Source organism: Chiloscyllium plagiosum, unplaced genomic scaffold (genome assembly GCF_037043375.1).
Source record: "Chiloscyllium plagiosum isolate Xiang-an unplaced genomic scaffold, Cpla_swu_hap1 HiC_scaffold_28, whole genome shotgun sequence".
NCBI lineage: Eukaryota > Metazoa > Chordata > Chondrichthyes > Orectolobiformes > Hemiscylliidae > Chiloscyllium > Chiloscyllium plagiosum.
In genome coordinates, this window is record NW_028270166.1 from 37425605 (window position 1) to 38002320 (window position 576716).

At 43.3% G+C, this 576716-nt stretch overlaps 5 protein-coding genes across 10 annotated transcripts; 2 read left to right on the top strand and 3 right to left on the bottom strand.

Annotated features, from left to right (window-relative positions):
* Nucleotides 1-9116: 9116 nt before the first annotated feature.
* Nucleotides 9117-42515, top strand: LOC122565209 (B-cell antigen receptor complex-associated protein beta chain-like). Of its 2 annotated transcripts, XM_043720951.2 has the most exons (6): nt 9117-9275; nt 27376-27732; nt 28251-28295; nt 33118-33210; nt 40324-40400; nt 42209-42515. In XM_043720951.2, the coding sequence occupies exons 1-6, from the start codon at nt 9227-9229 to the stop codon at nt 42236-42238; spliced, it is 651 nt and encodes a 216-aa protein (XP_043576886.1). In that variant the 5' UTR covers nt 9117-9226; the 3' UTR covers nt 42239-42515. The 2 variants fall into 2 exon arrangements, with proteins under 2 accessions (XP_043576886.1, XP_087832366.1); XM_087976240.1 differs by lacking the exon at nt 42209-42515 and having other exon boundaries at nt 40324-40782.
* A 24591-nt stretch (nt 42516-67106) lies between these two features.
* Nucleotides 67107-370503, bottom strand: shdb (Src homology 2 domain containing transforming protein D, b). Of its 4 annotated transcripts, XR_015751866.1 has the most exons (9): nt 369978-370502; nt 369285-369648; nt 287907-288036; nt 209300-209515; nt 163333-163410; nt 151335-151512; nt 129209-129328; nt 89080-89268; nt 67882-68003 (listed from the first exon to the last, which is right to left on the bottom strand). XR_015751866.1 is itself a non-coding variant. In XM_043720948.2 (8 exons), the coding sequence occupies exons 1-8, from the start codon at nt 370004-370006 to the stop codon at nt 67817-67819; spliced, it is 1302 nt and encodes a 433-aa protein (XP_043576883.1). In that variant the 5' UTR covers nt 370007-370498; the 3' UTR covers nt 67107-67816. The 4 variants fall into 4 exon arrangements, 3 of the variants coding, with proteins under 3 accessions (XP_043576883.1, XP_043576884.1, XP_087832250.1); XM_043720948.2 differs by lacking the exon at nt 89080-89268 and having other exon boundaries at nt 67107-68003; nt 369978-370498; XM_087976124.1 differs by lacking the exons at nt 67882-68003; nt 89080-89268 and adding an exon at nt 118331-120956 and having other exon boundaries at nt 369978-370503.
* Nucleotides 370504-388845: 18342 nt separating this feature from the next.
* yju2 (YJU2 splicing factor homolog) lies at nt 388846-413113 on the bottom strand. Of its 2 annotated transcripts, none has more exons than XM_043720947.2 (8): nt 412997-413113; nt 404114-404214; nt 401554-401698; nt 398463-398597; nt 397863-398044; nt 396834-396957; nt 394627-394804; nt 388846-389705 (listed from the first exon to the last, which is right to left on the bottom strand). In XM_043720947.2, exons 1-8 carry the CDS (start codon nt 413018-413020, stop codon nt 389557-389559), a joined length of 1038 nt encoding a protein of 345 aa, XP_043576882.2. In that variant the 5' UTR covers nt 413021-413113; the 3' UTR covers nt 388846-389556. The 2 variants fall into 2 exon arrangements, with proteins under 2 accessions (XP_043576882.2, XP_087832251.1); XM_087976125.1 differs by lacking the exon at nt 388846-389705 and adding an exon at nt 389716-393028.
* A 26054-nt stretch (nt 413114-439167) lies between these two features.
* LOC122565546 (cathepsin K-like) lies at nt 439168-457092 on the top strand. Its single transcript, XM_043721599.2, has 7 exons — nt 439168-439290; nt 440721-440843; nt 449490-449669; nt 452136-452357; nt 453441-453609; nt 455113-455218; nt 456996-457092. Exons 1-7 carry the CDS (start codon nt 439168-439170, stop codon nt 457090-457092), a joined length of 1020 nt encoding a protein of 339 aa, XP_043577534.2.
* A 5816-nt stretch (nt 457093-462908) lies between these two features.
* LOC122565545 (procathepsin L-like) lies at nt 462909-469161 on the bottom strand. Its single transcript, XM_087976241.1, has 6 exons — nt 469099-469161; nt 467346-467492; nt 465741-465962; nt 464648-464813; nt 463867-463972; nt 462909-463005 (listed from the first exon to the last, which is right to left on the bottom strand). The coding sequence occupies exons 1-6, from the start codon at nt 469159-469161 to the stop codon at nt 462909-462911; spliced, it is 801 nt and encodes a 266-aa protein (XP_087832367.1).
* Between the last annotated feature and the right edge of the window lie 107555 nt (nt 469162-576716).

Sequence of the window (576716 nt, forward strand, 5' to 3'; positions counted from 1 at the left end):
TCAAGCTATATGTGGATCCCCGGTACGCAAACACCAAGTGTCTCTACATACTGAGGTTCTACCTGTCCCCGGTGTTGCGAAGGATAGGTCTCACTGGTCTCGCTGCCGCGGAATGCTCCAAGTGGTTGGACCGTTCCATATCACCTGTCCTTCATGGAGATGTTTATGAAGAAAAACACCTTTGACCACAAATCCATCAGGAAGTGGGCAGCACGTAGTGTCCTTGAGACCCTTCGGGAAAAGGAGAGGGCGGATCCTATCGAACGGTTCCCTGAGCAGACTGTCAAAGCCATTTGGCAGAATGCCTCATCACCAGAACTTTCCAACAAGCACCAAGACATGGCTTGGCTGGTGGTGAGAAGGGCTCTGCCTGTGAGATCCTTTATGCACGCCCGGACTCTCTGCCGCACCACACGCTGCCCTCGAAGCGGCTGCGGGAGGGGACGAGACTGTCACACACCTCCTTCTGGAATGTGCCTCTGCAGAAGAAGTCTGGAGAGGAATGCAGTGGTGTTTGTTGAGGTTTGTCCCGAGCAGTGCCGTGATGCGGGACTTTGTGCTTTATGGTCTGTTCCCCAGGACGCACACCGAGACGAACACCAACTGTACCTGGAGGATCATCAACTTGGTGAAAGACGCTCTTTGGTCTGTACGAAACCTATTGGTCTTCCAGCTGAAGGAGTTGACCCCGAATGAGTGTTGCAGATTGGCACATTCCAAGGTCCAGGACTACGTGTTGAGGGACGCGCTGCAGCTTGGGGCAGCTGCCGCCAAGGCGCGATGGGGAAAGACCACCGTGTAACACCTGCCTGCCGAAGAAAAACAGTGGGCCCACCCAGTCATTTGGGCTCTGCTGACGCCTCAGCAGAAGAGCTGGATAGTAAATGTACAGACTTGTATATAGGAAAAATAAATTTCGATATCTGTATGTAAAGCAATGTAATGTGTGCACAAAAATGGCATAACCAATTGTATAGAGATCCAAATAATTTTATGACAATGGACACTAGACAATAGACAATAGACAATAGGTGCAGGAGTAGGCCATTCTGCCCTTCGAGCCTGCACCACCATTCAATATGATCATGGCTGATCATCCTTAATCAGTATCCTGTTCCTGCCTTATCTTCATAACCCTTGCTTCCACAATCCTTGAGAGCTCTATCCAACTCTTTCTTAAATGAGTCCAGAGACTGGGCCTCCACTGCCCTCTGGGGCAGAGCATTCCAAACAGCCATGACTCTCTGGGTGAAGAAATTTCTCCTCATCTCTGTCCTAAATGGTCTACCCCGTATTTTTAAACTGTGTCCTCTAGTTCTTCACACCCATCAGTGGAAACATGTTTTCTGCCTCCAGAGTGTCCAATCCTTTAATAATCTTATATGTCTCAATCAGATCCCGTCCCAGTCTTCTAAACTCAAGGGTATACAAGCCCAGTCGCTCCAGTCTTTCAGTGTAAGGTAGTCCCGCCATTCCAGGAATTGACCTCGTGAACCTACGCTGCACTCCCTCAATAGCCAGAATGTCTTTCCTCAAATTTGGAGACCAGAACTGCACACTGTACTCCAGGTGTGGTCTCACCAGGGCCCTGTACAGCTGCAGAGGAACCTCTTTGCTTCTATACTCAATCCCTCTTGTTGTGAAGGCCAGCATGCTATTAGCCTTCTTCACTACCTGCTGTACCTGCATGCTTAACTTCATTGACTGGTGTACAAGAACACCCAGATCTCTCTGTACTGCCCCTTTACCTAAATTGAATCCATTGCGGTAGTAACCTACCTTCCTGTTCTTACCACCAAAGTGGATAACCATACATTTATCCACGTTAAACTGTATCTGCCATGCATCTGACCACTCACCTAACCTGTCCAGGTCACCCTGTAATCTCCTAACATTCTCATCACATTTCACCCTGCCACCCAGCTTAGTATCATCAGCAAATTTGTTAATGTTATTACTAATACCTAACGTTATTACTAATACCATCTTCTTTATCATTAACATATATTATAGAAAGCTGCGGTCCCAGTACTGATCCCTGCGGTACCCCACTGGTAACTGCCTCCCATTCCGAAATGGAGCCGTTTATCACTACTCTTTGTTTCCTATCAGCCAACCAACTTTCAATCCAAGTTAGTACATTGCCCCCAATACCATGCACCCTAATTTTGCTGGCTAACCTCCTATGTGGGACTTTATCAAAAGCTTTCTGAAAGTCCAGGTGCACTACATCTACTGGATCTCCCTCATCCATCTTCAGAGTTACATCCTCAAAAAATTCCAGAAGATTAGTCAAGCATGGTTTCCCCTTCATAAATCCATGCTGACTCTGACCAATCCTGTTACTACAATCCAGATGTGTCGTAATTTCATCTTTTATAATAGATTCCAGCATCTTTCCCACCACTGAGGTCAGACTAACTGGTCTATAATTTCCTGTTTTCTCTCTCCCACCTTTCTTAAAAAGTGGTACAACATTAGCCACCCTCCAATCCGCAGGAACTGATCCCGAAACTATCGAACTCTGGAAAATAATCACCAACGCATCCACGATTTCTCGAGCCACCTCCTTCAGTACCCTGGGATGTAGACCATCAGGCCCCGGGGACTTATCAACCTTCAGACCTAACAGTCTCTCCAACACCAATTCCTGGCAAATATAAATTCCCTTAAGTTCAGGTCCTTCAGCCACTGTTACCTCAGGGAGATTGCTTGTGTCTTCCCCAGTGAACACAGATCTGAAGTATCAATTCAATTCTTCTGCCATTTCTTTATTCCCTGTAATATATTCCCCTGTTTCTGTCTTCAAGGGCCCAATTTTAGTCTTAATCATTTTTTTGCCTTTCACATACCTAAAAAAGCTTTTACTATCCTCCTTTATATTTTTGGCCAGTTTACCTTAGTACCTCATTTTTTCTCTGCATATTTCCTTCTTAGTAATCCTCTGTTGTTCTTTAAAATTTCCCAGTCCTCCGTTTTCCCACTTACCTTTGTTATGTTATACTTTTTCTCTTTTAACTTTATATGTTTCTTAACTTCCCTCGTCAGCCACGGCCACCCATGCCTCTTCCTAGGATCTTTCTTCCTTTTTGGAATGAACTGATCCTGCAACATCTGCATTATACACAGAAATATCTGCCATTGTTCCTCCACTGTCATCCCTGCTAAGGTATTGCACCATTGAACTTTGGCCAGCTCCTCCCTCATAGCTCCATAGTTCCCTTTATTCAACAGAAATATTGTCACTTCTGATTGTATCCTCTCATGAAGTGTACTGCCTGCAGGATTTCCCTGGGGCAGGCTATTTCGACGTGACCTTCAGGAGCGTGAAGCAGTGCGAGCAGCTCCTGAAGGTCTTCAAGGAGAAGGAAGGGGAACCTCTGTTCTCCATCTTGTCAGCGGTCCCGTTGTGTGTGCTTCCTGCGCAGAGGAGTTGGGTTGTTACAATCCATATGGACAACCACCACGTTCCAGCAGCGGATGTCCTGACCTTCCTGAGAAGATACGTCCAAGTCGAGGGAGAAAGGACTGATGTGGTCAATCCTTTTGGGATCTGGACCAGCAAGCGTAAGGTCAGGGTAACTCTGAGCGTCGATGCCAGTGGGAACATCCTCCACCCACCCTCCAGCTTTGCCATCAGAAGAAGCAGAGGTTGCCTGACATACGCAGGGCAGCCGAAAGTGTGCCGAACCTGCGGGAGATCAGGCCACATGGCGGCGGATTGTAAGGTGACCGTCTGCCGAAACTGCAAGCAGGAAGGCCACCCGACCAAGGAATGTAAGGAGGCCAAGAACTGTAATCTGTGCGGAGAGGCGGGCCACATGTACAAGGCCTGCCCAAGACGAGGGGCCGCCACCTATGCGCAGATGGCCGGAGGTGGCAACACGAGCAGTGGACCGCCTAAGACCAGCAAGGTACCACAAAACAGCACGGGAACGGTGTCTGGAGGCACCCAGAAGGAAGAGCAGGCTGTAGCGGAGCAGACGGCAGACAGGGGGGAGGTGCAGCAGCCGATCCAAGCTCCTTCAAGACAGACGGAGGAAATGGAAGAGGAGGGATCAAAGGAGGCAGAGGATTGGATTACAGTCAAAAGCAGGAAGAGGAAACCTCACCAGGCCCCCAAAGCCACCCAGCAAAGGGGGAAACAACACCTGCACGACGAGGGTACAGGCAGCTCTTCCGACGGTGAGGACGGGCGCAAGGAGGGTCGTCACCAGAGGAAGAGACAGAGCGCTGCGGGGAAAAAGGAGGGCAGCACCGCCCAAACAGGAAAAGGCGATCCCTCTGAGGGGATGGGGAAAGACCACCCCCCAGCCAGTGAAAACCAAGAGGTACCCACCGGCCCACAGCTCCAGGTAACTGGGAACAGTGGTCCTGTGACAGCCCCGCTGTCAGACAGAGAACTGGACTGTGCAGACCCTGGGCCCGACCTGAAGACACCAGAATGGGGAAATGGCCCCAATGTGGAGCCGGACAGCTACCTCAGCCCTGGGAGGGTCCAGCAGTTTGCCGTCACCATGGGATGCTCACAGCTACCTCAGAGAGGCAAGACCAGCAGCAAATGGACACTGGTAACCTCGTAAACTGTTAAAATGGGGATAACAATTGCCAGTATCAATGTGCATAGCATCAAATCTGCTACGCGATGTGTTTCTACGATGGCCTTCCTGCCAATATTAAAGCCGATGTCCTATTTCTGCAGGAGTGTTGGATACCGCACCTCAGCAGCTACAGGAGATGGTCGAGCTTGTGGGCCTATGGGCCGTTAGTTTGGTCGGGGGGGGGGCAACGATAGCCGCACCTCCGGCCTGGGTATCCTGTTGCGAGGAGGCAACTTCACCATCTCTGAGGTTAAGGGGGTGGTGGGCGGGCATCTCCTCGTCACCGACGTCATGTACAGGAATGCTCCCCAGAGACTGATTAATGTGTACGCCCCAATGGGTAAGAGTGAACGGTTGGCCGTCCTGCAGCAGCTTCCACTGTTGCTGGCTACGTCCAGGCCGGTCATTCTGGCCGGAGACTTCAACTGTATCATTGATGCAGATGGACGATCCGCCGGGGGGAGGGGGAACAGTAAACTGGACGCCATGTTCAGAGCCCTGATGGACACGGTCAATGATGCCAAGCTGCACGACATCTTCAGCACCCCTGCAGATGGAGTGCAGCGTAGATACACCTGGTCACGGGCAGACGGGTCTATCCGCTCAAGGATAGATTACCTGTTTGTGTCCCGAACGCTCTCGGTCAGATCCACCGACGTCAAGCCGGTTTTCTTCTCTGACCATTGCCTCCTGCTGGCCGACGGTCACCTACAGGATGAGCAGCGGGCTGGTAAGGGAACGTGGAAGCTGAACACCAAGCTGTTGACCCCGGGAAACATTGAGGAGCTCAAGAGGGACTACGCAGGTTGGAGAACCGTGAAGCCCCTTTTTGAGTCCCCAGCGGACTGGTGGGAAACAGTAAAAAGGAACATCAAGAGGTTCTTCATCCTCAAAGGTGTTCAGGAGGCGAGAGAAGGTGGGGAAAACTGTCCCAGCTCCAGGAAAGTATGCAGAACCTGCTCCTGCTGCAGACGATGGGGGTCGATGTCACAGAGGACCTCAAGGAGGTGAAGGGCCAGCAAGCCTCGCTCTTTACCTCGGAGGCCTCCAAGATAATGTTCCAGTCCAGGGTCTGCTCGGTGGAGCAGGACGAGACATGCTCATGTTTCTTTTTCCAGAAGGTGCACAAAGAGAGCTCCGTGCTCAGCAGCCTGAAGGAAGAAGACGGCTCGATAACATCATCTCAGGCTGACGTCATGAGGATCAGCAAATCCTTCTATGCCAGTCTGTATGACGCGAAGCCAACCAACAGCGTGGCCTCCCAGCCGTTCCTGTCCTCTATCACGGAGGTCTTAGATGACAGAACACGGGAGAGGCTGGACCAGCCGCTATCTCTGGATGAGCTGACCAAGGCCCTCGAGTCCTTTGAACAGAATAAAACTCCCGGAAGCGATGGCTTACCGGTCGAGCTCTATTCCGCTCTGTGGGACTTGATCGGCCAGGACCTGCTGGAGGTGTATGTCAGTGTGCTTCGGGCAGGTACCATGAGTGAATCCATGAGGAAAGGCATCATCACCCTCATCTACAAGCGGAAGGGGGAGAAGGAGGAAATCAGAAATTGGAGACCAATCTCACTATTGAATGTGGATTACAAAATTCTGTCAAAGGTAATCGCCAACCGGGTCAGGTCTGCTCTGGGGTCGGTGTTTCACCCTGACCAAACCTGTGCTGAACTGGGCAGGAAGATTGTTGAGAGTCTCGCACTCCTCAGGGATACGGTCGCCTACGTGCAGGACAGAGGGTTGGACACCTGCCTGATCAGCCTGGACCAGGAGAAAGCCCTTTGACAGGATATCACATACATATATGAGAGATGTTCTCTCCAAAATGGGCTTTGGGGAGGGAATCTGCAACTGGATCAGACTGCTCTACACCAACATCGTCAGTGCAGTCTCAATCAATGGGTGGGAATCAGATAGCTTCCCAGTCAGATATGGAGTCAGGCAGGGCTGCCACCTCTCTCTCCTGCCTTGTTTGTGTGCTGCATAGAGCCATTTGCCGAGTCCATCAGGAAGGATGCGAGCCTGTGAGGGGTGACTATTCCTGGCAGCGGGGGTCTGCAGGTTAAGGCCTCCCTGTACATGGATGACATCACCGTTTTCTGCTCGGATCTGCTGTCCATGCACAGACCCATGTGCATATATGACCAGTTCGAACGAGCCTCAGGGGCCAAGGTCAACTGAGGCAAGAGTGAAGCCATGCTCTTCGGGAACTGGGCCGACTAATCCTCGATCCCCTTCACCATCAGGACCGACCACTTGAAGGTGCTGGGTATTTGGTTCCGGGGGGCTGGGGCATGCGCCAAGTCTTGGGAGGAGTGTATCAGCAAAGTGAGGCAGAAACTGGACAGATGGAAGCTACGGTCGCTCTCCATCGCAGGAAAAAACCTGGTCATCAGGTGTGAGGCACTGTCATTGCTGTTATACATGGCACAGGTCTGGCCTATTCCCAAAACTTGTGCCGCTGCAGTCACCCAGGCCATCTTCCAATTTATATGGAGATCAAAGATGGACTGGGTCCGAAGGGACTCGATGTATAAAGATCTGGGGAATGGGGGCAAAAGCACACCAATACTACCCTGATGGTCACCTTTGTGTGTGGCTGCATCAAGCTGTGCGTGGATCCCCGGTATGCAAACACCAAGTGTCACTACGTACTGAGATTCTACCTGTCCCCGGTGTTGCGAAGGATGGGCCTGGCCTCGCTTCCGCGGAACGTTCCAAGTAGTTGGACCGTTCCGTATCAACTGTCCTTCGTGGAGAAGTTTATCAAGAAAAACACCTTTGACCACAAATCCATCAGGAAGTGGTCAGCACGTAGTGTCCTTGAGACCCTTCAGGAAAAGGAGAGGGCGGATCCTATCGAGCGGTTCCCTGAGCAGACTGTCAAAGCCATTTGGCAGAATGCCTCATCACCAGAACTTTCCAACAAGCACCAAGACATGGCTTGGCTGGTGGTGAGAAGGGCTCTGCCTGTGAGATCCTTTATGCTCGCCCGGACTCTCTGCCGCACCACACGCTGCCCTCGAAGCGGCTGCGGGGGGGACGAGACTGTCACACACCTCCTTCTGGAATGTGCCTCTGCAGAAGAAGTCTGGAGAGGAATGCAGTGGTGTTTGTCGAGGTTCGTCCCGAGCAGCGTCGTGACGCAGGACTCCATGCTCTACGGCCTGTTCCCCGGGACGCACACCGAGACGAACATCAACTGTACCTGGAGGATCATCAACTTGGTGAAAGACGCTCTTTGGGCGGTACGAAACCTGTTGGTCTTCCAGCTGAAGGAGTTGACCCCGAATGAGTGTTGCAGACTGGCACATTCCAAGGTCCAGGACCACGTGTTGAGTGACGCGCTGCAGCTTGGGGCAGCTGCCGCCAAGGCGCGGTGGGGAAAGACCACCATGTAACACCTGCCTGTCTAAGAAAAACAGTGGGCCCACCCAGTCATTTGGGCTCCGCTGACGCCTCAGCAGAAGAGCTGGATAGTAAATGTACAGACTTGTATATAGGAAAAATACATTTCGATATCTGTATGTAAAACAATGTAACGTGTTCACAAGAATGACATGACCAATTGTATAGAGATCCAAATAATTTTATGAGTAAAGTATATTTTTGAAATAAAAAAAACCTAAATTAAAGTTGACTTCAGGCTTGACCTCTAAAGATGAGTCATATCAGATTTGAAATGTCAATTCTCTTTCTCTCTCCACAGATCTGTTGTTCCTCGAATATTTCTATTTTTATTTTAGTTTATTTAATACCCTTGTAAGTTCTAATATCCTACATGATAGTAAACGTAGCAATAACTGGGTTGGCATATAAATGATGGTTGTTTTAATATGGATCATTTAAGCTTTCAGCTGGTGAAAACCTAACACATGAATTCCTTCCTTAACCAAGCTGAACTCATCTTTGGGGTGAATGAGCTTAAATTGCTCCATCATTTTAAATCTGAGGGTCTGTGGTTCGAGTCCCTGTTTGCAAGTAGCTTTTTGGGGTGGCTCAGTGGCTCGCACTGCTGCCTCACAGCACCAGAGTTGTCACCAGTGTTCGATTTCATCCTCAGGCGACTGTGTATGAAGTATGCACATTCTCCCCATTTCTGCATGAATTTTCTCCTGCAGTCCAAAGATGCACATGCAGGTGGATTGGCCATGTTAAATTGACCCTAGTATCTATGGATGTGCAGGATTATCCATGGGATATGCAGGGGTGGGTCTGGGTGGGATGCACTTTGGAGGGTCAGTATGGATTTGATGAGCAAATGGCCTGCTTCCATGCTATAGGGATTCTATTCTATAATTCTGTAGTTCTTTTGGAAAGCAGGTGATTAGGATGTCTGCAAACCTGCATGAAATGCATGCACAGCCACAAAAAAAAATAAGTGTCATAGCAACCACCAGATGACAATATTTCCCTTGTCTGTGTGAAAACCACCAGATATCTTAGCGGAACCTTGCGGCAGGAAACTCTGAATCGTCAGATGCATCAGAAAAGGGTCATTTCTTACAGAGGTGATACTGTCTATTGGAGCACAATGGAGTAAACTCTGGCATATAAATTGAGAAAGCAACAATTATTAATTTATTTCTGAAGAACGTAACAAGTAAAAGGCACTCCACCTCAATGAATTTATTCAGTAAGGTGCTCATATTCCAGCTCCTGCTATCCGTAGGTGAGTCTCTGAATGATTGTAAAGTCCTGAACAATTTATTTGGAAAGAACCAACTCTTTGTATAACTCGAGACCATGTTTTAATCTAATCCTAAAATTTCTTTTTCGAGGTTTGTATTAAATGTAAATGTGTGTTATTGAAGTGTTCTTTCCTATGCAGTTGGCTAGTTTATTCTGTAAAGAAGCTCAAACGTATTGCCTTGACCAATGATACGTTTCCAACTATGAGAATCATCAAGTTTTTACATCTATTCTGAAAAAGGATTGTTCATTTTCAGGCTAGATGTAAAATCTAGATGATTTTTGAGGTTGGTCAGAGTTGTCAGCAACAAGTTAGACTATTGACAATGGGACAATCTACATGGAAGGCTATTGGATGGCTGTATAAGACTGATCAACTTGTATCTAGCGAACATAACACATCTCTTAAACATTTGGCTTTCCACATTGGATTTATTCCCATGTAATGCCCAAACAAAGTGGTGCTGAAGTCTCACTTTATTTTGTCTCACAGCCTGTTTGAGTCTACAATGTATGGGGTTAGAACCGTTTCAAAGTTTAATTGCACCCTGAGTAGGTCACACACAGCTTATTAAAATCCATACGATACCAGATTGATAACCTCAAAACAATGTGAAAACCAGGTAATGAGAAAGAAGAAACTGGAGCAGGGCGAGCCTATTTGTTTATGTAGCTTTCACTATTTGCATCAATTATCCTTTGCAGAAATTGAACAGATATTATTTTTGATATACCAAGGGAAGATACCATAAATGCTGCACATGTGAGATAAGAAAAGAAATTGTCAGAAATACTCAGAAGATCTGACGGCATCTGTGAAAAGAGAAACAAGACTAATGTTTGAATCACGTAGCCTTTCTTCAGATGCTTTGAGGTTAGACACAGGCAGCAAAGTTGTAAATGACCTTTTGTTTGTGAGGGAGGTAAAACTAGGGAGGCCAGTCCAGAGTGAGCTGTGAAGAGAGAGATGGCACGGGGCAGGGTGACACTAGGCACATGGACACAGAAGATGGCCACTGAGCCATCAGTTGGCCAACTTGACACACAAGATGGCCGCCAAATCACAATATGGAGAGAAACAGCAGAGCAGATACAGACACTGCCTGGGGTCACCAGAATGCCAGCACAAGCACTCACAGCCCAGTTGATTAGTTTAAGGCATGTGGGGGAGAAATACACATGAGTAACGAACACTGCCTGTCAAAGTGTCTGGGTCCAGCCAACACATTTTATAGAAATGCTAACAGCTTGATATAGACACAATATGAAATGCTAATAGCCAGACCTGCAGTAATTGTCCTTCTCAGGAAAAACGATTAGCGTCTATTACTACAGCATAGATTTCCATGCAGACACTGAAACCGACAATGTCCACACTGAAACTGACGATGATCACGCGGAAATTAACAAAGGTTGCGCTGGAACTGTCAAAGACTATATTGAAACTATCAATGATTATGCAATGATTGCCATTAACATATCATATTACAAAGCAAATAATCTCATCACTGACCTATTGTATCACAGCATGGATAAACGTTTCTTGACATGTGCTCTGGGTCAAGAGAAGACTTGCAGCTGACCACTGTGCTGTTGGTGTCTTTCTCTCTTCGGAGCTCTGTTATCTTCTTGTGCAATAAACTCTGTCATTGAACCCCGATTCTGACTCAGACACCGGTGATTTTCCCCACAACAGCTGGAATAGTAGACTCCAGAGGTACCAAAAGCTTGGACAAGTTGGGTAGATATCATGAAAGTGAAAATGGATTTAACTGATGCTGCAAATTTGTGAGCAGAAAGCTCATCTTAGGGTCAAACATAATTGTATTGTGTCAACATAGTCTTACTAGACCATAGGGCTGCTCTCTCATTACAGAGATACACAACCGGTGGTGATTTAACCTGAGGTTGAGAGGGAGAGTCCTTCATGGTAACCTCAGCCAGTGTTGGGAATTAAACCCAAACTGCTGCTGTGCACACTGCTTTGCAAACTAACCATCCAGCCAACTGAGCTAACCCAACCCCTTGCATATAATACAAAGATTGCAAGTCGGGTTCAGTCTCATACATTTGCCAAGGCGGTGAAAGGAATCAATTTTGAAAGAATGGCTGTGTGGCTGGTTCAAAGACAGTGGCTTCTTTACAGTTTTTTAATAAAGCAATCTGACAATTCAGAAACAGTGGAGCAGCCGAGGGAGGTGAATGTGAAGCAGAGCTGGTCATCAGCATTTTACATGAGCAAAATGATCATGTGTTTCTGGATGATGTCAGCAAGAGGAATGTGTAAATGAAAAATAAAAGGGTCCGTGTATAGATCTTTGGAGACACTAATGTAAGGGATCAGGAGGTGAACCACTGCAGTTGATTCATGGACTATGAAAGGATAGCTAAGAATGGAACAACATGAGCAAAGTCCCACACAGCTGGACATGGTGCACAGGCATCGGAATAGAAATTCATGGTCAATATATCAAAGATTCATAGAATCCCAACAGTGTGGAAGCAGGCCATTCAGCCCACCAAGTCCACACCAACCTTCTAAAGAGCATCCCACCCAGAACCATCCCTGTAACACTGCATTTCCCATGGCTCATTCATGTAGCCTGCACATCCCTGGACACTAAGGGCAATTTCTCAAGGCCAATCCACCTAACCTGCACATCTTTGGACTGTGGGACAAAACTGGAGCACCCAGTAGAAACCCACAGAGAACAGGGATAACGTGCAAACTCCGCAAAGGCAATTGCCTGAGGGTGAGGCAGCAATGCTAACCACTGAGTCACCATGCTGCCAAAGTCTATGGATAGATTGAGAAGAACTAGGGCAGGTAGTTTAACTTTTTTACAGCATTGGGACCATTCTCCCAGTGTTCGAGACCTGTGACAATGGGGCCATTCTCCCAGTGATCGAGGCCTGTGACAGTGGGGCCATTCTCCCAGTGATCGAGGCCTGTGACAGAGGGACCATTCTCCCAGTGATCGAGGCCTGTGACAGTGGGGCCATACTCCCAGAGATCAGGGGCCGTGGCAGTGGACCATTCTCCTGGTGATCAGGACCTGTGACAGTGGGGCTATTCTCCCAGTGATCGGGGTCTGTGACAGTGGGGCCATTCTCCCAGTGATCGGGGTCTGTGACAGTGGGGCCATTCTCCCAATGATCAGGGGCCTGTGGCAGTGGGGCCATTCTCCCAGTGATCGGGGCCTGTGGCAATGGGGCTATATTCCAGGTGATCAGGGCCTGTGACAGTGGGGCCATTCTCCCAGTGATCTAGGCCTGTGGTAGTGGTGCCATTCTCCCAGTGATCCAGGCCTATGGCAGCAGCAGTAGTGCCATGATCCCAGGTGATCAGGGGCTGTGGCAGTGGGCCATTCTCCTGGTGATCAGTGGCTGTGGCAGGAGCAGCAGTGCTGTTCTCCCAGTGATCGGTCCTGTAGCAGCAGCAGCACAGTTCCTCCAGTGATTGGGGATGGCAGTGTCAGCAGCAGCAGACACTTCAAGATGGCGGTGCAGCAAGGCGATATCTGCAGTCGAACAAAGGACGCATGGCCCAATAGTGCCCTGGTCTGGCAGCAGAGCCAGGGACTCTTGGTTGCGGGCCAAGTGTGGGTTCAGCGACAAAGAGATGGTACCTAAAATGGTGCGACTCCTCCATTGGTGGGTCAGGTGCAGGTGACAGTGAGGAGATTGAAATCTCCCTAGATCCCGACACAGACTGGGTCAGAAAGACCGATATTCTGAATGTTTTACTTCTTTATTTTTCTAATTTTTTCCTATGACCTATAATGATGGACTACTTACTTTTAGAGTCATAGAGTCATACAGCACGGAAACAAACCCTTCGGTCCAACCAGTCCATACTGACCATAATCCCAAACTAAACTAGTCCCACCTGCCTGCCCTGGCCCAAATCCCTCCAAACCTTTCCTATTTATATACCCATCCAAATGTCTTTTAAACGTTGTAATTGTACCCACATCCATCACTTCCTCAGGAAGTTCATTTCATATGCAAACCACCCTCCATGTAAAAAATTGCCCCCATATCTTTTTTAAATTTCCCTCCTTTCACCTTAAAGATGTGCCCCCTTGTGTTGAAATCCCCATCTGTATTTTTTGTTTGTTTCCTTCAAGGTTGATCTCTGTACCTAAGATGGCATTATATTGTGGCGACTGTAAACTTTTATACTGTACTCATTTGGGTACATGTGACAATAAAGCTAATTCAGTTCAATTCAGATCAATTCAATTCAATAATACACAACTGCTTCTTAACTCTTGCTGAAGATTACGTGTCAAGGAACGGGGTGGCATGGTGGATCAGTGGTTAGCATTGCTGCTTCAGAGTGCCAGGAACCTGGGTTTGATTTCATACTCAGGCGACTGTCTGTGTGGAGTTTGCACATTTTCCCTGTGTCCGTGTGGGTTTCCTCTGGATGCGCTGGTTTCCTCCCACAATCCAAAGACGTGCAGGTTAGGTGAATTGGCCATGTTGAATTGCCCATAGTGTCACAGGGATGTGTAGGTTAGGTGCACTAGTCAAGGGGAGAAAGTGAGATCTGTAGATGCTGGAGATCAGAGCTGAAAATGTGTTGCTGGAAAAGCGCAGCAGGTCAGGCAGCATCCAGGGAACAGGAGAATCGGCGTTTCGGGCAGAAGAAGGGCTTATGCCCGAAACGTCGATTCTCCTGTTCCCTGGATGCTGTCTGACCTGCTGCGCTTTTCCAGCAACACATTTTCAGCACTAGTCAAGGGTAAATGTAGAGTGGTATAGGAATGGGTTTGGGATAGTCTTTGGAGCGTTGGTGTGGCCTTGCTGGGCTGAAGGGCCTGTTTCCATACTGTAAGGATTCTATAAAGCCATGAAGTAACCATTTTTGTTTGGTAGTCATAAATCATTCAGAAATCTTACTGGAAGCAGAAAACATCGCACCTCTCCCTAGAGTGATGCACAGATTAACAAAGTTTAGCAGGATCTGTGAGTAAGAAATAACTAAAATCAAAACTTGGAACTTCAGCAAATATGTACGAGGAGACTAACAGACTTCAGCAGATACCCTGTATACAGATGAATGAGCAGGTCTTTGGCAGATGTAGACTAATGTACAGAGATGTGAAGTGATTCAATTTAGGGAGAAAGAATGAGAAAATGCAATATAAACTAGATTCATGACAGGCTATACCAGTGAAATGAGCAAATAACACATATAAATAGAGCTTGGAAAGTCATTCAACAACATTTGAGCAGAAGACAAGTGAAATGCCTCTGCAGGTAAAAACCTGAGAATGTGGGAAATAGGCATTCCCAAAAGCAGCAAGCTCAGACAGAACAAACTCATTCCAAAACAGATCATCAAACAAAAGTCAGATAAAAAGGAGAAATTACATATAAAAAGCCCATGAGGGAAAGGACACATGAGATTAAGATAAAAAAGACATAAGAAACGCGATCAGGAGTTGAGAAAAAAGTATAGCCCAGGTGGTTGTGTGTAAGATGACACATATCAACAGTAAAAGATTTTTTTCACTACTATATTAGCAAGAGGAGGGTCAGACAACAGCTGAAAACTATAATCTATGCAAAATGACTTCAAACTGAGGAATACTCTGAATGATTGCTTCCTTAATCTATTCACAAAGGAGCAGGAGAAACACATCTTGTCTCAACAAAGATATTCCAAGCAAAAGTTATCTCTTTGTTATAACTTAAGTGGAAGACCCAGAAAGGCAAGTTGAACATAAAGCAAATAAATCCCATGGGGTAGATGGTAGTTATTTCAGATTGCTGCAGGAGACATTGGGTGACGTTTGTGAAGAGCTGATAGTAATTATAAGGGATTTGTTAGACAGGAAAAAGATACTGGAAGATTGATGACAGGCTAAACTGGTGAATACTGTAAGTCAGAAGGAGGGACAAGGAGATGGGCACAACTATTAAAAGATTACTTTAATTCCCATTTTATGTAAAGTAATGAAGCTGATTATTGGGGTAAATGTGAGCTCGAAGTGTGTAACAGGAACTAGATAAACTGTATGGACTAAAAAGGGGAAACTTGCTTTAATGCTTTAAAAAGACAATAGCTTGCCTGAACTGTGATGTACCCTGTTACATAATGTGCCTTGATGTTTTAAAAGCTTATCATAAAGTTGCATTGAAGGGTAATTGAATAAATTTAAAGTTGTAGAGATTCATAATAAACCAGGAATGGATAAAAAAAAACTAAAAATGCTAACAGCCTTCTCAATTTGACACCTCAACATCAAAGACTTGCACACGTTGCCTTCATATTTCTCTGTTCTTGTACTCCCAGTTAAAATTGTGTCATTTACTTTATATTGCATCTTCTCATTCTTTTTCCCAAAATTAAATCGTTTCTCATCTCTGTACATTAATCTACATCTGCAAAGATCTGCTCATTTAATTTGATTATCTGTTGAAGTCTGTTAGTCTCCTCATTCATATTTGCTGAACTTCCAAGTTTTTGAAATATTAATTAATGTTAAAATTATGCCTTCTGTATGAGATTCTGGTCATTAATATGAAACAATTTCTGTTGTGCTCTCAGTACAGATAGCTAGGGAATCCAACCTTTCGGCTTTAATCTCTGTAATCCTTCCTCAGCTTTCTAAACCAGTCTGCAGTCTTTGACATGGTCCCTGATCAAATTGCTTCTCCACAAAGAAACTGCCACTTTAATCCTACGGGTTTCAGTTGTGCCGAAAAGCCTATCGTACATCATTCAAACAAGCACCTTTTGAACATTTATATGGACAACATCAACAGAACTGTTAGCTCAGCCATCTCTGTTACTTTATTGAAGTATTTAATTAGAGTACTCAAACGTGATATGCCTTTCAGAAAGCCTTGCCAGCTTTCAACATTTTGCGTACCACGAATGTCCTGATTTCTCAACCTCTCCCATCATTTGAGTCTTGGTGACTTTCATGTTAAACTACCATCAGCTATTCTCTGTCTAATGAGTGAGCAACTCTATGGTATGTGGGATGATTGCAACTTTCCCTTTTACATGCTTATATTTTGGCAAATGATACTCTTTTGTCCTATACTAATATCTCTGACAGCTTTCCACCACTGACTCTTAGATGTAGTCGCTAAGTTTATTCTAAATTTGCTTTTAGTTCTGGAACCTCTCCCTGATTAAGAGGGATTAGAAGAATTTAGGAGACTCTCTACGCTAGCACTCTTGCATCTCTCAGTATTTTGTGGCACATCCATCAACACTGAGTTATTTTTTTATTTTAAGCTCTGCCAAACATTTTAGTATCTCCTTATTTCTAACTTTCTTTTATACTGTTTCTCTTCTTCATCTTTATTTCATCTGACATTGACGGCACCCTCCTCCTGAATGGAGACAGATACAAAACACTTATTTAATACTACAACCTACCCTCTGCCCCAGAAGATCTCCTTGTTCATCTCTAAATAATTGTGATGTCCCTTTGACTGCCATTCCACAATTTGTTTTTAGGTTCCTTCTTGCACCTTCTCATGATCTATTTTCATGTACTTTTGTTGCCCCTATTTTCTAGTTCTCTCCTGCACTTTTTGCCTTCAGTAACATTCTCCACTGAACAATCAACCTGACAATAATCTTTTTTTTTTCTGTTTGATTTTAATTTCTATGCTTTTAGTAATCCAGCAAGCCAACTTTCCCATTCCTTTTCCTGAACAGTCACCTCTTAGAAAGCCATTCATTGCTTAACTACTTCATCACAGGACAGCCTTTGATTCTAATTCATTAAGTCACATTAATTCTTGATTCACTAACATTAGGCCTCCTCATTTCATATCTGTGTGTGCCTACAGCTCATCAGATGTGCTCTTTGTGGTTTATCTCACATTTTCTCTCTGTCTAATCCATCCTATTTCTGAACTGTACTGTTAAGTTGTTTGTCTAAGTTCTTGCCTGTGTCGACAAATGCTTTGTCTTGTTGTAACCCTTCCCTTGGCAAGCTTGTCCAAATCTGACTTGCTGTCGAACTACTTAACATTTTTATCAGGATATTAGAGCTGAAAATGTGTTGCTGGAAAAGCGCAGCAGGTCAGGCAGCATCCAAGGAGCAGGAGAATCGACGTTTCGGGCATGAGCCCTTCTTCAGGAAAACGTCGATTCTCCTGCTCCTTGGATGCTGCCTGACCTGCTGCGCTTTTCCAGCAACACATTTTCAGCTCTGATCTCCAGCATCTGCAGTCCTCACTTTCTCCGTATCAGGATATTACTTCATATTCTGTTGAGATTGATACTATCCACATTGTACACATCTCTCCTTCCCAGGATTGGTTCTGATGTCCCAGGAATCTTTGGTCATCACTGCTCTGCCATTTCTCCAGAAGTTTGTTGACTATTTTTTATCTTACTGCTCTTATATGCACTAGCATGTGATATGAATTCTGCCAGAATGGTCAAATAAATATTATTCTATTAACGTTATCACAACTAGATAACTATGATACTTAACACATGACAGTTGTTAGCAGTTGCATTCACTGTGGAAAACTTGTCCTCCAAATCTGATAGACTGCACCACTGGTCTCTGGAATTAAATCTGTCTTCCTCTTCCTTTGCTGATGCATGCTAGTTCTACAACCCATTTTAATTGTATACATTACAGGATTCTCAAGTTTTATCATACTAAAATGAATAGATTGGGTGACACTATTGTCATGACTATATGATGACTCCATGACTGAGATGATTGAATTCGATTTACAATAATTAAGCTAGCATGATTGACTTGTCTGACACAATTGTTTGCTTTGTAGTCTGCAGTCCAGCTTGCCTAACTATATTATTATATTTTGATGAGTTTCTGAAGAGGATTTAACACTGATAGTTTGCTTGCTGAATTACCGATCACCTATTGCTTCTTGGCAATTCATCACTTGTAGTGAAGTTTTAGCTCATACACAACTAAACCTATCTATCATACTTTGCAACTTCTAATGTGTACAGAATGCAATGTGAATAGATATACTTCAATTTAAGACAACACAGCTCTAACAATGCTATAATTATAGAAAGAAAACCTAATCTCACACATGAGTGAGCAGAACAATAGCAGATGAAATTTAATGCAGACATAAATAAAATGCAATATATTTGAAAGAAAAATGCACGGCACATAAACTTCACGATGGTGATGATTTGATAAGGTTGAAACCAAAAAAGAATCTTCATGCAAGGCTAATAACAAATCTAATCTCTTTTCTAATTGAAATTTAAGAATCTGGTTTGGTAATTGGGTGGTGGTATTAGCTAACTGACTGAATCAATCTGAATTGTTCTTGGTGGTTGGGCGTCATTAGCATGTGTGGCTAGAAAGCTACGAGTGCTGCACAGACACTCAGAGGTGGCTCATTGGTTAAGGATTGCAGGAAATTGTTTAACTCTAGCTGTCTGACATGTGTGGGTGTGCAAGGATCATTCATGAATCGGGCCTTATAGAAAAGCAAAATACTGCAAATGCGAGAAATCTGAAATAAAACCTGAAAATGCTCGCAAAACTTGGCAGGGCTGGTCACATCTGTGGAGATAGAAACAGAGTTGATGTTTAAAGTCTGAGATGACTCTACTTCAGAAGTGAAAGAGTTGAAAATTGTGTTTATTATTCTGCAGATTAACATTTGAATAGATTGTAAGGGTGCTCAGAGCCAAAGGTAAATAATTGCTAATAATGGTGAAGGAAAAATAGTGATGTACAAATGTGTGTGTGTGTGTGTGTGGTTAACTGCTTATTTTTGAGGACCCGGATTTTAAATTTCAAATGTTACAGAGTCATAGAGATGTACAGCACAGAAACAGAACCCCTGGCCCAGCTCATCCATGCCGATCAGATATCCCAACTCAATGTAGTTTTACCTGCCAGCATCTGGCCCATATCCCTCCAAACCCTTCCTATCTATATACCGGATGCCTTTTAAATATTGCATTTATATTATGGGCTGTTAGAAATAAAGCCTCAAATGCGAGGGAGACATAAGAGAAAGCCTGTAGATTTTTTAATTAACCTATCACATTGTGATATACCTGTGGAGCAGGTGTGGCTTGAACCCAGGCCTACTGGCTCAGAGGTAGAGACACTACCATTGCACCACAAGAGATCTGAAGGAGAAAATCTGTGCTCTGGCTGTTAAATCAAGAAGGTCTACAAAACTTCCAAATGGTTGAGTGGACCCCATTAGTTTGTACACTGGGTTACACCCTCAATTTGATTTACCATCTACATGAGGAAGCAGTGTGAGGGTGCACCCTGCAGGAAATTACATTGCTTTTCTCTCTGATTTTAAATTGGTTTTACATATGGAGCATAGGAAACACTCTGATCCTTCAATGGGAGGCTGTCACTTCTTTACAGCTGGAAGAGGAGTGGACTTAAACACACAACCTTCTGACTCACAGGCTGCAGACTGAACCATGGGAATTAATAGCGTACTGTAATGTTACACTTTATTCTCAAATAATGTGGGGAACTTACATGGTTGTTTCCGCACAAACAGCTGCCTAGAAAATCACTGGTGCCCAGTCTAATATTCATGCAAATATAGAGTGAGGACAGATTTATTACTATATTACCATTTATTACCATATGACCAGGCTTGTTCCACTTGCATGTGCCTCACACACTATGTTGGTCAGAACATCGTATGAAGGTCAGCAGCTACAATGTAACCTTTTCAAACTTATTTTGTATTTTCTTTGCAATGGCATGTATTATCAGGCAGCCAGCTAAAATATGATTCATTAAAGAATGCATCTGAGGATACTGCCAGAATGAAAAGAGACAATTTTCTTTTAACTTGCTTTAATATGGAGTCAGAAAAAGCTGTTTCCAGCCACCGTTCACTCTCTGTGCTGATATTTTGTTGGTATTGTTCTTATTTTACTGAATTATAGATTGTTTCTGTCAAAAAGTAGTAGAAGTACTGCAACTACAATGTCTTTTCTAATGAAAGCAACAGGTGAGTGGGTGGAAAGCAAGTGAAATGTTTGATCTGGGTGAGCATCAGCTAAAATCCCCTATTCTCGGGGAGTTTGAGCATCTTCATTAACTGGAGAGAGAGTAATGATAGGTTTCATTTACTTTGCAATGAAGACCACAGGGTTGTTTTTATACTATAGTAAAGAAACTGTGCACATTCTGGTAACCTGCACATAGCCACCTCACTACATATCCCAGTGAGAATTTGATTGGAGACGGTTGACCTTGTTTCTGAGTGTCAATTGAGAAACAAGACACAAAGAAAATTGAGAGTAACAAGACCTCGCCTCAGAATTAAGAGATTTGATACTATTATATTTCATAGAAAACACAGAACATTACAGAGCATTACAGGCCCTTCGCCCCTCGATGTTGCGCCAACCTGTGAAACCAATCTGAAGCCCATCTAACCGTCACTATTGCATTATCATCCATATGTTTATTCAATAACAATTTAATGTCCTTAATATTGGCAAGTCCACTACTGTTGCAGGCAGAGCATTCCACGTCCTTACTACTCTCTGAGTAAAGAACCTACCTTTGACATCTGTCCTGTCAAATTTTTATCACCACTCAATTTAAAGCTGTGTCCCCTCATGCTAGCCATCACCATCCAAGGAAAAAGGCTATCCACCCTATCTAGTCCTCTGATCATCTTGTATACCTCTATTAAGTCACCTCTCAATCTTCTTCTCTCTAAAGAAAACAGCCTCATGTCCCTCAGCTTTTCCTCATAAGACCTTCCCTCCATACCAGGCAACATCCTGGTAAATCTCACCTGCACCTTTTCCAATGCTTCCACATCTTTCCTATAATGTGGCGACTACTACTGTATGCAATACTCCAAGTGTAGCTGCACCAGAGTTTTGTACAGTGCAAAATGACCTCATGGTTCTGAAACTCAGTCCCTCTACCAATAAAAGCTAATACATCATATGCCTTCTTAACAATCCTACCAACCTGGGTGGCAACTTTCAGGGATAATTGCACATGGACACAGAGATCTCTCTGCTCATCCACACTACTAAGAATCTTACCACTAACCCAGTAACTCTGTATTCCTGTTATTCCTTCCAAAGTGAATCACCTCACACTTATCCACACTAAACTCCATTTGCCACCTCTCAGCTCTGCAGCTTATCTATGCCCTACTGTAACCTGCACCATCCTTCCGCACTGTCCACAACTCCACCGACTTTAAGAGTCACCTTCAGTCTTCCCAGTGTTTGGTGCGGGACCTGTCAGCCTCACCGGTGGCTGCATTTCCGAGATCATCCCAGTGCAGTCTCATGGCGGTGGCATTGTCGGTGGAGGCAAGATGGTGCTGAAGAATGCTGGCAGGGTTCCAGCAGTGCAGTGCAGTGACGGGCCTCGAGGCTGGCCAACTGCTTTGTGCTGGTGTTAGTCTCAGCATCGGCTGATGTACCTGGATCTAGGCCTATGGCTAAGCACTTACAAGAAGGATTATAATGTTGAACTTATAACTTTATTTTCTACCTTTATATTCTACGTATTGGCTTATTTAAGATGGCACTGGTGTGAGGTGACATTACACAACACTTTTCACTGTATTTGTAACAAATACATGTGGAAATAAATTTAAAAATCCAATTGTAACCTTGGAAGGAGACGATTCAGGTATCAACAATAATACCCAAGACCTGATCTAGCTAAGATTCCCCAGAACAAGCTGCATGTGTAGAGTAGATGGGCGTTGTCTGCTCCGTTTTAGACCATAAGTCAACAGATCGCTGTTTATCAAAATTAAGGCCTGATTCGGCTAGAAACCAGAAAATCTCCTCAAATTTTAGCCCTTTCTATGAAAATGCACTGACACTGAAGTTGTTTTCACATCTTAGAAAACTCTAATGGGCACCAATATGTTCACTGCTGCGATGTATGGTCTGCTGGTCACCAGATAATGTAAGTGTATCTGTCCCAGTGGAATACCCTTCCGGGTCAGGACTTGACATTGCTAAGAGCTGCACTCAATGTCCAGTCTGTCCAGTCTTGACTTATCTGACCCTAATGGAATTCAGGGTTGACTGTGACATACTGAGTAACATTATATTTTCCCAGGTTATCATTTTCACTCTTCCAAAATATCGTTCATGATAAAAGTGTACAAACACTTGTGATTTTGTGTTGTGCTTAATTGTCCTTTGTTTTCAGGTGGGTAGCTAACTGTAAACTCCACCTGCTAAAACAGCTGACATATTAATGCTTTAAACATTTATCTGCTTATATATGTTATATTTCTTGGTACCTTCTCACATCTTTAGGGCATCCTATAGTTTTAGAGTCATAGAGTCAAAGAGATGTACAGCAAAGAAACAGTTTAGTCAATGGGCTGCTGTTGTTCCGGCAGCCAACTTATATAGAGGAAGGTCTCACAAACAGGTTATTAAACAAATGACTAGTAAAGTTAGGTTTTGCCGTTGAGGAGATTTCCCCTTCCTACACCTAATTAGTAATATGTCCTGTTTGTGGCGAGGGAACGTTTCTGGTTGCCATTTTGAAGAAAGTCTGATCGTAAGGGCACCTCTCTGACTTTGAAAACCAGTTAACAGCAGCTTTCTCTTGGTTGGGGTGGAGAGGAGAGGAGTATGAATGCTTATTGGAAGCCCAAAGAGTGGTTTATTGGTCAATAGCTAGATAGGAAAACATAGGTTCTATTTATAGCTGTTAATGGGAAATTTTAAATTTTTAAAAATGGGTACATTTGGATTAGATCAGAAGTAAAACCTTAAAAGCTTCAAATCAGAAACCCCAATTTCTGGATTTTGGGGTGGGTGGGAGTGCAGGCATTGGGAATGTAGGCATTAGCCCCTCCCACAATGTGCCACCCCCCCCCCCCCCCCCCCACTTAAACATTTTAAGCAGGTCTTCATGTCTCAGACTTTTTTTTTAAGTATTGCTCCAGTTTTAATGCTAGCTATCTGGGTTTCCAGTAATTGTTAACAATTTGAAATAGGGCTGCGAGGGGAGGGTGAAGGTGCACTGACTGTTAGGGTAGGGTTAACCTTAATCTTAAGCATCACTGAAACCATTTTGTATGAGCTAGATAGACCCTGGTCACCATAGTGTAGACTTGCTGCTACCATCCTCTTTTTAGATTGGATGCAAGATGCAGTTAATTGTTTGAGAGCAATCAGTTTCAAATTACATTGGTATAATGGATGACTATGAGGCGGCATATATGTCTATGTTCTTTGAGATTAGATTAGATTCCCTATAGTGTGAAACAGGCCCTTCGGCCCAACCAGTTCACACCAACCCTCTGAAGAGTAACCCATCCAGACCCATTTTACTCTGACTAATGTACCTAACACTATGGGCAATTTAGCAGGGCCAATTCCCCTGACCTGCACAACTTTGGACTGTGTGAGAAAACCAGAGCACCCGAAGGGTACCCACACAGACACAGGGAGAACGTGCAAACTCCACACAGACAGTCACCCCAGGCTGGAATCGAACCTGGGACCCTGGTGCTGTGAGGCTGCAGTGCTAACCACTGAGCCACCGTGCTGTGGAGTCATTTTGCTTTTCTTCACCATTCAAGAGGTAGTAAGCCTGTGGAATTTTCTACCACAGAAGATTGTGGAGACTAAGTCTTTGGATATATTCAAAAAAGATTGTTACATTTTTAGATGTTAAAGGCTACCAGGAGATATGGGGAGAAATCAGGAATATGGCATTGAGATAGATGATCAACTGTGACCATGTTGAATGGTGGCGCAGGTTTGAAGGGCTGAATGGCCTACTGCTGCTCTTACTTTCTATGTAGGTCAGTATGAGAGAGAAGTGATGAGCTGAGATGGAATAACACTGCTGCGAATCTTGGAAGCAGTCTTTTGGAGGAGTGATAGCCAGATTTATGATTTAGTTATTATGAAACATACCCAAATATTAACAATTTTCCATAATACTTTGGGATTGCAACTGAAAAGTATTTAAAACAAATAATAAAACACTGTTTTAAGGAACTTATATTTAAAATTTCTGAATAAAACTAAACTGGCTGCCAATGGATCAAAACATTGCTTGAGTCATGTCAACACAGTAATAGCTCCAAAATTTACCCAGACTTTGGCACTAAACAGATTATATCATGTCATTCTGTAACAACCATAAGGCCAACTGGAAAATTAAAATGCAGTACAGTGCATTTCCTTTTCTTTCAATTGAAAAACCCAAAGGTCTTGCAGGACAGAGACATTGGAATACTGTGTCCAGTTCTCGTCACCCAGTTATTGGAAGGATATTATTAAGCTGGAGAGGTTCAGAAGTGATTTACCATGATGTTGCCGGGTATGGATGATTTGAGTTATAAAGAAAGGCTGGATAGGCTGGCAGCATAGAAGGCAACCTGCTAGAAGTTTATTTTTTTAACGAGAGATATATATAGAGTTGATGGTAGTTGTCTTTTCCTAGTATTGGGGATTTCAAGACTAGGGGCACATTTTTAAGGTGAGAGTTAATAAAGACATGAGGGGTAAATTTTTTACCCACTGGGTGGTTCACATGTGGAATGAACTCCTTGATGAAGTGATGGATGTGGGTACAATTACAATGGTTAAGAGACATTTGGATAGGTACATGAATAGGAAAGGTTTGGAGGGATATGGGTCTGGAGCAGGCAGGTGGAACCACTTTAGTTTGGGATTATGTTTGACATGGACTGGTTAGACTGAAGGATCTATTTCCATGCTGTATGACCATACGACTATGATTCTATGACAGCTCCACAAATTTCGATTATAGAGAAAGCAAAGCTGAAACGAAGAAAGAGAGTTGCACCCGTAAAATGCACATTTTCTGGGGATATTCCAAAGAACTTCACATTACTTTAATTACATTGAAGTGTAATCACTTGTTGCCTAAGTGAACACAGCCACCAATCCATATACAGAAAGATCCCATAAACAGCGATGAGATAGCTGAACTGGTTGATTCAGTTTGGATAGTGTTAGTTGATGGATAAATGCTGGCGGAGACACTTGAAAAACTCCATTGCTGTTCATAGATTGATGTAATGGACACTTTTATATTCATTATTGATGGAGTCTTGATTTACTGTCTCATTCAAGAGGTGTACTTCTGTCAATCTATCTTCACTTCAGTAGTAGCATGACAGTCTGATTATGTACTCAATTATAAACGAGGTGATGAGTACATGTCCTTCTCAAGGAATTTATTCGATCTCTAATTGAGTGTTTCATGATGAAGATGTTGCTTGGAAAACAATCTTCCTGCATTTGGTGTGTCAAAAAGAAATTAGGCCAGATCCTGCTTGAAATGTTGTTAAACTTGAAAGGGTTCAGAAAAGATCTACAAGGATGTTGCCAGGGTTGGAGGATTTGAGCTATAGGGAGAGGCTGAATAGACTGGGGCTGTTTTCCCTGGAGCGTCAGAGGCTGAGGGGTGACCTTACAGAGGTTTATAAAATCATGAGGGGCAGGAACAGGGTAAATAGACAAGGTCTTTTCCCTGGGGTCGGGGACTCCAGAACTAACAGCATAGGTATAGGTGAGAGGGCAAAGATATAAAAGAGAACTAAGGGGCAACTTTTTCACCCAGAGGGTGGTGCATGTACAGAATGAGCTGCCAGAGGAAATGGTGGAGGCTGATACAATTACAGCATTTAAGAGTCATCTGGATGAGTATATGAATAGGAAGGGTTTAGAGGGATATGGGCCAAGTGCTGGCAAATGGGACGAGAGTAGATTTAGGATATCTGGTCGGCATGGACGAGTTGGACCGAAGGGTTTGTTCCGTGTTGTACATCTCCATAACTCTATGATTCTAAGTGGTACTATCACTGAATACACAATGAAAAATAGTGCAACATTGTTTTCAAAGAAGAGTATTTTTCATCAACACGATGGCATTGCACACCTTTTGAGCAGTTGGGACTTGAACCCAGCCCAGGGCTAGGGACACTATCACTGTACCACAAGGGGGCCAAGTTATTTTTGCATCAACCTGTTCAGAGGTGTTATTGCATGCCTCTGTGGCAGGCAAGGCTTGAATCTGGAACTCCTGGCTCTGAGGTAGGGATGTTACCCTGTGCCACAAGTGTCCTTCATATGGAGTGCACCACAAACAGCCCTCATCATGTTCTCATCTAAAACTTGCTCAAGTGCAGGTAAATGTTCAATTTAAACACCCTGCTTGTGACCTTCCACAGATTTAGAAACAAAACTCAAACCCATTGGATTAAAGAATTGTGGAATTCTGAATACAAAATAATTTAAGGAACAGAAGGCTCATCTATGTCTTTACCTTCTCTGTAGCTCTAAATCCATATTCTACATTCTGTTCTATTACCCTGATGTACTTATGTATGGTATGATTTATCTGGATAACATGCAAAACAATACATTTCACTGTATCTTGGTACACCTGAAAATAATCAAATCAAACCAAATCCAAACAAATCATGTGCGATAGTCAGATGGTAAGGTCATGGTGAATAATTGGAGATTTGCCCGGGAGTTAGACAATAATTTTTCTGTCTTACTTTTCCAGTGTAAAATTTATGTAATAACAACAGAATTGTCTGAAGCTTCCAGCATCGAAATAGAGTTGGAGACTTTCAAAGCATGTTTTAGGGCCTCAAAGAGAATACAGAAGAGATTGGCTGGAATAGCACTGGGACTTTATTCCAGTCTGTTCACTTTACTAATGGGGGTATGATTTTCTAAGAATAGAGAATCTTAAGAGCCCATTCATGTGGTTCATCTCCATTACAATTCAGTAAAAAGAGAATGGTCCATTCCTAATGATCCAATCATTTGGATGAATTTTTGAAAAGAAGCCACATTGTTTGTTTTTATTGTTCAGGTTGATGTTCTGATAATAGAATTTGCAAGTGAGCATCAAGCTGTCCAGGCAAATATGCCTTCTGTAATCAATAGCACATAAAATATTTTATTTAATCATTCGTCTGTTAGAAACATTTTAGATGGCTGACTAGATACAGTTGCATGAATAACTGAAAACAATAGGGGTTGATTTCCAGAAGATCCTTCATACAAAGAGTGAACATTTCAATCCTTGTCCATTTTCTTTTCCTTACAGTTGGGAACAGTGTGATTCTTATGGTTACACAATCTCCGCCGTACCTTTCTGCAATGGAAGGAGGCACAGCAACAATGACTTGTTGGATTAATAGCTCCAGCTTGGAACGGCGCATAGAATGGAGCAAAGTTTTATCAGAGCAAAGGATTCTAGTTCTGTCATCCAAAGGGAACATAACCAAACCTTACCTGGATTACACCAAAAGGATGAAACACTTTCTCAATGATACAGTTAGCACTCTGTCTATTTTCCCCATAAACCGGAATGACACTGGGGTGTACGTTTGTGAGGTATTAATTGAGATTCCTCCCCCAGTATATAGAATGTCTGGGAATGGCACTCACCTGCAGGTCCAAGGTATGTATTCTTTGTAAATGATTTGTGTTTTGGCTTTTAGATGAATAGATATGATTATGATAGGAAACGACTTAATGGCCATTCTAGCTTGCCCCATAGAGCTATGGTTCTCCCTTAAGTAAGATATGGGTGCTCTCTGTCAATCAAAAAAATCTCCACGTGAAAAAATGGATACAATTCCTGAGGCAATCAGGGGTCAAAATAACTGAAAAATTCCTCTCCTACATGTTTAGTCATTTGAATTCAGTCCAGCAGACCACATTGACCCTGATTTATATTATAGACTATTAAACTCTTGAAAGATCACCAGCCTGCTCTCATTTTCATGAAAAAAAACATAAATTGAATATACACTCTTGGGAACCTGTCATATATGCTCTTTATTCTCACTTAATTAGCTGTTTATTCTCGAAGAGCTTCACGAGTGAAAAAGTATGTTAATTTAGCTAACAATCAAGTTTGAGTACTTGAAGTTTCACTATTATAACAAATTAAATAATATGTGTTTATTATTCCAGTTGTCAACAATGAAATGGCAGTGTCTTCCAATGACAATACAACTGGTATGTGGCAACTTCCTGTTTACAATTGCAAAGATGTAGCACAATGATCTTCTTCATTTATCTTGCTCTTGCTCTGCCTTGTGTGCTGGTGACAGATCCAGAATTTGATGTATTTTGGTGTAAAATTAGCTTCAGCAGTGTCTTGGATCACAGGATGTATCCAAGTAGTTTATTTCGGATTCAGTTAAATCTAGACAAGGCTCAACAACAGCGATTTGCTTAAATATGTGTGTCTATTAAGTAATAATAACGAATGATAATGATAACAATAAGAGAAATAAATGGAAAATAATGGAGAAAAAGCAACAAGTGTCACGTACTTCTGCCTCTTGGGGAGCCATTGATCGATGGCTGGTCTGGGGGCGTAGGTTTGCTCTTGGCACCGTTCGCAATCCTGGTCCTGGATGAAGTTCCACCCACTTGGAATGAAATTCTGTCTCTTACACAGTGTAACAAACAACCAACATAGAAAGACAGAAGACAAAACTGCTTGCTAATGCAGAAACAGAAGACAAAACAAGCTGCAGCTGCCCTTTCCATTAGGCCATAAGACCATAAGACCATAAGACATAGGAGCAGAAATTAGGCCATTCAGCCCACTAAGTCTGCTCAGACATTCAATCATGTCTGGTGAGTTTCTCAACCCCATTCTCCCACTTTCTCCCCATAACCCTTGAACCCTTTGAAACTCAAGAACCTATCTATGTCAATCTTAAATATACTCAATGACCTGGCCTCCATAGTTTTCTGTGGTAGTGAATTCCATAGATTCCCCACTCTCTGGCTGAAGAAGTTTCTCCTTTTCTCCATTCTAAAAGGTCTTTCCTTTACTCTAAGGCTGTGCCCTCTGGTCCCAGTCTCTCCTACCAACGGAAACATCTTCCCAACATCCACTCTGTCTCAGCCATTCAGTATTCTGTATTAGATCCCTCTCAGCCTCCTAAACTCCATCGAGTACAAACCCAGAGTCATCAAACATTCCTCATATGTTAAGCTGTTCATTCCTGAGACCATTCTCGTGAACCTCCTCTGAACATGTTCCAGGGCCAATACATCCTTCCTGAGCTTTGGGGCACAAAACTACATGAAATATTCCAAATGTGGTCTGACCAGAGCTTTATAGAGCCTCAGAAGTACATCCCTGCTTTTACATTCAAGTCCTCTCAAAACAAATGCCAACATTGCATTTGCCTTCCTAAATACTGACTCAACTTGCAAGTTTACCTTGAGAGAATCCTGGACTCGAACTTTCAAGTCTCTTTGCCCTTCAGACTTCTGGATTTGCTCCCCATTTTGAAAATAGTCCACGTCTTTATTCTTCCCACCCAAGTGCATGACCTCACACTTTCCCACATTATACTCTATCTGCCACTTCTTTGCCCACTCTTCTAATCTGTATAAATCTTTCTGCAGCCTCCCTGACTCCTCAGTGCTACATGTCCCACTACCTATCTTTGTATTGTCTGCGAACTTAGCCAGAATATCCACAGTTACTTCATCTAGATCGTTAATGTATACAGTGAAAGGTTGTGGTCCCAGCACTGAACACTGTGGAACATCACTTGTGGCTGCCATCCTGAGAAAGACACTTTTATCCCCATTCTCTGCTTTCTGCCAGACAGCCAAGCTTCTATCCATGCTAGCACCTTGCCTCTGACACCATCGGCCCTTATCTTAATCTGTAGCCTCCCATGCGTCACCTTGTCAAAGGCCTTCTTGATGTCCAGGTAGATAACATCCTTTGGCTCTCCCTGGTCTAACCTGGTCGTTACTTCCTCAAAGAACTCTAGCAGATTTGTCAGGCATGACCTGCCCTTGATGAAACCATGCTGACTTTGCCCTCTATTACTGTACACTTCCAAGTATTCAGAGATCTCATCCTTCACAATGATTCCAGGATCTTACCCATGACTGAGGTTAGGCTAAAAATCAGTCTGTAATTTTCCATCTTTTGCCTTACTTCCTTTTTAAAAGGGGGTGTCACATTAGTGATTTTCCAGTCCTCTGAGACCTTCCATCATTCTAGTGATTCCTGAAAGATCATCACTAGTGCCTATGCTATCTCTTTGGTAGACCAGCAGGAGCCTGGGGGAACACAGCAAGCCAGGCAGCATCAGGAAGCTGGAGGAACACAGCAAGCCAGGCAGCATCAGGAGGCTGGGAGAACACAGCAAGCCAGGCAGCATCTGGAGGCTGGAAGAACACAGCAAGCCAGGCAGCATCAGGAGGCTGGAAGAACACAGCAAGCCAGGCAGCATCAGGAGGCTGGAGGAACACAGCAAGCCAGGCAGCATCAGGAGGCTGGGGGAACACAGCAAGCCAGGCAGCATCAGGAGGCTGGAGGAACACAGCAAGCCAGGCAGCATCAGGAGGCTGGAAGAACACAGCAAGCCAGGCAGCATCAGGAGGTGGAGAAGTCAATGTTTCAGGTGTAACCCTTCTTCAGGTCTGGGTGTAAGGGCAGCTGCAAGTAAAGAGGGTGGGGTCTGGGGAGTGTTTTGGGTGGGGTGCAGGGTGGTGAGGTGGGGATAGGTGAACACAGGTCAAGGATCTGACTGGCAGCTCCCAGGGCTCTGTGGGCCTTTCATGCGCACTTACCATGGAAGTTTGGAAGTCCTCTTTCACTGAGAACCTCCTAACCCTACTGAGAACCCCACCATCTTTCTCAGAGCGCTACAAAGCTGATGTTGCCACTTTTACACTGTGATGTAAACAATACTACCAACTGTTTTCATGCATAACATACGAGGAACATTTGAGGACTCTGAGACTATTCTTGATGTAGTTTAGAAGGATGAGGGGGGGATTTGATTGAAACTTACAGAATACTGAGCGGCCTGAACAGAGTGGACATTGGGAAGATGTTTCCATTGGCAGGAGAGATGAGGACCCGAGGGCATGGCCTTAGAATAAAGGGAAGACCCTTTTGAATGGAGATAAGGGGATAGATAAGTTCATGATTGCCAAGGGAATCAAAGGTTCTGGGGAGAAAGCAGGAAAATAGCGTTGAAAAGCCTATTAGCCATGATTGAATGGCAGACCAGACTCGATGGGCTGAATGGCTTAATTTCTGCTCCTATGGTCTTATGTGCAAAACGAGATTGTTACAATGCAAGATTCCGTGATAGCCCTAGGATTTGAGATATTGTACTTGACCGAACCACTTTCATTGGCTATACTTTTGGATATAGTTTTGCTCGCTGAGCTGGAAGGTTCATTTCCAGATGTTTCGTTACCCTACTGGGTAACACCTTCAATGGGCCTCTGGCGAAGCACTGCTGAAAATTCCTGCTTTCTATTTATATGTTTGGGTTTTTTTGGGTTGGTGATGTCATTTCCTGGGGTGATGTTATTTCCTGTGGTGAAGTCAATTCCTGTTCCTTTTCTCATGGGGTGGTGAGTAGGGTAATGAAACATCTAAAAATGAACCTTCCAGCTCAGTGAGCAAACCTACATACAAAACTCAACCTGAGCTACAAATCTTCTCAAAACTCACTATTGGCCATACTTGCTTACAGTTTCATATTCTGATAATATTCCTCAGATGCTCCTTTATCCAACAAGAACAGAATTATTCACTGTCTAATTGCTGTTTGCTTTAGAATTTAGTGCCAACCGAACAGCTGGGTGTTTTGACAAACAGGATTGTATCAAGAAATCAGCTAAACAATATGATATGTTGTACTGAAAATAATTTTGCTATTTCTAATTGGGTACTAATTAAACTTCTTCCACAACTTAGAACTTAAAAAATGAACAGTATTTTCTTCAGAGGTGATTTTTGAGGCTTCTCTTCTGACTTGAAGCACAGTGATATGGGACAGGGAAGGAATGATATATAAGTCCAAGACAGAGGCTGTGTCAAGATAAGTCACCTGGTTAATGTTTCAGCCATGCAGGCCCAGAGGTTCTGTCAAAAGGATATGCACGTGTACTCTTTTCTTTGTGTTTGAAGAAGATTTCAGAAGTCCAATGGTGTGGGGAAATTGGTAAAACATTTACGAGGAATGGAATATGATACAAGCAAATATGTAAAAAAAAAAGAAGGGCACAGTTTGCTTTTGTACTATGGAACGGAAACAACTTTTGCCAACTTGAACTTCAGCTTCAACAGTATTGCTTTTGCACTTCTTAAACATTAAACCTGCCATGCATAAATGACCAATATTCAATTCAGCCACTGTAAAGGCAAAAACATAGTTAATTGATAATGTTTTATAATTCTGTTTTGCATTTCGGATCATGGAGGATATGTTTGATTGTGTAATGTGAACAAACAACAGTTCAAGCTGGGGACAGGTGGTAACGGATATCCACAATATGGTAACAACTAGTTCTGGCCATTCATAGTGTACATATATAGGTGTGCACAAATATATCCTTGCATCATAGACTCCATAAAGATGGGATGAATTGTTAGATACAAATAACTCACAGGCTGATGTGATTTAATGTTTTGCTATTGGGGCTCATTTTGAATGGTAACAGGTGACATCCAAGAAAATAGTTTTGCCTGTGGAACTGTATCTCAAGCACTGATCTGATGATTCATGAAGACCACATGAAATTAGAAAGATACCATACGTACATGATGGACAGTTAAAGACTGTTTAATCCATCCAACCGATCCCATGCCATTGTAATACCATGTGCAGCTTGTGCATACTCTTCAGCTTGTCCTGAATTCATGATTCAGCCTTTTTGATTAAACTGGGTACATTATAATTTTTTTATGGTTGTGTGTTTTTCAATGGGATATTCAATAATTCTCTTGATAAATAATGATCTAAAAGGTGATCTAATAACTTTATTTATTTGGCAGGTTCAACATGGATCCTGATTGGTTGCATATTGTCTATCATATTGATTGTGTCAGTCACCACTTCCTTTTTGGCCAGAAAATTAATTAAAAAAGGTAAGAAGGGTCATTGGCTGTGTTGAGCAAACATGAGTAAATCAGTGACATTGATACAAATGTAGTAGAAAATGCTCAAAGCCAAGACACCACCTGGAGTAGATCATATTAATTCCAGGATTCTGAAAGTAAGTAGGGACAAGATTTTTGAGGTTCTGACAATTATTAATAGGGTGGTCACTAGAAAGTGGGAAGATACTAGTCTATGAAATAAACTAAAATGATATCCATATTCAAAAAGGGTGAGGAGCTAGATTCAAGCAATTAAAAATATTCGATGTGAAAAATAATTGTATCACTCAAAGGAGTGTATTTAGGAATCATGAAAAGATAGCACACTGAAGACCTTTCACACCATCCGATCTATGCCAGCTCTATAAAACTATTCAGATAATTGTATTCTTCCATTGTTTTGTTATAGTTCTTCAAAGATCTCTCTTCAAGCGTTAACCTCAATGCTATTTAAACGTCTGCCACAATTGGAATCTGAAAGAATAAACACTGCAACTTCAATAATCAAAATAAACTCAGTTACCTTTCCATTAACCATGATCTCAGCAAACCAGAATACATTTTTTGTGTCTGTGCTGAGTATATCACTCAAGAAGAACTCATCCTACTCTTCAGCATCCTCTGATCCCTTGATACTTGCAGACCGTTGCAGTTTGTATTTTTCATTTGATTATATTTTGCTGAAATGGCATCTCTCCTCGCACTCATGACCCTGGTGTCCCTTAATGCAGTTGACCACACTTCCTTTCTTCCCATGCTTTCTGTTGGAAGACTTTCAGTGTGCCCCTTTTAATTCCCATCATCAGGTTTATTATATTCTGCACTCATCCAACACTAGCTGTTGACAACTGATTTTACCATCATACCTTTCTTTAAAAACCATAGTATCCGCTTCTACTGCCCTTTCAGATAGTGTATTCTAAATCATAACAATACATAAATGAGTTTGTTTATCTGTAATGACTCATGAAGGCCAAATGGGAAGTAATATCATTTATTGTTGAACACCAAATAGATCCACTACTCATTATATACATAGTCTAGTCCCAGCTTGGGATGGATACTGGTTTGAGCTGGAAGCAGATGGTAACATATATGCATAATGTGGTCATAACCAGTCTGGTTGTCATCCCAGAGTCTGCTTTAGGAAGGGTTCAGGTAATGAGCTCTAGCAGGGATCCAAGGGAACGTATGTTCAACGAGCTCTACAAGGAGATTAATTAATGATTCCCCATGTAGGGTTTATCACATTGTTTCCACTTGCTAATCACCTTAAATCCATGCCCTCTGGTTACTGAACTTTCTGCTACCGAAAACAGTTTCTCTTTGTTTACGGTATCAAAACCTTTCAGGATACTGAGAACAGCTTGTTGCTCGTCTTTACGGCTTGATGGAGTCTTAGCCCGATTTTCTGGTACCAACAAGCAAGTGAAATTGTTCATCCACGTTATCAAGTTTCCCCTATTGTGTGTTGACATTCTTCCACAAGTATGTTATCCATAATAGGCCACAATACACCTAACCAGTTAGGAGTTAACCAGTGCTATATAAGGGTTTAGCATAACTTCCTTACTTTCACTCTATGTCACTATGTTTAAGTCAAGGAGTAGCTCTACAATAATTTTTAATAATGCCTAATTCATGGGTATTGCTGGCTGGGGCAGTATTTAGTGGCCATCTCTAATTGTCCTTGAAGTTGGTGGTGAGCTAGGTACCTTCTTGAAAAACTGCAATCTATTTGGTGTAGGTAGTTCCACAATGCTGTTAGGCAGGAAGTGCTCTGATATTGACCCAATGATACTGAAGGAAGGCAACATACTTCCAAGTCAGGAAGATGACTGGCTTGGAGGGGAACCTGTGGCTGTGATGTTCACAGATATCTGCTGTCCTTGATCTCCGGATGGTATGGATCTCAGTTTTGGAAGGTGCTATCCAATGATTAATTTTATAGATAGTATACACGACTAATGCTGAGCACTGGTGGTGGAGGGAGTGAATGTTCATGGATGCGATGACAAGCAATCAAGCTGTACTGTCCAGTATGGTGCCAAGCTTTTTGAGTGTTATCGGAGCTATATTCACCTAGGCAAAAGGGAGTATTCAATCAAACTCCAGACTTATACTTTCTAGGTGGTGGACAGGCTTTGTGGAGTCAGGAGGTGAGTTACATACTGCAGGACTCCTACACTCTGACTGTTTTTGCAGCCACAGTATTTCTATGCTAGTTCAGTTCAATTTCGAGTCAACAGTAACCATCAGGCTGTTGAAAGTGGGGAAATTCAGTAGTGGAGATGTTGTTAAATGATAAGAGGTGACAGATTTTCTCTTGTTGGAGATTATCATTGTCTAGCACTTGTATGGCACGGATGTTACTTGCCATCTGTCAGCTCAAACCTGGATATTGTACAAGTCTTGTTACTTTTTGTCATGGACTACTTATCTGCAATATCTGAGGAGTTGTGAATGGTTTTGTACGACCATCATTGAACATTCCCACTTCTGACCTTATGATGGTGGGAAGGTCATGGATGAAGTAGTTGAAAATGGTTGGGCTTTGGTTCTATCCTGAGGAACTCCAGCAGAGATGAATAACCACAGCAACCGTAACCTTCTTCCTTTGTGCTAGGTATGACCCTAACCAGCAAAGAATTCCCCCTGATTCTCACTGACTCTAGTTTTGCCAGGGCTCCTTGATGTCACTCTTGCTCAAATGCTGATTTATTGCAAATGATGAGGCACTCTGACCTCCCCTCTGGAGTTCGGCTGTTTTGTTCATGTTTGAACAAAGGCTATAATGAGGTCACGAGCTGAGTGATCCTGGCGAAATCCAAACTAAGCATCACTGAGCAGGTTATTCCTAATCAGTGCTTTCAAAGGGTTTAGCATAACTTCCTTACTTTCGCTCTATATCCCTATTTTTAAAGTCAAGGAAGTGTAATTGTTAAAATTACTAATTCATAGATTCAGGCATTGCTGACTGGGACAGCATTTATTGGTCATCTTTAATTGCCCTTGAGTAATTGGTGGTGAGCTATCATCTTGAAACACTGCAATCCACTGTTGATGCATCACTTTACTGATGATCATGAGTAAACTAAAGAGTGATAATTTGCTGGGTTGGATTTGTTCTTTTTTTTGTGTAAAGGAAACACTGCAGCAATTTTCTACATTATCATATGGATGTGGCTGTATTGGAACAGCTTGGCTAGGGCCATGGCAAGTTCTGGAGTGCAAGTCTTCAGTACATTTCCCCAAATGCTGTCAGGATCCATAGCCTTTTCAGTATTCAGTGCCTTCAGCCATTTCTTGCTATCACATGGGAACATTAGCCAGCAATGGTTCAGAGGAGTTTAACCAAACTCCTAATTTACTTTGGAGATGTGACATGACATGGACAATGGAAAGCCATACTTTATAGAAAACGTTGACGTACAAAATGACATTTGACAATGTCGCACATTAAATTATTTCTGGGGCTTCAAAAACTTCTTAGGAATGAATACATAATAGACGGGAGGTTAGAAAGCAATGAATGAAAGGATTCAGAAATGCATTACAAAGTCATCAGATTTTCAGAGGATACCAAATTGGAAGCAGCAGTATAATTGACAGAGGCAATGCAAAAATTGCAAAGAGTTCAACAAGATAATTATGGAGAGAGAACATTAGTATGTAAAATCGAATACAAGTGCAAAATACTGCATAAAGGACAGAAAATTAAGCAACTCACACGCTTTGTGAACACCGATGAAATAGCCAATGAGGAATTGGATAGTGAGATAGGGATCTTGGTAAGCTCAATTTTAAACATGTCCCAACAATACAGAGTAGCAACGAAAAGCAATGTTAAACTGCGCAACCAGCCAGTTGGTTCACATTCAGGTTAATTGTGATCAAAATGTACAGTACACTTATCACATCACACCTTGAGTATTTTTAAATGCTGGAAGCAGTCACAGGGAAGAAGAAAGTTCCCTATCATAAAGGATTTGATTTTTAAGCATGAATCAGAAAAATTCTAAATTTAATCCGCTCAGAGTTGTAAGTTTTTGCTGTGGGTCTTCACAGAACTGAACAGACTGATGCCTATCCCAGGGATCTTTGGGCTCATGGTGCAGGACATCCCAAGAGGTAGTGGGATCTGGATTTTCAACTTTAAAATGAGGCATTTATGGCATAAAATGGAAAATTCAACTGTAATAAGCATTATGCAATCTCAGATTAGATAATACATTGTTACACTGTTGGGGGAGACAAAAGTGACTGGTGGGTTTAAAAATCCCATGGCAGGATTATTTCTTACATAGAAAACAGATTATCAGGCTATTGATCTTTTTGCAGTTTGTAGAACTGTACAAATTGGATGCTACTTTGGCTGACAACAATGAATACATTTGAATCTCAGGATGTTGTAAAGACACAAAAAGCATTCCATCAAAAGCCTTAGTTTTATGATGACTCCGTTTTTTTACAAAAGCTTTTCTTAAAGTCCTTGTGAAAAACTCAACTATATATTATGTATATATTTATATACACTCATCTTTTGGTTGAACTTCATCAGCACCTAAGCGAGTCAAATCAACATTCATTGATCTCAGGAGAAAGTGAGGACTGCAGATGCTGGAGATCAGAGCTGAAAATGTGTTGCTGGAAAAGCGCAACAGGTCAGGCAGCATCCAAGGAGCAGGAGAATCGACGTTTCGGGCATGAGCCGTTCTTCAGGAATGCTGAAGCCCTTGATTCCTGAGAAAGGGCTCATGCCCGAAACGTCGATTCCCCTGCTCCTTGGATGCTGCCTGACCTGCTGCGCTTTTCCAGCAACACATTTTCAGCATTCATTGATCTCAACCATTTTAATGTCTCTGATTTCCAACCTGTCTTAATTTTATCAATCTTGATGTAAAGACAGAAAACCTTGCATTTATAAAACACCTTTCATGACCACAGATTGCCACAAAGGACTCAGCCAATGAAGCACCTTTGAAATGGTGCCATAATTGCAAAGTAAGGAAATGCAGCTGCCGTCATGTAACACAGCAAGCTCCCATGAACAGCAGCATGATTATTGTCAAATGATCTATTTTCTCAATTTGATTGAGGGAAATGAAGGCTGAGAAGGGGCCTGATTGAAGCGTACAAAATTATAAGGGGCATGGATTGGATAGATGGGAAGAAACTTTCTCTATTTGTAGAAGGGTGCCATAGATTTAAGGTAGTCATGATCTGGAGGTGCTGGTGTTTTACTGGGGTGTACCAAGTTAAAAATTACACAACACCAGTTTATAGTCCAACAGGTTTATTTGGAAGCACTCGCTTTCAGAGTGCCACTCCTTCAGTAGGTGACAATCACCTGATGAAGGAGCGGCGCTCCGAAAGCAAGTGATTCCAATTAAACCTGTTGGACTATAACCTGGTGTTGTGTAATTTTAACTTCATAGATTTAAGACAAAGGGAAAGAGGTCTACAGGGAATTTAAAGATTTTCTTTCATCCAGATAGTTGGGAGTATTTGAAACTCACTCCCGAAAAGGGAGGTAAAAGCAGGAACCCTCCAAACATTTAGCAACTAAGTGCTGGAATATGGGATTCAAGTAGTTGGGTGCTTGATGGCCAGTGTGGACGTGATGGGCCGAAGGGGTTCTTTCCATGCTGTAAAACTCTGCAAATCCATAATAAACGTTAGCCGGAACACTGAGGAAACTCCTCTGTTCTTCAAAATTTCACCATAAGATCTATTACATCCACCAGAAAGGCCCGATGGGCTTTAGTTTGGAGCTTCATTCAGAAAGCAGCTTGGACAACACAGCATTCTGTCATGTTGCACTTGAATGCCAGATTAGAATTTTATTGTCAAATCTCTAGATGGGCTATGAAGCAGTCCACGTAGTGAGGACTGCAGATGCTGGAGACCAGTGTCGAGAGTGTGGTGCTGGAGAAGCACAAGCAGATCAGGCAGCATCCTAATAATCGGCTTATGCCCGAAATGTCAATCCTCCTGCTCCATGGATGCTGCCTGACCTCCTGTGCGTTTCCAGCACCACACTCTTGACAATACCCAGACCTGGGATGAAAAAGGCAAGTAAAATTTATGCCATGTGAATGCTAGGTTATGATGATCTTCAATAAGAGAGAATCTATTTGATGACATTATTATCACTGAAACCAACACTATCAACATCCTGGGAGATATTAACTAGAAATTCAACAAACTTTAAGTATCAGGACAGATCAGGGCCCAAGAACACTATAGTGAGCAACCCACCTCCTGACTCCCCAAAGTGTGACAACCATCTGCAAGGCATAAGTCAGGAGTGTTTTGGAATATTCCCCGTTTGCCTGGATGGGGGGAGCTCCAACAACACTCAAGAAGCATTACACCTGGTCTGGACTGGATGTGACTCCAGATTCACAGCAATGTGGCTGATTCTTAACTTTTTTCTGGGATGGGCAATAAATGCTAGCCTAGTCAGTGATGCCCTCAACCAATGAATATAAAATAAAACAAAATAAAACCATCCAGGACAAAACAGCCGTCTTGATTGGCATAACATTCCCAAGCATCCACTCCAGCTACCATCAACCCTCAATAGCTGCTGTTTGTAACATCTGCAAGATGTATGGTTGGTTCTGCTATAACGTGGGTTTTTTTCGACGGGAATTGGCTTTAACGTTATTGAAGAATTTAGACCCGTTACTTGTAGAACATGAATTCTCCTTGCCCGTATTGGCTATAATGTGATTCCACCCCCACTAGTTTAAATTGTGCGCTTTTTATTAAAATGCAAGATCACACAAGAATGAACGATCACATTGTATCAGAATATTGCAGATATTCACCAAAGATCCTTAGATAACACCTCCCAAATACATGACAACTACCATCTAAAAGGACTGAAGTTTTGTATTATATAACATATTTCACTCATCTCATCCCACACTTTTCATACTTGGTGGTATTCTGCATAGTGGGCCATAATCCTTTACAGAGGTTGCTTAACTACTAAAAACACCAATCTTACATAACCTACCCGGAAGAAGCTAAACAATGTTTCTGAATAATGTGCCACAACTAGAGTGATTGGCATCTTTTTCTTTTCCACAGAGGAACCCATGTATGTCAATGTGAGATACAGAAACAAAACCGGTGAGAACAAGCGACAAACAGAAACAAAATGTGAGGTACGCTACGTTGTGTAGATGTGGAGATCCGAAGACATTTGAGCTGAAATGCCAAATGCCCTCATTTCAGCTTGAAGTAGCTGAAGTTTAAATGACCAGAGCTGACATGTTGTGAGATATTCAAGAGTCTGGAAGAAAGTTGGACTTTTATCCTGTCCATTTGAAAACACACTGGTCAGTGACTGATCCTGCAAATTTGAACAAATATCCATAGAGGAATAAAAGATTTTGTCATTTTAAATGACACGTCAAACCTCCTTCTGTATGGGAATCTGTACTGACAAGTAGACAATTGATTTTTCATACACTGGACTTAATTTATGGATTAATGTGAAGACTCAAGTTATACCCCACTGTGACGTACAATGTCATACAGAGCCTATATAAGGTCTGCTGCAACTTGTGTTCATATCCATAGTTGAAAATGTGTTGCTGGAAAAGTGCAGCAGGTCAGGCAGCATCCAAGGAACAGGAGAATCGACGTTTCGTGCATAAGCTCTTCTCCTGTTCCCTGGATGCTGCCTGACCTGCTGCGCTTTTCCAGCAACACATTTTCAGCTCTGATCTCCAGCATCTGCAGTCCTCACTTTCTCCCCTTCATATCCATGGTGACAGTAACCGACACGCTGACTTACTTCCTTTAACTCTTCATTCCAGACAATTACCAAGTAGAAGTAAATATATCCTGACAAGAACAAAAAAAAAACCCCGCAGTGGTCACAGAAGATTGATTTGAAAAAAAGAACTATTTTGAGGGGTGATAGATATAGGACAGAGGTCAGAGGTCGTTTGTTTACTCAGAGAGTAGTAAGGGCATGGAATGCCCTACCTGCAACTGTAGTACACTCGCCAACTTTAAAGACATTTAAGTGGTCATTTGATAAACAAATGAATGTTAATGGAAAAGCATAGGTTAGATGGGCTTCAGATTGGTTTCACAGGTCAGTACAACATCGAGGACCAAAGGGCCTGTACTGCGCTGTAATGTTTTATGCTCTATATTCAGTAATATTGGATCAGATTTAGTTAGTACATTTTTCATAAAGTGCGGTGATTCCTCCTTTGACACAATCCTCTGTAATTTTTTTCAACATTAAAAGACTATCAGAGCATTAGATGCAAATATTGCACAAAGCAAGAACAAATTATAGTATAAATCATTTTGTGTTTAACATCCCATTGACCATTTTCTTCAGATACATCAATTTATATCAATATTATGATGCAGAGCCCACATTTTGAAGTGGGGTTTGAGCTATAGGGAGAGGCTGAATAAGTTGGGAATGTTTTCCTTGGAGCATCAGAGGCTGAAGGGGTGACCTTATAGAGGTTTATAAAGTCATGAGGGGTATGATTTTATAAACCTCTATAGGGGATAAATAGCCAAGGTCTTTTCCACGAGGTGGGGCATTCCAAAACTAGAGGGGGTAGGTTTAAGGTGAGAGGGGGTAGGTTAAAGGTGAGAGGGGAAAGAAAGAAAAGGAATGTAAGGTGCAACTTTCTCATGCAGGGGGTAGTGTGGGTATGGAATAGGTTGCCAGAGGAATCTGGTACAATTACAACATTTAAAAGGCATCTGGATGGGTATCTGAATAGGAAGGGTTTGGAGGAATATGGGTCAAATTCTAGCAAATGGGACTAAATTAATTTAGGATATCTGTTCAGCATGGACGAGGCGGACTAAGGGGTCTGTTTCCGTGCTGTATATCTCTGTGACTCTATGACTCTAAGTGTTGCTAGTGTTGTCACATAGGAAATACAACTGTGAACCTGTGCATCAAAATGCACTCACGCAATTCTTTTTTCAGGGTTCGACACACAGCAAGTTTATTCAGTGAAACTGGAAGTGAGCAGTGAAACTGGATGATGTGCTGATCTTTCTTACACCCCAGGACCTGAGTTTCAAACTGGCTCAGTCACTTCTGTGACTAATTGCACAGACAGATTTGAGATCCTACTGGATGATTTCCTCAACCGGAATTAAACTGACATTGTTGCAATGAAAGACTCACTGCTATTGGGGCACTATTCTGGGGGTTTATTGTACACTGCCAGATCAATGTACAGGGAATTGTACACCAGATCTTATCATGATATGGAGGTGCCGGTGTTGGACTGGGCTGTACAAAGTTAAAAATCACACAACACCAAGTAATAGTCCAACAGGTTTATTTGGAAGCACTTGCTTTCGGAGCGACGCTCCTTCATCAGACAACCACCTGATGAAGGAGCAGCACTCTGAAAGTTAGCACTTCCAGTTAAACCTGTTGGCTTTAACCTGGTGCTGTGTGATTTTTAGATCTTATCGTTGTAGTGATGTATTCCATTATTCTGCATCCATTACCATTGCGCATAAAATGAAATATAGAATACTGTAGACTTGAACCTTTGCACTTAATTGGAATGGGGAAGGAGGTGTTGTTAAAACCTCTTGTTTATGCATATCCTCTTTAATTGAGCTGGCCACTTTTTAAGCAGCTTTCTTATGAAGAACTGCCAGATCATGGATTCTTCAGTCCATATACACTAAAGTGCATATAAATTGAGGTCCAATGATGTGATTAGGACTCCAATCTGATTTTAATTGGGTGCATCAGAAACCAAGCCCATTAGCCAACCATAATTGGCATAATTTGATTGTCACATGTACCAAGATACAGTGAAAAGTATTGTTTTGCGTGCTATCCAGGCAAATCATACCTTACATAAGTACATCAGGGTAATAGAACAGAATGCAGAACATGGTGTTCCAGCTACAATGAAGGATTCACAGGAAACATTATTCCAAGAGACATTGGAGACTGTGGACACCCAAATTACTGGGTTGTGTGCTGTTCTCCTTTATGGATTCCCAAGAGATTATTGGAGAGTTTTTTGATCCATCTTTTATTGCCTCACTTATCCTGATGATGCTCACACAGGCCACTGTTTGTAACATTTTTGCACTGGAGAATTGTACAATAGTGGGATGCTTTCATGACAGCATCAATCCTGTGACAAGTATCCTCTCCCTATTGTAGGACTATAAAAGGGGTTTTGCTTAGGGGCAGGAGCTAGCCCACGCACACCTGGTTGGTGGCACAGTCCACAATTCCTTACCGCCTGAATAGCTCAAGTACATTCACAGTTATGGGACCATTCAATTATAGTTTGAACGGTCCCAAACTTATTGAGCAAAACTCAACCCCTGGAAGTCTGGGAAACCCCTCCAACATGCCATGCACATTGTGCTGTATTCTGTACAAACTGACAATGAAGACACCAAACAGTTGGAGGATTAAAAAAAAGTATGAATAGCCGTGATCTGATTGGGAAGCATTGAATGAAGATGTGGGAGAATTAAAAAGGGTGGGAGAACTGTTGATGGACCAATGTTTAAAGGGAGCAGTTTTTTCCCCTTCTCTGAAAGGTTAACTGAAATATCCTCTTTTTGCTATTGCCCTTCACCACATCCTTAATTGTGCATTAAAGAAACCTTTTAGCTAATACTTGTAGAAATAACCTGACAATGTGGTTTCAGATATGCTGTGAACAAACACTGCAAATGAAAAAGCTATTGTGGTAAAGGTTTTTATTTTAAATGCAAACACTACATGATTGAATTGACAAGTGTCAACTTCACTTTCTTAGAAGAGGTTGCCTATTTCTGCTATTCCTGTGAATGTTTTCCAAGAATCTGCAGCTAAGCTGGTGGGATTTTCAAGATGCTTGTGGCCAACAGTTTCTGGGAGCTCAAGCCTCTGAGGTCCTGGTAGCAATTGACAGCATGTTGACCACTGCCAGCGCAGAATGGCCCGGTTGGCCTTCTGACACAAAGGTACCTCTTCAAGAGCTTGGTGAAGGAGCAGTTACATTGACTTCCTCAGAAAGGGACAACACCTCCTTCTCTGTTTGGGCCCTTCTCCTCCCATGTTGGGAAGACACCTCAACCTGTTGATCTGCAGGTAATAAAAAGCTCTTTGAATAACGAAATCTTTTCGGGTTCCACAGTCTCTCCCAGTCAAGGTGACAGTTGTTTGAGTTTTTACATTGGGAAAGGCTGGTAACATTGATTTCTGCTGCAATTATCCAGTGCACCTAGAGGTGCCAAGCTAATTCACGGTAGGAGAAAGTGAGGACTGCAGATGCTGGAGATCAGAGCTGAAAATGTGTTGCTGGAAAAGCGCAGCAGGTCAGGCAGCATCCAAGGAGCAGGAGAATCGACGTTTCGGGCATGAGCCCTTCTTCAGGAATCCACGGTAGTCCATGTTAATTCACGGTAGACCATGAAAAGGTGGTGCCACATAAGCTCCATGATAGGCATACAGGCGTATAGAGAAGGAGCAAGAGTGGGCCATTAGCATCTCTTTTTAATAAGAAAATGGCTAATTTGTTTGCAACCACAAATCCACATTCCCACTTATCCCAGATAATCTTTCACTCCCTTTTTTTGTCTATCCATCTTTGCCTTGAAAATACCCAAATTCTCTGCGTCTGACATCTTTTCAGGGTCCGAATTCTAAATACTCATGACACTGTTTGAGAATATATTGCATCTCACCTCTCTCCTGAATGGGCAACTCCTTATTTTTAGACAGTAACCATAATTCTAGATTATCCAGAAGATGAAACAACCTCCTTACATCTACCCTGTCAAAACCTCTCAGGGTCTTAAATCAGTCAAGTAGAATTTTACTTTTCTAAACTGAAGCAGATACAAGCTAAGTCTGTCGAATTATTCCTTATAAGACAAACTCTCAATCCAGGTAATAACTCGGTTAACTTTCTCTGAACTATTTCTAATGCATTTGCATCCTTTCTTAAATAAGCTGGGCGGCACAGTGGTTCAGTGGTTAGCACTGCTGCCTCACAGCACTAGGGTCCCAGGTTCAATTCTAGCCTTGGGTGACTGTCTGTGTGGAGTTTGCATGTTCTCCCTATGTCTGCGTGGGTTTCCTCTGGGTGCTCCAATTTCCTCCCACAGACCAAAGATGTGCCAAAGGTGAATTGGCCGCGTTAAATTGCCCATAGCGTTAGGTGTATTAGTCAGAGGAAAATGGGTCTGGCTGGGTTACTCTTTGGAGGGTCGGTGTGGACTGGTTGGGCCGAAGGGCCTGTTTCCACACTGTACCAAATCTAATCTCATACTGTACATGGTACTCCAGATACAGTCTCACCAGTAACCAAAGAATAATCATCTTGTGTTGTATTCAATTCCCCTGGCAATAAATTATACTTGCTGTATCTGCATATTAGCCTTTTCTGATTCATGCACAAGGACACTACATTTAGATTTTATTGCCATGTATACTCAAGTACAAAAGTACAGGAATACAGGTAGCTCTCCTATAACACTGTAGTTGTATTCCAGTGAAATCTTCGAGGAGAAAGTGAGGACTGCAGATTCTGGAGATCAGAGCTGAAGAAGGGCTCATGCCCGAAATGTCGATTCTCCTGTTCCTTGGATGCTGCCTGACCTGCTGCGCTTTTCCAGCAACGCGTTTTCAGTTCCAGTGAAATCTGTAATAGAAAATCGCTTAATAGAAATAATGGGGTCTATGGGGAAAGTGGGGTTCGGGGTCGATCAGCAAAAAATATCATTCACGGTCGCTCAAATATCACCCAATAGTCTAACACAAAGTCTCGCACAGCCTAAATGAAGGTTGAAATCATATTTATTAATGAAACAAAAGTAAATTTAACACAGTACATTTAAAAAAATGTAAGAAAGCTGCTCTCTGTACAGTCCCTCTGATGGAAAGCTGCCCTGTCAGCAGCAAACATCGGCACATGTGCAGAATCAAGCGCGCGAGACGATTCCGCTGGGATCGCGCTATTGCCGAATGGAGGTAAGCGTTCTCAAAAATACCATTCTCCAATCCTTCAGTGACATTATAGCCAAATCACGCTGCTGAAATGCGGGTTATCACAGAACTACCAGAACAGTGAAAAGTGTACAATGGCGCCACACACGGCTGCATCTTAGGTACAAAGATACCTTAGGTACAAAAACTCCGGTACAAATCAACAAAAGAAACAAAGTTAACAAGTTAAGCATTACAGACCTTCATAGAATAAATAGAAAAATAAAGAAATAGGTAATAGTTAATATTAAAGTCCTTTTCAATATAAACTAGAAAATTAAAAGAATAAAGTTAAAAGTTCAACAGTCTTGGATGAGTATTTGCTGGGTCCCCAATCTCCTCCGCTTAGCTTGCTCTCCGAGAGACCTTAACTGCTTCTTCTCACCTCCGTGACTACAAACCCTTTTCCAATTTTTAGCTTGAGGCAGTCAGTTTTCTTTTCATAACTAGGGCCCATTTGCCTGGGTCTTTGCACCTCAGCTGGGAGGATAAAAGACCATTCCTTTCAGGAACCACCTTTTGAACCTGCCAGCACTTCCTACCCCTATACACCTGTGAATCCTGCATTGCCATGTGCAGACCTTTGTAGACAAATTTTTTTTATTTCAAAAATATACTTTATTCATAAAATATTTTGATGGTTTGTACAGTTGGCCATGCCATACATACGTAAACATTCCATTTCTTTGCATACAGAGATCAGAATTTCTCATTTGTATATACAGGTCTGTACATTTATCAATCATATATCCATATATTTAGCTGAAGCGTCAGCAGAGCCCAAATGACTGGGTGGGCCCACTGTTTTTCTTAGGCAGGCAGATGTTACACGGTGGTCTTTCCCCACTGCGCCTTGGTGTCCGCTGCCCCAAGCTTCAGCGCCTCCCTCAACACGTAGTCCTGGACCTTGGAATGTGCCAGTCTGCAACACTCAGTCGGGGTCAATGCCTTCAGCAGGAAAATCAACAGGTTTCAGACCGCCCAGAGAGCGTCCTTCACCGAGTTGATGATCCTTCAGGCACAGTTGATGTTCGTCTCGGTGTGCGTCCCGGGGAACAGATCGTAGAGCACGGAGTCCCGCGTCATGGCGCTACTCGGGACGAACCTCGACAAACACCACTGCATTCCTCTCCAGACTTCTTCTTCTTAGGCACATTCCTGAAGGAGATGTGTGACAGTCTCGTCCCCCCCCGCAGCCGCTTCGAGGGCAGCGTGCGGTGCGGCTGAGAGTCGGGGCGTGCATAAAGGATCTCACAGGCAGAGCCTTTCTCACCACCAGCCAAGCCATGTCTTGGTGCTTGTTGGAAAGTTCTGGCGATGAGGCATTCTGCCAAATGACTTTGACAGTCTGCTCAGGGAACCGCTCAATAGGATCCACTCTCTCCTTTTCCCGAAGGGTCTCAAGGACACTACATGCTGACCACTTCCTGAGGGACTTGTGGTCAAAGGTGTTTTTCTTCATAAGCTTCTCCACGAAGGATAGGTGATACGGAACGTTCCAACTACTCGGAGCGTTCCGCGGCAGCGAGGCCAGGCCCATCCTTTGCAACACCGGGGACAGTTAGAACCTCAGTACGTAGTGACACTTGGTGCTTGCGTACCAGGGATCCACGCACAGCTTGATGCAGCCACACACAAAGGTGGCCATCAGGGTGAGGGTGGCATTGGGTGTGTTTTTTCCCCCGTTGCCCAGATCTTTATACATCGAGTCCCTTCGGACCCAGTCCATCTTTGACCTCCATATAAATTGGAAGATGGCCCGGGTGACTGCAGCGGCACAGGTTCTGGGAATAGGCCAGACCTGTGCCACGTGTAACAGCAATGACAGTGCCTCACACCTGATGACCAGGTTTTTTCCCCACGATGGAGAGCGACCGTAGCTTCCATCTGCCCAGTTTCTGCCTCACTTTGCTGATACGCTCCTCCCAAGAGTGGCGCACACCCCAGCCACTCCAAAACAAATACCCAGCACCTTCAGGTGGTCAGTCCTGACGGTGAAGGGAATCGAGGATAGTCGGCCCAGTTCCTGAAGAGCATGGCCTCGCTCTTGCCTCGGTTTACCTTGGCCCCCGAGGCCCGTTCGAACTGGTCATGTTTGCACATGAGTCTGTGCACGGACAGTGGATCCAAGCAGAAAACGGCGACGTCACCCATGTACAGGGAGGCCTTAACCTGCAGGATCCCGCTGCCAGGACTAGTCACCCCTCTCAGGCTCGCATCCTTCCTGATGGACTCGGCAAATGGCTCTATGCAGCACACAAACAAGGCAGGAGAGAGGTGGCAGCCCTGCCTGTCTCCAGATCTGACTGGGAAGCTATCTGATTCCCACCCATTGATTGAGACTGCACTGACAATGTTGGTGTAGAGCAGTCTGATCCAGTTGCAGATTCCCTCCCCAAAGCCCATTTTGGAGAGAACATCTCTCATATACCTGAGTGATATCCTGTCAAAGGCTTTCTCCTGGTCCAGGCTGATCAGTCAGGTGTCCAACCCTCTGTCCTACACATAGGCGATCGTATCCCTGAGGAGTGCAAGACTCTCAGCGACCTTCCTGCCCAGTACAGCACAGGTTTGGTCAGGGTGAATCACCGACCCCAGAGCAGACCTGACCCGGTTGGCGATAACCTTTGACAAAATTTTGTAATCCACATTTAATAGTGAGATTGGTCTCCAATTTCTGATTTCCTCCCTCTCCCCCTTCCGCTTGTAGATGAGGGTGATGATGCCTTTCCTCATGGATTCACTCATGGTATCTCCCCGAAGCACACTGACATACACCTCCAGCAGGTCCTGGCCGATCAAGTCCCACAGAGAGGAATAGAGCTCGACCGGTAAGCTGTCGGTTCTGGGAGTTTCATTCTTTTCGAAGGACTCGAGGGCCTTGGTCAACTCATCCAGAGATAGCGGCTGGTCCAGCCTCTCCCGTGTTCTGTCATCTAAGACCTCCGTGATAGAGGACAGGAATGATTGGGAGGCATGCTGTCGGTTGGCTTCGCGTCATACAGACTGGCATAGAAGGATTTGCTGATCCTCATGACGTCAGCCTGAGATGACGTTATCGAGCCATCTTCTTCCTTCAGGCTGCTGAGCACGGAGCTCTCTTTGTGCACCTTCTGGAAGAAACGTGAGCATGTCTCGTCCTGCTCCACTGAGCGGACCCTGGACCGGACGATTATCTTGGAGGACTCTGAGGCAAAGAGCGAGGCTTGCTGGCCCTTCACCTCCTTGAGGTCCTCTGTGACATTGACCCCCATCATCTGCAGCAGAAGCAGGTTCTGCATACTTTCCTGGAGCTGGGACAGTTTTCCCCGCCTCTCTCTCACCTCATGAACACCTTTGAGGATGAAGAACCTCTTGATATTCCCTTTTACTGTTTCCCACCAGTCCACTGGGAACTCAAAGAGGGACTTCACGGTTCTCCAACCTGCGCAGTCCCTCTTGAGCTCCTCAATGTTTCCCCGGATCAACAGCTTTGTGTTCAGCTTCCACGTTCCCTTACCAGCCCGCTGCTCGTCCTGTAGGTGACAGTCGGCCAGCAGGAGGCAGTGGTCAGAGAAGAACACCGGCTTGACATCGGTGGATCTGACCGAGAGACCTTTGTAGCCAAATATCCAACTCATCAAGAACTGTGCTGGAGTTTGGGAAGAAAGGAGTATCTGCCAGTGCCTCCTTAGAAGGACAGTCCTCCTTTGAGTTGTGAGAAGTAACACCATGGAGGGCAGTATACTTTTATCAAGTCACCCTTTACACAGTATGTAGACTCTGACCAGACATTTCAGAATAAGGAGAATCCCTGAGACTCCTGTTTATATCTGTCAGTTAAGGTTACCACGTGGGTGTCATAGAATATGAGTTCCCTGATTGGGGCTGTTAACCTGGGCCAATCAGGGAACTCATACTCAATGAGATCCACCTGGCTGATCTTGTTCCAATCACTACTATATGTTAATCCGGAGTCTCCAACAGCTGAGAAAGAATTGGGGCAAACAGAAAAGGGGCATGGATGTGGCTATTTTGCTATTCCAGCTCGGAGTGGATCATAATGTTGTATTGTGAGTCATTCTCTACTGCAGATTGGGAATCAGTGACTGCATAAAGCTAGTGTCCTGTCACCAAGTCATCGTTTATCTACATGTGCATGGTACATGACACTGACCCAGCTAGATCAGAGCCAGCTCTCAGAGTGAACAGAACCTCTGACACTCCTGTTTCTATCTGTCAGCCAGGACTCCATCTTTGGACCAGGTTACAGCTCCAATCAGGGAACTCATATTCTATGAGGTCCACCTAGCTGACGTCAGTACAATAATTAAATGATTGCCCACGGAAAAAGGCAGCGTGAGGCCTTTCTTTGTTGTATATTTATTAAGAGAAACAAGGTGGAAGCTGGATGGGGAGGTGTCCCAATGGAAACAATTGGCGGAACTAGAACCAAAGAAAAAGTGTTGAGAAGAGTTTTTTTTGTTCAAAAGTAATTATCCCCTAAAAATGAAATATTGCGAGTACTATACTGAAAGCAATATGCAAGCCGTAAGGGTATGTGATAATTGGGTGATCAATGAAATGGGGTAGTGACGAATACAGGAGGGAATTGTTCAGAGTGATATAAGAAGGGGTGTGAAGAACTGTGATGAGGTATTATTGTAAGAAATGGGGACAAAACCCTTCATTTGTCTTGTGTGGTTATTGAGCCCTTTTTTCGTGGCGGTGAGGTGAGGGGCATGGTGTTCCTGGAGCTAATATTTCAGCCACCTTCCTCCAGACCTGTTGGATGATTTTTAATACCTTCCCACCAATTAAAGGGAAAGACTCCCCTTGTCCTCCTCATCTCTTTTACCACGAGCCTGAGGGAGACCAGGAACACTGAGATGGAAGTCCTGTTTCAACCTTGGCTTTTAGTTCACACCCTTAACAGTCTGTAATGTCACTGAAGTGACTGCGGGTTCCTTTAGAGAAGAACACCAAAATCTGGGATAAACTACTAGCATATTGGCAACTATGCAGCCACTGTTAATTATTGTAGAAACCCACCTGGTTTGCTCATGCCCTTTAGGGAAAGTAAGTTGTCATCAATAGCTGGTCTGGTTCCAGACCCACAGCAAAGTGTTTAACTCTTTGGGCTGGGCAATAAATGTTGGCCCAGGTAGCAACATGCAAATCCCATGAACAAATAAAACAAAAGGTATTCCCCCTTCTCAAGTCATATTACATTTCTCACTTTCAGGCCCTGTCTGTTCAGGACTCCCTGGTCTACCTACCTGGAACCAGTGAGACCCTGGACTTAACTCCATCTGGGCTTCATGGCACCTCCCTTCTCTCCAGGATGCACCACCAGCAGTGTCCACTGCTGCTGGTGGCACTGTTGAGACGAGAGAGTTACTGATTCTCTGTTTGACCGTGGGTCACCCTCCATCATGGGAAATGAGTGGTAGAAAGGCTGGCCAATGAGGTGTGAGCATTTACAAAGAGTGTGAGGGGTGGGTGCTGAGGAATGGGGTTGGAAAATTCAGTCCATGGAGGGAGGTAGCAGACCATCTGACTTGTTGCTTCTCAGTTTGAATTCTTCTGCCAAAGTAGTCACTAAGAAAAGGTGGAGATTTATTTTTGCTCGAGTTCTTATCTCTACATAATCATAAAACTTTTCCATAACTAGTCTTCAGTTTTTTAGACAACTTTGGGCATAATGCTATCATTCTTGTCCAGGTGCAGCATGCAATCATATAATTCACCCATTCTATAGGTAGTAGCACAGATAGCTTTATCACTGGTTGTACTGAGTAGAGTACACAGGCAGAAGGCTGGAAGAACACAGCAAGCCAGGCAGCATCAGGAGGTGGAGAAGTCAATGTTTCAGGTGTAACCCTTCTTCAGGACTTGGTGTGGGGATGGGGGGAGCTGCAGATAAAGGGGGTGGTGGGGGCAGGATGGCGAAGTGGGGATAGGTGAAGACAGCCAGACAGTACGACCTGGTTGGTCAGTGTGAAGAATTAATCTGGTTGGTGGCTGGGACAAATGGAAGGGAGGAGGGCAGGGCTGGGAAGGGAGTCGGGGGTTAGGAAGGGAGGTTGTTTGAAATTGGAGAACTCAATGTTGAGTCCTCCAGGCTGTTGGTTGCCCAGGCGGAAGATGGTGTTCCTCCAGTTTGCGGTTTGGTTCTTTGTGGCAATGGAGGAGACGAAGGATGGTCGGAAAGGGAGTGGGAAGGGGAATTAAAATGGGCGGTGACTGGGAGGTCCAGTCGGCCCCTGCGGGCCTGGCTGAGATGCTCGGCGAACCTTTCCCTAAGTTTATGTTTGGTCTCCCCGATGTAGAGAAGACCACATCAGGAACACCTGTACTGAGTAGAGAGCAGATTTACTTTATATTTGGGACTCCTTGTGCCAGAACCACTGACTGACAGCTACAGCCACTGGTGCGGGCGAGACCACAACATGAAAGCATCTTTAATTGAGTGCATCAAGAAAACCTGGTCCTCAGAAAGTACTGAGTTCTCTGGGTTTACCTGGAGAAGCAGTTAAACTTGATTCAACAGAGGGAAAAAAGAGCGCCTCATCTTTTGCCTAGGAACCCTCCAACCACAAGGGATGAATGCAGATTTCTCCAGCTTCCTCATTTCCCCTCTCCCCACCTTTTCTCAGTCCCAACCCTCAGACTCAGCACCGCCTTCTTGACCTGCAATCTTCTTCCCGACCTCTCCACCCCCACCCCCTCTCCGGCCTATCACCCTCACCTTAACCTCTTTCTACCTATCACATTCCTAAAGCCCCGCCCCCAAGTCCCTCCTCCCTACCTTTTATCTTAGCCTGCTTGGCACACCCTCCTCATTCCTGAAGAAAGACTTATGCCCGAAACGTCGATTCTCCTGCTCCTTGGATGCTGCCTGACCTGCTGCGCTTTTCCAGCAACACATTTTTCAGCTCTGATCTCCAGCATCTGCAGTCCTTACTTTCTCCTAGCCTCAAATACAATAGTCTATACGTCTATAACTCGTTTAAGTTTATAAAATATTCCAAGGAACTTCACGGGAACTTAACATTGAAAATTTGACACCTAATCACATAAGTAGATATTGGACAGAGGTCTAAACACTTGGACCAAGGCATAGGTCTTAAGATGTCTTCCAGAAGAGTATAACTTTATGTTGGCAGAGTTTCAGGATAGATGAAACACTCACAAAAGCCAATTTGCCTACAGATGTGCTGTCTGTCAAAAGAAAATAAAAACACAGTGACACAGTTGTGTGTAAAATAAAAATCTTTACTTTTCACTTAATAACTGCCCGACTTTGTATTGTAAAAGTGAAAAACATTAGGAATTGATGCTGGAAAATCTCTCACTCCTTTGTAATGTTTTTCATTTTGCATCACAGTTCTGTGTCACTTTATTTCCAGTTGACAGAACTTTTAACTTTCTTGCAGGTTTAACCACACTTGCAAATCTCTATTGTAACCTAACTTCACTGTGATTGGTTGGTTCAGTCATAAAACAGAGCTTAAAAATGTGTTGCTGGAAAAGCGCAGCAGGTCAGGTAGCATCAGTCGTAAAACAAGTGTGTACGTGTTTGGCTAATCTGGATTTACCAATCCAGGATTTTTAATTTATCTCAGGCATCATTCTATTAGATTTCCTGTGCTGCTAGTGGGAATGACTGGTAACTTTGCCACTACTGGAGTTTCGTGTTATCCGAAGTTGGCAGATCATAACTTAATGGTAACGTCGCAAGTTCACTGGGTTTCCGCTGAGTGTGTCAAACTGGACTCTTGCAATGACATGACAGGACAGAACATGCTGAATATACTGGAGACGAGTTTACAGCAATATCACACAGAGGAAGATTCTGTTTCCAAGTACTATTCCTTTTATTTTAAATAGGTAAGACTTTCTTAATTCAATTAGTTCTGGGGTGAGGAAGTTTAGCCACAAAGTCAGGTTGCGCAAATCAGACTTGCTCTCCTTTATAAATTTTCCTCGCAAGTTGAGATAAGGAAACCAAAGAAAAATGATATCCATTAGTTGATTCTACTAGGAGGCTCGGGGAAATTGGATGTACATTTGAGGGATAGAGAAGGATTAGAGTAGGGAAATTGGGCTAACTGAATTGCTGTACAAAGAATCAGCATGGATTCATTAGGGCCCATGACTTATTTCTGTGCCTTGTTGACTCTGTGCCTTTAAGAACAAAGAACAAAGAACAGGAACAGGCCCTTCAGCCCTCCAAGCCTGAGCCGATCCAAATGTACTGTCTAAACCTGTCAGTCAATTCCTAAGCATCTGTATCCCTCTGCTCCCCACCTACTCATGCATTTAACCCTACGCATCTTAAATGAATCTACCGTGCCTGCCTCTACCACCTCTGATGGCAACACGTTCCAAACGCCCACCCCCCGCTGTGTGAAGTACTTGCCGCATGTATCCCCCTTAAACTTTCCACCTCTCACCTTGAAGGCGTGACCTCTCATTATTGAATCCTTCACCCTGGGAAAAAGCTTGTCTCTATCCACCCTGTCTATACCCTTCATGATTTTATAAACCTCAATCAGGTCCCCCCTCAATCTCCTTGTTTTTATGAATATAAACATAACCTACTCAACCTTTCTTCATAGCTAGCACCTTCCATACCAGGCAACATCCCTGTAAACCTTCTCTGCACCCTCTCCAAAGCGTCCACATGCTTATGGTAATGTGGCGACCAGAACTGTACACAGTATTCTAAATGTGGCTGAACTAATGTTTAAGTGGAAGCTATTTTCCTAACAGATAAGCTAATATCCAATTTCTACAGCAGATACCATTCTGTCCAGAGGCAGAAGTTGAACTTTAAATTAAGGGGGGGGTAGGTATAGGACAGATGTTAGGGGTAGGTTCTTTACTCAGCGAGTCGTGAGTTCATGGAATGCCCTGCCAGTGGCAGTGATGGACTCTCCCTCATTATGGGCATTTAAGCGGGCATTGGATAGGCATATGGAGGATAGTGGGCTAGTGTAGGTTAAGTGGGCTTGGATCGGCGCAACATCGAGGGCCGAAGGGCCTGTACTGCGCTGTATTCTTCTATGTTCTATGTTCCAGTGTCCTGGTCAATAATCTCCCTTAGCAACAAAACCAAAAACAAATTAACTGGCATTTGTTGTTCGACAGAGCTTGCTGAGTCTATTTGCCTGTTGTAGCTGCCAAATAATAACTCTGATTGTACTTTAGCTCACTGGTTATCAAGCTGGAATCTTGAGAACACATCACTAAAGTACATGGAGGTTGTCCAGAGAAGATTTATCTTCCTTTGCATTTTTTTAGATTTCAGTTACAGATGGAGATAGAAAACTTTCAAAATGATCCTTACCACCAGAGGGCACTCTAGCGTCATTAAAAAGCACCAATTTGACTGATGTCCTGTTTAAGGCATGAACAGATGAAGCTATCTTGTACAATGTGCTTCTGCCGAATCTATCGATGAACTGCTCACACTCCCACAATGAATGAAAAGCTTCTGTTGCGTTGCAAATGTGTTGGGTGTGGGCCCCGAATTAGGCTCAGACAGTTGCGGGTTCAATCCCAACTCCCCAGACTTTGCATATGTAACCCCCATTCAGTGCAATATTGAGGCAGTTGTATGCGGCTGGGGTTGTTGCATCTTGAATGAGATGTTTAACTGAGTTCCTGCCTGCCTTTTTGGTGGTGTAAAATATTCCGTGGAATTGTTTGCCAAAATCACACTGGCAGCATCAGTAAAACAAATTACAAAGTGTTGAAAAAGTGTCACTTCAAGCGTTAACTCTGCTTTCTCTCCATGGATGTTGACAGACCTGTTGAGTTTCTCTAGCAATTTCTGCTTTTGTTTCAGATCTCCAGTATCCTCAGTTCTTGGTTTTACTGAAACAAACTAGGGGCTTGCTGCACCATTTTTTGCATGACAACAGTGACCATGCTTCACCCCTGTAATAAAGATCTTTGTATTGTCCTAAGGTTCTGAGAGACGTTAATGGAAACTTTTCTTTCTGTGAACCTACATCAAAGGTGAAATAAATGTAGACTGCAGTCCCAGCAGGTAGCTAAAGTTGAAATGAACAAAAATTGGAGAGTCGTGGGTTAAAATATACTGACAAATGTTTAAATCAATTGTGAGACAAGAGAAATTGGAGTTAATCTCCTCACAGCAGGGAGATTTAACAGAAGTGTTTGAATTCATGAGGGGTTGTGACAGGTCAAATAAGGCAAAACCTTTTAGACAGGATGGAAGTTTCAGTAACAACGGGATGCAGTTTTAAGATAATTGACAAAAGGACGGGGTGGGTGGAATGAACAGAATTTTTATGCAGCAAATTGTTAGGTTCAGGAACACGCTGCCTGAAAGAGTGGTGGTGAGCAGTTCACATTTTCCAAAGGGAATTAAATAAAAAGGAATATTCTGTACGGCTTTGGCAAAGGATAAGGGAAGTGAGACTGATTCAATAGCTTTTTCAAGGAAGAAAGTTTTTTCCAAAGTTAGCCCTATATACCTCCCTCAGTGTTGTAAGATCCTCTATGGTGTTTTTAGGAATATCTTTCATTTTACAGCTCCTTCATTGTAATAAAATGTCAGGGGAGCTGCGCAAGAGTACTTCGTATACATGACAGAGAAACAGATTGTTCAGACCAAGATTCTTTCTCATCCAAATTTATTAACATATGACTATATTCCCCTCGATTTCAGATACTGAAACAGAAGTTGCTGGAAAAGCTCAGCACCTTGAAGAGAAATCAGAGTTACCATTCTGGGTCCGGTGACTCTTCCTCAGAACTGATGATAATAAGAAAAATGCGGTTTAACTGCAGAAGATAGGGTCAGGGGAGGGGGTAAGGAGTAAACGGTAGGTGGGGATAGAGCTCAAAGAAAGAGAAGAACAGTTAGACAGACAAGGAGTGGATAACGATCTGCCTGGGAGAGTGAATAGCTGTTAATGGAGACTGTTAGTGGTTAACAATCGGTAGTGTGTAATGGCAGACTTTGTGATAACAAGGCCTGGTGTATGGGGTAGGGCACTAAGGCATGGGTAGTTCAGACCCTAAAATTATTGAACTTGATATTGAGTCCAGAGGCTGCAGGGTCTCCAAGCGGAAAATGCGGTGCTGTTCTTTCAGGCAAAAGTGAGGACTGCAGATGCTGGAGATCAGAGTCAAGATTAGAGTGGTGCTGGAAAAGCACAGCAGGACAGGCAGCATCAGAAGAGCAGGAAAATCAACATTTCGGGCAAAAGCCCTTCATCATTCCTGTTGAAGGGCTTTTGCCCGAAACGTCGATTTTCCTGCTGTTCTTTCAGCCCGCTCTGAGCTTCACTGAAGCACTGCAGCAAACCTGAGACAGAGATGTTGGCCAGGGAACAGGGTGGTGTGTTAAAGTGATGGGCAACTGGAAGCTCAGGGTGGGAAGAATGTAGGGGTTCTGTGAAATAGTCAACCAATCTATGCTTTGTTTCCTCAATGTTGAGGAGACCACATTGTGAGCAGCACAAGCTGGAAGAACAGCACCTCATTTTCCACCTGGGGACCCTGCAGCCCTCCAGACTTAATATTGAGTTCAATAATTTTAGAGCCAGAACTTCCCCAGTCTTAACCCCCAACTCCACACGCACCAGGCCGTGTTATCACACAGTCTGCCATTGCACACTACCTATTGTTAGCCACTAACAGTCTCCATTACCAGCTATACACTATCCCAGCCAGATTGTTATCCACTCCCTTGGCTGTCCAACCACTCTTCTCTCTCTTTGGGCTCTATCCCCACCTATCATTTATTCCTTACCCCCCTCAACCTTCTGCATGTAAACTGACATTTTCCTAACTACCATCAGTTCTGAGGAAGGGTCACCTTGACCTGAAAAGTTAACTGATCTCTTGCCACAGATGCTGCCAGACCTGCTGAGCTTTTCCAGCAACTCGTGTTACAGCTTCTGCAGTTCATTTGGTTTTTATGTAGTATTCCCTCAGATACTTGTCTACTTTTCCTTTAGTGCATTTAAATTATTCACTGTGGTGTATTCCCAGATGACTACTGCTGGAACTTTGTGGTATTTGCCATCTCTATCAGTATGTAATACGAGGGAGGGTTGTTTGAGGTAGTTCACTGCCATCAATCCTCCATTTTCTTTGTTTGTCTTGTGCCTATCTGGTAATTAGTGATACAGGATACACCACCATAGAATATCCAGAGAGGAGAAACCATTCTGAGGTAACAAGGTGGTTTACTGCATGATTACAGTTAAGTACAACTACACTTGGTTAGGTGTAATTACTTGGACCTTATGGAGATATTACAGATATTTTTTGATATGTCACATGTACCTAGGTACAGCGAAAAGTTTTGTTTTGTGTGTAGCACAGGCAGATCATGCCATACAAAGTGCATTAGGGTAATAGAGCAGAGTGAAGAATACTATGTTATGAGAGAACGTGCGCAAAGAGTGAGGCCAGCACTAAATTTGAAATGCCTGTCTAGACGTCCTTCTCCCTGCCACCAACTGGATTCATTCCTTTCATTGACCAACCAGGTCGTACCCTCTCCCTGTTTTCACTTATCCTCATTTCACCACCCTACCCCCACTACACACTTTATCTGCAGCTCCCCTTACATCCACCCCCAAGTCCTGAAGAAGGGTTACACCTGAAACGTTGACTTCTCCACCTCCTGATGTTGCCTTGCTTGCTGTGTTCTTCCAGCCTGCTGGCAGCATATTTCAGAAATCCAACAACAGCAGGGAAGAAGCTGCTCCTGAATCCGTCGGTCCGTGTGTTCAAGCTTCTATATCTTCAGCCCGATGAAAGAGTTTGGAACAGATTATAGCCGGGCTGGAAAGGGTCCCTGACACATCTGCTCCATGCATATAATTAGGGTAGAACTCCTTGTCTCCATCTATGGGCTGTGTGTGACAGCAGTAGAATGGAGGGAGCCAATATAACTTGATCATGACCCCTCCCAGATCCTTTATCTAACACAAAATTCACTTCAACTACTCTCCAGTTTAAGAAGTTTCTTCACTCTCTTTGGGTAAAACGTTTTGATGAATTCCTTATTTGATTTATTGGAGATGGACCAAGAACCCAAGTCAATGTTTGGGAAAGTGATAAAAGTATGGTCAAATCGATTGTTTGGATGGAATGTTACACAATCAGCACAAAATTGCATTGAAGAGAAGATTAGTAAGTGACTTCCCAGGAAATGCTAACTCCAAGTAGCCACCCCGATAACAAACCATGGCCAGAAGAGGATAATTAGTCTGAATATTGGTTGGAACATCTGAAGGTGAAGCAGTATAGCAAGGAATGCTGGGAAGATGAGAGGCCAAAATTGAAAGTTTGCAACCATGGAATGGACTGTAGGGTTAAACTAGAATATAGGGGGTTGACCAGGCAAAGGCTATGGAGAGATTCATAAACTAGGGCAAGGACAGTGTAGAAGGCAAATTTCCTGCTCTCGATCATCATCTGATGAATCTTTCCAGATTTCGAGGAGGACTAGATCAGGTTTCCAAGGTTGAATAGGTAAATGTGAAAAATCAAGTACAATAAGAGATCACTTGACCAGCTGAAGCCCATCTCTAAGGTAGGCTAATCCTTCACTCTACTGCCCAATGTGAACTTATATCCGTAGTGTGACTCTCATAGAAAAATCTATCCTTCCAGCAAGGGCAGGGGAAGGGAAGGAATTAAGGAGGAAGGGAACACAAATGAAGGCCAAGTTACTTTTAAGGATATTTCTGAAGGGGAGCAAGGAGGTGATAAAGTAGGAGTGTTTTGAAGAACATGAGAAAGAGAAATAAAAACCGTAGAGACCCCTTGTGGCATATTTAACCCTTTGGATCTGCCATTTGTTAAGAGTAAGCCTGATGAGATAATGGCCTGAACTACTGATCTCCCCTTAACACATACATCTATTAAAAATCTGAACTAATTCAGCCTTGAATTTAAAGCCTCGGCCTCCACTGATGTCCTGGGGAAGAGAATGCCAAACCCCAGTGACCTTCTGAGAGACAAAATTCTTTCTCATCTCCACCTTAAACAGGGGGCCCTTAACTTTGAGACAGAACCCACCTAGATTCCCCACAAGAGCGAAGGGTTCTTACACCATGTGGCTTGCCAAACACCCACAGAATCCTATACATTTCAACAGATCCCCTCTCATTCTTCTAAGCTCCAAAAATCAGCATACAATCTTCTTTGAACTGTTCCTGAAGTATTTCCTGAGGGCATAGATGAGTCAGCCTAATGGCAAAATGACGAGTGCCGGCAGAGAGTCATAATCTAGAACTGGAGGTGAGGGCTTGTAGTTTCAGAAGATTGGTGAGATAAGGACGATCCAGATGTATTTTCAACATTCTGACTCAGCTGAGGGACAATTATGTGTGGGAGGTACACCACAATGCAAATTAATGTCAAAAAATGTAAGTGAGAAAGAAAGGTAGGTATTGATTTATGCAGAGCCTTTTATGACATGAGAACATTCCAAAGTGCAGGAAGAAGACGTTTCCAACATACAAAAAAAATACTGTGCAGTTAAGTTAGATGAGAAATGAATTTAGCAGTTTTCAGATATATGTATCTTTGAAAGTGAGATTACATTGAATTCCACTTCATTTTACAGATCATCTAACATGACCAATCACTACAGATTGACCCACATGTTGACTTTCAGTTTGAATGATTTATCCCATTTTAGCATTAATAACTAAATTCTTCTTTGACTGTTTTACTAGAATCATTTGCCTGTTGCAGTTTGGAGCCATTCAACTCCTGACCTCATTATACCCTTGGATCAAACATGACAAAACAGTTGAATTCCGGAGGTGAGGTGAGAGTGACAGCCCTTGACATCAAGGCTGCATTCAACTAAGTATGGTATCAAGGAGCCCGAGCAAAACTGGAATCAATGGGTATCAGGGGGCAAACTGTCCAATGGTTGGAGTCATAACTGGCAGAGAGGAAGATGGTTGTGACTTTTGGAGGTTGGTCATCTCAGCTCCAGGACATCTCTGCAGGAGTTCCCCAGGGTAATGTCCTTGGTTCAACCATCTTCAGCTGCTTCATCAATGACCTTCCCTCCATCATAAGGTTAGAAGTGGGATGTTCGATAATGATTGCACAATGTGATACCGAAGTAGTCCATGTTCAAATGCAACAAGATCTGGACAATATCCAGGCTTGCGCTTACAAGTGACAAGTAACATTCATGCTACACAAATACCAATCTATCACCATCACCAATAAAAAACAATCAAACCACCAGTCCTTGACATCACCGAATCTCCCATTATCAACATCTTGGGGGTTATCAGTGACCAGAAACTCAACCGGATTCACTACATAAACACAGTGACTACAAAAGCAGGTCAGAGGCCAGAATACTGCAGTGAGTAACTCACCTCCTGACTCCTCAAAGCCTGTCCATCATCTACACAGGACAAGTCAGGAGTGTGACGAAATACTTTCCACTTCCCTGGATGGGTGCAGTTCCAATAACATTCAAGAAGTTTGACGTCATCCAGGACAAAACAGCTCTTCCGATTGGCACCCACATCCACAAACCCACTCCGTCCAACATCGACCCTGAGTAGCAGCAGTGCGGACTATCCACAAGATGCACTGCAGAAATTCACTGAAGATCTTTAGAAGGCACCTTCCAAATCCACAACCTCTTCCATCTAGAAGGACAACAGCAGCCAATATATGGGAACACCACCACCTGCAAGTCCCATCCAAGCCACTTACCACCCTGAGTTGGAAATATATCACCATTCCTTCAGTGTTGCTGAGTCAAAGTCCTTGAATTCCCTCTGTAAGGGCATTGTGGGTCAATCCACAACAGATGGACTTCAGTGGTTCAAGAAAGCAGCTCAACACCACTTGCTCAGGGGGAACTAGGGATGAATAATAAATATTGGCCCAGCTAGCGATGCCCACACCATACGAATAAGTTAAAAGAAAAGCTCCTCAAAGCATGAAGGAAAATATTATATGAAGCAATAGTTGTGATGACTGTGAACAGAAATTGTGTGAAGTACAGTGGGGGAATGGGAGGTTGTAGTCGTATAAAAATGACAAAGCCTTAGTCATAGAAGCACTGTCCATTTCCAATCTTGTGTGACTGAACAGGGACGTGTTTGTGAAAACATTGTGGGCTATTCACAACATCTCAGTGATAGTGAAAGGTCATTGCTTGACTGCAAATTGTGCAGTTCTGTAGCTTTTACAAGAATTTCCCAATGAGTTAAATAACCAGTTAATCTTCTTTCAATGGCTTGGTTGCACAATAAACGTTGACCAGGGCCATCGGGAGATCTTTGCTCCTCTCCATCAAAGTAATGTTCTTTTTATACCCCTGAACAGGCCTCAGTTTAATGACTGATCACTGACTATGCAGCACTCTCTCAGTACCGCATTGAAGTATCAGCTCAGGCTATGAGTTGGGGCTTGAACACACAAATTTTAAGTCTAGGAGTGTGTTATCATTGAATTAAGTTGCCACATTAAACCTGGTGGCAGATCAAGTCTCTAGGCTCAGGGTACGTCTTCAATATGAGCAGGCATCCGTCCATTCATTCCCACTGAATAAAGCCCAGATAGCTCCCATGTAACTGTGACATACAGAACCAGAAAATCCCAGTTTTGTATCCTCCTTTACCTCCTGGTCAGTACTGAAGTGCCTGATCTGTGCCAGGCCTCTGTTGTAATGGCAGAGTTACCTTGAATTGGCCAATGTACCAAGTCTGACCGTTAACCTGTGAATCCCGATGGATGGTGTATTTGTGGGGGGCACAGCGCCAGGCTCCAGTGCTATGTGCAAAAGCTACAGGGATCCCGACACTCAATCACATTTCATGCATGGGGAGGGGTCATGCAGATGAGGTGTTGGATCACAAACTGCATGCTTGAAACCCATAGGCTGGGAGTGCCAGACTGTAAGGAGAAAATGAACAAAAAGACAGTTACATTTTCTAATGTTTCATCCCTTCTGGTATTATTTACATTAATCCCAGGAATATATTGTCATTATTTTGTCAATGACAACACAAACTCTCTTGTGCTGGATATAATTACAAATTGCTCATCTCTCACGCACTGTTAGTTGTGGGGATTACATTAAATGGCTCTGTTAAAATCTGGTTATGATAGTGATGATGATGGAGATGTGAGGAAATTACATCTCGGTGCTGTCCAATGAGTCTATTGAAAAAGTACAGCCTGGAAAAAGTACAGCCACTGTGTTACATGCTCTGTTAAATGTCAGACCTTTCGCCTGTCTTAGCTTTGAGAGGTTTGATGTGTAAGTTATTGAAAGACTGAGTAATATCAGGCATTATTTAACGTAGGCAACGGAAGCCTCACCAGTCATCTGGAGAGTGTTAGAGCCCCTTGGCTGCATATTTTCAAGAGAGCCTGACAAATAACAACATTGTGGGGCCTCTAGCAAATACGGGTGCAGTGCTGGAGGATTGGAGGGTGGCTAATGCTGTGCCTTTATTTATTAAAAGGCTGTAAGGAGAAGCCTGGGAATTATAGACCGGTGAGTCTGACATCAGTGGTGGGTAAGTTGCTGGAGGGGTTTCTGAGAGATAGGATTTACATAAAACATTACAGCGCAGTACAGGCCCCTCGGCCGCCGATGTTGCGCGACCTGTGAATCCAATCAAATGTCCATCTCACCTACACTATTCCATTATCATCCATATATTTATCCAATGACCACTTAAAGTTGGTGAGTCTACTACTGTTGCCGGCAGGGCATTCCACGCCCCTACTACTCTCTGAGTAAAGACATGCATGTGGAAAGACAAGGCCTAATTAGGGATAGTCAGCATGGCTTTGTGCATGGGAAACCGGGTCTCACAAACTTGATGTGACCAAAAAGATTGATGAGGGTAGAGCAGTAGATCTTTCCTGCAGCGACTTTAGTTAAAGCTTTGACATGGTAGACTAATTAGTAAAGTTAGATCACATGGGATTCTGGTAGAGTTTGCCAAATAAATACAAAATTGGCTTGAGGGTAGAAAAAAGGTAATGGTGGTGAAGGGTTTGTTTTGGACTGGAGGCCTGTGACCAGCAGTGTTCCACAGGGATCAGTGCTGGGTCCACTTTTGTTTGTCTTTTATAGAAATGTTTTGATTGAGAATTTAGGAGACATGATTAGTAAGTTTGTGGATAACACTAAAGTTGATGGTATAGCGACAGTGAAGAAGGTTACCTCAGATTACAGAAAGATCTTGATCAATTGGGTCAACAGACTGAGGAGTGACAGTTGGAGTTTAATTTGGGTAAATGCAAAATATTGCATTTTGGTGAAATGAGCAAGGGCAGGACTTAATGGTAGGGCCCTGGGTAGTGTTCTGGAATAGAGACACCTAGAGATTCAGGTACATAGTTCTTGAAAGCAGCGTCACAAGTAGACCTTTCTTCACTGGAGCATAGGAGGTTGAGGGGTGACCTTATAGAGGTTTATAAAATCATCATGGACATAGATAAGGTGAATAGCATAGGTCTTTTCTCTAGATTGGAGGTGTTCAAAACTAGGGGACAAACCTTTTAAGGTGAAAGGAGAAAGACTTAAAAGGGACCTGAAGGCCAGCATTTTCACTAAGAGGGTGGTACGTATGTGGAGTGAACTGCTGGGGGAAGTGATAGATGCAGGTATAGTTACAACATTTAAAAGGCAATTAGACAGGTATACAAATAGGAAAGGTTTAGAGGAATATAGGTCAAATGCAGGGAAGTGAGACCAGTTTAATTTGGGATTATGTTCAGCATGGACGAGGTGGGCCGAAGGGTCTATTTCGGTGTTATATGACTCTATGACCAATCATGAACTTAACTGGGCAGCAATAGACAATTCCTAGGAACAATGACCCATGCCCTCCCTCCTAAGGAACTGCTGACCAATCAGAGGCTAGGCTTGATGTAGAGAGGTTGTTTCCCCTTGTTGGGGACAACTAGAATTGGAGAGCATCATCTCAGAGTAAGGGGTCATCCATTTAGTTCAGAGATGAGAAAGAATTTCTCTTCTGGGAAAACAGTGAGGCTGGATTATTAAAAAATATTCAAGACTGAGAAAGACAGATTTTAATCAATAAGGGAATCAAGGCTATAGGAAAAAGGTAGGAAAGTGGTTTTGAGTTTATCAGATCAACCATAATCTCACTGAATGGTGGAGCTTGACTTGGTTGGCTCAATGGGTGACTTTTGTTGGGTTTATGACCATTTTGCCTTACTCAACAATGCCTGTGTGGAGGCAGTGGCTTCCAATGGTAAAGTAGCCACCCGAGTGTGGAGTTTAATTGCTAACACCCCGCCACCCTCAAAAAGATTTGCTTTTCAGGCTTTCAACAAGGCAAATTCCCCAAGACTTGAACCCCCCACACATCCATTAATTGCCCTCTTAAGTGCCTTAATTGGCAGTGGGGAATGAAGCCAGCGATCTCTGGACCTAGTTGGGACAACGGCAGGATGTCAAAAAGATCTTTATGTTCCACCCTACCTCTAAATTATAAGGCTCCTCAGAATCATAGAATCCCTACAATGTGGAAGCAGGCCTTTCAGCCCATTGAGTCCACACCAACCCTCAGAAGACCATACCAGCCAGATCCCTGCCCTACCACATCCCTGTAACCTTGCATTTCCCATGGCTACTCCACCTGGCCTGCACGTCTTTGGACTGTGGAAGGAAACCCATGCAGACACAGGGGGAATGTACAAACTCCACTCAGACACAGTTGCCCGAGGCTGGAATCAAACCCAGGTCCCTGACACTGTGAGGCACCAGTGCTAACCACTAAGACACCGCGCCACTCCAAAGTGAAAAAGGAAGTCTTTAAAATTCCAGCCCAAGATATGGAGAGAATCAAAAGCTGCATACAGTCAGGAAGAAAGAAGGTGGAGGGAATAAGTTATTAGACCTTCTTAGAATCTCTAAAATGCAGAAACAGGCGATTCAGCCCAACAAGTCCACACCAACCCTCCGAAGAGCATCCCATCCAGACCCCTATCCCGGTAACCCTACATTTTGCAAGGATAACTCACCTAATGTACACATCCCTGAACATTATGGAGCAATTTCCCATGGCCAATCCACCTAACCTGCATATCTTTGGACTGTGGAAGGAAACTGGAGCACACCTACGCAAACAGGGAAGAATGTATAAACTCCACATAGTCGCCCAAGGGTGGAATCGAACCCAGTTCCCTGGTGCTGTGAGGCAACAATGTTAATCACTGAGCCACCATGGAAGTAAAAAGGGAAGTAAAAACAGAGAGAAGGAAGGACAGTCACATCTATCGGACAGGAGTGGTGAGGGAGAAATAGAAAATAATGGTGTATGGATGGGAGGGCAAAGGAGGCATAGAGGATAGGAGAGGCACATACAGAGAGGACTAGTCAGAAAGGCATCATCCACAGAGGGAGAGAGGTGGAAAAGATGAAATCACAAGAAAAATCTTTAGTGTGAGTGTCTAATGGCCAGGCTGGAAAGGTTGGATTTAAACAAAAGGAGGGATTTGTAAACGTTCTGTTGCCCAAAGCAGCAGGAAATGCTTTCAGTAATGACCTCATTACTCACTTTGTTCTCACATAATAATTGCTATGATCACCATCATTTCTTAAAATCTCTGCACAGAACACTCTGTGCTGAAGCCTCATTTGTGAATTATGTATTCAGACATTTCTTCCAAGCATATTTTATGTAAAAAAAAGTATTGGATATTTACAGAAAATGTTATTGAAAATAGAAAACACATATCTCACTGGAACCTGAAGACATTCCATGCCAATACAACCACAATTCCCCTGTTTCCCCCCGCCCCCACCACCCACTCCCAATACCACCCCCCCCTGCCCCCCCCCGCAGCCTCTCAATATTTCATTTGACTGGAGAACTGTACAGTGTGGTATTGAGTCACAAAGACCAGAATTATCCCAAGTTCGATCCCTGGTTGGTGCTAAGAAAGGCAAGCTCAGTCAGGGTAGGGCATAACACTTGACTTCAATGTCCCTTGTGCCAGGAGATGGCAGGGGCTGCTCCGATCATGGATATGCCTCTCCAGGTCACTAACCAGCAACTCTCACCCCTTTCTGCGTGAACGCAAGATGTCAGATGAAGCCATGCTGATGATGTCCTCATGAAGAAACAAGCAGCCTAAATACAGCAATGAGGCTGGCACACATGCCCACTTGGGTGATATATAGAGAATGGCAGGGGCTTGTTGTGTTGTATTGAGGAGGAGAGGGGTGGCAGACCCACAGGAAGAATAAGATTAATTCCACATATTCCCCAAGTTAAATGAGTGACCACAGCCTTACACATGTGAGTTCAGTGACATTCATGATCCAATTCACCACAATGTTTGAAACAGAGTCCCAGGAAATGTGTTTGCCAACAGCTCTGGCCTGTAATTACATCACAGCCAGACTTGGAGCTCTGCGCTGTATTCAATTCAGTATCGTAAGCCAGGTTAACTGAAATGCTTGTTGACATTCCATTAAGATTAGCCTTCTTCGTTATCCCCACACAGATTTGTTTTCCATTTCACTGCCATGCTTCAGGCAGCTTGCCTGTGGTCCAGTCACAGTGTTTGTACCATCACAGGAAACTGCAAGGAGAGATGTTCAGCCCCTTTAATTGGCAGCTTGTGGCTCGTGTAGTGGTTTATGACCTCTGGAATACTGTCAAATGGTGGGCTGTTCTGGCCGAGAATGTACTTGCAGTCTTTTGTTTTGCTGAATTTCATATGCATGTATCCTTGGCTGCTTCTGCAGAGAAAAAGAAAGGTGCCAAAAATAAGGATGAGTTAGAAGTTTCAAATTAGGAGTGGGACGAGGGTTATGAAGTGGTGGATAGCATCAGCTGAACAAGAAAAATCTACACCTTTCTTGTTGGTAAACTGAATAGCAATCCCAGAAATATTAAATAAACGTACATTCAAACTGTGTTTGTCATCATTTCCAGTGCACTTTGAATTGGGGCTGAATTGACCTTTATTATATTACAAAACAAGGCAACTTACACAAGAGTTGGTCACACATTTGGCCTGGAGCCTCCCTGATGTTGCTAGTGAAAGTGAAGTGCCTGCATGAAAGTGAACTGCATGAGAGTACTCAATACACCTGACATGGACAAATCTGACCAGCAGTGCTGACCTTCCATACATCCTACTGTTTCTACAATGATCTATTTAATGTGCTTTGAAGAAAGGAAAAGCATTTGTACAATATGTTTAATGACGTGAGTTCATTCCAAAGAGGTTAGCAACAAGTGAAGCTCTTAGGAGGTATAATTATGATTGCATCTACAAGATGCACTGCAGTAACTCATCTTGGCTCCTTGAATAGAACCTTCCTAACCCATGATCTCTACCACTTTGAAGGGCAAGCACAGCTGATACATGGAAACACCAGCTCCTACAAACTCCCCTCCAAGTCACATCCCACTGTAAATTGGCAATATATTAGCCTTGCTTCATTATCACTGAGTTAAAATCTTAGAACTCCTTTCTTAGCTGCACCGTGGGTTTATCTACTACCTTATGGATTGCAGTGGTTTAAGAAAGCAGCACGTCATCAAGGGCAATTAGAGCTGGGTAATAACAGCCAGTGATGTCACATCCTGCTTACAATATTAATAAAAATTGTAATATAGGAAACAGGGTAGCTGATCGCTGCACAGCAACTAACAAAAACAGAATTTAAATAAATGACCATATAATTTAAGTAATGAATTTTGAGAGGTAATTGTTGTCCAGGGTATGTAGGGTGAATGTCTGTACCCTTCTGACTTGGGAATTTTTACAACACTTGAGAGGGCAAATGGACTTTCAGTACAACATCACCTGAAATGGAACTTATAGAGGTTTATAAAATCATGAGGGGCCTGGATAGGGTCCGTAAACAAGGTCTTTTCCCTTGGGTGGGGTAGTCCAGAAATAGAGGGCATCGGTTTAAAGTGAGAGGGGAAAGATTTAAAAGGGACCTAAGGGACAACTTTTTCAAGCACAGGATAGTGCGTGAGTGGAATGAGCAACCAGAGAAGTGGGTGGAGGCTGGTATAATTACGACATTAAAAGGTGTCTGGATGGATATATGAATAGGAAAGGCTTAGAGGGATATGGACAAAGTGCTGGCAAATGGGACAAGATTAATTGAGGACATCTGGTCGGCATGGACAAGTTAGACTGAAGGGTCTGTTTCCACGTTGTACATCTCTCTGACTCTAAGTACGACCAACTGGTTCACAGGAATGAGTGCCATTAATTGAGTTGTCACTGACATGAGTTACAGCAGAGAAGTTATTGGACAATTCTTGAAAATGCTGGGATTTTTTATCCATTCAAAAGACATGGGTGTGTCTGGCTATGTCAGCATTTATAACCCACCCTTAATTGCCCAGAGAGCAGTTAAAAGTCAACCACATTGCTGTGGGTCTAGAGTCACATGTAGGTCAGACCGTATAAGGACAGCAGTTTCCCTCCCTTAAAGACATTAGTGAACCGTTGTTTCTCAACTACTGCAACCCAAACTTGTCCTTTCATTATGCACCCTTCCCATGATCATTGTATCTTCCTCTGTTTCGTATATCTATGTAACTTCCCATCAATAGTGTAATGATGCCTCCCTCAAATCTTTGCATGCCATAACCCCTCTGCTTGTTCTATAGTTATAGTTTTAGATGGATGATCCTCACAAATAACCTCACAAGCACAGGGAATACTGTTGTACTATTCATCTTAAAATGTTATCAAATTCAAAGCATAGGTATGTTTTCTTTGTCAACTAAGACTCAGTTGTCCCACACAATAAAATCCCAGATAATTGGAATAAAGCTAGCAATCATAAAGGTCCGTGTACAAGTGAGTAATCTCCTCTAGCTAGATCCCCTGTGTGCTGATTGAGACAGGCATTAACAAGTTTATTTAGAATGAATCTCTAAATCCCTGCTCATTACTAATCCTTTATAAGACTTGCAGTGAACCCTCACTGAACTATCAATGGCAGACTAATACTTAATTTGACACAAGTTGTGGTGCTTAATTATAGATCCTATAAATATCCATTTAATTTCCAAAGCATTAGCCTTCATAATTCATTAACTTTCTAGTTACATTTCATTTTCTTCCTTTGCATCAATAATATTGCCATTTTTTTCTGAACCCACTGTTTCATACCAGGTTGTGGTTCCAGAGCTGACAATATTTTAAGGTAAGCTCACCCAAGGGCAATCTTGACAGAGAGTCCTGTCAGGCTATTTGATCATGGATCATTGTTCAGTCCATCCTATCTTAAAATATGCCATATACCCTTGTGCTCTGCTCTTCAATATGGATTACTCAATGCTGGTCAGAAATGGGATAAATTAGGTTTCGAGTCATAGAGAATTATAGTACGGGAACTGTCCCTTCAGTCCAACTTGTCCATGCTGACCAGATATCCTAAACCGATCTGGTCCCATTTGCCAGCAATTGGCCCATATCCTTCTATACCCTTCCTATTCATATACCCATCCATATGCCTTTTAAATGTTGTAATTATACCAGCCTCCACCACTTTTGGCAGTTCATTCCATACACATACCATCCTCTGCCTGAAAATGCCCCCACTCAACTTAAACCTATATCATTTAGTTTTGGACTCCCCTACCCTGGGAAAAACACCTTGGCAATTTACCCTACCTGTACCCCTCATGATTTTGTAAACCTCTATAAGGTTACCTCACAGCCTCTGACGCTCCAGGGAAAATAGCCTCAGCCTATTCAACCTCTCTCTGTAGCTCAACCCTGGCAACATGCTTGTAAATCTTTTCTGAACCCTTTCTAGTTTCACAACATCTTTTCTATAGCAGGGAGAGCAGAATTGAACACAGTATTCCAAAAGTGTAATTGCAGTAGGATTTAGTGCCTGATTTTGCATCTTTGTTGCCCAGGAATATTGAGTACAAATGATAGCCCCCTTCCGTTAAAGGGTAAAGGAGGCTTTGCCTCAGAGAATGAAGGGGGCAGGCACTCGAGTTCTCTTGAATTGAAATCTTTTTCAGGTGAAGTGGTACATGTTCACAGTCCAGTCCATCATCAAGGGTGAAAGGAGTGGAAGAGAAGGTCAAATGAAGCAGTAAGCAGTGGTGAATGCCAGAAGATGAGGTGATTAATACTGTCAGCTGAAACTGATAATTCCTTTTTCCTATTTCCACAAAATTGGATTTTCCCTTGTAGTGGATGGGATAAAGCAGAGCAGGTGGATTGACTCAAATCTGTGGTCACTTTTCCACAACACTGCAGCCAAGTTTGGGCGTTCTCAGGGGAAGGTTTCCACTTAGTGCTCTTTATAGTAAAGTCATAAATGCAGTCCCTTTATAACAGTTGTGATTTCTCTGTAGATACCATGTACAGCAGACTGCCCCTTCACTTCAGTCAACATATTTATATCATTGTTCACCAACTGCAACAGAGAAATATTCAAACAAGTCGCACCACACAGTAGGTAGGCGGTTCCAAACACTGTAATGTTTCAATTGTTAGCCTTTTTTTCTATTTCTTTATATGTAATCAGAGGAAGAAATTAGCAGTTGCAGCTGCAAGTATTAATCACCTCACCTTTGGACATTCATTACTGCTTCTCTGTGCCTGGAAAACAGCTATCAAGTTTATGTAGATACAATGGTAACCCTTCCAAATTGATGAGGCGGTTTATTGGCTCAAGCAGTGTTGTACTAGGCAACTTACAAGCCATTATACATGAGGCCAGCTTTCAAGTCAACAAATGGTAAACTTGCTCCTGCCACCAAGATGACAAGGGAAAAGCATTAGAAACAACTCCCTTTGGTTAGTCAGGTGTCTAATACATGTGGAAACTCATCAAGGTGTTTAACGCATTCTAAACTGATAAAGCCACTGGATATCCCAATTGGGGGACTGTGCATTGCATCCCAATTAAAATCAATAAAAATTATAATTGTCTGGGTTCTACAAACCCCAGAGAGTCCCCTTCATCAAATCATTACCAATGTGGAGATGATGCCACCTTCCCCCAATATGGCAGGCAGTCACTATGGTGAATAAAGTGAGCAATTGTACAGTAAAACTTTGAATCTGGTTCCATGTAATAAGGGTCCTAATGATAGAATTTCAGGATTGATTGTCATTGAAATTTAATGAGGAGAAAGTGAGGTCTGCAGATGCTGGAGATCAGAGCTGGAAATGTGTTGCTGGAAAAGCGCAGCAGGTCAGGCAGCATCCAGGAAACAGGAGAATCGACGTTTCGGGCATAAGCCCTTCTTCAGGAATGGGGAAAGTTTGTCCAGCAGGCTAAGGTAAAAGGTAGGGAGGAGGCACTTGGGGGAGCAGGCTAAGATAAAAGGTAGGGAGGAGGGACTTGAAATTTAATTACAATGAAGTCCATGTTTACACAAGTTTAGTTTGAACTATTGTTGTTATAAATTCTGATACCAGTCAACAATAATGAAATACGGTTGTGCACTTTGGTTTTGAAGTTGCAATGTTTTTATTTTGCTTAATTGGAGTCATATATAAGCAGATATAGCCTATACTAAGTTCACCAATGGAGACTGAAACTCAGGACTGTTACATAGCTCTCAGCAACCCATTTAGGGACTGTGCTTTTTCAAGTAAGATCAGAAAGTGTGGGTGGATTGAATGGTAATTTTAACTCTGGACGATGACCAGTACCAAACTAGCCACCCATTTTACACATGGTACAATTCTCCTTTACATTGTCTTCAAGGTGTAACAAGTGACAAATTTAAAGTCAGCTATTTTATACACCCTCCCCAATTAGTGGCAAGAGTTAACAAGCTATTGAATGATAGAAATTTCCAAAAACACTCAGTATGGTCGCTGTCTTATATATGTACAGGGCCACTTTCCCGCATGCTCAGAACTCAGCATGATTACATTTTTAATTATTGAAAGAAGTTGTGGTTACAAAATAAGTTTATCCAATGATTTTCTTTCTCGTCCATCTATTTGACTTTATTGCCAACAAAAAAAATCAGAAGAATGATGAATGACATCATTTAACTGTAATGCTGACCAGCACTACTTTGACAAACTGTTATTTGGCAAAACAATGGTGCCAATGAGCTGGTGAACCTACCCATACCAAAAGGCAGCAAGGTACATCTCTATGACTCTGTGACACAATGGAATTTTTCCATAGTACCCTAATGGTTTAATGGACTCTGGGGCTGTTTTCCCAGGAGCATCGGACACTGAGGGGTGACCTTATAGAAGGTTACAAAATTATGAGGGGCATGGATAAGATAAATAGTCAGAGTCTTTTCCTTGGGGTCGGGAGTCCAGAATTCGAGGGCATAGGTTTAGGGTGAGAGGAGGAAGATATAAAAGAGACCTAAGAGGCAACCTTTTCACACAGAGGGTGGCACGTATATGGAATGAGCTGCCAGGGGAAGTGGTGGAGGCTGGTACAATTGCAACATTTAAAAGGCATTTGGATGGGTATATGAATAGGAAAGGTTTGGAGGGATATGGGCCGGGTGCTGGCAGGTGGGACTAGATTGGGTTGGGATATCTGGTCGGCATGGATGGGTTGGACCGAAGGGTCTGTTTTCATGCTGTATATCTCTATGACTCTATGACTCTACTAGTAGAGTTAATAGAATGGTCAAGTAGTTTGATATTGACCCCCTAAGGCTATTATACTTTATATGGTTTTATGCCTCTTGTGAATGAGGGAAGATACCCTACAAGTATGCCTGATGCATAGTGTTATCATCTCCATAGAGACCAATAATTTTGAAAAGACATTCAAATTTCCAGTTAATAGTGGACAACACGAGGAGATTTTATGTTTTAAAACTTTTACTGGAACAAGAAAATTAAATGAATCAATGCCTAAATCCTACTTCCATAAGCATTGATACTTTAAACAGAATCAGAACAAAGTATTTAACACAACTGAAGAACCCACTTTCTGCCAGAAGTGATGTTGCCCTTTAAGTAGACATTAAGAGATCCAAAATTATTCTTATCTCCAAGAGTTTGAGCTTTTCCTTTCCCAAATGGGAAACTTTTAATGTCAGACTGCCTTTTCTGGTGTGAGATTTCCTGGACACATACCGCTCTAGCTAAAGCTGACAAATCTTCCAGCCTCCTCCAATCTGACCTTCCCCTTCTCCAGGCATTCAATTTGAAGGGTTTTTGCCTGAAACGTCGATTTTCCTGCTCCTCGGATGCTGCCTGACCTGCTGTGCTTTTCCAACACCACTCTAATCTAGACTCTGGTTTCCAGCATCTGCAGTCCTTGTTTTTACCTACTTCATAAGAGCCTATGGCGTTGCGGGTAATACATTAGCCTGTATAGAGAATTGGCTAACCAATTGTCCTTTACTTTGTCTTCAGTCAGGTAATGTATAACCAGTCAAAAGTGGGTACTGCAGATGCTGGAGATTAGAGTCAAGATTAGAGTAGTGCTGGAAAAGCACAGCAGGTCAGGCAGCATCCGAGGAGCAGGAAAATCAGGCAAAAACCCTTCATCGGGAATGTCATTCCTGATGAAGGGCTTTTGCCTGCAATGTCAATTTTCCTGCTCCTTGGATGCTGCCTGACCTGCTGTGCTTTTCCAGCACTACTCTAATCCTGAGTCTAATGTATAACCAGTGTCAAATCTAAAATCATCTAAGTTAATGTTACTCATAGCAAGAGTTAACAGGCTATTGAATAACAGAGGTTTCCAAAAAGTGCCCAATATGGTCCCTGTCTTAGAAACCAGAGACGTGGGATAAAGGACACATTTACCAATGGCAACCTGTAGCTAGTGGAGTGCTACCGGGAGCAGTGCTGGGACCACAACTACGATAATGACTTGGATGATAGAAGTAAATGGACTATCTGTAGATGTCACAAAAATAGTTAGGAAAGCAAGTGGTGAGGATGATTTCCAAAAGGTTTTACATCACATGAGTTCTCTCTGAGGCCTAACTATGACAGGTAGTGGAATCTGAAATCAATAATGTCTGGAATTAAAAGCTTAATGCCAATCATGTAGACACTATCAATGCTGTCAAAATCCATCTGGTTCACTAATGTCCCTAAGGAGAGAATTCTGTCTTCCTTACCTCGTACAAAGGAACCCAAGAACAAGAGTAGGCCATACAGCTCTTGAGCCTGTGATTTTAAGAATTTATTTATCGCAGATTTAAAATTAGCAACTGATCTAGCATCCATTACCATTTGAGGAAGAGAGTTCCAAACATTTATCACCTTTTCTTTGTAGATGTGCTTCCTCACATTTCTCCTGAACTGTCTGGCCCTAATGCTCAGACTACGTTTCCTAGGTCTGGAATCGCCAACCAGTGGGAAATATTTTATTTTTATCACCCTGTCTTTTTCTATTAACATTTTGAAGACTTTGATCATATCACCCCTTAACTTTCTAAATTCAAAACAGGCCTATGATGTGTATTCTTTCCTCACAACCTGAAAGCCAGGTATCATTTTTGTAAAACTAGATTGTATCTCTTCTTAAGCCAATATATCCATTCTAAGGTGTGGTGCCCAGATCTGCTCACAGTGGAGTCTAACCAGGGTCTTATATAACTGTAGCCTAAATTTTGCACCCTTACACTCAAGTCCTTTGCTGGCTTTTTAAAGGCTAGCATTCCATTAGCTTTTTTGATTATTTTCTGCATCTGTTCATGGCATGGCTTACAAGTGACTCCAGACCTATAGCTCTGTGGTTGACTCTTAACTACCCTCTGGGCAATTAGGGATGGGCACTAGATACTGGTCTGGCCACCGACATCCACATCCTATGAACAAATATTTATTGGATAAACTAGAAACAGACATGGTTCTCTTAAATGGGTAAAAACAATGACTGCAGATGCCGGAAACCAGATTCTGGATTAGTGGTGCTGGAAGAGCACATCAGTTCAGGCAGCATCCGAAGAGCAGTAAAATTGATGTTTCGGGCAAAAGCCCTTCATCAGGAATAAAGGCAGAGAGCCTGAAGGGTGGAGAGATAAGTGAGAGGAGGGTGGGGATGGGGAGAAAGCAGCATAGAGTACAATAGGTGAGGGGGGAAGGGATGAAGGTGATAGGTCAGGGAGGAGGGTGGAGTGGATAGGTGGAAAAGAAGATAGGCAGGTAGGGCAAGTCATGGGGACAGTGCTGAGCTGGAAGTTTGGAACTAGAGTGAGGTGGGGGAAGGGGAAATGAGGAAACTGTTGAAGTCCACATTGATGCCCTGGGGTTGAAGTGTTCTGAGGCGGAAGATGAGGCGTTCTTCCTCCAGGCGTCTGGTGGTGAGGGAGCGGCAGTGAAGGAGGCCCAGGACCTCCATGTCCTCGGCAGAGTGGGAGGAGAAATTGAAATGTTGGGCCACGGGGCGGTGTGGTTGATTGGTGCGGGTGTCCCGGAGATGTTCCCTAAAGAGCTCTGCTAGGAGGCGTCCAGTCTCCCCGGTTCTCTTAAATGACCGAATTATCAATTGAAGACCCATGTGGAGTATAGAGTGGTTTTTGATTTCCTGGTTTGTGCCAAATTAGCTGATCTCAGTCAGGAGAATGTTCTATTAATTTAAAAATCCTGGATCAGGAAGCAGAGACAAAGAGCTCAGTCTTGATTTCTATGTGCTAAACCTACCGAACAACACATGGGACAGAAGGGTTAATTGGAGCTGCGACTCTTACCTTCAAGGATACAGAAGGAGAAATGTATCCAAATTTATCCCTTTGCAAAAGACAGGATACAAATTGGATAGACTGTCTGGTTATTTGCATTCTTGAACAAGTTTAAGAAGCTGACCATAAATTGAATTAATTGAACGGGTGAGTATACAGTGGGCCATTCAAACCCAAATTTATGATAGTTGCTCCAAGCTATTCTGAATCATTCAACTACATAATGTCCAGGGATAACATTTTCAGTATCAGCTTTCCTTTTTTGTTTCTTAAATTGGTTTTGTTATGGTTTCCAAATGGCTATTACTCAATCGATGTGTAGTCCCGTTGCTTTAGACAGCTCAATCATGAATTCACTGCTCATCCAACACTTGTTAACCATGGTCCATAAAAGGGCCATGCTGGGAGCATTTTCCAATTCTGCAACACAGGGATTTTATCCAACACTCATATTGGAGCAGTATAAAAAGAAAGTGTATCGATTTTTTAGCAAAAACAGTGGAGAAGAATATAAAATCTTGCTATGCAGGAGGGTGAAAACATATTTTTGAAAATGTGACTCTTTGTTTGGCAGGGAAGAGTCGTGCATGATGTGAATCTGAATTCTGCTGCTCCCAGTTCTTGCTCTGCAATTGTCTAACTTTATTTTCAAATTAAGAAATCTAAACTCTATTTTTAACCATAGCTGCATGAGTGCTTGCTGTCGAAGAGAGCCCTCTCACACATGCCAATTACTTGCATTTAAAGTATTCCTGGAATCTTCTCTGCATTTATGAAACACAAGTGGCAGAGGGGAGGCAAAGAAAGAATAGCAGCTGGGGTTGAGAGCAAAGCAATCCCAGATACCAGTACAAAATAAATCATGTACCATTAATATTTAAATCTCTTCAACATTTCATGCATATAATGTGATTGAACATTAGGTAAAATCAACGATCATAGCTTACACAACAAGTCAGTACCTCCTTGATCTTTCACTGTAATTATGTATTTTGCATGTCATAGGGTTTAATCTGAGTTTCCATTTTGACCTGTCAGCTCTTTCAGTTGCTCACTCAGCTTTTGCTAGATTTCAGAGGTGCTGGTCTTTAGTTAAGACATGAAAATTGAGGTTTAGGTGGAGCTAAACATGGTATTTTGTTGAAGGAGAGCAGGGAGCTCTGGCCAGTACACTGCACACTTACCCCTTAAGTGCAGCAGACAAATATCCTCAATTATCTGATCGTTGCCATTTCTCGGGGCTTGCTGAACCTAAATTTGACTGCTGCATTTCCTATATATTAACAATGTCTTGAAAAATAAGTTTGTCTTTGGCTGTGAAGCATTTTGACACATCCTAAGGTTGTGAAAGATATTCCGTCAATTCAAATCCATTTTCCTGCTTGCACCATATGCTACACAGATTAGGAAAGGCCTTTTATGCTCTGTTAATGGTTCACAACTAGGATTAGAGTGGGAGTATTATGGTTGTCCTCAGTGAGGTGGCAGAGAGAGACTAGACCCGAGGGAGATCATTAATGGTCAGGGCACAGCAGCTCAGCAGTTAGTACTGCTGCCTCACAGCGCCTGGAACCCGGGTTTGATTCGGGCTTTGTAGTGGCTATGCAGAATTTGCACATTCTCTCGTGTCTGTGTGGATTTCCTCCGGGTGCTCCTCTTTCCTCCGACAGTCCAAAGATGTGCAGGTGAGGTGGATTGGCTCTGTAGCGACCAGGGATATGCAGTCAAGATAGATTAGCCTCAATAAATGGGGGATAGGGTGCGATGTTCTTCGGAGGGTCAGTGTAGACTCGATGGAACTCTCTGCACTGTAGGGACTCTATGAATGGTAAAATAAAGTAAAAGCAGAAACATATGCTCTACTGACAATTGGAATAGTGACGTTGCTGAGAGATGGGCCTTGTCCAACAGCAGCATAGTCTCCCAGCTGAAGAATAACTAACTATGGTATCTGAGAAATGGGTTGCTAATACTTGTGGTTTTTACACCACAACAATAAATGTTCACAAGGAAGTGAATTGAGTTAGTTGAGTGGGTAAGTATACAGTCTTTTATGACTGAAGCTATAATAAAATGTTTAAACTAACAACAAACAATAAGCAGCAGAGTAAATGAATATTGTGGAGATGGTAGTTATGCTTGAGCCTAAAATTGATGTTCAAATTCTCAGAGTATGGATGATACAATCTGTATTTAGAACAAGGCTTTGGACAGAAGTCGTGTCTAATGGAGCTGACTCAATGTACATCACTATAATTCAGCACGTAATTAGATTGCACACAGTCCCCCAAGTGTACACTTTTAATCATTAATCCTTCAATAAAAATACAGAAAACATAAACAATCTTTCCACTTCCCTCCCCCAACTCATCATCTCATTAGTGCATTGGTGTCACTCTGTAGAGTTATTACTACCCTTGGGGGAAATAGGAGGAGAGAGTGAGTGGAGCGGTGAGAAGGATTTGATCTGACAAAAAAAAGGGGTTTGTTGAGCTCAATATTTTGATCTTATTTTATACATTGTCCTATCCATACTGGCTGTAACCTCGGAGCAATTTGAGAAGTATTGTACAGCCAAGCATGGGTAAGCTCCTCATCCAATCAGACACTGACCTGATGTCTCGAAGCTGGTATTTCCTAACGGAGTTCACTATTGGGAGCAGGGACACTGATGCTAACATGAACAGATGGTACAACTGGGTACTAAATGCATTTCAAGTTTAGCACTGTGTCAGGAAATGTACTTAGCAGTGGAACTATTTAGATGAATGACTGACAGTCTTGACTCACTCTTAACTCCCATCAATGAAGATTCACTCAATTTATGAAAGTGGAAGGTGGAGCCTCATGAGAGATTTGATGGAAACAAAATTAGGCAACGACCTGGATTTAACAGTAATGTCACAGTCTAGAAGGAGGCCATTTGGCCCATCATGCCTGCACTTGCTCTACAAAAGGGGTGACACAGTGGCTCAGTGGTTAGCACTGCTGCTTCACAGCACCAGGGACCTGGGATCGATTCCAGTCTTGGGCGACTTTCTGTGTGGAGTTTGCACATTCTCCCCGTGTCTGCATGGGTTCCTCCCGGGTGCTCCGGTTTCCTCCCACAGGCCAGGTGAATTGGCCATGCTAAATTGCCCATAGTGTTAGGTGCATTATTCAGGGGTAAATACAGGGTAGGGGAATGGGTCTGGGTGGGTTACTCTTCAGAGGGTCGGTGTGGGCTTGTTGGGCCGAAGGGCCTGTTTCCACACTGTAGGGAATCTAATCTAGATCCAATGCCCAGCCTTTTCCCCAAATCCCTGCACACCATTACCATCCAAAACAATATCCAACATCCTCTTGAACGCCTCAATTGAACTTGCCTCCATCATATTTACTGGAATTTCTCCTCAAAGCCATTTGTGCTGGAAATGCACTGAAATTTAGACTAGGTGGTATGTCAATCTCATCAACAGGAACATACTTTCAAATTTCTTATGAACTCACTTCAGAACGAGAAGTGGAAAACAAGCACGAATGCAGTGACATCAATATGTCAAAAAATGTTTGTTACTTTTAGCCGTGATACCTTTTCCTATGTCCCTCTGGCCTCTGTTGCTTCTCTGCCATTAATACACAGAGCAAAGGAATATGGCCACTGGGTATTGGGGTTGTCAACACTCCAGAATTGACATGGAATTAAAGATTAATTTGCTAGATGCTACTGCAAGCAAACCAAGAAAGAAAATCATAGGGGCATTAAAAATTGATTTTCAATTCCTTTCTAACGCTTTTGTTCATTTATAAAACAAAATGGAAAAGTGAGAAAAATATACTGTTTGACTGAGCAGGCCAGTCGGGAAATAATTAAACTTCTGGGAATGTACTGAACTAGAATCAGAAAAACTGCAGAAAAGACTTAGTCTTTCTCAGCACATGGGGGCAAGTGTCCTAGAAACAGAAACACACTGTAAAATGCCTTTGTGATGGAACGATTTCCTATGGTAAAGGTGACTCAAGAATGCCAAGATGCTTCCATTAGCACTGCTGCCTCTCAACACCAGGGACTCAGGTTTGATTCCAGCCTCAGTTCTCATGTTCTCCCTGTGTCTGCGTGGGTTTCTTCCCAGTGCTATGGTTTCCTTCCACAGTTAAAAGAAGTGAAGATTAGGTGAATTGGCCATGCTAAATTGTCTCATTGTTTCCAGGTATGTGCAGTGAAGGTGAATTAGCCATTGTAAATACAGTGTTATGGGAATAGGGCTGGGTCTGTGTGGGATGCACGTCAGAAGGTCAGTGCAGACCCGATGAGCCGAATGGCCTCTTTCTGCACTGTTGTGATTCTCTGTCTGATTTTATAATCCAGCCACTCACAATGGAAAAAAAACCTTGCATTTATGTAGCATTTTTCCTGACTGCTGGATGTCTCAAAACACTTCACGAGAGACAAAAACACTGCAGATGCTGGAATCCAAGATAGACAAGGAGTCTGGAAGAACAAAGCAAGCCAGGCATCATCAGGAGGTGGAGAAGTCAACATTTTAGGTGTAACCCTTCTCCATTCCTGCTCCACTTCACAGCCAAGCAAATAGTTTTTGAAGTGTTGTCACTGCTTTCATGTCGGAATTGGGGCAGCCAACTTGGAATTCACAAACAACAACAATCTATTTTCTTGAGATGCTGTGGGATAAATGTTGGCCAGGACTCGAGAGGCTGAAAGGCCTGGCTTGTGCTGTATGACTCTATGTCACTGGGAATAATTCCCAAATTCCTCTATGAAATGGTGCTGTGGCTCTTTTACATCCACTTAGGAGAGGAGCGGGAACCTCAGTTTGAAAGCTGGCAGCTCCTTCAGTACTTTTCTAGCGTCACAGCCCTAGCATTTGAGCCTGGGCCTTGAGTCCAGAACATGGTGATTCAGAGACAAGTCTGTTACCACTGAGCCACAGCAGACAGTCAATCAAGCTGAATTTACTGAGTTTCAGCTACAGAAGCAGCAGATATAAATGTGCCAATGGAGAGTGGATTTCTAGATTTGGCAGAAACTCAATCCCTTCCTGCCATCACCTCTACCTAGCAATAATGATACCATCTGCCACCTTCCTGAAGTACCACTTATAATACAGTAGAAACGATGCCAAAAGGGATCCTTCAAAATGACCAAATTAAAAAGTAGGTTACAGTGGAGCTGTTTCCATTCCAACAGAATGGAAGCAGGCTCTTGGTATCTGAACAACTGGAGGCAGATGAAAAATTATTTTATTATGAGGCAAAGCCATTGGGATAAGATCAATAGGGGTTAGGCAGATGGTGCACGTAACTTCAGCATGTGCAGTAAACTAGCTGCAAGAATTAAGAAAGACTTGGCATTTATGTGGCATCAGAGAGAAGCTAGTTGACTAGGAGGGATTTGCAATAAGCAGCTTTGTGCAATATTCATGAGCTGGCGTTTCTGAAAGCTCTAATCTTAGGGATGGATAGCAGTGGACCAGACCTTTCATATGGGCAATCTCCTGGCCTGACTGGTGACAGCTGAAAGCTAAAGTGAATGAATCAGTCCGTAGAACAACAGGAGGCATGAAGCCATATTTGCCTTCCAGTTATTGTCTCCCCTGGGGAAAGGGGAGTGCTGCAACCGTAACCCATGGACCTAGAAGGTGCGAAGGTAGATAGAGTCATAGAGATGTATAGCATGGAACAGACCCTTCGGTCCAACCCGTCCACGCTGACCAGATATTCCAACCCAATCTAGTCCCACCTGCCAGCACCCGGCCCATATCCCTCCAAATGCTTCCTACTCATATATCCATCCAAATGCCTCTTAAATGTTGCAATTGTACCAGCCTCCACCACTTCCTCTGGCAGCTCATTCCATACATGTACCACCCTCTGCATGAAAAAGTTGCCCCTTAGGTCTCTTTTATATCATTCCCCTGTCACCCTGAACTTATGCCCTCTAGTTCTGGACTCCCCCACTCCCTGAGAAAAGACTTTGTCTATTTATCCTGTCCATGTTCCTCATAATTTTGTAAACCTCTATAAGGTCACCCTTCTGCCTCCGATGCTCCAAGGAAAACAGCCCCAGCTTGTTCGGCCTCTCCGTATAGCTCAAATCCTCATTCGTTGTGTGTAGGCAAAACAAGCATTTGAATCTCACAATTTGACACTTATAATGACAAAACCTACTTTGACTTTAGTTCCAATGGAACGACATAGGCTGAAGTTAACCATTCAATGTGAAAGGATATATGACAGTTTCCCATTCCAGTGGCTTCCTACACAGTTTGTCTGGCACACAAGAGCAACAACTCACCTTCATGCTTATGTAGCATTTTAGTTGTGGCTTAGTGGGTAATACACTTAGGTGTAATCAAATCCCATAATTTGAACATTAAAAACCAGAGTTGGCACTCCAGTGAAGTGGGGTGAATTTGTCCCCAGCTGGACGTTTATACCCAAGCAGCGATGCTTATAGTATCTCCCATAACATAAAAAACTGAGCATGGACATTGTGGTATTGAAGAGTGCAACAGACATTTATTACAACTGACAAACATTACATTCCCCAGGCACATAAGTGTCTGGACAAATATTAAACTATTCAGTCACAAGAGATGAGTATGCTTCCAGTGGACTATCACGCTTCAAGTGATCAGAATTAAGATGCAGCATAACATCTTTATAACTTCAGGTAATCTATTATGATGCAGTGATAATATCATGAGTATTTCTTTAAAGGCAGACTGACTGTGAGACATAATGCACCATGACATATGGAGGAAATATCTGTAGGCAGATATAAAATAATTCATGTCACTATTCCAAAGCTGCGTAGTTATCTCAACTATCTTAGCTGATACTTATCTCTTAATCAACATCACAGAAACAGAAAAATGAGAATGATGTCTGATCTGTTAATGCCGTTTGCTTATGCTATCTTTAAATGCCCTTCTCAGTTTTTTTCCTCCTTTGTGTAAGATTTGACCCTTAGATTTTGATTCCTCTTATACTTAAAGAATTTTGCCACTCATTCACTCGTGTGTGGTTGCTTTATACTTATTAAAGTACTAACAGTCAAAGCTATTGGGCAGCAAGGGCGACTTGCTTAAATATCTCGATGGTCACTTCCCCAATTGAGTTAGATCAAAGTGGGGAACAGTGAAACAGAATGCTGTCCCTGTTGCTGAGTGGGAAAGTGATATTCGAGAGACATGGCAGGTTTATCACTGGCAAAGATGGTCAACCTCACAGACTATCAGGAGTATCCAAGGACTATCAGTTACTTTACAGGTGCCACCATAAGTGTAAACATAGTAGAACATGATAGATTCATTAAAAATAAATAGGTTCTTCAAATTTTTTTTTCAAAAACTTTAAATTACTAATCCATTCATGGTGGAAGATACTTCAAACATCTCATTAATGCTAAAGAATCATAGCATTACAGCCCTACAGCATAGAAGCAAGCCATTTGGCCCATCAAGTCCACACCAACCTTCCAAAGAGTATCCCACCCAAATCCACCCCCATCCCTGCATTTCCCATGGTTAACCCACCCAGTCTACACATCACTGAACACTATGGGCAATTTAGTGTGACCAATTCATCTCACCTACACATCTTTGGACTGTGGGAGGAAATGGAGCACCCAGAGGAAACCCACTCAGACACAGAGAAAATGTGCAAATTTCACACAGACAGTCGCCCAAGGGTGGAATTGAACACAGGTCCCTGGCACACAGAGGTAGCAAAGCTAACCACTGAGCCATCATGCCACCTTATCCAAGGGAGGAATTAATAGCCTCACCAACACTAAGAAAGTAACATTAAACAAACTAATCGGGTAAAGTTCATGATTTATTCTGTGTGCTTATATACTAGGATCCTAAAAGGCATAGCTATATAGATAGTGGATGCAATGGTGCAACTTTCCAAAAATCATTGGATTATGGAGAAGTGCCAGAGGATTGGAAGTTTGCTCATGTGACACCCTTAGTCAAAGAGAGAGAGAGAGGCTAAAAGTTGGTAACTATAGGCCGATTAGCCTAACATCTACTGTTGGAAAAGTATCAGAATAAATTATTATGGAAGTAAAAGAACATCATTTTTGAGGAAGACTCAATCAGAGTGGATAAAGGGGAACCAGTAGATATTTGGTATTTGAACTTCCAAAATGATTTTGACAAGATTAAGTCTAAAGATAAGAATCAGGGTGAATCCTGAGAGGATATTTTCCTTCATGGGAGAGTCTAGGATTAGACAGCATAGTCTCAGAATAAAGGATGCCAATTTGAGATGCGAATTTCTTCTTTGAGGGTTGCGAACGTTTGGAACTCCTTACCACAAAGTCCTTGTGCATATTTAAGGCTGAGATGGAGAGATTCTAGATCAGTAGGGAAAATCGAGGCTTACATGGAAAATCCAGGAAAGTGGACATGAAGAATGTCAGATCCGCATGATTCTATTGAATGGCACAGTAGGCTCAAAGGGCTGAATGGCCTACTTCTTTCCGATGGCCTTATGTTTTAATGACTAAAATATGGTTCTGGAGAAATTTAAAAGGACTTATTGAGGGAAAGGAGTCATCCAAGTGAGTAATGAAGAGACCAATTGCTTTCCAATTGGCACTGAGAGGATGGATACATTGACAACTGATGTGGTGACATCCTCTGGAGTATATCAAACCAGACAATTCATAATCTTAAACCCTGACCCCTTCCTGGCAGTTGTGTAATATGAGACACAAGCCATGGCCTGAAGAGGGAGGGTGGGGAGGTGGTAGAGAAGGAGGGATTGAGCATTGTAGAATTGGAAGCTATTCAAACCCATTACTTGTAACTGATCTTTCCCACTATTGCTTCTCCTTAGGAATAATCATACCGTCCAAAGCCATGAGCATTGAACATGATCACAATGGAAGCCACCATAAATGCAAAACCATGTTCACTCAGCTGCTAGGAGAAGGCTTGTAGTTGAAGTATGTATACCACAAAATTATCAAATTACAGCCGTCACAAATTATGCTGAGCGTAGAATCATTACAGCACGGGTGGAGACCAAACAGACAATTGAATCTGTGCTGATTTCCCATTTCATGGCATCAAATTTTTCGCAGCATGGAGACCTCCTGAAGATGTTCAGTGAAAGGTAAACCTGAGGACTTGCCTACTGTCACTTTTAAGAGAGAGTTGTTTTCTCAGTTGGTGCTTCTTGAAGGTCAGTCCAGCAAGTGTTTGGAAGCTATATCTGACACCACTCTGTATTTCAGTGACCGATAGAGCCCATAGGGTTCATTGCAAGTGCCAATTAGTTTTATGATCCTCACTTATCGTGGGTAAGCTATGTTAATGCTAAAATGGACTGCTCTGTGGGGAACCAGCATGGACTTGATGGACCAAATGGGTTTATTTTGCGCTGTAAATAACTTTACAACTAACACCAATTATCTGCTCATTTACTTTACTGCTTTTTGTGGAAACTTGCTGTGTTCAAAAAGACTGTGCCATTTCCTACATTACAATAGTGGCTGCACTTCATTGATTGTAGAACACTTTGAGATATCCTGAAGTTGCGAAAGGTGTTATATAAATGCAGATATTTCTTTACAGGGAATAAAACCTAAACATCAGACACACTGTACAGAGGTTACTGATATATCAAGAAAATAGCGATACAAGCACTGTAGTTTTTATATCCAATACAGGAAACAACTCGTTCGAGAAGATATTGTCTGTGGTACAAAGGGAAAAATTATCCCAATTCTGTACTCGATAAAAAACATTAAAATAATTATTTTGCATTCTAAAGCATTGAAAAGACCAATCTACATCAGTAGAAGTCCATCACAGGTATAGTGCTTGTAAATGTTTTGTGTTTTCATACACTTAAGGGAATTCCTGTAACTCTCAGACAAACATTATCTCATAGCCACATGGTGCCTTTGAAGATGTGCTGACATACACATCTCTAGTAAATACAGAGACTGACTCCACAGGCAGATCATTTCCTGACACCAACTGCTGATGTTCAGTATTCCTGGATCAGGTCAGTGATACACGTTTTCTCACATGTTTTCAAGATTCTTTTCTAGGCTGTAGGAGTCGCTAGCTAGGACAACATTTATTATCTGTCCCTTTGAGAAGGTGACCTTCTTGATCCACTGCAGTCTATTGTGTGTAGGTGCACCCTCAGTGCTATTAGGGAGGGATTTTCACTGGTGATAATGAAGAAATGCAACACAGTTCCAAGTCAGGATGGTATGTGGCTTGGAGGGGTAGTTGTAGGTGGTGGTGCTCCCATGTATCTGTTGCCTGTGTCCTTCTACAGGGCAGAGGATGAATGCTTGAAAGATACTGTCAGAGTAGCCTTGGTGAATTGATGTAGTACATCTTGGAGATGGTATACACCACTACCATGGTGCATTGGGAATGGATGGAGTAAATATTGAAGGTGGTGAACATGGTGTCATTCAAGTGGCCTGTTTGTCATGGACAGTGTCAAAATTCTTGAGTGCTGTTTGAGCTATACTTAACTATGGACCTTGCACAGCTATTGAGCAAAGTCTGAGATCCAGGACTAAAGATACGAAGCTCAAATTTTGAGCAATTCACACACTACATGATACTTGAGCACTAGGTAGTCTTGTAAACTAATTGAGGTGAAATTTGGCCATTTCATCCCTTGTCTCCAATGACAAAGTGTCAACGTAAATTTAGCTGCTGGTATTGGTCACACATTGTGTTCAGAATTCTATTGGAGCTATGGGACACCATTCCATATTAGCCAGTAATTTCGTTCTCAGATGAACAGGCTTTAAAAATCCTTCACAAAATAATGGAGTTCATGACAAAAACAAGCATCTTTCAACATAATGAAAATGTCTCAAGGCAATTCACAAAGGCTTTATCAGACAACATTTGACATGCCATGTAAACTGACATTAGGAAGAGTGACTAACTGCTGAGCCAAAGAGCTAGGATTTGAGAGAGTGACTTAAAAGAAGAGAAACAAGCACAGAGAATGTTGGAAAAATTCAGCAGGTCTGAAAGCATTTGTGGAGAGCGAAACAGGACTTATATGTTGAGCCTGGTCCGATTCTTCTTCAACTCGAAACATTAACTCTGTTTCTCTCTCCACAAGTGCTGCCAGACCTGCTGTGCCCTCCGGCATTTTTTGTGATTTCTAGCGTCCACAGTATTTTGCATTTACTTAAAAGAGGGTGAGCTGGAAATTGCAACCATTACAAATGGGAATTTCTAAGTTTAGGGCATTGGCTGCTGACACAATGCCCAACAAAGATGCTGCATTGAAAACTGTGGCTACATGAGGTCAGAACCCTAAGAGCACTGATATCTCAGAGAGTTGTTAGTCTATATGGGGACTTCAGAGCTAGGGGTAAGGAGAGACTATTTATTAATTACAAGAGTGAGAATTTAAAAACCAATGTAATTTCCTAACTGTGTTGCCATGGAAATTATGGTTTGTGATATATTTCCAGAGAACGGACCTTACCATAATAATACCAACTGTCAACATACCAAAGCTGAATGAGATTCACTCTGGCCACCGTAACTCTGCAATGGTCCCTAATTACTCATGGTAATGTGGAAGCTAATTACTCTGGATGAATCATAGAATGCCTACAGTGCAGTAGCAGGCCATTTGCCCACACCGACCCTCCTAACAGCATCCCAGCCAGGCCCACCACATCTCTGTAAAACTGCATTTCCCATGGCTAATCCTCCTAGCCTGCACAACCTGGCACTCTATGGGACAATTTAGTACGGCCAATCAACCTAACCTGCCTGCCTTTAGACATGGAGAGAACATGCAATCTCCTCAGACAGACATCTGTGGCTGGAGCTGAACCTGGGCCCTTGGTGCTGTGAGCCATCATGCCGCCCTATTACTTGAAATATGAAATGGAAGCAGAAAATGCTGCAGCAGAACAAGCAGTATCAGTTATCAGAAAATAGGGTTAATATTACAGGTTAGACTTTTCATTAAAACTGGGAGAAATGAGACGTTACATTTTCAGCAAGTGAAAGGGTGCGGGGGTTGGGAGAAGCGCAAAAGGCAGAGTCTGTGTGTTGGGGTGATAAGATTAAATGACAAAAGTGTATCCGGTACAAAGCTAAAATGTGGTAATAGGATAAGGAACACAGCAAAAGATGCGTCTCAGTGTTCATCATTACAGACCTGGCACATAAGCTCTCTCTCTCCACAGATGTTGTCAGAGCTGTTGCATATTTTCAGCATTACTTCATGAATCACTTTCCGATTGCTTGGTTTCAATGGTTTTTTTTTAAAATGGAGCATGCTTTATTGTGTAAATCACAGAAAATAAATTCATTTGTCTCTCCCACTGTTGCCTGTTGACATCACCAACTGTAAAATAAACAAATGCCTTGCTTCAATGAACCTGATCCTTACTCATTTTTCTTTTGAACAGCAGCTGTTTTATTTCAGGGCTGCTGTCCCCTGGCTGCTTCAGTAAAAACCATTGATGCAACAGTCTCAGACCCTCTACATGCAGTCCTGAGCTCAGGAAAATTCCAGAGACCTCTGTCAGCAAAAACAAAACACGCCAGTGCGTCGCACACGAGAAAACTATAGGGGATTTTGGAAATGAGTTATAAAACTTCACCCCATGTGGGTCAGGGTTATCTGGGGAGGGCTAAGAGAGGTGTGGGCAACACTGTGGTATAGTGGTTAGCACTGCTGCCTCACAGCGCCAGAGACCCGGGTTCAATTCCTGCCTCAGGCGACTGACTGTGTGGAGTTTGCACATTCTCCCCGTGTCTGCGCGGGTTTCCCCCGGGTGCTCCGGTTTCCTCCCACAGTCCAAAGGTGTGCAGGTCAAGTGAATTGGTCATGCTAAATTGCCCGTAGTGTTAGTTGAAGGGGTAAATGTATGGGTGGGTCGCCGCTTCGGCGGGTCGTTGTGGACTTGTTGGGCTGAAGGGCCTGTTGTAGCGCAAGCTTACCTGCGTAGGTTTTTTTTCCCTATAAAAGCGCGCAGGAGAGGAACCCGAGGCACTACAGAGGTAGTGCCTCCCACCCTCCCTCCTCCTCTAACCTAATAATAAGACCCGTTGTGGTAAGTAGGTAAGTGCTGCATTTTGCTTGTTCTATTCTTTAGACCTAGTTTTTTTTTAAAAGGTTAATTTTAGAGGGATGGCAGTGAAGGCAGTGCAATGTTCCTCTTGCAACATGTTTGAGGTGAGGGATGCCATGGTCGTCCCTGCTGATTACACTTGCAGGAAGTGCACCCATCTCCAGCTCCTCCAAGACCATGTTAGGGAACTGGAGCTAGAGTTGGATGAACTTAGGATCATTCGGGAGGCAGAGAGGGTCATAGATCGGAGCTTTAGGGAAGTAGTAACTCCAAAGACTGCAGACAGATGGGTGACAGTGAGGGGGACTGGGAGGAAGCAGCCAGTGCAGGGACCCCCTGCGGCCTTTCCCCTCAAGAACAAGTATACCGTTTTGGATACTTGTTGGGGGGACGACTTACCAGGGGTAAGCAATGGGGTTCAGGCCTCTGGCACGGAGCCTGTCCCCGTTGCTCAGAAGGGAAGGGTGGAGAAGAGCAGAGCAATAGTTATTGGGGACTCAATAGTTCAGGGCACAGATAGGCGGTTTTGTGGGGGCGAGAGAGACTCACATTTAGTATGTTGCCTCCCAGGTGCAAGGGTACGTGACGTCTCTGATCGTGTTTTCCGGGTCATTAAGGGGGAGGGGGAGCAGCCCGAAGTCGTGGTCCACATTGGCACCAATGACATAGGTCGGAGGAGGACTGAGGATGTTAGGCAGGCTTTCAGGGAGCTAGGTTGGAAGCTCAGAGTTAGAACAAACAGAGTTGTTGTCTCTGGTTTGTTACCGGTGCCATGTGATAGAGAGTTGAGGAATAGGGAGAGAGAACAGTTAAATGCGTGGCTACAGGGATGTTGCAGGAGGGAGGGATTCCGGTATCTGGATAACTGGGGTTCTTTCTGGGGAAGGTGGGACCTCTATAAACAGGATGGTCTACACCTGAACCTGAGGGGCACTAGTATCCTTGGGGGGAGGTTTGCTAGTCTCTTGCGGGGAGTTTAAACTAACTCTGCAGGAGCATGGGAACCTAGACTGTAGCTTTAGGGTGCAGGACCTGGAGTGTAGGGAGGTTAGGAACATGGCATCAATCTCAAAGGAGGGTGCATGTAAACAGGAAAGTGGCTTGAAGTGTGTATACTTCAATGCAAGAAGTATACGAAATAAGGTAGGTGAATTTGCAGCGTGGGTTGGTACCTGGGATTTCGATGTTGTGGCTATTACAGAGACATGGGTAGAACAGGGACAGGATTGGCTGTTGCAGGTTCCAGGGTTTAAATGTTTTAGTAGGGTCAGAGGTGGGGGTAAAAGAGGGGGAGGTGTGGCATTGCTTGTCAAAGATAGTATTACAGCTGTGGAAAGGACGATGGATGAAGACTTGCCATCTGAGGTAGTTTGGGCTGAGGTTAGGAATAGGAAAGGTGAGGTCACCCTGTTAGGAGTTTTCTACAGGCCTCCTAATAGTCCTAGAGACGTAGAAGAAAGGATTGCGAGGATGATTCAGAAGAAGAGTGAAAGTAATAGGGTGGTTGTTATGGGGGATTTTAACTTTCCAGATATTGACTGGGAAAGCTATAGCTCGAGTTCGTTAGATGGGCCGGTGTTTGTCCAATGTGTGCAGGAGGGTTTCCTGACACAATATGTAGACAGGCCAACAAGAGGTGAGGCCATACTGGATTTGGTTCTGGGTAACAAACCAGGCCAGGTGCTAGAATTGGAAGTAGGTGAGCACTTTGGAGACAGTGACCACAATTCGGTGACTTTTACTCTAGTGATGGAGAGGGATAAGTGTGCACTGCAGGGCAAGAGTTATAGCTGGGGGCAGGGAAATTATGATGTGGTGAGGCATGACCTAGGATGCATGGCTTGGAAAAGTAGGCTTCAAGGCATGGGCACAATTGATATGTGGAGCTTGTTCAAGGAGCAACTATTGAGTGTCCTTGATAAGTATGTACCTGTCAGGCAGGGAGAAAAGGGTCGTGTGAGGGAGCCGTGGTTTAATAAGGAATTGGAATCCCTTGTTAAATGGAAGGGGGCAGCCTATGTAAAGATGAGGCGTGAAGGTTCAATTGGGGTGATTGAGAGTCATAAGGTAGCCAGGAAGGATCTGAAGAGAGAGCTAAGAGCAGCAAGGAGGGGACATGAAAAGTCCTTAGTTGGTAGGATTAGGGAAAACCCTAAGGCTTTCTATAGGTATGTCAGGAATAAAAGAATGACTAGGGTAGGAATAGGTCCAGTCAAAGATAGTAGTGGGAAGTTGCGTGTGGAGGCTGAAGAGATTGGGGAGACACTGAATGAATACTTTTCGTCAGTATTCACTCAGGAACAGGACATTGTTGCCGATGTGAATATTGAGTCACAATTAATTAGAATGGACTGCTTTGAGGTATGTAGGGAAGAGGTGTTGGAAATTCTGGAAAGGGTGAAAATAGATAAGTCCCCTGGGCCTGATGGCATTTATCCTAGGATTCTCTGGGGAGCAAGGGAGGAGATTGCAGAGCCATTGGCCTTGATTTTTATGTCCTCGTTGTCTACAGGAATAGTGCCAGAAGATTGGAGGCGAGCAAATGTGGTTCCCTTGTTCAAGAAGGGGAGTAGGGATAACCCTAGTAACTATAGGCCGGTGAGTCTCACTTCTGTTGTGGGCAAAGTCTTAGAGAGAATTGTAAGGGATAGGATTTATGAACATCTGGATAGGAATAATGTGATCAAGGATAGTCAGCATGGTTTTGTGAAGGGCAGGTCGTGCCTCACAAACCTTATTGAATTCTTTGAGAAGGTGACTAAGGAGGTAGACGAGGGTAAAGCGGTAGATGTGGTGTATATGGATTTTAGTAAGGCGTTTGATAAGGTTCCCCATGGTAGGCTACAAAAAATACGGAGGTATGGCATTGAGGGTGAGATGGAGGTTTGGATTAGGAATTGGCTGGCTGGAAGAAGACAGAGGGTAGTAGTTGATGGTAAAGGTTCATCTTGGAGTGCAGTTACTAGCAGTGTTCCGCAAGGATCTGTTTTGGGACCATTGCTGTTTGTCATTTTCATAAATGACCTGGAGGAGGGGCTAGAAGGTTGGGTGAGCAAGTTTGCAGATGATACGAAAGTCGGTGGAGTTGTTGACAGTGAGGAAGGATGTGTCAGGTTACAGCGGGATATAGATAAGTTGCAGAGCTGGGCAGAAAGGTGGCAAATGGAGTTCAATGTAGGTAAGTGTGAGGTGATTCACTTTGGTAAGAGTAACAAAAAGACGGGGTACTGGGCTAATGGTCAGATACTTGGTAGTGTGGATGAGCAGAGGGATCTTGGTGTCCATGTACACAGATCTCTGAAAGTTGCCACCCAGGTAAATAGTGCGGTGAAGGAGGCATATGGCGTACTGGCTTTTATTGGTAGAGGAATTGAGTTCTGGAGCCCTGAGGTCATGTTGCAGTTGTATAAGACTCTGGTGCGGCTGCATCTGGAGTATTGTGTGCAGTTTTGGTCGCCATACTATCGGAAGGATGTGGAAGCACTGGAATGGGTGCAGAGGAGGTTTACCAGGATATTGCCTGGTATGGTAGGAAGATCGTATGAGGAAAGGCTGAGGCACTTGGGGCTGTTTTCATTGGAGAAAAGATGGTTTAGGGGTGACTTGATAGAGGTGTACAAGATGATTAGGGGTTTAGATAGGGTTGACCATGAGAACCTTTTTCCACGTATGGAGTCAGCTATTAAGAAGGGCCATAGCTTTAAATTAAGGGGTGGTAGGTATAGGACAGATGTTAGGGGTAGATTCTTTACTCAGCGAGTCGTGAGTTCATGAAATGCCCTGCCAGTAGCAGTGGTGGACTCTCCCTCTTTATGGGCATTTAAACGGGCATTGGATAGGCATATGGAGGATAGTGGGCTAGTGTAGGTTAGGTGGGCTTGGATCGGCGCAACATCGAGGGCCAAAGGGCCTGTACTGCGCTGTATTTTTCTATGTTCTATGTTTTCACACTGTAAGTAATCTAATCTAATCTAAAAAACTACAGACTGGGAAGGATGACAATGAGGAGCAGGTGGATGCTTATATAGAGTCATAGAGTTATACAGCATGGAAACAGACCCTTCAGTCCAACTTGTCCATGTCAACCAGATATCCTAAACTAATCCAGGCCGACTTGCCAGCATTTGGCCCGTATCTCTCTAAACCCGTATTCATGTAACTATCCATATGCCTTTTTAATGTCATAATTGTACCCACCTCCACCACCACAGAGGAACCCCGATTATCTGAATTTCAGATTATCTGACAAGATCGCAAGGTCTTGATGCTCGGCTAAACTATGTTATACAGCGTTCAATTATCCGGAATTCAATTAACTGAAATTAACTGCCTGCCTGTATCCTTCAGATAATCAAGACTCCTCTGTACTGTAGAACCTCAATTATCTGAACGAGATGGGCGGGGATTCTTTTGTTCGATAACCGATCTGATCTTAAACACGTGGTATGTTATGAGTGCTGGTTATCTGAACATTTTTCAGTATCTGACATACACACCACAATGCCGTTTAACTGATAACCGAATGCTGAGTTACCTAATGCCATTCTTACGGGACCCTCAGATCTTGTTCGGATAATTCGAAATTCAGAAAATTGATGTTCGGATAATTAAGTTGTACTGTACGCACCGCCCTCTGTGTGAAAAAGTTGCCCTTCGGTCCCTTTTAAATTTTTCCCCAAGCTCTCTAGTTTTGGACTCCCCTACCCTGGGGATAAGACATTGGCTGTTCACCCTATCCTTGCTCCTCCTGATTTTATAAACTTCTATAAAGTCACCCTCAACCTCTGATGCTCCAGGGAAAACAGCCCCTATACCCTATTCAGCCTCTCTCTACAGCTCAAACCCTTTAATGCCGGCAACATCCTTGTAAATCTTTGTTGAACCCTTTCAGATTTCAAAACACCTTTCCTATAGCAGACAGAATAGAATTGAACACGTTATTCTAAAAATGGCCTCACCAAAATATCTTACAAAAATACAACACCTCATATTTATCAAAATTAAGTTCCGCCTGCCATTCCTCAGCTCATTGGCCCATCTGATCAAGGTCCTGTTGTACTCTGAGCTAACCTTCTTCACTGTCACTACACCACCAATTTTGGTGTTGTCTGCAAGCTTATTAACCATACCTCCTAGATTCACATTTATATAAATGACAAAAAGCAGTGGAGCCAGCATCGGTCCTTGCAGCCTCCAGTCTGTAAAACAACCATCCACCACCAATCTCTGTCTCCTACATTCAAGCCAATTTAGTATCCAATTGGTTAGTTTCTCCTGGATTCCATGTATTCTAACCTTGTTAACCAGTCTGCCATGCGGAACCTTGTCGAATGTCTTTTCGACGATGTCTATCGCCCTGCCTTCATCAGTCTTCTTTGGTAATTCCTCGAAAACCTCAATCAAGTTAGTGAGACCCCCTTTCCACTGACACACAATCACAGGGCTTCAAGTAGTTAACAGCACCTTCGAGTGTCAAAGGCCAGTCTTCCATTCAGTCAAATACAGCAGAGGTTCTGTCTCCACTGCCTCAGATACTGCAATTTGGTGCTATAGTAATATGGGCACTGCTGTATAAAACGCAAAACCATTACAGGACTGTTGCAGGTAAAGTTTCTAACTCCCGAGGATTATCATGGAGACTCCAAGAATTAAAGATTAATCATACCATTGTCATTACCACAAAAATCATTCATAAGACTGTAAGATGTAGGAGCAGAATTAGGGCATTTGGCGCATTGAGCCTATTCTGTCATTTGATTGCGGCTGATATGTTTTTCAATCCCACCTTCTCCCTGTAATCCTTGATTATTTACTCATCAATCTATCTCTGTCTTACAGACACTTAAAGACTTGTGTAGTGACAGACACACAGCCTTCTGCAACGATTATTACCACGATTCACAACCCTTTCACTGAAGACATTCCTTCTCACCTCATTTCTAAAGAGACATCCTTTCATCCTGAGGCTGCGCCTTTGGGTCATAGTCTCTCCTAATTGTGGACACATCTCCTTGATCCAAGCCTCTTCATTGTACCCTCCAGATACCATTCACTTAAAACAAGTGGCTCATTTTCACTGATTATTTGCAAAGCAATGGAGACAGAAGCGGAGGAGGACTGCAGTCGGGTCAGGGAACCCTAACCCAGTTTGACTGGATGAGGAGAGGGGCTGGCACATTTGTACAAGGCCATGTGATGAAATCTCCAGGAATATGTTCAATCAGATCTCTGTGGATCACATGACCCGACCTGAGTGATAGTCCACAATCAAGAGTGCTTGGCTTATTCTTCCTTAATGAGGCCACTGCAGCCTTCAGTAATGCTTCTAGACTTGCTCCAGATTGAGAGTACTTGTAGAGGCATAGAATGGTTAAACATTAGGAGACTATTTAGCCTTACTCATTGCTAGAGCAGTGTTGCTGGTCCCACTCACCATTCTATTTCGCCTTAGCTCTGCCAATCATTTTGTTTCCTGCAGATGCTTGTCTAATTTCCTTTTGAAAGCCAAGTTTGAACCTGCCTCCTCCACACTGTCAGGAACTGAATTCCTAACTAGTTATGTTACAAGGTCTTCTTCATGTCACCTACGTTACATTTATCGAGTAAGCGTTTCTGAATTAGGGGAAACATGCCAACTGGTTCTCTCGCCTTTGTGTGTAACCAAAGGCGATTCTGGGTAATGCTGCTGGGTCTTGCCATTTAATAAGGGAAGTTAATTGTTATTGGAGGGGACCATCATTTTCTTGGATGTGTGGTCATTTAAAATAAAGTGCATGGCTGATATAGGGAGAATCATGTGATTATCTGCATTCCAGGAATTTAAAGCTGCCTAGGCTCTCTCTCTGAGGCAAGGTTGGCAAGAATTTGTGGAATAATATGCAAAAGGCAAACAGGGAGAAAAGCTAGATGAGCGATGACAATGGAAAACGAGACACCCACTTAAGAATGGTTGTGGAGAGTGATGTAATGTCTCTCTCAGGCCTTGTAAGTACTCCATGATTCATTCCCGCCAGAGGCCCACATATAGCTGGATGCGCAATGACCTAATCTCTACTTATTCATTTGTAAACCTGTACCATATATTAACCTTGCCATACTCAGCAGATGGATGCTAAAATGCTTCTATTTCAAATTGTTCATTCATCCTCAAGGCAACACAGATGAACGAGCTTTTGGGATAAGCCAATGATGTGTTAAAAGTACATGCTGCCCCATAATTAACCAAAAGATGACTTTGAAATTTAATGTTAACAGATACAGCTGATTTTTTTTTGAGTTGGGAAATCTTCCTCCCATACCATCCTCCTTACTGACCTGAATATTGATTCAAGTAATTAACTGTGATATTTCTTGATACCACCCACAGCTATATGGCAGCCAGCTACTTCAGCAACAATATAGTTTCTGGAAAAACCCAGCTTGTCTCCATGTGAGAAACCTACCTGCAGATAATTGCTAAATGAAGGAACATGCTTGTTCCAACCTGGGGTTGAAGATGCATAGCAAAATGTTCAAATGGGTTGGAATAAGGAAGGGCCAACAGCCGCATAATTTCTGGTTTAACAAAGAAATGCTTCACTTGGATTAAACACAGGAACATAGAAAACAGATGCAGGAGTAGGCCATTCGGCCCTTCGAGCCTGCTCCATCATTCAACTTGAACCCGGCTGGTCATCCAACCCAGTACCCTGTTCCTGCTTTTGCCAAATACCCATTGATCCCTTTAGCCTCAAGAAGTCCACATTATAGAAAGGGAAGTGCTGGATGTCTTAAAAAAAAACATGGAGGTTGATAAATCTCCACAACCTGATCAAAAATATTCCAAATGTTGTGGGAAGTTAGGAAAGAAATTGAGGGCCCCCTAGCAGCCCCTAGCATTTGTATTAACTACAGCCATGGTTGAGGTACTGGAGGACTGGAGGGTGGCCAAAGTTGTGCCTTTATTTAAGAAAGGCTGTAAGGAGAAGCTTGAAAACTATAGACCAGTGAGACTGACATCAATGGTAGGTCAGATGTTAGCGGGGATTCTGAGAGTTAGGATTTACATGCATTTGGAGAGGCAAGGACTGACAAGAGATAGTCAGCATGGCTTTGTGTGAGGGAAGTTGTATTTCACAAGGTTGATTGACTTTTTGTGGATGTAACCAAAAAGATTCATGAGAGCAGAGCAGTAGACATTTGTCTACGTTTACTTTAGTAAAGCGTTTGACAAGGTTCCACATGGTAGACTGATTAGTAAAGTTAGATCACATGGGATTGAGGGGGAGCTTCCCAATTGGATACAAAATTGGCTTGATGGTAAGAGACAGAAGGTGGTAGTTTTTCGGACTGGAGGCCTGTGACCAGCGATGTTCTGCAGGGATCAGTGCTGGGTCCACTGTTGCTTGTCATTTACATAAATGATTTGAGAGAGAATTTATAAGGCATGGTTCATAAGCTTGTGGATGACACCAAAATTGCTGGTAGAATCGATAGTGAAGAAGGTTATCTAAGATTACAAAGGGATCTTGAACAATTGGGCCAATGGGTTGAGCAGTGGCAGATGGAATTTAAAGACGTACAGTGAAGTAAGTTTGCAGATGACACCAAAATTGGAGGTGTAGTGGACAGTGAAGAAGGTTACCTCGGATTACAACAGGATCTTGATCAGATGGGCCAATGGGCCGAGAAGTGGCAGATGGAGTTGAATTCAGATAAATGCGAGGTGCTGCATTTTGGGAAAGCAAATCTTAGCAGGACTTATACATTTAGTGGTAAGGTCCTAGAGAGTGTTGCTGAACAAAGAGACCTTGGAGTGCAAGTTCGTAGCTCCTTCAAAGTGGAGTCATAGGTAGATAGGATAGTGAAGAAGACATTTGGTATGTTTTCCTTTATTGGTCAGAGTATTGAGTACAAGAGTTGGGAGGTCATGTTGTGGCTGTACAGGACATTGGTTAGGCCACTGTTGGAATATTGCATGCAATTCTGGTCTCCTTCCTATCAGAAAGATGTTGTAAAACTTGAAAGGGTTCAGAAAAGATTTACAAGGATGTTGCCAGGAGGATGTTGCCAGGGAGAAGCTGAACAGGCTGGGGCTGTTTTCTCTGGAGCGTCAGAGGCTGACAAGTGACTTTATAGAGGTTTACAAAATCATGAGAGGCATGGATAGGATAAATAGACAAAGTCTTTTCCCTGTGGTCGGGGAGTCCAGAAGTAGAGGGCATAGATTTACGGTGAGAGGGGAAAGATATAAAAGAGAGCTAAGGGGCAACTTTTTCACACAGAGGGTGGTAGGTGTATGGAATGAGCTGCCAGAGGAAGTGGTGAAGGCTGGTACAATTGCAACATTTAAAAGGCATTTGGATGGGTATATGAATAGGAAGGGTTTGGAGGAATATGGGTGAGTGCTGGCAGGTGGGAATAGATTGGGTTGGGATATCTGGTTGGCATGGACGGGTTAGACCAAAGGGTCTGTTTCCATGTTGTACATCTCTATGACTATATGATTTGGATAAATGTGAGATACTGTATTGCATTTTGGTAAAATGAAGAAGTGCAGGTATTATATAGTTAATGATAGGGCCCTAGGTAGTGTTGTCAACCAAGGGGTTCAGATACATAATTCTTTGAAAGTTGCATCATTGGTAGACAAGGTGAGTAAGAAGGTATTTAGCACGCTTGCCTTCATTGTTCAGACCTTTGATAAAGGAGTTGAGGATAGGATGGGACATCATATTGAGGTTGTACAGGATGTTGGTGTACAGAGTACTGTGTACAGTTCTGGTTGCTCTGCTATCGGAAAGATACTATTGCATTGGAGAAGGTTCAGAAAAGATTGACCAGAATTTTCCCGTGACTGGAGGGTTTGAGTTATAAGGAGAAGCTGGATAGGCTGGGACTTCTTTTTACTGGATTTAGGAGGTTAAGGGGTGACCTTGTAGAGGTCATGAGGGGCATAGATAAGATGAATAGCACCCTTTTTCTGAGGGTAGGGGAATTGAAAACTAGGGGTTATATTTTTAACGTGAGAGGAGAAAGATTGAAAAGGGACTGGAGGGGCAACGTTTTCGTACAGAGGGTGGTTTGTATGTAGAATGAACTGCTAGAGGAAGTGACATATGCAGGTTCAGTAATAAGACTTAAAAGACATTTGGATAGGTACATGTATAGGAAAGGTTTAAAGAGGTAAGTGCTAAATGCATTCAAGTGGGACTAGTTTAGCTTTGAAATTTGGTTAGCATGGATGAGTTGGACCAAAGGGTCTCTTTCGGCGCCGAATGACTGTATGTCCCTAGGACTATGTCTATTTCCTTCTTGGAAACAATCAGCATTTTGGCTTCAACTGCTTTCTGCTGCCGAGATCTCCACAGACTCCCCTCTCTCCGGGTGAAGAGATTTCTTTTCACCTCAGTCTGAGGTGGCCTACCCCGTACCCTTGAACGTGATGCCTGTCTCTGCATTAACTGTGAATCAGCTATTTACAAAGTACTTTCCAAATGTCCAGTTACTTATTCCATGATTTTGGACTGTTGCAATGCTCCAGCAGGCTAAGAACACCACCATGGCTTTACCTGAACTAAACAGATCTAGAATGTGTGAGATTCCATGTCAGTAGCATCTCAGAGCTAGCACTCTTACTGATTTATTTACCTGTTCAAGTCCTATTCCAGAGACTGCAGGCCTAAAATGCATTCCTGGGCAGATTAAAGAAGTCATTGAATCCACACAGTGCAGATAGAGGCCATTTTGCCCAACAAGTCTTCACCGACCTTCTGAAGAGCATCCCACCCATCCTATCCTGCAACCCCTTATTTACTATGCTAATGCACCTAGCCTGCACAGCCCTGGAGACGATGGGGTGATTTAGCATGACCAACCCAACCAGCCGGCTCATCTTTGGATTGTGGGAGGAAACCAGAGCACCGGGAGGAATTCTACGCAGACACAGGGAGAATGAGCAAAATTCCATACAGTTTCCCAAGGCTGGAAATGAACCCAGATACCTAATGATGTGAGGCTGTAGTACTAACCACTGAGCTACCATGCTGTCCTTTATTTTCTTGTTATTTATAGAATTCCTATCATACCAATAGAGGCCATTTGGCCTCTTGCATCTGCACCGACCCCTTCAAAGAGCATCCCACCCAAACCCACAATCCCACCCTATCCTCATAACCCCACATATACCATATCTAAAACCCTTAACCTTACATCCCTGGATACTATGAAGCAGTTTAGCAAGGCCAATCCAACTAACTTGCGCATCCTTTTGGACTACAAATGCAGAGAGGTATCAAAACTCCCAATTCTTTAAACTGCCCTTTAAGTTGGGAGCCACGTAGGGTGATTCACAAAGAATTGAGGAAACTGCATGTTCCTGAGGCAGGCAGGCTGGGCTGTAAAACTTGCCTCAGAGGCACCAGCACTATGACCAAACATTAAAAAATATAATATGAACTGTTCCCCAGCTCTCACCCCGATATACTCCCCATGCTTTATTAATGTCCTCTCATATCCCCCTTTGACCCTTATATTCTGCTAAGCACCTGTGCCCTCTACCCATCTGGATGGTCACTGAGATTGCCTATGCCACCCAAGCCCCTTTACCCATTGCCATTGCTCCTCCATCTCCTTATGTTAGTTTAGTGTGTATTTCCACACACCAGCCTTTCTCTTTAACTGACTATGCCAACTTATCGACCATCCACAAGTATCCATGCACTTTGGAGAAAAAATAAACTTCTATTATTTAATATTCGATATTGCAGACAACACTTTGTTGGGAAAAGCATTATCATTTATAAAACTGTATTTTCTTGGATCTTGACACCTCTTGACAGGCCTTAATATATTTGATAATTCTTAACGGGACCTGACAATTTTGACAAGTTTGACAGATCTTAACACTTCTTGATGGGTGTAGCGATTTGACAATTTCAAGGTGTTGTGCATCTTTGAGGCACAGTCTTCTCTAATGTTAATAATACCAGCCATGCAAGATTTGGTAAGGTATCACTGTGGCTCAGCGGTTGGCACTGCTGCCTCACAGTGTCAGAGATCTGGGTTCAATTCCACCCTCAGGCAACTGTCTGTGTGGAATTTGCACATTCTCCCCTTGTCTGTATGGGTTTCCTCTGAGTGCTCTGGTTTCCTCCCACAGTCCAAAGATTTGCAGTTTAGGTGGATTGGCCATGCTAAAGTGTACAGGGTTGTGCAGGCTAAGAGGATTAGCCGTGGGAATTGCAGGGTTACAGGGATAGGGTCGGGGGATGCAAATTTCTTTGGAGGGTCAGTGTGGACATGATGAGCTGAATGGCCTGATTACTGACTATAGGTATGATCTCTAAAAAGGTATCTGAGGCCCATCCAGAGGTGCCCTGTGACTATACCCACAGTAGTGTCAAGCTCTCTGAAGAGTATCCCGGACCATAAATGCATTAAGATCAGAATTGCTGTTAATCAGTTTAATCTCCACACTCTGAGTTGCAGAGGGCAGAAATTCCAGAATTCCATACAAATGGAGACAGCTGGTCATTTAAATGGCCTGTGTGCATGTGGAACCTGAGCCAGCTTAGAGTCATAGAGATGTACAGCACGGAAACAGACCCTTCGGTCCAACTCGTCCATGCCGACCAGATATCCCAACCAAATCTAGTCCCATTTGCCAGCACTTGGCCCATATCAATCTAAACCCTTCCTATTCATATACCCATCTAGATGCCTTTTACATGTTGTAGCTGTACCAGCCTCCACCACTTCCTCTGGTAGTTCATAAAAGCACCACCCTCTGTGTGAACATATTGCCCTGAAGTTCCCTTATTTTTCCCCTCTCACCCTAAACTTATGCCCTCTAATTCTGGACTCCCTCACCCCAGGGAAAAGACATTGTCTATTTACCCTATCCATGCCCCTCATGATTTTATAAATGGGAAATGTCAGGTTTGGGGAGGCACTTGTGATTTCAGGCTAGCTCGGTCACATCAGACAGACTCCACAACCCAGCAGAAATCTTGGTCTTCTTCTAGATTGAGTGAAGTGACGAGGTGCTGCACTAATAGAGGGGCTGTCTTTTGGATAGGGGGCCTCTCTCACCCTCTAAGTTGGGTACAATAAATCCCATGGCACTATGTTGAAGCAGCAGTCAGATCTCCGTTAGCCTGGCCAACATTTATCCAACAACCAATGAAGATTAAAAACACCCTCTCGGCAAAAAAGACACTGAGCTTCCAGTTGCCTGCCCCTTCAACACAGCCCCCTGTTCCCTGGCTGACATCTCTGTCTCAGGCTTGCTGCAGTGCTCCAGTGAAGCTCAGTGCAAGCTTGATGAACAGCAGCTCATTTTCCGCTTGGGGACCCTGCAGCCTTCTGGACTCAATATCGAGTTCAATAACTTTAGGGCTTGAGCTCTCCCCTGCCTTTACCCCAATCCCTACACATCAGGCCTTATTTTTTTTTCTCTTTTCTTTTTTTCTTCTTGTTTTATTTTAGTGGAGAGTCCGTCACACACTGATCCAGCTCCCTCAGAGGCAGCTCTCAGAGTGAGCAGAACCTCTGACACTCCTGGTTTTTCTTGCCCCCACACTACTGCCTAGCAGTGGTAGACAAGGCCTTGTTATCATATAGTGTGCTATTACTCATTGTTAGCCACTAACAATCCTCATTAATAGCTTATTCACTCTCCCGGCCAGATCCTTATTCACTCCTTTGTCTGTCCAACTGTTCTTCTCTCTCTTTGGGCTCTATTCCCACCTGCCATTTACTCCTTACACCCTCACCTAACCCTATGTTGTGCACACAAAGTGACATTTTCCTAGCTACCATCAGTTTTGAGGAACAGTCACTTGAAACAAAATGCTAACTGTGATTTCTCTCCACAGATGCTGCCAGACCTGCTGAATCAATGTAGATTATTTGCTTGTTTATTTCACTACTATGTGCTCACAAATTCAAAGCCAAATTTCCCTATACCACAATTACTATGAAGCATGGAGAGGTTTAAAACAGCTGACATATATTTTCATCTAGTAGGAACCACTGAATTGTCATCAGAACAAGGAAAGTTCCCCAGGACCTGATGAAATGTATCCCAGGACTTTGTGGAAGGCTAGAGAGGACATTGCGGAGCCCCAAGCGGGATATTTGTATCACTAACAGCCATGGGTGAAGTGCCTGAAGATTGAAGGGTGGCAAATGCTGTGCCGTTATTTAAGAAAGGCTGCAGGAAAATGCCTGGGAACAACAGACTGGTGAGCCTTACATCCATTGCAGGGAAGTTGTTCGAGGGTAGACAGGATCTACAGGCATTTGGAGAGGCAAGGACTCATTTAGGATAGTCAGCATGCCTTTGCATGTGGGAAATCCTGTCTCACAAACTTAACTGAGTTTTTTGAAGAGGTGACCCAGAAAGTAGATGAGGGCAGTGCAGTAGACATTGTTTCCATGGACTTTAGCAAGGCCTTTGACAATATACCACATGGTAGGTTGTTGAATAAGGTTAAATCTCACAGGATCCAGGGAGAGCTAGCCAACTGGATACAAAATTGGCTTGACAATAGAAGGCAGAGGATGGTGGTAGAGGATTGTCTTTCAGACTGGAGGCCTGTTCCCTGTGGTGTGTTTCAAGGATTGGTGCTGGGTGCACTGCTATTCATCATTTATATAAATGATTTGGATGAGAATTTAGAAGGAATGATTAGTAAGTCTGCTGATGACATCAAGGCTGGTGGTATAGTAGAGAGTGAAGAAGGTTATCTGGGAATACAGTGAGACTGTGATCAACTAGGCCATTGGGGCTGAGGAATAGCAGATGGAGTTTAATTTAAATAAATGCAAAGTGTTGCATTTTGGTAAAGCAAACCAGGGTAGGACTTATAGTCAATGGTAGGGCCCTGGGGAATATTATAGAACAAAGAGATCTCGGGTTACAAGTTTGTAGTTCCTGTAAAATGGAGTCACAGGTTGAAGGGCAGTGAAGAAGGCTTTTGGCATGCTAGCTTTCATTGGTCAGAACACTGAGTATAGGAGATGGGAACATTTTGTTGCAGCTGTACAAGACATTGGTGAGGCCACATTTGGAGTACAGTATGCAGTTTTGATTGCCCTACAATAGAAGGGATATTATTAGACTAGAAAGAGTGCAGAAAGAACTTACTAGGATGCTACCTGTACTGGAAGGTTTGTGTTATAAGGAAAGGTTGGATAGGCTGAGACCCTTTTTCCTGGAGCATAGGAAACCGAGGGGTGACCTTATAGAGGTTTATAAAAGTATGAGTGACAGAGATAAGGTAGTTAGCAGACAGCTTTTCCTCTAATGTTAGGGAACACAGGTTTAAGGTGAGAGGGGAGAGATACAAAAGGGTCCAAAGGGGCAATTTTTCACACAGAGGGTGGCGAGTGCCTGGAGTAGGCTTAAACAGATAGAGGTGGAAGCGAGTATAATCTCATCACTGAAGAAACATTCAGACAGGTACATGGATGGGATAGGTATGAGAGATATGGACCAAACACAGGCAAATGGGACTCATTTAAATTGAGAACACTGGGCGGTATGGGCATGTTGGACTAAAGGACCTGTTTTCATGCTGTAAACGTTTATGACTCCATGAAAAATTTGCTGTTATAGTTTTTCTTGTCACATTTATACTATGGCTTGAGGAGGTCTTCATTGCAGAAGGATGTTGAGGCTGGACTATTAAGCACATATTCAAGGTTGAGATAGACAGATGCTTAGTCAATATAGAATGAAAGGTTATGGGGAAAGGGGAGGAAGGAGGGGGTTGAGGATTACTTTATCAGCCTCGATCTCATTGCATGATGGAGAAAATTTGAGGGGTTATTTCAGTTCCTATGTTGTATAGTGTCTGTTCAAAAGAGTTAGTCACAGGCAAAAGAATAACTTTCCATGCTGAAGCTCTGTCAATTCCATGACATTTGCTCCATCTCATAACCCTTTCCTGGCTTGCAATCTGGACCACAAAATGTATGGAGTCATCGCCGAAATTGCAATTATTGGAGAAAACAAGAGAAAGAAAGGATTTACTTCACTTTAAAAGTTTCTAACAACCTTTGGGTATTCCAAAATTATTCAAGTTGAAAAGATATTAATTTAAGCGTAAACGCTATTATGCAGGTAAATACAATGGAAGGAGTTTTCTAGCATTTATTGCTGCTGTGAAACCTTTTTACTAAACAATTAAAAAAAAGGACATATGAAGGAAGAAGTAAAAGAGACTCAAAACCTGTCACTTTGCTGTCCATTTTCACACCATGTCGCTCTTAAAGATCGGTAAGTGTTTGGATAAAGGGACTGCAAATCCCATGCCTCGTATTTGTCCAACTAATGGCTGTCTACACCCCTCTGTAAAAACATGAATATACTTACCCTCAGGACCACAAAGATATCAAAATTGAAATGAATCTATCTGAATGAGATGAGATGCTTATTATGCAGGGTTACCTAATCCATTTAGCAGCCACAGTGTATCTCTCGGTCAGTCTGTCTCAACACACAGATTAAAATCTGCGCTGGATAATCACATTACCCTCTGCCTGTACTTGCTCTGGGATGTTCTCGTTAGGGTTGCAGCAAATGCTGGAATGCCATCACACATGGCAGACAGGCAAAATGGATCCCCTGCTTCAGAGGATGAACTCAGGCTGTTGTACCCCTTCATAATGACATGCCAGAGCGAGCAAAACCAAAGCAACAAATAAGAATGACTTTGTCCCATTCTGCCACTACTCACAAACTGTTTTCAGACTTAGATTTCGAAGTAATAAAGAAACACTATTTAATATACATCAATACTAAATCCTACCATCCATTGTAGTCATAAATAAACCAGACTTTGCTCTCATAGTTACATCGGGTAAAGACCAGTCTAAGTTCTTTGAGTATTCATGCCCATGTGCTATCAATAATCTCCCATTGTGTGCTATTTATGTTCAGTTATGTGCAGCCCTGGGACATCATCACACTGTTATTCCAGGGTCCTGAAGACCTCACTAACAACTGGTGTAGAGAGCAGACTTCATTTATTCCCGAGCACTGTCAATTTTATTGTGGATGACAGTGGAGGTTGGTGAAGACAGCTGCACTTTGCCCACACATGACTGTGTGGGGTCAGGGTAGTTAGAGGCAAGAAGTTACATGAAGACGTGCCCAGAAATGTTTACAACCAGAGTTACCTGCAGACAGTCACTGGGTAAGGTCCTGGTGGGAAGTGGTCACTTGAGGTGAGGTGCTAAAGTCAGCATCAAGAAGAAAAAAACTGAAGGGGAGAAATTCCATTCCTCCTCAATGAGGAACCTCTGCAACTGCTGTCGTCAGTCCTCAGATGTTGTGGATCAGGGTGGCACTCGTTATACTGTAAACTTCAGTCCATAAATGCCTTTCTGTCTCCTGAGGATGCTGACTTTGCTGGGCTCATAGTCTACAGAATGTATTGAGCTCTGGAACTAACCACTGGTGGTTTGTGATTGAGGTAGTTACCTACGATCATTCCTCACTTTTATGTTGAGTTTAAAGGCCCTGTTTAATTATCAGTTTAAACACCAGAAAGGAACATGTTTTATATAAAACGAGGCGGTTTATTGCAGGATAGCAATAAGTACAAGAACATTAGGCAGAGCTAAGCACAATTACAACTACCTGCACTTGTAGCATCTGTTACCATTGAGCCTCCAAGCAAGACTAACTGATTCTCCACAGAGAAAGTGAGGATTGCAGATGCTGGAAATCTGAGTCGAAAAGTGTAGTGCTGGAAAAGCACAGCCAGTCAGGCAGCATCCAAGAAAGAGGAGAGTCGGCGTTTGGAGCATGTGCTTTTCACGAAGAATGAGGGGGTGGCCCAAGGGGGCTGAGAGACAAATGGGAGGGGGTGGGGATGGGGGAAGGTTCTCCACACAAATACTACGTGACATCATCTGATTGGATGGAGCTAATACAATTTCAACCATAACACTTTCAGAAACATTACCTCAGAAAACAGTGACAATCCCTTTGTTCAGAGAAATATGTTTGTAAGGACACTGTACACTTCTGACTTGCCATAGACATGTGACCACTGCTGTATATTGCTTTTGCTTTATCTTCAGCAGCCATTTAATGCACGAGATTAAACACTCTTCAGATATTTTCCCCAAATGGCCAGTCTTTGTTGGGGAATTGAGATAATGGATTAGGTTCCCTACAGTGTGGAAACAGGCCCTTCGGCCCAACAAGTCCACACCGACCCTCCAAAGAGTAACCCACCCAGACCCATTTCCCTCTGACTAATGCACCTAACACTATGGGCAATTTTAACATGGCCTGCACACCTTCGGACTGTGGGAGGAAACTGGAGCACCTGGAGGAAACCCACACAGACACGGGGAAAATGTGCAAACTCCACATAGACAATCACCCTAGGCTGGAATCGAACCTGGGACCGTGGTGCTGTGAGACTGCAGTGCTAACCATTGAGCCACCGTGTTGCGCTAGAATGTGACAGCTGAGCTCAAGCTGATAGCATCACCCATTTGCCAAATTTGCCAAGGTCACTGGATAGGTAATCAGACATTAGAAAGTTGACTGAGCTACATCATATTCTTAGGCCAAGGTATTCAGCAATGAGTGGGGATTGGATCTTGAACCGTCGGGTAATGCCTTGATCCAATGATGAATGTACAGTCAGTTCTGCTTTAATGTGTCTTTCATTAATGTGAATTGGCTATAGTCTACTTCTAAAATGTGAATGTGTAAAACACCTGTTGGCTATGAGGTGATTAGATCATCATTACTTTAAGTGTTATTTGCATTGCACGATTTTTGTATAGCACTGGGTCCCACAGGAATGTGACCGTCGCATTATTAAAGAATAGACTGTATGAGGAAGCTACATAAAGATGTATTTGCGAAACATTCACTGATGAAGCTAGTTTTTATTTTCTTATTCATAAAAGGGATGAATATTGTTTATTATTAGAATAATATTCATTACTCATTGCTGGCTGGAATGGCATTTATTGCCCATTCCTAACTAACTTTGAGGGGTCATGGTGAATGGCCTTCTTGAACCATTTGGTGTCCATACAGCCGCATGCTGTTAGGGGATTGTGCAATGGTAATGCTATTGAATGTCAAGGCGAGACAGCTATTGAAACAAAGCCCTTCGAACAGGCTTGTGGAGATAAAGTTTTTCAGAGATTGTCATTCCTGTTCTTTTACAACTTGTATAAAGCCATTAAAATCAGGTTCAGTAAATCCCTAATGGGCTTGTTATACTATCAGACTTCAAGAGAGGTGGGGTCATGGCAAGAAGACAGAGAACCCAGTGGCACTTTAACAATACGGAAACTGAATAATTTAAAAATCCTTTCTGACTAAAACAAGAGCTGCCTGCATCACAGAAACCTTTATAGCTGATTTTAACTGAGTTTCACATTCTCTGGAGGGCTAACCCCTTGCAATTCCCCAAGAGCCTGAAGAAAAGAGCTGACTATTCTGAGCCTCATGTCAGAAGCCTGTAATGTGTTAATCCACTTACACTGTACTAAATTCACTAACAGGGGTTTTGTGGTTAGAGGCTAGCAATTTTGCCAATTATGCACATTTAGGATGCTTTATACACGTGAAAGAAAGAAAAACAGCACAAAAGCGTTGTGCATGAAAGAGTGTGGCAGGAGAGAAACCCACTGGCCTCTGGCTAATCTACACTAATTAGTCAGGATTAGAAGTTGCATTCTGCAATGAGTACAGTACACAATGGCACACTAAAATCCAGTCAGGAAGTTAGATAATGTCAGAATGCTGACCGGGCTGAGATGTGTGTTGGATTCCATTCCATGCCACACTGTATTGATTTTGATCGGATACTCTCCCACCTCAAACTTAGAGTTTACAGGTTGAAAAAACATATGCTAAATCAACCTGTCTAGACAGATGATGACATATCATCACGGCAGGTGGGGCAAAAACTCTGAAGTGCTGACTCAGAGGTAGTAACATTATTGTGGTGATACTATGGCAGAAGAGATGTATTTTGTCCTGGTTTCTTTCTATGAAGAAAAGTTGAGACAGAGGTGTTGATTGGACTGCTCAAAGCCAATAAAGTAACAGCTTGTGAGGCCTTGGGGTTTTCTTTAAAAGGTTCGAACAATAGATGCAGTCTGAATGGGTGGGGTCAAGCTTCCCCAGAAACAGGATTTTTAGTTTTAGCATGCTGCAGTTGCCGGAGTTTTGAAGCTGGATGTGGAAGCTCTTATTCCTCTCTTGGATACAGTTAAAAGCTGGGATTCTCTTCCTGCTGCTAGAATTGCATGCGAGCCAATCTCTTTTACAAAATATGCCTTTGTTAAGGATGTGTTTATGGGATGTTACTATATTGGAACAGTTAATTGACAGTACAGAGGAACTTTGATTATCCTGCATTTGATTATCCGAATATCGGATTATCTGGCCAGATCACAAGGTCCCGATGCTCGGCTAAACTATGTCATCCAGCATTCCATTATCCAGAATTCGATTTACCGAATGAAATACTGCTGACCCATGCCCTTCGGATAATTGAGGTTCCTCTGTAGTTAATATATATTTTGTTTTGTTAAGAATTTCGATAAAGTTACAGTTAAGCTAATTCTTTTATTTTGTTTTGTCTGTATTTTAATTGTAGTATAAAAATAAAGTGTGTTTGACTTAAAATCAAGTAGATTATTTAAACTAATTCAGTAGAAGGATGGGAACCGAAACTGTAGTTTGAGTATACAGGAGGATGAGAGTAGTGAAGACAGAATTAAGGTTTCAAGATGACAAGAAGGCACTGGCAGGCAAGAAGTTGGTTTGAAGAGTGTCTACTTCAATGCCAGGAGCGTCCAGAATAAGGTGGGTGAACTTGCAGCATTGGTTGGTACCTGGGATTTTGATATTGTGGCCATTTCAGAGGCAGGGACAGGAATACGTATTGCAGGTTCCGGGGTTTAAATGTTTCAGTAAGAACAGAGAAAATGGTAAGAGAGATGGGGATGTGGCACTGTTAGTCAAAGATAGTTATACGGTGACATAAAGGACATTTGAGGTCTCATCCACTGAGGTAGTATGGGCTGAGATTAGAAACAGGCAAGGAGTTTTCTAAAGGCCTCCAAATGGTTCCAGAGATGTAGAGGATAGGATAGCAAAGATGATCCTCGATAGGAGTGAGAGTGACAGGGTAGTTGTTATGGGGATTTTAACTTTCCAAATATTGACTGGGAATACTATAGCTCAAGTAGTTTAAATAGGTCAGATTTTGTCCAGGAGGATTTCCTGACACAGTATGTAGACAGGCCAACAAGGGGGGAGGCCACATTAGACATGGTACTGGGTAATGAACCCGACCAGGTGTTGGATTTGGAGGTAGGAGAGCACTTTAGTGATAGTGACCATACCTTGTTTACGTTTACTTTAATGATGGAAAGGAATAGGTATATACTGCAGGGCAGACGTTAAACCTGGGGGAAAGGCAATTATGATGCGATAAAAAGATTTAGAATGCATTGAATGGAGAAGGAAACTGCAGGGGATGGGCACAATTGAAAAGTGTAGCTTATTCAAGCACCAACTACTGCAGGTCCTTGATAAGTATGTACTGGTCAGGCAGGGAGGACGTTGTCGAGTGCGGGAGCCATGGTTTACGAAGGAAGTTGAATCTTTTGTCAAGACGAAGAATAAGGCTTATGTTAGGATGAGATGTGATGGCTCAGTTAGGGCGCTTGAGAGTTACAAGTAAGACAGGAAAGACCTAAAGAGAGAGCTAAGAAGAGCCAGAGGGGACATGAGAGGTCTTTGGTGGATAAGATCAAGGAAAATCCTAAGGCTTTCTCTAGCTATATCAGGAATAAAAGAATGACTAGAGTAAGATTAGGGCCAATCAAGCATAGTAGTGGGAAGTTGTGCATGGAGTCAGAGGAGATAGGAGAAGCGCTACATGAACACGTTTTTGTCAGTATTCACACTAGAAAAAGATAATGCGGTCGAGGACAATACTGAGATACAGGCTACTAGACTAGATGGGATTGAGGTGCATAAGGAGGAGGTGTTAGCAATTCTGGAATGTGTAAAAATAGATAAGTCCCCTGGGCTGGATGGGATTTATCCTAGGATTCTCTGGGAAGCCAGGGAGGAGATTGCCGAACCTTTGGTTTTGATCTTTATATCGTCATTGTCTCCAGGAATAGTGCCAGAACACTGGGCCATAGCAAATGTTGTTCCCTTGTTCAAAAAGGGGAGTAGAGACAACTCTGGTAATTATAGACCTGTGACCTTACTTCAGTTGTGGATAAAGTGTTGGAAAGGGTTATAAGAGATAGGATTTATAATCATCTAGAGAGGAATTAGGGATAGTCAACACGGTTTTATGAAGGGGAGGTCGTGCCTCACAAACCTGATTGAGTTCTTTGTGAAGGTGACCAAACAGGTGGATGAGGGTAAAGCGGTTGGTGTGGTGTATATGGATTTCAGTAAGGCATTTGCTTAGGTTCCCCATGGTAGGCTATTGCACAAAATACGGAGGCATGTGATTGAGGGTGATTAAGTAGTTTGGATCAGAAATTAGATAGCTGAAGGAAGGCAGAGGGTGATTAGTGATGGGAAATATTCATCCTGGAGTTCAGTTACTAGTGGGGTACCACAAGGATCAGTTTTGGGTTCACTGTTATTTATCATTTATGTAAATGACCTGGACGAGGGCATAGAAGGATAGGTTAGTAAATTTGTGGGTGACACTAAGGTCGGTAGAGTTGTGGATAGTGAAAAAGGATGCTGTACGTTACAGAGAGATATAGATATGCTGTAGAGCTGGGCTGAGAGGTGTCAAGTGGAGTTTAATGCGGAAAAGAGTGGGGTAAGTCACTTTGGAAGGAGTAGTGGGATTGCAGAGTACTAGGCTAATGTTAAGATTCTTGGTTGTGTAGATGCACGGAGAGATCTTGGTGTCCAGGTACATAGATCCTTGAAAGTTGCCACCCAGGTTGATAAGGTTATTAAGAAGGCGTACAGTGTGTTAGCTTTCATTGATAGAGGGACTGAGTTTCGGAACCATGAGATCATGCTGCAGTTGTACAAAACTCTGGTACGGCCACATTTGGAGTATTAGGAAAAAGTGAGGACTGCAGATGTTGGAGATCAGAGCTGAAAAATGTGTTGCTGGAAAAGCGCAGCAGGTCAGGCAGCATCCAAGGAACAGGAGAATCGACATTTCGGGCATAAGCCCTTCTTCAGGAATACGTTTGAAGTATTGCCTACAGTTCTGGTCACCATATTATAGGAAGGATGTGGACGCTTTGGGAAGGGTTTAGAGGAGATTTACTCAGATGTTGCCTAATATGGAGGGAAGGTCTTACGAGGAAAGGCTGAGGGATTTGAGGCTGTTTTCGTTAGAGAGAAGAAGGTTGAGAGGAAACTTAATTGAGACATATAAGATAATCAGAGGGTTAGACAGGTTGGACAGTGAGGGCCTTTTTCCTCAGATGGCAATGGTTAGCATGAAGGGACATAGCTTTAAATTGTGGGGTGATAGATATAGGACAGATGTCAGAGGTAGTTTCTTTACTCAGAGAGTAGTCGGGGCTGGAACGCACTACCTGCAACAGTAGTAGACTCGCCAACTTTAAGGGCATTTAAATGGTCATTTGATTGGCATATGGATGAGAATGGAATAGTGTTGGTTAGATGGGCTTCAGATTGGTTCCACAGGTCAGCGCTGCACTGTACTGCGCTGGAATGTTCTATGTTCTAGCTTGACCCATCTACAACAGTTAACTTTAAAATAAGAAAAGGTTAGGGTTTAGACTATCTTCTGGATATATTTTGAGGGGATTTGGTTTGGTCCATAACACTACTACTGTGCCACAAAAGCCCCTGGAGAGTTTATGTGTTTAAATCATACTCCAATGCATCATCTTATTGATACTCTAGTGGAACACTATGGAAATGCTAATATCGTTAGAGGTGTCATCTTTCCGCTAACAAGTTAAATTGAAGGTCCATCCTGCTGGTTCAGATGGCCGTTTAAAGATCGCATTTGGCTGGACGGGTGACCACATGGCCTGAAACATTGAAAACCATAATCCCCGACCTGCTGTATGTTTGTTGTTTTAAAAATAATTTCGCTTTCAACTTTCCAAAACCTGCAAAATTGTGAACTGTAGACAGAATCCAAGCTGTGGGCTTCTGATGGTATCAACCGCAGTCAGGAGTGATGGACTCTTTTCAGGCTAGACCTTTCTTTTGTTCCCTTATTCTTAGATTATTCAAGTCGGCATTGTATCATGGCAACATATGAAAGCTTTTCATTGTATTTTATTGTATTCTTACTGTAAAATACACATGACAAAAAAATCAAAACTCAGGAGTCTGAGCCACGTGGGTCTGTCACTCGTTATATTTTTCTCTGACCTGCCTTTAACTAAGGATTGTGGATGCAGAGGGGTCATGCTCTTAACGGAATTGTCAGCCAATCAGAGGACTGTAAGTAAGGAGAGTGTGCTTCAAAACTGCGGGGCCTTCTCTTCAAATTTGTTCAACTGAAAAGTAAATGGGCTTTTTCTATCGTGCTTCACTGTTGGGAGCATAGGAGCCAGGGATTGTGCAGTGTGCCAAGTTGAGGCTAGGAAACTGGCACATAGACTGGCGCTACCAATTTCAATGCTCTCCATCTCCCCTTGTTAACCCAGGACCCTTATAAATCAGGTGTCCAGTTACAGCTCAGTGGAAACACTGTGTCCCAGCTCCTGAATTCCAGCTCTCTTCATCACACAGTGTGTGCACAGACCCCAATTTCCATGCATTTGCAACACTGTTCTCCAAGTCTGAGGGTATTACTGTAAGAGGTATAAGATGGTGATCCATTGTTTCTGGGCTACGTCTATTCACAGTGACACTTTGCAGACATAAGCACTGAGATCAACTTTCATACTGTATGGCATATTGACCTCTTAGCATATGTTTTTATCAAACTTGCAGCACCGTGGTGCTAAAGCATACGTGCCCGAGCTGCCCTTGAAATGAATTAAAAACCTTTGACCCACAGGCACACTCAGAAAGGGCCTTCAGTGCCTCACCCATATCCCCACTCCCGAGGGGAGTGGCAAGCCATGCAATGAAGGGTGCAAACACACTGGGGGCAGTGGCCAATAGGATGGCTGCTGGGAAGTGGGAGATGTCATTGACAGCACCTGTGCATACATAGGTGGCTGGCAGCTATCTTTGGTGTTGGCAATACATCTTTGTTGTTGCTGTCATAGAATATTACAGTACAGAAGGAGGCCACTTGGCCCATTGTGTCTGTACCAGCTCCTGATAAAGCTACCCAGCTACTCCCAATTCTGTACCCTTATCTCTGTAACCCATTAAATTAATCACTTCCAAATATATATCCAGCTCTCTTTTGAAACCTCCTATAGAATCTCTCTCTACCACTCTCCCAGGCAGCATATTCCAACTTCTAATAACATGAAAGATGTTTCTACATATCTCATTCCTTGTTCTCTTGCTGGGAATCTTGAAATTGTGACCTTGAGTTACTGACATAGCAATTAGTGGAAACAGAATATCCTTCTTTACCTTGTCCAAACTGTTCATAATTTTGAACATCTCAATAAGGTTACCTCTTATATTTCTTTCCTCCAAGGAGAATATGCCCAATTTCTCTATCCTTTCTTTGTATCTAAAATTCCTATTTCTTGATATTATGGAGAAAGTGAGGTCTGCAGATGCTGGAGATCAGAGCTGAAAATGTGTTGCTGGAAAAGCGCAGGTCAGGCAGCATCCGGGGAACAGGAGAATCGACGTTTCGGGCATGAGCCGTTCTTCAGGAAGGGCTTCCTGAAGAAGGGCTTATGCCCGAAACGTCGATTCTCCTGTTCCCTGGATGCTGCCTGACCTGCTGCGCTTTTCCAGCATTTTCAGCTCTATTTCCTGATATTATTCTGGTAGATCTCCTTTGCATTCTGTTTTGGACTTTAATATCCTTCCCTAAATAAGGTGCCAGAGCTGAAAACAATGCTCCAAATGATGTGTAGAAGTGTAACATTTCTTCCTTGCATGTATATTGGACAATATGCCTCTATTTATAAACCCAAGGCTCTTATAAACATTCTTAATAACTGTTTCAGGTTGCCTGGCCATCTTTAGAGGATTATACATTTGAACCCTGAGGTCTCTCTGCTCCTATACTCTCCTGAAAACTGTATCATTGAGCCTGTGTTGCCTCTCCAAATCTCATGAACAAACTGTATTGCCTTCCATCTCTCTGTCGGGTATCTGCCCATTTGGTCAACTTGACAATGTCTCCCTGAAGGTGCTCAGCAACATCCTCACAATTCACTCTTCTTCCAAGCTTATAGAATCTGCATTTGAGATTCTCTTCCTGATTTCTATTGCTTTTATTATTCTAGTATGCATCATATGCCTCCTTTTCCTTCCTTATCCTCTCATCAATTCCTTAGTCATCCAGGGTACTGTAGCTTTGGATAACTCTTTTTTATAAAACATTAGATTACAATCAACAATACCATCCAGGATCAGTTTGCATTTATCTTGTTTAGATTCAGAAGGCAATGAAATTCAACTCCCGTTCTGGCATTTCCAATTGGACACTTCCACACAATGCTGTATGGTCAGGTATTGAATCTTTCAAATGAAATGTTAGGCAAAGTCTGGTCTTAGCTGATCAGGTGAGATAATATATTCTACTGTACTGAAGATGGGGAAACCTTTTAGTATCTTGGCCAGCATTGCTCCCCAATCAAAAGCACCTCAACAAACGATTCATGATAATTGTCCTTTGTAGGAACATGCAGGTGTGAAATGGCAGGCTAGTTTTGCTTACATGAATGAAGTGATTGCATCTTAGAAGTAATTCGTTCCATGTGATTGATCTGTAAGTGTCCAGAGATGTCTAAAATCATTTTTCAATACACATATATGTCTTGCATCCCATCTGGTTTGAATGAATTTCAACTCCAGTCCCAAAGAGAAAAGGTCAACGCACAACACACTGTCCATCCAGCTTCTCTCCGCCTAATTCTTTCAAGAAAAGGCCATGATGTTTCTGTTAATAAATAGATGGGCAAGTGATGAAAGGGTTGTCTATACCACTTTGTTTTTAATAGATCTGTCTTGACTGTAGTGGGGAGCAGCATTACAACCAGCAATGTAATATGGATTTTTGCTCCATCTACCCATCTATCTTCACATAACCAGACAAAGAAAAATAGAGATAACACAGAAGCAGCCATTCAGTTCCAAGCAATAGAATTGAGTTCCTACAGGCATAACTGAAAACCATTTTTATTCTTATTTGAATCAATACAGTGCAGCAACAAGAAAGCAAGCTGGAATTTTAAAAAAAAGAATACTTCTGTCTTAGCATTCCTACTCAGCATGAATTCAAACAGAGCTGTAGGGTTGGCAGTTAAATAGTGTGGAGTGAAGATTGTTTCTGCCTATGGCAATTAAGTTATATCAACCTGGTTTAGAAATATCCCCAGAATAGTCAACACAGCCTTTCTTCTGTAAGGTAAGGGCTCATCAGGGATACTCAACATGGCTGTGTGCATGGGAATCATTCCTCACTATCTTGACTGAGTTTTTTGAAGAAGTGGCAAAGATTGATGAAGGCAGAATGACGAACATTGCCTTCAGCAAGGTGTTTGACAAACTTCCGAATGGTAGACTGGTAGCAAGTTTGGATGACATAAAATCCAGGGGGAGCTAGCCACTTGAATACAAAATTGGTTTGAATGTAGGAGACAGAGGGTGGTGGTGGTGGAGGGTTGTTTTTCGGACGGGAGGCCTGTGACCAGAGGTGTGCTGCAAGGTTTAGTATTGGGTCCACTACTTTTTGTCAGCTGTATAAGTGATTGGATGTGATATAGGAGGAATGGTTAGTAAGTTTCCAAAATTGGTAGTGTCGTGGACAGTGAAGAAGATTATCTCATAGTACAATGGGACCTTGATCAGATAGGCCAATGGGCTGAACCGTGGCAGATGGAGATTAATTTAGATAAATTTAAGGGGTTACATTTTGGTAGGGCAAGTCAAGACAGGAGTTACACATTTAATGGTAGAGCCCTGGGGAGTATTGCCTAACAAAGAGATCTTGGGGTGCAGGTGCATAGTTCCTTGAAGTTGGAGTCACAGGTAGACAGGGTAGTGAAGGTGTTTGGTACTCTTGCCTTTATTGATCAGTGCATTGAGTATAGGAGTTAGAATGTCATGTCATAGCTGTACATTGGTTACTTTGCAATACTACATTCAATTCTGGTATCCCTGCTCTGAAAAGATGTTGCAAAACTTGAAACAGTGCAGAAAAGATTTCCATGGATGTTGCTAGGGTTTGAGCTAGAGGGAGAGGTTGAATTGGCTGGGGTTTTTATCCCTGGAGTGTTGGAGACTTAGGGTTGACGTAAAGAGATTTATAAAATCATGAGGGGCTTTGATGTGATGAACAGCCAAGTCAGGGTAGGAGAGTCCAAAACTAGATGACACTGGTTTAAGGTGAGAGGAGAAAGAAATAGAAGTGACCTGAGGGACAAAGTTTTCACTCAGAGGGTGGTGCATGTATGGAATGAGCTGCAGAGGAAGTGGTGGAGGCTGGTATAATTACAACATTTAAAAGGCGTCTGGATGGGTATTTGGGTATATGAATAAGAGGGATATGGGCCAAATGCTGGCAACTGCGACTAGGTTAATTTAGGATACCTGGTCAGTGTCAATGAATTGGACTGAAGGATCTGTTTCAGTGCTGTACAGCTCTATGACACCAAACAATCAAAGAAACTCCACTTTCCTTCATGCCCCCAACTATTACCTTTCTCTGGTTACTAACAGCAGAGTTCTCAATCTTCAGATTTTGGAGACAACTGTTCTGGGTGTTAACAATCTTTGTGAAGAGTGGGATTGGGTGTAGGGTGTGTGGGGAAGTGGAGGAGGAAGTGGAGTGGAGGAAGGTGGGTGTGAGTGGTGTCATAACACTGCAAGGGGTTCGTTGACCATCTGCATTTTCTGGCTGAGCCAGTAGGAGAAGTCAGAGTCTTCTGGGCTATCCTATCTACCTCTGCCCAATGGAACACAGTCACTATCTCAGAACAGAAATGCTGGTCCATCTGAAGGCATTTAGGTGTACTGTGCTCAATGTTGTGACCTTTTGAAATTTGGATGGTTGGAATATCAAGCCTGGATTTCTGAATAAGATTCCATCCAGGACCGTCAAGTCCAAAAGGTAGCATGTGTCTCAGTTCCGCAACCTTTAAAAACCTGAGCACGGTGGCTCAGTGGTTAGCACTTCTGCCTTACAGCACCAGGGACCTGAGTTTGATTCCAACCTCCGGCGACTGTCTGTGTGGAGTTTCCACATTCACCCCATGTCTGCATGGATTTGCTCCGGTTTCCTCCCACACTCCAGAGATGTGCAGGTTAAGGTGAATTGGCCACGCTAAATTGCCCATGGCGTTCAGGGATGTGTAGATGAGGTGTATTAGTCAGGGGTAAATGTAGAATAATGGGAAATGAGTTTGAGTGAGATAATCTCCAGAGGGTCAGTGTGGACTTGTTGGACCGAAGGACTTGTTTCCACACTGCAGAGAATCTAAGAAAAGACTTTCACTGTCAGATGAAATATAAATTCACAACAAAATGTAACTAAGGAAATGGATGAATGAAAGAAGCAGCTTCGTCCTTTTATTAGCTCCCTGTTCAGACTGTGACCCATGCAGTTGAGTATTAAACTGGCATTGGTGAAGCATGAAGCTTGAAAATGGATTGTAAAAAGAATCAATACATGCTAACAGATCAATAACAGGCAGAGGAGGTGAGCTTGACTTACCTTGCACTGCGCTGAAGACACCAATAAGCCACTTACAGTTACACTGTTATCAGTCCACAGCACATGGTGCGATCTGGGATATACACTTGATGAAGTTCCAGCATTTGAATCTAAAGGTTTGATTATTTCAAACCTCTGCAAGCCACAAGACAGAACATTGTAGCATCAGTGGGACAACATAAGCAGCAATGACGGCAAGTGGAGCGACATCAATAATGTCTCCAGCCATTGACACAACATCAGCCACATCCAGCATAATCTGGAGCAAAAAGACACACAGCGTCTCCAGCAAAGTGTGCCAACTCATTACTGAGAGAGAAGACAACTAAACTGAGGAGATAGAAGCGTCACATCCTGTTTTAATACAGCAAGTCATACTTATTGTGAACAGAAAATAAGCTAGAAAATGATTCACGATGAAAGGGGGCATGGTGACTCTGTGGTTAGCACTACTGCCTCACAGCATCAGGGATCCAGGTTCAATTCCACCCTCGGGTGACTGTCTTTGTGGAGTTTGCACGTTCTCCCTCTTGCTGTGTGGGACTCCTCCCACAGTACAAAGATATGCAAGTTAGATATGTTAACCATGGGAAATGCAGGGGTAGGGCAGAAGCGTGGGTCTGTGTGGGATGCTCTTTGGAGGGTCAGTGTGGATTTGATGGGTCAAATGGCCTGCTTTACACTGTAGGGCTTCTATGTTCAATTTAATTGTAAAAATTAATCTTAATCTTATTCAAAGCAGATAATACATTTAAAAGGCTAATAGTTGGAACAGTTGTACTAATAACTTTTGGAAAGACAGGACAGGATGTTACATTGTTAAAAGTTTACATCAAATGCTGTGAGTCAAGAGTGGAAAAGCACAGCAGGTCAGGCAGCATCCGAGGAGCAGGAGGATCAATGTTTCGAGCAAGAGCCCATCTTCATCAAATGCTGTGACCTGCGAGTTACAATTGAGGACCTCCAGGATCTGAGTCTAAACGCTTGAGTTCTTCAAACTTTGTAGAACCACGAGACCGGCGGCACGGTGGCTCAGTGGTTAGCACTGCTGCCTCACAGCACCAGGCTAACTGTCTGTGTGGAGTTTGCACATTGTCCCTGTGTCTGTGTGGGTTTTCTCCGGGTGCTCCGGTTTCCTCCTACAGTCCAAAGATGTGCAGGTTAGGTGAATCGGCTGTGCGAAATTGCCTGTAATGTTAGGTGCATTAGTCTGAGGGAAATGGGTCTGGGTGGGTAACTCTTAGGTAGGGTCAGTGTGGACTTGTTGGACCGAAGGGCCTGTTTCAACACTGTAGGGAATCTAATCTAAATAACATTCACCTCTACACAGGCTTCAAACCTGGGATAAAAACATATTGTTGTTAAAGGTAGATACCATATATTTAGCTGGTACATTACTTGCATTTATACTTTAAAACTATTAATCAGAGTTAGTCAGACAGCCTGATGGTGTTGATAGAGCTTACCGATGTGATAACAAAGATTTCAGTTTCCCTTAGCTTTGATTACCCTTCTGGGTTGCCTGGCAATGTCCTGGGATGGACCATGTCTTTTTCAGACTGTGCTGACAGAAAGTCTGAGAATAGAGTAAAACTTGTGCTTTGTATTTATGATTCACAGCTGTGCTTTTCACAATGTGAAGTGCCGGAACATTGCAGCGTCCAAATTCTGAGAACCTCTCACCCCAAAGCTGTTGGCATGAAACTACAAACAGAGCTATTAAACTATAAGTTTATAATACGACCAACCTTTATCAAGTGGTGAACACTGATGTTATCAAATCTCCAGTAATATGCCAATCAGAGTTGACAATGATGGTTGTCTAATTGTCCATGATAACCACTTCAAACCCATTCCACAACTGGCATTGATACATCCTCCCTGGCTCCATCCCACAGCATTCATAGTCTGATCATAGAATTTTAGAGATCTATCATAAAGAGGTTGGCCATTCAGGCCATGGTATATCCACTAGCCAAAAAAGACCAAATTGATTTAATCCCATTTTCTAGCTCTTGGTTTGTAGCCCTGTAGGTTACAGCACTTCAAGTTGTGATGATGTTGATCACAGAATCCATGATCATAGAATTCCTACAGGGTGGAAGCAGGTCATTTGGCCCATCAAGTCCAAACTGACCCACCCAGACCCATCCCCCTTCTCTATCTCGGTAACCCTGCATTTCCCATGGCTAATCCATCTAGTTTGCACATCCCTGGACACCATAAGCAATTTCACATGGCTCATCCACCTAACCTGTACATTTTTCAACATGTTGATGATGTGTGCAATTTATATATATGTCAATATTATTTATTTTAGACTTTGAACTAGTGGTATGTGGGTTGTGGTGTGTGAGCATGGTGGGGGGGGGGGGGGGGGGTTATTGATTGACGTGTAAGGTTTTCTGGCATCATGTTTTTCTACAAAACCAGCATGAAGTAATTTCTTGAAGTGATAATGAGAATTTGTTTGCACTGGCAAAACTTTATGAGTGGCTGGAATATCATCTTGGTGTCAATTTAGGAGGATCGGGATTTTTTTTGCTCAGGGGTAAAAGCCATAGCTGGGAAAACTTCTACTTTACATTTGCATAAAGCTTGGTTGAGTTAGAAGTATGAAACAGTTTCTCCTAGAGATAGGTGCTAGTTCAGAAAAGTTAGGAAATATGTTATCTCAGTATAAGGTTTTAGTTGAAAGCTCCAGACCAAAAGTACTTGGGTAGAACCTTGAAAGGATTATTTGAAACTGAGAAAGTTTAAGCTCAGTTGTGTAACCAATCAAGGAAGAGGCTACCAAACTCTTACATCTAGGAATTGAAAGAAACATTTGTGAAATCTAAGATATGGAAGGAAATCAGCCCTGATTTTCAAATACTGTAAAGTAATGGTGTGAAATGGGTAGATTTGTACTTTCCTGATATGTTTCACAATCTTTCAAGTTGTGTTATATGTAAATAGTTTGGTTTATTCTATTTTGATTTCTATTATATAATAAACATCTGTTTACTTTTAACACTAAATCTGTAGCATTGCATGCTTGTGTTTGCATGAAAGAACACCTCATTATATATGATCTATCAAGTCAGATTTCAACCTGGGATCAGATTTATTTTGTGACAACATTAACCAGGATCATAACAAACTGCGCTTCCAAGTACTTTTTATATGAAACGAGAGTTTCTGACTCTACCTCATGAGGTCTCAATTCCCACCTTTGGTGAAGAATATTTTTCCACTCTCCTCTCATCGATAAAACTCATTTTGTTGAAACTTTTTGTCTTGCACTTGTCTGAACAATTTGCAAGGCATATCGATATAAAGGGAAAGCAACATTCAGAATGTATGACAGAAACATTCTGATCAGTTGGCAAGTAAACTCAAGTTGAGTCATTGCTATCGAGAGTGTCCTAGTTAGACTATGACTGACAGTTAACTGCCAAGCTTTCTTTAAAGTTTAACCAGGTATGTCGACTCTGATTGGCCAAGGTTTTGCCTTGTGAAATGAACCAAAGAATGATGCAACTGGTTATTTCAGTTGAAACAAGTGCAATATGTCAGTACATTAATTCTGCCATTATGAACACACATAAATATGTGCAGCAATATACGCACCTGGAAGTCACTATCTGACAACAGATGAAAATGGTGACATCTCATGTGGGCTGGATAGCACAATTATTATGACCAGTGGATGTGTGGTTTAGTGACAGTTTTGAAAACAATCTATACTGACATCTAATGTAGTGTTTTTCCCAGATGACCACTCTAGAGGCAATGTAGTAATTGTCAAATTTACATTTGTGGTAATAGGTAAGGGCTGTTGAGGTAGTTTGCTGCCACAAATTATGCTTTTTCTTTTTTTTTCTTGGGCCTACTGACTAATTATTGGTAGAGGACACATCACTATAGAATATCTACAGAAGAAGTGTTGTTCTTAAATAACAAGAAGGTTTACTGAACCATAGCAATAAATGCTGCATTTGGTGAGGCATAATTACTAGAGTGTTAGGGAGCCAGTGCAGATACATCTGCTCCCTCTAGAAATGAGAGTGGAAATCTTTATCTCCAACCATTAAGTGTGTGTGACATCAGTATAATGCTTTAGGCCAATTTAACATGCATATCAACCCTTTCTGAACTATTATCTTGTGCAACACTTGGAAGCTCTTGTGCATCCCAGTGGCAGAAGCTGCCACCTAAGGATTGGCCTCAATCAACAATTTGGCCAAATGATGGAATGGATTTATTTGCTGAGTTTCCACTATTTTTCATAGCTGGAAGAATGTCAGAAAAGTGTTACCAGATTACTAACATTTTTGCTAAGGGAATAAATACTCCTTATCAATTTGTTCTTAACCTATCCGATCATTCATTGTAGCTAAATTTTTCCAGTCCTGGTAATATCTTAGAAAACCTCCTCTGTACCTTTGTTAATGTGATCACCTCCCTCTTGCAATGCAGTCAGTTATAGGTAGTACTCTAGATGTGGCCTAACTATAGTGTATTATACAGCTCCAATATAACCTCTGGTTGCTCTTACATTCTATGCTTCAGCTAATAAAATATCCTGTATACCTTCTTACCATAGGAACAGGAGTAAGCCGTTCAGTCTGTTGAGCCTGTCCTGCCATCCATTAAGATCAGAGGTGATTGAACAGCTTTCAACCACCTCCGTATGCTATTGGTAATTAGAAATCTGTCAATCTCTACCACAAACATACTCAAAGACTAGGCTTCCAGAGCCCTCTGTCCTGCTGACTTGAATGATATGAGGACATAAACTCCAAGGTCCTTCTATTCCTTTACAATTATGTACTCTCTTACCTTATTCTTCCTTTTCAGCTGTCTGAATTTGAAATCCATTTTCCACTTTTCTGTGCATCTGACCACACCATTGTAATGTTCCTGCATCTACAGCTCTCTTTCTGTCAACCTCATGGCCAACTTTTGTATCATGCACAAACTTCTCAATCATGTCTCCTATATTGAAGTCTAAGACATTGATATAAACAATGAAAATCAAGGTACTTAATATTGCACCTTCAACAACTGCACTGAGAATTACCTTCCAGTCACCAACAATTGCATCCTGCCACTGAGCTAATTTCAGATTCAAGCCATTTTCCCTTGGATGCCAAGGGCTTTTAATTCCCTGATCACTGTACCATATGGAATCTTGATAAAAGCCTTGCTAAATCCACATAGACAATATCAAATATACTTCTGTCATTGAGCCTCCTTGTTATCTTTACAAAAGTTCAATTAAGTTACAGTCACAACATTTGCTTATATATAAATACAGACTGAATGTCCTTAATTAATACATACTTTTCTTGCAAAAGTTTAAATTATATCTTTTCTCTAAGAATAGTTAATGAGCTATTTTACAATGAATCCAGCCTAAGTCTGCAGGATTCCAGATGATGTCCATTCTTACAATCCCTTGCAAACAGTTACATTTAATTAATCTTGGTTAAGTTCATTCAGATGGGTAGATCTCATCTACCTCCATTTCGTTATCACAATTACTGATATTCCTGAAAGGTTCATCCAGTACTTTGTCTAACACCAAGGTTTCACTCTTTATGAACAGTGATAAATTGCTGGCTGTCCTTTTTCATCCCTTCACATTGCTTTCTCAGTTTCACCTCTGCATTTATCCTCCCATTTGCTTATGCTTTCCGGTTAATATTGGGATAATTGATAATATGTTTATTCCTCAATTATCACCTTATTATTAGAGATCATTTGGGATCTATATTGCATTCCTCACAGTGTGATTGTACATTTTTCTTCTTCTGTTCAACCCATATGGCCTCATTTGATGATCCTCCTTGCATTCATCCCTTCTCCAGCATTGAGTTTGTGACCATGGAAGGTTTGGAGATGGTGGTCAGGGCCTTAATTCCTTTCCCTTTTGCTTCTTTTCACATTTAATGGCAATTTATCTACTTTCAGAGATCTCAAACCCCTTAATATTTCCCCTTGCATAAAGATGCAACCACCTCACAATTCTCTTTCTTAACTACAATCTGCATTGTCTCCCACCTTTGTGAAACAAATGCAAAACAATAATTTAGAACACCATCCATATCTTCTACATCTGATACCGGTTCCCTTTTGGATATGAAATGGGTCCTGTTCTGTACTTACTTCCTTTTCTTCTCTTTATGTAATTATAAAACTTTAGCTTTTCCTTGATTGTGGTTGTCAATATTTTTCATCCCTTCACACTGCATTCTTAATTTCCCTTCTAATTTCACGTCTGCACTTATCCTCTCACTGGTTCATTCTTTTCAGTTAATTTTGGTGTAATTGACAACTTGTTTATTCCTCATTTATTACTTTATTACTAATGATCGTTTGGGATCTATGGTACATTCCTCACAGTGTGATTGTCCACTTTTCTTCTTCTGGTCAACCCATATGGCCTCATTTGATGATGCTCCTTGCATTCATCCCTTCTCAAGGCACAATAATGTCTCTTCTTCCTCAGGAGGCTATGGAAATTTGGCATGCCTATAAGGACCCTCACCAACTTTTACGGATGCACTATAGAAAGCATTATATCTGGATGCATCATGGCTTGGTACTGCAATTGCTCTGTCCGGGAGCATAAGAAACTACAGAGTTGTGAACACAGCTCAGACCATTACACGAGCCAACCTTCCATCCATTGACTCTATCTACACTTCCCGTTGCCTCGAGAAGGCAGCCAACACCATCAAAGACCCCTCCCACCCTGGTTATAATCTCTTTCAACCTCTTCACCCGACACACATACCAAACAGTTCAAGAACAGCTTCTTCCCCAATGTTATAATGAATGGACCTCTCAAATTTCAAATCTAATATTGATCTTGCTTTTTGAGCACCTTCTTTGTAGACATAACTTTGTGTTCTTTGCTCTGTTCAATCGCCTGTTGTCTGTATGTTATGATCTGTCTGTATTTCAAAATATTTGCTTATTCTTTCCGGTTAATGTTCGGACAAATGTTCGGCACAACATCGTGGGCCGAAGGGCCTGTTCTGTGCTGTATTGTTCTATGTTCTATGTTCTATTTCACTGTACTTATGTACATGACAATAATAAATTCAATCAAATGAAAGCTTTATTTGTTTCTTTAACAAATCTTGTGTGTTTTTTTTTATAAAATACCCTTTCTATTTCACCTGAAAGCCCCCATAACCAGGAATGCTGTGCTGCTGCTCCCGGAGTTCTTATAGCCATGTTTCAACACTGGCTATGGTATCATTCTTGCAGCTATATGTGCCCTCAGCTCACCTTCCTTATTTACAATTCTTCTTTCATTGTAATGTATCCCATTTAACACTGCCAAACCCATTTGATAACTGATAGAACTGCAATTGATTGACAACAATTAAGGAACACGACTCACTGAAATGGAACAAAACGAGAGCCTGCACTAAAGCAGTGCAGCATAAAGGAGATACATTATGTAGATGTTGGCAACTGTGAGATAAGGCAGACAACTTTAAAACGACTGCTGCGTACAAAGCATTTCAGTGAGTTCAGGTACCTAATTTAATCCACAGACTCACAAAGGGTCCTTCTGCTGACAGTTACTGTAATTACCCATTCGGCTTGCTATTTTATCCCTGTTCAATGTCCAACAGCCCTCTCTTAATTTGCTAGTAACCCATTTATAATGGAACAGAGACGTGCTGATTACACTGCTGCTATAAGCAACAATGTTGATCTCCTTATCAGATGATAGCATGCACTACATGTCAGAAAGGCCATCCGTTTTGTTAACAGTCACCACAGCAACCTGGATGGCAGGCCTGCTCGCGATTCTAAGGCAGGCTGTCATGTGTGTCAGAAAATCAGGCTGAGCTCATCAGGGAAATGACAGGTTTGTAACCAGCGAAGCGGAAACATAAAAGGAGGATTGGGGGAGGGGAGGTCAGCCAGGGAATCCAAAATAGTCTTCTCTTGGAGAGATGTGCACAGAGGCGTTCGGTGTCTTTGTGCTGCTGTGAAATCTCAGACAGACAGACAGTGTGCCACATCACCTGACTTAAATCCCCATCCAGGTCGAGAATGATGAAAAATGTTTGCGTACAAATGTGATCAGATGTGAAAGAAAACAAAAGAACTCAACTCCAGAACTGGGCTAGCTCACTCAGAGACGGGAGGGCAAAACTGAGGAGGGAGATGGTGAGATACACGTAAAGAGAGGCAAGGAATGAAGAGAGGTGGGGGAGAAACAAGAGATGGGAGAGGGAAGAGAGGGGAGTATCTGGAGAGAAGAGGAGCATGGAGGAAATGAGCAAAAGGAAAAAGGATAGATGAGGAATGGCTCTGAGGAAGGGTCATCAGACCCGAAACGTTAACCCTGATTTCTCTTCCCAAATGCTGCCAGACCTGCTGAGCTTTTCCAGCAATTTCTGTTTTTGTTTCTGATCTACCACATTGAAAGTTCTTTATTGAAATGGAAGGGGAGTTGGAGAGAAGAGGATATTAGGAGGGCAGTGACAAGGAAAGAAGAGGAACGTGGAGGGAAGTGAAGTGACAAAAGGAGAGAAGAAAGGAAAGGAGTGGAATACAATGGAATAAAAGGAGGAGAGGGTGTATAGCGGACAAAGAACGGGAGAGAACTACTAACAGTTGCACCACACGTTAACAAGGCCGTAAGTACAAGTAAAACAACAAACCAGGCTTTACATCTTGAGGGATAAAATTGAAAAGTTAGCAAGTTATGTCAAACCTGTAATGAACCTGGATTAGACTATATTTAGCACACGGAAAATTTGATTACCGTATTATTAAAAGGATATAGTGGCAGTACAGTGGCAATATCAACAAAGGATTGGCAGCATTGGTCAGGTCTTAGAATCATCAGTGGGGTGAACTAACAAAGATCTTTAAAATTACAAAACATTTTGATTAAGCAGATAGAGAGAGAATATTTCCTCTTGTGGGGATGACTGTGGCTAGGCTATTGATGTAATGGATGGATTCCAAGAAATCCTACGGTGAGTTTAGAAGAAACTGCTTTGTCCAAAGAGAGGTGAGAATATGGAACTCAGTGCCACAGGGAATGGTTAAAATGAAGAATCTGTCTTCATTCATTTAAGGGAAAACCAGACAAGCGGATGAGGGAGAAGGGAGAATAGGATTACGATGGTAGATTGAGATGAGGAAAGAAAGGAGGAGAATTGAATGGAGCATAAAGACTGGCTCGGACTGGTTGGGTCAAATAGCCTTTTTTGTGCTGTATCCTCTGTATAAGCTCAGTCCTGGTATGTCACAGGAGGTGAGTTGATTGCTCTGATTTGTTCTTCAACCCAAAATAAAACTGTTGCTTCGAGCAGATATATTTTGTAAAGTCCCCATGTCCAAAGGCACTAGTACATCAAGGTCTTACCTTAATGATAGGGAGTAGTCATTCCGGCTGGTCTCACTGTTTCTCACTAGGTAACTGCACTCCTTACACAACATGAGCAAATTCTCAGCATCTGCTCGGCTGATGGCTCCATGGTACCACCTAATAAACAGGGAGAGAAAGAGAAAGATGAGAAAAATAAGATTATGATACCAAAAGTGAGAGAGACAGTGTGAAAGACAGAACCAGAGTATGACTGGGCATGATACCATTCAAGGAAGAGCAAGGAAGTGACTGTGAGAGAATGAGCACAGTCACAGAAAGAAAAATGTGTGAGCAGGAAAATGATAAATGCAGTAGAGTGGGTAACAGCATTACAATAGAGAGAGAGTGTGTTTGATACAGTGAGTATAATTTCTCTCTTTTATTTTCAAGAGTGTCAAAAACTGTACGAACAAGGCCATTATTCACCTGCCTTTTCAAATCAATGTAAATGACCCACTGGGAATTCCGTGATGTCCCAGCCAGGATTTATCCCTCAGCCAACATCATTGAAAACAGATTATTTGGTCCTTTATCTCATTGTCATTTGTAGAACCTTGCTGTGCACAAATTAGCTGTTGCATTCCTCACATTACAATAGCGATTACACTGAGTGTGAAGTGGTTTACAACATTCAGGGACTGTAAAAGGCTCTGTAATTGCAAGGACTGCTCCCTTCCTTTTAAACAGTTCAAACAACACGGCCAAACCTCCTGTCCTCCAGTACTTCCTCTCCCATCTCTGCACAATACCTTGCCTCAGTTGAGATTGAAATTCTAATGATCATAGTCACTTTCTGTTTTATCAACCAAGTGATTGATCTGATGTGTGGACCTTGGCAATAATTGCCACCACTCCTTTTGCAGAGTGCAACATGACTGAGCCTGATTCAGTTATCATTCAAACGGTCAAGGAATCCCTACAGCATGAAAGCAGGCCATTTCACCCTTCGAGACCACACCGACCCTCTTAAGAACATCCACCTGGACCCACCTATCTCCCATGGCTAATCCATCTAGCCTGCACACTGTAGGCAATTTAGCATCGGCAATCCACCCTAATCTGCAAACCTTTGGACTGTGGAACTGGAACACCTGGAGGAGACTGACACGGACATGGGGAGAACATGCAACTCGACACAGATAGATGCCTGATGGTGGGATTGAACTTGGTTCAGTGGTGCTGTGAGGCAGCAGTGCTAACCACTGAGCCACCGTCACATCCTAAAGTGATTAAAGTTCAGTGAGTAAATACACTGTGTGACTGTCTCTGCTTCAAGATAATGCCAGATCCTTTCCTGGGCTGTGTTGATCTCTGGGCTGTAGGTCAGATGATACAACTGACCCTGCTCTGAGCATGGGAAACATGACTTTGCTAGCCGCTGGTTGACCTTTGTTGAAAAGAGCTAGTGTATGCACTTGTCGTGAGAAAAATCAGACTTGGCCAAGATAAACTCTGTGATGAAATAACTGTTGGCAATACTATGTTGCAAAATGAATGGGGAGTAGCTACCTGTGCTAGTGAAGGCCTGAGACAGCAAGAGATATTGAAACTAGAAATCACTTCCTATAAATAATACATACAATTATTGTGCTTAAGTATACATAGGTTGTTGAGTGTAAGCTACACTCTATAAAGACAGTCCATTCCCACCCAACATCCTAAAACCCCCCGACAGAAGAATTATGATTACTTTCATCTGTGGTAGCATCCTGACCTCTGGGTTAGAAGCTTGAGATTCAAGTCCCACTCCAGGACGTTTGGCTACAAAAGATGTTTTTAGCACATCGCCAAACAGGTTGACTTTCAGCCCATAAATCCTTGCTGCACCTGACAACAGGCAGTGACAGAGAGCAAGTCTCTGGATCGGCCACGCTGCAGAAGGTATCACTGCAGTACTTTACCATAAGTATGGATGAATTCAATGGACTTCTATGGCCCAACCCTTAGAAGTGGGACAGGACAAATGACAGACAGTCACAAATATATTGCACACTTCCAGTAACAGCTTGCTTTACGAGGGTAAACCCTTCCTGGATGCTTCGGCATTTAAGAGTCACGGCCTAAGCAGAAGTGAAAGAGGGATTAAAGAAAGTGAGTAAAGGCATAAAAGAGTAGCCGGTTTTTGAGAGATTCTGTAAGTGGGAGAGATGAGGGAATGAGAGAGTGTGAAAAAGTCAGGGAGTGGGGATAGGTGATTGAAGTCTCATGATGGTAGTACATTATAAACAAAAACAATAATTTTAATATGTGGGCAGTGTAGAGCTGAGTTTGGAAATAAGGTGGGGAAGATCTTAGAGGAAAACTTTGATATCACTCTGCACGAAAACACAGAGCCATTGTTGATCAGAGAAATGATAGGGGAATAAGTTTAATTTTTCAATTTAAAGGATTATTTGACCTTAAAATGCAGCTTATCTGCTAGTTAATACGGTATTACATCTTCCAAAAGATGGGATCACATACATCTGTTAGCAGGTTCTAAATATATTCCAAAGGCAAGATCTCCTTAATTAGCAAATCAGTCAAAAACAGCTAACAGTGATTAATGAACCTGTCTGTACTTCCAGGTCTTCAGCACGATGCAGAGAACTAAATTAATTAGACAACATCTTCCTAGGACGGAGAGAGGCGATCGGAGTGATTACTGCCGGAAGATCATGACCTTGATTTGAAATTCTGATTATGCCATTTCATTTCCACTTCTCCATGCTGGTATGCAAGCCCTTGGTGGCCATTTTATTGCCTTTCCTACATGTAGGGCATGTAAACGGAGATTGGGCAAGGTCCAAAATCTGTTTGTTCTGTTATTATTTATAAGTGGTTACTGTGTGAGTTACCCTCACTCCTGCATAACAGGAATCCAAGATTACCCTTAGAATCATAGAGATGTACAGCACGGAAATAGACCCTTTGGTCTATGCCAAACAGATATCCTAAATTAATCTAGTCCCATTTGCCAGCATTTGGCCCATATCTCTCTCAACCCTTCCTATTCATATACCCATCCAGATGCCTTTTAAATGTTGTAAATGTACCAGCCTCGACCACTTTCTCTGGCAGTTCATTCCATATATGCACCATCCTGAAAAAGTTGTCCCTTAGATCCCTTTTAAGTCTTTCCTCTCCCACCTTAAACCTATGCCCTTCAGTTGTTGATATTGTTGAAATATCGGACATAGGATTGATAAAATGGTCTGACTGAAGTTGTCAGATGGTCTCTGATCTTCCAGCATTATTATAGCAACCCTTCACTCCAATATCCATATCAGGTCATCAGCCAATTATTGTTGGCTTTTGCTGTGGGGGTGTGGCAGGAGATGGGGCTGGGTGGCCAATTGGTAAGGGGTGTGATGAAGCAAGCTACCTGGCGCCATAACTCTGAGAGTGCTGCTAATGGTCTTCAGGAGATATAGGTACCGAGGGTAGAAATAACTGCAGCAAGACATTGCCTTGTGACAGGAGGTATTGAGCAGCTTGCCTTTTACAAGCTGTGAAGGCAAAACAAAACTGAAGGAGGTGGAGATAATAGAAAAGGCCAGTCCAGTTTCACCTGTCCAATTACCATGGAAGATGAATCTACTGTGAATTTCCTGCTACTAATTTACAAATCTTCGGCTTCATCTCTGCACTGACTCAAGGGAGACTGCATCCTAGGGGATGTGGATGGTCTGTGATGGCTATCACTGGCGAGCAGCCAATAAGCCCAATACAATTTCCCATTAATGACACTGATCTGAAGTCATTTGGAATTTTCCAGATGGCTCGCAGTCCCCCTTCAGTCCTGTCAATAAATTGAGGTGATGCTCTCTCACTGGGTAAACCAAGGGAATCACTGTTGCCTTATTGAGTTCTACTAACGTTTCCTGCGCTGTGATTGCCAAAGGGGTTCAGTTGCAGCCGCAGGCCCTTCCTATAGGATAAGGAAGCCCTTGATTTTATCTTTCAACCTTGAAAATTCTTCAAAGGGCACCTCCAGCTTGAGGCACCCCTTGGTTCTCCAATCTACACCGACAGCTCCCACATCCTGCCAGCCCAGGAGACAACCCTCCAGATTTCATAGAATCCCTACAATGTGGAAGTAGGCCATTTAGCCCATCGAGTCCACACCAACACTCCAAAAAGCACATTTCCCATGACCAATCCACCTAACCTGCACATCTTTGGACATTGGAAGGAAATCCAAGCAGATATGGGGAGAATGTGCAAACTTCACACAGACAATCACCTGAGGCTGGAATTAAACCTGGGTCTCTGCTGCTGTAAGGCAGCAATACTAACCACTGAGTCACCCTTAATTGGCCAAGATTCTCATCTGTGTTTCCCTTTGGATCCCAATTACCAGACTTCATGTATTCCCACTCTGCATTTCATTCTGATAGTTGAACTGGGACCTGAAACATCTCTGAGACAGCGGCTGGGTATAGGAACTACTGGTCTCTGAAAAGCGAATGATGTTGCAAGTAATCATGCTTTACAACGCTGCCTCCCAGTGCTCCATGTCGGCATGGTACAGAGTCCAAGAGGCATAATTTAGCCTGTGCTGCCACTTCCCGTTGCCTGTGAGCTATGGTATGCCAGTGCACACTCAAAGATGCACATAAAGTCGGTGCGGGCTTGCATTTGTTTTTATTCACAAAACATTTCATCTTCCTCATACCAATGCCCATTCTTTTCCTACCTACACACAAGTGAAGATCATAAGACATAGGAGTGGAAGTAAGGCCATTCGGCCCATCGAGTCTACTCTGCCATTTAATCGTGGCTGATGGGCATTTCAACTCCACTTACCCGCATCTCCCCATAGCCCTTAATTCCTTGCGAGATCAAGAATTTATCAATCTCTGCCTTGAAGACATTTAACATCCCAGCCTCCACTGCACTCTGTGGCAATGAATTCCACAGGCCCACCACTCTCTGGCTGAAGAAATGTCTCATCATTTCCATTCTAAATTAACCCATTCTAATTCTAAAGCTTAGCCCACAGGTCCTAGTATCCCCGCCTAACAGAAACAAATTTCCAGCGTCCACTCTTTCTAAGCCAGGCATTATCTTGTAAGTTTCTATTAGATCTCCCCTCAACCTTCTAAACTCTAATGAATTCAATCACAGGATCCTCAGCTGTTCATCGCTTGTTAGGCCTACCATTCCAGGGGTCATCCGTGTGAATTTCTGCTGGACACGCTCCAGTGCCAGTATCCCCTTCCTGAGGTGTGGGGTCCAGAATTGGACACAGTATTCTAAATGGGGCCTAACTAGAGCTTTATATAGTCTCAGCATCATGTCACTGCTTTTATATTCCAACCCTCTTTAGATAAATGACAAAATGAAGAACACATGTAACAAGTTACAAATAACCACAGACACGAAAGGACAGAACTACTCTTCATAGACTGTGAGGGGGCAGTTTCACTTGTCTGGAGGTAATTCAACAAAATGACATTGGGACTGAGGAGTTCAAAGACATCGCTCAGCTCAGGGCTAATATAAGGCTTTGCTCTTTATTTTTGTGACACTGACTCACTCACTCATTTATCTACTGAAACACAGGCGCACAGTGACCTGCAGCAGCACATCAAACAATATTTCCACATGTAAGTCGTGTTGAATTGATGCATTACTGGGAGCATTGTGACATTTATGTTTTTCTGATCTTATAGGTCCTCATTATGCGGTGACACCAGAGGGCAAAATCTGCTCCACTGCCCACATCGCATTGTGCTGGGGCTACTCACTCATCCAATATCAAGTGCCAATCCAGCTATGTGCCCACTCAAGGGGATACATTATTGAGTTGCAGGAACCATGCGAAGGGCAGAGCACCAGTGAGTAGCAATTGTAGAGGGATTAAAAGCAACTGCACACTGCAAGATGTTCAGAGCTGATGTTGAAGCAGGACTCTTGGGATAGACAAGGATTAAGGTTAGTAAGCATTAACTTTTCAGTAGGGCTTGTGGGGGTTAACGATTGAGTACATTAAACCCCAATAACTATCTGAGCAATTTGTAGAATACCAAAGACACTGTAGTCCCTTTGATGCTAGCTGCAGTGAACATCTCCTACGTTGATGATCCAACTTAGTCATAGCTTTCAGACAAACTCAGTAGGAGAGGAGAGGGGTGGTCACTAGATACGACACTGCTCTGACAATCTCACAGTGGCCTAGTTATCTATTGCCACACAGCAAGATGAGGCACCGGTCTGCAGTGATGCTGAGTCCGTGAGGACAAAGACTTCACCAACTGCCCTCTTTAAATATTTGTAAATAGGTGACATAGCATATAGGCTACACAGTCAATCTGTGTGCCATCTTTGGTTACAGGGTTATCTACTCAGTTCAACAGGAAGGTGAGGTCCACACAGACATCATCAGCTCTCCCTCTCGCTTATCTCCTTGCTTTTTGTGGGATCTCACTGCGCACAAATTAGCTACTGTATTTCTTACATTACAGCAACATCTACATTTCAAAAAGTCCTTTTGCCCTTCAGTTGGATTAGTTTGAATAGAAAGGTAGAACAAAGATATGCATCATACAGTGTCACTATTGACCATATCTATTCCTTAGAAGGCACAATATAAGTTGGGTTGTCTAATATTGGAATCTTTCTTGCCCCTTCGGTATAAGGCAGTAAAAGAAAATTGGGTAGGAGCGTTGCTGACCCATGGAAGCACTGTTTCAACAATGACAACTGGCCTGCTGCACCTACTAAGGTGGATATGAAACATCCTATACTACAGAGCCACAAATGTCCTGATGGCAGCACGGTGGCTCAGTGGTTAGCACTGCTGCCTCACAGCGCCAGGGACCCGGGTTCAATTCCGGCCTCGGGTGACTGTCTGTGTGGAGTTTGCACATTCTCCCCATGTCTGTGTGGGTTTCCTCCAGGTGCTCTGGTTTCCTCCCACAATCCAAAGATGTGCAGGTTAGGTGAATTGGTCATGCTAAACTGCCCATGGTGTTAGACACATTAGTCAGGGATAAATGCAGGGTCAGAGAATGGGTCTGGGTGGGTTACTCTTCAGAGGGTTGGTGTGGATTTGTTGGGCCGAAGGGCCTGTTTCCACACTGTAGGTAATCTAATCTAATCAATACTTTTCCCTCAATAAACACATTAACTGGTTCTCCATGTCACTGCTGCCTGCAGGCTCTTGCAGTGATAACGATGGTGGCTGCATTTGTCTCACACATTGTCAATTGGTTGATTTTTAGATTTGTTTTTAGATTAGATTAGATTTTTAGATTTTAGATTAGATTAGGTTAGATTTTTTTAGATTAGATTAGATTTTTTAGATTAGATTAGATTAGATTTTAGATTAGATTACATTACAGTATGGAAACAGGCCCTTCGGCCCAACAAATCCACACCGACCCGCCGAAGCGCAACCCACCCATACCCCTACATTTACCCCTTCACCTAACACTATGGGCAATTTAGCATGGCCAATTCACCTGACCTGCACATCTTTGGACTGTGGGAGGAAACCGGAGCCTTTATGGGCGCCCATAAAGGCTTTCCTTTTGTATAGACTCACTTAGTTCCCAGCTCCAAGAAACATGCTTGTGCTGGAGGCTTGCATGGATGCTAAACACCTGACAGCACAATGTTTCCAAGGTAGCCAATATTTCTCTTGCAAACCCCAGTGGCAAAAATGTGTACATACTGTCCACTGATTGCAATGATGTTTGTTGAAAAAGTGCTTCCATGGGTCAGCAACCCTCCCACCTAATGTTTCTTAGACTGCCTTATACCGAAGGGGCAGGACAGATTCCAATGATGTTTGTAGAACCTTGCTATGTGCAATGAGGCTGAAATGTTTTCCGAAACGAGCCAAATAACTTGCTGGGTGGAATCTTCCACTTTCTTCTCCTGTGGGGATTGAATGGACACCACCATTGTTCCCCGCCACCTAATGATCCTGCTCCAGTTTCCTGGGTCGAGGTGAGTTTAAATATTGATGGTGACCTGTCTGTCAGATTCTCTGCAGAAATGCAACAGCCCAATCATGATCTCCAGGATGATGTGGCTGCAGCACTGGACGACAGCAGGAGAGAAAAGGGGCCACAACGTCATAGTGACTGGGAGAATGGTTTCACTGAAGCAAGAACGACATGCATTTACATAGCACTTTTCATAGCCACTGCATGTCACAAAGCACTCCACAGGCAATTATGTACTTTTAATGCACATTCGTAATTTATGAACCATGGCAACCAAACTATGCACAACAAGATCCCATAATTGACTAGATAATCTCTTTTGTGATCTTGATTGAGGAGTAAATAGTGGCCTGGACATCAGGATTAGTTCCCCTGTTAAATAGAGGCATCTGTAACTCCATCAAGCAGACACAGATGCCTCTATTTAACATCTTCCATGAACTCTGACAGTGCAGCACATGCTCAGTACCACAGTGGAGTGTGGTTTGTGATCAAACCTGGGAATGGTACTTGAACCTGCAACCTTGTGACTTAAAAGTGACAGTTACCAAATGATATATGGCTCACACATTCATAAGCATTCAAGCAAGTCAAATGGTGGGAACATTGGACTTTGGCAAGTTGCCTCAGCCGATATCTAATGGTTACTATGGCCCTGGGAGGGACTGCAAAACTGAACTTACAGTATGTTATGTTGCAATGGACAAATGAGGGAAGTTTAGCTTGTTGCAGGGAGACAGTGGTTAGCCCAGCCACCAGATATTGCTTGCCATTGCAGTAAACCTGGGGGAAAAAAAACTAATTTTCCGCTAACCATTTTACATCCATTAGGAGGCAATATTGAGTTCTACAGTTTCAGAATATGAGTTCTGTCCTGCATTTTTCATGTCAGTTGGTAAACTGGGTTTGAAGCCCAACAGGACGAACGGTGAAATTTGAATTCAATAAAACTCTGGAATTAATAGATAATCTAATAGCAGCTATGTGACCCCTGCCAATTGGCGTGAAAATCCATCTGGCTCACTCAGGAAAGCTGACATCTTTAAGAAGGGTTACACCCGAAACGTTGACTTCGCCACCCCCTGATGCTGCCTGGCTTGCTGTGCTCTTCCAGCCTCCTGCCTGTCGACCTTGGAATCCAGCATCTACAGTTTTTCTGTTTCTAACCATGTCTTTATCTGGTCTGTCCCACAACTGACTCTAGATCCACAGCAATGTGTTCTCTATTAACTGCCCTCTGAAATGGCTCTGGCAAGCCATTGGAAGGGAAATTAGAACAGTCAATAAATGCTGGGTCAGTCAGCAAAACGCACCTCCTCCCCACCAAATGAATAATAATAAAAATTTCTTACAACTCCACCCTCCCCCAGCTGTGTCTTGTTTGTATCTAATTGACTTTCAGCAGAGTGGACCTATTTTCTGTACACTTTCCTTTGCACCCATTTTACATGTCTATATATTTCCTATAATACCATAATCACATCCTTTGCCTTTTATTCTGGACACCCTCACAATATTTTTGATTCTTGCCCTCTCTGCTAACAGCATAGAAAACGCCATTTTCCAGCTCCTTTCCTTTCTGAAGAAGTGACATACTAGGCCTGAACCATTAATTCTGTCAATCTCTCCAAAGACCAGTTTGGTTTCTCCAGCAATCTCCACTTTCACATCGGAATTTTTATGCTGCCCAAACCAATCCAGGCAAGGAACACCAGGATGTGCATCAAACACTGCCAGGCGTCTTTAAAAAAAGGGCACTGTGCAAATGCAGGCCTTTTATATGGAGAACAAAGGACAGAAATATCTTTATTCTCCATGCAGTTTTAAAAGGAATCCCATGGCAAATTAACTCATTGTTGTCAATCACGTTGGAAAAAAAATTGTCTCATGGGCAGAGTGCACTGTCGAGAGTGAAGAAATAAGCAAAGAGAAGTTGGAAATAATTGCAAGAGTTGGCTGTGGGATTTTTTTTTCTGTCTGCCATTAAACTGCCTCAACATATAAAACTCTGCCGGTCGTCATCATTAAGTGGGGACTCAGAAAATCCATTCAAAGTCCTCAGCAATGCCCAGTTATATTCAGCTCACTCATGCAGATGTGCGTTGCTAAGATATGCAAGCAGGCACAGTGCTTTGCGTGATCAGGCTGGTTTGTAAGCATGCAATCAGTTTTGATTTACACAGTTACACAGCAGTGGTTCTACTTACGAGGAAGGGAGCAGTCCAAGTCAATTGGCAGCTCTTCACACTGTCATTAAAGGTGCACACTGAACCTGGAATATCAGGCTTACAAAACTGCCAATTCTTCATGTTGGAATACCTACCCAAACAAGGCAGCTCAGAACCAATCCACAGCAATGCTCTCTCTCTTAGAGAGTTGGGAGTTTGAACTCCTCTTCAACAGCACTGCTAGAGGTGCTGCTTTTCACAGGAGCTGTCAGGTGCTGCCTGAAATTGGACATAAAAGATCCCTTGGTATCAGTTGAAGAGATTAATATTCCTCAGCAACTAAAACCAGATTAAGTGGCTATTCACTTCATTGTTGTCTGTACATTGCTGTGGGAGTTTGCCTGATAGACAACCATATTTTACTTCAAAGTGACTACCAAGAGGCTTAATGAGGCACTGCATAATTGCACGTCCCTTGAAGGCAGCATTAAATTCAGTACATTTGGTAGATAGCTCCAACTCGAGTCAGCCATCTTTGAAGTGTAGCATAAGTCAGAACCTTCGAGACAGCAAAAGAAATTCTCAGAACATTCTAAAGCATGTTTCAGTCAAGCAGTCACTTTTGAACAGTAGTCCCTGTTATTATGGCATAGTTAATGACATCTACACACAGAAAAAGACCTTTTGGCCCATCGCAACCATGCCAGTCAAAAGCAGACACCTAATCCCATTTTCCAACACTTGGCCCATAGTCTTGGATGCCTTGGCATCGCAAGTGCACGTGTTAAAGATTATGAGTGTTTCTGCCTCCCTCAGCCTCACTGGCAATGAGTTCCAGATTCCTACTACCTTCTTGATGTAAAAGCTTTTCCTCACATCTCCTCTAAACCTTCTGCCCTTACCTCAAATCCCTCTGTGAGGGGCAAGGTTTCTTCCTGTCTACCTTATTTCAGCCCCTCAATTTTATCCCTTTCAATCATGTCCCCTCTCTATCTCCTCTGCTCGAAGGAAAACAATCCCAGCTGTCCAAACTCTTCAGCTCAGGGAACATCCTGGTAAATCTCCTCTCCAGCATAATCGCTGCACTCCTATATTATGGCTTCTAAAACGGCAGACAATACTCTTAGCTGCAGCCTAATCAATGTTTTATAAAACTCCAGCATAACTCCCTTGCCCCTAAGATCTATGCCTTGGCTAATAAAGGCAAGCATCCCATATGCCTTCTTAATTACCTTTTACCTTAAGGGACTAGTGTACACACACATTAAGTTCCCTCTGATCCTTGGTGCTTCCTAGGTCCTGCCATTCATCATGTACTCCTTTGCCACGCTGCTCAAATGCATCATCTCACATTTATCTGGATTGAACTTCATTTGCCACTGATCAGCCCCATATGACCAGAGTGTCTGCATCCTCCAGTAATCCAAGGCTACCCTGCTCATTGCTTACCATCCCACCAATTTTTGCGTCATCTGTGAACTTACTGATCAACTCTCCTACATTCAAGTCTAAGTCTGTATGCAAATACAGTGGTCAATCAGCAAGGAGCAAGGTCCTACAGTGAAACAACTGATGGTTTTGATTATAGAAGAATGTTGGCCAAGATTTCAAAATCACCCCTATATGTGAGAAAGGGCTGAGCTTCTCTTGTTTTAAAAAATATCAACTTGGGGTTCTTCATTACTCAGTGGGTTTGGTGAGTAAGTAACTCTGCCTCATAGAACATGAAGACCCAGGTTTGGCTCTTATTCTATGTTGAGGTTGCTGATCCCAACCAGAATATTAGTCATGGTATTGCAACTGGTCTCAACATTCCTAGGTGGAGGAGGTAGCATGTCAGCTTGGAACCAGGGATGGCACAGTGGCTCAGTGGTTAGCACAACAACCTTGCATTGCTAAGGACCTTTTTTTTGAACTTCAGGAGACAGATCATCCTTGCATCAGGGAGGAAACAGACACTTTAAAAAGTGCAACAGCAATATGCGCCTTTTTCCATTTGACATAAATGCATGTTTATTTTTCATGCATAGCTACATTTTTACAATACAATGCCCCTCACCATATGAATAATACATACCAGCCCTTAATCTTTGCTAAAACCTGTACAGTCTCATAGTGCAGATATTGAAGGTTAAATTTCTTAAATTTTAAAGAACAAATAGTGAGCCTCATGTTCTTGGTCTCATCCTACTGAGACATTTGAGACAAGGCAAATGTGGTGAGCACCAGATGTTATATTTACAGGCACATCCTCTCTGCCTTTTGGAAATTCGCTCCTAAACGCAAATTATTAAAACTTTTGAACTGAGAAATTACCTAATTTGGTGGGGATTTGAAGAACAAAAGTGCAAAAACTTAAAATTAAAGCTAGGTCATTTAGGAGGGAAATCTTAGAAAGAGCAGAGCAAATCTGGAGCACTCTCCCACAAGGTGTGTTAGATGTCGAGACAACTGAAATTTGCTAGACCTCGATTGTTCGGATTTTATTAGGTGAAGCACAGTACAAAAGGAGACGATAAAAGGGAAATAAGATCAGTTCAGCTCTCATGCAATTCCTATGCCTCTAAGTCCTGTTTTGAATGGAATCCCTACAGTGTGGAAGCAGGCCATTCAGCCCATCAAGTTTACACCTACCCCTCTGAAGACCATTCCACCCTGACCCATTCCCCTACCCTAATAATGTTACCCACCTCGCCTGCACATCCCTGGACACTATGGGACAATTTAGCATGGGCCAATTCACCTAACTTGCACATCCTTGAATCATGGGAGGAAACTCATGCAAACAAAGGGAGAATGTGAAAACTCCACACAGACAGTCACCCTAGGCTGAAATCGAACCCGGTTCCCTGGTGCTGTGAGGCAGCAGTGCTAACCACTGAGCCACTGAGCCAACCTAATCTCTCCACCTTTAATTTTTAACTAAATGTCATCTCGACAACCTGCCTTCATTCTCCTCTATATGTTCCCTTCACCAATTCCAGATTTATAAAGCCACCATGAAGTTTGCCTGTGTGAGGGATGCTGAAATGTTATAAACAGTTATACTTCACTGACAGTCTCTGATTTAAACGGATACACCATGGGGAATCTAAATCAACTGGTGGCTTACTCTTTATTGCCACTATCCTATCATATATTTTTAATCTCTCTGCCTGCTCACAGCTCGTTGGTTCTACATTACTATCCTCAATTCCTGGGCTTGCTGTCCCAACTTAATAGCTTTCTTACTTCACTCTTATCTGCACTTTTCACATTGCATAGGTACAGATAAATAATTGTATCACTCTTATATTTTCCTCTGCAAATTGCTCTGATAATGCATTAGCGAGTCAGGATGTACATTTAACGAAGATATGATTTTTCAAAAAGTCACTGAGTAAACTTATGTAAATCATATAAACATGGCAATGTCTCCATCCTTCCTGGAGATCAATTCAAATTAACCAGACTAACCGATTGCCTGAAATCCAAACCATTTTATCCCTACTTGTCTTTATTGTTGGCCCGTAATTTCATTTCCTTTAGATTTCTGCTCTTTTCACTCTTGTTATTTATTCTCATTAACTCTACAAAGTTTTAAAGCCTGAGTGAAATGGAACTAGCCCAGCAAATCTGATCCAGCCTTCATGTGACTTTAATCATGGTACAGTACTTGACTGATGCCCTCAGGACAACTAAAAATGAGGAGCAAATGTGACCTTTGCATCATCCACATTCTGGGAACAACCAAAAAGCACTTCAATATTTCCAAAGGAATCCGATTTTATTGGACCTTTCTTATCATTTAATTCTGTGATTTAGGTATGGAAATTATTGAGACTTATAATTTCTTGTTCCAAGTCCAAAGGCATTTTATTGTACTCTGTTTTAATAGCTGGCTTCCTGCACCCTTGCTCAAATCCTTTGTCTCGCAACTCAGGTTTTCTGTGTATTCATTCCCTTCTGCTTTACCATCACTTGCAGAGCTTTAAGACATCTTGCATCTATATACTGGAACTCCCTGTTTCAATCCCTCCCACAACACGTCTCTAGCCACCACAAAACCTACTTCCATTGAGCCATCTTTTCAAATACCCTTCTACTCCTAAATTCTGATCTGATGACCAAATATGTAGTACCTTGGAACATTTTGTTACATTATGCATGTTGTATAAATATAAACTTAATTAATTCAAAAAAGAATAAAGAAAGATTTCATGCCAAAACACCTTTGAGGGAATGAAGCAGAAAGAGCAGTGGCTGTTGTGCTGTTGCTGGTTTATTCAGAGTAAACACCGTCAAATAGCAATGGAAAGACTCTTTGTTTATGTTGACTGAGGGATGAATATTGACCAGGACATGTTGAGGATATCGCAACAGTTCTTCTGCAAAATTGTGCTGTAGAATCTTCGGCAACCACCTTTGAAGGAAGTCATATAAAGTACGGGATGTAATTCTAAAGGAGGAGCGAGAACAGAGGGACCTGGGTGTTTATGTGCACAGATCATTGAAGGTGGCAGGACAAGTAAAGAGAGCAGCTAATATGGCATACAGTGTCCTCAACTTCATTAATAAAGGCTTAGAGGATAAGAGCAGGGAGATGGCCCTTGCTAGACTTCAGCTGGAGCATTGTGTACAGTGGAGGACGTCACATTGGAGAAAAGGTGCAAACACACTGGGCACATTGCCGAAGCAATTTACAAGAATGCTTACATTGAATCATGTCCACTGTCCACACCGACCCTCCAAAGAGCATCCCATCCAGACCCACCCCCCCTACCTTATCCCCATAACCCTGCATTTCCCATGGCTAATTCACCTAACTTGCATCTTTGGACTGTGGGAAGAAACTGGAGCACACAGACGAAACCCATGAGAAAATGTGCAAACCCCAAACAGTTGACCAAAGCTGGGATTGAACCTAGGTCCTTGTGTGGCAACAGTGCCAACCACTGAACCACCATGTGGCCCAGGAATGAGAAGCTTCAGTTATGAGGATAGATTGAAGAAGTAGGGGCTGTTCTCCTTGGAAAGAAGAAGGTTGAGAGGAGATTTGCTGGAGATTCTCAAACTCCTGAATGGGCTGCATATAAAAAAATGAGAGTCGTTTCTGCTTGTAAAAGAAAGGAACAAGAGGGCAGAGATTTAAAGTGATGTGCAAATAAAGCAAGGGGTGATGGGAGAAATTTTTGCACACAACAAATAGTAAGAATATGGAATGCACTACCTGGAAATGAGGTGGAGGCAGGTTCGAATGAGACATACATGAGGGCATTGAATGCTTATTTGGATCAAAATGGTTTGCAGGGATATGGGAAAAGACAGAGATTAGCACAAGACAATGGGACTGGTATAGGCATATTGGGCTGAATGACCTCCTCTGCACCAAAACAATTCTGTGATTCTTTGACAATGGGTCTTCAGTTTAATGTATTGTCTAAAACACAGCACCTCTGATTGGGCAACACTCACTCAGAATGACACTGGACTCAGTTTTTTGATTGTTACACTCAAATGCTGGTGGAATACAAATCCGACCCTGCACCTTCCATCTTCTCCTGCGAAAGCAAGATCTCTCGGATGCTGCCTGAATTGCTGTGCTCTTCCAGCACCACTAATCTTGATTCGAATAGTTGCCCCATAGCAATTTAACACTGGGAGCTGAACTAACTGCCTTTGGCCAAGAGATCTGCCCCTATGTGGGAGAAAGTCCAGTCTTTGTTAGGTTCTGGCTAGTCTGATTGGTTGGCAGCTTATAGTCCGAGCAATGCCAGCATTGAGCACTGCCCACTGCTGGAATGACAATTAGCTCCACCATATTGAGAAGTCCAGTCAAGTCCACGTTTGGGATTCTCAGCAAAGATAGTGAGGGCTCAGGAATAAGAGGCTAGGAGGTGGATAACTGAAAGATCTTGGGGAAATTGCCACTGACAGGCCCAGGGCACCCAAGAAAGAAGGCCTGTGTTCCTTTTTTATTTAAGGCCTGACGCCAACCCTCATAGCTAAAGCTGCCCAGCTTCCCCACAAAGGCACAGGTCTCCCATTGGCACAGTGAAATATTGTCCAAGGGTGGGTGGATCTCTTGGTACAACATGTGCAACAGTTCAGGGGTCAAGGCATTCAAGTTGATGGTTAAAAAGCCAACCGTTGGATTTTAAATACCCTCTCCCCCAAACTTGTCACCACTGAGGAGTGATAAATCGAACCCTGGAGTGGGACTTTAAACCATAATATTCAGACTCAGAGGGAGCAGAGTATTCATAGAGCTATGGTGGAATTCAGTAAAAAATCAATGTACAGACTTAAAGACTTTGTCAATGTCACCTTAGTTCCCCAATTCAACCTGATTGGTTGACAAATTAAATGAGGAACTAGACTGTAAGAAGTTACAAAATTAATTCTCCAATTATTGGGAGGGACAATTGTAGGGTTGCAATAATTAACAACTAGCCTCTGTAATCCTGAACTAGAGATGTAAAAAGTCAGTCAACATTTCCATTTTTCATTGTAATCAAGCGACCCCTGTTTGAAGGTGTTTGTGTGTAAGTGTTACGTGACCACAACCAAACTTAAGCACAATAGCCCTGTTGGTCAGATGATATGCAAAAAGTCACTGCCCAGGTTACACATGGGTAAAGTACCAAACTGTGCCAGGCAGCAATGAAACTGCACGCCACTTCCTTCAGAGGAGAAACTGCTCCAGAATTGGGAGTACAACTCTAAAGTGTTTTGCAACAGAAGTAAATGTGAGGTCAGATAAATCCTTTTTTTACACAGGGAGTGGAATTCATGGAATTCATTATATGGAAGTGTGGAGGAGGCAAGGTTGATTAAGGCATGCAAGAATGCATTGGATGATTATTTAAACAGAAACAATGCAGATGATTACAGGCAAAAAGCAGGAGATTGGCACTGAATCAAAATGCTCAGAGAGCCAGTGCAGACATGATGGGCTGAACAGCCTCCTGCTGCACTGTAACAATTTTGATTCGGTGAGATGTCTGCTTGCAGCAAGTTCTGTGCTTGCAGACTCTTACAACAGCTCAAATAAATAGTTTGATGTGATCACTCATACTAAAAGCGATTATTGTCTGATCTCAGGGGAAAGAAGATTAAAATACAATGCAGAAAGGATTTGCTGTGACATTTTCATTGTTGCGAGAATCACATTCACATTAAAAGGCACAGGCTTTTTCTTAAAGTGAAAGGAGCTTGGTTCTTGAAATAGAAGCAGCCCCGTTCTCTCATTGAATATACAGCACAGAAATACACCACTTAGTCCCACCAAGCATGTTTAATATTTATGCTCCAGACAAGCCTACAATTAATTTATCATATCTAACCCTAAGGCATATTTTGTTCTGTTGTGAAGCAAGTTTATAATATTTATTGGAAAGGCTCAGCAGGTCTGGAGAGAAATCAGAGTTAAGGTTTGGGGTCGCAGGACCCGAAATCTGAACTCTGATTTCTCTCCACAGTTGCTGACAGATCTGCTGAGCTTTTCCAGCAATTTCTGTTTTTGTTTCTGATTTACAGCACCTGCAGTTCTTTCAGATTTTATTCATGATATTGATTATTTGTAAACTTGAACTCTAAAATGGACAAGGCTATGTTTAAAGTTTAATTTGTATTTTGATATTGTGTTTTATGAAAGAGAGACATAGATTTGGCTTCATTTTTGAGTTCTGAGGGAGATTGGATTGTCTGGAAAATTGGTTACATGCATTTAAAGTAGACTTTTAAAACCTGAGGTGAATGGTTCAGTGCTTTAGAAGCAAGACTAGAAGAGAATAAAAGCATTAGCGTTGGGTCTCTTATGGCACAGGGCAGGGAGTCAGAGACAGAAACAAATTATTTTAGAAATATGGAATTGTCTGGAGGGTCAAGACTGTGAAGATTTTTTTCAGAGACATAAACAAGGCATTTGGAGTGCTGACGAAGGGTCTTGGCCTGAAACTTTGACTTTCCTGCTCCACGGATGCTGTCTGACCTGCTGTGCTTTTCCAGCTTCACATCTATTGACATTTGGAAAAGCAAGGCCTGTTAAAGTGGTAGTGCTGTTCAACAATCTCCAAAGGGTTCAGGACCCAGAAAAAAGGTCTTGAGTGGCATCGGACTGAATTCTACCAGAAGTCAGCTCTGTCAATTTTGGGGATTTGAATTGAATTGAATTTATTTACTGTCATGTGAATAGCTCTGTCTTGTGAGCAATACAAGTAGTATAGATAAGTAAATAATAGGCAAACAGCGGCAAAAGCAAAAACACAGGTACAGGCGAATGCTAAGAGTTTGTGAGTCCCTTCAGTATTCTAAAAACTGTAAGGTAGAAACTGTTTCGAAACCGGGTGGTGCATGTATTCAGGCTTCTGTACCTTCTCCCCGATGGTAGAGGCTGTAGGAAAACATTGCCAGGGTGGGATGGATCTTTGACGATGCTGGTGGCCTTCCCTTGACAGCGGGCCTGGTAGATGGATTTAACGCAAGGTTTCTCTCGGTGAGTCCTAGCGAGGTTTTTTCTCACCTCATTGCTTATGCAACATTCCCCTATGGTGCCCTGCTTGTCGTATTCTGCCATTCACTGCTGGGGCTTCCAGAGATTCCTGGCACTGGCATCACCTTTAATGACTAGCCGAACACCCAGTCAAGTGTCATCAGTCTGCAGTTGCTCTGCATGGTTCCTTTCAGTTTCTCAGTCTTGCGAGACAGAGGGAAACCGGCAGCCTGCTTTAATGGTGGGAAACTGGAAGTCCTGGTGGATGATGATGTGTTGGGGACAGTTACACCTCCTGAATGATGCTCTGACATGTTATTGATTGATGGGTGCCCAGAAGAGCAGAAAGAGAGTAGGAGTTGGCATGGTATCATTCTGCCTTTTGTATCAGGAAATATAGCCATCTAGTTTCTATCCCGCGGTTGGAAGAATGGGAAACTGCAAATCAATGGAGTGAGCTAATGTAATAATCATCTCCCACATGCAAACAGGTTTCTCATCACTCAATAGCAAGAACCTTGTCTCACTGTTCCACACTTCGTTGGAAAAATGTGATTTTTGCTGTCACCATTGAGAAGTTCTTTGCTAACCATCTCACATAGCTCACATATTCCAGGGGTGGGAAGATTACTGTCAGTAGAATAAAAGATCCAGAAACAGAAGGGTATTGAAAAGATAGTTAGTGAGTTGCATTAGCAGTTTGTTGAAGGGTCTCTGGAAGAGGTAATAACTACTTTCCAAAAAGAAACCAATGACAGCAATGTCACTGAACGAGAAACTTTAAAACTGGAAACAGAATTTCCCTCACTGAATTGAGTACCTGTAAGATTTTGCTGAGTGTAAAGAGTTGAATCATTAGTTCAGATGTTTGTAATAGACTGTTTCAAATATTTCTTGCTTAGTGTAATATAACTAGTTTACTTTTTCTTTTTTGTGTAATAAACTGTGATGTTATTCTGTTAAATGTACATTGGTAGCCTCTTGCAAACATCGTCAGTGATTGTACACGACAGTAAACAAATTGCAAAATAAAACTTAAAGACTATCCAACCCAGAATGTACTTTGGGATCAGACCTGTCCAGTATTCCCCTCAACTTGGATCATTCTTCATGTCCTTTGTTTTTCTTACTTATTCAGGAGATCTGCCTTCATTCACGAGGCCAACATTTATTGCCCATGCCTAATTGCCCTCAAGAAGGTGGTGACAAGTTATCTTTTTGAACTGCTGCAGTCCATACAGTGTGCTACCAGGCCATTTGGCCCATTGAGTCCATACCGACCCTTTGAAGGGCATCCCACCCAAAGCCACCCCCATACCCCATCCCTGTATCCTAAATTTTCCATGGCTAACCCACCTAGGAGGCATCCTTGAACACTATGTGCAACTTAGCATGGTAAAAACAATGACTGCAGATGCTGGAAACCAGCTTCTGGATTCGTGGTGCTGGAAGAGCACAGCAGTTCAGGCAGCAACCGAGGAGCTTTCGGGCAAAAGCCCTTCATCAGGAATAAAGACAGAGAGCCAGAAGGGTGGAGAGATAAGCTAGAGGAGGGTGGGGGTGGGGAGAAAGTAGCATAGAGTACAATAGGTGAATGGGGGAGGGGATGAAGATGATAGGTCAGGAAGGAGGGTGGAGTGGATAGGTGGAAAAGAAGATAGGCAGGTAAGACAAGTCATGGGGACAGTGCTGAGCTGGAAGTTTGGAACTAGGGTGAGGTGGGGGAAGGGGAAATGAGGAAACTGTTGAAGTCCACATTGATACCCTGGGGTTGAAGTGTTCCGAGGCGGAAGATGAGGCGTTTTTCCTTCAGGCGTCTGGTGGTGAGGGAGTGGCGGTGAAGGAGGCCCAGGACCTCCATGTCCTCGGCAGAGTGGGAGGGGAAGTTGAAATGTTGGGCCACGAGGCGGTGGGGTTGATTGGTGCGGGTGTCCCGGAGATGTTCCCTAAAGCGCTCTGCTAGGAGGCGTCCAGTCTCCCCAATGTAGAGGAGACCGCATCGGGAGCAACGGATACAATAAATGATATTGGTGGATGTGCAGGTAAAACTTTGATGGATGTGGAAGGCTCCTTTAGGGTCTTGGATAGAGGTGAGGGAGGAGGTGTGGGCACAGGTTTTACAGTTCCTGCGGTGGCAGGGGAAAGTGCCAGGATTGGAGGGTGGGTTGTAGGGAGGTGTGGACCTGACCAGGTAGTCACGGAGGGAACGGTCTTTGCGGAAGGCGGAAAGGGGTGGGGAGGGAAATGTATCCCTGGTGGTGGGGTCTTTTTGGAGGTGGGGGAAATGTCGCCGAATGATTTGGTTTATGCGAAGGTTGGTAGGGTGGAAGGTGAGCACCAGGGGCGTTCTGTCCTTGTAATGGTTGGAGGGGTGGGGTCTGAGGGCGGAGGTGCGGGATGTGGACGAGATGCGTTGGAAGGCATCTTTAACCACGTGGGAAGGGAAATTGCGGTCTCTAAAGAAGGAGGCCATCTGGTGTGTTCTGTGACCAATCTACCTAACCTGCACATCTTTCGAATGTGGGAGGAAACCGGAGCACCTGGAGGAAACCCATGCAGACATGGGAATAATGTGAAAATTTTCACGTAGACAGTGGCCCAAAGGTGATATTGAATCCAAATCCCTGGCAATGTGAGGCAGCAGTGCTAACCACTGAGCCACTGTGCTGCCATTCTATGATTCCATGTGCTGAAGGTAGACCCACAATGCTGTTAGGGATGGAATTCCAGAGTTTTAATCGAATGGCATTGAAGGAATTGCTACTTATTTCCAAGTCAGGATGGTGAGTGGCTTGGAGGGGAACTTACACAGAAACACCACCCCTGCATCTGCTGGCCTGTCCTTCTAAATGAGAGATTGTGGGTTTGGAAGCTGCTATCTAAGGAGTGCATCTTGTAGATGGTACACACTGCTTCTACAATGTATTGGTAATCGAGGGAGTGAATGTTTGTGGATGATTGTGTCAAAAAAGTGGGCTGCTATGAATTGGATGGAGCCGATCTTCTTGAATGTTGTTGGAGCTGCACTAATCCAGACAAATGGGGAGTATCCCATCATGCTCGGGACTTGTGCCCTGTAGATGGTGGATAAGCTTTGGGGTGTCAAGAGATGAGTTACTTGTTGCAGGATTGCTAGCCATCGACATGCTTTTGTAGCCACTGTATATATACAGCTAAAAGCATTCATTTGCTAACTTCTCTTTAAACATATCTGTGTTAATCATCTCAATCACTTTTGAAGGTAAAGATGGTACCTCTGATTGGATTCTCATCTTTCTGATCTCACTTGTTGGACCATCCCGATAGGCCAGTACCCAATAGGCCATTCCTTCATTGTTGCTGGATTGAAATCCTGGAATTCCCTCCCTCGTGACATTGTGCTTTAACCCACAGCGGGTAGACAGCAGTGGTTCAAAAGGGCAGCTCACCACCACCTTCGCAAGGGCAACTAGGGACGGGCAATAAATGCTGGCCCAGCCAGCGACGCCCACTTCCCACAAATGATAAAATTAAAAATAAACTCCTTTGAATAGTTTCACACTCACACTTGTTTCTCTAATGGGAGGGTAGGGTCCACCCTCTCAGGCATTGTCGAGCTGTGTTCTGGAGTCTGTGGCTTGCTGTATTTTGAGCCTGCAGCCAACGGGCTGAGCTGTTTCTGTTGTCTCAATCGGTCCTTGGCAGAAGGAGATGAGCGGTCCCAATCACAGCTATCAAACTGGACTGTAAAAAAAGCACACATAGAAACGTGTAGAGAATGAGGCCATTTGATGCAACCTCCCAGCACTGATTATTCGAAAAACTTAGCAAATTAGTCCTACACCCCTGCTCTTTCCCCTTCAAATTTGTCTTTTCCATAAGTTTCCAATTATCTTTAATAACAAACCATCTTGCACCACTCTTGCAGGCAAGAATAATACGTTGCTGCTAATCATATCAAAACCCTTTTTTTGGATATTAATGTTGATTTTTTTTCTTCTCTGCTCCAAGATAGGCACATTCCCACTCCTCTCCACATAAGACAAATTCCTTAATCCTCTGCTACGTCTTCTCTGAACTCTCTCTATGTATGGCCTTATCATCCCAATATAGGTTTCAGAGTCTCCATATCATGCATTCCTTGGTTTCCGTCAGGCTAAGGAGGGAGGCTGGATTCCTCTTCACAGGGGGAGGTGAAGCAACCTATTGTAAAGTGACCTGTTGTAAAGCGCTTTTTGCTTGTGATAAGGAAGCTGTGATGATGCAAACTCTAACCAACATTCTGGATGGAGAGCTGGAAAAGGAGAGGGAATGACACTGAATTCCAGCTCTGTCAGGAGACCACAGCTGAAGCCAGATGGAACAGCCAGTCAGTTAAAATATGGACATTATCTGACCTCAGGCTCATTTTAAACCACATGAAGAAGAAAAATAAGCAATCTATTGGAAGAGCACTGGGATTTATTATTCCCATTGAAATTTCACAATTAACAACACTTTTGCTAAGACTGTGCATACTCTCCATGGATGGCCCCTGGTCTGCTGAGCATTGCTAGCTTTTATGTTTTTGAATGAAGGTTTTTGTGCATTAAGGTGGTGTATTCAATGTTGCATTAATTTCACAGCTTTCGATAGCGAGGCCTGGCGAGCTCTGGTTATTTTAATTGCTGTTAAACCTTTCCTGGGGTTTCTGAGAAGGCTATGAACATCAGGTGCCAGCTGAGGGGACGCTATTGAAGATTCTCTTCAAAAGGAATTTGGAACAAATGTGTTTACCTTTAGCAGCTGACTAGAGCTCATTAAAAGTGGGCGATGCAAATAGCAGGTAGTGTCAGCGACCTCCTGTGTTTCAAGCTGAGACGGTTACACTTACACACCAGCACGAGTGCACAGTGACAGGCAGCTGTTCCTGGCTAGCCATTACTTCTTTGTTGGGGCAGGTCAGAGACATTCAGACAACCCCCAACCTGCTGCACTGGAGTGAAATGGGAGAATAAAACAGCAAAAGAATCACGCGGCATCTATTTACAGATCCTCAGCCAAGACTTTGTCCAAGAAAGGAGTGAATGTAAACATCAAAGCAGGCCATTACTCAAAGTGATTCTAACCCATTCTCACCTGACACCAGTCTACTTGTTCCAATCTTTAAACATCTCTTCACAACCTATCCTGCGTCTGTACTTCTTACTTTCTTTCCTAAACTATAATTCCCAGCTTATCATGAAGTGCTTCAAGCTATTTTACCATTTTAACGGTTCTGGACAAATGTAACCTATTGCTGTTACATCCAAAGATTTTTGACACTTGCCTCAAGCTCCATAAAAACTGAGTTAAGTGCTTGACAGGTTTGTGAAGCTATAACCACTTGGAGAGGATAGGGGAGTGCTAGATGGGGCACAGCTGAGGGAGTTTTACCCAGTAACTGACTGTATTGTACTCTATGCGGTGATGCTATTGTAAAAGGTGATCTCAGCAAGGTCAAGTTCAAGCGATAATGGGGAGCATTTAATGCTAATTAGGACACACAGTTTTTAACGGCTAATCAGCTCTTGTGGTGCAGTAGTAGTATCCCTACCTCTCACCCAAGAGGCCTGGTTTCAAGTCCTGCCAACTCCATGCGTATCATTACATTTTTGACAGATTGACTAGTAAATATAGGACTATTGTGGTGCAGTGGTAGTGTCCCTAACTTTGAGCCAGGAGACCGAGGTTCAAGTCCCACCTGTCCCAGAGGTGTGTAATAACTTCTCTGTACAGGTTGATTAGAAAAGAGTTTAAGGGCCGGTTGATGGGCCCTCTTGTGGGGGTTCAAGATCCATCTACTCCAGAGGTGTGTAATAACATTTCTGATTCGGAAAATAGGTTAAAATAAAGCTTTAAGGGTTGGTTGATGGATCCTCTTGTGGCACAGTGATAATGTCCCTATCCCTGCACCAGAAGGTCTGTGTTCAAGTCCCATCTGCTCCAGAATTGTACAATAACATTTCTGAACAGGTTGATTAGAAACATACCACTGTGAAACTCACAGTGATGTCCTAGGATTGAGATGATTGACATCCAACAACAATCATTTGAGGAGTGGCGAAAAAAGGCCCTTGCAGCACAGTGACAATATCCCTGCGTCTGACCTACCAGACTCAGATTTAATACCGATTGTTCCAGAGGTATGTAATAACATGAAGTTTAGAAAGTATTTTCCTTCATTTCATTCAGTGTCAGGCAGGCCTTCAGACCAGATTAGATGTTAACACAGATATAAGTTCAATCTTATAGGGTGCTCTTGTGGTGCAGTGGTAATGCCCCTACCTCTGAGCCATGTTCAGGTCCTACCCATTCCAGAGGCATGTGATAGCAGCTCTGAGCAGGCTGATGAGGAAAAAAAGGTGAATATTCCTTTGGTCTTTTCCACAGAAATTAGTTTGCAAAGAGTTTGCATTGAACGAAGAGGTATAAATTAACCATTTATGGAAGTCAAACTAACTTCTCTGATGTGTGGATGAGTAGTGACAGTGGTCAACAGATAGTACAGATGAATGTTAATAACAAATCTATGCTGTACCTGATCTTGGAGCCCTTGCTGAGACAATGATAAGTAATTTCTCTTGACATCTTGGGATTGCTTTATTTAGATCAATTTTCTCCTCTGGGTCGGTTTCCTCTATTAAAGGTGTCAAAAATATTCAAATTGTTGCTTTCTTTCTTACCTCATGCTGTATGTACTTGTTCCTTTGCAGTGTTTTTAACTGTCAGGTGTGGGAGTATTGACGGCTTACTTGAGCTTGAGGAGCATTCTGAAGCTAAGCCTGATCATGCCCAGACAGAGTCATAGATATGTACAGCATGGAAACAGACCCTTCGGTCCAACCCGTCCATGCCGACCAGACATCCCAACCCAATCTAGTCCCACCTGCCAGCACCCGCCCACATCCCTCCAAACCTTTCCTATTCATATACCCATCCAAATGCCTTTTAAATGTTGCAATTGTACCAGCCTCCACCACTTCCTCTGGCAGCTCATTCCATACACGTACCACCCTCTGTGTGAAAAGGTTGCCCCTTAGGTCTCTTTTATATCTTTCCCCTCTCACCCTAAACCTATGCCCTCTCGTCCTGGACTCCCCAACCATAGGGAAAAGACTTTGCCTATTTACCCTATCCATGCCCCTGATAATTTTGTAAACCTTTATAAGGTTGCCCCTCAGTCTCCGATGTTCCAGGGAAAACAGTCCCAGCCTGTTCAGCCTCTCCCTATAGCTCATATCCTCCAACCCTGGCAACAACCTTGTAAATCTTTTCTGAACCCTTTCAAGTTTCACAACATCTTTCCAATAGGAAGGAGACCAGAATTGCACGCAATACTCCAACAGTGGCCTAACCAATGTCCTGTACAGCCGCAACATGACCTCCCAACTCCTGTACTCAATACTCTGACCAATAAAAGAAAGCATATCAAACACCTTTTTCACTATCCTCTATACCACCCTCTGTGCGAAAAAGTTGCCCCTTAGGTCTCTTTCCCCTCTTACCCTAAACCTATGCCCTCTAGTTCTGGACTCCCCGACCCCAGGGAAAAGACTTTGTCTATTTATCCTATCCATGCCCCTCATGATTTTGTAAACCTCTATAAGGTCACCCCTCAACCTCCGATGCTCCAGGGATAACAGCCCCAGCCCCAGCCTGTTCAGCCTTTCCCTGGAGCTCTAATCCTCCAACTCTGGCAACATCGGCTTATCTCCAGCTGGGCCTCTAGATTGGGAGCCTTGCCTAGTATCTCCTGAACCTAAGTTACTATATAGGACAATGACTTTAAATGGGTTAATGTTGGAGAATGCATTAAGCTCTACCTGACATCATATAGGCTTGGTTTGGGATAAAGCAAAACATCTTAGGGTCTCATGGAGAGAAGATCTATATCCACAGGTATCCTCATAGACGTGGTAACAATGTCCAACGAGCTTACATAATTTTTATCCAAATGTTTTAGGAATATAGGAACAGGAGTAGGCCATTTAGCCCCTTAAGCGTCATCATTCAGTGAGACCAAGGCTGATTTGTGGTCTAATTCCACAAATGTGCCTTTGGCCCATATCCCTTCACTTAACAAAAAATGTATCTCTCTCAGGTTTAGAATTAGCAAATGATCTAGCATCCACTGTCACTGTGGAAAAGAGTTCCAAACATCTACCACCTTTTGGGTGTAGAAGCCCTTCCTAACATCTCTCCTGAATAGGTTGGCCCCATTTTCTATGCTATACTCCCTACTTCTAGAAGTTCCAATCAGTGGAAATAGTTTATCTTTATTTACCCTGTCTTTTCTTATCCATATAGAGTCATAGAGCTGTACAACATGGAAACAAATTCTTCAGACTAAATCATTCATGCTGATCAAATGTCCTAAATTAATCAGGTCCCATTTGCCAGCATTTAGCCAATTTCCCTCTAAACCCTACCTATTCATATACACATCCAGATGCCTTTTAAATGCTGTAATTGTACCAGCCTCTAACACTTCCTCTGGCAGCTCCTTTCATACACGCACCATCTCTTGAAGACTTTGGTAGATTACCCCACAACCTTCTAAATTTTAGATTTGTATAAAAACCAAAAGAACTATGGATGCTGAAAATCTGAAACAAAAACAGAAATTGTTGGAAATTCTCAGCAGGTCTGGCAGGATCTGGAGAGAGAAATCAGAGTTAGAATCTTGGGTCCAGTTCTGAGGAAGGGAAGTGTCACTGGACCCGAAACATTAGCTCTGATTTCTCTCCACAGATGCTGCCAGACCTGCTAAGAATTTCCAGTAATTTCTACTTTTGTTCCTAATTATATGACCTTTCCTCATAACTTAACTTCTGAAATCCAGGTATATTGCTTGCAAACCCAGGTTGCATGCCCTCCAAGGTTAATATATCCTTCCTCAGGTGTGGTGCCCAGATGTGCTCATAAGCGGATCACGAATTGAATTACATCATGTTAAAACAACATCCTTTTCTTGGAAAGGCTCCCTACTGGTTGATGCTTTACCACCAAAATAAATAGGTCCCTTAATCCCTGTCAAAGAAAGGGGAATGGTGACAACCTTCATAGATACAACACAAATATAGTGTTTTATTTCCCCACCACACTGACTTGGAGTATCAAACTTGGTTTGAACTGAGGAACCTTTCTGGTATCTACTTAACAAGTTGAGTCACCAAGATTAATTGAAATTGAGAACATAGGATGGAAAAATTTTCTCTTTCCTTGTATTCATCTCCCTTACACTGACAAGCCTGAAACATTACCAAGAAATTCTGAAAAACTCAAAGTAGGCATGATCTGTGAAGTTTAAGATCATGACCATAAACAAAACAACCCCTACAGTGTGGAAACAGGCCATTCAGCCCATTAAATCCACAGTGATCCTCCAAACAGCATCTCATCCAATTCCTGTAAATATACATTTCCCATGCCTAATCCCCTTCGCCTGCACATCCCTGGACACTATGGGCAATTTAGCATGGGCAATCCATCTAACCTGCACGTTTTTAGACTGTGGGAGGAAACCCACGCAGACACAGGGAGAATGTACAAGTTTCCACACAGGTGGAATCGAACCCGGGTCTCTGATGCTGTGAGGAACCAATGCTAACCACTAAGCCACCATGCTGTCATACTAGCTGGCGTCATTTCCACTTGGAGCCCAATTTATTTTGAACAGATCACTCTTCTCTCAGAAACTTCAAATTTGATCATAAGGTCACAAATTGTAATCGCCGAAGTAGGGCATTCAGCCCACTGAATTTGCTCTGCCATTCAATGAGATCAAGGTTGATCAATTCTCAGATCCACTTTCTACCTTATCCCCATTAAGGTTGATTCCCTTGCTGATTAAAGATCTGTCTATTTCAGCCATAAATATATTTAATGACCCAGCCTCAATGGTGCTCTGCAGTAAAGAATTCCAAAGATTCATCTCCATTTTAAATGGGTGATCTCTTATTCCGAGATTATGTTCTCTGGTGTTAGACTCACCCACAAGGGGAAACAACCTCGCCTCATCTACTCTATCAAGTACCCGAAAAATCTTATATGTTTCAATAAGGTCTCCTTTCATTCTTTTACAATATAATGAGTTCAGGCTCAAGTTACTCAACATCTCATAAGAAAATCAACCTATATTGTAAACAACCTAGTAAATATTATCTGGACTGCTTCACAAACTAATATATCTTTCTTCAGTTCTGGACCAAAACTGTTCATGGTATTCGAGGAAATAGTCTAAGTAGCACTGTATATAGATTTAGTAACACCTCCTTATTTTTATACACCATTCCCTTTGAAACGAAGATCAATGTTGGAAAGTTGAAACCCCAGTTTAACGTTCATGGGATACTGATTCGTATTCCACCATTGTGAAACTTCAATTCAACAAAAATCTCAGAGAAAGCCTCTGGTCCAATGATAGCTATGTAATCACATGATACAGTAAAAACTCTTTTGGTTCATTAATGTCCTTTAGGGAAATAAATCTGCAAACTTTGCCTGATCTGGTCTACACGTGATGCCAGACCTGCAGCAGTGCGACTGGCTCTTTACCACAGTTCATGCAAGTAGGGGTGGTCAGTGAATGCTGGTGTAGCCAGTGACACTCAGTCCATGAACAAATAAAGAAAACCTTCTCTATTAATTTGCCTTCCCAACAATTCTTGTGTCATCCATATACTTGGTGATTGTAAATTTCCTTCCATCCATCAGGTTATTAATACATATTGTATTTAATTGTATGCCCAATGCAGATTGCTGTGGCACTCCAATAGTTACAGATTGCCATCCTGAATGGCACCCCTTATTCCAACTCTCTTCTTCCAATAGTTACCCAATTCTCCTTCCATATGAATGTACTCCCTCCAACATCACATGCTTTTATCATATTAAGTAGCCTTATACAGAATACCTTACTGAATGCCTTTTAGAAATCCAACTATATTACGTCTCCTGCTTTTCATTTATCTATCCTACTTGTTGCCAGCTCGAAGAATTCTAACACATTTGTTAGTCATGATTTTCCCTTAATGACTCCATGTGGACTCTGCTTGACTATATTATGTTTTCTAAATAATCTACCATTATGCCCTTTATCACAGATTATAATATTTTCCCAATGACAGGTAGTAAGCTAACTGGCCTATAGTTACCTGCTGTTTTATTCCTCCTTTTTGGCAGTTTTACAATCCCCAGGGATATGTCCAGATTCTAAAGGAGCGGGGGTGGGGGTGGGTGCGGGTGCGGTGGAAGTGTGCTTACTACCGGTGCACCAACTATCCCTGTGGCAGCTTCCTTTAAAATTCTATGATGCAACCCTAATCAGGTTCAAAAGGCCTATTAGCCTTTAGCACCATGAGCTTCCTTAGTAAATGTTCTCTAATGTTACTTATTATGTTTATTTCCTCCCTCACAATGGGAAATATGAGGCTTTTTCCCAGGGTGGAGGGCTCAATTACTTTGGAACACAGGTTCAAGGTGTGTCTGAGGAGGAGGGGGCAAGAGGTGCAGAAGAGAGAGTGATAGAGAGAGAAGTTTAAAAGAGATGTGCAAGGCAAATTTTTCACACAAAGGGTGGTGAGTGCCTGGAAAGTACTGCCAGAGGAGGTGGTGGAAGCAGATACAATAGCAGCATTCAAGACACACTTGGACAAATACATGTCTAGGAAGGAAATAGAGAGATAAGGATCCTGTAAGTGAAGGCAGTTTTAGACTGAAAGGCCTATTCCTGTGTTGGCACAGGTTTGGAGGACCGAAGGACCTGTTCCTGTGCTGTACTGTTCTTTGCTCTATGTCCTTGATCAACCATGTTGGGTTATCCCCTTTCCAGAATTCTTCTTCCTTACTGGAATATATCTTTACTATGTGTCATGAAGTATTTTTTAAGAAGTATTGTTTCTCAACCATCTTTGCTGATAGCCGTTCCCCACCCCACCCTTCCTAATCCACTCTAGTCATCTCTGCTCTCATCTTGATGTAATTATCTTTAGATAACCTTAGCACAGGTGATTCCAAGCCAAGCTTCTTACTCTCAGTCTGAATGTTACATTTTACTATGATATGATCACTGTTTCCTTGGAAATCTTTCACTCTGAGATCATTTAATACACATGCCTCATTACACATTACACGATCCAAAGAGTCTGGTCTCTGATTGGATCCATAATGTACTACAGCAGCGGTTCAAGAAGGCAGCTCACTACCACCATCAAGGGCAACCAGAAATGGGACAATAAATGCTGGCCAGCTAGCGATTTCTACATCCCACAAATAAATAAAAAGTAACCACTGGGAACAGTTTTGGTCCCTTTATTTAATGAAAGATTCATTTCATTGGATGTAGTGCAGAGAAGGTACAATAGGATGACCCCTGTATGGAGGAATTGGCTCGCGAGCAAAGCCTAAACAGGTTGGGACTCTACGCTTTGGAGTTTAGAAAAATCCGAGGTGATTGCATTGTAACACAGAGAATTCTTAAGGGGTTTGAAATGGTAAATACTGAAGATGCTTCCCCTCATGGGAGAGTTTAGAACCAGGGGGTATATTTTCAGAATATAGAGTTCTTGTTTATATTTAAGCTGACATAGGTAGATTCTTGATCAGTCAGGGTATCAAGGGTCATGAGGAGAGGGCAGGAAATTGGATGTGAAGAAAGTTGGATCAGCCATGATCCTATTGAATTGTGCAGCATGCTCAAGAGGCCAAATAGCCAACTCCTGTTCCTATTTCTAATGGTGTTATGGTCTTTGTTCTGTTCTAACAAAGCCACCCCACCACCATTTCCTTCCTGCCATAGGAAAATGATCCAAGACACTAGATTGATCTACAGAAACTAATCAAGGTTAAGTTGAGCATATAACTCTGCACACAGCCATGGAAACAACTTACAGGCTAATTTACCACGACTGGCTACTGCAGATACATTACCACTACAGGCAATCACAACCCTTCACTACATGACTGAAAATGATTTCCAAGTATAGATATAGCTTTTTTTTAAATACATTCCTCAATGACTTTTTAGATTAATTTAGAGTCATAGAGGCATACAGCATGGAAATAGGCCCTTGGCTCAACTTGTCCATTTCGGAAAGTTTGGCACTGGAAAAGCACAGCAGGTCAGGCTGACAGCGTAACCTTCCCAAAATTCAAGGGGCTAGACTGATGGCCTATTTCACTTCATGACAGCTGTGATGTCACACTGAGGACATGAACACACAGGCACTTATTGAATGAACAAAGCATTTGTCTGTGATTCCTGATGAAGGGCTTTTGCCCAAAACAGCAATTCTCCTGCTCCTCGGATGCTGCCTGACCTGCTGTGCTTTTTCAGCACCACAGTGTCTGACTCTGACTCTCCGGCATCTGCAGTCCTCACTTTCTCCCAACTTGTCCATGCCAACCAAATTTTCTAAACTGAACCAATCCCATTTGCCTGAGTTTGGCCCATATCCTTCTAAACCTTTCCTGTTCATGTACCAGTCCAAACGTCTTTTAAATGTTATAATTGTACTCGCCTCTATCACTTCCTCAGGCAGCACATTCTATATGAGCACCACCCTCTGTGTGATAACACTGTCCTCAGGTTCCACTTCCCTCTCACCTTAAACCTATGCCCTCTCATTTTGGACCCCCTCACCAGGCAGCTCTGGGGAAAAGACCTTGTTTATTTACCCTGTCTATGTTCCTCATGATTTTATAAACCTTTATAAGGTCACCCCTCAGCCTCCTACTCTCCATGGGAAAAAAAATGTCCCAGCTTATCCAGCCTCTCCTTGTAACTCAAACCATTCAATCTCAGTAACATCCTTGTAAACCTGTTTTGCACCCTTCCCAGTTTAATAAATTCTCTCCAGAAGCAGGGCGACCAGAATTGCATGCAATGTACCCTGCCCAATGTCGATAATGATGTCCCAACTCATATACCCAATGCTTCAGGTGATGAGGGCAAGTGTGCAAAACACCTTCTTCACCACCCTATCTACCCTGTGACACCACTTCCAATTAACTATATACCTGCACCCCTCGGTCTCTTATTGGACAACAATCTCCAGGGCCCTACCATTAACTGTGTAAGTTCCTGCCCTGGTTTGTCTTACCAAAATGCAATACCATACAGTTATCTGAATTAGACTGCACCTACCACTCCTCAGCATACAGGCTCAGTTGATCAAAATCCTATTGTACTCTTAGATAACCTCTTTCACTGTCCATAATATCACCAATTTTGGTGCCATCTACATGCTCCAAAACTATGCCTCCTCTATTCTCATCCAACTCGTTTATATAAATGATGAACATCAGTGCTCTCAGTGCTAATCCTTGCGGTGCACCACTGGTTACAGGCCTCCAGTCTGAACAACCACTTCTACCATTATCCTCTGTCTCCTACCGTTAAGCCAATTTTGTCTCCTATTGGCTAGCTCTCTCTGGATCCCGTGTGATCTAATGTTACTAATCAGTCTACCACACAGAATCTTATCAAAGGCCTTGCTAAACAACCTATTGCTCTGCCTTCAATTCTTCAAAAAAATTAAATTGATTTTAGTTAACTATTCAAGAATCAAACAACTTAAGCACTAAAACATGTACAACGAGGCAACAAACTAGCAGCAAAATCACAGACAAATGCTTTGTTCATTCACTAAGTGCCTGTGTGTTCAAGTCCTCAGTGCTACATCGTAGCTGTTGTGAAGTGAAACAGGCCATCAGTTGAGCTCCTTGAATTTTGGCCATGTTATGCTGTCAGCTCCTCCACGGGTAGCAGTGATCGCTTGTTAGCAGACAGCGCTGGAGGGCATGAACGGACATCGGCTTGAGAGGCTGCCCTCTGAGTTGCATTCAATTAAGGAAGTGAAAAATATATCTTCAGCACAAGAGGCAGAAAGCCCCAGAAGGTTAGATTCCCTCGAGGCACGTCTCTGATATTGCTGAGCAGCCAGCTACACATAATAGCAGCTGACTTCAGTTTTGAATATCTAGATTCTGGTCCTCAGCTACAACAGGCAGGAAAAATGGATGAAAGTTATAGAATGCTGGAAAACTTGCAAATTAAAATTAAAATGGGAAGACAATAAAATTTCACAACTGTTGTGTAAATCTGCTAACTTAATATTATACCTAAAGAAATAAAGTTTACCAAAAGACACATATGATGTTGACTTTGATTGATAGAAGAAGCCAGTTTTATTCTTGTGTCAGTCAATTTGATGTGTCACAGATCAAAAGATTAAGTCAATAGAAAGCAGATGGAACTCTCCCTTTATTTCACCTAAGGACAGAGTCGACCCATGCTTTCTGAAGCATTGTTTTGAGTTAAATACTGAAGTATAAGTGATTCATATATATTGCAGTACACATATATATAATACACAAATATAGGTATATGCATATATAAAAAACCTGGGAACAGGCAATTCATTGTGGAAAGGTACAGGTATGGGGACTGGGCAAGGGATGATGGGGTGTGAGGCAATTCCATGCAAGCAAGCTTGTGCAGAGTTAGGGGGGGGTGATGGGAAAAGCAAAGCAAGCAATCACCTTCATCGCTCACTGAGTCATCGTCTAGCTGTCCCACAGGAGGGGGCCAAGGGAGCTCTTTAATTTCCTTAATCTCTACTGCAATGATGATCATGGACAGGTTGGCGAAACAAAGAGGGAGAAAAGGTAGGAGAAAAAGGACAGAAAAAAGCTGAGAATGGTCAAATGAAGACGGCGTATCTCTCTATTCAGTGTTGATTTAAAAAAAATTAGCCAAGTGCCCATTCTATGCATCTTAATGATAAACAAGAAAAAAAATGACATCTTTCAACTGCTACCCCATACCATACCCACTTTGGTGCTATTTCATGTTAATGCTCCCATACTTTGTTTAATTTTATTTGTTTGATTAAAAATATCCAACAATAGAAACTGTTTATTGATTATTATTTATTGATATTATTTATAGACATTCCATTCTTAGATGGAGGTGTCAACTAGCACTTTCAGGTGAGTGGGAAGGGCCAGGAAATTTAAACACAATGGTACAAACTTCGACCCATTCCACTGTATTTTCAGGGTCTTAATCTTCTTCCAAGCATGCTTTCTTCCATACTTCAAAAGTAAAAATTATTGCGTACTCTTTTTACAGGACTTCCAAAATTTAGAAGTTGTACTCAGGTCCTCCTTCTTAAAATCTGTTCTTAAATCCAAATTGAATCAGCTAAGAATTTCTGAGAGAGTGGCTCCGAGCATTTTACAGTCAGGTTAAAAGAGTAAAAATACTGAGGTGGGGTATCAATATGGAAGGATTTAAGGAAAACCTATTGAGCTGGGAACCAAGTGACTTTCAGGAGGGTATTAGGGAGAATGAAAGAAGAGAAACAATTGACAATCATGAAAAAAAAGACCTGATTATTGTCTTGGGCTGAAGAAATGCGAGCCTGATTCCGAACACAGCTTGTCCTGTATTTTGTTTGGATGTGGACAGGGTTATGGAGAGGTTTGGGACCCCCTTTGGGTGTAGATTCAAGTTCCAGCTCAGAGGAGGTTGGGTGTAGAGTCAGCCGCTTATTGGATCCATGCTTGGCCCAATTAAAAGGGATAATTAATCCCACGCTCACACTGGTATCCTTGTAAATGAACAAGAACTGGGAAATTTTTGATAGAGACAATGCAACAAACTTGTTCTCTGGATGTTGGGATTGTCCGTTGTAGAGAGATTGGGAAAACTGGGTCTGGGGATTCTCTCAACTTTCAAAGAATGAGAGGTGATCTCATTGAAGCCTACAAAATACTTCAGGGATGGACAGGGTAGATCCAGGTAATATGCTTCCCTGGTTGGGGATATTAAAATCCGGGATTATAATTTCAAAATAAGACGGTTGTGAATCTTAGAAATTCTCCATTAAGAGGCCTGCAGAATTACAGCCATTGGCTATGTTTAAAGTAGAGACTGATAAATCTCTAAATGCTAATAATGTGAAGAGACAATTTAGGGAAAAGCCATTGAAAGAGATAATTAGCCACAATTGTATTGAACATCAGAGCAGGTTTGATGAGCTGAATGGCCTACTCCTGCTCCCATGTCCCATTGTTGACACAATCAATGACTGAAACAGTATATCCAATGAGGTTTGGCCTTTTCAATCCCTTTGGGTTATGTAACCAAGCGCTACAGCTGTGTCCACTCTTCCAAGCCAATGTTGCCAATCTACCCTTACCTCTGAGCAGATGACTTTATCAATTCATCAACCTTTGGGTTTAGCTGCTGTACTTCCCCAAGCGACTCCAACCATTTCACACTCATGACACCTTCTCAGTACATTCCCTTTCAGATAAGGCACTGAGAATGCCATGTCTATCACCAAGAAACTGCATAAAGCAAGCCATTTAGGACATAGATCAGCGTTGTGTCATGCAAAGCTTAAGACACCAAGTCTTGCTAGGTTAATCCTTTCCTCACACACCAAGTAACCCCGTTCCCTGAATTGTACCACAATCTGTGACATTAATGATTGGATGTGCCAAGAGAATCACACATCCAAGCCCATGGGCATCCTCTGTTCTTAGGCCAGAATGTCTGGTGCAGATAGTAGCAGAGGGTTCCAAGGAAACAGCAGCACTGAGATTTAGAGAGCATGACCTAAGCTTCCCCTGATAGAGGTGTATGCCTACAAAGTCATAGCCACATGTCTAATGCTCAAGCTGTCTCCTAACTTCACCGAGGTAACTTGGAGGTAGAAAGCAGAGGTGGATCCATTCTGACAGGTCTGTAGAAGACCTGTATTCAACGCTGCAAGCATTTCAGTAACCCACATGACAGCAAGGTGAGCAAAAAACTCCCATCACACAGCCTGGACTTGTTGCTTGTAGCACTGATGGCCTCAAGGACGATAGCTTCTGATGCTCATGTCCCCATGGCCAAGTCGCTGCCAATAATATCTGTGGTAAAGGAAGGCATTGAACAGAGTTGAACGGACACCTCTTCAAGGGATGTCCAAACTCTTTGTTTCAATGAACTCCTGAGCCCAGGGACACACACACGCACACCCCGGTAAATACAACTGCAGACATAGAGTGGGGAGCACAATATCAGTGATCTGCAGGAGGTCTCAGAGCCAGAGGTTTAGGTGTTGAATTCTTTATGGCACCAGGTTAACAGCCCCAATCAGGGAACTCATATTCTACAAGATCAACTTGACTGGCAATGTTCCAATCATTACAGAAACGAAGTAAAAACATGAGGTGATACTAATGATGAGAGAAGACATCGTAGTGTTTGGAAAAGGAGATGCTCTTGAAGAGACATGCAGAGAGTACGATCAATGGGTATACCCTGTAGGCCTCGAAATAACGAGAGAGGAAAATAAAGAGCAGCAAATCTATAGGGAGAAATGCGAGAACTATAAAGTGGTAATATTCAGGGAATTTAATTAGCCAATGGTCAATTAGGAAAGTATTTGGTTTCGATATGCAAATATTTAATCAATTAATGCATTTCAAAAACTTTCCTTAACACCAATTAGTAATTTAACCCATGAGATATTCTCCACTCCTTTTCACTCCTACATACTGTTGTCTCAAACAAGGTGAAAGTAGGTTGTTCACCTCTGGCTATATCACCTCAAGGCTTGTAGCAGGCAACCGTTGATGAGGGCAGTGATCTAGATGTTAGATGACACAGAATACAGGGGAAAACAGCTATTTGGATACAGAACTGGCTCGAAGGTAAAAGACAGAGGATAGTAGAGGGTTGCTTTTCAGATTGGAGGTCTGTGACCAGTGGTGTGCCGCAAGGATCGGTGCTGGGTCAACTACTTTTCGTCATTTATATAAATGATTTGGATGTGAACATAGGAAATATTATTACAGAGGATCATAGAATCCCAAAAGTGTGGAAACAGGCCCTTCAGCCCAACAAGTCCACATCGACCCTCCGAAGAGTAATCCTCCAGACCCATTCCTCTATCCTATGTTTACCCCTGACTAATGCACCTAACCTACACATCTCTGAACACTATAGGAAATCCAGCATGGCCAATTCACCTAACCTTTTGGATTGTGGGAGGAAACCGGACCACCCGGAGGAAACCCGCACAGACACGGGACAATGTGCAAACTCCACACAGACGGTTGCCCGAGACTGGAATCGAACCCGGGTCTCTGGCGCTATGAGGCAGCAGGGTTAGTAAAATTGCAGGTGATACCAGAATTGGAGGCTTAGTGGTCAGTGAAGAAGGTTACCTCAGAGTATGACAGGATCTAGATCAGATGGGCCAATGGGCCAGGGAATGGCAGATGGAATTTAATTTAGATAAATGTGAGGTGCTGCATTTTGGAAAGACAAACCAGAGCAGGACTGATACACTTAATGGTAAGGTTCTGGGAAGTGTTGCTGAATAGAGACCTTGGAGTGCAGGTCCATAGTTCCTTGAAAGTGGAGTCACAGGTAGATAGAATAGTGAAGGCGGCATTTGGTACGCTTGCTTGTATTGGTCAGAACATTGAATATAGAAGCTGGGAGGTCATGTTGTGCATGTACAGGACATTGGTTAGGCCACTTTTGGGGTATTGTGTGCGATTCTGGTCTCCCTCCGAAAGGAAAGATGTTGTGAAACTTGAAAGGATTCAGAAAAGATTTAAGGATGTTTCCAGGGTTGGAGGGCTTGAGCTATAGGGAGACACTGAATAGGCTGGTGCTATTTTCCCTGGAGCATCAGAGGCTGAGGGGTGACCTAATAGAGGTTTATAAAATCATGAGGGACATGGATAGGATAAATAAACAAGGTCTTTTCCCCGGGGGGTAGTGGAGTCTAAAACTAGAGGGCATAGGTTTAAGGTGAGAGGGGAAACATTTAAAATGGACCTAAGGAGCAACTTTTTCATATGGAATGAGGTACCAGAGGAGATTGTGGAGGTTGGTACAATTACAGCATTTAAAAGGCATCTGGATAGGTATATGAATAAGACGGCTTTAGAGGGATGTGGGCCAAATGCCGACAAATGGGACTAGATTTATATAGGATATCTGGTCGGCATGGACCAGTTGGACTGAAGGGTATGTTTCCATGCTGTATATTTCTATGACATTCACATAGTATAGAGTGGTAGATTTAACCTCTGATTGAGGGGCTGAGGAAAGTGAGGTTCCTTCAAAGGACAGATTAGATTAGATTCCCTACAATGTGGAAACAGGCCCTTCAGTCTAACAAGTCCACACCAATACTCTGAAGAGCAACCCACCGAGACCCATTTCCCTCTGACTAATGTACCTAACACTATGGACAATTTAGCATGGTCAATTCACCTGACCTGCACATTTTTGTGACTGTGGGAGGAAACTGCAACACCCGGAGAAAACCGACGCAGACACGGGCAGAATGTGCAAACTCCTCACAGAGAGTCACCCAAGGCTGGAACCGAACCCAGGTCCCTGGTACTGTGAGGCAACAGTGCTAACTACTAAGCCACAGTGCTGCCCGTGAGATGATGAAATTCCTCATCATCAGAATGCTGAGCCCATACGCTAATGTCTCAGTGGCTATATAGTGGTATGATGTTGGAGTGTGTCCAATATCTCCTCCAACCACAAGACTGGTACCTCGGACTAGCTTCTTAGAGCCCTGAGCGTATTCGCCAAGGATGGATATCCCCCAACTTCATACGCAGGTGCCTAACAGACAGACAGACAACGCAATGAGGACATGCCACGACCTAACTCACTAGCCATGCTACCTTACATAAAAAATGTCTCGGAACTGACATCCAGATTTCTCTTGACCACCGGAATTCATGACAGCCCATAAACCGACAGCCACACTCAGACAATAACTCACCAGGACAAAAGACCCCAAATCCATAATGTGTAAGACAAACGTAACTTACAAGATTCCATGCAGAGACGATATAGGACAAACTATATAGGACAAACAGGCAGACAACTAGCAATCCATATCCACGAACTCCAACTAGCCAGTAAATGCCATGACCAGCAGTCCCTAGTGGCCATACACACAGACAACGGGGGTCACAAATGCAATGAGATAACACAACGATCATAGGACAAGCGAAACGAAGGACAACCAGAGAATTTCACAAACTATGGCACTCATCCATGGACTCCATCAACAAGCACGTAGACCTGGACCCAAAATACCGGCCGCTACAATAGACAGCTAGAACCGACAACCGGAAGTAGCTGGAACAGAACCAAATAAATTGCAGAAGGCACAATAGAGCAGTGCTTCACACGAGGCTCCGAAGCACTGAAGATGTCACCTAGACAGGGGATGAAAACATAAGCAAATCAACTTCCCAGCTCAGCGAACATACCCACAACCATGGCAACCGGCACCCGAGCTACAAATCTTAACGCAAACCTTGAACAACTGAGCTTCTCTCCTGCCAGTGTCATGGATCCATTGACACTGTGAAGGAGCGTTTGTTCCTCTTGCACGCTGCTGCCACATGGGGCTCACCACAAAGTTGGCCGCTGATGTTGCAATCTCCAACCCAGAAGATGGTAAAGTCATAATTACGACTGACCCCTCCAATCTCAGTGCATGCACTTCCAATGTCTTAGTGAACTTAACTCGATAGACTGTTATTTGCTGGTGTAGTCTGAATACTCAGTCCCAAATGGGCATTCCAGAGACTCTGGCTCAATGGCTGTCGGAGTATTCCTGCGATACTCAAGGACCCTTGACTGACAGATATGAACAGGAGTGTTAGGGGTTCTGTTCACTCTAGGAGCTGTTTCTGAGTTATCAATGTACTATACACATGTAAATAAAGGGTGACTTGGTGATGGCATACCAACCTTGGTGGAGTTATTTCTGTATCTGACTGCTTTGTATATTATACAGCTACCTATCTAACAATATTTAAGTCATATTGCTTGTATGCACCACTTTGTGCATTTAACTACACTCATTGGAAACCTGCTTTTGCATTCCCCTCAGTCAGTCTGTTCCTGCATACTATAGCACTATTCCTTTCTCTTGTATTGTCCAATGCTCTCACTTAATGCACCCTGTTTCTCTTTTTTACTTCTATATGTTGGTGCATAAAACCCCATCGTCAATTTAGTTTAATTCCTCCCCAATGACAATGAACCTTTCCAGCACACCATGGCCAACAGTCCTGCTGAGGTGTAAATCATTCCTTTTGAAGGGGTACTTCCTTCACCAGAATTGATCACAAGCCCTTACTTTCTCACCAGGCACAGAAGTTTCCAAATGGCATAGAAAATGCAGGCAGCACGTTGTGGGTTTCTGCAGTTAACTAGGAGTGAGACAAGCCCTCTGTTTATTTCAGCAATAGTAGTCACTCACATGTCGTCTTTTGACTCTCTAAAGGCAAGATGATCAAGGTTAAAAATTAACCTCCTGACGACTCATTACGAAGCCCATCCTGAGACAGGTAATTAAACATAAAGAAGCACCAAGGATACACACATTACATACACATTTGCAGACAAATGTGCTCAAATGAATAAATGCATAAATGTGTTCACCTATACTTGTGCACAAACACATAGACACATTAATGTACTAATTGTCGTTCAATCCCAATTTATCTCTTTCTCAATCTAATTTTTATAGAATAATTTATAGAATGCTCAGAGGAGACTGAGTTGATTAATTAGCCAAGTTTGTCATTCAATCCGTTCTTATGTCTTCCAACTGACATATCCTGGCTTGAAAAAAATTACCTGACATTATTAAGACAAATACTGTTCTGCTCTAAACTAGCTACTGGAGAGAACAACTGGGATCATGTCTAATCTCTTCACAGTTTCAAACATTTCCTACACAAATATGCTCCTCCTCTTCCCACACATTAGAACAGTCACAGTTCAGAGCAGAAAATGTGTTGCTGGAAAAGCGCAGCAGGTCAGGCAGCATCCAAGGAGCAGGAGAATCGACGTTTCGGGCATAAGCCCTTCACGTCGATTCTCCTGTTCCCTGGGTGCTGCCTGACCTGCTGCGCTTTTCCAGCAACACATTTTCAGCTCTGATCTCCAGCATCTGCAGACCTCACTTTCTCCTCAAACAGTTCAGAGCAGGTCTAGCTGTATTTAGAATGGGTAGAATTTAATGCCCTGCGCCATTCGAGCGGGTTAGGAGGCAGAGATGGGACGGGCATGTGATTGAGTGCCATGACGAGTGGTGGAGGTCCCGTTGCCTTCCACCTCTCCTTGACTATGACCAGAGTGTGAAGACTTGTGTGTGGCTTTCCTGCCCATTGGCCAGTTGAAGCCTTTATTACAATTGATGAAAACCTCAGCCATATATAGTTACACTGTGCTTAGAAAATAGATTCACCAGCTAAAAGTCCGTGATGATGCACACCAGTGTTAAGGTGATTGTTGAGTAATAAAAATAAAGCAGACAGGAAATAACAGGCTTGGATTTAGAAAAAAAACACCTTGGTCAAATTTGTAGGAGAAGCCTGAGAGGTGAGTGGGGAATCTATGTAATTTATTATAATAGTAACAGATTCAGTCCCTCAAGGGCATTTGCCTACTCAAATCAAATCATTGCCCATCTCTACCCAGCTCCATTCATTGCCACAACTCCATATACACGTACTTAACAGATATGCCCCCTTCCTCCCCTAGGGTGCAGGTTCATAGTTCCTTGGAAATGGAGTCGCAGGTAGACAGGGTAGTGAAGAAGGTGTTTGGTGTGCTTGCCATTATTGGCCAGTGCATTATAGGGAGAGGCTGGGGCTATTTTCCTTGGAGCGGAAGCTGAGGGACGAGGTTTATAAAGTCATGAGGGACATGGATAGGATGAATAGTCATGGGTCTTTTTCTAAGGGTAGGGGAATCCACAACTAGAGGGTATTGGCTTATGGTGAGAGGGGAAAGATTTAAAAGGGACTTGACAGGAAATGTTTTAATGCAGAGGGTGGTGCATGCATAGAATGAGCTACCAGAGGAAATGGTGGAGACTGATACAATTATAGCATTTAAGAGGCATCTGGATGGGTATACGAATAAGAAGGGTTTAGACGGACATGAGCCAAATGCTGGCAAATGGGACTACATTAAATTAGGACATCTGGCCAACATGTACAAGTTGGACCTAAGGGTCTGTTTTCATGCTGTACAACTCAATAACTCTCTGACTCAGTAATCTTAGCTGTAGCCTCTCGGGGAGGGAATTCTAGATTTTCACCATTCTTTGTGAGAAAAGTGCTTCCTGAGCCTCTGTATGTGTCACCTAGTAAAGTTCTCAACCTGGCTTTCCAATCCCTCCATGGTCTCGCCTCTCCCTATTTCTCTGAACTCCTCGCCCCACAAACCTCTGAGTATGCAATTGGCCATTTGCCTGATTTATTGCTTTAAGTAGTTCAGTGTCTTTCTAATACTCCAGTGAAATGCCTTGTGACACTTTATTATTGAGACACAATATAGCTACAAGTCGTCCTTGTTTTTGAAAGGTCTACCTTCAAGAAGACAGATTCTAACCATCTTGACTCAATACTCAAAGTATTGACCATCTCTATATCCCCAACTATTGTCATCCTGGAAAATAACATTGCCAAGATACTGAACTGGACCAACCTTACACATGTTGTCGTCGTAACAGCTTGGAATTCTGCAGCAAGTAACTGACTTCCTATGATGTGGAACTGCTTCTGCTAGCTGCTATTCAAGTTGGTAGCACTCCTATTACTGATGGAGAAAATTATGAGTTCACTGCTAGGCTTACAGCTAACTCTGACCTCATGTATATCTCCCATTTCCTTTATTTCACTGTTGGCAACCCTGCCTTTGGCACTCAAGACCTGTGCTTTGGAATTCCCTCTCTACACCTCTTCATTTCCCTCGAGAGCCGAAAAAGTTGATAGAGGTAGGAGCCCTCACGATGTTTGAGTAATTTGGATGAGCTCTTAAAACAGTACACAAGGCTTCAGGCCAAAGGCTGGACAACAGTATTAGAATAGATTGATCTTTGATGATCATTGTGGATGTGAAGGGCTGAAGGGCCTCTTTCCATGCTAGAATCATTCTCTGACTCGATTACACCAAGATGCTCCTGAAAAGGGGTGGCACGGTGGCTCAGTGGTTAGCACTGCTGCCTCACAGCACTAGGGTCCCAGGTTTGATTCCAGCCTAGGGTGACTGTCTGTGTGGAGTTTGCACATTCTCCCCGTGTCTGCGTGGGTTTCCTCTGGGTGCTCCGGTTTCCTCCCACAGTCCAAAGATGTGCAGGTCAGGTAAATTGACCATGCTAAATTGCCCATAATGTTAGGTGCATTAGTCAGAGGGAAATGGGTCTGGGTGGGTTACTCTTCGGAGGGTCGGTGTGCACTGGTTGGGCCGAAGGGACTGTTTCCACACTGTAGGGAATCTAAAAAAAATCTAATAAACTGACAAAAGCAAATGCCCAAGTGTCCGGATGTAGCCTTATTTGTCGGATATTGATTTGAGAACGCTTCCAAGAAGCACTTTCAAATATTTCATAGTGTTAAAGGTGCTACATGAATGTGCATCATTGTTGCCAGTATTATCTGTTTTCTATGTTAGTGCCTATGTCTATTGCATTCCTTTCTCTGATCCTGAAGCTTGAATCAGAAATGCTGCTGATTTAATTCCCTGCATAATGGGAGCAATTCCTCATTGGCAAGAGCAGCTGCTGACAACTTAGTGAAGGAATAGAACATCATTGCACTATGTCACTGCAGTTTCATTACGTTAAAGTGCCAGATTGTAATTTACGGGTCTGCATTTCTTGTCGGCACTGCACATATTACAGTAATTGCAGGCTCCTCATCATATCCCAAGGCTACTTTTAGTGAGGAAACAAAAGATTTTACCTCCCCCATTAAAATGCATAACTTTACAAATTATGCTAAGGAATTGCGTTCCTTTTTATTTCCATTTTCGCACTGCGTGTGATAAGAATGCAAATCTGGAATTGGCCTGACATCCCATTTCATTTACTGCAATCTAACACAGACTAAAATATTAAGACAGGCGAATGTTTCAAGAAAGTTGGCCCCTTGGGTATTGGCTGGTGCTGGCAGCCTGTATAGCTTCCTCCACAACTTCACTTCATCAAGAATTACGGAATTTTAAACTGTCATGTTGGTCCTAAATAATAATTGTGTGCTGCAAACCACTTTGCTGCACAGTTCATTTCGCTGCCCCTAATAGAGAGAGAGGAATAGCAGTAGACCATGATTTCCCTGAATCTGTTTCCCTATTCAATTAGATTGTGGCTGATCTGCATCTCAACTCCATAGGCCTGTCTTGATGCCATAAACCTTATTGTACACACTTTGTAAAAATCTTATCAACAGTATTTATTTCCCTTCAAACCGTGCACTATTTCCTCTGCCTATATTTGCATATTTTGTGGCTGTACTTTGAAGGATTACAGATCCCTAGACATGTCCTCAATCCTTTACTGGCTTAAAGGTCAGAACCAGGTTGATCGTTAGGTGCTATAACTGGTTTCAGCCCTCCTATCCATGCCCCCACAGCTGGATAGTGTATGTTCGTCAATGTTGGATGAAGACAGGTTCAATTTTGATCATTACAGTCTTGTAATAATCTTGAGGGATTGAGCAATGGGAAGGTGGGAGTATGCCCTGGGACGCACGCCGAGTCAAACATTGACTGTGCTTGGAGAAGCATCAACCCGGTGAAAAATACTCTTTGGTTTGCCTGAAACTTGTTGGTGCTCCAGATCAAGGAGTTGACCTCCACCGAGTGTTCCAGACTGGCACATTCCAAGGTTGAGTGTGACGTGCTGAAGGACACACTAAGTCTTAGGGCAGCTGCCACCAAGGCACAGTGAGGAAAGACTATTGTCTAAGGTCTTTCTGCCACAGTAAATTGGGATCCACTTAGTTATCAGACCCTCCTGATACCTCAAACACATGTAAACATAGTAAGAGATGCCTTTGGCTTGTTTGGATAGAGTATAACTCCAATGGCTGTTTGTTTCCTTGAAATGCAACTGTACAGAACTAAACTGTGTTTGTGAATACGTATGCATACAAAGTATTTTTTATGAATAAAATATACGTTTGAAATAAAACAAAAGTTGGGAGTTGTCGTCCATCCTGCCTCTGTTGAAGGAGAAAATAGAACATTGAGAATATAAGACAAAATCTAAAAGGTTCTGTAAATGAGTGAAGTGGCTGACTTTCTGGTAAAGGTAAAATTGTTGTAGTCCCAGAGGATCATGCGACTGCTCTCTCATTAGAGAGAAACAACTGATGGTGAATTTCAGCCAAGGGCCACCATACCTTAAGCAAGGGGTGAGGTTAAAAAGATAGGACCTTCATGGTTAATTCAGCCAGCATGGGAATTGAACCCATGCTGTTGGTGTCAGTCTGTGATAGGGTTAGGGTTAGCATCACAAATCAGCCATCAAGCCAACTGAGCTAACGAATCATCATGAAACCTTTTATTGTTAAACTCACTTGTTTTTGCCCGAGTTTAAACATGCCCATGAGTTCAAGTCTCATGGGGCAGCATGGTGGCTCAGTAGTTAGCATTGCTGCCTCATGGCGCCAGGGACCAGGGTTCGATTCCAGCCTCAGAGTTTGTGTGGAGTTTGCACATTCTTTTTGTGTCTGCGTGGGTTTCTGCTGGGTGCTCTGGTTTCCTCCCACAATCCAAAGATGTGTAAGTTAGGTTCGTTGGCCATGCTAAATTGCCCATAGTGGTCAGGCGTGTGTAGGTTAGGTGCATTTGTCAGGGGTAGGTGTAGAGGTATAGGGTAGGGGAATGGGTGGATTACTCTTCAGTGGGTCTGTGTGGACTTGTAGGTCGGAAGTGTCTGTTTTCACACTGCAGGGATGCTATTCTATGATTCCATGAAAATGTTATTGGGCTCCTAACAGAGATACATTTGCAAGGACAGGAGGACACAGCAGAGAAATGGCACTAACTGGACAGATCTACTGAGAGCTGGCATGAACTCGATGGGCTGAATGAACTTGTTCTGTGCTGGTGAAAGAGACAGTCACTTCTGCCACCATTAACAGAGGGGAGTTCCAGATCAGCAAATTAAAGGTTAGTTTTTAATTAGTCTTCCAAGTCGCCATTTTAGGAGTGTGCATATCACAACACTGCAACATTACCAAAACAGAGCGAGAGAAGCCACTTCTACACTGAACATGATTTATCACTTTCAGTGCTTTAAAAAGTGTCTCTCCTTTTTCACTAATTTTCCTACATAATAGAACCATGGGGCCTCCAATTCCTGGATGCATGGGGAATCCGTTCCATAATTGGAAGGAAGATGAGCCACATTAAGCAGTTCCAGGAGAGGTGTTCCTTGAGTAATGATATAACACGGGTAGTACTTACAGTTAAACTAATATATCTTGAGCTTCATTAGCATCTAATTGTAATCTCACCTTGACTGGAGTAAAGAATAGTTATTATGAACTGTGGAAGGTGGGAGGGTATTGCCACACAAGGATCAATGATAGGATCACTGTTGTTCCCATGTTATATGAACAACTTAAGAGTCAAAAAAATACAACGTCTACATTTGCAGATAACTCGAGTGGGTGAATAGAGGAGGATTGTAACAAATTACATGAAAATATTAACAGTCATGCAGAATGGTCACATAATTGGCAAACAAATTTACTAAATGTGAATAATTGCATTTTACTGGGATGAAAGGTAACAAGGTTGCAATTAGTTTGAAAATAAGTATCTTAATGGGATCGAGAAACAGAGAGATGTGGGGATACAAACACACAAATCACTAAAAGTGGTGACGCAATTAACTAAACCATTAAAGAGCAAGCCAAGCACTTGGTTTTATTTCTCAAGGGATGGAATTGAAAAGTAATGCTCAAGTTGTATTGATCCTTGGCCTAGAAAATTGTGTACAGTTTTGACTGCCATATTATGTATAAAGAAAATTTAGAGGCACTGGAAAAGGCTATGAAAAAGCCAGGTAGACGGTACCAGAAATATGAGTGGACATCCCATCAGGAGCAAAAGAACAGGCCAAGTCCCTTCCCTCTCAAAAAGAGGAGGAGGAGAGATGATTTCTAAAGGTTGACTGCAAAAGCCTCCCTTAGGTGGCACAAAAGGTGTGAATTAACAAAGAAAGCACGGGGCATCATGCTTGGACCAGAGAGAACACCTAGCCAGCCTCAAAGCTGGCACACTGCAAGCTCTGTGTGAGTGTCACGGGTTAGACAGGAAGGTCTTTAAAGGGGTCTGTAGCAGCACTGCTCCAAAGCGGTCTGGGATAGATTGGAAACTCAACTAGGAGGCACGGGCGGCACGGTGGCACAGTGGTTAGCACTGCTGCCTCACAGCGCTGGAGACCAGGGTTCAATTCCCGCCTCAGGCGACTGACTGTGTGGAGTTTGCACGTTCTCCCCGTGTCTGCGTGGGTTTCCTCCGGGTGCTCCGGTTTCCTCCCACAGTCCAAAGATGTGCAGGTCAGGTGAATTGGCCATGCTAAATTGCCCATTGTGTTAGGTATGGGGTAAATGTAGGGGTATTGGTGGGTTGCGTTTCGGCGGGTCGGTGTGGACTTGTTGGGCCGAAGGGCCTGTTTCCACACTGTAATGTAATCTAATCTAATCAGTGTCGGTGAGGTATTGGGTGTGGGGGTTAAAGGAGCCCAGGAGCTGTCAACCACTTCCCACCCACCGGCGCAGGTACATCCTCTCAGCTCTGAACGACCTGTACCCTGGGCAGAGTGAAATGTTTTCTATTCATTCATGGGATGAGAGTGTCACTACCTAGGCCAGCGTTTATTGCTCATCCCTAATTGCCTAGAGACCAGTTAAGAGTCAACCACATTGCAGGGGATCTGGGAGGCATTAGGCCAGATCCGGTAAGGTCAGTTTCCTTTCCGAAAGGGCATTACTGAACCAGACTTGTTTTTCCAACAATATGTGATAGTTTCATAGTCACCATTAGAATCTGAGTTCTAGGTGTATTTTTTCCCCAGTTGCCCCCAACGCCTCATCTTCACCATGGATATCCAATCCCTCTACACCTCCATCCGCCATGACCAGGGCCTCCAAGCCCTCCGTTTTTTCCTCTCCAGACGTCCCCAACAGTACCCTTCCACCGACACACTCATTCGTTTGGCCGAACTGCTCCTCACCCTTAACAATTTCTCCTTTGAATCCTCCCACTTCCTCCAGACTAAAGGGGTAGCCATGGGCACACGTATGGGGCCCAGCTATGCCTGTCTCTTTGTTGACTACGTAGAGCAGTTGATCTTCCGTAATTACACCGGCACCACTCCCCACCTCTTCCTCCGCTACATTGATGACTGCATTGGCGCCACCTCATGCTCCCGCGAGGAGGTTGAGCAATTCATCAACTTCACCAATACATTCCACCCTGACCTTAAATTTACCTGGACCATCTCTGACTCCACCCTCCCCTTCCTGGACCTTTCCATCTCCATTAATGATGACCGACTTGACACTGACATTTTTTACAAACCCACCGACTACCACAGCTACCTGGATTACACCTCTTCCCACCCTACCTCTTGCAAAAATGCCATCCCGTATTCCCAATTCCTCCGCCTCCGCCTGATCTGCTCCCAGGAGGACCAGTTCCACCACAGAACACACCAGATGGCCTCCTTCTTTAGAGACCGCAATTTCCCTTCCCACGTGGTTAAAGATGCCCTCCAACGCATCTCGTCTACATCCCGCACCTCTGCCCTCAGACTCCACCCCTCCAACCGTAACATGGACAGAAAGCCCCTGGTGCTCACCTTCCACCCTAACAACCTTCGCATAAACCAAATCATCCGCCGACATTTCCGCCTCATCCACACAGACCCCACCACCAGGGACATATTTCCCTCCCCACCCCTTTCTGCCTTCCGCAAAGACCGTTCCCTCCGTGACTACCTGGTCAGGTCCACGCCCCCCCTACAACCCACCCTCCCATCCTGGCACTTTCCCCTGTAAAACCTGCACCTACACCTCCTCCCTCACCTCTATTCAAGGCCCTAAAGGAGCCTTCCATATCCATCAAAGTTTTACTTGCACATCCACTAATATCATTTATTGTATCCGTTGCTCCTGATGCAGTCTCCTCTACATTGGGGAGACTGGGCGCCTCCTAGCAGAGCGCTTTAGGGAACATCTCCGAGACACCCGCACCGATCAACCACACCACCCCGTGGCCCAACATTTCATCTCCTCCTCCCACTCTGCCGAGGACATGGAGGTTCTGGGCCTCCTTCACCGCCGCTCCCTCACCACCAGACGCCTGGAGGAAGAACGCCTCATCTTCCGCCTCAGAACACTTCAACCCCATGGCATCAATGTGGACTTCAACAGTTTCCTCATTTCCCCTTCCCCCACCTCACCCTAGTTCTAAACTTGCAGCTCAGCACTGTCCCCATGACTTGTCCGGACTTGTCCTACCTGCCTATCTCCTTTTCCACCTATCCACTCCACCCTCTTCTCCCTGACCTATCACCTTCATCCCCTCCCCCACTCATCTATTGTACTCTATGCTACTTTCTCCCCACCCCCACCCTCCTCTAGCTTATCTCTCCACCCTCCAGGCTCACTGCCTTTATTCCTGATGAAGGGCTTTTGCCCGAAACGTCGACTTCGAAGCTCCTTGGATGCTGCCTGAACTGCTGTGCTCTTCCAGCACCACTAATCCAGAATCTGGTTTCCAGCATCTGCAGTCATTGTTTTTATCTTGTAGACATTTCCTGCTGTCTCACCAAGTGAGGTGGCCATTTTGGTATTATTGATAATCATTAAAATTATTAAAGGTTATTGTACAGACAGAGAAAAGGAAGTGCAAAACTCGTGGCCATCAAAAGTAAGACAGCCAGCAAGAAATGAAAAGGGAAATTGACTGACAGGAGAACAGGACTGAAGATAATGAAGAAACGAGAGAGATCAGTTAGGACTACATTCACTGGAATTGAGAGGAATGAAGGGGTTGTCATAGAAACCTGTAAATTCTAACTGTACCCAACCGGGTAAATGTCAACAAGGAGATTCCTGATGACCAGAGAGTCCAGAACCAGAGGACATAGTCTAAGGACAGGGGTGAGGACTGAGAAGAAGAGAAATTTCTAAGGAGTGAGAACCTGTGGAATTCTCTGCCACAGAATGTGGTTGAGGCTAAAACATTGAATGCTTTCAGGAATGAGTGAAACATAGCTCTTCTTTGGGCTAAAGGAAACAAATAGCATGGGGTGAAAGTGGGAACAGGTTACCGAGTTGGATGATCAACCATGATATTGAACAGTAGAGCAGGCTTGAAGGCTGAATGGCCTACTCCCGCTTCAATTTCTATATGTCGATGAATTTTGAACAAACTTCTAATGGTGAGGTATGGTATTTATTACCTTGGGAAATGCTTGAGTTGGTGTATTTAAGATATGGCTGAATAAGTATGCGGGAGATAGGAATCAACTGGCATGCTGATAAATTTGGTTTGGCTAAATGAAAGGAGACTCAGCTGGAGGAAAACACTAGCATAGGCTGGTTAGGACAAAAGGTTTGTTAGTATTCTGTGCTATATATCCTACACAAATCTTTAACTTCATCATTTGAAATTACTGCACTCAAACCAATAGACCATGCAGTCCCATGCTATAATGTTACTGATACAATGCCAGCATCAAGGTAGTGCAACTCCCTCATAAACAGATTAGCCTTTGGTCTACGTATAAGTATGGTTTGGGGCTTGTACGTAAAAACAGTCACAATTAACAAATACCTGACCTAAGTGGTTGCTTTTCTTGACTCCAAATAGGGGGTTGCAGAAGGTTAATTGGCCGAGAGAAAGCATCACAACCTGCCCTTATTCCATCCTCATAGATTCCCGCTCTTCAGCTGGAACTTGAAACAACGTTCACTGAGCTTTCTCTCTTTCCTTTTCCCAGGGATGGGGGCCGGGAGCTAATTGCCGCATTAAGAAGACAAGTCACCACATGAATGGTCATCGGTCACCTCCGCTGGCCAACAGATCAGCATTCTCCAAAGTGCTTTACAGGGAGATGAAATTCTTGTAGGAATCTACTCACGAATGTAATGTTGAGAAAAGTGACAGAAGGTTTGCCAACAGCGACGTTCCACAAACGGTAAAGTGAGAAGAACCAAATCATCTATGATTCTATCTGTCTTTTGGCTGAATGCTTAATCTTAGGCAGGAAGTACTACTCCTCTTCCAAGTAATTGTAATGACACTGGATCTATCATGCCCACTTGAGTGGCCCCTGGAAGCAAACAAACCCATACTCTTCTGATTCAGTAGCATAAAAAGGATTCAAACTAGCAAACCTGGCAATAAAATTGCATGAAATGATTAGGAACCTGCTGGTTCTATGGTGATTGTATGACTGTGTCGGACTAGTTTATTTAATATTCTGAAGGTAAACCTCTATCAGAATTGACTAATGGCCTTTAAAAGCCTTTAGATTAGATTCCAGAGGTACCTGGGCCTGTTGCAAACAAAAAGCTACCAGCTACAGCTCAGAAAATCAGCCATTGAATCAATGAGCCTTTGGGCCAGAAGATTACTCCATCGATACTTCCTGCTGCCTTAGGATGATAGTCATTATCATCAAAGACCCCTCCCACCCTGGTAATAATCTCTTCCCATCCTCTTCCATCAGACAGAAGATAGAAAAGTGTGAACACACGTACAAACAGGTTCAAACACAGTTTCTTCCAACCTGTTATCAGATTTCAGAATGGAGCTCTCACATTTCAAATCTAACATTGACCTCGTTTTTTGTGCACCTTCTTTGCAGCTGTAACTTTGTGTTCCTCGCTCTGTTAATTCGCCCTATGATCTTTGTATGTTATGACCTGCATGCAAAACAAAACCTTTCACTGTACTCAGGTACAAGTGACAGTAATAAATCAAGTCAAATCAAAATAAAATGCCCTCTGCACTGATTTCATCTCAGAGTACCCATGACCGTTAATTTATTATAAGGAAGGAAATAATCCTTGGTTTCAGTTTGCAATCACTATTCAGCATCCATTTATGGGTGTGTTGGGTGAGGCCAGTCTGCAGTTGAATAGTTCAGAAGTACTAACTGTCTACAGCTGCATCCAAAGAATAATGAGAGAGGCCAAACACTCAGCAAAAACCTAATCATAGCAACAGGCAGCACCTTTCAGAGTGGAACAAGGAATAAAAAAATCACATTCAAAGGAAGCTGTGATGGGCTTCACTCACGTCAGGTTATATGGATGGAGATGGGAATGAAGATGGGGTTAAGTGCTTTGGTTGCACAAAAGGGTATGAGTCTTGATGAAATCCTGATTGTAGCTCTGGAGATATTTGCATCCACAGCTATTTTCCAAATTGTTTTTTTTTCAAAATCATTCCCAGGCTATCAGGATGATAGCCAGTAATCTGCTGCCCATCCCTAATTGTCCTTGAGAGGATGGTGTGAACCACTTTCTTGAACTGTTGCAGTTCAATTCTGTTAGGCAGGGAGTATCTTGTGCACAGGACCAGGATAATGTGTAATTGTAAGCTGACAAGTGGCAGGGAAGGTAATAAGTGCCAGGGAATGAGATACTTTGAACAAAAGAAAGCCCAACCACCTCCCCTTGACTTTCTGCAGCACTGGCATAAACATTAGGGAGGTCAATGAGAATGGTCTTACCAATAGCAGGTTCCAAATGTGAGATAGAAGCTAAGTACTCTGCAATTTATGACTCACTGCCTATCCCTCAAAAGCCAATTAACTTCTCTGAGGTTCAATCGAGGAATATATTGGAATTTGTAACACTTGCCTGGATGAGTCAGCTGTTCTGTAACATTTAGGATGGTATTCCTGCCACTGAACATGATATCTCCTCCTCCAGCATTAGAACACTGCAGCTTGCTGTATACAAGATCGAAAGGAGCCAACATCCCGTGATAATACAGTAACAAAGCTTTGGGAGCCAAGCCATATACTCCACCTTTACTTGGAAAGCTACCACCATTGCTTTATTGGTGTTGGTTTAGAATCCTGAATTTCCCAAAGTTACAAATTCTGGGAAGGCCACAACGTGGTATCAGCTGTGGCTCAATGATACAAGGACCACATCTTTTAAGTCCCATTCCAGTCACACGTGCAACGTTAGCTGAGACTTCAATGTAGTTAAAGCAGGGTTGTGATGCAACAGTAACGAGCCTGACTCAAGGTCAGAAGGTTGCGTGTTCAAACCATGCCAAGCTCACAAAGATCTGCTTCACCTCAAATTCTTTTGTTAACACCTCATGGTATTATCGCTTGACAATTAATCTGGAGATTCTGGATTAGTGGTGCTGGAAGAGCACAGCAATTCAGGCAGCATCCAAGGAGCAGTAAAATCGACCTTTTGGGCAAAAGCCCTTCATCAGGAATACAGGCAGAGAGCCTGAAGGGTGGAGAGATAAGTGAGAGAAGGGTGGGGTGGGGAGAAAGTAGCATAGAGTACAATAGGTGAATGGGGGAGGAGATGAAGGTGATAGGTCGGGGGGGGAAGGTGGAGTGGATAGGTGGAAAAGAAGATAGGCAGGTAGGACAAGTCATGGGGACAGTGCTGAGTTGGAAGTTTGGAACTAGGGTGAGGTGGGGGAAGGGGAAATGAGGAAACTGTTGAAGTCCACATTTATGCCCTGGGGTTGAAGTGTTCCGAGGCAGAAGATGAGGTGTTCTTCCTCTTGGTGTCTGGTGGTGAGGGAGTGGCGATGAAGGAGGCCCAGGATCTCCATGTCCTCGCTGAGTGGGAGGGGGAGTTGAAATGTTGGGCCACAGGGCGGTGTGGTTGATTGGTGCGGGTGTCCCAGAGATGTTCCCTAAAGCGCTCTGCTAGGAGGCGTCCAGTCTCCCCAATGTAGAGGAGACCGCATCGGGAGCAACAGATACAATAAATGATATTGGTGGATGTGCAAGTAAAACTTTGATGGATGTGGAAGGGTCCTTTAGGGCCTTGGACGGAAGTGAGGGAGGAGGTGTGGGCGCAGGTTTTGAAATTCCTGCGGTGGCAGGGGAAGGTGCCAGGAGGGGAGGGTGGGTTGTAGGGGGGCGTGGACCTGACCAGGTAGTCACAGAGGGAACGGCTGGAGACCCAGGTGAATGCCCTAGGCCTAGAGCCATGGGTTAAAACCCCACCATGGTAAATTATGGAATTTGAATTCAATAAAAAATCTGCAATTAAAAATTTGATCATGACCATGAATCCATTGTTGATTGTTCGAAAAACACCTCTCGTTCTCTAATGTCCTTTAGGGAAGGAAATTGCCATCCTTACCTGGTCTGGCCTACATGTGACTCCAGACCCACAGCAATGTGGTTGACTCTCAACTACTCTCTGGGCAACTAGGGATGGGTAATAAGTGCTGCTGAGCCAGTGCTGCCCTTATCCTCTGGGATGAGCTGCCAGTGGAAGTGTTTGAGGTGGGTACATTAACAACATTAAAAAGGTATTTGGACAAATATGTGGATGGGAAAGGATTAGAAGGATATGGGCCAAGTGCAGGGAAATGGGGTTAGCTTAGGTGAACATTTTGGTTAGCATGGATCAGCTTGGGCCAAATGGCCTGTCTCCAAGCTGTCGGACTCTATGACTCTGAATGAGTAGTACTGGGAAAAGGCTACATTGTCAGAGAGAGAATCTTTCTGCAGAGATATTAAACTAAATCCTCGCCTGTCTTTACTAGCACATATAAATTATTCCACAGCATTATTTTGAAGACGACCAAAATGAGGCCTTGCTTGTATCAACTTGATTCCAAGAGAAAAAGCTTTGTGACCTAACTTTCAAAATTCTCCTTAAAACCTCCATTTTGGACAGCACCCTCCCCAAAATGCCATGCAATGGGAGCTGTCATAGAGATGTACAGCATGTAAACAGACCCTTTGGTCCAACTCGTCCATGCTGATCGGATATTGTAAATTAATCTAGTCCCATTTTCCAGCGCTTGACCCATATCCCTCTAAACCGCTCTTATTCATATACCCACTCAGATGCCTTTTAAATGTTGCAGTTGTACCAGCATCCACCACTTCCTCTGGCAGCTCATTCCACACACCCTCTGTGTGAAAAAGTTGTTCCTTAGGTCCCTTTTACATATTTCCCCTCTCACCCCCAAAACCTATGCCCTCTAGCTCAGCATTAAACAAAAAAAACTCTAAGCATGTATTTCTTTTTCCTGAGAAAATAGGAAGATACTCAAGCTGGTTCAACATTCTAAGACATACTCGTGAAAAGCTACAAACTGTCTGTGCTGCTCAGTCTAGTTTACAGAAGCAATTCCATCAGAACATCACTCCATTCAGACTATTATCAGTCCCACAGCACGACAGTTTTATTCTGACAAGTCCATGATGAATTGCGTCTGTGCCTGACAGAACATTCCAGCAAAGTGTCAGTATGAAAGGACTGGATGCTAGTTTAGTAATCTGATGGAGAGGTGCTCAGTCTGCAGAGCTGAGCTAGAACAGAGGGATGGTTTCCAACATGAGGCTGTATCCACAATATCCGAGGTGGGTAGTTCAGGGAATAAATTTGATCCTTCCTTTTAAATGAATCTTGTCTCATTAATTATTCTTGGCACGGTGTCAGAAATTATAAATTCATATGGCCATTCTAAAACAGTGAAGACTGACTATTATATTGACTGACTGGCTAAGGTGGACAGCATTGAAGTGCCCAAGGGAAGACTTAATGAGTAAATAATAGAATTAAGAATAGAAGACAATGTTGATTAGAGGAAGAGGAGTGAGTGGAGGTCCTTGTGGAGGATAAATGTGGTTAGAAAGCAATTGGGTGAATGGCCTGTTTCTGTGCTGTAGGGTATTTGTTAAAGTGTAATGTTGCATCTGTTTATTTGTAAAGATTGGCAATTTTGAGCTTAATAAATGGTCTCAGGTTGAACAGCACAGTAGTTGGGAGGTTGTTGATAACAGATTTCCCCATCCCCCTCCATATAATCCACTTTCTTCTGCTTTCAACAGGAACAGAAATGACAGGGAACACTGCTGTGCGGAGGTGCTATCTGCCGATGTAGCGTCATGTTCACTGCAGACAGCAACAGACCCAGCAAATCACAGTGGGATTCCATTAAACATTACCTCCTGCTCCTTTAGCAGATGTGGCCTATGCACTTCAGAAGCTATTCTTGGCTGATGACAAAGTCTCTGGGCTCTATTGCGTGTTTAAGGGTGGTCTCTTTGGAGAGCAGTCCTCACGACAACTAATGGAAGCATGAATAGAATTGGGTCCAGTACTGAAAAATTGCCACTGCACCTTTTTCTTTTACAAAGAAAGAGACACAACAATTGAGACTTGTTCCATCAATCATAAGGACGTGTGCAATCATATCAGCAGTAGCTTCTCTTATACAACAAAAAGCAAAAAGAAACCCAGTTTCTCACAGGGTCTTGGGATTAAAGCCAGCATTGGGTGTGGGACTGAACTAAGTAGACTGGAAGCAAACATTTGATGCCTAGTTTCTGTTGAATGGAGTTACTGTAACGAGCCTCCAGGCTCAAAGCAGGGAATAGAATCAGTGACTATTCCTACTTTTAGCCAGAATCCCATGATGTACATGGTGGAGAGTGTAAAACTCGCCAAGTAAGGGATAATTACTAACAAATTCATTCAGGAGAAACCTTTCTTAGCCAAAAAGCGGCACGTTTGTGGAACTGGCTGGCACATGAGGTAGCTGAGAGGAATGAAATGGATACTTTTAAGGGAAATCTTGATATGTTTATGAAGGAGAAAAGAGCAGAAGGTTGTGCAGATGGAGTGAGGTGAACGAGGTCAGGCAAAGCTCATGTGGAGTATGAACACTAGCACGAATGGATTGGGCTGAATGGTCTGCAATGCGCTGTAAGGTCATTCTTAATTGTAATGCTCGTCCCTACCCAACACACACACAAACACAGCCACACATCTGCGCGCACACACCCACCCCCTCACGTGCATACACACACAAAAACATAGATACACACCTTCATGCGCACATACGCACACCCTCTCACGCATGCACACACATACGTACAAACACAGACACACACACAAAAAATTGTCATTCAGGACCACATCTGAAGAACAGACAAGTGAGAGTGATACCAAGGGGCAGCCCAGTGCCCACTGAGCGACTGAGGTTAGGGAAAGACAGTGGGGAGTGGGTAGGAACTCATCAATGGGAGGATACATAATGGAAAAAAATGTCATATTAAATAAATCCCAGATGAAGGAGCTAAGGATGGAGCAGAAATCTCATTTTCCACAAGCTAATTCCCAGTCCTTGCACAGGGAAACTCTCTAACTAGGCTCTGCTTCTCTGGAAGGGAAGCAGGTAATTTTGTCAGACAGCAGAGACTCGCAATTCATAAATAATTCAGTCCAGCAAAGTGCAAAACCATGTCAAATTAATAATAAATCACAGGTAAGACACAGACAACAGCTTCTGCCCTCTCTGTTACCATTATCCTTTCAAGAATTACCAATTTTGTCAAGGGTCAACTATTTCTTTCCCCTACTGATAGACATTATCTGTTCGCGTACATTTACTGCAGAGAGCCATTAAAATTGGTCTTTAGGCCTGAGTGCGCCTGCCTGATGAAGCTAATTAAAGTGGCCTAATATTACAGGCTCTATGATGCCTGCTTTGAACCAGATGTTTGGCAGATCAAATCCCAGAGACTGTCTGTCATATCAGGCCACCTGCTGATGTCAGAAACGAATTTGTTCAGTTTCCCACTGGGACGACAGATGATGTGTCATTGCTGCAGTAAGACATTTGTAGGGGGGAGAATGACAAGTTGCCTATTAAGAGCAAGTTCACACTTTGGCACCTCGCAACCTATTTTCCCCCAATCAGAAACAGGCTCTCCTCAGTGCTTCCTTTGCACCAGCACAACATCCACAAAGGAGCCAATTTGCACAGAATCTGTGTCCAAGCGAATGCCACCACGCGATTTCAAACCTGTGGTAGCAGCATTGCCAACTGTGCCCTGCTTTTCAAATGATGTGTGGAAGTTCATAACTCTCCCCAGCCCCGGTTTCATCTGTGAGACGATTGCTAAGTGCAGTCTCGAGTCTGTCGTCTGGTTGAGGGAGTAGACGGACATCGAGAGGGGTTTTGGAAAGTTAGAGCAATGGGTTTGACTTCCCCAAACATTTTGTGAGCACTCATTTACATGGGCTGCTGGGAAACTTTCATTATCAACTTCAACTTTCCCACTTTGTTCTATTGCATTCATCAGTGAGGCTCAAAAATCATAGACACAAAGTTGCTTCAAAATGTATCATCTTTAACCATACAAGTGTGGTTCAATAATTGCATCTACACTGTGAAAATGTAGTTTCCCACCCACTCCCACAATGGTGGCCTGAACACCTTGCCACACTCCCAGTAGGTTAAACACTGTAGCGATCGAGCTTCTCGACATTAAATTCCAATGCCACCCTCACAACCAGTACAAATGGTTCCTAATCAACCTCTACAGACATGCTACTCCATAACTCTGGGGTGAGTGGTACTTAAACCCCAACCTCCTGATCCAAAGGGAGGGAAACTGCCAATACTACAAGATTCCCCGTGCACCCATTATATAGAATCCCACAGAGCTATTTTTCATTTGTTATTATTGTGGAAAATCCACATCTAGGTAGCACACACATTTATCTTGTTTCAGAAACACACTTAAATTTGGGTGAAGATTTGTAGCTCGGGTGCTCGTTGTTGTGGTTCTGTTCGCCGAGCTGGAAATCTTTGTTGCAAACGTTTCGTCCCCTGTCTAGGTGACATCCTCAGTGCTTGGGAGCCTCCTGTGAAGCGCTTCTGTGGTGTTTCCTCCGGCATTTATAGTGGCCTGTCCCTCCCGCTTCCGGTTGTCAGTTTCAGCTGTCCGCTGTAGTGGCCGGTATATTGGGTCCAGGTCGATGCGTTTGTTGAAGGAGTTTGTGGATGAGTGCCATGCCTCTAGGAATTCCCTGGCTGTTCTTTGTTTGGCTTGCCCTATAATGGTAGTGTTGTCCCAGTCGAATTCATGTTGCTTGTCGTCTGCGTGTGTGGCTACTAAGGATAGCTGGTCGTGGCGTTTCGTGGCTAGTTGATGTTCATGGATGCGGATCGTTAGCTGTCTTCCTGTTTGTCCTATATAGTGTTTTGTGCAGTCCTTGCATGGGATTTTGTACACTACATTAGTATGCACTCATCCACAAACTCCTTCAACAAACACATCGACCTGGACCCAATATACCGGCCACTACAGCGGACAGCTGAAACTGACAACCGGAAGCGGCAGGGACAGGCCACTATAAACACCGGAGGAAACACCACAGAAGCGCTTCACAGGAGGCTCCCAAGCACTGAGGATGTCCCCTAGACAGGGGACGAAACGTTTGCAACAAAAATTTCCAGCTCGGCGAACAGAACCACAACAACACACTTAAATTTCAAAATATCCTCCAGATCCTGGTCGATTGCATGATGCTGAAGGTAAGACAATAAGATAGAGGCGCAGAATTAGGCTGTTCAGCCCATTGAGTCTGCTTTGCCATTCGATCGTGGCTGAGATATTTCTCAACCCCATTCTTCTGCCTTCTCTCTGTAACCCTTGATCCCCTTACCAAACAAGAACCTATTTATCTTTGTCTTAAATACACTCAACAACATGCCTCCACAGCCCCCTGTGGCAATGAGTTCCACAGATTCAACACTTTCTAGCTAAAGAAATTCCTCCTCATCTCAGTTCTAAAGGGTAATCCCTTCACTCTGAGGCTGCCCCCTCAGGTCCTAGTCTCTTCTACCAGTGGAAACATCTTCTCCACATCCACTCTATCCAGGGCTCTCAGTATTCTATAATTTTTCAATGAGATCCCCCCATAATCTTCTAAATTCCATCAAATACAGACCAGAGTCCTCAATCACTTTTCATGGCAAACCCTTCATCCCCAGAATCATTCTTGTAAACTTCCCCTCCAAGGCCAGCACATCCTACGTAGATATGGGGTTCAAAACTGCTCACAATATTCCAAATGTAGTTTGATTGCAGCCTTGTATAGCCTCAGCAGTACATCTCTGTTCTTGCAATCTAGCCTTCTTGCATTGGACTTCCTAACCACCCACTGAAACCTAAGAGCATCCTGAACTAGGACTCCAAAGTCACTTTGTGGTCCAAATTTCCGAAGCCCCTCCCTGTTTTGAAAATAGCCTTTATTTGTCCTACCTCACACGTACCACATCGTATTCCATCTGCCACTTCTTTGCCCACTCTCAAAGTATATCCAAACCTTTCTGCAGCCTCCCTGCTTCCTCAAAACTACCTGTCACTCCACCAATCTTTACATCATTTGCAAACTTTTTTTATTCTTTGTGGGAAGTGGGTGTACCTGGCTGAGCCAGTATTTATTGTCCATCCCTATTTACCCTTGAGATGGTGGTGGTGAGCTGCCTTCTTGAACTGCTGCAGTCCACCTGCTGTGGGTTGACCCACAATGCTGTTAAGGATGGAGTTCCAGGATTTTGACCCAGTGACAGTGAAGGAACAGCAATATATTTCCAAGTCAGGAAGGTGATGGCTTGGAGGGGAACTTACGGGGTGGTGGTGATCCCAGGTATTATGATGTCCTTGTCCTAGATGGAAGTGGTTGCGGATTGGGAAATTGCTGTCTGAGGATCTTTGGTGAACTTAAGTATAGTTCATTAATGTATAAGGTGAGCAGTTTTGGTTTCAACACTGACCCCCGCTGAATTCCACTTGCTGCCATCCTGAAAAAGATCCTTATATCCCTACTCTCTGTCTTCTGCCAGTCAGCCAATCCTCTAACCATGCCAGCCCTTGGCCTTAATACCATAAGCTGTTATTTTATTTCACATCTTCCTGTGCGACACCTTGTTAATGATCTTTTTGGCAATCCAGATAGATCAAGTCCTCTGACTTCCCTTTGTCAAACTTGCTCATTAGTTCCTCAAGAAATTTCAACAAATTTGTCAGGTATGACCTCCCCTTGTCGAAGCTACACTGACTCTTACCTGTATTTCCATGCACTTTGTGTACAATCTCATCCTTAGTAACAGACTCCAAAATCTTACCAACGACCGAGGTCAGGCTAACTAGCCTATAGCTTCCTGTCTTTTGCCTCCCTCCCTTCTTAAACAGGGGTGTTACATTAGCCATTCTCCAGTCTTCTTGAACCCCATCTGACTCTAGCGATTTCTGAAAGCTCATTATCTATAGCCCTACAATCTCCTCAGCTATTTCCTCCAGATCTCTGGGGTGTTGTCCATCCTGTCTGGGTGATTTAGCCATCTTCAGACCTTTCAGCTTGCCCAACATCTTCTCCTTAGTGATGACCACTCCACTCACCTCTGCTCCCTGACTCTCTCGAAGTTCTGGTATGTTGCTGGTGTCTTCTGCAGTGAAAACTGATCCAAAGTACCTATTCAATTCCTCCACCATTTCTTTGTTCACCGTTATTACTTCTCCTGCCTCATTTTCCAGTCGTGCAATCCCCACTATTGCCTCTCCATTACCTTATAGATATCGAAAAAACCTCTTGCAATCTTTTATAGTAATTTTTTATAGTAATATAGTAACATATACTCTCGTATTTCATTTTGTCTCCTTTTATTGCTTTTTTAGTTGTCTGACTTAATCTTCACCACATTGCATGCCTTTTCTTTTAGGACAAAGTAAGGACTGTAGATGCTGGAGATCAGAGTCGAAGAATGTGGTGCTGGAAAAGCACAGCAGGTCAGGCAGCATCCAAGGAGCAGGAAAATCGACGGTTCAGGCATAAGCCCTTCATCAGGAATAGCAGGAAAGCCTTTTCTTTTGCTTTCATGCTGTCCCTGACTTCCCTTTTCAGCTATAGTTGGCTCATTCTCCCCTTAATATGTTTCTTCTTTCTTGGGATGAATTTCGGCTGTGCCTCCTGAATTATCCCAGAAACTCCTGCCATTGCTGTTCCATCATCATCCCTGCCAGGTTCTCCTTTCAATCAGCTCTGGCTAGCTCCTCCCTCGTGTCTTTGCAGTTACCTTTATTCAAGATTGATGAAGTTGGTGTGCTGGAAATTTTGGAAAACATTAAGGTTTATGGGCGGCACGGTGGCTCAGTGGTTAGCACTGCTGCCTCACAGCGCGCAGGGAGCTGGGTTCAGTTCCAGCCTCAGGCAACTGTCTGTGTGGAGTTTGCACGTTCTCCCCGTGTCTGCATGAGTTTCTTCTGGGTGCTCCGGTTTCCTCCCACAATCCAAAGATGTGCAGGTTAGGTAAATCGCCCATAGTGTTAGGTGCATTAGTCAGGGATAAATGTAGGGTCAGGGAGTGGGTCTGGGTGGGTTGGTCTTCGGAGGGTCGGTGTGGACGTGTTGGGCCGAAGGGCCTGTTTCCACACTGTAGGGAATCTAATCTAATTGCAATACCATTACATCAAATTCCAGCTTCTCCCTTTCGAACTGCAGGGTAAATTCTATTATATTATCACCACTGCCCCCTTGGGGTTCCTTCACCTTCAGCTTCCTAATCAAGTTTGCCTCGTTACACTTCACTAAACCCAGAATTGCCTGTTCCCAAGGGTGATTTACCACAAGCTGCTCCAAACAAATCTTGTTGACATTCCACAAATTCCCTTCCTTGGGATCCGCCACCAACCAGCTTTTCCCAGTCTACCTGCATATTGAAGTCCCCCATATCTGTGACAATGCCTTTCTCACATGCCTTTTCTATCTCCTAATTTATTTTCTTCCCCATATCCTGACTACAGCTGGGAGCCTGTACCCAACTTGCATCAGGGAGTTTTATCCTTTGCGGTTGCTCAACTGTTATGTCCTACATCTAACTCTACCCACACACATTCAACGCTTTCCAACTCAATAATCACTTCTTACTCATGACTTAATTTAATTTACTAACAAGGCAAGCTCTGTCCACCTGTCTATCCTTTCAATAGGGACTCAGTCCTGATCCCCTTGCAGACACATCTCTATCATACCCACAACATCCTTCCTGACAATTTCAATTTACCACAAGCTCATTTACCTTGCTTCGTATACTGTGTGCATTTCAGTACAACACCCTCAGTCCTGCATTGACTGTCCCCCTTTATCTGCACTGGCTGAAGTTAGATTCCTGACCCTTTCAAGACTATCCTATTGCAGTTCCTCAACTGCTATGTCCTATGTCTAACTCTACCCACACACATTCAACGCTTTCCAATTCAGTAATCACTTCTTGCTCATGACTTAATTTAGATTACTATGCAGGTAGACTGGGAAAACCAAGTTGGTCGCGGATCCCAAGGAAGGGAATTTGTGGAATGTCAACAAGATTATTTTTGGAGCAGCTTGTGGTAAATCACCCTCGGGAACAAGCAATTCTGGGTTTAGCGAAGTGTAACGAGGCAGACTTGATTAGGAAGCCGAAGGTGAAGGAACCCCAAGGGGACAGTGATGATAATATAATAGAATTTACTGTCCTATTATTTGTTCTGGAAACTTTAACATCCTCAGCTAAGCCTGCACCCCTTTAACATTTTTCATAGTTGCCCATGCAACTGAACCCTCCCCACTCAATACACACTATTCAGCTTCATAACCATTCCACAATCCTAGTTATGCAATTTGCAAGGTCTCTGGTCCCAGTATGATTCAGGTGGAGCCTGTGCCATCAGAACAGCTCCCACTTTTCCCAATACTGATGCCTTGAATGTGAACCTATTTGTCATACACCAGTCTTTGAACCACGTGTTTACCTCTTTTAACGTGTTGACCCTATGCCAGTTTGCTCATGGCTCAGGTAGTAATTTGGAGCTTGTTACCTTTCGGTTTGCTTTTCAGTCCCGAGCTGTTCATATTCTCTCAGCGGAACCTCTTTTCTTTTTCTATCTATATCTTTGGTACCTACATGGACCATGACAACTTGATCTTTCCTCTCTTACTCCACGTTACTCTGCAGCCCAGACAAGACATCCTGAACCTGGGCACCAGGCAGGCAACACACCCTTCAGAACTCTCGATCCTAGCTACAGAGAGCAGTGCCTATTCCCTGACTATACTATCCCAGATTACAACATTTCTCTTTTCAACACCCTCTTGAATGGCTCCGTGTACCGTGGTCCTATGGTCGGCTGCTTATTGTCCCCACAGCCCCCACTATCATCAACACAGGAAGCAAGAATCTCAAACCTGTTAGACAAACTCAAGGGCTGAGGCTCCTTCAACACTATCTCCTGGATTCCTCTACCTGCCTCACTCACAGTCACACCTTCCTGTCCCTGTCCCTGACCACTGACCGAATTTAAGGCAGTTAAGCTAAGGGGTGTGACTGCCTCCGGAAACACAGCATCCAAATAACTCTCCCCCTCCCTGATGTGTTGCAGTGTTCAAAGCTCAGACTCCAGTTCATCAACTCTGAGCCAGAATTCCTCAAGCAACCAATACTTGCTCCAGATATGGTCACTACTGGGTCCACCAGCTCCCATATCGTGCAGGTACAACACATCGCCTGGCCCAACATCTCTATTTTAATTACTTAGTTCTTAATTTGATTTTTAAAAAATTCATATTAAGTCTTTTAGTTTGTATCATGTAAATATTTCCCTGATTTCCCTTCAATCTGTAAGTAACCTATAATAGATAGTCAAATTAGTAGCTATCACCAATGAACTTATGGTTTACCTGTGATGTCACTTGTGCTGGCCCCTAATCCTGGGTTTCAATTTATCCTGTAAAAAGACCTTACAAACTATGGGTCAAAAAAAGCAAGCAAGCAGCACCTCGTACCCCTCTGCACTGATTTCCCACACTGCCTCTACATTTCCTGAACTATTTACACATTCAAGCTGTCTCCCACTCTGGATGGGATCTCTCCTTCCTGGCTGTGTGAAGCTTACTGATTGCGTGCTTTCAGAAGGACTTTCTTTAAATAGCACTGAAATCTAATGCATTTCATCCCCAGGCAATGATTCTGTAACAAGCCCAGGAGGAAAAGCCTACTTTGCAATGGTTGGATAGTTTATAAACTCCCTCTTCCACAAGTCTATACCTTGAGAGCTTCCACAAAGGGCAGCCCCGTTATTCAGAGGTTGGTTTCCATGCATGTCAGGTACTTCAAAAGCTATCAGATAGCAAAGAGAGTGCATATAAAATTAAGTCGGAACTTTATGCATATGTGGCACCTCATCAAATTGAAAGGTCTCAAGAACACATACAATCCAGGCATAGGTATTACAAAACACAGTGTCAATCCCTATTAGGTGGAGGTGCTGGTGTTAGACTGGGGTGGACAAAATTGGAACAGAAAGCTTGTGTTATTTCAAATAAACCTGTTGGATTATAACCTGGTGTTGTGTATCTTCTGACTCAATTCCTATGAGACAAACAAGCAACACCCCACAAATAGCTATCAGAAGAATAGCCAGTTAATCAGTTTTTGGTAGTTTTAATTGGGGGTGGAATATTGCTCAAGACATTCAGAAAATGCTTTCCTACTCTTTATAGACTGCAGTAAGATCATGGGACATAGATATTGTGTGAAAAAGATGGACACTTCCATTTAAGCAGCATTCCCTCAGTACATTTTGCCCACAGGCCATTTTACTCAATGCCTCACTCAGAACGGGGACTGCTATCAACTGAACCATACAGACACTGTTCACGATGCAAACAATTGGTCAGAATGTAGAGATGCCTGTTGAAACAGCTGCCTGCATCATCAGTGGTGAAACTTACTGCAGTGTCTCACTCTCCCTCATCATAACCTGGTGGAAATCTAACTTAGCGGAGGAAGTGGGGTTTCTGTTGGAATTGCGTGGAGGAGCAGGAACCATGAGACAATCAGAGTAAACTTACCCTCCTCCTATCTCTATGTAGTGAACTTGGTTGGGAGGGGTAAAGTTTCACAGTCTGCTGCCCATCATGTTTGTGCCTGAAACCAAGTGCCAGCCAGCTGTTTGACAGCTGGCAGAATTTAAACTCAATGAGTAAATCTGAAATTGATGGCTAGTGACAGTAATGGTGACCATGGAGGCATCACTGTTCGCTGAAAAGTCATCTGGTTCGTAAATAACCTTCACAGAACAAAATGTACCACCTTTGCCTGGTCTATCCTATAGATGATTCCAGATAACACAACAATTTGGGTGGCTTTCAACTGCATTCTGAAATGATCAAGTAAGCCACTCATTTCAAACCCAATCATAAAGGTCTCGTCATAAATAAACACACATATTTAAACCAAGTTCGGAGTGGAAGGGTGGCTCAGTGGTTGGCACTGCTGCTTCCTGGTGGGAGGGACCCTGGTTCAATTCCAGCCTCGCATGAGTGACTGTGTAAAGTTTGCACAATTTCCCTGTGTCTGTGAGGGTTTCCTCTGGGGGTGCCGGTCTCCTCTCAGTCCAAAAGATGTGCAGGTTAGGTGGATTGACCATGGGAAATGCAGAGTTATAGGAATAGGGTCGGTCTGGGTGGAATGCTCTTGAGGGTCTGTTTGGATTCAATGGGCCAAATGGCCTATTTCCACAATGTAGGGATTCATTGAAATTAATTTTAAAAATTGGGATGCAAAGGTTCCCCTTTACTTAATTGGATGTTTACTGACTGTTGTTTAAACCTCCTTTTGCCTTTCCTTATTGTCTGACATTTATATAAATAATAATCAAAATGTACAGATATAACTTTTAATCCAGAAACTTTTAATATCCTATTATTTTTCTATTGGCAGACTCTCTATGGGGTCTAACCCATCATTCCTGAAAATTCCAGAACAATCCTTGAGATTGATCCAAATCAGCTGTTGGGTAGCTGAAATATTTGGGAAAGTTAGCCTCTCCTTCAGATTAGAAAGCAGAGCATAGTATATAGAACATAGAACATAGAAGAATACAGCGCAGTACAGGCCCTTTGGCCCTCGATGTTGCGCCGATCCAAGCCCACCTAACCTATACTAACCCACTATCCTCCATATACCTATCCAATGCCCGCTTAAATGCCCATAAAGAGGGAGAGTCCACCACTGCTACTGGCAGGGCATTCCATGAACTTACGACTCGCTGAGTGAAGAACCTACCCCTAACTTCAGTCCTATATCTACCCCACCTTAATTTAAAGCTATGCCCCCTTGTAATACCCGACTCCATACGCGGGAAAAGGTTCACACTGTCAACCCTATCTAACCCCCTAATCATCTTGTACACCTCAATCAAGTCACCCCTAAACCTTCTTTTCTCCAATGAAAACAGCCCCAAGTGTCTCAGTCTTTCCTCATACGATCTTCCTTCCATTCCAGGCAACATCCTGGTAAACCTCCTCTGCACCCGTTCCAGTGCCTCCACATCCTTCCTATAGTATGGCGACCAAAACTGCACACAATATTCCAGATGCGGCCGCACCAGAGTCTTATACAACTGCATCATGACCTCAGGACTCCGGAACTCAATTCCTCTACCAATAAAAGCCAGTACACCATATGCCTTCCTCACCGCACTATTTACCTGGGTGGCAACTTTCAGAGATCTGTGTACATGGACACCAAGATCCCTCTGCTCATCCACACTACCAAGTATCCGACCATTAGCCCAGTACCCCATCTTTTTGTTATTCTTCCCAAAGTGAATCACCTCACACTTAGCTACATTGAACTCCATTTGCCACCTTTCTGCCCAGCTCTGCAGCTTCTCTATATCCTGCTGTAACCTGCCACATCCTTCCTCACTGTCAACAACTCCTCCGACTTTCGTATCATCCGCAAACTTGCTCACCCAACCTTCTAACCCCTCTTCCAGGTCATTTATAAAAATGACAAACAGCAATGCTCCCAAAACAGATCCTTGCGGAACACCGCTAGTGACGGCACTCCATGAAGAAACTTTGCCATCAACTACTACCCTCTGTCTTCTTCCTAATTCCTAATCCAAACCTCCAACTCATCCTCAATGCCATATCTCCGTATTTTCTGCAGTAGCCTACCATGGGGAACCTTATCAAACGCCTTACTAAAATCCATATATACCACATCTACCGCTTTCCCCTCATCAACCTCCTTCGTCACCTTTTCAAAGAATTCAATAAGGTTTGTGAGGCATGACCTGCCCTTCACAAAACCATGCTGACTATCCTTGATCACATTATTCCTATCCAGATGTGCATAAATCCTATCCCTTACAATTCTCTCTAAGACTTTGCCCACAACAGAAGTGAGACTCACCGGCCTATAGTTACTAGGGTTATCCCTACTCCCCTTTTTGAACAAGGGAACCACATTTGCTATCCTCCAGTCTTCTGGCACTACTCCTGTAGACAAAGAGGACATAAAAATCAAGGCCAATGGCTCTGCAATCTCCTCCCTTGCTTCCCAGAGAATCCTAGGATAAATGCCATCAGGCCCAGGGGACTTATCTATTTTCACCTTTTCCAGGATTTCCAACACCTCTTCTCTACATACCTCAAAGCCATCCATTCTACTTATTTGTGACTCAGTATTCACATCGACGACAATGCCCTGTTCCTGAGTAAATACTGAAGAAAAGTATTCATTCAGTGTCTCCCCAATCTCTTCCGCCTCCACACGCAACTTCCCACTACTATCCTTGACTGGACCTATTCCTACCCTAGTCATTCTTTTATTCCTGACATACCTATAGAAAGCCTTAGGGTTTTCCCTAATCCTACCGACTAAGGACCTTTCATGTCCCCTCCTTGCTGCTCTTAGCTCTCTCTTCAGGTCCTTCCTGGCTACCCTATAACTCTCAATCGCCCCAATTGAACCTTCACGTCTCATCTTGAGATAGGCCGCCCTCTTCCATTTAACAAGGGATTCCAATTCCTTATTAAACCACGGCTCCCTCGCACGACCCTTTCTTCCCTGCCTGACAGGTACATAATTATCAAGGACACTCAATAGTTGCTCCTTGAACAAGCTCCACATATCATTTACACTCTTGCCTTGGAGTCTACTTTTCCAAGCCTATATGTAGGCTAGAGGGCTCTTGTGGTACAGTGGTAGTGTCCTTACCTCTGAAACAAGAGGCCTAGGTTCAAGTTCCACTTGTTCTATTCCACCCCCAATTAAAATTTCCAAAAAACATTCAACTGGTAATTCATTTAATGGCTGGTGGGGTGTTGCTTGCTGTCTATTAGGAATTGACACTGCTTCAAAATGTAGAAAAATCTCTGAACATGTTGATCAGAAAATATCTGGAATTAAGAATCTATTGATAACTCATGAAACCATTGCTGATTGTCAGAAAATAAAACCCATCTGGCTCACTGACCTCCCTTAGGGAAGGAAATCTGCCATCCTCAATGGGTCTGGCCGATAATGTGACCCCAGACCCAGACCCACAGCAATGTGATTGACTCTCAGCTGCCCTCTGAAATGGTCTGGCAAGCCACTCAGTTCAAGGGCAGCTAAGGACGGGCAATAACTGCTGGCCAGCCACTGATGCCCACTTCTTCAGAGTGATTGAAAGAAATATCTAGGGTATGCAGGCTGGAGTGGAGGCATTGATTTTGATTTGGTTTATTATCATATGCATCTAGGTACAGTGAAAAGTTTGGTTTGTGTGCAGTACAGGCAGATCACAACATACAAAGATCATAGGGTGACTGAACAGAGCGAGGAATGCAATGTTATGGCTGCAAAGAAGGTGCACTAAAAGCAAGTTCAACATTAGATTTGAACTTTGAGAGGTCCTTTCAGAAGTCTAATAACAGTGGGGAAGAAGCTGTTCTCGAACTTGTTGATACATGTGTTTAAGCTTTTGTATCATCTGCCTGCAGAAGAGGTTGGAAGAGGTTATAACTAGGGTGGGAGGAATCTTAGATGATGTTGGCTGCCTTTCCGAGGCAGTGAGAAGTAGAGACGGAGTCGATGGATGGAAGGTTGGCTTCTGTGAAGGTCTGGGCTGTGTTCTCAATTTTCTGTAGTTTCTAACAGCCCTGGGCTGAGCAGTTGCCATCCCAAGCCATGATGCATCCAGATACAATGCTTTCTATGGTGCATCTATAAAAATTGGTAAGGGTCCTTCTGGACATGATGAATTTCCTTAGCCTCTTGAGGAAGATGAGAAGTTGTTGTGCCTTCTGAGTGTCACATCAACATAGCTGGTCCAGGACAGGGAGTTAAAGATTAGCTCGATTGCTTTCCAGTGACTATGGCAGGCAGAGAATGTAATGGAATAATTAGACTTGACAAAGATACTGCCCAGGGCTAAACTGCCTTTGAGGATAGAGGGTAGTGTCCCTTCCTCTGAGCCAGAAGCTCTGGGTTCAACTCCCACTTAATGAAAAAAGATGTGGTCAAACAGATTGAGTATCAACATGCAAATCCTTCCAATATATGTCAATCAGTCATGTGGTGGAAAGAACTTGTAGCGTTTGCCATCATTATTCATGCCTTGGGGCTACAACATGTATGTAAAATTGTAGGTTGCTACAGCAACTCAGACACCTTGGGGGTCTGGTTGGCATGGCTGGCTGAGCAGCTGGTGTGTATCATATTGGTGCCAACTGCTCAGGGTTCAATCCCGGTTCCGGCTGGGAACAACTCAAGAGCGGAAACTTGTAATGTCTGCAAAAGGCAATACAGATTTCTGGGAAAATAAATGAACAAAGACAGCAGTATAAAGTAACATATGGACATTGAGACAACTTTGAATTCAAGGAAAGCAAAAATACATAAAATGGTAGCGTGTGGATCGAATATAAAAACTAACATGAGCAATGGGTTGAGAGAGAAGTAGGTTATCTGAGAACCATCAGCTGGGGAAAAAAGCCCATTTATCTTGCTGGCTAGCTGTACTCTCATAGTTTGGACTGTTATAATTCCATTGTTCAGATAGTGTCAGTTGTGTGGCAAAGCTCAGGCTGAGGTAACCTTCCATTCTGTTCTTATCCACTATCTGTTGTTACTGTAATGAACACATCAGCTGATAGGAACGTCTCCCTTCTCTGTGGAAAACCTTCAGCATTACGCCTGCCTTTGTTCCGTTTCCCCCATTTCAAGTCACGGTAATTTGCAACAAACCAGAACAATTCAATTCCCCTGCACCTCATCCTCTCAGTAATGATTAATGAGGAGATGATCTCATTGCAGGGAGTCCAGCACTGAATGGTCATCAATCTGTGCTGCACTTACCCTCTCATTTCAGACCCTCTCTCGTGCCTCATTCCCCACTATCTGATGACACTGATGTTAAAAGCACTATTGGTGAAAAGTCAATTTGATCCTTTGTTTTATTTCATCCCCTGCTGTGATGGGGTAGGATTCCTGAGGCACCGTTCACACGCCTCGTGCCTCAGCCAGTGTCCATACTCCGGGTCATGTGTTCATAGCCTATTCAACCACATGGGCATCACTGCTCAGTTCAATCTTTATATCACTTGGATATTTACACATGCAGGGGTAAACATTAATATCTTTCTCTTTATACCTCTCCCCCCCCCCCCCCCCCCCCCCCCAAGTGGTCTGAGCTCAATTGTACAGCTTAAAAATCAACCTGAACCAAAAGCAAACAATTGAATGCTGATTAGGAACTCAATTGGTGATTTTACTGGCCTCTGGCGCTTAATAACAGAGCAGATAGTGCATTTAGATATTAACCCTTCAGGCAAGTTTTGTTGTTAGATTATAAACTGGCCAGCTGACAGATGGATTGTGTGTTCACTGAGTAAGACAATAATGAATTACTGCAGAGAATAAAAAGCAGAAACATCTTTTCTATCATATACATTGCACGGATCCTTGATGTTTCAGGGTGTATATGCAACGAAATAAGATAGCCTAGAAAGATCCCACAATCTGTCACTGATCTTCTGTTTGTTAGCTTTGCTCATCTTCAACTGAAATAGCCCATTGTGCAAGGTTAATGTCTTGCATAACAGTAGTGAGTGAAAAAAAGGAATTCCTGCTTGTGATTAATGTCCATGTTGGAGTAGATATAGATTAGGAAGGCTATTCAGCCCATCTAAATTAATCATAGCTTCTGAGTGCAAGAAAAACATCATACTGAGCGCAACTCAAAGTTCAAAGATGATCAGGATAAGGAGATATAGCGACAGAGAAACAGCAGCTAAATGGCAAGTTCAGTGCTACACCTGGATGGTCCAGTGGCATTTTAAGTGAAAGATTGGTCTTTGGGGAAGTATTGATTTGACATTGATGAGGAATATTATAGTGTGATGCCTCCAGTGGTTAAACAGCCATATGGCCCAACATGAAGATGACTGGTTAGCTTGTGAACTCTCAAAGAATTGCAAAGAGAACTTAGCATTATCTTGGCAGGATGGGTAATGTTATAATTTATTGCCTTGTCTGTTCCTGTTGTCGTGAAGGAGGTGGGAGAAGAATTATTCAGGACACACAGATTTACTGTCATCATTCATTTTATAAACTACTACAGAAGAAACACACGATTGTTGGGTGGCATTATCCCACAACAAAGGTTAACAACCTAGACATGGTGCCTTGAGAATACTCTGAGTGTAGGACACAGCCAAGGTTAAAAACAGTTGAAGATGCAATGAGGAAGCAGTCAGCAAGCGATTTTTAACAGCCCAGCAGAGGAAGGGATGACCGAATGAACTGAAGAATGTCACCATTTTGAAGTTTTGGGAACAAGTTAATTAGGAATAGGGAGATAATGCAACGAGTCTTGATTTGAACACAGTGAGGATTGAAAGAATAAAAGCTCCCTTCTGGTTGTGTTTAATTCTTTTTCCTCCCCTTTCCTTCTGTAGCCCTTCAGTCTTCCGCAGGAGGCTGTGAGTTGCCGATTCCTCAGAAAGCAATCAATGATTCATCTGTTATTGTTGAGCGACCCATCAGACTGATACTCCAGTGACACCAACCCCTCCCAAACCTGCCAGCCATTCTCTATGCTGTCAGCAAGAACACTAAAGCCTTGAAAAAGTGCAGAAGCATTTTTGATCATGACACTTTGACAATGGAGTGAGTATCAACTGTTTTACAAAAACCGAAAGAACTGCGAACGCTGTAAATCAGAAACTGTTCTGGGGAATGATATGGATGTGCTGATCGACAAAACTGGGGTGGACAAAGTCAGAAGTCACACAACACCAGGTTATAGTCCAACAGGTTCATTTGAAATCACAAGCTTTTGGAGCGCAGCTCTTTTGTCAGGGGAAGTCACTTCATTTGATGAAGGAGCAGCACTCTGAAAGCTTGTGATTTTAAATAAACCTGTTCGGATGATAACCTGGTGTTGTGTGACTTCAGTTCTGAGGAAGGGTCACTCGACCTGAAACATTAACTCTGACTTCTCTCCACAGATGCTGCCAGACCTGCTGAGCTTATCCAACAATTTCTGACTTTGTCATCTGTTTTGTAACCCTAATTCATATTAGCAGGAGTTACACCCTGGAAATAAAGCACAGACAGTGGAGGTTTACCTTTTAATTCTCACACCTCTTCACTCTGGAAGTTCTCTTTAAATTACTCACCCACTTTACCCCAATGTCAAAAAGGCTGCAAAAATTCCTTGGTTGTTAATATTTTTGGCTTCACCCCAATGTTTCTTATTTTACCCCTTCCTTATTGTTTCCTCTCCACTCTGAAATTTATTTTAAAGATATTTAACTATGATTGTATGAAGCACCTTTGGATGTTTATATGCAATAAAGCTGCCACTTAAATATACAAACAAAAGTCATTACAACTAGCGGAACAGATTGACAAAGTGGTGAGTAGGATTTGTGAGTGGGATTTATAAGGAGAGGCAAGGAGTACAAAACCAACAAAGTTAAGGTGAACCTTTCCAACAAATTGGTTCAGTCTCAACTGGGGTACGGTGTTCAATTCTTGGTACCACACTTTAGGACCGCAAGAAACTACAGAGAATTGTGAACACAGTCCAGTCCATTACGAAAACCAACCTTCCATCCATTGATTCCATCTATACTTTCCGTTGCCTCAGAAAAGCAACCAATACAATCAAAGCCCCCTCCCATCCCGGTTTACTCTCTTCTACACTCCTCCATCAGGCAGAAGATATAAAAGTTTGCATACACATACAACTAGATTCAGGAACAGCTTCTTCCCCGCTGTAATAGAGTCATAGAGATATACAACACAGAAACAGACCGTTCAGTCCAATTCGTTCATGCTGACCAGACATCCTAAATAAATCTAGTCCCATTTGCCAACATTTGGCCCATATCCCTCTAAACCTTTCTTATTTATATACCCATCTAGATGCCCTTTAAATTCTACCAGCAATTGTACCAGCTTCCTCTGGCAGTTCATTCCATACATGCATCACCCTCTGTGTGAAAAAGTCCTTCTTTATTATTAGACTTCTGAATGGACCTCTCAAATTTTAAATTTAATGCTGATCTTGCTCTCTGTGTACCTTCTCTGCAGCTGTAACATTATATTATTCGTTCTAATACCCTAACTCACTTTGTATGGCTAGATCTGCCTGTGCTGTATGCAAAACAAAACTTATCACTGTACATCAGAACATGTGACAATAATAAAACAAATCAAATCAAATCAAAGGAAGAATATGGAGGATTGCGTGTGGGTGTAGAACAGAGCCATGAAAATTATTCCAGGAATTAAGTACTTCAGCTATATCAATAGTTTGGAAAATCTGGGATTACTCTCCTTAGACCAAAGACGATCGAAAGGAAATATAACCGAGGTGTTCAAAATTATAACGGGCACTGACAGAGTTGACAGTAAAAAAAAACTATCTCATTGGTGGAAGGATTAAGAATCAGACGATACTAATTAAATGTGATTGGCAAAGAATCCATGACAGAATGAGAATTTTTCCTATATGCAGCAAGTAATCAGGATCTGAATTATGGCCTGAGAGGATACTGGAAGTAGATTCAATTGTGGCTTTCAAAAGGAATTTGAATAATGAGCTGCAGTAAGGAAAAAACAAAATGGAACATTAGGTGAAAGGCAGGGCACTTGGCCAAGCAGAAGTATTCTTGCAGTGAGCTGGCATGGATTTGACAAACTGAATGGCCATCATCTGTGCTGTAACCATTTTGTGATTCTAAGATATATTGTCGAGATGGCTTTCTGCACTAAGAACTCTGTAAAATGAGAACCTTCGTTATATTCAAAGGAGTTGGCAGTCTTTCTGCCTTCAAGCCTGAAACTGGAGATTTGAACAAGTCCCACTCCCAACAGCTCAGCACATAGTCCAGGCCAATACCGCAGTTTATTGTTGAAGAGATAAATGCATTCTTGTGGGGGTTTACTGCGCTCCAGATACTTTATCAAACTAAAATTCTGATGGTCTCTTCAAGTGGACGTAAGGGGACTGTGGTAACATATAAAGATGAGTAGGAAGCTCATCTGGTGTCTTGGCTAAAATTCTTCCTCAGACCGTGTCAAGAGATGTGGTTTAATTGAACACAAAATGTCTATTGTGTTCACTTACAATAATCAAAAGGAACTGTACATCAAAAAATGGAATGTGCAATTATGTCAAACCTAAATTTAGATCTGTGAAAACTACATAATTGAAGGATCAATAATATTTAGCAAAAGCCGTAAGGGTGGTGGACCACTTCCACTGGGTTGTCCTAATCTCTCTCCACATTGTGTTAATGGCTGTCCATTACAATTGACATATTTTCTGCTGTTTCTTTGCCATTGCTGTTAATGTTCTGCTGAGGTAGCAGGATTAGGCCTGCAGATATTTTATTCCTGTCTTGGTTGGAGGGATTGGGCTATGGGGAGAAGCTGAATAGGCTGGGGCTATTTTCCCTGGAGCACTGGAGGCTGAGGGGTAACCGTGTAGAGGTTTGTAAAATCATGAGTGGCATGGATAGGGTGAATAACCAAGGTCTTTTCCCCAGGTGAGAGAATCTAAAACCAGAGAGAGTAGGTTTTAGGTGAGAGGGGAAAGATTTAAAAGGGACCTAAAGGATAACTTTTTCTCATAGAAGGTGGTGTGTTTATGGAATAAGCTGCCAGAAGAAGTGGTGGAGGCTAGTACAATTACAGCATTTAAAAAGCATCTGGATGGGTATATGAATAGGAAGGGTTAAGAGGGATATGGGCCAAGTGCTGGCAAATGGGGCGAGATTGATTTAGGATATCTGGTTGGCATGGGTGAGTTAGACCAAAGAGTCTTTTTCAATGCAATACAATTCCATGACTCTAAAACATAGCTGAAAGCTGTGATGAGGGAATTGATTTAATAGATGAGCTTTGGTGAGAGTGTTGGGTTGATGGAGAGCAATCTCTGAGTGGTCAGTGATGTGGGGAGAGTTTAGACACTGGAAAGAGCTTCGATAGGTCAAACAGGCTCCACCTTGTTCCCTATTGTTCTCATGCCCTTGTGTGACCCACAGGAACTCTACTGATTCTGCAATAGGGAGATGGAATCTGACAGGTTATTAACCCTGTCACCGCTTTAATACAATGACGCCGAGTTGAAAGCAGCTCATAGGAAACATCCCAAGCTGTATGACACGGGAGGAAGGAACAAGCTGTGGCAATTGACATGAAAGTGAGTTCAATTAATCTGTTATACTAAGCATGTTCAGATCCTGTATAACTCTTAAGCTTTTAGAATAATGCTGTTTTAATCTCCATGAAGTATTAAAATAATAAGATGGTTCTATCCAAAATCCCAGGTCACAGCTGGGTCAGATTCATAAATAAATTAAACCTGACATCGATTTCCATTACTGTGGATGAAAGAGCTCATTTAATAATTCCCGAGAGATCTGATACAGACCTATAACTCTTACTCTTTAAAGAAAAGAAGTTTTGCTTTAATGCATTATAGTATCAAGTGTTAGGAAAATAACAGCAACCCAAGCCTCCTGATTGTAAGGCTGATGTCCTTTGGGTGATGTCAGTTCTTCAATACTTGACCCAAGCAGTCAGTTTTCACAAATGCACTCTGCTAGTCAGCTATTCGGCCAAAAGAGTTCTCGCAGCAAAGTTCAACATTTTCCTTGGCTCGTTTAAAACTCAGCCTTTTTTCCCCGGGAGGGACCTAAGAGGAGGTTGATCAAAGAATTTTGGCCCACAGCATCCCAGTTCCCAGTCCTGGGATGCAGATTCCAGACTGGGATGAACTAGATTAGCACAAAGCATTGGTTGGCGCTGTTGCTTGGTAATAGTTCTAGAGGGAACATCAACAGACTGAGTCAACACCTCCATCGTTAACTCTACAGGTACCACAGTCAGATTCAGTCACTCGTCTCTGTCAGGCTGCATGGGGCCTGCCGTAGCCTACAGGAGCCAGTCTGGTAGGGCACAGTTGAACTGAGCGACATAATGGTATCAGATTATGAGCTCTCCATTATCTGGAATGCAATTGTACTCTGGCCAACTAAAATATCAGTTCCTCGCTTTGACACAAAAAAAAAGCTGCAACTGCATCTGAAATTAATTACTGGGAGTAGAAAGAGAGAAAAATAAAGACGAGTATAAAGACATCTAAAAACATGTTAATACACAAAGGAACATTAGGACAGGGAAATGGTAAGAAACCACTCTGAACCAGAGAAAGGATAGCATTATGTAAACTATTGTTTAATTTTACATAAAGTTAGTTTTGTCTATTTTAGTAGCTTCATGTTAATAATCCATGAAAAGCTCTTTGCTGCTGTTTCTGTAGATTTATTTCTGTAATATTAGTGATTGCTGCAACATGAGCATCAAAGAAATATTACCAGTTAGCCAACAGTACTGACCATCACTTTAACGCTGTTGACATTTTCATAGAATGACACAGCAAAGGAGTAAGTCATTCAGTCCAAACTGCCAGCTCTGACTGTCTTTCAATTTGTCCCATTCCCTTTCATAGTAATGAAAATGGGTCCTAATCTCTGTATGACATGGAAAATTACATACATATGCTGGGGACTGTGCACTGCTTTTATGTTACTGGCCCTTTCAAATGAATGGCAAATTCAAAAGGCCTGCATTCTCCTGTCAGTTCCCTGAATTGCGGCTGACAATGAGAAAAGTCTGCAGCCCTGGAACGCCTGAAGGGTTAATACATTAAGGATGTGAAAAAAGGCCACAGCTGCTTGAAGAAGCAATTTATCTCCAGAGAGAGCTACCCAGAATATATCTTCGATTGAGATGCCTGTTCCAGCCAGTTAAACTCATCGGTGTTTCCATGCCTCTTCCCCCACTTGTTATTACAGAAACAGTGAACACTTCCACCTCCCCTCCACCTCCCCAATCCCAAATCTTTGAACAAGAAATGTCCCTGAGGTATGTGCTCAGCACAGAATCTTTCCTTCAGTGTTAACTATTTAACTTGTAGGCCACTTTGCTTACATTTTGGACGGCTTATTTTAGGAAAGCCCTCAGGTCTCGTTCTTCCGAGGTACCAACCCTCTCAACGCTGTTCAATTTGCAGCTGGATATGGAGACTGCACTTCAGTGTTAATATCTGATAAAAGCCACCCCTTGACATCGCAGCACCCACTGCTCTGTGGCGCCTGTCCTCATACCCTGAAGTGAGGTTCCAGCCTGGAATCTTCAACCGAAGAAAATGCAATCGAGCCAAGTTGGAACTTCACTGAAACAAACGGTCACTCTTTCCTTGGGTTTCCTCCGATTTCCACCCACAGTCCAAAGGCATGCAGGTCAGGTAGAGTGGTCATGCTAAATTGCCCATAGTGCCCAGGGATGTGTAGACTAGGAGTACTGGCCATGGGAAATGCAAGGTTATGGGGTAGGATGGATGGGCTGATCTTCAGAGGGTCTCTATGAACTCAACGGGCTGAATGGTCTGCTTCTGCACTGTAAGGATGCTATGATTCTATGATCAACAGCAACAGAAGTTAAAGGCTGCCTGATGGCTGAGTTTGGAAATGTTGTGTCATTGAGCTCTAGTAAAGCAGGAAGTCTCAGTCTGTAGTGTATTGACGTAACTTAAGAACCGGTGGTTTGGCTTCAGTACTTCAGGGAAACAAAGAGACAAGAAAGCCAGTGCTTCCTATTGCTGTTCAGTGACCCTTGCTGGAAGATACATACATGGAAGTCAGACAAGGGTGAAATCGGGCTGTGCTGAGAATGTGTGAACACTTACTGTCGAGACTTCCAAATGGAAAATGGCCACTTCAGCAAAACACTGAGTGACTAAAGACACCTGTGAAGTCAAATCCTAGCAGAGCCTGGCAAGAGAAGAGGAGAGAATCGGGAGAGGAGCAGGCTGGAGTTTTAATTTCAATGTGACAATGCTTTCTTTCCTCATCTCATCAATGGTATAAAGGAATGCAAATCAGTGGCGTAAAGATAAAATTGCCACAATCAGCAAGCACTAGAACAGTGTGTGCAGGCTTCCAGTGATCAAACTGAATCAGGTCAAGCACTTCATCACGACTCATGACTCCTCAGGGACAAACACTCATCCGCCTCTTGAAAACAGATGAAGAGCATCTCATTTCACCTTAACTTTGCAGGCTACACTCGGGAAGTCAATGTATCAGGCTGTGGAACTTAGCAGTCTCTCAGGTCACGGAGAACTCAAAGAGAAAAGGTTAAGGAGCAATCGAATCAATTGCTGTGACCTGCAGAGTGTGAGTACGTGCGCATCAGACTGTAAAACGGTACCTGCAAAAGCTTTCGAGATGTGGTCCTTTTTCCACTCCCAGGGCTGATCGTACTCATCGGCAGGTCGTTCATCATCTTGAGGAAGCCGGCTCTCCCGAATCTTCTGACCGGCTGCGTTCTCCGTGTCTGACTCGGCGTCATTTTCCTGGGGCTCATAGGGTGTGTCATAGAGCTGGAGACCTTTTCCACGTTTCTTGTCTCCTTTTCTCTGGAACTCTGGTTGGATTCAAAAAGAAGAAGGTGGTTAGCTGGGGGCACTTATGCAGGTCAGTTATACACTGGACTTAGAATGGAATTTAAGGCATTGTGCAATGCCTTGTTTGGTAACACTGCTGTAAAATGCCTTGAGACATTTGCTAACTTACTGGTGCTACTGCAATGCAAGTTGTTGCCTTTATTATCTATCAGCTTCACATACATTTGAGTCAATGCTCTCTAATATTCTGAATTATGTGACGCTACTGTCTAGATTGACTATTGCATTAGATACATCAGGACACTACCACATTCAAGTTCCCCAACATACACCACCCTGATTTGGAAATATTCCTTCAGTGTCATTGGGTCACAGACCTGGAACTCCTTCCCTAATGGCATTGTGGGTCAACCTACAATGCACATGCACTATCACTGTTCAATAAGGCAGCTCACCACCATCTGCTCAAGGAGCAACTAGGAACAGGCAATAAATATTGGCCCAGCCAGCGATGTCCACATCCCAGGAGTGAAATAAATACCTCAACGCACTATCTCAACTGAACTCAGTGCAACCACCAGTTCCAGATTTATATCCAAACTAGTTCACAAAGATATAACCCAATCTTAGAAGTACAGACTCACAGCTGGAAGCTTTTGAGAGTTTAAATGAGCAGTGTATGGTCCTGGCCTTGGGCAATACATGCACACATATTAATTCCAAGCCACATTGCAACACCAGAACATGGAATGCGGTTGGGGAATTGAGTAGGTAGGTAGACACCTCTTTCTCTAGCTCAGGGCAATAAAATTATATTAGAACATTTACCTCAGCTGAGTTTGATTAAGTTGCCAAGAGTAAATTTCAAACCTTAAAGGGTTGTCTTGTGATGCAGAGATAGACTCTACCCCTAGACTGAGGCCCATGTTCAAGTCCCACCTTCCCCAGAGGTGTGCAATAACATTCCTGAACAGGTTGATTAGTAAATTAAATTAAATAATTTTTAAAAATAATCTTCAAATCTTGCACTTCCCCTTGAGGACTTACGCCATTGTTATGGGACTTCCTGACCATTTTTCCCACAGGAACGATTTGGGAAATATGCCATGATAAACAAACTCTTACAGAATCATTACCTTGCAGAAGGGAGGCCATGTGCTCCATAGTGTCTGCACCAGCTCTATTACCTCATGCCAATCTTTTGTTTATTTTCCCCATATCGCTGCCCACCTTGCTATCCAAAACAAAATCCTCTTGAATATCTCAATGCCTTCACCACATTTCCAAGCAGTGCATCCCATACCTTAACAAATCTCTGTGTAAAAAGAGATTTTTCTTATGTCACCCATGATCAAATAGATGTCAGTTTAAGCCAGTTCTATTCAAACCATCAAGGTACAGCTGAAGGCACTGGATATTTCAAAGGCCATGGGCCTTCACAATATGTCTGCAATAGTACTGAAGTCCAGAACCTGCTGTGCCCTTAGCCAAGCTGCTCCAACCTTGGCACCTGCTAACAGTGACCTGCTCCCTAATGAACAATTTGGGTTCCACCACTCAGCTCCTGATCCCATTACAAACTTAGTTTAATGTTGGAAGAAAGAGCTGAGGTGAGAGTGACTGTTCTTGATCGAGACCACATTGGATCTAGTTTGGCATCAAGGAGCCCGAGCAATAGGAATCAGCAAGAAAACTTGCCATTGGTTGGAGTCATACCCAGCTTATGGAAAAATGGTTATGGTTATGAGTCATCTCAGCTCCAGGATATCTCAGCATTTGTTTCTCTGGCTAGAGACCTGGGCCCAAGCATCTTCAACTGCTTCATTAATGTCCTTCCCTTAAGCATATAATCAATAGTCAGGAAGTTCACTGACAGTTATGTAAAGTTCCATGCCAGTTCCAACTCCTCAGATAGGGAAGCAGTCCATTTCTAAATGAAACAAGACCTGGACAACCTCCAGGCTTGGATTGAAAATTGGAAAGTAATAAAGGCACCAGATAAGTGCCAGGCAATGTCCATCTCCAACAAGAGGAAAATTAACCGTTACCTCTTGACATTCAATGGCATTACCATCACTGAATGCCCACCATAAACATCCTTTAGATTACCACTGACCTGAAACTGAACTGGAGTAGCTATATAAGTACTGTGGTTACAAGTACAGGCTAAGAACCCTGCAGTGAATAACTCATTTCCTGACTCCAAAAGCCAACAGTACTGTACTCCCCAGAGGCCTGGATGGGTGCAGCTCTGTCAATGCTCAAGAAGGTTGACACCACCCAGGACAAAGTAGCCCACTTGACTGCCAACATCCACAAAAGCCCACTCCTTCTAGCACTGATACACAGTATTAGCAGTGTAAACCATCCACAAGATGTGCTGCAACTTCACAAAGGCTCCTGAGACAACACGTTCTAAAGCCACAATCACTACCATCTAGAAGCCAAAGGCTGGAGATGCATGGAAACACGACCGTTTGAAAGTTCGTCACCAAACTATTTGCCATCCTTAGTTATTACATTACTGTTCTTTCACAGTTGCTGGGCCGAAATCCTGGAACGCATTCCCTAACAGCACTGTGCATCCAATAAACTCAAAGGATTGCCACAATTGAAGAAGACAGCTCATCAGCACCTTCTCAAGGGGTAGGAATAAGCAACAAATGCTGGCCCAGGCAGTGAAATCCACATCCCACAAATCAACAATATACACATGCTTAATGTGCAGATATAAAGTGACACTCAATGAAACAGGAGTAGTGGAGTTTGGAGATAGAGTCATAGAGTCACAGAGATGTACAGCATGGAAACAGACCCTTCGGTCCAACCCGTCCATGCCGACCAGATATCCCAACCCAATCTAGTCCCACCTGCCAGCGCCTGGCCCATATCCCTCCAAACCCTTCCTATTCATACACCCATCCAGATGTCTTTTAAATGTTGCAATTGTACCAACCTCCACCACTTCCTCTGGCAGTTCATTCCATACATGTACCACCCTCTGTGTGAAAATGTTGCCCCTTCAGTCTCTTTTATATCTTTCCCCTCTCAACCTAAACCTATGTTCTCTGGTTCTGGACTCCCCAATCCCAGGGAAAAGACTTTGTCTATTTATCCGATCCATGCTCCTCATGATTTTATAAACCTCTATAAGGTCACCCCCTCAGCCTCTGATGCTCCAGAGAAAACACCCTAGCCTATTCAGCCTCTCCCTATTGCTCAAAACCTCCAACCCCGGCAACATTCTTGTAAAATGTTTTCTGAACCCTTTCAAGTTTATCAACATCCTTCCAATAGGAAGGAGACCAGAATTGCATGCGATATTCCAAAAGTGGCCTAACTAATGTCCTGTACTGCCGCAACATGACCTTCCAACTCTTGTACTCAATGCTCTGACCGTTAAACGAAAGCATGCCAACCACCTTCTTCACTATCCTATCTATCTGCAACTCCACTTTCAAGGTCTCTTTGTTCAGCAACACTCCCTAGGACCTTATCATTAAGTGTATAAGTCCTGCTAAGATTTCCTTTCCCAAAATGCAGCACTTCACATTTATCTAAATTAAACTCCATCTGCCATTCCTCAGCCCATTGGCCCATCTGATCAAGATCCCGTTGTAATCTGAGGTAACCTTCTTCACTGTCCATTACACCTCCAATTTTGGTGTCATTTGCAAACTTACTATCTATACCTCTTATGCTCACATCCAAATCATTTATATAAATGACAAAACGTTGTGGACCCAGATCCTTGTGGCACTCCACTGGTCACAGCCCTCCACCACCACCCTCTGTCTTCTACATTTAAGCCAGTTCTGTATCCAAATGGCTAGTTCTCCATGTATTCCATGAAATCTAACCTTGCTAATCAGTCTCCCATAAGGAACCTTGTTGAATGCCTTACTGAAGTCCATATCAATCACGTCCATTGCCCTGCCCTCATCAATCCTCTTTATTACTTCTTTAAAAAGCCTCAATCAAGTTTGTGAGACATGATTTCCCACACACAAAGCCGTGTTGACTATCTCTAATCAGTCCTTGCCTTTCCAAATACATGTGCATGCTGTCCCTCAGGATTCCCTCCAACAACTTGCCCACCACCACCGTCAGGCTCACTGGTCTATAGTTCCCTGGCTTGTCTTTACCACCCTTCTTAAACAGTGGCACCACGTTAGCCAACCTCCAGTCTTCCAGCACCTCACCTGTGACTATCGATGATACAAATATCTCAGCAAGAGGCCCAGCAATCACTTCTCTCGCCTTCCACAGAGTTCTCGGGTACCCCTGATCAGGTCCTGGGGATTCATTCACTTTTATGTGTTTCAAGACATCCAGCACTTCCTCCTCTATAATATGGACATTTTTCAAGATATCGCAATCTATTTCCCTACATTATTCATCTTCCATGTACCTTTCCACAGTAAACACTGATGCAAAATACTTGTTTTGTATCTCCCCATCTCCGGCGGCTCCTCACATAGGCTGCCTTGCTGATCTTTGAGGGGCCTATTCTCTCCCTAGTTACCTTTTTGTCCTTAATGTATTTGTAAAAACCCTTTGGATTCTCCTTAATTCTATTTGCCAAAGCTATCTCATGTCCCCGTTTTGCCCTCTGATTTCCCTCTTAAGTATACTCCTACAGCCTATATACTCTTCTAAGGATTAATTCGATCTATCTTGTCTATACCTGACATATGCTTCCTTCTTTTTCTTAACCAAACCCTCAAATTCTTTCGTCATCCAGCATTCCCTCCAACTACCAGCTCTTCCTTTCATCCGAACAGGAATATATTGTCTCTGGACTCACATTATCTCATTTCTGAAGGCTTCCCATTTTCCAGCCGTCTTTTTATCTGCGAACATCTGCGCCCAATCAGCTTTTGAAAGTTCTTGCTTAATACCATCAAAATTAGCCTTCCACCAATTTAGAGCTTCAACTTTTGGATTTGGGATATCCTTTTCCATCATATTTTAAAACTAATAGAATTATGGTCGCTGGCCTCAAAGTGCTCCCCCACTGACACCTCAGTCACCTGCCCTGCCTTATTTCCCAAGAGTAGGTCAAGTTTTGCACCTTCTCTAGTAGGTACATCCACATACTGAATCAGAAACTTTTCTTGTATACACTTAACAAATTCCTCTCCATCTAAACTCTTAACACTATGGCAGTCCCAGTATATGTTTGGAAAGTTAAAATCCCCTACCATTACCACCTTCTTATTCTTACAGATAACTAAGATTTCCTTACAAATCCTTTTCTCAATTTCCTTCTGACTATTAGCGGGTCTATAATACAATCCCAATAAGGTGATCATCCCTTTCTTATTTCTCAGTTCCACCCAAATAACTTCCCTAGACGTATTTCTGGGAATATCCTCCCTTAGTACAGCTGTAATGCTATCCCTTATCAAAAACGCCATTCCCTTTCTGTCCTTCCTGTAGCATTTGTATCCTGGAACATTAAGCTGCCAGTCCTGCCCATCCCTGAGCCATGTTTCTGTAATTGCTATGATATCCTAGTCCCATGTTCCTAACCATGCCTTGAGTTCACAATTTTGCTGCTCCTCAGATGCTGCCTGAACTGCTGTGCTCTTGCAGCACCACTAATCCAAAACCTGAGTTCATCTGCCTTCCCTGTTGGGCTTCTTTGAAATAAATGCAGTTTAATTTATCAGTCCTACTTTGTGCTCTGCTTTGTCCCTGCCTGCCCTGACTGTTTGACTCGCTTCTTTTTCCAACCGTACCAGCCTCAGATTGATCTCTTTCCTCACTATCTCCCTGGGCCCCATCCCCCACCTTAATAGTTTAAATCCTCCTGAGCAGCTCTATCAAATCTCCCTGCCAGTATATTAGTCCCCTTCCAATTTAGGTGCAATTCGTCCTTCTTGTACAGGTCACTTCTACCCCAGAAGAGATTCCAATGATCCAAAAATGTGAATCCTTCTCCCATACACCAGCTCCTCAGCCATGCATTCATCTACTCTATCCTCCTATTCCTACCCTCACTAGCTTGCAGCACCAAGAGCAATCCAGATGAGATTAGATTCCTTACAGTGTGGAAACAGGCCCTTTGGCCCAACCAGTCCACACCAACCCTCCGAAGAGTAACCCACCCAGATCCATTTCCCTCTGATTAATGTACCTAACACTACGGGCAATTTACCATGGTCAATTCACCTGACCTGCACATGTTTGGACTGTGGTAGGAGCACCTGGAGGAAACCCACGCAGACAGGGGGAGAATGTGCAAATTCCACACAGTCACCTGAGGCTGGAATCAAACCTGGGATCCTGGTGCTGTAAGGCAGCAGTGCTAACCACTGGGCCACTGACAGATATTACTACTCTCGAGAATTTCCTTTTTAAATTCCTGCCTAAACTGTCTATATTCTCCTTTCAGAATCTCATCCTTTTCCCTTCCTGTGTCAGTGGTTCCACTGTGTACAATGACCTCCTGCTGGTACCCCTCCCCCTTGAGAACATTCTGCTGTGTGCTCTTCATGTTTCTCTCTGTAAATAAATGTTGGAATAATTAATTATGGGTCCAATTTATCCTTCACCAAATAGCTTTCTGAAACATGACACTATTTCCTTGCCAGTGCAATAAAAGGAATTGGTTCTGGTATTCCTATCAGACAGAGAATAAAAGATTTGGTGGCAAATTCAGTCAATGTGTAATGTGGTGCAGCACTGAGCCGTGAAAGTCAGGAGGACATTAAGTTTAATCTTTTGCATTAAGGGTGTTATAACTGTGGCAATGTTACAGATTCTGAAAGAATGATATGCTCTCGTGGGCTTGTAAGAGATAAACAATGATCAGAGATCCTATACTTTCTATGGACATGCTGTTATGATCCCAGTTAATTCTAGACAAGTCGGATCCCATAATGTAATCTGGCTTGACAAACCATTTTTTTTTAATTTTAGTTAATGTGGTGGAACATAAGTCACACAAAGCTATAGAGTTTCCTTAACAATGGAACAGAAGTTCAGTACACAAAAAATTAAAAACCAAACTGAGTTACCTCATTTGAAAGATCTTGAAACAAAATAAAACAAGTCTTAAGTCAATCCTCAACACTATCCATTACAAAGACTCAAATCCAGAGAAATCACCTTTAAATCTCTCAGTTAAACTTAAAATATTGCTTTCTATCATTTGAACTGTGAAGTCTTCTTAAATTAGTGTCATAAAACTGAAAATTTAGGCTTTTTCAGCTTCTACCAGCCTGCCAATTTTTAACTAAACACTCCTGGTTCAGAAGTTTCACCAGTTAAACCTTTACAATGGGATGACTGTGCTTTCCCTGAACTGTCCTATACTCCCAATTAGAAGAGAAACTATATTTTCTTCTATCCCAATTGGGTCTTCTCTCGTTTGAGTTTCTCAAGATGAAATCAATCTTTGATTACCCTGAGCCAAAAACAAACTAATAGCCGTCAGTATACACTCCACCAGAGTCAAAACAATCTTCTATTAACACTTCATGAAGTCCCTGCTCTCTCTTTCTCGTGCTTGATGCGGTCAGTATTCTAGAAGGATTGTCTGGCTCAGCTATTTTGTTTTAAAACTCTTCACAAAAGTAAGCAATTGATATCCTACTATTTTAAAATGCAAACTCTAAAAATTATATATTAAAGAAAATCACACACCTCTGATCACAATGCACAGAAAGATTGGCCGATTTGGTGAGGAAAGAAATCTGTTGATGTTTCTAGAACATCATGCACACCGTAAAAAGGGAGGAGGAAAACACAGAACAAAATAAATGGCTTAATAGCTAGTCACTCAAAGTAGCAAAGGGGTTAAGTCCAAGTTCAGCTGTAATGTCCTGCCAGTACTGCCATTTTTCTCTGTCAGTCTACCCACATCATTCCCCATCCTCATCATTGTCATATTATTTCCATGCTGCAGGCCTGTTGCCAATATTCCCCAAGGTTTGCAGTCGCCATGGTGACAAGAAGTATACCAATCAGCCTCTTTGCCACCTCAAGGTGAAGGGCAGCCATTGTGGGCAATAGCAGAGTGCAGTTTTATTCATTTCCTACCTTTGCCTCAGTGAGAGTGTGCTTGACATTGAGGGTCGAAGGACACAATAAAGAGCACACGGTTGAAAATTAGAGAAAAGATCGCTTTATTTTCACTGTTTTATTTATGTTGAATTTGCGTTTCTCTAGGTTCAGCAGAGTCCCTCATTTATATTGCAGCTCCCTCATTAGAGGCAGCATTCTAACAAATACACAGCACCAAATGAGTTTGCAGAACATGCCAGACAATGTGTGTGCAGTCATTTAATTAACCAACACCTGCACCATGACACTCACGAGGAAAACATAGATCCATATATAATGCCTTCTACATTATCAAAAGATCTCTCTGCGTTTCTCAAAATAGATTATTTTACTTGTGCTTTCAGGGAAATGCAGCAGCCCATAAACAGCAGCAAGACAATTGACCATTTTATCTGCATTTGATTGAGGGAAGATTGATCGCCAGGACAATGAATAGCATCCGTGGTTGTTGAATCTCCACTTGGATCACATTTCCTGTATTGCAGCGATAACTACATCCCGAAAGTAAAGTACTTACAGAGACCCCATGTTTATTAAAGGTGCCACACCAATGCAAGCTTGCTTTTTTCTTTACAGAATCTAGTTTAATATCTCACACTGAGAGAAGCATCTCAAACAAGTTCTGCACCATCAGCCTAAGATGGAGGCGGCATATTTTGCTTTTATAAAGCTCTCAACTGAATCGGAAGTTGCATTGCAATTTGATTGAAATACCAGGTGAGCTTTGTAATTTGAAATCAAGTGCTGAATATTTTTGAGCTGTGCAATGCAATGTTGCTCCTTGAAGCAGCGAGGGGGGGATTTCAAGACTCAACAATATTGCGAGCACCTGAAATGAAGGAAATCTGCCTGACAACAGCCCTTTAATGGACGCTGTAAATGCCAAGGCAACAAAAAAACAAACATTCACAGTTTGCAAGTGCCCTCTCTTCTCTATCTCTCCATGTGATTAAAAAGCCAGAAAAACCAAAAGAAGGTGAAAAGAAAGAGTTTTAACAGAAAAGACCCAAGTCCAACTGATTAAATATGGAATCAAAGAAAGAATTTCACCACATTGACAACAATGTGTCATCATTGCTAAAATCAAAAGGCCTGTGGAAAATAGCTTCCCAACTTATGATCTGGATCTTTGACCTTCACTATTTTGCTACACTCTCTATATTCATTTTCTACCCATAACATGTGTCAAATCATTTGTCTTTTGTCCGTCTTAACCATGAATGAGGTTTGTTGGGGTTTTATAAGGGCATTGTTTTTGTCACATGGTAGTGTGACAAAATCGAAATAGTGAAATTGTTTTATCTTTCTTTGTCATTTGTTAAAGTTGTATGGTATGCTAAATAGAATTTTTTATTTGTGACTGATTAAACCTGATGTGAATTGCTTTTGATCTGTATAGCAGTCAGAGAAATTATCCATCTTGCTGGTCTGATTGGGATTTTATACTGTTTGGAATGGTTTGGGGAACAGTGGGAAATGACTATCATTTCAGTTAAATCATAGCATTATCACATATGGGCTCATTTGGTTGTGACAATGGCCTAGTGGTATTATCACTAGAAAATTAAATCAAAGATCGAGGTAATGTTCTGAGAATCAGGAATTGAATTCCACCATGGTAGATCATGAAATTTTAGTTCAATAAAGACCTAGAAGAGTCCAGAATCCATTAAGGATCATGATGAATCCACTATTAACTGTTGGGAAAACCCATCAGGCCTACTAATATTCTTCAGGGAAGGAAAGTGTCATCCTCAACTGGTCTGGCCTACATGTGACCCAGACCCACAGCAACGTGGTTGACTTTTAACAGCCCTCTGGGCAATTAGTAATGGTCAATAAATCACAGAATAAAAGAAACTCCTGCCCCTGTAAAAGGTTGTGGGTTCAAGTCTCACTCCAGGCACTGAAGCATGAGAATCTAGGCCGACACTCTAGCGCAGAGCTGAGGTGAGGCAAGGCATTAAATGGAAGACATGCCTTCCCTCTCAGATAAGTGAAAAAGATCACATGACATGACATGATTTCAAGGAGCATGGGAGTGAACCCTAATATTCTGGTTGAAAAAAGGTAAGGTAAAGTCATTACAGAGACTCAAGTTATGGTGAGAATAACCTCAGGGTCACCAAGCCTGTGAGGTGATGGGCAAAGTTGAGAAAGCAGATCTTCTAGTTTTTATTTTCCCCCCCATCAGTATTAGAATCAGATAAACTGGTCATAACACATGTTTAGTTGTTTATGGGAGCTTGCTGTGTGTAAATTGACTGCCATGCTTCCCATAATGCAACAGTGACTGTACTTCAAAAAGTAATCAACTACCTTTGGCATGCCTTGTCACAATAGATGCAATTGAAAGCTTCTCTTTCATCACTTAGGCTCAGTTCAGAATATGCATTAAAATCTCTTGAACCCACTCCCTTTTGCTGCAGAGATGCAGATGCCAGTGACTGAGTCAAACTGACAGATGTTTAGATTTTCCACTCGCACAATGTCAGCTCCTTGGGACAACCTGGATATTTCAAATCTGCAATTTGATCGGCAACTTCTCTCCATCCAGGAATTATGAGCAATGGCAATTCTCACTGAACAATGGGTGCTTTGCAATACAATAGAAAAACATATCAGGATGCAAGGAATGACTTTATGTACACACTTTAAAATGTGATCTCATTGACTACTCTGTTTAGGTGAACTTGGACTGTGAGTACAGGGGCTGTTGGCAACTCTGCCTTAAAATAGGTTACTCACTGCTCCTATTCCTACCTACTCATCGTTATCATTTAAAAGTTTCTGAGTCCAGAGGACTGGATGAGTCTAAGGGCATGTTTTTCTAATAAATGGGAAGTCCTATTATAGCCCAATAATTTATATCTAATTTCAACGAAGTGGAAAATCATGGCGTGTTATTCAATACTGAATAGCTGTAGCTGTAGGCAATTGTAATCTTTTCCGTGTGGCTCTAAGCATAGGCTGGTCTTAGGTACTTCAACTAGCAACTCATAAGTTCAAATCCTACCACAGCAATCAGGAACACGGAATCCAGTAATCTGGCCACTAGAGTACTCCTTTCAGAAGATAAAGATGATTGTGAGAGCTGTCAGATAGGTGTAAGAATTCAATTTGTTCACAATTGCCCTTCGCAGGACCCTGTCACTGTTAACTGGTCATTCATTGCCAGAACAACTGCAGAATGTAGGGAACTGCTGAATAGTGGAATTGCTTTTGGCAGAATTGCACAGGATGGAAGGAGGCCATCCGGCCCATGGTGTTTCTGTTTGATCTTTAAAAGATTAGATTACTTACAGTGTGGAAACAGGCCCTTCGGTCCACACCGATCTTCCGAAGGGCAACCCACCCAGACCCATTCCCCTACGTTTACCCCTTCACCTAACACTATGGGCAATTTAGCATGGCTAATCCACCGAACCTGCACATCTTTGGACTGTGGGAGGAAAACGGAGCACCCGGAGGAAACCTCACGCAGACACGGGGAGAATGTGCAAACTCCACACAGACAGTTGCCTGAGGTGGGAATTGAACTCGGGTCTCTGGTGCTGTGAGGCAGCAGTGCTAACCACTGTGCCACCCGATGCAATTAGTCCAAATTTTCCCATTTCCTGCAAAACTTTCCTTTTCAGGTCTTCATCCACTTCCTTTTTGAAAGTAACAATTGAGACTATTTCCACTGGTCTTCAGTGGAGGTGGTTTCACAAGTTAAAGCTACCATCTAGTTCTACAGTCTTGAAACATTGACATTAAATATTTTACCTGTACTCTTGAGGATAAATATTTTGACCAGAGTTACTATTATTGGGCTTCACCCCTCAGAGAAATGCACAGTCAGATCATTAAATATGGGCCTTGATTATGCATCTTACAAATATGCAATACTGGTAGACGTCATTCATTCTCCAATTGCACAGTTGGAGAACGTACTCTTCACTCTCAATCAGATTTATTCTTAGATCTAACTTTGAATCTCTGCTGGCATACATCCAGGCCTAAGCCGTGCAGAACAGAAACCTCAAAGAGGTCAGTCCCTTTCCTGGGTAAAGCTAAATAATCCTGGCTGGTGTGTGATGATTGATCATCTGAACTAAGGAGAGACACAAATAGTTGCCACAGATACAGCTCCCAGTTGGCATTGGTATTGCTCTACTGCAATAATGTGGCAGCATGAAGATCAGCTTACAGGTTGGAAAGTCTCCTTCTAGGCCTGGTCAAAGTGGTCATTAACAGGTCCAGGCAGCAGGCCATGGAGGGGGGTCATTGTACCTGACCTGTCTGCACCTCTATTGTGGTTATGTCCACATTCTGATGATCATTGACAGTTTCTGCCAACATGACAGAGGTCTTTAGAAGCCAGTGAACACCGCTGGGACTGGGGTGCTTCATCACTCTAAATAATAACGTTCTGATTTAGTGAGTTTCTGTTCATCTTTTGTAAGTTTCTGTGAACCATTTGTTTGTGTTTTTGTGACAGACTTGAGGTTTGTTTTAAAAGAGTAGGGCAGGACCTGGTTCAGGTTTATCAATGTGGACTGACTGCCCTCACGTGAAGGCTGGCCAATTGGCTGAAGCACTGGAGCGATTCCAGTGTATGTGGAACTGATCCCAGTACAAACTATAATCTTCAGGAGAGTAGGCAGGAAATCAAAACTTCCAAATGAACGGCATATACTTCTTCACAGCTGCAGGTGGGTTTAGTTGGCTTCTTTAGTTGCTGCAGTCTAACTTTTTATTATTTCCTTAAGACTTGAAATCTTTTCACTGATTTCCATTTGCATCTGCTCTACTTTTTTCCTTCTTCTTTTCTAAATTTTGGAAGTGTGAAGTTCCATTACTGTGAGTCATTTACTCAACTGGCCATTTGCCCATGTGAGCTCAAGTAGCACTCGAGTGTGGAAGGTGCTATTATCAGTGAACCCAATCCTACCTCAGCCAGAGTGGATTTCTTCTATTCCCCAGTTGCTAGACCTGGAATGACCCAAATGCTTCTCATGCTGTGAGTGTTGTTAATGGTTGCTGATGTATATTTTAAGAACCAGAGTCCTGCCAGAGCACCATCATTGACCTCAACATTCTGCAATGCCCTTGTCACTTCAGATAATGAATAAGCACATGAATGGGATTCTTAAAAAATCTTTGCTATAAGATTTAATTATGTTCAAATTGTCAGTTCAATATTAATCATTGTTTGGGGCCTTCAGGGATTGCAAAGCAAAATGTAAATCAGTTGGCAATCATACAAATTAAAAACCTATTACCTTTTTCCATCAGAATCTCTTACCTCAACATAAAATCAATCTGACTGAAAGCTTGAGCCATGCTCCCATAATTCAGGGAAGTGTACAATCAGTAATTCCCTTTCTCACTTCCAGTCTTGTCTCTCTCTGACTTATTAATGGTATCACACATTATGTCCTCCCACATTCCTGTAACTTCGCAAATACAATGCCTTTATTCATCCTACTCTTTAACACTTGTTTTGAAAGCAAAATTTGTTGTATTGTTTCCTGTTCTAACTTATTATTTCACAGAACCTCAAAACTCTAGATCCATGTTTCCCCTGAGCCTAACCAATAGCTCCTGTAATCTTCAAGCTGTGTATCACTTGATGTCCTATTTGACCTTTCTCCTTAGTTTAAAACAGCTTGGGTGACATATTTATGTGTAATTCTTCTCTGTTAATGGTCAAACACAAGACTTCTTTTTCAAAACTATCTGTATATTTTGTCTCTGGCTCGCTAAATCATTGGGGCAGTATTAGCTATCGAAGCCAGAACCACATTGAAGAATTTGGGTCCAAGTCAGACTGAGCAAGCAGAAAGCAAAGTCAAGAACTGTTTTCAGGCTTAGGTTTCTTTAGAACCTTAACTCTAGCAAATTAATAACGTATAGAACTAAAAATGCTAACCGTAGACATACTGGGCTCCAATGATTTTCCTGCTCCTCGGATGCTGCCTGACCTGCAGTGCTTTTCCTGCACCACTCTAATCTAGACTCTGATTTCCAGCATCTGCAGTACCCACTTCTACTGAGTCCAATCTTACTGTTACATTTGTTAACAGTCTAAGCAAGTTTAGCTATGTATTCATGGGCGTTTAGAAGAATGAGTGGGGATCTCATAGAAACCTATAAAATGCTAACAGGACTAGCCAGGTTAGATGTAGGAAGTACGTTCTGGATGGTGGGGGAGTGCAGAACCAGGGGCTTTCATTTAAGGATAAGGGGTAAACCTATTTGCACTGAGATGATGAGACAGTTCTTCACCCAGACAGTGGAATTCAAACCACAGAAAGTTGATGCCAAAACAGTATGTATCTTCAAGGAGGTAGTAGATATAGCTCTTGCAGCTGAAGGGATCAAGGAATATGGGGGGGAGAGAGGGGGCGGTGGTGGGAGAGTTAGATTCAGGTATTGAGCTCAGTAATCAGCCATGATGGTAATGAATGGTGGAGAGGCTTGATGACCTACTCCTGCTCCTATCTTCTATGTTTCTATCCTACTCTGCCCACACTCTGCTATTTATGCCCAGTGAGGAGCAGTTCCAAGCTGCCCACATAAAGTAGCTCCAAGGTTCATGACCACTTACACAAAGGTTGTGAATCTCAGTAAAATTGTAGAGATCTACACTGGGGCAGCTCTCTAGCACTTTCCCAATCACAGTGTGTGCGCAGGTGACAGGATTTCAAACAAGCATGTGTGATATTTTTTGAGCTCCTGTGTCAAAGGGAGGGTTAAAACTGTCTGAACTCAAGTGGTGCCTACAAGGACACATATGACACCCTACTAACTGATGGCAAGCCCATACTCTTGATCGCTCACTTCCTAAGTGACTGTAAACATCATCAACTTGACTTGCGAATCAACCCAAGTGCTGAGGTTCCAGGTTTCAATCTTCCTTGGAAATTCCAGACAAACCACAATTACTTGGGGACAGGTCAGGGAAAAGGTGACTACTTGTTCCATAAGTGGAACGTGAGGAACAACGTCAAATTGTGACTGTGACTACCTGAATCAGACTATCATCCGCAAGTCGCACTCCTGCTCATTCCTGGTGGCATCACAGTTGCAGTACAAGGATTTTATTAAACTGGAAAGGGTGCAAAAAAAGATTTACAAAGGCATTTGAACAAAGAAGAATACCACACTGGAACAGGCCTTTTAGCCCTCCAAGCCTGTGCTGACACATTTTGTCCTTCCATACTAAATCTGTTTTTACTTACAGGATCCATATCTCTCCGATCCCTTCCTAATCATGTATTTGTCCAGGGGCTTCTTGATACCACTATTATGTTTACTTCCACCATCTCCTCGGGCAGTCCGTTTCATGCACTAATCACCCATTGTGTAAAAAACCTGCCTTACACATCCCTTTAAAACTTTCCCCTCACACCTTGAACCTGTGTCCCCTCGTAATTTACCCCTCCACTCTGGGAAAAGCCTCATACTTTCCAATGCATCTATGCCAGTCACAACCTTATAAACTTTTATCAGGTCACCCCTCAACCTCCTGCATTCCAGTGAAAACAAACCCAGTCTATCCAACCTTTCTTCATAGCTAAAATCCCTCATTCCAGACAACACCCTGGTAAACCTTTTCTGTACCATCTCCAAAGCATCCACATCCTTCTGATAGTGTGATGACCAGAACTATGTGCAATATTGCAAGTCTGGCCTCACTAAAGTTGTATAAAGCTGCAGCATAACTTGTCTACCTTTACACTCAATGCCCATTCCAATGAAGGCAAGCATGGCATAGGCTTTTTCTACTACATTATCTACCTGCTGCTGCCACCTTCAGTGATTTGTGGACTTGCATACCGAGATCCCTCTGCACATCAATGCTCCTAAGGGTTCAGCCTTTCACTGTACAATTTCCATCTGTACTTGACCTTCCAAAATGTATCACGTCACATTTGATGTTACTGAGACTGGTATGTTTGAGTTATAAGAAGAAGCTAGATAGGCTTGGACTTTTTTTCCCTTGAGTGTAAGAGGTTGAGTTTATAAAATCATGAGGGACATAGATAAGGTGAATAGCCAATGTCTTTTCCCCAGTGTACGGGAGTTCAAAACTAGGGGGCATAGGTTTAAGGTGAGAGGGGAAAGATGTAAAAGGGGGCTCAAGAGGTACACTTTCCACACAGAAGGTGGTATGTATCTGGAATGAACTGCCAGAGGAATTTGTGAGGCAGGTACAATTACAACATTTAAAAGACATCCAGCCAGGTATTCGGATAGGGAAGGTTTAAAGGGACAAGGGTCAAACGCAGGTAAATGGGACTAGTCTAGTTTAGGAAACCTCATTGGCATGGATATGTTGGGCTGAAGGGTCTGTTTCCTTGCTGTATGACTCTATGATAACCAATCACATTGTGCCAGCTGAACTGAGAAAATGGATATTAACCTCAAGATCAAACTAGAACTGTTCCCTCAGCCATATGATGAAAGAAATCCATCTTGGAGAGGTCTCCCAGTGACAAACTGCAGCCAGCTTGGCTGTCTGCTGTCTAGAAATGAGCAGCCAATTGAAATAAGTGTCCTATTTGGGGTGAGTGGCAGAGGAGCTGCCCTCTTCCAACGTGCAATGCTGCCAACTTTGAGAACCCAACTGCCCTGCGCCAACCCTGGGGTCACCACAGGTTCAGAGGTTCCATGTGATAGGGTGGGGTCCAAGGGAGGATCCCCTGCCCTACTGCTCCAGCTGGGCATATGTCCCCTCCCACAGCATTTCCACCCTCATAGTATCAATCTATTCACAGGGTACCTCTGGGAAAGGTGCTGAATTAATCTCAGTCAAAAAATGCAATATCTGGAGCCCCTTTTCCCCCACCATCGGGCTGCAGTAAAATCCAGCCCTTGACTCTGTAACATCCTGACTTTATCAGCCAAGCCATTGAGGGTCTAACAGATGTGAGCATACAGATCATGGCTTTGGGGTGAATAAAGTTCCCTCATAATGATCTCAGCTGTCACAGCTAAATAAAGAGACTTCCTCATTTCATTGTTGTATAATTATAAAGGAATCTGCCTGGAAATCTCTATCCTCTGTCATGTATCCTATTGGAAATGGAACGTTATTGTTATCCCTTGGGACAAGAGGCAAGATTTGAAATTTAAAGGAGATGGCACTGGCTTGCCTGAGTGCCAGTGCTAATGGGAGAACAAGCTGGTCATGTCACTTGGAGGAGAGAGATGTTCTGTCGGCTGCATTCAGCCATAGAGTCTCACCAGACAACCAGCTCCCAGAATCAACTTGTGGTGTAATATACCAGACCCTCCATCTATGTGGTGATCCCTCAGAATGAGGATGACTCTTACTCATAGCAGGAACCTGTGCAGAGGGTATTTTGGGGAGGCATGTGGAACTTGCTATTCTTCCGCAGGTACCACACGGTGCTGGCTCATGAGGGAGTCTCCTGCTCTTACATCCTGCCATTGGTGCATCTGAAGCATTTACAGATTGATTATCACAGTGACTCATTGCTGCCCCACAGTGCCAGGGACCTGGGTTCGATTCCATCCTTGCACGCCTGTCTGTGAGGAGTTTGCATGTTCTTTCCGTGTCTGCGTGGGTTTCCTCCAGGTGCTCGGGTGCAGGTCAGGTGGATTGGCCATGATAAATTACCCATAGTGTCCAGGGATGTGTAGGTTAGTTGCATTAGGCATGAGAAATATAGGATTACAGGGAAAGGGTAGGAGGACGGGATTGGTTGGAATCCTCTTCGGAGGGTTGGTGTTGACTTGTTGGGCCAAATCGCCTTTTTCCACACTGTAGGGATTCTATTTTTATTTTTAAAAGATTATCAACCTGTTTGGCCTTATAATGAATCAGCTTCCTTGTTCAGCAACAGTAAGACTTGAACCCAGAGCTTTTGGTTCCAAGACAGGATCAATGAACACACTACAAGAACTCTTATTACTGGTTATCGAGGTTACAGAGTTTAGCCTTGTTAAATTACCCCTCTGCTGCCCAGATTGTGAAGTGCAAAACAGTCACAAAGGCCCCCAGGACATGCCATCACAGTTGCCATAAAACAATGAGTTGGGGATAAAAGATGATCACACAAAGTGTAGACAGCAAGTTGCCCCAAATTGTGGGGTCCTCAAGACAAATATTAAACCATACTCCCCCGGTTCTTATTACTTCATAGATCCATAGATTCATCCAACATAGAAACAGCCCTTCGGCCCATCGAGTCTGCCCTTAATCTAAAACAATGCCCTCTTGTGAGTGACTCTTATCTCCAGCATCTGCAGTCCTCACTTTCTTCTATTCCCGTGTTCTGCCAACTTCAAGGATCTGTGAATAAGTACCCAAAGATCCCTCTGTTCCTCTATTTTTCTCCAAGCCCTGTGCTTGAAATAGAAAATTCTTATAAAATGCCTACTTTAATTTTTTTTCACCCTCACCCAAATTTCATCTTTCTATTTGGAAGGTGGAGCCTCTTGCTGGTGTGCCATTTCCCTTTGTAGGATTAAATTTTCTCAAATGGTGGGTACTCACGCCAGTGGAAAATGAAAGTGGGATCTGAGTTTATGCAATGGAATTCTAAGATACAGGTCAATTACAGCTACAGCTTTTACGTTTTTAACTTCTAATATGCAGTGACCAGGCATGGAGGTCTGGGAAATGCAGGGTGCGTGTAACGCTTCCAGTGGCAGAGTCAAAGCCACAGGGAATCACAGTGGGCCGTGCACTAAGAAAGCTCCCTTCACAGATAAACATATCAATCAGAAATGGGATTAGGCCATTCAGCCCTTGACTCCGTTCTATCATTCAATAAGTTAATGACTGATCTGATGTAGCCACAAATCCACATCCTCGTCACTGATAAACTTTCAACCCCGTACTGAACAAGGATCTATCTACTTATTTTTAAAATTAATCTTCTTGGAGGGTACCACAACTTACCTGTCTCCCTTCCATCACAGCCAGATCCATCACTCGCAAAATGTGTTCAAAAGTCCAAAGATGTGCAGGTTAGGTGGATTGGCCATGCTAAATGGCCCACAGTGTCTAGGGATGTGTGGGCTAGGTGGATTAGCCATGGGAAATACATGTTTACAGGGATAGGGTAGTTAGGTGGATCTGGGTGGGTTGCTCTTCGGAGGGTCTGTGTGGACACTATGGACCAAATAGCCTACTTCCACACTGTGAGGACTCTATTCATTCTTTTCCAAATACGCTATGGAGGTAGTGGATGCATTGATTGCAATTTTGCAAAGGTCCTTGGATTCTGGGGAAGTACCAGAAGATTGTGGGTAAGGCCATATTTGCAGCATTGTATGCTGTTCTGTTCACTTTACTATAGAAAGGATATAGAGGACATGGGTTTAAGGTAAGAAGGGAATGTTACAGAAGGGTCCAGAGGAGTAATTGTTTCACACAGAAGGTAGTGAGTGTCTAGAACCGGGATGCCAGCGGTAACGGCCGAGGCAAGGACAATTTTGTAATTTAAGAAACATTTGGACTGATACATGGATGGGTTTTGCCCCAAATGCAGGCAAATGGGACTAGATTAATTGTGAAGCCTAGGAGGCATGGGCAAGTTGGGCTGAAGGGCCTGTTTCCATGTTGTAGACCTCTATGACTCTGTGGTTGGAGAACTGCAAATGTGGCAGCCCTACTCAAAAGAGGAGGGACAAGAAAGTGGGTAACTAAAATAGTCCGATCAGCCTAATATGCATTGTTAGAAAAGTATTGGAATCAATTATTAGGGGATTATTAGCAGAACATTTGGAAAACAGTAATCTAATCAAGCAGAATCAGCATGGCTTCATAAAGGGAAATCATGTTTGACTAATTTGTTAAGAGTTTTTTTGAGGAAGTCTCAACCAGAGTGGATCGAGGGGAACCAGTAGATGCGCTGTATTTTAACGTCCAGAAGGCATTCAATAAGGTACCTCATGAATGATTAAGTCATAGGATATGAGCCCATGGTGCTGGAGGCAATATATTGGTGTGGATAAGGAACTCGATCAAGGGCAGGAAATAGCAAGTGGGGATAAGGGGTATTTTTTTCAAGTTGGCAACCTGTAACCAGTGCAGTTCCACTAGGATCAGTGATTAGATTCCCTACAGTATGGAAACAGGCCCTTCGGCCCAACAAGTCCACACCGACCCTCCGAAGAATAACCCACCAAGACCCATATCTCTAACCTATATTTACCCCTGATTAACACTATGGGCAATTTAGCATGGCCAATTCGCCTAACCTGTCCATCTTTTGGACTGTGGAAGGAAACTGGAGCACCCGGAGGAAACCCACGCAAACATGGGGAAAATGTGCAAACTCCACACAGACAGTCAGCCGAGGCAGGAATTGAACCCGGGTCCCTGGCGCTGTGTGGCAGCAGTGCTAACCACTGAGCCACTGTGCCACCACCAAATGCAGTGCTAGGATCTCAACTGTTTACAATGTATGATAATGATTTGGAGGAAGGAGGTGAATGCATTGTAGCCAAATTTGCAGGTGACATGAAAATGGGTGGAAAGACAGGTCATGAGAGGGATACAAACAGTTAGCAGAGAGATATTAATAGGTTAAGCAAGTGGGCAAACATTGGCAAATGGAGTATAATGTAGGCAAATGTGGAATTGTTCATTTTGGATGGGAGAACATAAGAACATATTATTTAAATAGAAACTGCAGAATGCTGCAAAACAGCGGGACTTGGGGGCACTTGTGCCTAAAACACAGAAAGCTAACACACAGGTACACCAGGTAATCAGGAAGGCTAATGTAATGTTGGCCTTTATCTCAAGATGGTTGGAGTATAAGAGTAGGGAAATCTTGCTGCAACTGTACAAGGTGCCGGTGAGAACATACATGGAGTGTGTGAGCAGTTTTGGTCCCTTTATTTCAGGAAAGCTTTCAATGGGGCCAGTGCAGAGAAGGTTCACTGGGATGATCCCTGGTAAAGAGAGATTGTCTTATGAGCAAAGACTAAACAGGTTGAGACTTGATTCACAGGAGCTCAGAAGAATGAGGTGATCTCACTGAAACATGTCGGATTCTCAAGGGGCTTGACAGCTGAGAGGATGTTCCCCCTTGGGAGAGAATTGGACTAGAGAGCATTGGATCAGATAGAATAAAGGGAACCAATTAAAAACTGAGATAAGGAGGAATTTCTTCTCTCAGAGGATTGAGTGTCTTTTGGAATGCCTTTCCAGACAGAGTTGTGGAGATAAAGTTCTTGTTTATATTTAAGGCTGAGGTAGATAGATTCTTGATCAGCAAGAGAATCAAGGATTATAGAGAAAAGGCAGGAAAATGGACATGAGGAATCAAAGTTTGTGCGAAGATTTGTAGCTCGGGTGCTCGTTGTTGTGGTTCTATTCGCCGAGCTGGAAGTTTTTGTTGCAAACGTTTCGTCCCCTGGCTAGGCGACATCATCAGTGCTTGGGAGCCTCCTGCGAAGCGCTTCTTTGATAAACACCGGAGGAAACATCAAAGAAGCGCTTCGCAGGAGGCTCCCAAGCACTGATGATGTCGCCTAGCCAGGGGACGAAACGTTTGCAACAAAAACTTCCAGCTCGGCGAACAGAACCAGGACATGAGGAATGTCAGAATCATACATTCTTAAAAGGTGGAGCAGGCTCAAAGAGCCGAGTGGCTACTCCTGTTTCATATTTCTTATCGTCTTACGGCAGCAAGTGGGTTGCCAACTGATGACTAACTGAAGCAACATAAATCGTGGTGTACCAATCAACCTAGCATATAAAACTGCCCCATTATTCCAGCCCCCAAAATGTTTGTTTATACCTGATGCTTTAGTCAACATCCATTTTGACCAATGTCATATTCAGCTTCAGTTTTTCATCCCACAAACACACACATCTTACTAAGCAATATCTTCAATGCTTAGGGGTGGGGTGGCAAGGTTTGTGTTGGCTTTTTGTACAATGTTGCAAAAATTTACTACTCTTTGGGTCAGATGCTGATGACATTTCAAAATGCCAACCGCCCAGACCAATATACACAGCGTGTTAAGGTTTTGAGAGGTATTGTTTGAAGCTTCAAAATTCAATTTATGTGTTGCCATTTATATCAATCAGTTGCCAGGTGGTAGGAGGTTGTATCTCTGCTGCTCCTACCTCTGGGAATATGCTGTAATGATTGAAATCTTCAGCATCATTTTCTCAAGCCTTTCACTTCCTAACCCATCTCCAGAGTGCTGGTAAAATTTTAACCATATTATCATCCCCTCCCCCCCCCCGCCCCCGACGTTAGTATCTTCTTCATGAGAGTATCAACAGATTGTCCTATCATGAAATATTAGGCCCAGGTGTCAACCCTAATCTCACACACTGTCCACAAATATGCAGTTTCTATTTGTACTGGTTTGAATTTTCTCTACCTAACACAAGTGTGTCAAGACCAGGGCCTGCAGTGGAGTATGAAAGCAATAGAAAGGGGTCAGATTTACTGCAATGTCTACCAGAGGTGAAGGCTGACATTTATGCTGGGACTGTAAGCTATAAAACTACTGGAACTAAGAAATTAAGGCTGTATGTAAGGGCATCCAGAAGACTGAGTTACTTGATAGTGGTCTTCGAGATTATGAAATGTTTGTGATGAGATAAAGAGTTCAACATTCTGCCCAGACTTTGGAGTTTACTTAAGTAAGTCCATGAAGGCTGGTATCCCATCACCATGTCACTGTTTTATTTATAGGTGCACAGTATATGAGACTGACCCAGTTAGCTCAGTGCTGGCACCTAGTGTGAGCAGAACTTCTGACATTCCTGTTTATCTCTGTCAGCCAGGGCTCCCTGATCGCATCAGGTTAACAGCCCCTATCAGGGGACTCATATTCTATGAGCTCCACCTGGCTGACCATGTTCCATCACTGCACTTATGTTAGGGAACAAAGGAATGTCAAAGCTTATGCAAAAAACTTCCTCTCCCCTCAATCCCAAACGGACCTCTTTTATGAGTATTTTTTTGAAGATGTGGACCAGAGCAGTCCAGCAGAGAATTTAGGAAGGTTTAGAATGTGAAATGTTCTGTCAAAACCAGAACTCATAAGAAATTTTCTCAAAGGGGCATTAAAGAGCCGCTTGGAAAGGAATATCAGAGGATACGTGGAGTGAACAGAACGTCTAGTCACATGGAGGAGAGCATCAAGTGCAGACTTGATGGGCTGAATGGACAGTTGCTGCAGTCCATTGCGTGACCTCAGGAGAGATTAGCAATAGTCTTGGAACCAAGCGAATGGCAGAGTTCATGCCCAATTCCATGAAAGTAATTCAGTGCAGGTTTTGGTGGAAAAAAGATGTTCTCCTTCCTCTAACATCAAGGTTCAGTGGTCACACCTTTGGGTGATAGACTAAAATGAGAAATTTATTGTTATGTTTGTGGTTATTCCAGCTGTTCTAAAGATGTGTTATCTTCATGATCAATTGTAATGTCATTGACTAGATGTATTGATGTATTCATTTTATAATACTTATAAATGGCTGGACGAATGTATGACTTGCAGATTTGTAAAGACCACTTCTTAAAGCAAAGTCCATAACAGCAAACATGTTGCAATATACACAGGCTGCCTGACTGGAGTTACCAAGTCTGCAAAGCTTTCAAAGAAGTCACATGACCCAGTTTGCAGCCGTGAAACATATTAGTTGGTTCTGACATAGAGAAACTGCCCGTTCTCGTTCTATTCTCTCAAACCTCTCTTATTAATGTCTGACAGTTAAAACCAACTGGAAGATCTCATTGCCACAAGTGGAGGGTTTCTTTTTAAAAGGACACCACTGTCTTTACAACTGATTCCGCCAGAAACTCCAGTACCAATAACTTATGTGACTTTGGCTATAGACCAATATTTGGACAATTTGTAAATAATTATTTTGTGATGTTAACCGAAGTTTAGTCTGTCATATATATTAACTTGAAAGACCTGGCTGATTTGTTTCTGATACTGAATTAAATGCAGTCTAATATTTTTAAATTAACAATATCACCTTACTTTTACATTCAATGTCTGTTGTTATCTGTGAAGATTTGGAACAAGAACCAGCCTACCCCTTCTACCTGGACATAACACAATGAACAGTTGGGTACGACAGTATCAGACCTCAATGATTAGCTACAATTGTCATCAGGGAACTCTGCCTTTGTAACATTGTCGAGGAAACACGGCCTTTGGGAGAACTCAATTGTTAACAATATCGTAGTATTATAGCCATCAACTCTAATGAATGCACAGAAGTTTAAATATTGGCATCACTGTTCACCTTTAAGTCATGCCTATTATGTTATTTTGTACTAATAAAAGGTAAAAGAAAAAGAAGAGCCATTTCACATAGATTTATTGTCAGGTTGAAACACTGCAGGTATGGATCTCCTGATTCCACATTACTTTCTGTGTCAGTAAGCTTCTCTTTATATGTGTACAAGTGAATATCAACTGGTGCCCTTCAGGTATATTGTACTTAACCCCAATGGATACAATTAAGGGCCATATGGATGTGTTATCAGAAGACAATCCATATCTGTTCAACTCTTCCTTCAGGAGAAAAAGGGGAGAAAACTGGCAGGGAAGAAAGAACATAGCAAAGGCTCCGTCCATCAGACATGATAGGTTCCATGCATGCTGCTTCAGAAAGTGTAAATTGAGAACAAGTCTTTCATACATGTAGGGTAAATGAACTGACCCTAGACTTGCAATGTGGAGCTTTATTCAGAGGCAGCACCACTTAGCCCAGCTCCTCTTCTCTGGCCCCACATTCCCTTGGGGCACAGCCTGCTGATTGCTGGCAATATTGATGCACTGATATTTCATAGAATCATAAAACCCCTACAGTGTGGAAGCAGGCCATTCGGCCCATCAAATCCACACCAACCCTCTGAAGGATACCTCACACAGTCCCAGCCTTCTACCCAAATCCCACAACCCTGCACTTCCCATGGCTAATCCACCTAGCCTGCACATCCCTGGACATGATGGGCAATTTAGCATGGCCAATCCACCTAACCTGCATATCTTTGGACTGTGAATGGAAACTGAAGTACCCAGATGACACCCAAGCAGGCACGGGGAGAGCATGCAAACTCCACCCAGATAGTCTGGAATAAATTTATTTATTTAAAAACAAAACTTATTTGCCCCTTGATCTATGTGCAAATACAACCATGCTCGCCCTACTATGGCACTGCCAACATTACCCAGAGCTAGTCCCAAGATGGCTCACAAGCTAGGTCACACTGCTCAGCTGGCCCATAATCACAATGTACCTTACAGACAGTGAACAAAATGTATGGTAATATTTTTATCGTTTGTCTAGCCAGGCATTTGCCACATTCGGAAACTCATCACTGTGGCACAGTCGCAAAGTTAAGTGAAAATTGCCTGAATGATCACAATCCCCACCCCCACCATCTGGTCAAGGAAGTTTCTGCACAGGGTGCCATCGTAATCACAGTGAATGGATTTCCAAGTGAGCACAGACATACAGGCAGTGTTTCATCAGTTAAAACTGTTCTAGTTACCAATACATGGAGCCACTACATGTAAGCAGATGGACCAAGAGAAAGAAAGGGCCAGTCGACCCCTTGTTCCATGTCATGCCATTTGATTGGATAGTGGTGGTCAATCTGATTGTGGCCTCAATGCCATATCCCTGTCCATCCCTTGTACCCTTTCATACACTTGTCAGTTAACAATATGATCTAGCTTTAAAGATGTAGGTTTAGGGCACCACAGTGGCTCAGTGGTTAGCACTGCTGCCTTACAGCACCAGGAACACAGGTTTGTTTCCAGCCTCGAGTGACAATGTGGAGTTTGCACATTCCCCCCGTGTTTGCGTGGGTTCCCTCCGGGTGCTCCAGTTTCCTCCCACAGTCCAAAGATGTGCAAGTTAGGTGAATTGGCCATGCTAAATTGTCCCATAGTGTTCAGGGATGTGCAGGTTAGGTGCATTAGTCAGGGGAAATGTAGAATAATAGGGCAGGGGAATGAAGTTGGGTGGAGTACTCTTCAGAGGGTCGGTGTGGACTTGTTGGGCCAAATGGCAGGGATTCTATAATTCTATGAGATGTTCAATGCCCCACGTTCCACTGGTCTCTGGAAAAGAGAATTCCACAGCCTAACAAACCTCTGAAGCAATCAACAATTCCCATCTGTCTTGAATGAGTAACCAATCTACTTCTTGTCTCATCATATCAACCCGGCTCTGATTCTTGAGGATGCAGCCCCTCCCAGTTGCCAATTGGAGCTCCCTTTCCCTCCAGCTAAGTAAAGCTGTAATCCCTATTGATGGCTGAATATCTGGAATGCACCATGGAAGCTCCCAGATGACAAACTTTCTCTCATCAACTGCAGAAGGTCATGTTGCGGCTGGACAGGACATTGGTTAGGCCATGGTTTGGAGTACTGCATTCTACTCTGGTCTCCCTGCTATTGGAAATGTTGTGGAACCTGAAAGGGTTCAGAAAAGATTTACAAGAATGTTGCCAGGGTTTGTGGGTTTGAGCTATAGGGTGAGGCTAAACAGGCTGCGGCTATTTTCCCCGGAGAATCAGAGACTGAGGGGTGACCTTATCGAGGTTTAAAAAAATCATGAGAGGCATGGATAGGGTAAATAGTCAGTCTTTTTCCCAGGGTAAGGGAGTCCAAAACTAGAGGGCATAGATTTAAGGTGAGAGGGGAAAGATTTAAAGGTACTTAAGGGACAACGTTTACACACAGAGAGTGGTGTGTGTATGGAATGAGCTGCCAGAAGAAATGGTGGAGGCTGTACAATTGCAACATTTAAAAGGCATCTGAATGGGTTATGAATAGGACGGGTTTAGAGGGATATGGGCCAAATGCTGGCAAATGTGACTAGATTAATTTAGGGTATCTGGGTGGCACAGGTGAGTTGGACTGAAGGGCCTTTTTCTGTGCTATACATCTCTATGACTCTACAATACTCAAGAGTGAAACCATGACACAGGGAAGAGAAGATGCTGAAGAAAAACATCCTAGCCCATGTGGTGCCCATTGGTGGAAATGCTATGCCAGCATGCCAGATAAATCATTACCAACCATCTGCCGTTACAACAGAAGGTAGCACAATCACTTCAGAGATCATGGCTGGCGTTAAAGAATTGTCCAGTCAAGACTGATCCTGTCAGGAGCCCTCACAACCTGTGTAATGACATTTCATATATTATTGTACTGACTAGTAACAACCATTATCCCAGGACACGGTTTTCAAGAGAACTGGAATAAAATCAGTGGAAATAAAATTTAGCTAAAGAGCAAATCTTAAAAGTGTTGCTCTGACAAGAAAATGTAATAAAGTTTCCCTTCAGCTCTGTTTGTGGAAATGTGGTTTGACAGTTTAATTTACAATATCTATTCTTTTTGTGCTACTACTTCCCTTTCTGTCATTCTTCCATCTAGACCTACAGTCACATGGAGAGATGTATAGAATCTTAGAATGGTTATAATACAGGAGGATGCGAATGTCTTTTAGGGAAAGAAATTTACTGTCCTTACCTGTTCTGACCACATGTGACTTCAGGTATGCAGGAATGTGGTTGACTCTTAACTATCTACTGAAATGGCCTAACAAGCTAGTCAATGGGGCGGCACGGTGGCTCAGTGGTTAGCACTGCTGCCTCACAGTGCCAGGGACCCGGGTTCGATTCCCACCTCGGGCAACTGTCAGTGTGGAGTTTGCACGTTCTCCCCGTATCTGCGTCGGTTTCTTCCGGGTGCTCCGTATTCCTCCAACAGTCCAAAGATGTGCAGGTTAGGTGAATTGGCCATGCTAAATTGCCCACTAGTGTTAGATGGATTAGTCATGGGTAAATGGGTGGGTAGCTCTTTGGAGGGACTGCTGCCAAGTCCAAAGAAAGAAATGAAACTAGACCAATCACCTGAAATCAACATAGGCACTGGAAATAACAAAGAAAATGATGATACTGCAAAGTCCTAATATCAAATTCTGGACCTTGTGCCCAAATTAGGAGAGTTGTCCTACAGACTCATGAAACAACAGCCTAACATATCATTTTCACAGAGCCATACCTTGTAGACAATGTCTTAGACATCTCCTGACTCCTACCCTCACCATGCTAAATGCCACTCTACCATTACCATGAAGCCAGGTGATCAATCCCTGGCTCAGTGAAGAGTACAGGAGGACATGCCAGTAGTGTACCAGGCATACCTAAAAATAAAGTATCGACTTGGTGACCTTACAATAGAGAACCACTTGTCTGCAAAACAACAAACACAACATTCAATAGATAAGGCTAAACAACCCCATAACTGATGGATCAGATCCAAACTCCTATCACAGTCAGTCAGGAATGGCAATGCAAAATTAAACAGATAAGACGAGGAGGCGGCATCATAAATATCGCCATCCTCAATGATGGGGGAGTCCAGCACAAAAGACAGGCAGAGATACAAACTCAGTTAATGATTAGTGGATAACTAAAATAACAAAACATTTAAGATTACTTAAATGATTTTCATGATGTGTCGTCTGAGAGGCATAGATGTGGATGCCTTCATTGTTTTTCTGAAAACATTGATCAGGGTCACGTTTTCAGTTCACTCAGGTAAAGGTAGCAATGCTCCTAACTCAGCTTTTTACTCTTTGGACGTCTGGAAACTGGCAAGGAGCTTTCAAATCCTTAGGCTATGACATCAGCAGAGAGATTCTTCTTCCCAGAAAACACTGTTCAAAAAAGAACAACTCCAACTCTGGTCCCACCCTGATCGTGTTTCTCCAAGGCATGTATTATCTTTCAACAATAGTCTTCTGCTTGAATATAAGGTCTCATCCAGACTTGCTGGAACCAGTTCCCATGTATTGCACCTCATTAACAGCCAACATCTACTAGCTGGTTAAACACTACGCTCATCCCGGGATTGCTGTGTCTGTTGGAACCTCTTTAATCAAATAACCATCAGGGCTGGCCTCACAAACATTCTCACCCCCACTCACCTATTGTACTCTCTGCAACTTTCTCCCCACCCCCACCCTCCTCTCATTTATCTCTCCACCCTTCAGGCTCTCTGCCTGTATTCCGGATGAAGGGCTTTTGCCCGAAACGTCGATTTTCCTGCTCCTCGGATGCTGCCTGAACAGCACCACTCTCATCACAAACAAACAGGAGCTTCTTTAGTCTGTTCTTTTCCTTTTATCACAAACTGTTTCTCAAAGTTCAAAGGTCATCTTCAACTCATAATTCCCAGTTCATGTCTCCAAATAAGAATTGATAAAAGAATAAAAACATGCCTTCACCCTCAAAACATTTTTTTTAAACAAAGTTTCATGACAAGTTAGCAACACTTAAATGGCAAGCAAGACACAAAACTCACAATCATTCCTTTTTCTTCCCACACCAGATTCTTATTCGCTATTCAACTTTCTCTGTCACATTCTTAAATATGCAGCAGTTTACATTCAGAATAAGGCATCAGCAATTACATTTTATTTCTAGAAAAACGTACAATTTTCATATTAAACGACTGCAGACCTAATCTCTGAATAACCTTGGAGTCTTATTTCTAAAGTGTTCCATGAATCTCAGTGGATTATGATCCGTAAAAATGACAGTTTTAAAGAGCCTATTTTATATATATGAACTTCAAAGTGTTTCTGAGCTGTTAACACCATTAATGCTTCTTTTTCAATCATTGAATATTTCTGTTGATGTCTGTTCAATTTCTTCAAAAAATAAACCATAGGCATCTCAATTCCAGTCTCATCAACCTGTAAGAGTACTGATCCAATTCCAAAGTAACTAGTGTCTACTGCTAATTTAAATGATTTGTTTAAGTTAGATCCAATTAATACAGGTTCATTCATTAAAATTGCTTTCAGCTTTTCAAAGGCTGCCTGGCATTCTGTAGGTTGGACCACCTTCAGTTGTTTATGCAGCAAATCAGTCAAAGGCATAGCTACTGTACTAAAGTGAGGCACAAACATGCGATAAAATCTACATAGTTCCAAGAACCTCATTATCTCTTCCGTCCTTTAGCACTGGGAAAGTCAATTAAAACTTTTATTTTTGTCATTCTGGATGACACTGGTCCTTGTCCCAGAACATGCCCTAAGTATGGCATCTTGGCTTTTGTGAATTCACGTTTTCCTAGATTTGACTGTAATTGTGTAAACAAGTTCCCTAACTCTCCAAATGTTCATTTCATGTACGACTATATACCACAATGTCATCCACGCTAACACAGGTTGTATTTACTAGGGAACAGGAATATATTATCCACCAATCACATTAATACCTTAGCTCCCATCAAACTTTCTGTAGAGAAAATCAATCCCTTTCCCTGTAGAAGTGACTGTGTTGCCCATGTAGCTCTCAGTTTAGTTATAGGTTTAGCAACCTCACCTGAAGAAAAGGGAGTCACCATTCCTTGCTTCCATCCGAGACACAAGAACTGAAGTCCAGTGGTGAGGTGAGAGTGACTGCCCTTGAGATCAAGGTAGTATTGACTGAATATGGCTTCAGAGAGTCCCAGAAAAATTAGTCAATGGGAATCTATAATACTCTCTGCTAGCTAGTTTCAGAATACAAAGGAAGATGGTTATGTATGTTGGAGGCCAATTATCTCAGTCCAAGGGCTTTACTACAGGAGTTCCTCAGGATAGAGTCCGAGGCTCAACTTCAGTTGTATCATAGTTAGATCAAGATTTATCGATGATTGTACAATGCTCAGCACCATTCACAACTCCTCAGGTAATGAAGAAGTCAACTTCTGAACAACATCTCAGCTTGGGATGATAAGCAACACAATATATACACCAGATTAGTACCAGGCAATGATCATCCAACAGGGAGAATCTAACCATCACCCCTTTACGATCAATTGAATTGCCTTTGCTGCGACACCCCTATTCAACATCATTAATCAGCAGCGAAACTGGACCAGCCACATAAATACAATGGCTGCAAAAATAGGTCAGAGGTTAGGGATTCTTTGGCAGGTAACTCATCTTCAAACTCCTTACCCCTACAATGTGCAAGTCAGTTGTGTGATTAAACATTTTTCACTTTCCTGGATAGGTGCAGCTCCAACAACATTCAAAAACTTCAACCCCATCCAGGGCCCAGTATTACACTTCATTAGCACCTAGTCCATCATCTTCAATATTCACTCCCTTCATCACTGATGCACAGTGGTAGCAGTGTGTACCATCTACAATGCTGCAACTCACCAAGCCTCTTCCAACAGCACCTTCTAAACCCATGACTTCTACTAACCTAGAAGGACAAAGGCAGCAGATGAATGGGAATGCCACCACTGTAGGATCACCTTCCAATTCACACGCACCATCCTGACTTGGAAATTTATCACTGTTCCATCACTGTCACTGTGTTAAAATCCTGCAGTTGCTTCCTTAAAAGCAATATGGTTGACCTTACACTCGAAAATACTAGCAGTTCAGGGCAGCAGCTGACCACCATTTTCTGCAGGGCAGTTAGGAATGGGTGAACATGTTAGCCTAGCTAGCAGCATCCACATCTCATCAGGCAATATCAACCCATTGCATCCAAGATGAACTCAGCTATAACTCAGCTAGTCCTACTAATCTTCCTTTTTTCCTGTAAATATTGCCCTCTTCAAGTAATTCTCTTATTGTAGCTATGATAGAATCTGCCTTCAGCACACTCTCAGGCAGGAATTTACTGAGCCCACCCTCTCGTTGTGTAACTAATTATTTCCTCATCGTCATTTCTCTCACCATTCAGCTTAGTTAGTTCACTCTGGTTCTCAGTCCTTCCACCAGGCAGATTAATTGCAGGTCAGAGGCTGGGAATTCTGTGGTGCTTCCCGGTGTACAAACACCTCTTCAACATCTAAAAGTCAGGAGTGTGATGAAATATTCTTGTTTGGATGCACTCAGCTTCAGCAAATTCAGAAGTTCAATACCAACAAGAAAATCTTGTAATCACGACTCCAACCATCTTAAATAATTACCATCTCCACAACTGATGACAAGTTGGTAAGTGTGGATTACCAACAAGCTACATGTGGTAGACCATCCAGGACCCTTTGACAGTTTCTACTGAGCCTGTGGGCTCTACCACCTTAAAGGGAAGCAGATATATGGGAAAATAACAACCTGCAAGTTCCTCTCAAGGTCATACACCATCCTGTCTTGGAAGTGCATCACTGTTTTTTCTCTGTTGCTGGTCAAAACCTACACCAAATGGACAGCAGCAATTCTGGAAGGCAGCTCACCACCACCCTCTGAGGAGCAATGAAACATGGGTAATAAGTAATGGCCTTGCCGGTGATGTTAACATCATAAGAACAATTCTGTTTTTAAAAATCCTACACAAAACATATTAATGAATTAGTATTCTGATACTAAAGTTAGCAGCAACATCAGAGATAGTCACCCCGCCCACTCACTCACCCACCCCACCAAGCCCCTTCTCTCGTTAATTACGATGAATTTGTTTCCTTCAGTATTAGATGATGTTATACTTTAATTATATTGCTGCTTTTAAAACCATGAAAGCAGGTACTGCTGCTCATCTTTCCAATTGGCCTGATTGCAAGTGACTTCACGTGTGTCGAAAGCTTCATTTATTTATCTGTTGCCGGCGTCTTCAGCACATTTGTTAAGTAGTTTAGTGTCAGAAGGGATTTACAAAGTGCCTACCTGACTCTCCCTTGACTATATCTGACAGCAGTACTCCTAAACTGTCTTGTCTGGGTGGAGATGTCCAGCACCGGGTCTAGGTCATGTCTATGTGGCTCCAGGCTGTGTATATATCCAGGCTGACATCTTGATAAATCTGCATTATATTTTACTTCGCAATGATTTCCTGTCTTGTGGGACCCCTGGCACAAGTTGCTCGTTCGAAAGCCCCCTTAATATTATTAAATATTGCTTCAGAAATCAGGAAGTGATTTAAAATAGCAAACTAACATTTTGTTTGAGCCAAGACCACCCCAACAGGCACAACATCCAACTGTCTGCCCTGAAACACCATTCCCACTTGTCGTAACAATTCCTTAGAGTCTGAGATCTATGCCAAAGACTTTTCCTCAAGTAAATGCCATGACTCACTTCCTTAGGTTTGAAACACTTTCATTGCTTTGAGCCCTGTTTTAGCTGGGCTCACTTGATAGCAAAATCTTTTCCAAGTCTTGAGATTTGTGGTTTAAGGTTGTTGAAAACCACTATAACTTATCGGGAGTATGAAAAATAAGTGTGTTCCTCGTTCGGGTAGACTGACTGGGTGCTGCAATAACTGGATTAACAATGAGAAAAATATAAAAAGGAAAATGCAAGATGACCACCACACACAGCATGACTTGTCATAAATTGGAATGAATACTAGAATGTGCAGCACCATCATAACGGTAATTAAAGGAGTAAACAGAGCTAAAGGCATCACTATACATACAAACATAATAGCAAGAAGGCTGATAAGTACATCAGTCACGGAAGGTCAGACAGAGAAGAGGTGATTACTTTAAATATGCAAATTGTTTGAAAATGAATAGGCTCAAGCTGGCAAATATGCTGAATGATCAGTTCTTCCACATATTTATAATGAAATACACGAGCAAACGCTTCCTTGAAACAGAAATAAACCAAAATGAATTAATTATATAAATGAGATGACTTAATAAATCCCCAGGAACAGACTGCAATTCGAAGGAATGCTGACAATCATTGTGAAGGAATTATTGGTCACTGGGAAGGTAGCAGTAAATTAGAGGAAGCCTGATATGATGCCAAGGAGGCTATCACATTGGAAGAAGAACTTACAACTGCATCTGTCATACTTTAGTCCTGTGTGACATAATGGAATTAAACCTCAAATTCATGATTGATAATCATGGCAAATGAACCTGTTTAGGTTAATAACTAATAAGATTACATTAGGTACAGGAGGTGACAAAATAAAATGGGGAAGGTGAAGAGAGGTTACGATAAAAGATAAGCAAACAACAAATTAACCCCAGTACATTCTGTAATTACAGTATATGAATTGTAAAAAGGTTGGTGAGCAAAATAATTGGGCATACTAAAGATCCAATCTTCACAGAGGACACGGTTAAAATATTGCATTCACAGGGGAAGCAGATATTATGAAAGTTTCATTAAAAGGGAAGTTATCAGCAGGCTAACAGAAATTGCATGCTGAAAAGATTCACTTTACGGAAACTGAATAAATCCTCTAGTCTTGATGGAAAGGTACCGAGAATTCTGGAAGAATTAAAGGTGGAAATATTATGGGCCTCGGATGTGATCTTTCAAACTGCATTGGACGTAGGGGCAGTGCTGGAGGACTGCAGAGCTACTGACATTACAGCACCATTCAAAAAATGGGTGACAGACACATTGGATACTATAAACCGATCAGCCTAACTTTGACAATGGATAACTCACAGGAGATTTTTATCAGATCCTCATGTTACGAGGAATGGATTAATCAAGAAGGTCTGGGAAAGAGCTGTAGCTACCAAAGTATGACTGGCTCATGTGATTAAATTCTTTAATAAGTTAATACAAGATTGATCAAGGTAGTGCAATAGATGGTTATACAGTACACAGAGGCAGTTGACAAAGTGTCATACAGCAGGCTCATAATGAAGTTGGAAGTCTATAGAATTAATGGGAAAGTGGTGAAACTGTAGGCCTCCAGCCAAAAATCACTATATTTTGCAAATTTATCTTCAGTATCTCAATTCTAATTCTACTGCACTTTTGCTCTTGAAGTAAACCTGAACTGAATTATTACTTTGTAAACATTGATTTACACCCAAGAATGACTGCGATTAAATCAATAATGTAATCTGTTCCTAAGAACAGCACAACCAAAGCTATTGTTTTGACTGAATACTGATAACCATTCCAACCCCCTAGATGTTTAGGAGAAAGTGAGGGCTGCAGATGCTGGAGATCAGAGCTGAAAATGTGTTGCTGGAAAAGCGCAGCAGGTCGGGCAGCATCCAAGGAACAAGAGAATCGATGTTTCGGGCATAAGCCATTCCTGAAGAAGGGCTTATGCCCGAAACGTCGATTCTCCTGTTCCTTGTTTGCTGCCTGACCTGCTGCGCTTTTCCAGCAACACATTTTCAGCCCTAGATGTTTAGGCCCAAGTTGCTTTTTTATAAAGAGGAATTGTCCTCACAGGGTTGACTCTGATGACCCTTGAACAACATATTATGACAATGAATAGCCTTACTGGTATGGTCAATGATATGGAGTTGAATGGACAGCATATATTTGAGTGACATCACCCAGAATAACTAATAATGTGATTTCTCTGAGGCTTACAGGATTTACCAAGCCCTTGAGATTTAAGGCTCATTGATTTATCAGACTTTTGTTTCGCTAGACGTATTGTTTTGAGAAAGTTTTCATGGAAATGACAAAAGGCTGAAATGGAGCCAGAAGTTTGGTTCAAAGGCTCACTGTTTCAGCTGTGTCGTCAGGCATGTAAAGCCAATCAGAGACTTGGTTTGTACCTGCCAAAGGTTGCTTTACCATTTTAGAGATTTGACTGACTTGGGATGACTTTACCACTTTGATCACAGGCAGACCAATTTGGGCTTAATTTTTGTGCTACAATAAAGCTGCATTTCTTTCTGATCTTTTATTTTATATCTAAGCATAAAAATGACTTTCTCTACACCCTTCTTTTATTTTAATATGTGATTACTATTTATAATTAAGGGAAAAATCTCAGGTGGCTGGGAGCTGGTTTGCAATGCAGAGTGATGCCAACAATGTGGGTCCAATTCCCACATCAGCTGAGGTTACCATGAAGGACTCTGCTGCTCGACCTCTCCCCTAATGTGGTGACCCTCAGGTTAAACCACCAGCAGCAGTCTCTCTCTAATGAGAGAGCAGTCCTATGATCTGGTAAGACTTTGGCGACTTTACCCTTATCATTACCTTATAATTTTGTTTTGCTCATTCACGGGATGAGGGTGTCACTGGTTAGGCCAGCACTTTTTGCTCATCTGTAAGAGTCAACCACATTGCTGTGGGTCTGGAGTCACATTTAGGCCAAATCAGGGAAGGATGGCATTTTCCTTCCCTAAAGAACATTAAGTGAACCCAATGTTTTTCCAACAATCGACAATGATTTCATGGCAACCGTTAGATTCTTAATTTCAGGTATTTATTGAATTCAAATTCTACTATCTTCCATGGTGGGATTTGAATCCAGATCCCCAAACCTTTCCTGGGTCTCTGGATTAACAGTCCAGTGATAATACTGGACGGTTGGGCGGCACGGTGGCACATTGGTTAGCACTGCTGCCTCGCAGCGCCAGAGACCCGGGTTCAATTCCCGACTCAGGCGACTGACTGTGTGGAATTTGCACGTTCTCCCCGTGTCTGCGTGGGTTTCCTCCGGGGGCTCCGGTTTCCTCCCACAGTCCAAAGATGTGCAAGTCAGGTGAATTGGCCATGCTAAATTGCCCGTAGTGTTAGGTAAAGGGGTAAATGTAGGGGTATGGGTGGGTTACGCTTCGGCGGGTCGGTGTGGACTTGTTGGGCCGAAGGGCCTGTTTCCACACTGTAAGTAATCTAATCTAATCTAATACCACTAGGCCATTGCCTGCCATCAATCATTATATTGTTACTTTAATTTTCACTGTACTCAATAAAACTGCTGTTTTAACATATTCCTGTTATGACCAGAGCATGGTTATGAACCCACGTGAGACTCCCACATCACAGAACTAATACAGAATTAGTTCTGGGACAGGCGCAGAGAGGGGCAACGGTGGATGGAGAGATTTTCCAGACCGGGAAATTATTTAGTGGTGTTACACAAAGGTCAGTTTTGGATCTCTCTCTCATTTTATCGATTACCTAGAGGGTACGCGACAATATGAAGTTTATAGACAATGCAAACCTTGACAATGTAATAGATAGTGATCAGGGCAGTTGGGAGATTTCAGAATGATATACAATGTAGGAAGTGGACAGATGGAGTTCAGTGTGGAGCAGTGTGAAATAATGCACATAGTAATGAATACCATGGCAAGACAATGTACAATAAATGCGACCATTTTAAAAAGTGTAGAGCAAAGTAATCTTGGAGCCCATAAACTCAAATCCTTAAAGGTGGCACGGCAGGATAAGAAGGTTTGTTTTAAACAAAAGACGCAAGTTATTTGAGTTCATAAGGAGCAGAACAATACATAAAAAAATCAAAGAAATCACGGTGGAACTTAGATCATTTGTTAAACCTAAACTTGAGTTCTGGGGACAATTTGAGACACCACAATGTACGAAAGATCTGAAGATCTTAAAAAGGATAGATGGAATTTCCAGAGATGCAGGACTTAAGTCGTCAGTTGAGATTTGAAAGGTTACACAGACTGTTAAGAGTTGAACTAAGTGTTTTAGAGTTGATGTGAGCTATCGATAAAGTAGACAGAAAAATTATTTTCTTTGATGATTGGTTAAGTACAAAGCGATCCCCAAACAGAGTTAGTATGGTTTCACAAAAGGGACATCATGCTTGACAAATTTATTAGAGTTCATTGAGGAGGAATCAAGAGGATAGATGAAGTGAAAGCAGTGGATTTAATATATTTGCATTTTCAGAAAGTATTTAATAAGGTACTATGCGTTAGCTACCTTAATAGTTACGAGCCCATGGAGATAATATATTGGATTAGAATGGTGCTGGAACAGCACAGCAGTTCAGACAGCATCCAAGGAGCAGGAAAATCGACACTTCGGGCAAAAGCCCTTCATCAGGAATACAGGCAGAGTGCCTGAAGGGTGGAGAGATAAATGAGAGGAGGGTGGGGGTGGGGAGAAAATAGCATAGAGTACAATAGGTGAATGGGGGTGGGGATGAAGGTAATAGGTCAGAGAGGAGGGTGGAGTGGATAGGGGGAAAGGAAGATAGGCAGGTAGGACAAGTCATGGGGACAGTGCTGAGCTGGAAGTTTGGAGTTGGGGTGAGGTGGGGGGAGGGGAAATGAGGAAACTGGTGAAGTCCATATTGATGCCCTGGCGTTGAAGTGTTCCAAGGCGGAAGATGAGGCATTCTTCCTTCAGGCGTCTGGTGGTGAGGGAGCAGCGTTGAAAGAGGCCCAGGACCTCCATGTCCTCGGCAGAGTGGGAAGGGGAGTTGAAATGTTGGGCCACAGGGCATTGTGGTTGATTGGTGCGGGTGTCCCAGAGATGTTCCCTAAAGCGCTCTGCTAGGAGGCGTCCAGTCTCCCCAATGTAGAGGAGACTGCATTGGGAGCAACAGGTACAATAAATGATATTAGTGGATGAGCAGGTAAAACTTTGATAGATGTGGAAGGCTCCTTTAGGGCCTTGGATGGAGGTGAGGGAGGAGGTGTGGGCGCAGGTTTTGCAATTCCTGCAGTGACTACCTGGTCAGATCCATGCCCCCCAACAACCCACCCTCCCGTCCTGGCACTTTCCTCTGCCACTGCAGGAATTGCAAAACCTGTGCCCACACCTCCTCCCTCACCTCCATCCAAGGCCCTAAAGGAGCCTTCCACATCCATCAAAGTTTTACCTGCACATCCACCAGTATCAGTTATTGTATCTGTTGCTCCCGATGCGGTCTCCTCTACATTGGGGAGACTGGACGCCTCCTAGCAGAGCGCTTTAGGGAACATCTCTGAGACACCCGCACCAATCAACCACACCGCACTGTGGCCCAACATTTCAACTTCCCCTCCCACTCTGCCGAGGACATGCCTGGGCCTCCTTCACCGCCGCTTCCTCACCACCCGACACCTGGAGGAAGAATGCCTCATCTTCCTCCTCGGAACACTACAACTACAGGGCATCAATGTGGACTTCACTAGTTTCCTCATTTACCCTCACCCCAGCTCCAAACTTCCAGCTCAGCACTGTCCCCATGACTTCTCCTACCTGCCTAAGTTCCTTTCCACCTGTCCACTCCACCCTCCTCTCTGACCTATCACCTTCATCCCCACCCCCACTCACCTATTGTACTCGCTGCTACTTTCTCCCCACCCCTACCCTCCTCTCATTTATCTCTCCACCCTTCAGGCACTTTGCCTGTATTCCTGATGAAGGGCTTTTGCCCGAAACGTCGATTTTCCTGCTCCTTGGATGCTGTCTGAACTGCTGCGCTTTTCCAGCACCACTCTAATCCAGAATCTGGTTTCCAGCATCTGCGGTCATTGTTTTTACCTAAATAATATATTGGCATGGATAAAGGATCGATTAGAAAACAGTTAACATAAGGGGAGGGCATTTTAAGATGCCAGCCTGTAGCTAGTGGAGTGTTACCAGGATCAGTACTAGGGCAATAATTATTGACAATATATATGAAGTGAATGTATTCCAGCCACATTTGAAAATGACTTAAAAATAACTGTGAAGGTGAGGGGCGAAGATGACACAAAGAATCCACAGAGAGATATAAATAATGCACTTTGGCAAGAAGAATAGAGGAGCTGAATATTATTTAACTGGAGTAAGACTGCAGAAAGCTAAAGCACAGGGGAGATTGGGAGACCTTGCACATCAATCACAAATAGCTAACATTTACATTAGCAGGCAAGAGGAAAGGCAAATGAAATGTTGGTCTTTATTTCAAAGGGAATGGAGTATTAAAATTAATGAAGTTTTTGCTAAAGCTGTATAAGGCACAAATTAAGACTGCAGCTGGAATGCTGTGCCTTGTTTAATTATTGAAGGAAAGATGTACTGGCATCAGAGGCAGTTCAGATAGTCTAGGACCAGAGGGCATAATCTCAGAATATCATATCAGATATTTAAGACAGAGACGAAGAGGAATTTCTTCTCTCAGAAATTAGTGAATCTGTGAAATTCTTTACTGCGGAGTGCTCCAGAGGCAGTGACGTTAGGTACATTCAAAGTTGAGCTAGACAAATATTCTTTTACTCAGAGTTATCATGGATCTGGAACAATCGATGTGTAAAGGTAGTGAAAGTTGATTCTAGACATAATTTTAAAGGTAATGAATAGATGATGAATATGGGCGGCACGGTGGCTCAGTGGTTAGCACTGCTGCCTCACAGCACCAGGGTCCGAGGTTCGATTCCAGCCTCGGGCGACTGTCTGTGTGGAGTTTGCACATTGTCCCCGTGTCCATGTGGGTTTCCTCCGGGTGCTCTGGTTTTCTCCCACAATCCAAAGATGTGCAGGTCAGGTGAATTGGCCATGCTAAATTGCCCGTAGTGTTAGGTGCATTAGTCAGAGGGAAATGGGTCTGGATGGGCTACTCTTCGGAGGGTCAGTGTGGACTGGTTGGGCCGAAGGGCCTGTTCCACACTATAGGTAGTCTAATCTAATCATAAATGATGGTGAGGAATTTACAGGATTATACACAATTGGCAAAATAAGAGATTAAGGGAATGGAGGTAATAGAGAGGAAAATGGACAGTTGACCTTTATTCTAAACGGAATGGGTGATCAATATAGGAAGGTCTTGCTAAAACTATACAAAACACTAGTCAGACCACACTCAAGATGTTGTGAATAGTTTTGGTCCCTTTATCTAAGGGAAAGTAAATTAATATTGGAGACAGTTCATAGAACATTCAATAAGTTGATTTCAGATATGGAGGGTTTTACTATAAGGAGGTTGAGTACGTTGGGCTTGTATTTGGTGGAACTTAGACAAATGAGAAGAGACCTTCTTGAAACATATAAGACTCTTAAAGCATCTTGAAAGGGTCAATGTGGAGAGGTTGCTTCCCCTCTCTCCCCCAAGAAAATTCTAGGAGCAGAGGGCTAGAAATGTAAGAAATAAGAGGGCATTCATTTAAGAGAGATGAGGAGGATTTTTGTTTTCTTAGTTGGGGTAGTGAATCTAAGGAATTCTTTATTAGAGGGCTGTCAAGTCTGTGTTGCTAAGTATATTCAAGACTGAGACAGACAGACAGAATTTTAATCAATAAGGCAATCGAGGGTTATGGGAATGAAGCAGAAAGGTGGATTTGAGGATTAACTCAATTACCTCAGTCCATACAGGCCATGGACTGTATGGCCTACTTCTGCCCTCACATCTTTTGGCCTTCTGGTTAGAGATCTAGGAGCAAATACTGAATATGGAACCCAAGGAAGGGTTACTGTTGTTTAAATTTACATGAATGAAGTGAACTGAGAAATGTAATATAATTGGTCAAGCCAGGTTGTGAAGTGTAATGCAAGGAGGCAGCAAGGAAATTATAAAATGAGTCAGAGACAACATGGAAGTGGGCAATATAATTGCTGGTAAAAAAATAACATTGATAATTGTAAAGTACTTCCGACATGGATATATAAATGGCAACACATCGCATGCACTCCCTGTTCACTCTCCCGAATTCTGGTTTGAGGGAGTTCCATGATGAGGTGAGGTTGAACAGGTTGGAGCTGTGTATACAGGCATTGCGAAGAATGGGAGGTGATTTTATTGAAACATACAAGATCATGAAGGGACTGGACAGGCTGGATGTGAAAAGCACATTTCCCCTTGTGGGGAAGTCCAGAACAAAGGGATGCAATATAAAAACAAGGGGTCTCCCAAAGAAAACAGAAGTCAGGAGAAACGTTTCCTTTCAGACAGCATTGAGTTTGTGGATGTTCTTCTTCATAAGAGTCATTGAATGATTAGATTAGATTACTTACAGTGTGGAAACAGGCCCTTCGGCCCAACAAGTCCACACCGACTCTCTGAAGAGCAACCCACCCAGACCTATTCCCCTACATTTACCCCTTCACCTAACACTAGTGGCAATTTAGCATGGCCAATTCACCTAGCCTGCACATTTTTGGACTGTGGGAGGAAACCGGAGCACCTGGAGGAAACCCACGCAGACATGGGGAGAACGTGCAAACTCCACAGAGAGTTGCCTGAGGTGGGAATTGAACCCGGTTCTCTGGCGCTGTGAGGTGGCAGTGCTAACCACTGTGCCACCGTGCCACATTATAGAATCACAGAATCCCTACAGTGCAGCTAAAGGCCATTCAGCTCATCGAGTCTGCACCGACCCTCTGGAGAGCTTCCCACCCAGACCCTGATTCCTGCATTTGTTCCATCCAATGTTTGTGTTTAAAGGGACAAAACAAAGTCGAACGAAAAAGACTGTCCCACAGTGAGCACACTCTCTAAACTACAGCACCAAAAACAGATTTACAAATTATTCATCTCATTTCCTCCTGCTGTACATAAATTAATTGCTTGGTTTGTCATATAAACAACAATGACTGTAATTCAGAAGTAACATTGCTTGGAAGTGCCCTGAAGGTTGAAAGAGAGGTGCTATGTACATACACGTTGTAGTTGCCTTTCTATTGGATTTAATTGGGGACGTACCCTCAATGTTGTACATAGCCAGTCACAATCTGTATTTAAAACCAGCAGTTGTGTGAAGACTGACTGGGTGGGGAGAACCAATTCAAAAATAAAACATGTCTTTATTACTGCTGGAGAAATTGAGCCCAATGGATCAGAGACCACAAACAAGGATCGCGGTGAAATTGACAAGCGGTTTAATTAAACAAAGCCATATCATGGAAGAGAAATTGACCAGGCTGACACAGAGGTGATTCTCTGCACAGGTGGCCAGAATGCTCTTCCCAGGACCGAAGCTGCAGACATGCTTAATAGGGATACATCACAAAGGGGATAATTGTAAAGCAGTTACAGTACAATGGTGAATATTGTAAAGAGATTAAAACAAGAATAAACTGAATGGAAGTTAATCAAGCGTCCGGCAGTAGCAATTCATTTATCATTGACTCAGGAGGTTCCAGCCTCCCATGAGTAGGTGAGAATGTTTTCTCGAGGATTCTTCATTGTATTTCCTGTTTGCACAGATAGGTGTAAATTTCCCTTCTCCTGGCATTCAGGTGTGCCCTTTGTGTACCTCCTGCGGGTGAAGTCTTCCAGGGTCCTTTGGTCTGCTTCTTTGTTTATGCAGTATCAGTTTCAATGGGAAAGGAGCCTGCCTTAAGGTATTGGGACTGCAGTGCTAATCTGGGCTGGGAGCTGATTGTGAAAGCTGTTTTAAGAAGTGTATTCTCTGGTCTGGGGGCATTCTTGATGAAGGGCTTTTGCCCGAAATGTCGATTTTCCTGATCCTCGGATGCTGTCTGACCTGCGATGCTTTTCCAGCACCACTCTAATCTAGACTCTGATCTCCAGCATCTGCAGTCCTCACTTTCGTCTAGTAGCTTGGTCATGTCTGTTTTTTTTATGTTAGCCTATTTGGCCAAGACTGGGACACTTTGGGTAGTTTCTGTCTGTGTTGGCAGGCTCGATTTCTGTGTTTTGCAGGCTAGCTCCTGTTTTTCTTATGGTCATGCTATGGGTGAGCAGGGTGGCAGATCTTTTTCCTACAATTATCATCGGCTTTGATGAACTGGTACATTCTCTGCCACTAATTCCATGTGATCCCCTTCATTTCGGGAACCAGGAAGTCCACTGGTATCAAATGTCAAGAAATTGAGCCCAATGTTTATTTCGGATCCCAAGAAATTGAGCCCAATGTTTATTTCGGATCCTGAGCACAATTCCCAAAAGCGGGCACCATTTCAGTGTTGCTTGGCTGTAATGATGAATACAACACAGTGCAGGCAGGGCCTGAGGGCCAAGGCTTCAACTTTCTTTCTGGAATGTATCTACTGTCATATCAGTGTCCTGAAGCTAGTGAAATGTCCGATTCCACTTTGAAGACCAGTCTGGAAAGCCATTCTGATGTTTTGTGCCCTTTTCTATAAATAGTTACATGTTAACTAGCCCTTTCTATTCTTCAAGACCTGAATCCGTGACAGCATTTATTCACAGATCCCATAAAAGGTGTGCAATTCAGAATTTCTTTACATTCCCTTTAAATAATATTGAAACCCTCATTTAATTTCTCTGGTTCAGGAAGCAGACCTCACATTTCCTCTGCTCCGATTACCTTGTTTGTGTTGCTAACAATACAAATTCACTGGTGCAAAACTAATCAGAAATACTGGCTTAGTTGCAGAAGCACCTGATCTCTTCAGATTATAATTATGGACCGCTCAGCAGGATATTTGTAAAGCAGGAAATGCAATCAAGAGAAAGTACTGACGTGGTATTTTCTTTATCCTAATCATTTTCTTTTAAAACTTAGACTATTTTGATGCCCAGAAAGCTAAGCAAATTAGTGCATCAATAAATGTGAAACAGCAGGACAGACTATAGTGTCTCATATTTAATTTAAATCAAGATAACCGCATTCCATCAGGAGGTTTTATCTCATAGGATTTGAATTTTCCATAATTTTCACGTAATATTGGATCATTAATGTCTAAATAAGACTGTTGCATTAAAAAATTTGTAAATTAACAAGTTCTGCTAGGTTTTTTTTAACATACAGTTTAACCCCTTCAATCGTATATTTCGTAAGTTGTCTCCCCTAGTTTCTGTGTACAGTTGTGAAACTGGTTTAATAATTCTCCAAATCCAGCGTTAAGAAAGATGGTCCAACAGCAACAACTTGTCCCAAGTAGACATCGCCACCAGGTACCAAAACTAGCTAATGGCATACCAGCCTTCATAGTGAAAGGGTTTGAGTCAAGGAGTAAGGACTACTTGCTGCAGTTATACAGGGTCTTGGTGAGGCCACACCTTGAGTACTGTGTGCAGTTTTGGTCTCCTAGTCTGAGGAAGGTCATTCTTGCTAGCGAAGGTTCATCAGACTGATTCCAAGGATGGCAGAACTGATATATGAAGACAGACTGGAGAGACTAGCCTCGTTCTTGCTGGAATTTAGAAGAATGAGGGTTCTGTAGAGTATTGTTTATTCTATTGAATAGAATAATAACCTAGAAAGAAAACAGACTGATAACCAAGACAGACCTACAAATGATGAAGCCAGGAGGCAACAATTCCCCATGATTTTACAGATTACCCCAAGGCACACAAACCAGACCTACCACTTAGACTTATTGTGGCACTTCCAGTAGCTCCATCAATAAACTGGCAAAAGAACTTCAACAAAAACTTAAACATCTTATCAGGGGATGCAAACACTCCATACAATCATCACAGGAATTCTTAGACAACATCAGCACCTTAAACATAGACAAGGATGAAGCAATGGTCTCATTCAGTGTAATGCTGTTGGTTACCTCAAGTGACAAAACCTTAGCCAGAGAGACAGTAACCAACCTCCAGGACAATCAGAACAGACAACACATCAGGGGACCTATCAACATGGGCTGCATACTCAAACTACGAGACCTGTGCTTGACCACACACTTCATTTTCAACAGCCAGATATGTGAACAGATCAATGGGACACCTATGGGCTCACCCATCTCCAGGCTCATAGCAGAAACAGTGATGCAAAGACTGGAAAAAACAGCCCTCCCGCAAATCCGACTCAAACTCTGGTTAGATACTTAGACGACACTTTTGTAATAATTAAAAGAACAGAGACAGAGAACACACGTTGGATTATCAACACCACGCTCACAGGGATCAAATTTATGAGAGAGGGGGAAACTAACACCCAACTCCCGTTCCTGGATGTGATGGTACAAAGAACACAGAACAGTGAATACCCAACAAAAGTGTGCAGAAAAATCACACACATGGACTAGATCCTGAACTACAACAGCAACGACCCAAGCGCACACAAGAGAAACTGCATTCAGACCCTGTTCAAAAGGGCTACAACACACTGCAGCACTCCCAACTTACAAAGAGAAGAAAAGAACACCTCTACGAAGTTTTGCCAAGAATGGATATCCCTGCAACTTCATTGGCAGATGCCTAACAGATGAACAATGCAATGAGGACATGCCATTACCTAATATATTAGCCATGCTACCTTACATAAACAATGCCTTGGAACTAACAGCCAGACATCTCCAACCACTGGGATTCATGACAGTCCATAAACTGACTGCCACACTCAGACAACAACTCACCAGGTCAAAACATCCAATGCTCATCATGTGCAAGACTAATGTAATTTACAAGATTCCATGCAAAGTCTGCATGAAACACTATATAGGACAAACAGACAGATAACTAGCAATCTGCAGCCATGTACACCAACTAGCCATTAAACATCATGACCTGCTGTCCTTAGTGTACGTACACACACACATGACTGGGCCAACACAGCAATAATAGGACAAGCTAAACAGAGAATTTCTCGAGGCATGACACTCATCCATGGACTCCATCAATAAAAACATTGGCCTAGACCCAATATACCACCCACTGCAACAAACAATCGGAATCAGCAACCAGAAGCAACAGGAACGGAACCAAATAAATTCCAGAAGATGCAGTACCGCAGGACTTCACAGGAGGTTCCAAAGCACTGATGATGTCACTTAGACAGGGAACAAAGTGTCTGCAAATCAACTTCCCAACTCGACAAACATACCCACAACTACGACACATTTGACTTATCAGACATCTCAGAACCCAATGAAGCAGAGAGGAAGCAAGTCTTCCTCAATATCAAGGGACTCCTTAAGAGTTATTCTTCTGTCATAAATAAAAGTGACAGAAATTGTTTAATAACGTAGTGTATTCTGTTTTTTTGGAGGAGTTAAGAGGAGCAAGGGATTGATACTTTATACATTTTCCAATGACCCAAGAATGAAAACAGCTAAGTATTCATCATGGGCAAACCAGGTTCATTTGCAGAAGGCAGAATTATTTCACAAGATTCCTGTCTGCTACTTTTTCCACTGTATACACAAGACCATAAGTATCAGGAATAAAGACTTGTTGACATCAGTGGACTGTGTCTAGCATTTGAGGAGGAGACAGCGAGGCTGGGTGGAGGTAGGGGAAAATAAAGACTGGATATGAGGGCAGAGAGTGAACTGAAAGGATTTAAAATTGGATATTAATATTTCATCTGTGGATGGCAATAGATGAACATCACTAGTTCTTTGACAGTGCTGTTTGTGAGATAGATCTACTTCACAGACTTTACATTGCACAAGGAGGCCATTTAGCCCAATTGTACTGCATCAAGGCACAAGTGGGTGAAGTGTCAGTTACCTGATACCTCAGAATTAATGAATTTAATGGTTCAAACAGGAATCACAACATACAAATGGTGTTTTTACAGGTCCCTTAAGGCTGGGAGAGTTTCACGACAAGTGAGAGAGGAGAGGAGACATTTGGGAAAAGTGAGGTAACAAGTCGGGGAACTGGTTTGAGCTCACACCACTGACGTGTGTAAGGTTTAAAGCACACAATGAAGATTGATGCTGAGGCCAACCAGGATTTGCTACGCCTTCCCAGTTTATTAAAACCAACAGACTGACAATAATCACCGCAGAGCAGTTAATGGCTTTTGCAGCTATTGAGCCATACAAATTTAAACCTACTTCATCCTGTTGAGGACTGATGTTGCTTATTTTAAATTCAAACGAAAGCATTCTTTTAATTTTATTGTTCGCTCTTCCTAATACCTCCCCCACCCTCTGCCTCAACATCCCACGAGTACAAAGGGCCCTGGCTACAGTCCCACAGTCAGCATTCCCTTACCCAGATAGCCAGTCTTGAAATGGGTGAACCAATTCCTTTACCTGAAGCTCCCAGGAGGTCACCTAGCCCATTCCTATGGAGTGTGGGTGAGAGACAAGCTGACAGCATCAGTTTTAAACATTTGACCATCACTCACTTTGGCTACCTGGAAACAAGATTACGGAATTGTTCACCAGACTCCTGGATGGTGGATGCAAATCATAAAAAGGAATTTAAATTTCTTCTTACCTAATTTATACCCACTGGCATATTTCAGCAGTGAATATGAAATACCAGCGAGGCTTTTCATATTCAAAAACAGAAATTGCTGGAAAAGCTCAGCAGGTCTGGCAGCATCAGTGGAGGGAAATCAGAGTTAACGTTTCCTGTCCTGCTCTGAGTAAGGGTTACTGCACTCGAAACGTTAACTTTGATTCCTCTCCACAGATGCTGCCAGACCAACTGAACTTGGCCAGAAATTTCTGCTGTTGTTTCTGACTTCCAGCATCTGCGGTTCTTTGGGCTTTTACTTAGGTTTTTCACATTCCCAGCTAGAACTAAGACCAAAAGGTTTTGGCTGTAAACTGCACTTATAGAAGGGAACAGATGGTTCTGAATCACAGTACTTCTCTCAAGATATAATAATTCCAGCGTTTGTGAGGGATATCTCCTTTTTCTGTTCATTTCATGGGATGTGGGTATTGCTGTCAAGACCAGCATTTATTGTCCACCTTGACAGCAGTTAAGAATCAACCACATTACTGTGCACCTGGAGTCACAGAGTCCAGGCCAGGTAAGGATGTTGAATTTCCTTCCCTAAAGGACATTAGTGAACTTTATGGATTTTTATACAATTGACATCATGTAGTTGGCATGATCAACTGGCAATAGTTAGTGAGTCTATATTTATATTTCAGTTTTATGAATTGAATTTAAACCAGCTGTCTTGCTAGGCAATTTCAGAGGACAGTTAGAGTTAATCACATTGCTATGGGTTTGAAGTCATAGACCAGCTAAAGATGGTAGATTTCCTTCCGTAAAGAACATCTGTGATTCAGAATGTTTTTTTTAACAATAGTGGTTTCAAAAGACTTAGCTTTCAAATTCCTAAATTTATTAATTACACTTAAATCCAGCTATATAATGAAACTTGCATCCGTGTTCCCAGAGTCTTAGTTGAGACCTCTCAACTACTGCAACAAAAACTGAAATTTCTGGAGAAACTCAACAGGTTTCAACTCCAGCACAGATGGAGAGAATGTTTTGGGTCAGAGTGCATCTAATGAAGGGTGATTGGTCCTGAAATGTGGTGCTGCTTTCTCTCCACCGATGCTGCCTGCCCCGTTGAGTTTCTTCAGCAATTCCTGTCTTTATTTCAGATTTCCAGCATCCATAGTGTTTTTTTTTTGTTTTCTCCTCTGAATTACTCGTCCAGTGATTTGAAATCTTATTTCATTCTTGTGCGTCAAGGGATTTTAGTGGGGATGCTCAAATCATGAAATTTACCTTCAGCTAATCCAGGAGGAAGGATTTTCAGAAGATGACCATAAGCATCCGCATGCCAGTACGCAATTTCACGGCAGGAGGAGGTGACATGTGGTTCTGAAGGTAGACATCTAATGGTATAGTTGGACATTAATTTTCAGGTTATATTGTGCACCCTTCACAGGAATGTTGGTGTGCAATGCAATCCAAGTATTGCCTTAATGTGAGGAATCTACCAAATGCCAATCTTGAAGATGCCTTTGTGCTTATTGCTAATGCATTGAATTTCTATCACACAGTCGTGCAATCTTCTTTTTACTCATTTGTGGATGATGTCAGGAATATCCAGATGGTGGCTGAATCTTGTTTCTGATTAAATTATGGAAAACTGTTCCTTCAATCACAGTTTATTAAATTCAAATAGAAGGCAATTTACACATTTTCATTGGTACTTATCATGGTACTTTAGGAAGTGCTGCTTTCAGTGACCGTGTCTCTGAAGGACAGGGGAAGGTGAGCAACATGATTTTGTGCAATAAGGAAGCATCTGACTAAACAAGCTAGAGTTCGGAATAAGATTGCATTTGTACAATCATTCATAACTCAGTGAAGTACCTCACTCAGGTGAACTAGAAAGCCAGATCTTATCCAGGGACTGTGGTTTTACACTAAACACGATATATGAGTCTCACTAGCTTCTTACTTATTGTGTTTCTTTTGTTAGAACCTATGTCTCCTGTTGCATCGCTGAGAGATTTGCTAAAATCCCAGTTGTTGTACCATTTGGGAATTGTTGGTGTACCACATTTCTCTTCGTTATTGGAATACTGAATCATGCTGTATCTATAGAATTCCTTCCCTAAGCTTCTCCATCCTCTTTTCCTGATTGAACCCACTCCTTAAAACTTAACTCTCTGTTCACCTATCCCAATATTTCCTGATATGACTCGAGAACACTGCCTTGGGATGTGATGTGTAAAGCACTATATAAACGCACCAAGTTGTCCTTGATGTGCAGCAGTTAGTGATATTTCTTTACACTGTGTATATCAAGATGGGGCAATTTATTGTTGGCAAATATCTGTTTCAGACATTGTAGTACTAATACCTTCAAAGGCAGACAGACCACAAGAGAGCTTGGAGGAAAGCTCCCTATTCAGAAGAGTATACCTGTACCAGCTCATCACAGCACAGTGACTCAGTGGTTAGTACTACTGCCTCACAACACCAGGGACCCAGGTTTGATTCCACCCTCTGGTGACTGTCTGTGGAGTTTGTACATTCTCCCCATGCCTGCTTGGGTTTCCTTCCACAGTCCAAAGATGTACAGGTTAGGTAAATTGTCCATTGTGCCCAGGGATGTCAGGCCAGGTGGAGTGAAATGCAGGGTTTCAGGGAAAGGGCTGGTATCGGCCAAATGGCCTGGTTCCACACTGTAGGGATTCTATGATCATCGTAGCTGCCCATTTCCCTCATGTAGAAGGGAAATGAAGGGTCCTGAAGAAAGGTTATACCCGAAACATTGACTTCTCCATTTCCAGATGCTGTCTGGCTTGCTGTGTTCTTCCAGCCTCCTGTTTGTCTACCATGGATTCCAGCATCTGTAGTTTTTTTTTTGCTTGATTTCCCTTATTAACCAGCATATGTTGGGACTGCTGGGAAGTGGATTAAGACTGAGGTTAAAAACAATGACTGCAGATGCTGGAAACCAGATTCTGGATCAGTGGTGCTGGAAGAGCACAGCAATTCAGGCAGCATCTGAGGAGCTTCGAAATCGACGTTTCGGGCAAAAGCCCTTCATCAGGAATAAAGTGGATTAAGACTGCCAACTCATTTCAAGTAAGAAGAAGGAAGCACTCATTCCATTTTGGATTTGGTACCCTGATTCTAAATTACTATCCAATAGCCCGTAATGGAAGGCAGAGTGTGTGTACAGTGAGAGTGTGTATTTTTAGTGCCATGAGTGGGCTACTATCTGGTCAAACAATTTGCTGATAATCGCTGTCTGGGTTCCTTGCAAGATAAATAGCTGCTCGAAGGACACAATGGAGGACTTGCAGTGACAATGGAAGCAGAACATAAATCAAGAGCCCAAGGCCAGGAGGGGAGAAACGAGGGGCTTTTAAAAACAAACCAGACATTTTCTACCAAACACTTAATACATCCGTGCAACATTAATCTGTCGAGCGTAAATGGCTCCAATCCTCCCATTAAGTATTAAAGGTATTATGAGGTAACAATGCATGTCGGACACACAATTGTCCGTCAGCATCAGGCTATAAGCTCCTTTCACTGGCAAAACAGCAGTGTGTTACCTCAAATAGTGACCTACAGTGACAGTGGCGTAATGCACTGGATCTACATTAAGCAGTAAATTATTCACAGCTGAGTACTTCCTTAAACCAGACTCTGCTGTGCAGGCTGCTTGCTCATTGATTTCGGTTAAAATCTTTTGACAGGCACCAATTAATTTTGTCTCACCTCTCAACGTGAAGCAGCTTCACTACAATTAACTTTCTGTCTTAAAGGGAATGGGGGAGTGCAATTCTGGTGTATTTGTAATAAAGCTGCCCCCTTGTTGGTAGGAGGGTGATGTTTTAACGCCTCAATCAATTGCTTAAAGACTTGTTTAAAACTGAGTCATGGAGCTCAATGATGCAATGAGGCATGGTCCTCAGTCTGCTGAAGACACTGACCTTTGGGGGAAGGGAGAGGGCAAGGGAAAGAACAGTTCCTTAAGCATCAGCCAAATGGCCACAGGCAGATAGTCAGCAGGGGATTAGGCCTTTTTTTTTAAAACATCCAGACCTCCCTTTTGCCATTAGAGATGGGTGGGGGAGGGTGATGTGAGGAGGATAGTGATCATGAGCAAGCATTCAGACTGATTTTACCTCCTTCTAAGCCTAGGCAGACTTCATGGGCCATGTGGCCGATTTATGCTCCTTTATCTTATGGACCTACACTAGCCTGACATGAGCGTGGCGCAGTATGAACTGACAATTGAACTTGGCCAAACAGCTTTACTACCATAATACCCAGAACCTTTGTTTTACTGATTGATAGGGAAAGCTGAGGATAGACATTCTAATAATGCAAATCACAGTTGAAACCTGGAAATATAGAGTCATACAGCACGGAAACTGACTTTTCAGTCGAACCAGTCCATGCCGAACATGATCCCAAACTAAATTAGTCCCACCTGCCTCCTCCTGACCCATATTCCTCCAAACCTTTCCTGTTCATGCACATATCCAAATGTTTTTAAAATGTAATTGTGCCCAAAAAAGAAGAGAAAAAAATGTACATTTAACCCAGCACCTTTCACTAGATCAATAATTCTTCACAGGCCATTAACTATGCTTTGAAGTGTCAAAATGCAGGAGACATGGCAGCCAATTTGTTCACAGCAAGATCCCACACATAACTGAGGCCTATTGACCTTTTAAAGATGTTCCACAGCCTCCTCGCTGGGCTGCAGACCATATACTCTCCATTGTTCATGAACCACAAGTAACACCCACCCTGGAGTTTCTAAGTTACATTCAGTTCTATGCTGGAGTACTATTTGACATTACACAATACAGTGAAACGAAGAAAACCAGACTTGCATTTATATAGCACTTTTTGCAATCACCAGGCACTCAAAGCTATTTCCATTCAATTGATTTTTTTACATGTAGCACCCAATTTGCACACAGCAATCTTCCACAAAATAGCGGAGAGATAACAACCAGGTAATGCTTCCATGATGTTGCTTGAGAGATAAATATCAGCTAGGACACCAGGTATAACTCTCCCACTTTTCGCTGAAATAGTGCCATGGGATCATAATTCCTGAAGAAGGGCCTGTGCCCGAAACGTCGAATCTCCTGTTCCCTGGATGCTGCCTGACCTGCTGTGCTGTTCCAGCAATAAAGTTTCAACCATGGGATCATTTACATCCTCTCAAGTAGACTTGGTCTAATGATTTATCCAAAAGACAGCGCCTCCAGCATCCCCCTGGTATTACATTGGATTGTTAATTTTGATAGTGCTCAAGCCCTGAAGTGGGATTTGAACCTGGTATATCGTGACTCAAAAGGAAGTGTGTTACTAATGGAGACAAGGCTGGCACTGGAGAGAAGGGGCAGAATTTGAAGCTAAAACCTCCTTACACAGAGGCAAGAGCACATCAATTATCAAACTTTGAATATGACAAAAAGGATACGAAAAGTAAAATTACTGCGAAATGTAATGTCAGTAAAGTTGATTAAGCTCCAGGCAAGTCAAACCTAATTTGAATAGAAATATGTAATACTCAGGCAAATGAACTAACAATCAGCACTTGCTCTCAAGGAGTGAAATGAAGTGAAATTATTTGAGCTAATAAGGAATGCATCAGGCAGAGAGCTCAGTGAGAATGAATCTAATCGGGAACAGCTTTTACAAAAATGTGGGAGTCAATGAATGGAGCTAAAGCAGATCTGTTTCTTCACAGAACAAATGAACAATTGCACCTTGGGACACCACAATCAGGTCTATGTCATATTTTATGAGACATACCTCTTTTTCCAGAGGATAAAAATATCAGTGGAAAAGTCCACAAGGGGTTTTATTATTTTTCAAGTTGAGAGATTCTTAATAAAATCCCTTTATTAAAGATAAAACCAGGCTTATTCAAGCAGAATCCTTTCATTTGATCTGGCCATTGCAGGCAAGGCCAGTAATTGCTGGTCCATCCTTATTTTCCCTTGAGAAGATGGTGGTGAGTCATTGTGGTATACCCACAATGCTGTTAGGAAGACAGTTCCAGGATTTAGATTCAGGGCCAGTGAAGAAGTAGGCCATACTTTTTCAATTTAGAGTGGAGCTGCCGTGGAGGAAGATTAACAGGCTATGCTGCTGTTGCCATGCATTTGCTGTCCTTGAACATCTAGATGTTAGAGGTCGCAGACTTGAAATGAGCCTTGTTGTGTTTCTTTAATACATCCTGCAGATAGTACATACTGTGTATTGGTAGTGAGAAAGTGTGTGTTTGAGTTGGCCCATTATTTGATGGAAATGTGTTGCTGGAGAAGCGCAGCAGGTCAGGCAGCATCTAGGGAACAGGAGAATCGACGTTTCGGGCATTAGCCCTTCTTCAGGAATTGGCCCATTATTTATCAATCAGTTGGGCTACTATGTGCTTTTTGGTATCAAGCTTCTTGAGTACTGTTCGAGTTGCACTCATCCAGGCAAGCGAGGAGCATCCCATGGCACTTCTGATTTGTGCCCTGTAGACTGTGGATAGGTTTTGGAGAGTCTGGAGGTCAGTTACTCAGAGAATTCCTAGCCTTAAACCTGGTTTTAGATTAGATTAGATTAGATTACATTACAGTGTGGAAACAGGCCCTTCGGCCCAACAAGTCCACACCGACCCGCCGAAGCGAAACCCACCCATACCCCTACATTTACCCCTTACCTAACACTACGGGCAATTTAGCATGTCCAATTCACCTGACCCTGCACATCTTTTGGACTGTGGGAGGAAACCGGAGCACCCGGAGGAAACCCACGCAGACACGGGGAGAACGTGCAAACTCCACACAGTCAGTCGCCTGAGGCGGGAATTGAACCCGGGTCTCAGGCGCTGAGAGGCAGCAGTGCTAACCACTGTGCCACCGTGCCGCCCTGGTCTTGCAATCACAGTATTTATACAGCAGGTGCCATTCAAATGTTTGATCAATGACAATCCCCAGGATGTTGACAGTGTGAGATCGGTGATGGCAATGCCATTAAATGTCAAATGGAACTGGTCAGAATCTTACTTGTTGGATGCGGTCATTGCTTTGCACTTGTACAGTGTGAATGTTAATTGTTACCTGTCACCTCAAGCCTGAATGTTGTCCAGGTTTACCTGTGAATGGACACAGAATGCTTCAGTTTGTGAGGACTTGAATGCAGTGCTGAACATTGAGCAATCATCAGTGACCATTTCCAGCTTGGACCTTACAACGGAACAAAGGTCATTCATAAATAAGCTGAAGAGAATTGGCCTGAGGACATCACCCCAAGGAACTCCTGGAACTGAGATGATTCACCTCCAACAATCATAACTATTTTCCTTTGTGCTAAGTATAACACCAACTCATACCCCCAAATCCCATTGATTTCAATTTTGACAGGTGTTAGGGACAAGTCCAAATCCTCTCAAAATATATTAAGAGGATAGCCTAGATACTTGCATTTTCTTATTTTAAAACCAAGTGCCAGGTGTTGTGTTCCAGATGCAGTTCAATTCGTCAAACTACCAGATTTAAAGCAAAACACACTTTATTCATACACTACAGTTGAAATACATTAAAAGAAAGAAGAAATTGGAAACATTAATTCTATTGGAAAACTTAACAGGCTAATAGATTATTTAAGAATAACTGTTCCAAGATAATAACATCCCATAAACACACTCTTGGCAAAGGCAAATTCAGTAAAATAGATTGTCTCACAGGGAATTCTCTGGTCCAGTAGAAAAACATCAAGAGAAAACTCAGAGAGAGAGTGTAGCAGGGATAGATATACTGCAGCTTCCAAACATAGCCTCAAGACCCGAGCAAATGCTACTGAAAAACTGAAACTAAAAATCCTGGCTCTGGAGGAGCTTGACTCCACCCATTCAAGCTGCTTCTATTGTTCCAACTTCTTAAAAAGAAGCTCACGAGCGGTTTACTTTATTGGGGTCAAATAGACAACTTGATACCTGTGTCTTAAAAACTTTCTTCAAAACAAAACAAGGACAAAGTACACCTCTTAAAGCCATTGTATTGACAGACAGGATTCTGGATTAGTGGTGCTGGAAGAGCACAGCAATTCTGGCAGCATCCGAGGACAGGCAAAATCCGAGGACAGGCAAAATCGACGTTTCGGGCAAAAGCCCTTCATCAGGAATAAAGGCAGAGAGCCTGAAGCGTGGAGAGATAAGCTAGAGGAGGATGGGGGTGGGGAGAGAGTAGCAAAGATTCTGATGCCATACTAGATCTGTTGTTGCCTTGGTGATAAGAGCAATAACTCTTACCTCAGATCACGTTCAGCTCTTTTGTCCATATTTGGACAAAGCCTGTCATGAGGTCAAGAGCCAGGTGTGCTATGGTGGAACCCAAACTGAGCATCACTGAGTAGGTTATTGCAGTGTAAATACTATTGGACAGCATTGTCAACAATCTCTTCTATCACCCATTATTAATACATGTTAAATATTGTTTACAGGGAATATATAGAAAAGTTTTTTCATTTCCATCATAAAAATCAATGTCTTAAACAGATGGAATTATCTGGCATTCCAGGAACTGCTGTGATCAATCTCTCAGGGAAGTTCTAAATTTGACACATAACTATTACATCTGTGACAAGTGCTTGACCTTAATGAAGTCATCAATGTAACTGGGTAGATTATTGCCATGTCCCACTGTGCACAATGGTAAGTGCGAATGAGCAGGAGAGTACGAGAAGGACAGTGGGAGAGGAAGAGAGCAAAATGGGAATAACACAGGGAGAGTGAGAAAAGGGAGAGAAAAAGCTGCTTAGTTTCCCAATTACAAATTTACAAGAATTTCAATAAGCTCCATAACATTCCTGGATAAAGCACAGCACTAGTCTCACCTGCAGAGAAGAGATCCAGGATTATATAACAGCCTGTACCAAGTTAGTTAAATACTTGGAAACTTTGGGCTAAGATAGGGACACAATCGCCAGGTGAAAGGTGGAGAGTACTGCGATTCCCTGGGCCACTTTCAAGCATACTGACTCCAAAGCGAATCCTCATTTGATTCCTGTATACATCTTTTTATTTGCCACTAGGGCAAATAGTTCAATATAGAAGGAGATTTAAATAGGCCTGCAACCCATCCAGTCAGGGAGGGAAGCGGGTGCACACTTGCATCTAATATACATGATTCTCTTGTTTGAAGGCAGATTAAAAATCTCCCCTCACTGACACTCTGACTCCTACACCTTCTGACCCAGAGGCATGAATGTCAAAATGATTGAGCTCATTCCAGTAAGATGGTGACCTCCCCATGAAAGGAAAGGAAGACATTGGAGAGGACTTAAGGCACGGATCAAAAACAAGAGTCAAAGGTAATGCTTCGTTGAGCTCTGGATGTTTAGAAACAATTGCTTTCACTTTTATTGGCTTCAGGAGATCCCCAAGTGCTTCACCATCAAAGATTGGCCATTTGCCAATGCCCCATTTAATGCCAATAACCAACATCACCAAAATAAATTATCTGGACATTATCACAATGCTTTCCTGGCATCTTGTGTTCAAGTTGGCTTGTGTGTCTTCTACATTGGCACAGATATTACACCTTAAAAGTATTTAATTGACTGTAAAGAGCTTTGGAACAACTTAGGGTGTTGAAAGTTGCCAGATAAATGCCAGTTTTATTTTGAAACATTCTGTTCTTATTTAACATTCACATGTGTGCACTTTCCAGCATAGGACTTTGTGATCAGGAATCCAGGCAAATTGTTCTTCTTCCTACCCGAGGTTATTTGAGGCTCAGCTGCAAACTTTGCCATGTTACCTGGCTAAGACAAGCTATCTCAGCACTGCACCAAACTGAAAACTTCCAGATCTACCTAAACTTACAGCAGGTTTTGAAACAGGGTATGAATTATGGGACTTCTTATGAATTTACAATACAGGGTAAAAATAAAATTGTGTGATGCACAGAGTTTTTGATCTGTGATTAGATCACATACAGACCCTTTCAGGAGGGCACAAAGTCAGGAATTCCACACGGCCCAATTAAAAGAATGCAAATTCTCAACTGGCTTCCCATTGAACTGAAAGAGGCAACAGTCCCTTTATTGAACTGATTACTTACTCAATGGACAGCAGACCCTTCACCTTCTATCATCAAGATTGAAGGGAGCAGTAAGGCAAGCCTTGGGGATCATTGCAAGCCAGGGCTGCCCATTATAAAAGACCCTGGATTTTGATAGTGCACCAGAGTTCCCTTCATCACACATTTAAAGACCTTCATTCCTGTCGGACTTCAGGAGACTGTCAGCATAATGGTCACAAGCCAGTCTAGAATGCATGCAGTCAGATTTAGGTCAGCACCTCCCAACCTGTAGCAGTGAAACAGCCTAAATCCTTTGGGAGTTGCAAACGCAGTCTTTCCACCGACATGCAGCAGTTACACAACCAGGCTGGAGGCAGATTCAGTCCTGCACCTCTCCACCCCCGACCCCATTAAGCAGTTGATAAATGCAATAGGCCTGAATAGCAGTCAGAGCTTTAGAAAGAACACACCAACTTCAATTCCCTTGAGCTGTTGTTCCCTCCTGAAGAGCTTTTAAAGGTGTGACAATTGGCCTCAGCTCGAGGAGTGAAGAAATAAGCTGTTGGTGACTATTAATTGCTGTGGACTATTCGCCTCAGCCAACATCGAGAGGACAGTTTTGGTGATCAGGTAGACTGCAGTCATTTATGTGAGTGAATACACAAACAATAGGAACTGGTGTGATGCATCAATCCTATGATCCCTTAGACTAACTCCCTACTTAACAAATCAGAAGCCAGCTACAAGGGGTTTAAGGAAGGTCAGGGGATGTGGTCAGAAAGGAGTGCAGAAAGGAAAACATTCTTTCCAAAAGTGGATTCCTGACATCACTTGTGGTGACTTTATCATTAAGCCCTGCATTTCCAGCTTTATGACCACATAAATAATCAGTGTGTTCAGAATAGTTGGATCAATTGAATGTGTGAGAGCTGTCAGGACTTAAAGGGTTAATGTAAATCACTGTGTAATAAATTAATGTCATCCTTTCATCAATCTCAGTTCCAGTAAATTGGCATGAGTAGGCTCAATTCATTGTGTAGTGTGATTGAGAGGAATCTAATTAATATCTTTTCATATGTCAGATTCTGCCTCAACAGAGTAAAACAATTACAATATACAGCCTGACTCATAAGTGTTGATCTCAAACTATGCACCCTACATAGTAGAGTGCACTTTGATTATGGAATAGGTGTTTGAGCTTAATTGAAGCAAAGACTTGTAAACAGTTTACTGATTTGAGGGACAGTATGGCTGAGTTTATTTGATCCCTACCTAACATAGGTAGCACATTGCCAATAACAAAGAAATGACGATAGCAGCTATCTTCATTAGAGGTTCTGTGGCACACTAGTAGTGTCCCTACTTCTGAGCCAGAAGGTCCAGCTCAAATCCTATCTGTGCTGGAGGTGTGTCACAACATATCCAAACGGGTTGGTTCAAAATATTTTAAAGTTATCCTGATGATGGAATAACGACCAACTATGTGGCTTGCTTCTGAGTCAAACAGGACTAGAAAAGCCATTGTATTACTTATCTGTGCTCAATCACCTGAGGCAGGAATAGGGATGTTATAATCAGAGTCGAGTGTGCAGTGCTGGAAAAGCACAGCAGGTCGGGCAGCATTTGAGGAGGAGGAGAATCGACGTTTCAGGCATAGACTTTTCATCAGGAATGAGGCTTGTTAGCCAAAGGGACAGAGATGATGAAGGGCTTTTGCCCAAAATGTCGATTCTCCTGCTCCTCTGATGCTGCCTGACCTGCTGTGCTTTTCCAGCACCAGACTCTTGACTCTGATCTCCAGCATCTGCAGTCCTCACTTTCTCCTTGTTATAATGAGAGATGAAACAGGAGGAGGAGAAAAGTCTATGTCAAATAGATATTTGGGCTAGATTGTGGCACAACCTTCAGAAACATTTAATAAACAGCTTGAAGTATTGATGAACAATGTAACTTGCATCATATGATACCTATCCCAGGTGGGTGACAGGTTATTAGATAGTGTAATTTACTGTTATTTCTTGATTCGTCCCTCTGCATGCTCAACTGACTTATTGAGACCAACATTAGTCTTCAGCTCTGAAGTTCAGCCACGTAGATGAGGCAATGTAGAATGGATAGCATTGACATTTCAAGTTCATGTGAATCCATACTCCTCAGATTAGCAAATGTCATTTGTATTTACTGTCAGTATGCGTAATTGATGGAAAAGGAGTTCATACAATCCCTACAGTGTAGAAGTAGGCCATTTGACCCAGTGAGTCCACACTAACTTTCTGAAGAACATTCCAACCAGAGATACTCCCCTAAACCTATCCCTGAAACCCTGCATTTCCCATGGCTAAATCCATTCAATAGCCCTGGGCACTATGGACAATTTAGCATGGCCAATCCACCTAACCTGCACATCTTTGAACTGTGGGAGGAAACCCATGCAGACACAGGGAAAATGTGCAAACTCCACACAAGACAGTCATCCTAGGATGGAACTGAACCCAGGTCCCTGGCACTGTGAGGCAGCAGTGCAAACCACTGAGCTACCCCCAAGAAGGAACATAACAAGAGAACAACAGCCTCAGTAACTTGGATTCAGGTTTGCGATCCAAGTGAAATGTTCAAGCTACAGGTGGAGAAATATTGACACAATAAACAATATCAGAAAGGTTCCCACTGCCCAGTAAATGGGGAATTCCTGTGTCTTATGATGCAATGTATTATATTCTGCTTGGTTACCTGAACAATATTGAAACTTTATTGCTGGAACAGCACAGCAGGTCAGGCAGCATCCAGGGAACAGGAGATTCGACGTTTCGGGCACAGGCCCTTCTTCAGGAATGAACAATATACACTGCTCCAGTCCAGTCTAAGATACAATAAATGGGAGGGATTGTAATGCTTAATCCATCAATTTTGTGAGTGTATTTGAGAATGTTATAAACAAGTTTCAGGCTGAGGAATTGGAATTGTCCAAGAGTGACTGTTATTGATCTGATGTGACCAGTGCAACCAACATACTGAGATGAATTAGAACTTAAAGTGTATCCAGTAAGTATCAAAAAGGAATCCAACACCGCACAAGTATTGTGGATATCATATACATCAGCCGGGTGTGATTGATCAGTGAGTGCTGGGAAAGCACACACTGAGAGGAGGCAGCTGTCAATTATGGGGGAAATAGAAAATCAATAAATGCTCTCCTCCAATTTATAACCGGTTTAAAAATAAAGCTGAACACTACACTTCACAGAATGGAACTGTCAAGGACAAGTTAATGAAATTCACAAAATAACGAGGGAATAACAGAGGGCGACCTTTTCTCGTAAAATAAGGAAGAGCTTTGAAACAGCCAAAAAGTGTGTTTAGATAATGTTGTGACCATTCTATGGCTTTCGGAGTTGTATTTTGTCTTGGTTTCTTTATTAATCAGAGGTTTTAAGACAGAGGTGTCAAGCTATCTATTTGAATCCAATAAAATAAACAGCTTATGAGGCCTTGTGATTTTTTTTGAAGTTGGAACAATAGAAGCAGCCTGAATGGGTGGAGTCAAGCTCTCAAAGAACCAGGACTTTTAGCTTTTTTTTAGTAGCAGAAGTGGCAGAGCATCTCTTCCTTGTTTTTCTTTCTCTTACGCACATACACATGCAGTTTTCTCTTGATGTTTTTCCTCCTGGACCAGAGAATTGCCTGTGCAACAATCTATTTTACTGTATTTGCCTTTGCCAAAGGTGTGTTTATGGAATATTACTATATTAGAATAGTTACTGTTAGTAGTAGTTAATATAACTATTATTTTGTTAAGTATTTTGATGAAGTTACAGTTAAGCCAATTCTTCTTTTTCCCATTTTGTCTGTATTTTAACTGCATTGTAAAAATTGTGTGCTTTGCTTAATATCGAGCTATTTGACCAACCGAATTCCATCTAAATTGCAACACTTTACACTTATCTTTAAAATTAAAAAAATAGTTAGGGTCTAGACAACCTTTTCAATATATTTTGAGGAGATTTGGTCTGGTCCACAACAATGTTAACATTTGGGTTGTGATAACATTTTTATTCTGTACAGATGAACACAAAAAGGAAGGTATTTTATTCTGACCTCAGGCACCCTTTATCTCATTACATCAGCCAGTTTATTTTTCCTGGATTGACGACAGGTGTTGGCTGGAAATTATTGGACCTGTTTTAGTTGGAGTAGACAGATTGTGTTATAATAAGACCCCATATCAATCAGAAATGGCCAGAATGTTCCACTTGACCTTTTAGTTTCCACAGGCAGTGAAAATTATTTCCCTCCATGGAGATGCCATCTAGTAGCAGACTGGAGGACCAGGGATCCAGGCAGGTTTAGAGTTCCCCACTGCTTATGTGGTGGAGCTGTCTCCCCTCTACACTGGTGGTACCAATGCATAAGGGATTTCTTTTTAATTAGGAAAGGTAATAAAGGTTAAAATCTGTATGAAATCTTCATTATTAAACTAACCCTCTCGCCAGCTTATGACTCCTCACAGATACTCTTCTAATTCCAACCAGCTCAAAACTCAACCATGACACCACTCTGATCTGACTATGCCCTTCTCACCATCCCTTGCACTTGACCCATCTTAGCCTCTCATTCGCTGACCCGCTGTGTAAAAAGGACGTGGCATGTCTCCCAGCACTAATCGTTCAACATCTACCAAAATACAGTGAAAAGTGTTGTTTTGTAAATATATATAGGCAGATCGTACCAAATAAAGTGCAACAGGGTAGCAGAACAGTGTGCAAAATACAATGTTACAGCCCCAGGTGTAGAAAGATCAGAATTAACATTTGAGACATCCATTCAAAAGTCTGATAATGGTGGGAAGAAGCTGTTCTTGAATCTGTTGGTACATGTAATTTAAAATTTAGAGAATGGAAGTCTGGACATGAATGCATTGTTCCTGCAGAAGGTAGGAGAAAAGGAGTAGACTGGCAATCAGGCAGTGATACCACCGTTCAGGGATCAAGTCCACATTGTGTTTCAGGTGAGGCTTTAAAGCATTCATCCTTTCAGTTAGACCAAAAAACTCAGCATTATATCAAAGAAAAGTGTGGGAGTTCTCCATACTATCGAGGCCAACATTTAGCCCTGGACTAACATCACCATTATCACATTGTGGTTTGAGGGGGATTGCTGTTTGGGATTGGCCGCAGTGTTGCCTGTATGGCTGTCTATTCATACTGCCCCATTCGGGGGATAACTATCTGCCCATGCGCAGATAGTGTCAGTCACAGGGAATCAGTCTGCAAGACTGATTTCAACTAGCCAGATATGCTGAATTAAATTTCGAGATGCAAACTGAAATTAGGGAGTAAATTAAAATATAAACCATGCAAGCAATGATGTTTCCTCAAAATGTTGTGCTGATTTATAATTAGGAATCCTCAAATCATTTGGAACTTTGTTTTCTTTTTAAAACACGACTTTTACAAATACACTCAAAAGGATTCATTCTATTTTCTGTAAATGAATGCATTCTTTGGCAAATAAATGAAACAAATAATCACCCACCTTGGGATTTGAGACCCTGACTAGGCTTAAGTGCATCATTAGCTACCAACTAAGCAGCTGTGTATGGCCTCCACAATCCCTTTCCACCTTGCTTCAGATGGCTGATGCTTACACATGCAATCACATTTTCCAAGTCAGAAATTGTTTTGCTTCACATTTAGCAAGTTCATCCTTAATAATACAGCAGAAGGATTTGATGTTCTTGAGCTGCATGTGTGCCTCTGATCATCCTCTCTCTAAACAGAATGTCTTTAGGATCAGCTGTACATGTACTGCGGCTGCATTGCCAATGGGCACTCATTTCTGGTCAGAGACAGGTATTATAGTCTCCCAATATTGCAACAGTAACTACACTTCAAAATTACTAAATTGGCTGTAAACCGTTGCAAAGACTTGTGAAATATACTATATAAATGTGAGTCCATCTTTATTTAGTGCTAGATTAATGAAAGCTGGCTCATTTCTGTCTGCTGGTCAACTAGACAGGAGACGAACTGTGTGTTCACTGTCAACTTCACTCTTCTGACATAAAAGAGCTTTAAAAGGATTGCATTTCACACCGAGAGCAGCCCCAGGCTATACTATAAAACCAGTCCTTCAGTATAAACGGGTTATAGGAATTCCTATTTTGTACTCACCAGGACTTTCAAAAGAACATGAACAAGAAAAAATTCAGCCCCCCACCCCACCCCCTTGACTATTTCGAAAACTGCTCATCCATTTTGAAATGAGGTTCTACTTGAGAATCAAATAAAGATGAATACATTACTGGAGATGGCACACTGCAACAGGGAGCTTTTCTTTAATCAATGCTGCACTCAATTTCCATTCAAAACCCAAGCAATAAAAAATATTAAACATTGCACAGGGGAGCCTTTTAAATTCAGAATCTCTCTCCACAAGCCATCAAGGCTTCTTTTAAAACAGTCTCAGGTCTGAGATTTTGAATTAATTACATTTTCTGTACATGAGTAGGTATAAAATATAAGACAGAAAGTCAGCAGCTCAGCTGGAGATCAATAAAGTATCATTAGAATGAAGACCAATCGGATTTGGCTGATGGAATGCGTTAATTTTATTCTCTTCAAATTTCTTCCCCTCATTGTTTGAAGATATTGATTTTATGCTGAGTGCTGTTCACTCTCCACTGGGGCCAAGTGTCTTGTCTCTGAACCAGGACCATGCGTGTTAACTCCATCAGGTGAGGTCCGTTAATAAAGCATCAACCAGGGTTGCAATCTGGAACATTCCTGCTTTGTGCAATGTGTTGGAGCAGAAAGCAGTATGCTACTTTGACCAAGTTCGCAGTGACACCTCTGGCTTACCTCACTGTCCTCTGAATCATTTAGCATTTTGTGTTTTCCCCTGTGCCATGTTATGTGAGATTTTGCTGTTGCATGAGGCAGTTGGTACCTAAAAGCGTTAACTGACATAAGATAAGCACCGCCCATTAGGATATTAAAAATACTGATCCCGGGAGGAGCTAACCCTGTCAAAAACTATGGTGCTGGAAAAGCAGCATCAGCTCGACATTAGCTCTTCATCAAGAATCAAAATGTTGCCCACCCCCTACCCCCCCGCCCCGCCCCTCCCAGCTCCTTGGATGCTGCTTTTCCAGCATCTGCAGTCCTTACTTTCTCCCAGGAGCTAACCAATGCATGTCTTTGTGCTCCAGCCATTGCTCCAGGCCAGTTGAAGTGTTAAGTCCATATATCAAAGTGTAATGTTTACTTGCCCTTAAGATAAGCCTGATAGTTTCTTGTGAGGCTAGCATTTAATTCAGATGTAATGTAATAACTATTAAGTAATATGTAATAAACCTCTGTGGTTAAATAAAGCTTGAGCCTACCTTCTGCTGAAGATTTCATATGGACAGTGTTGGAGATAGTACGATGCTGGAAAGTCAGAGTTGATAAATTGTGGAGCTGGAAAAAGCACAGCAGCTGATGCTGCTTGACCTGCTGTGCTTTCTCCAGCTCCACACTTTATCAATATGGACATTGTTCGCCACTGGGTATCAGAAACTTAGACCAATGCCAACAAGGAGCAAAGATAGCAATGAATCTTCACGAGGCTTTTCAGTTGGTTCAGTGGACTTAACCACAACATAGGTATAAACAATGACTGCAGATGCTGGAAACCAGATTCTGGATCAGTGGTGCTAGAAGAGCACAGCAGTTCAGGCAGCATCCGAGGACCAGCAAAATCGATGTTTCGGGCAAAAGCCCTTCATCAGGAATAAAGGCAGAGAGCCTGAAGCGTGGAGAGATAAGCTAGAGGAGGGTGGGGGTGGGGAGAAAGTAGCATAGAGTACAATAGATGAGTGGGGGAGGGGATGAAGGTGATAGGTCAGGGAGGAGGGTGGAGTGGATAGGTGGAAAAGAAGATAGGCAGGTAGGACAAGTCATGGGGACAGTGCTGAGCTGGAAGTTTGGAACTAAGGTGAGGTGGGCGAAGGGGAAATGAGGAAATTGTTGAAGTCCACATTGATGCCCTGGGGTTGAAGTGTTCCGAGGCGGAAGATAAGGCGTTCTTCCTCCAGGCGTCTGGTGGTGAGGGAGCGGCAGTGAAGGAGGCCCAGGACCTCCATGTCCTCGGCAGAGTGGGAGGGGGAGGTGAAATGTTGGGCCACAGTGCGGTGTGGTTGATTGGTGTGGGTGTCCCGGAGATGTTCCCTAAAGCGCTCTGCTAGGAGGCGTCCAGTCTCCCCAATGTAGAGGAGACCGCATCGGGAGCAACGGATGCAATAAATGATATTAGTGGATGTGCAGGTAAAACTTTGATGGATGTGGAAGGCTCCTTTAGGCACTTGGATAGAGGTGAGGGAGGAGGTGTGGGCGCAGGTTTTGCAGTTTCTGCGGTGGCAGGGGAAGGTGGGTTTAGGGGGACGTCGACCTGACCAGGTAGTCATGGAGGGAACGGTCTTTGCGGAAGGCAGAAAGGGGTGGGGAGGGAAATATATCCCTGGTGGTGGGAACTTTTTGGAGGTGGCAGAAATGTCAGCGGATGATTTGGTTTATGCGAAGGTGGAAGGTGAGCACCGGGGGTTCTGTCCTTGTTACGGTTGGAGGGATGGGGTCTGAGGGCGGAGGTGCGGGATGTGGACGAGATGCATTGAAGGGCATCTTTAACCATGTGGGAAGGAAAATTGCGGTCTCTAAAGGAGGAGGCCATCTGATGTATTCTGTGGTGGAACTGGTCCTCCTCGGAGCAGATACGGCAGAGGCGGAGGAATTGGGAATACAGGATGGCATTTTTGCAAAAGGTAGGGTGGGAGTCGGTGGGTTTGTTAAAAATGTCAGTGTTAAGTCGGTTGTCATTAATGGAGATGGAGAGGTCCAGAAAGGGGAGGGAGGTGTCAGAGATGGTCCAGGTAAATTTAAGCTGGAAATGTGTTGCTGGAAAAGCGCAGCAGGTCAGGCAGCATCCAGGGAACAGGAGAATCGACGTTTCGGGCATAAGCCCTTCTTCAGGAAAAGTCGATTCTCCTGTTCCCTGGATGCTGCCTGACCTGCTGCGCTTTTCCAGCAACACATTTCCAGCTCTGATCTCCAGCATCTGCAGACCTCACTTTCTCCTCCAGGTAAATTTAAGGTCAGGGTGGAATGCGTTGGTGAAGTTGATGAATTGCTCAACCTCCTCACGGGAGCATGAGGTGGCGCCAATGCAGTCATCAATGTAGTGGAGGAAGAGGTGGGGTGTGGTGCCAGTGTAATTACGGAAGATCGACTGTTCTGTGTAGCCAACAAAGAGACAGGCACAGCTGGGGCCCATACGTGTGCCCATGGCTACCCCTTTGGTCTGGAGGAAGTGGGAGGATTCGAAGGAGAAATTGTTAAGGGCGAGGACCAGTTCGGCCAAATGAATGAGAGTGTCGGTGGAACCACAACATAGACCATACTGAACAAAGGGGTGCGTTGTGCCACATGTACCATGTAGTACATTAAATAACAGAAATATGAGGTATAGGATTACACAACGCAGGAAGCAAAAAATGCTGGAAATCATAGCAGGTCAAGCAGTATCCATGGAGTGAGAGCAAGCTAATGTTGTCTCCAGATGACTGTTCATCAAATTTGATGGGAAGTGTAAAGGGGACAGCATTTATACAATCGTTGGGGGTTTCTAGGGGAGAAAAGGTGTGATAGTGCACTGTACCCATACAAACTCTTTCTAAGAGTTACCGATTTAATTTAATTATTTTCCAAGTGTATCCCCACCAATTCCCTTTTTGAGGTTACTATTGAATCTGCTATAGCTACCACTTCAGGCAATGACAGCTCAATGTTCAGCAACCTATTGCCATCAATCCCTCAGGTTGATGTTGAACAGGCCCTCTTAATTCAATGTTAAATTCACAAACTCACGTTTGTGTGCTCTGTAATTGTAAAAGAACCAGACTTAGCCAGAGGGGAGAGACGCTTGACGGCACATGGATGATATGCTCCCCTGATATTGGATTGCAGATCATGGGAAATATCAAAGCACCTTCATGTTTGCAGATATGTTGTCTATACTGAGGAGTATGAAAAGAGAGAAACTGGGCTGTCTTCTGTCAGCTACACCACCGTAATGTAATAGCATCTATTGACTGTGGTCTGTGAAAGGGAAAAGAGAAAAATGCAAAAGGGAGGGGGATAACAATAGAGTGACATGACAATTTGTATCTTGGTATACACAAAAGGGGAGACTCTGTACTCAGCAGTTTAATGACAATGTAAAACAACTGCACATTAATGCACCATTCTTAGTCATGATGGGATTAGATGACAGCTATAGTGCTCCAGGATAAGACAAATGTACATTTATAATTGATTGTAGTACACAAAGGCAGACATCTGCCTATATATTGTGAAATATTTAGCAGGGCTGCAGACATTAGTTTGAATTGGCAGATTAAGTCTGGTCCAATCTAACCCAGGAAGAGCACAAAATAATACTCTGACCGGATCCTCTTTCTCCTCCAAACCATAATTGTTTTTTGTTGATTATTTTTATTCACTCAAGGGATGTGGACATCGTTGGCTGGGTCAGCACTTATTGCCCATCCCTAGTTGCCCTTGAGAAGTTGGTGATTAGCGACTTCTTGAACAGCTGCAGTCCATATGCTGTCAGTTCACAATGCTGTTAGGGAGAAAATTCCAGGATTCTGACCCAGTGACACTGAAGGAATAGCGATATATTTCCAAGTTAGGAAGGTGAGTGGCTTGAAGAGGAATTTGCAGGTGTTGGTGTTCCCATATATCTATTGCCCTTGTCTATCTAGATGGAAGTGGTCACAGGAATGGTAAGTGCCTTGATGAATTTCTGTAGTACATCTTGTAGATAGTACATATTGCTACTACTGAGCGCTTGTGGGTGTAGTGCCAATCAAGAAGGCTACTTTGTCCTGGATGGTGTTAAACATCTGAAATATTGTTGAAACTTCACTGTCCAGGCAACTGGAAAGTAGTCCATTACACTCCCAACACATGCATTATAGGCAACCATTGGGAACTCAGGAGGGGGAGTTACTTGCTACAACATTCATATCCTCTGACCCGCTCTTGTAGCCACTGTATTTATATGGCAAGTCCAGATTAGTTTCTTCTCAATGGTAATCCCCAGGATGTTGACAATGGAGAATTCAGTGATGGTAACACCATTGAATATCACAGGGTGATGGTTCGATTCTCTTTTGTAAGAAATGGTCATTGCCTGGCAACTGTGTAGTGTTAAAATCAACTAGAAGAACGTGAGGACTGCAAATGCTGGAGATCAGAGTCGAAAGTGTGGTGCTGGAAAAGCACAGCCGGTCAGGCAGCATCCATGGAGTAGGAGAATCAACGTTTCGGGCATAAGCCCTTCATCAGGATTCCTGAAGAAGGGCTATGTCCGAAAAGTCAATTCTCCTGCTCCTTGGATGCTGTCTGACCTGCTGTGCTTTTCCAGCACCACACTCTCAGACCTGTGTAATGTGAATGTCACTTGCCACTTTTCAGCTCAAGCCTGGATATTGTCCAGGTCTTGTTGCATTTGGACATAGACTGCTTCAGTATGAGTGGCGAATTGTGCCTGGACATTGCGCAATCATCAGTGAACATCCCCACTTCTGAACTTCTACTGGAGGCAAAGTTATTGATGAAGCACTGAAGATGGCTGTGCCCAGGACACTACTCTGAGGAACTCCTGCAGAGATGTCCTGGAGCTGAGATGAAAAACAACTATAACTGTCTTCCTACGTACCAGGTACATAGGGGAGATTTCCCCTGATGCCCATCGACTCCAGATTTGCTAGGGATCCTTGATGCCAGAGTTAGTTAAATGTGACCTCTGTATAACTAGTGCCTTGCATTGTTTGAGCAAGACTTCCTTGTTTTATATACCAGTTCATTTGAAATTAAGGACAACAGTTCACTTGCCTTCCTAATTATCTGCTGAATTTGTAAGCAACCTTTCTTTGATTTATGCAGGAGGACACCCAAATCCCTCTCTGCTATAGTTTTCTGTCATTTATAGCATGTGGTACGCAAATTCGGCTTTTCGGATGAAACAGTCACTTATGCTCCTATCCATCAAGATTTGTGCAACCAATCATGGGTGTGTGTGTTATAGTACACCATCCACAAAGTTAGACCAATGGGGACATGGAAAATAGATTAAAGTATACAAATATCAAGCTTATTTAGAAACTTGGCCTTCCACTATTGATGGTCCAAGGTTTGAATCTAATTAAATCTAATGCAATTAAAGTATTTTATTAATGCAGGACAACTACCTTGGAAAACGCTGCCACATGTATCTTAAATCACATTTAATTAATTTATCCCTCACCTCTATCCTCCAAATGCATAAATGTCTGAATGCGATAAAGCCCTCCCAGCTCCGGAACCTCTTTCAGCCCTAGATATGTTTTAGTCTTCTGCATCTGTCAATTTGCATATGCCTCACCGTCCCCTTCAGTCCACTGTTATGGCAGTGCTTTCAGCTACGTTGGGTCCAGTCTATTTTGGAACTAAGCCTCTGTTTCTGAACATTCAAGAACCTCTCAAGATCAATCTCTTCAATCAAGTTCACAGTATCTCTCATTATGGCTGTCTTCATGGCTAGTTGGGTACTTTGCCGACCTGTGAAACCCTTTCAGACATTGTGTCCACGTATCTAATTACAGGCTGTTGTAAAACTGGAATTTATTGAAGGAGGGATTGTCAGTTGCAATGAAGCTTTACAGAATTTTATTATTAATTGGAATATTGTATTCTAAAAGGGGAAAAAATGTATACCTTTAAGTTTGATTTGTATTTCTATACCAAGCATGTTAACAAGACAAGACAGTTTTAATTTCATGTTTGTCTCAGAGCCTTTGTGTTGTCTGGTAATTTGTTTAGATACATTTAAATGAGACTTTTAAACTCTTGAGATGAATGGTTCAGTGCCTTAGGAACAAGGGTAGAAGAGAAAAAAGGTGCTGCCTAGTTTAAGAAACCATATCTTTTTATTTTTTGGCTGGACACTAAAAATGTGAAGAAAGGACACTGCTTTAAAGGGAAGAAAAAGCTGTGTTCAGCTGGAAACCAACACGTGCACCAATGTTACTTTAGATGACACTGTGCCCAGCCAAAGCAGCAGCAACTATGTACAAGCAGGGCAACTCCAGAGTCAAAGTGTGGTGCCGAAAAAGTACAACAGGTCAGGCAGCATCCGAGGAGCAGGAGGGTTGATGTTTCAGGCATAGACCTTTCATCAGGAATGTGGGTGGGGGAGGAGAGAAGGTAGCTGGGAATGCAATAGGTATTTGCAGGTGGGGGGTGATAGTGATGGGTCGGAGGGGAGGGTGGAACGTATAGGTGGGAAGGAAGATGGACAGGTAGAACAATTCAAGACGGCGATGCTGAGTTGGAGATTTGGATCTGGGATGAGGTGGGGTGGGAGGGGAGATGAGGAAATGAGTGAAGTCAATGCTGATTCCATGTGGTTGGAGGATCCTAAGGCGGAAGATGAAGTGTTCTCCCTCCAGTTGCAGGATAGCTTGGATTTGCAGTGGAGGAGGCCCAGGACTTGCATGTCCTTGATGGATTGGGAGGGGGAGTTGAATGGTTGGCCACAGGGTGGTGGGGTTGTTTGGAGCTTGTGTCCCAGAGTTGTTCCCTGAACCATTCCACAAGTTGGCATCCTGTCTCTCCAATACAGAGGAGAGACCACATAGAGAGCAAAAGACACAATGGGTGAGGTGTTTGGATGTGCAGAAAAATCTCTGCCAGATGTGGAGGGAGCCTTTAGGACCTTGGACAGAGGTGAGGCAGGAAGGTGTGGGCATAGGTTTTGCATCTCTTGCTGTGGCAATAGGAAGGTACGGGGGGTTTGGATGGACCTAATAGGGAAGTTGCGGAGAGAATAGGGTCTTTGCAGAATGCAGATAGGGGTGGGGAGGGAAATATATCTCTGATGGGGGACCCAACTGTAGGTAATGGAAATGGCGGAAGTTAATATGTTGTAGTGGATATTAGTGGGGTGAAAGGTGAAGACCAGGGTGTACCATCCATGTTATGGTTGGAGGGGTGGGGTTTAAGGGCAGAGGTGCAGGAAGTGGAAGAGATGTACTGGAGGGCATTGTTGAACATGTTGGAGGGGAAATTGCAGTCCTTGAAGTTAGAGGTCATCTGGGATGTCCTGGAGTGAATTGTTCCTCCTGGGAGCAGATATGGTGAAGGCAGAGGAATTGGGAGGAAGGGATAGCATTATTATGGTGGGGTGGGGGTGGGCTGTGTGTGTGGTTGGAGGTGGGAGGTGGTGTAGTCCAGGTAGCTGTGGGAGTTGGTGGGTTTGTATTAGATGTCCGTGGTTAGTCAATCGCCAGAGATGGAGAAGTCCAGGAAGGGGAGGAAGGTGTCTGAGATGGACCAGTTGAAGTTGAGGTTGGGGTGAAAGGTGTTAGTGAAGTTGATGAATTGTTCAACCTCCTCAGGGAGCATGAGGTGGCTGTCCTTTATTATTTTTGTTAAAGTTAACTTTACAGAATCTCAGAAGAGATGTTATTTTTTGTGGTGAGCTGTAAAGTTTGCTTTTATCCTGATGAGCAATAAGGCAAATTGTGATTTTTGGTAGCTTTGTTGAATCTTAACACTTATTTGGGAAGAGTGAGGTTTGATTTCCAGTAAGTCATGATGTCTAGCAACAGGGTATCCTATGACACATTGGGGTGGAGGAGGAGACAGAAACCAGTTTCTTTAGAAAGACAGATACATTCAGCAGGTCAGCAAATGTGCAAATTTCTTTCAGAGGAAAGGGCCTGTTACAGCAGCAGTGCAGTCTAGTAGTTTACCAAACAGTCACGGAAGAAGAAACTAAGTCCTATGTAGCTTCATATCAGTAAGAGAAAAGCTACAGAAACAGGAAATTGTGGAAGAGAAATTTAAGGAACCACTATTAAGAAGTGAGCTGTTTAAGGGTCTGAGAAAGAGACAGATGCTTGCTGGAAGGAAGTCAGTGATAGCCATGCCATTGGACGAGGATGTTGAAAGAGGAACCAGTGTGACCTTTCACAAGGGCTCTTGTTGAGGGTAAAAAAATTAAATCTTTATACCTGATATTTGTAGTACAACTATTTCAAATAGCTCTTATATAGTGAAAAAGAGTTTATGTTTTATTTCATTTTGTGTTTAATAAACTTTGATGTCCTATTGTTAAAAGTGCATTCACAATCTGTATGAATACATTCAGTGACTGACCATTATGGTCAAGAAATTGAGGGGAAAAAAATTAAAACCTGTAGCTCATTAAGTCAGGTTTTACACTGGGATTAGAGTTGTGCAACATCTTTTTTTAATTCATTCACAGGTGCTAGGTCACTATTTATTGCTATGGGTCTGGATTCGTATGTAGGCCAGACCAGGTAAGGATGGCAGATTCCTTTCCTAAAGGATATTAGTGAACCAGATGGGTTTCTTTTCAACAATTAGCAATGGATTCACGGACATCATCAGACATTTAAATCCAGATTTTTTTTATTATTGAAATCCATCATCTGCTGTGGCAGGATTCAAACCTGCATCCCCAGAATATTAGCTGAGTCTCTGCATTAACAGTCGAGCAATAATACCACTAGGTCATCACCTCCCCACTGTTTTTCATCAGCTAAATTGAACTGAACCAGTTTTATTGTCACATGTTCTCAAATGAGTACAGTGAAAAGTTTACAAGTCACCTCTTAGGGTACCATCTCAGCACAAGTAGGTAGGGAAAAGACAAAACAAAAAATAAATTAAATAAAATTGGGATGATAATGCAGCCTTTTCTGAATGGTCGACATCCAATGCTATTCCAAACTGAATAGACAAATTAGCCTGGACTCTCACCCCATCTGTAGCCTTCTGGGAAGAGAGGCAGTGGACCAGGTCATACAGTTACAATTCAGTCCCAATATTAATATCATACATTGTATTTGTTTTGATAGATTTTTATTATTCATTCCTATGTCTACATTAATAATGAAAGCTGCCTATGTAAACTGGTCACAATGAAATTAATTTTACCCACCAATGTTTGCATGGACACTTTCCCTTATACAGTAAATATGGAGAGACATTTATAACTTTTTAAACAAGATCAGGAGATGGAGAAAATCTTAGGTCTGTACACAAATTATAGTAGAACTTAGAAACAAAATGATATAGTTCAGAATGAGGCTGTACTGCCCATCATTTTAGCACGAATGAAAGTACACTGCAGTCACTATAAATCATTGAGCAGTTTGACTCCTGCTGAGCCGTATGAATAAAGTCTTCCTTTACATTGTGAAATGGATTCTCTCAATTTACCGAAACAGTGGGAAAGATAGAAGTTGAAAGTGTGGAGATCACTTGACAGTGGAGAGCGCCAAACAATTTTAACCACTGAGTATAGAGGTCTTTGAAATAATTTCTCCCCAGTTTCCATTAAATCCAAACTAAAATTCCAGAATTTTGTGACCTAGAGTTAACCAGTTTATTGGCCGGCACATGCTGAGCTCAGATTGCACCAAATTGGCATCTCTGAATAAACAGGTTGCCAGAGGCTAGACTTTTAAATCTAAATGGTTCATTCTGGTGTGAGAATCATAGGCCTGTATCAAACTAGTTTGTGTGATCTTGGGACCAGATTTGGTGGTGCAAATTAGACAGGCTGCTCTATAGATTGTGGGTCTCCAAAGTTAAACTAGTGCCAGTGGAGAATGGCTAGAGGGAAGGTTGGGTTGGGAAAATTAAAATATTGGGTGTCAAGTTAAACTTCAATTCTGTTAAGGATGGTTCAGATTTGGTGCTGAATACAAACCTTTAGCATGCTTTGTCCCTTTCACGTCACAGTCCTTCCTTCAGATGCTACCATGAGTACAAAAGGCTTCTTAACATAACCTTAATTTAAAGGATATAATGTACACTGTTTAACATAACAGGAACAATATGTACTGTTACTTAATGGAGGACAGACGTGTCCCTGCAATCTGGCTAAAGCAGTATATATCATGCAGTATCACAGACAAAATATACAACCCTGTAATATCACAGACGTTGTTCACTTTCCGTTTTCCAAATAAGGTGACATAGATTGCTGTATACTCTTCTGTTGACCTGAGAGTATCACATACTCCAAGGACTGCCCAAGTGTCCTTGTTTTTGTCCAGAAGCCAATTCATTTCTCCTCTTAACTATTAACTGCAGGTATTTGTCCACGACTCTGAATGTAGTAGGATGGTATGTCAACTGGGAGATGAGCAGTTACACAGAGCTGTTTTTCCACAGCTCCAATGATCCCAGTATTAAACCAACATATTCATAGTAAACTTTATCAAACACCCAATGTAAAATGGTCTGTTTGGGAAAGCATCTGATGATTCTTGGACATGATGCATGTTGATGATTACAATTCCTTGCAAGGGGTTAATTGGTGTCTTTTCATGTTGTCAAGTTAAAATATAACAATAAGCTTCACACAATGAAATGATTTTGAAATGCACTGACACAGATATGTGAACAGTCAAAAAGTGTGGGGGGGTGCTGGAAAATCACTGCAGGTCAGGTGGCATCGGAGGACCAGGAGAGTCAACATTTCTGGCATAAGCTCTTCATTATGCCCAAAACATTGATACTCCTGCTCCTTGGATGCTGCCTGACGTGTTGTGCTTTTCTAGCACCACACACTTTGACTCTGACTCTCCAGGATCTGCATTCCTCACTTTCACCACAGATATGAGAATAAGCATGATAGGCACTGTGTGCATAAAAGGACCCCACAAATTTTAATACTGGTGCTAGCGAGGAGAAAACTTTGGGTGCAACATCAGAAGAACTCCCTGCTCCTTCTTAAAGGTATCTTGGAATCCAACTGAACAGATAATTAGGACATTGGTTCAATATCTTGCCTGAAAGATGATACTTGTGTCAATGCAGCACTGTCTGAACGTACCGTGGGAGTACCAGGCTGCATATGGCTCCAAGCCCTGGGTTTCAACTCACAAACAGCTGAACTGCTTGATAGGACTGCAACAAAGGGAGTTCTGCTGACACTGGCAACCAGAACATAACATTTGACAAGAAAGATGATTTCAAAGCTTCCTGGGTTCAAGCTTGGCTGTGACTCGTGAAAGAATTTGTTTAATTCAACGGAGGGTTAAAGTTCAGATGTCCATGTGTGGGTGTCAATTTTCAAAACGTCAGTGTTCAATTTTACTTTCTAAAATGGTTTTAATGCTTCCATCCCTCCCAATTTACATATAAGCTGATTCACCATACTTGGCATTTTGGCAATATTCTATATTTATCCACTGACATTTGAAGATTGTGGCCCAGATTTGACTCTTCATTTAGTGAACAGTCATAGTGGAAATAATTGGTTGATTTTGAGTGCTCTTAAATAACAAGTGGTAGATGTTCCACTAGTTTGGAGACTACTTGGTGTCAACAATGGGACATCAGTATTTCCAGGAGTCATTAAAAAACAATTAAGTACATAGTTAAAGGCTAGCAAGCAATGCTATGTGACAGATCGCAGTATTAAACTCCACCAGGATTGAATACAACAAAAAGTAAACATAGTATTAGTACAATATAATAAATCACTTCAGTACAATCCATTCAGAATTAGTTCAGAAGCTCAGACAACCCCATGATACTCCAATCTATTACAAGTGACAATGTTTATGGTCACAAGCACTGGGTTGCGATGGCTGCTTGAGTCCGATATCTTTTATAAGACATTGGATTAAGGGGATTCTTAGGATCCTATCTTGCAAAGATGTGCATTTTCCAGTTGCCTTGATTAAGGCATTCAAACTGTAGTGGTGAGTCTCTTGAGTAAAGCAAATATGAATCAGTTCAGTGAGTTGAAAATAGTATGCAAAGTTCCATTGTTTCCAATCATCCTGAGTGACAGCCAATAGTCTCTTTAATTAAGACAGACAGATCTCTCATTTATGTAATGACTTTCACATCCTCATAATACCTCAATACAGTTTGTAGCTAAATAAATTGCACAATCCAATGGAAATTGAGATGAAGGGTCAAAATAATCAAGGTTTTTTTTCCCCCCAGGGTGGGGGAATCAAAACTAGAGGGCATAGGATTAAGGTGAGAGGGGAAAACTTAAAAGCGAGCTCAGGGGTAACTTTTTCACGCAGAGGGCGGTGAGTGTATGGAATGAGCTGCCAGAGGAAGTGGTGGAGGCTAGTACAATTACAACATTTAAAAAGCATCTGTATGGGTATATGGATAGGAAAGGTTTAGAGGGATATGGGAAATGTGGGAAAGGGGACTAGGTTAATTTAGGATATCTAGTCGGCTTGGCTGAGTTGGACCTAAGGGTTTGTTTCCATGCTGTATACCTCTGCGACTCGAAGAGGAGGTGGAAGAATAGTGGCAATATCACTTGACTTGTAATCCAGAAACTCAAGCTAATAACCTGGAAACAAGGGTTCGAATTTTACCATGGCAGATAGTGAGATTTGGCTTTAATATAAAACTGGAATAAAATGCTGGCTAGCTAACTGCTGTAAAAACCTGTTTGCTTCACTAATGCCCTTTAGGGAAAGAAATCTGCCTGATCTGGCCGATGTGTCTCTCCAGATATACTGTGATGTGGTTAGCCTTGTCCATTGGGGAATAAATGCTATCCTAGCCAGCAATGCCCACATCCCAGAAAAAATTGTTTAAAAAAAATGCAACTGTTGAAAGTGACAGGAGAGAAGATGGTGTGAATTGAGGTAATGGAAAGTGAACAGAATACATAACACAGAGGCACCATAAATGGAGAAATTTTTGAAATTCATTGAACTTCTTCATATTTCATGTTAGGTCATAAAGAAAATAGTTTGAAAAATATTTTGCAGCCGGTATGAAAAGCTCAGCAATTACTTTTCCTTAGCTCATCCCTTGTGTAGATTGGCAGCTCCAGACTGTTCTGTTGTGAAGCTACAGATGGTGGTGTGGTGTACTGTGGCACCAGAACCAAGAACTGTACAGATGCTGCCTGACTCTTAGGATGTAATTCAAGTTTTTATAAACCTTTATTACAAACTTTTGAAAACATTTACAATCTTCAATGAAGAACTTCAACTGGAAACTTTAACAGAGTATTGAGAAAAGATCATTATAGACTTCAATTGCCAATCTGTTCTGCAAACATCCTGTTCACCCTGATCTCGGATGATGATATTTAAACGATACATCACAGAATAGCAGCACAGAAAGAGGCGATACAGCCCATCTATATATGCCGGCTCAAAGATCTGTCCAATCATTGCAACTTCTCTGCTCCTTCCTACAAGTTTTAAACTGTTTCATTTTCAAGTTTATATTTATCTTTAGAAAGTTAACATTGAATCTACTTCCAATACTCTTTCAAGCTGATCCTTCCACACCATAACAGCATGCAATATAAGACCTATCAAAACCTCCCAGAATTTTGAGCAGCTCTGTTAATTCTCCCCTTAACCTTCTCCGCTGAAAGCAATATTCAAACAGGAAATTAACCCCTTGACCTTCAGATTAAATTCGGAAGCACTCCCTTCATTATGCATTCTTGTCAATTAAACTTAAAATATGGATTGCACCCACCTGCTATAACTCTCTGTGCTTCGTATGGCTCCATGTAGCCATTGTTCTCAATTTCTTCTTTATCATTCATCTCTCCTCTGGATTCATGTCGGATATCAAATGGGTCGGAATAATCGTCATCAGCCAGAGTCTAAATAAAGAGAGCATGCCGGTGAATGATTCAAATGATTACATATCCAGGTTTCCGAGCAAATTATTTCCCCTCTCATTTTTGAAGGGTTTAAGTCCAAATTAGCTGATGATACCCCATTTAAATGGACAGTCTACATGGTTGCCTGTAAATTCTACGTGTCGGCAGTCTAGAGTGCTCTAGCGAAATATCACTGCTCATCACGAATACTCAACACAGAATCCAGGAGTTAATCTTAGATTGATTGCCAGGGGTCACAGAGGCCCAATCATGGTGGCCTTTCTGCTTTGCTAACTGGGGTGGGATGGTGGCTCAGTGGTTAGCACTGCTGCTTCACAGCACCAGGTTCAATTCCAGCCTTGAGCAACCGTCTGTGTGGAGTTTGCACATTCTCCCCATGTCTGCGTGGGTTTCCTCCGGGTGCTCCAGTTTCCTCCCACAGTCCAAAGATGTGCAGGTCAGGTGAATTGGCCATGCTAAATTGCCCATAGTGTTAGGTGCATTAGTCAGAGGGAAATGGGTCTGGGTGGGTTACTCTTTGGAGGGTCGGTGTGGACTTGTTGGGCTCAAATGCCTGTTTCCACATTGTAGGGAATCTAATCTAATGTCAACTAATACAGCTCGGCAAAGATTGGTCCCAGAGCCTTGATAAATACAGTGCAATACAGCTTTCTGCGAATGTATTTTAAACAGGGTTATCAAGGAAACTTTTTTCTTGGAAAATAAGGGAAGAAAATTAGGCAGGAGCTGAGAAATGTGGATTGGACACAGCTATTAGAAGGGAAGTCCACATTTGAGATGTGGGAGGCTTTCAAAGATACGTTAACAGCAGTGCAGGATAGGCATGTCCCGTTGAAGGCAAAGGATAGGAAGGGCAGGATTCGTGAACCATGGATGACAGGAGAAATTGTACGACTAGCCAAGAGGAAAAGGGAAGCATACATAAGGTCTAGGCAGCTGAGAACAGAACAGGCCCTGGAGGAATATCGGAAGAGTAGGACAAGTCTTAAACAAGGAAACAAGTGGGCTAAAAAGGGTCATGAAATAGCTTTAGCTCGCAGAATTAAGGAAAATCCCAAAGCACTTTATTCTTATATCAGAAGCAAGCGGGTAACTAGAGAAAGGATTGGTCCACTAAAAGATAATGAAGGAAGGCTGTGTGCCGAACCTGAGAGAATGGGTGAGATTCTGAATGATTGCTTTGCATCAGTGTTCACTGAGGAGAGGAACATGATGAATCTTGAGATTAGAGATAGAAGTTTGATTAGTCTGAATCACGTTGGCATAAGCAGGGAAGATGTGTTGGGTATGCTAGAGGTTATTAAGGTGGACAAATCCCCAGGACTGGATGGGATCTATCCCAGGTTGCTGAGGGAGGTGAGAGTGGAAATAGCTGGGGTCCTGACAGATATCTTTGTGGCATCCTTAAATACAGGTGAGGTGCCGGAGGACTGGAAAGTTGCTCATGTTGTCCCCCTGTACAAGAAGGGTAGTAGGGATATTCCGGGTAACTACAGACCAGTGAGCCTGATGTCAGTGGTGGGGAAGTTGCTGGAGAAGGTACTGAGAGATAGGATCTATTTATAGTTGAAAAAGAATGAGCTTATCGGTGATGGTCAACATGGTTTTGTGTGGGGGAGATCGTGCCTTACCAACTTAATAGAGTTCTTCGAGGAAGTGACCAAGTTGTTAGATCAAGGAAGGGCTGTTGATGTCATATACATGGACTTTAGTAAGGCGTTTGAGAAGGTTCCCCATGGTAGACTAATAGAGAAAGTGAAGTCACATGGTGTGCAGGGTGTTCTAGCTAGGTGGATAAAGAACTGGTTGAGCAACAGGAGACAGAGTAGTAGTTGAAGGGAGTTTCTTGAAATGGAGAAAGGTGACCAGTGGTGTTCCACAGGGGTCAGTATTGGGGCCACCGTTGTTTGTAATATACAGAAATGATCTTACTGTTAGTATGATCAGCAAGTTTGCAGATGACACAAAGATTGGTGGAGTGTCAGAGAATACAGGAGGATATACATAGACTGGAGAGTTGGACGGAAAAGTGGCAGATTGCTTTCAATCCAGACAAATGGCAAGTCTAATTCTAGAGTGAATTATACAATGAATGGAAGAGCCTTGGGAAAAGTTGATGGGCAGAGAGATCTGGGAGTGCAGGTCCATTGTACCCTGAAGGTTGCTGCACAGATCGATAGAGTGGTCAAGAAGGCATATAGTACGCTTGCCTTCATTGGACAGGGTACTGAGTATAAGAGCTAGCAATTCATGTTAAAAATTGTACAAGACATTGGTTCGGCTGCATTTAGAATACTGTGTACAGTTCTGGGCGCCACATTACCAAAAGGATGTGGACGCTTTGGAGAGGGTGCAGAGAAGGTTTACAAGGATGTTGCCTGGTATGGAAGGTGCTAGCTATGAAGAGAGGTTGAGTAGGTTAGGTTTATTTTCACTAGAAAAATGGAGATTGAGGGGAGACCTGATTGAGGTTTACAAAATCATGAAGGGTATAGACAGGGTGGATAGAGACAAGCTTTTTCCCAGGGTGAAGGATTCAATAACGAGAGGTCATGCTTTCAAAGTGAGAGGTGGAAAGTTTAAGGGGGATACACATGGCAAGTACTTCACACAGAAGGTGGTGGGCTTTTGGAACGCGTTGCTAGCAGAGGTGGTAAAGGCAGGCACGGTAGATTCATTTAAGATGCATCGGGACAGATTGCTGAGTAGGTGGGGAGCAGAGAGATACAGATGCTTAGGAATTGACCAACAGGTTTAGACAGTACATTTGGATCAACTTAGGCTTGTAGGGCCAAAGGGCCTGTTCCTGGGCTGTAAATTTTCTTTGTTCTTTGAAACTCAGGAGTGGGTGTGTTTTTGTTCTCATTACAGAAATAAAAATGCATTTACTGCATTTTTCATTGACATTCCTTATGACCACTTAAAAACAGAGATCTCAGACCCTTCTCGGACTCGGTAATTGGTTGGAACACACAAGCCCTAGTCTGCTCATACTAATAAATAGGCTGGACCTCTCCAGTGTACTTGTTGGCTCCAGAAAGATCTCTCAGTGAGCCATATCCCAAACCTGATTTCCCGGCCCAAACTTTGTATTTCCAATCAACTTTCCCGAGTTAGTTTAGTGTAAATTCTGGCTCAGAATTGCTCAGCAGGCAAAGTAGTTCCAGAAGCTCTGCCATTTTTTAAACACAGCTACCCTTGCTCACAATGACATGCTGCAAGCTGGACTGACAATGGCTGTAGAAACTGTGCCAGATTTCCTGGTATCTACTCCACTAGCATATTCCCTCTTAAAGTGATATGAAGCACTATTCTGGCAGGAATTGAGAACTATTAAAAATAAATTCACAGATATTCATGTTGAGTATGCAATTTTCTTGTATAAAATGTGGAGGGGCCGAGAGATTTCCCCTCAGCATTTCCTGATATTTGTGAAGGATAGGAAGAATCTGCTATGCTGGATAAGGAGATGGAATCATTGAATCTCTAAAGTATGGAAGCAGGCCATTAAGCCCATCAACTCCATAGCAACCATTCAAAGAGCATCCCACCTAGATCCACGTCCCCTGTACCCTAAAATCCTGCATTTCCCATGGCCAATCTACCTAACCTGCACATCTTTGGTCTGTGGGAGGAACCTGGAGCTCCCAGCAACTCTCACAGACAGGGGGGAGCACATGCACTCCACACAGACAGGGGAGGGAGCACATGCACTCCACACAGACAGGGGAGGGAGCATATGCACGCCTCACAGACTAGGGGGGGGGGGAGCACATGCACTCCACACTGACAGGGGAGGGGAGGGGGGGGGAGCACATGCACTCCACACTGACAGGGGAGGGAGCACATGCGCTCCACACAGACAGGGGAGGGAGCACATGCACTCCACACAGACAGGGGGGGGGGGGGGGGGGGAGAGGGGGGGGAGCACATGCACTCCACACAGACAGGGGAGGGAGCACATGCACGCCTCACAGACTGGGGGGGGGGGGGGGGAGCACATGCACTCCACATAGATGGGGGGGGGGGAGCACATGCACTGCACACAGACAGGGGAGGGAGCATAGCATATGCACTCCACACAGACGGGGGGGGGGAGCACATGCACTCCACACTGACAGGGGAGGGGAGGGGGGGGGAGCACATGCACTCCACACAGACAGGGGAGGGAGCACATGCACGCCTCACAGACTGGGGGGGGGGGGGGGAGCACATGCACTCCACATAGATGGGGGGGTGGGCACATGCACTCCACACAGACCGGGGGGGGGGGAGCACATGCACTGCACACAGACAGGGGAGGGAGCATATGCACTCCACACAGACGGGGGGGGGGGGGAGCACATGCACTCCACACTGACAGGGGAGGGGAGGGGGGGGGAGCACATGCACTCCACACTGACAGGGGAGGGAGCACATGCGCTCCACACAGACAGGGGTGGTGGGCACATGCACTCCACACAGACAGTGGGCGGGGAGGGGGGTGGAGGAGCAGGAACTCCACACAGACGGGGGGGGGGGGGGGAAGCACATGCACTCCACACAGACAGGGGAGGGAGCACATGCACTCCACACAGACTGGGGGGAGCACATGCACTCCACACAGACAGGGGAGGGAGCACATGCACTCCACACAGACAGGGGAGGGAGCACATGCACTCCACACTGACTGGGGGGAGCACATGCACTCCACACAGACAGGGGAGGGAGCACATGCACTCCACACAGACAGGGGAGGGAGCACATGCACTCCACACAGACTGGGGGGAGCACATGCACTCCACACAGACAGGGGAGGGAGCACATGCACTCCACACAGACAGGGGAGGGAGCACATGCACTCCACACAGACAGGGGAGGGAGCACATGCACTCCACACAGACAGGGGAGGGAGCACATGCACTCCACACAGACAGGGGAGGGAGCACATGCACTCCACACAGACAGGGGAGGGAGCACATGCACTCCACACAGACAGGGGAGGGAGCACATGCACTCCACACAGACAGGGGAGGGAGCACATGCACTCCACACAGACAGGGGAGGGAGCACATGCACTCCACACAGACAGGGGAGGGAGCACATGCACTCCACACAGACAGGGGAGGGAGCACATGCACTCCACACAGACAGGGGAGGGAGCACATGCACTCCACACAGACAGGGGAGGGAGCACATGCACTCCACACAGACTGGGGGGAGCACATGCACTCCACACTGACTGGAGGGAGCACATGCACTCCACACAGACAGGGGAGGGAGCACATGCACTCCACACAGACAGGGGAGGGAGCACATGCACTCCACACAGACAGGGCAGGGAGCACATGCACTCCACACAGACTGGGGGGAGCACATGCACTCCACACAGACTGGGGGGAGCACATGCACTCCACACAGACTGGGGGGAGCACATGCACTCCACACAGACAGGGGAGGGAGCACATGCACTCCACACAGACAGGGGAGGGAGCACATGCACTCCACACAGACAGGGGAGGGAGCACATGCACTCCACACAGACAGGGCAGGGAGCACATGCACTCCACACAGACAGGGGAGGGAGCACATGCACTCCACACAGACAGGGCAGGGAGCACATGCACTCCACACAGACAGGGCAGGGAGCACATGCACTCCACACAGACTGGGGGGAGCACATGCACTCCACACAGACTGGGGGGAGCACATGCACTCCACACAGACTGGGGGGAGCACATGCACTCCACACAGACAGGGGAGGGAGCACATGCACTCCACACAGACAGGGCAGGGAGCACATGCACTCCACACAGACTGGGGGGAGCACATGCACTCCACACAGACTGGGGGGAGCACATGCACTCCACACAGACTGGGGGGAGCACATGCACTCCACACAGACTGGGGGGAGCACATGCACTCCACACAGACAGGGGAGGGAGCACATGCACTCCACACAGACAGGGGAGGGAGCACATGCACTCCACACAGACAGGGGAGGGAGCACATGCACTGCACACAGACAGGGGAGGGAGCACATGCACTCCACACAGACTGGGCAGGGAGCACATGCACTCCACACAGACAGGGGAGGGAGCACATGCACTCCACACAGACAGGGGAGGGAGCACATGCACTGCACACAGACTGGGGGGAGCACATGCACTGCACACAGACTGGGGGGAGCACATGCACTCCACACAGACTGGGGGGAGCACATGCACTCCACACAGACTGGGGGGAGCACATGCACTGCACACAGACTGGGGGGAGCACATGCACTGCACACAGACTGGGGGGAGCACATGCACTGCACACAGACTGGGGGGAGCACATGCACTGCACACAGACTGGGGGGAGCACATGCACTGCACACAGACAGGGAAAGGAGCACATGCACTCCACACAGACAGTTGCCCAAAGCTAGAATCGAACCCAAGTCCATGGTGTGTGAGGCATCAGTGCTAACCACTGAGTCACTGTGGTGCCATTCAGTTCCGCACTGATGTTATACAACATACTGAGGAGTGGGGTAGAATACTGAAGGAATCAGTTCATAGAATCATAGAGATGTTCAGCACAGAAACAGGCCCTTGGTCCAACTCATCCATGCTGACCATGGATCTAGGCCTATTTGTCAGCATTTTGCCTATATCCCTCTAAACCCTTCCTATTCATAGACCCATCCAGATGCCTTTTAAATGTTGTAATTGCACTAACCTCCACCACTTCTCTTGGCAACTCATTCCATGCACGCACTATTGTCTGCATGGAAAAGCTGCCCCTTAGGTCCCTTTTAAATCTTTCCCATCTCACCCTAAACCTATACCCTCTAGTTTTGGACTCCCCCACTCCAGAGAAAAGACTATGGCTATTCATGCTTCTCATGATTTGAGAAACCTTGATAAGGTCACCCCCTCAGCCTCTGACGCTCCAGGGGAAACAACTCCAACCTATTCAGCCTCTCGCTCTTGCTCAAAACCTCCAACCCTGGCAACATCCTTGTAAATCTTTTCTGAACCCTTTCAAGTTTCACAACAAATATCTTCAAGCATTTAATGCAGTGTTCCAAAAGTGGCCAAACCAATGTATTTTACTTCTACAACTTGGTGTCCCAATTCCTATACTTAATGCTCTGACCAACAAAGGAAAGCATACCAAGCACCTTCACTAACCTATCTACCTGAGAGAGACTCCACTTTCAAGGAACTATGAACCTGCACTCCAAGGTGTCTTTGTTCAGCAACACTCCCAGGACCTTACCATTAAGTGTATAAGTCCTGCTCTGATTTGCCTTTCCAAAATTTATCTAAATTTAACTCCATCTGCCACTCCTCAGCCCATTGGTCCATCTGATCAACATCCTGTTGTACTTTTTGTTGTCCACTACATCTCTAATTTTGGTGTCATCTGCAAAGTTACTATCTATACCTCCTATGTTCACATCCAAATCATTTATAAAAATGACAAAAAGTAGTGGACCCAGCACTGGTCTGTGTGGCACTCCACTGGTCACAGGTCTCCAATCTGAAAAGCAATGTTGCACCACCACCCTTTGTCTTCTACCTTCCAGCCAGTTCTGTATGTGACCGGCTAGTTCTCTGTATTCAATGTGATCTGACCTTGCTAACCACTCCATCATGAGGAATCTTGTTGAATGCCTTACTCAGTTATACTTTGATTAGGATTATAGAGTTGTTAGGATTATAGAGTTACGCGGATTATAGAGTTGCTATGACACCTAGATGTTTTTAATTGAATACTGATGCAAAGTCATTTATGTATTGGATTTCCATGCTTGGACTGTATAATTAGGCATGGGTTTATAAAATTATGCATCTGCAGGCTGATGGTTGTGAGTAGGAATGAGTATATCTTATTTTTAAACAGGCATTTCTCTCCATTATGTTTCCACAGTTCCACCAGCCTTCTGGTATCTCACACAGTAGCCATTCCTTATGTACAAGCCCTATCAGCATGTGCCAAGTGATTATATAACTTGGAATGGCATTACCTCCCCAAAACACATACAAACAAACCTAGCACCTCCATTCTCCTCCCCTTTGCTGATGGGTAGCAATCAGTATAGGAATCCTTTCCTCTTCCCATTTAAGGTCAACTTTCACATGCAATGCTAATGAGACCCAATTGTCCCACTGTCTCTGTGCTACTCAACTCCTTGCTCACTATCTAGTCCTGCATAAATTACAATTTCTTTTCAGCTAAATCATCATTTTAGCCATACCATGAATGCTTTGCCCTTAACACTGATTCCAACCATTGTTTCAGCTTTTACAATATTTTTTGTGATCTCCATATTGCAAATCCTTCCTGATCCAAGCTCTCAAACCATATCTTTCCCATTATGAAGGCTGAGTGCTTTTACCTCAGTATCTCAGCTTTTGCCCCATTTATCTGCTACTGAAACCTCTCAGAGATACATCACTTCTAGATTGGATGTTCATGTGACTGGTTTCCTTCAAACTTTACCTCATCCAAACCTTTGCTGCATGGATTCGGTGCTTCAGAGACTCCTACTCAACCATTGCACTGATTTTAGTGACATACAATGGTATAATACTTTAATGCCTCAAATTTAAAACTCATTAACACCATAAATCCATTCATTGTCTTTCCCCTCTTTAACATCATTCAGCCATGGAATAGATCTTCTCTCAAAATGTCCATTCTTTTAATCCTTACCTCTTGTGCATCTTCCCCTCTCTTAACCCCACAGTAATGGTACTGCTTTAAAATGAAAAGTCTTCATACAATGAAAAATCCTCCCCAAAACTAACCTTTCACACCACGCTTAAATAAAGCTTTCAGTCAGTATAATATCCTCTGTGTTGCCTTTGTCTGATTACACCTCTATAAAACTTGATTGAGGGGATTTTTTTCCCATGTTAATTATGCTAAATAAAAAAAGTGTTGCTGTTGTAGGACAGACAGTATTCTGCTAAGAGGCTGCCAGACCAGTGTACTGGGATTTTAAACGAGTGAATTAAATCTCCATTAAGCTCTTTAGGGATTGATAAAACTCCTATTAAAAGACTGAAATCAAATAGAATTTGAAACATAACACACAACATACAACAAATCCCACCAACAAACTCATTCCTTATACAGCAGATTAACAGCACAAGTCATCAAAACGTGTATGATTACTATGGATTATTTTCTAAATCATCCTACTGCCTTCTCCCCTCCCAATGGAAAGCAATGACTCACATCATGGTAATGTACACCCTCTGATAAAGTAATGTCCACTTTATGTGTTAAGTGAATTTTGACACGCTGTTTTCAGCAAAACAACAAAAGGTGTCATTGGCTGTGGCACTCACTCAACAATACACTGGCCACCAACCCCATATTTGGGTTCCTCCAGGGCCACTTAGCTCCTCACCCCATTCTCCAAACATGGAAAGAAGAGCTGAACTCCAGAGGTGAGGCAAGAGTGACTGTTTTTGAGATCAAGGCAGTATGTGTGGCATCAAGCTTTCCTATCAAAACTGAAGCTATTGCACAAAGGAATATGGCTGTGGTTATAGCAGAGCAGTCATCTCAGGCCGTGGATATCACTACGGATGATGGCTGACAATTACGCAAGATTCAGCACCTTTCACGTTTCCACTGAAGTTGTCCTTGTTCAAATGCAGCAAGGCCTGGACAATATCTAGGCTTAGGCTGACAAGTAACAATTTACATTTGCACCACATAGATGCCTGGTAATGACCTTTTCCAACAAGAGAGAATCTAACCAGCACCCCTTGACATTCCATGGCATTGCCATCACTGAATTCCCCACTATCAATCTCATGGGGCTTATCATTGACTAGAAACTGAGCTGGACCAGCCATGATAAATACTGTAGCTACCAGAATAGGGCAGAGGCTTGGAATGCGACAGTGAGTTACTCAGCTCCCATCTCCACACTGCCTGTTCACCATCTGTATCTAAGTCAAACTTGATGGAAGTTGTTCCACTTGGCTGAAAGAGTGCAGTTTCAACAACATTTAAAAAGCTAAACACTATACAGCACAATAGGGACCAATGATTGGCACTCTACCCACAATTTTCAACATTTACTCCCTCCCCAACTGATGGACAGTACAGTATGTACCATATAAAATACACACAGAAATTCATCAAGAATCTTTCTTCAACACCACATTCCAAACTCACAACTAATTGTACCTAGAAGAACAAGGATAGCAAATGCATGGGAACAATACTATCTTTAAATTCCCCTCAAAATCTTATACCCTTCCTGATTTTAGAATGATATCATGGTTCCTTCACTGTACTGAGTATAAGTCCTAGAACTCCCTTCCATAATTGTGCTGTGTGGCTCCGACACCATATAGAGTGCAGACTTTCAAGGAGGCATTTCGCCACCACCTACTCCATTGTCAACAAATGACAGTGAAGCTCACATCACAGAAGAGTATATTTTTAGTTCTGAGGGAGCCCCATTTTAACTGAAACTGCCCGCTACTATATTGGTTTAATATTGGTTTAAAGCACTACTGATTTTATTTTCCATTCAAGTAAGTGGAGATTGATATCAAACAGGATGTAAAACCATGCCTCACATGATCCCACAGGTTGGCTTAAAGCTACCCATCAAATGTTGAGGGTTTTAAACGAGACACAGAACAATTTGGTTATATACAGGAATCACTGCAAAGTAATCGCAATTTGGAAACGATTAATACACCTTCTTTGATACAATAGTGAACACAGTTCAAAATACTTAATTGGCTGTCAAGGGTTGTGGAACATCCTGAGGTCATGTACAATTCAATCTTGAATGTGACTTCTTTGATTCTTTTCTAGACCAGATGCTGAGAGGCCGATTGCTGTCAACTTTCCAACAACTCAGCCCACATTCCCAGCTCCACGTTGGATAGTATAACTACTAATGTGGAATAACCTCTTCTGGAGTCATCAAAAAATTCCCCCAGATGGGGGAATCTATCTATTAAAATAGCCAAGACGTTAAGGTCTTTGTGAAGGATTGTGATTGGAATTGTTGGTCAGTTTGCCGATCCAATTGATTTCTTTGCAAACATTTTGTCTCCCTACTGGGTGACATTGATTGGATTAGATTAGATTCCCTACAGTGTGGAAACAGGTCATTTAGCCCAACAAGTCCACACTGACACTCCGAAGAGTAACCCATTCAAACCCATTCCCCTAAATTTACCCCTGACCAATGCACCTAACACTACAGGCAATTTAGCACGGCCAATTCACCTGATCTGCACATCTTTGGACTGTGGGAGGAAACCGGTGCTTCACTGGTTTCTTCAGTGCTGTGTGGCCTCCGGATGAAACGCTGTCAATGTGATCTGTCCAGAATTTGTACAGTTCTGCCTGTCATGGCGAGTTGTTCTATTTCAGCTTTTGTACCATAGCGTTCTGTTGATAGGGTCTATTTCAGCATGTTTGTTTATGGAACCAGTGGATGAGTAGCAGGCCTCCAGAAATTCCCGAGCTTGGCTTTTTTTTAGTGTGGCCCTGTATCATAACGTTGTCCTAGTTGAAAGAAGAGGAACACCTACACAAAGTCTTTGCTAATAATGGGTACTGTAACAGTTTCCTCCACCAATGCCTGGCACACAAACTGCGTGCCCCAACACACTGAGCACACTACCCTACAGTAGAAATGTCTCAGAACTGACTACAAGACCCCTATGCCCTCTGGGAATAATGACAGCACACAAACCAACAGCCACACTTTACCAGCTACTATCCAAGACAAAAGACGCCATGCCCACAACATGCCGGACAAATGTGAGAGACAAAGTACCATGTGACAATTGCAAGAAACCCACCACAAGACTACATGAACATCAGCTTGCAACAAAATGACACAACCAGCTCTCCTTCATGTCAATACATACTAACAATGAAGGACACCAATGCAACCAGGACAATGCTTGGGATACTGCGATGGGCTAAGCAAAGACAAGCTCGGGAATTCCTGGAGGCCTACTATTCAACCACTGGTTGAATAAACAAACACATTGAGATAGACCCCACCTACAGAATGCTATAGTACAAAACCGGAAATAGAACCACCCACCATGACAGACAGAACTCTGGGCAGATCACAACAACAGTGCTTCATCCGGAAGATTCCTAGCACTGAAGATGTTACCAGTGGGGAGACAAAACATTTGAATAAAAAAATCATCCAGCTTGGCGAATCAACCAGCAACTCTTACCAGAGAGTGAACGTAAACCATATTCCCTGTACACAATGCACTGGTTAGTTGAGCAATCACATTCCCAACACTAATTTCAAACTTTAATTTTAATCAGTGGCCCTGTGGTTTTGGGAGGGGGTTTGCACCATCAGTACCTGTTGTCTTGGTCTCGGTTACCTGATGGGCTTGCCAAAGTTACTTGCTGGAGACTCCCGTTGGTGAACAGGCCAGTGTGACAGCAGCTGCAGACCGTAAGTGGTACACTTTTCCAACAACTGTTGGAGAATAAGAGAACGCAAGCTGCCATTTCATGGCTCATGGATCTTCCGCAAATCAATGTCCTCACCTTTGTACAACATGAACAGTACAGCCCTTGGGTGCACAAAGTGAAAGATTATTTTGTGGCTAAACCAGCCTGTCAGAAACCCTCACATTCAATGAACATATTGTAACTGACTTTTCTTTTAGCACAGCCCCACAGCAATATGCCACTGCCACACTTTCAGTCAACAATTAACAGGCTGGTTTCCCATTCCAAAACTCCCACCAGCCCTCTGTCTCAGGCATGAAAAGTATACACATAGTCCTGAGTGACAAACTGCTCTCATTATCAAAAACACTGGCATTTCTAGTTAGCAAAAGTTGGGATTCACTCAAATAATTTGGCCCTTGCTCACCCTCCCCTTTCTGACTTGTGCTGGGAGTGAGATTCGACAGGATTGTCATCCTTGCAATGACAGTTAAGCCTGATCCCTAATATCCACATTACTGCAGAGGTGATTGAACACTAACAGGAGAATAAGCCAAGTCTTGGTTTTCTCCTTCGCAGTGTCAGCTGTTGCTCTGTTCGCAGCTCTCATGCCATTGAGTCAGAAACTCATGGGTTCCAGCCCCACTCTGCAAACATGTTTAGGATTGGCAACATATTGTCTGATTGAGGGTGCACAGACTTGTTAGGCACACAGCCTTTTTCTGTGCTGCTCTATTCTATGATGATTATGTAATCCACGGTAACACCACAGTGCAATAGTCAGAGAGTCCTGCACTTTTTGGACTGCCTCCTTTCACCCAAGATAAAAAACTAAAGTCCCGTTTGTTCTTTTTGGTACAAATTAAGGATCACCACTCCAGAGAAGAATGCAGAGTTTCTTTCTAGTGTCCTAACCAATATTTAACCCTGAAATGACCCACATGCATTATCCAGTAATTAACATCATGGTATTTGTTGACCTTTACACTTTTTGTTTCTTATTCATTCACGCAATGAGGGCATTGCATTTCCCAACCTTAGTTACTCAGGTGAGTGCCAACCACGTTGCATCACATGTAGGCCAGACCAGGTAAGGATAGTATCTCCCTTCCCTAAAGGGTATCAGTGAACCAGATGGGTTTTTCCAACAATTGACAATAGATTCCTGGTCTTCATTGTACTCTTAATTCCAGCTTGTTTAAATTGAATTCAAATTCAATGATCTGCTGTGATGGGATTTGAACCTGGGTCCCCAGAACATTGCCGAGGCCTCTGGATAAGAGTCCGGTGATAATACCACTATGCCATCACCTCCTCCCGAGGCTGACATGTTTCCTGCATTTACTAGAGACTTCGCAGAGGATCTTGTGAGTAGCATCCTTTGGTGTTCATGGACATGAAGTAAACTATTGACCTGAAGTCGCAATTCCTAATAGCAGCTACACCCATGTATTTGGTCATCAGGAGAAAAGCAGGCAGTTCCATAAGAAACAGCAGCCTTGACTTGAAATATTTAAAGATATTTCAAAACCTCATAAGATTTACATTCATTTTTTTTTAGACAAGATGTTAAAACAGAGGTACCATCAGCTTATTCTCGTGGTTTAGGTAAACATTAAAAGAACACATAATACCAAGGGTAGAGAAATCTTCTGCTGTCTCCCCAAAAATTCATTCCCCAATCCACAAGATAAAAACAGAGTCAGCGGTCAACTGCTCATTTTTGGCTCATTCTATACATAGAATGGAAAGCGTATCATCCCATGTAATAACAATTACTACAAGGTGCTAGACAAATGCAAGATTTTATCTGGATTGCCCAATTGGAATTAAACTGGAACACAACATTGACTTGGGGGGGGGGGGGGGGGGGGGAGGGGCGCAGGGCAGGAAGAGAAGAAAAATTACAATATGCTAAGAGAGATAGACAAGGGAGAAGCAGACATCTGCAGAAGATTCCAGAAACAATTCTAAACAAGACAAAATCATGCAATACAGCTGGAGACTGAGCTATTAGCAATCATTTTAATTAACAAAGCAAATGAATTGATTTCTGAGCATGAAAAACACTTGAAATAATGTAGAACAATTAAGTTAGCACTGAATCTTAATGGATTTGTATAACACAGACAGCAAACAATGATACAGAAAGCTACAAGCTTTGTTGGACTTCTGCCCACACCTCTCCATCCTGATGTGGCTGACATTTATTCTACATCCTGCCCAAATGCCTCATCTTAGTGGATTCCAATTGAAATCGAGTTACTGCTGATATTCAAAAGATCAGAAAGACCTGGACCGGCTTATTTACTGCTGGGGGAGGCACCATTCACATTCACTTGTCATTCAATGGAGGCAATTTTTAATCCAAAATGCTGTCGGTACCCCTCCTGGAGGGTTCGGTTAAAATTATCTGCAATGTCACAACACATGCAAATCGTGAGAGGATCACTCTGGGGAGTGTTGCTGAACAAAGGGAGTGTAGGTTCATAGTCCCTTGAAAGTGGAGTCACACTTCGATAGGATAGTGAAGAAGGCTTTCCTTTACTAAGTATAGGAGTTGGGAAGTCATGTTGTGGCTGTATAGAACATTGGTTAGGCCACTTTTGGTTTGTTTTCTGCAATTATGGTCTCCCTCCTCCAGGAAGAATGGTGTGAAACTTGAAAGGGTTCAGAAAAGATTTACAGGGATATTGCCCAGGGTTGGAGGGTTTGAGCTACAAGGAGAGACTGAACAGGTTAGATTCCCTACAGTGTGGAACAGGCCCTTTGGTCCAACAAGTCCACACCAACCCTCCAAAGAGTAACCCCACCCAGACCCATTCCCTTACCCTATATTTACTAATGGACCCAATACTATGGGCATTTTAGCATGGCCAATCCACCTGACCTGCACGTCTTTGGATTGTGGAAGGAAACCGGAGCACCCGGAAGAAACCCACGCAGACACGTGCAAACTCCACACAGTCGCCCGAGGTGGGAATCGAACCCGGGTGCTTGGTGCTGTAAGGCAGCAGTGCTAACAACTGAGCCACTGTGTCGCCCGCTGGGGCTGTTTTCCCTGGAGTGTCAGAAGCTGAGGGGTGATCAAATAGAGTTTTAAAGATCACAAGGGGCATGGATAGGATAAATAGACAAAGTCTTTTCCCTGTGGTTGGGGGAGTCCAGAACTAGAGGGCATAGGTTTAGGGTGAGAGGGGAAAGATATAAAAGCGACCTAAGGAGCAACATTTTCACACAGAGGGTGTATGTAAGAAATGAGGTGCCAGAGGAAGTGGTGGAGGCTGGTACAATTGCAACATTGGATGAATATGTGAATAGGAAGAGTTTAGAGAGATATGGGCCAACTGCTGACAAATGGGACTAGATTTGTTTAGGATATCTGGCCGGCATGGATGAGTTGGGCCGAAGGGTCTGTTTCCGTGCTGTACAAATCTATGACTCTATGACACTCAGCTGATTTTAAAAAAATATATACTTTGCTGAACACCACTACTCAATCTGCAATTGAGAGCACAGTCTTCTTGTCATTTGTTAATTTACTTCTCCAGCCCTTTAAGCCTGTGTCACAATTCCACCTCAGTCGTGGCTGATCAACTTTAGCGCTCTGACCTTTGTACTGTGTCACTTTCATTGCTCCAATAAAGCTGAAGAGGGGTTGTAGGTTTTGAGTTACAGGGAGAGTAGTCTGGGGCTGTTTTCCCTGGAGCTGAGGGGTGACCTTACAGAAGTTTATAAAATCATGAGGGACATGGATAGGGTAAATAGCCACGGTCTTCTACCGAAGGTAGTGGCGCACGAGAGGGCACAGATTTAAGGTAAGAGAAGGATTTAACACGGGTCTAAAGGGCAACATTTTCATGCACAGGACGATGCATGTATGGAATAAGCTGCCAGAGGAAGTGGTGCAAGCTGGTAAAATTGCAGCATTTAAAAGGCACCCGGATGGGTACGTGAATAGGAAGGGCTTAGAGAAGTATGGGACAAGTGTCGGTAAATGGGATTAGATTAATTTAGGATATCCAGTTGGCATGGGTGAGTTGGACTGAAGGGTCTGTTTCCATGCTATACATCTCTATGACTATCACATTTGAGGAACAGCATCTCATCTCTCAATAGGGACTTTTGCAGTCAGTGTTGAGGTTAAGGAATTTCAGGTCATAACTGTTGCTGACATTGATTCAGACAGCAGTTGCTGACAATGGCTCTGTTGTCCATTTAAACACTCCTGCCTTCCACACTACAACACACCTTCCTTCTCTCCCCCTGCCTCGGCACTTGCTCAAATCCCACAGCATTTGTAACATTTTGCAGTTCTGACAAAAGGACTGAAAAGTTCCCTCTATTTATCCACAGATGCACCCAGACCGGATAAGAAAAGAGAGCTTTGCATTAATCTACTGCTTTCTGCGACCAGAGACATTTCAAAATGCTTTACAATTTTACATTTAATGTTGATCTCGCTCTTTGTGCGCCTTCTCTGTAGCCGTAACATTGTATTCCTCCTGCTGTTCTATTACCCTAATGCAGTTTGTATGGTAGGATTTGTACTGCGCACCAAATAAAGCTTTTCACTGCACGTAGGTACATGTGATAACAATAAATCCAATCAAATTCAAACAACCATTCAAATTCTTTGTAAATATAAGGGAGAAATATATGTGAATATTACCAGCATTTTCTGGTTAAAGGTCAGGTATTCAGCATCCACAATACCTTGCCTCTGCCAAGTACACTGAATAGTAGATTAGATTAGATTCCCTACAGTGTGGAAACAGGCCCTTCAGCCCAACAAGTCCCCACTGACCCCGTGAAGAGTAACCCACCCAGACCCATTTCCCACTGACTAATGCACCTAACATTATGGACAATTTAGCCTGGCCAATTCACCTGACCTGCACATCTTTGGACTGTGGGAGGAAACCGGAGCACCCGGAGGAAACCCACGCAGACACAGGGAGAATATGCAAACTCTACACAGTCAGTCACCCAAGGCTGGAATTGAACCTGGGACCCTGGTGCTGTGATGCAGCAGTGCTAACCACTGAGCCACCATGCTGCCCAAAAGCAGGTACTGAGCCACACAGATGGGACAGTCCTCAATATATTTTGTGTTATGAGTCTCAATAAAAGTGCTATAACTGCCTTAGTATATGAGCTAAGGAGATGGAATAATCAAACACATTCTGTTGTTGTTCAATGACACAGCACCACCCCCACATACATGTGTTCAGGGTACATGTACAAATAGCTGTCTGGTGAGAACAGAGAGGAACATCAAATGAAAACATTTTTAGCCTTTTCTGTGGTGCTCTTTCTGTCAAATGCTCTGTCGACACTAATTATCTGGATTCACGGATGAAAAATAGATACCACAAATGATTATTACCTATGGCACCTTAGTCTACAGAAAAGGAAGTGAAAAGAATTTTAAAATTGGACAGTTCAATCTCAACACTTCACTCGCTGATAGACTCTTTTGATGGAACAACGCAGAATCATCAGTTCCTTGCTGTAAAATCCCTGAAGCGCACTCACTTCTTTTGCTGCAAAATCACATGGTACTCACACAGAAAATGATCCTCAGGAGACAAGGCAGACAGAGACGTCTAAATTTGGTATAGTACAACTATCGTCTCTGGGAATAAATGCATGAACAACATTTGAACAGAGATAGTATTCCCAGAAGTGATTTAGCTTACTTTTGGACATACATTCTGCGATTATATAGATACAGCCAAACATCTATACTAGTCTTTCTGTGTACTGAATGGGCTCAAACACAGGAGACAAGATCTGAGAATCTCTTACGGACTCTCCCTCTCCTTCCTGGAGATGGTTACTTGTGGAGGAGTTGGTCTGACAGCACTGGTGAAGCAGCAGTTGGTTCACAAGATGAACCATTACTGAAATCTGTACTTGCATATAATACTAGTCATTGTATAAGCTGATCAAGGCATTCAATACAGCATGCGTTTCCTCCAGGTGCTCCGGTTTCCTCCCACAATCCAAAGATGTGCAGGTCAGGTCCTACTAAGACTTTATAAAGCTCTGGTTAGGCCCCATTTGGAGTACTGTGTCCAGTTTTGGTCCCCACACCTCAGGAAGGACATACTGGCACTGGAGCGTGTCCAGCGGAGATTCACACGGATGATCCCTGGAATGGTAGGTCTAACATATGAGGAACGGCTGAGGATCCTGGAATTGTATTCATTGGAGTCGAGAAGATTAAGGGGAGATCTAATAGAAACTTACAAGATAATACATAGCTTGGAGAGGGTGGACGCTAGGAAATTGTTTCCGTTAGGCGAGGAGACTAGGACCCATGGACCCAGCCTTAGAATTAGAGGGGGTAAATTCAGAACAGAAATGCGGAGACATTTCTTCAGCCAGAGAGTGGTAGGTCTGTGGAATTCATTGCCGCAGAGTGCAGTGGAGGCTGGGACGCTAAATGTCTTCAAGGCAGAAATTGATAAATTCTTGATGTCACAAGGAATTAAGGGCTACGGGGAGAATGCGGGTAAGTGAAGTTGAAATGCCCATCAGCCATGATTGAATGGCGGAGTGGACTCGATGGGTCGAATGGCCTTACTTCCGCTCCTATGTCTTATGGTCTTAAGGTGAATTGGCCATGTTAAATTGCCCATAGTGTTAGGTGCATTAGTCAGAGGGGAATGGGTCTGGGTGAGTTACTCTTCGGAGGGTCTTTGTGGACTTGTTGGGCTGAAGGGCCTATTCCAGACTGTAGAGAATCCAGTCTAATCTAAAAAAGATCTCGTTATTACTTTGTATCCTTGAACACGGTGGATGTCAACAGACACGCAACAGACCTGCTATGTTTTTCCAGATGCAAGGGTATGTGTGTAGAACTCTCTAACCTGGACAGGGGCTATTCTTCATACCTTACGAGTCGTGGCTCATATTTTAGTGTTTAACAGTAAATGATGTTTCTTTCCAGTTGGGCATCCGGAGTTATTACACTGGTGACTAGAGTCAAGAACGTTTTTAGACAGCCTTGCCTTCAGTGAGGCAGAGATAGGGAAATATTAGGAGTGCCAGAGTTTGGGAAAGTTGAACCTTACACGATGGGTGTGGAAGATTGGCCCCAGTACGCTGAAAAAAGAGAGATGCTTTTCTCAGCCAAATAAACAAAAAGTCAGTCTTCTGATGGCTTGTGGGGTCCCAACCTTCAGTATAGAGTCATAAAGCACGGAAGCAGACCATTTAATCCAACCAGTCGATGCCAAACTAATCCCAAACTAAACAAGTGCCACCTGCCTGCTCCTGGCCCATATCCCTCCAAACCTTTCCTATCCATGTGCTTATTCAAATGTCTTTTAAACATTGTAATTGTACCCACATCCACCACTTCCTCAGAAACGTTTGAAAGACATTTGGATAAGTTCATGAATAGGAAAGCTTTGGAGGGATATGGGCCAAACGTAGACAGGTGGGACTAGTTTAGTTTGAGATTATGTTCGGCATGGACTGGTTGGAACAAGGTGTCTGTTTCTGTGCTGTGTGACTCAACGATGCCATAACTGAAAGATGTGGTCGTCGACCACTATGACTCAAACCATTGATTATATTTCAGCCTGATAGGTTTAACACAGCAAATAGACTTCCCAGAAAGCAATCACTGAATTCTTGATGAGACTATGGAAATTGGTTAATGCTGAGTGCTCAGGAAATGTTAAGAGTTTGCTTAGTTTGCAGAATTACTAATATTGCGACTCAAAAGAAGCTACTAACTGAACCAGATCTGGACCCCAAGAAATCCATTGAATTGACCCTTTCCTGCGAAAACATGGAAAAAGAGGCTCAGGATCTTCTGGGGCCCACATACAGTTGTTATGGACTAGGCCAGACCACTCAAACCATTCTTAAGCAGGCAGCCCAGACCATAGCTTGTTTTGGTAAGTGTACAGTGAAAATTGCCCAGATTAAGTTAGCGAGGTTGACTACCAGGTTTAAAACAGACAAAACATTTATTCACAAAATTACACAATGAAACATGAAGAACAGAATAAAGATCCCCTACAGAAGTCAGTCTATCCAAACTAGACTTAAGTATGCTGTTCCGAATATACACAACAGTCTCAATAAGCAAACCCCCTTTAAAACACAGTGCAAAATAGGTTGAATGCTTACAGGTTGAAGTTAGAAGGACAGAAGAGAGAGTTTTTACATAGTTTAGTGTTGAACTCCCAACCAGCTCTGGACTGAACTAAACTGCTCAGCTAGAGAGCTGACCACTCCCCTTTCACTCTACAGGTCACTTCTAAAGCATGGCCACTTTGGCCTGAAGTCTGTTTACATACAAACAAAAGCCTCTCAAAATCCTTTTCACCTCTGTACCAAAGCAGACTGATCAGAGCCTAGCCTGGTTTATTACCCCACTGGAAAACAATCAAGTGCAGAGTATTCTTGAGTCAAAGAACAGCTTTTAGAAAAAAAAAGGACTAGCTTTGTGACACAGTGCTGACCTTGACCTTAGGTGACTCCTGTACTGCATAGCCAAGTCCCAGCGCATAATACTTATAACTCCCATTTGCTACCAAGGAAGTGGCATGGTGGCTCAGTGGTTAGCACTACTGCCTTTCAGCGGCAGGGACACAAGTTCAATTCCATCCTCGGGCGACTGTCTGTCTATGTGGAGTTTGTACATTCTCCCCATGTCTGCATGGGTTTCCTCCGGGAGCTCTGTTTTCCTCCCACATTCCAAAGATGTGCAGGATAGGTGAATTGAATAGCGTTCAGGGATGCGTAGGTCAGGTCCATTAATCACAGGTAAATATAGGATAATAGGGTAAGGGAATGGATCTGGGTGGGTTATTCTTGGGAGTGTCAGCGTGGACTTGTTGGGCCGAAGGGCCTGTTTCTACACTGTAGGGATTCAATGAAGCGTATCCTTGCGGGGTGATGGTGTTGAAGGCTGTCGTGGAGGACCTGCTTTGCCTATCTTCACAGGAAGTCGAGGATCCAGTTGCGGAGTGGGTAGCAGAGACCTCGGTCACCTCATCTGGAGAGGGTAGCTTGATTGGGATTATAGTGTTTTCCTCTTAGTGGGAATGAGGGGCAATAACGAGGGGCCACAGTTTTAAGGTATTGAGCAGGAGGGGATTTGAGGAAAAGAATTCACTCAGAGCTTGATGGTTATCTGAAGCTCACTACCTGAAAGCACATTAGAGGCTGCAACCCTCAAGAAGTATTTAGATGCGCACTTGATATGTAAGATATGAATTGTCTAGATAGCATGCAAAACTATACTTTCCACTGTGTTGCGGTACATGCGACAATAATAATTCAAATCCATACAATCAAAGAAAAACAAGTGCTGAAGACATGCAGCAGGGTCTGGCTGCAACTATTGAGAGGAAAACCATGTTAATATCTTGAGTCTTAAGAAGAGTCCTATCGGGCTCAAAATGTTAATTCTGTTTTGTAGAACAACGAACTGCAGATGCTGGCAATCTGAAACAAAACAGAACTTGCTGGGAAAATGCAGATCTGTCAGCATCTGTGGGAAGAAAGCCGAGTTAACGTTTCAAGTCTGGTGACTCTTCATCAGAACCAATTCAGTTTCGCTCTCCACAAATGCTGCCAGACCTGTTGAGTTTCTTTATAATTTTCTGTTTTAGTTTAGGTATATAGAGTGGCTCGGTACCATTACAATCCAGGGAAGGGTCATGTATAACACATTTATGAAGACTACACTCCTCCATTAAAAAGGCAAAAATGCCCAAGGCATGTTGCATAAAATGGAGGAGTTATTGATTGATCTTGACCTTGCGGTGTAAAGAGAAAGTGGGCACTTTTTTTCTAAACCAAAGATCCAAGTGTCAAGGGTGTCACGGTCGCTTAGTGGTTAGCACTGCTGCCTCACAGGACCAGGGTTCAATTCCACTCTCAGGTGACTGTGTGAAGTTTGCACATTCCCATGTTTGTATGGGTTTCCTCCACGTGCTCCGGTTTCTTCCCACAATCCAAAGATGTGTAAAGGGATGTGCAGGTTAGGTGGGTTAGCCATGGTAAATGTGGGGATAGAGTGGAGAATTGGGTGTGGGTGGATTGCTCTTTGGGGAGTCAGTGCAATCTGGAGAGACTGAATGGCCTCTTTCTGTGCTGTAGGATTCTATGAACTTAAAGAATGAAAAAGAGCACGATCTTCCCTCCCCCAAGCAGTGCTTTTTAATTAGTTGCTATACCTCATTTTAATAGACACTATTTTGAAAATCACAATTATTTCTTGGTCAGAGGCTTCTTATTAAGGTACAAAGAAACTGAATTGAACTAATCTCTTCACATTTACCCTCGGCATAAAACGCTTCAATTAACATGACAAAGTGTTTCATGCAAATATTAGCATTTGAATAGACTCTACCGAGTTCATGCATTAATCTCACCTCACCTGTTCACAACCATTTTTTTTAAGAGAAAAAACACTTTTACAAAATGAGACCATTTTCTTTTTAACTAATCAGTTTAACTTTTAGATTTGTGCCTTTATTTCAGCTCTTTCCTAAAGACCTTCTGTGGACCAGAAACTGCTGCAAAGACAAAGATTAATTTCTATTTTCTTAGATAATATGAGACTAAAACGGTTATGTACATCAAATTGGTCTCTCCTTTATTCACCAGTTTTACCGGATAGATACAGGTTCAAGCCCTCATCCCCCACTTCAAAATGAGTGTGTCTAATCTGAAAAGGAAAGCCCGTGGAGGACTAAAGGAGATCTGTTTTTCAGAAGAGGCCATTATCGAAAGGCTGTCTCTCTCTCGGTCTTCAAAAATAATCCCTAGCAATAACACAAACCTGAGCTTTCTAGTGACTATTCTTTCCTCCCCCCCCTTAAATAATGGAACTGTACAGTTCAGAAGGAGATCATTCAGCCCATTGTGTCCCTGAATGAGCAATGCACTTTCGTTTTTCCCCAAAACTCTGAACATTTTCCTCTGATCCAATAATCAATTCCCTTGCTTGAACCTGCCTCCATCTTACTATCACATACACTCTTCCAAACCCTAAAGGGGACTTAATGGGGCTGTACAGTGGCTCAGTGGTTAGCACCACTGCCTCACAGCAGCAGGGACCTGGGTTCGATTCCACCGTCAGGTGGCTGTCTGCGTGGAGGTTGCACATTCTTCCCGCGCCTGCATGGGTTTCCTCTGGGACCTCCAGTTTCCTCCCACAGTCCAAAAATGTGCAGGTTAGGTAAATTAGCCATGCTAAATTGCTCAGTGTTCAGGGATGTGTTGATTAGATGCATTAGTCAGGAGTAAATGTAGGGCAATGGGTCTGGGTGGGTTACTCTTCAGGGGGGTTAGTATGGACTTGCCATGGTTGGTGTGGTGGGCCGAAGGGCCTGTTTCCACACTGTAGGGATTCTAACCACTCAGTGTGAAAAGGTTTCTCACATTGGCATTGCTTCTTTTGTCAATTACCTAAATCTTTGCCCTGTCATTCTCAATCATTCCATCCATGTGAACAGTTTCTCCCTATCAACTCTGTCTAGACATCTTATGATTTTGCATCATGAATGATCTATGTCTGCTCTTACATCTTATGATTTTATTTCAGCATGTCTCAAAGTGCTGCATTATTTCTTAAGAGCAGTGAGAGTTACAATAAAATACTGTATAAGGCTGGTAACATCCCACTTCAAGTTACCTGTTAATTTATCTGTATGTGGTAATAAAGGGGGGAAAGAAAATAAAGGTGAGCAGGATTGCTTCAACTCCAACAAGAAACAGGCCTTGTGTTTTGCGGGATCTTGCTGTACATTAAGTGGCTGCTATTGCCCCATTACGACAATTGTTGAACTTTAATGAGATTCAAGTGTGAGCCACTTTGAGGTTACTGAGCTCTGAAATGGCATTGCACAGACAATTTCAATGAATTCTTTCCTGGCCACTTGAAACAACAAAACATTAGTAGAAAGAGACTTCTTTCATCATTTTGTCAAATTAATTTGCTTAAAAAGGGTTAGAAGTAGAGTTGAGGCCAAAAACCAGAGCAGCCATGATCTTAGCAAATGGTGGAGCATGCTAAATGGCCTCCTCTTACTCCAAACTTGTATATCTTTAATCAACTCATGGATACCTATAGATGGTTTTTAACATGAAGTGAGATTTATGAAAAGGCGGTACTCTGGCACTGATCTCTCCCCTGTAACCACAGCCTCAATATCAGACCTCTATCGCTACTTCATTCTTACCTCAAAAGTGGTTACTCACTGTGGGTCTGATCTTATTGCTATTCTCCCTGAGAGGGCTCATTCACTATGGGACTTGAGTCCACTTCAGTTTCATTGAAGATGCCTACTCACTGTGAGATATCGCCTTTTATTCCACTCTTCTCCAGCTTTAGACATGACAAAAGATAGAAGCCATTTGGCCCATCTCACCTACACCAACCCTCTGAAGAGCAACTCACCCAGGCCCACCTCCTCTCCCTGACCCTATCCCTATAACCTCACACTTCCCAAGACCAATCCGCCTAACCTGCACATCTTTGGATTGTGCAAGGAAACCGGAGCAGTCAGAAGAAACCCGCGTAGACATGGGGAGAATGTCAGTGTGGAGTTTGCAAAGTCGCCAGAGGGTGGAATCGAACCCAGATCCCTGGTGCTGAGGCAGCAGAGCTAACCACTGAGCCACCTTGTAGCCCAAGATAGAACCTATTTATTAATTACATGAAAATGTACATCACAATAACTAAACTAAATATTGAGGGAGGTGCCTAGAGAATTAGGTGAGAAAGGAAGGTGCTTTTGGCAAACTCATAATCTCAATTAAACCTGGATGCTAAGACAGACCTTAATGCTGGAGGAAGAAATTTTATCTCAATCCAGACAAATGTCTATTCAAAGAAATAATTAAACTTTTCAGGCTACTTGTCTTTGAAATAAAATGTTGGACATGCACCTCGAAAGGAAAACAGGGTGACTATTTAATGTATACACAAGGTGATAGCTCCATCAGTTCAGCATTCCCTCAGTAATGTAAGGACAACTTGTTCCAGGTCGGTGTTCTCCAAATTTTTCTTACTCTAAACCAATTGTTAGGCCTGAAAATTGTCACAGGCCCTGCCCTGTGGGCAGCGTATGGTACTGTGAGAGAGGAAGCACAGCTGATATAACACTGTCATAGCTCAATGGTGGGAATTGCTGCCTCAGAGATCATGACCCCAAATGTCAGTTCATTCGGGGTTCTGACCCCTTACGTTGGCAATCCACGGACTAAATCATGAGCTCTAATCTCCAGAGTCATACAGCCTTTGGTCCAATCGATCCACGTCAACCATATTCCCAAACTAAACTCATCCCACCTGCCTGTTCTTGGCCCATATCCCTTCAAACGTTTCTTATTCATGTCCTTCTCTCAATGTCTTTTAAACATTGTACCCAAATGCCCCACTTCCTACAGAAGCTCATTGCACACATGAACCGCACTGTGTAAAAAACAAAAGCTCCCTTGTTTTTATTTAAAATCTTTGTCTTCTCATCTTAAAAATATTCTTCATTCCTGAAGAAGGGCCTGTGCCCGAAACGTCGAATCTCCTGTTCCCTGGATGCTGCCTGACCTGCTGTGCTGTTCCAGCAATAAAGTTTCATCTTAAAAATATGCCTCAATTCTTGAATTTCCCCACGCTAGGGAAAAGACACCTGTCATTCAGCTTATCTATACCCGTCATGATTTTATAAGGTCTCCCCTAAACCTCCTACTCTCCAGTGAACAAAATCCCTGCCTCTCCAAGCCTCTCCTTATAATTCAAACCCCTCCATTCCCAGCAACATCTGCCGTAATCCTCTTCTGGATCCTCTCCAGCTTAATAATACCCTTCCTAAACAGGGCAACCAGAACTGGACTCAGTACTCCAGAAGAGGCCTCACCTGTACAACCTCAACACAACCTCCCAACACCTAAACACAAAGGTCTGAGCTAGACTTAAACCCTTTGATTCAGACACGAGAGTATCGACAAATATGCTACAATCTGGGATCACAAAATATAAACGAGGGAGGCAGCACGGCCAATCTAGGTTTATCCTCCATCAAATCTCCATATTGTGTGTTTATTTTTACTGTAAATAATTCCAGCTATTACCTGAAAATCCATTTCATGCATTGCTCACTATTTGTCTCCAAACAGATCATCCTCAGCTACATTAGGTAGGATGTACAACACATTCTGTGTCTCCGCAGCAGCCACACTGTGGAAACTGCTTCCTCAGTATAAACACGTCCCTACGTTCAGGAGAATGAACTTAGAAAGATTCACTTCTGCAGGGGGATACCTGGCAAGGTTTTCAGGTGGTGTCACAAAAGGCAGCCTGAATACTGTTCTGAGTTGTTACAAGCCTTAGCTGAGCACCAAGCAACAATGACAGGTTTCAAAGTTCATTTACTCCACAGAGGGAAAGACATGTCGCTACAGGCTAACGCTATCAATAGAAAGGCCAAACCCAAAGGGAAGGGATGCATGCTGCCTGCAACACAGCTAGTGAACTGCACCAAAAGTAAACAGACATTTCTTTGAAAAGGCCAGTGTTTTCTAGGAACTTCACGAACCACAATTTCTCATTTCCCTCTTCCTCCACCAGCTGTTGATAAGTTCCGAGTTCCGTAAAGCTCTCCGTCTTTTTGCTATTTTAAAGCCCTGCTTTAAACATGTTGCTTTGACCAAGCTTTTAGTTGAGCCTCCTGGTCACTTCTTTAGTGAAGTGTGAATTGATATCTGCCTTTGGGAGCTTCCCTACATTAAAAGTTGCAATAAAGTTCAAAAATGGCTGACAAGGTCACAAACAGATGCCCCAAGCTTTCAGAAACTATCCGAAATGGCACGTTTTTGTGATATCAGACGGTGACAATTGGACATGCCATTATGAAAGAACCACTGCCTGGTCTGATCCTGTCCTTGGGTGAAATTCAAGTCATTGACAGCAATTAGCAGCGAAAACTCTCACTTAATTTTCCCTTCCTTGGCCCAAGCACCATAGACCCCTAATAGAGTTGCTGGCTCAGGCCAATGATCGCAGCAACAGACTGGAGCTGACCAAAGCTAAGAGCTCACTGTATAGAATCATAGAATCCCTACAGTGTGGAAGCAGGCCATTCAGTCCTTCAAGACCACACTGACCCTCTGAAGAGCATCCCATGCACACCCAGCCACCTACCTTGTTCCTGTAACCTTGCATTTCCCATGGCTAATCCACCAGCCTGCACATCCCTGGACACTATGGGTAATTTCCCATGCCCAACCTACCTAACCTGCACATCTGTGAGAGGAAACCAGAGCACCTGAAGGAAACCCATGCAGACACATGGGGAGACTGTACAAACTCCACACAGAGAGTCACCCGAGGCTGGAATTGAACCCGGGTACCTGGCGCTGTGAGGCAGCAGTGCTAACCACTGAGCTACCGTACCACAGAAACTAAGCAGTAGAAGTGAGCCTGGCAGCATCAGTGGAGAAAGAGACCCTGTTCGTGTTTATTGTCAACAATGATTCTTCTTCAACTTGAGAAGAAGGAAGAAAAGGGTGTTTCTGCTGTTGATAGGAGAAGGAGGAGGGAGGGAGGGTCTGGGTAATGTAGATAGTAGGAGAGATTAAATTATAATGGCAGAATACCGACCAGGTCACTCTGAAAGCAAAAAGCTTAAATAAAAAACATGAGGACCAGCACATGGCAAAAGAGCAGAATGAAAATTGAAGACATTGTCAAATACAGTTTTGAGTCCTGAGGGCTGTGAAGTGCCTAATCCGAGCTGACACCTTGTTCTTCAAGCTTGGGTTGATCTTTACTGCAGCATTGCTGTTCACCAAGGTCAGAGACGTGAGCACGAGAACAGGTAATGAATTAAAACGATAAGTTCAGCTTGTGGACTGATCGGGACTGTTCTACAATGAGGTTGCCCAGTGTGTGCGCTTAATCTCCTGATTGTAGAGGAGTGAATATAAAATACTGAACTGAAAACAGCAAGTTGTGGCCCCCAACTAGGAGGGCAGCTGTGACATGGAGGAGAGAAGATAAAACAGCAAGTTTTACACGGGGACGTGCTGCAGGAATCAGTTGATGTGTTCGAGAAGATTGAGGAGCGGTTGAGGATATTATAGAGTGTATGGTCCATTTGCAATACTGATGGGATAGGGGAGGAGATGATGTGCCTGGAAATCTGCTGGTGGCATTATGCTGGAGATGGCGAAAATGATGGAAAATGATCTTTTAAATATTGAAGCTGGTGGGGAACCCTGTAGTAGTATAGGAAGGCAAGGAAGGTGGAAGAGTAAAAGTGTGGGAAATGAGGTAGACACAGCTCAGGACACATCAAGGACAGTAAAAGGGAAGACATATCAGAAGTGTTGTTGTGGAAGGCTGCATCATCAGATTTGATACAACAAACTGAAAGAATCCAGGAGTATGAATTTCCACTTACAAAGAACGGTTCAATGATTTAAGATTATTTTCTTTGGACAGGATATATTGCCAAGTCAGGAGAAAGTGAGGACTGCAGATGCTAGAAATCAGAGTTGAAAAGTGTATTGCTGGAAAAGCACAGCAGGTCAGGCAGCATCCTAGGAGCAGGAGAGTCGATGTTTTGAGCATAAGCCCTTAATCAGTAATGATTCCTGATGAAGGGCTTAAGCTCGATACGTTGATTCTCCTGCTCCTCGGATGCTGCCTGACCGGCTGTGCTTTTCCAGCACCACACTTTTCGACATATTTCCAAGTCAGGATAGTGAGTGATGTGGAGGAAAACTTAAAGGTGGTGGTGTTCCCATGTACTCTTTGCTACCCTGGTCCTTCTAGATGGAAGTGGTTGTGGGTTTGGATGGTGCTATCTGAGGATCTTTGGTGAATTTCTGCAGTGCATCTTGTAGCTAGCACACACTGCTGCTATTGAGCGTCAATGGTGGAGGGAGTGGATGCTTGTGGATGTGGTGCCAATCAAGCGGGTTGCTTTGTTCTGGACGGTGTCAAGCTTCCTGAGTATTGATGGAGCTGCACCCATTCGGGCCACTGGGGATTATTCCATCACAATCCTGACTTGAGCCTTGTAGATGATGGACAGGCTTTGGGGAGTCAGGTGGTGAGTTACTTGCTGCAGTATTCCGAGCATCTGACCTGCTTTTGTAGCCATTACGTTTATGTAGTGAGTCCAGTTGAGTTTCTGATCAGTGATAAGCCCCTGGTTGTTGATTGTGGGGATTCAGTGATGGTAACACCAGTTAACTGTGTGGGAAAGCCTTGTCCTCCATAACAATTACGAAATCTGGCTCCCTCCTGACTTGGTTTTCTACACATGATGCGTGGGCAGTGAGGAATGAAATTTTCCATATTTGCACCTGCTGCATGGCAACATTTCCAAAACCGTGGGGGTTGCCAGCAATCTCCGAGACAGGAGTCTGCTCTGGAGCTCAGATCGATTTCAATCAGTTGTAAAACCCCCTTAAATCGAGTCATTTTTGTGTCAGGTTTAATGGACAAATCGTCAAGGCCTCTTCCTGTCACAAAAATGACTGAAAATAAACAAGCGTTGCAAACAAATTAGATTCACCGTTAATATACAGAATGGCCACGTATGGGTATATGTTAGATTTGAAAAGCTAACAACTGCAGAACAGTTCTCGACTAAATCTTTTCCTCCAGAGTCACAGTGAGTCTGGGGCATTAACATTAACTCACAGAGAAAGGCTCATTATACCACAGATTCCCATTGGAGACTAGCTGCAGAAAACTCTCCCCTTGAGCCAGCCCTAAATTAAGTAAAAACCTAAAGAACTGCGGATGCTGGAAATCAGAAACAAAAACAGAAGTTGCTGGAAAAGCTCAGCAGGTCTGGCAGCTCCTGTGGAGAGATATCAAGAGTTAACGTTTCAGGTCCAGCGACCCTTCCTCAGAATTAATCTTTACAATTCACAGATAGGGAATCACTGGCAAGGCTCATCCCGAACAGCCCGAGAAGGTGGTGATGAGCTGGCCACGACGTTTTCTACACTGTTTTGCAGTTCAGTTAAGAAAGAGTCAACTACATCGCCCAGTCTGACTTATATGTGACCCCAGGAGCAAAGACTGCAGATTCCCTTCACTAAAGGGAAGTAGTGAAAGATGTTGCTTTTCTTCAATGACCTCCACTAATTTAATGGTCATCATTACTGCTGTGGACATGTTAATTGCCAAATTATTTAATCAACTGAATTTAAATTTCCCCAAATGCCGTGATAGGTATCAAACTCATGTCTCCAGATCATTAGATCAGACCTCTAGATTGAGGTTCCCACAACTTAATCATTATGCCTCTATTCCTGTTCAATATTCTACCATATGATGCCAGTTGCTTCTTGAAATGAACTCAGAATGTGTTGAATAGTTTCCATACCTTGGGAAGCAGAAATGCCACCATTTTAAATAACAAAGATTAGCTACTGCTAGTCCAGAAGCATGTATTGATTCGTAGTATGATAAAGGGTATAAATAAATTGTTTTCATGTTTCACCCCTGCTTTCTCAGTCAGCCTCCACCAGCCTTGACCCACTTCAACCACAATCCCAGTGCCAACAGCCAAAGTCCTATTCTTCATGCATCAGTCCAGCCAGCAAGCTGCAGTGGACAATTTGACTGCAGTGGGCATCATAACTGAGCCAAGCTAGTGGTGACTGGATAGTGATCATGGAGGTGAAACCTGTTTGGAGTCATTGTCTTGTTTCCTAGCCCAGAAATAGAGGCTATTGACATTGCCCTTAAAGATAGATGTTTACGACAAAATATTTTGCATTTATATAGTGACATTGCCAATCTTAGGATGTGCCAAATGCTTTATTCTCAACCAAGATGGTGTTGAAGTTTAGAAGACACAGCAGCTTGCACACAATAAAACAGCAACAAGATAATGATCAGATAATTAGTTGAGGAATAAATATTGGCAGGGACATTGGGGATGACAGTTCCTCTCTTCTGTAAATAGCAACAGGATTTTTTAAAATGTGCGTCTGAAGGCCTCTGGTTCACAAATCGTCCAAAAGATGACACTTCTGACAGGGCAGCAGTCCCTCAGGATTGCAAAGGAACATTGGCTTAAAGTTGGCCTGTGGAGTGGAACCGGAGCAATCTTTTGATTCGAATGTGAGAGATGCCTGAAGCACACTGAAAACCAAAGTTCACTACAACACAGTGTTCAACATACAGCAACAGCTGATATATTCACATACAGAGACGAATGAACTTGAGTCAGGGATTGTTCGCTTCCTGAAGACTCCCTAGTTTTTAGCACACACACAACCTTCAGATTGATTGCTACCCATTGATTCGGCACAGCGCTGGCAATGAGCTGTACATCAACGCTGTCTCCCACACTGACCTCAATCAGAGCCCTTGTCACACACAAGTCAGCTGCAATACAAGACCTACGAGCACGTCTCGAGAAAAGCAATCTCGCAGCTATATTTCACAGTAATGTAGAGTGATTGCACCCGAGAGGGGGAGGGCAGTCCATTTACTTGCAATGAGATTTCTGATCAATAAGTGAAAGAAATTGGGGGTAGGGACTGAAGTTTACAAACTGAACAACAAACAGACCTTGGAGCTGTCAGTCGGGTGCAATGTCCTGGCAGGTGCCAAGTTCGGTTTCCAACTGGAACTGCCAACCCTTGCTAGACTGTGGAGAGCTTTCAGGATATAAGGATTAATCTTTGAAGGCTGCTTGACCCAAGCTACATGACCGATTCCCCAGAAAGACCATCTTCCACTATCTCTAGGACTATGTTAGCTACAGCACCACTTCAGGCTAGATCACTTAAGTCCTAATTCATTTTTCATCAGCATCAGAAGTAATGACTCCATAGTTCTTCCCACTGGCTACCCATCTTCACCTATGTCAATCCTTTGGCTGTCCATACACTATCCCATATCATCAAGGATTGCTCACATACCACTCCTGCTCTGCCTAAATCTTTCTACAACTGACCACTGTAACCTCCTTCAACCTGACATTAAAGTTTCCCACCCTAATAAATTCTCTATTCCACTGATCACCTCTTGTGCATTCACCATTGGAGACTACACTTACCACAACCCGGCTCCCACACTCTACAATTCTCCCTCCATCACAAGATCTTGACTTTTGAGGCCCTCTATAAACCTCCAAGCTTGGATAATCTTTCAATTGTTCCGTGCCCAATTTTTTATTCCTCTGCACCTCTGTGAAATGCTGCTGGATCTAACTTACACAAGTTGCAAAGCTCATCCTAAACATGGCAATTCCCTCTGAATCTCTCAAAGTCCAGAAAATAAACTGGAGAAAACACTTGCTAATCAACATGAAACTCAATGTTTAAAGAAATGGGGAGACACACACTAACCGTTAACTTTCATAGCATCAAATCAGCACCTGAAGGTTTAAAGCCACACTATTTATGCATATTGGAGCTCTGCATTTGAAGAAAATTAGATTGTGAAAGCTTTTATCTCTGTGCAAGTGCAAACAAACTCTCACCTCTTGGTTTTTCTATGTGGACACATTAATGAGCTAAGTTAGGTTTTAGCCAATGTAACTCAGGAACGGTGTAAACAAAACTGCATGTTTCATCACTAAACCCATGTTACTCACACATTTCCTTCTGTCTTATGTGGCGGGCAATTGAAAACTTCTAAGGAACTAGCAGGCTATTAAATGCAATTTATTGTTATCTTTGCATCAATAGTCAGTATACATTGGCTGAGGTTAGTAAAGAAGACTTGCCTTCTCAACCTCTCTCCTTGCCTGAGGAGTGCTGACCCTCAATCAAACCACCACCAGTCCTCAACTTTGAGAGAGCAGCCCTATGACCTAGTAAGACTACAGTGACTTTGTCTTTACTGGTGTCTGCTGTAATATGCAATCTTGAGAATATTGGATTACTTATCTCAAATCCCTCATGCAACTGTCTGTGTGGAGTTTGCACATTCTCCCAGTGTCTGTGTGGGTTTCCTCAGGGTGCTCCGGTTTCTTCCCACAGTCCAAGATGTGAATTGGCCATGCTAAATTGCCCGTAGTGTTAGGTGAAGTGGTAAATGTAGGGGAATGGGTCCGGGTGGGTTGCTCTTCGGAGGGTCGGTGTGGACTTGTTGGGCCGAAGGGCCTGTTTCCACACTGGAAGTAATCTAATCTAATATAATCTAAAGTTTAAAGCCCGTAGTCACATTTCAGTGTTACATACTGACACAGCCCATGAGTAAAACTGTGATCCAACAGCTCACATGGAGCAGTATCCCTTAAGATTGTCTCGTCCCCAATTCAATTCAACCTGACACACCCGTCATTACTGACTGGCCTGCAGTTCACAGGCTACCACTGACAAATAAGGAAAAGAAAACCTTAAAAGTCCTGGAATGGAGCACAGCCTGATTCTCCTCGACAGATTTACTATTAGCCCCGCTCCATTGAAATTGAAATGAAAGGTTATTATGCCTTCAGCTTCCAGTAATTAGGGAACTTAAGATAACCATCCTGCTTTGAATTACTAAGGAGAATTCTGAGTGCATACAGCTTCTTTAAGAGAGAATACAAACGGAGCCAAAAATTTATGAAGCGATTGGCACAAAGATGCCTCGAAATACACATGTCAGATGGCACAAAGGGTTGTTATAATGCTTTGTCCATTAAGTCTGTCTGCTAATGAGTACGATTTTCATGAACAGAGCCGGTCTACATACTGCATTTCAGAGATAAAGTTTATTTACTCCTCTGATTTGCTGTCCTGTTCACCAAGAATTCTTGCAGCATTTGGTGGTATTTGAGCACTGAACAATAACTTCTATCCATCCCAAGGTAACCCACTCAAGTGTTTGCGGTTTTCTTTTGCACATAGAGACTGGATTTTCAGAATCCAAACTGGAATGCATTGAAAAGGCACAGGAAGGTTTGGGGGGGGGGGTGGCGTGTCCCCTAATTTACAGATTGGGTGACCAGTGACAGAAATCTGGGACAGCTGCAGGACATAAAGTGAATATAAAGTACATCAGAGTTGGCAATGCTTTTCCGTTGATTGTTTGAAAGGCTCCATCTGCAATGGAGTCATCGGCGGCAATGGAGATGTCAAGAGACATGGGAAGATGGATAGAGGACCATTGCATGCAATGTGTGATTCATGTTTCTTGCAAAAAGGATATACATTTTACAAAAAAGGTAAAAGGTGCAAACTGGGACATCTGAACAACTTAGAGTCATAGAGATGTACAACACAGATACAGATCCTTCGGTCCAGCTTGTCCATGCCGACCAGATAACCCAACCTAATCTCGTCCCATTTATTAGATTAGATTAGAGTCCCTACAGCGTGGAAACAGGCCTTTTTGGCCCAACTTGTCCACACCGACCCTCCGAAGAGTAACCCACCCAGACACATTCCCCCTAACTTATACACCTAACGCTACGGGTAATTTAGCATGAGCAATTCACCTAACCTGCACATCTTTGGACTGTGGGAGGAAACCGAAGCACCCGGAGGAAACCCACGCAGACACAGGGAGAATGTCTGTGTGTAGTTTACACAGTCACCCGAGGCTGGAATTGAACCTGGCACTGTAAGGCAGCAGTGCTAACCACTGAGCCACCATGCCACCTACCTATTGTTAGGTCAGCAAGACCTTTAAATGACTGTGGCATCTGCTTAACCTTTTCACATCTTCATAGCTGCAAACTGGCTATTACAATCAAGATGACAACTTTTGCAGGACTTTGGGGCAAAGCAGGGGAGTTGGATTGATTGGACAGCTCAGTCAAAAAGACAGCACAAACACAAAAGGTCAAATGCTCTCCTTCCATGCTGTTAATTCTTGTAAAAACTGTAATCAATGATCCTCAAAGTTTGCAGTCCACTCAATTTGCTGATGCTGTTCTTCATTTTGGACTTATTCACCAATTAGAGAATATGAGATAACCATCCTGCTTTTGAATTACTAAGGAGAATTTTGAGTGCATATAGCTTCTTCAGGAGAGAACACAAACGGAGCCAAGAATTTATGAAGCGATTGGCATAAAAGTGCCTCAAAATACAGATATAAATAAAAATAGTTCTTGCCTAACCTGCAGACACAGAAACAGGGAATCCCAACAACACAAACCAAAACAAAGTCCAATTAGGACAGAGATGCCTGGGCTTTGGTAGAATACATTTGCTCATTCTACATCCTCAGACAGTACAAAATATCACACTTCTGGTCTGTATGGTTCAGAGCTTGTCACAGGTTCAACCTTGGTCTGAGTTAGTTGATACATGTGGAGTGGTTTCCTGGTTGAATGGGGAAAACATTCTGCCAGGGTTCAGCTCCTTATTATTATTCCATGAATGGCCATAGCCAGGTTTAGTATTCACTGCATTATTGGCTTATATGAGAGCAAACAGATTGAACAAGACCGTGAATGTCAATCACTGCCTACAGAAATATGCCACATTAAAAGAGGTGAGAAGAGAGCTGGAGGCAGAAACACCACTGATTTAGGAGGTCTTTAAAATGAAGATAAATGAAATTTTTGGCAAAAATTCAACTTTGCAATATCTATATATTTTCAGTGATACCAACAATTCACTTCTTAGTAGAAGCACAGAACCATTGTTTAAGAAGCTTTCATTTACATATTACTTCATCACATCAAAACATCTTAATATTTTTTGTAGTAAAGTATTATTTTGATTCTATAAGGAGCTTCATTGGACAGTCTGCAAGCTTACCAAGCATTCTCTGTTGGGTGTAGCCTGATTTCTGATGCACGTTTCCATCTCTGTGATTAGTGAAGTCCTGCACAGTGACCCATGGACAGGTTGCCCCTCTCATCAGCATCAACTCTACAAACTACTTCCTGGATTCTCTTTAAAAGAGAAAGCTGTGGAAATCCACCTCTTCCCCAACAATAAAAGCAGGTGTACAATGGCGAAAAAACCAGTGACCACAAATATGCAGCAAATCCTCAGATACATATTTCCAGTTGTAGCAGGATGTGAACAATGATTAGGCTTGGGCTGATAAGTGGCAAGTAACAGTTTAACCATACAAGTGCCCATGAATTACTATCGCCAAAACAGAAAAACTAATCATTATTCCTAGACATTCAATTATATTATCATTGACAATCTCCCCCAAACAATATCTGGGGAGGAATAATTGAGCAGAAACTGAGCTGGGGTAGCTCCATAAATACTGTGGTTGCAGGAGCAGGCCAGAAGCTAGGAATTCTGCAATCGGCAACTCACTTCTGGTCTCTCAAGTTCTGATGAAGGGCTTTTGCCAGAAACGTCGATTTTCCTGCTCCTTGGATTGTGCCTGACCTGCTGTACTTTTCCAGCACCACTCTAACCTTGACTCTGATCTCCAGCATTCTGTAGTACTCACTTTCACCCATCTTGCCTCCCCAGTGTCTGCCCACACTTGACAAGACCCAAGTCAGAAGGGAGATGGAATATTCCTTACATCTGGATGACCACAGTTCCAACAATACCCAAGAAATTTAGCACCAAACAGGACAAAATAATTCACTCAATTGGCATCCCATCTATTACCTTAAACAATCACTCCATGATTGTACACACTGGTGCAACTGTGCACCAATCTCCAAAATGCATTGCAGCAGTTCAAAGTTCAACAGCACCTTCCATGTTCTTAACTTCTACCAGCTAGAAGGACACAGATAGCAAATGTACGAAAACACCACCATTTATAAGTTCTCCTCCAAGCCACACGTTGCTCTGACTTGGAACTACATCGCCATTCCTTCAACATGACTGGGTGCAAATTCTGGAACTTTCTCAGTAATAGCATGGTGCATTAATGATTAAGTATATTTTAAAAAAAGCATACTCTGAGAAAGAATTCTGAAAAAAACTGCCACTTGGGGGTTTTGAAGTGGATTACATTACTGCAATTCAAGGGAAGTTTGACAAAGTACGTGAGAGAAAAGAGTAGATGAATAAGATGACATAACATAGGTTAGGATCGAATGGCTGGATTTTGTGCAGTAAATTCCATGTCACTCTGTGCAGTTAGACACAAAGTTATTATTAAAAAATCATAATGAGTTGCTGAGTACTGAATGACTGTGTAGCCAAAACCTACAGCCTCAGTACTTGGCAAAGCACAAATACTTTAAAATCAGGTGTAGGGAGACGTGTGCACCCCAAAGGGATAGAAGACAAACAAAGCAAAATTGTACACAGCAGTTTTCAGAGTGTACTGTGTTGGAGAGTTGCCAGTTTACTTATAACAGTCCTTTCTCAAGGACATTCCTGGAAACCACGTTATAAGAGGAATAGGTCACAAAAGGAGTTTGTAGGGTTGCAAATTAATGCTTGATGGGATTGGAAAGTACAAGGCAAAAATAATTTATATAAACTGTTTTATACGGCATTCACTTCTATCAAATTCTTTAGATCCTTCAGTCCTAACATAATAAGGCAATATAGCCTTGAGAGCAACCTTGTGTTTATAAATAGAGGCATAAAGTATGAAAGCAAGGATATGATGCTGGACCTTGACAAATCATCAGACAGACCACATTTGGAATATCATGTTCAGTTCTGCACACGTTGTTTAAGAAGGACATTAAAGAACCAAACTCACTTTGCTTGTTTGGAATATTCTGGGATACATCTGGTCACTTTTTTTTTGCACTTGGGTGCAGAGTGAGTTCTCAACTATCCCATCCAGGCCTGAAGATATAACTTCCACATTATTTATTCATTTGCTAACTCTGGGTAGCATTTGCAAGGCCAGAGATTTATTTCCAATCCTCAACTGCTGTAGAGACAGTGGTGAAGAGCAACCTCCTTGAACAGCTACAGTCCATGAGTGAATGTACTCCTACAATATTGTAAGATAAGGAGTTCCAGAATTTTGACCTCGTGACAATAAAGGAACACCAATGAATTTGCTGAGTTGGACAGGAGCTTAGCTACAATATTCTCTATTTGGCATTAATCAAGACTGGCAGAATAGCAGCTTTCCTAGATTAAAATCCAGACATCTGGTCCAATGTCCAGAGCCATGAGTTCAAATCCCACTACAGGAACTGGGAAAATATGAAATTTAATTTAATAATACATCTGGAATAAACCATTAGTCTTGTTAATAATGATGATGAAATGGATTGCCTTTAAGAATCCAACTAGTTCACCAATGTCCTTTAGGGAAGGAAATGTGTCATCATTAGTCTAACCTACATGAGACCCCAGATCTATAGTGAATAAACCTCCAATGTTCTTACATTAAATGGGTATAATTTGTAATCACAACCTTGTGTTTATAAATAGAGGCATAAAGTATGAAAGCAAGGATATGATGCTGGACCTCGACAAATCATCAGACAGACCACATTTGGAGTATCATGTTCAGTTCTGCACACGTTGTTTAAGGAAGGACATTAAAGCCCTGAAGAGAGTTCAAAGGAGATTTACTAGAATGATACCAGGAATGCAAGATTAGATACAAGGAAAGATTAGAGAAATTGGGCTTTCTCCCCTTGGAGCAGACAAGACTAAGGAGGCGACCTTACTGAGGTGTTTAAAATTATGAACAGTTTTGACAGGGTAAAGAAGGATGTTCTGTTTCCACTAGTTGGTATGTCAGTAACTAGGAGCATAATTTCAAGATTCTCAACAGGACAGCTTAAACTGAAATGAGGAGAAACTTCTTCTTTGTTAGGATTTGGAATGCATTACCTGGGAGAGTGGTGGAGGTGGATTCTATGCGACTTTTCTAAAGGGAGCTGGATATCTATCTAAAGGTAATGAATTTGGAGGACTCCAGAGATAGGGTTGGAGAGTGGGACGGCTCTTTTGGGAGCTGGTGCAGACACAATGGGTTGAATAGCCTCCTTCTAACTGCAAAATTCCATGATTCTATAATTTTTAGAAAATGGATTTTTAAAATAGAGGCAGATGATTCCCCCACTCCAGGTAAATAACTTTGTCTATTTAGCCTATCCACGCCCCTCATAACTTTATAGAGATTTTGGATATAGGTTTGCTCACTGAGCTGGAAGATTCATTTTCAGATGTTTCATCACCATACTATGTAACATCATCAGTGAGCCTCCAGTGCATGGCCCGCTTTTTTTGTGTGTGTTTCGGCTTCCTTTGATTGGTGATGTCATTTCCTGTTCTTTTTCTCAGGGGGTGGCAAATGGGATCCAAGTCCATGTGTTTGATGATAGAAGCCATGCTTCTAAGAATTCTCGCAAGTGTCTCTGTTTGGCTTGTCCTAGGATGGATGTGTTGCCCCAGTCAAAGTGGTGTCCTTCCTCGTCTGTATGTAAAGATACTAGAGAGAGTGGGTTACTCCCAAGGGATCTCCGCTATCAGGGTTCTTAGTAGAGGCAGTAATGCAGAGACTCAAACAATCAGTTCTGCCAACCATCCAACCTAAACTTTGGGTCCGCTACATGGATGACATCTTTGTCATCACTAAACAAAACAAATTAGAGGAAACCTTCAAGGCCTTCAATAATACCCGTATTGGCATAAAATTCACTAAAGAGGAGGAAAACAACAAACTACCATTCCTAGATGTCGTAGTAGAGTGAACAGCCAATGGGGAACTTCCAACCAGTGTATACAGGAAAGCAACACATACAGATCAAATACTGAATCACAGAAGCAATCATCTCAACACCCACAAACGAAGCTGCATTAGAACATTTTTTCAATGAGCCACCACACACTGCAGCACAGAGGAAAATCACCATAGAGTGTATTCAAAAGGAACGGATACCAAATGAACACAGTCCGCCAATTTCTCAGCAACAAATCCAAACAAGCAGACAAAACGTGTCCAGAAACCCTGGCCACTCTCCCCTACATCAAAGATATCTCGGAAATGACTGCTAGACTACTCAGACCTCTTGGCATCATGATAGCCCACAAACCCACCAACACACTAAAACAGCAGCCACTGAACTTGAAAGACCCTATGCAGACAACAAGCAAAACTAATGTCATTTACAAAATACCTTGCAAGAACTGTAACAAACACTACATTGGACAAACAGGCAGAAAACTAGCCACCAGGATACATGAACATCAACTAGCCACAAAGCGACTTGACCTTCTCTCACAGATACAGATTTGGAAGGGCACCACTTCAACTGGGACAACACATCCATCCTTGGACAAGCCAAACAGAGACATGCGTGAGAATTCCTAGAAGCATGACATTCCAACCAGAACTCTATCAACAAACACATGGACTTGGATATCATTTAGCACCCCCTGAGAAAAACAACAGGAAATGACATCACCAACCCAAGGAAATCTAAGCACATAAATAAAAAGCAGACCATACCACCAGTGCTTTACTGGAGACTCACTAACAACATTACCGAGTATGGTGACAAAACTTCTGAACTTCCAGCTCAGAGACCAAACTTACATGCAGAACCTCAACCTGAGCAATAAATCTTCTTAAAACTTTATAGAGGTTTATAAAATCATGAGGGGCATGGATAGGGTAAATAGACAATTATTTTCCCTGGAGTGGAGGAGTCCAAGACTACAGGGCATAGGATTAGGTTGAGGGGGGACAATTTTAAAAAAAAAAGGGACCTAAGGGGCAACGTTTTCACAGAGAGTGGTGTGTGTATGCAATGATCTGCCAGAGGAAGTGGTGGAGGCTGGTATAATTACAACATTTAAAAGGCATCTGGATGGGTATATGAATAGGAAGGGTTTAGGGGGATATGGGCCAAGTGCTGGCAAGTGGGACTAGATTAGTTTAAGATAGTTGGTTGACATGGATGAGTTGGACCGAGGGGTCTGTTTCTGTGTTGTCTGACTCTGTGTGGTTTCATTAATGTGAAGATTACTTTTTAAACAAAACAAGACGTCAAAGAGGATTTTCAAAACAGAGAGTAAAAAACAGTTTCCAAGAAAGCTCAAAGCTAAGGGCCAATTGCTGGCGAGTGGGACTAGTGTAGATTTAGAGTTGTTTTTTATATCAGTACAGACTCAATGGGTCAAAAGACCTCTTCTGTTTGATATACCTTTGGTTACATGCCTGACAGGACACCTGCGGTGTTAATTGGTTGAATGGTTATACTGCCGAGTCTATGACAGACACAGAAAAAAGACAGCAGATACTTTTTAGTTTTGGCTTCAGAGTAGAAGAATCAACTTCAGTTCAAGGGCCCAGTATCCTCTCAGGAGAAGAGTTTTAGTATGTAGAACCTCTAGATTGTGTGAATGTCTAGAAAATGTCAGGCTGCCAGAACTGAGAAGAGATTCAGACCAAATCAAAGAAAAGGTTCCTCCATGTCTACTGGCAAGAAGTCATAAAACTGTCTCAGCAGCCCCAAGGAAGTGACATGTCAAGAGTTAGCTAAGTAACAAAACAAAAGTTGAGAGGAGAGTGATACCTCTCTGGGATTGACCATAAAAGGAGAGTATTGGGAAACAGGTTGAAGCTTTTTTTTCCTGCTTGTTTTTACGTATTTCTACAGTGTCTTATTATATAGCTCTGTTTGTTTTCTTTTTCCTGTGTGTAATAAATCTGTTCTTTTGTTAAAGAGTCCTTTGGCAACCATGTGTGTATATATTTGGTGATTAACCACCACGGTAACCAACTGCAAAACTTAAACATATGATTCATTGGTTTCATTGTGGGAACTCACCCATCCAGTATTACCACCAGCTATGCAAAGGGAACTCTTGGTGGTGGGGAGTGAAAATTAGAACTGAATTCATAGCTCTTAACTACATATAATAGTGCCAAGTTAATAGTGCTACTTTTGTTCAATCTTTCTGATACACAATAAAGCTTAGTGTCCTCTGATCTCTCTAGAGTCCTGTAGGAAGGCCATTTGACTGATCTTAGCTCATCTTTCTCAAAACAGCCTACAGCTTGCTCACTGTGACATCAAACTGTTCCTTAAATGATTCCAGTATCTGGCCAGAAATCCATCATTTGTATTGATCACTACTTGCAAAGAAACATCAATTTAACCCCAGGCGTCTTCTCTGAATTTTGTCTTTAAAAACTCTCTACACAAAGAAAAAACTGCTCAATTATGCTAGTTACTGCTAAGTAAGAGCCATCAATTCCACGCACTTATCTAATTTCTGCCAAATCTCTCCTATCATCCAATGATCGCTTTTCTCTCCTATGTGGTACGGTTTGCTACAATTCCGAACATTAGGAGCCCACAGCTCTGTTCTGGCACTACACTGTGTGATGCAAAGCAAGTGATTTATTTATTTAGATTAAAATATCATTCATTTTTGCATCTGGATTTTGAACTAGTGGCTTGATGATTTGAGCTGAAAATGTGTTGCTGGAAAAGTGCAGCAGGTCAGGCAGCATCCAAGGAGCAGGAGAATCGACGTTTCGGGCATGAGCCCTTCTTCAGGAGGGCTTGATGATTTGATCTGTTTGTCTGAAAGGGTTTAATGATGAACTAGTGAGGCATTTTAAAGCCGTGCTTAGTTTTTTAAAAAATCATAGTTGATCGTTAATGGATTATTCATTAACACACATCCAGATTTGGACTCCATTTACCAGCCTCTCAGAAACAGAACCAGAAATGATGTCACTTACCACAACAAACCAAGACACATAATTAGCAAACGGGACAGAACACCAATGCTTCACTGGAGGCTCACTAATGATGTTACTTAGCATGGTGACGAAACATCTGAAAACAAACCCACCAGCTCAACAAGAAATGATATTGGCTGGGACCATAACAGTTGATTATTTTTTTTCTTTCACGAGCCACCTCAACTAAGACCAATTTAAATCAAATTTTGTCTAAGTGCCATATTTGACCCTTAAGACATCTCAAAGTTATTTTAGTCTCACGCCCCAAGTCTGCTATCTGAAGGCATGAACAACATGAGACTCAGTGGATAATGGCCTCATTGCTTAGTCACACCAAACAGGAAGCTTCCAGGTTTAAACCTTGATTTTACCTGTGCCAAATTCACTGATCAAGTGATTGAGTGTAGTTAAGACAGAGATAGATAGATTCTTGCTGAATAGTAACAGCATCATAGAGTCATAGAGATGTACAGCATAGAAACAGTCCCTTCGGTCCAACTTGTCCATGCTGACCAGATATCCCAACCCAATCTAGTCCCACCTGCCAGCACCCGGCCCATATCCCTCCAAACCCTTCCTATTCATATACCCATCCAAATGCCTTTTACATGTTGTAATTGTACTAGCCTCCACCACTTCCTCTGGCAGCTCATTCCATACACATACCACTCTCTGCGTCAAAAAGTTGCTCCTTAGGTCCCTTTTATATCTTTCTAAAGGACAGCAGGCAGGAGAATGGGAATTGAGAAACGTGTCAGCCACAATTGAATGGCAGAGCAGACTTAATAGGCCAAATGATTCTATACCTGATAATCTTATCTCAATTTGGAATGGTGGATAGGGCATTATGTTTAGTCCACTGGCTTTCGCCATTCACATAGCCCAGTGGTATTATCACTAAACTATTAATCCTGAGATTCAGACAATGTTCGGGAGAACCAGGTTCAAATTGTAGCATGGCAGATAGTGTAATTTGAATTCAATACAAATTTAGTATTAAGAGGCCCATGACACTGTTGTATATTTTTAAGAACCCCCATCTGGTTCAGGAATGTTCTTTTTGGGAGGAGACTGCCAGCCTTATTTGTTCTGAGCTAAATATGACTCCAAACCCACAGCAAACTGGTTAATACTTTACAGGCCCTCTGGGTAATTAAGGATGGGCAAAAAGTACTGGCCTAGCCATCGATGCCCACATCCTGTGAATGAATAAAAAAGAAATTCCTGGTTTTAATTCCTGCTGGAAGATTTGGTAGCAAAAGAAAATCAACTCCAGCTTGGAAGCAATGGCCCTCATGAAGGAACAGCCGTATCCAACCTACTCACTTTCTTGACACATATTGTGAAAGCTTACACCCCTGGCAAATTCCATTCAGTGAGCGGTGTAGACCTCTGTTACAGGGGGATCCAAGTGAGAATTGAGGAACATTTGCAAGTTTACATCATGTGCAGTTTCCCCCTGAAAAAGCTGGAGTGTGAATACACCTAATCACAAAATAGGGATAGAATAAACTAACTCAATTTATTTTTCAATTCTGTAGGTGAACCTTCTGTGCCCACTGCCACCCTTCTCCCCATAGCTTCCCTCAACGGCTACAAAAACAAATTGTGTTCTGTGTTGCACTGGTCTATAAAATTCTCATTCCATTAAAACTGAAAGACAATTGTTTTTATACAATCCTGCAATGAACAGGAGGGTATCATGACTGCTTACAAAAGGAGCCTACTGGTGCCAAGATACAACAGATGGCTCTTGTATTAAGCTGTCCCTGAAGAAATTAATCAGAGTCAGTGCAAAATACTCAAAACAAAAAGGCTTGGGTATGCAGCTTTTAATTAGAAAACAGCCAAATATGAAGCCTGTAGGAACTAACTATTTAACATTTATTTTTTGCTCAAGGATCCTTTCCTGATGGAAGTGTGATGGATGTTTCTGTTGTCAGGAGCAGAGAGTCAATGTGAGACTTCAGTACCTGACGTTGACCCAGTTTCCTGGGCGGGGTGTAAGGGAATGGTCTTACTAGCTATGCAAGGTAGAGTCAAAAGGTCTTCTGATGAAAAGTCATTGAACCGAAAATGTTAACTCTGTTTTTCTCTCTACAGATGCTGCCTGACCTGCTGAATTGTTTTAGCATTTGCAGACTGTTACATCGAAGTTACGAGGAATCTTACCACCATAAGTAACTGCAGAAGTTCAGACAATCTTGGATGACATGCTGGTGAGGAGAGAGGCCTTGGTGGTCCATTAGCAGCAAGCAGCACAGCTTAATTACAGGCTACGTTTGTCCATTACCACCAATAAAGACACATGTGATTCTGAGGTAGTGGTAACTAGGTACAAAGCATCACTTGTGCAACCAATCTGCCTAGTATCCCTATTTCTCTCTTACTCTTCCAAATAAAAGGAAGATTCCTTTTGGGATACTACTTGGGAAGATGGTGTTAATGTCACTGGACCAGTAACCCAGGCTAATGTTCTGGAGAGGTGGACTTAGATCCTGCCATGACAGTACATCAAATTTAAATTCAATTAATAAAGTCTGGAATTGAAAGCTCTAAACTATCTTCACTTGTTGTAAAAATAAAACAATTTAGTTCACTAATGTCCTTTAGGGAAGGAAAGCTGACATCCTTAGTGGTCTGGCCTACATAGAACTCCAGAAGCAAAACAGTTGACTAAAGAACAAAGAACAACACAGCACAGGAACAGACCTTTGGCCCTCCAAGCCTGGACTGATACACTTTCCCTTCCATACTAAAACTGTCTTCACTTAGAGGATCCGTATCCTTCTATTCCCTTCCTATTCAAACAGGTGCTTCTTGAATGCTGCTCTTGTGTTTACTTCCATCACCTCCTCTGGCAGCCCGTTCCAAACACTTACCACCCTTTGTGAAAATCTTGTGTTGTTCGTCTCTTTTAAACATCCCTCCCCCTCCCCCTCCCCCTCCCCCTCCCTCCTCCACACACACACACTTTGAACTTGCGTCCCCTAGTAATTGACCCCTCCATCCTGGGAAAAAGCCTCACTTTCCACTCTATCCATGTCATTCACAATCTTATAAACTTCTATCAAGTCACCTCTCAATCTCCTGTGTTCCAGTGTAAAAAAAAACCCAGTCTATCCAAGATTTCTTCAGAGCTAAAATCCCTCATACTAAGCAATATGCTGGTAAACCACTTCTGTACCATCTCCAAAGCATGTACATCCTTTGGTAGTGTAGTGACCAGACTGCATGCAATATTCCAAGTGTACCCTAACTATAGTTCTATAAAGCTGCAGCACAATTTGCTCATCCTTATACTCAATATCGCTTCCAATGAAGGCAAGCATGCCATAGGCCTTTTTCTAGCCTTATCTACGCTTAAATGAAAACAGAAATTGCTGGAGAATTTCAGCAGATCTGGCAGCATCTGTGGACAGAAAAACAAATCTGGTCCACTGATACTTCTTCAGAACGGATAGTAGCTTAGAAAAGATGGGGACCGGAGTGGTGGGGTAGGGGGAGGAGTGAGTGGATAGGAGATGGAACCCAGAGGGAGAGAGAATAGTTCAGGAGACCAAAAGGTGGATAACAGTCCGTTCAGGAGAAAGGAAAGCCGATAATAGGGACCATGTGTAGGTGAAAATGGGTTGGCTAGGCTGAAAGTCACATGATATTTCAGGGCCTGAGGTGTGGCAACATGGACATGGACATGAAAGGTGTTTAGGTTCTAAAACTGTTCTGTCCACTGAAATGATCCTGAACTTACAGTTGTTTGCCACCTCAACACGCCACCATATTCCCTGGCCAAAATCAATTTCTTGGGCTTGATACAGTGGTCCAGCAAGGCTCAGCATAAGCCGGAAAAACAACATCTCATCTTCCACTTGGGAACACCATCCCCCTTCCTCCCCCCCACCCCCAACACAGCATTCAGGGCTCAATATCAATAATTTTAGACAATGAATGAGTCGGATGACTGAAGTGAACGTGCTATTGTCAAGTTCAATCCCTGTGTGCTTATGGTCTTTTAAAGAAGGTCCTGACTTTCATCGTTACACTCTCTTTCCTCCTGGAACTTAGTTGCAGAAACTCCAAATACAATTATTCCAGTATTTTTCCAGGTCACTCTCACTGGTGGCTCAGTGATTAGGACTGCTGCCTCACAGCGCCAGGGATCTGGGTTTAAATGCACCCTCAGGCGATTGTGTGTGGTGTTTGAGCAATCTAAAAGTCTGTGTTTCCTCTGGGTGCTCCAATTTCCTCCCACAGTCCAAAGATGTGCAGGTTTGGTGGATTGGCCATGCTAAATTGCCCACAGTGTTCAGGAACATGCAGGCAAGATCGATTAGCCATGGGAAATGCAGCGTTAGAGGGATAGGATACCGAGATGAGTCTGGGTGGGATGCTCTTCAGAGAGTCAGTGTGGATGTAATGGGCTGTCTGGCCTGCTTCCACACTGTCGTTCTATAGTTCTCCACCCTCTAAATTCACATCATGCAAAATTTTGCTTTGCCAAGTCTCACTTATCCAACACTCCCAGCTTTATCGATTTTGATTGCCTCATCACCCTCATCCCTCAAATTTAACATTTCCACCCTTGTTTTTAAACCTCTCCATGGTTAAATCTCCCTATCTATATAATCTCCTCTCACCCTTCTCAAAATACTTCATTACTAGCCTCTGGTGCTATTCCCTTTGTCTCACTATTGACGACATTATCTACAGTCATCAAGAAATTTCAACTAAATAGCATCATCTCCCTCTCATTGTTTAAGACCTCCTGTGAACACATACATTTGACCAATATTTTGGTCATCCCTTTTTATGGCTTTTTTTTTTAGGTTTAGTGCTAAATTTTGCCTGGTTTGGCCTACATGAAGCATTTAGGCTCTTTGTCCAGGCTTCAAATATCCATGTAAATGCAAAATGTTATTCTTATTTATTGAGTTGTCCTGTAGATTCTGAGAGACCGAAGATGCGCTGCTCTTAACTTCACTGTCTTATTGACAAATGAATTTAAACAAGGAGTCACATAACCCGCCATGTTTGTAAACAAATTGGAACAGAGATTGCAACTAAAAAAATGCTCCTGTATTGTTACTGGTGTAAGTATTTACAAAGATGAACTAGGTTGAATATGACCAGAAGGGGTTTATGATGTGAAAACCAACTGTGGAACAGTACTGTGATGAGATGTGTGCTGTTGTGAACAATAGCACTCTGCATGCCTATGTCTCAGGAGAGGACAATGCAGTAATCCTTCCACTTGCTTCCATCACTGCTTTGTGCAACATGGTCCGTCCTGGAGACTAAGTCCAGCGACCTCCTTTTCAGCGCACAGTCAAGTGAACTCAGATAGCATTATCAGCTGACCAGCGTTCAAACACTTACCTTTGTAAATGTACCGAAACCTGTTATTGCCACAAGAGAGCTGCCAGAGCTAATTTATGAAAAGTCTGACCTCATCATCATCCATCAAATGAAAGGACTTGGAAACTAGCCATCCAGTAAACTCTATTTCAGTGATGCATGGATCTGTACTTTCTAAAATTGGATCATTAGCTGCAAATAAGAGCAAACTTAGCAAAGTACTTAATTATGTCAGGACTTCCCAAAGCATTGTGCATCTAATTAGTTCACCTTTTTGCATCAGCCTTGGCTCAGTGAAACTAATCTTTCCTAAGAGGCAGATAGTTGTAGGTTCAAGTCCCACACCTGAGACCCAAACATGAAATCTAGGCTCACAGCTATGTGCAGTGCTGATAATGTGTTGCTACCAATGATGCTGCCTTTCAGATGTAATGCTAAACAGATGTCCTTTCTAACTTAAATAAAATTGAAACAACTGCAGATGCTGTAAATCAGAATAAACAATAAAAGCAGAACAGCTTTTCTCGAAATTTCTATTTTTGTTCCCAACTAACTTCTCAAGTGGATGTCGATGATCCACAGCACTTGTCAGAGAAGTGATTTGGAGATGCCGGTGTTGGACTGGGGTGACAATCATCTGATGAAGGAGCAGCGCTCTGAAAACTAGTGCTTCCAATTAAACCTGTTGGACTATAACCTGGTGTTGTGAGATTTTTAACTTTGTCAGAGGAGGTGCATTTTGCTGAAGTCCTGGTCAACATCAATCAGCCAACCAATACACACCCCCACCCCCGCCAAAAAAAAAATCTATGGTACTTTACTAATCACGGAGATTAAAACGAGAGTGTGGAATTAAATTCTTTACTTGTTACATTATGCAGAACAGGAGTAGGCCTTCAATTTCTTGATGAAAGTGAGGACTGCAGATGCTGGAGATCAGAGTTGAGAGCGTGGTGCTGGAAAAGCGCAGCAGGTCAGGCAGCATCCGATGAGCAGAAGCTTTTGCCTGAAACGTCTTCAGTCTATTCCAGCATTCAGTCAGCACACGGCAGAAACATAACCCACCTTTCCCTTTGCCTAATATCCCCCAACATGTTTGGTTGACAGAAGAGTTTCAACTCCCCCAGATTTCAAATTAACAATTAACCCAAAATCAATTTCCATTTCTGGAACAATTCCGAATCTTTGCTGTTCCTTGTGTGTACAGTTGGTTCTGCTGTAATATATGTTTCTTCGATGTGAATTGGGTACAAGAAGATTAAAGACTTTTGACCATTATTTGTAGGACGCGGGCTTTCCTTACCTATATTGGCTATAATGGGATTCCAGTCCCATTATTTTAAATGGTGCTGCTATTACGCGATTTTCTTATATCGCAGGTTTGCATGGGAACGGAACTTTCATGTTATGTCAGAATAGACTGTACAGGAATCTCCTCATTTTACTTGTGAAAGGTCTGGGTTGAATGTTAGATAATGCCACCTACCCGCGACTCCCCAAACAGCAGGATAAGTGTCTCTTTGTCTGTCCTATGTACAACACTTCATAACAGAAGACTGCGATCATATCACTTCTTAACCTCCTACATTCCAGAGAATGCAACTATAGTTTGCTTAATATCTCTTTATCATTCAGCTCACGGAGTCCAGCTTTCATTCTGATAAATCTATACTGCAATTCCTCAAAGACAAATACATGATATTCTAAACCTTCATAAAAGTCATTGTTCTATTAGTCTCTCTCATTTTTTCCTATATATGATCAGGACACTTTAATGATTTATGGATCAAAAGTCCCCAGGTACGCAGGATCATAAGAACTGGAGCAGGAGTAGTCACCCAGACCCTCAAGCCTGCTCCACCTTTCAATATAATCATATTGCATCTCAGCCTCAACCCCATGTATCTTGGGGCCTCCACTGTTATGCATTTTTTGCTATTTAGGAACTATGCTGTTCTTCTTTTTTAAAGGTCCAAATGTATGACATTTCAACTTATTTAAGTTGAAATCCATTTTTTAGTTTGACATGCAATTAATCTGCCAATATTACTTTGTAATTTTATGCTTCCATCTATTCTGCTTACAAAGCAGCCTTTGTGTTATCAATAAATTTAGATGTATGTGGCTTTCTATCTAAGTCATTAATAAAGATTGTTGAATAGATGAGATATCTGTAGTCATATCCTGCCGCTTACAGTGTGCCTATCCATTATCTCTACTCTGTGGTCATCAGTCAGCCAATTTCTCCATCAGGTCAATAATTTGCCTTCAATTCCATTAGAACACTTCAAGACTACTTTCACAGCTGTGATTTTAATAAATGCTATGTGACATCTACCCACAAAGTGATGCTGCATCAATGCAAGTTCTTTCCTTCAGTTTTGAATCGCAGTCGCAGAAATGTCTTACAACTAGAATGACCAGTTCATGTGTTTAGGAAGAACAAAGGGAGGAACACTTATTGGATTTTTAATCTCATTTTGAACAAGCAGACATGGTCTTAGTGTATTTTCTCATTTTACAACGCAGCTCTCTAACACTATTATGGACTTTGAACCATAGCCACAGGTGAAGATGCTATTAGCTGAGCTAAATTGACACCAGTAAAGAATGAGGCTAAAGACATTGACATGACTGTTCAGCCATTCTTCTGTTACAAACGATGAGGTGAAATGCCACTAAGCTCCTCAGAGAGAGAGACGTGTTCAAAATAGAAACTGTTGACCCTCCCCTGGGAAAGGCTGGAGACCCTTATAAGATATTCAATTGAGCTCTCAGCTGGTACAAGCTTCATTCAGACTTACCAACAGCATACAGGAAGGCCTACAGACACTTCTTGTGAGTAGAGGTATCCCTGCTTCCTGAGCTACCCAACAATACCTGTGTCCATTTATACAACGTGACATTTTGAAGGCATTGGGTTCAGGCTACGGCTGAACAACCTCCCACAAACTGGCACCAGTGTTGAGTTTTGGGCTCCGTGAATTGAGAACAAGGGAATGAGAAGAGGAAAATATAAAGCATTGCTTGCAAAATCAACTTGAGACCTATAAATAAAATCTGTGTAGGTTCAGTGATTAAATAAAAACAGATGATGCAGAGCTGATCATCTGCATCTGAAAAGTGAAGTGTGATTAATGTTTTCAATTCTGATGAAGAGCTTTACTCCCAATGCTTATGTGGCCACCTCATTTAGATGCTCACTCACCTACTACACATTTCTAGCATTTATAGATTTTCCTTTTTTATCTTTATAAGTGAGGTGAAGAAGTCTTTTCAAACATTTATCTGCAAGTGGCTTGCTACATATTAAGTCAGAATGTTTCTCACTGACTGTATCAAACGAGTCTCTCAGTCTCTGGCTGCTTTGAAGCAGTGCCTTAAGTTCAGAGCTGAGGGACAAATGATCATAATTTATAAAAATACATTCAGAAACATATTTTTGAAAGAAAAAAGAAAATCTTCAAATGCTCGAAATGGGACACAAAAGCTAAAAATACACAGGAAGCCAGTGAGCGTCAAGAAAGAGAAAATGGTGTTGACAATTAACCTGCGCATCTTTTACCTGAAGGTTAAATGATTAGATTAGATTCTCTGCAGTGTGGAAACAGGTCCTTTGGCCCAACTAGTCCACATTGACCTTCCGCAAAGTAACCCACCCAGACCCATTTCCCTCTGACTAATGCACCTAACACTGTGGGCAATTTAGTGTGGCCCATTCACCTGACTTGCACGTCTTTGAACTGTGGGAGGAAATCGGAGCACCCAGAGGAAACCCACAGACACAGGGAGAATGTGCAAACCCTACACAGTCAGTCGCCCAAGGCTGGAATCAAACCTGGGATCCTGGTGCTGTGAGGCAGCAGTGCTAACCACTGAGCCACTGTGCTGCCCCAAGCATAAATATCTGGAGCCTTGGAACCTACTATTTTAGAGACACTAATCTGCTGTTATTTTCAGCATTTTATTTCTCTTGAAAGAAATTCTGCTGTTTTGAATTGGATTCAGAGAAATTTGATACTGAAAGCCCAAAATGCATTTTCCAACACTGAGAAACAGACCGCAATAGGAAACCGATTGAAGACCAGGAGTGGGATGAGAATTAGAATTGTGATCTGGCGAGACTTTCTCAAAATTCGGCAGAGATACAAGAGAAAGTATCACTTGATAGCTGTCATGTCTAATGTGAAACTCTCTCACCCGCCCTGCTTCAAATACACATCCTGTTCAATTTATGGATCAGCTGATTGTGGCGAAATTGCCTCTTGAACCTCCCAAGTTTTGTTATCTCAAAATTTACATCTTCTGGTTACTTCTCCTAAATCCACCATCGTCCATGGGGAAATCTAGCAAGCGATTTAAAAGATTAATTAAGGGCTCATTTTCTTTTGCACAATATACCTTGCCATTTTATATATACAGAGGATTATCCTTAAATCCTAAAGCGCAGATACCACTGTGGAGGTTAATCCTCTGGCACTCTCAGCTGCAGGTCATGTACCAGTAGCAATATATTAGCACAGAAACAGGATAAAACATGTAACTCACTTTAATTAAAATGGATCCATGGTTTTGTGAACTGAATATTCAGTCATCAGTTGCAAACAGATGGCAAACAGCCACTATGGGACCAAACTTGACCAAAGGATGCTGGTAAGCAACAAAACATCTTGAATTTACATCACACTTTATCTACAATAGGAAGCCTCAAAGTACTCAATAGCCAATGAAATAGGTTTTCTTCTATACTAGTTGTTGTAACTTCGTAAAAACAGCAACCAATTTTCACACAGCAGGGTCCTACAAACAGCAATGTGAGAATGGCCAGATAATCTACTTCTGGGAAGTTCTATGGATAAATATTGGCAAACCAACTCAAGACAGTCTCCCCATGCTTCCTTAAAATATACTGATGTCACCCAAGAGGCTAACTGAGACCTCAGTTCTTTTATGTTGCCTCACAATTCCTATAAGAGGTTGTGAAACTCGAAAGGAATCAGAAAAGATTTACAAGAATGCTTACCGGGCTTGGAGGGTTTGAGCTATAGAAATAGGCTGGGGCTGATTTCCCTGGAATGTCGGAGGCAGAGGGGTGACCTTATAGAGGTTTATAAAATCATGAGGGGCATGGACAGTTGAATAGCCAAGGTCTTTCCCCAAGCGTAGAAGAGTCCAGAACTAAAGGGTTTAGGTTTAGGGCGAGAGGGGAAAGATTTAAAAGGGACCCAAGGGGCAACCTGTTCATGCAGAGGGTGGTGCACGTATGGAATGAGCTGCTAGAGGAAGTGGTCGAAGCTGGTACAATTACAATATTTAAAGGGCCTCTGGATGGGTCCATGAATAGGAAGGGCTTAGATGGATATGGGTCAAATCCTGTGAAATGGGACTAGATTAATTTAGGACATCTGGAGGACATGGATGAGTTCAATGAAAGGATCCATTTTTGTGCTGTACAGCTCTATGACGCTATAATTAAAATGCCACAATACCTTGAAGAGACATGCTCATGAATGTCATCACTATATCACAGCATGTGATCAGCAGGTATAAAGGTCTCGGACTCCATCTTTCCCTAGGTCTGTCGAAACATGACACGTCAATGGAAGCATAACTGAATATTTAATATTAGTCTGGGAACTGAAGTGACCGTAAATGTAATATTGGTAGTGAGATGAAATAAATGTTGGATCTTCCCATACTATGTCATCCATGTCCCAGTTGCTTCCTTTCAGAGGGAAAATATAAGTATTGCTACATCAGATAAAGATACCCTGCAAGAGGCAAAGTTCACATCAGATTCATGGTTAAAAATGCAGCACTTCTGACAGTGTAGCCTGCCACCAGCACTACACTAAGTGGAGTGTCAGCCTAGAATTTTATGCTGCTTTCTGGGAGTGGACCTTAACTTTGGTAAGTGTGTGTTATTGGCCGAGTACCAGCTGTTACTGGAGTGCGAATGTCGAGGTAAAGCTGCAACGGAGGTGGACAAATTCACTCACAAGATGGCTACCCCCACTTCTGGAAGGGTGATTAATAAAAACAAAACTGCACCCATTCAGGAAAGATTCAATGAAATTGTATTATCCAGTTATTAAAATCAAAAATGTTATTCGTATTCCTGTATAGAAGTTCCCAAAATGGTGACTCAATGTCAGAAAGGAGGATGGTTAAGGTCAGGGTGTGGGATAAGCAACAGGTTATGCAGATTCCTGTTGACTCCTCCAAGCAGAAGCATTTCCTGATACTGGTCACCAATTTGCTATTTTTACGAATTTGAATTTCTCTTATGTGACTCTTCTGATTTAATTTAGTTTAATATTCTAAAGCTTCCCTCTCTATTCCTTTAATTATCTAAGACATTAAAGTTAGAATTGCAGCAGCTGCTTGCTTTGCACATCAGACAACCCATGGCCAGCCAGTCCCCTTTAATTATTTAACATAGTGAAAAAATCATCGGCAGACGTCTCCTTTCTAAGCTGAAAGGCACAGAATCCCTGTCGTAACTCGGATTTTTGACACCAGAGATTAGCTTCCTGGCAGCACAGCTTACAAACAATGAGTGTCCTATTGATCAAAACTGGATACAGTGACCAGAACACCATATAATTTAAGACTTGCTCTGAATTGTACTGGTTACACAGTTCAGCACTATATTGGATGAACAAAGTTGCTGCTGGGTGGATTTTGTCTATCATAATGTAGTTGAGTGCTCTGTACCTTTGTCAAACAACTCATATTTTCTCGTAACATCTTTCAAGTTTACCCTGCTTCTAATTCTGTTCAGTTCCCCTACCCTTGCCAAAGCCTCAACTACTGTCATGCCCTCTGGGTGATGCAAAAGTCCTTAATTTTTCATATTATTTCATGTTAATACCACTTTATTCAATTAGCTATTTCCCGTTTTTCATTTCCACACTTTACGGACGATTCCAGTTTATGCTCACACACACATAAAATCATAGATTGACTACAGTGTGGAAGCAGGCCATTTGAGTCTCCGAAGAGCATCCCACCCAGAACTGCCCCTTTACCCTATGCAGGTAAGCCTGCATTTCCCATGGCTAGTCCACCTAGCCTGGACACCATGGGCAGTTTAGCATGACCAATCCACCTCACCTGCACATCTTTGAACTATGGGAAGAAACCAGAACACCTGGAGGAAACCAACACAGACACAGCGGGAATGTCTGTTTGGAATTTGCACAGTCTCTGGTGCTGTGAGGCAGCAATGCTGATCACTGAGCCACCATATCACCAATGTATATATTTGTACTCCATTCTTTTAAAAGCCATTGTAGATTTGGATCCCCACCACTGTTTCTGGCAGAGATTTCCACAGCCTGGCAGTTTTCTCAGTAAAACACAGTCTCCTATCACCCTGTTTGCTCTTTCAGCTATGGTCTTGAAATAGCACCTTTTAACTAACTCACTACGCAGTGGGCAATTGCTTTTCCTTATCTGTCTAATCAAAAGTCTTCTTAACTTTAAGCATATTCAAATCACTAACTGGCATTGAAAAAAATCATCGTGCACATGGTTGTATATACATCCTATAATTAGAACTGTTCAAATATTGTACATTAGAAAGTTGCAGTAGTCATTTTGCATAGGTCACCAAATTCACTGCTGCGGTTTGTATCATTTGGCAATTTGCTTGAAGAGACACTATCAGACATTCAGAGAACAATCATTTTTGCTCTTTCCCCACGATCGTGAGGAGATAGGTTCCTGATGGGATTTGCTGCCATAAATATGTGGACGTTGTCTGGCACCTCACCCATATAGATGCTTGTGAGAGATACTAATGAAATGGCAGAGTCTGCGATTGTGTCATTCATATTTCATGCGCTGTCATTGAGCCAGACATTTCTCAAAACTGAGGGAACAAAATTCAGGTTGTTGGCTCCCACTTCTTAGCCATCAGTTACAGAGAGAAAACACCGTCTGGATAAACAACTGAGCTGGTTATGTGCTCAGGAGATGGAGAGGTGCAGTGGCAGTGAAGAGAAGGAAGTTGCTACCAGGTCAACTCTGGTCACGACTGTCACATAAGCCCTAGATCTGATGGTTTTCAACCAGGTAATGAAATTCCAGGTAGTTATGTGCACATAACATACTGTATTTGATGATAACCTGCAACAGTGATACAGAATACGAGTTTTAACAATACTTCACTTTCTTTCTCTGCAGAGACTTGTGGAATTTTCTCCACCTTCTAACTTTACCTTTACCTTCTGTCGGTTTCGAAGAAGAATGACTTCAAATGATAGTCAATAACCCAAACCCTCAAATAGATCTTCTTACCCTGATCTCCTTCCAATGATTTATGACAAATTGGTACAGACAGGAGTAGCCAGCAATAAACAACAGGCTGGTAGTAACAATTGCTGGGTCAAGCTTCACTCAAGCTCATTACTAAGGTGCAGAGGGAGTGAAGCACTGTTAAAGGAGCAACATTTCCAATAGGGCCTTAAGGTGAGGTCCTATCTTTCCTCTCAGGTGGAAAGGGAAATATCCCATGATGCTGTCTGACGAGCAGCAGGGGAACATTCCCTGGTCTCGTGACCAATAATTATGACTCAATAACATAGCTAAAACAGGTTTTTTTTGGCGTGTCTGAGTGCAGGTGAGAGACACAGTGAAAGACAACAGGCGTACAAATCTTTATTCAACTCCCACCACCAGGAAGTAAGGAAACACCAGGGTGACCAGTGACAAGCAATGCCCTTCTCATCAAAGGGCAATGCTGCGTGATCAAAAAGGTAAAGGGGGGAGAGGGGGGGGGGGGCAGGGATTAAATCAAAATACAGTTGGAGAGGGAAATGAAACACTCCACTCCCTGCAGTGCCCATCTCTCCCTGAACAGATGATGAGACCATTTTTGTCATAAGGGCTTGTTGGCTCCTATCTTTCCCACGTTATACAGTGAATGCACTTCAAAAGTACTTCGCTGGTTAGAAACAAGATGATGAGAAATTGTTAAAGATTCCATTAAAAATTCAAGTCTTGATCACATGCACACTGACTCAAATGGGATGGGGAGTCAAATAGTACTCCAGGATTTGAGTACATAATCACGGCCGATATTTCAGCACAAAGCATGCTTCATTGTGGAAAGGGCTATCATCTAGATGAGATGTTAACCAAGGCTTTAAGCTGCCTTTGCAGAGAGAATGATTGATACATCAGATATCTCAACTGATGGTTGGGAGGATGTAGTAGGTGCTTTATTAATGCGGGTTTGCTCCTTACACCGGATAAATATGTCATCTAGTGTGATACAAAACGGAAAGGTGCTGACATCAATCCCGTCGAAAAGCAGAAGGAAGTTAAATAAGTCAATCAATATGAAAGGCAATCCGTCATTAAATGACATGAAGCCAACCCAAGCAGACAACTCCCTGCTGCCAGGGAAATAGCTTCTTTGTTGGCAAGGTAGCAACTGAGAAAATGGACCACAGATTATGGAGGAAGGGGCAAGGAAAGGAAGGGCTGCTGTATGTGTACAGCCGAAGCAAATGTCAGGGATTTACGGCGTCGACCCATCTGGGTTTTACGCCGGACAATAAGTCAATGACCTATTTGCTGCTGATTGACAATGGTCAAAATATAAAAGAATTGCAATCTGCTTAGAGCTTCATTGCAATTTGCACAGGGATTGTAATGTTCCATTAAACATTTAATGCTATCCCATTTAATTATTGCAAATACAGCACAGCATCTTCCACCACAAAATTTGTGTGCGATCACAAATCCTCAGCTTAATTTAATTCACCCTTATGTACTGCTGTCGTGCTTCACATCAGATGGGGAAAGAGAGTGAAGAGGGAATATAGAAGGAAGAAGTGACGCTAAAAAGCTGAAAGCTGCCTTCCCAAGTCACATTCACTATTCCAATTATTAGGATTTTTAAAAAATGGTGAGTCTTATCAATTTCCTCTTAATAACCTTTTGAATGGAATATAATGTTACTGGACCTAGTTTACCTCAGCTTCTCTCCTATTGGTACCTTATACTGTTGGCTTTCACCCAACTTATTGCAGTAATAGGAAACTAGTGTGTGAATTCCAGTCTTAACGTTAGTGGCTGGACTGTCATTTGAATTGGAGTGCCATGCAAGTTAAAGTTGGTGTGATAATGGATTGAGTGTAAATGGGTCTGAATCACCGAGTGACCAAGTAGCTTCCCTCTTAAAGCACATTACATGGTTGCTGAGTAAATACCTCATGATAGCAGACCTTCACTCACAGAGATTTGATGATGTCTGCTCAGAAAGACCTTTAAAATTTTCAAGCACAATTAATTACCCAACTGTTATATGTAAACTCAACTGGCATTGCATACTCAGCAAGATCCCATAATGGCGTAGATGAGCAAAGTGAATGCTATAGAGGGTAATGGTTCTGAAGGAGTTAAATGCCATGGCACATTAGGGTCCACCCGTTCTGTTGACATCACACACAGTCTGTGAATGTTAACAGCAGATTCTACATTGACCTTTGCAGAGCAGGCATATTCAATGCAATTCCCATATGTTCTAGCAACTTTACCTGTCTAGTAAAGTAATTGACCTTCATGCTACCATGCAAAAAACCATGTTTACGAAGAATTGTGCCAGTTCTGGAAGGAATCCACAATTGCGTACCCTCTGTATTGATAATTAAATAGGGCTTATACAAAATACAGACGTAGAAGGATTGGTGGCAGTGAACAAAGAGGCAGAGATAGCAGATGCCACATGTTGTCAGTAGTAGCAATTAGGTTAATGCCACTTTGAAGTGGAATTGTTGTTTGAATTATTGATGTGAGTTAGATTTCTTACAGTCTAAAGATGATGCATCTTTACAGGAAGTTATTCAAATTATGCTAGATGCAGAAATGTGAAAGGCTTATAGGCAGATCCTGAGAGGAGAAGATCTATCCTACCCCAAAAGGGGAACAGAAACTATTCACTTTGTAACTATTCACTCTAAAGAGGCATATGTGGAACCTGCACAGAGACTAAACCAAATGCTAGATACTCAGAACCAACATCAGTGCTGTGGGAAAAAAAGTCTCATTGGCATGGACAAGGTCTAATCATTATAAAGAAATGCTACATTTTTAAAACTGTAGGTCTCTTCCAAGTAATGTGCAAAAGTATGACAAGGTTTCAATCCTGGTGGTTACTTAAAGAGGGTCACTCACCATTTTGGAAAGGAAATTCACATTAGAGGGGAATACCTCCATTGGACAAAGTACTTGGGTCTTTCCAAGGGGACATTGGTGATGCAAATGAGCCAGAGACATAGAATTTTTCTATGGACATCTGTTAATTTTAGATTTGACACAATATTAGACCAGATGCAATGGCTAAAGAAGTCAAAATAAAGATATGATACAGATTGAAGGTTACAAGTTACATTACAATGTAATCTATGCAAGAGAGTTGAACATGTCTGCATGCATGCAATCAAAAATCTTCACTTTTGAGCTAGCACACAAATTTTGATCTCATTGCATCCAAAGAATTGAAGGAGATTGACGGACTCCCAGAAAACAATCTATCCTGAGGAAACCTGTCCAAACTAGTCCAGGTAAAAACTGTGCCTCGTGGTATTACCACTAACCTATTAATCCAGAGACCCAGGTAATGTTCTGTGGGCTCAGATTCAATTCCCACCAGGGCAGATGGTGAAGGTTAAATTCATTTTTTTTTTAAGTCTGGATTAAGAGTCTAATGATGGCCATGAAAGCATTGCCAATTGTTGGAAATAACAATCAGGTTTACTAATGTCTGTTAAAGAAGGAACTGCCATCCTTACCTTCTCAGGCCTACATATGAATCCAGTCACACAGCAATGTAGCTCACTCTTAACAGCTCTCTGCATGACAAGGGATGGGTAATAAATGCTGGCCTAGCCAGTGATACTCACATCCTGCGAATAAATAAAAATAAAATTTCATTGGGTTTCCTAGGTTCATTGCATGACCCAAAAAGAAGAGAGGATTCAGGGAAACTGATTATGGTGGCATAAGGGAGTTGTTTCGACATAGTGGAGGCCACAGACTTTACAGGGCTGTTTGAAATGTTCAACCCTCTAAAATACAACATCCTTTGTGAAGGATAACTGAGAGGTTAAAGATCATCCAGTGGAGAAATGATCCACAGATAAGAACTGGGGTCAACAGTCCTCAATCACAAGACCTACTATTCCTCCAAGTTTGAAGAGTGAGAGATCTAGGAAAATTGTGAAACATCCAGACCTCCTGTATCTGTGAGGTTAGAGACAAGGTGAAGGGTTTTGGGGGGGGGGGGGGGGGGGGGTGGGGGGGAAGATGGGGTTGTGGTAAATGTGATACAAGTCATAATGAATGTACAGTGGGGAAGGATTGGATGTCAGGCGGCTGGATGGCTGGTTTGTGACAACATCAATGGGTTCAATTCCCACACTAGCTGAGGTCACCATGAAGGACTCATCATCTTAACCTCTCCCCTCACCCGAGGCATGGTGACCCTCAGGTTAAACCACCATAAGTCATCTTTCTAATGAGAGCAACCCTATGGGTCTGGTAAGACTGTGGCGACTTTAGTGGATTAGCAACAGGAAAAATATTTGGGTAAAATGTTGTAACAGTTCTGATGAGTTTATGCTGAACTTACATTGATCTTCACCCATTCTACTGATACCAGAGTCTGCAGGTGGAGTTCAACACTCATCTTCATAAAGATGATGTGTAACTGGTCCAGCTCCTGAGAGTTCAATAATTATACCTGACTAGTACTGAATAACTGAGAACAGTTCCTTTCCTGTAGATGGTCTGCAGCAGTGTATCTTCTACCATTGATCATCAGACAGGCCCCAGACAAAGCTTAGAGAAGGGAGGGCTGGTGGAGGAGTACTGCCTGAAACAACACTTACTCTGAATCACAGACAGGCAGAGTTGACAGATACCATGAGGTGAAAGTGAGGACTGCAGATGCTGGAGACCAGAGTTGAAAGGTGTGGTGCTGGAAAAGCTCAGCACGCCAGGCATCGTCCGAGGAGCAGGAGAATCGACGTTTTGGGCATAAGCCCTTCTTTGGGAATGAGGCTGGTGTGCCAAGCGGGCTGAGATAAAAGGTAGGGGGAAATTTGGGGGACGGGCGTTGGGAATGCGCTAGGTGGAAGGAGGTAAGGGTGAGGGTGATAGGCCAGAGAGGGGGTGGGGGCGGAGAGGTCGGGAAGAAGATTGCAGGTTAAGAGGGCGGTGCTGAATCCGGGGGTTGGGACTGAGATAAGATGGGGGGGGGGGAAATGGAGAAATCTACATTCATCCCGTGTGTTTGGAGGGTTCCTAGGTGGAAGTTGAGGCGCTCTTCCTACAGACGTCGTGTGGCCAGGGTCTGGCGATGGAGGAGGCCAAGGACCTGCATGTCCTTGGTGGAGTGGGAGGGGGAGTTAAAGTGTTCAGCCACAGGATGGTTGGGTTGGTTGGTGCGGGTGTCCCAGAGGTGTTCTCTGAAATGTTCCGCAAGTAAGTGGCCTGTCTCCCCAATGTAGAGGAGACCACATCGGGTGCAGCGGATGCAGTAAATGATGTAAATGATGTGTGTGGAGGTGCAGGTGAATTTGTGGCGGATATGGAAGGATCCATTGGGGCCTTGGAGGGAGGTGAGGGGGGAGGTGTGGGTGCAAGTTTTGCACTGCTTGCGGTTACAGGGGAAGGTGCCGGGAGTGGAGGTTGGGTTGATGGGGGGTGTGGACCTGACGAGGGAGCCGCGGAGGGAGTGGTCTCTCCGGAATGCTGATAGGGGTGTGGAGGGAAATATATCCTTGGTGGTGGGGTCCGTCTGGAGGTGGCGGAAATGACGAAGGATGATACGATGTACCCGGAGGTTGGTGGGGTGGTAGGTGAGGACCAGTGGGATTCTGTCCTAGTGGCGATTGGAGGGGCGGGGTTCAAGGGCGGAGGAGCGGGAAGTGGTGGAGATGCGATGGAGGGCATCGTCGACCATGTCTGAGGGGAAATTGCGGTCTTTGAAGAAGGAGGCCATCTGGGTTGTTTGGTAGTGGAATTGGTCCTCCTGGGAGCAGATGCGGCAGAGGCGAAGGAATTGGGAACATGGGATGGCATTTTTACAGGGGGCAGGGTTGGAGGAGGTGTAATCTAGGTAGCTGTGGGAGTCAATCGGTTTGTAGTAAATGTCTGTGTTGAATCGGTCGCCCGAGATAGAAATCAGGTGCCAATAGTGGCAACATAGAGTCAGAGAGATGTACAGCACGGAAACAGACCCTTTGGTCCAACTCATCCATGTGAACCAGATATCCCAACCTAATCTAGTCCCACTTGCCAGCACCCGGCCCATATTCCTCCAAACCCTTCCTATTCATAGACCCATCCAGATGCCTTTTGAATGTTGCAATTGTACTAGCCTCCACCACTTCCTCTGGCAGCAAGTTTTGAGAAGATTTGTAGCTCAGGTTGAGGTTCTGGATGTAGGTAATGTCACTGAGAAAAAGAACAAGAAATGGCATCACCAACCCAAAGAAATCCAAACATATAAATAGAAAACAAGAATCATCAGCTGTGCTTCATCCAGAGGCTCACTGAAGATGTTACCTGGTATGGTGATGAAACCTCTGTAAATGAACCTTCCAGCTCAGCTAGCAAACCTACATCCGCTTCCTCTGGCAGCTCATTTCATTCAGATACCATCCTCTGCATGAAAAAGTTGCCCCTTAGCTCTCTTTTATATCTTTCCCCTCTCACCCCAAACTTATGCCCTTTAGTACTGGACTCCCCTACCAAAGGGAAAAGACTTTGCCCATTTATCCTATCCATGCCCTTTGTGATTTCTCAAACCTCTATAAAGCCTCCTACACTCCAGGGAAAACAGCCCCAGCTAATTCAACCTCTCCCTATAACTCAAATCCTCCACTGGCAACATCCTTGTAAATGACAATATCAGAATTAATTTGTTTCTCAGTGACAGGAAGTCAAGGCAAGAACAGTACCTTGGAGTATTTAACTTCCAGTCTGAATGAGGGAAGGGTGCAGTTTGGGACTGAAGACATAAGCAGAGAAGAAAGGGAATGTCACGACCAATCTCTAACTTTGCAGAGCCAGAGAACATCACAGGAAGTACAGCTTTTCCTTTTAAAAGCTGGCAAAGTCATATGTTCTCAGGCAACTGTACCCTAGCACTATGCACCAGCACTGTGCCCCATTGGTATCAGCTGCAATTCATCTCTGCTTTTCTTTCCTCGAGAGAGATTGGATGAGCATTTCAAACAGAAACCTGCTGCCCTGGATTTTCCTTCTCTTTTGATATTCGCTGTCAGAGTTGCGATATAATAGGGGCTTGACTGTTCTCCGATCAGAAGCACTGGCTCTGCAGATTTGTCACCCATTCGGAATTGAGCTGCTCACAGCTCTTCCAATTTTCTTTCGCTGTCTTGAATGTTTTATCCCACTACATCACAAGTTTTGAATTAACATGAATTGGCAGCAAAACAAATATCAGAATTCCAGCCAGCATGCAGTTCACTCATCCCACCCACGAACAAGCCTGTTTCCTGTTCCCCACTGGGTACAGTGCTCCAGGGCAACCACTGAGGAGTTTAACTCAACCCTTTAAACGAAGCAGTCATAATAAAGAGAATGCTTCAGGATAATTTTATCCTAGATGAAACATGCGGTGAGCACTAAGACCCTGACGATGTTAATAGCTTTACCAGTTGCTTTATTGCACAGATGAACTAACCCAGCTTTAAGAGGCTGTCAATTGTTTCCAAATGACTAACCCTGAGAGCCCAGCATTGCTTTACAGAAAATGAGAACCTTGGGCATTTAAAATTACAGAAATTGCAACATCAGTAAAACTACCACTGCAAACCGCAGACCCTCCCCCATCCCTGCAGTTAATAGAAAAACTCTGTACATGCAAATTGTGATGTTCAAACCCCTATGTTCTTATGTAATCATTGAAACAAGAGTCCCTGGGTCCATGCTGACTAGAGACCCAGAAACGGCAAATACCAACTGAGGCCTTAACTGTTACAACAAAAGGCAATGCAAAGAGAAGTTTTATTTTACTGAATGCATTCCCCAGTCTTTCTGGTTACTAAAAATGGAAGTCACTATGAAGTTGTTGCCAAGCACAGGCTGGGAGCCACCGGATGGTTTTCCAAGCCATTAGAGTTATCTCAGAGCCTCTGGAAATCAAGGATTTCTTTCCTGGATGGCACTGTGATCAAAATGTTGGGCAAAACTTATCAGTGCAATTCCTTTCTTATTCTTTGAAGACTTTAGTTTTATTGATTCAAGTAATAGTCACAAAGGACCAGAAAGTTGCTTCACTCGGCAGGGCAGTTGAAAGTGGAAGATCATTGAATGAAACTTCTAAGAATGTGTCCAACCTTACCCTAGCGAGAACGATCATAGGTAGAAAAGGTATACAGCCCAGCATGTGGACATCTGACTGACTCCTGCCGTAAAGCTTACTGACTAGACATCAGACAAAAACAGGATTAATTTGACCACATTGCCTTTACAGTCTTAATTGCCGAATGTTTCACAGCTGACCTAACAGGTCTCGGCTGCGGGCGACTGAAGGGCTTGATTGCTTGCCTTCTCCCCAACCCACAGCTTGCACATTTATGATCGTTCCCTTGGAGAGGGAGCACATAGTGTCCACTGCCTCACTTACAGTCACCCATGACCGATAGGCACTGCATTGATAACATTCACAAAATGTCATTGTAGTTTGAGCTTTGTTAAATCAAACATTCAGAACTTTTTGTTTTGTAACAGTGCCTTCTTTAGGGACTGGTAACCTTCAAATCTGGCTTCATTTGTATTCAAGTTGCTTAAAAAGGGCTTCCTTGTACCATCCAAGGGGCTTTTGCTGTGCAGTGATAGCATCTGTACCATTGCATCTATATAAAATCAAATTGAGCCACATGGTTTGGCACAAGTCCCATCTGCCATGGAGGTGCCTCATAACATGCCTGAATCAAAAATGTATGTTTTCATCCCCAGAGATTATCATCTGATTTCATTTGGTCATAGGCACCTTCACAATGGTTTGAGCGATCAGGAATCTGTGGCTTATGGCCTTTCAAGGCATGCGTCCACAAGCAAGTATCATAATTTTTTCTATACTGGTCTACTCACATACTGAGAACAGCCATACAGCTGACAGTTTCTCACCAAATTTCATTTCAATGGCACCTCTAACTCTAAGCATGCCGGAGGGTAGCAGGGTTACACATACGTGGATTCTGAAACATAAAAGGTTATGTTAGGTGCAGTGCGGTCAAAAGTGGTAGACTGCCTTGAGGAGGGTCTCAAAGGCAAGAGAATGGTGGAGAGACAGAGGTTATAGGGAGAGGATTTCAGAGTTCATGGTAGAGATGGTTAAAGTTATGACTGGAAGGAGGAGAGAGGGTGAGGTTTTGGAGGGGCTGTGCAGAGGTGCAAAAGGATGATGTATTGGAAAAAAGAGGTGCGGCCAAGGTGGTGGGGGAGTAAATGCAATAACTGATATCAAAATCATTTGTACATTTTTCTCATTGAGGTTAAAGCTAAAGCTCTTTCCTAAACCATTGACAGGAAATTCTATCTTGGCAGTACGGTTGATTCCACAGCACAAAGGTCCAGCCTGTTACTGTGATGCTCATTGGATAAGACCATAAGAAATAGGAACATTAGAAATAGCCTATTCAATGCCTCAAGCCTGCTCCACCATTCCATAGGATCATGGCTGATCTGACGTTCCTCACGGCCATGATCCTGCCTTCCCCCATTACCCTTGATTCGGCGACTGATCAAGAATCTCTCAGCCTTATACATTAACTCAGAACCCTTAAAGAACAAATTCCTCCTTAGCTCAGGCTTAATTGGGCACCCCTTTACTCTAAGACTATGCCTTCTGGTCCTAGACTCTCCTATGAATCATCATAGAATCCCTACAGTGTGGAAACAGGCTATTTGGCCCAACAAGCACACTGACCCTCCGAACAGTATCCCAACCAGACCCATTACCCTACCCTATTACTCTACATTTGCCATGACTAATGCATCTAACCTACACATCCCTGAACACTATGGACAATTTAGCATGGCAATTCACTTAATCTTTGGATTGTGAGGGGAGATATCTTCTCAACATTTTCCCTTGAGAATTCTGTGTTTCAATGAGATCATTGCTCATTCTTCTAAACTCAAGTGAGTACAGTCCCAAACTGTTTAGCCTTTGCTCACAAGACAATCCCTCCATACCAGGAATCATCCTAGGGAACGTATGAACTGCGTACAACTAAATAAGGGGACCAACACTCTCAGTACTCCAGATGTGGTCTCACCAGCACCTTGTACAGTTGCATTAAGATTTCCCTACTCTTCTCCTCCACCCACCGTGAAATAAAGCCCAGCATTCCATTGGGCTTCCTGATTACCTGCTGGATGTGTGCAAGTTTTCAGTATTTTGTGCATAAATCCCTTTGTGTTGCAGCTTTCTGCAGCTTAAAACAATATTCTGTTTGACAGTCATAGAGATGTACAGCACAGAAACAGACCTATAGGTCCAAATACTCCATGCCGACCAAATATCCCAACCCAATGTAGTCTCACCTGCCAGCACCCGCCCCATATCCCTCCAAACCCGTCCTATTCATATACCCATCCAGATGCCTTTTAAATGTTGCAATTGTACCAGCCTCCACTATTTCCTCTGGCAGCTCATTCCATACACATACCATCCTCTGCATGAAAAAGTTGCTCCTCTGGTCTCTTTCATATATCTTTCCTCTCTCACCCTAAACCTATGCCCTCTATTCCTTGAACCCCCCCAACCCAGGGAAAAGATTTGTCTATTTATCCTATCCATGCCCCTCATGATTTTATAAACCTCTATAAGGTCACCCCTCAGCCTCTGATGCTCCAGGGAAAACAGCCCCAGCCTATTCAACCTCTCCCGATAGTTCAAATCCTCCAACCCTGGCAACATCCTTGTAATTGTTTTCTAACCCTTTCAAGTTTCACAACATCTTTCCAATAGGAAGGAGACCAGAACTACATGCAATATTCCCAAAGTGGCCTAACCAATGTCCTGTACAGCCATAACATGACCTCCCAACTCCTGCACTCAATACTCTGACCAATAAAGGAAAGCATACCAAATGCCTTCTTCATTACCCTGTCTACTCTGTGACTCCACATTCAAGGAACTATGAACCTGAACTCCAAAGTCTCTTTGTTCAGCAACACTCCCTAGGACCTTACCATTAAATGTATAAGTCCTGCTAAGATTTGCTTTCCCAAAATACAGCCCCTCACATTTATCTAAATTAAACTCCATCTGCCACTCCTCAGCCCACTGGCCCATCTGATCAAGGTCATGTTGTAATCTGAGGTAACCTTCTTCGCTGTCCACTACACCTCCAATTTTGATGTCATCTGCAAACTTACTAACTATACCTCTTATGTTCACATACAAATCATTTATATAAATGACGAAAAGTAGTGGATCCAGCACTAATCCTTATGGCACTTCAGTGGTCACAGGCCTCCAGTCTGAAAAACAATGCTCCACCAGCACACTCTGTCTCCTACCATGGAGCCAGTTCTGTATCCAACTGGCTAATTCTCCCTGTATTCCATGTGATCTCACCTTGCTAACCAGTCTCCCATGGGGAACCTTGTCAAACACCTTACCTAAGTCCATATAAATCACATCTACTGCCCTGCCCTCATCAATCCTCTTTGTTACTTCTTCAAAAAACTCAATCAAGTTTGTGAGACATGATTTCCCATGCACAAAGTCATGTTGACTATCCCTAATCAGTCCTTGCCTTTCCAAACACACGTACACCCTGTCCCTCAGGAGTCCCTCCAACAACTTGCCCACCACTGACATCAGGTTCACCAGTCTGTAGTTCCCTGGCTTGTCCTTACCACCCTTCTTAAACAGTGGCACCACATTAGCCGACCTCCAGTCTTCCGGCACCTTACCTGTGACTATCGATGATACAAATATCTCAGCAAGAGGCCTAGCAATCACTTCCCTAGCTTCCCACAGAGTTCTAGGGTATACCTGATCAGGTCCTAGGAATTTATTCACTTTTACATGTTTCAAGACATCCAGCACTTCCTTCTGTATAATGCGGACATTTTTCAAGATGTCACCATCTATTTCCCTACATTCCATATCCTTCTCCACAATAAATACTGATACAAAATACACATTTAATATCTCCCCCATCTCCTGCGGCTCCACACAAAGGCCACCTTGCTGACCAATGAGGGGCCCTATTCTTTCCCTAGTTACCCTTTTGTCCTTAATGTATTTGTAAAGACCCTTAGGATTCTCCTTAACCCTATTTGCCAAAGCTATCTCATGTCCTCTTTTTGCCCTCCTGATTTCTCTCTTAAGTATCCACTGCCTTTATACTCTAACGATTCTCTATCTTCTTTCGTTCTTCCTTCCAAAATGAATGACTTCGCATTTTCCTATATTATATTCCATTTTTATCCAATTATTTCACCAGTCACTATCTCTTTGTGAAATACTTGCATCCCTTCACAATTTGCCTTTCCACTTACTTTTGTGGATGCGATGCATTGTCAAATTATGATGTGAATTTTAGCCAAGTGCTTGCCAGAGTTGGGGCCAATAAAAGGCCCATGTGATATTCAGACATGACTCTAGGCAGCTTGTGGTCTGGGACCCTCCTAATCACTTTTACTTATTACTTGGCTGTTTTTTGTTTGGGGGGCGGGGGAAGGGGCGAAAGAAACAAAAGGGAAATTTGAAGTTTATTGGCCAGCCCTCAAAGCAGGAGCAACCTGAGCTGTCAGGATAGAAGTGTCCATCAGACTGGTCAGAATATAATGTTACAGCCATTTCAATAGGAAAGTACAAGCTCCTTTTATAAGGACGAACCCCCACACCAACTCAACTTTATGTCAAAGAAATGAAGTAACTTGAAAAGTTCAGCATGGCAGCTAATGAGCATGTTCTATAAAAGGGCTGCTTCCTTTTCAAAACACACATCAGTAAAGCGGGGTACTCGATCCCCAGACTATCCTGAGGTGACTGATCTCAAACGGAGGCAAGATTAGAATCGTGCTGGAAAAGCATAGCAGGTCAGGCAGCATCCGAGGAGCAGGGGAAAAAAAAAAATCGACGTTTTGGTCTACAGTGGGTGGAACAACTGGATATAACACCTTCAGGCCAGGACAATCAGCCAGGGTGTTGCGACCCATGCTGAATAGTTTCACACAACAATAGGGCTTGGTGTAGCTGTGACCTCTTTTTAAAGTTGAGCTGTTGGTTTGGCAACTCACATGTTAAAGAACGCCATTGAGTCAGATGACAGATTGGGGAGTACGTTTGAATCAGTAAATTAAAAGGTTCATACCAAATCCAAGTCTACCTGAATACATAGGAAACTCGATTATCTGAATACCAATTATCCGAAAATCAGATTATCTGAAGGAGATCTCAAGGTCCGGATGGAAACATTACATCAAAGATCACGTCTTTTGTTTACAGTGATTAAACAGGCACCGTCTCCGAATGGCTGACTGCCCGCCCTCTCTCTCCCCTCACACAATTTCCCTGGAGTTCTACAGAGGGCTGTACCCTAACCCCACCCCCTTCCCCAGATAATCTCTCCAACATTGTCCTGTACAGGGCAAAGGTCGAACCTGTCAAAATGTTGTGTGTGGGGCTGTCTGTGGATTGGGCGGGGGGGGGGGGCAGTGTTGCACAGGGTTGGGGGCAGGGGGGCAAGTGTTGCACAGGGTTGGGGGCAGGGGGGCAGGTGTTGCACAGGGTTGGGGGCAGGGGGGTAAGTGTTGCACAGGGTTGGGGGCAGGGGGGTAAGTGTTGCACAGGGTTGGGGGCAGGGGGGCAAGTGTTGCACAGGGTTGGGGGCAGGGGGCAGGTGTTGCACAGGGTTGGGGCAGGGGGGCAGGTGTTGCACAGGGTTGGGGGCAGGGGGGTAAGTGTTGCACAGGGTTGGGGCTGTGGGGGGTGTTGTTGCACGGGGTTCGGGGCAGGGGGCGGTGTTGCATGGGGTTGGGGGTGGAGGGGTGGTGTTGCACAGGGTTGGGGGTGGGAAACAGTGTTGCATGGGGTTGGGGACGGGGGGGTGTTGAGGGTGGGGAGTGGTGTTGCATGGGGTTGGGGGCGGGGGTGCTGGACGGGGGGGGGCGCTGTGTTGCATGGGGTTGGGGGTGGGGGTGTTGGACAGGGAGCCTGTATTGCACAGGAGTGGGGGACCGTGTTGGGGGCAGGGCCTCGAACGCTGTGTGCTGCTGCAGTCTCCTGAATGGGGAGCAGACTTTAAAAACTCCGAGCCCCAGAGGAAAGGCATTTGAATAATTAACCCCGAATAATCGTTAACTGAACGAAATAGTGCCTGCCCATCAAGTTCGGATAACCGAGGTTCCCCTGTATACCAAAACCAGCTACCCAATGGGCAGCTTGACAACAGCAAGTACACACTGGCTCAGGTAGAGTCATAGAGATGTGCAGCACGGAAACAGATCCTTCGGACCAACTCGTTCCACACCGACCTGATATCCTAACCTAATCTAGTCCCATTTGCCAGCACTTGACCCATATCCCTCTAAACCCTTCCTATTCATACACCTGTCCAGATGCCTCTTAACTGTTGTTATTGTACCAGCTTCCACCACTTCCTCTGGCAGCTCATCGCATACACATGCCACCCTCTGCGTGAAAAAGTTGCCCCTGAGGTCCCTTTTAACTTGCTCCCCTCTCACCCTAAGTCTATGCCTTCTAATTCTGGACTGCCCCACACCAAGGAAAAAACCTTGTCTATTTATTGTATCCATGCTCCTCATGATTTTATAAATCTCTATAAGGTTACCCCTCAGCCTCCAATGCTCCAGAGAAAACAGTCCCAGCCGATTCAACCTCTCCCTATAGCTCAATCCCTCCAGTTCTGGCAAGATCCTTCTAAAACTTATACAAATATAGCTAAAGAAGGTTAAGTTTGCATCCCCATTTAATTTAGACAACAGCAGAGGATATGAAGTCTACTGCATAGAGAAGATTTCTGGAGCAGCTTTTGACGATGTTTAAGCTGCCATTCCAAGATTGAGGCCAGCAGATCTTACAATCAGCATACATCAGGCAGCTTTAACATAGTAGTTGACTATCTGTGACACATCTTGCGACTTTCAGTTAGAGAAGGAGATGTTAAGGCAGGTCATAGAGATATACAGCACGAAAACAGATCAGTGTCCAAATTGTTCCATGCTGACCAGATATCCTAACTTAATCTAGTCCCAATTGCCAGCATGTGGCCCATATCAGTCTAAAACCTTCCTATTCACATACCCATCCAGGTGCCTTTTCAATGCTGTAATCGCAACAGTCTCCACCACTTCCTCTGGCAGCTCATTCCATACACACACCCACCCTCTGTATGAAAATATTGCCTCTTCGGTCTTAAACCTATGCCCGTTAGTTTTGCACTCCTCCACCCTGGGGAAAAGACCTTGTTTGTTTACTCTATCCATGCTCCTCATGATTTTATAAACCTCAGCATGGTCACCCCTCAGCCTCTGATGCTCCAGGGAAAATAACCCCACCCTATTCAGCCTCCCCCTATACCTCAATCCCTCCAGTCCTGGCAACATCCTTTTCTGAACTCCTTCCAGTTTCACAACATCTTTCTGATAGGAAGGAGACCAGAATTAAATGCAAAAGTGCCCTAACCAATGTCCTATATAGCCACAACATAACATTCCAACTCCTATACTCAGTCTACTGACATGGGTTTCCTCTAGGGTGCTCTGGTCTCCCCCCACAGTCCAAAGATGTGCAGATCAGGTGAATTGGCCATACTAAATTGCCCGTAGTATTAGGTGCATTAGTCAGGAGTAAATGTAGGGGAATGGGTTTGGGTGTGTTGCTCTTCGGAGGGTCGGTGTGGATTTGTTGGGCTGAAGGGCCTGTTTCCACACTGTTGGGAATCTAATCTAATCTAATCTAATCTAATCTAATCTAATCTAATCTAAAGGTAAGTGTATTAAACGCCTTCTTCACTATCCCATCCACCTGTGACTCCACTTTCAAGGAACTATAAATCTGCACTCCAAAGTCTCTTTGTTTGGCAACACTCCCCAAGACCTTAACATTAACTGTGCAAGTCCTGCCCGGATTTGCTTTTCCAAAATGCAGTACCTCACATTTATCTAAATTAAACTCCATCTGGCTCTCCTGACTAAATGATTAGACAAGAAGATTTTAAAAAGCATCTTAAACAGAGGTGAGGGAGTATAATACATTTCAGGGAGCAAATTGTAGAGCTGGGGTGCAGAAACAGAGGCCACCAATGGATGAAGAGAGCATAGGTGCACAAGAACACAGAGCTGAAGGATCATAAAAGTCTTCAGAGGATTGGAGGGAGTTAGGGATAGAGAGGGGAGAGGCTATAGAGACATTCAAGTCAGGGAAATAAAATTTTAATATCAAAGCACTCGTGGAGTCAAATATACAATCATCAAGTGGAGGGTGGACATTACCAAGGTGGAAATATGCAACCTTTGTGACAGAGAAGATATGGTGTCATTAGCTCAGTTTGGATACAAATAGATTGCAGCCAGGCTTGTTCAGTCCAAGATGATGGCCACACAGTGTCTGACTAGGTTGCAAAGAAACAGAGTGCTTGACAGTTTCATTGTTCCTAACCTTTAACTGGAAGAAATAATGGTTCACACATGACTGGCTGTCAGAGAATCAGCCTGACAAGACAGGCAATGGAGGATATAAACCACCTCGAGAGCTTTTTCTTGCTACTTTGCAGACTTTCTCTACTCAGTAGTGAAAATACAAGAATGAGGCAGAGTTATTAAATTGGTGCAAATTGTTGACAGCTGTCACTTATCGCCAATCTGGGCTAGGTGCAAATTCAAATTCCAAAGGTGAAGGAAGAGGGTTGGAATCACATCTGGCTAACATGGGATGGGTCACAAATACACTATGTCCAGTCGAGAGCAACCATCTCAGTTATGGACCTTATAATGATCCATTTCTGCAAAAATTCTTTAGCTTCACTGCAACTTTTCTTGGACCAACTCTTTATTTTTTGATTTCAGTGAAGGTGAATGAAAAGACATATTCTTTTAATAAAGAAAGATTCAGACCTAAAACTCTGTTTCTCTCTCTAACCATGTCATCTGACCTGCTCAGTAATTCCAGTGTTTTCTATTTTTATTTCAGATTTCCAAAACCACTGTATTTTGAATTTGTCCTTTTAATAATGTAGCTATCACCCTCTATTTACAGGGTAATACAAACACATGAATTAGGAACAGTAGGCTATTCAGCCCCTTGAAGTTGCTCTGACCATCACTAGCTTCATAGCTGGATCTGATTGTGGCCTCAACTCCACATTAATCCCCATTAATGCAAACATGGGTGTCTTAAACTCGCAGCAACAACTGCTTTCCTAGGAACAGGGCACTTTCAGCATTGGATTGCTTTGAACTTTTGTCACAAAGCTGTTTTGCATTGATGCTGCAGGAAACCACACCATGAGTCTTTTGATAGCGATGATGTAGAGGTGCTGGTGTAGGACTGGGACGGACAAGGTCAGAGGTCAGACAGAGTGTCACGCTCCAAAAGAGTGTGATTTCAAATAAACTTGTTGGTGTCGTCTGACCTCTGGCCTCTCTTGATTGTACCCACCACCACTGCCAGTCCCTGGTTGCTCTCACCAAGATGCCAATTCTGCCAAGACACGACTGAATTGACTAATTTAAAAGTACTACTCTCTGTGGCACCAAGAGGTGTCTCTTTTGCTAGGAGACTCTAAAGGCAAGGCTGAACAATTTAAACCCCTTAAATCCTGTAAATCTGCACAAGGTATACAATAACTTTGATATATGATGCAGTCACAGTATCTTTCTCATCTTCCCAAATGGGATACAAGAAGAAACGTAACATGGCTTGACTTTTCTCACAGGACATCGAGGGAAAGGTGCTGGAAATTTTCAACTCTGACTCCAGCATCTGCAGTCCCCACTTTCTCCTGCTTGCAGGAAACCTTTTCCCTCATTCCAGCTTTCCTGGATTCTAGTTAATTGATAAAAATAATTGATGGATTATTCAACCTCCTTGCATTTCTCTTTGCAAATTTCAATTGCAGGTTGTTCTGGTATAATGCCACATGAGTTGGCTATAACGCGACTAACAAATTATGGATGTCGTTTGGATAATGCAAACTTTCTGCTGAACAGCTTCGGATAATAACGCAATAGTTCTGTACCCATGCAATCCTTAGTTATAGGAGAATCGTGTAACAGCAGTGCCATTTAAACCAATGGGACCATGAATTGCATTATAGCCAAAATAGGGAAGGAAAGTTTACTAACGGTCTAAATTTTGTCCAATCGCCTTAAAGCTAATTCACGTTGAAGTAATATCCATTTTAGCAAAACCGATTGTATGGCAATTTTCTATAACTGTTCTACAGTGCGATTTTCTATAGTGGCTTTCCATAGCACGAGGTTGACAAAGAACACAACTGTCACGTTATTGCAGATTAACCTGTACTCTAATCTACACACTCGCATTGCCACGGCATCCTCACTGTTAAATTCAAGGCACAAGAACTTAACAGTGCACTCTTACTTTAAAAAGGGGATTAAAATTGAAATCATCACCTCAATGTCGCTCTTCTTCCTACAAGATTTTAAAACGTTATGCTGGCACCAGTTGCTCCTAGATTTATTGCTCTTGTATCTAGTTGTCAATCGTGATGCCCTGCACCATGACCTTTGCAGTAAAGCTTTAAAATACAGTCTAACCTCCGCTTGGTGGAAACTACTGCATGAAATGCCATTGCAAATCAGAGTCAGAGGAAAAACAAATACAACTGGGTTGTATATAAAAGAACACAGCTCATTCAAAATTCAACTCGGGAGCTTTATTGCAGACCTGCTCTTGTTCCATGAAGCAGGAACAAGTGAAAGGAAATATAACTGATAAATGGTTAGCCTGGTATTCCAATCACAGCGTGAGTTCCTGTAATGTGACAATAGATCATCGAGGTGAAGACTCACTTTCAAGAGTAGCCATGCATTTCCTGACTAGGCCCCAGTGCCTTGTATAATAATCAACTTTGAGGAAGAGGAAGGGCCAGATCTGGTTGCCAGGCCATGCTACATTTTGGCTGAACTGCTAGCTACAGCACTGCAATGGGTCAGGGCCTGGTTTTGGAAGGTGAGGGAGAAGACGTGAGCTGGGATGCTGTGTGTTTGTAGATAAGAAGCTGTCATTGCTCTGCATCTTTCCCCTTAACTCAACATCTGAATAACCAGTTGATGCTCCCAACCTAGGTTCACCATTAAACGCTGATCAATGGCGTGGGAGTGGCGCTGCAAAATGTCCAAATATTCCCTGGAATTGTACAATAATCACCTGGGCATTGCTCAAATGAGCCATGGAGGAGCATCACTCACCATTTAAATGAAAGTAAGCATTTGACATTTTGTCTGAACATATTCATTCAATTATTTACAAAAATACTGGAGATCAGAGAAAGAATATTGCCACCATTTCATTAACAGGCAAGATAAATCTATTCTGTTTCTCCAAATTGGTTGTGGGAACTCAATATGGCTGAAGGATGTACCAATGCTGGAAGTGTATGGTGGAAGTTTATATAATGAAAATGGCAGTGACAGCTGAGAAAAATCTTTCCTTCGATTTTGTTTTGTCATTTGTAGTCAGTACATGAATCATTAATATGGTACAATCAGAGGATTGAATAGTTGCACACCCTGGAGGCAACCCTCAGTAGCATCATGTAGCTGCCCTTAAGTAACTCTACCCAGTGACAGTCCATTCTTATCAAAGTGTTACCAGAGAATCTCTTGCAATTTCTTCTCTTCTTACTCCCACATAATTCCAATTAAGTACTGGGATGGCTGAAACCATTGTCTTTAGTTAGGCCTCCCAACTCCATTCTCTAGCCACCAGCTCCATTCATTTGTTATCACGTTTTACTGGATTAGTGCACTGGAAATCCTATTCTGCTTTTTACAGTCATGACAAAAGTGAAAGATTTTACTAGAGTATGCAAATTTCCCCAATTTAATTACATTTCTTCAAACCAAGGCCCCAAACACACCTAGGTGAAGAAGTGGTCATTTACCTGCACCTCATTCAAACTAACCTATTGCATTAAAAACTGAAAGAACTGCAGATGCTGTAAATCAGAAACAAAAACACAAATTGCTGGAAAAGCTCAGCAGGTTGGTCCACATAGATCAACAGAAATCAGAGTTCATGTTTCGGATTGAGTGACCCTCCCTCAGAACTGCATTTGCTGCTCACAGTGTGGTCTGCTCTACATGGGGGAGATAAAGTGTAGACTAGGTGACTGCTTTACAGAATACCCACATTCTGCCTGCAAAAATGACCCTGAACTTTGTGTTAGCTGCCACTTCAATCTACCACCATGTTCCCAGGCCGACATCTCTGGCTGCAGTGCTCCAGCCAAGCTCAGGGCAAGCTGGGTAGAATTGCATCTCATTTTCCACTTGGGAACTCTGCAGCCCTCAGGACTCAAAATCGAGTTCAATAATTTTAAGGCCGGAGTACCATGTCTCATGTCCTTACTCCAGTCCCCACACACTAGGCCTTGTCATCACAGGGGCTGATACCAAAAACAGGAGAAAGTGAGGACTGCAGATGCTGGAGATCAAAGTCAAGAGTGTGGTGCTGGAAAAGCACAGCAGGTCAGGCAGCATCTGAGGAGCAGGAGAATCGACGTTTCAGGTGTAAGCCCTTCATCAGGAAGGGTGATGAAGGGCTTATGCCCGAAACGTCACATTTCCTGCTCCTCAGATGCTGCCTGACCTGCTGTGCTTTTCCAGCACCACACTCTCAACTGCTACCTGTTGACAGCTCATTCTGAAGGCTTCAGGTTCTCTCACTCGCATCCACAAGCTGCTCCACTACTGGAAGCCAATCACATAGCTGTTGGCAAGTAGAAAACCTGTCATCGACGACAGGTCACTATTACACAGACCAATCAGCTTTTTAGATTGGCATGGCAGCTCAATGGTTAGCAATGCTACAGCACAGTGCCAGAGACCCAGGTTTGATTCCACCTTTGGGCGACTGTCTGTGTGGAGTTAGCACATTCTCCCCATGTTTCCTGTGTGTACTCCAGCTTCTCCCCACAGTCCAAAAAAGTGCAGGTTAGATGGATTGGCCATTCTATATAATCCATAGTGTCCAGTGATGTGTAAATTAGGTGGATTAGCCATGGGATGTGCAGAGATAGGGTGGGTACTGTGTGTCTGGGTGAGAGCTCTTCAGGGGGTTGGGGTAGACTCAATGGCCTGCTTCTACACTGTAGGGATTTTCTGATTCTATGACAGTTACCAGCTGAATCTCCCTTGTTAACCAGCTCTCCACAACCACAGCTCGAGTTTATCGACCATAACCTCAAACCCACCCCTCCCACCCACTTGAACAAACATCAGTGTAAACAGCACTCACAATGAGCACCCATTACTGTACTTGTTTTTAAAGAATCCAGCAACTCTTCCACAATCCTCAATATTTGAAAGTCACTTCCCACTGCAGTCCAACGAAAACCATAGAAAAATACAAAGATACCTTTTTTATAACGTGTATGCGGGCATTGCTGTTAACTGCATTCCCCTCCCTGGCAACACTCTAGGATTAAGCCAGTCTGTTTGCAATGTTGGTGTCCCATCTGATTCTGAGGCATGTTTTTGAACACCTATTCATGACATTAGTTCCTGGTCAAGCAGCAGTTTGATTCTAAAATTCTCATCTTCGTTTTCACATCACCCTTACCTTTTCATAATCTCCTCCAAACTCACAACTCTCCTTATAGCTCAAATCCTCCAACCCTGGTAACATCCAGGGATTTCTCCAATCCCACCTTCTTGTGCACCCATCAATTTTGATTACTCCACCACTCTTGACTGCACTTTCTAGGCCTCAGACCCTCTCCCACCTCGTCACTTCACTTTCGGCCTCTCCAATGCTCCTCAAAATTTACTGCTTTCAATCATCGGATCCAATATCTCTGTACAGTCTTGTTCTTTGCTTTACTATGTTCCCGTGAGGTGTCTGGGACAGCTCACTATGTCAAAAGGCGCTCCTTAAGTTGGTTGTTGTTGATGAGAGTCAGCAACTTCAGAAATGAACAGGTGAAAATACGAACGGGGAAGGGAGGACAAGACCAGTCGAGACAAAATAAAACGCATCAAAAGACTTTATCATTTGATGAGAATTGACAGGAATTAATGAGCCTCAGGCTGAGATAGCCAGTCAGAGAACATTTAACATCACTCTGCCAATTAATGTGCAGTCTTGCCGGCTGTGTGGAGCTATCAGCAAAATGCAATGATATCAATTCAAGGTAACAATTACACCAAGGTCGAATGCAGCCTCTTGAAGAATCTTAGTGTACAATTTACAGGATAAATATGTAAAACAAAAACTATATTCATCAACTGCTTTTCCAAATGCAAAATCACAGTATTATCAGGGCTCCAGGTCAGCATTTAGGTAAATCGTAGAGAATTAATAGGGTCTGAAATAGTTCAGCTGTGTGAGGATTTAATGCATTACAGACCCGTAAGTGACATGTATGACATACAATAGGCGAGACACAGACAGTTATAAGCCTGTCACTCAAAGAGGCAATGGAAAATGTTAAACTGACGATTTATGAATGCTTAGAGAACTTTGAAATTGAACAATCGCCTTGAACCTCTGTTGCCTCTCTGTATGACTGGATTGCTGATATTTCTGTCAGCTGAAATGCTACTCAGTTTCAGCTCCTGAAGTCAGGAGTCCTGATGATAATTGCAAAGGGTCTGTATTAGCTGGGATCGATTTACCTAGCGATTGGGAGAAATGCTGGTCTGAGGCAATAAGGCATAGAGGAGGAAAAGTTAGGGGTCGTGGGGGGAGACTAAAGATGATCAGCAACATGAGATGTAGTCAGAGGAGGAGAGACAGATGAACAAGGCAGACAAAGTGAGTGGACAGTGTGGAAAAACAAGGTGAGGCAACAGGGAGTAGAGCAATCACCAGGCGAGGCAAGAGGAGGGCAAGAGCATGGCACAGGTGGCAGCGACAGAGATAAAATAGTCATCGGGGAGAGACAGGAGCAGCAGAGAGAGCATGTGAGGGCAGAGGGCTTGCTGGGGCAGTGATGGGGCGGGGAGCAGAGTGTGTAAGGGCGCAGCAGCAGGGGGATAGCAAACCGGGAGCGTGCGGGGGCTACAATGGAAGGCAGAATGTGTGGGGGCAGAGAGTGCACTGCGGCAGCAACAGTGTAGGGGCAAACAGACAGAGCAGATGGCACGGGGAGGATGGATTGGGAGGCAGAGGCACTTGGGGGCAGAAGGTGTGCTGAAGTAGTAAGAGGTATATAGACAGGGGGCAGCAGTGGGAGGCAGAGAGTGCATGGGACAGAGAGTTGCATGTTGATGCAGTGACAGGGGTATAGACAGGGGACAGAGTATGTGCTGAAGCAGTGACAGGGGTATAGACAGGGGACAGACTGTGTGCTGATGCAGTGACAGGGGTATAGACAGGGGACAGAGTATGTGCTGAGGCAGTGACAGGGGTATGGACAGGGGACAGACTGTGTGCTGAGGCAGTGACAGGGGTATAGACAGGGGACAGACTGTGTGCTGAGGCAGTGACAGGGGTATAGACAGAGGACAGAGTGTGTGCTGAGGCAGTGACAAGGGGGTATAGACAGTGGACAGAGCATGTGCTGAGGCAGTGACAGGGATAAAGAGAGGGGTATAGACATGGGACAGAGTGTGTGCTGATGCAGTGACAGGGGTATAGACAGGGGACAGAGTGTGTGCTGATGCAGTGACAGGGGTATAGACAGTGGACAGAGTGTGTGCTGAGGCAGTGACAGGGATATAGACAGGGGACGGAGTGTGTGCTGAGGCAGTGACGGGAGTATAGACAAGGGACAGACTGTGTGCTGATGCAGTGACGGGGGTATAGACAGGGGACAGAGTGTGTGCTGAGGCAGTGACGGGGGGATAGATAGGGGACAGATTGTGTGCTGATGCAGTGACGGGGGGATAGATAGGGGACAGATTGTGTGCTGATGCAGTGACGGGGGTATAGACAGGGGACAGAGTGTGTGCTGAGGCAGTGACAGGGGTATAGACAGGGGACAGAGTGTTTGCTGAGGCAGTGAGGGAGTATAGGAGAAAGTGAGGTCTGCAGATGCTGGAGATCAAAGTTGAAACTTTATTGCTGGAACAGCACAGCAGGTCAGGCAGCATCCAGGGAACAGGAGATTCGACGTTTCGGGCACAGGCCCTTCTTCAGGAAGGGCCTGTGCCCGAAACGTCGAATCTCCTGTTCCCTGGATGCTGCCTGACCTGCTGTGCTGTTCCAGCAATAAAGTGAGGGAGTATAGACAAGGGACAGACTGTGTGCTGATGCAGTGACGGGGGTATAGACAGGGGACAGAGTGTGTGCTGAGGCAGTGACGGGGGGATAGATAGGGGACAGATTGTGTGCTGATGCAGTGACAAGGGGGTACAGACAGGGGACAGATTGTCTGCATCAGGGCAGTTACCAGGAGGGAGCAGTGACCGCTCAAGGACAGAGACAGAGAGAGCCCGCAGGGTTGGGTTTGAGATAGCAGCAGTCAATGTGTTGGGGGCATCAATAGGGAACACCATGGTGACAAAGAAAAGGAGTAAAAGAAAATAAAGACCTCCAGTGTCCTTCCTTGTGAAGTAATCCATTCCCCAGAAGTTTTACACAGAAAATAATATCCTGCAATGGGAAAGTGGCTGGAGAGATTAAAACGTGACTACTCACAGTCTCAGACTTGCCCTTCGGCTCCTCTGTGCTCAGTATCTTTGCCCTGTTACCCAGCTCAGTGCTGTCCACTTTAATAAGGCGGTGTTTGGGGGAAACATACTTGATATCGGGGCTAGCAGGTTTCTGGTGCTGGGGAGAGACTCCCAGTGAGTGTTCAGCGTCTGGAGCCCGGCCTCTGCTCTCACTCTCCTCGTACGGATCCTCGAAGTCCAGGTTCCTCTGGGCTCGGTAGGCTTTCAGGATCTCACTCTCAGTGTAGTCGGGTTTGGGAGGCTGGGGAGGGAGACGGCGGCTCCCGAAACTCAAATAATCCCTCAGCCACTTGGCCATGCCTAGCGCCGGAGAGCCGCTCTGAAACTGACTGAAGAGAAACAGAGAGAGAGAGAGAAACGAGATTGTGTCAATTTCAGGAGAATCCCACCCGCGGCAACCGCCTTATAAATACCCCCGGGGGCAAATAGACCAAACACACTGCCCTCGGTGCAGCTCAGTCTAATGTTAGACGACTCAATTAAAACCCTTCTAGCCCCATCCCCCCGAAACAATGACCATTTTAAGTTTCAATTTCATTATTCTTTGCGGGTAAAGAAAAGTTTCAACAATGGGCGCCTCAGTGGTTAGTGTAAATAATTTCTTTAGCGCAAACCCATCATTGTCTCTGTGCGCCTGCAAAGATTGAGAGTTGCTTACCTGTTTCTGGTAATCTGGAGCTTTTGCATTAATTTCTCCCCCCTCTTCCACTGTCCTTGCCCCCCCCCCTTTCCCCGTTCCACTGAAACCGGAGGGGCTGGGAATCGAACGCACTGTTTGCCAGCTGCAGTTTGAAGTGAGTGAGAGGGACCTCTGGGAGAAGGGGGGCTTGGCTGTGCAATCAGATCGGCGGGGCTGTTTTCTGGAGCTGCATGTCTCTCTCTGTGTCTGTGTAGCCCCAAGGTGTGAAATGTCCAGCAATCGCCCACAACTGGCTTTCCTCTCTTAGTTAAAGGTGCAGGAACACCCGGGGCACGCAGTTCGTTTGGCCGACACAAAACAACAAAAGAATAAACTTCAGCCGTTGAACAAAAGCCATTGAGCGAACGGCCAGCCAATTCACTAACAAGGGGAAACTCCACAGAATTTCTTGTACGTTATTTTTACGCTTGCAATATGACAATGCTGCAGGAAGAACATATTGCTGGTCTAAAAAAAGACATGCTCATTAGAATAAAAGTCATCAATCTGAACCATGTCACTGCATCTCTCCTGACTTGCTCAACATCTCCTAGCTTCGAGATTTCCAGTATCTGCAAAACTTATGATGAAATATTCAGTAACAGATTAATTAACAGGTTGAAATGTGTCAAGGAGCATCATGTGCTGTTTGGAAGGCAAACGCCTACTGAAGGACTCTGTCTGATCTAGACTGGCACATTTGTCTCTTAACAAAATCAGGACCATTGACGGTTGATTGCTGCAGTAGCAGTGTCCCTGCCTCTGAGCCAGGAGCTCTGGGAACAAGGTAGGAGCAAGTTGATGCAGATACTGAAAACAACAAATGCTGGAGGTCACATCACAGCAAGTCAGGCAGCATCCGTGGAGAGACGAGATGTTTCTTCGTCACAGCTGAGGAGAATTGTGGAAGGGGTAACATATATGCAATATTGGAATGTTTTCAGCTCCACGATCAATTTGGACTCGGGTCTTATCAGTCAAGCAAGCACATTTATAATACAGTTAAACAAATGATCAACTTGCGAGGCTTCCCAACACACACCTGTGGCAGGCAGTGGGGGAGATCATGTTTGAAGGTAAAAAGTTGGAGCCTGCACCTGCACTCTCCATAGCTCCTGAGTACAACAAACAGGTAAAAAAGTACAGGTAGCCATAGCAACTTGTGCAGGACAGTTGGCCAAGTGGCTGGTGTGGATCAGATTATTTCCAACGGTACAGGGTCAATCCTCATTCCAGTTCTGGGACCTGCCTCCTTGCCTGACCCTTTGGTGGAGGTTATGGTGCTGTGAGCCAGACCCATTTTCAGGCAAACAACTAAAGCAGAGATCAATATTGTTCGGACTGTTGTTAGTTCATGTATATTTGTTGCAATGGAATTCTATTTCAAGAGGAATAGAGGGCTTCACTCACCAGCCTTCCCTTTCCCCTCAATCCAATGCCAGGCTTACTGGCCAACATCCTTTCCCTTACCTGCCTTCCTCCACTACAAACTGCTTAACTGTTCATTCCATTGTTGTCTTGGGATCTTGCTGTTCACAGAACAACTGCTGCCCTCGCCTATACAGCAATACTTAACAATCCTTCAGAGAAAAGAGTCTCTCTATTTAAGATATTCTGAAATGCTGCTATATGAATGTGAATTTGTGAATGGCTTCGATGGGAAGAAATATTCTCCCTAAATTCACTGATCGTGTGTCAGCTGTCCAGGGCTGAACTGTGAACTCTGTCCAGGACCGAACCATAATTAACATCTCTGTCTCGTCTCTCTCTTCATTTAAGTAATTTAAAACTGCTTTTAAATGTAAGCTGTTGTTACCATCAGGGGCAACCTTAGAAGGCAAAAGGTTGGGTAGGGTATAACGCATAGAATTCCTACAGTGCAGAAAAAGGCCATTCGGTCTATCAAGTCTGCGCTGACCCTACAAGGAGTATCCCACCTAGACCCAGTCCTCCCCTCCCTATCTCCATAAACCTGCATTTACCATGACTAATCCATCTAGCCTGCACATCCCTGGCCACTATGGGCAACTTAACATGGTCAGTCCACATAACCTACATATCTTTAGATTGTGGGAGGAAACCAGCACACACAGAGGAAACCTACACAGACATGGGGAGAACATGCAAACTCCACACAGACAGTCATCCGAGGCTGGAATCAAAACCAGGTCTCTGCCGCTGCGAGGCAGTAGTGCTAACCATTGAACCACTGTGTTGCCCTCATTTGATAATATTCCTTGAATCATACAGCATAGAAGGGGTCCATTCACCCATCATGACTGTGCTTGCCCTTGGAAAGATATCTTCAATTGGTACCTCTTTGGTTCCATGAACAACTTTTGGCTTCAAGTATTTATCCAATGCCTTTTTGAAAGTTGCGATTGAATTTGCTTCCATTTTCAGAAATTCCAGACTTTGCAGTTGCAACAACTCATACGAACTGACATTAGTGGAACTAATGCCTCTTAATCTCCCCTCTTGCTCTTTTAGCAATAAACTTCAATCTGTCTTCGCTCAGTTTTACCTGATTTTCTGCATTGAAACTCCTCACTACGCAATAGCGCAATAAGAAAATAGTCTTTTGTATTATCTTGACTAGATTTTGAGATTCTCCCTGACTAGGGGCAATATCCTGAAGAAGGGCTTATGCCCGAAACATCGATTCTCCTGTTCCCTGGATGCTGCCTGACCTGCTGCGCTTTTCCAGCAACACATTTTCAGCTAGGGGCAATATCTACTTGATTACAATTACAGGAAAGTATCCAAGTGTACCTTTCCCTCTTAACAGCCCTGGTCCATGTCATCACCTTGTCTTAACTAGAAACAATGACTTCATAGGCACCTAAAAATAGGCTTCTATCAATTTGGGCGGCAGGGTGGCACAGTGGTTAGCACTGCTGCCTTATAGCATCAGAGACCCGGGTTCAATTCCCGTCTCAGGCAGCTCTCTGTGTGGAGTTTGCACATTCTCCCCGTGTCTGCATGGATTTCCTCTGGGTGCTCCGGTTTCCTCCCACAATCCAAAACAATGTGCAGGTTAGGTGAATTGGCCATGCTAAATTGCCCGTAGTGTTAGGTATAGGGGAATGGGTCTGGGTGGGTTGCGCTTTGGCGGGTCGGTGTGGACTTGTTGGGCCGAAGGGCCTGTTTCCACATTGTAAGTAATCTAATCTGTCTTCAATTTAAGGTCTTGTATTTCTCTACAGCCACAAGTGAGTCCTCTCTGTCTGTGTCCTGAACATCAGATCTCCACAGTTAAGTCAAGTGGTGAAATGCATAAATTATAAAGGGTGAGTAAGGAGTCTGACGTGCTAAATAAAATGTTATACTTAGTATATATGCATGTCCAACTCCCAACTCACCAAATGTTGTACATTTTATATCTCAGAGTTCCAGAGATAACACTAGTTTCTACGAGTGTAACAGGTTTTCTGTATGGTGCTTTGGGGGTTGGTTAGCTCAGTCGGCCATATAGTATTATCGCTAGATGACAAGTTAAGAGACCCCTGAGAACCCTTGGTTCAAATCTCACGTTGGCAGATGGTGGAATTTGAATTCAATAAAGTTCTGGGATTAACAGTCTAATGATGACTGTGAGTTGGTTGTTGGGTAAAACCCATCTAGTTCACCAATGTCTTTAGGCCCATGCCAATGTATTGACTCTTAAACTGTCCTATAGGCAATTAAGGATGGGTAGCAAATTCTGTCCTAGCCAGTGACACCTTCACCCTGTGAACAAATAAAAAATAATCATATCCTGAACAAAGGTAGATGTTGAGAGGGGAAATCTAGAATGAGAGGACACAGTTTAAAACAAGGTGTCTCATATTTAACACTAAGATGAAGAGAGTTTTGTAGTCTCAAGAGTGTCATTAGCGTGCAGAATTCCCATTTTCAGAGAGCAGTGCAGGCTGCATCAGTGCATACATTCAAAGCTGAGCTGCGTAAATGTTTGATTGACTTGAGAGTTCAGGTTTATGAAAGAAAAGGCATGAAGTTGGAGTTAAAAACTGAAAGAAATGAAATAAAAACAGAAATTGCTGGAAAAGCTCAGCAAGTCTGGCAGCATCTGTGGAGAGAAATCAGAGTTCATGTTTTGGGTCAAGTGACTCTTTCTCAGACCTGAGTTAAAACTATGATTAGATCAGCCGATGTTTTATTGAATGACACAGTGACAGGGCCAAAGTGTCAATGCCTGTTCCAGATTCTTGTGTTCTTGAAAACTGGTAGCAGATTCATTTTCCCGGGTTTTCTGACTCCACCACAAGTCACATTCCCACAACAAGGCTTCTTTTTCCAGTCCTGATGAAAGTTCGTCGAGCTGGAATATTATTTCTGTTTCTTCCTCCACAGGGACTGCCTGATCTTACTGCGGGGTTCCGGCATTTTCTGTTTACATTTGAGAGCCTTCCCTCCCCCATGTTCCAAATAAGGTGCAGGAGGACATAGAACAAAGAACTCAGAACACAAACACAGAACATGGAACACAGAATACACAACATAGTACAGTACAACACAGGAACAGGCCGTTTGGCCCACCATATATGTGTCGATCATGATGCAATTCTAAACTAATTCCATCTGCCTGCACATGTTCCAAACCCCTCCTTCTATTTCCTGCCTGTTCATGTATGTGTCTAAATGCCTCTTAAAAGTTGCCATCGTATCTATTTCTACTACTTCATTGGCAGCATATTCCAGGCACCTACTACTCTCTGTGTAAAAAACTTGCCTTGCCCATCTCCTTTAAACATTTCTCCTCTCACCTTACACCTATGCCCCCCCCCCAGTATTTGACATTTTGACCCTGGGACAAAGACCATCCACCCTAACCATGCTCCTCATTGTGTGATATCTTATATTCGATTTGATCACTCCTCAGCTTCCAATGCGAAAACAATCCAAGTTTGTCCAATCTCTCCTTATAGCTAATGTACTCCAATCCAGGCAACATCCTGCTAAGCCTCTTTTGCACCCTTTCCAAAGTCTCTACATCCTTGCTGTAGTGTGGTGACCAGAATTGCACACAACACTCCAAATGTGGTCTGACTGAAGTCTTATACAGCTGTAACATGATTTACAAACTTTTATACTCAAAGCTCTGACCAATGAAGACAAGAATGCCTTATGTTTCCTTACCATTTTATACACTTGCGTTGCCACTTTCAGGGAGCGATGGTCTTGCACCGCGGAGTGGGAAGGGAAAAGTTCAATTGGTTTGAAGAATATTCAGTGTGAGGCCTTGCAAGAAGAAACATTCACCGGCTTGTAATATCTGAAACAAAGAGAATGTAAAGAAGCAGTGTCACCTTGAGAAGGTCAAAGAGAATGAATTAGAGTCTCATTCATGAGAAGGCAGCTGCTGCTGTGTAATGATTTCATCACCTTGTGTTGTGGTTTTGGGTGGAAAGCACTGTGCTTTACTGGCCATTCTGTGACTGAACCCCCCGCCCCCCCCACCCACACACCCCCCACCCCAGCCATAGGTGCACTGGCTGAATTGAATTACTGTCAGCAGGAGAGATTTCTGTTGTTTACTGCAGCGTCCGAATCACGTCTGGGAGAGGGAGCTGGAATAAAATATTGAATACTGCAGATGCTGAAAGTCTGACAAAAACAGAAACGGTTGGAAATATTCAGCAGGTCCGGCAGAACCTAAGAGAAACAGAGTTACTGTTTCAGTACATCAGAGCTCAGGGGAATAAAATATCCTTGGGATCTTGCACCTGTTTTTATCCTGCACCTCCTTTCTGGAAACTGCATATGTATAAATCTGGGGAGAGTGGGAACAAATGGATTGTGATACCACCCTTGCTCGAATTGCCAACTGGCCTTCACTGCTCACACAGGTAGAATAGTTACTTGGGCAAAGTATGGGACAAGGGGGGAGCGGGGCTCTGGAAGATTAGATCCCGTACAGTGTGGAAACAGGCCCTTTGGCCCAACAAGTCCACACCGACCCTCCCAAGAGTAACCCACCCAGACCCATTTCCCTCTGACTAATGCACCTAACACTATGGGCAATTTAGCATGGCCAATTCACCTGACCTGCACATCTTTGGACTGTGGGAGGAAGCTGGAGCACTTGGAGGAAACCCACGCAGACACGGGGAGAATGTGCAAAATCCACACAGTCGCCCCAGGCCGGAATCGGACCTGGGACCCTGATGCTGTGAGGCAGCAGTACTAACCACTGAGCCACCATGCCACCCGTCTAGTTGGCTTTGAACCCATGTTGCAAACAGTAAGGCGAGGAACATGCAGGATAAAGGGGAGATCAAGCAGCTGGGAGATGTGCCAGTCACTTTCCCCTAGTTTTAGGGAAGCATTGCTTCAAACTTCAAACTAACCCAGCTCTGCTCCCAGTGTAGGCTGTCCCTGGTTCTTTCACGCTAGTGAGCTTCATTAATGAGACAGCTGCAGCAGAGCGCAAGTGCAACGCCTGCCTTTTACCCTGCAGAAATATTATGTAAAATTATCAACACCTCATCTGGAACCGAAACTCAATCAGTGCCTCAAGGACTTGCCTGTGCAAATGGAAACAGTGATACATGCAATGCTGAGCTTCCCAAGGAGACAGCGTCACCTGCTGGTCCATGTAGGAATTAATGTCAAGATGAAAATCATTGATAAGTCTCACAACAGCAGGCTATTCAGCTCCTCAAGCCCTGCTCCTCCATTCAATCTGGTTGTGTCTGACTTATAACAGAATCATACAGCATGGAAACAGATCCCTTGGTCCAACTTGTCCGCACCTACCAAGTTTCCCAATCTAAACCAGTCCCATTTGCCTGAGATTTGCTCGTATCCCTCTAAACATTCCCAATTCATGTACCTGTCGAAATACCTTTTAAATGTTGTAACTGTGCCTACATCTATCACTTCTTCAGGCGGTTCATTCCACATATGAACCACAGTATGAAAAAGTTGCCCCTCTGGTCCCTTTTAAATCTTAATAAAAACCGAAAGAACTGCGGATGCTGTAAATCAGAAACAAAACCATAAATTGCTGGAAATGCTCAGCAGGTCTGGCAGTGCTGAGGAAAGGTCACTTGATCCGAAACGTTAACTCCATGATTTCCCTCCACAGTTGCTGCCAGATGCACTGAGCTTTTCCAGCAATGTCTGTTTTTATTTCCCCTTTTAAATCTTTCTCTGCTCATCCTAAAAAAAGTGTCCCCTAGCTTTGAACTCCCCTCTGTCTGCCTGCCCGTGTTTTTCTATCTCTTCATAGCCTTGCCTGACAACAGCTTATGAATCTCAGTTTGGAAATCTTCAGCCTGCCTAGTGCCAGTTTTCATGATGTAGAGAGTTGTTTTGTTTTAAAGATTGCACTTCTCAGTTCAATTCCTCCCTGGAGAAATGAACAGCTTCACTAATTGTCCAAACTGGACCAGGTCTTCTGACATTACAGCTTTCAATTTGTTTCCGACTGTCCTTTATTGGAAAATGTAAGTGAAACCAAGCTGGTAACCTTGAATAGTTTGAAACAGACAGTAAATTTGACACAAGAATGTGGTGCTGGAAAAGTACAGCAGGTCAGGCAGCATCCAAGGAGTAGGAAAATCAACGTTTCGAAACGTCGATTCTCCTGCTCCTCAGATGCTGCCTGACTTACTGTGCTTTTCCAACACCACACTCTCAACTCTGATCTCCAGCATCTGCAGTCCTCACTTTCTCCTAGTAAGTTTGAAACACTGGTTTAAAGATTGTGGTTTTAAAATGTTCCAGGTTATCAGAAGAAATGATAATGAGAGCAATAATACATTATAAACTTTAAAGACATTGGGAACAAATGATTTGATAAATCTCATTGCCAGTATAGTTACGAATGGAACTCAGCATGTAGATGGGGATTGAAAATTCTTTCAATTAAGTAGCATTGGGCCATGTTGTTTTGGAATTGTGATCCTGTGCTATTGATAAAAAAAATCAAATCTCAACCCAATGGCTTGGAAATATAATTAAATAAGCCTGAAATTAAAAACACTACTATGAGTATTAGTGACCCCTGAAACTACAGGGTTACTATTAAAATACCATATGGTTTACTGAAGATCTCAGGGTAAGGAGTCTACTGTTCTTATCTGGTCTGGCCTATGGGTGACTCCAGTGCCTGAGTAATGTGGTTGGCTCATATCCGCTCTCTGAAAAGGCCCAGCAAATCATACGATAAGGTGGCTCACCACCAACTTTGTAAGGGAAATTAGGAACAGGCAATGAATGCTGGCTTTTCTAGTGGCACCCCCAGGCCATAAGTCTACCAAGTGGAAGCAGGCCATTAGGCCCATCGATTCCACTCCACCCCTCCAAAGAGCATCGCACCCCAGACCTATCCCAACCCTGTAACTCTGCATTTCCCATGACTAATCCATCTAACCTGTACACCATGGCCAATTTAGCATAGCCAATCCACTGAGCCTATTGGACTATGGGAGGAAACTGGAGCATGCAGAGGAAACCCAGGCAGACACGGGAACAATGAGCAAGCTGCACACAGTCACCCGAGGGTGGAATTGAACCTGTGTCCCTGGTGCTGTGAGACAGCATTACTAACCACTGAGCCACCCCAATGTATTTTGAAAAATGCAAACATGGGGGCAAAGCCATAATATTCAATCAAAGACATTTAAAATCAAATCTAGGGATAAGTCCATACAAAATGATATGTTATTGTGAAAAAGTAGCTGAGAAATACATGAGTGATAAAACCATAGAGGTATTTAAAAGGGAAATCCTTTCTTGTGAAGGAAGCTGTCAGTAAGGATGTAGAAAATGAGGGGATTATGATTAAAGTGAAAATAGCTGCAATGGTTGAGATGCTGAAGCAGACTTGATGGGTGAATGACCTTACTTATTGGTGAGGATTCAGAGAGAGATGCCTAGATCCTGTAAAGTGACTTTTGAGACAGCTCCAGAACAGATTCTATGGTGGAATTACTGGTGTGGCTACAGGGGAATGTCAGTAACAGATCTGAGGTATATTTACTCCTACTTCTGTTCCCCATTTCTGGAAGGCGTGGAAGCATGGTTTCATGTAGTCATCTTGACGCCCCTCAACTGTGCTCAGTTAAGGCAACTGAGAGGAATTAAATCCTGCTTTTAGTGAGCATCCCTTGATCATGCTGGAACATCATGTTAGGTTGTAATGATCCTTTGGTGGTGCAGGTGGGATGAGGATACAACATTGTGATAGGGACTGGGCTTACACATGGTGTGAAAGTATGAAATACTTATACAACCTCCCACCCCACACTTACTAAAATGATTAATGTTTCTATAGAATAACAAAACAGACCATTTGGCCCAAATACTCTATGTCAACACTGATATCATATAAGTAAATGCCACACCTTTATTCAAGAAAGGAGGAGACTGAAACATGAAACTATAAGTCAGCTGGCCTAACAACTGTCATTGAAAAACTGCTAAATTCCATCATTAAGGAGGTAGCAACAGGACATTTAGAGAATCATTATACAACTAGGCAGAGCCAACATGGGTTTTCTGAAAGGGAAGTTACGTCTGATAAATTCATTCATGTTCTTGGTGTGTGTAAAAGGCAGTTGAGAAACTAATAAATGTGGTGCATTAAGTTTTCCAAAAAGTGTTTGATAAGGTGCCATATAAAAGATTACTACATAAGGTAAGAACTCATGATGTCTGGGACGATTAGCAAGCATAAAGGATTGGTAACTGAACAGGAAACAGAGAATTGTGATCAATGGATCTACTTCAGGCTGACAAATTGTAACCAGTGAAGCACCACAAAAATCTGAGCTGGGACTTCAATCAATTATCTATTATATTAATGAATTTGATGAAACGACCAACTGTATTGTACCCTGATTTGCTAAACATTTGGTAAGAAAACACAATGTGAGGTAAATGCAAATAGGTTGCAAACGCATATAGATTGGGCAAAAGAAGTGGCAGGTGGGTGTATTCCAGGGAAAATGTAAGGTCTACTTTAGCAGCAAGAATTATTTAACCGGTGAGAGACTGGAGAATGTTGTGGTATAGAAGGATCTGGGTGTCCTTGTACATGAATGACAAAATGTTAGCATACAGGACCAGAAAGTGATTAGGAAGACAAGTTGAGTGTTGACATTTATTGCAAGGATAATAGAGTGTAAGATTAGGGAAGTCTTGCTACAGCTGTATAGGGTATTAGTGAGATCACTCTTGGAGTACTATGTACTGCACTGGTCTTCTTACCTAAGGAGTGACATATTTGCATTGGAAGACTGTGTAAAACCACATTCTCTCATGGAGATGTTTACGCAAAAATATATTTTAGATTGCTAGTCTGTCGAGCAGTGGCCCACATGTCATGGCCTCAATGCCCTGCGGAGAAAGCCAAATGGAAGGTCCTGTCTAACGGCTCCTCAATCAAAATCATTCAGCATCATGTTTCATTGCCAGACCTTTCAAACAAGCATTACGATGCATCATGGCTGATGGAGGAAAAGCTCTTACTCAGGTAGAAGCTCAGAATCTCACTTCTTTGGCCCGTCATCCTCGAGGTGACTGTGGTGCTGTGTTAACCTCCTTGTGGAATGTGCCTTTGCCGAAATAAAGGTTTGCATAGATGCAGTGTTTTTTTTATGTCAAGGTCCATTCTGAGGAGATCTGAGATGTAGGACTCTGTGCTTTGCAGGCTTTTCCAAGGGACACACACTGAGATTGGATATCAACTGCAGCCGGAAGATCATCAACTCAGTGAAAGACACTCTTTCAAAATGGTCAGTGGGGTTGGTGTTTGATGAAAGCCAAGGTTTGGATGGTCAGGATATTTATTGCCCACAGAAGCCAGCTTTTAAAGAATCGGGAGAAGAGTTCCCACACACAATCTAACCAAATCTCTCCCCACTTTGGCCACTTGTTGGATAGCTAGAAGTGCCCTAAAAGTAGAGATGGCTAAGTCAAGTGAGGAGAAGTCATAAGATCTATCTGATCTTCAAGAGTCTGCTAAGCATTGGATAGCCATTGTGGGGGATTGGACAAAGGGAAGTGAGCATGATAATGGGTACATCCAAGTATTTCCTGTATTTGGGGACAGGCAGAAAGATCAAGATTTTTGTGAAAAAGAATCCTGACACCCAGTTTCGCTCCATCACTGCACTGAATGTGGTCACGAGCGAGTAAGGTGATTTATAATATTGCCAGCTTCAGTTACACTCCATGGCCCCGTTAGAAATTGGATTGTCAGCCTGTAGATTGAAAGACTAAATCACTTAAATCTAAAATAGAAAGCAACATGGAATTTTGTTGTCATTTTGCTGTTCCATTTTCACAATTTTGTTCCACTCTCCCTTTGGGTAATCTCATAATCATTCATATAATATGATTTTCAAAAGAAAAATATTGATGCAACGTGCATTGCAAGTACGTGACAGCTTGAAATTATAATGATTTGTAATTTAATAAAAAAAGGAGTCACGGAATTCAGAACATACCAGGATAAAATAATCTGCTGTCTCTTTGCCAGAAAAACAATATATATGCATGTTCGGTTCAGTTAGAGGAGCAAAGATTGCACAAGGGACTAGATATCTATGTCAAGTGAGATAAGGATATCATGTTGGATCCCTCAGTATTACTGTCACAATTCATAACAAGGCAAGAAAAGTACCATTCAAACACTGTAATTTCAGATAGCCAGCTCTGTTTTCTTTCTGCACTTTGAAGGGTTGAGGTGATTCCATTCCATTATCCTGAAGGAATGAAATTATCATGGCTGGAGTGACCATTTTATTTACAAGAATAATCCATTCAGTGGCAAGCTCTGGTTGGCTGTTCTCTTAAATTTTTACTGTGCTCAGTCACTACCTCAGAGAACTGAACTATTTGGTCCTTTTGGGCTAAAACGTGATGTGCTTTCTTTTTAATTTTGAATTTTCTACTTCTCTTCTGGGGCGCTGATTACTACAGAATACTATATATCCTCCCTTGGCCATTCTACACATGCTTGCTTTTACTACTTTGAGGGCAATAATTTAAAAGGATTGCACTAGCAATGAAGCACTTTGGGGCATGTGAGGATATGAAAGGTGCTAGGTAAGCGCATTTTCTTTAGCACAGTCATAAAATTCGGTGGAAATATGACAACAGTGGACATCGTATCGAGCCCTATTCTGCACTCAACAACTGGGGAGTCGGGGCGGGGGGTTGACTATAGACACGAAACTGAACTGGACCAGCCATATACATACTGAGGCTGCAACAACAAGTCAGGAGCAAGGTACTCATACAATCTTAGAGTCATATAGCACAGAAACAAACCCTTCTGACCAACCAGTCCATGATGAACATAATAATCCCATCAGCTTGTTCCTGGTCCATATCCCTCCAAACCTTCCCTACTCATGTACTTATCCAAGTACCTTTTAAACTTTGTAACTGTGCCCACATCTCCCAAGTTGATTCCACACGAGCCACCCTCTGTGTAAAAATTTGCCTCTCACATCTTTTTAAAATCTTTCTCCTCTCATCTTACAAATACACCACCCTAGTCTCAAAATCTTTGGGAAAAGGCACCTATCTAAACCGCTCATGATTTTATAAACCTCTAGAAGGCCATCTCTCTATCTCCTATGCTCCAGTGAAAAGAGTCCCAGCCTATCCAGCCTTTCTTTATAATTCAAACCTTCCCTACCTGGCAACATCCTGGTAAATCTCTTTGGAACTCTCTCCAGCTTAATAATCTCCTTCCTATGACTGGGCAACCAGAACTAGAAACAGTTTGAGGCATTGGAGGTATTGCTGGTATCTATACACACAGAGGAAGAGGGGCACCAGTTCGACTGGGTCAGTACATCTATCCTGGGACGGGCTAAACAAAGACACACACAGGAATTCCTAGAGGCCTGGCATTCAAACAGGAACTCCATTAACAAACATATAGATTTGGACCCCATTTACCAACCTCTCAGAAACAGAACCAGAAATGATATCACCCACCACAACAAACCGAGACACATAAATAGTAAGCTAGACAGAACACCAGCGCTTCATCGGAGGTTCACTGATTATGTTACCTGCCATGGTGATGAAACGTCTGAGGACAAAGCTACCAGCTTAGCGAGCAAACTTACAACATAAACTGGACCCAGTCTTCCAGAAGAGGCCTCACGGTGGGCGGCACGGTGGCGCAGTGGTTAGCACTGCTGCCTCGCAGCGCCAGAGACCCGGGTTCAATTCCCGACTCAGGCGACTGACTGTGTGGAGTTTGCACGTTCTCCCCGTGTCTGCGTGGGTTTCCTCCGGGTGCTTCGGTTTCCTCCCACAGTCCAAAGATGTGCAGGTTAGGTGAATTGGCCATACTAAATTGCCCGTAGTGTTAGGTAAGGGGTAAATGTAGGGGTATGGGTGGGTTTCGCTTCGGCGGGTCGGTGTGGACTTGTTGGGCCGAAGGGCCTGTTTCCACACTGTAATCTAATCTAATCTAATATCCTGTGCAACCTCAACATGAGTTTCCAACTCCAATAAAGAATGTCTTTTTCCCAAAAAAGCCTTCCATCGTTTATTAGGCACAAGTCAGAAGTTTGATGGAATACTGTCCAGTTGTCTTGATGGGCACTGCTCCAATAACATTCAAGAAGCTCTGCACCATCCAGGACAAATCAGTCAATATGACTGGCACCTCATCCACACCTTTAACATTCACTGCATTTATTACTGATGTAGTGGCAGTAGTATTGCAGCAACTCTTGTGGTTCCTTCATTGGCATCTTCTAAAGACATGACCCTGTAACGCCTAGAAATGTAAGGGCAGCATGGGAACACCATCAACTGCAACTTCTCCCCAACTTGTAAAAATATCACCATTAAAGCCAGTGAGACCTACAAATAGAAGTAGCCTTCTGAAAGATTGGGTTGTTAATGATTGGGGTCAGGAACTGGCTTCCCCCTCCCTCCAGTGTACCTCCATCAACTTTAGCCAAGGGACACTAAGGCCAGTTGGGGCAATGTATACATCCAATTTGCAAAGCTCAGACATCTCATCACAGACCAGTGATTGAACATTCCTATTCTCTTTTATGTTTATGCGAGAGACTAGAACACTGTTTAAAAATAAGGGGTCCTTCATTTAAAACACAGATGAGAACATTTATTCTCTCAGAGGATTGTGAGTCTTTACAACATTCTTCCTCAGAAAGCACTGAAGCTGAGTTATTGAATATTTTTAGAGGTAGAGGTAGGTAGCTTATTGACTAACAAGTTTCTCAAAGGTTTGAAGGTGGTAGGAATGTAGATTGATCAGAACAGTTGTGATTGAACATGCTCAAGGGGCTGAAATCATATTTTCGGTTATACAATTGACACATCCTTGGTCAACTATCCCAATGGGGGATAATGATAATCTTTTGCAAATCTATTATTCTGTTACTGGACAGACGCTGAGTGCAGGGATGCTGAGCACGGCCAGTGTTGACCAGAGTGACTATATGTTTTCAGCAATATATCTAAACACTACATGAGATCATCATATCAGTCAGACCTGAAAACAAATCTGAGTGGCCCCCTTGTGGGAGAGTGCAATGTGCCTGCTCCTGGACCAGGAGGCCTGGCTTCAAGTCCCACTTGCAACTGAGGTGTGTAATAACATCTGTGAACAGGTTGATTAGAAAAATAGGTGAAAACAAATCTGCTGGCATGGGATCATAGCTGTTCATTGCAAGTACGTGACAGCTTGAAATTATAATGATTTGTAATTTAATAAAAAAAGGAGTCACGGAATTCAGAACATACCAGGATAAAATAATCTGCTGTCTCTTTGCCAGAAAAACAATATATATGCATGTTCGGTTCAGTTAGAGGAGCAAAGATTGCACAAGGGACTAGATATCTATGTCAAGTGAGATAAGGATATCATGTTGGATCCCTCAGTATTACTGTCACAATTCATAACAAGGCAAGAAAAGTACCAAACACTGTAATTTCAGATAGCCAGCTCTGTTTTTTTTTGTACTTTGAAGGGTTGAGGTAATTCCATTCCATTATCCTGAAGGAATGAAATTATCATGGCTGGAGTGACCATTTTATTTACAAGAATAATCCATTCAGTGGCAAGCTCTGGTTGGCTGTTCTCTTAAATTTTTACTGTGCTCAGTCACTACCTCAGAGAACTGAACTATTTGGTCCTTTTGGGCTAAAACGTGATGTGCTTTCTTTTTAATTTTGAATTTTCTACTTCTCTTCTGGGGCGCTGATTACTACAGAATACTACAGAATACTATATATCCTCCCTTGGCCATTCTACACATGCTTGCTTATACTACTTTGAGGGCAATAATTTAAAAGACACACACTGGAATTCCTAGAGGCCTGGCATTCAAACAGGAACTCCATTAACAAACATATAGATTTGGACCCCATTTACCAACCTCTCAGAAACAGAACCAGAAATGATATCACCCACCACAACAAACCGAGACACATAAATAGTAAGCTAGACAGAACACCAGCGCTTCATCGGAGGTTCACTGATTATGTTACCTGCCATGGTGATGAAACGTCTGAGGACAAAACTACCAGCTTAGCGAGCAAACTTACAACATAAACTGGACCCAGTCTTCCAGAAGAGGCCTCACGGTGGGCGGCACGGTGGCGCAGTGGTTAGCACTGCTGCCTCGCAGCGCCAGAGACCCGGGTTCAATTCCCGACTCAGGCGACTGACTGTGTGGAGTTTGCACGTTCTCCCCGTGTCTGCGTGGGTTTCCTCCGGGTGCTTTGGTTTCCTCCCACAGTCCAAAGATGTGCAGGTTAGGTGAATTGGCCATACTAAATTGCCCGTAGTGTTAGGTAAGGGGTAAATGTAGGGGTATGGGTGGGTTTCGCTTCGGCGGGTCGGTGTGGACTTGTTGGGCCGAAGGGCCTGTTTCCACACTGTAATCTAATCTAATCTAATATCCTGTGCAACCTCAACATGAGTTTCCAACTCCAATAAAGAATGTCTTTTTCCCAAAAAAGCCTTCCATCGTTTATTAGGCACAAGTCAGAAGTTTGATGGAATACTGTCCAGTTGTCTTGATGGGCACTGCTCCAATAACATTCAAGAAGCTCTGCACCATCCAGGACAAATCAGTCAATATGACTGGCACCTCATCCACACCTTTAACATTCACTGCATTTATTACTGATGTAGTGGCAGTAGTATTGCAGCAACTCTTGTGGTTCCTTCATTGGCATCTTCTAAAGACATGACCCTGTAACGCCTAGAAATGTAAGGGCAGCATGGGAACACCATCAACTGCAACTTCTCCCCAACTTGTAAAAATATCACCATTAAAGCCAGTGAGACCTACAAATAGAAGTAGCCTTCTGAAAGATTGGGTTGTTAATGATTGGGGTCAGGAACTGGCTTCCCCCTCCCTCCAGTGTACCTCCATCAACTTTAGCCAAGGGACACTAAGGCCAGTTGGGGCAATGTATACATCCAATTTGCAAAGCTCAGACATCTCATCACAGACCAGTGATTGAACATTCCTATTCTCTTTTATGTTTATGCGAGAGACTAGAACACTGTTTAAAAATAAGGGGTCCTTCATTTAAAACACAGATGAGAACATTTATTCTCTCAGAGGATTGTGAGTCTTTACAACATTCTTCCTCAGAAAGCACTGAAGCTGAGTTATTGAATATTTTTAGAGGTAGAGGTAGGTAGCTTATTGACTAACAAGTTTCTCAAAGGTTTGAAGGTGGTAGGAATGTAGATTGATCAGAACAGTTGTGATTGAACATGCTCAAGGGGCTGAAATCATATTTTCGGTTATACAATTGACACATCCTTGGTCAACTATCCCAATGGGGGATAATGATAATCTTTTGCAAATCTATTATTCTGTTACTGGACAGACGCTGAGTGCAGGGATGCTGAGCACGGCCAGTGTTGACCAGAGTGACTATATGTTTTCAGCAATATATCTAAACACTACATGAGATCATCATATCAGTCAGACCTGAAAACAAATCTGAGCGGCCCCCTTGTGGGAGAGTGCAATGTGCCTGCTCCTGGACCAGGAGGCCTGGCTTCAAGTCCCACTTGCAACTGAGGTGTGTAATAACATCTGTGAACAGGTTGATTAGAAAAATAGGTGAAAACAAATCTGCTGGCATGGGATCATAGCTGTTCATTGCAAGTACGTGACAGCTTGAAATTATAATGATTTGTAATTTAATAAAAAAAGGAGTCACGGAATTCAGAACATACCAGGATAAAATAATCTGCTGTCTCTTTGCCAGAAAAACAATATATATGCATGTTCGGTTCAGTTAGAGGAGCAAAGATTGCACAAGGGACTAGATATCTATGTCAAGTGAGATAAGGATATCATGTTGGATCCCTCAGTATTACTGTCACAATTCATAACAAGGCAAGAAAAGTACCAAACACTGTAATTTCAGATAGCCAGCTCTGTTTTCTTTCTGCACTTTGAAGGGTTGAGGTGATTCCATTCCATTATCCTGAAGGAATGAAATTATCATGGCTGGAGTGACCAATTTCAGTTTTTGTGAGTTAACTTTATCGCATGACATACTCTCTGCCAGAAGTTCAAAATGAAAATGGGTTGCTTTTGTGAAAATACCACCAATGGTGTTAACTCCCCATCAATAAATCATCCTATTAACAGGGAGCCATGTACACAGATGGAAATAAAATTGCCATGACTATCCTATAACACTTAATCATACTGACACAAAATTAACTATTCTCCTAGTTTCTCAATGGATTGCTTGCCGAAAATTATATTCAGTATCTTAACATTTTAAATTATGCATCTATAAATTTCAACATAATTCATCATAAATCAGTTGATATCATAAAATGTTCTATTTTATATGCTTAAACTCAATATGCAGACTGGCACATTATGCATATTTTATGCAAAGTTCAGTATCAGTGACTTTATAAGCCATTCAACAACACAGGAATGTTGCAATCATTTATTTAATTAGTATTATTAATGGCATAATAGAAACTGAGATACTGCTTTAGTAACATTCAGTGTCATTTCTCCGTTGAGCATTAGGGTCAGTGTCAAGTCAGCAGCAACGTCTCAGGCCTGGAGAACTGCTCAGAATCAGCTTCTTGGTTCCCCTGAGCAAAAAATAGCAGTAGATAAACCCTGAGATTTCAGAACTCTTGAGAGAAATCATCAGTAAGTCTAAGAAATTGTGTGCCTCGTGACAAACTGTGACTGCTGGAACCAGACATGAATCTTTTCTGTAATACCTTCACATGTTTCCTAAAATAAGTTCCTAATATTCCAGTTCCATTGAGGCATTCAAGCGGGCATAGGATGTATTTTTTGGATAGGAGAAGTGTGCACGGATATGGGGAAAAAGGTAGGAGATTGGCACTGCATAATAGAGACGGACTTGGTAATCCAGCTTAGTGCAGACACAATGGGCTGAATGGCCACCTCTCAGACCATAATATTTCTGTCATTCTGTTCAGGCTGAACCAGTGTTTTGTATTGCTCACTATAATTTCCTTGCTTTGGGGAGAGATTTTGATGTTAAAAACATGTTAACAAGATATAAAAGCTAATTATTTTTGGGAATTAAAGATGTAAGATGCAAAAATAAAATCAATGGCTGCATATACTCTGGCTACAAAATACCACAAAATGCATCCAACATGACACCGTTCAACACGGAAGACCTATTATCTCTTCAGCCAAGGGGTTCTAGCTACTTCTAATGTTTCAATGAATTGCATACATGACATGTTGGATTTAATATAGATATTTCAATTTTGTATGAGATATTTATATTTTTATTACATAGTTTACAAGCCATGATCATATGAATACCTATAAGTCAATAATTAATATTTGCATTCACAAAAAAAACTTTTATTATAGATTTTAAAAATACAGCACTTAATATACAAAATTAAAAATTAATGTAATATCTCAACAAAATGTACACAGCAGAAGAAACTGCACAGTAGGGGTGAAATTCCACTTTGAAATGTGGCATGTCTGTAACTTGAATTTTTTCATCGTAGAATATCCAGTAACAATGTAGGGGAAGAATGGAGATGCACACCAGATTTAAAATAAAACTAAAGTCAGGAAGTTCTTCAAGCAGGCACTGTTCACACTCAGCAACCTGTGGCATTAAGTCACAGAATCAAGGATTCCAGGCATTGTTTACGATGACAGCCAGATCCTTGCTGGATGAACGAATAGGAGACTGGCACATGAGCAAGTATAATAACTGTGATGAACGGCCTCCATTACTGCTGGAATTTTTATAATGTACAGTAAACAGCCACCCCATCGGTATTCATATTGTGCGTTTGTGGAAGCCTGCTATATGATTAAACAACAGAAAAATATAGCTTTCTGTTAAATAAGGAGTATTGAGACTCACAACATTGGAAAGGATAGTGGGAGAAACTATGGACATATTCTGAATGTTAAATTAAGAAATAAATCCCACACTGACAACTATTTACAGAAATACAGAAAAACCATCATAGCATTAGTTTGAATTATCCCTCTCTTGAAAGAGGTCGAATGCAGTCTGAATAAAAGCACAATGCTTAATCACTGTTGCTTCCTTCACTGTCAGAGTACGCCCCCAGAAGGCTTAAGGAGGAATTATGGGCTGTTGATGCTTGCTGTACTTGTGGGCATGACCCTGTTAACATTGCTGAAGGAGGTGACACCACAGAATTCTGACTGTTGCTACCTAGAACATGAAAGTAACAACGTATTACAGATATTTAAGAGTTAACAATTCAATGTATGACTTGTCTGAGTAACTATTCTGGTGCAGAAATTGATTTCTGCCTCACTTCATTTTCATAGTCATACAGCATGGAAACAGGCCCTTCGATCCAACTCATCTGTGCTGACCAGACATCCCAATCTGACCTAGTCCCATTTGCCACCATTTGGCCTATGCCCCTCTCAACCCTTCCTATTCATATACCCATCCAGGTGCCTTTTAAATGTTGTAATTGTACCAGCCTCCAACATTCCTCCGGCAGCTCACTTCATACACACACACTCTATGTGAAAAAGTTACCCCTCAACTCATTTTTAAATCTTTTCCTTCTCACCTGAAACCTAGATCCTCCAGTTTTGGACTTGCCCACCCTAGGAAAAAGATCTTGACTATTCACCCTATCCATGCCCCTCATGATTTTATAAATCTGTGTAAAGTCACCCTTCAGTTTCCGAAACTCGAGGGAAAACAGTCCTGGCAACATCCTTGTAAAACCTTCCTGCACCTTCTCAAGTTTAAGGGTGAACATTTTTAGATGTCTCCCAGATTGGCACTTCCAGTACAGTCATGGTTAGATTAAGTAGCAGTGTTCTCAGTCAACCATTTACAAAGTTATGGAATACAGCCAGCCCATGAGTATTTCACTGTGATATGGATTGAGTGCAACATTCTGGGGGGAGCTACCTTTTGAGGTGAGATGGTCATTGTGACCCTGGTAGCCTCTCTGTGCAGTCATAAAATTATGTGAATTATATTACATTCTACCCATGCATTATATGAAAATCCTAAATTGCCTAGGGGGTGGCATGGTGGCTCAGTGGTTAGCACAGCTGCCTCACAGTGCCAGGGACCCGGGTTTGATTCCAGCCTCGGGTGACTGTCTGTGTGGAGTGTGCACATGCTCCCCATGTCTGCGTTGGTTTCCTCCGGTTTCCTCCCACAGTCCAAACGTTAGCAGGTTAGGTGAATTGGCCACACTAAATTGCCCAAAGTATTCAAGGGTATGTAGGTTAAGTGCATTAGTCAGGGGTAAATGTAGGGTAGAGGAATGGGTCTCGGTGGGTTACTTTTTGGAAGGTCTGTGTGGGCTTGTTGGGCCAAAGGGCCTGTTTCCATACTGTAGGGATTCTGATTCTAATTCTAATTCTAATTTCTAAATCTTTTCCTCGGTCAACATCACTTAAAAAAAATTAAATGAACATTTTTGTTTGTACGAACCTCATTGTGCATATTTCCCGTCAGTTTCAACCAATATTATTGACTTTGAAAGACATTTGTTAAATGCAAAGCACTTTAGTAGGTCCCCAGGATGTAACAAGCAGTATAGAATTGTTAAACCCTTTCAAGTTTTCCTGCCTGCTGCATTTCCACAGATTCGTGGTACCATCTTGTATCTGTCTCCTGTGTCATTGGCTGTTTTATCATGAGGACATCACATCTCAAATCTGTCCTCGTCCCCACATTTGCACAAGTTCCCCTTACAGCAAGGGTTCACCGTCATGAACAGACCCTTCTACTCGTACACAGGACCAACATTACTGTGGGCAAGATCACTGATGCCACTTGATGTTGTGATCACACAGCACAGCAGAGCCTAAGGATCAACACTGGAAGCTGTGTGAAACTCTTCCATTTCCCGCATTTATCCAGGCTTTATTTCTGAAGTGGAAACAGATTTACACATTTTGACGCCTGATTAAGACTTGCATTTTAGACAGCATCTTTCCCACTTTTAAGGCATCCCAAAAAGCTTTGCAGGAAAACTAAATACTTTAGAAGTGTCGTTACTGCTGTAATGTATGAAACGTTTCAGCTCCACACAGAGAACAGCAGACCTGTATGAGAAGGGCAGTGTTGGCAGGAGATAAAAACCAGCAGGACAGAGTCCCCTCAAAGAGTCCTACAAGTGAGTAGTTGGCAGGTATTTCTTCCATCTCAAGAGTGTGTTGCTGGAAAAGCACAGCAGGTCAGGCAGCATCCGAGGAGCAGGAGAGTCAACGTTTCGGGCATAAGCCCTTCATAAGGAATGAGGCTTGTGGATCAGGGCTGAGAGATAAATGGGGGGGAAGGTAACTCAAAAACCAATAGGTGCATAAAGGTGAAGGAGAAGGTGATAGATCAGAGGGGAGAGTGATGAATAGGTCTGGAGAGTGGTGCTGATCGGTAGGCTTGGGATTGGGATAATGTTGGGGGAGGGAAAATGAGGAAATTGTGGAAATCCACAATTATCCCATGTGGTTACAGGGTTCCAAGGCGGAATATGAAGCGTTCTGCCTCCAGGCGTCAGGTGGTAATGGTTTGGCGGTGGAGGCGGCCCAGGACCTGCATGTTCTTGATGGAGTGGGAGGGGGAGTTGAAGTGTTCAGCCACGGGACAGTGGAGTTGGTGGGTGCAGGTGTCCAGAGATGAAACGATCCACAAGAAGGCGTCCTGTCTCCCCGATGTAGAGGAGAGAACACCGGTGCAATGGATGCAGTAGATAGCATTGGTAGAGGTACAGGTAAATTTCTGATGGATGTGGAAGGATCCCTTGGGGTCTTGGATTCTTCAATGTCTCTCGACTGGTTTAAATCAGGACAGTTTATTGAAGCTGAAGTATACAGTTAAGGAATTCACTTTTTAAAAAATTACTACACAAATTAATTCATTAAACAGAGAACACTGGGCAGGCAACATGTTCCAGCTAGAGTATGAGGGAGTGAGTGGATGTCAGTGTGACTCATATTGACCGCATCTACAGCAAGTGCAGACTGCCCGAAGAATTCTGGCTCAAAGATGATGAACGGAGTCGGAGCTGTGGGCACTGCAATACATCAAGGAGATGGGCAGGTACTTGGACTCTGCTTCAGGAGACAGTCATACCCTTCAGATTAGTTACATCAAATATGGTCTTTGATCACGGACGTGAGGATGTGATTGTGCATGAGGCAGGTGTGCGGATCTGGAATTTAGCCTGGAGAAGGCAGTGCCCTTATCTAATGGGTACAAGGTTTTTTTTCTCTTAGTGTGGATGAGGCCATAGACCGCAGAGAGGATGAGCAAAGTGACCACAGCAATGTGTTCCAGAGCGCCATTCATTTGAGGAGCATCAAGAGAAATGTAGTAGTCATATGGAGTAACATGTTCAGGGAAGAGACAATGTTCTTTGCAGTGAAGGCCTACCTGGTGACAAGATTCAGGACATCTCTCTGGGCTTGAGGGGTAGGATCCATGCAGGTATCAATAGCGTAGGTAAAGTAGGACAGAGGTCCTGCTGAGGGATTAAGAGCAGCTCAGGGGCTAAACTGAAAAGTGGAAGCACAAAAGTAATAATCTTGGGACTACCATCTGAGTGATGTGCAAATTGATGCAAAGTAATTAAAATTACGAATATAAAAGCGCAGCTCAAAGGTTGGCATGGGAGTAATAAGTTCTGATTCATGAGGCATTGTCAGGTCAGCTGGCTTCATCTGAGCCATGTTGGGACCAACGTCCTGGCGAATAATACAACTAGAACTATAAATAGAGAATTAACCTAATTAGCCAGAGGAGGTGGAGAGAAAGGGGGTGGATTCAACTGAAGGGAAGTTTGAAAAATCGAAAAGAAACAGGTGGGCCAGGGTAATGATGTTGACTATGGGATAATTCAAGGCATGAGCACCTGAGAAAACTTTGCTTTTTACTGAAACTTTCTACAAGTCATCTGTATCACACCTGAGAGGGGCTATGAGGCTCAGATGAGTCATAAAGTCATAGAGATGTACAGCATGTATCCGCATTGGTCCTATCCGTCCATGCCCACCAGATATCCCATCCCAACCTAGTCCCACCTGCCAGCACCCAGCCCATATCCCTCCAAACCCTTCCTATTCATATACCCATCCAGATGCCTTTTAAATTGCAATTGTACCAGCCTCCACCACTTCCTCTGGCAGTTCATTCCACACACGCACTACCCTGTGTGTGAAAAAGTTGCTCCTTTACATCTTTCCCCTCTCACCCCAAACCTACGCCCTCCAGTTCTGGACTCACCCGACCACAGGGAAAAGACTGTCTATTTATCCTATCCATGTCCCTTATAATTTTGTAAACCTCTATAAAGGTCACTTCTCAGCCTCCAACGCTCCAGGGAAAACGGCTCCAGTCTGTTCAGCCTCTCCCTGTAGCTCAAATCCTCCAACCCTGGCAACATTCTTGTAAATCTTTTATGAACCCTTTCAAGTTTCACAACATCTTTCCGATAGGAAGGAGACCAGAATTGCACACAATTGCCAACAATGGCCTATCCAATGTCCTGTACAACCGCAACATGACCTCCCAACTCCCCTACTCAATACTCTGACCAATAAAGGAAAGTATACCAAACACCATCTTCACAATCCTATCTACCTGCGACTCCACTTTCAAGGAGCTATGAATCTGTACTCCAAGGTCGTTGTTCAGCAACATTCCCAGGACCTTGCCATTAAGTGTAAAAGTCCTGCTAAGATTTGCTTTCCCAAAATGCATTGATGTTCCATCCCAAGAACAGCAAACCTGACAGTTCCGACTGCTCTGACGATGCATCACTAGGCAGTCAGTTTAGATTTGCATTCAAGAGCGGGTTCCTCTGACTTTCAGCGAATATTACGAACTGAGGATCCCAGGTTTATCAGATGTCAGAGGCATGAAGATAGTCATGATTGTGCATCATAGAAGATTAGAGACATTTTTGAGCATTCAAAGCAAAGGAGAGCTATTGAGAGGTACATTCACTGGGGAGCCGCAGAGAGCCTGGATAAGTAAATGAACTGCAAGAGTTTGACACATACTCAATTCTGTTTAAAATGAGATCAAACAAAAACTAGCCGATTCCCAAATACAATAAAACCAAAAAGCTCAATATTTTGCACAGAGTTCTCACCATTGCTTGCTGAGGAGTCTTTCTGGGAAGTATCCCCTCCCCTCAGGCTGGCTGAATCCACTTGTTTGGTCTGTGGCTTCTTCACCACCAACCCAGAAAGATGAAGATTTCCACTGAACTTTCCCACACTCCTCTCCCAACTCTCGGCCTTCAATTTTTTACTCTGATGATCTGTATTCTGTTGTAAAGCAAAACAAAACTAAAACCATAAATAAAAGAACATCGACAAACACCTTAAATGGTCATACCAAATTTGAGTACTGCTGAAAAAAAGGACATATTTTGACAAAACCTTTCATCTTGCACTCATCATGATGCATGCACATGGGCTGCAAGTTATCATAGCCAAAAATGGACTCCTGCAAGTAGTGTATGAACTTTACAGACATTAAGTCTAGCGTGGATACCATAGGCAACTCCTCTACTCTGCTACAAAAACAGGAATTGTTGGAGAAACTCAGCAAGTCTGGGTGCATCTGTGGAGAGCAAGCAAGATCAATGTTTAAGGTCCAGTTAACGTTCATCAGAGCTCCTCTATTCTGCTACTTCTTTGATCCATCAATCACAGTTTTACAGGATAATCAGTCAATTCATTTCCTCTCACCTCTTCCAAATTTCTTACATTCTTTCTTAAAAGGTTCTTTTACACGGGTACAGACAGTTTTCTGAACAAAATTAATATACTGTGTGCGCTGGAAATCAGAAACAAAAATCACAAAAGTGGGAAACAATCAGCAAGTCAAGTAGCATTAGAAGAGAGTTAACATTTCAGGCCGATATCCTTTTCCTCAGAATGGAAATTGGCCTCGCAAGGTTCCACAAACAGCAGCACACTAATGATCAAATCAATTTAGTGATGTTCCTCGAAAGGCAAATACTCAGCCAAGACAAAGGCTCACCATGAGGACATTCCCTGAAACATTAAATCTCCTACTCTCTGCACAGTACTGACTGACTAACTGAGTGTTTTATGTTTTATTCTGCAGCATTGCTTGTCACCATGCTTCACATATGCACTCTAATGTTAAGAGTATCGGCAAGCTAATTTAACACAACTACATATCTGTTGCTCTATCTCTCATTGGCTGTTGGGAAACTTACAATATTACCTTCATAGTGGTTGCACTTTGCTTATTCCTGAGTTCTACCCATATGGCCTCGCTGTATGAGCCCACCATCATGATTAGGCCCCTCCATTTGTACACAGTTCCAACAGCATTGTGGGCATCACTGATGCCACTTGATGCTGAGATGTACTAAGGTGTACTCCCACAGTGCAGCTGTGACATTCTCTTAAATCAGTAATTAAATTCCCCCACCCCTTCTATATCACGCCTGATACATCTAAACCCTGAAACGTTGAGAGGCCAGTCCTTCCCTTCTCTTAACCATATTTGTCTTGTGGCTACAACACTGTTGTTCCATGTACTAATCCAGGCTCTAAGCTCATTTGCCTTACCTGTTACTCCTTGCATTAAATACACTTCAGAGTGCCAGTAATGCTGTGTTCATTAACCTGACCCTGTTCTCACTATGAGACTTACTTGACTTAATACTGAACTTCTCCTCAATCACTTCGCATGCCAACTTACTGCTTCAGTTCTCCCCACCTGCCAGACTACTTTAAACCCCCGAAGTGGCACTAGCAAACCTCCTTAATGGGATATTGGTGCCCCTCCATTTTAGACACAAACTAAAGACCACAATGTCGCAGAGGATCAGGCCATACGTGAAAAGACTGGAGGGATGAAGAGTTTATCCTTAAAACTGGCGAATGATAGGATCTCAGAAGTAAATTAGAAATGGTATGATACACTAAATACATTTAATATCAAGCTGTAAACAACAAGAGATAAATTGGGAACTGAGGAATTTAGAATTGATATCTAAAAGTTAGTGGGCGGCACGGTGGCACAGTGGTTAGCACTGCTGCCTCACAGCGCCTGAGACCCGGGTTCAATTCCCGCCTCAGGCGACTGACTGTGTGGAGTTTGCACGTTCTCCCCGTGTCTGCGTGGGTTTCCTCCGGGTGCTCCGGTTTCCTCCCACAGTCCAAAAGATGTGCAGGGTCAGGTGAATTGGCCATGCTAAATTGCCCGTAGTGTTAGGTAAGGGGTAAATGTAGGGGTATGGGTTGAATGGCCTGTGACAATGCATGAAATGAGTTTCTTAGCTTTTAAGCACTTGAAAAGGAATCCAAATCATACCTCATTGAGAATATCTGTGGGCCTCTGAGGGGCTGGCGAATTCAGTTTACAAGGTTTAGGGAGTTCCTCATCAGAGTCCGAATCATCTAGAATTCTCTTCACCTGGGCACTTTCCAGCATGGACCTTTCAGGATAGAAAGAGGCAAGATAAATCAACACAGAACTGATTCCTGGCATGTAACTCTCTACAGGAAAACAAACTGATGCTTGATTGGGAAAAGATAAAGAGAATCGGAAGGAGAAGGGAAAGAGTTAGTGTTCAGGAAACAAAATTTTGACTGGATTCCAAACTTCAAGAAACCAGTGTCAAAGTAGCAGTGTAATTAAGGAGAGGACTCTCAAACTGATTCAAAATATTGTGCAGTTGTTAATATTCAACTTCACTCCAATGCTGGTCAATGGACTAGTGAAAGCAGGGACACACAGTTTGCAGCGTTTTAGTTCTACTCAAACTTACTGGTCAGAGTGCAAAAATGAAATAGAGACTGGAACGTGAACTCACACAAACCAGCATCTGGTGCTCAGTGAGTTGTGTGGATATTTCTAATAAAAATTGCCAGATTTTCTAAATTAATAACCTCTACAAGAGGACCGTGTGTTTTATTTTGAGATAACAGAAAAAAAAAGTTAACATAATGATCTTTGAGAGGAAATAATGATTGTAACCCATTACTCTTCTCTACCTCACACTGAGGCATCACTGCATCACTACTTTGTGGAAACAATCACATCCAGACAGTGATCAGGCTATTTCACTGTGAAGGGCATCACAGTCGAGCCCAGTCTCACCACTCGTCTTAATTTTTTTAAAAAACTTCTGGATTGCGATTAAAATGGGCACTTTGATTTATTCCCCCAGAATCTCCAGTTCAACCCTAGGGCACTGACCCTAGATGGGATCCTCCTTACAACACTCTGGCTGTGACCAACTAACTCAGCAGAAAGCTTTCCTCTGCATCCATTCTGCTTTTTGATGTCTCAATGCTGATGACCATCATTACAATTCTGAATTTGGAGAGTCAGGCCTACTTCATTTCTCGCTCATCTTCCTCCTCCTGCTGTCGTTTCAGGTCTTTCTCATATTTCTGATACTCCAGTAACATGCTCTCAAAGTCAACATTGGCCTGTCGCTGGTTCAACTCCTTCAGCTCCTGCAGGTTTTCCAAGACCTCCATTTCCATTTTGGAATCTTTAGTCCTGTTCTCTAAAACCTTTAAAAAAGGATGAACACATGGAAGAGTATGAGTGCTGAAATCACTGGGCCATATCAGCCATTCACCTTCACGTGAGTGAATTTCTGATCAGCACATTGCACCCTCACACTGAAATCCCCACACCTCTGCCATTTTCATATTTTTTCAACTCTGGTTTTATTGTTAATGGCAAAAACGTTGTTTCAAAATGTACTAGTAAGTATGACATTGAATATTTACAATATATTCTGCTAGGAAAGACTTTGGCAAGGCAGTTTTATTAAGGTTCCAAAATGTTACTGCCACCTCATCCCCACAAGAGGGAGAAAGGAACATAATGATATATGATTGAGGTTAGATGAAGGTGGCAAGAGGCCAGAGTGCAGAATACACTCTGGAATGGGTCTGTCAGCACAGTGCAAATAGTTAGGAATACCTTCATCGGGTTGTTCAGCTCTTCATCCTCCCGTTCTTTCTGCATTTGCTTCTCCTGCTCCTCCAGCAGCTTCTCTGCTTGGAAGTTTCGTGTCGCTCCATGCTCCATCACGTAGTCTGTGTTCTCAGGGTCAGTCTAAAAGGTCAGACACACACCAGCAATCAAGAAACGGCCACATGTCATGCCAACTTCATTCCCTTGGTTCAAACAGAAAGCAAGTCCAGCAAAGAGCTTCGGTTTTAAGAATCCTTTCCTTTCAGTATTAAGCAGTAATGAGTGCACATAAATATTAAATGGTAAAATACAATAGTGATTGTGGGCTTGAACCCTGGGCTCTGCAGATATAGCTTACTGCAGTTAAATGTTCTTAAAAATAGTCTCTGCACCTTGGCTTTAACACGCTCTACAATTAAATAATGACATTTACCATCAAGATTTACAACAGTAGACTGGGATAGAAATTCTCATGTGATAGGAATGACTAGCCAAGACTGAGTTTTATTGTTATTGCTAGTTATATTCCGGCCATTTCAAGTGTCAACCATATTGGAGTGGGATGGGAGTCATACACAGGACAGACTGAGTAATGATGCCTTTCCTAAACGGTGTTAGTCAGGCAGCTGAACTTTTAAGTGTATGGTCACATTTACTTTTTAGTTCTTAAAACAAAACAGAATTGAAGTTTTCAAAATACCAAGGTAGGATTTGGACTCTCATTCTCTGGATTCATCCAAGTCTCTCAATTACCAATGCAGCAACAGAACTACTGCACTACCATTGAGTCCTCTTACCTATATTCTTGCTTAACTTAACTAATTGGAAATTCAATTTTCTTCAGCACCAATTTGCTCGGTTAATGATGCTGCTGAATGAAAGCAATCTGAATTAGCGCAGGACAATGAGTATAATTAACAGGGGAGTGCAAACCCATACTGTAGGATCCACCAACTTCTGGACAGACAGCTCAAATTGGGAAAACATTTCTTCCAGCTCTCCTTTTCTATGGACTTAGGGAAGGAACTTTTGTTATCTTTCAACTCCTAGGCAAAAGACTGCTGGGCTGAAGAATTTCATCTAAAGCCACATGCTCCCTGCAGCTTGCATTGCCAAAACTTTGGACAAGCTCCATGTAACTCAAGTTTAATTCAGATCCATCCTGCCTCAGCACCACAGTAACCTCCCCCACCCCAACCACCACAAATGGTCAACATTCACATGGAACTTTGAAACATGTCAAACGTGACACCAACATATCCTGTAAGTGAATACGTAAGTTTGGCAGTGCAACCTTTTCAGTGGAGTTTCCCTCTCGCCTCTATCATACCATACATCACTGCATTCTGACCGAGCTCAGATTCAAGTTTGTCTATCCCATGACACTTGGTGTCATGAAGGCAGTAACACCAAACAGTGGGCTGAGAACAATAACATGCCAAGATTCCCTCTGTTATTATGTACATTTGAAATCACTATAAAGCTCTAGTTTCAAAAACAGAATTTTCCGTGAAGCCAATTATGTTCACTTGCCTTCAGTATCAACTAATGAACCAACAGCTGGATACAGTGTACAAACTGATATAATTATAACTTAATAACTGATCATTTCTGGCTGTAAAGAAGAAAATTCTTTCACTGTTGGTGGTGAGAAAGGCACTCCCTGTAAAAAATCCTTCCTACACGCCCAGAGTATGACACTCTCCATATGTTGGCCTTGAGGTGACTGGTGAAGATGGGGTAGTTGTCACATCCTGTGGGATATCCCCTTGTATAGCAGGTAAGGAGAAAGATTCAGCAATTTTATTGAGGTCCATGCTGAATCCATGAAACAGGCCTTTGTGCTCTACAGGTACTGGACTACCTGTTGAGGGATGGAGTAATGCTTAGCGCAGCTGCCATAGAATTGGAATGGGGAAATGTCACTGTTTAAGATCTTTCAGCCAGAGTGTACTAAGTAGCTGGAACCTCTGTAGAATGCCTTGAATGCACAGAGGAATCTTGATTATATGAAAGAGATGGGCGGGCACTATTTTGTTTGGATAATTGATTATTCGGTTAATTGATTCAATGTCTCTCCTCTGGGGTTCGGAATTTTCTGAAGTTTCCTTTTTCCTTGCTCTGCCTGCCTTGGTACCTCTCTCTGTCTCAGGGTTTGTTACTGAGCAGACATACACTTGTGTGAAAGGGATGTGCAGGATTGCTGAAGCCTTCCCTACCCCTCCCTGTCCCCCAATCAGTTCAATGGGATTTTACACAGCGAGCACTTGCTAAGTCCGCTCTCCATTCAGGAGGCGAGGCAGCAGCAGCACGTGCGTGCGCTCCCGCCTCCCCCTGTCCACAACCACCCCCCTCCCCCCCAACTCCATCCAACACCACCTGCTGCCCAACCCCACCATCCCTCCCACCCGTCTGCCCCCCAACCCCATCCAACACTGGCCCCTGTCAGCAGCATCACTGTAACTCCTGTGTAACAGTTCTTGCAAGGTATTTTGTAAATGACATTAGCTTTGCTTGTTGAAAAATACCTTGCAGGGACTGTAACACACACTACATTGGACAAATGGGCAGAAAACTAGCCACCAGGATACATGAACACCAACTAGCCACAAAAAGACATGGCCCACTCTCACCTGTATACTTACATACGGACAAGGAAGGACACCACTTTGACTGGGAAAACATATCCATCATAGAACAAACCAAACAGAGACACGCACAAGAACTCTTAGAAGCATGGCATTCCAACCGGAATTCTATCAACAAACACATTGATTTGGACCCAATTTACCACCCCCTAAGAAAAAGAATAGGAAATGGCATCACCACAGGAAATGCCATCACCAACCCAAGGAATAAATATCACTGAAGTAAGGCATCTTAAGGTATGTGTCCGTGAATACATACACTAGAGGGAATCAATGTCATCAGGACAAGGAGTGGAAGATTATAGACAGGGTGGGACTGACAATATGCTGCAAAATTTACTGTAATCCTGGAGAAAAAGTACATTCCTTGGTTGAAGTAATGCAGTGCAAATACCACTTGTCGGAGAGAACTGCATACGAATGAATCGATGAGATGTAGACATATTTACTTTAAATGTGATTTCTGCCAGACACCTAGTACACTTGATGTAGAAGCGGAAAATGGGCAGACCCAGATAGACTTCATTCTGTACAGTTTCCTTTCGTGCGTTGAACTTCTTCCCTTTGTATATGTACTCTCCACATGTCTTACACCTAACACAAGAGAAGAATACATGAAAATGTCAAACAAGACTCTCTTGTTTATACAGTCAGTCCTATGCATCACAACAAGTAAAAACAGGTTCAGTTGGGGACACAGAAGCTGGAAAATGTCTCTCCTAACTATGTAGGTCATCAGTCACAATCTATGTTACAGGATACCTAATGCCTCCACAAGATGACCTTTTCCGTCTTAAAAGAATACAGTGAATTAACAGTGCAGCATGGTGGCTCAGTGGTTAGCATTGCTGCCTGACAGCGCCAGGGACCTGGGTTCGATTCCAACCTTGTGCGATTGTCCATGTCGGGTTTGCACCTTCTCCCCATGTCTGCGTGGGTTTCCTCCCACAGTCCAAGCAGGTTAAGTGGATTTGCCATGCTAAATTGCCCATTGTGTCCAGGGACGTATAGGCTCGGTGGGTTAGCCATGGGAGTTGCAAGGACAGGGTGCATCTGGGTAGGATGCTCTTCGGAGGGTTGGTGTGAACTCAATGGTCAAGTGGCCTGCTTCCACACTGTGGAGATTCTATAACATTCACTACACAAGCTGACAACTTCTCCCCCACCTCTGCTATTCTCTGACAGAAAGAATAACATCAAACTTGTAAACATGATCGCTGGTGCTTCCGAACAAATTTCTGTTGAAATTCTGGTTGACATCTGCCCAATTTTGTTATTTCATTATTTTATAGATCTTCTCAAATCATCCCAGTCTTTCCTCTTTAAAACACAAAGAATTACATTCTTTTTTGTGAATACTAATTTTCTTGCATTTTATGGAAGAAACAATTAGCAAAATATTCTTAATGCTTTAGATTCTTAAGAGAATGCGTCTCAGTGCACAGCTTTCATCTTCAAGTGACCTTATTGAGAGGTTTCAGTAAGTGACATCATGCTGAGAACCACATCTGGAGTTAGGCCTGAACATATCAAAGCTGTGGTCTGTTCAGAGTACAACGTACAGGCTTTGCTTGGCTGGAAAAAAGCAACTGTAAAAAGTATTTTTTGATCAATTAATTGCTAACGTGGGATTCCTATTCTAAAAAGCTCAGGCCCATAATTGGGAAAAACAGGCAAAATTAAAAGTTACTTCGCAAAATACAACAGAACAGGAATAGATTAGATTAGATTCCATTCAGTGTGGAAACAGGCCCTTCGGCCCAACAAGTCCACACCGACCCTGTGAAGAGTAACCCACCCATACCCCTACATTTACCCCTTATCTGACACTACGGGCAATTTAGCATGGCCAATTCACCTGACCTGCACATCTTTGGACTGTGGGAGGAAACCGGAGCACCCGGAGGAAACCCACACAGACACGGGGAGAATGTGCAAACTCCACACAGTCAGTCAGTCGCCTGAGGCGGGAATTGAACCCGGGTCTCTGGCGCTGTGAGGCAGCAGTACTAACCACTGTGCCACCGTGCCGCTATTGTCAATCAAAATAACAAAGGAATAGCACAATCTTGTTGGTGGGTTTTTGTATTGAAGGACACATTATGTACTGTGCAGGTTTGTATTGAAGGACACATTATGTACTGTGCAGGTTTGTATTGAAGGACACATTATGTACTGTGCAGGCATGACCACCACTAATAGAACTACTTCACATAGGAAAGCACTTATAGCCACCTATTGGCTCATCAAAAACTGCTGAAAAATGCCCAGTTGAGAGAAAATGGTTAGTTGATAGCAAGCTCAGCTTGAAAAGCTTTTTCATTGCAGAAAGAAAGACAGACAGACTAAGGAACATGAAGAGTTCCAGAGCTTTGAAATATAAGATAAAAGCATTTACATTACCACCTTGTCACAGCTCTCTGAAACCTCTCAAAGCATTGCATTACTTTGAACCACAGTAACTGTTATGTCACAAAAAGAACAATAATAATGAAAAAGCACTGGGTCACAGAGTTCAGAATTTGAAAGCAAGTAAATGGCGAGCTCAGGTATCTGACTAAAGACTCTCCCTAGAAGGAGAGAGAATTAAAATTGAGTGATTGTGTTTTTTATCCCTAAGAGAATAGTTGTAGAAGAGGTTGCCACCTTGTGTAATCAATGCTGATTCACCACATTCTTGAATGTTTGATGCGCAGGACACGATCATTTTGTGCAGGATTTAAGAATCCAGTAACATAAATCATGATTAACACAATGACCCACAAGAGTGGAAACATATCTTCCAATACCCAGTTACTCAATGATGCCAAGATACTGAGCTAGAATTTGGGGCACATGACGTGCAAGCTACTGGAGAAATCATGTCAGGTAATTGGTTGTGAATGCAAACACTTCAGTTTCCTTTATTAAATTAAATTTACATCAGTAAACAATGTAAGCTAACATTCTTTAGGATGTACAAAATTAATTCTAAAGCAGGTAAAATGTTGATGAGCAGCTTGTGCCTACCTCATGTTGAAAGGAGCCATTAATCGGACCACATACTGTCGATCTTTGGGAAGTTTGAGTTTTGGGATCTTTGACGGATCAAAGTCCGGTGGGTAGTATTTCTGGTGGAAAGAAATGAAACACACTCGTCGGGATTCTTTTCGGAATCAAATAGTTTCTGGGTTGTTTGCACGCTGAACAAAGTGACAGATGTTGGAATTCAGTGAGGTATTCAAGCATTTGGTTTACTGTGAACTGAGTCCCTCCACTGTCCAAACTTCAGAATAGCACACAGTAGTACTATAATTTTATCATTTTAACCCTTTAACCTGACTCTTGACTCTACCACTTATTATAAAATTAACTGTAGTTTCATGCATTCAGTCAATAGGTTAGGAATTGGTCTGGTACTGCCTGGACTAATTTCACATAGAACTCTTGCAACCAGTAAACGTTTGTCTGACTCTTGTATACAAGAAGGATAATGAAATTGGTTCACTGGGACCCTTTTGCCAGGTGAGCTGCCCAGAAGCTCAGACTCATGTGGAGACACCACCAAGGGATCCCCAGCCTGGCAGGGGGAAGGGGGCAGTCATTTTCTGTCACCAAATGCCCTCATTCCCAGCTACCAACTCCTTCACTTTCCCCTCCCCTCCCCGCTCACCCACCCCACCTCCCCCACTTACCCCCCTCCCCTCCCCTCTCCCTTCCCCCGCTCTCCCCTTTCCCCTCCCCCTCTCCCCCCTCCTCCCTCCCCCCCTTGCCCTCCCCCTCTCCCCTATTCCCCCTCCTACCCCCTTGCCCTCCCCCTACCCCCCTTCTCCCCCTCCCCCTCCCCTTTCCCACTCCCCTTTCCCCCGTTCCCCCCTCCCCCCCACTCCCACTCCCCCTTCCCCCGTTCCCCCCCTCCCCCTTCCCTCTCCCCCTTCCCTTCCCTTCCTCCTCCTCCTCCTCCTCCCCCCTCCCCCCCCTCCACCTCCCACCTCCCCCTCCACTCGCCCTACACACCCCTCCCCCTCACACCCACCCCCTCACCCTCACCACCCCACCCCCACCCCCTCTCCCCCACCCTCACCCCCACCCCCCCACCACCTCTCCCCCACCCCCTCCACCTCTCCCACTCACTCACTGTGGTGTAAAATTCCAAGCAGTGGAATGTGGTGAAACGGTTAAAAATTATGTCCCAATACATGTGTGAATCTAACCGGAATGGAGGTGTTGCTTAGTCCCGTGTGAATCTTATTACACACCTCCCCGTGTGAATCTTCTTATCTGTATGTAACCAGAATGGAATGTGTTTTTTAGCCTTGCTCTGCTGTTCACATGAATGTTTATATCTGGAAAAGAGTATATCAGCTGGAAAAGTCTCCAGTTCGGTGAGTCTGCTCCGGGGTTACGTTTAACCGCCGAGCGTGGGTTGTTGGCAACCGCTCTACGAGAACTGACGGCTCCCAGTTCCGGTAACATGTAGAGTGAGTATAAGCCAGACCCGTTGTGGCGACGCTGCGGGGAATAAAATGCCCATATTCTAGCAGACTCGCCTCTTGGTCGTTTGTTCTGTGTCAGACTACTCTCCTACGAACCTGACCTCGAGAATTTTTTTAAAACACTCACCCCCTCCCTCACCCCCCACTCCCTCACCCCCACCTCCTCTCCCTCACCCCCCCACTCCCTCACCCCCACCCCCTCACCCCCACCCCCTCTCCCACTCCCTCACCCCCCCACTCCCACTCCCTCACCCCCCCACTCCCTCACCCCCCCACTCCCTCTCCCTCACCCCCCCACTCCCTCACCCCCACCCCCTTTCCCTCACCCCCCCACTCCCTCACCACCCACTCCCTCTCCCTCACCCCCCCTCTCCCTCTCCCTCACCCCCCCTCTCCCTCTCCCTCACCCCCCCTCTCCCTCACCCCCACTCCCTCACCCCCTCACCCCCCACTCCCTCACCCCCCACTCCCTCTCCCTCACCCCCCACTCCCTCACCCCCCACTCCCTCTCCCTCAACCCCCACTCCCTCAACCCCCACTCCCTCAACCCCCACTCCCTCTCCCTCACCCCCCACTCCCTCTCCCTCACCCCCCACTCCCTCTCCCTCACCCCCCACTCCCTCTCCCCCAAGCCCCTCTCCCCCACCCCCTCTCCCCCACCCCCCACTCCCTCACCCCTACCCCCTCTCCCTCACCCCCCACTCCCTCACCCCCACCCCCCCCCACTCCCTCTCCCCCCCACTCCCTCTCCCTCACCCCCCCCACTCCCTCACCCCCCCCACTCCCTCACCCCCAACCCCCCACCCCCACCCCCTCTCCCTCACCCCCCCCTCTCCCTCACCCCCCCACCCCCATCCTCTCTCCCTCACCCCCCCACCCCCACCCCCTCTCCCTCACCCCCCCACCCCCTCAACCCCACCCCCCCACTCCCTCACCCCCACCCCCTGTCCCCCACCCCCTGTCCCCCACGCCCTGTCCCTCAGCTCCCCACGCCCTGTCCCTCACCTCCCCACACCCTCTCCCACACCCCCACCCCCACACCCCCCCACTCCCACTCCCTCACCCCCCCACTCCCCCACCCCCACCCCCTCTCCCTCACCCCCCCCAACCCCCTCTCCCTCACCCCCCCCACCCCCTCTCCCTCACCCCCCCCACCCCCTCTCCCTCACCCCCCCCACCCCCACCCCCTCTCCCTCACCCCCCCACCCCCACCCCCTCTCCCTCACCCCCCCCACCCCCTCTCCCTCACCCCCCCCACCCCCTCTCCCTCACCCCCCCCACCCCCTCTCCCTCACCCCCCCCACCCCCTCTCCCTCACCCCCCCCACCCCCACCCCCTCACCCCCCCCACCCCCACCCCCTCACCCCCCCCACCCCCACCCCCTCTCCCTCACCCCCCACCCCCACCCCCTCTCCCTCACCCCCCACCCCCACCCCCTCTCCCTCACCCCCCACCCCCACCCCCTCTCCCTCACCCCCCACCCCCCCACCCCCTCTCCCTCACCCCCCCACCCCCTCTCCCTCACCCCCCCCACCCCCACCCTCTCTCCCTCACCCCCCCACCCCCTCACCCCCACCCCCCACTCCCTCACCCCCACTCCCCCCCCACTCCCTCACCCCCACCCCCTGTCCCTCACCTCCCCACACCCTCCCCCTCACCCCCCCCACACCCTCTCCCTCACCCCCACCCCCTCACCCCCCCACACCCTCTCCCTCACCCCCCCCAACCCCCTCACCCCCCCCACCCCCAACCCCTCTCCCTCACCCCCCCCACCCCCACCCCCTCTCCCTCCCCACCCCCTCTCCCTCACCCCCCCCACCCCCACCCCCTCTCCCTCACCCCCCCCACCCCCACCCCCTCTCCCTCACCCCCCCCACCCCCACCCCCTCTCCCTCACCCCCCCCCCACCCCCACCCCCTCTCCCTCACCCCCCCCACCCCCACCCCCTCTCCCTCACCCCCCCCACCCCCACCCCCTCTCCCCCCCCACCCCCACTCCCTCACCCCCCCCACCCCCACCCCCTCAACCCCCCAGCCCCCACCCCCTCAACCCCCCAGCCACCACCCCCTCAACCCCCCCAGCCACCACCCCCTCAACCCCCCCAGCCCCCACCCCCTCACCCCCCCAGCCCCCACCCCCTCACCCCCCAGCCCCCACCCCCTCACCCCCCCAGCCCCCCCTCACCCCCCCAACCCTCACCCCCTCACCCCCCCAACCCTCACCCCCTCACCCCACCAACCGCCACCCCCTCACCACCCCCCTCTCCCTCACCCCACCCCCACCCCCTCACCACCCCCCTCTCCCTCACCCCCCACACCCTCACCCCCCCTCACCCCCCACGCCTTCACCCCACCCCTCACCACCCCCCACCCCCTCACCCCCCCACCACCCCCCACCAACCACTCACCCCCCCACCACCCCCTCACCCCCCCACCACCCCCTCACCCCCTCACCCCCCCACCCTCCCCCTCACCCCCCCACACCCTCTCCCTCACCCCCACCCCCTCCCTCACCCCCACCCCCTCAACCCCCCCACACCCTCTCCCTCACCCCCACCCCCTCTCTCCCCCACACCCTCTCCCTCACCCCCACCCCCTCTCTCCCCCACACCCTCTCCCTCACCCCCACCCTCTCTCCCCCCCACACCCCCTCCCTCACCCCCACCCCCACCCCCTCAACCCCCCCACACCCTCTCCCTCACCCCCACCCCCTCACCCCTCCACACCCTCTCCCTCACCCCCACCCTCCCCACCCCCACCCCCTCTCCCCCCCACACCCTCTCCCTCACCCCCACCCTCCCCACCCCCACCCCCTCTCTCCCCCACACCCTCTCCCTCACCCCCACCCTCCCCACCCCCACCCCCTCTCTCCCCCACACCCTCTCCCTCACCCCCACCCTCTCTCCCCCCCACACCCCCTCCCTCACCCCCACCCCCACAACCCCCCCACACCCTCTCCCTCACCCCCACCCTCTCTCCCCCCCACACCCCCTCCCTCACCCCCACCCTGACCCCCTCAACCCCCCACACCCTCTCCCTCACCCTCACCCCCACCCCCACCCCCTCAACCCCCCCACACCCTCTCCCTCACCCCCACCCCCAAACTCCTCACCCCCCCACACTCTCTCCCTCAGCCCCCCACACCCTCTCCCTCACCCCCACCCCCACCACCTCACCCCCCCCACACCCTCTCCCTCACCCCCTCACACCCTCTCCCTCACCCCCACACCCACCACCTCACCCCCCCCACACCCTCTCCCTCACCCCCTCACACCCTCTCCCTCACCCCCTCACACCCTCTCCCTCACCCCCTCACCCTCACCCCTCCACACCCTCTCCCTCACCCCCACCCCCTCACCCCTCCACACCCTCTCCCTCACCCCCACCCCCTCACCCCTCCACACCCTCTCCCTCACCCCCACCCTCCCCACCCCCACCCCCTCTCCCCCCCACACCCTCTCCCTCACCCCCACCCTCCCCACCCCCACCCCCTCTCTCCCCCACACCCTCTCCCTCACCCCCACCCTCTCTCCCCCCCACACCCCCTCCCTCACCCCCACCCCCACCCCCTCAACCCCCCCACACCCTCTCCCTCACCCCCACCCCCCTCACCCCCCCACACCCTCTCCCTCACCCCCACCCCCTCACCCCCCCACACCCTCTCCCTCACCCCCACCCCCAAACTCCTCATCCCCCCACACCCTTTCCCTCAGCCCCCCACACCCACCACCTCACCCCCACCCCCACCCTCTCCCTCACCCCCTCACACCCTCTCCCTCACCCCCACACCCTCTCCCTCACCCCCACCCCCCACACCCTCTCCCTCAGCCCCCCACACCCTCTCCCTCAGCCCCCCACACCCTCTCCCTCAGCCCCATCCCCACCCTCAGCTCCCCACACCCTCTCCCTCACCCCCACCCCATCTCCCTCACCCCCACCACCTCACCCCCCCACCTCACCCCCCCACACCCTCTCCCTCACCCCCCCACACCCTCTCCCTCACCCCCCCACACCCTCTCCCTCACCCCCCCACACCCTCTCCCTCACCCCCTCACCCCCCCCACACCCTCTCCCTCACCCCCCCCACACCCTCTCCCTCACCCCCCCCACACCCTCTCCCCCTCACCCCCCCCACACCCTCTCCCCCTCACCCCCCCCACACCCTCTCCCCCTCACCCCCACACCCTCTCCCCCTCACCCCCACACCCTCTCCCCCACACCCTCACCCCCACACCCTCTCCCTCACCCCCACACCCTCTCCCTCACCCTCTCCCTCACCCCCACACCCTCTCCCCCTCACCCCCACACCCTCTCCCCCTCACCCCTCCACCCCCACCCTCACCCCCCTCTCCCTCACCCCCCTCTCCCTCACCCTCCACCCCCCCTCCCTCACCCCCCTCTCCCTTACCCTCCACCCCCCCAGCCCCCCTCCCTCACCCCTCCACCCCCAGCCCCCCTCCCTCACCCCTCCACCCCCACCCCCCCTCCCTCACCCCTCCACCCCAACCCCCCTCCCTCACCCCCCTCTCCCTCTCCCTCACCCCCCCACCCCCCATGCCTCACCCCTCCACCCCCCCTCCCTCACCCCTCCACCCCCACCCCCCTCTCCCTCACCCCCCCTCCCTCACCCCTCCACCCCCACCCCCTCACCCCTCCACCCCCACCCCCCTCGCTCACCCCTCCACCCCTCTCCCCCACCCTCACCCCCCTCTCCCTCACTCCCCACCCCCACCCTCACCCCCCCAACCCACACCCCCACTCCCCTCTCCCTCACCCCCCCAACCCCCACCCCCTCACCCCCCCTCTCCCTCACCCCCTCACCCCCCCCAACCCCCACCCCCCCTCTCCCTCACCCCCTCACTCCCCCCAACCCCCACCCCCCCAACCCCCCAACCCCCACCCCCCCAACCCCCACCCCCTCACCCCCCCTCTCCCTCACCCCCTAACCCCCACCCCTCACCCCCCAGCCCCCACCACCTCACCCCCCCCCAGACCCCACTCCCTCACCCTCCCCAGCCCCCACCCCCCCAACCCCCAACCCCTCACCCCCCCAGCCCCCACCCCCTCACCCCCCCTAGCCCCCACTCCCTCACCCCCACAGCCCCCACCCCCTCAACCCCCCAGCCCCCACCCCCTCAACCCCCCAGCCACCACCCCCTCAACCCCCCCAGCCACCACCCCCTCAACCCCCCCAGCCCCCACCCCCTCAACCCCCCCAGCCCCCACCCCCTCAACCCCCCAGGCCACCACCCCCTCACCCCCCCAACCCTCACCCCCTCACCCCCCCAGCCCCCCCTCACCCCCCCAACCCTCACCCCCTCACCCCCCCAACCCTCACCCCCTCACCCCCCCAACCGCCACCCCCTCACCACCCCCCTCTCCCTCACCCCACCCCCACCCCCTCACCACCCCCCTCTCCCTCACCCCCCACACCCTCACCCCCCCTCACCCCCCACGCCTTCACCCCACCCCTCACCCCCCCACCACCCCCCACCACCCCCTCACCCCCCCACCACCCCCTCACCCCCCCACCCTCCCCGCACCCCCCCTCACCCCCCCACCACCACCTCACTCCCCGCACCCCCCCTCACCCCCCCACCACCCCCTCACCCCCCCCGCACCCCCCCCTCACCCCCTCACCCCCCCCGCACCCCCCCCTCACCCCCCCACCCTCCCCGCACCCCCCCCTCACCCCCCCACCACCCCCTCAGCCCCCCACCCCACCCCCTCACCCCCCCACCCCACCCCCCCACCCCCTCAGCCCCCCACCCCACCCCCTCACCCCCCCACCCCAACCCCACCCCGCCCCCTCACCACCCCGCCCCCTCACCCCAACCCCACCCCGCCCCCTCACCCCCCCACCCCGCCCCCTCACCCCCCCACCCCGCCCCCTCACCCCACCCCCTCACCCCCCCACCACCCCCTCACCCCACCCCCTCACCCCCCCACCACCCCCTCACCCCACCCCCTCACCCCCCCACCACCCCCTCACCCCACCCCCTCACCCCCTCACCCCACCCCCTCACCCCCCCACCCCACCCCCTCACCCCCCCACCCCACCCCCACCCCCACCCCACCCCCTTAACCCCCCCACCCCACCCCCACCCCACCCCCTCACCCCACCCCCTTAACCCCCCCTCCCCACCCCCTCACCCCCCCACCCCACCCCCTCACCCCCCCACCCCCTCCCCACCCCCTCACCCCCCCCTCACCCACCACCCCCTCACCCCCCACCACCCCCTCACCCCCCCTCACCCACCACCCCCTCACCCCCCCCTCACCCCCCACCACCCCCTCAACCCCCCCACCCCACCCCCTCACCCCCCCACCCCACCCCCTCACCCCACCCCCTCACCCCCCCACCCCACCCCCACCCCACCCCCTCACCCCCCCACCCCACCCCCTCACCCCCCCCTCCCCTCACCCCCTCACCCCCCCCTCACCCCCCCTCCCCTCACCCCCTCACCCCCCCACACCACCCCCACCCCACCCCCCCCCTCACCCCCCCCTCACCATTCCCCCACCCCCCCTCACCCCCCCTCCCCTCACCCCCCCCTCACCCCCCCACCCCACCCCCCCCCACCCCCCTCCCCTCACCCCCCCCTCACCCCCCTCCCCTCACCCCCCCACCCCACCCCCCCCCTCACCCCCCCCTCACCATTCCCCCACCCCCCCTCACCCCCCCTCCCCTCACCCCCCCCTCACCATTCCCCCACCCCCCCTCACCCCCCCTCCCCTCACCCCCCCCTCACCATTCCCCCACCCCCCCTCACCCCCCCTCCCCTCACCCCCCCCTCACCATTCCCCCACCCCCCCTCACCCCCCCTCCCCTCACCCCCCCCTCACCATTCCCCCACCCCCCCTCACCCCCCCACCCCACCCCCTCACCCCCCTCCCCTCACCCCCCCCTCACCATTCCCCCACCCCCCCTCACCCCCCCTCCCCTCACCCCCCCCTCACCATTCCCCCACCCCCCCTCACCCCCCCACCATTCCCCCACCCCCCCCTCACCATTCCCCCACCCCCCCTCACCCCCCCACCATTCCCCCACCCCCCCCTCACCATTCCCTCACCCCCCACCCCCCCCTCACCATTCCCCCACCCCCTCACCCCCCACCACCCCCACCCCCTCACCCCCCACCACCCCCTCACTCTCCCCCCCCTCACCATTCCCCCACCCCCCCTCACCCTCCCCCCCCTCACCATTCCCCCACCCCTCACCATTCCCCCACCCCCCCTCACCATTCCCCCACCCCCCACCCCCCCTCACCATTCCCTCACCCCCCACCACCCCCACCCCCTCACCCCTACCCTCCCCCTCACCCCCTACCCTCCCCCTCACCATTCCCCCACCCCCCCCTCACCACCCCCCTCCCCTCCCCTCACCCCCTCACCCCACCCCACCCCCTCTCACTCACATTCAATACTTTTCTCTCCGACATCTTTCAGAAGCTGTTGAACTAAGCCCCGTCCTTCCTCCGCCCCTATTGGTTCACGTTATGGCCCTTTCCCGCTCCCATTGGCTAACACATCGGTCACTCATCGGCGACCGGAAGCCGCTCTCTCTGAGCTCCGGCGGGGAAACCGGAAGCCGCTCTGTCTGAGCTCCGGCGGGGAAACCGGAAGCCGCTCTGTCCAAGCTCCGGCTTGGAAACCGGAAACCGCTCTGTCTAAGCTCCGGCGGGGAAACCGGAAGCCGCTCTGTCCAAGCTCCGGCTTGGAAACCGGAAACCGCTCTGTCTAAGCTCCGGCGGGGAAACCGGAAGCCGCTCTGTCCGAGCTCCGGCGGGAAGACCAAGACCCGGTTTTCTAGTTCCGGTCTCCATCACCAATTTTTATAACATCCCATTTTCCCACATTACCTTGTATATTTCAGTTGATCATCCACCTACTGATCCAGTCTGAACCTGCCTGTAAACTCTGTAAAATCCATCTCACGATTTGCCTTTCCATTTATTTTTCAACTATATTCTCCACCTGACAAATCCATTAAGCCTCTATTCAATATAGTTCAATATTGAACCATTTGATGCCAGTTTATTTAATGGAATGACCTCAGAATATATTGTATAATTTCCATACTTTGGAAGAAGGAACGCCATCATTTTAAATACACAGAGACCAGTTACTCCTAGTTCTGAACCATGTATTCATTTGTAGAATCACAAATGCAGAAATATGTTCTCATGTTTTACCTCCACTTTCTCCGTCAGCCTCCAACAGATTTGGTCCTCCTTGACTACAGTCCTGGTGCCAACAGACAAAGCCCTATCCCAAATGTGCCAGTCCAGACGGCAAGCTACAGTGGGCTATTTGACTGCAGTAGGCATTGTAATGTCAAGTCATCTCCACATGAGCATCTGTCTCACCAGTGGAGGCTGGATAGTGATCAGGGAGGTGAAATCTGTTTGGAGTTGTTTTCTTCCGATCCCAGAGGTCGTGACCTTAGAGATAGATTTTAGAAAAAAGAAAATATTTTTTGCACTTATTAGTGAAATTGACAACTTCAGAATGTGCCAAATGTTTTACTGTCAACCTGCCTTTCCATTTATGTTTTTATGGTCTGCAGATTTGGCTTTACTTCATTCCCCGTCCTCGCACTGATTCTTGTGGAACCCCAGCATTTACAAATCACCAACCTTAAAAGTGAACTCCTTTTCCTTACTCGCCGTTTCCTGCCCATATATGTTTCCTCCATCACTTTGGCTCTTATGACTTAACCTTTTGTGAGGTACCTTGTCAAACACCTTCTGAAAGTCTGAATACAACACATCGACTGGTTCCCCTCTATCCACTCTAGTTGAAATATCCTTCAAAAGTTCTAATAATTAATCAGGCATAATTTCCCTCTCATGAAGCCATGCTGATTGTGCTTAAGTAAATTATGATTTTCCAAATATGCTGCCATCACTCCCTTAATAATTGATATCAATACTTTTCTATGTGAGGATAATCGGCCTATACTTTTTGCTTCCCTCTCTTTTTGAGCAAGATTGGCAGTTTTCCAATCCTCTGGTATTTCTCCAAAATCCAAGGACGTTTGGAAAAGTATAACCAATAAAGCCACAATTGATCCTCGAATGTATACCAAAGGGCCAGTGGATTTATCTGACTTCAGCACCTTTAGTTTGCCTAAGAAGACTTAGAGTCATAGAGATGTACAGCATGGAAACAGACCCTTTGGTCCAACCCATCCATGCTGACCAGATATCCCAACCCAATTTAGTTCCACCTGCCAGCACCTGGCCCATATCCCTCCAAACCCTTCCTATTCATATAACCTTCCAAATGCTTCTTAAATGTTGCAATTGTACCAGCCTCCACCACTTCCTCTGGCAGCTCATTCCATACATGTACCACCCTCTGTGTGAAAACGTTGCCCCTTAGGTCTCTTTTATATCTTTCCCCTCTCACCCTAAACCTATGCCCTCTAGTTCTGGACTCCCCGACCCCAAGGAAAAGACTTTGTCTATTTATCCTATCCATGCCCCTCATAATTTTGAAAACCTCTATAAGGTCATCCCTCAGCCTCCGATGCTCCAGGGAAAACAGCCCCAGCCTGTTCAGCTTCTCCCCATAGCTCAAATCCTCCAACCCTGTCAACATCCTTGTAAATCTTTTCTGAACCCTTTCAAGTTTCACAACATTTTTTCCAATAGGGAGGAGATCAGAATTGCATGCAATATTCCAACAGTGGCCTAAATGATGTCCTTTACAGCCGCAACATGACCTCCCAACTCCTGTACTCAGTACTTTGACCAATAAAGGGAAGCATACCAAATGCGTTCTTCACTAACCTATCTACCTGCGACTCCACTTTCAAGGAGCTATGAACCTGCACTCCAAGGTCTCTTTGTTCAGCAACACTCTCTAGGACCTTACTATTGAGTGTATAAGTCCTGCTAAGTCCTGCTCAGCCCATTGGCCCATCTGGTCAAGATCCTGTTGTAATCTGAGGTAACCCACTTCGCTGTCCACTACACCTCCAATTTTGGTGTCATCTGCAAACTTACTAAATGTACCTCTTATGCTCGCATCCAAATCATTTATGTAAATGACAAAAAGTAGAGGAGTTCTCCCTATATTCCTGCATTAATGGGATGTTCCACTGTAAAGACTGATGCTAAATATTTGATTAACTCTTCTGCCATTTCCTTGTTCCCCATAACTGTACCCCTAGATGTATTTTATAATGGACCTATGTTCACTTTGACCATTCTCTTCTTTTTTTATCTATTTAAACAAGATGTTATTATCAGTTTCTATATTTTTTGCTAGTTTGCCCTCAATAACTGTGACTGATAGACTTGCCCAAATCATGGAATCACAGAAATCTCATGGTGCAGAAGGCGATAATTTGGCCATTTTGTACTTTATTGGTCTTCCAGTGCAAAGAGTTGTCCTTGATTGGGCGTTACAGACTTTCACATTCCAAAGTCCAGGATTACAGGCTGGGGGATGTGCTAAAGCTTCAGACAGCCACTGCAGAGGTGAAATGCAGAAAAGTCACTGTTTAACACCTTGAGCTAGAGTACACTGAGAATCTGGAGGCTGTAGAAAACATTAGGTTGTGTGCCTGACAAGGAATGTCCATTGTGAACATCAAGAATAATGAAACTGTATTGGGACAACTAAGACTGGAACATGACAAATGGAGAAAAGTTTTTGTTATTGCATTTTCATCCATGTTTCCCTCTCAGGCTTAATGTCAGATGTGGAATGTTTATTGCACATATTAAGAATATTACAGTTGTGAAACCTGTTCTGTGGAGACAAGTTGAATTTTATTGCTCTTTCTGTAATTTTCAGTGGAAATGTTTTGTACTGTACTTTTGCAAATTTTATGAATAAAATAAGTTTTGAAAAAAAAACTCTGAATGAGCTGTTAATGGCCTGATCTCACCGAAGTGGCAAGAAAACTGTGAACTAAAGCATGAGGGACCATGAGGGAAAAGTATATTAACTCAATTTTAATCAGTTCTAAAACTAAATTAACATTTCTCATGGAGAAACTGACCAGTAGTAGAATCATAGATTCCCTGAAGTATGGAAGCAGGCCACTTGGTCTTTCGAGTTCACACCAACCCTCCAAAAAGCATCCTACTCAGACCTGTACAGAAATACTTTAGTGTCTTGCGTATGTACATAAAGTTTTTTTTTTAATGAATCAAGTATATTTTTGCAAATAAAAATGAACGGAAAGAATCTGCCATTCTTACCTGGTCTGGCCTAAATGTGACTCCGGATTGACATCAATGTGGTTGACTCTTAACTCCCCTCTGAAATGGCCTAGTCAGCCAAGCAAGATGAGCAATGTTAGAAACGAAAATCGCTTCTCAATAATCGCTCTAGACAAATTCAGGAAAACAAAGTTTTATTAACAAGTCAAGTCTGCAGAGTCGGGCACCCTTAAAGAAAAGGCGCGCTGAGGCTTACGAAGTCTCCATTATATATAGCACAAGTCCCTCCTCTCCTTGGCTCCAACAAGCCATAAGGTTCACATTCTTAAAAACATCATTATTTTTATCACAAAGTCTGCAACAAAAGGCTCCAGAGTCTCCAAAGTTTGTTGTTTTTCTCACCCTGTAGTCTTATCAGTCAAAGGCTTTAATCTGAAACAGATGTCTCAAGTCGTTCCCCCATCCTGGAGTCTTATCAGTCAAGGACTCATCCTTCCCTGCTGTGTGAATGGCTTCATTAATCAAGAGCCTGCTTGTTTTTACTATCGCTCACAAATTGTCAGCATTCTGCACAATTTAAACTACTCTACTTTTGAGTATATAAAATGGTTGTTAGAAAAGAAACAAAAGTTTTGTCTTTTATTATAGATCAGTCTGTGGTCCAGGCACATCTTAAAGTTTAAACCGAAATTACCTCTCACAAGCAACACATGTCACTCTTGCCAGTGACACTTACATCCCAACAAGTGGAAGAATAGAAAAGAAAAACCCAGCTTTCCTATCTGGAACTCTGTTTCTCCCATGTCTCTACTCAATCATGTAGCACAGCCATCTTGTTCTGGCATATACCATTGCTGTCTATGTGACTGAGTCTGCAGTGTCAATCAATTTATGTGTGTTTTAGCTGTTGCTCTGAACCTGAGCCCATTACATCTTTTTTTCTTCCTTTTCTTCCATTTCTCTTTTCTCTTAACCCCCTTCAGCCACGATGGGTTCCTTTGTCTACTCCAGTCTCAGTCCTCTACCTTCACAAATCCCAATTGGTCTTCACTGGCCAGCTTCCCTACTCTGCTGCTTCTGTCCTGAGGCTTGATTCAAATATTAAATAGAGTCCTAGGGCTGAATCTTATCTTTTTCACTTAAGTATGAGTTGTGTCAGCTTTTTGTGGATGGTGCCCAAATCTGTTAACTTTCAGGTTTTCATGCTGTATCCTATCAAACCTGGGCTTATGCCTGAAATGTCGATTCTCCTTCTCCTTTGATGCTGCCTGACCTGCTGCGCTTTTCCAGCAAAATATTTTTAAGCTCTGATCCCCAGCATCTGCAGTCCTCACTTTCTCCCTGATGAATGACTTATCCTGCTGCCATGGCATCTTTCATGCCTGCTGCAAGGTTAGCTGTCGTTTGCTTTTAAGTGACTTTCGGGACATTTTAGCGACTCTTGGATAGACACATAGATGATAGTAAAATGAGGGGTATTTAAGTTCTTTTGATCTTAAAGTAGGATAAAAGGTTGGCACAACATTGAGGGCCGATGGGTCTGTACTGTGCTCTTCTGTTCCATGTTCTATGCTTTGGACATGGTAAGCAGGGAATAGACAATAGGTGCAGGAGTAGGCCATTCTGCCCTTCGAGCCTGCACCACCATTCAATATGATCATGGCTGATTATCCTTAATCAGTATCTTGTTCCTGCCTTATCTCCATAACCCTTGATTCCACTATCCTTGAGAGCTCTATTCAACTCTATCTTAAATGAATCCAGAGACTGGGCCTCCACTGCCCTCTGGGGCAGAGCATTCCACACAGCCACCACTCTCTGGGTGAAGAAGTTTCTCCTCATCTCTGTCCTAAATGGTCTACCCCGTATTTTTAAGCTGTGTCCTCTGGTTCGACACTCACCCATCAGCGGAAACATGTTTCCTGCCTCCAGAGTGTCCAATCCTTTAATAATCTTATATATCTCAATAAGATCCCCTCTCAGTCTTCTAAACTCAAGAGTGTACAAGCCCAGTCGCTCCAGTCTTTCAGCGTAAGGTAGTCCCGCCATTCCAGGAATTGACCTCGTGAACCTACGCTGCACTCCCTCAATAGCCAGAATGTCTTTCCTCAAATTTGGAGACCAGAACTGCACATAGTACTCCAGGTGTGGTCTCACCAGGGCTCTGTACAGCTGCAGAAGAACCTCTTTGCTTCTATACTCAATTCCTCTTGTTATGAAGGCCAGCATGCTATTAGCCTTCTTCACTACCTGCTGTACCTGCATGCTTACCTTCATTGACTGGTGTACAAGAACACCCAGATCTCTCTGTACTGCCCCTTTACCTAAATTGATTCCATTTAGGTAGTAATCTGCCTTCCTGTTCTTGCCACCAAAGTAGATAACAATGCATTTATCCACGTTAAACTGCATCTGCCATGCATCTGACCACTCACCTAACCTGTCCAGGTCACCCTGTAATCTCCTAACATTTCACCCTGCCACCTAGCTTAGTATCATCAGCAAATTTGCTAATGTTATTACTAATACCATCTTCTTTATCATTAACATATATTATAGAAAGCTGCGGTCCCAGTACTGATCCCTGCGGTACCCCACTGGTAACTGCCTCCCATTCCGAAATGGAGCCGTTTATCACTACTCTTTGTTTCCTGTCAGCCAACCAACTTTCAATCCAAGTTTGTACTTTGCCCCCAATACCATGCACCCTAATTTTGCTCACTAACCTCCTATGTGGGACTTTATCAAAAGCTTTCTGAAAGTCCAGGTACACTACATCTACTGGATCTCCCTCGTCCATCTTCAGAGTTACATCCTCAAAAAATTCCAGAAGATTAGTCAAGCATGATTTCCCCTTCATAAATCCATGCTGACTCTGACCTATCCTGTTACTACTATACAGATGTGTCGTAATTTCATCCTTTATAATAGACTCCAGCATCTTTCCCACCACTGAGGTCAGACTAACTGGTCTATAATTTCCTGCTTTCTCTCTCCCACCTTTCTTAAAAAGTGGTACAACATTAGCCACCCTCCAATCCGCAGGAACTGATCCCGAATCTATTGAACTCTGGAAGATAATCACCAACGCATCCACGATTTCTCGAGCCACCTCCTTCAGTACCCTGGGATGTAGACCATCAGGCCCCGGGGACTTATCAACCTTCAGACCTAACAGTCTCTCCAACAACAATTCCTGACAAATATAAATTCCCTTAAGTTCAGGTCCTTCAGCCACTGTTACCTCTGGGAGATTGCTTGTGTCTTCCCCAGTGAACACAGATCTGAAGTACCAATTCAATTCTTCTGCCATTTCTTTGTTCCCCATAATATATTCCCCTGATTCTGTCTTCAAGGGCCCTTGAAGTTGGTACCTTGCTTTATGGACAGTGTCCTGGAGGTCCTAGTAGACTGGGTGGAGCACAGGCATGAATTCCTCTTTCCCCCAGGGTTCAGCAGTGTAGGCAATGATATCAGACCTTGCCAGAGGTTGGCACCAGGGCTAAAGCGGTCTCAGTTGTGTATATAACCAATTTAATTCCCCAATTCATTTTTTCGACTGGTCTGCATTATCCTATACAATCTTCATTTTGTGAGGATCTAGCTTGATTTATTGGGGTCCTATTAACATTCTGTTGATTCAGGGTTATTCCCACTTAGTCAGTCTCATGAACAACCCTTCATATATTTTAAAGCTGCTGACATCCAACTTCCAAATTTGAATTCCTTTGCAATTTATGTATTATCCTTTTTTTAAAATTCCTCAGGTCCTCTACGCTGGAAATAGATTCCATGCATTAAGAAATGTATTCTAGCTTTTCTTCACACTTCACATTGAATTGTACCTTGACCAACCAGGCAGGGGCAGCATGGCGGCTCAGTGGTTAGTACTGCTGCCTTACAGCACCAGGGGCCTGGCGTCAATTCCAGTCTTAGGTGACTGCCTGTGTGAAGTTTGCATGTTCTCCCTGTGCCTGAGTGGGTTTCCTCCCACAGTTCAGCGATTTGCAGGTTAGGTGGTTTGGCCATGTTAAGTTGTGCAGGCTCGATGGGGGTTAGCTATAGGAAATGCAGGTTTGCAGGGATAGTGTAGGGGAGGCTGTTTAGAGGGCTGGAGTGGACTTAATGGGCCAAATGTCCTCCTTCCACACTTTAAGAATTCAATGATTTCAATTAAGCATTGGTGGAGCTGCTTTTAGCTAAATGCCAACCGGCTTTTAGCAGGATATATGTAGCTGAACAATACCACAACCTGCTGCATTGTTTAGCTTGTATACACTCTTATTTAACCTCATAATTTCCCTTGCGTATCTTTAGCTTCGTTTGGAGGCTTCGCAAATATTTCTCTTTGAAATTGTTCCCTGCTGCTTCCCATGTGTATGTTATGAAAGTCTTGGGAAAATTCTCAAGCTTATGTTTTCCACTGTTGGGGAGTCAACTCTCATAAGAACATAAGAACTAGGAGCAGGAGTGAGCCATCTGGCCCTTCGAGCCTGCTCCGCCATTCAATAAGATCATGGCTGATCTTTTCATGGACATCTTTGCCCATCAATTCCTGATCACCCAGTTTTTCCTTAAGCCCTGAGATACCGGTCTGGCCTTACCTTTTTACATACATTTGGAAAGGACCTCATCCTTCTTATACTGGCTTTATTTTATATTTTTATAAAAATGTGTTTTTTTTACCAATTTAACATCTAACTTGCTGGTTGCAACTGAAGCTTCACTATCATAAGGGCTCCTATTTCTTGTGATGGGCCTTACCTGTTCTTTGGCCCTTAATGTTGCCTTCTAGGTTTCCAAATACACCTGTTAGACGATAACCTGGTGTTGTGTCATTTTTAACTTTGTACACCCCAGTCCAACCCCAGCACCTCCAAATCATGACTGTCCATAGTACTCAACCTGTCCCTTCTGTGACTGGGTTTCCTTTCACAAGTTTTCAATCTGTTCCTGCACCAAGATCAGCATGAGGTCCACTGCTTCAGCAATACTCTCAGCTTACACTATATTTTCTTCCTTATTCCAATCTGTTGACCTGATATTCTGCCCTTAGTCAACTACACATTTAGCCAGTTTTGTATTACTGTGCGGCCTTTTCTACAATTGTGGCTTCCCTCCACTCAGTTGTCTCTTTCTGGAATAAATGCTGAATTTGGAAAGTGGGTCTTTATGATTAAGTGCTTATCCAGTTATGGTGTTGCTTCCATTTCCAAAATCAGGTTCAAGTATTTGTGTGATCAGTGCCAGGAAACTGTGTGCATATTGTAAATTTATCATTTTGCTGTCAGTGTTTATGAGTTTTCCTGGGCCTCTCCATTTCTTTTACTCTTCCCCCTTAAAAAAACATCATGTCACCACGATTAAAAAAAAATTCTGACGACCTGGTATGATCCCTCCAAGCTCTCTTGATATTTTCCGTAATGTACATCTTAATTATTGCTTTTCTACCTATATGTAAGGCATTCAAATGGGCTGTGAAAATTAAACTAATTGTAGGCCCTGCCTGAACTATTTGGAGTGAGGGGATAATCTGATATTATTGAAGGGATTTTGGATTTCTACTATAAACTAATTGATATGGTCTATAGCCTCCAACCATTCCAAGTGTGTTTTTAGCATTCACTGCTCAAGCGAAAGCAGTTGTCAATTTACAGTTTGGCTGGTTGGCTAAAAACTTTCAAAGCATTTAATCAGTCATGACATAATTTCTCTCAAAAATTCCTTTGTTGACAGGATTTTACTGCTACTGAGAACATTGCTGTGACATGCAGATCCTCATGTAAATTCCTGAAAACCTCACTGGCACATTTTCATCCATTTCTGTTAGGAATTTAGCTGATGCTCCTAACCCCATTTTCCTTTCGATCTTGCCATGATCTTAATAAGGACTTTATTTTCTTTACTAAAAATTATGAGACAGACTAAATGTAATCGCTATGTTTGTAAAATTATTTTCGTACTTTGCCAAAATCATAATGAATGCATTGAAGATTCTTGCCAATAACAGACTTGCTATGGGTCATGATAGCTTTCTTTCACAAATATTACATTTTTCATTCACATCCTCTAAGTTTAGTGTATTCCTCATTACGTACTCTAGCATTCTGGAGCAGAATCTTCAATTTATAGAGTCATACAGACCCTTTGGTCCAACTTGTCCATGCCAAACTAGACTAGTCCTACTTGCCTGTGTTTGGCCCATATCCTTCTAAACCTTTCCTATTCTTGTACCTATCCAAATATCTTTTATATGTTGTAGTTGTACCTGCATCTGCCACTTACTCTCCCAGTTCATTCCACATACGAATCATGACAAGATGAATGTGCAAGCAGTAACGTAGTTTTGAAATAACCTGTTTTATTCTTTTTAAAAATCGCAGTCCCCAGGCGCCAGTAACACCTCTTAAACATTCTGCTTTGGGATGATCGGTCTTGTTCAGGGAGCAGAATGATGTCCTGACTGTGTAAGTTGCAAAGCAACAGATCTCATAAAGACAATTGCTTTATCATGCTTCAAAACTATCATAATAAAGGCTTAGCTAACAGTGAAAGTATTTCACTGAATTGTCTATCAGTATTTATAAAGCAATTTATTCCTGCTATTTTACATGGAATTAGTGATTTCAAGACATTATCGTCAGCAAATTCAAAGTAGAATTGTCATACTCTTTGGTGTTGGATAGGTCTTTCTTCCTTAAGAAATCCATTTAATGTTTTAACCTGCCTACTGAATGTATTGTGGACAGAAATTTACTATCTTGGACTGTGCAATTAAGTAAATCCATGACAATGATGTTTATTACTAGACTGAAGCTTCTGGTGAGCTATATGATTCTTTCTGGTAAGTCAGTATCATCCTTCCTCTCCTTCCTTTAGAAATCCTGTTATTTCTTTTTGGGCAATTTAACAAATTAAAACGTTTGAATCACATCTAAAGCATCTATTAACTGGCTCTTGGTCACTACTGGAATACATCTTTCTTCAATAATTGCTCAAATTCTGACACCTCACAAAGCTGCCAAAAGGGTTCCTATTCTCAGTCCTCTTATTTGTGGATTTTGTTTAGTTTGTAAATTTGGGTCCAATAATTGAACAATGGAAAAGTGCTGCCATTCTATCCTCCATTTTGGTGTCACTGCTGATGAATCCATGAATATGGCAGGAAATTAATACTTTTCACATTTTTTTCTAAATTGTGTGGAGATCTAATGTGAAGCTTGTCTCTCTCTCTCTCTCTCACACGATGAATCTAATTCTGTTTAAGATCAAGAGCTTGATTGATCCAACACATAGCTCACACGCACCCACCCACCTGTACCTTTGCCAGGCTAATAACATATAGAAGATTCCAATTTTACCCCAGAGACCCGACACCTCCTATCCCACGATGCACTCAGTGCCCCCTTCCTCCTCTCTGTACCTGTTCTGCCTTCTTTGCTCCACGCTCAACCCACCCTTTTGTCCACAACTGGACACAGTCCTCCCTTCTGCACCTAACTCCACTTACCATGGCCACCTCCTCCACCCCTTCACCTGACATCCGGCTTCACTCCTTGTGGAACCCCATTTCTCTCCCTATTCCCTCTCTCTAACCTAAGCACTGCATCACTTATTTTGCTGTCTTGCCACCACGCACCCTGGCTCCCTACTCCCTTCCTGCTTGGCACTCTTACCGGATGGCACCCTACTCAACTGACACCCTACCCATGTGACACCTTCCTTACATGGCAACTTCCCCAAGTGGCTGCCTAATTAACTGGCAACTTCCCCAAATGGCATCTTGTTTAACTGGCACCCAACTTACTCAGCTTTCTGCTGCTCTACCCACATGGTACCCTACTTACCTGGTCCCCCACCCCTACCTATTTCACATCCTAGCCCCTAGCATCCTAGCCAGATGACACCATACTTACTTGGCACATTGGCGCCTTCCTACTCAGCACTCTACTGACCTGATACCCTGATACCTAGCCATCCTACCGTTGACACTCATTGCTTATCCAGGTGGCATCCCACTTACCAGATGCCCTGACAGACTAGCCATCTGGTACCCCATATATCTGGCATCCTAAACAGTACTCACCTGGTATTCTACCACCTGGCACCCTATCCAACAGTCACCATACTTAAATGGCACTCTATCCCCTATCCATCTGATTTCCTAACCCTGGCAACTGTTAGTACTGTACCCAGCTTAGGAATATAGGATCATGAGTAGGCCATTTAGCCCCTTGAACCTGCTGTGCCATTTGATACGATCATGACTGACCTGTGGCACCTCCATATGCCTGCCTTGGGCCCATTTCCCTTGATTCCATTGTCTAATAGATTTATGCTTTACAATTGAATTAGCATTGCCTGCTGCTTGAGGAAGAGAGTTTTAAACTTCCAATGTTCTTTCGGTGTAGAAATGCTTTCTAACATCGCTCCTGAATGGCCTGGCCTTAATTCTTAGACTCTTCCCCAGTTTCTGAAAATTTCAATCAGTGAAGTTTAGCTTAATCTATTCTGTCTTTCCCTGCTAGTAACTTGTAAACCTTGATTAAATCACCCCTTAACTTTCCAAATTCTAGAGAATAAAGGCCAAATTCTTGTAATCTCTCTAATAACCTAACCCCGGCAGTGCAAGTATCATCTTTGTAAATCTTGGTGAACTGCCTCCAGGGTCAAAACATCCTTCCTAAGATATGGTGCCCAGATCTGCTCACAGCACTCCCAGTGGGGTCTAACTAGGGTTTTGTGTAACTGCAGCATAATGTCTGCATCCTCACACTGCAGTCCTTTAGATATGAGAGTCAGCATTTTATTAGTTGCCTTGACTATCTTCTGCAGCTATTCAAGGCATATTAAAGAGCTATGCACCTGAACACCCAAATCCCATTGGACATTCACTGTAATTAACATTGTTTTAAAAAAATATCCTGATCTATGCTTTTCCAGTATGAAAAGGACCATCTCTCACTGGCATATATTAAAATCCATCTGCTACTGCTTTTCCCATTCACCTAACCTATTAACATCCTGCTGCAATTTTATACTGTCGTCAACAGTATATACAATGGTTCCAATTTTGAGTAATTTGGGTATTGGACTTGTTAATCCAAGTTGTTTATGAGTATTGTGAATACATGAGGTCTCAACACAGATCACTGCAGGACACCACTAGCTATGTCCTGCCCATTTGAGTACTTACCCATTATTGAAGGATGTGGCGCTGGCAAAGCACAGCTGGCCACAAAACATTCCTGTTGAAGAGCTTATGCTCGAAACATTGACTCTCCTGCTCCTCGGATGCTGCCTGACCAGTTGTGCTTTGCCAGCACCACATTTTTCGACTTTGATCTCCAGGATCTGCAGTCTTCCTGATTAATTGAAATTCTTTGAGATGATCAGTTTTTCTATCCCTAATTATAGTTCCAACAATTTCTCCACCACAGATGTTAGGCTAACTAGTCTGGAATTCCCTGCGTTTCTCCTATCACCTTTCTTTAAAAGTGGTGTGACAATTTCTAATCCCGAGGTGCAATTCCTGAATCCAGGGAACTTTGAAAGATTATGGCTAGGGTATCAGCAATGTGCTCTCCAACCTCCTTTAATACCCATAGATGGAAACCATCAGGTCCAGGGGATTTATCACTCTTTAGTTCCATTAATTTCCCCATTATTGGTGTTTTACTTTAGCTAATTTTATTTAGTCCTTGTCCATGATTCTCTGTTAATTTTTTTGGGACTTTTGGCAAAGCTATCCTCCTTTTCTGCTGTGAATACTCAAGAAAAATAATTGTTTAGCATGTTTGCCATTTCCCGCATGGGTCATTGACAATATCTCCACCCTCAGCGTTCAGCGGGCTAATTGTATTCTTAACCAGCTGTTTTTCCTTGATATAACTGTAGAGTTTCTTCTAATTGTCCTTTGCAAGTTTCCTTTCATAATCCTTATCCGCTGCTCCTATAAGCAGCTTTGTGTTCTTTTGTTGTTTTTTATATTTGTCCCATTCTGTGAGATCTGTATGGTTCTTTGCATTTTTATAAGCCCTTTCATTTAACTTTATGCTGACCCATACCTCCTTAGATGCCCATGACCTTTTTTTTGTGAGGTGGAGCTTTTCATTCATTCAAAACCATCCATTGTTTCTTGCTTGTTTTATCCATTAACAGAGCTCCTGTTAAATTTTGGCTTATATAAATTCAAAATTCTGGTATCTAATTGTTGTTTATCTTTTATAAGCAGTATATGAAACTCAATCATGTTATGATCACTATTTAATAAATTCTCATGAACAACTAGTTCACCAATTAAATCAGGGTCATTGCTCATTAGTCCAAAGATGTGCAAGTTATCTGGATTGGCCATACTAACTTAGCCATAGTGTTCAGGGATGTGTAGTTAGGTGCATTAGCCATGGGAAATATGGGGTTACATGGATAGGGAACGTGGGAGGGTTGAGTGTGGGTGAGATGATGTTCAGAGGGTTAGTGTAGACTTCTTGGGCTGAATGGCCTGTTTCTACACTGTAAGGATTGTAAGTGTTGAATTCTCTAAGATTCATTACTAGCTCCAATATTGCTTGTCCTCTTGTATCATCCAAGACATATTGATATAGGAAACTATCCTGGACACACTCTAGAAATTTGCAATCTTTCTGGCAAGTGTTTTTTGTCTCCTCCTGTCTATATTAAGATTGAAATCCCACATTAGCATTACTCTGTCTTTGTTACTTGGTTGCCCAGTTTCAGCATTTATACAAGCTAGTTCTCCTGAGCTGCTACCAGGTGGTCTATACAGAGTCATAGGGATGAACAACACAGAAAACTTCGGTCCAACTCATCCATTCTGACCAGGTATCCTAAATTAATCTAATCCCATTTGCCATCATTTGGCCTATTTCCTTACAAACCCTTCCAATTTTCATACCCACCCAGATACCTTTTAAATGTTGTAATTGTCCCAGCCTCCACCACTTCCTCTAGCAGCAAACAAAAACTGCAGATGCTGGAATCCAAGGTAGACAAGCAGGAGACTGGAAGAACACAGCAAGCCAGGGAGCATCAGGAGGTGGAGAAGTCAACGTTTTGGGTGTAACCCGTCTTCAGGACTAGGGGTGGGTGCAAGGGGAGCTGCAGATAAAGGAGGATGGGGGAGGGGGTGGAGGATGGTGAGGTGGGAATAGCTGGACACAGGTAGAGGATTCAACTTGATTTGTCGATGGGAAGGATGAATTCAGTTCCATCAACCAGATTCTGTCCTCCTGTCGACCAACCAATTCGTACCCTCCATCTGTGTGAACCTATCCCCACCTCACTGTACTGCCCCTCTCTCCTTTATCTGCAGCTCCCCTTACACCCACCCCTACTCCTGAAGACAGATTACACCTGAAATGTTGACTACTCCGCCTTCTAACACTGCCTGGGCTTGCTGTGTTCTTCCAGCTCTGCGTGATAAAGTTGCTCCTTAGATCCCTTTTAAATCTTTCCCCTCTCACCTTAAACTTATGCCTTTGAGTATTGGACTTCCCTACCCTGGGGAAAAGACCTTGACTATTCATCCTATCCATGACCCTCGTGATACCTTTTATTCTTTAGCAGAATTAGGGCTTTGTTAGCTTGGTGTGAATGTGTTGCCCATTCCTAATTGCCCAGAGGGCAGTTAATAGTCAATAACATGTGGTTCTGGAGTCACATATAGGTCAGACCAGGTAAGGATGGCAATTTCTGTCCCTAAAGGGCGTTAGTAAACCAAATGACAATCAACAATGGATTCATGGTCATAGTTAGATGCTAGATTCCAGATTTTTAAATTGGATTCAAATTCTACCATCTATCACAGTGGGAGTCAAACTCCATTCCCCAGAACATTACCTGGGTTTCTAGAATATCAGTCCAGTGATCATACCACCAGACCATCATCTTCACCATAGGTTTTTAGGCTTCTTTCTGGATTAGCGGTGCTGGAAAAGCACGGCAGTTCAGGCAGCATCTGAGGAGCAGTTTCGGGCAAAAGCCCTTCATCAGGAATACAGGTAGAGAGCCTGAAGGGTGGAGAGATAAATGAGAGGAAGGTGGGGGTGGGGAGAAAGTAGCAGAGAGTACAATAGGTGAGTGGGGGAGGGGAGGAAGGTGATAGGTCAGGGAGGAAGGTGGAGTGGATAGGTGGAAAAGAAGATCGGCAGGGAGGACAAGTCATGGGGGCAGTGCTGAGCTGGAAGTTTGAAACTAGGATGAGGTGGGGGAAGGGGAAATGAGGAAACTGGTGAAGTCCACATTGATACCCTGGAGTTGAAGTGTTCCGAGGCGGAAGATGAGGCGGTCTTCCTCCAGGCATCTGGTGGTGAGGGAGCGGCGGTGAAGGAGGCCCAGGACCTCCATGTCCTCGGCAGAGTGGGAGGGGGAGTTGAAATGTTGGGCCACAGGGTGGTGTGGTTGATTAGTGCGGGTGTCCCAGAGATGTTCCCTAAAGCGCTCTGGTAGGAGGCATCCAGTCTCCCCAATGTAGAGGAGACCACATCGGGAGCAATAGATACAATAAATGATATTAGTAGATGTGCAAGTAAAACTTTGATGGATGTGGAAGGCTCCTTCAGGGCTTTGGATGGAGGTGTGAGAGGAGGTGTGGGCGCAGGTTTTGCAATTCCTGCGGTGGCAGGGGAAGGTGCCAGGACGGGAGGGTGGGTTGTAGGGGGGCGTGGACCTGACCAGGTAGTCACGGAGGGAATGGTCTTTGCGGAAGGCGGAAAAGGGTGGGGAGGGAAATGTATCCACATCAGCCTCTCCCTCTAGCTGAAACCGTCCAACCCTGACAACATCCTTGTAAATCTTTTCTGAGCCCTTTGACGTTTAACTACATCTTTCCCATAGCAGGGAGACCAGAATTGCACGCAGTTTTCCAAAAGTGGCCTAACCAATGTCATGTATAGCTGCAACATGACATCCCAACTCCTATATTCAATGCACTGACCAAGAAAGGCAAGCATACCAAACGTCTTCTTCACTATCCTGTCTACCTGTGACTCCACTTTCAGGGAACTATGATCCTGCACCCCAAAGTCTCTTTGTTTGGCCGCACTCTCCAGGACCATACCATTAACTGTTTATGTGCTGCCCTGATTTGCTTTACCAAAAATGCGGCACCTCACACTATCTAAATTAAACACCATCTGCCACTCCTTGGTCTATCGGCCCATCTGATCAGGGTCCCATTGCACTCAGATAACCTTCTTTGCTGTCCACTACAACACTAATTTTGGTGTCATCTGCAAACTTACTAACTATACCTCCTACATCACATCCAAACCATTTATATAACTGACACTAAGCTGTGGACACCAGCACCAATGCTGGTGGCACACTGTTGCTCACAGGCCTCCAGTTTGAAAAACAACCCTCAGCCACCACCCTTTGTTTCCTATCTTTAAGCCAATTTTGTATCCAAATGGCAAGTTCTCCTTGGATTCCATGTGATCTAACTTTGTTAACCAGTCTACCATGTAGAATCTTGTTGAACACCTTGCCAAAGTCTATATAGACAATGTCCGTCAATCTACTTTGTCACTTCTTCAGAAAACTAAATCAAGTCTAGTGATTCATGATTTCCCACACAGCTATTGTGGTTTTATAAGGTGGGCACTGGGTTGCTTGCCCCTCATTGCATCCTTCCTCAACATAGAAGTGATTCTGTTTCTAATCAGTAATTCTACTCCATTCCTACTGCTGTTTTCTCTATCCCTTCTTTAAACCTTATAACCATATAGCTGGTATACTACTTAACTGGCACCCTAACCCTCCTACCCATCTATACTTCACAGAAACTCTTCGACCCAACAAGTCCACACTGACGCTCCAAAGAATAACTTACCTAGACCCATTCCCCTAGCCGATTACTCCACATTTACTCATGATTAATGCATCTAACCTACACATCCCTGAACTCTATGGACAATTTAGCATGTCCAATTTACCTGACCTGCACATCTTTGGATTGTGGGAGGAAACTGGAGCACCTGGAGGAAACCCCCGCTCACATAGGGAGATTGTGCAAACTCCACACAGGCAGTTGCCGAGGCTGGAATCGAACCTGGGATCGTGGCACTGTGAGGCAGCACTGCTAACCACTGAGCCAAAGTGCCACACCAAACTTATAGTTTGACAGCAGCTGTCAAAGTTACTGTCAGGATCTTCATGTTTCTGAATATGGCAAATGACTGCTGTGGGAAAAGGGCCATGGCTTACTTTCCACTGAAAGTTGTGCACCAATTAAAGAGCTGTCAGAACATGATTACCATCCGCCTTTCCAAGGAAGACCCAGTTAAAGTCTCACCTCTGAAATATGCAGTTCCCTCCTTTCATAAAAAAGCAGCTCATGGTTACCAAAGGATAAAAACTTCCATAACATTTCAGGGTTCTGATTGTCCATGTCAGACATGACAACCACTCTGTGTGGAACCAACTCCCATAAAAAGCAATATGATAATGATGTGTATTTCTGATGTTGATTAAGGACAAATACTAACCTGATAACTCTGCTACTCTGCTTTGAAATAGTAACCATCTTAGAGAGTGGACAGGGTGTCAGTTTAACCTGGTGGCCTAGAGACCTTACTCTGACATTGGAGGACAGCCTGAGTATTACACTGGAGCATTAACCTTCATCCGCACCCTCCTTCAAATTTGGTAGGCTGCATATACGTGTTTTCAGTGTTCCCCCCCCCAAAAAAACAAAGAGCTTGAAAACAGAACCAAGAGCAGAAATTGCTGGAAAACACCTCATGTGTAATGGCATTGGTGAACAGAAAGGAGAGTTAATGTTTCAGGTCCATCAACCCTTCTTCAGAACTGATTGTAGCCAGGCTAAGGATTTTTTTTATGCAAAAGAAGGGTGGGAGTAAAGGTGAAGGAACAAACAATGGCAGGAAAAGGAGCCCAGAGAGAGGGAAAAAACAGTTGGACAGCCCAAGGAATGAATAGCTGGTCATGGGGGCAATTAGTAGCTGACAATGGAAGAACAGCATCTCATTTTTCACTTGGGAACCTTCTGGACTCAATTTTGAGTTCAAAAGTTTTAGAGCCTGCACATCTTTTCCCATCTCCTTACCCCATATCCCACACACCAGGCCTTGTCATCACATGAGCTGCTACCTCAAATGACCTATTGTCAGCTACTAATAATCCCTGTTAGCAGCTACCCATTCTCCCAGACTAGCCTTTACCTATTCCTTTGTCTGCCCAGTAATTTTCTCTCTATCTGGGCTCCATTTACGCTCGTCATTTATTCCTTCTCCCACCTCTTACTCCGCCTTCAGCACATGTACCAAACTTTTCCTCCCTACAGTCTGTTCTGAAGAACGATCACTGGACTCAAAATGTTAACCCTGCGCTCTCTCTGTTGTGTTTTTCCAGCAATTTCTGTTTCCGTTTTATGTGTTGCCCTTTGAGGAAATCTGGGTTAACTTCACTCTGATGAATGGTTTAGCACGAGAGTGATTTTTACAACTAGGAGCTCTATTCTCAATAAAAATGTATATTGACAGTTTAATTAATATCGAGTCCTATGTTATATTATATCATTCCTTTACATGATTAGTCAGTCACCAAAGGATTGGATTTGTTGTTCCATCTTTCTATTTAAATCAGAAACTAACTGCATCTCTATCACTCCTTCATCGAAACAAATGTTCCATTAACATAAAGGCCAAAGCTACACTTGAATATCATCATGCAGGACTGATAGATTTGTGAATCAAACCAAATGAAGAGCAATGAAACAACATTGTAAACATGAACCAGTTCACCTGATCTGAAAACAGGATAAAGAAACAAAAATGGGAATTATAGAAATGATGCCCCTCAGCTGTGAATGATCAGAGGATTAACACACAGAGCAGAGATACTTAATTGCAGACATCTTCCTGAAGATAAGGACAGAATAACTCAACCACAGACTTGGTATAAAATGGTTTACATAATTCCAATGCCCAGGATGAAAGAAACGTGTATTAAAGTATTGCTCCAATTTCTCAAAGAACTGTGGAATGCCAAGTTAAATTTATGAAACACACATCATTCTTATTGCCAGACTTGCCTATGATCCCTATTGGCAGATAACCAGTGAAATTAGGCATGCAAATTGCATTAGTTATGGATATTTTAACCTAAGGGATCAAGGGTATCCTGTGTCAATTATTCGATGCTATGGTAAGCACGTAGGCTAACTAGATTAGCATCATGAAGAGTTAACCAATTCCTTCTTCCCCAATCAATCTGTTGTTCATTTCCAATCATTTTTCTTCGGAGGTTTGAACACTGCTAAGTCAAGATCCAAATACTCAAACACATTGAGATGATGCAGTAAATTGTGTTACAGTTATTTAGATGGAAGTGGGGTTGATGCCTAAAATGGTGATTGAACTCTCAGATGTGGATAAGAAAGGCAAGATTGTAGTGTTCCGACAATGGGTCACTGGACTCGAAACATCAACTTTGATTTTCGCTTACAGATGATGCCAGACCTGTTGAGTTTGTCCTGCACTACTGTTTTTGTACAAGATCATAGATTTGGGCATTTAAAGCTGAGGATTTGTAGAGATTATTGCAGATGCAGAGCAGACCAAGGAGCACTATGGGCTCATTTTCAATCAGAGATTGTTAGACACCAAGTGAAATGAATTTTAAGAGATTAATTGAATAGAAAATTAGTGTTGGAACCATTGAGTGGATGGGAGAAATGTTGGAGTAGGCAGTAACTGGAAAATTCTGCAGGCAAAATGCAATTGGGCCATTACCCAAAAAAGGAACAACATGTAGAGTTACAGGGAGAAACAGGAGAATGAATGTGAATTAGTCATTTGGAGAGTTGGTGCAGAGATGATGGGCTGAATGGCCTCCATTTGCATTACATAACTTTTGTAATCCTGTGCTATGTTTGACATTCCATCATTGGATGATGGACATAACTCCTACACCAATATTCTATACGTATTAATTAGCAAAGTCTAATTTCATTGTAATTATTGAATGTTGCTAAATGCTGCAGGTTATATAAAAGGTACTAATCATTGATTTTTTTTTCCTACAGTTTTACATATCATCCAGTTTCTCTTTTGGTATGATAGGGTGACGGATTTTGCTTTTACAAAATTAAAAATACGATGTCAGAACAAATTGCAGCTGGTTCAAGAACTCAAACTCATTCAACAAAGTTTGTAATTTGGGCTATTGGTTACAATTCTTGTTAAAGCCTTTTTCATGGGAGGTGGGTATCATAGGCATTTGTTGCCTATCCTTATTGTCCTTGACCTGAGTGGCTTGCTGGACCATTTCAGAGTGCAGTTAATAATAAACCACATTGTTGTGGAGTCACATATCGGCCAGATCAGAAAATGAAGGACAATTTCCTTCTTTACAAGGAATTAAAGAACCAGTTGAGATTTTGCAGCAATCAATAATAGTGTGATAGTTATCACTACTGAGTCTAGCTTTGAGCACCATATTTTTTAAAATCAGTTTTGACATGACTTACAGGGGTAAGGCACTAGAAGTCAAGTGATACTCTTCCCGAATTGTCACTGAAGTTAAAGATCTTAAAATTTATGCGAAATTGTTCAATTTACCAGACTTTTAGGTAGACCAGGTTTCCATACTAATAATAATAATAATTAGACTGCCACTACAGGCAAACAGTTATAGAGTCATCGAGATGTACAGCATGAAACAGATCCTTCAGTCCAACTTTCCGAAAGATGGTGCTTCCAAATAAACCTGTTGAACTATAACCTGATGTTGTGTGAGTTTTAAATTTGTCCACCTCAGTCCAACCCTGACTCCTCCACATCATATTTCTCCAGATGTGTCCACTGGTTGGTAAAATACACAAGATGGCTGGTTCCTTTTTAAGAAGTCTTTGACTTAGTTATTAAACTCATTGCTTCCAACAACTTTTGCAGGAAAGATAAATTGGTTTACTTCATGTCCACAGTGACAGAGAGAGACTGTTCCAGAGCTGGTGAGAAATGAACACCTCTCTGTCTCTGTAACTTCCCAGCTCCAAGCTGTCAGTTACCTGAGCATCAATCAGTTTGCCAGGCAAACAATGTCTCTGTCATTGATGACTGGGGATCACTAGCATACAGACCAATGAACTTCTTGTTACCAGCAAAAGCTACATGTATATATTGTACCCACTTGGCTTTAAATCATATGCAACTGAAACTTCAATTATTGCTTGTTCAAACAGTTGCGTACATGATGCTTGACATGATGACTATTAGTTACTGGCTTTCAAATCATATGGCCACCCTTTTAAACACTTTTTAAAAATAAAGCTTGCTAATTTCAGTCCACAGATTTTAAAAACACAAAATTAAACATGGAATCTTTACAATTATGTCTAAAATTCCTTGACAGTGTGATTTTGTCCTCATGCTGTAGTTATACCAATAGAATCCAAGAGATTCCAGTCAAACATTGTCTTCAATGAGCACCAGAGTATGGGCCTTTGCAATATTTGATGTTATGAACAGGTTAGGAGGAGCAATCAGTTCCTCTCTTTTCCACTCCCATTTTGTAAGTTTGAACAAGCATGTTTTTTATTTTTTAAACATGCAGCTATTACATTTCTATTAAAACTCAGTTAACTAGATCCAATCAAAGAAAAACAACCCAATGTTTTGTGAATGAAAAGAATAGGAATGTTGTTGTCTACCAATCTCAAGAAAGAATAATGAAACACAGTATCAAACACGCACTCAAACATAGGTAATACATTTAAAAGAAGGGGGAAGGCATTTATTGCAAGAGTAAAACTTGAGACCAGAATGATTAATAACTGCTAATGGTTGAGCCCTGAGAGGGTGTTGAACAGATAGACGTGCCTTCAGGTGCATAGTGTCTTCAAAGTGACAGTACAGCTAGATAGGGTGGTGAAGAAGGCGTTTGGCACGCTTACCTTCATTGGTCAGAACATCGAGTATAGGAGTTGGGATGTCATGTTGTGGCTGTACGGGATGTTGGTGAGACCACTTTTGAAATACTGTGTACAGTTCTGGTCACCCTATTACTGGAAGGATATTATTATATTGGAAATGGTGCAGAAAAGATTTACAAAGATGTTACTGAGACTGGAGGGTTTCAATTATAAGGAGAGGCTGGATAGGCTGGGACTTTTTTCCTGGCGCATAGGACGTTTTGGGGTGAGCTTATAGAGGTTTATAAAATCATGAGGGAATGGATAAGATAAATAACAAAGATCTTTTACCTAGATTAGGCAAGTTCAAAACTAGAGGACATAATTTTAAGGTGACAGGGGAAAGATTTAAAAGTGACCTGAGGGGCAATGTTTTCACACAGGGAATGGTTTGTATATGGAATAAATTGCCAGAGGAAGTGCAGGTACAGTTAAAACTTTTAAGAGACATCTGGACAGCTACATGAATCGGAAAGGTTTAAAGGGATTTGGGCCTAGCACAGGCAAATAAGACAAGTTTAGTTGAGGAAATGAGTTGGGCTAAAGGGTCTATTTCTGTGCTATATGACTCTATTTAGCTGTTATCTGTTTCCTCAGCTAAAGTGGAATTTCAGATGAAATGGATAATAAAAAATTGTTTTAGATTAGATTCCCTACAGTGTGGAAACAGGCCCTTCAAGTCCACACTGACCCTCCAAAGAATAACCTAGTCCTCTCTGACTAATACACCTAACAACTACAGACAATTTAGCATGGCCAATTTGCCTTGCACATCTTTGGAATTTGGGAGGAAACCCACACAGACACAGGGAGAATCTGCAAACTCCATAAAGGCTGTCACCCAAGGCTGGAATCAAACCTGGCACCCTGGTGCTGTAAGGCAGCAGTGCTAACCACCAAGCCAGCTGCCCTGCCTCTACCTGCTGACCCTTTCCCAAGTTGATTGCTAAAAGTGAGGATGCAGTTATGTCATGAGAGATCATTGGATCAACCTTCAACATAGCGAGGAATGTTTTCCCACATTGCTTTTACATTAGGAATAGACTATTAGGGACAGAGGGTAAGACTTTAAGATTGTCTTCTTATGAATCTGTAATCCTTTCTGTCTGCTCTGCCAAGCAAACTGGTGTAATACGGTTCATCCATATATTTCCAAACCCAGCTCCACTCTCTTTCCAAGCTGAATACTCCAAGACACCCTTTTATCTCCCATTATGTGAACTTATAATTCAAGTGTGAATTAAACAAGATGCAAAGTTCATGATGCCGACAGCAGGTACAGTTACAACGTTTAAAAGATATATAGATAAGTTCATGAATAGGAAGGGCTTGGAGGGATATGGGCCAGGAGCAGGCAGGTGAAACTAGTTTAGTTTAGGAACATGGAGTGGTCGGATCGAAGGGTCTGTTTCCATACTGTATGATTCTATGACTCTATATCTGGTTTTATAGTTTTTGAATGAAATGGTAGATTAAATGCAGCCAGTTTAGTGTGTTTCACATGTGTCCCCTGTAATTGTGCTCATGCATTTTTCAAAATAGTGCCATGGGAAGACAAATGAGGCCATGGTTTAATATTTGATCAAATAGACAATGCTACCACCATTGCAGCATTTTATTTTTTCTTGTGTGCTTATGTCTCCAGATGGAAAAACACAGAAACATCCAGAGCTGGAGAGACCCTGAAATATATACACCTCTGAGCTGAGATTTGCCCGCGTTCTCACAACATGGAAGTCAAGCAAAGAACTGTAGACGCTGGAGATCTGAAACAAAAACAGAAACTGCTGGAGATATCAAGTCTGGCAGCATCTGTGAGAAGAAAGCAGTTTCGTAGCTTCATCAGGACACAGGGTTGGCGAAGATTGTATCCATCTTTGAGGAGAAAGTGAGGTCTGCAGATGCTGGAGATCAGAGCTGAAAATGTGTTGCTGGAAAAACGCAGCAGGTCAGGCAGCATCCAGGGAACAGGAGAATCGACGTTTCGGGCATAAGCCCTTCTTCAGGAATGACGAGAACAATGTTGTGAAAGAAGATGCTATGCACCAGGAATACAGCGAGCTGGGTAACCCTGGTGCTGGTCCACAAGTAATGAGCTGATGATGCAGTCCTGGTGTGAAGATGTTTCTGGTGCATGTGTCATTATGGGTTGTCAATGATTGCATCATCCATACACAACTATTAGCTGAAAAATCTAATCTGCTGATGGGAGTGGAAATTGGGCAATTGCCACAGATGCACTCCTGGGGCAAGAAGGCACCATGACAAAAATGCATTACCAAGGATCCTCAATAGAAAATCTAATTTCCCGCAAAGAAATCAATAATCTGCCTCATGAAAATAAGATTCACAACATTTCATTACCTTTTCAGACTCTATCATTAAGATCATGTGGTGCATTGCCTGAGGTTTGTGTAACTGATGGTTGGAACTAACAGGTGGACAAATAGTTTAGATCAAAAGGGATAAAGATAATACTAGGTCTTCAGGGCCTTGAACTAATTGGTGGAATTAGTTCACTTTGCAACTTCTAAGAATATATAAACCCCAGTTCAAACTCCAGTACAGTACAACTTGGTCCCAAGTAGTTCATATTGTTAAGCAACGGAGGTGACCTTGTGAGGTGGGTAAAATATATTTCTTCTAGTATAATAAATGGCCTGATGCTAATGTGTAATTAATAAATTGAATCAACTATTGTGTAATTTAATAGTGTAGCATTTCAAAGAGAGTTCAGCAGAATGTCTTGGCAGAACAACATTATTGTAATTACATTCCACGTAGGGAAAGAAATTAGATTGAAAACTCTGAAACATTGGAACTTAATGTAATTCAGATGGGTTAACACTTCTAGATGCCGAGCAGACAGAGGAAAGTCACAGTATTTTTTAAAATGAGTGTCTTATCAGGATACATTCAGTGAGAATCAGAGATTCCTGTGATCAGTATATTACGTGTATTAATGAGGCAAAGCAGAAGCCAAATCTGGCTGTGTCACCCATGTCTACCTTCAGATTCCACACCAGCCAGGAAACTTTACAATGTCTGCCAACTGTGTTTCCAGGGTAATTAAAATTGTTGGGAATGCAGGAATTGAACACTATCAGGAATGCCCCCCCAACCCCCCTCTACGTCTGAATGAAGACTAGTTGGCAAATTTTCTTTTAACGATTATAATTGAAATTATTTAAAGCTAAATCAAACACCTTTCTTCTGCTCTGTTATTTTTATTTTGTAGGCATGCAGTAGTTAGTCTGCTCTCAGCTCTTCTAACTTTAGAAAATGTACACGATGAGGTATCCATTCAACCTGTACTTGTGCCGATCATCTTAATAATTAGGGTAGGACTGTGGGATTGTGGACTTGCATTATGTCTCCATGTCTTTCTCATTGTATTGCCCACAGCTTTTCACTGAAGACACTAGCCCAGTGACGTATGCAATACTTCGTCATGATATTTTCCCTCTTTATGGTGTGGACCCTGACTGTTATACCCATGGCCTTGTCAAACCCAATCGTGGATGAGCAATGGGAAACTTGGAAGCAGGCATATGGAAAAAGCTACCTTAGTGTGGTAAGAAATCTGGGCTGAGCAGAGGATTGTGAGACCATGACATTGTTTTGAAGAAGTCAGCTTGAACTCTAATCCCCACCTGTTTGTTAATGCTGATTAGTCAGAACCAAAAAGCAAAGTTTCCACAAAATGTCCTTCTGTGGCGATTCAGATACTTAATACCAGCCAATAACTTGGCAACTATTGGACATTTCTTCCAAATTTGTAAAACGCGAATAATGACATGTTTCTCTAATTTCCTCCAAGGAAATATTGGGACGGTCAAACCAGTTAGCTTTAGTTCCATATTGAAAAGCCTGTTCTCTAGTTACCAACAGCATCACCTTCCGAACTGTGTGAGGCTGAACTGGAGTGCTTGTACCTGTGGAGAAATATTTACCCGCTGGATCAGCTTCTGATCATATATCTCATCATGATTTCAGTCAGAAAAATGCTACCTTCTATACCCCTTTCACCTGACTTGTGTCCCAATATCATTGAATGTTTCTCACTGTCAAAGATTATTTACAACACTCCTGTGTTTCACCTTGTGATAATATATATTGTTAAACTGACCATATGAACACAAGTCATTGCTTGTTGTATTGGTGAGAAGCAGTAATTATGATATAACAAATTAGGCTGCCTTTCCACTTTTTAAAAAACCTATATTTGGACTTTACCAAGTAGGTTGAGGAAAATGGAAGTGTAATCTACAGCAGAGTGGCAGGAATGGGGATTTTGGAAACACCTTTGTTTTATGTCTGTAGCTTAAAGATAAACAGAACTCAGTTGGGTGCGTGGTAAGCTCTCACTCCGCTAGAGTGCATTCATGGTGCCTATTATCCAACTCATAGAACCCCTACAGTGTGGAAACAGACCATTTGGCCCATCAAGCCCAAACTGACCCTCTGAAGAGCATCTCACCCCCACCCTATGACCCCTGCATTTAGCATGGCCATGCCAACTCATCTGCCTTCTTTTGGACTGTGGGAAAAAAAACAAAGCATCTGGAGGAAACTCATGCAAACACAGGAAGAATGTACAAACTCCCCATAGACAGTTGCCTGAGACTAGAATCAAACCCAGATTTCTGGTGCTGAGAAGCAGCAGTACTAGCCACCATGCCACCCTAACTTTTTTGACTTCTTTGCTCATAATGTAAATCTCAGATTGAAATGAGCCAGGCCCGTTGTCTTGCTGCCCTGTGTGCTGTATGTAATCTTTTTCCAAAATCATGGCCTAAAACTTATTTGGTTTCCCCTTCTTTGTACCTGATAGTTTTGATGCCAGTTTTTTCTACTGTAGCTGACAGTAAATACTGTCATCTCCTACTCGAACATTCAACTGCCTTCACTCATTTGAAGAAACACTCCATTTGTAACTTCACTAATTTCATTGGGCAATTGATGCTATGACCATTATATTGCAGTAACTCAATATTTTTGTAGGAGGAAGATCTAGTCAGGAGAGAAATTTGGCTGGAAAACTTGGAGAAGATCGCAGCTCACAATGCTCGATATCATCAAGGAAATTCCATGTATGAAATGGCCATGAATGAATTTGGAGACTTGGTGAGTGATAGCAATGATAGAGTGCCATACTTGCTTCTTTGGCACTGTGAGTGATGGAGAATCACTTGAGCCCAATTAAGTGAACCTATTTTCCTGGGACAAAAATATATCAGCTGGAAATGTTGCTATCTCCATTGGGCCAGCTGTTGTCTTCAACTCTAACTTATTTTGAGCAAAACATTGCCATGATTCCAGTATCACTACATACAGGTTCAGTAAGAAAGCCCATCAGAATAACAAAGACTAGGTAATGAATATGGTCTCGTCAGCAATGTTCATGTTCTGAAAATAAAGTCATAGAGTCATATAACATGGAAACGGACCATTTAGATTAACCAGTCCATGCCAAACATCATCCCAAACTAAACTAGTCCCACCTGTTTGCTCCTGGCTCATATCCCTCCAAGTCTTTCCTATTCTGTACTTATCCAAATGTCATTTCAATGTTGTAATTGTAACCAGATCCACTACTTCCTCAGGAAGTTCATTCCACATATAAATCATTCACCGTGTAAAACTTTTGCCCCTCTTGTTTTCTAAAATCTCTCTCCTTTCACCTTAAAAATGTGCTCCCTTGTCTTGAAATCACCCATCCTAGGGAAAATACACCTATTATTAACCCTTTCTATATCTCACATGATTTTATAAACTTGTATTAGGACTCCCCTGAATCTTCTATGCTCCAGTGAAAAAATTCCCAGCCTATCCAACCTTTCTTTATAACTCAAACCTTCCATACCTGGCAACATCCTGATAAATCTCTTCTGAACCCTCTCCAGCTTAATAGTATCCTCCTATAACTGGAAGACCAGAAATGAATGCAGTATTCCAGAAGAGGCCTCACCAATGTCCTGCATAACCAAATTGAACTTTAACCTAATTCCTTCATTTTCTAGTTGAAATTTAAAAATGACTTTAATGTTAGCTATTATTTTGTTCCTTTATTTTTCCAGTTTATGTTAAGAAGGAATTTAATCTTAACTATTACCTTTTTTAATTTTTTCTACTTATTCTGTGAAGTAATGTGAAGGTAGTGAGTGTTGTGCCCTTATACAAGATAGGCTGCAAAGAAAAACCTGGGAACCCTAGACCAGTAAGCTTAACATCTGTGGTTTGTAGGTTACTTGAGAAGATTCTGAGGGAATACATCCATTTAGGAGGGTTTGACTAGGAGTAGTCAGCATGGGTTTGTGCATGGGAGATCATGCCTCACAAATTTGTTAGAGTTCTTTGATGAAGTGACCAGGAAGGTTGATGAGGGCAGGGTGGTAGATGTAGTCTATATGGATTTCAGTAAGGCCTTTGATAAGGTTCCACATGATAGGCTGCTGTGGAAGGTTAGATTGCATGGAATCCAGGGGGAGCTGGCAAATTGAATACACAATTGGCTTGATGGTAGGAAGCAGAGGGTAATAGTGGAAGGACGCTTTTGGACTGGAGGCTGGTAACTAGTGGTGTACCTCAGGGGTCGGTGCTGAGCCCATTTGCATTTGTTATCGATATCAATGATTTGGATGAGAATGTACAAGGCATTATTAGCACGTTTGCAGATGACACTGAAATAGGCGGTATCGTGGACAGTGGGGAAGGTTGTCAGAAATTGCAGCAGGACCTTGATCAGCTGGGGAAGTGAGCTGAGAAATTGCAACTGGAGTTTAATGTAGATAAGTGTGAGGTCTTGCATTTTGGCAAGTCAAATCAAAATAGGAGTTTCATGTTGTATGGTAGGCCCTTAAGGAGTGTAGTGGAACAGAGGTACCTTGGAGTTCAGGTACATGGTTCTCTGAAAGTAGAGTCACAGGGAGACCTCCAAACAGACCCCAGCACCAAGGATATATTTCCCTCCCCTCCCCTATCAGCTTTCCGTAGAGACCACTCCCTCCGCGACTCCCTTGTCAGATCCACACCCCCCACCGACCCAACCACCACTCCCGGCACCTTCCCTTGCAACCGCAGGAGGTGCAACACTTGCGCCCACACCTCCCCCCTCACTTCTCTCCAAGGCCCCAAGGGAAACTTCCATATCCGCCACAGATTCACCTGCACCTCCACCCACATCATCTACTGCATCCGCTGCAGCCGGTGTGGCCTCCTCTATATTGGGGAGACAGGCCGCCTACTTGCGGAGCGATTCAGGGAGCACCTCTGGGCCACCCGGACGAACCAACCCAACCAACCTGTGGCACAGCATTTCAACTCCCCCTCCCACTCCACCGAGGATATGCAGGTCATTGGACTCATCCACCGCCAAACCACAACAACCCGACGGTCGGAGGAGGAGCGTCTTATCTTCCGACTGGGAACCCTCCAACCGCAGGGGATGAACTTGGACTTCACCAGCTTCTTCATCCCCCCTCCCCCCACCTTGTCTCAGCCGGATCCTTCCAGCCCGGCACCGCCTTCCTGACCTGCAGTCTTCTTCTTGACCTCTCCGCCTCCACCCTACTCCGACCTATCACCCTCACCTTGACCTCTTTCCACCTATCACATTTCCAACTCCCCTCCTCCAAGTCCCTCCTCCCTACCTTTTATCTTCTCCTGCTGAACACTCTCTGCTCATTCCTGAAGAAGGGCCTGTGCCCGAAACGTCGAATCTCCTGTTCCCTGGATGCTGCCTGACCTGCTGTGCTGTTCCAGCAATAAAGTTTCAACTTTGATCTCCAGCATCTGCAGACCTCACTTTCTCCTCACAGGGAGACAGGGCAGGGAAGAAGGCTTTTGGCACACTGGCCTTCATCAGTCAGAGCATTGAGTATAGAAGTTGGGAAGTTATATTGTAGTTGTACAGGATATTGGTAAGGCTGCACTTGGAGTGCTCAGTTTTGATCACTATCGGAGGGATGTTATTAAACTGGAAAGAATGCAGTAGAATTTTACAAGGATGTTGCCAGGACTCAAGGGTCTAGGTTGTAGGGAGAGCTAGGACATTTTTCTTTACAGTGTAGGAGACTGAGGGGTGAATCTTATAGAAGTGTATAAGATCATGAGAAGCATGGATAGGGTGAATGCACTCAGTTTTTTTCTCAGGGTTGAGGAATTGAGGACAAGAGGGCATCAGTTTAAATTTAAAAGGGAAAGAATAAAAGGGAACCTGAGGGGTAACTTTTTTATACAGAGGATGGTACGCATGTGGAATGAGCCGGCAGCAAAAGTGGTTGAGGTGTGTACATTCACGACATTTAAAAGGCATTTGGACAAATACATGGATAGGAAAAGATTAGAAGGATATGGCCAAGTGCAGGGAAATGGGGTTAGTGTGGATGGACATTTTGGTCGGCATGGACCAGTTTGGACCAAAGGGCCTGTCTCTGTGCTGTAGGCCTCTATGACTCTAATGCTTAACTTTTTAACTCTCATTTCTCTTACTACTTTGTACCTGAGTTTTTTTATACCTTGGTACCTTTGTACCTAAGATGTAGCTGTGATTGGCGACATTATACACTTTTCACTGTATTCCTGTGCTGCTGTGCTTGAGGGCACGTGATAATAAAATGCGAATGTAAATCTAAATCAAAATCACAATCTCAATCTAAAATAAACTTTGGAGAAGGGAAATGGGAATACGGAAGAATCAGAAAACGCTTTGTAGACTATTTGGCAAGTTTGAAAATGTAATATATCTCAATTAGCCACCCTTTCAATCATCTACCTAATTGTCTTTTACAAATTGCTGTATTCATTTCTCTACTGACTTAATGGGCAATCTACACCATACATTAATCCCCTCTGTGTGAAATAAGTTAAACTGTTTTTGACTTCCTATTTAAGCCCAGGTCTTTTGGTTCCGAAATCTGTGACAATTTCAAGTATGATTGGTTTCAATTTATCTTTCTTTAGGATTTTAAATCTTTAAATAATATCCTCAATGATACTTCTGTCCTCCACATAACTTGCTCACTTCTTTGCTACACTGGGGGCCAGAATGTATTAGCTAGATAGATAGAGAACTGGCTGGGCAGCAGGAGACAGACAGTTGTTGTAGACAGGAGTTTCTCAAAATGGAGATCCGTGCTGGGATCACTGTTGTTTGTGATATACGTAAATGATCTGGAGGATGGCATAGGTGGTTTGATTAGCAAGTTTTCAGAGGATACTAAGATTGGTGGAGTAGCAGATAGTGAAGGGGGCTGTCAGAGAATGCAGCAGAATATAGATAGACAGGAGAGTTGGGCAGAGAAATGGCAGCTGGAATTCAATATGGGCAAATGTAAGGTGATACATTTTGGAAGATCCGATCCTAGAGTGAACTATACGGTGAATGGAAAAGCCCTGTGGAAAATTGATGGACAGAGAGATCTGGGTGTTCAGGTCCATTGTACCCTGAAGGCAGTCAATAGTGTGGTCAAGAAGGCATATGACATGCTTTCCTTCATCAGACGGGATATTGAGTACAAGAGTTGGCAGGCCATGTTACAGTTGTATAATACTTTGGTTCGGCCACATTTGGAATACTGCATACAGTTCTTGCCACCACATTACCAAAAGGATGTGGATGCTTTGGAGAGGGTGCTGAGGAGGTTCACCAGGATGTTGCCTGATATGGAGGGCATTAGCTATAAAGAGAGGTTGAGTGGATTTGGATTATTTTCATTAGAGAGATGGAATTGAGAGGGGACCTGTTTGACATCTACAAAATCATGAGAGGTATAGACAAGGTGGATGACAAGAAGATTTTTCCCAGAGTGGGGGACTCAATTACTGGAAATCACGAGTTCAAGATGAGAGGTAAAAGTTTAAGGGAGTATGCGTAGAAAGTTTTTTATGCAGAGGGTGGTGGATGTCTGGAATACATTGCCAATGGAGGTGGTAGAGGCGGGCACTATAGCATCATTTAAGATGTTTCTAGACAGATACATGAATGGGCAGGGAGCTGACAGATATAGATCCTTGGAAACTAGGCGACAGGTTTAGATGGAGGATCTGGATCGATGCAGGCTTGGAAGGCCGAAGGGCCTGTTCCTGTGCTGTAATTTTCTTTGTTCTTTGATCTGAGAGCTTTAACATTTGAATGTACTGAATTGTTTGTCTTCCACTTTCTGCAGTTTTCAATGCCTTGTTTCTCTTACTGCAATATTGCACCCAGAATTGTATATCTCAACATATCTCCATTTTTAATCAATGGATTTTCAATTTAGCAAATTGCCAATTCACCTCAGTAGCTTGTCTTGTATTATAATTTTTATTTTGTGTGGCCTGCTATCAAAAATCTTGCTAAGCACCAAAAATAGTTCACTTTCACTGAATATATATTCACTTCCATTAAAATCTCCACAAATTTTAATAATTAAGGATGTTGTGCCATGAATTGTCCACTAGCTCCTTCATCATGATCTCCTCAGTCAGTATGTCATTTAATACTTTATCTAAAACAGATATTATATTTTTGGGTTGCCCCTATATGCTTTTTGGAAAAATAAATGTTCTGCCAACAATGTTCAAGATCCCCAGGAAGCACTTGCGTTTCTTTATTTAAATAAAAAAGAGCTCGTTCTTGGCATTCATCCATCAGGCACCCCATCTATTCCATTAACACTTTCAGCTTTTTGATCACTGCCTTATCAAATACTTCCTTTTATTTTTAAACCAAGAAAGAAACAGTTTGTAATATTTTCCACTCCTTGATCATTTGAAATTGTGCCATGATGAGACTTTTATGATACATTTCAGTGGCTTTAATGTTACTTATCTCATCTTTCTGCTTCAAATAGTGGATTTGTTTTTGCAATAGTTCCTGCTATCCAAATCCTATTTCCTATTTCCTATTTCAGCCCTTCTGAACAGTTTTCCTGTTGCCATTATCTTGTTTTTAACTATGACTCATGTTGTCCAGCAGAACTTTACTTTTCTTTCATGGGATGTAGAAGTCACCAACATGGCCAGCATTTGACATTCATTCTTAATTGCCCTTAATAACAGCTCATATTTTGCCCATGATCTATGGTTTGATTCCATGAGTCTTGTGGCTCTGTGTATTAAGTGCTGACCTTGTCTCCTCTAGTAGCTTGGAACCTATAACTGTCTCCCCTTACATATGAATGACTGTTGTCTGATTTGAGGTTTCTGCAAAGTTTTATTGACACCATTGTGGATAATACTGTTCTCTGTAAGCACATTTCACATTAGCACAGACTATTCCATCCCTTCTTCACAGTCTCTTGCACATGACTGCTAACATCACTGTTAGATCTTGATATACATCGTTATCTTATATCCATTCTCATTTTACCCCAGTCTCCACATTTCCTAGACTCTGTCTTTCATCCAGTTTTGCTTTTGATACTGGTCTTCCCTGTGCATGCTATTTGAACCATTTTCTGCTTCCATTGAATCTTACAGTCCAGCTCAGTTTCCTGATCCCACTTCTCACAATGCGTCTGTCTGAGGATAGGTGTTTCAACTGTATTCAGTTGACCTTCAGTCCTAGGCATAATCTTAAACTATACCAGAATACAGTCACTTTTGCCACAGCGTTCTTCAGCTGTTGTAGGGCAAGGCTCACAATTCAGGACGACTCAGTAATCTTTTAGCAGTCTTTTTGTACCGCCCCACCCCAACACACACACACACACACACACACACACACGGAAGTCTGTGTGAAGCTCAGATGAAGAGTCATCTAGACTTGAAACATTAGCTTGCCCTCTCTCCATGGATGCTGTCTGACCTACTGTGATGTCCAGCATTTGTTGTTTTCAGTACCGATTCCAGCATCTGCAGTAATTTGCTCCTACATGGAAGTCTGTTAGCTTGGCTGGCTGGTTTGCGATGAAGAGTGATGCCAATCACGTGGGTTCAATTCCCATTCTGACTAAAATGACCACTGAGGGCCTGCTTTCCTCACTTCGCTCCTTGCTTGAGACAGGGTGACCCTCAGGTTAACCTCACCACCAGTAATCTCTCTCTAATGGGAGAGCAGCTCCATGGTCCTCTGCATCTATGGGGATGACCGCATACATTCAAGCATCTGCATGTTGCTCCCATTAATTCGAGTTGCTAGTCCCATTAATCATTCGTAGTTTCAAAGATATTGCCCCGTCAATCACTCCAGGAAGTCTATTCCATTTGTTTGGGTGATTACTTCCTCTTGCAGCTATTCTTACAAGTTGCTCCTTCTGTTCCCATTATATATAGTCCAAGATGCACACCCAGGACAATGACACTTGAGACTGCAACATCTTAATATTGTGTCAAGCACACATCCTGTGTTCATGACTTACAAAGGCAATTTCACATGTAAAGTTCTGGGCTTGCCTTCATTGTTAGGTCAGCAAATGTGTTTTACTTGTTGTAACTATATTGGTGTTAACATTTTCATGGGGTGTGTGCGATAATGCAATGGAACAGCAGTTGTTATTTTTAAGTGCTGTTAACTTGGGTCAATAGCAAAGAGTGTCATTTAAACCTGGACAAACAAGTACCATTGTGTAGACTAATTGCACCAACTGTTTCTTGGTTAACATGTTTGTGACATCCATCCATTGTGTCTGCGTTGTATTAAGTTTGTTTCAGCTAGCAACTGGTTTATTTTCGAGTTTAAAAAAATCCCACTAATTCCAGAAAAATAACATTTGGCTACATTTAATATGGTCAAGTTACAAACTTTGTTCACAGCCCAATTACTTGTCTCTTTAGTATTGGTGCATTTTCAGATAAATGCTTTCATAATGAAGGATTGCCTATACTGTGACCTCTATTATGTTTGAAGATCCAATACAACAGTGCCTCTGATTATAGGAATTTGTTAGTTAACTGTCAATGAGTCAGAGAGTCATACAGCACAGAAACAGACCCTTCGGTCCAACCAGTCCATGCTGAACACAACCCAAAACTAAACTAGTTCCACTCGCCTGCTCCTGGCTCATATCCCTCCAAACCTTTCCTATTCATGTATCCATCCAAATGTCTTTTAAATGTTGCAATTGTACCCACATCCATCACTTCCTCAGGAAGCTCATTCCACATGTAAACCACCCTCTGTGTAACATATTTACTTCTCATATCAATTAAATCTCTTTCCACTCAACTTAAAAATGTGCCCTCAGTCTTGAAATGCCCCATTCTAGGGGAAAGACTGCTGCCATTAACTCTATCTATATCTCTCATTATTTTGTGAACTTCTACAAGGTCGCCTCTCAACCTCCTGTACTCCAGTGAAAGTGTCCCAGCCTATCCAGCCTTTTTTATAATTCAAACCTTCTATACCCAGCAACAGCCTGGTAAGTCTCTTCTGAACCCTCTCCAGTTTACTCAAAACATGGTTTCATTCTGAAAGCACTTGCAAAGATTCTTGATCTATTCCTAGAAATTGAAGTAAATTATCCATGACAATTATCCCCATTTCTCTATATGCTTCTTTGACTTCAAGTTTCTTGATTTAATCTCCTGCTCTGACCTGTTGATCTACAACAGACACCAGGAGTTTGCTTCTTTCTGCTCATGTCTCTTGTCTCCCTCTCCAAGACTTCCACGTTTTGTGTAACAAGATGAGCTCGAGAGCTCTATCACTATTATCGCCAAACTTGGATGCAAATTGCAAACATAATTGAGACACGTGGAATTGAAATTGTTTGTGAACAAATCAATTTTGACTTTGCATAGTTTGCTGATATAGTGTCATTGGAGGTATCATGCAACTCTATCTTCCAGACACCAGCAGAGTTTGTACAGTTGTATACTGATGCAACAATGTATGAAATGGCAAATTACACAGATGAAGCATTCTCAGATATTGAACTAGAAGAACTGGAAGAAGTGGAGGAAGTCAGGCGTATGCCCAAAGAAGTGGACTGGCGTCAAATGGGTTATGTTAGAGGTGTAAAGAACCAGGTACCTATAACCTTCTCATGCTGTCTGTTCACTCTGTGCAGGAAGGTTGTTGCTTGATTTTGATTTTGTTGAATGATGCTTCTTTAATATTTTAACTCTAAGGAATGCTCATGAATGACCATTGCATACTTCAATATTTTTTACAATTTTCAACCACCTTATGTTTGAGAAACGTTAGAGCAGTATTAAATAGGCAGCAGGAGGAACAACTTATAGAGTTGGTGGTTTTTTTAACTGCCAGTAGGTGGAGGCACTAAGAACAGAAGCAAACAATTGGGGATAATGTGTCCGATTCAGACAGACAACATGGACGTACAGACAAATGCTAAAGGGGATTTGCAGTAAAGTGGTAGTGCCCGTAATTCTAGCCTAGAAAGTCCAGGTTAAAGTCTCACCTGCCGTGCAAATGTGCTACAACATGTCCAAACAGGTAGTTTACAAATAACTTTAGAGTCTTGCGGTGCACTGGTAGTGCCTCACCTCAGGGCCAGTAGGTCCACATTTAAATCTCACCTACTTCAGAGTTGGCATGACATATCTGAACAGGTTGATTAAAAATAATGTTATGCACAGAAACATGTTGGTGCAGTGACAGGGTCCTTACCTCAGGGCTAAAAGGTTTGGATTCAAGTCAGGGATGGTCTTGGAGATGTGACACATCATGTTCAGACAGGTTGTTTAAAAAGATTTCCTTTCTGATAAACTCATTTTCATGTTCGATTTTTCATCTTTAACAAAAGCACATATATATATTCAGGGTCCTGATCTAACACTTTGAGTGCCTGGCAGATTAGCGTCATACAGTCATACAGCACAGAAGAAGACCCTTCAGTCCAACCAGTCCATGCTGACCATAATCCCAAACTAACCTAGTCCCACTTGCCCATGTTTGGCCCATATCCCGCCAAACATTTCCTATTCTTGTACTTCTCTAAATGTCTTTTAAACGTTGTAACACACACGAACCACTCTGCGTAAAAATAAATTGCCCCTCTATCTTTTTCAAATCTTTCTCCTCTCACCTTAAAAATATGCCCCAGGGTCCGGAGGGGAAATTAAAATGCACAAAACCAGCTTACAAGTAGACTTCTAATGCTTACAAAGTCATGAAGTCACTTGCTTCAATACCATTGATAAGGTGTTCTTTTATGGACATTCTTATAGTGAGGTGAAGGGACCTATCAGAAGAAAGAATCCTTTTATTTTTAAATTTTTAAAAAAAATTTAACAATTTTACTAATCAATCTGTTCAGAATTGCTCTTACACACTTGTGGAACAGGTGGGATTTGAACCTGGACATCCAAGGATAAGAACATTACTACTGTGCTACAAGAGGGCCCTAAATGGGGACAATGCCATGACTCCGATGCTGGCCTGCAGCACCAATGTGCTTATTGAGGCAGCCCCCACTGAGAGGAAATCCTGTCCTTGAGAACTGCCAGCCAATCAGATTGCATAGGGCTGGAAATGGAAGGAGGACCACCAAGGAGCATTTTTTTGCTGGACAAGCTGAGTCTAGGGTTTCTTGGGTAGGGAATGACTGGGCACCAAGGGAGAAGGGCTAGAAGCTTGGGTTGCAAGGAGAGGGTCAGTGGGGGCAGAGAAGGCAGTGGGCGTATTTCATGTAAACTCCTTCTGTACTTCCTCCAACATATTTGCATTCATAGAATCCCTTGAGTGAAGATACAGGCCACTCAGCCCATTGAGTCTGCACTGACCTGCCGAAGAACATCCTCCCCAACCCTATACCCACACTTACCATGGCTAATCCACCTATTTTGCACACGCCCAGACATTATGGCCAATTTAGCATGGCTAATCCACATAAACTTGCACATCTTTGGACTGTGGGAAGAAGCCAGAGCACCCAGTGGAAACCCACACAGAACAGGAAGAACAAGCAAACTCCATACAGTCACCCAGGATTGGTATCGAGCCTAGGTTCTTGGTGCTATGACACAACAGTGTCACCCTTCCTAAAGTGTAGTGCCCAAAATTGTGCTCCAGTAGAGGTCTATGTTCAGTACACGTTCAGTAAAACTTGCCTGCTCATAGACCCTACTCCACTATTAACAAATCCTGAGGTTGTGTATGTTTTACTGCCAATTCTCACCAGCTGCTCATGATTATCCCCCTTCCTCTTTCTCACTGCATACTCTAATTCATCAAGTTTTTGATTCTTAAGCTATGCTGCCATCTTGAAATGACATTGTGAGGGACTGAAATATGATGCTGTGCCATTTAGGCATCCAAAAGTGGAAGGGGTAAGGTTGTGGCAGTGGTTGATCTCGAACTGAATATTTTGCATGAATACATTCCAGGCCTGTTCACATCTGTTGGCAATTACAGTCAAGGCAAAGGTCTGGTTAACTATTTGGATTCTCTTTCAATCAAAGTGAAGAGGATCATGAATAAACATCTGTAAGTGTTTTTCACATTTGGCGATTTATCTGCTCTGTCTGCAGGGTTCATGTTTGTCCTGTTATGCGTTTGCTGCAGTTGGAGCTGTGGAAGGTCAGTTGGCCAAGCAAAAGAAACAGTATGTGGATCTGAGCACGCAAAACATCATTGACTGTTCCGATGAATTTAAGAATTATGGGTGCGATGGAGGTTTACCATATCGTGCCTTTAAATACATTAAAAAATACGGCATTGAATCTGATCAATCGTACCCCTACCAAGCAAAGGTACATCTTCTGCCTGATATTCTCTCTATTTCATACAATATAACTTGACTGTCAATTATGAGTTCTGAAAGATATTCTGGTTTAAGGAACAATTTCATTGAACCTTTGCAAACACAGAAGTCACCTGAATCTGAGTATTTTCATGCGTAGTGCCAAGCAAATGTCATTTTGATTATTAGCAGAAAGAATGTCCTTCATTCAAGTGTATCATTGGACTAAATCTTTCCTTGTCCATGCTGCTGGTCTATCCCTATTTTTGAATTATATCACATTTGAATGATCCTTCCACCAAATATTTGTAAATCATCAACTGGGAAATGCTAACCCGTTGAAGACATCCATCAATCATGTTTAGTGTTAATTAATTGGGACCTCAATGCCAGTGTTATATTTGAGCTTGATACTTCCCTTATTCAATATCAATAGAAAACCATCTAGTAGGGATTGTCAATAATGACCAGGGTTGGAAGCATTGACTAAATTTCTACTGGGCATCTGCAGCACTTTCAAATACTATCCTAGCTGAGACTAATTAACTTAATGCAGAGTAGAAATTAGCCTGTCAGTGAAAAATAAAAGTCATGATGATTTTGGTGGTGGGAAAGTCGCTCAGTTATTTGTGAGACCACTGCTGGATAAGAGAAAAGAGAAATAAAGAAACAGAGATTAGCCTGTGGCTCTCTGTCATGCACCACAGAGATGTTCAATGAATAAAAATTTCAAACAATTCAGCAGTTCGGAGTCACGTCTGAATTGGAATGTGATTTGTGATTTTGGATGTAATGAGCTAATGGAAAGGTGGGTCTTAATGTGGTTTCTGAAGTTGGAGGAATGTAGCAAAGCAAAGAAATTTAGAAAGCGAAAGTAGAGGGGTTGGGCCAGATGAGTCTGCCAGTACATGCTGGGTGAAAAGGGCACAGGGACATACCAGCACTGAGTGATGGAGAACGTGTTCAGAGGTATTGGAGGACAGTGATGCTGGGAGCTCATAGATATGTGGGATTTTGTATGTGATATGATGTTGACATTTATTGACAATTCTTGTCTGCCAAGTTGCTAAACAGATTCTCATTTTAATTACAGCGAAATGATCAGTGCTCTTTCAGTAGCGCTAAAAGCGTCGTCACAATTAAAGGATTCCAAAGGTATAAGCATATTGATGAGAAAAGATTAGCTGCATTAGTGGCACGTGTTGGACCAATTTCTGTACTTGTTTATTCGTCACTTAATTCCTGGAGATTTTACAAGTCAGGTAAAGAAAATTCTAAAGTGGAATGAAGAACTGTTGATGCTGTAAATCTGAAACAAAAACAGAAATTACTGGAGGTCTGGCAGCATCTTTGGAGAGAAAGCAGAGTCAATGTTACGAGCCCAGTCACCTTTCTTCAGATCTGAAGAAGAGCTGAAACATTAACTCTGTTTCTTTCTCCAAGATGCTATGAGACCTGCTGAGTTTCTCCAGCAATTTCTGTTTGCTTTATTAAAGAAAATTCACCATGGTTCAGAATTAATCTCTCAATCTCACTGTGCAAGATGGGGAACAATTGGATATTACATCACCTTCATGCACAATTTGCAGACACAACACCTTGTAATTGAATTCTTGAATATTTTCACTTTGATACGTCTGTCTTTTGAAGTAATTTTTTTAAAATCAAATTTTCTCTTTTGATCAGTCTAGTCACCTTTTGCAAATGCTTTTTGTTTAATGGTTCTGGGACAAGTTGCTTGGTGAAAGATGCTATGAGAATGCAAAATCTTGTAGGTCTGCCTTTCAAACCTTGCTTGCTTGTTATTATCCAAGAATAGGAAGGCAGAACTATAGTTCGAAATTGTTTTCATTTACAATGCCACTGGAGTGATTGGAACCAGGCGGTTGACTATAAAAAGTCATTGATTGGGATTGTTAACCTGGGCCAATCAGGAAAGAGGAACAGGAGAATCAACGTTTCGGGCATAAGCCCTTCTTCAGGAAGGGCTAATGCCCGAAATGGTCGATTCTCCTGTTCCTTGGATGCTGCCTGGCCTGCTGCGCTTTTCCAGTGACACATTTTCAGCTCGGATCTCCAGCATCTGCAGCCCTCACTTTCTCCTCCAATCAGGAAAGCCCTGGCTGACCAAAAAACCAGGGGAATCACTTCGTGGGTCTGCTCCTGAGCCTGGCCAACCTGGCCATAAATAGGTCCAGGCAGCGGGCCGTGGAGGGGGTCGTTAGGGCCGATTGCCTGCCCCTTTTCCCCGGCTACGTCCGAGCCTGAGTGTCTCTGGAGAAGGGGCATGCGGTGTTCACCAACACCCTCGAGCTGCTCAGGGAGAGGTAGCACCGCAGGGAGTGGAGTGGAGTGCTTTATTTCCCTCTCCAACTCTACTTTGATTTAACCCCTTCACTGTTTGATTCGGCAGCAATACCCTCTGAGAAGGGCACTGCTTGTCACTGACCACCCTGGTGTTTCCTTTCTTCCTGGTAGTGGAAATTGAATAAAGATTTGTATACCTGTTGTCTTTCACTGTGTCTCACACCTTCACTCTCACACAACATGGATGCTGGGAAAACCTATAAGCACTATCGCAGTTAGGCGGTAGTGTGGGGATAAGGAGAAAAAAGAAAAAAAAATAACCAGATCTCTTTAGTTCAAGAGACTGACTCCAAACTGGCTGGCTATAGCCAGTGTACTGTGCACATGTAAATAAAGGGTGAGTTGGTGACAGATTACTGGCGTCTATGCGTTTATTTCAGCTATCCTCCATTTTACAGGTATCTTTGATGATGCTGACTGCAATAATAAGAGAGTTGATCATGCCGTGGTCTTGATAGGATATGTGGATGCACCTTCAAGCAGCTACTGGATCATTAAAAACAGGTAACTATATCTACAAATTAAGAATTTAAGAAAAGCAGGCAGGATGGAAATCTTTGTTACCCTATGAAGTATCGATACTGATGCTGGCACAGACATTATTTAATTATCAAATGGAAAAAGGAAGCATTAAGAAGCGAACATATAAACAGAACCTCCTAAAGCATTTACGATTATGTAAGTGAAGCTAGTTATATCAAGATGTAATTGAATACAACACAATTCTTTCAAAGTGATTCATTTACTTCCTGTCGCCACCTTATGGATAAATGTGGGATAGCTAAACCTGTCCCAATGGGCGTAATCTCTTTGATTATATAGCAGTCAAGTCAACTGCCTGGCACTTATAGTTTGTGAGAGTATAATAATTGTAAAAGCTTATTCCTTCAGCTGCAACCACTCTATCTCATTTTTGCCGAGTAGTAAGTGAAACCTCTGTTTCCCTGGCTACCTTAAGTTGATTTAAAGATTAGAGACAAAGCTGATCTTTGATCCTTTCCCTTACACTGATTATGGAGAACTGCTCTGTCCCAGCTGTCAATCATTGTTTCCACCTTGCCTGAACATACTATCCCACTTCACAGGATCCAAAAGGCAGATGATGGCCAAGTAGTGTTACTGCTAGACTATTAATCCAGAGACACAGATAATATTCTAGGAAGCCAGGTTTAAATTTCACCGTGGCAGATGTTGGGATTTGAATTCAACAAAGTCTGGAATTAAAAGTCTAATGATGATCAAGAAACTGATTGCTTGGTGAAAATGCCATTGTAATCCCTGATGTTAAGGAAGGAAACTGCAGTTCTTGCCTGGATTGACTTACATCTGAATCCAGATGAACAGCAGTGTGGTTGACTCTCAACAGTCTTCTGCACAGTGGGAAATTAGCAATAAATGCTGGCCTAGTCACTGACACCCACATCCTGTGAATGAATTAATAAAGAAATCTATTTTTCAGATCATCTGCTGTACACTTTGAAATTCATCCTTGCATGATAGTTACAAACTGCTATGCACTGCACGTAATAACTCCTCATTGTCTCAAAACTAACCTTTTGTGTAAGAGTATACAAGGGACAAGGTGGCATAGTGGGAATCTTTCTAGACTAATAACCCAGGCCTCTGGGCTAATGGTTTTGGGGAATGGTCTCAAATGCCACTATGGCAGCTGATAGACTTTTCATTCAATAATCAATCTGGAAGGGAAGCTACTCTTGGAACTGGAGGCCATCTCATGAGTTTTCAGGGGGCAGCATGGTGGCTCAGTGGTTAGCACCAAGGACCTGGGTTCAATTCCAGCCTTGGGTGATGGCCTGTGTGGAGTTAGCACATTCTCTCTATATTTGTGTGGGTTTCCTTTGGGTACTCTGGTTTCCTCCCACAGTCTAAAGATGTGCAAGTTATGTTGGCCATGGACTATGCAGGGTTATAGAAATAAGGTTGGGTCTAGGTGGGATGTTCTTTGGAGGGTCAGTGTGAACTCAATGGGCTGAATGACCTGCTTCCATGCATAATGATTCCATATGTTGTCTCTCCCATTTGCTGCAATTATTCTAATAATTTGTCTCGATGGAATTGTAAATCTCCAGAAGTAAATTCTTTCTAAAATGAACCTAATGTCCTGCTGATAACACTACTAAAATTAAAACCAAAATGCATTCAATCCGAATGAAGAAATTAAAAATATTACAGAACCAAGCATACAAAAATCCTCACTGTCTGAATTTTGGATATGATTAGATTGGGTTTTGGATATTAACAAATATTTTTCCTTTTCTAGCTGGGGAACATCTTGGGGTGAGAAAGGATACATGCGCATGATTAAAGGCAAGAACATGTGTAGAATTAACTATAGTGCTTCTTATCCCATAATCTGAAGACTTTCAACTACTGCAACAAGAGCAAAATCATTCCTGGAGAAATTATTTTAGATAACATCATGTATTTAGCAACAAGTTTGTGTGAATGATACTGTAATTGAGCTATTTCTTGACCAAACATATAATTAAGATTATTTACTCCAGAGGGAGCTACATTTGTCTTCAATTGCAGTTTGAAAATTTTGTTTGCAATGATTTGTGTTTACTTTTTGGTGCTGCTTTGTTTCTATGGTACTTTTCATAATCAGCAAAATAAAAATTGAAATTATCTGACTTGGTCTACTTTGATTGAGAGAATGGCATATGAAGGACTTGATTTCCCAGGACTGTAAAATTATAAGATGTAAAAAAAAACTAAAGCCATGATTTTCAATTGCAAGCTGTGAATAGGAAAACCTCAAAACGAAATAGATGAGTTATACAGGAATGATATAGAGTTCATTGTAACCTTACAGAAGAGAGAGACAGTCAAACTCTGGCTCATTAAACCACCAAAAGAGACTTTATTCAAACAATGTTACAGAAGAAACATTCATGCATCCATCAATCCTGGAGTCAGGGGACTGTCACTGTTGTAAGGAGTTACATTGGAAACATAATTAAAGACATCCAGGCTTGTCTTCTCTATATCCAAGTCTGTAAACAACACTGATAACGAATCATGGAGTTGATTATCATAGAAGCCCTACAGTGCAGAAAGAGGCCATTTGGCCCTTTGAGTCTGCACCAAACTTCCATAGACCATCCCATCTTGATCCACCCCATGCCCATAAGCTCACATTTACCATGGCTGGTCCATCTAACCCTGCACATCTTTGGACTGTGGGAGGAAACCAGAGCACCTGAAGGAATTCAATGCACACTCGGAGAGAACGTACAAACTCCACACAGACAATCACCCAAAGGCTGGAAATTGAATGCCTGTCCTTGATGCTGTGAGGCAATAGCGCCAACCACTGTGCCACCCTAATTGGGTTTCAGACAAATTTTAGTGTGGTTTATATTACGGGGGCTATAAGCTGCATGGGTTTATGTGGTGGAAATTTGTGCAAGTTTCAGACAAACCTGTATAGGAGTGTTGTGTAAAATTCTAGAGAAGTCACAAGAGGATTTGTACATGGGAATGAATTTTGCCAATATTGGAACGAATTTGAGGTTGATCAGTACTTTGTGTATCTTTCTCATGTAATTCCTAGATTCAGAGTATCAAATTCAAAGGTGATGCTTGCTGTGACTTGGAGGTCGCACATAACCAAGATTAATCATAATTGATGGATGTCTTCAACAGGTTAACGTTTCTTGGTTAATGGTTTATAGCTGTTTGATGCATCATAGAGCAAACGATGTTATCATTCAGAAATGATCACTTTGAATTGACCAATTCTCGGAGGAAGAACATAGTGTGATGTAGCGCACAGAAAATGTTGAAACATTGTATGTGATAAGGAGATAAGTTAATCCCTATTTGCTGAAGCCAGAAAGGAAGTGAAATCACAATCCGAAGGAAACAAGACAAATGCTTTTCAAGACTTACGAAATCAAGCATTTCAAAATCAAGCTCTTGTCTATCTACATAGTATCACCCACTGTAACAGCTGCAATGTTCCATTGTCTATTCATCACAGAACTCAGAGACTGATCCATATATTTATCCTTCTTGACCTCATGTCTTATCTCTGATCTATGCTTTGCATTAACGGGTCTTCTCATGTTTCATAACTACTAAACTCGTTCAATTGCTCTGGGAGAAAGACATCCAGAAGGGATAAGATCTTTCTTTAATTAACCTTGATATGACCAATGGAGGGAATGGATAAATGGCTAAAAGCGAGCAAGTCCGTCCACCTGAGCAATTAGCTTTGAAAATTTAGGGGCAATCCCATATGAAACTTGAATAAAATCAGGGAATCTTGCTAAGAGACTGGTTGTAACAGAGCCATGGTTCAGTCATGAGGAGCTGATCTTGATGGAAGCCAATGCAAAAACAGGTGATGGCGCTGTTCTTAAAGATGCCCACACCAGCAACTAATGTTACCCTTGAAAGCCACAAATGGAACAGCTACTGAAGCTGCAGTGGTCCCTCTGGTGCCTGATTCACCATCCATTTGCAATGCTCCTTCTTGGCATTGGGGTTCACAAAGACTGGGTGTATGAATCCCATAGTCATTGGCCTCTCCCTCTCTCATGCATTGCCTTTGGAATAAACCTTCTGCCTTTGCTGCTTTCTTTTGCATCACTTGCTCAGAGTCCACCACAGCAATTTGCTTCCATTGTCCCTGTAAGGTCAATAGCATCTTTACGAACACCTGCCAATGAGTTCCCTGCCCCACTCTTCCACGAGAATCAAACAATCATAAGTTGACTACAGCATGGAAACTGGTTATTTCAATTGATCTGTCCAATTCCCTTTTCAGAACATCATAGAATCCCTACAGCCATTCAACCCATCAGGTCTGCACTGACCCTCTGAAGAGCCTCCTACCTTATCCCTGTAAACCCACATTTACTTCAGTTAACCCACCTACCCTGCACACTACAGGGCAATTTAGCATGGCCAATCCACCCTAACCTGCACATCTTTGGATTGTCGGAGGAAATCGGAGCACCCGGAGAAAACCCACATAGACACTGGGAGAATGTGCAAACTCCACACAGACAGTCGACTGAGGCTGGAATCAAACCCGGGTCTCTGGCGCTATGAGGCAGCAGTGCTAACCACTGAGCCACTGTGCCATGATAATCAAAATTTCCTCCACTGTTCTCTCAGGCAGTGTAAGAAATCTGCTAGATCTAGGAAGCTAATAAAATGAAAGTTGAAAGAAATTACAAGAAGATTGTACTGGGGAAATTAATGGGGCTGTAAGTGAACAAATCACAAGGACTTGTTGGTCTACATTGAAGAGTGTTGAAGGAGGTAGCTGCAGAGGTAATCAATGCACTGGTGATTATCAACCAGAATCCTATAGATTCTGGAATGATTCCTATGGATTGCAAGGTAGCAAATGTCACTCCAATATTTAAGAAGGTAGTGAGAAGAAAAACAGGAAATTACAGACTTGTCAACCTTATATCAGTCTGTGATGATGTAATTCCTTTAACAAGGTTATGTGTCCTTGTTTTTTTTTCAGAGAGGTCATAAAAGACGCAGACTACGAAAAGTCTAAGTTGAAAGGTTTTCAAACCAATTTGATTATAGCTAACAGATACTGCCTCAGACAAAAGGCTTTTAAGTTTGAAAGAAACACTTGTACAATGAAAGGGGAGTGGTCAGTTCTCCAAGCCCAGCTTTTCTCTGGTTTGGTTTGGCTCTTTGGCTATCCATTGAAGGCATTCAGGCAGTTTTTGAAGCTGTTGGACCCAAGAGAAGCAGGCCCATGCTGATCTTTCCTCTCCCTGACTTCTCTCCTGTAAGACCCTGTATTTGATTTTAACTTTTGGGCCAAGTGTGTTTATGGGGATTGTTGCAAGTATTTGGAACCGCAGCTATAAGTTGGGATGATCTGCTGGGTTTTCGGATAGGTTAAGTTATTCAGTATTCTGTTCTCTTTTGTTTGTATTTCATTCGGTAATCTTGTAAATAAATTCTGTTTTGTTTAAAACTAAGTGGTTAGACCAATTGCATCCCTCCTGGAATATCCTCATTACACCTGCTTCAAACAACTAGCAAAGTTAGGGCCCGGGCTACTTTCTTGAAATGTTTTGAGGGGCTCTGGCCTGGTTTTTAACAAGTATTAGGGATATTTCTAGAATCCATTCAAAAGCATCGGACAAATAAACACTTGATGCATAATGATCTGGTCTGGCTTAGCCAGCATGGATTTGTGAATGGGAAATGGTGTGTGATGAACCTGTTGGAGCTTTTTTGAAGATTCTGCATACAATGGATGCAACATACTTAGATTTTCAGAAGGCTTCTGATAAAGGCACCAACAAGAGGCTGGTTAGAAAAATTAAAACTCATAGCATATGAGGCAATGATTTAGAATGGAATGATGACTGGCTTGCAGACAGAAAATAGGGTAGGAATAAATGAGTCACTCTCATGATGGGAGGCTGTGACCCATCCAATACCGCCAGGATCAGTGCTAGGGTTGCAACTGCTCCCAACATATCTCAAAGATTTGGAAGTGGATACCAAATGTAATATTTCCATATTTGCAAATGATGCAAAACTAAATAAGAATGTATGTTGTGAAGCAGATGTAATGTGGCTTTAGGAGGATTTGGAAAGGCTTTTTGAATGGACAAGAAAATGGCAGATAGACTATAATGTGGAAAACTGTAAGTTTAATCACTTTAATTAGAGAAACAGATATAAAGAGTCAAAAGTCACTGAAGTCTAACTTGCCCTATTAGGAAGTCTAATGGATTGTCAGCCTTTATTGCAAAGGTATTTAAATGCAGGAGTAGTGAAGCCTTTTGGTTCGACTGCACAGAGAATATTGTGTGCAGTTTTGGTCTCCTTCTCTCAGGAACTAAGTCTTTTCCATGTGGAAGGATCCACACACATGACCAGACTTGTTCCCAGGATGGTGGGACTGTCCTTTGAAGAAAGTTTGTGAAAACTCTAGAATGAGACTTGATCTCACTTTAAAGGGAGTATGGTAGATGCTAGTTAGATGTTTCCCCTGGCTGGAGAAATCTAGAACCAGGTGACACAATTTAAAAGTATGCCACTTAGGTCTGAGTTTCTGTTTTTGTTCACAGGGTTATGAGCCTTTGAAATTCTCTACCACAGAGAACTGTGTTAAAAAATCACAACACCAGGTTATAGTCCAACAGGTTGAATTGGAAGCACTCGCTTTTGGAGCACTGCTCCTTCATCAGCTGATTCCACAGTGAACTGTGAAAGCTCCATCTCTGAATATGTTTAAGGTACAGATTGATAGATTTCTGAATCCCGATGGCATACAGGAATCCTGGGGATGGATGGGTAAAGGCACTGAGGTGTTCAAACAACCATGATCATACTGAATAAGGAGGCAGGCTCAATAGGCTGAATATCCCATTGCTATTCCTATGTTCTGATTTAGAAACCTAATCACTCACTTTGTAAATTCATTTTCGACGTGTTTCTGTTACCTCCTTTGTAAATCACCTTTAATTTGTGCTCTCTTGCTCTCAGTCCTCTACCGATGAAAACAGTTTCTTGCTATCTACTCTGTTTACAGTCACCATTATGATGAATGCCTCTCAACTTCTATTCTCCAAGGAGAACATTCCCAACTTTCCCAATGTAACTGAAGGTCTTTATATTGTGAAAGCAATCCGTAATCTTTGTGTGGCTGATTTCCACAAGCAGAACCAAAGCCTGGTCTTAACTTTGCAAAATGTAAGCAGCCAGGTATCTGGGATCTATGTGTCCCATCCCAAACTCAGCATGCAAGTGCACTCAGTTTCAGAAAATTAGTCTAAAGCACTTGGTGAATAAGCAGAATTAACTTTCAATTGTGTTGTGGAGTCAATATTGTGTTAGAGATTTGCCATCATTTGTAGAATACAGAACCAAACCCCCACTGTAAAAAATGAGGTCCAAAACACCCCCTTCCTGGTTCTCCTCTGCTGCCTCCTACACTACTCTTGAGGGTCTGATTAATTGTATACAAAAACAAACCAAGTTGTAAAGGTTAATTCATTTATTTTATTGTTTTTCAACTTCAATGGTACAGAGTCACCAGGAAATCATACTTAGCTACAGAAAAGATTTATTCCACAACCCCTTAAAGCACTACCCTCAAAACAGTAAAATCTTAGAGTTTTTCCAGAAGCTGCTTCCTCAACACGTTGACTGTATCTTTTTGAGGCACATATTGTTAGATTATTGGATAGAAGACTCTGTCGGTTACTCTTAACATGTTCTTGAACATAATCATCTTCATGTAGCCATTGTGACCCCAGCTGGTTCCAAAACTAATAATGAAAGAATTTTTGTTAAAATGCAAAATAGGTTTGTCATACCAAAGCAAAGAAGGTAAAACTTCCTGCACAGTTTTGTTTTAATCACACTTATGCCTATACTTTCTAAAGTTGGTCAAATTTAAATTCAGATCTACCTGTACACATCTCTCCACTATGGATCCCTCATCACACTGTCTGTCTATTAGTATCTTCTAAGTATCTCCTTTCTATTTATGACAGCTATAATTTCTGATCCCCACTTTCAGCATCTCCCCTTTAACATTGTGATTTGACTTTCCTCTTCTCAGTCAGAACATTTGTTTCTTTCTGCCGCACAGGGCCAGGGATCTGGGTTTGATTCCAACCTTTGGTGACTGTCTGTGTGGAGTTTGCACATTCTCCACATGTCTGCGTGGGTTTCCTCCGGGTGCTCCGGTTTCCTCCCACAGTCCAAAGATATGCAGGTTAGGTGGATTGGTCGTGCTAACAGTGTTCACGGGTGTGCAGGCTTGGTGAATTAACCATGGGTAATGTGCAATTATTGGTACGAGGCCATGGTATGGGGCTGGACAGGATACTCTTTGGAGGGTCTGTGCAGACTCGATTGGCCGGATAGCCTCTACCTGCAAGGTGGGGGTTCATTAATTTTATGATTCTAAGATTCTTCAATTGTTTTCTATGCCTATCTAATATTTTAACAGCTTATCATCCATCCTTTGAAGCATGTGGAATGTTCCTTCGAGTAAAAGTACCATTCCAAGTTAGCTTTCTTCAAAAGGAAAGACACCCAAATTCTTGTGTGTCCTTCAACACTTAAAATCTCAAGGATTCTCCACCTATTTCAACTCCTATTCCACAATCCATACCACTTACCTGTTTTTAATGATCCAATATTTTTCATTAACCTTATTCACGTAGCCCACTATTGTCACAGCATGGTTAGGTATTTCACCATTGTAGTTAGTATCATCAAAAATGCCTGTAAAACAGCACAATATGAAGACATCATGTCAAGGTCAAATTTCAGATATAAAAGGGTGATTGTGTTGACCAAAGTAGACTTTCACTGAAGTCCTTTCAAATAGTATATTCATTTAGTTTAAAGGTTGTCATGTAGCAATTTACTTGTAGTTTTAAAATTTAACTTTACATTAAAAACCACAAAACAAAATCTTTTTTCCATTTTACTATCATTTAGTAGGATCTGGCAATTGCCTGAGACCAAATGGAAATCGGTAACATGTGATGGTTATAAGTTAGTTAAGGGATAATTGGGCCACCACTTGACTGGATGGATACATATGTATATGTAAATAACAATGGGAAACAAGTAATCAGTGATGTTGGAGCATTGTGATCTATGAGTTGTAACAACACTGAGTAGAAGAGAATAGGCCTGGACTCAGTCTAACTAACCTTTAGTGGTAAACATTATACATGCATATGTCAGAAGGGATAGTGTAGAGGGAATTTTCTCAATGTCTTCACAAGTTTTAGTGTAATGTACAAAAGGTTTAGTTGTCTTTTTGCCTCAATTTATGTGAAATTATTTGTGTAGTTTTAGTGGAGTTTGTTAAATGGATGCACAGTACAGTAAATTGCATGATAGGATGTGAAATAGAGAGAATAAAGGGGTGAGTGATAATTAGCTTACTGTCATCTTTATAATTCAAGAATGCATCACTCATGTAAACATGTACAGCCACTGGTCCGTGTTTTGCCACTATCTCCATTATTTCTGTCTCTTCCAGATTCTTAATATCAACGTAACGGGACAGTGTTCCAACAGAATTTGCTGAATCAAATGTGCAAGCTTGCTTCTGAAATTGGAAGAGAAAAATATCATTTTTTCAAATCAAAAAGTCAGATCATTATTTCCAGAATTCTGTTACTGAATTCTTTACAAGCTTCTAAGAATCTAAAATTGATTGTGTCAGCCAATTCAGGATTCAATACAATCCAATTCTCAGTTAGAGGCTGAGGCATGTGGCCTAAGAAGGCCCAAGTATTGTTCCTGACTGTTTCTGAAATTAGCTGGTCTCAGTAGGGGTAGCTGAGGAAACACTACTATTGGTCTCAACAATCATCCTCCACCTTGATCTCACTACATCCTGTAAGCATGGAGAACAATCATCGTAGAATCATAGACTCCCTACAATGTGGAAGCAGTCCCTTCTGCACTCTGACATACACTGTGTCAAGTTTGATTGTTGATGCTGTCCAATATCAAAGAGTACAATAGGAGTCAGGGTCAACGCTTCTGCATTGGGAAGAAAGGCCAGCTGAACGGTGAGACTTGTCCAGTTGGTCCATTGTCTTTGTGGTAGCATTCTCCTATATATGAAAGAGACTCCACTCAAGACAACTTCAATGTGTGTTTCTGGGTTGATGTCCATTGGGATTCTTGTAACTGATGAAACCTAGTCCATTCTCACCCTTAATTCCAACCCCAAACCCACTCCCACCCTTCCTTTCACTAAATTCCAAGGGAAAGAATGTAAAGAACTAGCAACAATCAATAATTATTAATAGAACAGATTACAGTTCTAACTCAAGATAGGATGTTTTGAGGAAGCATAATAGGAAATTCACTGCACTGATGCAAGTTAGAATGTAAAACATGTGCTGTGCATAAAGATGTGGTCACTTCCTGTAAGTGTAAAATGAAAGTTAAACTTCAAACTGTTGCTGAACTGAACATAGAGAATCACTGTGTGAAAATGAGAATAGTAAAGCAACAAATGTACCTTTGCTACGTAGGGGTATGTTCCACGAGTTTCAATTCCATTGTCACGAATGTACTCCAAAGCACGATGCACCCATCCAGCATTGCATCCTTGATTCTGATAGCTTTTTGCACAATCCACAAGGTTTTGCTCACTGAGTGAGAGGAGGTCGTTGGTTGTATTGGACAGTTGTCCTTCCATCGTTGCAGCTGCAGAAAAGGCCCAGCACGATGCACACTGGCCCTGATCACAAAACAGATATGAATATAACAAAACTCTTTCTCTTGATCATTCATCACTTCCAATGAAAACTAATAGCATGAGAATATGAAATGTGGATTATCTACTTGTGGATGTCATTATTTAAATATCTGAATGTTAAAAAGCAATTCTGTATAGTCTGTTTCTCAAATTGCTTACTTCAGAGCTACTCTTTCTGCCTGTATATCTTGATTAGAAGTCTCAAATGTAATATGAACATTTTTTTCATTGTAATACTTATTTGCTGTAACAATTCTCCCATCACATAATTTTATGACTATTAACATAATTATACGACAATGATGCTATCAAGGACAAATTCATTCCTTCATTCCCTCTGTAAGTTTTGTGGATTTACTTGACCTGTTGGTGTCATATTAGTGATGGTGCAGCCCTGGCGATGTTGAGTATTCTGCAATTTTTACTCACTGGTGAGGAAGAAATGGCAATTATGTCAGGATGGCATTGATCGTGGGATGTGGTCGATTTCCTGTAATACTGGGAATTACTTTCCTTGTTGGCAAAAGAGGTCGTGGAACAGGGAGAAGTTGCCAAAGATTGCAAAGTGTGGACAATTCATTCTGCAACTGAATTATTGCGAGACACCAAAAGACATGCCTGTGATGTTTATGTAATACTCTGCTTTCAATGGCTGAGTAGCAAATACACTGCTGACACAAAACATTTGACCATACAGTTTAAGAGCTTCTCGTATGATTTGGCTGTACAGAGCTAATCAGCACATTAATAGGACATAATGGAAGGGAGAAAAATCAGTCAGGTTCTCGGCCAGTGTTAGGACACACTTCAGAAAATCATAGGTTCAAATTTGACCCTCAAGCTGCCATAGTCTGACTCGGTAATGGGGCTGCTCTCTCATTAGAGAAACATGATTGGTGGAGATTTAGCCTGAGGGCCACCATGCCTCAGGCAAGGGGCATGATTGAGAAGGAGAGTCTTTCATGATAACCTCAGCCTTTGCTGGGAATTGAGCCCACAACTGTCGTTATTACACTGCTTTGCAAACCAACTGTTGAGCCAAGTGAGTTAAACCAACTCCCAATTTGGCCCTAACATCCATCAAAGAAATAAATTTGAAAGGGCAACAATAAGGTTTCACATATTGTTTCACTGACACAAAATTTTGGAGGCTGCTGTGAGACTGGCAGCATTTCCTGGAGAGAGAAAGAAAATGCTAACATTTGCATTTCTTCTCAGCAATGAAAATCACATCCAACTGGATGGTACCACCAGTGAAACAGACTGATTCTGCTTTATTTCATGTCAGTTAGTAGGATTTAAAGTCATTGAACAGGTTGTTTGTATAGTGAGGTTACAAATGACATGATGAAAATTAATGGGTACCTGGTCCTTCACGGCTGTAACATAATTATCATCACGCCAATCCTTCTGCTCTGGAAGAGAACTCAATTCCTCTAAACTGAGATCTGCCAGTTTTGACATTTTGTCTCCCACTTTCTCTCTCATTAATTGGTTGGTTTCCTGGAATACCTGAGGGAAAAGTGATTCACAATTAAAGTAATTTCTTGTTATCTCAGAACAGTTCCTTTTCTGTAGATACTTAATTCAACCACTAATCACTAGATAGATCCCAGACAAAGCAAAGACAAAGGAGAGTTAGCAGCAGTGAACTACCTCAAAACATACCCCTTACTCAGACTGGTAGAGGTGGAAAATACCACAAAATATCAGGAAACAATTCTGTTCAAAGAACCAAAATCAATCCTACTAAAGCTCATGGAAGTCCTTTTCTCACATTAAACCAGTTGAGCGGACAATTAATGTCCTTTGATAAATTAATGACTGTGAATATTGCAATTGTTACAGAATGATTGGCCAACTGATCTAGAATTCCTTTCCATTAAAACAGAGAACCAGCCACTTACAATTGTCTCATTCACCACTTGTGTAGATTGATCAAAGACCAGTTTAAATGTATACGTTCCTGCTTTATGTTGGATAGTAATCAGTAATTTGTTTACCATCTATTCATTCATTTATTAAAAGAGATTGCTTATAAAGTGTAAATTTGCAGTAAAATTGCTCATTTTCAGCAATGGGAAGAAGATCATTGGACCTTTTTGTCAATAAACATGTAGTTAAGCAGGTAATTAGGGAACACTGATTAAATAATTGATTGAGTGAACATAAAAGGGTGACTTGATTAATTAATAAACTCTGTCTATGATGAAAGTTAACTGGCTTAGATCCACATTTTCCTTAAAATTGGAAAGATGGTTTTGAAATGGTGTTGAAACCCTAATTATTGAACATTAAAAATTGACAGTCTTGATGCAGGCCCTTTTATTCCTTCAACAGCCTCTGAAAGGATTATTTAATTAATCCCCATCACTTTCCAACTGTTCCTATTTCCAATTCCAGTTTGAAAAGTATCATAGAATCATAGATAGAGTGGTGCTGGAAAAGCACAGCAGGTCAGGCAGCATCCGAGGAGCAGGAAAATCGATGTTTTAGGCAAAACAATTGCCCGAAATGTCGATTTTCCTGCTCCTCAGTTGCTGACTAGCCTGCTGTGCTTTTCCAGCACCACTCTAATCTTGACTCTGATTTCCAGCATGTGCAGTCCTCACTTTCGCCTAGAATCATTGATACCCTACAGTGTGGTAGAAGACCACAATGACCCTCTGAAGAACATCCCACCCAGACCTACCCACCCTGCCTATAACCTTGCATTTCCCATGTCTAATCCACCTCGCCTGCACATCCCAGGACGCTATGGGCAATTTAGCATGGCCAATGCACCAAACCTACATATCTTTGGACTACGGGAGGAAGCCAGAACACCTGAGGAAACCCATGCAGACACGAAGAGAAAGTGCAAACTCTACACAATCACCTGAGGCTGGAATTGAACCTGAGTCCTCACAGGTGCCTCACAGCACCAGTACTAACCACTAAAGAATCTGCTTCCATCTTTTCTGGAAGTGCATTCCAGCTTATAAGGATTGAAACAAAAACTCATCTCCCAATTGCTGATTTTTCTGGAATTTGTTTGTGCACATCTTATGTTTGAAGATGAACCTGGAACCTGAATACGTATAACCTCCATCCAACTTTTCGAGACTTCATGTCTTACCAGGTTAGCTGAAGTTCTGCAGGCAGCAACCAAAATGAACATCAAAAAGCTGGAAAGCTCCATGGTGTCGTATCGAACAAAAGCTACAGAAAGCAAAATAAGAATAACGTGGGGAAACAATTCAAGTTCAAAATATCATGTTCCTATGCACACTATTAAGATCGTCTCTTAATGAATCAATATTCCTTGTTTTACCTATTCTAAGTGAGCTTAGTTTCTATTGAACTGAACTGTCGATCACCTGGTGATGGCTTTTTCTGAATATGTAAAGGCAGAATTAACTCTGAAAGGTTCCCATTATTAGAAAACAAAGTTTTTGGAGGGTCAAATGTCTCTTTACTAGCTTTCTGAAGTGTGAATATTTGTTCCTGATTACACGTAGTCATGCATTTGACTATTATGCTATAAATGCACTTGTCACCGCAGAAGTTTTTTTTACGGATACTTAACTCTACCACTAATCATTAGATATACCCAAGACAAAGGGAGATTTGGTAGCAGCCAAATCTACCTCAAAATATGCCCCTTACTATAGACTGTAGAGGTGGAAAATACAATAAGACACCAAAGGTGGTCATCTGGTAAATAACACAGAGTTCATTTCATGTCACTTTTGCCCATTATTTTAATGGAAACATTCCCATTCATGGACTAAAATTTGCTGTGGATTTTTCTGCATTTACACAGATATATCACATATAAATAACTACCTATAACTTTTATATGAAATATCAGTCCACACAATGGGCTTTTGTTACTTTTTAATGACAAAAACTAACTTGAACTCACCTTGTGAATGTATTGGTTGTAGGACCAACAAAGTCACTGGAAACTAAGTTGTTCTGTATTGGAGCTACAGTTTGGTGTTGCATTATATACTCTTCGAAAATCCAAAGAATAATTCCTAATTATGTACTAAGTGTTGTCAAATATAGGCAGAGTTTTAAGCCCCCTCATTATCTTCTTCTGTATCCACCCATTAATCAGATTGGTTTAATGGATATGTCTTATGGAGTTTGACATCAATAAACATTGGTGACCCAAAATCACACAAAAGTACTTTAACTTCTGAACTTAACCTGTTCTTTAAAAATAATTAGATAATGTTTCTTTAATTGTACAATAGTTTTCTGTGCAGAACTCTGTTGTGGAGAGCTGATTGATTTGATTGATTTGAGATGCTCATTTGTACATAACATAATGCAAAAGGTCCATCTTCTGTTACTTACAGTGTTGGAAATATCCCAACAAACACAGTTAGAAAACTCCACAATTTATAATCTTCTGACAACGTGTTTATTTGGATTTTGTTTGATAAGTTGTACCACTCAGAGAGTATAAGTTATATGCAAACTCTGGAATTAGTCTCAATGTCATGAAGGGTAACATTCTGGCACTCCAATAGGATGCAGATTGAATTCTTTATATCAAACTGAACATTAATCATTCTTGCAACCTCTCAGTTGATAATTGTGAAAGTGATTTGGGTTTTCCTATTACCATCTTTTCTGCCAGTAGCTTAACATAAATGATGTTTGCTTCCAGTGTTCCAGGAACTTTGACAATTCAAAATTTCCTCTTGCAAGGTTTGGATATCTCTGTCCTAGCAATCACTCCTGTATTAATAATTTCCTTCTATCAGTTATTCCAACTTGTATCAAGTTTTCAGTCACCCAATAGAACATCAAAGCACAATTGAAAAGAATGAATTTTAGTATGCAGATCAAAAAATATACAAAAAGCATCAGATAAAGACAATCTGATCCAATATATTCCAGCCTAGGCATTAAATATTTCTGTTATGGGGGGAAAAGAAGGAAAGAGGGAGGGGTGGCAGAATTGATTAAGAATACCGTAGCAGTGTTAGTGAGAGAAGATGTCTCAGAGAAGTCAAGAATGAAATCCAGTTGGCTAGAGATAAGGAACAAAAATGGTATAATGTGCACATTTGCAAAGAATTTTCATGGAAATACAAGAATTAGAGAGCTATTATAATGGGAAATTGTAATTATTGGAATATAGACTAGAATAGTTGGAGTGTGAGTGAGGGTAAGCAAGGCAAAACTTTCTGTAATGTTTACAGGAGAATTTTCTACAGTAGTATGAGTCAAATTTTCCACTCCCTAATGATGTCAGCCAAGTGGACTTCATAGAATGTGAGTTCCCTGATTGGGGCTGTTAATCTGGTCCAATCAGGGAGCCCAGTCTGACATATAAAAAGAGAAGTGTCAGACGTTCTGCTCACCTTGACAGCTGGCTCTGAGGGAACTGGATCAGTGTCAAAGGCTGTCCATGTGTACATAATGAATGGCTTGATGATGGGATGCCAACCTCTGTGAAGTTATTTCACTAAAGATGCCAAGAGAAGTGGCAAGAAGGAGAAATAATTGGTTAAGTTGGGTCTGTTGAGATACTCACCCCTTTTCACAACCTCATAATTGACTTCTTGCGAGAATGTTGATAAGCAACCTTCTTGATCCACTGGCAATTAAATTCCTTAAGTTCCAATTAATGGTTTTTAAAGGTCTCAATTTGCTACCATCCCAATTACCAGTGTTCTTGGTGGTAGAGAAAGGTGTCTGGTTTCCCAAGTAGAAACCCAGAGTAACAAGCAAGGACATTCCAAAAGGGACATTCTGGAGGCAATCAGCAGCACAAATTGGGGGAAAGAGGGTGACTGACTTTGCTGTGTCATTAATGGCCCCATGACTTCCTAAGAGCCACATTCCATAAGAATGATATAAACATTACCTACCTTCTCACTGTTGGATCCATTGAGGATTAGGTCTCAACTGGCAGTCATTGGTAGTAGCTACTGGTAATCTGATACATCTGTTATAGGTCAACAAGTATGCCTATCCTCTGTTGGTTAGCTGTTAAAGATTGGTGCGAGTAGGTCATTTTCTTAGTGGCATGGGTGACATTATAGTGCACTACTTAGCATCCTTGCTCTCATACAAAATATTGGAAGATTGTGCCCTATCTTTCCAATCCAGTGAGAATAGATGAACTGCTAGTCTCGGTGCTTGGGAATGTTGGGGGTGGTCAGTAGATCAAATGTTAGCAAGGGAATATTTAGGGGACAATGACTGTTGTATTACAGAGGTTATGAAAATTACTAGGAATGATCCCGAGTAAAAATATTTAACTGGGAGAATTCCAGCCTCAGTGGAGTGAGAATGAGTATTGGGTAAATCAATTGGAATCAAAGGATGGTCGGCAAAATGTGAACTGAACAGTCAGCTGTCTCAGAGAATAGAATGTTTGGTCAGACAAAGTCTATTTCCAGGAAGTGGAAAGGATAAATCCAGATCCCTTGGATGGCAAAAGAGATAGAAATTATGAGAAAGATGAAAAAAAACATACTCTACAAAGATGTCCGGTGGATAAAGTAGCAAAGAATCAGGCTGATTATTTGGACGTTTAGAGGGGAGATCAACAGCAAGTATAATGAGGAATTCTAAAGTTTTCTGTTGATGTAAAGGTAGGATAAAGGTGGTGAACCGAGCTATGGGCTGTTTAGAGACTGAAGGGAGGAATTACACATGGAGACAAATGGAACAGCTGAGATATTAATTGAACACTTTGCATCTGTCCTTACCAAGGAAGAATGCTGCCCAGGTCATGGTGATAGATGATGTAATTCAGACACTTGAAAGGGTTGAAATTGATAAGGAGGAGGTCAGGATTCGTTGTTTGTACACAAAGTGGATGTGCCTACAGAATTAGTTGGAATGTATCCAACACTTATCCAAATGAGAGTAGAAATTATGCTGGCCAGAATATTCCCATCTTTCTTAATCTCATTATTGTGCCAGAGTACAGGGGAATTGCAAATGTCATGCCATTGTCCCAAGATGTGCAGGTTAGCTGGATTGGCTATGCAAAATTACCCATAATGTCCAGAGATGTGCAGGCTAGGTGAATTGGCCATAGGAAATGCAGGGTTACAGGGCTAGGGTAGAAGGGTGGATCTGGGTGGGATGCTCTTTGGAGGGTTGGTGTGATCGATGGGCCAAATGCTGTGATTCCACACTGTAGGGATTCTATGATTGTAAAATGGGTGTAAAAGACTAGGCCAACAACTATCGGTTGTTAAACTATAATTTAATCTCGATGGTGGAGTAACTCCTTCATTTTGTAATTACTAAGTACTTTTTAAGTATCCTCAGGTAATCGGATGATTTAATGAGGTAATGCTGCTGATGTGCAGCACATATATTTTTAGAAGGCATTTGATAAAATGCCACTCAAGGTGTGAAATTAAAGATTACAAAATGAAAAGGACAGTAGCAACATGGATATTTACTTAACTGCGTGTTAGGAATCAGGCTGTAGTAGTTATGGGATGTGTTTTGGATAGGAGGAAAGTTTGTATGTAGTAGAGTTTCTCAAGATTGGTTTTCACACCCTTGCTTTTAGTGACAGAGGCCTTGGTATACACTGTACAACTTCAAAATTGATATGCAGTTGGATGCGTTGTGAGCTGTGAAGAGGAAGTGGTAGAATCTCAAAAGAATGAATGAATGTGGATGGTAAGGGGCCAGTTGTATGGTTTCCCAGGAGGCAGACTAGGATTTTTCTATCATTTCCAGGATAGCGATTCAAGTAAGCACGCCAGAATTATCTAAAGTCTCAAACTCTCACTCACAGTTGGAGACTTCTTCAGAAGGACCAGTGGGTAGTGGATTTACCTATCAGGAGTTCAAATTTCTGGCTGTCTCCATTGAGTCAGTATGTCAAATCTTCCGTATGGTCCCAATATGCAACTTGCAACCAGACTTCAATGATCTGGCAACCAGACAATCTGAGCCAATATAAAAAAACCGAAAAAACTAAAGGAGTCACAGTATATGTTATTAATATATTGAAGGTTGATAATAGAACAAGAACATAAGAAATTGAAGCAGCAGTAGGCCATTCGGTCTCTCAAATCTGTCCCACCATTCCATAAGAACATAATTGATATATCTTAGGCCTTGTCATGCCAGATCCTTATAGCCCTCAATTCATGGATATTTCTAAAATCCATTTACCTCCTCCTTAAATACTTTCAGTGATCCAGCCTTCATAATTCTGTGGGCTAGAAAATTCCAGATATTCACAAATCTCTGAGAAAGAAATTCCTTTGTTTCTCAGTTTTAAATGAGAATCCCTTTATTCTGTAATTATGAAACCTAGTTTGAGATTAAAGTGCAAATGGAAACATATTTTTTAATAGCTAGCCCCCTCAGAACCTTTGAGGAGAAAGTGAGGTCTGCAGATGCTGGAGATCAGAGCTGGAAATGTGTTGCTGGAAAAGCGCAGCAGGTCAGGCAGCATCCAGGGAACAGGAGAATCGACGTTTCGGGCATAAGCCTTATGCCCGAAACGTCGATTGTCCTGTTCCCTGGATGCTGCCTGACCTGCTGCGCTTTTCCAGCAACACATTTCCAGCCCCTCAGAACCTTGTTTGTTTTAATGTATCTGCTGCCCTATTGTCATGTTGAATGGTGGTACCATTGAGTTTAGAAGGTTGTTGTCTGAGGAGCCTTTGACCTGCTCTTGTAGCTACAGCATTTATATGACTATTCCATTTCAGTTTCTGGTCAGTGGTAACCTCCCACTGTTGATATTGTCCTGTTCAAAATGTAAGATTTACTGGAATGATGCTGCAAGTGGATGTATCCAGCAGAAAGCAGCATCTGCAAAAATCTTATGATGTCTAGGCCTTTTGTATTCACTTGAGGGACATGGGCATCACTGGCTGGCCAGCATTTGTTGCCCAAAGTGAGTTGCACTTGAGAGGTGGGGGTCTGCTGCCTCTTGAACAGCTGCAGACTGTATAGATAAACTGATAATACTGTTAGGGAACAGAACTTCCAGGATTTTGACCCAGTGACACTGAACGAGTGGTTATACATTCTTCAGTCTTGGATGGTGAATGGCTGGAGGGGAGCTTGCAAGTGGTGGCATTTCCATGCATTTGTTGCTCTTGTCCTTCTACTTGGTAATGATCCTGAGTTTGGAAGGTGCTGTCTCAGGACTGTTGGAGAATTTCTGCTGTGCATCTTGGAGGTAGTACACACTGTTGTGGATGTGGTGCCAATCAAGTGGGCTGCTTTGCCCTGGATAGTGTCAAGCTTTTTGAGCGTTGTTGGAGCTGTGCTCATCCAGGGGAGTAGTCAATCAAATTCCTAACTTCTGCCATCTGGATGGTGGGGAGTCAGGAGGTGAGTTACTCACTGCAGGATTCCTAGTCTCTGACCTGCTCTTGTCGCAATTGTATTTATAAAGAAACATAGAAGCATAGAAAGTAGGTGCAGAGTAGGCTATTTGGCCCATCGAGCTTGCACTACTATTCAATATGACATAGATAGTCCAGTTCAGTTTCTGTTCAATGGTACCTACCACAAAGTTGATTGTGAAGAGATTCAGTGATGGCGATACCATTGAATGTCAAAGAGTGGTGCTTAGGTTCTTTCATATTGGAGATGGTCATTGCCTGGCATTTGTGTGGCACAAATGTAACTTATCACCTTTCAGCCCGAGCATGGATATTGTCTGGGTCCTGCTGTATTTGGACGCGGACTGCTTCAGTATCTGAGGAGTTGTGAATGGTGCTAAACATTGTGCAATCATCAACAAACCTCCACATTTCTGGCCTTATGATGGAGGGAGCGTCGTTGATGAAGCAGCTGAAGATGATTAGCCCAGGGCACTACCCTGAGGAAGTCCTGCAGAGATATCCTGGAGCTGAGGTAAATGATCTCCAAAAAACACAACCAATCTATAATATTAATGTGGGTCTGGGGGATTGGGGGGGGATGGATGAGGATAGATTCAACTTACCTGTCATTTCTAAAAATGTTCTGTCCATGACTGTAAAGTGATGTTAAATCAAGCCAATAAACTGGTAAACAAATAAGCCAGAAGTGACTGCAGGCAGCAATATCAGATGTTTGGTTTCAATATTTTGGGGCCACTCTGAAGAAGTTGACAAATCACTTAAAATAATGGGTTCAAATTCCAGACAGAGGTAAGCAAACATGTGAAGCTTTTGCTCATTGTTATTGTCAATGATCATTTTCAGCCTCAGATGCATTAAAGCTGCAGTTTTGTTGACATTAAGATTCATCACACCAGTCTCTCCATTAGCTTCAGCAGTTGCTACCAAAACAAATAACAAACTCCCTGGAGTTACATGATTTGTTGTTTAACATGATTAACTAATATTCAGCTAAATGAATTTTAAATCCTAATGTGGGAATTTAAATTGAATTGAATATCATCTGCTGTTGCAGAGAATAGGTCATTTTTCTGTACTTCTTTGATTATTTTATTATTTTTATTTTGTTTATGTCTCCAAACATTTCAAGCTTTTAAAGATTGGGGGAAGATGATGTAGTTGTGATAATGTCCTGACTGAATAAGTTAGTAGGTCCTAGTTAACATGCTGGGGTGTGAATGTGGTGCAGTTTAAAGTCAAATGATAAATCTGGAATTAAAATTACTTTTGGTAATGATGACTATAAAAGTTTTGCTCACTGAGCTGGAAGGTTCATACTCAGATGTTTCGTCACCATACTAGCTTTCTCCGGAGGCTCACTGAAGATGTTACCTAGTATGGTGACGAAACGTCTGAACATGAACCTTCCAGCTCAGTGAGAAACCTACACCCAGAACATCACCCTGAGCTACAAACCTTCTCAAAACTCGCTATGACTATGAAGCTATCATTGATTATCGCAAAACCCCATCAATTTGTTCACGACCCTTTTGGAAGGAGATTTACCATCCTTACCCGATACAGTCAGTACTGAAATCATATGATGGTTCTTGTGTAATCTCACATTAAAAGAAAATCATGCAATAGCTGTACCATTTAAACTAATGGGGCAAGAATTGCATTATAGCCAATACAGCTGAGGAAAGTTTGTGATCTGCAAACAACAGTCTAAATTCTTCAATCGAGTTAAAGTCAATTCACATTGTTTCATAAAATGTTAAAAATCACACAACACCAGATTATAATCCAGCAATTTTATTTGAAAGTACAAGCTTTCACAGCATTGATCCTCCATCAGGTCCATAACTAGTGGACTACAATCTGGTGTTGTGTGATTTTTAACTTTGTCCACCCCAGTCCAACACCAGCACCTCCACATTACAAAACGTTGTGATATTGTCACCAAAACTGCGTGAAACTGTGGTCTAACCTCCAATAGTCCAACCTTGGATAAGTATGACAACTCTTGGGACCAAGGTTAAGAATATCCATTCACCGTTACTGCGGAATAACAGGATGCCTAAAGTCTTCTAATTCCTGAAAGAACTGCAAATAGTGGAAATCAGAAACGAAAACAAAACTTGCTGGAAATTCTCAGCAGATCTGGCAGCATCTGCAGAAAGAAATCATTCAGAAGTGTTACTGGATCTGAAGTGCTAACTCTCATTTCTCTCCACGGATACTGCCAGACCTGCTGAGATTTTTCTATTTTTGTTGCTTCATATTCCCTTTCTGTTTCTCACCTACATACTGTCCCTTGGTGACCCAATTCAATGATATGATATATAGTTCCACACATGCATCCGTGGTACCAGGCTGCACATCACCATTATATTTCCTAAATCTTCTACAATTTCAATGTCACCCTTGCTTCTCCAACATCTACTGCTGAATGAATTCCAATTTCCTTTCAGTAAATTGTTCACAGGTAAGTCATTTACTTTAGTCTCTCACCATAAATTCTGTCCTTGAATCTTTAAATTTGTCCCCTCTCTGTCTATTATCTCAATTTTGAACTCCTAATTGACCACTGTATTCAATTTACAATCCCACATGTGCAAAGTCATCAGGTCTAATATCTTATGTCTTTGTAACATCATCTGTTTCTATGCTTACACTACTGAAACACACATCCATGTGTTTCTGTTGATCTGTGGATTTGACTATTCCAATGCCTCTTGACACGGTTTCCATTTTGCACCTTCCATAAATTTGAACCCAAACCAAAACTCTGCTGCCCCCTATTCTAAGTTGCATTTGCCCATTATCTGTTAATATTTCAAAAGTAACATTTCAAATTTGTATTAATGTACTTTCATGGCCACGTCTCCCACTCTCAGAGTCAGCCCCAGCCCTGGGACTATGTGAAAATGATTTGGACATGCAAATGTATGTTAGAAGGGGGAAAAAATGTGCCGTATTTTTGGCCTTGTTTCCAGCCTTAGAACCTTCCTTTTGAAAACTCTCCATCTGTACAGCCCTCTTTTCTTTAAGGCGAAAGTAAGGAATGCAGATGCTGGAGATTAGAGTCAAGAATGTGGTGCTGGAAAAGCACAGCTGGCCAGGCAGCATTTGAGGAACAGGAGAAAAGCCCTTCCTGATGAAGAGCTTTTGCCTGAAACGTCGATTTTCCTGCTCCTCGGATGCTGCCTGACTGCTTCTCTTTAACTCAGGCCTTTAACATGCTGTTTTCTTTTAAAATCACCTTTAAAATCTACCTTTTTGATCGAGCTTCTTGTCACCCATCTAATATCTCCTTCTTTAATATTGTGTTAATGTTTATCGACTTAGATTCCTGTGAAGTGCTTTGTTTAAGAAAAGTTGCCAGGAGAAACCAGAGAATTATAGACATGTGAGTCTGACTTTGGTTCTGGGAAAGTTGTTGGAGGTGATTGTAAAAGATAAGATTTATGGACATTTAGAGAGGCAAAAATTGATTAGGAAACTTGTGTCTCACAAACTTGATTGAGTTTTTTGAGGAAGTTACCAAAAAAGTGGATGATGGCAAAGCAGTAGACATTGGTTATTTGGATCTTAGTAAAGCCTTTGATAAGGTTCTGCGTGGTAGACTAATTAGTAAAGTTAGATCACATGGGATTCAGGGAGAGTTTGCCAAATGGATACATAATTGGCTTAACAGCAGGAGACAGAGAGTAATGGTGGAGGGTTGTTTTTCGGATGGAAGGCCTTTGATCAATGGTGTTCCACAGGGATCAGTTCTGGGTCCTCTTTTATTTGTCATTTTATACAAATGATTTGAATGATATTAGAAAAGGCATGGTTAGTAAGTTTGTGGTAGAGGAGACAATTAAGAAGTTATCTAACATTACAAAAGAATCTTGATCAGATGAGTCAATGGGCTAAAAATGGCAGATGGATTTCAATCTGGATAAATGCGAGGTATTGCATTTTGGTACAATAGACAAGGGTAGGGATTATACAATTAATGGCAGGGACTTGGGGAGTGTTGTAGAACAGGGGGACCTGCAGGTGTAGGTACATAATTCTTTAAAGTTTGCATCACATATAGATAGGATGGTTAAAAAGGAAATTGGCACACTTGCCTTCATTGCTCAATCTTTTGAGTATAGGAGTTAGGAAGTCATGTTGAGGTTGTACAGGACATTGGTGACATGTGTTCTGGAAGACTGCATCCAGTTCTAGTCGCCCAGTTATAGGAAGGATATTGTTAAGCTGGAGAGAGTTCAGAAGAGATTTACCAGGATGTTGCTGGGTATGGAAGGTTTGACTTATAAAGAAAGGCTGAATAGGCTGGACATTTTTCCACTGGAGGGTAGGAGGTTGAGGGGTGAACTGATAGAAGTTAATAAAGTAATGAGGGGTACAGATAGAGTTGATGGTAGTTGGCTTTTCCCTAAGATAGGGAATTTCAAGACTAGGGGTATATTTTTAAGGTAAGAAGAGAGAGATTTAAAAAAGACATAAAGCAATTTTTTTGCAAGGAGTGATTTGCATGTGGAGTGAACTTTCTGAGGAAATGGTGAATGTGTACAATTACAACATTTAAAACACATTTGGATACATACATGAATAGGAAAGGTTTGGAGGGATATGGGTTAAGAGCAGACAGGTCAGACAAGTTTAGTTTGGGATTTTGCTCAGCATGAACTGGTTGGACCAAAGAGTCTGTTTCCATGCTGCATACCTTGATGACTCAATGCGAATTTTGCCAACATTTAAAGCTCTGTACAAGTTGAGCTGGAACATAAGACCCCTTTGCCTAATCTGCAGCAGGAAATTGTATCCCTCTCAAAGACAGGAAAAAGATTGGCCAGCTATTGCCAACAAATGATAACTGTCTCAGAACCACTCTTAGGATCTGTTTGGCATCACTACCTTACTGTGAATAGTTGCATGATTCTTGCATCTTCAAGAGCACCCAGTGGTGTCAGGATCTTCCTTAATCATTCTCCACCCCAGAACTATATGGGCCCCTTCCATCTCTGCAAAATCCCATTAACATTTCTGATATTAACTAAGGTTAACTCCATACTGCAAATGCTTACTTTGTGCATTCTTGTTTGAGCCATGTGAGGTTAACTGTAATCTTCCTAAATTACACATAAGCTGTCCAATGTGCTTGTAACCTTGACATTGGGGCAGGATTGATGCTTGGGTTCAAATACCTCAGGCATCCATAACTTAACCAAAGTTAACTTCTAAATACATTGTTAATCCATTAATAGGGATCCATCGGCTTTTGGCAAGACTGTACTAAAGCAAATAGTTGTCTCATCAGGATGACAATAATACCTAATAATTCTGTGATGAATATGGAGCAATAAATTAATACATGTTCTTCCAATCCTGGACATAGACATGACCTGAACCTTTTCAAGCCAAACTGAGGCTTGGATTATCCAGTCCCTGGGAAGACGTAAGCAGGTAACTGGTCTCTGAGTTAATCCTTTAATTGGTTAGCAGATAATTGGGACAATTGTTGCAATTTTCATATTCATTTCCTTAAAAGAGCAGTTATCAGAATAAACCACCTAATTTTCTTTTACAATTTTCCTTTCCTGCTTTTTTTCCATTTTTGGCATATAAGAAAAGTCTAAATCTGAAAAATACCGTCACAAGAACGGGGTACGATGCTCAACTCATCGACCACCAGTTCCGACGTGCCACAGCAAGGAACCGTAATGACCTCCTCAGGAGACAGACACGGGCTGCAACTGACAGGGTACCCTTCGTTGTTCAGTACTTCCCAGGGGCTGAAAAATTACGCCATGTTCTTCGTGACCTGCAGCACATTATCAATGAGAATGAGCACCTCACCAAGACCTTCCCCACGCCTCTGCCTGGCTCTCAGGACAACTCCATACAACCCTGTCACGGTGGACGCTGCAAGACGTATCAGATTGTGAACATAGATACCACTATTACGGGTGGGAACACCTCCCACCTTGTACATGGCAGGTACTCATGTGACTCAGCAAACGTTTTCTATCTTATACGTTGCAGGCAAGGATGCCCGGAGGCATGGTACATTGGGGAAACCAAGCAAAGGCTACGACAACGGATGAATGGGCACCGCACAACAATCAACAGACGGGAGGGTTCCCTTCCAGTTGGGGAACACTTCAGTGGTTCTATCACTGTATTCTAACAGATGAAAGGCTTAACCGACAATCAATATTTCAATGTATATCCACACTGCAAATTTTTGCTATAAATTCTGTGTTACGATCGAGCCCTCCACAATCACCTGATGAAGGAGCGTCGCTCCGAAAGCTAGTGTACTTCCAATTAAACCTGTTGGACTATAACCTGGTGTTGTGTGATTTTTAACTTTGAAAAATAAAACACAGCCTAAGACCATCAGACATAGGAGCAGAAGTTAGGCCATTCAGCCCAGCGAGTCTGCTCTGTCATTCAATGAGCTCAACTCATCTAGTGCAGTATGAAATTGAGTTAAAATCTTTGGTGTAAAGGTCTTGTTGGCAACTTCTGATACATTTTTGTCACCACTTGAGTAAGACTGTTTTTCCAGTGATAGCAGACCAGAAGTTGTTCAAGGTTTAAGCTCATGTCTTTTTAAAATCTCTCTCCTTTCGCCTTGTACAATTAAAAGTAAGGCTTGGATAGTGCAGAACAGACTGACCTAGAGTTTCAGGTACATAATTCTTCTAAGTTTGCATTATATATACTTAGGCCGGTCAAGAAGGCACTTAGCATACTTGCCTTCATTGTCCAGACTTTTTGATTAAAGGAGTTGGGATGTTATATTGAGGTACAGAACATTGGTGAGGCCTCTTCTGGAGTACTGTGTACAGTTCTGGTCACCCTGTTATAGGAAGAACATTATCAAGCTGGAGGGGGTTCAGAAGAGGTCTTCACAATGTAACCAGTTTGAGTTATAAGGAGAGGCTGAATAGGCTAGGGCTTTTTTTTTACTGGATCGTAAGAGGTTGAGGAGTGACCTTATAGAGGTTTATAAAATCATGAGAGGTATAGGTGAGGTGAATGAGAGGTGTCTTTTCCCTAGGGTGGGGTATTGAAGCTAAGAGAAGAAAGGTTTAAAAAAGACACGAGGGGCAATTTGTTTTACAAAGAGAGTGGTTGACATGTGGAATGAACTTCCAAAGAAAGAGATAGGATGTAGGTACAATTGCAAAGTTTAAAAGACATTTTGATAAGTGTATGAATAAGAAATGTTTGGAGGGATATGGGCCAAGTGCAGGCAGGTGGGACTAATTTAGTTTGGGATTATGGTCAGCACAGACTGTTTGGACTAAAAGGTCTGCTTCTGTGCTATGTTTTTCCCATGTATCATTCACAGGATGAGGGCGACACTGGCTAGGCAGTATTTATTGCCCAAAGTGGGCAGTTAGGAGTCAACCACCCTTCTGAGGGACAGGAGTGACACATAGACCAGACCAAGTAAGAATGGCAGTTTCCTTCCCTAAAGGACATCAGTGAACTAGATTATTTTTTTCCTGACAAACGATTCATAGCTATCAGTAGATTTTTAATTCCTGATATTTATTGAATTCAAATTCTACAGTCTGTTGTGATGGGATTTGAACCTGGGCCCCAGAACATTATTTGACTCTCTGAATTAACAATCCAGCAATAATACCCACTAAGGCTATCACCTCCCATAGTGACTCATTGACTCAAACGATTCTGTGGGAATGAGGGAAAAGCTCAAATTGGAGCCAAGAAGGGTTAGAAGGAAGAAGTTTTAGAAATTAATTGCCGCAGTGTATTAACATGGAATATCTATTATGACTGCAACAACTCCTATCTTTTCAGAGGGTGCTATTAATAAATTGTTCATCCAGAATTGTTCCACAGAAGCCACACAGTTGAAGTTGGTGGACCATTAGCAGGTTATTCCATCTTCACGCAATTGTTCAATCGTCACAAACCTGAGAGCCTTTATGTTTGGGCCTGGAATTTTCATTGGCATTCTTTGTGGTTCAACTAGCAGGACCTTAGAAAAACGCATCTAAATTGACAAGAGAAGCTCTCCAGGGATACAATCGATATTCTCACCCTTCAATTTTATACCTTTTTGAGGCTAACAAGAGAACTGGATAAATAAGCCCGAGAAAACAGAAAATGGAACTGTTATATTTCACAGGATTGACCCTCACATGGACTGGGACTTACCACCACCAACAACATTGAGCATTTGACTGATCCCCTTTGCTGAATGCAGCCTGAAGTCATATCCGTTACATTGTTTGGCTAAGTTCCTGAAAACCCATAAGTGTTGCATCTAATTTTACCATAACTGTGTCAGGAAACTCTGAGGTTACTGGAAACTAGGCTGGGTCTCCAACTTCTGACTTTTCCCTAGAGTTATGGGCTAGAAGGAGTGAATCTTCCTGACGAACTCCAGGGAATTAGGGTATAGAATTGAGCTTGAAACTTTATTGCTAGAACAGCACAGCAGGTCAGGCAGCATCCAGGGAACAGGAGATTCGACGTTTCGGGCACAGGCCCTTCTTCAGGAATGAGCAGAGAGTGTTCAGCAGGAGAAGATAAAAGGTAGGGAGGAGGGACTTGGAGGAGGGGCGTTGGAAATGTGATAGGTGGAAAGAGGTCAAGGTGAGGGTGATAGGTCGGAGTAGGATGGAGGCGGAGAGGTCAAGAAGAAGACTGCAGGTCAGGAAGGTGGTGCCGGGCTGGAGGGATTCGGCTGAGACAAGGTGGGGGGAGGGGGGATGAAGAAACTGGTGAAGTCCAAGTTCATCCCCTGTGGTTGGAGGGTTCCCAGTCGGAAGATAAGACACTCCTCCTCCGACCGTCGCGTTGTTGTGGTTTGGCGGTGGATGAGTCCAATGACCTGCATATCCTCGGTGGAGTGGGAGGGGGAGTTGAAATGCTGTGCTACAGGGTGGTTGGGTTGGTTCGTCCGGGTGGCCCAGAGGTGCTCTCTGAATCGCTCCGTAAGTAGGCGGCCTGTCTCCCCAATATAGAGGAGGCCACACCGGCTGCAGCGGATGCAGTAGATGATGTGGGTGGAGGTGCAGGTGAATCTGTGGCGGATATGGAAGTTTCCTTTGGGGCCTTGGAGAGAAGTGAGGGGGGAGGTGTGGGCGCAAGTGTTGCACCTCCTGCGGTTGCAAGGGAAGGTGCCGGGAGTGGAGGTTGGGTCGGTGGGGGGTGTGGATCTGACAAGGGAGTCGCGGAGGGAGTGGTCTCTACGAAAGGTGATAGGGGAGGGGAGGGAAATATATCCTTGGTGCTGGGGTCTGTTTGGAGGTGGCGGAAGTGACGGCGGATGATGCACTGTACATGGAGATTGGTGGGGTGGTAGGTGAGGACCAGTGGGGTTCTGTCCTGGTGGCGGTTGGAGGGGCGGGGCTCAAGGGCGGAGGAGCGGGAAGTGGAGGAGATGCGGTGGAGGGCACCGTCGACCACGTCGGGGGGGAAATTGCGGTCCTTGAAGAAGGAGGCCATCTGTGTTGTACGTATTTTGAACTGGTCCTCCTGGGAGCAGATGCGGCGGAGACGAAGGAATTGGGAGAATGGGATGGCGTTTTTACAGGGGGCAGGATGGGAGGAGGTGTAGTCCAGGTAGCTGTGGGAGTCGGTTGGTTTGTAGTAGATGTCCGTGTTGATTCGGTCGCCTGAGATAGAAACAGAAAGGTCTAGGAAGGGGAGGGAGGAGTCCGAGACTGTCCAGGTGAATTTGAGGTCGGGGTGGAAGGTGTTAGTGAAGTGGATGAACTGTTCAACCTCCTCGTGGGAGCACGAGGTAGCGCCGATACAGTCATCAATGTAGCGAAGGAAAAGATGGGGGGTGGGGCCAGTGTAGATGCGGAAGATGGATTGTTCCACATACCCTACGAAGAGGCAGGCATAGCTGGGGCCCATGCGGGTGCCCATGGCTACTCCTTTTGTTTGGAGAAAGTGGGAGGATTGGAAAGAAAAGTTGTTCAGGGTGAGGACCAGTTCGGTCAGTTGAAGGAGGGTGTCAGTGGAAGGGTACTGGGTGGTACGGCAGGAAAGGAAGAAGCGGAGTGCTTTGAGTCCTTCATGATGGGGGATGGAGGTGTACAGGGACTGGATGTCCATGGTGAAGATGAGGCGTTGGGGACCGGGGAAGCGGAAATCCTGGAGGAGGTGGAGGGCGTGGGTGGTGTCACGAACGTAGGTGGGGAGTTCTTGGACTAATGGGGACAGGACCGTGTCGAGGTATGCCGAGATGAGTTCGGTTGGGCAGGAGCAGGCTGAGACGATGGGTCGTCCGGGGCAGTCAGGTTTGTGGATTTTGGGCAGGAGGTAGAAACGGGCGGTGCGGGGTTGTCGGACTATGAGGTTGGAGGCGGTGGATGGGAGGTCCCCTGAGGTGATGAGGTTATGGATGGTCTGGGAGATGATGTTTTGGTGGTGGGGGGTGGGGTCATGGTCAAGGGGACGGTAGGAGGAGGTATCTGCGAGCTGGCGTTTGGCCTCAGCGGTGTAAAGGTCAGTGCGCCAAACTACTACTGCGCCTCCCTTGTCAGCTGGTTTGATGGTGAGGTTGGGGTTGGAACGGAGGGAGTGGAGGGCTGCGCGTTCCGAGGGTGAGAGGTTGGAGTGGGTGGGAGGGGTGTGGGAGTTCAGGTAGCGGTTAATATCGTGGCGGCAGTTTGCTATGAAGAGGTCGAGGGCAGGTAGGAGGCCAGCACGGGGTGTCCAGGTGGACGGGGTGTGTTGGAGGTGGGAGAAGGGGTCGTCAGAGGGTGGGCGAGAGTCTTGATTGAAGAAGAAGGCACGGAGGCGAAGGCAGCGGAAGAATTGTTCGATGTCACTCCGTGTATTGAATTCATTGACCCGAGAACGTGTGGGAACGAAGGTGAGACCTCTGCTGAGGACTGATCTTTCATCCTCAGAGAGGGGCAAGTCTGGAGGGATGGTGAACACACGGCAGGGCGGGGAGCTAGGACCTGGTGTGGGACTGGAGCTGGATGTGGGGGCGGGGTTAGGCCTGGGAGCGGGGACAGAGGTCGGCGTGGGGGCGGAGTTGGACATGGTGATGGAGACCGGCGGGTGGGCGGTCCACTTCCCGCTCCTCCGCCCTTGAGCCCCGCCCCTCCAACCGCCACCAGGACAGAACCCCACTGGTCCTCACCTACCACCCCACCAATCTCCATGTACAGTGCATCATCCGCCGTCACTTCCGCCACCTCCAAACAGACCCCAGCACCAAGGATATATTTCCCTCCCCTCCCCTATCAGCTTTCCGTAAAGACCACTCGCTCCGCGACTCCCTTGTCAGATCCACACCCCCCACCGACCCAACCTCCACTCCCGGCACCTTCCCTTGCAACCGCAGAAGGTGCAACACTTGCGCCCACACCTCCCCCCTCACTTCTCTCCAAGGCCCCAAAGGAAACTTCCATATCCGCCACAGATTCACCTGCACCTCCACCCACATCATCTACTGCATCCGCTGCAGCCGGTGTGGCCTCCTCTATATTGGGGAGACAGGCCGCCTACTTGCGGAGCGATTCAGAGAGCACCTCTGGGCCACCCGGACGAACCAACCCAACCACCCTGTAGCACAGCATTTCAACTCCCCCTCCCACTCCACCGAGGATATGCAGGTCATTGGACTCATCCACCGCCAAACCACAACAACGCGACGGTCGGAGGAGGAGCGTCTTATCTTCCGACTGGGAACCCTCCAACCACAGGGGATGAACTTGGACTTCACCAGTTTCTTCATCCCCCCTCCCCCCACCTTGTCTCAGCCGAATCCCTCCAGCCCGGCACCGCCTTCCTGACCTGCAGTCTTCTTCTTGACCTCTCCGCCTCCATCCTACTCCGACCTATCACCCTCACCTTGACCTCTTTCCACCTATCACATTTCCAACGCCCCTCCTCCAAGCCCCTCCTCCCTACCTTTTATCTTCTCCTGCTGAACACTCTCTGCTCATTCCTGAAGAAGGGCCTGTGCCCGAAACGTCGAATCTCCTGTTCCCTGGATGCTGCCTGACCTGCTGTGCTGTTCCAGCAATAAAGTTTCAACTTTGATCTCCAGCATCTGCAGACCTAACTTTCTCCTTATAGAATTGAGCTACCTCACTGAGCATGTCGGGTCCACAAGGTCTAAATCGCAACTTCTGAAACCCTTTATAAAGCCCCAGAAAAGTGTAGCTGATAGTCAGAGATGCCTCAGAAAGAAACCTGTATCATTCTGAAATCTTGTTAGACTTAGTGCCCCTCTCCCCAATCTAGGGCATTGAAAATCATCCAACTGTAAATAGCAAGACTCGATTCCAGACCTGGAAGAATGATTTAATTAACTCCTTCCACATGCCGGCTTATAATCCCCACCTTTCACTCAAGGCTTTAGTGAAATGAGATTAATAGCAATATAGATATGGATCAACATACGCACAATATTTTTGAACATTAAAAGAAAAGTTGTACTTTGCTTGACATTTTATTTATGAGACCACTGTAAGAGAACATCATCACAATGTACAGGTTTATTAAAATAGTCTTTTTAATTGGTTTCTATAACAAACACACCAATGAGCATTAAATCTATTTTGAGGTTTAAAATAAAGTTGGTACTTTGTTTCATAGTTGATTTTCGTGACTCGATAACCCATTTCATTAAAACAATATCATTAATTGGTAAATATTTGTAACCTTATTTATAAGAAGTATCTCTGTGAATGCACATGGCTTCATGATGTTAGCAAATACAGTCTATGCTCATCGCTGGACCACGTTATCAGTGAGATCAAATGATGTCCGGTCAATTGGAACTGAGCCCAAATGTTCAGGTATGTCGATTAAATGTTGAGACCATCCTGTACATAGTGTAAATATTAACAAAAGGTTGTTAATTTTCACTCATGTGGTTGTGGGTTCATGGATGAGTCTGTTTCCATGTTGTATGACTCCATGACTCTATGACTCAAACACCAATCATGATGGCATACATAACCATCAAAGCTGGCCTCAAATGAAAGATTTAGCTGTTCATGTTGCAAAAGGTCCAATGAGAACTGTCGACTTTCCTTAACCCCTACTCCAAGATTCTCCAAGCATTCCAAAACAGGCACCTGCAAGGACAGAACTACACTATCCTACAAGTATAAACCCAATAAGTCACCCAACAGCAAAATGGGCACCAACAAAGAACAATGATTTTGAATTTGAAATTTTCTGTCTTTTTAATCTTTATTTGCTGTAAATATTTTAAAAAATTATGCAAGTGGGGGCCTCTTACTGAAGTTCATAATCCTCAGCTAGTCCTCAGCTCATTGTCTACTGATGCTTTAACTGTTTTTCAGTAGTTTTTTGTCAGTGGTGGTTTGCCATTGCCTTCAAATCTGAAAAGCATTATGGGAAGCAGAATACACCCTTTCCAGGGCAGGAATTGAACCAGTATTCTTTTTGTTATTCTGAGCCACATGCTAAACAGTTGAGATACTGAATGGACTCACAAACTCTTAACATTCGCCTGTACTTGTGTTTTTGTTTGTGCTGCTGTTTATGTGTTATTTACTTATCTATGCTACTTAACTCTGTGATCTGCCTGTATTGCACGCAAGACAAAGCTTTTCACTGTGCTGCGGTACACGTGACAATAAATTCAATTCAGTTCAGATAACCCACCCCCTCGAGATGTCTAAGTTGTTAAAGACAAAACAATGAACATCATATATATAGTTGCCTTGATCATTGTGGCATAGACAGAATGTTTAGATAGTATTATCTTAATTTTTAACATTATTGACGTAAATATGCCTTCTCATTATTGAATTGTTAGTAAATGTATATGCTTTTTATCTATAAAGTGCTGGTATCTGTGCTCTCCATGATTTTAATTTCTGGGTCTTCCTCAATCTCTTGAATAATGTATATTGCATAAGTATAACTTGAATATTGTGACTATCATGTTATAAAGCACATTTTGCTTAACAGAAGCCTCTTTTACAACCAAGTGCTTTTCCTCCAAACACAACTAAGCTCTTTAGATTTGTGGCAAGAAAGAAGGTGGTGGCAGAAAGAGCAAAACAAAGAACAAAGATCAGTGCAGCACCGGAAGAGCCCTTTGGCCCTCAAAGCCTGCGCTGACACATTTTGCCATTTCGTACTAAAACTGTCTTCACCCACAGGATCCATATCCCTCTATTCCCTTCCTATTCTTATATTCATCCAGGTGCTTCTTGAATGCTGCTATTCTTTCTGCTTCCACCACCTCCACTAGCAGCACATTCCAGGCACTCACCACTCCTGTTGTGAAAAACTTGCCTCTCACATCTCTTTTAAACTTCTCCCCAACTCCCCGCACCTTAAACCTGTGTACCCTAGTAATTGACCCCTCCACCCTGGGAAAAAAGCCTCATACCTTCCACTCTATCCATGCCATTCACAATCTTATAAAATTCTAACAGGTCATAGAGTCATAGAGATGTACAGTACGGAAACAGACCCTTCGGTCCAACTCCTCAACCTCCTGTGTTCTAGTGAAAATAAACCCAGTCTATCTGATCTTACTTCATAGTTAAAATCCTCCACACCAAGCAACATCCTGGCAAACCTTTTCTGTACCCTCTCCAAAGCATCCACATTCTTCTGACAGTGTGGTGACCAGAACTATACGCAATATTCCAAATGTAGCCTCACTAAAGTTTTATAAACCTGCAACATAACTTGCCTATCTTAATACTCAGTCTTAAAAGCTAAGCGGCAATCTGTACAAGATGGTGAGCAGTGGTGAGGATTCATCCTGTAACATGGCGGCAACAGAATAAATTCTGCCTGGCGTCCTGCTATGTGCTAAAAAAGGTGGAGATCTGAAACTTGTGTCACGCACAGCTTGAAGAAACTACTAATGCAGACAGTCCACAACTGGAAGAACTTGAACATTCGTGAACCCTACAGAAGAGAACTTTGTGGAAAAGTTCAACAAGGCAGAATTTATGGTTAATGGTGAAAACATTCCGGAATGTGTTAGAGATACACTGCAGGAGGAAATTGTTTGGAACTGCTTTGAACTGAAATATTGGTCACTCCAAGACAGTGACAGATTGCATAGGATGCTGATGACCTATTGGTGCAGTCCCAAGTTGAGGTTCAGTGAAAGACTGAACGGAGATAGGAGACCCTACCAGTAAAGTTAAAGGCGTAGACGAGCAAATTTACAGGCTGGCAAGCTGAAAAGTTAGGAATAGTACATTTAGCTCCCATTGAGAATTGGCATCAGAATGGATATATACCATGAGATATGGTTACCATAAAACAAATCAAGGGCAACAAAACTAAAAATAATCACGTCAGCTCTGATGACGAGTCATCCAGACTCAAAAAGTTGGCTTTCTCTCTCTCCATGGATGTTATGATTTGGAGATGCACGTGTTGGACTGGGGTGTACAAAGTTAAAAATCACACAACACTAGGTTATAGTCCAACAGGTTTATGTGGAAGCACTAGCTTTCGGAGCGCTGCTCCTTCATCAGGTGGTTGTGGAGTACACGATTGTAAGACACAGAATTTATAGCAAACGTTTACAGTGTGATGTAGCTGAAATTATACATTGAAAAATACCTTAATTGTTTGTTAAGGCTCTCATCTGTTAGAATGACCATGTTAGTTTCACTTCTTTCATATGTAAATCGCAAAACCTTTTTTAAAAGTTACGTTCTCAGGTTAACTGTGACAATTGATGTCAGCTCAGATAATGTATTGATGTGCATGTCTGTGGTGTTTAATGGGAGTGTCTGTGTGTATGTGCATGTGTGTGGTGGGGGGGTTTGTAATGTTTGTGAGGGAGATTATATGTGTGTGTGTGTATGTGTGTGCATGTGTGAGTGTGGGAGTGGGAGTGTCTGCGTGTGTGTATGTGTGTGTGTGTATATCGGAGTTTCTGTGTGTGTGCATGTGTGTGTGTATAGGAGTGCCTCTCACAGACTTAGACCCCTTTACACTCACACACACACATATACTCTCTCTCACAGACACCCACAACACCATTCCCGTGCACCCCCCATACACACACACATACAGACACAAACACAGGCCCACACACACATATATACATTTGTGGGGTGAACATGTACTTGCCGAGTTACATTGTACTTCGCTCAAAGTCTGCATGAATCCATATAAGATTCCATTCATTCAATTTTTAGATTAGAATCAGTCTAAACATTATGGCACAGACAGCAGCACACAGGGGGCTAACACCTTCAATACATTATCAGGGTTGACACCAATTGTTAAAGTTCACTTGAGAATGTAACTTTTAAAAAAGGTTTTGCGATTTACATATGAAAGAAGTGAAACTATCATGGTCATTCTAAAAGATGAGAGCCTTAACAAACAATCAAGGTATTTTTCAATGTATAATTTCAGTTACATCACACTGTAAACTTTTGCTATAAATTCTATGTCTTACAATTGCGTACTCCACAACCACCTGATGAAGGAGCGGCGCTCCGAAAGCTAGTGCTTCCAATTAAACCTGTTGGACTATAATCTGCTGTTGTGTGATTTTGAACTCCATAGATGTTGCCTGACCCGCTGTGATTCCCAGCATTTTTTGGTTTCCACGCTTTCTATCAATCTGGGTCTGAAACACAGGTAAATTGAGAAGATTTGTGTACTTTGTAACATCTTTAACTTCTGTGATGGCTCCAGCGAAGCGTGATTTCTAGAGCACTACCCTACTGAGGTGTAACAATTAAATTAATAAAAAAGCTTACATTAGTATAACTACTCATTACAACGTCAGGGCATCCCACAACACTTTACATCCAATAGATGTAAACCAGTTATGTATAGTGATATAAGTAATTACAACAACAAATTTTCATATAGCCTTAGCAAATGAATGAATTACTTTTTGGGTGTGGATTGAGGAATACATTTTGGCAAGAACACGATAAATCCTTGTTTTTGAAATGTATTTTACAACTTTTAGGTCAAATTGTACAAACATTTGTCACCTCTCTTTAATATTTTCTATGACAATACAATAATGTACAAGAGGGTCTCACTGAGATGCAGAGCACAGGTGGTACATGTTATCGTTCCCTCAGGGAGTCTGAGTGACAACACGCATGCTGTGGTCTGGAACGATAGGTCATGACGCTCAAGGGTCCAACAATTCTGTTATTTCATGAATGGCAAGGAATCACTCCCCTGTGCTGGAGAATTTGCAGGCCTTTTTTTTAACCCCTTCGGACACATTATAAACTCTCCTTTGTGATGAATCATGTCTGGAAGTGGGGTTGAAACTCAACGTTTCTGTCTCAGAGCTAGGGAGACTATCCACTGTACTGTAAGATCTCTGCAGGGAATGCACAGTACTGCAAAATGGGAATAACTCAGTGGACCAAAGGATAGACTGATTGCTTTTGCATTTAATGCCTATTACATCCAGTCATCCCAAATTGAACAGAAGTAACTTTGGAACAGGTAATAATTTTTTAAAAAGGCTTACAATGAAAAGGGGCGGGGTGGGGGGTATAGGGGGAAATTTTCTAACATTGATGAAGAATTTGGAAGACAACAGTAGCCAGCAGCTATTGATATAAATAATTGGAACTGATAAATCTAGTGAAGATTTTGTTGCTCTTTTTTACGTTAATTCCATCTAATCTCCTTATTTAGGAAAGACACCTTTTAACAGTAATCTGATCCAATAGCTAAAGTTCAATTTTAATTCAAAAACAGGTACTTTCTGTGGTTTAAAAAAAATGCTAATAAGATGAGCAGAGATTATACTTGTCAAGGTACTTTAACACCCTTTTCACCTTAAGGCGACTCAGCAGAAAATTAAACTTAAAAAAAAAATGGGCTCAGACTTTGTTTCCAATCTTAATGTTTCTCATTCTTGCTCAATCAAAGAACATATTAGACGATTGTATATCAGGTAAGTGTTCCCCACATTACCTTGGCAAGGACGTCTGCCATTCCCACAAAGATAAGGAGTAGCTTGAGGTCTAACTCCATTTAAAGCAGCTCCAAGCTGGGTCTGTCCCTGGTAACTCTGCCCAATGCACACCTAGACAACTGTGGGCTAGTTTGGTTTCCTTACTGAAGAAAGAACGTCATTGCTTTAGAAGCCATTTAGCGTGGGGTCACGACTAATTCATGCAATGAGGCACTTATGAATAAAAGTTGAACAGGCCAGGTGTATATTGATTGAGTGGCATGGTGGCTCAGTGGTTAGCATTGCTGCATCATAGGCTCAGGGACTTGGGTTCAATTCCAGCCTCGGGTGACAGACTGTGTGGAGTTTATGCATTCTCCCCACGTCCAGGTGCTCTGGTTTCCTCCTAAGGTCCAAATATGTGCAGGCTACGTGAATTGGCTGTACATAATTGTCCAGGCATGTACCAGCTAGGTGGGTTAGCCATGGGGAAATAAAGGGTTGGGTAGGGGAGTAGGTCTGGGTGGGATGCTTTTTGGAGGGTCAGTGTGGATTTGATGGGCTGAAAGGATCTTTCACCTTTCATGGAGGAGATTATTACTGTGGGGACAGATAAACAAAGGTGGCCCATTAGAGACAAAGTTGAGAACGTTTTCTTTCAGAGGTCATGGGTCTGTGAGACTCTTATTGCCAGACAATGGTAGAGGCAGAATCATTGAATGTTTTAAATGCAGAGATGAATAGATCCTTGACCAACAAGAGAATCCACAATTCTTGATGAAGGGAAAGAAAATGTGGAATTCGGGCTACAGTCAGGTTAGATAATGTCACATTGAGTGACAGACAAGCTCAAATGATCAGATGGCTTACTTCTGCTCCTAAATCACACAGCCATACTAAACATCTGAGACAGTAGGAGAAAAATCACATTGAATTTCAGATAGCAATTCAGATAACATTTCTATAGCAACTTCTATATAGTAAAATGGTCAAAGGTACTGCACAAAACAATCGTTTAATGAACATTAACACTGATTCAAAGAAGGAGACGTTAAGAAAGATGACCAACAGCCTGGCAACAGATAGGTTTTAAGGAGAATCTTAAAGGAGGATAGAAACATGAAGGGATTTTGTGAGTGAATTGTGACACTTAGATCCTTAGATAGCTGATGGCACAGCTGCCAGAGATAGAATGAATGAAGATTAGGGTGCATTATTAACCAGAAGTGAAGGAAAAGAATGTTTGAGAAGAATTAGAAAGTTGGAATATATTTGATTATGAAAAGTTAGGATCTGGAATAGGCCAATTTGTCAATCCGATTAAAACAATGCAAGAAATACCCAGATAAAACAATGTGAACAGGAAAGGTAAGAACTTATGAGTAGAGCAGAGGGAGCTTATCTGTAAGGGTGAACACATTTCTACTTTTGACTAATCTTCAGCTTATAGTTCATAGAACAAGAGAAATGTTAAATAAGTTAAAATAAGTAAGTGCAGGCAGATAGGACTAGTTTAGTTTGGGATTATGGTCGGAATGGACTAGTTGGACCGAAGAGTCCGTTTCCATGATGTATGACTCTCTAACTCTATATAAGTGGAGGCCCAACCCTGTGGCACGTGGTGAATTGTGGGACATTTCTCGTGATGTGGATGAGCCATGTTCAGTATGTCGCACTGACTGGGCAAGGTTTAGTTTAGGTTTCAGAGGGTGCGCTAATCACTGAGGTACATAAATGATGCAGAGAACTACAGCGGTAGGCTGTTCAGAGAGATTGTCACACTGCAAGATTTTCAGTTTTTTGAAGAGGTACCTGAGAGGGTTGATGAAGACAAGGTTATTGATGTGGTACGCATGGATTTCCAACAAACTGAGGGATGGAAAGCAGAAAGAAATGGTTAATGAGTATTTTTCAAGCTGGAAGAGTTGTGGTGGAGCTCCACAGGTGTTTGTACTTTGGAACCTTGTTTTTCCAGTTATATTTAAATGATCTGGATTTTGGTGGCAGGAAACCGTTTCAAAGATTGTAGTTGAATCAAAATTTGGTAGAATTTTGAAGAAGGCAATTTGGAACTTTCAAGACATTGACAAGTTGGAAGTGTGGGTGAATAAATGAGAGTTGGAGTGTAATGCAGAGATGAGTGGGATGATGTACTTTAGTACAAAGGAGATGGTGAAACAGTGTAAAACAAAGGGTACTATTCTAAAGGGTGTGCAGGAACAGAGTTACTTGAGTGTGTATGCACTTAGGTCAGCACTGTTAATAAAGTACAGTATCCTAGGCTTTACTAATGGAGACAGAGAGTACCAGAGTAGGGAGGTTCATATAGGAGACTGGGCAGACCTCAGCTGGAGTATTAGGTACAGTATTGAGCGCCACACTACAAGAAGGATGTGAACCCATTGGAAAGAGTGCAGATAAGGCTGACAAGAATGGCTGCAGGCATGAGACACTTCAGTTAGGAGCAGAGGTTGGAAAAGTTGGGACGGTTTTCCTTGGAGAGGAGAAGGTGAAGAGGAGATTTTAAAATCACCTGGAGCCTGGACAGAGTGGAAAAGGAGAAACTAATCTCCCTCATAAATTTTTCAAGAACCAAGCACACAGTTTTGGAGCGTCTTGCAAAAGAAGCAAAGGCAAGGTGAGAAAAAGCTTTCTCACATCGCAGCAGTTACAGTGTGGAATACACAACTGAAATTATGGTGGATGCACGCTCAGTTGAGGTATTCAGGACAGTAGTGGATGATTGTTTCTATTCAAACAATGTGCGAGATTACAGGGTAAAAATAGGGGATTGGCACTCAGTTAAAATGCTCAGAGATAGTGCAGTCATGATGGATCAGGTGGCCTCCTTCTACTTTGTAACACATTTCTGATTGTAAATCCCCAATTAATGCAATCATGGCTAACTTATCGGGTCTCGTCCATCATAACTCTCAGTAACCTTTGCTAGCAAAGATCTATTGATGTGAGAATTAAACATATTAATTAAGCTTGCATCTATCGTTTTTGCTGGCCATTGTGAGAAAAAAATGTATTTTGTAGCTTCTTCCCTGAGTGATTTGGCTCTGATTTGAAGGTTATGTCTCCTGGTTCTTGACTCCCCCATTGGTGGATAATGTTTCTCTCTCCTATAAATTGCTTTTGAAATCCTAAAAATTTCAATCAAATCCTAATTAACCTTTTGCATTTCAAACAATATGAGCCCAGTGTGTCTAATCTCTTCCCAGTCTAATCCTTGAAACACTATTGTCATTCTGGTGAATCTGCTTTGCAGTTCTTCCAAGGTCAGTGCATTCTTACTCTGTGGAGTGCATGGAAACGCACACAGTAATTTCAGATACTGTGTAACCAGGATGTATATAGTTGTAGTACAATTTCCTGACCTTTATATCCTAGCTTTCTAGTTATAAAAGTTAATATTCTATTACCCTTTTTGATTATTTTTATATGTGACCATTATACTTTAATGATTTATGTACATGAACACTTAAACGTCTTTGAACCTCTTCTGTTCCTGCTCTCACTGTTGAAAATTGGATTTACCCTACTTAGGTCTGAAATAGATTAGACCTCACTTACCTTTGTAGAAATCTGTCTCTGTCACAGTTTAGTCCACTCTCTTAATCTATAAATGTTTCTTGGTAATTCCTTGTTCCCATCAATGCTGTTTAAGATGCTGACAATCTTGGTGTCATTGGCAAAGTTGGAACCTTGGCTCAGGATCACACTATAATGGTGCCTGTAGTGTTCATCTAATGTAAGTATCAGGATGAGTTATTTTCGCATTCATAAAACACCCTGCCCAAATATTTAGCAAATTCATCTTCATCTGTCATATCATTTCATCTGAATCAGTAGATTTGGTTCACCACACACGTCACTAACCTACCAATAATTGTTGTAAATCATAGCTTATATTTCATTTTCATAACTTCATCTGATCCTCATGTGTTCACCATGGCCGAAAGTCTCCCACAGCCCATCCTGCCAGCTGTTCAGTCATGGCAGCCATATCACAATATATCACACTCAGAAAGACCTGTCTCTTTTCCAATATGGTACATCACTGGAGACCGCAAACACAATTACTTAATAGATGGAATAGTGCTCACCATCATTACAGCTGAGGCTGCTGCTTTGTGCATTCGCAATTACCTTTGCACATCCCTTTCCCCCTCATTTCATATTACTTTATGATATATGAGCTTCAGATTGTTCAATCCTGACTCCTTACCTTCTCCCCCTCACTCTCCCTTTACCATAGCATTACCCTCCTGCAGTTCTCTTTTCAGATGCCCAAGACATGGAGCTCAGGCCAGGCAGCAGTAAAGGAGCAAGATGCTCAGGTAAAGTCACTGGCAGACGATGGGGCTGCTCTCTCATTAGAGGGTGACAACTGACAACTGGTGGTGGTTTAACCTGAGGGGCAGCATACTTCAGTTGAGAGGAGAGGTTCTGAAGAAAAGCCCTTCATAGTAATCCCAGCTGGTGCAGGAATTGAACCCTCTCTGCAGGAATGTGTAGCATTGCAAACCAGCTGTCCAGCTCACTGAGATAACCAATCTGAGACTAATGCTGAGGAAACACTGGTCCAGGTTTTTCATCTGGAGGCTAACTAGACAGATGGCGCATAAGGCCCAGCATGGGGCTGACTCCTCCAGTAATTACCTGGGAAGTTGAAACTTCCAGTAGACAATTATCTGGCATCTGGGGGACAGTACGGGTAAGTGGAATTGAAACACCCGTCAGCCATGATTAAATGGCGGAGTGGACTCGATGGGCCGAATGGCCTTGCTTCCACTCCTATGTTTTATGGTCTTATCTGGAATGGTCCCCTCCAAAAAAAAGTCCTCAACTCTAAGTTAGATTAAGAGACTTTGGAAGATTCAGTCTGATGTAACATTGACATCCATTTGGCTGTTGAACATTCCAATAGTCTTCAGTGACTTATTAACAATGATACCTAGTTCCTTCTGTAGATTGAAACTTTCCATCTTCTTATTATTTAAGAGATACATTGCACATCTGTTTCTCCTACCAAAAGTGGATAATCTCAAATTTTTCCACATGATATTCCATATGATATGTTCATATCCATTCAATAAGGCTGTTCAAATCCTCCTGAAGCCACCTTACAACTTCCTCACAACATATTTTCCCACCTGGCCTTGCATTATTTGCAAATTTGGAACTATTACATGATTCCTCACTTCGAAATCACTGATACATTTTGTAAAAGCGAGGGGTCAAGTATTGATCCTTGCAGTACCCCACTACTCTGTCTGCTGCCAAACTGTTCATCTAACACTGTACATTAACTCCTATACTGTGTGGTTTGATCGTTGTAACTAGCCTCCTGATGGGGACTTTATAAAAAACCCTTTTGAATCTCTAAGTGTATTACATCCATCAGATATCCTTTATCAATTTATTTTTATGAGCACCAAAGCATCAACTATCTCCTATAGCCATCTCCTTCAACAATCTGTGAGGTAGACCATCATGGTGGCACGATGGCTCAGTGATTAGCATTGCTGCCTTATAGTGCAAAGGACCCGGGTTCGATTCCAGCCCCTGGTGACTGTTTGTGTGGAGTTTGCACATTCTCCATATGTCTATGTGGGTTTCTTCTGGGTGTCTGGTTTCCTCCCACAATCCAAAGATGTATAGGCTAGGTGCATTGACCAAGTTAAATTGTCCATAGTGTCCAGGGATGTGCATGCTAGGTGGATTAGCCATGGGAAATGCTGGGTTACAGGGTTGGGGTGGCTTTGGATGGGGTGCTCTTCAGAGAGTTGGCGCCGACCTGATGGACAGAATTCTGCTCTGTAGGAATTCTATGATCAGATCCTGGGGATTTATCAACTTATAGCCCCTTTAAGTTCTCCAGTGCAGTCTCCGACAATCCAGATGGATAATGCCTCCTGCAGACAGCCCTTCTTACCCTTCCCACTCATCCCTGCCTGCTCTTCACTTTCCCAGAGCTATCTGAATCACATATTTTTCTCGCTAAATCCAACTATGCTGAGCTTCTTGGGTGGTTTTTTGCTGCGAGGGTTTTTACTTTCGACTCCCTTATGGCATCTCTCATGTCTGATTTCTGCCCCATCTTACCACAACTCACCACTCAGCAGATGTCCTGGAATTCACCACATTCCTTGCGCCTGCACCATTTTTATAGGGCCATTGGGCACCTGGGCAAGTCTGGATCTGCCCTGTACGGGTACTGACAATTACTCTGCACATGATGGACAGGGAGAAATCAATGAGAGAAAGTGAGGGCTGCAGATGGGAGAAATCAATGTCCCATCCACCCCTTGCTTGCAGACACGGTCCTGAAGCCCCGCTGAAAGGAACATGCGCTGATAGGACTTTCTCCTCTCCTCCAGTATCAGTGGCGGAGGTCATGTGAACAGACCATGCCAACCTGGTCCAAGGTTGGCACCGGGTTAAAAATGTTTTAGCTGCCTGAAGAAATGCCCAGAAATTCAGCAAGAAAGTCATGCCCTTCATCACTCCACCAAAATTACCAGCCATCATCTTCTCTCTGATATCTCTACCTTTGCAACTGCACGCATCTCCTATCCAGGACCCATGCTCTACCACTCATACTTGCAACGTTTTCTCTGGTCACTCCAATCTCTGATACCGCTAACCCTACATGCCCTCTGCACTGCTTACTTACTCTTTCAGGCCACCTCTCCCACCTGAATCAACAGTTATAAATTCTGTCTTCTGGTAATACCTGCTACTGTCTCATTCCAGGAGGAAAACACCTTACAATAGTGCAGAAGGAGTCAAGGCCAGTGGTGGGTTGCCCAACATTTGGGCCCTCACCTCCTTATGGGGAGAGCATCCTGGCGTGACTGCCCTGGGTAGGACATGAACAGGTATCAGAGGCTGCCCTTATCTAACTGTGCCTGGACCCCTTGAGCAAAGGCTATCCCCCCTTGATCTGACTGAGGCCTATTGCCAACTATGACAAGCTTCCTGGCTTTGTGCCAGCTTTTATGTCTGCACTAAATGATACAGCAGTAATATGAACCTGGTATATCTGGTTGAGAGGACAAATACAAAAAGGCAAGGCAGGGCAATGCAAGGAAGGGATGTTGTGAGCAACCAGATCAGCTCCAAGTGAGTGAGTGTCATGACAGTGAACAAAAAACCCAAAGGTACAACCTGGTCTTCTCCATGAGTTGGGTGTGGTGTGTATCATTGTGCACACAGTGCCTTTGCTGCAGCATTACAATGAGAGTCCGAGGTAAAGCATTGCAATGCGTAACATCCTGTAAGTGGATTGGAGATGTGCCCTGAGAGCTCTGAGAAGCTGGCGCAGATACAATCTTCTGTGGACATAAGTTATATGTGGCTGGGGTTCCCATAGTACACACACTGAAATGTTGGTGCTTGGATTCCCATATGGAAGTCACTCAGGACAAGAGGGGAGATTGTTAAGGTGGGATGCTGAATGTTAATGAATCGAGTTTTGGCATTAATCCCTGTCAATTGACAGTTCGCTGATGCTGAACGAGAACCTGGCCTCGGTACCTGTGGAAAGCTTGAAAGATGGTACGAGCTGCTCCTGATGTTCAGGTGAATCTTGCTACACTTCTCATCCAATCCCATCACATCTCTCAACACAACCACCATCACTCAGAACCCCTGTATCAGATCCAAATTGTCAAAGGTTGTTATTATTTTTATTATTATTACCGTTCCAGCTGATGTCAACATGAGACAAGTAAAGTGCCAGACTAAAACTTGGCTTGATAGATAGAGTCATAGAGTCATAGAGATGTACAGCATGGAAACAGGCCCTTCGGTCCAACCCGTCCATGCAGACCAGATATCCCAACCCAACCTAGTCCCACCTGCCAGCACCCGGACCATATCCCACCAAACCCTTCCTACTCATATACCCATTCATAATGCCTCTTAAATGTTGCAATTGTACCAGCCTCCACCACATCCTCTGGCAGCTCATTCCATACACGTACCACCCTCTGCGTGAAAATATTGCCCCATAGGTCTCTTTTATATCTTTCCCCTCTCACCCTAAATCTATGCCCTCTAGTTCTGGACTCCCCGACCCCAGGGAAAAGACTTTGACTATTTATCCTATCCATGCCTCTCATAATTTTGTAAACCGCTATAGGGTCACCCCTCAGCCTCCGACACTCCAGGGAAAACAGCCCCAGCCTGTTCAGCTTCTCCCTGTAGCTCAAATTCTCCAACCCTGGCAACATTCTTGTAAATCTTTTCTGAACCCTTTCAAGTTTCACAACATCTTTCCGATAGGAAGGAGACCAGAATTGCATGCAATGTTCCAACAATGGCCTAACCAATGTCCTGTATAGCCACAACATGACCTCCCAACTCCTGTACTCAATACTCTGACCAATAAAGGAAAGCATACCAAACGCCTTCTTCACTATCCTATCTACCTGCGATTTCACTTTCAAGGAGCTATGAACCTGCACTCTAAGGTCTCTTTGTTCAGCAACACTCCCTAGAACCTTACCATTAAGTGTATAAGTCCTGCTAAGATTTGCTTTCCCAAAATGCAGCACCTCGCATTTATCTAAATTAAACACCATCTGCCACTTCTCAGCCCATTGGCCCATCTGGTCCAGATCCTGTTGTAATCTGAGGTAACCCTCTTCTCTGTCCACTACACCTCCAATTTTGGTGTTATCTGCAAACTTACTAACTGTACCTCTTATGCTCGCATCCAAATCATTTATGTAAATGACAAAATGTCGAGGACCCAGCACCGATCCTTGTGGCACTCCACTGGTCACAGGCCTCCAGTCTGAAAAATAACCCTCCACCACCACCCTCTGTCTTCTACCTTTGAGCCAGTTCTGTATCCAAATGGCTAGTTCTCCCTGTATTCCGTGAGATCTAACCTTGCTAATCATTCTCCCATGGGGAGCCTTGTCGAACGCCTTACTGAAGTCCATGTAGATCACATCAACTGCTCTGCCCTCATCAACCTTCTTTGTCACTTCATCAAAAAACTCAATCAAGTTTGTGAGACATGATTTCCCATGCACAAAGCCATGTTGACTCTCCCTAATTAGTCCTTGCCTTTCCAAATACATGTACATCCTGTCCCTCAGAATTCCCTCCAACAACTTGCCCACAACCGAGGTCAGGCTCACCAGTCTATAGTTCCCTGGCTTGTCTTTACCGCCCTTCTTAAACAGTGGCACCACGTTTGCCAACCTCCAGTCTTCCGGCACCTCACCTGTGACTATCGATGATACAAATATCTCAGCAATCACTTCTCTAGCTTCCCACAGAGTTCTCGGGTACGCCTGATCAAGTCGTAGGGATTTATCCACTTTTAACCATTTCAAGACATCCAGCACTTCCTCCTCTGTAATCTGGACATTTTGCAAGATGTCACCATCTATTTCCCTACATTCTATATCTTCCATATCCTTTTCCACAGTAAATACTGATGCAAAATATTCATTTAGTATCTCACCCATTTTCTGTGGCTCCACACAAAGGCCGCCTTGCTGATCTTTGATCGACCCTATTCTCTCCCTAGTTACCCTTTTGTCCTTAATATATTTGTAAAAACCCTTTGGATCCTCCTTAATTCTATTTGCCAAAGCTATCTCATGTCCCCGTTTAGCCCTCCTGATTCCCCTCTTAAGTAAACTCCTACTTTCTTTATACTCTTCTAAGGATTCACTTGATCTATCCTGTCTATACCTGACATATGCTTCCTTCTTTTTCTTCACCAAACCCTCAATTTCTGTAGTCATCCAGCATTCCCTATACCTACCAGCCTTCCCTTTCACCCTGACAGGAATATACTTTCTCTGGATTCTTGTTATCTCATTTCTGAAGGCTTCCCATTTTCCAGCCTTCCCTTTACCTGTGAACATCTGTCTCCAATCAGCTGTCGAAAGTTCTTGCCTAGATCATAAGTTTAATTTTTAAAATTGGTTCACATGGTGGCTAGGGACTGAAGTACATTGACGTGAACCTGCAGATGTTCTTTAGCAATAAAGTAACTAAAGACTCAGATCGAAGTCTCACAGAAAATGCAGAATCTCCAGAATTCTCAGCCTGATCAAGTGTTCACATTGACTGTAAAACTTGGCATCCCTATGCTTCTTGGGCTAGCAAATGGGCTGATATTTATCCTGTTTACGTTTTCTGCTGTTTCATTAGCACTTCATTCCAATTTGCACCTCAAGTCATTCAGTTATAGAGAATGGAAGATGGCTTAGTCAGAATAATTATTCTTTTCGATTTGATGAAGTATTCTTGTGTGGGCTCATTCTGCGCAAAGGAGAGGTCTACTTAATTTACATGCTGCGTTTTAGATCAGTGATAGAACTTGCACAAAGTTAATTGTATTCATGCAAAATACAAGAGCTATACAGAATGACCATTTAAATAGAGATAGATTGCAAGTTGTAAGCACAAGCATTTTGGATATTTTTGCTGGCATCTTTTGGCATGAATAATTCACAAAGTAAGAGGCATTTGGAGATCACAGCAGAAGCATTAATCATTTTAGCAGCGGCTGACAGCAAAGGCCATTGTAGCATTTAGTATATAGTAGGGAGAGAGGTTTCTGGTGTAAAACCATTATGGAGAGGAGCCCATTCCTGCCACTGAGTACAGAGGTCCTCATATACATTTTCCTGGTCAAGGAAGCTCCTGATTTTCCAGAACAGTTCTGGAATTAAATCTGGGACTCTCTGTGGACAACCAAGGGAGAAAATGATGACACCATTGACAAAATTATGGATTTTTAACCTTGCATGTGAAGACTTTTGTTTATAAGTTATTTAAGGGTGGGGAGGAAGGAGAAAGGTTACTTGACTGAGATTGAAGAATCATTCAATCAGGTATCTACTTATTTTCCACTTCGTTCAGGAAGGTGGTGCACTCTGGTATGAGCATGTTGGCTAATCAATGATAGGAGTGTTCTGATGAGCTGGTGGGAGGCTATGTAACAATTTTCAGCCAGAGTTAGGAACACTGTACTCCCAATGATTTTTGTGCTGCGTTTATGCATTTGAGGTGTTGGCACAAAGCCACTGTGCTTGATCCTGATGCGACATTAATGTTGTAGTGAGAACAGGCACTTGGAAAACATCGAGAGCCAGGTCTCTGGTTTAACATCACACCACTTATAATATTGCAGCACCCCCTCTGTTCTGTGCAGAAATGCAAACTGAAATTTTATATTTATGTCAGAGTGGAGTCTTAAAAACATAACTTCCTGACTCACAGGTGGGTGTGTGCTGACAACTTAGACAACATTTCTCTTAACAAAGCCACAGAGAGTAGCAATGCAAGAAGATATTAACAATGCAATGGAGTGAGCAGGTTATCAAGTTTGGCCCAACATTGCTAATAGGATTCTGAAAACACAATGAACCTTTCCTCTGATCTAATCAAATAAGTAACAGATGGTTAAACACAAATGGAGTGCATGTGGTTGTTGTGTTTGCTCCAGTTCCGTTCTGGCCTTTTCCCTATCACTCCAACAATTAGATATTTTCTCATCAACCTGCTCAGATATATTATTGCACAGCTCTGTAATAGATTTGACCCGAACATGGTCCTCCTGGTTCAGAGACAGGGACACTACCCCCACAAAAATAAAATGAAGGACTATGGATATTGGAAGTTGGAAAAGAAAGCAAAAATTACCAAGAAAAACTCAGTAGATCCAGCAGCATCTGTGGAGAGAAAGCAGAGTTACTGTTTCAGGTCTAGTGACCTTTCTTCAGAACGTTACCCTGTTCTGAAAAATGGTCGCTAGAGCCAAAACATTAATCCAGCTTTCTGTCCACAGATGCTGCCAGGTCTGCTGAGTTTTTCCAGTAATTTCTCTTTTTAGCATTACCACCGCACCCTGACAGTTATGCCTAATTAGGCAATTATCCAGTTTTCCTTCGAAAGCCATAATTGAATCATCCTCTAATGCACCTTAGGCAGTGCATTCCAGATCCTAGCCACTCACAGCACAACCATTTCTTTTTCCTCCTTTTACTTTTGATTTGTTTGCTTATCACCTTAAATCAGAGACAGCCCGATTTTGGTCCTTCAGCTAATGGAGAAAATTCACTATCTTTATTAAGACTCAGCCTGATTTTGAACACTTCTACCCAAACCCCTGTGAATTTTCTCTTCTCTTGTGAGAAAACCCATTTCTCCTACCTATCAGTGCATCTGAAGTCTCTCAACTCCGTTTCATAATATTTTTCTGCACCCTCTCCCAGCTTTTCCTGCAGTGTTGTGCCAGGAGTTGAACACAACATTACAGTTGAGGCAAAACCAGGATTTTATCAACCACTTTCCTTTTCTGATGACTTACACTAGTGGCTATAAGTCTATAATTTATTGAATTTCCAATTTTATCTATGAGTGACACATTTATATGAGGATTCCTTCATACACCATACCATTCAGAATTAATCAAACTGTGAGACATTACAGAATAAGTCAGCTGGCATCTTGGCTTGATGTTTTTCATGACATCAGCACACTTTAAATAGCCTGTTACATTCTTTATCGACTCATTTTATTATTTTCCAAGGATTTATAATGTCAGCCAACAGATCAGCTATGATTCAATGTCTTTTGTCGAGGCAGCGAAGGCATATTGATGGCTTTGTTTTCCGAGGTGGGACAACACATCATCAGGAGCAGGTCATGGGATTAGTCATCTTTGTAGATGTTTAGTCAATGAAATGGAAGCAGCTGATGATGATATACAGCATCAATGGATTAAGGTGAGTGAATGAAGTCCTTGCTTTATTGCTTAGGAAGCTATGATTCTTAATGAATATTTGTAAGATCATATTCTGTGGTTGAAACCATTTTCTTCTGGAAGCTTGCATCAGCAACTTTTGTCAGTAATGGCTCGGTCCTGTTTCTGAGTTAGAGATTTTGAATTCAGAGAATTAAGCACAGGATCCAGACTGTCATTTCCATGGAGTGGTCTACTACCAAAGGTGGTCCTTTGATTTCACCATCTTTTAATGAAGTTATTAGAAGATAGTGTGCCAAGTTCCACGGGTACACTAATCACACTGAGTCCTATCTCACCAATCTCTCTCCCTTTCTCAGTCCCTCTGTCATCTCCCAATTCTCAAATGGCTTTTCTGAGTTCAGGTGCTGGATCAGTGGAAATTTCCTGTTGTGCAATATTGGGAAGATCAAAGCCATTGACTTGAGATGCTGTCTCAAAAGTTGTTTCCTAGCCATTGAATCCTTCCCTCTTCCTGGTAATGTCTGAGGCTTAACCAGGCTGTTTGCCATGTCAGGCTGCAGAGGCATACATTGGCTTGTTTTTGTGCTAAATAACCAATCGACACATCCAGTCCATGCCAATATTTATGGTTCTTTTCCGATCCAAGTCTATGATTAGTAACTATTCCCTTCCCCATCACCCCCCTCCCCCACCACTGTTTGTCTTGTTTCTCCTTAAGTGCATTTGTATTATTCATAGCAACCACTCCTTCTGGAATTAAGACTGCTATTCATGTAGAGAGTTAGCATTAGTGTATGCTCAGCAGCAATGGAAACAGGCCATTCAGCCCACGTGTCCATGTTGCAACTTCTACATTTCATTTATTAAGGGCCAGATTTCAAGTGTCACAGCTTCTCAATATTAGCTCCTATGTTGCTTGACAACTCAAGATACTTTGGAAACAGAATTCTTGCAAATTTAATTTCCATATTTAATTTAATTTACAATTAGCAAATGAGTAGTTCAGCAGATGAGCAAAATATACATTAAATTAGGTGTCAAGAGAGCTGAGTTTTAACAGATACCTTAGGTGTCCCTAGAAGAGCTTTTCAAAATTTATTATTTGTTGGTGTCACTTGAAATGCCCACAATTATTACCCATCTCTAATTGTCCTTGAGAGGATGGTATTTCTTGTATTGTCACAGTCTATATAGTGAATGTAAGCCCTTTGTACAGTTTTGGAGAGTACCAGGATTTTTGACCTGGAGAGTTGTTATGGTTCCAAGTTAAGATGCTGAACTTGCAGCTGGAAATGTTCCCTGTATCTCTTGTCTGTCTTTTTCTCAGAGGGAGAAATCATGGGTTTTGAAGCTGGTGTCAAAGAAGTCTTGGGAAGTTGCTGTGGTGCATCTCATAAAGATTTCTAAGTTTATTTTTATGGGATCTGGACGTCACTGTCTGGCCAGCATTTATTGCCTGTCCCTAGTTGCCCATGAGAAGGTGGTACTGAGCTGCTTTCTGGAACCAATGCAGTCCATCTGCTGTAAATTGATCTACAATGTCCTTAGGGAGGGAATTCCAAGATTTTGCCCCAGCGACAGTGAAAGAATGGTGATATATTTCCACGTCAGGATGGTGTGTGGCTTGGAGGGGAATTTGAAGGTGGTAGTGTTCCCATATATTTGCTGCCCTTGTCCTTCTACATGGAAGTGGTCGTGGGTTTGGAAGGTGCTATCTGAGGATCCTTGGTGAATGTCTGCAGTGCATCTTGTAGATAGTACACACTGATGCTATTGAACATTGGTGATAGATGGAGTGCATACTTGTGGATGTGGTGTCAATCAAGTGGGCTGCTTCATCCTGGATGGTGTTAAGTTTCTTGAGTATTATTGGAGCTGCACCCATCCAGGCAAGTGGGGAGTATTCCATCACACTCCTGACTTGTGCCTTCTAGATGGTGGACAGGCTTTGGGGGAGTCGAGAGGTGAGTTACTCATCGCAGTATTCCTAGCTTCTGACCTTTGTTTGTAGCCACTGTTTTATGTGGTGAGTCTAGTTGAGTTTCTGATCCATAGTAACCCCCAGGATGTTAATGATGGGGAATTCAGTGATGGTATTGAATATGAAGGGGCGATGGTTCGATTATCGTTTGTTAGCCTGGCATTTATGTGGTGTGAATGTTATTTGCCACTTGTCAGCCCAAGCCTGGATATTGTCCAGATCTTGTTGTGTTTGAACATGGACTGTTTCAGTGCAATATGGTTCACAATACAGTATTGTTACTCTGTCTGAAAGGAGTGATTGCTGAAGGTGATGGATATTGTGCCAATCAAGTGGACGTCTTTGTCCTGGATGATGTTAAGTTTTTTGACAGTTGTTGGAGGTACACTTATCCAGGCAAGTGGAGACTGTTCCATAGCAGTGCTGACTTGTGTCTAGTAGATGGTGCAGGGGCTTGGAGTAATTGATGAGGTAGGTTATTCAGCATAGAATTCCCAGCCTCAGAAATGTTCTCATGGTCACACTGCCATGCCAGTTAGATTTCTGCTCAGTGACAACACCAAGGATGCTAATGGGTTTGGGATTCAGTATTGGTCATGTTAGATTAGATTACTTACTGTGTGGAAACAGGCCCTTTTGCCCAACAAGTTCATACCGACCCTCCGAAGAGCAACCCAAGCAGACCCATTCCCCTACATTTACCCCTTCACCTAACACTATGGGCAATTTAACAAGGCCAATTCACCTAACCTGTACATTTTTGGATTGTGGGAGAAAACCGGAGCACCCGGAGGAAACCCGCGCAGACACGGGGAGAATATGCAAATTCTACACAGATAGTTGCCTGAGGCCGGAATTGAACCTGGGTCTCTTGCGCTGTGAGGCAGCAGTGCTAACCACTGTGCCACCGTGCCACCCAAATTGGTTGGTAAAGTCAAGAGAAGATGGCATCTTTATCTTCTCTGTGCAATCGCCATGTGAGACCCCTGGCTCTGTCTCTGTCTTAACTGATCGGCTCCTAAAACCTTCATCCATGCCTTTACTGGTTGTAAAAGCAGGACTGGCCACTCTCCTCTGTAAATTTGAGGTCATTAAAAACTCTGCTGTTCATTTTCCATTATACACTAAGTTCTAATCATTCATCATCCCTGGGCTCAGTGACCTCCAGTGACTCCTGGCTAAAGCAATTGTTCAATTCTAAAATTCTCATTAATTCTCCTCATGGCCTCATCCCTTTCCCTATCCATGTTCTCTCTTCCAGCTCCTCAAGCACTCTAGATATCATGTAATTCTGGTCTCATGAGCATTCCTGACTTTAACCATTTCACTGTCGGTGGCCGTGCCTTCACCTACCTAGGTCTCAAGATGTAGAATCCCCTGAAATCTTGCCACTTCTCTTCTACCCTTGATAGACTGAGTAAGGAAAAAGTATTTCTATCTGAAGAAGAATTGATAAGCAGAAGACATGCATTTAAGAAAGAAATGCAGGGTAATATGGTGACTCAGTGGTTAGCACTGCTGCCTCACAGCGCCAGGGACCTGGTTTCAATTCTGGTCTTGCATAACTGCCTGTGTGGAGTTTGCATTATCTCCCCGTGTCGGCATGGGTTTGCTCTGCTTTCCTCCTACAGTCCAAAGATGTGCAGATTGGCCACGCTAAAGTGTCCAGGGATGTGTCGGCAATGTGGATTAGTCACAGGAAATCCAGGAATTAGGGTAGCAATTGGGTCTTGGTGGGATGTTGTTCTGATGGGCGGTATGGACTGGACGGGCCAAATGTCCTGCTTCCACAGTAGGGATTCTATGAAGGAAACATTGTTTTACATAGTGAACTGTTGTCATTTGATATGCACTGCTGGAAGAGATGATCGAAGCAAATTTGATTGAAGGCCAATTGTGAATTAGCAGGAGAAGTTAACGAATTGAGTTGCTGTGCCAAAAAGCAAGGGACAGGTGCACTGTGCCAAATGGCCTCCTGTGTGATGCTTTAGATTAGATTACCTACAGTGAAGAAACAAGCCATTTGGCCCAAAATGTCCACACTGACCCTTCAAAGGGGAACTCACCCAGCCCCATTCCTCTACCCTATATTTACCCCTGACTAATGCATGTAACACTATGGGCAATTTAGCATAGCCAATTCACCTGACCTGCACATCTTTGGACTGTGGGAGGAAACTGGAGCACCCGGAGGAAACCCACGCAGACACAGGGAGAATGTGCAAACTCCACACAGATAGTCACATGAGATGGGAATTGGAATCAGGTCCCTAGCACTATGAGGCAGCAGTGCTAACCACTGAGCCACCCCAAACTTTATTCAATAATTCTATGTTTCTAGTATATGAATAGGAGAAATCCAGGAGAAAAATGGGTATTAAGAACAAAATTATTTAATGCTTTTGTTCATTAGTTGGAATTGGGAAAGGAAAAGCTGTTTGATTGTCAGCGAGTCAGGTAATGAGGTACGTGAAATCCCTCATTGCCCATGAGAATAGTCATGTTGGACAGCTTGTAGGGCAAGCCTGGGACATCTGGAGGGAGGAGGTCATCTGATCAAACCTCCAGAATCATACCCTATCAGAGTTGGCAAACTCAGAGAGGCCTCTGAATGAGTTTGCAGATTGATGGTGGTTTTATGCTGCATAGACAAAACAAGGAATTCATAGATGAGCAGTCAGTGATTGTAAACTCCTGCACCAAACAAGCTTCTTATGGAAAACAGCTACCTACTCCAAAGAAGATTCAAAACGAGTGGTAGAGTCTGACACACACACAGTCGTGGGACTGGTTATAAAATGGAGGTCAGCTGGGTTTAAATTACATGGTGGAAGGGAAGAAATTAACAATGAGGGAGAGAATTGACAAAAGTTTGATATATTCCCCGGAGAAACTTCAATTTGTGAAAACTATGGTGTACATATAATTTACAAGTTATAATCTGCAATCAACTTTCATGGGAAAAGCACAGCAAATTTATAGCAACCGTACCAAATATCAATTTCAATTTAAATGGGAACAAACTGCAGCCAGGCCAAAGTCATTGATCAATTTGGCTGAAAGTTATGTCACTTATCTGTGACTTCCAGCCAATGTTTATTACTTGTTTCAGCTCTATCATCTACTGCTATTAGAACAATAAAGGAACTATTCAACACTATCGCCTGAAACACATTTGGTTGATGAAAAGATGGATGTAAAGCACAAGGAGGGCAGTTTCAGAGAGGAGGATATTAAAACTGCCTTACTGGTCCAGGGTAGGTAATTCTCTTTAACCCCTTTACTGGCCCCTTTCTCTTTCTCTCATTGGCAGTATCACTTCCACACTTACTTCAGCTTGAGATTACTTTTTTGTGGACAATGACTGCTTGGAAACCCCACTGGAAAGTGGGAGTACATCAGCAGCCAACACTGTAGGACCTGTTGGATGGGGCAGCGTTTATTGCCCATCCCTAGGTGTCCACTGAGAACGTGGTGGTGAGCTGCCTTCTCAAACCTTTGCAGTCTGCTTAGTACAGCCACATTTACAGAGATATTAGGAAGGGAAATTTGATCCAGTAACACTGAAGGAACAATGATATAGGTTGTGGTGTGCCCATGTATCTACTTCTGTTGTACTTCTAGATGACCGTGGTAATGCATTTGGAAGGGACTGTCTATGGAGCCTTGCTGAATTTCTATAGTGCATCTTGTGGATAGTACACACTCCTTCTATTGCGCTTCAGTGGTAAAGGAAGTGGATATGTGTGCCAATCAAATGGACTGCTTTGTTCTGAATGGTACCAAGCTTCTTGAGTGTTATTGTAGCTACACCCATCCATGTAAGTGGGGATGGTCCATCATTCCCCTGACTGATGCCTTGTGGATGAGGGACAGGCTTTCAGGAGTCAGGAGGATAACTTACTTGTTTCAGGATTCCTAAACTCTGACTTGCACTTATAGCCACAATGTTTATATGGCTGGTCAACTTCCTTTTATGGTTAATGGTAATCCCCTAGATGTTGATAGTGGGGAAATTCAGTGAGGTGACAATGGACAATAGTTACATTCTCTTTTGTTGGAGGTGGTGTTTGCCTGATATTTGTGTGGCACGAATGTTACTTACCACTCTTCAGTTCAAGCCTGAATATTGCCCAGGTCTTGCTGTATTTGGACATGGACTGCTTCAGTATCTGAGGAGTTGCAAATAGCACTGAAAGTTGTGCAATCATCGACAAACATCCCTGCTTGTGGCTTTATAATGGAGGGAAGGTCATTGATGAAGCAGCTGAAGCTAGTTGAAACTCAGATACTACCGTGAGGAACTTCTGCAGAGATGTCCTGGAGCTGAGATGACTGACCTTCAACAACAGAGATAAGATTTTCAAAATAGAACAACCACAACAGACAACTAGAAATTACTAGCCCCTCCCTAACAGTCATAGATATCCTGAAAAGCATAAAAGACAAAGACTTCAGGGTTAATCCTTTCAGGCAAACTGTTTATACCATGATTTGGAGATGCCGGTGTTTGACTGGGATGTACAAAGTTAAAAATCACACAACACCAGGTTATAGTCCAACAGGTTTAATTGGAAGCACATTAGCTTTCAGAGCACCGCTCCTTCATCAGGTGATAGTGCTACCACCTGATGAAGGAGCGTCGCTCCGAAGCTAGTGTGCTTCCAATTAAACCTGTTGGACTATAACCTGGTGTTGTGTGATTTTTAACTTTGTTTTACACCAATAAGAGAGGGTGAAGATTTGGTAGGTGATGCTAGACCTAATATGGTGTGTGGCAGCAGCTTCATCATGTTGATAGTACACAGTACTGCCACTATGTGCTGCCAGTAGTTGGAGTGAATGGTGAAGGTGGTGTCTGGGGTACCAATCAATATGGCTGCTTAATCCTGGAATGTATCCAGTCTCTAAGGTGTTGTTGCAGCCACATGCTTTCAGGAAAGTGGAGAATATTCCATCACACACAACCTCAAAATATCACAACAATCTGCGATGCCTTTGTCATACAGCACCAAAAAAAGACCCTTCAGTTCAACCAGGAGAAAATGAGCCTTCCTGATGAAGAGTGTGTGTCTGAAACGTCGACTTTCCTGCTCCTCGGATGATTTCTGACCTGTTGTGCTTTTTCAATGCCACCTTTTTCACACCCTTCAGTTCAATCAGTACATGCAGAACATAATCCCAAACTAAACTAGCCCCACCTACCTGGTCTTGGCCCCTATCCTCCCAAACCTTTCCTATTCATTACTTATCCAAGGATCTTTTAAACATTGTAATTGTACCCAGATCCTGAAGAGGTTCAGTCCACACGCGAACCACCATCTGTGTAAAAACATTTGCCCCTCATGTCTTTTATAAAATCTCTTTTACCTTAAGAATGTGTCCCCGAGTCTTGAAATACCCCACCCTAGGAAAACGACAGCTACCATTAACCCTATATGTACTCCTCATGATTTTATCAATCTCTATAAAGTTACCCCTCAACCTCCTATTCTCCAGTGAAACAGGCCCCAACCTATCCAGCCTTTCTTTAAAACTCAAGTCCAGCAACATCCTGGTAAATCCCTTCTGAACCCTTTCCATCTTGATAATATCCCGCCTGTAACAGGGCGACCAGATTGGGTTCACTGCTGGCAATTCAGTCAGTGTAGCTTCAGAATGTTACCTACCATTAGCTGTACATCTATCTGAGCAACTAGCACTCAATTCTAAGATGGCAGGCTTGTGGATAGAGGGGTTGGTGTGGATTTCTTACAGGTTAGTGATTCGGCAGTGTCAAAAGGAGAGTTGAATTGTTTTTAAATATTTTTATTGAAAACTAAATTTTTAAAATATTACAACAAATACAAAACAATACAATTCAAAACAATGCAAAGAAAGAACACAAAAAAAGAGTAACAAATACCCAACCTACCCGCATGTACAAATGTATAAATATATATTGAAAAATATATATTAAATAAACCCAACTAACTATTTATCTATATAAACAATAACCAACAACAAACTGATGAATAGGAATAACTCAACTGAGCCAAACTAATATGTTAGCAGCTCCCCCTCCCCGGATATTGGACACGTAAAACACAATTGTTACGGCTATATAAAAGCCCTCATTTGTGTGGCAGACAAATCTGTGTCCAGGTCTTCCAAAAAGGGCCGTCATGTCTTCTTGAAATGCTCAGTTTCGTGCTGTCCCATACTGGTGAGAAAACCCAAGGGGATATGCTCCAAAACAATCATCCGCCAACCTGACAGGCCCGGGGGGGTTTTCAGATACCCAACCTAGCAAGATATTCTTTCTTGCACAGAACATGAGGATGTTGAAAAGTTTTTTCCTATGCGCAACTACAGGGAACACAGTGGGTAGGCCAAGAAGAAGAGAGATCGGGTCCTTCTCCACCTTTACACCCAAAATCCTCTCCATTGCACCTGCCACAGCGCTCCAGTATGTTTGAAGCCTACCACAGGACCAGAGACAATGGGTAAGAGTGCCTGTGCCAACCTTGCATTTGGGACATGTTGAAGATACCCCTGATTTAAATTTTGACAAATGATCCAGAGCCAAGTGGACCCTATGGAGAATCTTCAACTGTAAAGCATGGGTCCCATTGCAAATTGGTATCTTTCTTGCATTTCCCCAAATATCTTCCCGTGTCTCTGAGGAGACCTCAACACCTAGCTTTCTCTCCCACACCCTGCAGAGTCGATCGAACTCATCTGAGGGGGCACCCCCCAATTGATGATGTAAAGTACTGACTGAAAGTGTACTCTTAGCACTGAGCACCATCCTCTCTATGTCAGATTTTCAGGGATCAGTCAAAAGTGTGGCCTTTTGTTTGAATAAAATCCCTAACTTGAAAATCACGAAAGAGGTCCCTGTTAGATAGCTTGTATTTCTGTGCTAACTGATCGAAGGACATCATTGCGTCTCCCTCAAATAAATTGCCAAAGCAAGGCACACCCCTAGCTGCCCAATATTTGAAGCCTGAATCTATCATCCCTGATTGAAAACCTGGCTTACCCACTATAGGTGTAAGAGAAGATGTTTTGCCAATATTGCCTTCCCTCTGGCAAATTGCCCTCCATGCTTTAACAGTATTGATAACTCGTGGGTTATGGCAATATTTCCTAACTGTTTTTATTTTGTCCAAAAACAGCAAGCTAGTAAAAGGGCACCTTGCCTGGAAGGTTTCGATATCTAAACATATTGAAAGAGGGTCCCTACAAGCCCAATCACTCACATATGATAAAAGCAAGCTTGGCTGATAGCTTTTAATGTCTGTGAGATCCACTCCCCTCAATCTGAGGCAATTGCAATTTAGCTAACTTAATAAGGGGCCGCTTACGATGCCAGATAAAAGAGCTGAACCAGCCGTTCAGTCCCCTGAATGTTTGCTTATCAAAAATCAGGGGGAGCATCCATATAGGGTACAACAAACAGGGGAGAATATTCATCTTAATAAGCGCTATCTGACCCAACCACGAAATTGGAAGCGCCTCCGATCTTTGAAGGTCTTGTCTGATTTTGTCAAACAGTTGAACAAAATTAGCTTTGAACAACCGATCAAGAACTGGAGTGATGAATATGGCCAAATACACAAACCCCTCCGTGACCACTTAAATGGGAATCGAGATTCACCCTCAAGACCTCGCACCTTCGTAAGGCCACCCATAGGCATAGCCTCTGATTTTCCAAAATTAATCTTGTTCCCCGAAAAGGTGCCAAACACACTGATGCATTGTATCAGGCGAGGCTGGATTTGACAAAAAAAAAGGACATCGTCCTCGTATAATGAAATCTTATATAATTTTGACCCCACTTCTGGAGCTGATGTATGAGGATCCCTACGAAGGGCCTCCGCCAATGGTTCAATCACCAACGTAAACAGCAATGGCCAAAGGGGACAGCCCTGCCAGCTGCCCTTAAAAGTGTTAAAATTGCGTGATCGTACCCCATTGGTGATGACCGCAGCGAGAGGGTCACTGCAGAGAACTTTTACCCATCTTATAAAGGCTTCACCCAAGCCAAACCCTTCCAGAGTATAAAAAAGGTACGGACACTCGACTCAGCCATCTCTGAATTTAGAGAAATCACCAGTCCCTGTATTGGCTCACTTGAATTACATTAAGCAGCCGTGGGCAGCACGGTGGCACAGTGGTTAGCACTGTTGCCTCACAGCGCCAGAGAACCGGGTTCAATTCCTGCCTCAGGCGACTGATTGTGTGGAGTTTGCACATTCTCCCCGTGTCTGCGTGGGTTTCCTCTGGGTGCTGTGGTTTCCTGCCACAGTCCAAAAATGTGCAGGTTAGGTGAATTGGCCATGCTAAATTGTCCGTAGTGTTAGGGGCAGGGGTGAATGTAGGGGAATGGGTCTGGGTCTGGGGAGGTTGCGCTTCGGTGGGTTGGAGTGGACTTGTTGGGTCTGTTTCCACACTGTAAGTAATCTAATCTGACATTATTGGAGGATCTGTGACCCTTTATGAAGCCTATCTGGTCTGCTTTAACAATAGAAGGTAACACAGTCTCCAGCCTTAACGCAAAAGTGTTAGAGAGGATTTTAAAGTCCACATTTAAGAGTGAAATGGGCCTGTACAAAGTACAGTCCTCCAGGACCTTCCCATTTTAAAGAATAAGTGAAATACTAGCCTCTCTCAGTGATGGTGGGAGATGATCATAGTTGTATGAGTCATTGATCATGTTGAGCATCGGGTCTGACAATATGTTTATAAATTCCTTTTAGATTTCTCTGGGAAGTCCGTCAGGACCAGGCACCTTTCCACCTTGAAGTTGCTTCACAGCCTCCTGCATCTCTTACTCTGATAAGGGGGCATTGAGAAAAGACTTTTGTTTGAGGTTCATGCCGCGGAGCTCCAGATCCTTGAAAAAGGACTCAATTTAGACCCGCCCTGCCTCACAACCCTCAGATTGGTATAACTTAGCGTAAAATTGCCGGAGTGCCACATTAATCTTTTTGGAGTCACATGTTAGGTTCCTAAACCCTTCCCTAATTGCCGTAATGGACTGAGGGGCACTCCTTTTCCTGGTGAGATATGCTAGATACTTGCCTGGCTTGTCACCATGCTCATACAACATTTGCTTTGCAAAAGCATGCTCCTTCTTTGCCGTCTGTGTGAATACGGAATTCAATGCAGACCGCAGTGCCGTAATCCTCTGTAGCTTGACTAAGGAAGGTCTGTCAAAGTAAGCCTCCTCGGCTGCCTTCAACCGTGCTTCAAGGAGACATTGCTGGCCACCCTTCTGCCTCTTCCTAATGGCAGAGTAGGAGATAACCTAACTCCGGCATAGGCTTTGGAAGTTTCCAAAAGGACAGGCAGGCTACTAACCGAGCCTGAGTTAATGTCTAGGAATGCCCAAAATTCCCGAGAGAAATACTCCACAAACTTATTCTCCTTGAGGATAATAGGATCCATTCGCCAGTGCCTTGGACCCACTGGTAACGTCGTTAATCTTAACCACAAGGTACACTGGAGCGTGATCGGACATGGTAATATTACCAATCGTACAAGATGTCACCAAGTCCAGGGTTGCCACGGGGGTCAGAAAAATATCAATCCTGGTGTGACATCTGTGTGGATTGGAAAAAAATGTAAAATCCCTGCCTGTACGGTGGAGACGCCTCCAGATGTCCACCAAACCTAGCTCCACACACAGATCCACTAATTGTTTAGTTTGTACAGAGGGTATTGGGAGGCCTTTGGGCAACCTGTCTTCTGTGGGATCCATAAGGCAATTAATATCTCCCCCTGTGAAGATATGCCGAGATTCCAGACTGATCAATTTAGAGAATGCATCGCCCAGAAACTGAGGGGATGGGCCGGAGGGCAATAAACATTTAAAACACCATATTCTTCCCCATTTATCAGGGCTTTGAGAATTACAAACCTCCTGTGTGTGTCTTTGACACATTCTAGTAACTTAAATGGGAGATTCCTCCTAACAAATATAGTCGCTCCCCTATGTCTGGTATTAAAAGATGAAAAGTAAACCCGATCAAAGCCATTCTGCTGTAGTTTCAAATGCTCCCTATCATCCAAGTGTATCTCCTGTAACAATGCAATACCCACCCCCTCCTTTCTCAGACCTAAAAGTACACTCTTTCTCTTAATTGGTTAGTGACTCCCCTTGATGTTGTAGGTACACCATTTAATCCAGTCATTAGCCATTACCTTCTGCAGAAGCATTTAAATTCCAGAGAGGAGGAACTCGAACCACAAATCGCTGAGCCTTAGTGTCACAAGATCCATTGAACATAAAAACTACATAAACCAAAACTACTACAGTTAACAAATCTACAAAGCTATCAAAGATTATGTGCAACAAAAACTAAAAAACAAACAAACCAACTCATAAAGCACCAGTGGCGCTGAATAGGGGAACTCACACGTGCCCCAAGGGAGCAACTCCACATCCCAAAACCCAACTTTCCATTCTGCTGCCAAGACTGCAGGCCGGGTGTTTAAATACCTGAACTGGGCATAAACTGCCTGTAAGTAGGCATCTAGCCATCCCAACCATTTTCCCTCCTGCTAGCTAGAACCGCACCACAAACACAAGCAGAAAAGAAAGAAAATACACCATGGGGTAGCAATGTGAATAAAGAATTTCTTTTAAAAAAAAGGGCAGATACCCCACCCATCCTTTGGTATCGCAACTTAAAAATTGAAAGTACACATCTCAACCGCCACCAAACATAGTTTAAACCAAATTATTACCAATTAAAAAAAAAGGAAAAGTCCCAATAGGACTTCCTCTGTTTTTCTTTAAAATATATTTTTATTGAAACAATAGATTTTTAAATATTACAACAAGTACAAAACCACACAATTCAAAATAGTACAAAAAAACCCCAAAAAATCCCTGACCTAGCCTCATTTACAAATGTATACACATATATAGAAAAGTATAAAATAAAAAAAACCCAAACTGGCTATTTATCTAAATAACTATATAAACAACAACAAACTAATGAATACTAATAGCTCAGCCCGGCCGAACAAAACGCTCATAGGTTAGCAGCTCCCCCTCCCCGGATATTGGACACGTAAAACACAATTGTTACTGCTATATAAAAGCCCTCGTTTGTGTGGCAGACAAATCTGTGTCCAGGTATTCCAAAAAGGGCCGTCATGTCTTACAGAAATGCTCAGTTTTGTGGTGTACCGTACTTGTGAGAAAACCCAAGGGGACATCCGCCAACCTGACAGGCCCGGGGGGGTTTTCAGATACCCAAGCTAGCACGATATTCTTTCTTGCACAGAACATGAGGATGTTGAAAAGTTTTTCTTATTCGCATCTACAGGGAACACACTGGGCAGGCCAAGAGGAAGAGAGATCGGGTCCTTCTCCACTCTTACACCCAAAATCCTCTCCATTGCACCCGCCACAGCGCTCTAGTATGTTTGAAGCCTACCACAGGACCAGATATAATGGGTAATAGTGCCCGTACCAACCTTGCACTTGGGACATATTGACGATACCCAGTTTGCTTTACCCTATATGGATGCTCCCCTGATTTTCAATAAGCAAAAGCAAAATTTTGACAAATGGTCCAGAGCCAAATGGACCCTGTAGAAAATCTTCAACTGTAAAGCATGGGTCCTATTGCAAATTGAAATCTTCCTTGCATTCTCCCAAATATCTTCCCATGCCTCTGAGGAGACCTTAACACCTAGCTCTCTCTCCCACATCCTGCAGAGTCAATCAAACTCATCTGAGGTGGCACCCCCCCATTGATGATATAAAGTGCTGACTGAAAGTGTACTCTTAGCACTTAGCACCCTGTCCCTCCCCCCCCATGTCAGATTTGTAGGGATCAATCAAAAGTGTGTTATATTTTCAATAAAATCCCTAACTTGAAAAAACTGAAAGCTGTTCCTGTCAGATAGCTCGTATTTCCATGCAAACTGATCAAAGGACATCATTGTGTCTCCCTCAAATAAATTGCCCAAGCAAGACACACCCCTAGCTGCCCAATGTTTGAGTCCTGAATCTATCATTCCTGGTTGAAAACCCGGCATACCCACTAAAGGTGTAAACAAAGATGTTTTGCCAATATTGCCTTCCCTCTGCCGAATTGCCCTCCATGCTTTAACGGTATTGATGATCATTGGGTTGTGGCAATATTCCCTAACTGTTCTCATTTTGTCCAAAAACAGCAAGCTGGTAAGGGTGCACTTTGCCTGGGAGGCTTCGATATCTAACCATATTGAAAGAGGATCCCCACAAACCCAATCACTCATATAGGATAAAAGTGAGCTTAATGTCAGGAGGGTCCACTCCCCCCAATCTGTGAGGCAACTGCAGTTTGGTTAATTTAATGAGGGGCCGCTTATGATGCCAAATACAGGAGCTGAACCAGCCGTTCAGCCTCCCGAGCGTTTGCTTATTGAAAATCGGGGGAGCATCCATATAGGGTAAAGCAAATGGGGGGAATATTCATCTTAGTAAATGATATCCGACCCAACCACGAGACTGGAAGTGCCTCCCATCTTTGAAGATCTTCTTTAATTTTTTCAAATAATTTTGGGTGTAAGGGTGGATAAAATTGGCTCTGAACAGCCGATCCAGAACTGGAGTAATAAATATGCCAAATACACAAAACCCTCCTGTGACCACATAAATGGGAATCTATAGCCCCCCGCAAGAGCTAGCTCCTTCATAAGACCATCCATAGGCATCGCCTCTGATTTCGTAAAATTAATCTTGTACCCCGAAAAGGTGCCAAATGCGTGAATGCGTTGTATCAGGTGAGGCGCCAAAACTGCTGGATTTGTCAAAACAAAAGGACATCGTCTGCATACACCGAAATCTTATATAAGTTTGACCCCACTTCTGGAGCTGATATATTGGGATCCCCTCGAATAGCCTCTGCCAATAGTTCAATCACCAACGTAAAAACTAATGGTGAAAAGGGACAGCCCTGCTGGCTGCCACTAGAAATGTTAAAATTGCTTGATTGTACCCCGTAGGTGATGACCGTTCAAGAGGGTCAATGTAGAGAACCTTTTCCCATCTTATGAAGACTTCGGCCAAACCAAACCGCTCTAGAGTATAGAAAAGGTACGGCCACTCAACTTGATCAAATGCCTTCTCTGAATCCAGAGAAATCACCAATCCTTGTACTGACTGCTGTTGGCATGCTTGAATTACATTAAGCGGCCTCCTAACATTATTGGAGGATCTGCGACCCTTTATAAAGCCCGTCTGATCCTCTTTAATAATTGAAGGTAACACAGTCTTAACGCCAGAGTCTTAGAGAGGATTTTAAAGTCCACATTTAAGAGCGAGATGGGCCGTACGAAGCACAGTCCTCCAGGATCTTCCCTTTTTTAAGGATAAGTGAAATATTGGCCTCTCTCAGAGATGGTGAGAGACAATCATGACCGTATGAATCATTAAAGATATTGAGCATCGGGCCTGACAGTATACTTATAAATTCCTTATAGAATTCATTGAAAAGTCCGGCGCCTTTCCACTCTGAAGCTGCCTCACAGCTTCCTGCATTTCTTGCTCTGATAACCGGATATTGAGAAAGGACTGTTGTTCGGGAGTCACACCTGGGAGCTTCAGATCCCTAAAAAGGGATTCCATTTTGGCCTGCCCCTCCTCACCATCCTCAGATTGGTATAATTTAGAGTTAAATCTCTGGAACGCCACATTAATCTTTTTAGAATCACACGTTAGGTTCCCAGACCCTTCCCTAATCACTGTAATGGTTTGTGGGGCACTTCTCTTTCTGGCAAGATACACTAAATATTTGCCTGGCTTGTCACCATGCTCGCATAACCTTTGCTTTGCAAAAGCCAGCTCCTTCTTTGCCATTTGTGTGAGCACGGAATTTAATGCAGACCGCAGCGCGTTTGACCAACGTGGAGGGTCAGCTGCCTTCAACCGTGCTTCAAGGAGATGTTGCTGCTCACCCTTCTGCTGCCACCTATTGGCGGAGTAGGAAATAACTAGCCCCTGGCATAGGCTTTGGCAATTTCCAGAGAATGGATGAGCTATCAACCGATCCTATGTTGATGTTTAGGAACGCCGAAAATTCCCTAGAGAAATACTCCACAAACTTATTACCCTTCAACATAAAGGCATCCATTCGCCAGTACCTCGAACCCACTATGACGTCCTTAATCTTAACCATAAGGTTCACTGGAGCATGATCAGAAATGGTAATATTACCAATCGTACAAGATGCCACCAGATCCAGGGTTATCGCAGGGGTCAGAAAAATATCAATCCTCGTGTGACATCTGTGCAGAATGGAGAAAAACGTAAAATCCCTAGCTGTAGGGTGGAGACGCCTGCAGATGTCCACCAACCCTAACTCTACACAGACCCACAAACTGTTTAAGTTGTACAGAAGGTAACAAGGGATTTTTGGGGAACCTGTCTACTGTGGGATCCATAAGACAGTTAAAATCTCCCCCTATAATGATGTGCCAGGGCTCGAGATTTATCAGTTTAGAAAAAGCATTTACCAAAAATTTAAGGGGATGAGCTGGAGGGCAATAAACATTTAAAATACCATATTCTTCCCCATTTATCAAGGCTTTGAGAATTCCAACCCCTCCCCCCCTCCCGTTGTGTCTTTAACACACTCCAACAACTTAAATAAGAGATTTTTCCTAACCAATATAGCCACTGCCCTACTTCTGATATTAAATGATGAAAAATAAACTCGGTCAAAGCCATTCTGCTGTAATTTCAGATGCTCCTTGTCATCCAAATCTGTCTCCTGTAACAAAATAATATCCACCTTTTCCTTTCTAAGACTCAAGAGTACCTTCTCCCTCTTAATTGATGAGTAATATCCCTTGATATTCCAGGTACACCATTTAATCAAATCATTAGCCATAATCTTCTGCAATAATATCTAAATTCCAGAGAGGAGGAACCCGAACCACAAACTGCTGAGCCTTGGTGTCACATGATCCACCAAATAGAAAAAACTACGTAAACTAAAACCACTACATTTAACAACAAAAACCAAAAAGCAAACCAACATATAAAGCGCCAGCAGCGCTGAATAGGGTAACTCACCCTCTGTCCAGAGGGGGCAACTCCCCATCCCAAACTTCCCATAAGTAGACATCCAACTATCACAACCACCTTCACTTCTTCCAGCTAGAGCCGCACCACAAATCCAAGCAGAAAATAATAAACACCCCATCGAATATTAGTATGAATAAAAAAAATTCTTAAAGAAAGGGGCATAAATACCCCAACCATCCTCTGGCATATCCTAATTTAGAAATTGTAAATGTACGTCTCAACCATCGCCAGACATAGTTTAAACTATCAATAGAGGTAATAAAGGTAAAGCTCCAACCAGACTTCCTCCATTTCTTTTACAGAATGATAAACATATACCTAAACAACATTATTTATACATACTAAAATTGTTCAAATTAGTTTATCCACAAACTCTCTTGCCTTCTCCAACGTGTCATAGAGATGTATGGATTCATCTCAGGTTAAACTGAAGCACTGTCAGATACCTTGGGGAGTAGTGAATCCCAAGCTCCCTCAGTCTTCTCTTGACACTGTTGTAAGATTTTCGTTTCTGGATCACTGCTGCTGAGAAGTCCTGGAAAAATATGATCCATTGAGCCCTCGTAAATTAGGGTCTTTGGATCCTTCCCCTGGAGTCTGGAAATCTCCATGACTCTCTCCTTATCCCGGTAATGATGGATCCGCACCAGTTGAGGAAGAGGACGTTCACCCAGACCCGATCTCCGTGCTGCGACCCGGTGAGCCCTCTCTATCTCCAATCCTCTCATGCCGATCTCCAAGTCAAGGGATTTTGGCCGTCAATCCTCAACAAATTCCGCAGGCCGCTCACCTTCCTTACCCTCAGGCAGACCGATGATCGGAATATTTTTTCTCTTGCACCTGTTCTCAAGATCATCCGTTTGGTCCTGCAAGCTACAGACCGGCGTCCCCAGGGCTTGGATCCTATCCTTGGATGAACTGGCATCAGCTTCCACCACCGTGACCCTGTGCTCCACCTCATCCGTCTTCTTCTCCAGGTCTCCCAGCTGCTGCTCGTGCTTCTGCAGCATGAGAGAGACTGGAGCCAGCTTCTCTTCAATCTGTTTCCCCAACATCTCGCGAGATTTCGAGAGCTCGTTCACCAGGGCCTGGAAAGTAGTCTGCTCCGAGGATCCTGCAGGCTGAACTGCAGACTCAGCCTCGGATGCTCCTCCTCCCTTTTCCAGCATCTCTGGACGGCTGGAAACACAGGTAAGTTAATCTTTAGAAGTTTCTTGGGACTCCATGATCTTTCTGGAGTCCCAAGGTATCACGATGGTCTGGGTTGGGTGGGTTAAAGGGTCATCCTGCTTGTGCTATGATGCAGAGCTCTGCAATGCGATCTGCTCAGATCACCGCCATCTTAGATCTCTCCCCCCCACCCCAGCATCCAAGCTAAGGACTTTCGGCAACCAGTCTTCAATATATTCCGCCAGCCACTCACCTTTCTTACCCTCTGCCACACCGACGATCCAAATATTTTTTTTCTCCTGCCCCTGTTCTCGAGATCATCAACTTGGTCATGTAAACTATGGACCTGCGTCTCTAGGGCTTGGATCCTACCCTTGGAGGAACTGAAATCAGCTTCCATCACTGTGATTCTGTGTTCTACCTCATCCGTCCTCTATCCGTCCTCTTTTCCAGGTCTCCCAGCTGCTGCTCATGCAGCATGATGGAGATCAGGGCCTTCTGCTCTATCTATTTACCCAACATCTCGCAAGATTTCGTGAACTCCTTCACCAGGGCCTGGTGAGAAATCGAGTCTGAGGATCCTGCAGGCTGGGCAGCGGGCCTGGCCTTGGACGGTCCTCCTCCCTTCTTCGGTAAATTGGTTTTCAACGATTTCCTGGGACTCCACGACCTTTCCAATGTCTCAGGATATTGCGGTGGTCCTGATTGGGTGGGTTAGATGTTCGTCCCGCTTGTGCTGTGGTGCGGAGCTCTACAAAGCGATCCTCCTAGATCACCGCCATCTTGAATCTCCAAGAGTTGTATTGTTAGAGATGCTGCCTTTACGGTGATAGGATAGAGATTGGGCCTGATCTGATGTTTTGGGTTCCATTTTAAAGATCATTTGGCATGATCAGAAGGAAAGCAAAAGGAGAGGGAGGTTTCCTGTGTGACATTCTTGCCTTAGTCACTCTCAACTAAGTGGCTCTTCTGCACATTGTGGGATCTTGCTGTGTTAAAGATGACTGCTACCTATATAATTTCTACAAGACCAGTGAGGATTAAGATGTTTCTGAAAGGCTTGAAGTCTTTTCTTACTCTCCATTGGATGGGGAATGATCATTAGAGTTTAGCTTGATGGGCAAACGGACTTGACAGTGGGGAACAGGGGAAGGAAGATTGAAGTCTGAGAAATTGAAACAAATGGAAGTTCTGAATGGGGATGAGTCATTTGGTTCAACATTCAATGCCTTTCAGCTGATTTATGTGAAATGGGCTCTGCCTGGTTCCCAACTTCACAAGAACGCAAGCATTCAAAGCAGAGAAGTGCGAGGTGATGCACTTTGGTACAAAAAATACATGGAGAGACAGTATAAAATACTCTAAAGAGAATGCAGGAACCGAGACATCTGGGTATAGGTGTACATAAATAACTAGAGGTGGCCAAACAGATACAAGGGGCTGTTAATACAGCACACAGTGTTCTCAGTAAGGGCATAGAGCTCATGAGCAGGGAGGTTAATATAGAACACTGGTCAGACCTCAGCTGGAGTATTGGGTGCAGTACTGAACATCAGGAAGGATTCAAATCCATTGGAGAAAAGATTTACAAGAACGGCTCCAGGAATGAAACACTTCAGTTACGGCCAAAGATCTGAGAAGGTAGGACCGTTTTCCCTTCAAGGGGAGACTTGGCAGAAGTTTTCAAAATCATGAGGGGTGTGGAGCGGAGAAACTGTTCCTGCTCATAAATGGATCAAGAAACAGGGAATGCCATTTTAAAGTGTTTTGCGGAATAAGCAATTGTGAGGGGATAAAAATCTTTCTTTTCACACAGCGAGTAGTTGGGGAATGTGCTGCCTGGAAGAATGGGAGAGGCAGGTTCAACTGGGCATTTGAGAGGGTGTTGGATGATTATTTAAACAGAAAAAATGTGGAGGGTTATGAAGAAAAGGGGGGAGGTTGGCACTAAGTTAAAATGCTCAGTGAGTCCATGCAGACATGATGAGCTGAATGACCTCATGCTCAGTGTAACAATTCTGTGGTTTCATCCTGAGGGAGGTTACCATTAAGCATCTTTACCCAAAGAATGGGAATGTGGCTGAGCTAGACAGTATCAATGTGTAGACGAGGAAGTTAGATACATGCATTCGGGAAGAAGGGAACATATTAACAGAGGCATGTTGGCTCAGTGGTTAGCACTACTGCCTCACAATGCTTTGGACCAGAGGTTTGATTCCAGCCTTGTGTGACTGCTTGTGCAGAGTTTGCACATTCTCCATGTTCCTTGGTGTGGATTTCCTCCCACAGTCCAAAGATGTGCAGGTTAGGTTGATTGGCCGTGCTAAATTGTCCCATAGTGTCCAGGGATGTACAGGCTATGTGGATTAGCCATGGGGAAATGCAGGGATGAGCTATGGGTCTGGGTGTGATGCTGTTCAGAGGGGCAGTGTGGACTCGATGGGCTGATTGGCCTACATCCACACTGTAGGGATTTTATGAGTCAAATGAAGAGCCTGGAGGCCAGCAGTGACTATCTGGGTTGTATGACCTAGTTCTGTGCTGCAGAAATGCTGTAACTAATAGAGTTACATGCTGGAACAAAACTTAAAATGATCATCTACATATTTTTGTCTGTTCCGTCTTGAGTTATGGTCTGATTGATAAACGTTTCAGCTCCCCACTGTGGGGACTGATATACCATCAGGGCAATTAGATACAAACTGATGTTAAAGTGGGGAATACTCAGTAGGCCAGTTAGCACCAAAGATAGCCATGCTTTTCCAGTGAGTGGCTGCCAGTTGTTCTTGTGCCTATTGTGTGCTGAAAGAAGCACGCTATCCTGTTGGGATTGAAATCTTGCTGATGACAGCTGCTTGCTTGGAGTGAGGGAGGGGGGTAGATGGAGCACATGGTGTTAAGCAGCAGAGATAGTGTGATAAGTAGATTAGAAAGATCCATAGCAACAGCAGGCACAGTGTGATGGGAATGAGAATCAGAGTTAATGAGGAGAAGAGGCAAGTGACTACAGTGTTCCTGAGATTGCCAGATAAATATGTATGAGGTAAGTTGCTAGATCCATCTTAGTTTCAGCTGCTTGAATAATCCCTACTTTCTTCCAAAGCAGTTTATACTGCTAAAAGGTGACAGTTTCTCCAACAAAGTTACCGTATGCAAAGTAATGCTTTGCACAAGTTGAATGTGGTGATGGAGTGATTGGAAGAGGATGAAGGAAATGGGACAAAGAAGGAATACGGATATTGAGTTGGATTATAAAATGGGAATCTCGTTGCTGCCAAACCCATAAATGGGCAATGACCTCCCTCCTGGTAAAGACTTCACTGAATATTTCCTTCCTGATGTGACAACCCTGCCTGACTATTGCTCTGAACCCCACTCATATGGAAGAAAGGAAGATGTGCATTTACATAGGGTACTTGTGATCTCTTAAAATGCTTCACAGTCAGTGATGCTGTTTTGTGGTGCAGTCACCATTACTATGGATGAATCTGGAGTGAACAGGAAGTTAATAGAACCTTGAAAAATGTTGCAGAACAGTCCCAGCCTTTTCTTTTTTTAAAAAAGTATCCCCTTAAAACTCGATGTCCTGCTCCTGCTGTTAACACATTGGTAACTGTAATGGTTTATAACCACCAGGAGGTGGCAGTCAACCTCCATCTGAGAAACAGCCCATTGCTCTGTGCCAAGAGCCTGTTTATGTGTTTCGGGAGTAATGATGTAACTAAAAGTGATGGTGTGATTTCACTCACAAAGCAAGGCCTTGAGTCGAATTTATGTGCCGTTTACCAGCTTGCTGGAGCAGAAAATATTCAGGGAGGGCACAAAGGCATCTGCGTGTCATTCCAGTGGAGTGTAGCTCAAATTAATCTCAGTGGAATTTGCTGACACTGGTTTTCCACATAATTAAACAATTCTCAAAATTGTGACATCAGATTAAAGGGATGGGACAAGTTGGCAAAGCACTTCGCTTTGCAGGAACCATAAAAAGCATGATTCCCCACCCTCAGGACAAAGGGTGTAGGCCCCAGGATTGGAGGGTTGGTATCGAGGGTTGACAGCTGGATAATGGACAGAGTAATCCATTGGCTTCAAGCCATTTTGGTGAATTAAAAAAAACTGAAATATATAGGCCTGCAAACTCACCTGTGCGTCCATTTAAAATGGGACTGCTGTGGGTCTTAACTAACAAAGTTTTTTTTAAGAGTCATAGTCATACAGCATGGAAACAGACCCTTCGGTCCAACTCGTCCATGCCGATCAGATACGCAAAATTAATCTAATCCCATCGCCAGCATTTGGCCCATATCTCTCTAAACCCTTCCTATTCATGTTGGAGAAAGTAAGACTGCAGATGCTGGAGATCAGAGTCGAGAGTGTGGTGCTGGAAAAGCACAGCAGGCCGAGTAGCATCTGAGGAGCAGGAGAGTCAACGTTTCGGGCATAAGCCTTTCATCAGGAATGAGGCTTGTGGGCTGGGTTGGAGCTGAGAGATAAATTAAAGGGGGGTGGGGCTGGGGTGAAGGTAGCTGAGAGTGCGATAGGTAGATGAAGGTGGGAGACGTGGGGGTGCAGTGAGAGAGAGGCCATCTGAAATCCTCGTAGAGAGAGGAGGAGAACTTCTTCAAGGTAGGCATCCTTGAAAGAGGCTTCACAGTGAGGTTAAAATCAGCCAGGAGAAAGTGAGGCTTGGAACAGGCTTCATATTCCATCCAGATTCCTTTTAAATGTTGTAATTGTACCAGCCTGCTCCACTTCCTCTGGCAGCTCATTCCATACACGCACCGCCCTCTGTGTGAAAATGTTGCCCCTTTAGTCCCTTTGATTTCTTTCTCCTCTCACCCTAAACCTATGCCCTTTAGTTCTGCAGAAAGCAATTAAGAGTCAACCACATTGCTGTGGGTCTGGAGTCACATGTAGGCCAGGCCAGGTAAGGATGGCAGTTTCCTTCCCTAAAGGACATTGATGAACCAGATGGGTTTCTCCAACAATCAACAATGGTCATCATCAGTCTCTTAATTCCAGGTATTTATTGAATTCAAATTCAATGGTGAACTTCAAACCTGGGTCTTGGGCCTCTCGATTAATAGTCCAGCAATAATACAACCAGATCATCAGCTTCCTTGTGAGTGTTTAAGATAAATTCACTTGAATATGCAACTGGCAACAGTGCAGGTCCCTCACAAACCCATATCCGGAGGAAGCCAGTTTCTGTCAGACCCTGCTTGTCCACACACTCCACTGACTCTAACACCTGTCTGATAGCACCCTACATGATTTGCAATGTCCCAATCTCCCTTCCCTTTTAATAAAAGCAAAACACTGCGAAGGCTGGAAATCTGAAATAAAAAAGAGAGAATGTTAGAGAAACTCAGCAGCTCTGGCAGCCTTGATGGAGAGAGAGAGAGAGAGAGAGTTAATGTTTCGAGTCCTATACGATGCTTCTTCAGAATGGAATGTTTCCCAGCATTTTTGTTTTTATTCCCATTCCCCTTGTCCTAACAGCTGCCTCGGGGCCATTAGGTTCTCACCTCATGGACGATAATGGATGACAATGTTGAGGCCCAATGTTAGGTGTATCCTAGGCCTCAGTGTGAAGGTGCACTAGCAATTCCAGGCTAATTTCTTTTGTCAAACACCAGCGGGGCATTTTGGGGGAGAACTTCATTATCTGGGGGATCAGGTGAACTGTGATCAGGAGTATCACCAAATAAAAGCGGTGACTGATTGGTCACCACTGCTGCCTCACAGCGCCAGGGACCTGGGTTCGATCCCACCTTTGGGCGACTGTCTCTGTGTCGACATGGGTTTCCTCCCACAGTCCAAAGGTGTGTAGGTTAGGTGGATTGGCCATGCAAAATTACCCATAGTGTTCAGGGATGTGCAGGCTAGATGGGTTAGCCGTTCGAAATACAGGGAGGTGGGATGCTCCTCAGAGAGTTTGTGTGGGCTCGATGGGCTAAATGGCCTGTTTCCACACTTTAGGGATTCGATGATGATTAGGAAAAGTAGATTAACTGGTTGTCCATCCCATCCCTTTTTGTGATTCACATTGAGAGTAAAATGCTTGTTTACAGTAATCTATTGCATACCAGATTCCCCTGTAAGGACTCTGTGTAAAGTCCTTTCTTTCTCACTCTGAGAGAATTTAAATTCAACAGCAAAGAGGAATCATCTTAAACTATGGCTGTTTACATGTGTACGAATCACTCTATCATTGCTGTAGGTCACTGAGTTCTGTGAAGGTCAACTTTGTTTGAGTTTTCTGTTTGCAATGTCTTCTGGCTATAACAGAAATAAAGAAAGAATTTGCATTAATCAAGCACCTTGAAAATCCTTACAATATCTCAAAGCAAATTAAGAACAATTACTTTCGTAATTTCGAAAGCTTGCCAACGAGTTTGCCAACACCAAACTTCCACTCTTGTGATGTCACTTTAGGAGGGACCATGCTAATAAACAAGTAACCACAATGTAGATCATGTGACCAGGAGCTACTGGGTTGGGAGCAAGGAGCAACAGGACCTTGTGATCTTGTTCGGATAATCCTAAATTCGGGGGTTCATCGAATGCCGGATAATCGACGTTCCTCTGTATTGGTATGAAGCAAACAGATCTACCCACCCATTAACAGGGGGGTATTAAAGACCAGGGAGTCTGTTTCAGTATAATGCTGATTGAGATTGTTTTCCTCTAAGCGACCTGTTTGAAGATGTTATTACACATGTCTGGAGCAGGTAGGGATTTGAAGCAAGGACTCTTGTTCAAGAGATAAAGTTTTCTTTGTCCCAAAGGACAGTCCTTTGGGAGGTAACTGGCAGTGGTTTAACCTGAGGGTTACCACACCTCAGGCAAGGGGTAAGTTTGAGAAAGAGAATCCTTTATAGGAATTTCAGCTGGCTTGGGAATCAAACCCATGCTGTGGGCATCACTCTACATGAGAGGCCAACTGAACTAAGTGGAGCTAAACTCCATTTGTTAATTCTTCAGCCCACTGGCCCAGTTGATCACGACCCTTTTGTACTCTTAGATAATCTTCTCCACTGTCTGCTATACCACCAATTTTGGTGACATCCGCAAACTTACTAACTGTCCTGTATTCTTATCCAAATCATTTATATAAATGATGTACAACAATGGACCCAACACCAAACCTTGTGGTATATCACTGTCATAGGCCTCCAGTTTAAGAAGCAACCCTCTACCACCATCCTCTGTCTCCTACTGTCAAACCAATTTTGTATCCAATTGGCTAGCTCTCCCTATATCCCATAAACTTGCTAACCAGTCTACCATGTGGAACCTTGTCAAAAGCCTTACTAAAGTCCACGTAGACAATGTATTCTGCACTGCCCTCATCTATCTTCTTGGTCAGCTCTTCAAAAAAGTCAATCAAGTTTGTGAGGCACAATTTCCCACACACAAAGCCATGATGACTATCCCCAATCTGACATTGCCTTTCCCAATGCATGTGGACCTGTCTCTCAGAATTTCCTCCAACAACTTACCCACCACTGATGTAAGGCTCACTGGTCTGTAGTTCTGTAGTCATGCATGAACAAAGATAAAGCTTTGGTTGTCTTGTTATGTGAATAATATTTTTGGTATCAACACGTATTAAAAGTATGATTGCTGTAATGTTAACGCATCTTGAAAGTTATGAGAATGGGAGTATTTCAAACTAAATGTCTTGATGATAAATTTGTGGAATTAAGCAGGACCACAACCAAGGCAAAAAGCTATGGACACTCACACTAAACTCTGGTAGTGAATACTGCTAACCACATTAATGGATTAAATACCCAATCCATTAGATTTTGTTATTTTCTCATTTCCTGCTGGCTGTGGTGCAGGGCTTTAGAGGGTGAGTGTCTGATATTCTGATATAAGAGCATGGATCAGTATTTGGAACTACAATGTTGTGAACATAACAGAGACATGGATTTCACAGGGGCAGGAATGGTTGCTGGATGTTCCAGGCTTTAGGTCTTTTAAAAAGAACGGAGGTGCAGGACTGGGGGAGGGGTTTTAAAAGAAGAGGGGGAGTGGCATTGTTAATTGGAGGGTGCATCACAGCTGCAGAACAGGAGGTTGTTGAGGAGGGTTTGCCCACTGAGTCAGTATGGGTGGGAGTCAGTAACAGGAAAGGAGCAGTCACTACATTGGGTCTTTTCGATATATCCCCCCCACCCCAATAGCAGAAGGGAGATGGAAGAACAGATTGGACAGTGAATCTTGGAAAGGTACAGATGTAACAGAGTTATTGTTATGGCTTCAACTTCCCCAATATTGATTGGGACCTCCTTAATGCTGATGGTCTGTATGGAGCCGATTTTGTCGGGTGCATTCAGGAAGGATCCCTGACTCAATATGTAGATGGCCGACTAGGCAGGAGGCCATATTGGATTTGGTGCTAAGCAGCGAGCCAGGCCAGGTGTCAGATTACTCGGTGGGAGAGCATTTCGGTGACAGTGACCACAAATGCCTCACCGTTACCATGGAGAGGGATAGGAGCAGACAGTATAGGAAGGTATTTAATTGGGGGACACAAAATTATGCTGCTATTAGAGAGGAGCTGTGGAGTATAAATTGGGAACAATTGCTCTACAGGAAATGCACAACAGCAATGTGGAGACTGTTTAGGGAGAACTCGTTGCTAGTGTTGGATAACTTTGTACCAACAAAGGCAAGGAATGGTCAGGTGAAAGAGCCTTGGATGACAAGAGAAGAGGAGCTCCTTGACAAGAGGAAGATGGAAGTTTACTTAAGGTTGAGGAAGCAAGGCTCTGGCACAGCTTTAGAGGATTACAGAGTAGCTAGGTAAGAACTCAAAAATGGACTGAAGAGAGCTAAGAGGGGCCACAATTAAGCCTTGTGGGAAGGATTAGGGAAAATCCAAAGGCATTCTACACTTACATGAGGAATAAGAGAATGATCAGAGAGAGGATAGGGTCAATCAGGGATAGTTGAGGCAACTTATGCCTGGAGTCTGAAGAGATAGAGGGGACTCTAATTGAGTTTTTTGCTTCAGTATTCACTAGAAAGACAGAGAGAGAAAGAGAGAGACCTTGTTGATAGTGCGACAGCCATGGACCAGATTAATAGGCTTGAACAGATTGCTATTAAGAAAGTGGATGTGCTGGAAATTCTGGGAAGCATCAAGGTAGACAAGTCCCCACGGCCGGACCAGGTATATCCAAGGTTACTACGGGAAGCGAGGAATGAGATTACTGTGCCTCTGTCGATGATCTTTGCAATCTCACTCTCCACAGGGATAAAACCAGAGGATTGGAGGGAAGCAAATGTTGTTCCTCTGTTCAAGAAAGGGAATAAGAAAATCCCTGGGAATTACAGACCAGTCAGTGGTAAGCAAGGTAACTGGAAAGGACTCTGAGAGATGGGATTTATGACTATTTGGAAAAAATAGTTTGATTAAAAATAGTCAGTATGGCTTTGTGAGGGGAAGGTCAAACCTCACACGCCTTTTTGAGATCTTTGAGGATGTGATGAGACAAATTGACGAAGGTTGAGAGTGGATGTGGTGTATATGGATCTCAGTAAGGCATTTGATAAGGTTCCCCATGGTAGGCTCATTCAGAAAGTTTGAAGGTATGGGATACAGGGAAATTTGGCTGTCTGGCTACAGAATAGGCTGGCCAAAAGAAGACAGCAAGTGGTAGTGGATGGAACATATTCCGTCTGGAGGTTGGTAACCAGTGGTATCCTGCAGGGATCTGATCTTGAGCCTCTGCTCTTTATGATTTTTGTGGACGGCTTGGATGAGGAGGTGGAGGGGTGGGTTGGTGGGTTTGCCGATGGCATGGGCCCGGTGGAACTGTGGATAGTGTGGAGGGCTGTTGCAGGCTACAGTGAGACATTAACAGGATGCAGAGCTGGGCTGAGGAGTGGCAGATGGAGTTCAGCCTGGATAAATGCAGGGTGATTCATTTTGGAAGGTCAAATTTGAATGCTGAATGCAGGGTTGAAGGCAGGATTCTTGGCAGTGTGGAGGACCAACAGGATCATGGGGTCCACGTGCATGGATCCCTAAGGGTTTCCACCCGGTTGGTGGAGTTGTTGGGAAGGTGTATGGTGTTTTGGCTTTCATGAACAGGGGGATTGAGTTTGAGAGGCACAAGGTTTTGCTGCAGCTCTATAAAACCCTGTTTGGACCACGTTTGGAATGTTGTGTCTGGTCCTGGTTGCCTCCTTATAGGAAGGATGTAGATACTTTGGAGGGGGTGCAGGGGAGATTTGCCAAGTGCTGCTGGGTTGGAGGGCATGTCTTATGAAGGGAGGCTGAGGTCTTTTCACACTGGAGAGAGGAGGGAGGAGAGATGACTTGATGGAGATGTACAAGGTAATGAGAGACATATATAAAGTGGATAGCCAAGGCAGAAATGGCTGTCATGAGGGGTCATAATTTTGGGATGATTGGAGGAGGGTGTAGGGGAGATGTCAGAGGTAGGTTCTTTATGCAGAGACTGGTGGTTGTGTGGAATGCCCTTGCAGTGGTGGTAGTGGAGTTGGAGACATTGGGGGCTTTTGAGTGACTGCTGGACAAGCACATTGATGGCAGTAAATTGAGGGGTGTGTAAGTTAGGTTGATTTTAGATTAAGATAAATGCTCAGCGCAACATCACACAAATGCTCAGCACACAAAGGCCTGTACTGTTCCATGTTCTATCTCCTGAACGTAAGTCTGCTTCATGTTCGCTCAGTGTTCACAGTGACGTTCAGTTGATCCCTGCTCCACATTCGCTATCCTTATGTATCACTGAGCAGTGGGACGTCCATCTACATAGCCCAAAAGGAACAAACTTTCTTATGTTGAATTCCTTTTTGAGCTCTCTGCAGTTGAAGAGGAATTCAACATTTGGCATTCAGCACAGCCTTCGCTGACACACTCCATCCTCTCCCCTTCCCTTGGGCAGACCTCCTCGGGCCTGATTTGGACATGCTCTGTCAAGCCTCTGTCACGGGTGAGACTTGAACCCTGACCTCTGTCCAGAAACAGGGACACTATGATTATGTCACAAGATTCAGCTTCATGTCATGGACCAGGCCAGACTCCTTTAAAAAATATTTTAAGAAACCTTTAACGCTTTCATATTATTTAGGCAAATACAAAGTGCTTTGTTCCAGATGCAATTGTTCCAGACTGGTCAAACTACTTGACATTAAGCAAACACAATTTATTTAAACACCACAGTTAAAATACAACCAAAGAAAGAGGAAATTAAAATAGCTTAACTTTATTAGAAAACTTAATAGAATAATATATACAGGAGCTTTTACTAATTAACTGTTCCAATACAGTAACATCCCATTAACACACCCCTTGGCAAAAAAGGCAAATTCTGAAAAACAGATTTGTCTCATAGGTAAGCCAACAGCAGGCAGTAACCCCAGCTTCCAGCTGTAACCGAGAGAGGGAAGGGATAGCTCCTACTTCCCTTAGCCTAAAAGCTAAACCAAAAATCAATTTAAAAAAAAACCTTGAAAGGCTGGTCTGTGAGAGCTGGCCACACCCAGCCAGACTGCCTCTATTGTTGCAGCTTTTCAAAAAAAAACCCAAGGCATCACAAACTGTTTATTTTCTGACAGACAGCTCACTTTTCTTCAACCCCTCTTACAAAAAAAAACCTCTTAAGACCACAGCACCATCATACTCCTTCCTGCCACCGAAACCAATTGTCAGGCACTGATTGTTGAAGGATTTTCTCTAACTTTTCAGTCTCGGAAACCACTGTGCATCACTGGCACCGACTGAAGTTGTGGAACATCTACCAGCACTCAGAATTCACTTGGCGAACCAGTTTTTAATGGAAAAAACAGATTGGTTGTAGCCCTAGACCACATTCCTGTCAGATTACCTGCCTCAGGACATTTATATGATCTCAACTAAAACTGAGGGCGATCACAGCTCCTTACTCAACAGGCGCACCATAGAAACAATGAGGTTTAAACGACTGTGAGTGATTTTATACCACCTCTTTTGCTTCATATTTCCATCAAAGTAAGGGACAAAGAGACCTCTTACCAATATATTAATGTTTCGCTCACTGAAGGTCAGTCATTTCAAGTCAAATACATTTTCATTTCCAGAAAAGCATGAAAAGTCTTTCAGAGAGCCTTAGATCAAATCAGGGGAGGATGTAATCTCTTTCAGCAACAGGCATCACCTTTTTGTGTTTGAACTAATGTTCTCTTCACAAATCCTGGAATGAGTTACATAATCAAGATGACAGAGGATAAACCCATCACACTGTTGGAGTGAGACTCTCAGATTAAGCCGCTTGACAAGTGGTGATGCCTTTCGGGCTTATGATGAACGACTTTGATTCCAGTCACTAAATTTGATTCAAAATTTTATCCTGTTAAGTCTGCACATGAAATATTGACATTCCCACCTTTTAAAGGATTTTCTTGCCTTGCATCTAATACGCAAACTTTGTATTCGATTCATCTCTCTGTATATTTTAGTCAACCCCCCCTGCAGTATTGTCAGACAATTCTCATTAAACAGAAATTTGACCGAAGACTGAAGATCTGCTTGCAATCTCACACTGAGGCAATTGGTCAGTGTCTTCAGACAAAGTTAGGGGAGGGAGATGATGTAAAAGATAGAGAAGGGCATTTTCAGTGGCTGCTGGGATTAGCAGAATGGTTAATCAACTGGGGCTTGTGAGACACCTAAAGAGATATTTCATAGGGCATCTTATGAAAGGATGTAAAATGCTTATCCAGAGGGATAAACAAGTTTAAAACAAACAGCAATACTTGGAAACACATGTACAGAAGCTTAATTTTGGTCTGAGTCAGAGCAGTATATATCATTTGTGATTTTACTCATTTTTCTTCAGGTTGACAAGACACAGAAAGTAAATACTGAACCAATAACCAGTGGAACAAGAGTAAACAGGTATGCAGGAAGCTTCAGTTCTATTCCCAGGGTCACTCATGGTGTGGTTTCCAATCATGACTCCTCACCTGGAGCCATGAGGATCAGAAGTATCACTTACTTTCAGCCAGAGGGAGCTAGAGAGCTGCATTCTGAAGTTGGGTCACTTAACCCTGATTTCTCTCCCCAGATGCTGCCAGACCTGCTGAGCATTTCCAGCAATTTGAGCTAGACTTTAGGACTTTTAATTTGGGTCCCTGAGGTTCAGTCAGTCTGACACTCAAAGGAGGAAACCGCAGTGAGAGCCCTTTACCCTGACAACCATGATGTAGAGGTACCAGTGTTGGACTGGGGTGGACAAAGTTAAAAATCACACCACACCACACCACACCATTTGGAAGTATATGCTTTCAGAATGCTGCTCCTTTGTCAGGTAGATAGTGAGGATCCTGCCCCACTAGCTACATGACGATGGGCAGCGTACCAAAAGCTTGTGTTTCTAAATACACCTGTTGGACTACAACCTGGTGTTGTGTGATTTTTAACTATTCCCTGATAAACACACCTAACCTGCACATATTTGAACTGTGGGAGGAAACCAGAGCAATTCCAGGGAGAACATGCAAACTCCACATAAACAGTCACCCAAGGCTAGAATCAAATCCAGTTCCCTGGGACTGTGAGGCAACAGTGCTAACCACTGAGACACTGTGCCACCCCTTTCTGTTTGGTCAAGATACTGAGTTCAACAAGATAATGAGACTGGGAGCCTAATGCTCCTTTAGGAGAAAGTGAGGTCTGCAGATGTTGGAGATCAGAGCTGAAAATGTGTTGCTGGAAAAGCGCAGCAGGTCAGGCAGCATCCAGGGAACAGGAGAATCAGGAAGAAGGGCTTATGCCCGAAACGTCGATTCTCCTGTTCCCTGGATGCTGCCTGACCTGCTGCGCTTTTCCAGCAACACATTTTCAGCTCTAATGCTCCTTTAGCCCCAGAAGGAGAGTTTAAGACCACAGGCCACAAATTCAGAGTAAGGAATCTCCCAGTTAACATCATGATATGGAGAAACCTTTCCCTCAGAAGATGGTGAATCTATGGAACTCTTTACTGGTGAGTGCTGTTGAGATTGGGTTGTCAAGTATATTCAAAGCTGAGATAGATTTTTTAGTCAGTGAGAGAATAAAGGGATTTGGGACAAGGCAGGAAAGTGGAGTTGAGCAGGAGTAGACTATTTGGCCCATTGATCCCACTCTTCCATTTTGATATGACTATCACTGGCATTCATGTTGTGGGGCCAGGAATAACCCTTCCCAGTTTTATTATGCAAGGATCTCCAAAGGACATGACCGCTCGAGGTAATTGGCATCCCACTTTGTGCACAGTGAACCGGAGTTCCTGATGGAGAAGGTGGTGGAGAGGAGAATCATCCTCTTTCCTCAGGAATATTGGGGGAGAGCACTTCACCAGAGCCTGCCGGCCTGCTCCGAGCCTGGGTCAACACTATTTACACAGTCCAAAGGAACATATGGTAGCGCAGGGAAAAGGTTAGTGACCCTCAGGGTAGGTGCTACCATCTTCCCTGTGCTCCATTCCTACACAACCCTGCAATCTACCAGCACCAAGTGTTTACCACTCTCGCTATTGCTTGCAACATCTTCTCCCAACAACTCTTGCGATGAGGAGAGGATTCTTGCCTTAGTGGGATAGAGTAGAGACTGCTCATAGAATAGAGACTGAGCATATTCCAGCAACCAAAGAGCAGGTTAGATTCATTTGACTTGTTGTGCCACCCTTACGAAGCTTCAATCTCAAGCTTCTACTCTTAGACTGCAAAACCCATCCTTTCTCTTGGCTTGTGAAGGTACAGTGGCATCCAAGGACTATCTCTCCAAGATATCTGGTCATCACAGGCTTCTCCTGCTCTAGGGTTGGAGAGAAACCCCATGACCCTGGCTGTTAATCTTTTCTACTGTTGTTAGAATACTGAATGGACTCACAAGTCCTTAACATTCGCCTGTACCTGTGTTTTTGTTTTTGCCACTGTTTACCTATTATTTACTTATCTATGCTATTTAACTACGTGATCTGCCTGTATTGCTCACAAGACAAAGCTTTTCACTCTGCCTTGGTACACGTTCACATAACATTGGCCAACACCAACGGCAAGGTGACAAGGAAAGTGAGAGATCTTTGCCGTAAAAACATTCAACAAGGTAGCCTCAACTGCTTCACCATGCAGGGAATTCCACTGATTCCCAACCCTTTAAGTGGATAAGTTCCTCCTGAATTCAGTTCTAAATCTGCTCCCCAATATTTTGAGGTTGTGCCCCCTAGTTTTAGTTTCACCCACCAGTGAAAACAACCTCCCTGCTTCTATCTGAGCTATTCCCTTCATCATTTTTATGATTCTATAAAATCCTGTCTCATTCTTCTAAATTCACCGATGGGCCAATTTCTATCCAGATGCCTTGCTATTTTTTCCTTAGGCTGCAAAACTCCGTATTTGGAGATTACCTTTGCATCTTCAGGAGTTTGCTGTTGTTGCTGCGTTTCCAGGTGCATGTATTCCTCATCAATTTCCATAATGATTCATTGTGCAATGGTCACCAAGGACGATTGCAGCTGCTTGACCTGGAGCTACTGGTGATGGCTCCAATGAGAATATGTGGGGCATATCGGAAACAAAGCAGATCCTTAGTGATGAGATCAGTCAGAGGTTGCAGTAAAAAACAATGGACCTGTATACTTCAGGACATGGAAGCCTCCCACAAGGACTTCAATGGCTACATGGACATTTTACCCTTGCCCATTTTATTCCAATATATGCTGCGCAAGTCATGTCACACACACACACAGTAAGTGTGGTGGGAAAAATGACACCTACTCACATAACTTGGATCAATCTGTAATGATCTATGTGGCCTATGGAATACCTACCTTTATTAGTAATGTTCTCATTCTTCTAAACTTCAAAGAGTACAGGCCTAAACTACTCAACTTCTCCTCATGAGAAAATCCCTCCATTCCTGGGACCAACCCAGTCAACCTTACCTGGACTGCCTACAGTTTGGTTATGAGAGGCGTTGTGGCTGTTCCCCCCTCGAGACCAAGGTGTTCGCGATCGTAGATGTGCGCGTGCACACGCTCACACACTCACACTCAAACTCACTCACATCCACATACACTCATACACACACACTCACTCACACACACTCACTCTCACATACACTCACACACACTCACATACACACATGCAGACATACGCGCACACACAGACATACACAGATAGACATACACACACACACATCTCACCCTTTCACATTGAGATGCTCCCTCACAGTTATTGTCCAATTTGATCACAGCAGGCTAATCCTCACCTTGACTTCCCCAAACTCCTCATCACAGCAATAAGTCCTGATAAATCCCTCTGTATTTTCAGTGCACAGACCACCACCCCCCCTCCCCCCCACCCCGAGGGCTGAATGTGCTTACTCCACCCACACCAAATGATTTGCCTGACAGGCCCAACTTACGCCTGACTGAACGGCGAACGAACTCTGTGCAGCTCCCTGACTGACCCACTGAGAATCCCTGGGCTCGATCCACAGGACTAACTGTGGCTCACTCCCTGGATTGTAATGAGATGGATCTCTTGACCCCGATCACTCCGACTGACCATGTCTGAGCTCTTAGGTTGAGATCCGATTATACCCTTGAACAAGATTGGTGGCAATTTCAGACTGACGTTGGTCACCCTGGACTGGAAAAAGTGCTACTCCCCTTAAACCTTTAGACCTGACCATTTGGCTGAAGCACATGCTGTAAGTTTGCTGCGTAAGCTTCTGGCACAGCCATTGATGTAGCACAACATTGTATTTCAATATTCTGGATCAGTGGTGCTGGAAGAGCACAGCAGTTCAGGCAGCATCCGACGAGCAGCGAAATCGACGTTTCGGGCAAAAGCTCTTCATCAGGAATAAAGGCAGTGAGCCTGAAGCGTGGAGAGATAAGCTAGGGGAGGGTGGAGGTGGGGAGAGAGTAGCATAGAGTACAATGGGTGAGTGGGGGAGGAGATGAAGGTGATAGGTCAGGGAGGAGAGGGTGGAGTGGATAGGTGGAAAAGGAGCTAGGCAGGTAGGACAAGTCCGGACAAGTCATGGGGACAGTGCTGAGCTGGAAGTTTGAAAGTAAGATGAGGTGGGGGAAGGGGAAATGAGGAAACTGTTGAAGTCCATATTGATGCCCTGGGATTGAAGTGTTCCGAGGCGGAAGATGAGGCGTTCTTCCTCTAGGCGTCTGGTGGTGAGGGAGCGGTGGTGAAGGAGGCCCAGGACCTCCATGTCCACGGCAGAGTGGGAGGGGGAGTTGAAATGTTGGGCCACAGCGCGGTGTGGTTGATTGGTGCGGGTGTCTCGGAGATGTTCCCTAAAGCGCTCTGCTAGGAGGCGCCCAGTCTCCCCAATGTAGAGGAGACTGCATCGGGAGCAACGGATACAATAAATGATATTAGTGGATGTGCAGGTAAAACTTTGATGGATGTGGAAGGCTCCTTTAGGGCCTTGGATAGAGGTGAGGGAGGAGGTGTGGGCGCAGGTTTTACATGTCCTGCGGTGGCAGGGGAAAGTGCCAGGATGGGAGGGTGGGTCGTAGGGGGGTGTGGACCTGACCAGGTAGTCACGGAAGGAACGTCGACCCCTTTCACTGTTCATTGCTGACAACCGTGACAAACTGTCTGGCTTTCTGTCTGTGCTAAAAGACAAGGCAAGACTGAACTCGTGACCCTGTAAGTTCTGAATGAAGTGGCAAAGCACAAAAGGGCAGGGTAAGGCAGCGATGCTGTGTGTATCTAAGTAGGTGCAAAGAGTTAAGGCAGAAAGCAAGCAGAGAGCCTGTGTGCAAAGTGACCTACAGCAGCACTGCAATGAAAGGTGTTGGTGATTTGCCAAGGGCAGTATTGAAATGCTGAATTGCATTGTGAATGAGCCTGAGATGAAGCAAGATGATCTGGTGAAGTTGGCACTTGACTGATGCCAAGCACCATAGACAGAGGGCACAGGTGATTGCTGAGATGTTGAGAAAGCAGGCCAAGATGAGTGCTCAGATAAGACGCTGGCGAGTTGCAGTTGCCGGGTAACTGCTCAGACTTTTACATCAGGTTTTTTTTAGATTAGATTCCCTACAGTGTGGAAGCAGACCCTTCGGCCCAACAAGTCCATACCGACCCTCCGAAGAGTAACCCACCCAGACCCATTTCCCTCTGACTAATGTACCTAACACTATGGGCAATTTGGCATGGCCAATTCACCTGACCTGCACATCTTTGGACTGTGGAAGGAAACCGGAGCACCCGGAGGAAACCCACGCAGACACGGGGAGAATGTGCAAACTCCACACAGACAGCCCCCGAGTCTGGAATCGAACCTGGCACCCTGGTGCTGTGAGACAGCAGTGCTAACTCTCTCTCTCTCTCTCTCTCTCTCTCTCCATGAAGTAGCAACATGCATCTCCATGAGGTGAGTTCTGACAATAATGAAAGGTATTACTTATGGGTGAGATTCTCCCTAGTCTCTAAAGTTTGATGCAGAAAATTGGACTTTGGTTTGTCTCAAACTTTAGTTACATTTTCTCATTTTCATCGTGGCTGCCTGCATCATTCAGAGGCTGGGGAAATTCTGCCCGTCCATTCTATTTCTCTCTTCAAGATGTTCCTGGTCTGCTGAGTGTTTCAAAAGCACCCACCTGTGTTTTGAGTTGGAACAGCCAGCTAATCTGCTGAACCAATGTTCTTTCAGGAATAAATGTTGCCCAGGAGACTGGGAGAACTCTCCTCCAAGGATGTACCAAAAAAATTCATTATGTTCATTCAAGAAGACAGACAAGACCCTGGTTTAGTGTCTCAACTGAATGAAGGCCCATTCAACAGGTCAACAGTGAAACAGGATTAACAACCTGTAAATGAGTTAGTGTTACAGAAACTGATATCGATAAGAAATATTTGGATTCCGAACAGCACGTAGTATTTTTGGCATAAGTGATCCTTACTTTTAACGTGTAGATATTAATTGACTCCTTGTTGTGTCTGAATAGGGACAAGATTGGGTGATGTGGTGAGTAGGGAGGTTACAATTCAGTGATGATGGGCAATGGTGAGACTGCATCTGGAATACGGCATGCACTACTGGTCACAGAGCCTATGGAAGAATGTTAGTGCATTGGAAGCAGTTCAGAATGAGTTTACTAGACTCATACCTGGAAAAAGCAGATTGCTTTATGAGGAAATGCTAGACTGTCTAGGCCTGTATCCTCCAGAGTTTACAATCAGTCAGAGGTGACTTAACTGAAACATTTATGGCCTTAAGGAGACTTGACCAGATGATGTTGAAAGGATGTTTCCTCGTGTAGGAGGATCTAAAACTAAGAGTCATAGATTAAAAATAAGAAGGTACCCATTTAAAGCAGAGTTGAGGAAACGTTTCACCTCACAAACTTATGTGTGTGGGTGAGTGTGTGCATGTGTGTGTGTGGGTGTGTGTGTGGGGGTATGTGGGTGTGTGTGGGTGTGTGTGTGTGAATGTGTGTGTGTGGGTGTGTGTGTGGGTGTGTGTGAATGTGTGTGTGTGAGTGTGTGTGTAGATGTGTGTGTGAATGTGTGTGTGGGTGTGTGTGGGTGTGGGTGTGTGTGTGTGTAGGTGTGTGTGTGTGAATGTGTGTGTGTATGGGTGTGTGGGTGTGTGTGGGTGTGTGTGTGGGGGGTGTGTGTGTGAATGTGTGTATGGGGGTGTATGTGTGTGAATGTGTGTGTGTGAGGTGTGTGAGTGTGTGTGGGTGTGTGAATGTGTGTGTGTGTGTGTGTGTGTAGGTGTGTGTGTGGGTGTGTGGGTGTGTGTGTGTGAATGTGTGTGTGGGGGTGTATGTGTGTGAATGTGTGTGTGTGAGGTGTGTGAGTGTGTGTGTGGGTGTAGGTGTGTGTGTGTGAATGTGCGTGTGTGGGTGTGTGTGTAGGTGTGTGTGGGTGTGTGTGTGTGAGTGTGTGTGTGGGGGTGTGTGTATGGGTGTGTGGGTGTGTGTGGGTGTGTGTGGGTGAGTGTGGGTGGGTGTGTGTGAATGTGTGTGTGTGTAAGTGTGCGTGTGGGTGTGTGTGTAGGTGTGTGTGTGTGGGTGTGTGTGTGGGGGTGTGTGAGTGAGTGTGTGTGAGTGTGTGGTGGAGCCATATGAGTATTTGTGAGATAAGATTGGAAGACACCTCCACCAGTCCTGTAAAGGCTGTAGCTTCCTTGCCGTTGAAAGTATGAGACATTTGTCTCATTCCAACACAGAGTATGCCAACAGTTCTTTTATTTTCTGGGGGAATCCCCATGTTTCTAGGACACCCAAGGAAATGTTTCACTGATTGGTAAACAAAGGTTTGTTCCTGGACCAGTTGTTCCCTTGGAATTAATTTGAATTCCTTTTGCTACGTGAAGCATGTTGAAATCAAGATGTGTGCTCATGCAGAAGTGAGAAGCATAGATTGTGAATTAGGTGTGAAATGCTGACTCAGTTACACTTTTTTGTGTTACAGTTTTATTTGTAGCATGCTTTTAATTTTGAGGGTTAATCCACTTGGACCTTTAGTTTGATCTTTGTGGACTTTAACTTCCTTTTTTGGCCATGGTGACTGATGCTATAGGACAGCGACATTTGACTCTATCAATTAAAATTATTTGATATAAACAATTTTGACCAACATGAGTCAGTTGAATCACCATTGTCTCTTGGGAATGTCTTGAGTATCTTTTCTGATGTAATGTCTCTCTTTGTATGAGCAAGCATTTGGCGTTATGCTGCTCTGAAACTATCCTACATCCATACATCTTCTAGAAGTGGTCTATAGTTTTGCAAATATGGCATTGTTTTGTCTAAGATAGGGACATTGAGTGGTATGAAAACTTTATCGATTCACCTCATTGGGACTGAATCCTAAAATCTGATGTTTGGTTCACTCTTTGTGTTGGCTTAATGTGTGCCATTAGAATATTTAGACAATGATAAAGTGGATAGAATCTGTTACTCTTGTAACGATACTATGGCCATACAAGGTGTATTTTGCTCTAGTTCTTTTTGAAGAGGTTGTAGGACAGAGGTGTAAGCTGTCTATTGAAAGCCCATAAAGTAAACAGCATGAGAAGCCTTGGGATTTTTTAAAAAGTAGGAATAGAAGTGATCTGAATGGATGGTGTCAAGCGCCCACAGAGCCAGGAGTTTTACTTTTAGTTTCTCAGTAGCAGTTGCTGGGATCTTGAAGCTGAATGTAGAAGCTGTTCGTTCCTCCATTGGTTACAGCTACAAGCTGGGGGGTTTCTTCCAGCTGTTAAAATTGCATGTGAGACAATCTGTTTGACTGAATTTGCCTTTGCCAAGGGTGTGCTTATGGGATATTATTACATTGGAACAGTGAATGAGTAGTAGCTAATAATCTATTATTCTGCTAAGTTTTCCAGTAGAGTTAAGTTACTCCAATTTTTTTCTTTCTTCTGTTGTGTCTTAACTATAGTGTCAGAATAAAGTGTGTTTTGTTTCTAATCTAGTAGTCTGCCCAATCAATTGCATCTGGAACACAACGGCCAGCATTTGCCTTTAAAATAAGAAAATGTACAGGCCTAGGTATCTTCTTAATATATTTTGAGGGTGTTTAGTCTGGTCCATAATACTCTTCTGTTATAAGGTTGTCCATCTCTTCTCAGGATTTGTCTGCAAATGTTTCTGCTTGTTGATTCTTGTCCAATTTAATTCGTTTTCTCCAAAGTCAAACTTTCTTCTTTCGAATCATTGTGGAAAAGATTAATCATGAATTCTAACAACAATGGCCTTTTATGAACTTACAATAGGCATTTCACATCCGGCGCTAAGTCCTCCATAAATCTCAATGCCTGTGCTCTCTACCGGCTCCAAATCTTTGTGTCTTACATGTAATGATTTGATTTTTATAGGCTCAGATTTAGTTATATTATCTACAGAATGACCTGGATGTTGAACTTTCCTTTTCTAATAACGTTGTTTGCCCTCAAATTAAAATAATTATCTAAAGCTTGAACAATATATTCAAAGGAGTACACTTCTTTTATATTTTGACAATTTACAGTATCATCTCCAGGGGATCCTGTTGAATTCAATAGCATATTTACTTGTTCAGCTTGATATTTAATAGCAATTTAATTTGGAAGCAATTTTACATCTTAAGAACTTCATCCAAGATATCTATTTCTGTTTCTGTCTGTTCGATCTCTTACATTAAATCTTTGAGGCAAAATTATTTTAATGCCACTTTCTTTATGCTGTCCTAATTTATTCATCTTCCATTAAAGCTGTATAAAATCAGCAGTATCTAAATAACAAAATCGTTTCCATTTGAAAGCTTTTAATCCTGTGGTAAATCAATGCTTTTAAAACGACTTTCTTTGGAAGACTTTCACCTCTATAAATAGCAAAACTGTTTTTTTTAACAAGCTTTTAACCTGTCCAATAAATTAATGCTGTAATATTTTCTTCTACTTAAGCTTTAAATTCTGTAAGAAAAAATGTCATGACACTGCATTGTTAACTGGAGATCTTCCCAACTCCTTGTGGTCAAAATGATTTCTCACTGTGTTTGTGCAAACTGGAAGGTTGCCAAATTCTGCAGCATTGAGGGAGATTTCCTTCTTTAGTGCTGGCACAATTGATAGAACATAGAAAAGTTTTAGCACAGAACAGGCCCTTCGGCCCATGATGTTGTGCCGACACTTAATCCTAATGTAAAATATAGTAACTTAACCTACTCACCCTTCAACTCACTGCTATCCATGTGCATGTCCAGCAGTCACTTAAATGTCCCCAATGACTTTGCTTCCACCACCACAGCTGGCAATGCATTCCAAGCATTCACAACTCTCTGCATAAAGAACCTACCTCTGATGTCTCCTTTATATCTTCCTCCTAATATCTTCAAACTATGACTTCTCGTACCAGTCAATCCTGCCTTGGGGAAAAGTCTCTGGCTCTTGATGATTCTACATCATTTGTGACCTGTGTGTTCCTACACAATTTTTCAAATAATGTTTTGTGTCTATATCCTGATAATAATCTTGATCTCTTCCTGTTGCACTCAGTAGCAATCTGGATTGATGAAGGATAAGTGATACCCCTCCTTCTCTTCACATCCTGCACTAAGTCCTCCATAAACCTCAAAGCCCGTGTTCTCTGCCGACTCCAAATCTTTGAGCCTTACATGTAATGATTTGATTTATTACTGTCACATGTCCCAAGGTACAGTGAAAAGTGTTGTACTTTATGGGCAGTCCATACTATACAAATGCAGCAGGGTGACTGGACAGAGCGCAGGATACAAGGTTACAGCTGCCAAGGTAGTGCAGAGAGAAGGTAAAAACGAGGTAAATTAACATTAAAGAGCTCCATTCAAAAGCCTGATAACAGTGGGGAAGAAGCTGTTCTTGAATCTGTTTGTACATGTACACAAACTTTATTATCTTCTGCAGATGGAAGAGGGTATAAGAGGGTCTAACCAGGGTGGGAGGAGTCTTTGATTATATTGGCTATTTTCCCGAGGAGGCAGGAAGTATAGATGGAGCCATTGGATGAGAGGCAGGTTTGGGTGATGGACTGGACTGTGTTCACAACTCTCTGTAGTTTCTTTCAATTCAGCCAATTTTCAGCTTCCTTTTAAGAAGTGCTAGCTCACTGATAGTCATTTAGCCAATGATCTGCAGGGGGAGAACTGCTTATAAATACAAATCATTGAAATGAGCAGGCGGTGTAGATTTCAGGTACTGTCTGTATTATTGGCATCTGACATAGGAATTAACAGCAGGAATAGACAATGCAAGCCTACTCTGCTACTTGATATGATCGTGATTGATCTCATCTCAGCCTCAACTCCACTTTCCTGCTGTTCTCCATAATTCTTCACCTCCTGACTAATTAAATATCTGTCCATCTCCTCCTGAAATTTATTCAATGTCCTGGCATACACCACACTTTGGGGAAGTGATTTCCATAAATTCATGGCCTTTTGAGGGAAGTAATTTCTCTTTATCTCTGGTGTTAAATTTGCTACCCCTTATCCTAAAACCATGACCTCTCATTCTAGATTACCCCACATGAGGAAGTATCCTTTCTGTGTTTACTTGGTCAATCCCCTTTAGCAGCTTATATCCATCAATTAGATCTTCTAAATTCGAGAGAGTATAGGCCTAAACTGCTTAATAGCTTTTCATGGGCTATCAGTATATTCTATCGTCTCCTTCTCTTGTTACACACACATTAGCTTAAATTAAATTGCGTACAGTTTGGTTGGACTGAAATTTTCTTTCTCTTATTTATGAGTATCTGTTATTAGACTACATTGTTACAATTTTAAATGACAATACATAGGACTGAAGTTAGTGCAGCTCATTAATATTATTTCATTATAAATATCGTCTAAAGTAACGTTCTGGCTGGGTTCCATCAGTGTAGTTACCACAACTTTAATTAAGCAGTAAAGTAATGTTGTAAATAAGTGTAATGTTGGTCCTTTTCTTCAGGCTCTGGCATCGGGTGTGTGTTCTGTAAAAGTCAGGACACATTCACTGGGGACAAATGGTGTGAGGTTTTCCAGTGTTCACAGTGTTTGTTCGGGTGAAGCATTTTAGCGTTAGTCTTTGTTGAGGACAGACAGAGGCAAACTTGAGGTGTCAGAGAGATTGCACAAAACTCTTATAAATCATCTACTCCACCCTCCGAGCTCAAACTGCTCCTCATGTGGAAGAGTTCGAACATCGTGGATTGGGCTTGAACTATCTCCATGAAAGCCAATATCCTGTCACCAAGTTGCCTTCAACTTGCAGGTGCATAGACCCTGCTGGCTGAGAAATTGGCTCCTGGATTGAACAGAATCCCTGACACTCCTGTTTATATCATTTCTACCAGGATAAAAAGGAAACATCCAAGTAGTCAGTGACAAGCAGCATTCTTGAGACAGGGCAATGCTGCGTGATCAAACAGTGAAGAGGAGGGCAGGGATTAAATCAAAATAGAGTTAGAGGGGGAAATAAAACACTCCATTCCCTGCGGTGCCCACCTCTCCCTGAAAATCTCAAGAGTGTTGGTGGACCACTCCTGTTTATTTATTTTTTATTTTTTTGAAAAGAGGGAGGAAAGAAAAGGAAACTCTCCTGCTCCTCCAAAACACAGAGAGTAGCATCAAGAACACACTGACTGTGGCCCAGCCAGCCCAGAGTCAGTCCCCTAAACTGAGGAGATTATCTTTCTCTGTTTATCTTCTTTTCCTTTCTTTTCTTCTTTTTTCTCTTTTCTTTTTTTCTGACATTTCTGTTACACTCCTGTTTTTTTTTAAATTTTCCCCCACACTACTGCCTGACAATGGTAGTGCTTATTTTTCCCCAGCACCCATGTTGTGTGTGTGCAGGTGTGAGACTCAGTGAAGAACAACAAGTGTGCAAATCTTTATTTATATTCCACTACCACCAGGAATGGCCAGTGACAAGCAGTGCCCTTCTCAGAGGGCAATGCTGCATGATCAAACAGTGAAGAGGAGGGCAGGGATTAAATCAAAATAGAGTTGGAGGGGGAAATAAAACACTCTACTCTCTGTGGTACCCGCCTCTCCCTGAACAGCTCAAGGGTGTTGGTGGACCACTCCTGTTTATTTTACATCTTTTTTTTTAAGAAATTGCTAACGTGACACCCTGTTTTAACAAGGGAGTTAGATTAGATTCCCTAGAGTGTGAAAACAGGCTCTTCTGCCCAACAAGTCCACACAGACCCTCCGAAGAGTAACCCACCTAGGCCCATTTTCCTCTGACTAATACACCTAACACTATGGGCAATTTAACATGGCCAATTCACCTGACCTGCACATCTTTGGACTGAGCGAGGAAACCGGAGCACGGGGAGAGTGTGCAAACTCCACACAGACAGTTGCCTGAGGCTGGAATTGAACCCAGGATCCTGGCGTTGTGAGGCAGCATTGCGAACCACTGAGCCACTGTGCCGCCCCACTACTCCTGTTTATATCTGTCAGCCAGGGCTCCCTGACTGGAACAGGTTAACAGCCCCAATCAGGGAACTCTCATTCAAGATCCACCTGACCTTGTTCCAGTCACTACAGGGCTCATCAACCACCTCAGAACTCATAGAATCAGAGTGGACTTAAGCCACCCTTGATATTGAGGGACTGTCTGAAAAAAAGAGTTCACAGATAGCAGACTGATAAAAAATGTTTACTTTTGTGACAAACTCATTTTTAGCTATGTTAATAAAAATGTAGCAGGTTACTACTTCTAATTACATCAAGGAATATTTTGAATGCAGTTTTAAAAAATAATTGCTATATCCTAAAACACTATCAGTTTGTACCAGTTCACAGAAGATTTTGTGCAAGTGGATTTGGGTAAAAACTTGAAATTCGCTTTAAAATACTAGTTTAATTCTGAGCACAGGTTTGCGGCCAGATTTCCAGTTGCACACAAAGCTAAAATCTTGAGCTGCTGTGATTAGTGTTGCTACTTATAAGATCCAATTGCAGTGCTTAATGATGTGTTTTTTTTCTTCTATCTGAATATTCTTACCTGAGGCAACAATACTTGCATCATCCTCGTAACAGAGAAACTGGGTTTGCTGCTGCAAGTTCAAGTAAACATTTATTACAGCTTAGTACTATGTACAAATGTTACAATCATAGGAATATGAGTGTCTTTAGGGTAATCAGTTACAAAGAGTGGTCTATTTTTATTAACGTGTCATGCTGCAAATAGTCTGAGTTAAGATGGAGTATGATATCCTTATACCCTCGAGTCACTTGCTAAGATACAGTGATGATATTAGTGCCATCTCTTAAAGTATACTGACAATAAGACATGATAAACCACTAACAGCAGGCTAAAATCCTTCCCCAGATCCAAGAACTGATTAAAGTTTTTGCTGCAAACAGGAATTGACCTTTAATTTTGGTGTTGTTGCAATTTCATGTACCACTGCTTGGTCTAGTATTGGTCTCAGAGTATCAGTTATGCTGAAATCTACATTTATTCAAATTCTGCAGCTAAATGGCCAGAAGTCCTAACATTTTCTACTCTAAACTCCATCCAATTGCAAGCTAAATATTCTAGTAATTGGTGAAAGTGAGACCTTGTTAGTCCCTGCTTGAAGATTCAGCATGGCAAAGTTCAAACTGAGCCATGTGCAGAGAATACATATTGGCCAGTTGGACTGAATGGTTTTCTTATGGCAAATTCTACGTCATTATATTGACCTTGCATTTACAGAGGAACCTTGATTATCCAAACAGAGGTGGGCGGGCACTATTTCATTGGGATAATTGATTATTCCGATTAATTGATTTCCTCTGAGGCGCAGCACACTGCGCGCGAGCCCCGCCCCCTGCCCACAACCCTCATCCCGTCTGTCCCCACCCCGCCCCTCCCCAAAACCCCATCCGTCCCCACCCCGCCCAACCCAAAATCCCCCACCCCACCTAGTTAAGAGGGAATATCTTGTTCTTAATAGAGTCCCCCATAAATATCCTCCTGTAACCAACTCGGGAGAGGAATCAAGCCATTTAATTAACTGTGGATTTTTATTTAATTTCAAAAATATATTCTATTCATAAAGTATCTTTATATACATATACAGTCAGTAAAGCAGTTCAGTTATGTACTGTAGCATATGGAGAAACAAACAAACATTGGAGTTTGACTCCATACAACAAAACAAACCAAAGGCATTTCTTACTAGTACACTATTATATTTACATATATTTGAAGCTCTGGGATGATCTGACAATTGAATGGGCCCCCGTTAACTTCAGTAGAAAGACCATAGATGGTGGTCTTTCCCCACTACACACTGGCGGCAGCTGCCACACGATTGTGAAAATATAAGCAGAAAGCATTGTTCACAGTGGGAAGAAATTGGGCTGGTGTTTGCATGGCCCAGCATGGCATCCTCTCAGTCTGGCATAGCCTCAGTGTGGACATCCATCCTTGCGATGATTCCAGAGCCTTCTTCCGGCCTTGAGGTGAAGATTGGCATGGCCTGGAGTCAAGGTCTGGCACAGACTCGAGGCTGTTATTCTGAACTTTATTTTACTCTAATTTATTCCTACAACCTGTGACGCTGGACTTCTTGTTTCTTTATTTTTCTAAATTGTTTCCCCCTAAGAATTTGTATTTAAGAGTCTGTACCTAGGTACCCAAGATTGCACGTTGTAAACTTTTCAGCATTTTTGTGTGATCGTAAAACTAATTCTAAAAGAGCTTAGTTCTCTGTTCCTGTTTTCCAAGATGTCCCTTGTGGGTTATGTTGACCTCTCACTTGTTTTCACAATGAACTGGAGTACAGATAACTGAGATAAAAGTACAACCTCACATCAGTGGTGAACCCAGCAGAGACAACAGCAGTCATCGAACAAAAAGCCACTGCGTACAAAAGCCACCAAGTTGGTCGATAATTATTAGAGTCTTCGAGATAATTAAAATGCGCCAAGCTTCTTTGTGTCAATATTCCAGGATAGTTGATGAGAGGCTTCCCTGTCTCATTCCTGATCAATTCTCAATCAAAAGGTCTTTGTCTTTTCTTGATGAAATTTGAATTTGAATAGGGAAGTGTTATGGTGGAGTGACTTTCAATTTAACATTGTGAAGGTTACTGAAAATAACTGTCCAGATGCTCCGACACTGAAGCTTGCTGAGCGTGGGTTAAGGAGGAGAAACTTTGTGCACTGACTCTTGTAACCTTTTACTGCAGACCCAGTTCTTGTGTTTGAGCCTGTATGCATTGCTTATATTCCAGCCTGTATATCATGCTCATAGGCACTCGTTTGAATGGATCATCTTGCAAGGTGATTTAGCAAAGTAAAGGTGGCTAGTTCTGTACCTGCTTCGTTCTGATGTGAACAAATACCAGCAGAAAAATGCCTTGGGCATATAGGAATTGCTTGATGAAAAAAAGGTCAATTTAGTTCACCTTTTACCCTGCTGGCAAATGCTTGATACAACAGTAAAAATGTAACCTTCACTTATAATAAATTACTACCACATTCTGTCTCCCCATGAACTTTCTTCTCAATCTTCATGTGCTCCAGCACCCTTAAACGATGAAGCCCATTTTGATGATAATTAAATGGCTTTTTACGTTTCTTAAAGAAACTTTTGTTAACATTGTACTTGAGAAAGAATATTATTTCCTGAACAATATTTTCCTAAAATTTCTAAAAATGGTTCTGCCTTGTATTTCCTTATTATTGAAATTTAACTGGGGCTCTTACTAGGTTTTGGCCTAAATTTGTCAAAAGGAAAACTCTTCTTGTGATCAACGTATGGCCAAGATTGCCTTCATAGAGTCATAGTGATGGAAAGCACGGAAACAGACCCTTCAGTCCAACTCAACCAGATATCCCAACCCAATTTAATCTAGTCCCACTTGCCAGCACCCATGTGGTGCATTTACATACAAAGGCATCTGCAGGTGTTCAGTGCATTTATTGATGATTTTATGGCCCTTTAAGGGACTAGAGTCATAGAGTCATAGCGGTGTACAGCATGAAAACAGACCATTCGGTCCAACCCATCCATGCCGACTAGATGTCCTAAATTAATCTAGTCACATTTGTCAGCATTTGGCCCAATTCCCTTTAAACTCTCCCTATGCATCAATCCATCCAGATGACTTTTAAATCTTGTAACTGTACCAGCCTCCATCACTTCCTCTGGCAGTTCATTCCATACATGCACCGCCCTCTGCATGAAAAAGTTGCACTACAAGTCCCTTTTAAATCTTTCCCCACTCATCTTAAACCAATAGCCTCTAGTTTTGGACTCATCTACCTCATGCCTCTCGTGATTTTATAAACCTTTGTAAGATTACCCCTCTGCCTCCGATGCTCCAGAGAAAATACTCCCAGCCCATTCAGCCTCTCCATATAGCTCAAACCCTACAACCAATTCAGCTGGGTGAGCGTGGCCCTTTTAAGTGATTTTTTTTCCCCCAGGATTGGAAGCATTACAGGCAATTACAAATCTGACCGAGTTGATCATGAAGTCAATTATGATTTCATTTTCTTTATCTTCAGTGTTGCTGAAACAGAAATACGTTTCGGCTGCCTATCTCAAACCTTGCATAAGCTGTATCAAATGTAAAATGAGTTCATGAATGTATTTACCAGAACTGATGAAGCCCTGAGATAGCAGGCGATGAAACAGACTAAGGTATTTGCAGTTCAACAAAAAAATCATTGACATAATGGAAACAGCTCACTAGATAGAAAGCATAAATCAAATGCAGCCACTTGATATACTTAAAACTAAATTTTTCAAAGAGTGGGTGAGAACTTGACTGGCTACTTATTTCAAACCGGCTCTACCTGAGACTATTCATGTTGAACTCTCATTGTGCGTGGAAATTAGAGGAACCTGCACGTATTGTGGGCACAATGGAAGTTACTGTGTTTCTAAGATGCCAATAAGACTGTAGAATATCGTTCTCAGGAATCATTTTATAAAGAGAATCAAAGAATACCAACAGTGTGAAAGCAGGCCATTCTGACATAGGACCATAAGACATAGGAGCAGAAATTAGGCCATTCGGCCCATTGAGTCTGCTCTGCCATTCAATTTTGGCTGATAGATTCTTCAACCCCATTTTCCCGCTTTCTCCCCATAACCTTTGATCCCCTTGGCAATCAAGAACTTATCTATTCTGTTTTAAATATATTCAATGGAACCATTGCTTCCACACCAACTCTCTGAATAGCATCCCAACCAGACACAGCCCCTTACCTCATCCCTAAAATTCAACATTTCCCATGGCTAATCCACTTTACCCACAAATCCTTGGAATGCTCTGAGTGATTTAGCATGCTCAATCCACTAACCTACCCATCTTTGGAATGTGATAGGAAACTGGAGCACCCGGAAGAAGCGCACACAGACATGGGGAGAACGTGCACACAGACAGTTCTACGAGGGTGGAATCGAACATGGGTTCCCAGCAATGTAAGGCTGCAGTGCCAACCACGGAGCCACCATGCTGCCCGTCCTGGAGGTTGAAGGTCAAAATTATGAAGCGTTTGTCTGGGTAGACATAGTGAAGTTTTCCAGTTGTGAGGAAGTCTAAACCTGGGAATTACCAGAGAATACTGTTGCAAATGAATCAAATTTTAATTTCAAGAATAATCTAATCTGATAGCAACCTTCCAAAAATCTTTGGAAGAATCTTAGATGATTGGAAAACTGCTGGTGTAACAGACTTATTCTAAAAGGGGGGGGGGGGGGGGGGCGGTGATGAAAGCAGCTCACTGTAAGCTTAATATCTAACATTGGGAAACTGTTAAAGAATCTATTGCAAATGTTTGAAAGCAAAGCATTTCTAAATGCATAATTTAAAAAGCAGATGGATTCATAAAAGGAAAATCATATCTGACAAATCTGTTAGAATTCTTTGATCATACTGGATAGAAAAAGGGTAACCAGTAGATGCCTTGTATTTAGATTTCCAAAGACATTTGTCCATGGTGTTGGGCTATCCATAAACATATGGATAGAGGATTGACTAACTAACAGAAAACTGAAAGGTGTGTTAAAAGGGCTATTTCCACATGGCAACTTGAAACTAGTGGAGTACTACAATTATTTGCAATATATGTTAATGATTTAGATGAGGGAAATGAATGTACAATCACTATGTTGGCAGATAATACAATGAATGGATGAGTGGATGATATAAAGATAGGAAGGCAAGTGGTGAGGATAGCAGAGGCTTTAGAGATATAGACAGATTAAGTGGGTGGGCAAGTCTTGTCAGATGGACTTTAATGTGGGAAAATGTGAGGTTATATACAATGGCAAGGCAGAAGAGAGGAGCTGAATATTACTCAGGTTGGAGAAACACGACAGAAATCTGCAGCACAAAGGGTTTTTGGAATCCTTGTGCATTAATCCAAAGTGAATGGCATCCATGTTCAGCTTGTGAAAGAGAAGTCAAATGGAATGACGACCTTCTTTTCAAAGGGAATGGAGTATAAAAATAGGAAAGATATTGCTAAAAGAATACAAGGCACTAGTCAAACCACGTTGGAATACTGTGTACACATTTTATCCTTTATCAAAGAAAGGATAGTTTGGCTCTGGAGGCACTCACTAGGGTGATACCAGGTGTACATGGGATTTTCTAATGAGCAGAGGTTGAGTAGGTTGGACCTATATTCTTTGGAATTTAGAAGAATGAGAGGCGACTTTATTGAAACATACAAGATTCTTAGGGAACTGGACAAGGTGGATGCCGAGAGGTTGTTTCTCCTTGCGAGAGTGTCTGGGAAGAGAGGCATCATCTCAGTTTAAGGAGCTGACTGTTTAAGACTGAGGATTTTCTTCACTGAAGGTAGTGGATCTGCGGAATTCTTAATCACAGAGGGGTATCAAGCATTTGCTCTTAGGATTATTATTCAATGTTGAGACAGACAATGAGGGGATCAAGGGTTATGAGGAAAAGGTGGAAAAATGGTGTCAAGGGATACCAGGTCAGCCATGATCTCAATGTCTCATAGAACAGATTCAATGGGCTGAGTGGCTTACTTCTGCTCCTATGTCTTATGGTCTTAATGTTTATTGGGAAAGCTGGAGACACTTTTCTTCCAAAAAAAATTTTTATCTGACCTCTGGATGTTCCAAAGCTCTCCATAGCTAATGAAATACTTCCGAAGTGTAGTCACTGTAAAAGGAAAATACCAGACAGTTTGTGCAGAGCAACAATAGTGTAATAACGATTAGATAACATGTTCTTTTGAGGGGGCTTGAGGATGTAAGTATTATTCCTGATACAAACCCTTTGTTCATCAAGATAGTGCCCTAAGATTGTTAACATCTACCTAAGGGAGCCTCATCCCACTCAAAATAAAGCACTCCAGCAGTGTAGCTGTCTCTCTGTATTACTCTCTAGTTATTTTGTGGTTTTTGTTATCATTACTGTAATGGCCTCATGGCACACCTCCTATTATTCCACCCTTCAAAAACCTGCGTCATACAAAATGATTCTGCCCTTATCCTTACTTGTTCCTAGTTCCATTCACCCATTCTATACTCACTAACCTCCTTTAATAGTGCCTCAATTTTAAATTTCTCACCCCTATTTTCAAACTCATCACTGACCTCGCCCTGTCTTAATTCCTGCTGTGCTTTCCAGCACCACCAACTCTCCAATATATCTAATTCTGTCCTCTTCACCATCCCTGATTTTAATTGGTCCACCATTGGCGGTCTTTCTTTCTGTTGCCTAAACCTTAAGTATGGAATGACTTCCCTCTACCTCCTAGCTTAGACACCTGGCAAGCTAATCGAGTTTATCTAATTCTGGCTGCTTGACCCTCCCCGATTTTAATTGCTCTGCCACCGTTTGAAGGGCTTTCAGTTGCCTCGGCTTGAAGCTATGGAATTTCCCGACGAAACCTCCTATCCTCATTTAAGATACTCCTTAAAACTTACCTTTTCATTCAAGTTTTTAGTCAATTGCACTCCTCTCTATGTAATTTAGTGTTAAATTTTGTTTTACAGTGCTCCGGCGATGAGCCTTGCAGTGTTTTATTCTGCTTAAGGTGGCATTTGAATTGTTATTCACACCTCTGGAATGGGACTTAAAGTTTTAATCTTTTAGTCAGAATCAAGAGGGTTACTAACTGAGCTGGTACTGACTTTTATTAAATTGAACTAACTTTGATTTATGGTCACATGTACTCAAATGAGTACAGTGAAAAGTTTATAAGTTGCCCCTGACAGCATCATCTGAGGTACAAAGGTACCTAGGTATAGCTTCTTCAGTTCCAGTGTAATCCAGAGAGTAACTTGTTTATAGAACTATCCACTATATGGAATAATTGAAGTGAAAACTAGGGATACATTTTGGGAGAAGCTAGACATTGACATGGAGTGAAAGGGAAAAGAAAGATTTGCTGATAGAGGTGGAGGAGTTTTTTGGAAATATAAACACCAGAACTGACCAGTTAACAGATTTTATTTTGTGCTGTAAATTTTACATAATTCCCTATGAATTGAAGTGGACAGCGTGCAAACATTTTTGAGGAGAGCAGGCATTTAATAAACAAAGCATTGAAATTCTACCACTGAAGGAGATGATTTGATTCATTGTGCATTTGTCTTTTCTGTTGTTAAGTCCACACAAGAGCCGCGTTCAGTTTTGGTCTCCCTGCTAAAGCAAGGATGTTGAGAAAATTGAAAAGGCTCAGAAAAGATTGACAAGGATGTTGCCCAGCTGAAATGGTTTGAGGATTTGAGCTATGGGGAGATGCTGAATAAGGTGGAGCTGTTTTCCCTGGAGCATCGGAGCTTGTGAGGTGGCCTTAAAGAAGTTTATACAATCATGAGAGGCATGGATAGGATGAACAGTCAAGGTCTTTTCCCAAGTTTAGACGAGGTTCAAAATTAGAGGGCATAGGTTTAAGGTGAGAGGGGAAAGATTTAAAAGGGTCCTGGGGGGCAACTTTGTCACAGAGATTAGTGTGTGTCTGGAATGAGCTGCCAGAGGAAGTGGTGGAGGCTGGTACAATTACAACATTTAAAAGGCATCTAGATTGCTATATGTATAGGAAGGGTTTAGAGGGATATGGGACAAATGCTGGCAAATGGAACTAGATTAATTTAGGATATCTGGTCAGCATGGACGGTTGGAGCAAAGGATATGTTTCCGTGCTGTGCAATAAGATGACTCAATCCATTCCAAGTCGAAAAGTATGACGCTGGAAAAGCACAGCAGGTCAGGCAGCATCTGAAGAGCAGAAAGGTCAATGTTTCGGGTACCAGCCCATTCCTGATGAGGCTGTGCCTCAGATGCTGCCTGACCTGCTGTGCTTTTCCAACGCCACACTTTTCGACTCTGATCTCCAGCATCAGCAGCCCCCACTTCCTCTATCTGGTCCAAGCCATTTGTTCTGTTTTTTCCTTGTTATCTATTAATATTTTTCTTCCTGTATTTAAGAGCGAGTTAAATGTCTGATCAGGTGCTCCCAGCACAGAATGACTCACTCAGACACACTCAGACACTGTCTCTCCTCTGTTCATTAATTGACATAAAAATGGCACAAATTAGGGGAACAATATTCTAATTCCTCTTAGAGTCATAAAGTCATAGAGATGTGCAGCACAGAAACAGACCCTTTGGTCTAAATCGTCCAAGCCAACCAGATATCCCAAATTAATCTAGTCCCATGCATTTATTTCAATGCAAGAGGCCAAATAGGGAAGGCAGGGCATGGTTAGGAACATGGGACTGGGATATCATAGCAAGCACAGAAACGTGGCTCAGGGATGGACAGTACTGGCAGCTTATTGTTCCAGGATACAAATGCTACAGGAAGGACAGAAAGGGAGGCAAGAGAGCAGGGGGAGTGGCATTTTTGATAAGAGATAGCATTACAGCTATACTAAGGGAGGATATTCCCGGAAACACATCCAGGGAACTTATTTGGGTGGAACTGAGAAATAAGAAAGGGATGATCACCTTATTGAGATTGTATCATAGACCCTCTAATACTCAGTGGGAAATTGAGAAACAAATTTGTAAGGAGATCTCAGTTATCTGTAGGAATAATTGCGTGGTTATGGTAGGGGATTTTAATTTTCCAAACATAGACTGGGACTGCAATCGTGTTAAGTGTTTAGATGGAGAGGAATTTGTCAAGTGTGTACAAGACAATTTTCTGATTCAGTATGTGGATGTACCTACTAGAGAAGTGCAAAACTTGACCTACTCTTGGGAAATAAGGCAGGGCAGGTGACTGAGGTGTCAGTGGGGGAGCACTTTGGGGCCTGCGACCATAATTCTATTAGTTTTAAAATAGTGATGGAAAAGGACAGACTACATCTAAAAGTTGAAGTTCTAAATTGAAGAAAGGCTAATTTTGACGGCATTAGGCAAGAGCTTTCATAAGGTGGTTGGAGGCAGATGTTCGCAGGTAAAGGGAAGCTGTAAAATGGGAAGCCTTTAGAAATAACATAATGAGAGTCCAGAGACAGTATATTCCCATGAGGGAGAAAGGAAAGGCCGGTAGGTTTAGGGAATGCTGGATGATTAAACAAATTAAGGATTTGGTTAAGAAAAAGAAGGAAACTATCAGCTATAGATAGGATAGATCGAGTGAATCTTCAGAAGAGTATAAAGGCAGTAGGAGTAAATTTAAGACGGAAATCAGGAGGGCAAAAAGAGGACATGAGATAGCTTTGCAAGTAGGGTTAAGGAGAATCCAAAGGGTTTTTACAAATACATTAAGGACAAAAGTGTAACTAGGGAGAGAATAGGACCTCTCAGGGAGAGGCACAGGAGATGGGGGAGATACTAGATGAGTACTTTGCATCAGTGTTTACTGTGGACAAGGACATGGAAGATATACAATGTAGGGAAATAGATGGTGACATCTTGAAAAATGTCCATATTACCGAGGAGGAAGTGCTGGATGTCTTGAAGTGCATAAAAGTGGATAAATCCCCAGGACCTAAACAGGTGTACCATAGAATTCTGTGGGAAGCTAGGGAAGTGACTGCTTGACCCCTTGCTGAGATACTTGTATTATCCAAAGTCACAGGTGAAGTGCCGGATGACTGGAGGTTGGCTGACCTGGTGCCACTGTTTAAGAAAGGTGGTAAGGATAAACCAGGGAACTGTAGACCAGGGAGCCTGACGGTGGTGGTGGGCAAGTTGTTGGAGAGAATCTTGAGGGATAGGATATACATGTATTTGGAAAGGCAAGGGCTGATTAAGGATAGTCAACATGGCTTTATGCGTGGGAAATCATGTCTCACTAACTTGATTGAGTTGTTTGAAGAAGTAACAAAGAGGATTGATCAGGGCAATGTGGTAGACATGATCTGTTTTGGACTTCAGTAAGGCTTTTGACCAAGTTCCACATAGGAGACTGGTTAGCAAGGTTAGATCTCATGGAATACAGGGAGAACTAGCCATTTGGATACAGAACTGGCTCAAAGGTAGAAGACAGAGGGTGGTGGTGGAGGGTTGATTTTCAGACTGGAGGCCTATGACCAGTGGAGTGCCACAAGGATCGGTGCTGAGTCCACTACTTTTCGTCATTTATGCAAATGATTTGGATATAAACATAGGAAGGACCACCCTACCGCTTGCAAAAATGCCATCCCGTATTCCCAATTCCTCCGCCTCAGCGTATCTGCTCCCAGGAGGAGCAGTTCCACCATAGAACACACCAGATGGCCTCCTTCTTTAGAGACCGCAATTTTCCTTCCTATGTGGTTAAAGATGCCCTCCAACGCATCTCATCCACATCCCGCACCTCCGCCCTCAGACCCAACCCCTCCAACCGCAACAAGGACAGAACGCCCCTGGTGCTCACCTTCCACCCTACCAACCTTCGCATAAACCAAATCATCCGCCGACATTTCCGCCACCTCCAAACAGACCCCACCACCAGGGATATATTTCCCTCCCCACCCCTCTCCGCCTTCCGCAAAGACCGTTCCCTCCGTGACTACCTGGTCAAGTCCACGCCCCCCTATGACCCACCCTCCCATCCTGGCACTTTCCCCTGCCACCGCAGGAACTGTAAAACCTGTGCCCACACCTCCTCCCTCACCTCCATCCAAGGCCCTAAAGGAGCCTTCCACATCCATCAAAGTTTTACCTGCACATCCACTAATATCATCTATTGTATCCGTTGCTCCCGATGCGGTCTCCTCTACATTGGGGAGACTGGGCGCCCCCCAGCAGAGCGCTTTAGGGAACATCTCCGAGACACCTGTACCAATCAACCACATCGCCCAGTGGCTCAACATTTCAACTCCCCCTCCCACTCTGCTGAGGATATGGAGGTGCTGGGCCACCGCCGCTCCCTCCCTCACCACCAGACGCCTGGAGGAAGAACGCCTCATCTTCCGCCTCGGAACACTTCAACCCCAGGGCATCAATGTGGACTTCAACAGCTTCCTCATTTCCCCTTCCCCCACCTCATCCTAGTTTCTAACCTCCAGCAACTCAATCCCCTGACTTGTCTGGACTTGTCCGACCTGCCCAGCTCCTTTTCCACCTATCCACTCCACCCTCTCCTCCCTGACCTATCACCTTCATCTCCTTCCCCACTGACCTATTGTACTCTATGCTACTCTCTCCCCACCCCCACCCTCCTCTAGCTTATCTCTCCACGCTTCAGGCTCTCTGCCTTTATTCCTGATGAAGGGCTTTTGCCCGAAACGTCGATTTTGCCTGTCCTCGGATGCTGCCTGAATTGCTGTGCTCTTCCAGCACCACTGATATAGGAAGGATAATAACTAAGTTTGCAAATGACACCAAAATTGGAGGAATAGTGGACAGCGAAGAAGGTTACCTCAGATAACAATGGGACCTGGATCATATGGGGCAATGGGCTGAGGAGTGGCAGATGGAGTTTAATTTAGATAAATGTGAGGTGCTGCGTTTTTGGGAAAACAAATTTTAGCAGGACTTATACACTTAATGACAAGAGAGTGTTGCTGATCTAAGAGACTTAGATCAACACTGTGGGCGGCATGGTGGCACAGTGGTTATCACTGCTGCCTCACAGCGCCAGAGACCCGGGTTCACTTCCCGCCTCTGGCGACTGACTGTGTGGAGTTTGCACATTCTCCCCGTGTCTGCGTGGGTTTCCTCCCACAGTCCAACGATGTGCAGGTCGGGTGAATTGGCCATGCTAAATTGCCCGTAGAGTTAGGTGAAGGGGTAAATATAGGGGTACGGGTGGGTTGCGCTTCGGCGGGTCGGTGTGGACTTGTTGGGCCGAAGGGCCTGTTTCCACAATGTAATGTAATGTAATGTAATCTAACCTAATCAAAGACTTTGGAGTACAGGTTCATATCTCCTTGAAGGTGGTGTCGCAAGTAGGTAGGAAAGTGAAGAAGGCCTTCCTTTCTTTTATTGGTCAGAGTATTGAGTACAGGAGTTGGGAGGTCATATTGTGGTTGTACAGGACATTGGTTAGGCCACTGTTGGAATATTACATGCAGTTCTGGTCTCCTTTCTATCAGAAGAATGTTGTGAATCTTGAAAGGGTTCAGAAAAGATTTACAAGGATGTTGCCAGAGTTGGAGGATTTGAGCTATAGGGAGAAGTTGAATAGGCTGGAGCTGTTTTCCCTGAAGCGTTGGAAGTCAAGGGGTGACCTTATAGAGGTTTATAAAATCATGAGGGGCATGAATAGGATAAATAGACAAAGTCTTTCCCTGGGGTGGGGAAGTCCTGAACTGGAGGGCATATGTTTAGGGTGAGATGGGAAAGATATAAGAGAGACCTAAGCATGCAACACTTGCACACAGAGGGTGGTATGTGTATGGGATGAGCTACCAGAGGAAGTGGTGGAGGCTGGTACAATTACAGCATTGAAAAGATATCTGGATGGGTGTATGAATAAGAAGGGTTTGGAGGGATATAGTCTGGGTGCTGGAAAATCGGCTTGGGATATCTGGTTGGCATGGATGAGTTGGACCGAAGGGTCTGTTTCTGCGCTGTATATCTCTATGATTCTATGGCTCTATTTGACAGCACTTGGCCCATATCCCTCTAAACCCTTCCTATTCATGTACCTACTCAGATGCCTTTTAAATGCTATAACTGGACCAGTCTCCACCAGTTCCTCTGGCAGCTCATTCCATACACCCACCACCCTCCGCATGAAAACGTTGCCCCTTAAGTCCCTTTTATATCTTCCCCACCTCTCAACCTAACCCTCTGGCCCACCTGGACTACCCCACCTCAGGGAAAAGACCTTGCCTATTTACTCTATCCATATTCCTCATGATTTTATAAACCTCTAAAATGTCACCCCTCAGGCTCCGACGCTCCATGGAAACCAGCCCCACCGTATTCAGCCTCTCCCTGTAGCTAAAACCTCCCAACCCTGGCAACATCCTTGTAAATCTTTTCTGAACCCTTTAAAGTTTCACAACATCTTTCCAATTGACTCTTTACATCTGAAACAACTGTAGGAATGCATCACACATTCTCATGAGGCTTTAAGACAACATTCTTCTGACTGAGCCTCAAGGACTGTGAAAGTGATAGGGTGTCTCGATGATAAAGGAGAAAGTGAGGACTGCAGATGCTGGAGATCAGAGCTGAAAATGTGTTGCTGGAAAAGCGCAGCAGGTCAGGCAGCATCCAAGGAGCAAGAGAATCGACGTTTCGGGCATGAGCCTGAAGAAGGGCCCATGCCCGAAACGTCGATTCTCCTGCTCCTTGAATGCTGCCTGACCTGCTGCGCTTGTCTCGATGATAACCTGGTGACTAAGCGGGTGGGTGAAATTGATCCAACGAAATATGCTGGCTATTATGGAATCGGAGTTCTTGTTTGTCTGTCCAAATAATGCACCCTTTTACAAGTCCTCCTTCCTGTTCACTGTCAATTCTGTTCCATTGTGTAGTTATGGGTTTCAAAGCAAGTACCACAAAAGGGCACAGTAGGATAACATGACAATCAGTTGTCATTTCCTCAATTAAGTCAATATCGCAATAATTGAAGCTGCACGGTGGCTCAGTGGTTAGCACTGCTGCCTCACAGCGCCAGGGTCCCAGATTCAATTCCATCCTCAGGTGACTGTCTGTGTGGAGTTTGCACATTCTCTCTATGTGGGTGTGCTCTGGTTTCCTCAGGCAGGCCAGGTGAATTGGCCATGTTAAATTGCCCATAGCGTTAGGTGCATTAGTCAGAGGGGGGGTGGGTCGGTGTGGACTTGTTGGGCTGAAGGGCCTGTTTCCACACTGTAGGGAATCTAATCTAAAAAAAATTTCAAAGTACTGCTTTGTGTGTTGTTGTTTCAATGTGCATTCATTTTTTTCTAAGTGCTGGTGATATGTATCTGCATTGAACTGGTTCAATATTGCCATGGTTTCTCTTGAGAACATGCTGTAAAAATTCAAGAGAATTGACCCAAGCAAATGCTTTCAGTAAATACAAAGAGAACTAATTCCCTTGTTGCTAGTAACAAGATTCCACATTGTGGGTACATTAGTGGAATTGAATAAGAACAGATGGAGAAGAAAAGGAATGATATTATTCCACCAAGTAATTTGTCTCTGAGCGGTGGAGAAATGCTTAATTTATTTTCCATAATTCAAACATTGTGATGCATTACAGGTTGATGCTAGTGGAGTGCGTGATATGGACTACAAACAAGATATGACAAAGCTTGATTGTAACTGATGCTCTCTCTAACAAATTTATTTTTCATATTTCAATATATAAATACTGAGCTTCACAGAGTCTCCAATGGTTGGACATAAATGGTTTGTAAGGATGTCTGGAATACTGTGAATCGTTCCTGAGCACCATACCTTAGCAAGCATATCCTGGCCTTGGAGAGAATACAGTTTAGATTCATCTAGAATGATATCTGGACTCCAGAGGTTGACTTATGAGGAGAAAGTACACTAATAAGACTTGTTTTTCCTGGTATTTATGAGACTAAAGGGTGATTTGATTGAACTTTTTAAGATATTTGAAAGGAAAACGTAAGATAGATAGAAACTGTTTCTGTTCGTTGGCTGGTTTAAGGATGGCAGTCAGAGCATAAAAAAATTAAAGCCAAATTTTTGAGGACTGACATGAGGAAATTTATCTACAAACATACAGTGGGACAGATGTTCAGAACTCTCTTCAGCAATTGGCAATTTGTGCTAAATCAAATATATACTTTAAATTTGTGATTGATTGTTTTAACTAAGAGTGTTAAGGATATGGAGCAAAGGTGAATTCACAAAGTGAATTTGTGTTGAATTGCTGCAAAATAGTCTTGAAGGGGCTAAGTGGTCTATTCCTGTTCCTATGAGACATTCTCCACGACAACCACTAGTAAAGCCTGTAATTCCCACAAGGGGCCTACTTGTAGTAAGATGAGGAAGACAGTTGGTCATATCTTGATTTATCCACAAGTTAGCTGAAAATATGTTGCTGGAAAAGCGCAGCAGGTCAGGCAGCATCCAGGGAACAGGAGAATTGACGTTTCGGACATGAGCCCTTCTTCATTCCTGATTTACAAGTCGATTCTCCTGCTCCTTGGATGCTGCCTGACCTGCTGCGCTTTTCCAGCAACACATTTTCAGCTCTAATCTCCAGCATCTGCAGTCCTCACTTTCTCCTTATCCACAAGTTACCCCACTTGGAGCTGTGTGAAGAAACAATATTCCAATGTTAATGCAGCAAACATAATTCTTTGTGTGCTAAAATTAAATAAAGCAAAATGCAACATCTTATATTTATCTGCATTAAATAGTATATCTCCAGAATCGAAGGATTTTTGGAAAATATCACTGTCTCCGTAGCTACATCTTTTCCTCAGGTCATCAGGGCCAAGGCACTTAATTGCCTTTAGTCTCACCAGTTTGTCTAATCCCACTTCTGTAGTGATGGTGATGGTATCTCATTCCTCCTTCATATTCTTTACTATTAATGAGATGTTCAAAGTATCTTCCACCATAAAGATTGAAACAAAATATCTGTTTAACCACTCTGTCATTTCGTTGTTTCCCAATACCACACCCTACATTAATTTTCTAACAGGCCTATGTTCAGTTTGACCTATTTCTTCCTTTGCATATGTTTAAAGAAGCTGTTATTGTCAGTTTTTATATTCCTTTCTAGTTTGCTCTCATAGTTTATTTTCTCTCTGTTTTTATTATCTTTTTAGTCCTCCTTTTGGATTCTGAATTTGTCCCAGTCTTCAGGCCTGTCACTGCCTTTTGCCTGCTTATATGCTTTGTCTTTTAATTTTATTTACTCCTTCATGTCTTTCATTAGCCATGAATTGTTTATCCCTCTCTTATAATCTTCTCTCCTTACAGGGATTTTTTTGCAATTCACTCTTCAGCCTCCGACGCTCCAGGGAAAACAGCCCCAGTCTGTTCAGCCTTTCCCTACAGCTCAAATCCTCCAACCTTAGCAACATCCTTGTAAATCTTTTCTGAACCCTTTCAAGTTTCACAACTTCCTTCCGATAGGAAGGAGACCAGAATTGCACGCACTATTCAAAAAGTAGACAAGCCAGGGAACTATAGACCGGTGAGCCTGACCTCGGTGGTGGGCAAGTTGTTGGAGGGAATCCTAAGGGACAGGTACTACATGTATTTGGAAAGGCAAGGACTGATTAGGATAGTCATTATGGCTTAGTGCGTGGGAAATCATGTCTCACAAACTTGATTGAGTTTTTTGAAGAAGTAACAAAGAGGATTGATGAGGGCAGAGCAGTAGATGTGATCTACATGGACTTCAGTAAGGCTTTCGACAAGGTTCCCCATGGGAGACTGATTAGCAAGATTAGATCTCATGGAATAAAGGGAGAACTAGCCATTTGGATACAGAACTGGCTCAAAGGTAGAAGACAGAGGGTGTGGGGGATGGTTGTTTTTCAGACTGGAGGCCTGTGACCAGTGGAGTGCCACAAGGATCGGTGCTGGGTCATCTACTTTTTGTAATTTACATAAATGATTTGGATGCGAGCATAAGAGGTACAGTTAGTAAGTTTGCAGATGACACCAAAATTGGAGGTGTAGTGGACCGCAAAGAGGGTTACCTCAGATTACCAACAGGATCTGGACCAGATGGGCCAATGGGCTGAGAAGTGGCAGATGGAGTTTAATTCAGCTAAATGCGAGGTGCTGCATTTTGGGAAAGCAAATCTTAGCAGGACTTATACACTTAATGGTAAGGTCCTAGAAAGTATTGCTGAACAAACAGACCTTGGAGTGTAGGTTCATAGCTCCTTGAAAGTGGAATCGCAGGTAGATAGGATAGTGAAGAAGGCACTTGGTATGCTTTCCTTTATTGGTCAGAGTGTTGAGTACAGGAGTTGGGAGGTCAGCTTGAGTAAAGACAACTTTAACCAATGTTATCAAGGCACAGTGGCTGGAAGCAATACATCCAAGAATATTGAAGGAAGTGAGTGCAGGAATTGCAGAATCATGGGCAATTATCTTGCAATCTTCTCTGAATTTGGACGTGGTGCTGGAGGATTGGAGCACTGCTGCCTCACAGCACCAGGGACCCAGGTTCGATTCCACCCTTGAGCAGCAGTCTATGCGGAATTTGCATATTCTCCCCGTGTCTGTGTGGGTTTCTGCCGAGTGCTCCAGTTTTCTCCTACAGTCCAAAGATGTGGAGGTTAGGTGGATATCACTATGTTAAATTGCCCATAGTATTCAGGCTCAGTGTGCTAGCCATGTGGAGTGTAGGGTAGGCGGTGGGGTCTGGGTGGGATGCTCTTCGGAGTGTTGGTGTGCACCAGTTGGGCCGAATGGCCTGTTTTCACACGATAGGGTTCTATGAATTGCAAACATTACACTCTCATTCAAAGATGTTTATAAAGATCCACCCCACAATTACAGATCAGTCAGTTTATCTTTGTTGGTGGGGAAACCTTCAGAAACAACTGTTTGAGAGACAATTAATAACCACAATGGGGAAAAATGCTGGTCAATTCAGAAGAATCACCATGAGTTTTTTCAAGAAAAGTTTAAGTAACTTGCTGCAATTTCTTGCAGAGATAACAGATGATTGATAGTTGGGGTCTATTGAATTGGAGTGGGTGGATTTCCAAAGATGTTCAATTGAGTGCCACATAACAGGAAAGTGATAATTCATGGAATAAAACGACAATAGAAACATGAATACTAAATTGGCTGTGTGATAGGGAACAGAGAGTAATGGTAAATGGGCATTTTTAAGGTTGCAAGAAATGGATTTGTAGGGGACTTCCCAGGGCTGAATCTTTGCTTTTCTTGATGTTTAGAAATAATCTAGATCTTGGTGTGCAGGGGACAATTTCAAAATTGGATGCATTGTGAACTGTGGCAACAATAGTGTAGAACTCCAAAAGGTGGAGTGGGCGGATAAGTGGCAGATGAAGTTCAACATGGAGAAGTGGAGGTGATTCACTTTGGGACAAAGTATATGGAGTAACATCATGAAGTGGAAATAACTAGCCCATGGGATGTATCTGTGTATATATGTGCCAAAGTTATTAAAGTTGGAAGAGCAGATAATGGGGATTGAAAAAGCATACAGTATTTCATGCTCTATGAATGGAAGAGTAAAACATATGAGCAGGAATGTTATGCTAAACCTGTCTCAGACACTGGGTAGACATCAGCTGGAGTATTGTACATTGTTCTGTGTGACACACGTTAGTAGGTGCTGGATAGACAGAGCTGAAGAGATTTACCAGAATGATTCCAGCAACGAGTTATGAGTGTAGAATGGAGACTTTGGCATGATTTTATTTGAGGCATAAGCTGAGAGGAAGCTTAACAGAATTACAGGAAATTCTGAGTGGCCAGGACAGAGTGGAAATGGAAAAGCTGATTGAGAATCAGCGGACACAGTTTTAAAGTGATTTGTAAAAGAAGTGCGTAAAATGTGAAAAACCTTTTCTCACACGCAAAGAGTAGTTAGGGTCGAGAAAGCACGGCCTGCACGTGAGGTGGAGGCAGATTCAGTCAAAGTATTCAAGAGGGCACTGGAATACTTAGTTAAAAAGAAACAATCTACAGGGATACCGGGATTGGCACTGATGGGAAATGCTGGGGGAGCCAATGCAAACACATTGGGCCAAATTACCTTCTTTGCAGTGTAAGAATTCTAGAATTCCATGTGACATTAATTTTGCTTCTTCCACCATAAATGCTGCCATTACTGTTGAGCATTTCCAGCTTTTTCCGTGACTGTAGGATGATCAGATCCTGCCTTCCTTTTAGCTGCCCTTTTGGTCTGGTTTTGCCTGAATGGGAGAAGTTCCTATTTGAAGAACACGGCCAGATGTCTGTGTCTTTGCAACATTCAGCCACAAAGTGGCAACGGCATGAACACATTTGTCAACTGCAGTTCAACAAAGTAATTAATTGGTTATGGAGCATGATGGGCATCATAAGGACTTAAAGGTGCTATATAAATGCAAATTCTTTTTTATAAATTTGTACAGCCAACTTCAACTTATTAAATTATTCTGCAATTTTCTAATTACTTATTTTAAGAACGTGCATATCCTTTTTAAGACTAGCTTATTGCTGTTTTCTCATTTTGTCAGCTGCTTCTCTTATACTGCCGACTAATTAACCTTCCATAACCCTTAGTCTGTGGTAATAAAACAAACCTTTACACCTCACAAAATGCCAAAGATCATTTTTTTCATACACATATTATGATAATGAATCAGATGATTTATGTTCAGTGCAAAATTACATAAAAGTAAAAAGCAGTTGTCACAAATTATGATAGGCTTCTTGTAATTAGCAAGAAATTACAATAGTACAGCAATCCTGGCCAGTAGCACAGTGCCAGAGGCAAACGTTTGCAGGGATGGATTATGATATATTGTCCTTCTCAATGAGGGCCATGTTGGGGACCTCAGTGATTGATTTTCTGCCACTTTGCACTATTGACTGTTCTGTAACAGCTTGGCCATTGCACTTGGAGACCAGGGACACTTTTCGGTGACTGTTTTCGTCAGTGTCAGTCTGGGTCTCCTTGTGGTGACTTCAGTCAGCCTGTACTCTCCATACAACGTTTTCTTTGGCATTGTGGTGGGTCTGGCCTGCAATTCCAAAGTGGGGTAGGGTCCTTGAGCCCGGAGCCGTGAAATTCAACCAAATTGTCTTTGTCTTAAATTCTCTCATTTTTTAAAAAAAAATTCTTTATTTATTATTATTTTATTGTGGACGAGTGTTATTCTGAACTTTTTATTTCTTTATTTTTATAATTTATTACTACGAGTTTGTACCTTTGAAGGTCAGTAATGCTGCACTTTTTATGTCTTTATTTTTCATATGTTATTCCCCGAAGAATCTTTGTACCTAGGTACCTTTTAACCTAAAAAGACACTGTAGCTGGTGACTTGTAAACATTTCATGTGGCAATAAAACTCATTATAATTCAAAATATTTAACAAGAAAGTGGTGTTCCACCATTACAGTGAACTGCAAGTGGACCCACTGACAGCAAGCATGTAGTTAAGGTGAAATTGCTTCCAACGTCAAGACCAAAACTGACCATTGACCCATCCATTATACTTCCCACTGCCTTAGGAAAGCAACCAACATAATCAAAGACCACCCCCCAACCCCCCCTTCCCCAACCCTGGTTACACTCTCTTCCACCCTCTTCGATCATGCAGAAGATATAAAAGTTTGGATACATCTAAAAACAGATTCAAGAACAGCTTCTTCCCTGCTGTTATTAGACTTTTGAATTAAGCTCTTTAATATAAATGTTGATCTCTCTACCTTCTTGGTAGCTGTAACATTGTTTCCTGGACACTGTTCTGTTCCCCTGATGCACTATATAGTATGATCTGCCTGTAAAGCATGGAAGACAATACTGTTCACTATACCTCGGTAAATGTGACAGTAATAAATTAAATCAAATCAAATTTGCTCATAGTTTAAGGTACCATTTGGTTGACAAGAGCCCTGCTGTGATGTCCACTTCTGTTTTGAAGTGCCCTGAGCAACATCTTAGTGAAGGGGTTAGCATGCCATCTGGAGGAATGCAGGGTCATTAACATTAGTGTCCAACACTAATTTGACATCAGAACACTAACAGTGGAACTTGATGCTCCCACTAATTCCTTCTGGAAACTGTACACAGCTGAGCACATCAGAGAACGTGAGGACTGCAGATGCTGGAGAGTCAAACTGTGGCTGTGGAAAAGGTTAGCAGGTCAGGCAGCACCCGAGGAGCAGGAGAATCAACATTTCGGGCATAGGCCCATCATCAGGAAGGTGGAGGAGGAATGGAGCTGAGAGACAAATAGGAGGGTGGGTGGGTGGTGATGGTGGCAAGGAGATAGGTGGATGCAGGTGGTGGCGGGGGGGATTGTGATAGGACGGTGATCAGGGTGGAGTGGATAGGTGAGAATGAAGATGGACGGATTGGATAGGTCAAGAGGGTGGTGCCGGGTTGGAGGGCTGGATCTGGGATGAGGTGAGGGGAAGGGAGATTTGGAAACTGGTGAAATCGATATTGAGGCCGTGTGGTTGTAAGGTCCTGAGGCGGAAGATGAGGCTGAGCACTAGTCAAGAAACCTGGACCACCTCTCACCTGAATTCTTAGAGGCAACAACAACTTACAGGTTAGTTGTTAGTTTATTTCTTTTGGCATGTTTTTGCTGCTTTCCATAAATATTTAAAGTTTGAAAAGTCTGTAGGGAGTGAAAAGTCTGGTGGGTGCCAAAGAACATTTATGCTGTGTGCAAGACTTTGACACAAACAAGTTGCTTATTGACATGAATGCCTTTGTAGGCTTTCGGTTTGGAATGGAGCAGAAAGAGGAGAAGGAGCAGAAACCACCCAGAGCAGGAAAAGTTTCTGGAAGCAGGAGGATTAACGTCCTCAGATCAGAGATCATACCAGTCCGTGGTATTCAGGAAACCATTCTTCCAACTGAACCTCAGCAATTACAACCCAGAGACATCCTGCTTTAGGAAGAACATCTTACTGGAATCCTCCAGCTGCTGCAGCCATAGCTCCAATCTCTGAGCAGGACAGTATTAGTCACAGCTGTAATGCTCGCTCTGGTTGTGAACTTTGACTCCTTTCAGGTTGGTGCTAAAGATATTAGCAACAACTCGCAGTTGGCTATCAACAGTACACGGAAGTCACCGATGCGTTCTGTTGGAAAAGAAATAATGTGGTCTTTTCTTGATAGAGGGAAGCAGTTAGAGTGGGTTTTGCCAGCTTTCTCATGATGCATGGTGTGTTTGATTAAAGTATTTCTCAGGCAAAGCATGTCAACTCTGCCAAATGCAGTACTCAATGTCCCTTCCCTCAATGTCCAGCTGGTGTGAGAGGCTGTGGTAGAGCAATCTGTTGGTCAGTGCCTGGAATCCTGGCAGTTGTCATGTTGCCTTCATTCTGGAGCAGTATGCCATCCATATTTCAGCCACCAGGGGAAACCAAAGGGTAGCTACAGGGGAACAAGACAGTGGGTGATATGGTTCAGAACTTATGCACACTTGTGCATCCACAACTCAAGAAAATACATCCCGGACTAGACCACTGGCAAGCTGAAAAAAACAATTCTACTGCCCTGCATGACCCTGGAGGAATTCTTTAATAGTCGGTGTAATACAAAGATTAATATTTAATATGTAAATAGATTTTTCATCTGAGATCACATGACAATAGAGTCAAATGAGAGTTGGGTCTATGTAATATCTTGTGCTAAGCCTTGTTCTGTTTATGCTTAGAAAATAACAGTCTGTAAAAGGTAATGTTTCACAACAGCCCACAGCTATTATTAATCCTAACCAAGCACAGACCCCAACCTAATAAGATCCACAATGATGATAAATGATGTTGACAGCTGTAAAGGCAATGGAAAGAGAAAATTCCAACAAGGGAGAAAGCCATGAGAGAAAATCCAGTGACTGGAAAAGGGAGAAAAAAGAAGGGTGAGGAAAAGACAGTGTGGGAAACAGAAAGGAAATCCATGGAGGAAACCTTACTCTTACTTGTGTACTTCAAATACATGGAAGACCTGAATAAAGCCAAGATGGCAGCAACTAGTGTCATCACCTTATAAGACACGGAACTGCTTTGTGACAGGCAGAAAAGCCTAGTAAGAAACAAGCCAGTACCCTTCTAAATAGAGAAAATAATGATAATGTAGACAGTCTATTGGTTAAACATGGCATTAATGAATAAATGGTGACATACAAATGCAGAATAAAAGCATCAGATACATATTTCAGTTAACAGATATTAACAGACAACTATTGGGTAAAGTATAGATACATTCATTATGAAGTTACATGTGTAAACTAAAAATTGAGAGTATGGAACTCTGAAACACAAACCAATTGGGGATTGCATTGTTGCTGGAAACTTAGAGGAGACAAAGAGGTTATTGATGTTTGAAAAGCATTTAAAACTATCAAAGGCTGTGCAGTGAACAAGGTGAGCAAATATAAGAAAGCATGTATGCATTCAAGAAAGAATCGTAGAGGCATACAGCACAGAAAAAGACCCTCAGTCTAACCAGTCCTCACTGACCAGAATCCCAAACTAAACTAGTTCCACCTGCCTGTGTTCCTCCCATATCCATCCAGATAGAGTCAGAGAGTCATAGAGATGTACAGCGCAGACACAGACCCTTCGGTCAACTCGTCCATGCTGACCAGATATCCCAACCCAATCTATGCCCACCTGCCAGCACCTGGCCCATATCCCTCCAAACCCTCCCTACTCATATATACATCCAGATGCCTTTTAAATGTTGCAATTGTACTAGCCTCCACCACTTCCTCTGGCAGCTCATTCCATACACATTTCTCTTTCCCCTCTCACTCTAAACCTATGCCCTCTAGTTCTGGACTCCCCCACCCCAGGGAAAAGACTTTGTCTATTTATCCTATCCATGGCTTTCATGGTTTTATAAACTTCTATAAGGTCATCCCTCAGCCTCCGACACTCCAGGGAAAACAGCCATAGCCAATTCAACCTCTCCCTATTGCTCAAATCCTCCAACCCTGGCAACATCCTTGTAAATCTTTTCTGAACCCTTTCAAGCTTCACAACATTAGGTTTTCATGGTGGCTCAGTGGTTAGCACTGCCTCACAGTGCCAGGTTCCCAGGTTCAATTCCAGTCTTGGGCTGTGTGGAGTTTGCACATTCTCCCCGTGTTTGCGTGGGTTTCCTCCGGGTGCTCCGGTTTCCTCCCACAGTCCAAAGATGTACAGGTTAGGTGAATTAGCCACGCTACATTGTCCATAGTGTTAGATGCATTAGTCAGAAGAGGGTGGGTTACTCTTCAGAGGGTTGATGTGGACTTGCTGGGCCAAAGGGCCTGATCCACACTGTAGGAAATCTAATCTAATCTTTTTATAGGAAGGAGACCAAAATTACATGCAATATTCCAACAGTGGCCTAACCAATGTCCTGTACAGCCGCAACATGACCTCCCAACTCCTGTACTCAGTACTTTGACTAATAAAGGAAAGCATACCAAACGCCTTCTTCACTATCCTATCTACCTGTGACTCCACTTTCAAGGAGCTATGAATCTGCACTCCTAGATCTCTTTGTTTAGCCACAGTCCCTAGGACCTTGCCATTAAGTGTATTAGTTCTGCTAAGATTTGCTTTGCCAAAATATAGCATCGCACATTTATTTAAATTAAACTCCATCTGCCACTTTTCAGCCCATTGGCCCATTTGATTAAGATCCCATTGTAGTCTGAGGTAACCCTCTTTGCTATCCACTACACCTCCAAATTTGGTGTCATCTGCAAACTTACTAACTATATCTCTTATGCTCTGGGAGACTTTGAGAAAAGATGACTGACTGCGCAGTTTGTAAGACACTGAAGTCAAAACACAAGGAAGACCCAATGTTCTTGCAGTGGTGGGAAAATGTTGCATCCATGTGAAGATTGTCTCACCAAATGTGCCATTCCTGTAAGAGGAGAGGACATTTTAAAACTGTACCCAATAGCCAAAGACTCCCAACTCAAACCCTTCTGGAGAAACCCTCAAACAGGTAACATTCTGAAACTGAAGACATTAGACAATTAATTGAAATTCCTGGGAGAAATTACTCAATCAAATGGAAGCTGTTGCAGAAAATATGAGCACAAAACAAACTTCAAATTATGCGCTGGAGCAGGAGTTCGAGCTCTTTCAAGCACAGAACAGTGGCTAAAGCAAAACTTATTCCAGCCATTGTACAACTCCAGGGACCGGGAGGCATTCAACTCAAAGTCAAGGGATGGTTGTACCTCAGTACAAAGGAAGATAAATCACTGGCATTAAATTCCATCCATAATTGAGGGTATGTGTGTGTGTGCTAATCCTTCAGAACAAGTATGATGCTCATGGCAAGCATTTATAAATGGAATCGTTTAATGTGAGGAGGCTGTTGTGCCTCAGCTGCTGTTGAATGGCCTGTAAAACTAAACGTTATCAGGCAATGGTTGGAGCAGAATGCTGCAATCAATCCTCTCTTCCATTTGACTATTGATGGTAAAGAATGAGCATTATGATGCTATAATCTGATTTGGAAATAGAACTGTTTATTTTCAAAGTAGACAAAGTATGCAGTCCAGGGGACTCACTAACAAAGTAAATCCACAAACGTTCACATTTTGAACAAACAATAAGTGTTGTAATGCAATGTTAGAGCAGCAATACATGTACAACTTATTTATAGCACATCAATTAGCATGTGGTAAACTAATTAAGCACCTACAGTGCACACCATAGCATATGTGATCAAGTCATATCCCACAGATTTATGAGCAATTTCCCCAAAACGTTCATTTACATGAAATGGTCAACAAATCTCATTAAATTTCACAAGGGATTATAATTTTTCACTTTTGTTGATCTGACCTTGAAAATCCCTCTGGAGCTGCTTCATCATGGACTGCCTCTGGGTGATCACCTTTCCTAGCCTATATATCACTGCACTCGGAAACTCCATTCCAATATTCATTCTCAAACATAACCTCAGCTTCTAACCAAGCCAGTCCTGCCCATGGGGACTCCCCCGAAGCTCCAATCTTGTTCAGTTGCATCAATCAAATATTGC

Excerpts from the sequence above, each read along its gene's own strand:
- shdb (XM_043720948.2), bottom strand. The coding sequence starts at position 370,006 with ATGCAAAAGCTCCAGATTACCAGAAACAG. Across the intron at positions 209,516-287,906 it reads AGCACAGAGAGTTATAGCAG|AGTTCCAGAGAAAAGGAGAC; the intron begins GTGGGTGCAATC and ends GAATCCAACCAG. Across the intron at positions 163,411-209,299 it reads CATCTCGAAAGCTTTTGCAG|TAGAGATTAAGGAAATTAAA; the intron begins GTACCGTTTTAC and ends TCATCATTGCAG.
- LOC122565209 (XM_043720951.2), top strand. The coding sequence starts at position 9,227 with ATGAATTTATTCAGTAAGGTGCTCATATTCCAGCTCCTGCTATCCGTA. Across the intron at positions 9,276-27,375 it reads CCAGCTCCTGCTATCCGTAG|TTGGGAACAGTGTGATTCTT; the intron begins GTGAGTCTCTGA and ends TTTTCCTTACAG. Across the intron at positions 27,733-28,250 it reads CACTCACCTGCAGGTCCAAG|TTGTCAACAATGAAATGGCA; the intron begins GTATGTATTCTT and ends TTATTATTCCAG.
- yju2 (XM_043720947.2), bottom strand. The coding sequence starts at position 413,020 with ATGTCGGAGAGAAAAGTATTGAAT. Across the intron at positions 401,699-404,113 it reads ATGGCTCCTTTCAACATGAG|GTGTAAGACATGTGGAGAGT; the intron begins GTAGGCACAAGC and ends CTCTTGTGTTAG. Across the intron at positions 396,958-397,862 it reads GAAGATGAGCGAGAAATGAA|GTCCATGCTGGAAAGTGCCC; the intron begins GTAGGCCTGACT and ends CTATCCTGAAAG.
- LOC122565545 (XM_087976241.1), bottom strand. The coding sequence starts at position 469,161 with ATGGAGCTTTCCAGCTTTTTGATGTTCATTTTGGTTGCTGCCTGCAGA. Across the intron at positions 465,963-467,345 it reads TTACAGCCGTGAAGGACCAG|GGCCAGTGTGCATCGTGCTG; the intron begins GTACCCATTAAT and ends TTTTGTGATCAG. Across the intron at positions 464,814-465,740 it reads CATACCCCTACGTAGCAAAG|AAGCAAGCTTGCACATTTGA; the intron begins GTACATTTGTTG and ends TTCCAATTTCAG.
- LOC122565546 (XM_043721599.2), top strand. The coding sequence starts at position 439,168 with ATGATATTTTCCCTCTTTATGGTGTGGACCCTGACTGTTATACCCATG. Across the intron at positions 439,291-440,720 it reads GAAAAAGCTACCTTAGTGTG|GAGGAAGATCTAGTCAGGAG; the intron begins GTAAGAAATCTG and ends ATATTTTTGTAG. Across the intron at positions 453,610-455,112 it reads CTGGAGATTTTACAAGTCAG|GTATCTTTGATGATGCTGAC; the intron begins GTAAAGAAAATT and ends TCCATTTTACAG.